Source organism: Hippichthys cyanospilos, chromosome 16 (assembly GCF_059441005.1).
Source record: "Hippichthys cyanospilos isolate Australia breed blue-spotted pipefish chromosome 16, RoL_Hcya_1.0, whole genome shotgun sequence".
NCBI classification, from domain to species: Eukaryota; Metazoa; Chordata; class Actinopteri; order Syngnathiformes; family Syngnathidae; genus Hippichthys; species Hippichthys cyanospilos.
Genome location: NC_142384.1, coordinates 18,454,600 through 18,924,073, shown reverse-complemented (window position 1 = coordinate 18,924,073; position 469,474 = coordinate 18,454,600). Strand labels below are relative to the sequence as shown.

The 469,474-nt window shown below is 53.8% G+C and overlaps 54 protein-coding genes, 2 long non-coding RNA genes and 1 other non-coding gene across 147 annotated transcripts in view; 33 read left to right on the top strand and 24 right to left on the bottom strand.

Moving 5' to 3' along the window:
* Window positions 1-2,292: 2,292 nt before the first annotated feature.
* On the bottom strand, window positions 2,293-3,677 carry smim10l3 (small integral membrane protein 10 like 3). The gene is made up of 2 exons (XM_088436237.1): window positions 3,229-3,677; window positions 2,293-2,702 (listed from the first exon to the last, which is right to left on the bottom strand). Exons 1-2 carry the CDS (start codon window positions 3,406-3,408, stop codon window positions 2,682-2,684), a joined length of 201 nt encoding a protein of 66 aa, XP_088292363.1. The 5' UTR covers window positions 3,409-3,677; the 3' UTR covers window positions 2,293-2,681.
* Window positions 3,678-4,145: 468 nt separating this feature from the next.
* On the top strand, window positions 4,146-7,593 carry LOC148411236 (ras-related C3 botulinum toxin substrate 1-like). 2 transcript variants are annotated; one of them, XM_088436232.1, is made up of 6 exons: window positions 4,164-4,612; window positions 5,983-6,054; window positions 6,125-6,242; window positions 6,333-6,395; window positions 6,479-6,638; window positions 6,729-7,593. In XM_088436232.1, exons 1-6 carry the CDS (start codon window positions 4,578-4,580, stop codon window positions 6,857-6,859), a joined length of 579 nt encoding a protein of 192 aa, XP_088292358.1. In that variant the 5' UTR covers window positions 4,164-4,577; the 3' UTR covers window positions 6,860-7,593. The 2 variants fall into 2 exon arrangements, with proteins under 2 accessions (XP_088292357.1, XP_088292358.1); XM_088436231.1 differs by having other exon boundaries at window positions 4,146-4,612; window positions 6,125-6,395.
* Window positions 7,494-10,745, bottom strand: LOC148411235 (winged helix repair factor 1-like). 3 transcript variants are annotated; one of them, XM_088436228.1, is made up of 7 exons: window positions 9,305-10,745; window positions 9,038-9,092; window positions 8,809-8,951; window positions 8,511-8,707; window positions 8,335-8,432; window positions 8,112-8,259; window positions 7,494-7,931 (listed from the first exon to the last, which is right to left on the bottom strand). In XM_088436228.1, the coding sequence occupies exons 1-7, from the start codon at window positions 9,350-9,352 to the stop codon at window positions 7,883-7,885; spliced, it is 738 nt and encodes a 245-aa protein (XP_088292354.1). In that variant the 5' UTR covers window positions 9,353-10,745; the 3' UTR covers window positions 7,494-7,882. The 3 variants fall into 3 exon arrangements, with proteins under 3 accessions (XP_088292354.1, XP_088292352.1, XP_088292353.1); XM_088436226.1 differs by having other exon boundaries at window positions 8,511-8,746; window positions 9,305-10,410; XM_088436227.1 differs by having other exon boundaries at window positions 8,511-8,746; window positions 9,038-9,133; window positions 9,305-10,333.
* Window positions 9,259-12,188, top strand: dxo (decapping exoribonuclease). 2 transcript variants are annotated; one of them, XM_088436216.1, is made up of 7 exons: window positions 9,259-9,859; window positions 10,175-10,593; window positions 10,923-11,167; window positions 11,241-11,460; window positions 11,527-11,662; window positions 11,736-11,830; window positions 11,972-12,188. In XM_088436216.1, the coding sequence occupies exons 2-7, from the start codon at window positions 10,181-10,183 to the stop codon at window positions 12,078-12,080; spliced, it is 1,218 nt and encodes a 405-aa protein (XP_088292342.1). In that variant the 5' UTR covers window positions 9,259-9,859; window positions 10,175-10,180; the 3' UTR covers window positions 12,081-12,188. The 2 variants fall into 2 exon arrangements, with proteins under 2 accessions (XP_088292342.1, XP_088292343.1); XM_088436217.1 differs by lacking the exon at window positions 9,259-9,859 and having other exon boundaries at window positions 10,175-10,298; window positions 10,376-10,593.
* A 75-nt stretch (window positions 12,189-12,263) lies between these two features.
* Window positions 12,264-15,638, bottom strand: slc25a17l (solute carrier family 25 member 17-like). The gene is made up of 9 exons (XM_088436223.1): window positions 15,362-15,638; window positions 15,205-15,265; window positions 14,584-14,650; window positions 14,365-14,519; window positions 14,151-14,267; window positions 13,927-14,072; window positions 13,644-13,739; window positions 13,481-13,557; window positions 12,264-12,906 (listed from the first exon to the last, which is right to left on the bottom strand). Exons 1-9 carry the CDS (start codon window positions 15,434-15,436, stop codon window positions 12,759-12,761), a joined length of 942 nt encoding a protein of 313 aa, XP_088292349.1. The 5' UTR covers window positions 15,437-15,638; the 3' UTR covers window positions 12,264-12,758.
* Window positions 15,457-18,812, top strand: anks4b (ankyrin repeat and sterile alpha motif domain containing 4B). The gene is given in 3 exon segments (XM_088436215.1): window positions 15,457-16,343; window positions 17,434-18,229; window positions 18,231-18,812. Coding segments are annotated over 3 exon segments (1,257 nt in total). The 5' UTR covers window positions 15,457-16,182; the 3' UTR covers window positions 18,531-18,812.
* A 255-nt stretch (window positions 18,813-19,067) lies between these two features.
* On the top strand, window positions 19,068-23,632 carry LOC148411231 (kelch-like protein 24). The gene is made up of 12 exons (XM_088438020.1): window positions 19,068-19,167; window positions 19,418-19,732; window positions 20,544-20,678; window positions 20,740-20,931; window positions 21,029-21,172; window positions 21,262-21,448; window positions 21,564-21,710; window positions 21,818-21,946; window positions 22,024-22,200; window positions 22,270-22,416; window positions 22,976-23,141; window positions 23,220-23,632. The coding sequence occupies exons 2-12, from the start codon at window positions 19,439-19,441 to the stop codon at window positions 23,359-23,361; spliced, it is 1,860 nt and encodes a 619-aa protein (XP_088294146.1). The 5' UTR covers window positions 19,068-19,167; window positions 19,418-19,438; the 3' UTR covers window positions 23,362-23,632.
* Window positions 23,633-23,930: 298 nt separating this feature from the next.
* tbl3 (transducin beta like 3) lies at window positions 23,931-35,297 on the top strand. Of its 2 annotated transcripts, none has more exons than XR_015868091.1 (23): window positions 23,931-24,084; window positions 24,196-24,247; window positions 24,354-24,449; window positions 24,530-24,577; window positions 24,666-24,807; window positions 24,903-24,987; window positions 25,070-25,240; window positions 25,679-25,754; window positions 25,891-25,987; window positions 26,071-26,309; window positions 26,401-26,542; window positions 26,984-27,042; window positions 27,116-27,216; window positions 27,602-27,737; window positions 30,243-30,482; window positions 30,553-30,623; window positions 30,740-30,896; window positions 31,459-31,517; window positions 32,268-32,371; window positions 33,113-33,184; window positions 33,938-34,096; window positions 34,301-34,468; window positions 34,829-34,967. XR_015868091.1 is itself a non-coding variant. In XM_088436147.1 (23 exons), the coding sequence occupies exons 1-23, from the start codon at window positions 24,053-24,055 to the stop codon at window positions 35,154-35,156; spliced, it is 2,763 nt and encodes a 920-aa protein (XP_088292273.1). In that variant the 5' UTR covers window positions 23,931-24,052; the 3' UTR covers window positions 35,157-35,297. The 2 variants fall into 2 exon arrangements, 1 of the variants encoding a protein (XP_088292273.1); XM_088436147.1 differs by having other exon boundaries at window positions 34,301-34,397; window positions 34,829-35,297.
* Window positions 35,298-36,107: 810 nt separating this feature from the next.
* Window positions 36,108-41,153, bottom strand: noxo1a (NADPH oxidase organizer 1a). The gene is made up of 8 exons (XM_088436148.1): window positions 38,868-41,153; window positions 38,721-38,801; window positions 38,585-38,648; window positions 38,333-38,513; window positions 37,624-37,814; window positions 37,441-37,554; window positions 37,249-37,366; window positions 36,108-37,116 (listed from the first exon to the last, which is right to left on the bottom strand). Exons 1-8 carry the CDS (start codon window positions 38,931-38,933, stop codon window positions 36,249-36,251), a joined length of 1,683 nt encoding a protein of 560 aa, XP_088292274.1. The 5' UTR covers window positions 38,934-41,153; the 3' UTR covers window positions 36,108-36,248.
* A 153-nt stretch (window positions 41,154-41,306) lies between these two features.
* On the bottom strand, window positions 41,307-46,074 carry drc3 (dynein regulatory complex subunit 3). 2 transcript variants are annotated; one of them, XM_088436150.1, is made up of 12 exons: window positions 43,914-46,074; window positions 43,729-43,837; window positions 43,359-43,525; window positions 43,142-43,297; window positions 42,939-43,058; window positions 42,756-42,867; window positions 42,499-42,674; window positions 42,214-42,342; window positions 41,974-42,044; window positions 41,761-41,884; window positions 41,561-41,692; window positions 41,307-41,484 (listed from the first exon to the last, which is right to left on the bottom strand). In XM_088436150.1, the coding sequence occupies exons 1-12, from the start codon at window positions 44,031-44,033 to the stop codon at window positions 41,341-41,343; spliced, it is 1,560 nt and encodes a 519-aa protein (XP_088292276.1). In that variant the 5' UTR covers window positions 44,034-46,074; the 3' UTR covers window positions 41,307-41,340. The 2 variants fall into 2 exon arrangements, with proteins under 2 accessions (XP_088292276.1, XP_088292275.1); XM_088436149.1 differs by having other exon boundaries at window positions 43,729-43,845; window positions 43,914-46,067.
* Window positions 43,147-50,351, top strand: tom1l2a (target of myb1 like 2 membrane trafficking protein a). Of its 12 annotated transcripts, none has more exons than XM_088436151.1 (12): window positions 43,168-44,809; window positions 45,752-45,836; window positions 46,039-46,193; window positions 46,253-46,343; window positions 46,400-46,534; window positions 46,722-46,838; window positions 47,477-47,610; window positions 47,688-47,730; window positions 48,464-48,541; window positions 49,320-49,379; window positions 49,563-49,599; window positions 49,662-50,351. In XM_088436151.1, the coding sequence occupies exons 1-12, from the start codon at window positions 44,619-44,621 to the stop codon at window positions 49,817-49,819; spliced, it is 1,284 nt and encodes a 427-aa protein (XP_088292277.1). In that variant the 5' UTR covers window positions 43,168-44,618; the 3' UTR covers window positions 49,820-50,351. The 12 variants fall into 12 exon arrangements, 8 of the variants coding, with proteins under 8 accessions (XP_088292285.1, XP_088292284.1, XP_088292278.1 ...); XM_088436157.1 differs by having other exon boundaries at window positions 44,632-44,809; window positions 46,039-46,117; window positions 46,194-46,343; XR_015868094.1 differs by lacking the exons at window positions 47,688-47,730; window positions 49,662-50,351 and adding an exon at window positions 47,768-47,865 and having other exon boundaries at window positions 43,149-44,809.
* A 1,000-nt stretch (window positions 50,352-51,351) lies between these two features.
* On the top strand, window positions 51,352-60,678 carry srebf1 (sterol regulatory element binding transcription factor 1). 3 transcript variants are annotated; one of them, XM_088436145.1, is made up of 19 exons: window positions 51,364-52,027; window positions 53,255-53,716; window positions 54,469-54,644; window positions 54,706-54,822; window positions 54,890-55,108; window positions 55,200-55,314; window positions 55,407-55,564; window positions 55,731-55,920; window positions 56,090-56,274; window positions 56,342-56,603; window positions 56,850-57,016; window positions 57,098-57,266; window positions 57,390-57,498; window positions 57,730-57,839; window positions 58,068-58,200; window positions 58,277-58,436; window positions 58,734-58,922; window positions 58,989-59,100; window positions 59,189-60,678. In XM_088436145.1, exons 1-19 carry the CDS (start codon window positions 51,922-51,924, stop codon window positions 59,371-59,373), a joined length of 3,324 nt encoding a protein of 1,107 aa, XP_088292271.1. In that variant the 5' UTR covers window positions 51,364-51,921; the 3' UTR covers window positions 59,374-60,678. The 3 variants fall into 3 exon arrangements, with proteins under 3 accessions (XP_088292272.1, XP_088292270.1, XP_088292271.1); XM_088436146.1 differs by having other exon boundaries at window positions 51,352-52,027; window positions 53,281-53,716; window positions 56,850-57,266; XM_088436144.1 differs by having other exon boundaries at window positions 51,356-52,027; window positions 56,850-57,266.
* On the bottom strand, window positions 58,721-93,817 carry rai1 (retinoic acid induced 1). Of its 4 annotated transcripts, XM_088436142.1 has the most exons (5): window positions 93,515-93,654; window positions 64,304-70,572; window positions 64,068-64,161; window positions 63,035-63,084; window positions 58,721-61,375 (listed from the first exon to the last, which is right to left on the bottom strand). In XM_088436142.1, exons 2-5 carry the CDS (start codon window positions 70,520-70,522, stop codon window positions 61,367-61,369), a joined length of 6,372 nt encoding a protein of 2,123 aa, XP_088292268.1. In that variant the 5' UTR covers window positions 70,523-70,572; window positions 93,515-93,654; the 3' UTR covers window positions 58,721-61,366. The 4 variants fall into 4 exon arrangements, with proteins under 4 accessions (XP_088292268.1, XP_088292267.1, XP_088292266.1 ...); XM_088436141.1 differs by lacking the exon at window positions 58,721-61,375 and having other exon boundaries at window positions 62,606-63,084; window positions 93,515-93,817; XM_088436140.1 differs by lacking the exon at window positions 58,721-61,375 and having other exon boundaries at window positions 62,606-63,084; window positions 64,304-70,534; window positions 93,515-93,630.
* Window positions 93,818-97,323: 3,506 nt separating this feature from the next.
* Window positions 97,324-151,877, bottom strand: LOC148411221 (extracellular serine/threonine protein kinase FAM20C-like). 2 transcript variants are annotated; one of them, XM_088438049.1, is made up of 11 exons: window positions 151,677-151,877; window positions 127,885-128,004; window positions 102,009-102,250; window positions 101,228-101,306; window positions 99,901-99,993; window positions 99,605-99,720; window positions 99,200-99,380; window positions 99,022-99,131; window positions 98,876-98,957; window positions 98,538-98,597; window positions 97,324-98,452 (listed from the first exon to the last, which is right to left on the bottom strand). In XM_088438049.1, exons 2-11 carry the CDS (start codon window positions 127,929-127,931, stop codon window positions 98,212-98,214), a joined length of 1,251 nt encoding a protein of 416 aa, XP_088294175.1. In that variant the 5' UTR covers window positions 127,932-128,004; window positions 151,677-151,877; the 3' UTR covers window positions 97,324-98,211. The 2 variants fall into 2 exon arrangements, with proteins under 2 accessions (XP_088294175.1, XP_088294174.1); XM_088438048.1 differs by lacking the exons at window positions 127,885-128,004; window positions 151,677-151,877 and adding an exon at window positions 103,018-103,923.
* Window positions 105,352-110,252, top strand: LOC148411224 (uncharacterized). Of its 2 annotated transcripts, XM_088437292.1 has the most exons (8): window positions 105,354-106,504; window positions 106,930-108,150; window positions 108,275-108,369; window positions 108,431-108,475; window positions 108,852-109,076; window positions 109,578-109,755; window positions 109,817-109,990; window positions 110,060-110,252. In XM_088437292.1, the coding sequence occupies exons 1-8, from the start codon at window positions 106,450-106,452 to the stop codon at window positions 110,149-110,151; spliced, it is 2,085 nt and encodes a 694-aa protein (XP_088293418.1). In that variant the 5' UTR covers window positions 105,354-106,449; the 3' UTR covers window positions 110,152-110,252. The 2 variants fall into 2 exon arrangements, with proteins under 2 accessions (XP_088293417.1, XP_088293418.1); XM_088437291.1 differs by having other exon boundaries at window positions 105,352-106,504; window positions 109,817-110,252.
* On the top strand, window positions 128,795-138,637 carry LOC148411223 (neuronal pentraxin-2-like). Of its 2 annotated transcripts, none has more exons than XM_088437538.1 (5): window positions 128,795-129,475; window positions 131,228-131,468; window positions 132,842-133,086; window positions 134,483-134,662; window positions 135,718-138,637. In XM_088437538.1, exons 1-5 carry the CDS (start codon window positions 129,032-129,034, stop codon window positions 135,943-135,945), a joined length of 1,338 nt encoding a protein of 445 aa, XP_088293664.1. In that variant the 5' UTR covers window positions 128,795-129,031; the 3' UTR covers window positions 135,946-138,637. The 2 variants fall into 2 exon arrangements, with proteins under 2 accessions (XP_088293664.1, XP_088293663.1); XM_088437537.1 differs by having other exon boundaries at window positions 131,225-131,468.
* LOC148411222 (BAR/IMD domain-containing adapter protein 2-like 1) lies at window positions 141,550-151,077 on the top strand. 4 transcript variants are annotated; one of them, XM_088438052.1, is made up of 15 exons: window positions 141,552-141,691; window positions 141,845-141,907; window positions 143,393-143,468; window positions 143,784-143,870; window positions 145,256-145,317; window positions 145,441-145,512; window positions 146,171-146,305; window positions 147,339-147,491; window positions 147,586-147,741; window positions 148,019-148,127; window positions 148,192-148,396; window positions 149,006-149,065; window positions 149,310-149,484; window positions 150,551-150,597; window positions 150,889-151,077. In XM_088438052.1, the coding sequence occupies exons 2-15, from the start codon at window positions 141,857-141,859 to the stop codon at window positions 150,959-150,961; spliced, it is 1,461 nt and encodes a 486-aa protein (XP_088294178.1). In that variant the 5' UTR covers window positions 141,552-141,691; window positions 141,845-141,856; the 3' UTR covers window positions 150,962-151,077. The 4 variants fall into 4 exon arrangements, with proteins under 4 accessions (XP_088294180.1, XP_088294178.1, XP_088294179.1 ...); XM_088438053.1 differs by having other exon boundaries at window positions 141,553-141,907; window positions 149,313-149,484; XM_088438051.1 differs by having other exon boundaries at window positions 141,553-141,907.
* Window positions 151,878-152,039: 162 nt separating the features above from the next.
* Window positions 152,040-160,662, bottom strand: smc6 (structural maintenance of chromosomes 6). Of its 2 annotated transcripts, XM_088438047.1 has the most exons (27): window positions 160,395-160,662; window positions 160,176-160,299; window positions 159,644-159,779; window positions 158,718-158,823; window positions 158,489-158,625; window positions 158,155-158,216; window positions 157,973-158,053; window positions 157,803-157,904; window positions 157,507-157,626; window positions 157,300-157,398; window positions 157,086-157,232; window positions 156,924-157,012; window positions 156,341-156,505; window positions 156,012-156,190; window positions 155,478-155,679; window positions 155,290-155,404; window positions 154,963-155,123; window positions 154,745-154,880; window positions 154,565-154,645; window positions 154,335-154,505; window positions 153,918-154,055; window positions 153,713-153,858; window positions 153,469-153,594; window positions 153,286-153,391; window positions 153,057-153,209; window positions 152,880-152,977; window positions 152,040-152,342 (listed from the first exon to the last, which is right to left on the bottom strand). In XM_088438047.1, exons 2-27 carry the CDS (start codon window positions 160,278-160,280, stop codon window positions 152,255-152,257), a joined length of 3,249 nt encoding a protein of 1,082 aa, XP_088294173.1. In that variant the 5' UTR covers window positions 160,281-160,299; window positions 160,395-160,662; the 3' UTR covers window positions 152,040-152,254. The 2 variants fall into 2 exon arrangements, with proteins under 2 accessions (XP_088294173.1, XP_088294172.1); XM_088438046.1 differs by having other exon boundaries at window positions 154,565-154,880.
* A 627-nt stretch (window positions 160,663-161,289) lies between these two features.
* Window positions 161,290-166,089, bottom strand: bri3 (brain protein I3). Of its 3 annotated transcripts, XM_088438057.1 has the most exons (4): window positions 165,750-166,089; window positions 164,642-164,848; window positions 163,484-163,595; window positions 161,290-162,731 (listed from the first exon to the last, which is right to left on the bottom strand). In XM_088438057.1, the coding sequence occupies exons 2-4, from the start codon at window positions 164,823-164,825 to the stop codon at window positions 162,599-162,601; spliced, it is 429 nt and encodes a 142-aa protein (XP_088294183.1). In that variant the 5' UTR covers window positions 164,826-164,848; window positions 165,750-166,089; the 3' UTR covers window positions 161,290-162,598. The 3 variants fall into 3 exon arrangements, with proteins under 3 accessions (XP_088294183.1, XP_088294182.1, XP_088294184.1); XM_088438056.1 differs by lacking the exon at window positions 165,750-166,089 and having other exon boundaries at window positions 164,642-165,685; XM_088438058.1 differs by lacking the exon at window positions 165,750-166,089 and having other exon boundaries at window positions 163,484-163,592; window positions 164,642-165,679.
* Window positions 165,982-174,856, top strand: tecpr1b (tectonin beta-propeller repeat containing 1b). 14 transcript variants are annotated; one of them, XM_088438045.1, is made up of 26 exons: window positions 166,042-166,149; window positions 166,299-166,355; window positions 167,051-167,283; window positions 167,432-167,614; window positions 167,863-167,985; window positions 168,074-168,196; window positions 168,770-168,944; window positions 169,014-169,114; window positions 169,176-169,277; window positions 169,349-169,476; window positions 169,576-170,039; window positions 170,106-170,209; window positions 170,473-170,628; window positions 170,876-171,025; window positions 171,092-171,273; window positions 171,342-171,460; window positions 171,529-171,622; window positions 171,693-171,789; window positions 172,357-172,436; window positions 172,561-172,617; window positions 172,700-172,874; window positions 172,950-173,085; window positions 173,290-173,382; window positions 173,448-173,554; window positions 173,611-173,730; window positions 173,797-174,079. In XM_088438045.1, the coding sequence occupies exons 3-26, from the start codon at window positions 167,059-167,061 to the stop codon at window positions 173,920-173,922; spliced, it is 3,420 nt and encodes a 1,139-aa protein (XP_088294171.1). In that variant the 5' UTR covers window positions 166,042-166,149; window positions 166,299-166,355; window positions 167,051-167,058; the 3' UTR covers window positions 173,923-174,079. The 14 variants fall into 14 exon arrangements, 13 of the variants coding, with proteins under 13 accessions (XP_088294167.1, XP_088294165.1, XP_088294163.1 ...); XM_088438044.1 differs by having other exon boundaries at window positions 169,349-170,039; XM_088438041.1 differs by having other exon boundaries at window positions 165,982-166,149; window positions 167,051-167,614; window positions 169,349-170,039.
* A 264-nt stretch (window positions 174,857-175,120) lies between these two features.
* Window positions 175,121-193,688, bottom strand: lmtk2 (lemur tail kinase 2). The gene is made up of 14 exons (XM_088438031.1): window positions 193,233-193,688; window positions 188,446-188,567; window positions 188,158-188,305; window positions 188,002-188,078; window positions 187,800-187,918; window positions 187,198-187,285; window positions 184,683-184,813; window positions 182,725-182,809; window positions 181,681-181,802; window positions 180,354-180,503; window positions 177,467-180,221; window positions 177,281-177,392; window positions 177,000-177,218; window positions 175,121-176,934 (listed from the first exon to the last, which is right to left on the bottom strand). The coding sequence occupies exons 1-14, from the start codon at window positions 193,333-193,335 to the stop codon at window positions 176,906-176,908; spliced, it is 4,260 nt and encodes a 1,419-aa protein (XP_088294157.1). The 5' UTR covers window positions 193,336-193,688; the 3' UTR covers window positions 175,121-176,905.
* On the top strand, window positions 192,422-199,044 carry LOC148411216 (parvalbumin beta-1-like). The gene is made up of 7 exons (XM_088438060.1): window positions 192,422-192,597; window positions 192,719-192,769; window positions 193,142-195,696; window positions 196,251-196,321; window positions 197,708-197,840; window positions 198,067-198,176; window positions 198,682-199,044. The coding sequence occupies exons 4-7, from the start codon at window positions 196,261-196,263 to the stop codon at window positions 198,705-198,707; spliced, it is 330 nt and encodes a 109-aa protein (XP_088294186.1). The 5' UTR covers window positions 192,422-192,597; window positions 192,719-192,769; window positions 193,142-195,696; window positions 196,251-196,260; the 3' UTR covers window positions 198,708-199,044.
* A 1,005-nt stretch (window positions 199,045-200,049) lies between these two features.
* Window positions 200,050-202,528, top strand: LOC148411215 (parvalbumin beta-like). Of its 2 annotated transcripts, none has more exons than XM_088437733.1 (5): window positions 200,050-200,145; window positions 201,407-201,473; window positions 201,554-201,686; window positions 201,986-202,095; window positions 202,178-202,528. In XM_088437733.1, the coding sequence occupies exons 2-5, from the start codon at window positions 201,413-201,415 to the stop codon at window positions 202,201-202,203; spliced, it is 330 nt and encodes a 109-aa protein (XP_088293859.1). In that variant the 5' UTR covers window positions 200,050-200,145; window positions 201,407-201,412; the 3' UTR covers window positions 202,204-202,528. The 2 variants fall into 2 exon arrangements, with proteins under 2 accessions (XP_088293859.1, XP_088293860.1); XM_088437734.1 differs by having other exon boundaries at window positions 200,073-200,145; window positions 201,402-201,473.
* A 101-nt stretch (window positions 202,529-202,629) lies between these two features.
* On the top strand, window positions 202,630-207,090 carry pvalb8 (parvalbumin 8). The gene is made up of 6 exons (XM_088437735.1): window positions 202,630-202,651; window positions 204,382-204,498; window positions 205,249-205,318; window positions 206,183-206,315; window positions 206,381-206,490; window positions 206,889-207,090. The coding sequence occupies exons 3-6, from the start codon at window positions 205,258-205,260 to the stop codon at window positions 206,912-206,914; spliced, it is 330 nt and encodes a 109-aa protein (XP_088293861.1). The 5' UTR covers window positions 202,630-202,651; window positions 204,382-204,498; window positions 205,249-205,257; the 3' UTR covers window positions 206,915-207,090.
* Window positions 207,091-209,290: 2,200 nt separating this feature from the next.
* On the top strand, window positions 209,291-212,279 carry aimp2 (aminoacyl tRNA synthetase complex interacting multifunctional protein 2). Of its 3 annotated transcripts, none has more exons than XM_088437728.1 (4): window positions 209,291-209,552; window positions 210,809-211,027; window positions 211,250-211,484; window positions 211,598-212,279. In XM_088437728.1, exons 1-4 carry the CDS (start codon window positions 209,427-209,429, stop codon window positions 211,978-211,980), a joined length of 963 nt encoding a protein of 320 aa, XP_088293854.1. In that variant the 5' UTR covers window positions 209,291-209,426; the 3' UTR covers window positions 211,981-212,279. The 3 variants fall into 3 exon arrangements, with proteins under 3 accessions (XP_088293854.1, XP_088293852.1, XP_088293855.1); XM_088437726.1 differs by having other exon boundaries at window positions 209,291-209,564; XM_088437729.1 differs by having other exon boundaries at window positions 209,301-209,435.
* A 1,165-nt stretch (window positions 212,280-213,444) lies between these two features.
* Window positions 213,445-236,276, bottom strand: LOC148411211 (uncharacterized). Of its 3 annotated transcripts, XM_088437714.1 has the most exons (5): window positions 236,112-236,276; window positions 235,780-236,015; window positions 216,249-216,506; window positions 214,938-215,261; window positions 213,445-214,901 (listed from the first exon to the last, which is right to left on the bottom strand). In XM_088437714.1, exons 2-5 carry the CDS (start codon window positions 235,870-235,872, stop codon window positions 213,522-213,524), a joined length of 2,055 nt encoding a protein of 684 aa, XP_088293840.1. In that variant the 5' UTR covers window positions 235,873-236,015; window positions 236,112-236,276; the 3' UTR covers window positions 213,445-213,521. The 3 variants fall into 3 exon arrangements, with proteins under 3 accessions (XP_088293840.1, XP_088293839.1, XP_088293841.1); XM_088437713.1 differs by having other exon boundaries at window positions 213,445-215,261; XM_088437715.1 differs by lacking the exons at window positions 235,780-236,015; window positions 236,112-236,276 and having other exon boundaries at window positions 213,445-215,261; window positions 216,249-217,974.
* Window positions 217,618-224,015, top strand: LOC148411212 (voltage-dependent calcium channel gamma-4 subunit-like). The gene is made up of 4 exons (XM_088437723.1): window positions 217,618-217,943; window positions 221,491-221,574; window positions 221,754-221,894; window positions 222,220-224,015. Exons 1-4 carry the CDS (start codon window positions 217,703-217,705, stop codon window positions 222,741-222,743), a joined length of 990 nt encoding a protein of 329 aa, XP_088293849.1. The 5' UTR covers window positions 217,618-217,702; the 3' UTR covers window positions 222,744-224,015.
* On the top strand, window positions 229,847-240,042 carry pitpnc1a (phosphatidylinositol transfer protein cytoplasmic 1a). Of its 2 annotated transcripts, XM_088437722.1 has the most exons (9): window positions 229,847-230,204; window positions 234,212-234,360; window positions 234,845-234,933; window positions 235,220-235,227; window positions 235,533-235,604; window positions 236,683-236,778; window positions 237,289-237,444; window positions 237,515-237,578; window positions 238,302-240,042. In XM_088437722.1, the coding sequence occupies exons 1-9, from the start codon at window positions 230,157-230,159 to the stop codon at window positions 238,598-238,600; spliced, it is 981 nt and encodes a 326-aa protein (XP_088293848.1). In that variant the 5' UTR covers window positions 229,847-230,156; the 3' UTR covers window positions 238,601-240,042. The 2 variants fall into 2 exon arrangements, with proteins under 2 accessions (XP_088293848.1, XP_088293847.1); XM_088437721.1 differs by lacking the exon at window positions 229,847-230,204 and having other exon boundaries at window positions 230,228-234,360.
* Window positions 239,865-243,499, bottom strand: slc25a19 (solute carrier family 25 member 19). Of its 2 annotated transcripts, none has more exons than XM_088437724.1 (7): window positions 243,359-243,499; window positions 242,770-242,918; window positions 242,050-242,205; window positions 241,695-241,865; window positions 240,959-241,142; window positions 240,763-240,893; window positions 239,865-240,618 (listed from the first exon to the last, which is right to left on the bottom strand). In XM_088437724.1, exons 2-7 carry the CDS (start codon window positions 242,899-242,901, stop codon window positions 240,415-240,417), a joined length of 978 nt encoding a protein of 325 aa, XP_088293850.1. In that variant the 5' UTR covers window positions 242,902-242,918; window positions 243,359-243,499; the 3' UTR covers window positions 239,865-240,414. The 2 variants fall into 2 exon arrangements, with proteins under 2 accessions (XP_088293850.1, XP_088293851.1); XM_088437725.1 differs by having other exon boundaries at window positions 242,770-242,909.
* An 18-nt stretch (window positions 243,500-243,517) lies between these two features.
* Window positions 243,518-246,938, top strand: mif4gdb (MIF4G domain containing b). Of its 2 annotated transcripts, none has more exons than XM_088437732.1 (6): window positions 243,518-243,880; window positions 244,671-244,808; window positions 244,879-244,988; window positions 245,260-245,415; window positions 245,942-246,034; window positions 246,387-246,938. In XM_088437732.1, exons 2-6 carry the CDS (start codon window positions 244,727-244,729, stop codon window positions 246,612-246,614), a joined length of 669 nt encoding a protein of 222 aa, XP_088293858.1. In that variant the 5' UTR covers window positions 243,518-243,880; window positions 244,671-244,726; the 3' UTR covers window positions 246,615-246,938. The 2 variants fall into 2 exon arrangements, with proteins under 2 accessions (XP_088293858.1, XP_088293857.1); XM_088437731.1 differs by having other exon boundaries at window positions 243,524-243,880; window positions 244,718-244,808.
* Window positions 246,673-249,046, bottom strand: mrps7 (mitochondrial ribosomal protein S7). Its single transcript, XM_088437730.1, has 5 exons — window positions 248,881-249,046; window positions 248,201-248,392; window positions 247,909-247,972; window positions 247,641-247,808; window positions 246,673-247,334 (listed from the first exon to the last, which is right to left on the bottom strand). The coding sequence occupies exons 1-5, from the start codon at window positions 248,922-248,924 to the stop codon at window positions 247,113-247,115; spliced, it is 690 nt and encodes a 229-aa protein (XP_088293856.1). The 5' UTR covers window positions 248,925-249,046; the 3' UTR covers window positions 246,673-247,112.
* gga3b (golgi associated, gamma adaptin ear containing, ARF binding protein 3b) lies at window positions 248,709-255,212 on the top strand. Of its 6 annotated transcripts, none has more exons than XM_088437710.1 (17): window positions 249,123-249,196; window positions 249,490-249,574; window positions 249,647-249,722; window positions 249,784-249,882; window positions 250,157-250,280; window positions 250,351-250,454; window positions 250,818-250,898; window positions 251,254-251,391; window positions 251,493-251,574; window positions 251,701-251,817; window positions 251,908-252,111; window positions 252,177-252,262; window positions 252,500-252,618; window positions 253,157-253,344; window positions 253,420-253,589; window positions 253,738-253,768; window positions 253,937-255,212. In XM_088437710.1, the coding sequence occupies exons 1-17, from the start codon at window positions 249,133-249,135 to the stop codon at window positions 254,266-254,268; spliced, it is 2,100 nt and encodes a 699-aa protein (XP_088293836.1). In that variant the 5' UTR covers window positions 249,123-249,132; the 3' UTR covers window positions 254,269-255,212. The 6 variants fall into 6 exon arrangements, with proteins under 6 accessions (XP_088293834.1, XP_088293836.1, XP_088293838.1 ...); XM_088437712.1 differs by having other exon boundaries at window positions 253,738-253,848; window positions 253,937-254,198; XM_088437708.1 differs by lacking the exon at window positions 249,123-249,196 and adding an exon at window positions 248,709-248,956 and having other exon boundaries at window positions 251,701-252,111.
* Window positions 255,213-255,246: 34 nt separating this feature from the next.
* On the bottom strand, window positions 255,247-260,472 carry nup85 (nucleoporin 85). 3 transcript variants are annotated; one of them, XM_088437720.1, is made up of 20 exons: window positions 259,955-260,472; window positions 259,683-259,773; window positions 259,308-259,342; window positions 259,186-259,234; window positions 259,041-259,111; window positions 258,909-258,952; window positions 258,733-258,796; window positions 258,532-258,653; window positions 258,332-258,466; window positions 258,018-258,140; window positions 257,791-257,922; window positions 257,618-257,724; window positions 257,442-257,525; window positions 257,292-257,357; window positions 256,698-256,849; window positions 256,456-256,573; window positions 256,247-256,347; window positions 255,855-256,006; window positions 255,613-255,723; window positions 255,247-255,415 (listed from the first exon to the last, which is right to left on the bottom strand). In XM_088437720.1, the coding sequence occupies exons 3-20, from the start codon at window positions 259,327-259,329 to the stop codon at window positions 255,317-255,319; spliced, it is 1,752 nt and encodes a 583-aa protein (XP_088293846.1). In that variant the 5' UTR covers window positions 259,330-259,342; window positions 259,683-259,773; window positions 259,955-260,472; the 3' UTR covers window positions 255,247-255,316. The 3 variants fall into 3 exon arrangements, with proteins under 3 accessions (XP_088293846.1, XP_088293842.1, XP_088293845.1); XM_088437716.1 differs by having other exon boundaries at window positions 259,186-259,342; window positions 259,955-260,015; window positions 260,306-260,471; XM_088437719.1 differs by having other exon boundaries at window positions 259,186-259,342; window positions 259,955-260,015; window positions 260,321-260,469.
* Window positions 260,473-260,528: 56 nt separating this feature from the next.
* On the top strand, window positions 260,529-265,020 carry LOC148411204 (small ubiquitin-related modifier 2). Its single transcript, XM_088437737.1, has 4 exons — window positions 260,529-260,700; window positions 262,403-262,534; window positions 263,207-263,278; window positions 264,305-265,020. Exons 1-4 carry the CDS (start codon window positions 260,680-260,682, stop codon window positions 264,365-264,367), a joined length of 288 nt encoding a protein of 95 aa, XP_088293863.1. The 5' UTR covers window positions 260,529-260,679; the 3' UTR covers window positions 264,368-265,020.
* Window positions 265,021-266,110: 1,090 nt separating this feature from the next.
* Window positions 266,111-273,455, top strand: LOC148411203 (jupiter microtubule associated homolog 1-like). The gene is made up of 5 exons (XM_088436614.1): window positions 266,111-266,316; window positions 268,042-268,184; window positions 271,346-271,500; window positions 272,276-272,306; window positions 273,000-273,455. Exons 1-5 carry the CDS (start codon window positions 266,261-266,263, stop codon window positions 273,128-273,130), a joined length of 516 nt encoding a protein of 171 aa, XP_088292740.1. The 5' UTR covers window positions 266,111-266,260; the 3' UTR covers window positions 273,131-273,455.
* A 749-nt stretch (window positions 273,456-274,204) lies between these two features.
* Window positions 274,205-276,339, top strand: LOC148411202 (uncharacterized). The gene is made up of 4 exons (XR_015868154.1): window positions 274,205-274,334; window positions 274,508-274,621; window positions 275,491-276,002; window positions 276,258-276,339. It is a non-coding gene; the product is annotated as an uncharacterized LOC148411202 (long non-coding RNA).
* On the bottom strand, window positions 274,778-276,813 carry LOC148411201 (uncharacterized). Of its 2 annotated transcripts, none has more exons than XM_088436612.1 (2): window positions 276,409-276,813; window positions 274,778-275,935 (listed from the first exon to the last, which is right to left on the bottom strand). In XM_088436612.1, the coding sequence occupies exons 1-2, from the start codon at window positions 276,491-276,493 to the stop codon at window positions 275,322-275,324; spliced, it is 699 nt and encodes a 232-aa protein (XP_088292738.1). In that variant the 5' UTR covers window positions 276,494-276,813; the 3' UTR covers window positions 274,778-275,321. The 2 variants fall into 2 exon arrangements, with proteins under 2 accessions (XP_088292738.1, XP_088292739.1); XM_088436613.1 differs by having other exon boundaries at window positions 274,778-275,915; window positions 276,409-276,569.
* On the top strand, window positions 276,811-283,730 carry armc5 (armadillo repeat containing 5). Its single transcript, XM_088436611.1, has 7 exons — window positions 276,811-277,731; window positions 278,460-278,490; window positions 278,572-278,682; window positions 278,853-279,693; window positions 280,115-280,665; window positions 281,224-281,356; window positions 281,863-283,730. Exons 1-7 carry the CDS (start codon window positions 277,372-277,374, stop codon window positions 283,007-283,009), a joined length of 3,174 nt encoding a protein of 1,057 aa, XP_088292737.1. The 5' UTR covers window positions 276,811-277,371; the 3' UTR covers window positions 283,010-283,730.
* Window positions 283,731-283,867: 137 nt separating this feature from the next.
* LOC148411198 (uncharacterized) lies at window positions 283,868-298,012 on the top strand. Of its 9 annotated transcripts, none has more exons than XM_088437281.1 (22): window positions 287,868-288,008; window positions 288,228-288,472; window positions 289,913-289,960; window positions 290,492-290,515; window positions 290,602-290,661; window positions 290,775-290,810; window positions 291,739-291,810; window positions 291,875-291,964; window positions 292,040-292,084; window positions 293,256-293,318; window positions 293,391-293,435; window positions 293,523-293,579; window positions 293,670-293,705; window positions 293,783-293,818; window positions 294,505-294,549; window positions 294,621-294,662; window positions 294,731-294,793; window positions 294,868-294,942; window positions 295,096-295,122; window positions 295,268-295,309; window positions 295,439-295,495; window positions 295,933-298,012. In XM_088437281.1, the coding sequence occupies exons 2-22, from the start codon at window positions 288,400-288,402 to the stop codon at window positions 295,935-295,937; spliced, it is 1,041 nt and encodes a 346-aa protein (XP_088293407.1). In that variant the 5' UTR covers window positions 287,868-288,008; window positions 288,228-288,399; the 3' UTR covers window positions 295,938-298,012. The 9 variants fall into 9 exon arrangements, 2 of the variants coding, with proteins under 2 accessions (XP_088293407.1, XP_088293406.1); XM_088437280.1 differs by having other exon boundaries at window positions 293,652-293,705; window positions 295,933-298,008; XR_015868205.1 differs by lacking the exons at window positions 287,868-288,008; window positions 293,391-293,435; window positions 293,523-293,579; ... (8 more) ...; window positions 295,439-295,495; window positions 295,933-298,012 and adding exons at window positions 283,868-284,025; window positions 287,225-287,466; window positions 287,563-287,642; window positions 287,743-287,855; window positions 292,332-293,149.
* cox6a2 (cytochrome c oxidase subunit 6A2) lies at window positions 285,128-286,658 on the bottom strand. Of its 2 annotated transcripts, none has more exons than XM_088437286.1 (4): window positions 286,514-286,658; window positions 286,252-286,315; window positions 285,327-285,469; window positions 285,128-285,259 (listed from the first exon to the last, which is right to left on the bottom strand). In XM_088437286.1, the coding sequence occupies exons 2-4, from the start codon at window positions 286,313-286,315 to the stop codon at window positions 285,170-285,172; spliced, it is 297 nt and encodes a 98-aa protein (XP_088293412.1). In that variant the 5' UTR covers window positions 286,514-286,658; the 3' UTR covers window positions 285,128-285,169. The 2 variants fall into 2 exon arrangements, with proteins under 2 accessions (XP_088293412.1, XP_088293411.1); XM_088437285.1 differs by having other exon boundaries at window positions 286,449-286,600.
* Window positions 296,113-309,468, bottom strand: LOC148411196 (perforin-1-like). The gene is made up of 6 exons (XM_088437287.1): window positions 308,691-309,468; window positions 307,620-308,169; window positions 306,951-307,089; window positions 306,675-306,886; window positions 306,010-306,188; window positions 296,113-296,990 (listed from the first exon to the last, which is right to left on the bottom strand). Exons 2-6 carry the CDS (start codon window positions 308,150-308,152, stop codon window positions 296,311-296,313), a joined length of 1,743 nt encoding a protein of 580 aa, XP_088293413.1. The 5' UTR covers window positions 308,153-308,169; window positions 308,691-309,468; the 3' UTR covers window positions 296,113-296,310.
* LOC148411197 (uncharacterized) lies at window positions 297,756-305,272 on the bottom strand. 4 transcript variants are annotated; one of them, XM_088437279.1, is made up of 10 exons: window positions 305,216-305,272; window positions 304,510-304,548; window positions 302,106-302,291; window positions 301,917-302,019; window positions 301,077-301,354; window positions 300,665-300,748; window positions 299,677-299,751; window positions 298,859-299,052; window positions 298,146-298,305; window positions 297,756-298,033 (listed from the first exon to the last, which is right to left on the bottom strand). In XM_088437279.1, the coding sequence occupies exons 3-10, from the start codon at window positions 302,287-302,289 to the stop codon at window positions 297,897-297,899; spliced, it is 1,215 nt and encodes a 404-aa protein (XP_088293405.1). In that variant the 5' UTR covers window positions 302,290-302,291; window positions 304,510-304,548; window positions 305,216-305,272; the 3' UTR covers window positions 297,756-297,896. The 4 variants fall into 4 exon arrangements, with proteins under 4 accessions (XP_088293405.1, XP_088293403.1, XP_088293402.1 ...); XM_088437277.1 differs by lacking the exons at window positions 304,510-304,548; window positions 305,216-305,272 and adding an exon at window positions 302,359-304,501; XM_088437276.1 differs by lacking the exons at window positions 304,510-304,548; window positions 305,216-305,272 and having other exon boundaries at window positions 302,106-304,501.
* A 549-nt stretch (window positions 309,469-310,017) lies between the features above and the next one.
* On the top strand, window positions 310,018-314,788 carry paqr4a (progestin and adipoQ receptor family member IVa). The gene is made up of 3 exons (XM_088437282.1): window positions 310,018-311,494; window positions 312,040-312,258; window positions 312,524-314,788. The coding sequence occupies exons 1-3, from the start codon at window positions 311,221-311,223 to the stop codon at window positions 312,955-312,957; spliced, it is 927 nt and encodes a 308-aa protein (XP_088293408.1). The 5' UTR covers window positions 310,018-311,220; the 3' UTR covers window positions 312,958-314,788.
* A 609-nt stretch (window positions 314,789-315,397) lies between these two features.
* On the top strand, window positions 315,398-320,344 carry coro1a (coronin, actin binding protein, 1A). 2 transcript variants are annotated; one of them, XM_088437273.1, is made up of 11 exons: window positions 315,398-315,507; window positions 316,011-316,217; window positions 316,645-316,767; window positions 316,836-316,965; window positions 317,868-318,049; window positions 318,130-318,249; window positions 318,358-318,462; window positions 319,080-319,225; window positions 319,529-319,586; window positions 319,667-319,882; window positions 320,068-320,344. In XM_088437273.1, exons 2-11 carry the CDS (start codon window positions 316,020-316,022, stop codon window positions 320,158-320,160), a joined length of 1,371 nt encoding a protein of 456 aa, XP_088293399.1. In that variant the 5' UTR covers window positions 315,398-315,507; window positions 316,011-316,019; the 3' UTR covers window positions 320,161-320,344. The 2 variants fall into 2 exon arrangements, with proteins under 2 accessions (XP_088293399.1, XP_088293401.1); XM_088437275.1 differs by lacking the exon at window positions 319,080-319,225.
* On the bottom strand, window positions 320,279-323,365 carry cldni (claudin i). The gene is made up of 3 exons (XM_088437283.1): window positions 323,198-323,365; window positions 321,744-321,876; window positions 320,279-321,258 (listed from the first exon to the last, which is right to left on the bottom strand). Exons 2-3 carry the CDS (start codon window positions 321,873-321,875, stop codon window positions 320,755-320,757), a joined length of 636 nt encoding a protein of 211 aa, XP_088293409.1. The 5' UTR covers window position 321,876; window positions 323,198-323,365; the 3' UTR covers window positions 320,279-320,754.
* A 1,580-nt stretch (window positions 323,366-324,945) lies between these two features.
* Window positions 324,946-332,764, top strand: ppp1caa (protein phosphatase 1, catalytic subunit, alpha isozyme a). The gene is made up of 8 exons (XM_088436709.1): window positions 324,946-325,087; window positions 325,292-325,390; window positions 327,879-328,010; window positions 328,234-328,464; window positions 328,547-328,651; window positions 329,532-329,755; window positions 330,014-330,148; window positions 330,239-332,764. Exons 2-8 carry the CDS (start codon window positions 325,336-325,338, stop codon window positions 330,353-330,355), a joined length of 999 nt encoding a protein of 332 aa, XP_088292835.1. The 5' UTR covers window positions 324,946-325,087; window positions 325,292-325,335; the 3' UTR covers window positions 330,356-332,764.
* Window positions 332,765-333,709: 945 nt separating this feature from the next.
* kmt5c (lysine methyltransferase 5C) lies at window positions 333,710-344,706 on the top strand. Of its 2 annotated transcripts, XM_088437371.1 has the most exons (10): window positions 333,710-334,053; window positions 334,393-334,754; window positions 335,060-335,192; window positions 335,875-336,040; window positions 336,688-336,797; window positions 337,019-337,182; window positions 337,766-337,785; window positions 337,885-338,021; window positions 338,104-338,264; window positions 338,882-344,706. In XM_088437371.1, exons 3-10 carry the CDS (start codon window positions 335,080-335,082, stop codon window positions 343,519-343,521), a joined length of 5,511 nt encoding a protein of 1,836 aa, XP_088293497.1. In that variant the 5' UTR covers window positions 333,710-334,053; window positions 334,393-334,754; window positions 335,060-335,079; the 3' UTR covers window positions 343,522-344,706. The 2 variants fall into 2 exon arrangements, with proteins under 2 accessions (XP_088293497.1, XP_088293496.1); XM_088437370.1 differs by lacking the exon at window positions 334,393-334,754.
* Window positions 344,707-345,743: 1,037 nt separating this feature from the next.
* Window positions 345,744-378,599, top strand: shank1 (SH3 and multiple ankyrin repeat domains 1). 5 transcript variants are annotated; one of them, XM_088437369.1, is made up of 26 exons: window positions 345,744-345,912; window positions 351,791-352,285; window positions 356,277-356,480; window positions 357,336-357,407; window positions 357,557-357,665; window positions 357,762-357,916; window positions 358,009-358,176; window positions 358,470-358,586; window positions 358,753-358,830; window positions 358,906-358,972; window positions 359,339-359,508; window positions 359,592-359,716; window positions 360,097-360,245; window positions 360,552-360,665; window positions 360,857-360,932; window positions 367,751-367,833; window positions 367,914-368,038; window positions 368,149-368,284; window positions 368,348-368,428; window positions 368,944-368,970; window positions 369,046-369,102; window positions 369,394-369,509; window positions 369,923-370,040; window positions 371,172-374,562; window positions 374,649-375,536; window positions 375,820-378,599. In XM_088437369.1, the coding sequence occupies exons 2-26, from the start codon at window positions 351,848-351,850 to the stop codon at window positions 375,896-375,898; spliced, it is 7,143 nt and encodes a 2,380-aa protein (XP_088293495.1). In that variant the 5' UTR covers window positions 345,744-345,912; window positions 351,791-351,847; the 3' UTR covers window positions 375,899-378,599. The 5 variants fall into 5 exon arrangements, with proteins under 5 accessions (XP_088293495.1, XP_088293494.1, XP_088293493.1 ...); XM_088437368.1 differs by having other exon boundaries at window positions 345,825-345,912; window positions 369,418-369,509; XM_088437367.1 differs by having other exon boundaries at window positions 345,825-345,912; window positions 369,923-370,016.
* A 300-nt stretch (window positions 378,600-378,899) lies between these two features.
* LOC148411188 (uncharacterized) lies at window positions 378,900-380,277 on the bottom strand. Its single transcript, XR_015868215.1, has 2 exons — window positions 379,360-380,277; window positions 378,900-379,160 (listed from the first exon to the last, which is right to left on the bottom strand). It is a non-coding gene; the product is annotated as an uncharacterized LOC148411188 (long non-coding RNA).
* Window positions 379,523-379,613, bottom strand: LOC148411189 (small nucleolar RNA SNORD88). The gene has a single exon (XR_015868284.1). It is a non-coding gene; the product is annotated as a small nucleolar RNA SNORD88 (small nucleolar RNA).
* Window positions 380,278-381,731: 1,454 nt separating the features above from the next.
* LOC148411187 (protein kinase C and casein kinase substrate in neurons protein 3) lies at window positions 381,732-389,613 on the top strand. 4 transcript variants are annotated; one of them, XM_088437648.1, is made up of 10 exons: window positions 381,732-381,912; window positions 383,030-383,097; window positions 385,009-385,165; window positions 385,766-386,001; window positions 386,197-386,352; window positions 386,472-386,647; window positions 387,332-387,452; window positions 388,063-388,133; window positions 388,210-388,289; window positions 388,363-389,613. In XM_088437648.1, the coding sequence occupies exons 2-10, from the start codon at window positions 383,038-383,040 to the stop codon at window positions 388,473-388,475; spliced, it is 1,170 nt and encodes a 389-aa protein (XP_088293774.1). In that variant the 5' UTR covers window positions 381,732-381,912; window positions 383,030-383,037; the 3' UTR covers window positions 388,476-389,613. The 4 variants fall into 4 exon arrangements, with proteins under 4 accessions (XP_088293774.1, XP_088293773.1, XP_088293771.1 ...); XM_088437645.1 differs by lacking the exon at window positions 381,732-381,912 and adding an exon at window positions 382,462-382,872; XM_088437646.1 differs by lacking the exons at window positions 381,732-381,912; window positions 383,030-383,097 and adding an exon at window positions 383,137-384,886.
* A 10,911-nt stretch (window positions 389,614-400,524) lies between these two features.
* syt3 (synaptotagmin III) lies at window positions 400,525-417,553 on the top strand. Of its 3 annotated transcripts, none has more exons than XM_088437485.1 (13): window positions 400,525-400,839; window positions 400,908-401,033; window positions 404,298-405,209; window positions 407,086-407,472; window positions 407,701-407,809; window positions 408,547-408,723; window positions 409,393-409,519; window positions 410,441-410,659; window positions 411,763-411,883; window positions 413,093-413,264; window positions 413,341-413,470; window positions 413,816-413,912; window positions 414,084-417,553. In XM_088437485.1, the coding sequence occupies exons 3-12, from the start codon at window positions 405,059-405,061 to the stop codon at window positions 413,906-413,908; spliced, it is 1,686 nt and encodes a 561-aa protein (XP_088293611.1). In that variant the 5' UTR covers window positions 400,525-400,839; window positions 400,908-401,033; window positions 404,298-405,058; the 3' UTR covers window positions 413,909-413,912; window positions 414,084-417,553. The 3 variants fall into 3 exon arrangements, with proteins under 3 accessions (XP_088293611.1, XP_088293610.1, XP_088293612.1); XM_088437484.1 differs by having other exon boundaries at window positions 400,525-401,033; window positions 404,298-404,449; window positions 404,866-405,209; XM_088437486.1 differs by having other exon boundaries at window positions 400,525-401,033; window positions 404,866-405,209.
* Window positions 417,554-418,013: 460 nt separating this feature from the next.
* Window positions 418,014-425,578, bottom strand: LOC148411185 (uncharacterized). Its single transcript, XM_088437487.1, has 6 exons — window positions 425,385-425,578; window positions 424,530-424,730; window positions 423,728-423,934; window positions 423,557-423,660; window positions 423,048-423,104; window positions 418,014-418,181 (listed from the first exon to the last, which is right to left on the bottom strand). Exons 1-5 carry the CDS (start codon window positions 425,440-425,442, stop codon window positions 423,060-423,062), a joined length of 615 nt encoding a protein of 204 aa, XP_088293613.1. The 5' UTR covers window positions 425,443-425,578; the 3' UTR covers window positions 418,014-418,181; window positions 423,048-423,059.
* A 996-nt stretch (window positions 425,579-426,574) lies between these two features.
* Window positions 426,575-430,196, bottom strand: LOC148411184 (uncharacterized). Its single transcript, XM_088437488.1, has 5 exons — window positions 430,078-430,196; window positions 428,795-428,953; window positions 427,975-428,165; window positions 427,805-427,896; window positions 426,575-427,295 (listed from the first exon to the last, which is right to left on the bottom strand). Exons 1-3 carry the CDS (start codon window positions 430,130-430,132, stop codon window positions 427,981-427,983), a joined length of 399 nt encoding a protein of 132 aa, XP_088293614.1. The 5' UTR covers window positions 430,133-430,196; the 3' UTR covers window positions 426,575-427,295; window positions 427,805-427,896; window positions 427,975-427,980.
* med25 (mediator complex subunit 25) lies at window positions 429,876-442,005 on the top strand. The gene is given in 22 exon segments (XM_088437482.1): window positions 429,876-431,237; window positions 431,531-431,671; window positions 431,740-431,785; window positions 432,011-432,135; window positions 432,208-432,306; window positions 432,716-432,836; window positions 432,933-433,080; window positions 433,564-433,688; window positions 433,764-433,839; window positions 434,662-434,927; window positions 435,017-435,118; window positions 436,238-436,323; window positions 436,390-436,447; window positions 436,516-436,623; window positions 436,734-436,910; window positions 439,389-439,502; window positions 439,668-439,739; window positions 440,620-440,664; window positions 440,666-440,791; window positions 440,872-440,992; window positions 441,637-441,666; window positions 441,669-442,005. Coding segments are annotated over 21 exon segments (2,253 nt in total). The 5' UTR covers window positions 429,876-431,237; window positions 431,531-431,534; the 3' UTR covers window positions 441,740-442,005.
* A 2,006-nt stretch (window positions 442,006-444,011) lies between these two features.
* lrrc4ba (leucine rich repeat containing 4Ba) lies at window positions 444,012-459,516 on the top strand. 2 transcript variants are annotated; one of them, XM_088436776.1, is made up of 3 exons: window positions 444,012-444,241; window positions 455,254-455,685; window positions 456,766-459,516. In XM_088436776.1, the coding sequence occupies exons 2-3, from the start codon at window positions 455,422-455,424 to the stop codon at window positions 458,539-458,541; spliced, it is 2,040 nt and encodes a 679-aa protein (XP_088292902.1). In that variant the 5' UTR covers window positions 444,012-444,241; window positions 455,254-455,421; the 3' UTR covers window positions 458,542-459,516. The 2 variants fall into 2 exon arrangements, with proteins under 2 accessions (XP_088292902.1, XP_088292903.1); XM_088436777.1 differs by lacking the exon at window positions 444,012-444,241 and having other exon boundaries at window positions 444,292-455,685.
* Window positions 459,517-464,212: 4,696 nt separating this feature from the next.
* Window positions 464,213-469,474, bottom strand: part of mybpc2a (myosin binding protein Ca) — a 16,318-nt gene continuing 11,056 nt past the window's right edge. For 4 of the 7 annotated variants that reach the window (XM_088436567.1, XM_088436565.1, XM_088436562.1 and 1 more), the window contains 11 exons: window positions 469,382-469,474; window positions 468,770-468,904; window positions 468,149-468,316; window positions 467,995-468,083; window positions 466,534-466,729; window positions 466,198-466,337; window positions 465,902-466,086; window positions 465,396-465,532; window positions 464,997-465,183; window positions 464,747-464,802; window positions 464,371-464,664 (listed from right to left, as the gene is read on the bottom strand). The exon at window positions 469,382-469,474 is cut by the window's right edge and continues 96 nt beyond it. In XM_088436567.1, the coding sequence (XP_088292693.1) occupies window positions 464,471-464,664; window positions 464,747-464,802; window positions 464,997-465,183; window positions 465,396-465,532; window positions 465,902-466,086; window positions 466,198-466,337; window positions 466,534-466,729; window positions 467,995-468,083; window positions 468,149-468,316; window positions 468,770-468,904; window positions 469,382-469,474 (1,580 nt within the window). In that variant the 3' untranslated portion in view covers window positions 464,371-464,470. Of the gene's footprint in view, window positions 464,247-464,370; window positions 464,665-464,746; window positions 464,803-464,996; window positions 465,184-465,395; window positions 465,533-465,901; window positions 466,087-466,197; window positions 466,338-466,533; window positions 466,730-467,994; window positions 468,084-468,148; window positions 468,317-468,769; window positions 468,905-469,381 lie in introns of those variants that run through there. The other 3 variants (XM_088436563.1, XM_088436564.1, XR_015868149.1) reach the window with 2 other exon arrangements.

Below are 469,474 nucleotides of genomic sequence, written 5' to 3'. Positions count from 1 at the left end.
TTCAGTTGTCGCACAACTTTTCCTCGATGGCGTCAAGTTCCAAGCTGTTACGGTGGCTTCGTGAGGGGAACGGCATTTTGCTGCGACGTTTCACGTGTGTCTTGAGAAGGCAAGCGACGGTGGCGCGAAGAGCAGGCGAGCTTTAACCGGATTGGACGCTAGATGACAAATGGCGATTGAAGCGATTGAGACGCAAAAAAAGAAGCGGCTCGAAAGGGACGCTTGAAAGAGGAAACGAGGCAGGGCCGAACGGGAGCAAAAGCGGATGCGCAAAGTGCCGGCCGGCCGGCAGACAGGTGGACGCAATCCAACTAACGAGAACGCGGACGGAAACGTCAACAAAAGCTAGGCCGCAACAACAATAGCCAAGCAAACGTGACAAGTGAATACGAACGGCGTCAAATGACAAAAACATACGAACTCACCCAAAACGGCTGTCCCCAAGTTATTTCAGTACAAAATCCATTCTTCAGGACTTGCTTGTAGAGTTTGTCTTCGCGTTTCACTTCCGATAAGAAATCCTTTTGTATTGACATGGACGCCGATGCCGAAAGTCGCGTGGCTCCAATCTCCGTTTTGCTCTTCTTCGGCCATTGTGGGGTTAAAAAACAAACAAAAACAAAAAAACTACTTCCGCCAGTCCGGCTTCGACGTCGGCTAAAGCTAACGTCAGCTGGTTGAGCAGCATGTTTTGAGTCTGCCCGGCGACACGCGTTAGCTGAATTCTCATTGGCTAAAAACACGACGCTAATAATATGACGCGAAAAGAAGAGAATATGGAGAATACATTTAGATTTGAAATATATATATTTAGTAAAAATACATTTAAAGTGATATTGACTTTTGTTATAGTGATTAAAATGATTGTAGTTTATTCTAGTTATGATATGTCAGGTTATATTAGGCCAGCAGAGGAGGCCTTGCTGGCCCTGGCGATTGCGCGACGTCCCTTTCGCCGGCGAGGCTAGACTCCGGCCAAACACGCCGGAAGCAGGGGGAGTTGCTTTCAAAGTAAACGCCGAGTCCACGCGAAAGCAAACGCGTACCCTAAGCCCTCCTTTTTCCTCGGGGGGAGGGGGATGGGGGGCCGAGGGAGCCCGCTCCGTCGCTAAGAGAAAGGTGGTCGCCATGGCAACATGGCGCGGCTTCGACAACGCTGCGGATACACGGCGACGTTTTGCAGCCCGGGGCGACCGCGATTACAACTAAAGTTGGATAGGATTCTTTTCCGAAGCGGGGCGCTCGCTCGCGAACGGGGCCGCGCAATCTTTTGGCGCTCGGGATTCAAGTCGACCCCGCCCCCCAGCTGGCACAATCCACGTTTAAAGACTGAGGTTGGGCCGCGACGCTTTGCTTTCCGTCCACTGGAGCCGAGCACAGCCCCAAAGAAAGAAAAAGCTCGCTCAAACGCAACCTTGACGCAAAATGCGTGCAAGGGCGTCATAACTCCAATTTTTCTCCATTATTTTAATCGATATCATTTACCGATTTTATTTGTATTCGTTTGGCAACCGTACGTCAAACATTCAAAGCATTTCGAACGCGAAATATAAACAAAGTCGGCCTTCGCGCTTGGCTGACTAGGCACAAGTGTTGCTGCCCCCGTGTGGACACTTTTATTAACTGGCTAATTAAAACGTGTATTTCTTGCTTTGGTTCCTTCCTTCATTAATTGAGAAAAAAATAAAATAAATAAAATACATATACATATATATATATATATATATATATATATATATATATATATATATATATATATATATATATATGAATACATACATACATATACACACACACACACACACACACGCAATGAAACAAAGTGAGAGTTTAGGACAGGGGTCAGCAACCTTTTTGAAAGCGAGAGCTACGTCTTCGGTACCGGGTAATACGAAGGGCTACCATTGAGTCCAGACACCGATCATGTTGCCGATTTTTCACAATAATGAAGTAACAGCATGTAAGGCAAGTGTAATATGTCATGTAAATGTAATACATGTGTAATAGAATTCATAGAAAATCACCAATGTTCTATCTCTTGTAAACTACTTGCAGAACAGGCCCGCGGGCTACTCGTGTGATCTTTTGGGGCTACCTAAGATCCCTGCTTTAGGAGCTTTGCGACTTTACACTTCTTGTTTTTGAGCCCTTAACGAAGTTTTTTGGGGAGGTCGGGGGGGGGGGGGGGGGGTGGCTCACATGACACTTAAATCGGCAAAAACGAAAGTGCGGCGAGTTTGGAGGCAATGTTGTCAAAAGGTGATTTGGTGGAAAGGCCAAAGGCCGGGCTGCTCGGTTTGACCAATTTATTGCTTTGGCAAACGCATCCATCGCCTGCTCATACAAGCGACGCAATCAGAAAAGCGTTGGGCGTCTTGTTTTGCCGGAAGCGGCGGGGCAGGTGGCGGGCGGCAAAGGTCGGCTCCTCCATCCGGCCTGAGGGAGGCGGAGAGCGGACGCGGGGCTTCTCTCTGCCCGTCCGCGCGGCTTCTCTCTGCCCGTCCGCGCGGCTTCTCTCGCCCGTCCGCGCGGCTTCTCTTTGCCCGTCCGCGCGGCTTCTTTCTGCCCGTCCGCGGTCTTTGGGTGAGTCAAAAGGAGAGCGCGTGGGCAAACTCTCGTCGGGAGCAGCGTGCAGACGCGGCTAGGGTTAGGCTCCTCGAGGCCGCCGCGTCCCGGCGGAGTCAGTGGATCTCGATGTGAACCTGGCAATGCAAAAAAAGTCAACGTCTGCCGGGCCCGCTCCGTCGCGTCCTCCGCGCAAAAAAACGGATAGGCGACGGGCCCGTTTCCTTCACCGCCGTGTCCGTTTTGTCAGAAGTGAATGGCGTCCCGCCCAAACCCGCGAGACTTGGGTGGAAAGGTCGGCGCGCTACGATTTAGCGGGATTGCGTCGCACTTAAGAATTGCGGCTACCTAATGGAAGAGCGACTCTCCGCATTGCAAAAGAGATTGCGAAACGGCCGTTTGCGACTCAAGCAACACAAATGACCTATTTTAATAAAAGCATGTGAGCATGCGGGCACCGCGGTAACCGCAGACGCACAACCTTTGTCCTTCCGATCAGGCAATGCCGGCATTTTTCTCATTTGGATTGCGCCGTTCGTTTGTTGAGTTAAAATGGAGCCGTTGTTTGCCGTTATCTGCCCCCCCCCCCCCCCCCCCCCCCCCCCAACCCCCTAACCCTAACCCTAACCCCCCCCCCGTTCCCATGTTGCCCACTGGACGTACCTGAAGTCTGACGTTGAACATCATGGAGGCGACAAGGTAGATGTAGGGGAACCGGATCCGCAGCCGCCAGGCCAGATCGAAGAAGATGAGCAAAGTCCTGGTCAGGCCTTTGGAGAAGACCCCGTAGGTGCGCCCCGCGGTGCCCGAGAAACGGAGCACCAAGTGAGACAGCCCAGTCATGGAGGAAGTCGGCCTCCGATCCGACCCGGCCCGGCCCGGCCCGTGTCGGGGCCTCACTCGGCGGCGGCGGCGGCGGCGGCTCGGGAGCGACGGCTCATGTCTCGGGAGCGACGGCTCATGTCTCGGAAAGGTCGCTCGGACTGGCTGCGTGGGCAGCGGGCGCCAGTGCTATCCTCCGCCCCAAAAGTTCGGCTCGCCCGACGTTGCGTTTCCTCCTCCTTACGGGCTTATTGTTATCATTCCGGGGGACTGCTAATGCTCGCGCACACGGAAGTGCTGAATTTTAACCCCGGGGCGAGACTGTCAGGCGGAGACGAAAGGCTCTCATTCCGGCTCATCTCGTTGCCTCTTGACCACTTTTTGAAACAAAAAGTCCTTTTAGATTTTCGAAACGTCTTTTCGATCAGATTTCATCTTCGACTTGTTGCCGTCAAGATAGGGCCCGACTGAATCTAAGGAGGACGTGAGCATTGGGGCGGTTTCTTGAAATACAACGTGTTCCTCACAAGGGCCCGCTTCATATTTTGACCTCCGCCAGTGAAAGTTGCCGTCGGGTGTTTTGCGTGAACTGGTCGCACTCAAAACACTCACGCCTCGTCGTCACTTCCTGAACTAGAAAATGAGCCTGCGAGACACCGATACGGGTATAAACGATTGACCGGAACTGGTACAAGCTCGTGCGTCAGGTTGTTACGCGTAAAATCGTCCGCCCGTCATTTTTCTTCCTTCCCTTAACGCACACCGAGCAGAAACGTACGCTTTTGTTCCAATCATTCAAATGCGATTCATAAATACGAGTCATGCAGATTTGATCTCATTTGGTGACGTCTGTTTAGGAGGCAGCGAGTCGTGGGGGGAACGCCCCAGTAGCCCGGATGCGCCATCCGGTGGCTGCCTTGTTTTTTTTTTTTTTTTTCCTTCTTCCTTGTGAGGGGTGGTGGCCGCTGTTTGCCTCGGCGAGCTTCCCGTTCGGCAGCATGGGAATGTGAGCGAGGGAATCTCCCGAAAGCAAGCGGCGTCAAAGTGCTCCCCGAGTTGCCTTTTGCGTCTCTTCGGATCCCTCCTGCCACCGCGAGCCGAGCTTGTCGGGAGCTTTTTTCGCGGACAAAGGCGATACTTTGCGAGTTGACGTCGGCTAGCTCCCGGGGCTAACCTTAGCATCGGCGGCGATGCAGGCCATCAAGTGTGTGGTCGTCGGGGACGGGTGAGTGAGCGGCCCTCCGAACTTTTGCTTTCGCGGACTCGGTTTGTTTTCGCTCGGGGGCGCGCGTTCCACAAGAAACGTTCAAAGCGACCGACCAACTCGTCTGCGCGAGTTAAAAAGTGAATCCGGCGGGCGCTCGCGTTTGGATCATGCGATGGCTCGGTCGAATGTGCCCGGCCGCGATTTGCACACTGAAGTCCAAAGTTTGTCTTTTTTTGCGAGGTTTGGCGGCCGTCCTGTGTTTGCATTCCTTTCCCTTCGGGCTCCAAACGGGCGCGTGCGCGCGCGCTCGGGAGATGTGTTTGGGCGCGTGGGAGGAGCGCACGCGCATAACTTTGTTGTTCTGGGTGTGGTGCTGCTGCTGCTGCTGCTGCTGCTGGATGCCACAGCGGCAGAGTCATGCCTGCGTGCGTGCCTGCGTGCGTGCGTTTTGACACACCATCCACCTCAGTCAAAGGTTGGACATTTTGTATGTTAAGAAGCTCCTGACCCAGGTCAGGAGCTAGGCTGGCTTGTCCCATTTCGTGACCTACAGTTGGTTTGCTTCCATTTGCCTTTCCTCCCATAGGGAGTAGAAGCCAACTGTTACAGGTTCAAACCGGTACCGTTATTAACCAATACGTTAGCGAAAGCCAAACTATCCACGTGAAAAAACAAGAAAAATCTATATTTTAAAGGCAGGCGCTTTCCCGTTTAGGACGACACGACGGACACCTAATGTGCAGTCAAGCGAGGTCCAGGGCTCCGTGGGGATATTTTAAAGGTGCCCCTGCGCGTATAATCACTTGTGACACGTCGGTGACTTCAATGGTGATGAAACGCGTGCTTTGACGGTACCTACACTTTTAACGGGGAAGCGGGATATCTCCTCGAGCGAAGCCCCACCTCCTTCAGTGACATCGTCCGAACGCGGCGCCGGAGCCCGTTTCAGTCCCGAGAAGGGAGGAGCCAATAACGGCCGTTTTACCGGCATGGAAATCCAAAAGACGGCAAACGCCGGCTCCTCCCGTCGGACGGGAAATCGGGATTCACGAGAAGCGTCCCCGCAGACGTCGCTTGTCCGGCCGCGCGCCAGCAAACGCGCGTTTGGACATTTTGCGCCGTAAAGCGTCAAACGAGATCAAAAACCGAACGGGGACGCGATTTGCCGGTCGCGAGAGGAAGCCGAATTGCGATGGCAAGCCCAATTACTCGAAGACATGAGCCGATGGAGAAAATCTGCTCCGCCCTTCAAGCGCCGAAGCGTTTCCCGAGCGGCAAACGGCGGCAAGCGGACGCAAACGGGACTTTGCCGCCCCCCGTTCCCCCTTCCGAGCGCGTCGCTTTTGGATGTTTCGGTGACGGCCGGCTTTTCCGCCCGCGCCCTCCAGGGCCGTGGGTAAGACCTGCCTGCTCATCAGCTACACCACCAACGCCTTCCCCGGGGAGTACATCCCCACCGTGTGAGTATCCCCCGCCGGCGGCTTTCGGGAGAGCCCGGCAAAACGGCCGACCGAGGTCCCTCCCCTCCAGCTTCGACAACTACTCGGCCAACGTGATGGTGGACGGCAAGCCGGTCAACCTGGGCCTGTGGGACACGGCGGGGCAGGAGGACTACGACCGACTGCGCCCGCTCTCCTACCCGCAGACGGTAGCCGGCGCCTCGCCTCGCCTCGCCTCGCCGCGCCGCGCCGCCGTTTCGGCGCCCGTACTTAGCCGCGGTTTCTCCCCCGCCCGCCAGGACGTCTTCCTCATCTGCTTTTCGCTGGTGAGCCCGGCCTCCTTTGAAAACGTCCGCGCCAAGGTGAGTCCGGGCCGGCCGCCCAAACGCCCAAACCAAACCGCGCAAAGCGGGGCGGTTACGGGGGAGCCGTCCATTTGTCGCAGTGGTACCCCGAGGTGAGACACCATTGTCCCAACACGCCCATCATCCTGGTGGGCACCAAGCTGGATCTGCGCGACGACAAAGAGACCATGGAGAAACTGAAGGAGAAGAAACTGGCTCCCATCACGTACCCGCAAGGCCTGGCCATGGCCAAGGAGATCGGTGAGCGCCGGACGCCGCGGCAAAAAAAGCCTTTTCCCCGAAGCCGGCGCAAAGGTGTAAGGCCGGGCCAAACGCGCGTTCCGCTCCCAGGTTCCGTCAAGTACCTGGAGTGCTCGGCCCTGACCCAGCGCGGACTGAAGACGGTGTTCGACGAGGCCATCCGCGCCGTCCTCTGCCCGCCGCCCGCCAAGAAGAAGAACAAGAAGTGCAGCCTGCTGTAAGGGGCGGGCGGAGACCCCGTCGCGCCCCGCCTTTTGGCTCGGAATAGCGACGGAACCTCGTGCTGAGGCCTTACGTTAGATCCGCTTTTGTTTACGGTCTGGGTTCTCCCGCTGCCAAATCCGTACCGCCGTCGCTCTGCGCGGCCGTTGTTATTTTACGCGAGCGTTGGGCGCCCCGGACGGGCTCCAAAGCGCGCCGCGATCTTTTGTTTTAGAAACGTCGGTGGCGAGGAGCAACCTTGGGCATTTCTCAGCAGGCTTTTTTGTTTGTTTGTTCCTTAACGGATGGCGTTACCGCTGGCCGAGTCAATCGCTCCCGTGAGCGTCTGTGCCTGTCGGCGAAAACAGCGCGCGGGCGGGCGGGCGGGCGGCAGTGTGTACGCCGTCCTCTCGGGTATAATCTCGCCTTTTGTATCTCGCGCTCCACTCGCTGTATTCTTGGACTAACACTATCAATCTGCCTTCTTTTTGGGGGGGGGGGAGCTAGCTCTGCCTTGAGCTCCTCCCCCTTCGAGCTCCCCCCCCTTCGAGCTCCTCCCCCTGCCGCTCTCCGCGCCTACCCAAACGCGCTTGCCTCGCTACGAAAATGTATTTAAGCTACGAGTACAAGGGGTCAAAGAACACATTGCCCAGCTGTTGTTGTTTTGTATTCAGACATCAAGCCGCGCCTTGGGACACAACGCTATTGTCACTTTTTGTTTTTGAACAAGCCAATAAATTCCCATCAAACCGAAGCCCGTGGCGTCATCCGCTTTTGGCGTGGCCGGCAATTTTCTTTGAGGAATATCTACGTACGCACCAGTTGACCTCTTGCGCCGTCTTCAACCTTTTTGGAAAAACTGTCGGCTCTTTGCGAATGCCACTTTGCTGCAAATATAAGCCATTTCATCCGACTCGGTGTTAATGCGCCGACGGGCTCTTTTTGAGGCTTTCGGCCCCTTCCCTAAACCCATAGGGTTTGACGTTCCCATTGGCCCCTGGCGACGCCTTGGAGAAGGACGCGCCCCCGAGACGGGCATCTGGTCATCGGGAGGCAACGAGTCGCAGGAGGGTCCCCGAAGTCGTGGGGATGCTGGGGAAAGGAAAAGCGCTCTTTTAATGGGACGCGCGCGCCGTAAATCCACTCCATCAACATGACGCCGTGAAGCCAAATGGCAAAGGGCATTTTTCATTGTATTATTTTGCCAATTCTTTGCATCTGAATCTCCGTTCGGCCGAGAGAAGCGCGAAATACGGGCCGGGCCGGGCCTACCTGTCCAGCAGCTGGGCGCCCACCAAATCGTGGATGTGGTACTTGATGTGGAACGGGACTCGCGGGCCGGCGCGCCGCCCCTCCAGCTCGGCCCGCAAGGCTTCTCCGTACCTGGACTTCTTCACCATGGCCAGCACGCCTTTGCGACCTGGCGGGCGAGCGGAGGACGGCCGTCGGTAAGGCGCTTCTCGCGGTGCCGCCGCGCGTCCCGACGCCCGCCCACCTCGCACAAAGTACTTGGTGAATCTGCCGGAGTTGGGAATGGAGAGCCACCAGCTGCCCGCGTCCCTCACCGTCAGCACCCCGGCCTTCACCAGCTGCCTGCCGGGCGCACCTTAGTTTCGGCGTCGCCGCGTTCAAGGATTTGGCGGCGCGGCGCGGCCTTTCCTTTCCACGTACGTGACTTCGGCATCCGTGAAGAGAAACTCCCCGATCATCCGGTCTTTGTCGAAACTTAGATCGGCGCCGGCCGACAGGACTTTGTCCAAGAACTTGTCCACGGCGCCCCGGGTCCGGCGGCCCTCTTCCCCGGCCGACACTTTGGCCTTGTAGTCGGAGGTGAAAACCAGGCCGAAGGCGTCGGCGTCGAAGCCCAGCTGGAACATGAGAATCTCCCCGTCCTGGCGCAGCTTATCCTGCGCGCCTTCGAGTCGGGCTTTGGCGCTTTCAAAGCGGGGCGGAGCCGGGCTCGACTTACCACTTGTTTGTCCACCAGAGTCTTGTCATGGTGAATGCTGTACAGTTGGTGCTTGAGAACGATTTGAGGCAGGGCGTCGTTGAAAAGCCTTCGGGGGAACAGCGTCATCAGGTACTCCAGGCTAGAGCGGACATCCGTCGGACCTTCGGGGGCGGAAACCGCCGGGTCGGGTCTTTATTTGAAATAACAAAACAAAGAAGCGGCTGGCCTCCGAGGCAGTGGCACACACCTTGTTCGTCGCTCTCGACGCCGAACTTCTCGGCAGCGGTTCTTCTTTTCTTCACCTTGAAAACGTCGGAAATCAGAGCTCGTTTTCTGTTCATTTCTGGAACGAGGGCCGAAAGATGCGCTTTCTGTTTGGAACTTCAACTTGGTCGTAGCTGTTCTCGAAATGACGCTTATCGTTACCGGCGTTCAAAATACGACGAAAATGTCGTGACTCGTTTTAAACGTAGGCGGTCGTTTAGCAAATGGCGGGATGTATTTTTGAGCTTACCTTACTCGGTAGGGTTTGTTTTTTTTTTCCTCCTAGGGAAAACGACATCCAGGCATCATTTCGGTCGAACGACGTGTCGATCGCGTTAGTTGGAATGCTAATTGTATCCGCGACTGCTGCCGGTTCTTCTTCGGTGGGAGAGAAAGGGGGACCGCTTGGGAACAGCGCCCTCTCTGGTTAAAGTCGCCACTACTTGTGTTTTCTTTTTCTTCTTTATCTGCTGTCAATACAACTTCGATTGCGACGCCGCCCCCTACGGTTGAAAGTGGTTTCTGCGTGGCAAGTGTTTATTTTTGTCAGATTTTGACGCAACTTTTGACCAGGATTGAGGGTTTATCGTCCAGGCTAGGTTCCGAAACCGACAAGTATTTTCAGCGCAGCTGGAAGCGGCCGGGAACGGCGCCGTTTAGCTCACATACTTCACCTGGCCAGCTAGCTCGCTCGCTAGCTTTTTGTTTTCATCCTCTTTGCCTACGTCGCCCCTGCTGCCCCGCTACGAAAGGAGAACTTTAATCACGAGCGTCACCAATTGTAGGAGCGGGACTCCTCTCTGAGGTAAGTGGCGTTAAAACAACAAGGGCGACGTTCTGTTGCTGCCACGAAGAGGCACGCGGCCATTGTAAAGTCTTGTCATCGGCGTGTAATGCTGGATTGGATTTCCACGCGCGTGCGCGAACGATGAATTTCTCGCCTTCGGGCTTAGATATGACATTTATCCAGCCGTTCGAGACTCCCCGCTGAGATAAGGGGCTCGTGTGTGTGTTTCCAACCTATCTGCCGGTCGCGCGGTTGAAGAAGTTGGGAAAAACAAACACGCAAGCGTTTGGTGAGAGCGTCCCTTCGGACCGGCGTCTTGTTTCTTCTCGTCAGGCAAGAATGAAGCCGCACGGCCGGCGCGATCCCGGCTTCCAGCACCAGCGGCAAACGTGCAAGAGACCGAGAGAGGACGACGAAGACGGGGACGGGGACTGGGACGGGGACGCGGTCCAGAAACGTCTGAAGCCGCCGGGCGCTTGCGCTCTGAGCGCCAGAAGGGAGCTTTACGAAAGGGACTTCCCCCTGTACAAGCAGCCCGTGGAGGTGGGTTGCTTTTCGCTGGACTCGGAGCGCAGGTTCTTCAACGACGGCAGGCAGATGAGGTACTACGCCCAACCTGACGAAAGGCCGCATTTTGACCTGAGGGACGGCTATAGCCGGCGTTACGTAAGGAGGGACGAAAGCGCGAAGGAAAAGCTGGATCACGTCCTCAGATGGATCCTGGCCAACAGGAGCAAGGTGACGCCTTCGTCGTAAGTAGAAGCGGGGCCCTCCGACCGCTGAGCAGACGCTGGTTTGGGGAAAGCCATTTTTCAAAGGGGGCACGCGGCGTACAGTCGCCACCGTTTAAGGCAACGTCGACAACGAAAGGCGTGGCGGTTTCACGCTTGAATTCCACGTCCGCCGAGTATTAAGACGCACGCGGCTCGGCCTTTCAGTCCGCTGGCTCGAAGCTACGGTGAACTTTGCGTATGTCAATATGAGGGTTTTCGCTCATGTTCTTTATCCTCCGCGAAGAACTAAGGATGAGTGGGGACATGCGAAGGAACAGTAGAGCAGTGTGCCTCTTCCGCCCCACCAGAGGGAGCGGCGCGAGGCCCCCCCTGGACGTGGACTTTGTGACCTGGCGGGGGCATTTGACCAAACTTCTGACCACGCCCTACGAGACGCGGGAGGGCTGGCTGCTGGCCGTCAGCAGGTTCAAGGGGACCCTGTACGTCAGCGAGGTGGAAACGGACGCCGCTCGCCGCGAGCGCGAGAATCGCACCGAGAGGCACCGGGAGATGATGTACTGGGGCTACAAGTTTGAGCAGTATGTCTGCGCAGGTAGGGAGCCGCGTCGCGCCCGCTTTTTGTGCCGCGCCCTCACCCCCCCCCCCCCCAAAAAAAAAAAAAAAAGACAAGGTGGACAGCTCCCCCGATCGGAGCGGCGTGGTCAACACCAACGAGGCCTTCTGCACCGTGGTCCGGACCCGTCTCTCCGATCACAGGCTGCTGTTTTCGGGCGAGGTGGACTGCCGGGACAAAGACCCCGACGCCCCGCCTCCTCCCGCCTGCTACGTGGAGCTCAAGACGTCGGCCGAGATCCGCACCCCCAGGCAGCGGAGCAACTTTCACAGGTGAGCGTCCGAGAGGCGGAGGAAAGTCCGAGATGCGGCCCGGTCCCAAAGCGGTTGGCCCGGCAGGTTCAAGCTGCTCAAGTGGTGGGCGCAGTCCTTCCTCCCCGGAGTCCCCCGCGTGGTGGCCGGCTTCCGCGACCAAGACGGCGTGGTGGTCTCCGTGGAGTCCTTTCGCGTCTCCGAGATGCCGCGGCTCGTCAAGGTACGTTTGGCGGGCGGGCGGGCGGGGGGCCAGGCCGGCGGCCGCATCCAGGCGTCTCCGTCTTTCGGAGCAGGCCGAGGACTGGTGCTGGAGGCCCACCGTCTGCATGAACTTCTGCAGCGACTTCCTGTCGTTTGTCCAACGCGCGGCCACGCGAGACGACCCCGGGTGAGTTCCCGGCACGTTCGGCGCCGAGGGGTTTTGGCTCCGAGGGGTTTTGGCTCCGAGGGCTTTTGGCTCCGAGGGGTTTTGGCTCCGAGGGGTTTTGGCCCGGGGCCGCGCGACTCAAAGGCGCGCTCCGTCTTCCAGCGTGGTCTACCTGTTCTGCTGGAACCCTCGCTGCGACGTCACCTACTCCGTCCACAGGGACTCCCCTTATTCTTTCCTGCCCGACTGGTACGTAAAGGAAATGAGCTGAGGGTTCTTGCCGGAGACGGCAAATCGCCACTCCACTTCCAAAGATCACCCAACGCTTTTTTTTGGAATAAAAATGATTCCAACTTCAAACTGCTCAGCTCCATCTTCTGCACTATTCTTCACATTCCCCCCAAACCCCCTTTTTTCTTTCATTTTTTTTGCGTGGGAAAAACCGAGACGCCGCTTCCTCGCGAGACGTAAACCTTCAGTCTCTGAATTTTCATTTATTAGCCCACCTATATTAGAAACGGTACAAACGGATTTTTCCGAAGACAACACACGGCGTACTTAATTAGCAGGTGAAACGGCTTCAGGGAAGAAGTTGTTTTCATGTAAACGCTGTGACGCGGCGGCCGGCCGTCCGCCCGCGCAGGTTCGGCACGGCGCGTCAAGAGGTAAGGCGGGCAGGACATTGAACGCTTCGGGAAAGCGAGTTCCCGCCCGCTTTGGTCATTTCTTTCCCCTTTGGTCATTTGTTTGGAGTCGCGCACGCTTGTCACTGGATTAAAAGCCGCCAGTCTCATTAATATCGGCGGTCGTCCCCGATCGGAAAGCGTTTTCTACGGGAGCCCGTTCGCCGTTTAGTTATTAACCGAAGCGAGTTTCCGGCGGTCCCGAGCGCGGACGGAGCGTCCGGCGTACCCCGTTCCCGTGGCGTCTCGGAGGGAAGGCGGGGAACTCAGGGCTTGAGTTTGCGGCGCAGGCCCATCATCTTGAAGGTGGCGGCGGCGATCTTCTCGTACACCACGAACATGAGGGCGGCCGTCAGCACCGTCTGGAGCAGCTTGGCCTCCAGGCCTTTGTACAGCCCCGGGACGCCGCGCTTCCTGTCGCAAATACGAGCCGGCGCCGTTAACCGAGGACCCGCGTCTCATCCGGACCTCGGACGCATACGTTCGGGGGCGCCCCGCCGCAGATTGCCCTGACCTCTTGCCGCAAAAGGTGTCCCGCGTGTATTTTTTGACCGTGTGTAGCAGAGGGGCCGTTGGCGGCCCGCCATCCGCATTTGACGAAGGAAAAAGGTTAGATGCCGTTGAAGGTGTGCCTCATCACCTTTCACGACGTGGCGCTTTTTTTTTAAATGATGACATTATCCAGACGAAGGACTTGCATTACTGATGTCCACGGCGTTGAATGGCCCTTCCGTGTGAAGGGCGCCTTCAGACATCCCGAAGCGGTTGGCGGCCAATCGCGGGGCGCGCGGAGACGAAGAAGCATTCGCGCGTCCGATCGCACCTAACCGAGGCGGGCGCGCGTGAAAGAGGCTCGCCGACACCCTTTCTCCATTCTTTTTCGGTGGAGTTATTGAGCTCGGCGGATTTGCGCGCCAAACGGGACGGCGTCCGTTTTGCGTTCCGCCTCCCTTTTGGCAAAACGACGCGTCTCGAGAGCGACGCTTACCGAATTCGTTCCATCAGCAAGGAGAAAATGTTTGCCAGGCTTCCCGCGGGGCCGCCGTCACCTTTGTACTGACCAAACTGAGAAGACAGTCGAGTCGAGGTTTGAAACCGGCGAGCAAAGCATTAAGGCGAGGCGAGGCCGACGCTCGCGGCGTTGCCCGTACCCTGAGTATGGCTTGCACCGTCTGCAGCGGATACGTGGCCGTCGTGGCCACGGCTTTGGCGACGGCTCCGATGAGGAAGATCTCGGCGGAGGATATCTGAGGAAGAGCGGCGCTTGGGTGGCGGTGAAATCAAAAGGCACGGCGCCGCATTTTGGGAACGGGAAGCCTTCCCAAGCCTTCCGTTCCTCGATGCCCCCTCCTGCGCGTCCGAGTCACGGGGGATTTTCCCAAAGGCCCGCGTTTCGGAAGCTTCCGGGTCGCGGCGTTTGGAGTTTGCGCTCACCTTCCTGCCTCCTTTCCCCGCCCGCCTCTTCATGGACTCGTACAACATGAACTGCACGGCCGGGTTTAAGACCAGGACGAGCGAGGGCAGCGTGCCGTTCCACAGCGCGGCCGCGCCCTCCTTGGCTATGATCTGGGAGAAGGCATCTGAAGTGGGAGAAAGCGTGAAAAAGCGTGGGAAAGCGTCAGGCCGCCCGCCGGTTCCGATCGCAAGGCGCCGCGCACCCAAAACGCCGGCGTAGTGCGTCTGCTGGAGGTCCCCGTTTCTGAACTTGGCCCCCTGGAGCTTCAGACGAGTGTTGACCACCCACATGGGCGTGGTCAGGATCACGTTCACCGCCCCTGCGCGGGCGACGGAAGCAAACGCTCGCAAGGACGCCGGCGGCGGATCGAAGGAAGGGCCGAAGGAAGGGCCCGGCAGGGGCGGACGGCGCCTCACCCGACGCCATGCCCACGAGCAGGTCCGCGGCCAGCCTGGAGCGCCGCGGCGCGCCGGCCGTCAGCCTCTTCAGTGTGTTGAAGGTGTAGAAGTAGACAAAGTTGGAGCAGCACAGGCTGGAGATGACCGGGAACCAGCCCCTGTACAGAGCCAGCCTGCGAGGCCGTGCCCGTCACCCGCCGGTCCGGCGTTCGCTCGCCGGCGCGCGAGGATACTCACGCGCCCTCCTCCTGCGCTATCTCCGCCAAGATCGCGGGGGTGGATTTGGACTTTCTGCTCTCGTCAACTAGAGAAAAAACACCCATCGAATCCCGGATCGGCAGCGGAGGCTAAATTGTCAAGGCGCCCCGTTCCTCGATGCCCCCTCCTGCGCGTCCGCGTTTGCCCAATTGCTCAGTGACCCGAGGCGTTTTTTTTTTTTTTTAACTTTCAGAAAGCAAGAAAACAAAGTCCAGCGTATTAAACAAACGGTCCAGGGGCAGAGTAATATTTCCTGCCAAAAAGAGCCATCTCAAAGAAATTTTCTGATGGAAACTTCTTGAACTCATGCTTACTTCGAGGCGATGCTATTTTGCTTGACAACTGCGTTCAAACGGGCACAGCAGTTGACCTTTTCAAGTGGATTGTTTGCGTGACGGGCAAACTTTTGACTTCGAATATTTGACAAAAGGGCCGGTCCGGTAGCGGCTAGATGCAGTGTTTTGAGAATCCACCTCACGAGAGGAAAAACAAAACAAAAGCACGTGCTTTGATTTCAAAGGAAAACGAACAAAATCACGACGTCGTGTTTTTGAAACGACTATTTCAATCCCAACCCCGGCCGGTCTAGGAGGAACTCACCCTGCAGGCGGCTCTTGGCGGTGTCCAAAGGGAAGAAGGCGCTCATCGCCGTCGCGCTAGCCTGAAAGGCCAACACGCCAGGTCAAAACAAAGCAAGAAAAAACATGGGGCGAGCGCGGGGCCGCGCGCGTCGGCCGCTACTCGCTTCCGTACTCACCACTGCACCTGCCACGGCATGCACCAGAGTCTCGTAAGACAGCAGGCCGACGGGCGCGCTTCCGTCGGCGGACATGTTGACGGGCTCTTCCCGGGGGCGGCACGCGCTTGGTCCGGCCGGCAGCAACTTCTGTTCGGTCGGAGCCCTTTGGCCGGCAGAGTAAATAGCAGTTACAAGTCAAACATTCACGCGGAGACGTCAAAAGAAGCAGGAAATAAAGGCGGCGGGAACGCCCCCATTCATTCGGCTTCCGCATTCCTTCTTCGTGGAAGGGAAATACTCGCGAGCGCCCCCCAAGGGGCGAACGCTCAAAGTTCACCACACTCATGCTCAAGTTGGACGGAGGGAAAGAATGTTCGATGATAACTTGCCGCTTGCCATGCTGCTTCTTCACAAATATTCAAATCCGTCTGCTTACGCCCGCCTCCAAACTTCAGCGCTTCAATCTTCTCTATGCGCTGGCAACAGAGCGAAATGCGCACCTAGCAGATCGCAAAGGCGTAACCTGCAAAAGTTTGCCATCGCCTGACTTGTATCAACTAAAAAAACCCCAAAGAATCCCCATGCCCTGTTAGCGGGCAAATTTGTCCAAAGACGCCAGCCAGTGATTCAAAGAATGTTTGCCAAAAACCCAACGACTGCTAATTGCCGCATAATGGGAGCTTGGCGCCAGCGCCTGAGAGGACAGCGGCGCGCTGGACTTTGCCACGGTTTTATGGCTCTGGGCGGCTGCCGCGCGGACGCCCCGCTCCGGCCGACTCGCTCCCAAAGCTACGCGCCCCTCGAGAAGGTGAAGGCTCTCCTTCTGGCGGAAGACGGCCATGTCTCGGTACCACAAGGCGGCCGTCGACGGCTACCTGGACCTTTTGAAGGAGGCCACCAGAAAGGACCTGAACTCTCCCGACGAAGATGGCATGACGCCCACCCTGCTGGCCGCTTTTCACGGACACGCGGATGCGCTCCAGCTCATATGCGGCCGAGGGTGAGAACTCCTTCGCCGCCGGGGTTCGAATCGACGGAGGTCATGGGGGCGCTCGCTCCATCGTTTGAACTTAGCGCGCTCATTCATAAGCTCGCCGGACTTCCGAGACGACCCCCTTTGCAAAGGCGATACCGGAGGTCGTTTTCGCAAAAGTTCCATTGGAATCGATGTCTGTTTCGTTCACGGGCAGAGCACGGAGAGTCGCCTTCAAAGCGGCTCGTCCCCTCGCGGCCCGAATTTGCTTCATTACTCCCGATACGAAGAACTATTTATTTCTTTATGGCTCTTTCGGGAGTCGGTGCGTTTGGAGAGCAAAGCGCAAAAAGACTGACCCGGCCCCACTGGCCGCGGCCACGTTGTCAGTGCAAGCGCCTTTCAAAAAAACGGCCGCGGGAGTCTCTTCCGCCTGCGGTCGTCCAACTAAAGGTAGAACGCCGTTGCGCTCGGGCGCCATCTTTCTGACGGGCCGGGCCGAAGGATCTCGCGAAACAAAAGGAGCTTTTACGCCCGCCGAAGCGCCCCCGTCCCCGGCCCTCATCGCCCACGTAAATCATTGACACGGTGCCGTTCGCGACACGCACGACCGTTGCCGCTCTAATGACTTTTATCGCTGGAACACCGAGGCGCACCCGGAGAGGACTTTACGTCTTAATGGCTCACCGATGACTCTTGTCGGCGTTTGATCTTCAAACCATTCTTTCGGCCCCGTCCGGCAATGACGTCGTGCCGTCCGAGGCTCATTGAATAAAATGTACATTTGTAGCCATATTGCCAGGCGTGTTGCGTTGGACATCCGTTCAAAATCTCACGTGTCCCGTCCAGTGTCTTTATGCGTTTGAGGGGCAGAAGACGTACGCTTCGCGATCACGACTCGCCGTTTGGTTTTGGTCAAATTTGGCACGTTCTTGATTCCCGGCGCAAGTTTAGCCATCAAACGACCTCCGAGCTGGAGGTGAGCGTCGTGTCAAGTAGCCGGCGCAATCCCCGAAGATACGGAGCCTGAAATGGGCTCCGATATCCTATTCCCGCTTTCAAACGTCCCCCGCTTCCGCCTGCCGGCCGTCTGACAAAAGGCGTTTGTGTGCGACAGGGGGGACCCCAACCGGAGCGACATCTGGGGGAACACGCCGCTGCACCACGCCGCCGCCAACGGCCACATGCACATCCTCAGCTTCCTGGTCAGCTTCGAGGCCAACCTGTTCGCGCTGGACAACGAGCTGCACACGGCCATGGACGTGGCGGCTTCGCGGGACCGCATGGAGTGCGTGCGCTTCCTGGACGCCGCCGCCTCCCGGCAGACCCAGCGCAATCCAAAGAGGGTGGCCAGGCTGAAGAAGGAGGCCGGCAAGGAGGCCGAGAAGCGGGTCAGACTTTGCGAGAAGGTCAAGCGCCGGCACCAGAGCAAGATGGACAAGATGCGCCGCGGGGCGGACGGCGCCGGCGGCCCGGCCGAGGCCGGCGACGCCCCGGCCCCGCCCGGCGCCGACGAGCGCTTCTCCGAGCTCGTGGCCTCGGACGAGTCGGGCTCGCTGACGGCCAGGGTGAAAGGCACGCTGCAGAAGAAGCTGGGCAAGAAAGAACGGGGCGCCCTGCAAAGGTCGGCGGCGGACGGCAACGTCGTCTTCCTCAAGCAGGAGGAGGCCGCCGCCGCCGCCGCCGCCGCGCCGGATGAGGATCCCGAGTTCCTGGGGGTGTTCGACGAACGGGGCGGGACCGCGGCGGAGGAAGGAGAGGATGAGCAAGTCCCGCGGTCCATCTTCAACAGGCCCGGCCTGGGGGGGCTCATTTTCATGAAGAGGGCGAGTCTGGAGACGGAGGAGGCCGCCGACGACCGCAACCTCGACTACCTGGTTCGGGAGGGAATCCCGGAGGGGGGGGGGGGACCCGTCGGCTCCGGAGGGCAACGGCGACGCCCGCGTCCCGTGGGAGCAGGACGACCTGGGCCTGGACGACGACGAGGAGGAAACGTCCGCGCTGGACACCTTCCTGTCGTGCGTCTCCCTGTCCGAGTTTGCCCCGGCCTTCGCCGGAGAGCACCTGGACCTGGAGGCGCTCATGCTCTGCTCCGACCAAGACCTGAAAAGCATCCGCATCCAGCTGGGGCCCCGCAAGAAGATCCTGGAAGCTGCCGCGCGCCGCAAGGATGCGCTGGAGAGGCCGGGCGCCGTGGCGGATAGCTGCCTGTGACCGCCTCCCTAAGAGATGACTCTTGCCGAGAAGGCCGGCCCCTGTTTTGGTTGGTTTGACAGAAGAAGAAGAAGAAAAAAAACAAAAAAACCCAAAACGATCATCTGTAGCTCTATTTTCCTGTCCGCTTTGACCGGGTCCATGTTTAAATCGGGGGGAGAGGGATAAAAGTGTCTCTTCATTCTCTGACGCAAACGTCCTCGTGTCGTCAACTGATCAATGCCCCTGGACAACCTTCATACCGGGGACAACCTTTTCCTTAATAAAAAGTTGAGAATCGTTCTTTGGCATCTGGGGGAGTGATTACTGGGGAACTGGAGTTTCCTGAGAGCCGTGTCCTGGACGAGGACGGCTCTCTTGAGCAACTAGAGTTCCCGGCGCAAACGTCAGGCAAGGGGGCAAGAGGCAAGACAATGAAATGCTCGATAATCTTCCATTGATCTTGCGTTTCCAAAACGGCTCCGTTGCTCTCCTGCGCTACGGCCGTTCGCCGGCGAGCGGCGGTAATGAGCCCGAGAAGCGGTTTGCTAACCTGCCTATAAAACAAGGAAGCGGCTCCACTGGCCTTTTCAGTTTACGTACCCGCGTCGAATCCCGAGCGTTTCTTCGCACTGTTGCTTCTCGATTATGCCTACAGGTAATTCCGCTCCGTCCTTCGCCGTGTTCGTTCGAATGGCGGGGGCGGGGGAGCGAATCGGCGAAAGCGGCAGCTCCGCCGCATCCCTAAGCCTGATTAGTGAGCGAGCTAATACCGAGGAGCCAGTCTCTCGGCTCGTCCAAACATGTCCCCGACGCGGAGGGGCGACACTGGGGCGCGCCGCGTCGAGCTCATCTTAAACGGTGCGCAAAGGGTCACGTTGCCCCCCCTCCTTGCCTTGCTCTCTTAGGCTTGCCCGCCAGCGACGGAAATGTCTGAGATCGCGGCAGCCAACTGTCTAAATGTCACCTTCCAGTCGGAGGGCTGCGAGGCCCCCGGCCCCTGCCCGGGCTCCGGCCCCGGCCCCGGCCCCGGCCCCGGCCCGGCGTCGGCGCTCTCCGAGGACCACCTGATTTTCGTGGAAGACCGCCACCCCAGCAAGGTGCTGCAGGGCCTCAACGCCCTGCGCCTGGACAACTCCTTCTGCGATGTCACGCTGTGCTGCGGGGGGCAGGAGTTCCCCTGTCACCGCATCGTGCTGGCGTCCTTCAGCTCCTACTTTCAGGTACGCCGCCCGTCCTTCCTTTGGCCGGAGTCTGGGTGCGAGGGCAGCCCGGATTTGCGTCTCCCGAGCCCGGCCGCTTTGTCCAGCCGCTCCGGAACGAGCGTAGAAGGACCGGTCTCTGCAGAGTGTCCCGGCTCATCCCCGGGCCTCGACATTTCGCATGGATTTTGACTCGACGGTATATATATTCCACCCCTTGACGCTAGAGAGGGATGGATGAAGCCTTGTCGAGCTTTGGAGGTCTCGAAACCTTATAAACTAGCTCCACTGGGGACGTCTGGTGGTCATTGACAGCAGCTGCAATCCTCCAAATGATTCCTTTAATTTGGGATTGTATCCACGTCGCCAATACAGTCGGTTTGACGTTTACGGACAAATGTACAAATATTACTCTCCGCTAAAACGCCTTCACTTTAACCCCAGAGTACATGTAACCCTGTCGGACAATCGAGAAGCAAAAACTGGGTCCTCCTTTCAGCAGTTGAAACGGCGGCAAATCATCGAATCGCGTGCGCGGTTCCCGGCGCGAAGCCTCCTACCTCGCGGAGGTATGGGCGAAGCATCCCTCGCTCCAGAGTCTCGGCGTCAAACGTCCCCTCTCCACTTGACGCCGCTCTGCCGCGGTCCAAACGTAGGCCGCCCGCGGCCGAAACCGAAACCGAAAGCAACAGCCACGGCACTAGTACCGTTCCCATACCGGCAGTTGGCCGTGTCTCCCCGTGGCGGGTCGTAAGGGTCCGTTTGCCGGCCGCCACATTTTACCCGGTCCGAAAGAACTGACTGGATGGCGCGCTGCCCCCCTCCCCACCAGGTCATGTTTACCACTGACCTGAAGGAGTCCAAACAGGAGCGGGTGGCCATCAACGGGGTGGAGCCGCAGATGGTCGGCATGCTGGTGAGCTACGCCTACACGTCCGAGGTCTACATTTCCAAAGCCAACGTCCAGGTGGGTTTTGGCGGCTCGCGCGGCAAGCGTCCCGCCCCCTCGACCGACCGGCCGCGTCCAGGCGCTGCTGGCGGCGGCCAACCTGCTGGACGTGATGGCCGTGCGAGAGGCGTGCTGCCACTTCATGGAGCATCAGATGGACGAGAGCAACTGCGTGGGCATCCACTGCTTCGCCGAGGCCCACTCTTGTAAGCTGCTGGAGAAACGGAGCATGGACTACATTCTGCAGAACTTCAGCGGCGTTTGCCAACAGGTGAGCGGCTCAAAGGAGCGCGCAAACGGTGGAAAATTTCCAATCTGCCGACGGGCGAGTGACGGCACTTGCGGGCACCTTTGGCTTCTTGTTGCAGGAGGAGTTCTCGAGTCTGTGCGTGGACAAACTGACCGAAATCCTGGCCAGCGACCACCTCAACGTGAGCCGAGAGGAGCTGGTGTTCGAGGCCGCCGCGCTGTGGCTGAACAAATGCCCGAGCCGCAAGCGGAGCTTCGACAAGGTCGGGCGGGGGAAGGAGGGAGGGCGCCCGCCCGGCTTGGATTTGCGCGCGATGGAAATTGAAACGCCGGAATGCCTTCCCCGCCGAAGGTCTTGGAGCACGTCCGCCTAGGTCTGATCAGCCCCTACTACCTCCACGATGTGGTGGAGTCTCTGGATGCGGTGAAGGAGAACCCGGGCTGCCGGAGGCTCGTCTCCGAGGCCAAAGACTACCTGCTGCTGAAGGACCGGCGGAGGGAGCTCTTCTGTTCCAGGGTACGGCCGCGCCGATCCACAGGTAAAGCTTTGCCCCGCCCCGCCCCGCCCCGCCCCGCCGAGGCGTTACCGGAGATGTTGCGCGTGGGAGGCGTTTCTTTCTCTTACCCCGTTGCCGTCTGTCTCCACGGCAACAGGCATGTCGGAAGTCATCCTAACGGTCGGCGGGGAGGACGACAAAGTGGTGCTTCGTAGCGTGGAGAGCTTCGACCCCGTCACCAATAAGTGGAGGGATCACGCCTGCCTGCCGTTTGCGGTCAGCAAACACGGGCTGGTGGTGTCAGGTGGGTCAACCCGAGGGATGGGCAAAGTCTCGCTTGGGCTTACGTGTCCGGGGAACCTGGGCGCGCCGGGTCGCTGAGGCGCCTCCTCCTCGTCCCCCCCCCCGCAGACTCCATTCTGTACTTGGCCGGCGGGGAGTTTCCCGACGGCTCGGCCAGCAGGGAGATGTGGCGCTACGACCCGTGCGCCGACAACTGGATGGAAATGGCTCCCATGAACACGGCGCGCTCGGAGCTCGGTGGGTCAGCCTTTCCTTTGCCGAGCGCCCGGCGGGCCCGGGCCAACGGCCGCGTCGGCCTTTGTTCCGGCCGGCAGGCCTGGTGATGCTGGACGGTTTCGCCTACGCCGTGGGCGGCTGGGAAGGGCACTTTCGTCTGGCGTCCGTGGAGCGCTACAACCCTCACGTCAACGCCTGGCAGTTTGCGGGCTCCCTCAAGATGGCCGTCACGAGTCCCGCCGTGGTGGCGCTGGACGGCCTTCTCTACGTTACCGGTAGGACGCGCGGCTCCCGAGCTCGCCGGGACGGTCCCGTTGACGGCGCGCTTGGCTCCCGTCCTGTAGGTGGGGCGGTTCTGGAGGACGGCGACGGCTCCGATGTCACGCAAGTGTACGACCCCAAAAGCGCCGCGTGGACGGTCGTGTCCCCCATGCAGATTCCCCGTTCCGGTTCGGCGGCCTGTACCCTGAAAGGAAAAATTTACGTCATAGGTACCCCGTTTCACTTGACTTTGGACGCCTTGGGGTCCTTTAACCCGGGCCTCCACGCCCGTCGTTATCCACTCGGGTGTTACGGGGACGCGAATTGCCCGGAAGCTATTTTCCGTCTGGTGTGGAAGGCTCCCCGCACCGAACAAGAACTCATTTTTGGCTAGATGTTCAAAGTGGCGTGACGCTGGAGTACGATTGCGAGCTGTGGAAAACCATGCCGACCAAGCGTTCGTTAATAAGGCGGATGTAAACGTGGGCTGCGCTTGTTAATTGCTCAACTTGTAAGCTGGGGGCGATGAAATGACGGTTCGTCCACCTCCAGCCAGTAACATCACACGCGCTCCCGTCGGGTTCGATCGCATCGCAATTACGCTGCGATGTATTACGCGGCAGTACTCTCAAGTGTACTCCTATATAAAGCGTAAGCGCCGCAAAGCTACATTTTGTCCGCGGAAAAAATTTGCTTGAGCGCGTAGAATGGCAATCCTGCAGTGTGTGTGTGCGTGTGTGCGTGTGTGTGTGTGTGTCCCTGTTTGTCCCCTTCTCCCTCCAACGTCAGGCGGGTGGCACGCCTCAAAGGAAAACACAGATAAGGTGGAGTGTTATGACCCCAAGACCAACCAGTGGACCATGTGCGCCCCCATGAAAGAACGGCGCTACCGGCCCGGCGTCGCCGTGGTGGACGGAAAGATTTACGTCTTGGGAGGAGAGGAAGGCTGGGACAGGTGAGGCCAAAGCGAAACCGCCGGCGACCGTCGCGGACGTCCGCCCCGCGCCCGGTCACCGCCCGCCCCCCCCCATAGATATCACGACACCATCGAGAGGTTCTGCGAGGAGAGTGACGCGTGGGAGATTGTCGGGGAGATGCCCACCAGTCGAAGCTGGCTCAGCTGCGTGTCGCTTCTGCTGAGAAGGGACGCTTTGTGCCACGCGGCAGCTAAGTGACGGCGGCCCAGAGGCGCCGCGTTCTCACAGCCGTATTTTTCTATCGTACTTTGCCGCTATATTTATTAGACATGTCTTACTGTGAGAATGATGTGCTGAAGTTGTTTGCCGTCAACAAAATGCTGCATGGGCCAAAGAATCCAACTGTGAATATTTTTGGTATGGTACCCATGCAAAAAAAAAAAAGTTAACTTTCATGCTGTATTTTTTTGTATTTTGTGACCGGAAATTTAATATGTGATTCTAATAAAAGGTTGAAGTCTCTATGAAACACCTGTCTGAAATCTTTCTATTCAAGGGTAAAAAAAGCAAAACTGTACTCGTCGCATAAGACGTAAATGCACGCCATGGTTAAATGTGATTTTTTTGTTTGTTTTTCCACTCTTCACAAATCAGCGACAAGCTCCGCTACGTGTAGTTTTTGTTAACTCGTGTAAGTCCGGTTGCGGAAAGATTTATAATTGGGGCCGCACTTGGCAAACGCGCCACGAAATCGTCTCGCCCCGCTCAACCAATCAGGAGCGCGGAGACGTCAAATCGATGACGTAAAATTCCTGCGACTACTTCCCTATCAACATGCGGACCGCATGCGACGTGTTGACCGGAGTCAACGCGGCGACTAATAAATGATCAAGTTCACCGAACGTCACCGACACAGTAGAACTCGGTTGAAGCTTGCTCGACGAGCGTCATGGCGAATGCCAACATAAACTTCAAAACAAAGTAAGTTTGAGTCCGTCGCACGAGCTGGCTGCCCCGCTCGGTGAAGCAAGCTAAGCTAATCGCGGCAACGACTAGCTCGCGGTCCTCGTCAACCGTGTCATCTTTTTCCAGTTATTCGGTGTCGCATAAGGTCGAGCCTTTCTACAAAGGAGGGAAAGTGCAGGTAAACCGTCAAGTGACACGCCAACATTTACCGTAGGCAAGGCTAAACGTTTTTCAGTCCGACTCGTTCCAGTCCGCCGCTGACCTCTTTGTTTATCATTGGACAGATCAGCAAAGATGAAAACTATATCTTTTGTACGTGTGGCTCTCGAGTCAACGTCTTGGAGATCAGCTCAGGGAAGATCGTTCACAGCGTTGAGCATGTGAGGCAACGCGCAGCGGAGCAGTTGCGGAGGGAGGGATCCGACATCGGCGATTTACGAATTTCACCTCATGTGTGCAGGATGATCTGGAGGACATCACATCGTTTGCGCTAAGCTCCGACGACGAGGTTGACCTGTCTGCTTTTATCCATTCATCGCTCTTGAACATAAAGGATGCTTTTGCTTCACTCCTTGGAATTTGGCGTCTTTCTGCAGATGCTGGTAACAGCCAGCAGAGCGCTCCTGCTGAAGCAGTGGGACTGGAGGCGAGCGCAGTGCACTCGCTCCTGGAAGGCCATACACACCGTTCCTGTAGCCAGCATGACTTTTGACTGCACCTCCACACTCCTGGCCACGGGTCCGTCGGAAGACGAGCGCCAGCGGTCGCGCTCATCCGCCCCCGTTGGAAAGGGATGGCGCGCGTCACGTCGCGTGTTGTATTCTTGCCCGTAGGTGGCTGCGACGGCACCGTCAAGCTCTGGGATGTGGTGAAGCAGTACTGCACCCATAACCTTCGGGGTTCCTCTGGCGTCGTGCAGTAAGTGTTGAAATGCGACCGTCGTTCCACAAAGGCGTCGTCGGTTCGCTAACGGGCGGCACAACGTCCGCCGCGCGCGCAGCCTGGTGCAGTTCCACCCGGATATCGAGCGGCTGCAGCTCTTCTCGTCCTCTCTGGACTGCGGCATCCGGCTGTGGGATCTGCGCGCCGGCCAGTGCGTGTGCGTGCTTCGGAGCCACTACAGCGCCGTCACTTCTCTCAGCTTCAGTCCTGACGGCGACACCGTGATCAGGTCCGATTTTTCAATAATCCCCTGCGTTGTCGTTATGAAATTGTTCATTCAAATCTGTTCAAAGTCATAAAGGGGAACAACGGGAGGCTAACCGCGTGTGTAGGTTTGCTATATGCTATTGCTTAACCCTGACCCTTCTTATTAAATGTGACTTTTACGGTACTCATCTTTCTAACCAGGAAGTAAAAGGGCTCTTTTGCACGTACCGTGTAGCCGCCGCGCCATCTTGAAGCTCGGCGCGACATGCATTCATCCATTGCCCCAGCGCTCGTTCTCTTAAGATTATTCCAGCGGCGTGAATCATGACAAATCAACATGTGAACATTGTTAAAAGCTCCAAAAAGTTCCCCCTACCGGCCCCTTTGATGCCGTCTTCTACCTTTTGTGCGGCGCTTTGTAATCAGTGTCGTTTGTGCGTTCATATTTGATTGCGTGTAGTTCAGGGAGAGATAAGATCTGCACGGTGTGGGACCTGAAGAGCCGCACAGCTAAGAGAACGGTGCCAGTCTACGAGGTAAGACCGCAACACCTCCTTTATGTTACAAAAAAAAAAACAAGAACTCGAACGGGTATTGCGCCCGGGATCGATGTGAAAATGTCACCCGACGCTGTCGCTTCATGACTCGCGCGCGCGTGGCTTTTGTGTGCAGGCCGTGGAGGGCGTTGTGATACTGCCGGCGAAAAAAGGTCTCTCTCAAATCGGAGTCCAGACCAGAGACTTGCATTTCATCACGGCCGGCAGCAAAGGTGCAGCTTTGACCCGCTCCCAAATATACGCGTTCCTCCTTTTCGTTGCGCCGGCGCTCTTTTCAACACACCCGCCGGCGCAGGGCTTCTGAGAGTGTGGGAAGCCAGCACGGCCCGCTGCGTCTACAAGCAGGTCCTCCCTTCCGCCCTCGGCCCTTCCTCGCAGGGGGCGGCGGCGGCGGCGGAGGAGGAGGAGGAGGAGGCCAACCCGCGCGGTCTCACCCACCTGCTTCACTTGCCCGAATCGGCCCGGCTGGCCGCCGTCACTGCGGAGCACAACATAGTGCTCTACCAGCTGCCCGCTCTCAGCGCACAGCAACAGGTCAGAATGGAGAAAATACAAAAGGGGCGCGCACGTTTGACCTTTCGGACGACGGTCCGCTTTTCTGATACGAGTCGCTCGCTCGGTGCAGTTTGTGGGTTACAGCGACGAAGTGCTGGACGTGAAATTCCTCGGTGAAAACGACAGTCACGTCGTGGTGGCCACCAACAGCTGCCAGCTCAAAGTGTTCGAGCTGCTCACCAACACCTGTCAGATCCTCTACGGCCACTCGGGTGAGTTGCCAGCAGATGGCAGCGTGTCCATACTCATGGACCGCCGTGTGCGTCGCGATTACTCTGTCGTGTCTAAGACGCGTATTGCTCAAGATAAAAAAAAAAAAAAAATCATAACAAACTTTTTGAACGCCAACAAAAGTAGTTGCGATCCGTTTGCCATTTCCTAGTAAGCATAGCCGGTTGGAAACAATGACGCAAGATGGACCCTCTCCCGAGGGCGCGGAAATGTCGCGAGGCTTGACGTGGTGATGGTGGCCGCTCCCTCCGTAGATGTCGCTTAGTGTACGTGGGCCGCATCCAGGGTGCTGCCCCCGAAAGGGGACACATTTGCCCTTTTACGCCGTGTGGCTCGAAGGAACCGAGGCAATGCCGTGATAGTGAGCGAGCGAGCGGCTTAAAGTCACGTCGTCCTTTTCTGTCCCCTTTCCTCCCTGGCAGATACCGTCCTGTCGTTGGACGTTTTCAAGAACGGCTTCGCCTTTGCAAGCTCCGCAAAGGTGAGCGCCCGACCCGAACGCGCTTTGCCCACTGGGCCGGGAACAAGCGCGCCCTTTCCATTCCCTTCCGCAGGACAGGTCGGTGCGCGTGTGGCTCATGGACGGCGGCCGCGTCCGCTGCGTGGCCCGCGGCTCCGGCCACGCCAACGCCGTGGGCGCCGTCGCCTGTTCCAGGTAACGCCCGGCCCCCCGGCCCTCAATCGCTAATGATGGATCAAGTCGATGTTTGCCTTTCAAACGCCGTCGCTATGAAATCCGGGGGAAAACCTCCGCGCGCGGCCTGAACGTCATCCGATTGAAAGCGCGCGGCTCTGTCGGGCCCGACGGCCTCAAAATCCGAAGGCGTCGTTACGTCGGCGTGCGCGGCTAGCGTCGTACTTGGATATGCGGTATGACGAATAACGTTCAACTTGAATGTTAAAACGTCACCCCCAAGCTGCAAGTCTCAGATCCCAGAAGTAGACTGTTAACAAATACAAAACAATATACTGTAGGCGTGTGCCCCGCACGCCTAATCATTTGTTGTGTTTCCAACGTGTGGGCCCGGTGCCGCGCGCAGGTTGAAAGGCACTTTCCTGGTGTCCGCCGGTCAAGACTGCACGCTCAAGGTGTGGGATCTCCCGGCAAACTTGGCCGGCGCGGGCACAGACCCGTGTCCGCTGGCCGCGCGCGCCACGGAGAAAGCGCACGATAAGGTACGCCGTGACGCACGCGCCAACAAACACTCATTTATCTTCCCTGGATTCATTCCGTCGTCTGCCAGGCGCGCCTTTGTACGGCTGCCCGGGAGCCGCGTCGACGTCGCAATCGCGGTTTTGTTGCCGTTAATGAAAGAACTATTGTTTGGGTCCCTCGCGTTCCGGGTTCCCGTCCAAGTCTGGGTAATCGGTCAGAAGGTCACTTTGTCATTATGCCCGCTCAAGCACAGGGCGAGGAAATTCACCTCCGCGGCTCGAACCGTCCAACTAAGACAATGACTAACAAGGGATACAGGAAGGCAAGGCCTGTCGCCATTGTACAAGAAGTAAAGGAACACCTCCGCAAGTGGTGGAAGGGGGAGGAGAAAAAACAACAACAAGGTTTTGACCGTGTCCCCGGTGGGGTCTATAGCACGGTCCTGGAAAAAAAGTAGCCAAATAAAAAAGGACATCGGCGCGGATCTGGAGACGTGCATGTAGGCGGGGGGGCGGCGTTAATACAGGCTTGTGCCCGTATGGGTTGCGATTACGCAAAGGCGTGCCTTTTGAGTGTCCTTCAGCCATATCGTCCAGCAGGGTAAAAAGTCCACATACCGATCGTTTAGGGAACAGGCCCGCCTGAGTCCTTGAGTCTTTAGCACGCCACCCTCAATTGGGCTTCAACGAGCCAAACTAGCAATCGGTTCTTCGAGGCGACTCGCAAACCTCTCCGTGACGACAAGCGTTTTGCGCGAGGATTCTACAACCGCAAGCAATTTGCAAATGATCGCCCGTCCAACTGGCAGCTTCTCCTGCAATCCAGCCGCGCCGGATATCATCATCAGCATTCCAAATACCGTATGAGTCACGGCAGAAGCGAGATCGGTAATTGCCGAGTTCTGTCGTTTCCGCCAATCCCCCCCTCCGTCATATTTATCTTCAAGGTCATCGGCTATAAAAAGGTTCCGCGCCCCTTGTCCCAATGCCAGGTTTTTTTCAGGGCAAAAAAATGACACGGATCATCGACCGGCCGAACTTCAGTAGGGCTTGATTAGAGATGCTCGGAATGTTGGCAGCGTGACTGTTGCTGCTCAATTCGGTCGCGATGATCTGGGTCTTTTAGTTTAGTTTTTCGCTCTCTTGTTTTCAATGGACTTGTCCAGGTTATAGGTCGCAAAACCGTCTTTGAACGAATTACCCTGGCTTTCATTTTTCCCTCAAATCAAAAATAAATGGTTGCCTCCGAGCAGGTGTTATGCGGCGCGTAATACGAAAACTATTGACTCTTGCGAGCCATTGTAATCAAAATGCCGCCAGCTGACATTTTGGTATCTGCCACGTCACGATCTGCCCGGGGGGGCGGGGACGGGCGTCGCACGCATGCTTGAATGATATTTGGAATGCGGCAACGTTGCGTCAGCGGGGCCCCGTTCCGTTCCTCCCCGACTCCCAGGAACTAACTCAAATCATTGAATTCGTAGCCCGAGCCGTCGGAAATGAAAACGGGCGGGGCGCCGTGCCGTAGCGTCTTCTTTGGCGGCGTTGCCAATTTCAGTCGCTCCTTCGCCGAAGTAGAGAGAAACCCAAAGGGAAACGGTACGCTGTCGTTTCAAACTAACAGGGCAAACAAAAGAGTGAATAAGAATTCCTGTTGTCTGACATCATGACATCAAATCTGCTTTGTGTAGAAGTTCCAACACTAATGTTGATAAATAGCATTCTTCCAATTTCCGCATACGCCGCAAATTCTTGTCATCTTGGTATTCAAATAGAAGACCTCCGCCAAGACCAAGCTTGACAAAAGTGCCCGTGGAATTTTTTGGGCCCCACCCCAGCCGTGACACGATGAAAAGATACCATGATGGCTTGCTACAAACTCCCGCAGCCGCGCACGCCAGAGAGCGCCATTTGTCCTTCCAAAATGGAGAATCTCGCTCTCGATCAAATGCCAATTCTTTCGAGAGGTCCGAAAATCGAGGAGCGTTCTAAAAAATATATATTTCAAAAAGTTGTCTTTACTAAACTCGTTTTGACAATTAAATGCAATGTGCCGACAAAGTAAAAACAGTCAACCTAAAATATTGAATTAACAGCAAACAAGAAGGAAGACCAGGGCCTTTTACCCGCGAGGAGAGTCCACAGGACAGAGACGTGTATCCTTACAGATCTCCTACCCTTTTCAACAATCGATTTCTGCCGTGGGGGATGTAGTCGGTGCGATACGGGAACATGGCGACAGACCCCATACTGTTCCATCCTAGGCCGCCGCCGTCGTCGCTGGGCGTTCCGCCGCAGCGTCAAACGCTGCCGGAAAAGCAAACGCCGCACTCCGATATCCGCCCCGTGACAGAAAGGGGGCGTATGTACCCGATCCTTTTGCGATCCGACCCCTCGTAACGACGGTTTGGAAAGGGGGCGTATGCACCCGATCCTTTTGAGATCCGACCCCTCGTAACGACGGTTTGGAAAGGAGGCGGCGAAAAGGTTGTTCTGAAAGGGTGTGCGGCGCGCACGCGACCGCAGGACATCAACAGCGTGGCCGTCTCTCCCAACGACAAGCTGCTGGCTTCGGGCTCGCAGGATCGCACGGCCAAACTGTGGTCGCTGGGGGGCGGGGCCGACCTCCGCCCGCTGGGAGTGTTTCGGGGCCACCGCCGGGGCGTCTGGGCCGTTTGCTTCTCGCCGGCGGACCAGGTGCTGGCCACCTCCTCCGCCGACGGCGCCGTCAAGCTGTGGGGCCTGCGGGACTTCTGCTGCCTCAAGGTGAGCGGCCGAGATGGGGGCGCCGCCCCTGGACCCGAATCACTTGCGCTCGCCCCGTCGTTCCCGTCAGACGTTCGAGGGCCACGACGCGTCCGTCTTGAAGGTGGTCTTCGTCAGCCGGGGCGCTCAGCTGCTCAGCGGGTAAAAGCGCAACCGATGCCAAACCGGGGAGCGCCCCCGCGTCGGGACCGGAAAATGAAAATACCTTCCCGATTGGGACGGCCAATCGGCGTGATCGCGGCTTGAAATAATTGCAGCGGCTCGGACGGTCTGGTGAAGCTTTGGACCATCAAGACCAACGAGTGCGTGAAGACGCTGGACGCCCACCGGGACAAGGTGTGGGGGCTCCACGCCAGCGGGAAAGATGACAGGATAGCCACCGGGTCGGCCGACTCCAACGTCGCCGTGTGGACGGTGAGGGATGGAAAAATAACGCGGCCTGCGACAAATACCCGCAGCGATTGAGCGGTAGCGAAAAAACAAAAGTAGCTCAGTCCGCTAGATGGATGGGCACATTTGTTTTTGACGGTATATATATATCTGCTTTTAGCACGCGCTAACATGGTCGGCCGTAGTAGGAATGTGCTTTACGCAAACAACGTGCACTTTTCTTCAAATTCACATGGAAGGAAGGGAGACGTTTCCCGCCGCTGGAAACGAGCGGAGGGGAGGGCTCTTTTAGGTGCGGCGCATTCAAGCCGAGTCGAGCCCGAGCTACGGGCAACGCCGTCGGTCCGGCAGGCCCAACAAAGAGAAAATCCACACCCTAACCCTAACCCTGCGCATTCCACCGCCTTTTCAAAAAGACACACCTTCCTTAGTGTCAAATCCATTGTGGAACGTGGCCGTTTCCACGCTAATTCCGACTTTTTTGGCCTTAAGCATAAAAACAAAAATCAAGGCGCGCCTTTTGTGATGACGTGCAAAGTGAAAATAAAAGAAGGTTTTGTGGTAACGCCAAGGTTTCCGTTGGCAGGACGTGACGGAAACGGAGCTGGCGGAGGAGCGGGCCCAACGGGAGGATCGGATCAGCAAGTATGTCGGCCGCCGCGACGCCGCTTCCTTCTTTCGGTTTGGGCGAACGTCGGAGCCTGGCTGGCGCTCCTGCCTCGAGCTCGGCCAGTCAAAATCGCACGCTTTCCTGCTCTCCGTCACGCCGCTCGGGTCGCTCCGTTTGACGTTTTGCCTCCCGCCCTCGGAGAGGCTCCGGCTCCGCTGGCGCACTTAGCAAACGTGGCCGAGCAAAGTAACCCGCGAGACGCCGGAGGATAACGAACCCCGTTCTCAGGCCCTCCCTCTCGACAATCTTAAGAACGCACGCTCCGTCCCCCGAGCGCAAATCAAGAACGTTGGCGCCGTCGGATCGGGGAGGGGAGATGAGGAGGATGCGCGATGATCAATCCCAAATCAAAAGCGTCCTTCGGTTTCCCCGAACAACCCGGACCGACAAACTAGGATCGCGGCCCCCCTTTCTACTTCCCAAAGGGAAATGTCGGCGTTAGCGCGTCCGCCTCGCAGTCGGGGGACCCGGGTCGGAATCGGCCCGGCTCATTCCCGCGCGCGGGTGGAGGAAACGGCTCGGCCTCGTAGCGTTTTGATTTTTGCGGCGCGCGTGCAAACGGCCACAGCTGCCGCTGTTTTGCCGTTGTTTTCTCCCCTCTCCTGGCGCGCAGCTTTTCTCAGGCCGGGCGGCAGGCCTTTGGACCAGACTTGGGACGCGCCGCGCTTCCGGGGCAAGCGGGCGGCCTGTGGAAATGTTCTTTTGTGTTCCCCGTTTGCGTGAAGGCAGCAGGAGTTGTCCAACCTGCTCCATGAGAAGAAATACCTGAAGGCGCTGGGGCTGGCCATCTCGTTGGACCGGCCGCACACCGTGCTGTCTGTAATTAAAGGTACTTCAACTCCCTCCTTTTCTTTCTTTAACTCCTCCGGAACGCCATTAAAAGCCAGAGGCCGCCTTTTCCTCGTTTGTTTTTCTTTTTCGCGTGTGAGAGCGTGCTTCCCCCGCCGCTCTTGGAAGGCGTCCGTTTCAGTGGCTCCCGTTTTGACCCTTCCGTAGTTTTGGCGGCGTTGCGCTTGTGTTTCTTACTTTGGTTATTTTGCACGTTGCCCGCATCGGCGCACCGTCGGCGTCGGGGATCCAAAAGGCTGACCCGAGAAAGCCGAGAGAAGAGTACGCTGTTCGTCGCGCGCTCCCGTCATTCCGTTCCGAGGAGAAAAACCGGCGCCGCCGGTATTTTCACCTCGAAGGGATTACTCGCTCCTCGTCGATGTCCGCTCGAGCGGCGAGGCCGCGCGCAAGCGACTGGCTTCCTTTTGTCTCTGGGCAAGAGCGGAACGGGCGCTTGAGGGAGAAGCGCTCGGGGTCGATGGCGTTTTCAACTCGAACGGTGTCAAAAAGTCATTTGGGCTCAAATCCCAGGTTGATGGCTTTGTAGGCGCCCGATGTCGCAACCGCGTCGGGAACGATCCGGTTCCGCCGGTTCCCGCGTTTTACCGTCACGGCTTTAACGTCCCGCTTTACGGTCTGACCTCATTTGATGCGGCGTTGCGTAACCCTGCCGTACGCGGGCGGCGCGGGCCGAATGGCCGTCCGCCGTTAACGTCTCGCAACCTGTGTCTGTCCCCTGTAGCCGTCCGTCAAGCCCGAGACGGTTGCCGGCTTCTGGAGGAGACCGTTTTAAAACTTCGGGCGGATCAGAAAGGTGAGCCCGGCCGGGATCCGTCCCGGACCCGCCGTTGCCGGGTCAAAATCTTTTTTTCACAGAGGTGCCTGCCCTATTTATTCCTTTAACCCTCCCTCCCCCGCGCTGGAAACACACCTCAACATATTTATCAAACCCTCATTTTTGCAGGAAATGCGCCGGATTCCCACTTGCGATCCAGTAGACGTGGTGGTCGGCAAGCCGCCGCGTCACCTAATTAGTTCTAGGATGCGATACGTTCCATCCTCGCACCCAAAAGTTCCAAAAACCGGCCCGGCCCCCACGTGCGCTACGAGTTCCCTCCCGCGGATGTCCGAGTCTCAACGTCGATGGGAAATAACAGGCCTCGTTTGCCGTGAAAATGGCAGGAGCCCGGCTTGCAAAAAAAAAAAAAAAAATACACACACACACACACACCGAACGCAGTCACAATAGCGGAAGCATCTGCGATGCGTTTCTCGCAGGCGCGCCACGCTTTGACTGTATGCGGCGTTCACCAGTGTTTCTTTGCCCTTCTCCCAATGGCGGTCGTACGTCCAATTTGGACTTTTCCTCGCGCCGGAGGCGCCCTTCGTGTTTTTGACGCCTCCGTCCCCGCAAGGCCACCCGATCGGAAGGATCGGGATCCCGGCCGAGCGTCTGGGACGGAAACGGGAAAACTGGAGGACTTGAGTTTGGACGGGCTCCAGTCTGGGGGGGGGGGGCGTGCGGTCTCCACTCTGATGAGCGCATCTCACGTCTGTTCCTTGTCAGAGTCGCTGCTGCGTTTCTGCGGGGTGTGGAACACCAACGGGAGGAATTGCCTGGACGCCCAGGCGGTCCTCAAGGTGCTGCTGACGCACATCCCGCCCGAGGAGCTCCTGCGCTACCAAGGGGCCCGGGCCGCCCTCGAGGGCCTCGTACCCTACACGGGTCAGTCGCCGCCTTTCCGGCACGGCGCGGGGCGGGTTAGGGTTAGGGTTACCCTAACCCTAACCCTAACCCAAACCCGGGGCCTAAAAGCTGCCGCGGGAAAGGAGGGAAAATATCCCCGTCGGCAAAGACGGTTTTGCCATGGGCGCGCGACAAACCCGAGTGGCTTTTCTCGCCTCCCGACTTGGCTTTTCCCGCCCTCAGAGAGACACATGCAGAGGATCGGGCGTCTGCTGCAGGCCTCCATGTTCCTCAACTACATGTGGCAGAAGATGAGAGTCGCCGCTGCCGCGCCGTCCGGGTGAGGGCCGCTCCTTCTTTCTCGTCGCAAAATCTTCAAGCCGAGGCCGCCGCCCGACAAGTTTCCTGACGGTAACGCTAGTTTTGCTTTGGAGCGGCGAGGCGGAAAGAATTCACAGCCGTTCTGAAGAATGGCTCGTAAAGTTGCAAAGCGGCCTCCGCGTCTGACCGGTCGGGAAAGTACAGATCCGCCGGTAACGCTTAAACGTGCAAAATGAACATCGCCACCGAGAAAAGGAAACCGCATTTCTCCAATGCCTTCCAGCGGACATGTTTATTTTTCCCTCCATCATTACCCGCGAGCCGGACGGCCCCTATCCTCTTCGAAGACCGCCGTCGCCACTTGTTTCCTTTTTTTTTTTTTTTAAAGTAGGTCCACCCGAAAAAGCGAAGCGCATCCGCGTAATCCCAATATCCCGTCCTCTCTACCAGCGTGGGCCAAGATGAAGAAACGGACGCGTCGCCACTTGGGTCCGAGGGGGCGGGGGACGGCGGCCAAGACGAAGGCCGCGAGGAGGCCGGCGGAAACCGCCGGCGTCCCAAAGGTGGCGCCGAGGACGAGGAAGCGGGCGGCGCCGAGGACGAGGAAGCGGGCGGCGCCGAGGACGAGGAAGCGGGCGGCGCCGAGGACGAGGAAGCGGGCGGCGCCGACGCCGCGGGCGGTCCGGACACTGGCGAGACTTCTGAGGAGGAGGACGAAGAGGAGCGCAACTTCCTGGCGACTCCCTCCTTCCCGCCGCTCCGGGCCCTCACCAGCTGACGAACTCGGTGACGTTCCCTGGCGAGTCGACCGGCGGGAGAAGATGCCTGAAATGTTCAGGCGGCTCCCAGCAAAAGTTGTTTTTCTACCGCAGTCCCCCCCCTTATTGTGATTGCTCTCCAATTAAAAACAGAGGCTGTATTTTATTGCAACGGATCGGTGTTTTCATAAGGCCGGATCGAGCAAAAACGGCAGGAAAATGACCGGCGCAGCCGATCAGGTCTCGCGTGCCGGGGGAAAAAACGCCCGCCTACTTTAATTAGGGTTGCGGTTCGCATCCGACTGCGCAGCCAGCGCAAGATTGGCAGAATTAGCTTTGAGAGAGACTGTCCCTCGGCCGGCCCGGGGACGCCCTACCCCGGGTGGAACCGGGTCAAGTGGATGGGGAGAGGGAAGTCTGGGCTTCCCCGCTGAGGCTGCGCCCCCCCCCCCCCCGGATACAGCGTCAAACAACGCATGAGAGAACATGGTAGATTAGTGGCAATAATGGAAGCGGCGATCGCCATCCGGTATGTGTGGCCGCCTTAAGATTGGTTGATGAAGTTCCCAACGTAATGTCAGGAATGACATGAAATAATAATCAAGTCGCCGATTGACACAGCGCTCTGTGAGAACCGGTACTACGTAACTGGACCGTAAGCGTCCTTTGTGTCGGCGGCGCAGGAATGTGTGATCGAGGGAGTACGATGAATGGGGCCATTGACGGCGTGACTGATGGCATTGTGCGCCCGCGCGCCCGGCGGGAAAAAGGAGGACAAAAACTTGGGGCTGTGCGGGGCCGGCGCCCGACAAGCGAATATCAAGAAAACCATCACGTGCCCTCAAGCGGCCCGGCCGCGAGATGTGTCCTCAAGTAGCCGAGGGCGCGGAATGAAGCGAGCGCGGGGTCCGCGCCGCTTCATTCCGCGCCGCGGACCCCGCGCTCGTCCGGGCTAGGTTACGCCGCCGCGCTTTTGACAGGTTTTGACAACTTTTTATTTGGTTCAAAGCAAACACAAAGCGAAACGCACCCGGGCGGGCCTTTAAAGGCCGCCGCGGACCAGAAGAAAGGCGCGGAGGCGACGCTACGTACGTCGGAACGGGGGGCTTTCTCTACCGGCCGTGGATGGGGGCGTACGTGGGGCTGGGAGATCTGTTGGCGTTCTTGCGGGTGACGGTCGTGCAGCGGCTGAGGATCTCCTCGGTCTGTGGCCTGGGCGGCACCTTGGGCGGCGCCGCCGCGCTCTTGAAGATGTTGGGGTCGGACAGGGCCGGCGTCATTCCGCCCCCCGCCGCGCTTTGCGGGCTCAGCGCGTTCCCGCTCGGCGGCGGAGGGGTGCGGCTGCGGCGCAGGCGGTAGTCGTCGGTGCTCATGCTCAGGCGGACGCCGGCTCCGGCCGAGGACGAGCCCAGCTCGTCGCCGCTGCTGAATTCGCTGTCGCTCGTGAACTCGCCTTCGCTGTCGTCGGCCGGGCCGAGAGGGAGCTCGCCCTCCGCGTCGTCCGCCACCGTGATGATGGGCGTGGGGACGTACCCGGCCTTGGGGGAGGAGGCCCGTCCCGGATTGGGCGACGGGGCGCGTTCTCCGGACGGGGGCGGCGCGGGCCTGTGCTTGGGCAGCGAGGGGGGGGCCGGCCCGGGTAGCGAGGGGGGGGCCGGCCCGGGTAGCGAGGCGGGGGAGGGCTTGGGAAGCGGGACGCGGGCGGGCTTGGACGGCGAAGCGGGGGCCGGCTCGTGGAGGGCGTCGGCGGATTTGGACAATTGCCTGCTCAGGGGTTGTAGCAAGTTGGGGGAGGCGGGCCTGGCGCCGTTGGGGTTCCGCAGGTTTTCTTGGGAGCGGCTCATGGAGTGAGACTGCACCGTCAGGTCGGAGGGGGACAGAAGCGTGGGGCTCCCGAGCTTGGGGTGGCCTCCTCCCATGCGGCCGTAGCCCGGGGGCTTCAGGTACATGCTGGGGATGTAGCCCGCCTTGCCTTGGTGCCTGCGGAAAGCCGGAAGCCGAGCGGACTTTGACAAAACAGCTTTGGCCGCACCGAACCGCAAAAAAAGAATCGAGTCTTCGGGTTGGTGCAAGGACAACCCCGGCGGCGTGGACTTTGCTCGCTAAGCGTACCTGATGAGCCACCAGCCGTGCTCCGACTTCTGCAGGACCTCCACCGAGGCGCCGATGCTCACGCTTATTTCGTCGTCTTTGGTGGATCTGTAGCTCTTGGTCACCGTGTAAAACAGTCCTGACGGAGGGAGGGGCGGAGTCCGACTCGGCGACCCCTTGGGCGCGCGGGACGAAAGGGCGAGGCGCCCGTACCTCTTTCGGGAAGCCCGTCGATATCGTCCGCTTCGGGCTCGTCGTCGGTCCTCTCCAGGTAGGGGGCGGGGAACCAGGCCAGGCACTTGTCGTCGTTCTCCACGAGCCACCAGCCTGAAGGCGTCGGCCAAGGGGAAAGGTCAGAAGGGGGCGTCGTTCGCCTCCGCCGGCCGCCGAGCTCACCCGCTTTGTCCTTGATCAGCACGTCGACCTTTTCGTTGAGGGCCACCTTGAAGGGCTTGTTCTTGGTGTCCTTGGTCTCGTAGGGGGCCACGCACCTGTAGGTCTCGGTGGTGAAGGGCTGCGTCACGTTGCCCCCCTGGCTGAAAACTTGCTGCTGTTGGGCTTGCGATTCGGGGGGCGTGATTATGATGCTGAGGGCGGGAAGAGGGAGAAGCGGCTGTAAAAAGGGTTGCAAACGGGAGCCCGGGCTTCCCCGGGCGCGCCGCCTTCGGCTTTCGCCGGAGAACGGGGCCCGGGGCCAAAGCGCGCTCCCGCCCCGCCTCGCTCGCCGCGCCTCGCTCGCCGCGCCTCGCTCGGCATTCCGCCGTCGTCTCACTTGAGGCTCCGGCGACGCTTTGGAATTTTGCTCGCGCGCGTTTCCCCCTTCCTCGAGCGCGAGAATTTGGAATTTCGCTGGGAAAAGTTCCCAAACTAGCGATTGTGCGGTTGGTCAAATTCTAAAAGTGGCCCCCCCCGTATTTTGGGCTCCGTTTCGTCACGGCAAAATAGGGCTTTCCCTTGAACTAAGGGAAAAGGCTCCTGCGAGTTGAGGCAAAGGCGGTTGGGATTCAGAGCCTTTCCTCAAACCGGACTCGCGCGACGGATCCCCAAGCGCCATTGAATCGGTCTTCCCGCTTGTTGAGCGGCGGCAAAGCCGTCCCGCACGTACCCGTTCATGGAGTACTCGGGCTGCAGTTCCTCCTTCTTGGGGTGGAGAAACTGGATGAGGTGCACGGACTGGTTGACGCCGGGGTCGCAGCTGAGCAACTCGTTGCAGTACCTCTGCAGCGGCTTGAGGTAGTTGAGGGACTTGGCGCTGCCGTTCTGGCCCGCTTTGGCCTTCCTGGTGACTGCAAGCGGGCGCCGCGCCGCGCCGGGGTTAGGCTCGGGCTCCCCCGCGGCGAGCGCCCCGTCCCCATACCTTTGAATTTGGGCACGATCCTCTCGGACTTCTTTGTGCCGGGGAAGGCTTTCTTGATCAGCTTCTGTCAAAGGCGCGCGCGTTGAGGCGCGCCGGAGGTGCGTCCCGCGGCGGACGACCCGCGGCGGACACTCACGTGCATCTTCTTGAAGTCCTCCACCGTCCTGTAGATGACGATCTCCTCCTCGTCCGACCAGAGCACCGAGGCGATGTACATCTGCGGGGAGGCGGAAAGGTCACGCGGGCCGGCCGGCCGGCCGGAGTTTCCCGACGCCGCCCTTACTTTTTTCTTGTCCTTCTCCATCACGCCGGTCAAGCGGACGCTGATGGGGTAACGCTGCGACGACATGACGGATGGGAAGGAGAGCTGGGCCGCGTGCGCTCGGCGAAGTGAGGCGCGCAGGCTCCGCCGCCGCCTTTATAGGCGCCGCGCCCGCGCAGGTGTGGCCGCCCGAGACAACGGCGCCGTTTGTGAGACTGACGGGAAAGTCCGAGGTTGCTCTGAGCCAGCGGCGCGTCACAAACGCCGCAATTAGTACGGCGGAGGAAAAATGTGGCCGTCCGCCAAAAGAAGGTCCAATGGCAACAACCGCCACCTGCGAGTCGCTCGATTAAACTGTGGAAAACGGCGCGGATTAGCCGACTCCAGTCGGGCGGGCAAAGGAAAGAGGCGGTTAATGCGCCCCTGCGCCGAAGCGCGCTAACGGCGCCTCTTGCGGCGCGAATTGACTTTGCGGACACTTGGGAATTATGCGGGCGGCGTTCGTCCGAGCGCGAAAAATTCCTTTCCGGGCCTCGATTTGCATGCGCGTTTGAAGGTTTCGCCGCGAGCGCAAAGTACGGCGATAACTGGCTTGAAGTCGGCTTGCCGGAAAGCCCACCGAGGTCCCGCGTCACGGTAGCCGGCGCGTTTGCGACCGCTTCGGGCGGCGGCGACTCATCGGACGAGAATCGAGCTAAACGGGCCCCGCCCGCCACCTTTGACCGGCCACCGATTTCCAAACGCGGCGACGGCGGACGGTGAAGTCACGCTATAAATCGAGAGTTGATTCCGAAAGGGCCGCGGGTTTCCAAACGAGCTTTGGCCGGCCGCGACGGGAAGGACGGCGTTATTTGGAGGCGGACCTCCTCTCGGGAGTTCGCCAACCGAGAAACGAAGCCGCTTCCAGCCGTTAGGGTCGGGCTTTGGCCGCAAGCGTGGTGGTGGACGCCCTTTCTTCCCAAAGGCCGAGGGCCCGACTAATTCCGCTACAATTCCTTTTGGATTCCGCGTCTTTTCCGACCCGCGGCTTATTTCTTTGCTGTGATTGGCCCGAGGAAGGATGTCACTATTTCTGAAGGGACTGTGCTAAAATGTGATTGCGTAACATGCGAACAAACACTTTTGCTTTATTTGCACGCCGCGCCAGATGTGTCAGAATTTGCACAACTCTTCTTCTTCTCTCCTTGGCATCTTGGTGCACCGTGTCCAAGTGGGTTGAGGAGCTTCTTTCAGACCAAAGTAGTGAAATTTGTAGCGTCTTAGTAACCAAAAAAAAAAACCCATTCGAGCTAAGGAGCTTCTTTCGGCTGAAAGCGGCGCTATGCTGTCAAGGAACCATGCTGAACTGAGCTAAGGAGCATCTTTTGGACAAAAGCGGCGCTTTGGTGCCACCCTTGTGGCAGTTTACTGTCTAGGAACTATGCTGAATTTAGCTGTGAAGCTTCATTAGGATAAAAGAAGCCCTTTGGTCGCATCTTAATGCGAAGCAAGATGCTTGCGGGCGATTGATTCCACGCCGCCGCTGCAACAAAGCCCTTTGTTGTCTCTCGCGTGGCGGTTCGCCCGTGACTCACCTTGCATCTCGACGCCCCCCAAAAAGCGCGCCGGAAACGGCAGCCGCGCGCTCTTTTGCGCCTCGACGCGAGTATAATTAGGTGTTAGCGGCGCGCGGTTTGGGCGAGGCCTTCTCAGCTTCCCGCATCTTCGGTGACGTCGGCCGGCTTGGCGTTTCCATGGCCGCCGCACGTACGCCTCGGGAAAACTCGCCGTCCGCTCGGCCCGCGCGCGATTTGCCCCGCGCCCGCCCCACATCTTACTTCGTTAAAAAAAATAGTAGGCTAAACGAGGACGAAAAGGCCACGCGGTTAGCCTCGACTTCCTCATCCGAGTAAATTGCGCCATTTTCGGAAGTCCGCCTGTTCGTTTGCGGCACTCCGGAAAAAGCCGCGTATTCTTGAAATTCTCCGGAAGTGCTATCTTGTAGCCCAAGTCTTTCAAGGTTGGCGCTGGCCGCGCCGAGCAGCGTAAAGGCTAAACCACGCGCTTGCGAATGATTCGACGCCGATCTCCGTTTGGATGATATTAGTATGGTTGTTTGCCGACGACTTTGAATAGGCTCATTTCTTGAGAAACGTACGCATCCGTCTGTCCTCTTCAAAATGGAAACGTACGAGTGTGTCATTTGCGGACAGCCTTCCGAAGTTTCTAGCCATCGTATGGTGCGCGGGCTCCCTCCAGAGGTAAGCCAAAAAATTACACCGGCTTCGCCGTTTGCAAATGACGTTTCCAGCGCGAGCCTTTCCTCCGCGGCAACTGCGTAGGTTGATTCACGCGCAAAAGGAAGCACCATCTTGAAGACAGAAGCACCGTCATGCTGCCGACATCTGGCGGCCACGCCACTGCCGCGGTCACCCTCGCGTTTGCTGTCCCCCTCCGCTCGCCGCAACAATGACAAGGTGCAACAATGAGCGGCGCGATGTGCGCACGCGGGCTTTTATGGGCCAATCGGATGTGAAGGATGGCTTTGGAGGTTTGCGCGAGACTCGAGCAAGTCTCGGAGCTGCTCCCGCAAATGGTCGGCGTATCTGTGGATGTCGGCGATGCGCATCCGGTTCTTCTTCAGTTCCGCGTCTCTGATCTGAAGGCCGGGAGCAGCGAGTTAGCGCCGCGCCGGCCGGCCCGCCCGTCCGCCCGCCCGCCGGCGCCGCCGTTACCCCGTTGATGAGGGCCACCTTCCAGGCCTCGGCGCGCGTCACCAACTGGGTCTCCCTGTCGTTGATGGTCTGCAGATGGTTGTCGTGGCTGGCCGCCAGCGTGTCCATCACCGTGTTTTTGTCCAAGAACAGCTACGCGGACAAAGGGCGAGGCGCCTTCTTACCGCCGTCCGCGCGCGAGCTCGGAGGCGGGCGCCTACCATGCGGACGTCGTCGGGCAAATCGTCTTCGGCCTCCCCCTTGGCCACCACCTCCAGCGTGGTGACGGCGATTTTGGTCACCTTCTGGTGGTGGCTGTCCTCCAGCTCTCGGCAGTGGACGAATGTGCGGCGGGGTCAAGGAAGCTGGCCCCGCCGCCTCCCGTTTGGTTGGAAGGCAGATTTCAAAAGGGCCGGCGGGCGGGCAAAGGATATATGCCTTGGGCCGATTCGCTGAAGCCGCCCGTCATCTCCGAGATGTTGCCGTCAAACCTTTGGATGGATTCCTGCCGGGGGAGCCCGCGTCGGCCAAGGAAAGGCTGCAAAAGCGGCGGGCGACCCGCCGGCCGACCCGCCGGGCGACCCGCCGGCCGACCCGCCGGGCGACCCGCCGGCCGACCCGCCGGGCGACCCGCCGGCCGACCCGCCGGCCGACCCGCCGGGCGACCCACCCACCTCCAGGTAGCTGTAGAGTTGAAACTCCACCGTCATCAGCTTGTAACACAAAGCGTCGATTTCCCGCAGGCAGACGTCCATCTTGCTCTTCTTTTCGCCCTCGCCCGCCTCCTGCAAATCCAGCGTTCTCTAGAAAAGAGTAGGGCGCCATGGCCGAAAGGTCGGGGGGATGAGGAGAGATTTGGCGCCGGGTGACGGACGGACGGACGGAAGAAACGGCCGAGGGAGAAGGGGCCTCTCTTTCCGCCGGCGGAAGAAGCGCGTCGGGAGCCCCCGGGCCGGCACCTGCTTGTGCTCCAACTGGAAAGCGGCCAAGACCTCGGACGCCCGGCGCTGGTTCTCGCCGACGTCGGCGTCCAGCCGGCCGAAGAAGGAGCCGACCTCGGCGTCCCTTCGCCTGAACTCCGTCAGGCCCACCTCGAAGAGCTGGTTGCACAGCTCCACCAGCTGCTTCTCAAAGGTGAGGAGGGAGGGTCAAGGAGCGCGGGCCGCTCTGCGCCGCCCCGCCCCGCCCGGCCCGGCCCAGATCCCCAAAGGATATGCCTCCAGCAGCTCGTCCACTCCCGGCAGGCACTGCAGCTTTTTCAACTCGGTGTCGTTCTGGATGATGTTTTTGTAAAGGTAATCCCCGTTCAGCTGCTCCACAAAAGCGTCCTGCGGCGGCGAGGCACGCGGAGACGCCGGCTCAGCGGCGGGGGCCGAGAGGCGGGGGCCGAGGGGCCCACCTGGTGCATTTGCAGCGTGGCCTCCCGCTTGCGCTTCTCCTCGGCGGCTTGCTGCGCCTGCAGCTCGCCCTGGTTCATCTCCTCGATGTCCAGGTTGTACTTGGCCGAGGCCCGGTTCCTCTGCGCGCGCGCGCGCAAAGGCCGTGAGAGGCGGCGCGCGAAGAAGCGGGCCGCCTCTCACGGCCTCCCGGCGCCTCTCTTACGATGTCCTCGTTGAGGAAGACGTTGTTGAGGAACTTGAGTTGCTGGAAGTAGGCGGCCAGGAAAAGCGTGTACTTCTCCTCGTTGTTCTCCTCGGGGATGGGATTGCCGTCGATGTTGAGGGTGAAGAGTTTCTTGAACTTTCGCAGGTAGACCACCTGCGAAGCCGCCGGCCGTCAGGAGAGCCGGCCCCCCGAGCCGCGCCTCGGCCGAACTTACGTTGCTCAGCTGTTGCAGTTTGTTGTGCGCGATGCAAAAAACCGTCAGCTCCTTCAGGTTGTCCATGTTTTGGATGACAGAGATTCTGTTGTTGGACAAATTGAGCACTTCCAGCTTGTGGAGAGCCTCCAGCCCTTCGATTTTCTTGATGTTGTTAAACGACAGATCTGGTCAAAAGGGGTCGAGGCGTTATTTCCGCGCCGCCGCCACTGCCGGCAGGAGGACGGCCTTCAAGCGGGTATACGTCATTCGCTCGGCCGCGGCTTGGCTCCGGGATTCTTCCCGTCTCCCGGGAACGGTCGCGCCCGCTTACCCTGAGGAACAAACGAAGGGGCGAGCGACGACAAAAGGCCAACGTTTTGGTTCTTACTTAGCCACGTGAGGTTGACGAGGTGGTCCAATCCCTCGATCTTCTTGATGAAGTTGTTGTTGAGATTCAACTTGGTCAACGAAGAGAACTTCCACAAGTGGTCGATCTTCTGGATGTCTTGGCCACAAGCGCATCATTTCACACGAGACGCGCGCTCGGATATCGGGGAGCGCCTCGCCACTCACTTCGGTACTCCAGGGTGAGTCTGGGGGCGTCCTTGAAGAGGATTCCCTCCTCCTTGACGATGCGTTCGGCTTCATCCTGGAGACCCTGCTCCAGTACCGCCTCCTGCAGAATCTCCTCATCGATGTAAATGGGGATTTTGTCGTGATATCCGCTGAAGGTGGGCGTCTCCTTCAAGGTAGACATGACTCGGCCTTCCCGCGGCCCGTCCCGTCGCCGACAAAGATCATCCGCGCGCCGCTTTGTACGCGGGAACTGTGCGGAACGCGTCGTCTGCTGCGAGCGACACGCGCTAGTTTGTGCTTTTCCTTCACAATCGCCGGCGTCACTAACGGACGCGGTCAAAGTCGACGACGGGCTCGATTGAGCGTTACAAACGTCGTCCGCGTTGGTCTCGATGCGATCGCCGCGTTCCTCGGCCCGAGGACGGACGGTGGCGGCCCGCGCGGTTCCGAAGACGTCACGCCGGGCTCCGCTGGCGCGTCTCAATGTTTGCGTGCCGTTTCACAGCAACCGGGTGCTGCGTTCGGGTACGCTCGAAAATAACCCGGATGCGCGTTGAAGCGTATGCGGCGTTTGAACTTCAAGGGAAACTCGCGGCGGTTTTTGTTTGTTCGTTTGTTTGTTTGTTTGTTTTGTGCAAGTTGCTACGCTCGCAAGACATTTGAAAACTCGGTCGCAAGCGGGCGATAGCGGACTCGAAAGCGATGACGCTTGACCGCCAATGGCATTTATGTTGTGGGCGCCCGTTGTCCAATCGGGCGAGCGCAAAGGCGGGGCTCGGGCCTGACCTCGTCCGGGCCTCGCCTCCGCCTGTCACCGCCGAGCTCGTCGCTTGCCGTCAAAATGGACTTCCTACTGGGGAACCCCTACAGCACGCCCGTGGGCCAACGCATAGGTACGAAGTCCCGCTTTTGGCGACCCGCGTCTCGTACGTTTTGCAGAGTGCGCGAAATGCGAGCGCCCTCGCGGCAAACGTCATCTAATTCTCTTCCGCCTACAAACCGCCCGACTTTCCCCGTTAGAAGAGCGTCCGCTCGTTCAAACTACGCGCTACGACTCCATCTTGAAGTTATCTCCTCTTGCGAAACGTTGGCTGTCGGTTGTGTCCGACCGAGATCCGAGTGCGATCGGTGCAGTCCAGCTGCGGTCGCGGGCGTCAAGACTCGCTCGGGCGGGCCGGGGAATCCAATCAATCTTTGAAACTCACCGTTGGTCTAAAGCAGGGGTGTCAAACTCATTTTTGTAGCGCGAACGATACGTTGAGGAAAGCAGGTCGATTTTAAATGATCTCAATCTTATTACTGTACACGACAAATTGATAGCTTACTTGTTTTGAAATCGGAAGTAAAGCGTTCTAGTTTGTTCACGTATTGTTTATATAACTGTCACGGAACGAAGCAAAAAATCCAAAAAGCAAAAAAATATATATTTTTCACTCTACACGACAAGCTAGAGCTTAGCAAGGGTCGTGGAAACTTACATGATTTGCTTACATGATTCGAAATGAGGTGGCGGGCCGGGTTTGGCCCCCGGGCCTTGAGTTTGACGGCCGCCGTCGAAAGAGTCTTTGAATTTCTCCCCGCGCAAATCATCTTTATCCTTCGCGCCTCGTGAATAAAGTGGATCGATTTTGCCATTGTTTTGTCTTGCGGCGGGATAACGCAACCGCCGCAGCTTCCGTATCGCGCGGGAGGCCCGCCCGCACCTTGACTCAATGAGGAAAAGCCAAACGGCGGAGAACGAGCAGCGGCTCGGAGCCTCGCGCCGGGCGTAGCTCGCTCTTTTCTCGGCGCCGCTTTCCCGACCGGGGTTCCAAAGGGTCGCGCGCTGGTTCCAGAGAGGGCCACGGACGGACGGCTCCCCGCCGAGGACTGGGCCCTCAACATGGAGATCTGCGACATCGTCAACGAGACGGACGAGGGGTGAGCGACCCGACTCCAAATAAACCCCAAACCTCTACGCGCGGGCGCCGCGCGGGCGGGGACGCCGGAAGAAAGCGAGGAGATAGCGAGAGCCGAAAAAAGAAGCGCGAAGGAGGAGGGGGCGGGTCCGGCAAGGCGCGGCCGTCCGGCTTTTCCGGTCCGAGAGCCACGGGCGGATGGACGCGCCTCTGTTTGCCCTCAGGCCAAAAGACGCCACGCGAGCGCTGAAGAAACGGCTGAGCGGCAACAAGAATTCCCGAGAAGTCATGCTGGCGCTCACGGTCGGACCGGCCCTCCGCTTCGGGAGTCGGACGAGTTTTTGCGTTTGACCCGGGCGCTGCCGCGACTGACTCCCAGGTGCTGGAGACGTGCGCCAAGAACTGCGGGCGCAGGTTTCACCTTCAGATGGCCAACAGGGATTTCGTGGAGGGCGTTTTGGTGAAACTCCTCCTCCCTAAAGCCGAGCCTCCCACCCCGGCGCAAGACAAAGTCCTCTCGCTCATCCGGGTAGGCGGCGGGCGCCCAAGACGTCTCGGGCCGGTCCTCACGCGCGGCTTCGGTAGGCCTGGGCCGACGCCTTCCGCGGCAGCCCCGACCTGACGGCCGTGGTCCACGTCTACGAAGAACTGAAGCGGAAGGGCGCCGAGTTCCCCGCGGCCGACTCGGACGCGCCGTCCCCCGTCCGCACGCCTCGGCGGGTAAGCGGGGCCGGGGGCCGGACCGAGGCGCCCCGGGGGCCGGACCGAGGCGCCCCGGGGGCCGGACCGAGGCGCCCCGGGGGCGGCCTCCGCTCTCGCCGGCGGCCTCCGCTCTCGCCGGCGGCCTCCGCTCTCGCCGGCGGCGGGCTTCCGAAGTGACGCGGGCGGGGCCTTCGCACGCCGGCAGGTGGCCCGCTTGCGCGGCGACTTGGACGCGGTGAGAGGCAACGTCAGAGTCTTGTCGGAGATGCTGAGCGAGATGGTCCCCGGCCAAGAAGAGCCGTCCGACCTGGAGCTGCTCCAGGTTTGAGATGCGCGCGTCCCTTTGCGACACGAAGAATAATACGGCTGTCCTGTCCCCCCGAAATCTTCGCGGCTTGTTTTCAAGCCCGTGCGATGGCGCCGCCCGGTGGCCATAAAAACCGAACGAGCGCTCCTACTCGCGCTCCTACTCGCGCTCCTACTCGCGCTCCTACCCGCGCTCCTACTCGCGCTCCTACTCACAGTCACGCCTGCGGACGGCTAGTGTGTTGGTCTGACCCACGTTGGAGGTTTTTGAGAACGCTCCTTTGGACTAAACGATGCCCGGATCGCTGCAAATGTCAAACAAAAACTTACCCAAACAAAGTTCTCTGCGTACCGAGACACTAGCGCCATCTCAAGGCAACCGAATGAACTGCATTCACCTCGTCAACCGCTTCAGTCGATATTATGAATTCGAAGGGTTTTTGGGGGGCCGTAGCTTATTACGCACGGTACCACGCGACACCGTCCTTTGCACCGAGATTATTTTGGTTTCGCGTGCGTTGAATGTTGAGACGTGGTGTAGCCAGCAGGAGGACTTCACAGTACGTAATAACTCAATCGACGCCGTTTAACACGGCGCGCTGGCTCGGTTCGGCGTTCATCCTTCTCGCCGTCTTCTCTCTCTCGCGTGTTGAGGAGCTGCACGGGACGTGCCGCGCGATGCAGCGGCGGCTGGTGGAGGTCATCTCGCGCGTGTCCGACGAGGGAGCGACCGAGGAGCTGCTGCGCGTCAACGACGACCTCAACAACGTATTCCTCCGATACGAGAGGTGCGCGCGGCGTCCCCGCGAAAGGCCGGAGGCCGCGCCGCATTGTGAGCGTGTCGCTCGCTTGCTGCCGCTCGCAGGTACGAGCGCCGCCGGACGGGGGGAGGCGGCCGCAACCGAGGGGTGAGCGCCCTCCACTTCTTGACGGTTTTCCTTGAAGGTCGGAGGAAGTCTTTGGTTTTCAATTCGGAGGAGCAGCGAGGCCGGTAGACGCTCGCTGTCGCCACGTTCCAAACCCGACGGCCGCGCCGTCATACGGTGGGGCAACACATGTAGGCAGGCAGGCAGGGTGCTTTCTAAGCGGGTGCCACGGGACAAAATGAGGAGGCGGCGGCGGCGAGGGGAAGGAGCGGAAAGCGCTTTGGCGCTCCGCCTTTCTTTCTCGCCGGCGCGCGACAGCCTCCAAAGGCGAAGCCGCACGTTCGCCGCGGACTAGATGGCAGGCGCGGGGCCGGGATCCCGCGCGTTTTCCCTTTTCCTCTCCTCGAGGCAACCGATTGAAACGAGGAGCTTGAAAAGGGTGCGAGTGGGAAGGTGGCGGGATACCGGCCCTCCAGGACTGGACTTGCACACGTTGAATGTGGACAAATGTCACCCAAAGGTAGCTTTGACCTCAAATCTTCACCTTTGCATTTGAGCCTCAAGGCCTCCTGGAAATGTATTGGCAGGGTGTCCCGATACTTTTGTCCATCTTCCGCATGGGCGCGGCTCATTGTCCGATCCGCGCCTCCGTGCGCGTGCCGCCATTTCGGAGTTTTGCCCTCAGTCCCGTTTTTCTTTCCTTGGTCTGCCTGGGCCGCGAGTGCCGCATGGCGTGCGCGTGCGGAGTAAGGGTGTATTTCTGTTGTCGATTCAGCTGAGGGTAGAAGGGGATGACGGTAACCCAGCAGATCAGGAGCTGCCCATAGACAGTTGGCTTATTACCCAAGGAATGGTGAGGACCCGCCCGTCCCCCCCGCCTTTCACCTTGACCCCGCCCCCAGCCGCAGTGCGCCTTGCTTCATCAGTCGCGTTCATCCTGACCCTAAGCTCACTAAAGCGGCAGTGGGCAACTGCTAGCCGCGCCGAACCTGGAAAGCGCGCCCTTTTCTGCGTGACCGACCGTCCGTCATCCCTTTTTCGTTTTGTCCTGACATTTCCGAGAGTTTAGGATTTGTAGTATTTGCCCCCGGATATTTCACTAACCTGGCCTTTTATCACCCAACTTGGGCCGACTCTGATAGGGCCGTAAGATCGTGGTGGTTTCGTGGACACAAAAATGTCTGATGCACCTCGTTGACCAGTTCCCGTTGAAAGGATTCATGCAAAATTTGGGGAAACGCACCATAAAAGATGGGTGGGGAGTTCCAATATTTCCCCTTTTTACTGGCAGTAAATGAGCTTGACATGGGCTAAAGTCGACATTGGCATTTGCAATCATTTAGAAGGGACGGCGGCGTGGCATATTGAAAGTGTGTTTTTTTTTTGCCGACCCGCGCGATATTTGAGCCTCATAGTGTTTGTTTTTCCTTTGATATTTTGCATGAAAAAGCCCCAGTTGGGTGAAAATCTCCCTCGGGCGTTAAACATCGTTTAGTTTTTTTTCTTTCCCCTCGACTGAGCTTAGCCGTTTCCTCCTCTTTTTATTCGTGTCGTGATGCGTGTTTCCATTGTGTCACGTGGCTGCTTTTTTTTGGGGGGGGGGGTGGGGGGCTCCCTGGTTTGCTGGGTAGATCCCAGTGTCGCAGTCCTCCGTGATGGATGACGTAGAGGAGTGGCTCTGCGCTGACGTGGTGAGATTTGATCGAGCTTGATTTCGAATGCGTTTCTTCTTTTTTTTTCCCACGTCCCTGGCTTTTGTTTCTCCCGGCCCGCCCGTTACCCCGATCGACGTTTTGCGTATCGTTCCCGCCTTACGATTAAAATGTCTTGACGAGAGGGGTCCAAAATGCGCGTTCCTTTGATTTGATTTTCAGAGAGGCGAGCGTCCCGGCGAAGGCGTCGCCCGCCAAGGTACGTCGGCGCCTTCGCTTTTGCTTACCTCTCCGTCCCAAGTGACCCGCGCGCTCCGGCAGGGTCGGGCGAGTTCCCGGAGGGGCGAGCCGAGGCGTCGGAGGCGCCCCCCCCCGGGGAGAACGGCCGAGGGACGGAAGACGCCCTCTTCGCCTCGCGGGCCGCCGCTTTGCTCCCGTTCGGGCGCGGGCCAGGTCCCGGCGCCGGCGGACCCGTTTGATCCGCCGCGCCGGCCGTGGGGAACGCTAATGGACTAACTCGCAAAGGAAGGCTTGGAAAAATCCCGGCCCGGCCCGGCCCAGGGCCCAGGGCCCGGCCCGCGCCGACCAACGGCCGCCCTCGTCGCTAATGAACCAAACGCTTCCCTGTGCCTTTTTCATCAAGAAAGGCAAATATTCTTTTGCGCATAACGTTTTAACCCTGGTAGAAAAGTGCAAGTGAGGCGTGGGCCGCCAACTAACGGGCTACCGGACACGAAATGGAAACTAACAGTATTATGAATTTAGTATGAATGAAGTATTTTTGCCTCCATAACACGAGCCCTCCGGGCTTTTCAAAGGGGCTTCACGTCCCCTCTCTATTGATTTCAGGACCCATTAACAAGGTGTTTTCACGCAGCGCGGACTCACCCAAATTCCGCTTGTGTTATCGATTCCTTTGCGTGTTTGTGAGCGCGTACGCGCAACTTCGCGCACGTAGCGTATGTAGCGCCCGCTGCCCAATAAAACACGCGTGACGCACGTGCCACCTCCCGCTCGGTGCATTCTTTGGTGCGCGGTCCGCACGCTGAAATTTGAAGGCAACAGATGTGGACGGATGCGCTTTTCTACGTACGGCCAAGCGACGGACGGCTCAAATCGGGGCCCTTTTGACGTTTGCTCTTGCAGCCCTTGGCCCTCACGCGATCTCCTTTGGGGTTTCTTTTTTGCAGGAGCGATCCCGGCTTGTTATATAGCTCGCAGAATCCCACCGAGAGCCCCCCTGCGCCACCTGGCGCCACGGATGCGCAATTACTCCGAAAAAGTGAAGCCTGTTTTTCTGGGTCGGCGCTAAAAACCGCAACAAAAGACGGCAAATTGTTTAGCGCGACACAAATACCGTCTGATGATTTGTTTACAAGGTTTAACGTGTTTATTTGGTCAATAAACCGTGCCGAATGGTTAAAAAGATGGAAAGTGTCAAGAAAAAAGTAGCTTATGGGTTCACACAAAAGTGCCGCTACTCCATTTAAAGAATATCCGGGTGGATATTGATATATGAGGTGCCACACGGGCCATTTCTCTTCAGCTCCTTTTATCGTAGCGTTGGCGTGCTTCCAAAAGAGGCCCGTTTGTCCATACCTCTCCGCGACTGGAGGGTTACTTTTTGCAAGGCTTTGATCCCTGCCACTGGAGGTCACTGGCCTATTTTTCCTCCGCGGCCGGCACCCGCTGCGTTATTCGCGATGGGCTTTGATCGGCTCGAAAACTTGGCTTTCTCCCTTGACGACATTGGACAAGTGCGGCGACGCTTGCGCCGAGAGGCAGGCAGGAGTATATTTTGTAATACTAGCCGCATTATGACCGCCGTGTTGGCGTCGGGTAATTTCCCCGTCACTCATAAACAGCCGAGCACATGATGTAATCCCAGACGCCTCGTTGTGACGTCACATCAGACCACCCCGCACCTCCGCTCCCCATTGGACAATTCTTCTGGTTCTACAGGCGGGGCGTGCGACTGCGAGTCAAGCAAACTTGACGTTTATTTCCACTCGCACGCCGGCTTCCCATTGGCTCTCGGGGGACAGGCCCACGTCGTAGCCGCCCACGCTGCCAGATTCGCATCCAATACAACTGGCGCTAAATTGTCCGGTGCCGGGGCTGGATCGAGCGACGACATTTATATGCTGCTTTATTCTTTAGGACCGATGAAGTTAGGTTGTGTTTATTCTTTGGTCAAGCGCCGTATTCGTATTCGTCCGTATTGCCGTAGAACGCTTGCAAAAAGCCCACGAAGGACCGCCGTGAATGCGGAAGCGATTTGAGCGTCCAGCCTACGATTGGTCGGATCACATGTCCGTCCCCGTCATGCAAAGCGGACCAGTTTGGCTAAACCCGGCGGTGAATGGGCTTCACTGTTTGCTTTGACAACTTTGGGATTGGCGCTAGCGATTTAGTGGACGCGTCGCGGGGAAAAACGACGTCTCCGTCGTGTTCCGGATAAGATTTGGCTCAAATGTAGTTGTCGGAGAAGCTTCCTATTCGCCGCCGGGAGATTTATTCCCACCCACTTCGGCCTGCTTTTTATTCGACACACTGGAACATCCTGAAAACGAGGGCGGCGATGAACAACTTGTCGTTTGACGATCCCTCCTTGGATCATCTGGATCCCACGTTGTCGCTCCACGACCCCAGCGAGATTGACACGGCCCTTCTCAGCGACATCGATGGTAACCGCGTCTTTGTTTTCGTTTCTTTTGTTTTATTCCCCCCCCCCCGCAAACGACCCTCGCGTAAGTTCGCGCGAGTTTCCGCGTTGGAAAGCGCAACCTATCGACGTTTGTCGTCGTTAAGTGGCTCCGGTTCACTTAGCCGATCGCCTAGGGAATCGGTGCGCGTTTGGCCGAGCACCCGCTCGGAAACGCACGCTGGATTTGTGCAAAGCCAAGCAACGTGGAGCTAAGTTGACTCGGGTGACGGCGTCCCGCCCCCAGCCGGAGAGGTTACTCGCGTTCGCGGGGCCTCGTTTGACCGACATTGCACCCAAGCGCGACCAAAGATGCTTGCAAAGCCCACACGCTCGTGTTTCTTTGTTTTTCTATTTATCTTTTTACACGCCAACGCTCTCGACTCAAGGCGCCGCTTGAACCCATTTTGCTTGACCGCCATTCTCATTTTTTTTTCAAATTTTGAAAAACCTCTCCGGATGTATAACTTTTGGAATGGCAAAAGGGGCTATTTTCCCGTCAGTATGATGCTTTAAAACAACAACAACAAAATAAACAATGTCGCTAGCAGGTGTTTCGCCGTGTGAGAGAGCTACGCGTGACCGATAGTAACCTCTTGGCAGCGGCCTTTCCTGCCTTGGACGCGACGCGACGTGATTGGTCAAGAGCGCTCTCCTCATTCCAAGCGCGACTGCGGCTTACGACAAACCCAAGACAAAAATAAGAATTTAACAATTTGCATTGTTAGTATCGGCAGTTATTATAGATAGAATTGCTATATCAGTTTTCACACCGAAGCCCTTGAAGAAAAAGCTTGCTTGTTACCGCAGAATACTCTCTCTTATCCCACGGAGTTTTGTTTTGCTTCATCGCTAATGTTTTGTTGCTTCATGCGCGCGGCTTTATTTTAAGACGCCAGATGCGCACACTTTCATTTTCTAGGCTCATTTTGTACATTTATTTTTGGGGTAGGAAAGAAAAAAAGAAAAAAAAACGTTTTCGTCTAGGTTGTAAAGTTCAACCAACACTAAAGCCCAAATTGTAAAGTCTCCGAAATACTATAAAAATACGTTCTATCTACTACATGTCGGTTTTTAATGATCCATAATTTTACGTGGAGAAACACCACGGCGTCGGCCAAAAATCAACTCCGTAATTACGGACGGGTCCCGGTTGAACGTCGTCCGAAACGCCGTTCCTTTCAATGGCGCCGACGCTCTCGTCTTTCAGATATGCTCAAGCTCCTCATCCACCAGGATGGGGAACTCGGGGGCCTCTTTGACACCCCGCCCTACACGGGGGCCAGCGCGGACCTTCCCCCTCCGCCCCGGGCCGCGGCGTCGCCGCCGGCCGCTACGCCTTCGTCCTCCTCCGTCCTGAGCAGCAGCCCCCACCTGGATGCGCTCCTGGGCCCCCCCATCACCCGCGGCGCGCCCGCCCCGGACAAGGCCTTCCAGCCCAGCACCTTCCAGCGGTCGCCGCTATCCCGGGTGTCCGCCTCGCGGCCGCCCCCCGCCGTCGGCGCGGCCGAGGCGGAACCGTCCCGAGCCGTCGTGTGCCTGGCCGCGCCCGCCCCAGGAGCTTCGCCCGGAGGCTCGCCGGTTCCCAACGCCGCCTTCGGCGGCGCCCCCGCGCATTTCTTGGGCTCGCCTCAGACGCAGACTCCCGACGGAGGCCGGAGCGGCTACGTAGGTACGTGTTGGCGTTCTGTCTGCGTGAGTACTCGCTGGCCTTCGCCTTGCCGTACCGCCGCCGCCCGAGCCCGCGCTCCATCGATCCCGAGCCCGCGCTCCGGCGATCCCGAGCGCCATCAATCCCTTGCGATCGCAGCCGCGCCTTCGGCAGAGGATAACGACCGTATGAGTGTTTTGCGCGACATGTGTGGCCACCTTGTTTGCGCTCAAATAGACATTGCGGGGCCCGTTTGCATCGTCGGCCCGTCTTAGGGCGAGTATCGCGCTTAACGCACGTTCTCCTGGTCTTATGGCGAGAGTGCGTAACCGAGCTTGAGGCTTCTTTCTGGAAGGATTGTTGACTAACGCCTGCTAAACTACCGCTTGCTGCCACGTCGGTCGAGTGGAGTCACCTCCGCCGAGCGGGAAATTGGCCGAGCGATCGCTAATATCGAATCTGGTAAACTGCCGCCGTATTCATAACGCCTGGGTCATTCAATCGTTCCTATCGGCCCAACATACGCAGCCGCCCCCGTAGTGAAAATACTGTTTTGCAGTCATTTATGGGGATCGAATCTAAATGGTGCGTTCGATTCACGGGAAAAATCGAGGGCCGCGCATTTGTTGGCCAATCGTGGCGCGGCAATTAGCTTTACCGCGGGGCGCCGAAGTCGATAAGGCGGGAAAGGTGACGCGGCGACGCCGGGATAAGATCCCGGGATACGAGGCCGGGCCCCGCCGGCTGATGGCGGCGCGTCTTCCGCATTGCAGGCGGCGCCCCCGGCCAAGCGCCCGCCGCCTCCTCGCCGCCCAAGGTTCAGCCGCCGGCCGTCCAGGCTCCGCTCCGAGGCTCGGCCGTCCCCGCCGCCGCCGCCGCCGCCGCCTCTCCTTTGCTGGCGCCGTCAGGAAGCCCGCCCGCGCCGGCGGCCCACGTGCAGCAAGTCCCCGTAAGTGGCCGGGAGTCGGGCGCGGTCCCGACGGACGCCTCCTAACCCCGGCGTCCGCCAGGTGTTGCTGCAGCCCCAGTTCATCAAGGCCGAGTCGGTGTTGTTGACCACGCTGAAGCGCGAGCCCTGCGTGGTCACGGCGGTGGCCTCCCCCACGGTCGCGGCGGCGCCGGTGCAGGTGAAGGCCGAGGCGCGCGCGCAGGCCCGCGCGCAAACGCGAGCCTGACGAGTCGCTGGCGCGCAAGGCTTTCGTGGGCGGGGGCGCCTTCCTGACCACCGTGCCGGTGGTGGTGGACGCCGAGAAGCTGCCCATCAACCGCATCGTCACCGGCGGCAAGACGGGCGCCTTCCCCGCCAAGGGCGAGAAGCGCACGGCTCACAACGCCATCGAGAAGCGCTACCGCTCGTCCATCAACGACAAAATCCTCGAGCTCAAAGACTTGGTGGCCGGCACCGAGGCCAAGGTACGCGCCGGTCATCATATCCTCGGGAAGGCGAGGAGAGGCGCGGCCCGGCGAGTGACGCGGATGTTTTCGCGACGCCGTCGTCTCCTAGCTCAATAAGTCGGCGGTGTTGAGGAAGGCCATCGACGTCATCCGTTACCTGCAGCAATCCAATCAGAAGCTCAAACAGGAGAATTTGGCCCTGAAAATGGCCGCCCAAAAAAACAGTACGCGCGCCTCCCGTCTTGTCTTTTCCCCGGGTTTTCACGCTTTCTGACGCGAGCTCGGCCCGCGCGCGCTTTGCCCTCGTCTGGCGCAGAGTCTCTGAAGGAGCTGGTGGCCATGGAGGTGGACGCGCCGGCCGACGTCAAGGCGGAGCTGCCCACGCCGCCGGCGTCCGACGCGGGCTCGCCCACGTCGTCCTCGCATTGCGCCAGCGACTCGGAGCCCGACAGCCCCATGGGGGAGGATACCAAGGTAGCGAGCTCGCCCGCCCGCCCGCTCCGAGTGGCTCGTACTTTGGCGGACGTCGTCGCAAATGATGCGTTTGGGCCGACGAGGGGGCGAGCCGACTTTTAATATTGAAGAGCACCTTCAGACTTTCTGACTTCCTCCGCTTCCTCCTCCCTTTGGCGCGCACCAGCCGAACGTGGGCTCGTTGGAGCCGGCGGCGGCGGAGACGGGCATGCTGGACCGCTCGCGCATGGCGCTGTGCGCCTTCACCTTCCTTTTCCTCTCCCTCAACCCCCTGGCCAACCTGCTCTGCTCGTCGGGCGCGCCCGGCGCCGCCCCGCATCACGCCGGCAGGACCGTTCTGGGCTTGGACATCGCAGGTAAGACGGGCGAACCGGAAGGAGGCGGCGAACTTGATTATGCGGGACTTGCAAATGAAGCGTTTGAAACGCCCACAAGCGATAAGCTGGAGCGCGCGGTGATTTAAAGGCGAAACCCCCCCCCCCCCCCCCCCCCCCCTTATTTTGGTCGCGGCGCCGCTCCCCGCAGCCGACTCGTGGGGCTGGATGGATTGGATGCTCCCGAGCGTTCTGGTGTGGCTTCTCAACGGCGTCTTGGTGTCGGGGGTCCTGATCCGCCTGCTGGTGTACGGCGAGCCCGTGACCAGACCTCATTCGGGCTCTTCCGTCCTGTTCTGGAGGCACCGCAAGCAGGCCGACCTGGACCTGGCGCGGGTACGCGCGGCCGGCGGGGAGCGCCGCGTTGGGAGACGGCCTTCTTCACGGGGCGGCTGTTTTGCAGGGGGATTTTGCCCAGGCCGGCCACAACCTTTGGACTTGCCTGAAAGCTCTGGGTCGCCCCTTGCCCACCTCCCAGCTGGACTTGGCCTGCGCCGCGCTGTGGTCCCTCCTCCGCTTCTGCCTGCAGCGGCTGTGGGTGGGTCGCTGGCTGGCCGCCCGGGCCGGAGGGCTGCGGTCGGACCGCCCCCTGCAGGAGGACGCCCGCAAGAGCAGCCGGGACGCCGCGCTGGTTTACCACCGCCTGCACCAGCTGCACATGACAGGTGCGCCCTTTTGTACGCGGGGCCCTCGATTTTCCCCCTTGAAAGCGGACGGACGGCGGCGCTTTTGCGCTCGTCTGCGCAAGCGGGCTTATTTAAGCCCCCGCGCTGTGTAAAATGATTCTACATCATAATTAGAAGGCGACCCCCCGCGACGAAGGAGGGACGGGCCCGCCGCCGGTTCAGTATTTTTGTAGATTTAAGGCAGCGTTGCTCAACGGCTTTGGGGACCATCCCGCGCGTTCGCAGGCAAGCTGAACGGCGGCCACCTGTCGGCGGCGCACATGGCCCTGAGCGCCGTCAACCTGGCCGAGTGCGCCGGGCCGTGCCTGCCCGTGGCCTCGCTGGCGGAGGTGTACGTGTCGGCGGCGCTGCGCGTCAAGGCCAGCCTGCCCAGGATCCTGCACTTCGCCTCGGTCGGTGCCGCCCCTCGCCGAGCGCCGGGTGCCGAGAACGCATGCGCGAGCCAGTGTTTGCGCCGCGCTCTGGTATTTCAGCGCGTCTTCCTGAGCAGCGCGCGGCAGGCCTGCCTGTCGAGCAGCGGGAGCGTGCCGCCGGCCATGCGCTGGCTCTGCCACCCCCTGGGCCACCGCTTCTTCGTGGACGGCGACTGGGCCATCCGCAGCACCCCCAGGGAGAGCATCTACAGCCAGGCGGGCAACACAGGTCGGGCGGAGCGCCGGGCGGAGCGCCGGGCGGAGCGCCGGGCGGAGCGCCGGGCGGCGGCGGAGCGCCGGGCGGCGGCGGCGTCGCCGCGGTCGCTCAATGCTTTGTGGCCGGCCTTTGCAGTGGACCCTCTGGCGCAGGTGACTCAGGCCTTCCGAGAGCACCTGCTGGAGAAGGCCCTCTACTGCGTGGCCCAGCCCAAAGGGGAGAAAAGCTGCAGTCGGGGCGAAGGGTGAGCCCCATCCTCCGCCGGAGCGACGGCGTTTGGTGCCCGGAAACCTGCGCCGTACAATAGGGTCCAAGACGGCGGGATGAAAAAAAAGGGCGCTTTAGCTCCGCCGGCTTCACGGCCTCGTTGCAGGACACCAAATGCGTTTGGGCACATTTTTACTCGTACGCCAAAGCGGGCGAATGGACGGCTTTTGTCGGAGAGCCGCGTGACGTTTGAACGGATTGTCCTCAGGGAGTACGCCGACGCCCTGGAGTACCTGCAGCTGCTGATCAGCGCTTCGGACGCGGCCGGCGCCACGTCCCAGGCCTTCGCCGTCGGCTCCAACATGGCCACCGTCACGGGTAAACGACTTGCGCGCTCGCCCCGATTGGCGTGGAATATTCTCACCGGCGCCACCGGAACATTATTGACAGCGACAGCGTCGCGCACGTTCATTTTTTTTGGTGTTTATCAAACGGCGCCGCCACTAAACACGCTCGACCGTCCCCGTTTTGCCCACGCGTCGACCGGCCGCGACGAACCTTGGGCGCCAGGAGCCCGATCCGCTGACCCGGCGCCGCTTTTCGTAGGCTGCGACCCCCACTCCAAATGGTGGTCCTCCGTCGCCGTGGTGATCATCAACTGGCTCCAAGGGGACGACGCGGCCGCCGAGAGGCTGTATCCCACCGTGGAGCATCTCCCGCGCACGCTGCGCGGCGTGGAGTGAGCGCCCGCCCCCTCCCCCCGCCCCTCCCCCGCGAGGCGGCGCTGAGCCGTCCTCCGTCCGATACCCCGTCAGGAGCGTCCTGCCCAAGGCGTGTCTCGGCACCTTCCGCGCGGTGCGGGCTCTGCTGTCCAAGCCGGAAAACTGCCAGCTGAGCCTGAGCCACAGCGACAAGGCCGGCGCCCTGCTCCGAGACGGCCTGGGCCCGCAGGCCCACGGCTCCGCCCTGGACAAGGTGAGCTCCCCGCGGGGGTCGGCCACAGCCGAGGGGGCGCCCCGCCCGCCGTCTTTCCGCCCGCCGTCTTTCCGCCCGCCGTCTTTCCGCCCGCCGTCTTTCCGCCCGCCGTCTTTCCGCCCGCATCTTTCCCCGGGCCTGAGCTGTGGTGCATTGTAGTTGCATTGCACGTGTGTGGGCTAAGTGCAATGTTCCTGCAGCGCAACACAGAGCCGAGCCTCCGACTGCAAGGGCGCCCCCCCCCACCACCCCCCACCCCTTTTTTGGTCAAGCTAGAGCTGAACCCTTTCGCGGCAGGTGGTGCAGTTGCTGCTGTGCGACCTGCTGTTGGTGATGAGGACCAACGCGTGGCATCTTCAGCAGCAGCAGCAGCAGCCGCAGCCGGCGGGGGTCCGGCGCGCCTCGCCGGCCGAGCTCCGGGGCTTTCAGCGGGACCTCGGCTCCTTACGCAAGCTGGCGCAGAGCTTCCGGCCGGCCGCGCGGCGGGTACGAAGGAGCGCGCTCCCCTCGGCCGCGTCCCTCGGGGTGGCTCACGCTCCGCGCTCTCCCCAGCTGTTCCTCCACGAAGCCACGGCCAGGCTGATGGCGGGGGCCAGTCCCACGCGCACGCATCAACTTCTGGACCGCTCGCTGCGGCGCAGAGCCGCGCCCGGAACCAAGACAGGTGCGCCCCCGGCTTCGCTTTGCCCGCCGCCGGCTTCCTTTCGCGACGACCCAAAAGGGCCCGACGCCGTCCCTTTTTTGCGCCGCAGAGGAGTGCGAGACGCGGCCGGGCCGGCGCGAGCAGGCGGAGGCGGTGATGCTGGCGTGCCGCTACCTGCCGCCGTCCTTCCTGTCGGCCCCCGCGCCGGAGACGCCGGGCGACAAGCGCGGCCTCCGCGACTGCCAGCGGATGATCATCAAGCTGGGCGGCGGGACCACCGTGGCCAACGGCTAGGAGGACCCCGCCCGTCGCCCCGCCCCCCTCGTCCCGAACCCTTCCCGGAACCCTCCGATGGACGGTGAGCGGAATCTAGGACGCGCTTGCGTCAGTCCTACCGCGAGTCCGTGGCAGTGCCATACTTTGACCTCCGACGGGCGCCATTTCCCCACCGTGGACATGAAGTGCGCTGTGAACGATACGAGTGAGTTGCTTTTTTTTAATGATTTTTTGAATATCTTGATGGGAGGAAAATGGCCGTTTGGTCGAGATGCACTAGGCCCTCTGTCAGGCTTATTTCAAAGAGATAGGGCTTTTCGAGGTTATTTTTTTCATAGTGTTTTGATGTGTATTCCTGTATTTATAATCTGTATGGCATTGGATTGAGCAGTATTTGGCGTCTGTGGAACATTCAGTGCTTCTCGGTGCGAGTGGGGGGGGTCGTCGGGGACACGCGACAAGGCTGACCTTTGGCAAAGACGCGCCCGGCGCACCGAGCTCCGTTTCCTGCCAAAGAGGCGTTCCTCCTGCTCCAGGCCCCGCTTCGCTTTGTCCGTCAGCGTTGCGGCGGCCGCGCCGCGCCGCGCCGCAAAAAACAAAACAAAACCATTTTGCTATTGTGTTTTAGTTTTTTTGCCGGGCGGCGCGCGCAAAATCTTTGCATATTTTCATCATCCGTGTCAGCATTAAAAGCGTTTTTGGAAAAATCTCGCCCTCTCGTCCGTTCGTCGCGGCGAACCGAACCTGCTCCCCGACAAAGAAGGCTTCTTCTTTTTTCTTTTCTATCTGGCGCACATGCGGCATAACGCGCGCGCTACCAAAAGACGGCAAAGAAAACAAGGAACAGGATGAAATGATTTGAAATGACTTTGAGTATTACCGACCGGCGTGCTCCCGCTTCACGTCGCAAAAGAGGACGTGACGTTTTCATCGATGGATTCTTTTAATATTTTTAAGCAATAATATTCCGTTTTATAGAAAATAAACATCTCTAGGAAATACTATACACAGTTATTATCAGTACAGCACATTTTACATTTCGACAGCATCAAAGACTTATGTACACCATGAAAGAAGGAGCGTCGGAAAAGTGGCGGAGGTTTGGTGCGGGTGGCTGGCCTTTTTCCAACGTGTCGCCCGGCCCGTCACGCGAGCGACCGCGCGGCGGCGGCGGCGGCCGGCGGCCACTTGGGAGTCCTGGCAAAAAGTGGATTCGCGCCATTTTGGAAGAAGTGTACACAAGGTACGTGGTGCGACGAGGCCCCGCCCGCTCGGAGCCTGGCCGACGTAGCGTCCCTTTTGGGGGGGGGGGGGGGGGGGGGGGGCTAAATCCCTAGAACAACAAAGCGGAACGTTGACCTAGGGCGGCGCGACGCTGCGTTAGCGGACGCTCGGGGCCCGGAACGGCGGCCGGCGCCTTGAGATGCCAGCGGTGCTTCGCTCGGCTCCATCGGTAGCTTGAAACTCTCACAAAAATAGTAGAACAACATTGTGGAAACGCGGGACATCGTTTTTGGAAGGGCTCCCATTTCGTGGCCTTTGTGCTGGTCTTTCCGGCGCCCGCGCAAGACTCACCGACGTTTGGGACCGTTGATGGAGACGCTTCGTCAGCGCGCCGCCAAGACGTGATTGCCGGCCGAGGGTGTAGAGCGGATGGGCGCCGCGTACCGTCTGACCGTTTTAGTGTCTGCGCCGCCGTGGCGTGAGCGGACGCTTGCTTAAAGGGTTCGGGCAGCACGGGGGAGAAGCCGTCGGGCGGGCGGGGCCTTCGCCCGACGTTGACGCGCGCTCGCCGTCGGGACGGTATGTCAAGGCGCCGCCGCGACGTGGTTCTTGACGGTTTGGCGTCACCTCCCGCGGCTTTCCGTTTTGTCTCGGAGACGCATGAACCCACCCAGACACGCGGCCGCCGACCCGGTGGGACCGCGCCTCCTCCCGGCGGCGGCGTTTGGGCCTTTCCCGCCATGGTCCCGCCCTCCGCTTCGCAGGACGGCCTTGAGCTTTGCCTCGCTTACAAATCCTGCATAGGGACGGAGGACAGACAAGCGTGAATGGACGAGCCTCTTTTCTGGGTCCCCCTTTGGTTTTGGGAAGCAAAAAAGTCACCAATGTGCCTTCCGCTCGGAACATTGACGTTTTCTGTATAGGAGGCAAAAAAGGAGCCCAAAAATAGCGCTGAATTTGAACGCGATTATTCATTGGACGCGGCGCCGGTTTCGCCGCATCTGCATTGGCGGGCGGCCTTGAGTTGGACGCCCCCGTCAAACCTTTTGGCTTGGGCGATCGGCTATGGCGACCGGTCCCCCGCCCGCCGCCCGAAGCCAGCTTGGATAGGCGCCGGCGAGCCTCCGACCCCGCCGATGGGCGGCGACGGAAAATGGACTTGAAAGGCCGCAGACTAAAGTCGACCGATGCGCCGGACCGTTCCGGAGCGCCGTCTTATCGCTTTTGTCCGTCCCGCCCGCGCCATTCGTCTGCCGAACGCCGCGGTTTAATGAGCCCTGCGTTTGGGCGCGGCGAACCGCGGGAGGCGCGGGAGGCGCGGGCCCGCTTCTCCGGGCGTCGCCTTTGCTTGCATGCGTGTGCGAGCGCGCGCCGGGCCCTTTCATTAGGCTTTGTACCCCCTGCATCTGCGCCCGCCACGCGACAGCCCCCCCTTCCCTCCCCCCGCTCCTTCTCCGGCTCACGCGTGGGAGTGGTGAAAGGGGGGCAATAAGGGGAGGAAAGGATGAAAACGGGGAAAAATAGGCGGGCGGGCGGCGATGAGAGGCGAAGCGGCGGGGAGGGGGAGAAAGCATAGCTGAGGAACGTGACGTGTTTGCGTGCAGCGTGCGAGGCGTCGCAAGCGCCCATGCCGCCCGGCTGCCTGCCTGCTTGCCGTGTTTTGATCAGCAGCCAGCGTTTCATCACTGTCAGTCTGCGTGGCGGAGAACCGAAACAGCAAAAAAACAAAACGGGAGGGGGGGGGGGGGCTGCTTCAATGCACCGACGCGCCCCGCTGAATGTCGCCCCCCCCCCCCCCCCCCCCCCCGAGTGCCCTTGACCTTCCTCCTCTATGCTGCAGCTAGGACAGAACGCCGGCTGGCTGACAGTAAAGCCGCGGCGCCGCGCAACAGCTCCCTCTAGTGCACGGGTGTCAAACTTGTCTTGTCTTCGATCGCAGGCCGCATTGATGCCACTAAACCCCACGTTGCGTCGGGAAAGCGTGGTTTCCAAGGAAACCGACAGAATTCATCATCAAACTACCTACTGTTCATCATAAATGTTTTTCATGTAATTAGAAAAAAAACAGCTCATTTTTAGACTTTGCAGAGTCATCCGGCAGGCCGGTATCAAGGCGTTCGCCGGCGGTTCTTGCCCGCCCGCGGGCCGCATGTTGCACGTGTAAAATGGGGGTACGGACAAAAGCTGGCGCAACTACTGCAGTGAATGACGTCACACACAAAACGGGCCAGCAGCGGTCCCTTTCGTCGGCTCGGCTCGGCAGCCCGCTGCAACTGCGCGGCCGTTTCCTCCGCCTTCCCTTTCATTTTGCTGCCGCTTCCGCACCAAAGTGCTTTGACATTTACGGCGGAGGCCGAGACAGCACGTGACTGCCCCCCCCCACACACACACACACACACACACACACACACACACCCATTCCTATTCCTATCGTCGGACTTCGGGGCGTTCTTACCTCGTGCTTGGGACATTTGATGGAGAAGTCGTCCTCGTGGAACGCGCAGCCTGGACAGTGAGGGACAAAGCAAAGACGAGAGCCGATGAGAAGGACAATTTGCGGCCCGCGCGATTCGCGTCATTTAAAGAGCGCCGATGGAAAGAAAGCGAGGAAGTGAGTGGCGGGGGGGCGGAAGCCGGGGGAGCAAAAGCCAGGGGAGCGGAACTCCGGGGACAAAATTTAGATGAATTAACTCCAGGCGGCAGTTAATCTCTTCAAAATATCGCGATGGAGCAATTTATAATCGACATGAACCATTTCCAAACACGAGCTACGGTCATAAGCGTGTCAGTCCAATTTCATGAAATAATCCAGGAATAAATTGGACATCGACGTCGCAAACTACCGGCTGTCGACGTCCGGGCTAAGACGGCTGTCGAAAAGACGTACGCGTGCGTGACTGATGGCGGCGCCGATGACTCGCAGATGGACTGACTTTGCCTGCTAACGCGGTGTGACCTCATCTTCATTTGCATATCCTCGAACGCAAAGGACGTGAAGTGGCGTCTCGGTTGCGCAAACGAGAGTTGTGTTCCAAACGCCAAATTGGTGAACGCCATTTAGAGCGGTACTCGTACGAAAACGATGGAAAGTCAGCGCGATTTCCCGCCTTCCGAACCGTTACCGGATGCTGTTGTGTACCCTATACTGAAAAGATGTCTCTGTACGACCTCTTTTCATTCTGTGAAGCCCTTTGAGACTTTGGTGATTTAGGGCTATATAAATAAAATTTGATTGATTGATTGGTTAAAGACGCACGCGTCTTTTTGACGGCCGTCTTACTCCGTAAGGGAGCACGCGTGCGGTTAAAGCAGTCTCATGTTAGGCTTTGCGCGTTGGGCCGTCCGCTCGCACGAAGAAGGCACCGCTCGGTTTGCGTGCGTGCGGCCTTCCGCGACCCCCGCCCCCACCCTCATTTCTTTCCTCCCTTTCTCCCGCGACATGGCCCCCCCATCCCAGCCCCGCCCTTTCTTAGTCCCCTCGGTCTTACCGAACTCCCTGGCGCAGAAGTGGTGGTATTTACGAGAGCAGCTCCTCCAACAGCAAACGAGGGAGGCCCCCGCCGTCCGGCACCGGTGGCAGCTCTGGGGTTAGTGGCGCGCACGGACGTGAGGGTCGGGAAAAGGTGAGGGAGCGCGCGAAAGGATAAAGGGGAAAGAGAGAGGAGAGGAGACAGGCGGGAAGGTTAGCGGAGCTCTCCCAATTCAGCCGACTCCGTTACCGTACCGTTCGGGCCGCCTCGTCGGCGGCTTCCTTCAGTCCGTACAGGCGCCCGGCCACCATGATCACCCCCTTGGTCCAGATGGCGCAGTTTTCATGAGCCCAGTGCTCAGCGGCCTCCGCCTCTTCTCGCGGCCTCGGGAACAGGCCCCCTTGGTTCCGGGAAGGCCCGGCCCGGAGCCGCCCCATCCTCTTCAACCTCTCCCGGAGGGGGATTCTTCCGGGGACGCCCTTGCGACCGCTCCTCCCTTGTCTTTCCGCTCTGGAGTACGGCCGGCGCCGACGTCTGGCGCCGCCGGCCTCCGGCGCCCCCTCTCCCGCGCTTTCCTCTTTCTCTCCGTCATCTCGGGGCTCTGCGGGGGCGCGGGCTCCTTCGCTGCCTCCCTCCCGCTCCGTCTTCTCCGGGAGCTCCCCGAGGGATAGGGTTAGGGAGGGCGCGGCCGGAGCGCTCAACGCTTTCCGAGGAACTCGGTCCTCCGTGTAGTACGGTCCGCAAAGATCGCCCAGATCTCTGAAGTTTGGAGGTTTTCCGCACAGGCAACATGTAAGACGCCTCCCGGTGAGATCCGTCTTGAGCGCGGGCCCTTGCAGCATGGCGGCGGCGTGCGGGACCACCTTTGCGGCCGCGAAAGGATTCTTCATTCGGAGGATTCCCTTCTTTCGTCGTTTTTGAAACGCCAGCACGTCCTCGGGCTTGTTGACGACGGCGCACCAAGAGGGAAAGTCCCTGGAGTCGTTCATTCGCACGTACGGACAGAAAGAAGGAGGGCGCCGTTGGACGGGCTTGCTTGCCATCCTCTTGACGGAAACGCTCTCGGTCTGCTCTTCTGAGATTGTCGCCGCGGGACCCGGCGCGGCGAGAAGGCGGTCCTTCTCCTCCTCCGGGCACGCGTGGTCTGGCGCCTCCCGCCGTCGCCCGTCCGCTCGTTCGGCCTCGCGGCCGGCGGCCCTCACGACCGCCTCGATGACCTCCAAGGCGTCCTTCATCCCGGGCTTCGGGCCCGGCTTTTTGTACACTTTGACGGGCTTGCGGGAAATCTCCTCGGACGCGGCTTTCCCCCGTTTCCGCTTGGCCGGATCGGCCGACGGCTTTCTTCCTCGTCTCGATTTCTGGACCGCTCCCGCGCCGCCGAGATCCGGGCCTCCTTCGACGTCGGCCGGGGCGACCGGCGCATCCGAAGCGGGCGCGGGCTCCCCTGCCGTGCCGTCTTGCTGCTCGGCGGCTTCGACTTTGATCTCCTTCACCGTTGGGCTTTCTCCCGTCGCGGACGGAGCTTTTCGTTTGCGCTTTTGCTTTAAATGCATCTCGCGGTTGTTCTTGATGGCTCTCTGCTTGGCAGCCCTCGGGGTCGTCACTATGAGGCTCCCCGCTTCCAAAGCCGCGACGGAGGCATCGGCGCTTTCCACCATGGCCCACCGCTTCCTTTTCGAGGACTTGCTCGCCTGAGGATCTCCGCACACGAGCGCTTTCGCCCGTTGCGTCCATTCCCCTCGAGGTCCCAGGTCCACCTGAGCCCCCATTGCTCTTTGGACATTGCACGTCGTCCCGACCTGATGCTCCTGCCCCGGCCCTTCTTCGGTGACATCCTCCGGCGACGGCCTTTGGCCCCGCTCCTCCGACACCGGTGCTTCTCCGCCCGTCTCCCGCTTGTCCCATTCTGGTTTCGCCTCCTTTCTTGTGGCGCCCTCCAAATGTTTGGCCGCCTCCCGTCCGCTTTTCTCTTCGCTTTCCATCGTTCCGGCGCCATTGAAAAAATCGTCCGCCTCTCCCCCCTCTTTGACGGCAGGGGGATAAAAGTCCTTGGACGTTGCGTCTCCGTTGGGACACAAGTCCGTCGGATAGGTTTGGAGGTATTTCTTCGCGCCGGGCGAGGTGATTTTCTGCACCATGGCCTCGTATTTCTGCCCTCTGCCCTTACGCGGGGGAAGAACCTTTGTTCTGGCCGGGCACTGGGGAGGCGCTAGGGGCACATCGCCTTGTTCACCTTCGGTGACTTTCGAGAGCGTATGTTTGGATGGGTCCGGGGGGTCGGGCTCTTTTGCCAGGGGCCCTCTCTTTCTCCCGGGCCCCGGAACGTCCCCCTCTTCAGCCGCGGGGACCGGCTGCGCGACTTGGGGCCGCGGCGGTTTAGATTTCGGCTTCGGACCCCGTTTCTTCTTCACAGGCAATGCGGAGAGGTCCGCGGACGATTGCCACTTTAGTGGAAGAGTCATCTTTTCTTCAGCGTTTTCGGCCGGAGGCCGTGCGGGAGGTTCTGCGGACGGATCTATCTTTTTGACCACGGAAGGAGTCGGCGGAAGTGCCTGCTCCAGAGGAAAGCAGCGGTCTTTTTTCAGACAGTCAATTGTGCCGGTTTGTGTGGCTGAAATATCTCCGTGTGCATTTGTCTCTTTTTCTTTGGATACTTTTGCCTGTGTGGGCTTTCTTGACCTTAAGGACATTTTTTTATCGTCGTTTTCTTGCGCCTTGATGTGAGACGGTGACTTTTCGTCATGATTAATGCCGTGGATGTCCTGGTTTATTTTGGATGTCTTCATATTTTTCCTGCCCCTGCCCTGCGGCCCGGTCAAACGTCCAAAAATGTCTTCCCGTCGGCCCTGCTTGGCCTTAGAACCCGAGCCTTTGGGGCGACCGACGGGGGCCTTGAGGGTTACGTTTTCAGCGGGCGGCAAAGCACGGTCGCATTTGAGTCCCGGCTTTGGTCCCGGTTTCGTACCCGGCTTAGAAACGGGTTTCAAGCCTGGTTTGGGCCCCGGTTTTCGTTTCCCCGGACGGTCGATTTTCTCTGCCGGATCTGGCGCCGCCTTTAGTCCCGATTTCGGTCCCGGCTTCGGCCCGGGCTTAAGGGCGAGTTTAGGGCCTCCTTTCGGTCCTGGCTTTGATCCATTTCCGAGTCCCGGTTCGGGTCCAGGTTTAGGGCCCGGTTTCCTCTTCAAATGAGTCTCGCCTTTGGGCGGCAGGTCCGTCGCATTGAATGATCTCGTGCACATTCTTGAGCTCGGTCCCTCAGTCCCCATATCGCTTGCCTGGCTCACGATCGGTTCCCGATGAGTCAGATCGGTTTGACCCGAGAACAGGACGGTTTCGCTGGAGGGCCTGCGGTGCTTCCCGTCTCCTCCTTCGTCCTTCTCTTCGTCCCTTTCCAAGCAGAGCCGACGCCTGATCGTCAGGCCCGAAAGCGCGGTTCTCCTTCGACCCCTCGCGTGCTTGCGTCCAAACAGCCTGGGCTGAGCGGACGGGGCCACGGGCTCGGGCTTGGCCAGAGGGGTCACGGCGCTGGAGCAGCTGAGGCCCGGCTCGGCGTCCTCATCCCCTTTCTTTGGGGAGGGCGGCGTGTCCGCCCAAGAGGGGGCCGAGGGAAGTATAGACTTGCCGGGCAACTGAGGAGAGTCCGGCTCCAGGACTTTGGCGTCACTGTGATCCATGTGTTCCCTGGACTGGACCGGAGTTGGCGTTGTCTTGTCATTGAGAGCCGAGAAGCCCGGCATAGCGGAGCGGGGGTGCGGAGCGGCGTCGCCCGACGCCGATCCTCTGGAAGAAGCGTCCGGGGCCGCTGCCGCATTTGGATACGCGGGCACTCCTGCGAGCTCGTTGTCACTCTGCGGCTCGGCTCTTTGATTCTCCGCCCCGGCGCCGAGGTCAGCCGGAGGCGTCTCGGAGCGCTGTCTGTTGGCGGCGAACTCGGGAGTCAACGGCGGGCGGGCGCTCTCCTCCCTCGGTCCCGTCCTCGCCTCATCGGACGAGCGAGGGGAAAGGGCGCGTTGCTTTCCTTCGACCGAGTCTGTTTCTGCTCCGTGGTTTTCCTCCCCCTCGTCCTCGTCCTCTTCCCGGTTCAGTTCTTTGCGCCGTGTCTTCTTTGAACGCTCCTCAATTTGAGGGTTTGGAGAGGCGCCATCTGAGCTGTCCTCCTTCCCTGTGGAATATTGATCGTGTTCAAGGTCACTCACAGGGTTGAAAGGCAACGTGTTCAGTGAGCTCGCCTCCGATTTGTACGCTTCTTTCATCTCTTGGCCGAGATTTTGGCTTGAGTCGGACGACGACGCCGGCGACTCCTCGAGTGAATCCGTCGCGTATTTACCCCGCGCTGCTTCGTACGCGCTTCCCGGATAGCAAAAGTCTCTGCCGGCGCCCCCTTTGTCGACTTGGCTGTATAGAAAGGGGCATTTGTCCTCGGCCGACCATTCCTCCCGTTTCTCCGCGGGCGGGGTGGCGTCAGCACCTCCCTCGTAGTCGGGCGTTTGGCGTCTTCCGCGCGCTTCTCGGTCAGCTGACATCCCCGGCCACGGCGATTCCTCAAAGGTTTCTTTCGCCGGCTCTGCGCGCCGAACGTCAGAATATGAGTCCGTGTCACGTTTGACGGGACCGGTAGAAAGAATCGTCATGCTGAGAGGAGACCCGCCCTCCCCGTTGCTCTTCGCCGGATCGCTATCTTGCCCTCGCCCTGACCGGCATCTGATCGGGTCGGGGGTAAAGTTGCGCAGTCCCGAGTCCCCGGACCTGGTGGACACATCATCCGGAGAGGTCACGGAACAGGACGACATTGCGTCCACGTTAATATGCGTGCTGTTGGGGGGCCGGGCGGGACTCCCGCCCGGGTTTCTGTAGTAGTAGCCCCTCTCCAGTTGTTCGTCGCTGCTGCTGGAGTAGCCGGCCTCGTGGAGTTCCGTCGGCGTCGGCCGGTGCCGCACGGCGGGGTAAAGGTCTTGCGCCGGACCCCCGGCGCTTTCGGGATACGGGCTTTTGTAGCCCTCGGCCCTTTTGGGGGGAGCGGCGCCCGCGGGACTGCCGGCGCCGCCGTTTCGTTTGCCGGCTTTCTTGTTGGCCACCAGTGTCTCTGAAAGCAGCAGCTGTTGGACGTTGTTGGATATGTTCTCCACCTGAGAGGTGAGCGCGTTCAGGCTCCACAAACTGGGGTTTGACAGCAGCTTCTCCGAGAAGCGCTCTTTGACGGCCGGCCCTTGCGGCGCGCCGCCGAAGCCGCGGGGCGACGGGTGCGAGCGCGGGGGCAGCAACATAGCGCCGGAGGCGCCCTGCTCCTGCTGGCCCGCCGCGGAGGAGGACGAGGAGGACGAGGCGGCCCCCGGGGTCACGGGCGGTTGCCCGTACTGGAAGGACTCGGCGTTGGCCGTCAGGGGCGAAGGGGTGGAGCTGTATGAAGGGGAGCGTCCCACCGAGCGCGCGGGGGAGTGGCTGGAGGAGGGACTGCACGTCTGGTAATACTGCTCGGGCGACCTGACGGCCAGTTCGGAAAGACAGTAGCCGGGCTGCGCTTGGCTGAAGTGTTGGTATTTCGGGCGGGCTTCCTGGGGGTTGAGCACGGCTTGCAGGGGGGGCTGCGCCTCGTACGCTCTGGAGTGCTGGTAGCCGTAGCTATTCTGCGAGGGTCGGTAGCCCCCTTGCTTCAGGTTGCCGTGGCCGCTCATTTGCCGGCCGTACTGGGAGCTCGGCGGCGCGCCGTAACCTTTGTAACACGGCGGCGCCGGCCCGCACTTTTCCACGTACGGCGACGGGGAGGGGGAAGGGTGGCCGTAGTGCAGGTGACCGTGGGGATACGCCAAAGGCGAAGGGGAGGCGTTGGTCGGGTGGGGCTGCTGGTAGGAAGGGGCGGGGGGCTGCTGGCACCGAGTCTGGGAGTGGCCCAGCATGTTCTGCTCCAAGTACTGGGAGGGGTTAGGGGCGGACGGAGCCCCGGCCTCCATTCTCCCCGCCGGCTCGTGTTCGTACGAGGACAACCGGGCCGGCTCTTCCCATTTCTGCTGGAGGTGGCCCCCGCCGGCGTACTGGGCCGAGTACGCCCCGGGCCCCGCGTGCTCGCCGTAAGCGCCGTGAGACTGCAGATGCGGAGCGGGAGCCGGCGTGGGGAACTTGGACATTTTCTTTTTGGCCTGCGAGGGCGCGGAGCCTCCGTCGCCGCCGCCGTTGAGCGGGAAGCCGGGGTAGGCCGGCTGGCCGTAACAGTCCTTGGGCCCTCCCGCGCCCGCGGACATACTCTGAGCGCTCAGCAGAGAGCGGGCCTCGTAGGCTGACCTGGAAAGCCCCGGGCCCGGGCCCGGGCCCGGGCCCGGGCCCGGATGGGGACCCGGCCCGGGGTGCGGCAGCTGAGGGTGGGCGTGATGCGGGTGATGCTGTCTGTACGTCTCCGGGCGCGATAGCTCGTGGGGCTCCTGCTGGTAGCAGGGCTGGTTGCCCAGGTAACCGCCGACGCGCTCGCGGAAGGACTGCATGGCTCCCGCCGTCTGAAAGCACAATGGGGAGGGGGGGGCTGAAATGGATTCTGAGGATGGGGACGAGCGGCGGTGGTGGGGCGGACATAGAGATGTCTGTTAGACGCTGCGTTTGCCCTCGTACCGTTTCGAAAGAAAAGCGATTCGCTTTTGGCTCCCGACAGCGTTACGGATGCTGGTACGGCACGAAAAGACGAGTTCGGAGTCGACGTATTCCGGTTTGCACGTCGCGGTGAACTCATTGTGGCTTTTCCTATTGCGCTCCGCTTGACCCCCGGGCGGCGCTCGAAAAGGCTTTCGTCCGCGCGGCGGGCCCAAATTTTTACGGTGGTCGTGAAGCGCGAATCGCACAAACCATCAACTGAGCAAACGACGGGTGATTGCAACCCAAAGAAAAAAAACACAAAAACAGCAGCACACAATTAAAAAAAGCACGCGAGAAAAAAAAGGCGCAAAAGAGCACAAGAAGTAGGCTCACAAACACAAGGAAGCGATCAATAAAAAAGCACGCGAGAAAAAAAAGCCTGAAAGAAAAGCAAACAAACAGCATTTTGCTTGTGTGATGCGCGCCACTTAACGTGGCTTTGCGTGTGTGTGTGTGTGTGTGTGCAATTGCCTGATGTCTGGGCTGCCAGATGACTCATCCGCATTCACAGACATGACTTGGTGCTCTCGCGCTCATGAGGATGACGCGCCGCACCAAATTGCCCCCCCCCCCCCCCCCCCCCCAAAAAAAAAAAAAAGGCGCGCACTTCAAGCTTTCACTTCCACACAACGTACACACCTCAAGTGGCAAGCGGCAAACGGAGCAAACCGCCTCGGGGGCGCGGCTTCCGGCCTTCGCTCGGATCCCCGCAAAGTGCCGGCAGACGTTTTTCAGAGCGATACCGACCCAAGTGCTCAGCCTGTCCCAAACCTTGAGCGGAACCACTACCGCCCCCGACCCCCTCCAAAAAGCAGACCAAAAAGTCCCAAGGGGGGCCTGCTGGCCACGCCGTTTTGGAAGGGGAACATCGCTTGAATTTTTTTTCAGTCAATGAAAAACTCAATGCTTTATGATTAATGATAACGTTAATGCGTTATGATTAATAGGGTCGGTTCTTCATTCATTGATTCGTTTGAAAAAAAAATCAATATGACTACAATAATCAGTGAGGCGCTTTTACAAATCAAAACCAAAATATAAGCCCCGTTTGATTTTTTTTGCTCTTATTTTGAATGATCGGGGTTTCTTTTTCTCCACATTCAAGCCTAGTTTTCCATTTCAAGGAATTTGTCTTGAAAGAGATCGTGTCTTAGAAGTGCCTTGCCGAGGCCGATCGCGATACGTATTGCCGTGTATTGGGCAATCCCGATGCTTGTACTTGTGCGGGCCGAACGATGGAAGGGGCCGTCCGTCCGTCCATGTGGCGTACGGAGCGAAGAGGCGGCGAGAAAACGGGGGCGGGCGGGCGGGCGGGGCGGGCGGGCGGGACGCCAAAGACGTCGAGCGAGGGGCCGGCGATGCCCGCTGACCTTTAGCGGAGGAACAGACGCACGCCGTCCAAAAACAACAACAAGGCGAGGAGCGGAGCGGGGAGGGGGGGCCGCTGTCGCCACGGCAACGGGAGAGCCGCTCGGTATGCGCCCGGCTCGGAGGAAGCCTGCGAGCGCGCCGCCCGGGGAAAAGGCCCGGGACGCCGATCGCTAAACGGGTCGGTCTCCGTGCTTTTACGGCGGCAACGCTTGCTCCCGTTTGCCGACCCGTCGCGCGCGCGCGCGCAAGGCTGAAAAGCTTCGGGGCTGAAAGGCTTCGGGACTCAAACTGGAAGAACTTGCCCAAAAACGAGCCCCCCCCACCCCCCACCAAGGTATATGACAAGGCCAAAGGCTGAAATACGATTGGGCCAAAAAAGAAGTAGCAGACGCGTGCATGGGGGGGTCCAAATGGAACACGTGCACTGAATTAAGCAGCCAGTCTGCGCACGTGCTATTTTGCCTCCGGACCCCAAATTTCATTCTGGCGATTGCTCACTTGGCTGCAGACTCAGCTCTTTTCAGAGGATGAAGAATATGCGCCCGCGCGTAAAATGTGCGGATGCCGCCTGCGCTGGCTTTTCCCCGTTTGTCGGCGACAAAAATATTGCCCCGCCCCCCCCCCGCGCGCGCCTTCGCAGGCGCGGTCGGCTCCGTCGGGCAGCCGCCTCCCTCGCGCTGCCCTTTCAAGGACTAAAGCTGGCTTTGTTGACATGGCAACCGCAAGGACGGATGCGCACGCGCGCACGCGCCGACGCTCAAACGCCCGCGCTCGCCTGCCTCCCGTTGTGCCGGGGCGTTGTCGTGGTTACCCGCCGGGGCACGTGACCCCAATAAGGACGGCTCATTATCTGCCGCGCGTTTGAAGCGGGCATCCTGCCGACCCGGCAAAGGATGGAAAAGACGAGCAGGCCGCCGGAGCCTTCTCCCAGCGGTTTTCGGACGGCGGAGCGGCAGATGGAAACGAGGCGGGGGCGCGAGGGGACCGGACGGCGAGCGGCGGCGCCGACAAAGTAGAAAGGAAGGCTCAAACCGCGAGCAAACGCGTCGGCCGTCTGCCCGGGTTAGGCGCCACGAGGAGACCGGTTTGACGTGGACAAATTGAACCCCGGGTGTCTACTTCTTGCAGTATTTTAGGCCCCGCTGCTAGTCAACTATTGAGCTTTGACACAGGTTTTTCCCGTGTGGGTTTAAGGCTTGGACAAAAGGGCGCGCTTTGAGAAAAACCGGAGCAAAAAAATCAAGTCGCCGCGTCCGGCAGCGTGGATGAAGTGGACATTTGACGGGACGATGAGTGGCGTGAGCCGGCGTTTTCTGCTGCGGCGCCATAGGACGGCGGAGCAATTTGCAGGCTTTGTTGCGCTTCCTTCATGCTGTTTTGTTTTCGCGGACGATCGCAAAAGTGCAACGCGAACAGCCGATCCCGGCTCGGCCACCCGTCGCACGGGCCGACCCGGAAAACCCGGCTCGAGCGTCGCCTGAGCCTTTTTCGCTCTGCGAGTGGGAAAACGGCCATTCAAAGGCGCAATTGCATTCGGTTCCAAAAAAATTGCACACGCAAAATCATTTTGTAGACAAAAACGTCCACCCGGTTCGAGCGTTCCTCGAAAGTGTTGACGGAGGCGAGCGAGAAAGCGCGGGAGGGTGGCTGGCTGGGGGGCTTTTTTCGGCTGAGGAAAACGGGGTCGCGGAGATAGAAAAAAAAAGAAGAAAAACAAAGAGGAGCGGAAGCGTCTCGCGCGAAGGGCGAGGGCAGGAGGAGATGAAAGGCGAAATGCGAGGCGGGCAAAGCGGAGAAGGTGCGGATGGGAGGGGGGGGCGGCGCGCGTGCGTCTGGAGATGGATATCGCGCGCTCGCTATTGATTGGCGGCGCCGAAACAACAACCTCCTCCCGCTTCAAAGGCGCGCGCCTCTGGCTCCGGGAGAAACACCAGAAAAAAACCAACCAAAAAGACTACTGCGGCGCGCGGCCCTTCCAAGCGGCCAAATTGGGAGCGGCGCTCTACTCGACTATCGGCGCTGACAGGAATTTGCCGGCGTGGGGTCCCGTTCCGGATGTTTTACATGTCAAACGCTCGGGGTTCTGGCGCAGTCTAGGCTAGAGCGCTCGATTGGGTCAGAGGGTGGGCCGGCACCTGGCCAACCGGCTTCCTTTTTCTGTCGCTGTGTGAAAAGGCTTCCTTTCCCCGCAAGACTGTTGTCTTCGAGAATGGGTTTGTTTGTCCACCGGCTAATGTCAGCATGCTATATAGCGCCGTTTGCGGGACAGGGCTAATCGCCGATGGCGTCTTTGGCAGCATCTTGCGGTGGCGCTTCGTGACTCAAATGGAGAGGAGCGCCGGTCACCGGTGTCATCGCTCTATTCGCGAGAGGAAAGCGTGGAGAAGAATTGATTCTTGTCGCTAATAGAGCAAATGTTGCGCACGCGGGCGGCGACGTCACCGCCAATCCGATAACGTGACTGCGGGAAGCGGCTGCGCGTTCATCGTTTTTCGGAAGGGCGAAAACTTTTTGCTTTCACGCGCGCGTGCGGCGGAGGTTCCAATGGGCCTGTGCGAGTGCGCCGAGCGAGCTGGACTCAAACGGAAGCGGCGGGATTCAGAAAAAAGAAAAAAAAAGAAAGAACGAGGAGGAGGAGGAGGAGATGAAGGGGAGAAAGGGGAAGACTCCGTCCTTTGTTCTTTGTTGATGAAAGCAGGAATCGGAGCCGCGACGAGCTCCCGCTCCCGCTCCCCCCCCCCCCCCCCCCCCCCCCCCCCCCCCCCGGCATCAGCCTTGATGTGTTGGGGCGAGCCAGCCAACACGAAGGACGCGCGCACACGCACAGGACTCCCGTCAACTGAGACCCAAATGACTCCTCACTCACTAATTAAACTTTAATCTCCAATAGCGCGCAAATTACCTGCCACGCAGCTGAGCGCCAAACTACGGGATGCGGGGAATGAGTGAGATGGGAGGGGGGGGGCGGACAGATGCACCAGGGAGCGAGCCAGAGGAAGGTCACACTCCACCTGCAGGAGGAAAAACTTCCTCCCTTTTTTCTTGCCGCCGCCGGCGCCGTCGAAAGGGGCGTGCGTGCGTGTTCGCAACGCTTTTTTCCGTCCTAGCGGGGACATCTCACTGAAATGATGCGTTTCGCAACAACTTGCCTTCGACCCAATTCGAAGCCATACGCTAAACGAGATGCCAAGTTGAGCCGGAGGTCCCCACAAAGCGGGGAAAAGCCGCGATTCGGTCCCGGCGCGCAGTCAAACCCCGAGGGCGGACAGGCGCGCACACGCGGCCAAATCCGCAGCGGTCGCATCGCGGTCTTGCTCCGTGTGCCTGGCCCGGTTCCCATCTCCCTCGCAACAGACGCGGCAGCCTCCGCTCTGCTCGGGCACGCGCCGCCATTTTGCGTCAGGCAGAAGGGCATCGCAGCACCCGCGGTTGCTCACGGAGAACTAATGATAATGAGACCGATTTTCCTAGACCTCCGCCTTTCGCAAGCACGCATCTCTCTGCCCGTTGGGCGCGTGCGGTCCGGCCCGCTACAGCTCCAGACGTCAAAGGCGCTTTGTTAAACCGCGCCATCAAGATGATGTATGGGGGCGCCACGGGAGCGCAATCTGCAGTCCCCACCTCTCCGCGTCACCCCTATCATGATCAAGCACTTTTTTTCCTTCTAAATGGAAATAATCATCGCAGCGGCGGTTCGACCTACGGGGCGTTTTCCGAGCGCTTGCTCGGACAATCGTTCGGCTCGCGTCGGGGTGACTATGTCTGAGCGTCGAGCGAGCTTTAGTGAAGAAAGGAGGAAAATGGAGCGGATGTGATGCCCCTCCGCGCGGGAAAGGAGAGTCAAGAGCGCCGCTGAATCACGGGACGATTTGGCCCTTTCGCAGTCCGATTGTAGTCATGGTAGCTGTCGGGTTCGGGCGACCTAAAACGTTGAGTAGAGAAACAAACAAAAAGGAAGACACGCGTAACCTTGCGGATCTCCTGCCGTTCCGGTTACCCTTTCTTTCCGCCCCACTTTTATTCACTACGGTTAGCCCAGGTTAGAAACCCACTTGCTGCCCTCAAAGCTTGTTACATTATGGCTGCATAGTAACAATCACTTTCTGATAGTGGGGGATGTAGGTGCAATCCCATACGCCGTCGGTCCATGCGATCACCGCTATCCCCAGGAACGCGGCGACTAGGCCGTTAGGTCACCGCGCTAACCGCGGCTCCACCGAAGCGCACGTCCCCAAACTATTCCGCATTCATATTTGATGAGCTGTCTTTTATTTAGAATTTTTTTAAAAGTGCTCAAACTTCATTTGAGTCAAAACTGGGGACAAAAAAAGCAGCGATAAGCAGGTGCGGAACGCCCGTCTAGTTTTCGAGTTGAATGTGCACATAATCGCTGAGCGGTGAAGGACACGGACCCGATTAAGCGGCACGAGTCCCGTTTTGGACACGATCGAGGCGCCGTCCGTACAGCCGCCGCGAATTATTGACTGACCGCTTCGCTCTCCGACCGCCCGAAGAGTCAAACGAATCCAAAAGAGAAAGGTTCCCCCGGCGGGTGACGGCAAACCAGAGACAAGGTCGGCGTCATGCTTCCCGGCCCATATTGGCCACAGCTGGTGGGCGGGTGCGCGCGCGCGTGAGGGGACCATCAAAGATGCGGCCGTCATGCAAGGTTGCCGAGGCGCGCGGCTGACTTGAGCGAATGCGCCGCGTAGGAGGCGGGGATGCCCCGCCGCGCGGTACGCCCACTAAGCCGGGGCAAAGGGAGGGCGCGGACGGGCCCAATATCCGATCGCCAACGTCAAACGCGGAAAACCGCTCAGCTCTCCTCAATTCTTATCCCGACAACCCGTCATCGGACCGGCGGGGGCGCGGACAACCGATTATGACGCCTCCGCCCGGAGGACGCCGGCGCGCGTGCGCGCAGCTTGGCAAATAACCAGCGAATCGCACGCGCCGGCGTCCGCATCGCTCAACAATGCGCACTGACAAGGAGCGATGACGGAGGAAATAGGCGCCGGCGACCCGAAGCGGCCGCCGCTCAATCGGGACCGGCCGAGATCGCGGCGACTCGACAGCGGCGGCCCGGAATAACATCCATTCGTGGCGTCAAATCGTCGAGCGTCGCCTTGGCGACCGCCGACGTCCGCCGCTGACCGCCTGTCGGCAGGCCGTGAGCTCGGAAGGAAAAAAAGAAAATCAAACCTGCCTCTTTCCCGGACGTTGGAAAAAACACAGCAAACAAAAACTGACAAAAACATACATGCGGCATGATCGCTGTTTACTACAAATATTGGAACATTAGCGCGGCGAATACACTATTAGGGTGCGTATTTGTATCATAGTTTTATTAGCTCAACATCTACTTTGCCATTCATCCACCCGTCCATCCATTCTGTCTGTCCGTCCGTCCGTCCAAAGTTAGCATGCGCGGACCAGAAGGCACCTAGCAACCAGCGCCCAGCCAATTAGTGTCATGCATTCCTGTTTCCACGGCAACGCACCACCGTCCTCTTTAGGCGCTCGCCACGCACTCCCGTTTAGCAGCGGCGAGTTTGGACGGCCCACGCGGTCTCATCAATTAAGCGCCGTCGTTTGGATTCGTTAGCGCGCCGGCGGCAAACAAAGGCCGCCCGTCGCCGGGGGAAGACCGGCGGCGCTTTTTCATTGCCGGGCGCAAACGCGGGGCGGACGTCTTGGAAAAAAAACCAGCCGTGCAACGGAAAGAACTTTGCTCCGCCCACAGATGGGGAAAAAAAGAAGAGAGAACGCTTCTCCGGTTCCTTGCGAAACGGCAGATGGTGAAAGAGGAGAAGGCCGCTTGAAAAATTCTCTTCCAAGATGTTTATCCTTTTTCCGTGAAACGGATGAGAAAACAAACGCATATGGATGGAGGGGAGGGGAGGGCAGGGGAGGGGAGGGCAGGGGAGGGGAGGGGAGGGGAGGGGACGCGTCTTCGGGATACGAAGGCGGGCGGAAGCCGTGCGCAAAACACGGGCATCCGACAAAAGCGTTGGCATAGGATCGGGGCGGCGGGAAACCACGCCGGCCGAAAGCTTCTTCAAAGCTTTGCGCGGCTTGCGCGAGTGACGTTGAAGGACGCGGCTTGAGCCAAAAAGCCAAACGTATTTCGAAATACCTTCATCGGACGGGAGCGAGGCCCCGCTTGCGATAAGGGCCGTCCGTCGCGCGCGGCGCGGGGACGCAAGAAATTGGGCCCACGCCCCGAGTCTCGGGAGAGGAAAAGGAAACAATGCAAAACGACGGGCCGACAAACGGCGTTTAGCCACGAACATTCCAACACAATGACAAGCTTCCGCCGGCTCCGTTCGAACATACGACGGAACGTCCGACGGAGACGCCGTCGGTTAGCGTCGATAGGGAGAAAAAAACAAGCTTTAAATACTGGCAAACCACGCAAAATACCATCCAAAAGCATTCAGCGAGCGAAAGGCGAACATTCCAATACCACAGCAATTCCGCTAACTTAGCGCAAACATATAAGGAAATATGGGATCCAGACGCTATCGGTTAGCATCAAACCACAACATGCCGGCAGGCGGGCGACGCGACAAAAACGCCGGCGCTCAGGTGGGCGCGACCAGACAAATGTTTTCAAAAGCCGAGCGGACGCTTTGCGCTAAAAAGCGCGTTCGTCACCGACTGGGATTTCCCAAATATAAGACGCGGCCTTCATTTTGGGGAGAAATTCCGCTATTTTCTACGTTAGCGTGTATATAACGGAGTGGAAAAAAAAGAAGTTCCATATTTCGACGTGCTTTTGGCCTTGACTTTCAAACGGTTGCGTTGCTGCTGTTGTTTTTCGGGGTGCCGGGAACGGCGGTTGCGCTGGCACGCTCGCGGCGCGGCGCGGCGCGGCGCGGCGCGGGCAGGTATATTCTGCGGAAGGCAAAGCGCCCCATCGCTTCCTTTCACCTCCTGTTTACCTCATTAGGCTTCGCTCGGCTTTCCTCCCCCCTCCTCTCCCCTCCCCTCCCCGCCCCGCCCCTCCGGCACTGGCACTTCCTCTCCGTTGCCGCTACCTGCCTCATTTGCATAGCATCGCTTATTTGCATACATATGAGCTATAGGCAGAGAGGGGATTTGTCTGCGCAAAAAGCTGATGAAAAGAAATGAAATCTGCCGTCGCGAGGCAACTTTGGCCGAATGAGAAAGGCGCGCGCGCCCCGCCGCGCGTTGTCGTTGCTGGCGCGGCGGCGAACGCAAAGAGACGCCGCGCGCCCCGCCCCGCCCCTCCCGCCCTCCCTCCCTTCCTTTCCCGGGCGCCCGCGGGGGCCACTTCCCGCTAGGTAGGCCAACCGGCGCGCGCGCCCGAGAATAGGCGCGCGCAGCGCGCGCAAAAAGGATGCGCCACAAGGCATCCTCGCGCATGCGCGCCCCCGTCTTGGCGTCGGGACGACAACATACATCAAACGCCGCCTTGCTGCGTACGTGCGGACGGACCCCTTGAAACGAGGCCGCCCACGCGTTTTGCGTTTTCCTTTGCCGAAGGTCCACGCACTAATGGCAAGACGACGTCCGTCTCCTGGCGTCCGCCCGACAAAAAAAGAGCAGCAAAAACTAGTTGGGACCGAAACACACGCTTTGATTTTTCTCACGTCGGCTACGGAGCAAACGTCCGCGCGAAGACAGCTGCGGCGCGGCGCGGCGGAAAGATCCGAATCGCGCTCTGACTGACGCAAGCTGCCGGCCGGACGAACGCAACGCGGAAAGACAAGAGCGCAGACACGCTTGCCTTTTGCGTTTCGTTTGCATGCGTGCGGCGCGGATGGAACCCGACGGTTAAGTGAGAGCCGAGGAGTAAGACGGCCGTCCGAAAAAAGTTGCGTCAACCAATCGGAAACTTGCGAGCGCAACATTTACGGCTTTACGACCGCGTCTTCGCCCTCCGATTCGAGTTCGACATGCAAATCAAGGTGACGTCACGCCGAGCCAGCAGGCGAAGTCTGCGAGCGACACCGCGAACGTCCGATCCGCTCATGAATTATTTCATGAAATCCGACCGATGAGCTATTGCGAGCTTCCGTTCGGCTTTCAGTTCGCTTTCGATCCGGCCATTTTTTTCTGCTTTACGCATGCGCGGCGCCAACGACTCGCAGATGGACCGACTTTGCCTAGCTCGGAGAAAAGTGGCAATAACGCGCTTGACGGGATCTTGGGGGCCTCCCGGCAACGCTGGGGGCCCCGGACTGCGTTTGCCTGATGGTAAATGCGAAGACGCGCGGCGCAGGCAGCCCGCGGAATATTAAAAGGCTCAACCCCCCCCGCTTCCTCTCTCATCTCCACATCAGGACGACCGAGACGGGCGCCCCGCCGAGACGGGCGCCCCGCCGAGACGGGCGCCCCGCAACCCGTCCCCGACCGGCCGCCTGTCCTGTCATTTGCCCGTGGTTATTCTGGGCTATGAACGCTGTCTCTCTTGGTGTAAAAAAAGAAAAAGAGACCAATCGATAAGCTGCGATTCGGCCATTGGTTTTCCAGAATCGATTCCTTCGGCAGACGACAAAACATTCCACAGGGCAAAGCTTTTTGTTTGTTTGTTAGGGCGCTAAGCTTCAAGACTCAAGCAAAACCTGCGCAACACATCCTGGTAAAAGTCGAAGCTTCAAAATAAAAGCTTGGATAAAATAATAAAAGCGCCCTTGCTTGCCGTACAGCAAAGGCGTATTGCCGCACGCGTATAAAAATGCGGGAACGAGCTCAGTAAATTCCCTGTCAATGCGCCATTAATTCTTCCACGTTACGTGTTGGTTCATCCACTTCAAGTGGCCAAATAGGAGGCACCTTTTTCCCCCAAATGAAGGCCGGAAGTACGGCCAAGATGAGTATATTGTTTTATAGGATACCATTCAAGGAAGGTGGATCCGTCAGCGGCTCGCGCGAGCCGAGGTTCGGATCGAAGAAGCGAGCGGACCGAACCGGCGTCCGAGTCCGTCCGAGTCCGTCCGAGTCCTCCTTCACGCACGGCAATTTGACAAACAGAGGATCGCGTCGGAGTTACCATGTCTCCGGCCGATTCGATTTCCGGCGGCAAGGTTTGCGGCCCGGTGAGAGGGCGCGAAAAGGAAATCCATTTGACTCGTTCATTAATTGCGGTCTTTTGGCACATACACGCAATCATAAATGGATGCTGCGCAACTTTGGATATTTACAGCGCGTTTATAGAAGTGTGCTTGTAAAAAGCCTTAAGTGAATATTGGAAACGGATTAATTGGACTCACATTATTTCCTATGGGAAATTTTGCTTCGGCTTTGAAACCTTTCCATCTCAGTCATTTCTGCTACGGCTTAATCACCACCGCTGATGCTCCACCGTATACACTTGCGCGCGCGCGCACACACACACACACACACACGCACGCAATGTGGCCGCATGCATTCAGCTCAAACGTTCATGGACCAACAAACGGGATTTTGCCGATTGTGTGCGCGGCGTCCGCCGTCTCCCGCGTGTCATCGCCAGCGGTCGGACAGGACGGCGTGAGGGTGTGTGTGTGGAGGTGGGGGGGCGGGATGAGAGGTGGCAGGGGGTAAGGAGCCGAGATGAAAGCGGCAGAAGGAGGACGACCGGGAGAGGCGGGGGCGCCATTCGAAAAGGGCAAAGGAGGGATGTGAGAGGCAAGTGAGAAACAAAGGGAGGGGGGCCAAAGTAGGAAGGAAGGAAGGAAGGAAGGAAGGACAGATGCGCTTGACTGCTGATTGGCTGCTGGACAGGGAGGGAGGGAGGAAGTGAGCGAGAGAGAGAGAGAGAGAGAGATAAAGACTGTCACCTCCAGTCAGAGGCTATTAGCGCCAGCAGCAGCTCGGAGGCGCCATCGCTCATTCGGTGCCGGCGCACACGCACGCGCATTCAAACGCGCGGTAACACACACGAGCTTTCGCCTAAATCTAAAGGGCTGTCTTGTGGCTTTCATCTGTTCTGTGAGCGCACCAGCAACTATACAGAAGCGCGCATCCAAAATGACGTTTTCCCCACAAATCAACAAAAGTCGAACGAATCGGCTCCTCTGCCGCTAACGTTTGGCCTTCTGCGAAGAGGACGGAGAGAATCTGAGTGAGCGTGCGTGGCGAAAGCTCGTGCGCGGATTGTTCGTTTGTGTCGAAGGACGGACGGAAGGTGCAAAATGGCTTCGTTTGGAACTGCGCCAAATGATCCCATACACGTCTTACAAATATATTTCCGATAAAAAGTGATAAATAAATATATTTCCAATAAAAAGTGCGGGGCAGTCACTCATTCTGACGTCAGGTGCCGCTAAGAAGTGCTTTCTGTATGTATTGAGTCTGAAAAAATGTTCCTAATCTCAAAGTGGCGCGGTTATAGAACGGATGGCACAGGCGGCAAATCGGATTGAATCGCACGATCGTTTGCACGCTCAACTTGTTTTGTCTCGAGGCGCGGGGCGCAACGTCATTGAGCGCTCGCGTTCGAGCGAGACTCGGAGGGGGGAGCCGCGTCCTTGGGTTTGATCCGCCTCAGCCGCGCAGGGCCCGGTGCCCGGCGCCCGGGCCTGAAAGTGACTGATAGAGTTCATGCCAGCTTGAGATGCGTGCCGCGGTGCGGTCTCCCCCCGGCCCCCCGCCCGGGCCCCGCCCCCTCCTCTTGCCGCTCTCTCTCTTTCATCCCCGCTCCCTCTTCGCATCTATTTTCCTCGTTTTGCCTAAATCGTTCCCTGCTTTTTTTTGCGCCGGCGTCCGGCCCTCTCATCCTTTCTATCAGCGAAGACATGCATGCCGCCGTCTCCTGTGCTCCTTTTTCTCTTTAAAACGCATCCCGATGGCAAATTGGCGGCCGATTGTCAATCCCGCCATCAGCCGTTCATCTTCGCCATCGTTCAGCGCCGCGGGCTACCGCCGGCGGTCGCCGTTTCCCACTTTGCGCTCCGTTCCTAAAGCCGCGCCCCTTTTCCAGCCCGAGACGTTCTGGACCCCAAAATTTTGCATCGTTACTCTCGTCTCGTGACGATCGGGGGGGGGGGGGGGGGGGGGGGGGGTGAAAGCCCATCGCCGATTGCTTCATTAAGAGGATCGTCCGCATTGCATATCGCGCAGGAAAACGGGTCAGTCTGTTTGCCCGTCAGAAGATTTCCAAGCACGAGCGGACGGCGAGTGATCATCCCGAAACCATCGGGCGCCTTTGAGATGAAAACGTGCAGGATGGCGGCCCTCCACGCCTTCCCGCAAAAGGGGGGGTTCTATCCCGCTTTGTTCGGGGGCGAGCGAGGCGGCGGGAAGGCGGGAGACGGACGGGGCCGCCAAGTAGGGCGGCATGCGAGACGGCCGTCCGCGTGGCCCGCGGGAGGGGGCCGACGTGTTATTTTAGGGAGGCTTCCGCGCACCCGGACGAGGTTCGGGCCCGCCGCCGCGCCGACGTCCGCAACACGCGCGTGTGCGACTGGTGACATTTGCCACGGTGGAGCGCCCTCCCGCCCGCCCGTGGCGGGCTGGGCGCGGGGGCAGCGCCGCTCGCATCGCGTCACGTCACAAGCGGGCTTATCGCATGGCATTTCCCGTCGTTCCTCCGCCGCGTTTTTGTTTTGTTCGCGGGCTGCTATTGTTCCTCCGCGCGGGGGCCTTCTTCGCGTCCCGGCCGATGCGGCCGCCCCCCCCGCCCTCCTATCGGAGCGTCCCTCCCCGCGTGCTCATTTCCTTTCTGTCCGTCAGACGCCACCTCCTCCGTCACGTCGCCCCCTTTTGTCTTTTCTCATTTCCTTCCCTTGTTTGCGGCGGGCCCGCACGCCAATCGGCCGGCCGGCCGGGCCTCGCCTGCTAGCTATAAAAGCGGAAAGCAGAATGGACTTGACTGATCGCCAGCTGGTGTCCATGTTTTGGCCACACTAGAATTCTTGTCTAAGAATCATGGGAAATGCAGTCCTGCTCTCCTCACGCAGCATTTCCGGCGCTCGCTTCGACTAAAGTGGGCCGTTTCCGAGAATGCCATGGCGCAGGGGTTGGCAGCGTTTTTGAAAGCGAACTTTCCGAGGACCCTCACGGCATCGCGCTGATCGGACCGGCCGGCTCAGTCGAAAGCGAGCGGGCGCCGCCGTTTAGCGCGGGGCCCATTTGGGACCGACCGTCGGAATCCGTCGGGACGTTATTCGCCCCTGCCTAATCCGTCACTTTGCGGCGTCACGCCCCCGCCGGCCCAGGCGCAAGCGCGCTGATTTTCAAAGTCGGAAGTCCGAGGCATGACTTTACGAGACGCTGGGCTCTTTCGGCGCGTGAAGTCATCACACGACCGCGCGTGCCCGGCGAGAGATAAACAAGAGCGCGCGCGCATCTCCCGGGAGGTAACCATGGCAACCATCTCGCCCTTCTCCCTGTCACGCTCCGGCGCTGGCTGACGGAGGCAAAAGCGGGCCGCCGCGCAAAAGACAAAAGCGGGCTCGGGGGCCAAAGACCCCCCCCCCCCCCCCTCCCGCGCCTTGATCAAGCGCGATGTCGCTTGCGCTCGGGCACATCGGCAGCCGTTTCCCTCTCGGCCTCTCTCGTCTAATGCGGCCGATTGCCGTCTTTGCTTTGTCGGCCGAGAGAGGGGAAGGGGATTTCATGCGGAGCGAGCCGGGCTCTAATCCCCCCCCCCTTCTGTTTGGATATGGACTTGCGCATCTCTGCCTCGCGCTATTTACGTCTTCCTACCTGGCCGCGATGACGGACGATCGCAGACAGCCATGGGGGGGGGGGGGGAGTGACACCCCCCCCCCCCCCGCGCATCACAAGATGAGCGCCTGACCTCCTTTTAATGGCCGGGTCATGCTTCATTTTGTCCAAAACAGAAAGGGTCGGGCGCTTATCCAAAGGAGCCGTCTATTTTGGGCGGGGACCTTTATTTTTAATAGACGCGAGGAGTGAGCCGAGCGCCGATCGGCCGGCGGCCGACCGCTCGCGCTGCCGAACGCGCTCACGTATTTGTGGTTTACGCTGACCTTTTATTTGATTTTGACCACGCCGATGCCTTCGGATTTGGACTTGTAGGACTTGTGATTTTGAGTCCAAAATTGTCAAGGCCGCGGCCTTTCAAAGCCTTTGCGGAAAAGCACATTTCCCAAGGACGCCCGTTGCAGATCTTTGCCAAACCAGCAGCCTTTTTAGTCCACTGACAACAAGTACATTTGTTACCTTTCAGCCAATCTGAAGTTAAGGAAATAAAAATCGCAAATTGCACGCCTCCGCGTAACAAACTGGCTCAATTTCTCCCAAAGCGGTCGCCGCAAAATATTCAGCGAGCTCTTTGATGACGACGTGGATTTCGGGGGTCTATTTGACAAGTTTGGAACTGATTGTATTTGAAAAAATATACAACCCGCCTGAATTGATGACTTATTGCATTTGAATGCATTTTTCGTACATCGCTTTTCTAGCGCCGCTTTGCCTCACGCGGGACCAGCACAGCATTCGCGCACCTAATCACACCTGAGGACGGCTTAGTGTGTCCCATGCAGCTGCCTTGCGTGTTTTTAGAATGCGGGAGGAACCAGGAGAGGACCCGCGCAGGCTAGGGGAGAACACGCAAACTCCGGCCAAAAGGAAGGCCGGAACGAGGTGGATTTGAAGTCCGGTCCCTGGACGGCGAGGAGGATGCGCCGACCGCCGCGAGCCGCCTCGCAAACTGAACTCAAATGGCGAAAAACTTCACGCATTCACGCGCACGCGCGCACGCACTCACACACAGTGTGACATCCCCCTGACCTAAAAACGTCCCCCAAGTAACATCCGGCGAGAAAGGGTGATGTCAGTGTTGATGACCCACAGTACTGAAAAGGCAGCGTGCGTGTGCGCGAGCGCCTGAGAGGGAAGAAAACACGCAGAGCATATGAATTGTGCATGCAATTGCGTTGTTGTGTGCGTTTGCGTGCACGAAGGGTGGCGGAGGGCTGTTCTGCTGTCAGTGTGATTAGATGGCTGCATAAACATGGAGAGTGCGGGGGGGGGGGGTAATCGTGTGCATGTGTGTGTGTGTGTGTGAGGAGGGAGTCTTTAGCGGACAACCCAGCCAAGGGCACCGTGAGGTCATTTCAGCCAATGCGTCCCGTTCGGTTTTGCGCGCGCGCCCACGCTCACCTACGCGCACACGCACACGCACGCACACTAAAGCCGCCGACGTACGTGTGAAAAAGAGCGAGAGAGCACGTCCTCGAACGCGTGTATGTTTGATGAAAGGTTTCCATGGCAACAGCCACACCGGAACTGCTCCCCCCTCCCTTCATGGACTCCTCATTTGCATAGTCAAGTGCAACAGCGGCGTACAGTTGAATTACAAGCACGCTTTGAATGGCTTAATCAATAGAGCAGGAAAGAGGGGGTTTGGGGGGCGTAATGATGGGAGGAAGTCAATGGGGGGGGGGCAAGAGGAAAGTCGGCGAGGCCATGGGAATGATATCATGGGTTATATTTTTTTTTTATTTTTGGGAGCTGGGTCTATTTTGTCGGCGGTTTCCCGGCATGTCAATCACAGTTAGGCCCGCCCATTCGTCTCACCGAAGCGAGCGACGGAGACTTCCGAGATTCGGGATAGCGGGCGCAACGGGCGCGAACGCGCTAATACTTCAGGACTACTTCCATTTCTCCGAAAGATCCGCCTAATTTTCGCCCGGCAACGTTTGAAAACAATAAATATACCGTAAGTGCGTTTCGCACACATTCGTGCTTTCCTACGGCAGTTTCTGCACTGTAGGCGCAGCGGATTATAAGACGCCCCTTCAACCAATGGTGTATTTTAAGAGCGCTTTCCTACATAGGGCGCCCATGTTATAAGGCGCGCGGAACAGAAGCTACAGTAGTGGCTGGGCTTACGCTACGCATCCTCTAGGTGGAGCGCGACGATTTGTGCTCTCAGAAGATGGGGGAAAAACGCATGCTACTTGATCCAAAGACCAAGCAAGACTTTTAAAGACGACAATTATAATTCAATTCAATATTATTTACATTCGGATTGCAAGCAAATACATTTTGTTGCCATTTTCAAAAATAGGACAATAGGTAGCATTTAAAAATGTTAAACGGGGTAACGTCATCGTACAAAATACATGTCAAATTGAAATTCAGAGGGAAAACTTACATGGCGATGAATACGTTTTCTTTTCCCGACCCCCAAAATGAAAAGTCACGGCTTCTGCACTGTTTAAGGAGCAGCGCATTGCGAGGCACGTAGAATAGAAGCTACTGCGGCAAAGCGCAATGTCCAAAACGCAAAGCCTCAAAGACGCCGGACATCCCGGCGGCCATCGAAACGCTCGCTCGCGTTCGGCAGAGCCCGGCTTCGTCGGCCGCCGCTCGCCCGTCCTTTTCCGCTGTGAATTTTGGCCCGTTTGAGCGCCGCTTCCCCAGCGTTTTTCCCTCCTCCGTGCGAACCGAACGCAAGCCGCTAGGAGGCGGGGCCGAAACCCTCTCCCCGGCCTCGGCGCCGACACGCCATCGGGAAGAGCGAGCGACCGGGCTTTTACGATGACGAGCGGGCGCGGGGGAGGGCGCGGACGGCTTCGGCATAATGAGAGGAAGCCGCATTCGGCTTAGGGCGCGGGAGGAGACGGAGGAGGGGACGCGCCGACGGAGGAGGGGACGCGCCGACGGAGGAGGGGACGCGCCGACGGAGGAGGGGACGCGCCGACGGGGCTTTCTGCTCTTTGGGGACGAACGGCGTGCTGCCGCGTCCTCCGTCGGCGCGTGCGCGCGCCGGCTTGTCGCGTTTGGCGCAGTGGCGAACCCCAGACTGTTTCGCTGTGACAATCGAGGCCCGTGGTCGCGGGGGGGGAGGGAGGGGGACGAGAAGGGGGGCGGGGAGGGGGAGGGGGGTCTGCCGGAGAAATCGGTGATGGGGAAAATGGATGGAAGGAGGAAGGGGAGCTAAGGGGGGTCACTAATGGCCCGAAGACACAGCTGGCTGCAGACACCCAAGGACGGACGGACGGACGGACGGACGGACGGACTGACGTATGCGTGTGCGAAGACGATAAAAATAGAGGGAGAGAGCGGGCGGGCGTCTCGTGGCGGCGACTGAGGAGGGAGGCTGGCAAGGTGATTTCCCCGCTCGCTCGCTCGCCCGCCCGCTCGCACGCAGGCAAAGACAGACGGACAAACAGAAAGAGGCCCAGACGCGGCCGCTTGGCATGCCGATGAATTATCCATGCAAGAGCGGCGCCTCCTCCTCGCGTGAAGCCACGTGGCCACAAAGAGGGAGGCCAAACGCACGCCTCGAGTCCCGAATAGGGAAATAGCGCCATGGTTTTTTTTTTTATGGCGTGGCCGACTTTTCAGATTTCATCCCGTGGCGGGCGGCCCGGCCGCTGGCGCTCCCGCCTCACGGTTCGGAAACCCGAGTTGAAATCCACCTGGTCGGCGTGTTCTCCCCGAGCCGGCGCGGCTCCTCTCCTCTCCCCCCCGCACCCCGAAAGGACGCGTGCCAGATTTGTCGGAGGCACCCAATTGCGCGGAAGTCTCTGCGTGCCCCGCAATTGGCCGGCAAACACTCGAGGGGGTCCGAAGTCAGGAAGCGACTGGACAAAACCCAATCCCGTAGGGTTTTCCTCCACTTTACGCGGGGGCGTAGCCAAATACTTTTCCGCGGGGTGGCGGCCAGGAAATTCAATATCAACTTTAAGAAGACGGCTTGCGTGGCAAAATGGCCGCAAAAAGACAGACATCGAAGTCCAGCCCGAGGCGCGGGATTGGCCGGAGCGCGACGAGGGTCGGGGTCCGGGGGCCGCCGCGCCCGAACCTCCGAAACGATTGAAAGTTCCCACAAATATTTGTTACTTGGATAAGAGCGACGGGGCGCGCCCCCTGGCTACGTTACCCCGGGGAGCCTTGCGCCACTGGCGCCTCAGCTCTTAACCTTGACGATGACATCATGCATGTTGAACAGTGGAGGGGCGGAGCGAGGCGCGCGTCTGCCAGCTCCCGAATGAGACGGGAATTGGCCATCGCGTGCGAGCCGCGGGGGGGGAGAGCCCTTCAAAACAAAAAGAACGCAGCCGCTAATGAAGTGCAAAAAAAGTGGGGGGGGGGGGGGGGGGGGGGGCGTGTCGGATGCGGAAGAGGGGGAGACGAACAGATGCGGGATGAAGATGGGGCGGGTGGGGGCGGGGGGCAGAAGAAGAAAATGGAGCCGTGCGAGGGGAGGTTCGAGTGCCGGAGGATGAAGGGATGATGAAAGAGACCACGGTGACAAAAACAGGAGGAGGACAGGAAGTGCAGGCGCACGCACGCACGCACGCACGCACGCACGGACAAAGAGGCCCATGAAAGAGGGGAGCGCAAGGAAGCCAGGAAATTGCTCACCAAGTTTATCGGACGTAGGGGCGAGATTCCTTTCATTTTTCCAGCATCGTTTAATGAGGTCGCCACAAAGCTAACACTCGCGTCAGTAATGTGACAATAATTCCGCGCTATTAGATTTTGCAGGTGCGCCTAATATTCAAGGCCCTGCAATCAAACAAACAAAAACCGTTCAAGAAAAAAGAAGCACACCATAAAAAAAGAGCATGCGAAAAAATCAAGCGCATAAAAGAAAACAGAAGCACATAAAAAGAAGCAAGACAAGAAAAAACGCAATCCAGAAAAAAGATTGAAAAAAAGAGCATTTTCTTGGCTTCTTTTCTTTTGTGCCTTTTTATTGTGCGCATGTTTTTTCTTGCTTGCTTCTTTTTTCTTGCGTACTCTTTTTGGTTTGCTTTTTTCACGCATGCTCTTTTTTACGGTGTGCTTCCTTTGGTGCATTTTGCTTTTGTTTGCGATGACCTTTGTTTTGTTCGCTTTGTATTTCGTTTGCGCGGTTTGCACTTTGGGGCCACCGTACATACCTGCTTTAAAGCGTGTGCTTTCTACGCGCGCACGCGTGGGATGCGGGGTGTCAGCACAGATAAATAAAGGCGGGCAGAGAGATGGCCCAGGGTTTGTTGACTGCTCCCGTGTTTAAAAGTGCGCTCGGCAAAGCTGGTGACTCACACTCTTACGCAAGCTAACATGCTAAGAGCCGATGCGTTAGCGCTTTCACACTGGCAACCCCCCCCCAAAAAAAAAAAAACTAAACAAGAGCAGAACATCCTTGTTACTTCCAGGTTGATGCAAAATGTTAGCCCTTATTACAATCGCTCATGGCAATTTCAGAGACGGATTATTCGCTAAACAACGGAGGCAGATCACAATCAGTGGTTACGTAACGACGGGACCCAAACTTCAACGGTTGGAGCGTATGCGCAAAGTCTTCAGCTTTGCGCGCCAAACTTGGCCGAGACGCGTTTTGCTCCGAGCGAGCAATCGGAGGACGCGCAAAGCTCGACGTGTGCTGTGAAGACAAACGCAAAATCCGATTGGATGAAGGAACGTTAGTAATGAAACTGAGCCGGCACAAGAGAGGACGTCCACGACGAAGCTTCGCAAGGACGGGACGGGATCATCGGCGAGGCCGTTCCTTCGGCCGCCGTTCCTTCGGCCGCCGTTCCTTCGGCCGCCGTTCCTTCGGCCGCCGTTCCTTCGGCCGCCGTTCCTTCGGCCGCTTCGCTCCTAAAACGGTGGACGAGCAGCCTCCGGAGGCCGGCGGTCGGCGACCGCCGTCTTATTTTGCTCCCGCCGCGCAGACGCGCGGATCGGAGCAAAACGCGGGCCGGCCCAAAAAAGCCCGCAGCCTAGCAACAGCCGCGCTGAATATGGGATGGCGCTAATGCGCTTCAAAAGGAAGCGCCGCGTTTGACACATCCTTGCGGGCGGGGGCGGGGGGGGGGGGGGGGGGGGGGGTAAAGCTATGGCGTGCGTCTATTTCTGTCCCTCAATGTGACTTAGGTGGCCCAGAGGACTCTGTTTGGTTTCCAAAAGACAACTTTTCCCAGAAAGGTCCGGGCTCCGAAAAGACTGCACACCCGTATTTTTAAGTCCATTTTGTGATGTGTATTTGAGTGAAGCCGCAGTAAAAAGGGGGCTTGCTCTCCTCCCCTCTGTCTCGTCGGGGGGGGCTTCTTGAAGGGGTCTCCTTCATTATGCCCTAATCAGACACATTTGATCACAAACCCTTCATTAAACCGAGATGGCCCCCGAACGCCGCTGGATGCCGGGATCCCCCCCTAAAAAAAAATCAAACGCCCCGTTAGCGCCGCAGTTTCAAAGCGCAGCTGCTGGAAGCCCGGCTTTACGTGGAACCATAAGCAAAAGGGAGAAAGCTGCCCTTCCTTCCTTCCTTCCTTCCTTCCTTCCTTCCTTCCTTCCTTCCTTCCTTCCTTCCTTTTTCCCTCCCCCCCTCGTAACTTCAGTTAGCGGATCCCGACCGAAGCCGCAGCGTCCTTCCCCGCTCCAAAGTGTAATCTCAACAGCAGCCAACAAAGATCAAGCCAAGCAGAGCGCGAATGAACGAACCGTTAAAGGATGGGCTAAACCGCTTCGGAAACGTGACGAACGAGCGGCGGTGGAGCGACCTCGCCCGCTAGCTAGCTCGGCGTGAGCGACGTCGCCACCGTTCAACCGGAATCCAAAGGCGTGAAGCGGCGTTGGCGCAAAGGAGAGTTGGATTGAAAATAGCTTGCGCTCGGCAGTTTTCGATGGGTAGAGTCCAGAGCGCCACGCGTCCAAACCAATGAAGACGCGCGCGTCTTTGGGACGGAGCTCCCACTCCGGACCGCGCTCCCTCTTTGGCGCTCCGGTTCGGAGGCGACCCGAGGCGTCCGCGGCCCGAGCGCAAGCCGAGGCGCGTTTTTCTCCATTGGCGTTTCCTGCCCACGTCCGCCGCTTCTTCCCCCTTCCCGAGCGTCCGTTGACAAAACGGCACCTTCGTTAGCGGCCGCGCCGCCGCGCGTTTTTCCCGAGCGGCGCCGCGTTCCGTCGTCCCTCTAATCAAGGACAAACATCGTCCCCGCGTGCGAGTCCTCTCTAACGAGCTCCTCCGCTCGCGCTCCACAGAAATCAACAAACTGCAATGAGCCATCTCAAAAAGTCGAGACCCTGCCAGAGCGAGACCGTGGCACCCCCCCATCCCCCCAAAAAGAAAACAAAAATAGGTGTGTGTGTGTGTGTGTGTGTGTGTGTGTGTGTGTGTGTGTGTGAATGAACGGTGGGGGCTTCGGTCATTATTTAGCTTCTCTCCTCTCTGCGACGAAAAGGTGAGCCGAGTTGAAGAAGGGAAGCGCGGCCGGCCGGCCGGCAAACGGCAAGTGCGGGTGCCCTTTCCATTCACGCAAAGCTTTTTCTACGGTAGCCGTCACAACGGATGGCCCAAAACGCGCCTGACCTCCGGCTAAATCCCACTCAAAGCTAGCCCGCGGAACACGGGCGTCCCGCTCCGGTCCGCGGGGGGGCCCGGCGACCTGCACGTTGCTAACGCTGATGCTAACGATCGGGGTGGTTTTCAAGCTCCCGCAGAGCTTGCTAATCAGCTGAGCATTTGATTCAGGTGTGTTGCGGGGAGAAAATCACACGGGTCTGAAAGTCCGGCCCTCGGGGGACGCCATCCCGCATGTTCGGGACGGTCGGATTACGAGCGAAAATAAAGAGGATCGCGGCCCTCGAGGACCGGAATTTGAGAGGTGCGCAACACACCTAACTCGAATGATCGGGTGATCAGCGAGCGCTTGAAAACGATCCGAATCGGCAGCGGTGATGCCAGAAGACCTAAAGCATACCGGATAGCCAGCCTCCGGGACACCTATGCGCTCGAAAAGCAAGTCTTGACCCTCGAGACGAGGCCGGGACCCGTGGCGTCCAAACAAGCGGTCCTACGGATACAAGAGGTCCACCAAGTTGCAGTTTCATTTCCAGCAAGCAGCCAAAAGCAAGGGCGGGCACCACGCACGCACGCACGCACGGACAGGGCGGCCTCGTGGGCAGCATTTTGGAAAGTAGCAATGACGCCAGCGAAATGACAAGGTGCCTTCGGGCTGCCCGCCTTTGCATGATAATCGGCTTCCTTTCATTGTCTTGCATCATGCGGGAAAACCACTTTCACACACGAGACATGAAGAGAAAAACTTCCCGCAGAAGCAACGGAGTACAGTTGAGTCAGCGAAAACCCGCCGGCATCTAAAAACATCACCGGCGGCACGCGCACGCGCGCGCACGGCCACGGAGCAGCGTTGCCATGGCGATGCGGCGCGCACGCGCGCCCTTCACCTTTTCTCCTTGAGCCTCTCATCGCGCTCGCTCGCACGCTTTGGCCGGATGTCAGCGTGCGGAACGCGCACGCGCTCCGTCCCGGTTTCGAACACGCGCGCGCACCATGCAGCCTCCCTCCCCGGCGGGCGAGGACGTCGCCAGCATCCGCGAGACCTACACGCTTTCTCCGCGAGTCGCGAGAACATCTCGCTCGCTCGTTTCGTGTCATCGGGGAGCGTGAGGCGCGCGCCGCGACGTATGTGGCGTTTCGCGCGCGAGGCTTGCTGACGTCACGCGAGCCGCCGGCTCCCGGCCGTCCTCGAACGCGCGCGCGCTCACGCGGGGGCGAGGCCGAGCAAGGAAGGGGAGCGAAACCCGGGCGCTACCTGTTAGCGGTGAGCCTGGGTCGCCTGGGTCGCCTGGGTCGCCTGGGTCGCCTGGGGTCCGCTCGTCCTCTGCCGGGGACGCGGGCTTGCGGGGATGCGGGGGAGGGGGGGTGCGGGGATGCTGCTGAGCTGCTGAGCCGACGACGTCCGGCGGCGAGCGGCCGACACTCCCCGGGGTCGCCTTCCGCTGACGAGACTGCGAATGGCAACGGCGCGCTCTCTCTCGCCCAGGAAAGCCTCGCGCCGCCGCCGCCGCCGTCGCCGCCGCCGCCCCCTCGCTCTCTCTCTCTCTCTCCCTCTCTCTCTCCCTCCCTCCCTCCCTCCCGCTCTCCCCTGCTCCGCTGACACCCGCTTTTCCTCCCTCACTTCCCCCTCCCTCTCCTTCGCGCTCTCTCTCCGCTGATCGCTCACTCTGCCTCCCCCTCCCTGACCCCCACTCTTCCTCTCCTCTGCTCCCTCTCTCTCCTGTGCTCACTCCGTTTCCCTCTCTCTACCTTCCCCTCACGTCCTCTCCCTCGATCCTCTGCTCACCCATTCCCTTTGACCCCTCGCTCTCTCCCTCTCTCCCTCCTGGCTCTCCTCTGCTCACTCACCCTGGCCCCCTGACACCCCACTTTCTCTCTCTCTCTCTCTCTCTCTCCTCCCCCTCTGAACCCCCCGCTCCCTCACTGACTCCAGCTCCCTCTCGCGACCTCCCCCTCTCCCCCTTCAGTCCAATCGCTCCGTCTCCCTCTCTCTCTCTCTCTACCTCCCCCCAACAGCTCCTGCCTCTCCTCTACTCATTCACTCCACCCCCTCACACCCCACTTTCTCTCTCTCTCTCTCTCGTTCCCTTTCTCACCCCATCTCTCTCTCCCTCTGCCATGTTGAGAGTGCATGCAGGGCGAGGGGGCGTGCCGAAGGAATGGGGGGGGGGGGGGGCGTGCGGCGGCGGGAGAGAGTGATGGGGACTCGGGGGGATAAGAAAGCAATTAGAAGACAGCTCCTCTTCCTTCCAGTCGGGAATGTATAATGGAATTAGCTCGGAGGCGGTATGGGGGTGAGGGAGGGAGGGCGGGCGGGGGGATATGGGGGGGCGCGTCGGAGGGGGAGGACGCGGCAGGGACGGAGGCCGTCGGCGGGGAGTCATTCCGACCGTTTTGCTTTTCAAATCAAGTTGTCAAGACTTGCCTCATAAATGACCTTGCGAAGCGCGGGGTGCGAGGTGCGAGGTGCGGCCGGAGCCGCTCGACCGCCTGGGCCCGCTCCCGTCCTCGATCGCACCCCTCTTCCTCACTCGCGCCTGAATGGCCCGCGTGTGAGCGGAGCACGAAGGTCGCGCGTTTGCCCGTGAGCGGTCGCGTCAGGTAACGCCTCGCAAGAAACACCAGCGAGGAAACGGCCGCGCTTGGGCCGGCGAGTCACCGCCGCCCGCCGACGGACAGCGAGTGGAAAAGCGCAACCTCCCATTCGCGTCCGTCCGTCTTCTAGAAGCGCTCATTCTCACCGGGACCGCCGGCTTTGCACACCCTCGGCCGGTTGCCGGCCGATCGCGGGCCGCGCGTGTCCCGACGAGCGTCCGGGCGCCCCATCGCGGCCGAGGACAATTTTGAGCGTGAGGTACGCCTGCCGTGCATGATTTTGGGAGTGTGGGAGGAGGAGAGAACCCGCGAGGGCCCGGGGAGAACATGCAAACCCCGCACGGGAAGGCCGGAGCTAGCTGGATTTGAACTCGGGGCCCCTGATCCCCAGGGGTGTGTAGACTTTTTACGTCCGACGCGTGGGCCGTTTCCATGCTTATGTACGTGTGTGGGAGGAAGCCGGGGTGCCTCACAAAACAAAACAAAACAAGCAAAATAAACATCAATAAATAATATGATCAAATAAATGCAAAGCAAAACAATAAATGTGGGTTAAATAATAAATAAATAAAGCAAAACAAAAAAAAAAAGCATCGTAAGAGCACTGGATATGATGAGGCCTTGCTGATTGGGCTCGACGGAGGCAGAAAAAAAAGAAAGGAGCGCCAGAGGAGGCGGGAGAAAAGCTCCTGTCGTTTGCCGGATGAAGGGGCGGGCTTTTAGGAAAAGCCAAATAACAGGAGCGGCGCACGCGCGCCTAGCATGTGCCACCGGAGTGGACGCGCATGCGTAGCGGGGAGCGATTGATTCGGGGGGTTGGTTCCCCCGGCCTGCGGGCGGGCGGGCCGCCGGGCGGCCCGGTCTTGACCTTGAAGACGGACGCCGGAGGTCAGGTCTCACGCGCACGGGCCGCGCTATAAAGCGGCGCTCTCCATCCGCCTTCCGACTGGAAAGAAAATGCGGCGCTTCCTCATTTTAGCTGCGGCGCGCCCTCAATTATTCAGGAGCTGAGACACGGAAGCCCGCACGCTTATTATTATTATTGTCATTCTTTTGTCTCTTTTACCGGCAAGCCCACGGTGGAGGAGTTGCGCGGCAGGTGAGAAAACGAGCCGAAAAAGACAAGCGAAAAGCGCGTTCTCGCTTGGACGAAGAGCGAGCGAATATGAGAAAAAAGCCAGCCCAGTTGAAGTTTCTCCACAACTAAAGGAAAGACCCGAGCGCGGCTAACATCATGGAAGGCGCCGCTGGGTGCTAGCGGTCGGGAAACTTAAAGTCCAACGGCGGAGCGAAGCGCGGAGACGGACATCGTCAATTAACAGGCGCCTGCTCTTGATCCTCTGCCAAGAACGAGTAGGACCATTGCACTATACTGCCTCCCGGTGGCCAAGATGGGCATAAACGAAAGGCTGCACGGGACGAATGAACCGCAGGGGCGTCCCAACGGATCCCCATTGAAATGATCGGGAATGGGGTGCGTGGGCAAAACAAACCTACAGAAGGCACCGCGCCCCCGTTGTAGAGTATAGGCGCGAAAGCGCGGCCCCGCATAGGTGCGGTCTTTTGCCGTTTTCTCTCGTCGGCACACCCGATTGTTGGCGGGCGAGCTCGGCGGGAGGGAGCTTGAAAACGCTTTCGCTCGGGGGTGTTGAGGCCAGAAAACCGGAGAACCTCCAGGACTGGACTTTCGCCCCCGCGTTGTAGGCTAAGGTGAGGGAGCTTTTGCAGGCGCTCTTTCGGTTCCTGTTTTGCTGCCAGAGCTCGGTTCACGATAGCGTCCGCTTAATGACGACGAGCACGAGATTTCAGTTTTTTTGGGCGGTTTCACCCCCGTGACATTTTTCCCGCTAATTGGCGAGGGCAGCCACGCTGACTGAGGGAGGCGTCGGCGCCCGCCCTTCAAGTTCACCCGAGGGCTACGTGGTCGGCCCGGAGGGGGCGGGGCAAAACACGCGCCTCGGATCAACGGGAGGCAAGGGACGCGTGCGCGTGCTCCGTTGCCATAGAGACGTCGGCGACAGCGAGCGGGCTGTTACCAGGCGGCAAAGGCGGCAAAGGCGGCAAAGGCGGGCGGCGGGCGTCGCAATCATTCGCAAAACGCAGGCTACGCGTACGACGTCGGAGGAACGGCGCCGAGGAGCAAGACGCACGAACGCGAAGCAACGTGAAGCGGCAGCTAGCGACGCGCCGAGCTTAGGGAACCTGAACGCATCGCGGTATTGCCACCTAGCGGCAGCAAGAGGAGGACCTGGAGCGGAGGCCGCTTCCTACCGGGAAGAGCCGTGCGCTTGCGCGCTCTGCTGGACGGTGCCGGCACTACATAGGGTGGCGTTTCGGGACCACGGACAGCAGCCCGGCTTCCGTTCGTACGGCTCGAGGTTTACTCCTCAATCAGAACTTCTCCTCGTTGACCCGTGACCTCGAAGACGATTCGAAAATAATATATGTATGAACAAATGGTAAGACCAATTAGTGCATTCCCTGCTGGAGATGATATGATTAGTTTCCCTTTTATTTAACTATGAAGGTTTCAAATGAATGAACGACCACAGTGTTCATTGAAATACACCCGTCATAAAAAAAAAAAAAAGTCCACGCACGCATTGCTTTACTATGACAAAGGTGTACCCGGCCTCCGGGTGGATTCTTCTATCTATTTATTGGGCTTTGCGCAGCAGAGGAAACGGATGTCGACAGGCACAATGCAAAAGCGGAAAACTTAACGACGCTCCACTTCCTATTTACAATGGAAGCGATAAAGAAAAGTCGAAAGCCTTGGCCCCCCCGGAATTGTCTTTGTGAGTGGCAGCAAGCTGGTTTTTTTTTCTTCACAAAAGAGCTTCGTCTCTGTCCCAGCATTTTTATATTCCCGATCCCACAGTTTTTGCCAGCCTCCGATTTCCAAACTAGGTAAGCGTGCGAGGTAATGGATTTGACATAGCGGCCCTCCGACAGAAACGACAATGCGGCCCACCATGAAACTGAGTTTGACAGCCCCGCTATACAGCATAGCTGGAGGGCCGGTATCCCGCCAGTTTTCCGGTCCCGACGTGGGCATTTTTACACACGCGTGTCACAAAGGTGCCACTTTGACCGGCGTGAGGCTCTGCGGAAGGCTGGTGAAAGAAAGTCATGGAAAGGAAGCCACCGAATCCCGGCGGAGCCCGGAGCACAAAAAAAAAAAAAAAAGCCTACTGGCAATCCTTTTGCGCGGGCTACTCGTGCAGGCCCGACCCAACGGGCGTCCCGGCCGCGGCCGATGACTTTAACGCCCGCCTCGGTCCCGACCCGCAGACGCCAGACGGGAGAAAAACCAAAGGCGGACCGGTGCGGGAATCCACCCAATTGCCCCCCCCGCTACCTGCCGGCGGCCCGGCCGTCCGCGTCCTCCTCCACCACGCTGGCGTAGCCCTCTTTCTCCACGCAGCGCGCCAGCGCCCGCAGCACCAGGCCCAGCCGGCGGTCCAGCGCCTGCAGGTGAGGCCGGATGAGGACCGGGGCCAGACCGTCTCGCAGGAGGGACTCCTCCATCAGGGCGCTCAGCCGGTAGTCGTCCTGGGCCAGCAGCTGCAGACGGAGGAAGGTGGACTTCTTCACCCTGGGGACGAAGGAGCGTCCGGTCATTCCTGACGAAAATGGGGGGGGGGGGGGGGGGGGGGACTCATATGTTGTACTCTTCTGACCTGCAGCACTGAGTGAGAGGGGCCAGGATGGACATCTCATCGTGGGAGTGCTTCCCAAAGCTGAAAGGAGACATCCAGCGTTAGGGTCACGCCTTCCAAAACCCGCCGCCGTCCGCTTCCAACAAACACGCCAGGCGAGGGCGAGTCAAAGCGCAGATAAGGACGAGCGCGCCGTTTTGTTTTCTCCGAGCCGGCCTGACCATCGGCCCGCTCGGGCGGACTTTGGAAGGCTGGGAACACGGTCCGGCGTGAATACCGCTTTTACTTCCAACCCCCGCAAAACGTTGGGCGGCATCGGCGGCCGGTCGAAATCTCGCGCGCGGAAGAACGGCGCTTACCCTCTTCCGTTGTCAAGGTGAATGATGAAGGTGTCATTTCCAAACTTGTCGAAGGTTTCGTAGTGATGGCGATCCATGTTGCCTGCGCGGGAAAAGCCCCGTTATCGCGCTCGCACCCCTCCCCCCCACTTCCGCGGCTCGGGTACCCATCAGGAAGTCAAAGACGGTCATGTCCATCACGTCCAGGAGTCGAGTGCCGCGGTCGTAGGGCGGCGTCCGCTTGACCTGGCGGCAGTAGTCCGGATCCACCTCCCACCTGAGAGCTCACCCGTAAAAGACGGCGAGGGGTCGGCGGAGCCGAGCCGACGGCGCCGCGCCACTGACTCGGCCTTCTTGCGCTTGTGGTAGGAGCGCCTCCAGGGGTTCCTCCAGGTCTTGCGCTTGGCCAGGCTGAGGTCGGGCAGGAAGGCGGCCAGGGAGCCCTCCAGCTGGTCGGGTTTGCCGCACAGCGCGTGCTCCGTCGAGCAGTAGTACGAGCATTCGCCGTAGAAGCACACGTTGTTGGCTGAGGCCAAACCCGACCGGTCAAAGATCGCCCCGTGCCGGGAGCCGACGGACGGAGTCCCCCCCCCCCCCGGTGAAAATATCAAGCGCTGGCTAGTCCGCGGCGTGACGGAAAAGCGTAAAACCACTCTAGTCCGCGCTCTTGTTTTGGCCGTTGCCGCAACGTCCGCCCCCCCCGCCGTCGGACTTGCCGGCCGCTGGCTCGGTGCCCCGCGGCGTTTTTACCTGGCGAGATGAAGAAAGTCCTCCACAACTTCTTATCCCGCGTCACGTCCCTGATCTCCCGCGTCATGTTGAGGAGCCGCCCGGCCACCGGGGGCACTCTCCGGAAGTCCAGCACCCTGGAGGCGAAGGGACAGCCGTCAAGCGCGCAAATCCTATTCAAACGTTCCCGCTTCAAGTCGTCGCGCCTCTGCTTCTGATGCGCACGTCCCCGACACGTCGCGCCGGCCCACGGAGCCATACGAAAGCGCGCGCGGTACAAAAGAAGGTTTTGCCCGCCCGGCTCGCTGGGCGCCGACCTGTCCAAGTGGAAGGCGGCCACCTCGGCGTTGTGCCTCTCAAAGTCGGAGAAGTAGAAGAAGTCCGGAGGCGTTTGCTGCTCCCGCGTCTGCCTGAAGGACGAGATGAAGGAAAAGGTCAACGCCGGGCGGCGGCGGGCGCCGAGGGGAAAAGCGGACGAAGCGGCAAAAGCCAGGAAGCCGGAGAGCGGGCCCCGCGTCGCCCCGCCAGGCCATCGGGGGGCACGCGCGCGACCGGGATGGGAGAAGGCCTCGGGTCCGGGCCGAGGAAGCCCGCCGCCCGTTTGCCCACGCGGAAGCCGAGGTTCGAAAAAGACCGCGAGCTCGCTTTACGACTTTCTTTGTTGTTGTTCAAGTGAGCGTCTTTGACTGGCGCCGCAGCCTTCATATCTCCAATGGCCTCGACCTGAGCGCCGTTATGTCGTTTGGGAAAACGGGCCTGTTGTTTTCCACTGCATCCCGTCCCACAAATCCCCCAAAAAGACGCGGTGAAAACGCAGCATTCCGCCAACATTCCCGGTGAGGAGCCCGGGAATCGGCCCCGTCCCGCATTTCAGACTCGATAATGACACGTCTGAGCGGGGCCGGGCCAGCGCGAGGGTTTGCGCACACTCTTCCTCCTGCGCGTCGGCGCGGCCGTGACTGATCCAAATCCGCGGCGGGGCCGTCACAGCTGCCGCCCCCCGCGCGCATACGCTCCTGACTGCAAGTCCCGACCGCGCCCGAACTCCCTCACCCCCGCAAAATTTGGGCCCGCGCGCACCCGCGGTTGAACGCAGCTGTCTTAAGTGTAGGGCGCCGTAGCCGGCTCAGCTCCGATTGAAAAAAAAAGAAGGAAAAAGCTTTCAAGTCTTGGCGGCCCCCGAACATGCGAATTTTGCATTTTGGCCTCGGTGACTAAAACCAAAGCGCTCGGTTAGAAAGATTGGTGGCATGAAACTCTTGTTTTTTAGAAATTCAGTCCCCAACGTGCCAAACATCTTCTCTGCGGGCGGAACTTCAAGATCTTGTCACGGCCCCTTTAAAGCTAGCCGGTCTGCGCGGCGGCTTGGGGAAGCGTAGGCAATCTTGCGCCTAAGGAAAAAAGAATGCCTCTCCAATTGAATCGCCGGCGGCCCGTCGAAGGTACTTTTCTCCCGTGTGAGCAATGACTTTTGATCGCAGGCCGCAGGTTCCGCGCGTTGCCGGGGGGACCCCGGCCGAGGGATCCGGACCGCGCCCGATTCTTTTTGGCGCGCGTCGGTCAAAAAGCGGAGCGGCGTCAGAAAAGCTCCCGAGCCCGGCGGGGGATGGACCGGGAGGCCGCGCTTGCGCTGCGTCTACTTACTTCATGGGCTTGAAGAGCGCTTGGCCGTAGTTGCGGAAGGTCATGATCAACTTCAACTGGGTGCCTCCGGATTTCATGGCTGGCGGGGAGAGAAAAGGAGAGCAGATATTCCCGGGGGTCGGCTCAGGGGTGACGAAACACGTCGCCGGCGAGCCCTCGCGTCAGAAGGTCGTGGCGCAACAGGACCTTCCGACCTTCGTTTGGCACGCGCGTTGGCGAGATGGGACCTTGGGCCGCAATCCCCGAGGAGGCGACCTCAATTCCAGGCTCTCTTTTTTGTTGTTTCGTCAAAATCCCCCCAAATAAATATTTAAAGCCAAGGTAATCCCCTCCTCCGGGGAAAAAAATCCCAGCAAAGCCGGGCTTGCGCCATTGTTTGCCAGCTGACATGCGAGCGGCGCCGCGTCATCATACTCGCGCGCGCCTTGCGCTCCAAAGGTCTTTCTTTCCGCCGCCTGACTACAAACTCATCGCGGCCCCGGCGCCCCCCGGCCACGTTCGCGTCCGCCTTCTACCGCCGTATTCTTATGGCGGGGAAGGCCGGACTTCCCCCTCCCCGGCCCCTCCCCGGCGGTCCCTCCGGCGGGCGGGTCCCGGGTCGTCCCCGTCCTAAGCAGGTGCCCGGACCACCTCGGAGGAAACGCGTGTCGCATCCGGTCCTTTGGGTCGGCGAGGGCCAAATCGAGAGCCGGGCCTTTCCGAAGGACCCGGCCCCCCCGCCGTACGCGGGCCACGCGGCGGCAGAGCGGACAAAGCCGCTTGAAGGCGGCGCTCGGCTCACCCACGCCGGTGATCTTCTGGGTCAGCAGGTCCCGGAGCAGAGCGTCCAGCGCCGGGCTGCGTCTGGCGTACAGCTCGTAGCGGTTGATACCCATGTGGAAGCGCAGCCAGCTGGGGTAGCCCCCAGCCGCCGCCTCTGCCGCCGCCTCTGCCGCCGCCTCTGCCGCCGCCTCTGCCGCCGCCTCTGCCGCCGGGGCGCTCTCGTGCCGCTCGCCGCCGTCCTCGCCGCCGTCCTCGCCGGCCCTGCGGAACAACCGGCGCTTCGCTTTTGTCCTTCTTGGGCTCGGAAAAGGAGGCGTCGCGAAAGGAGGTGCCTCCCCCCCAAAGAGGAAGCGCCGACTCGAGAGCGCGCGCAACGAGATTGCAAAAGCGCTTTCCTCCGTTGTGTCAAACTTCCTACAAGCGCGGTACAGTGAAGCGCAACACACCGGGGGAAGGAAGGAAGAAATACAAACAAAAACCCAAAGGCTCAAAAAAGCCTTTTCCTTTTCAGCTACGGACGGACGGGAGAAGGGATCGCCGATAAATCGAGGGAGCCATACGACCGGACGGACGATTGTAAGCGGATCGGGGGTGTCGGCCGGCGAGCTATTTTGATCCGGCCTTCGTGATTGATTGCGATGGCCAAGAAGGATACCTTTGAATCGGCTGTTTGAAAGTTATCCAAAAGTATAGCGGGATTTTACTGGTGCGTCCCACTTTTGTCCTCAACAAGCTAAAGGCAGTTTGACAGCCCTGAGGTATACGACTGTTGATAAATGAACGGATGGAGAAACTGTACGGGGAGACGGATGGACAAAGCCATACATACATAGGCGTAGAAGTGCGTAGAAGTGGAATATTTGGACGGGGGATAAATGGCTGACGGGTTCTAAACACAAATGCTACTGCGTGGACAAACGGATGACCGCTGGGGACCGAAGGAGTAGTGAATGGATGAACATGACGGATGGACAGAGCTGAATGAAACCGTGGCTGGACGGGCGGGGGAGGGGGGGGGGGGGATTTACCATCCTTGCTGGCGCGTGGCTTTGGGATCAAATCTGATGTCCGCGTTGACGTCAAACAAAGTGTCCCGCTCGGTGAGGGGCGGAAGTCCGAGCCGGTACAAAGGATGCTCAAAAAGAGCCGCGAGTCGAGGTCCCGGTCCGGCGCGAGCCCCGCCGGCCTCGCCAACGAGCGGCTTGCGCTCGTCGGTCCCGCGGGCCCGCGGGGCGCTGCTGTTGGACCTGGGCTCGCTGCTGAAATCCTGCAGGATTCGTAGCGTGTGTTTGTTGGGCCAGGCGCCGTCGCCGTCGTCGCCGGCTCGGCGGCGGGGGCACTGGCAGCCGCCGGCTCCGCCGCCGCCGCCGCCGCCGCCGCCGCCGCCCGCTCCCGGCGTGCTCTTGTCCAGTTTGGGAAGCAGGTCGATCATGACGTGCACCGCGCACGCCGCGAGGAAGACCGTGAGCAGCAAGACTCGGAACCTGCGAAACACCATCATCCCGATTGTCGCCCGCCTCAGGCGCACCTTGCGCTCTCCGCGGGATTTCTTGAAAGCTCCATCGTCTTTTTCAGCTTTGGGGCGCTCCGAGTAGTTGTGAGCAAACGGGCGAGCGAGCGGTCATCTTCAGCCTCTGAGCTCGAATCCAACGCGCTAAGAAAGTCCGCTCTTCCATATTAAGAATAACGATCATGAGAAAGAGAGAGCGAGAGAAAAGGCAAAGCCGTCCTGCGAATCAAGAAGATGCCGCAATTCCGCAGTTAGTCGGACGACGGGCGCCAGCGTCGGCGCCGCCACGGCCGCAGCTCTTGACGCCGCCTCGTCTCGCTCGCAAGTGTGCGGCGCGCGCGGACCGCTGCGAGACTAGAACGGAAGCCTCGTAGCGCGGGCGTCACGCTCATGACGGAGCCGACGAAACCATTGGCTTGCACAAGCGAGCGCCGCCTGAGACCGTCAGAGGATGCGGCGCCGACGATCGCCGCTAGAGGGCGCAAAAACGCGCGCCGCCGCATACGCTCGGTGCGAAACTTTTCGGAGTCGGGGACCCCGTTTCCCAGGAGCCCCCTTTGCGAATGTTTGCAGGAACAACATATTCTCGCGCCCGTGCTTCTCAATTATATTGTGCAAAGCCCTACGCAGGAAAGAGAAAACATTTCCCGCTAATTACTATGGATCAAAATTGTCTATCATTTTTAACCTTAGCAAAACAAAACAGCAATATGAGTGGCCTCTTTATGCACCGACATATTCCGCTTGACCACAAGTATATCTGTTACCATACTGAAGTTTACAAAATACGGCAAATACATTTTCCTCCATGCGGCCCGCGAGGCAAGATGCGTTTGACACCTCCGATTCAGCGCGTCCAAAACACCCGCCGCGCATGTTTTCGGAAAACCTGAGACTCTGATCCGTAGGGCGGACGTGCCCGCCCGCCGCTATAACGACGAGGAAACAAAGTAACGACAAAACGGTCGAACGTGGCGAAAGGGGCAAAGTACAAAGCAAAATTGACCGGAAAGAGACGGAGTCGGGATTAGACCGCCGGGAACTGGACGGCGGCGACTCGGAGCGCGGCCGGGGAACAACCCGGCGCGGTTCTCCGGCTCCGACCGCTCTTAAAAAGCCCCTGATGACAAATTGCCGTCAGGTGTGCGGCCCTCCCCTCCCGGCAAAAGCGGAACCCCGCCCGAAAGGCAAAGCCCGGCGAGCGCTCCCGTATCAGACGCGACGCGGCGATCCGTCGGCTCATTCTTTTGTGCGCCAATAGAGGGAGCCTGCGTACCTTCCGTCCTTCAATCCGATATCGATATCCTCTCGCGGGCTTGCTAAATCGCCAGCGGATTTCAAAAGGCGACGGGCCGCCACTTTAGTTACGAGCCTCCTTGATCGATTCGGTCAATCTTTTGGGTGATTGGGTGATTGCATTTTTCGCGTCGGATTAGCGGGCGCCGCCGGCCTTTCAAATGGCGTCGCGGCCCAAATATGAATTTGCCACGGAAAAGCGCCAGAGCAAGCGTATTAAGCGTTTGCCGATGGCGGCGAGGCGCGGCTTTGGAATGATGATATCCGCGCGCCGCCTCCATGGCTTGATCTCCAACGCTCGCGCGTCAAATTGAGCGCCGGGACTTTCAATCAGGCGCGAGTTCGGGGCGACCTTGAAAGCCGAGAGGCAAGGGGGGGGGGTGTGATCTGGGAGACCGTCCGTGCCTGGAAGGCGTCTGCTACCGTGCTAACTTTCCGTTTGCGGACCTTGATGGCACTGACCAAGTGGGAGCTGCGCACACCTCTCGGCCAATCCAGTCAGAGGAATTTTGCTTCGCCGGAGGGGAAACAACCAACAAAAATGCCATTGCACTTTATCCCGCTAGACTTTGGCACAGCGGCAGCGGGCGCCGGCACTTGTTGACGCGCGGGTCAGCGGCCGGCCTCGCCACGTAAGGCGCAAATACAAGAGGACGCGCTCGCAGCGGGAGCGGGCCGGCCCGACCCGCGCAATGGCGGAACGGGGAGACAAAAACGCGAGCGCAAGCCCGCCCCCGACTTTGCCGTTACTTTGAAATTTCCTATTCAACACTTCCGAAGCCTCCGTCACAAGACGAGGATGAAAAGCGCGGAGAATAAACATCCGGCTGGGCTCAAGTCGAGAAAATGGGATTCCTCTGAGCGGTCAGGGGCTTTCAGGCAAGGTCGCGGTCAAGGCCGCTTCTCTCGGCGTTGCGCCGTGGCCGGCGGGCACGGGGCGGACGGGGCCGCGCAAAGTCATCCCGCCCCGGTGTCGCCGCCGTCCTCTTTCGTCAACGTACTTTTTTTGTTTGTTTTTTCTGGCACGGGGTGACTCAGGACAACAAACGCAAGGGAACGTGTTTCCCAAGCGGCTATTTGGATGTGGCTGAGGGCTTGTTTGTTTTGGACAAGCGCCGAGTCTGCCTCATGCCTCACCGAGTGTCAACAACCGCAAGGAATCGCACACGTTACACATTCGACCAACAAATGGGACATTTGCGCAGAAAAAAAACCCACACGCAATCAAACTAAACTACCAAGGTAAAAGTAAAACAAGGATCATTTACCTTTGACTTCTGCTAGCACGATGCTAACAGGCGACGCCGGACACTATAGGGCAGGGAGCACCACCCTTTTCCAAAATCAGAGCTACCGACGCTAACCATCTCTTCCAATAATTAAGGAAGAGCTGTCGTCAATTCCGCAACTTGTCAAAAGTTCATCATTCTTTATGTTGTCATCAGTGGTTTTTAGCCAGGGCAATTACCACACTACTTGATTCGCCTTTGATGACATCACCCTGTACCAGCTGTGACATTGATGTTATTTTGTCGACGCCAAACAATGGAACCCGCCAATAATCGGTGCGCGCGCTTCTCCTCTCCCGCTAAGTTTTGGAAACGAATGAGATCGCTGCCGCTGGAAAGTCGTCCCGTGGAGGCCATGAAACGACATGGATGATGACGGACTGCGACTTTTGCGGGCCCCGTCCTCCGACAGACGCTCAGGTGCGTTGCTTGCAACCGCGACGCTCCGAGTCCGCCGATGCCAAATCGAAAACGTGACCGCCGAGGATGAACGGGAATCCAAAATTCTTTGACAGCTAAAGGCTTTAATTGTGCTTTTTTTTGGACTCCTCTAACATTAAATTGCATTTCAAAGATTGCACGTGCCATACATGTCATTCCTTCAAACACTGGAAGGATTTTGGCACGCATCCGCAATCGCCCGCAAACGCTGAAGTTGCAAAACAACTTTACCTTCAGCCGGTCGCGGGTGATTTAGAGCTAAAGTCCTTCCTGCCGATCGATTCTCCGGCGGTCTTCGTAGGTAGAAAATCCCAATGCTGGGCATCCTGGCGCTAAACATGATACTTTTCAACATCCTGGTGTTTCTACCTCACACTCGATGCCTACTTCTCTGTCCATTCCAGAAAACATAGAAATCAATTCTTTGGTGGCGGACTGTGTTGTTTGGACACGAAAAAGGAAAGCCGGCGGCGATGGATCCCGACCCACAAAGAGACACGGCGACGCAATTTCAAAATCCAGCCAAGCCGTAGAGGCGGCCGTCCGTTCTATCCCCGACGGCCAACCGGCACGGAAGGCCGACACAAAATCCCAGGCCCTCCCAAAAAAGCGGAGCCGGCACAGCCTTTACATGTCCGTCGACGCCGTCGCCGCAAGAAAGACCGGGCAAAATCTGCACACAAAATCAGAGAGCCTCCCGAGTAAGCAGAGGCGCGAACCAGCTGCCGGGCCTGGGAGGGCTCTGGCGCCCAAGGTCGCCACCAGAAAGTCCAACACAAGATCGGCCACTCTCACGAACACGTCTGACGGCTGCGGGAAGGCAAAAGAAATGAGGGGGAGGTTTCACCTCGAAGCGAAGTCCAGTAAAAAGAAAGCGTCTGAAGAGCGCTTGAAGACGGTGAAAAGGAGGAGAGGAAAGTCGACCAAAGAAAGAGAGAAATTCATAAGGAAGCAGAGGGGAAAACCAAGCCAGGGCACAGTAAAGGCCTCGCCGCCTAAAGGGATCGGGAGGAAGACTCCCTCAAAGAAACCGAGGGGAAAGGCCTTAAAATTGGCGCCTTATAAGGGGAACAGGAAAAAAGCTAGCATAAAACCAGAGGCTGTTGGGTGGAGGCAGAAGGATAAACACGGCGAAAGCTCCAAGAAGGCGCCGCCACTGACAAGTTTGGGGCGAAGGTCGATGACACGACTCGGAGCCCGTGGAAAACAGCCAAGGAAACCAAGCGACGGACCGGTCGAGACCACGTCACCTAAAGCCACCGAAAGAAGGTCTAGCACAAAAGCGGAGATGCTCGCGAAGAAAGCCCAGTCCGCAAAGTTGTCGAAAGAGGAGGCGCCCGTGAAAAAAACCAAAAGCAGCTCGGGCCAAACAACACGCGCCCTCGCAAAGAGACGGAGGGGTAAAAGAAGCGAGGGGCCGGTGAAACCCCCGCCGGTCAAGACGACCGGCGAGAACTCGAGGAAAGCGAGCGGCTCCGAGAGGCGGGCTCAAATCGCCACCGAGCTGTCGGCGGTCTTTTTCGGGGAGGCCGAGAAAGAGGCCAGCGCTGAGCAGGTGACGCGGATAAAGAGGAGCGCCGGCTTCAAAGGCGTGCCAACCTCCCGGCGGGCCGCAACCAATCGAGGTAAAGTCATGGCTCGCGGTTTTCAAATCATGTCATCTTTTGTCCAAAAGGAGAAAAGCCCAAAGAATGACTGAGGAGCAACTTGAACGGGCTCTCGAAAACCCCTCCGTGCTTGTGTGCGTAGCCCTGTTCGCAGAGAAATACCAGCAGGTTAATAAGCTCGGCGAGGGAGGCTTCGGATCGGTTTACGCCGGCTACAGGAAAAGCGATTGCTTTCCGGTAAGTCTTCGGCGCGTCTCCCTCAGAAAAACCCCATCACCGAATATGGATGACTCCGTAGGTGGCGATCAAATACATCCCCAAAGAGGTGAAAAGCGTCCCCTTGGTAAGTGCTTGACCAGACACCGCAGAAATGGACTAATAAGCCGGGACAGGACGAATCCGATCCGGAACCGTACCCCGAGGGATCTTAATTGTCCCCGGTCTAATCTTGCCGGAAGGACGATCTGATTTTTGGGACATTTGGCCCGATTGGTGGCGGCTTTGAGTTTTGGGAGTTGCAGAATTAAGTCAAAGATTGCAAGCGCTCATATTAGGCAAACCTTTCGCGTCAAGGACACCGCTTCTCTCAACCGGCTAGCGACCACCGGCCGAAGGGACTATACGGCAAAACGGCGATCAAATTCAAAGATTCCGTTTGGGCGGCGGGTTGAGAACAAACACGAACGAAGCGCAATTTTCACCCGGCGCTCTTCCGACAGAACATCAACGGATCGAAGAAGGACATCCCCGTCGAGGCGCTTCTCATGCTACAAGCGTCAATCAAGAAGAACTCGGACGGCAAGTCCGCCGTGGTGTCCCTATTGAACAAATACGACCTGGAGCACCAGATCGTCCTGGTCATGGAGAGGCCGGTCCCGTCCGTGGACCTGTTCACCTACGTGACCCGATGTCGGATCGGTGCCCTGCCGGAGCGTGAGGCAAAGGTACTCGAAACGCACGCGCACCGAGCGTCACCAGGTAGAAAGAAAATACCCGGACTTTCCTCTCTTTGCGGCCTGCTTCATCTGAGTAGCCGTCTTCGAACGCGACCCTCTTGAACTCGCCGTAAAACGAGAGAAAATCAAACTTGTGGTCAGATGGTGACGCGCGGCACCTCTCAAGCTAACGGATGGCTCAGGAAATCAACAATCTCTCGTTTCCGATGTCCGTAACGAAGTAACAAAACAAATCGAGGTCGTCGCGGTTTACCCGTGGACATTTCTCGTCCGGGGCGAAACCGTACGATTCAACGATCTGCCGGCGTCGGATCAGTCGCTCTTCCGCTTAGCGCGGCCAGCGTAAAACAAAACGGGCGAATGATCGCCTCCGAGTAGTCGCCGCGAGCTAAACGAGCGGGAGTGCAAAGCACGGTAAAGCGTTGGCCATCTCAGGTCCCGCAGCCACGACCTCACGTGGGCTCTCCGCCTCACGTCCGCTCTCGCCAGAACATCATGAAGCAGCTGGTTGCGGCGGCCATCAACATGCACGCCGTGGACGTGTTCCATCGAGATCTGAAGCAAGAAAATATCCTTCTGGAGGCCACCTCCGGCGTCCCTCGCGTGCGAATCATCGATTTCGGCTGCAGCTGCTTGGCGAGCAACGAGCCGTACCGGGATTATAACGGTGGGTAGGGGCGGCCCCCCGCCGGGGCCTTTGCGCTTTTCCTCTCATCTGCTCCCGGCAGGCACCTTGTGCTACGCCCCTCCGGAGTACGTCCTCAGGCGAACCTACAGCGCCGGCCCCACCACCGTCTGGCATCTGGGCGCCCTCCTTTTCGAGCTGATGGCCGGAACCGAGCGCTTCGACACCGTCATGTTCCTTTCGCAGATGCTGAGATTGAATCGGGTTCTATCTGAAGGTAAGACCGCGGCGCCGACGGCGGGCGGGCGCGCCGTACGCCTCGGCTCCCTTGTGGCTCCCTCGTCAGAATGCGAAGATTTCTTGTGGAAGTGCTTGAATCTGGACCCGGAGAAGCGAGCCACGCTGGAGCAGATGCGGCAGCACCCGTGGCTCGCGTGATATTCTTCCCCGCTGAGACGGGGCCTCTCCTCAAAGATCTTCTTGTGCGCGGACCGCTTGGACACCCGGAAATTAAACCCATGCGTATTGTTCGCAGGAGTCCGGATTCGGATGTGATTGTCACGCTTTTCTTGTGGCCCTTATTTGGCTCCGCTTATTTACGTGGCGCGCCTTCGACCCCGACCCCAACCCTAACCCTCGGTTTTGCCGCGCCAAACGGATACGCTTGTTCTTTGCGATCTTTTTTCGACAAGTAGGAGGCTGACTTACTTACTTTCATATGCGACGCGAAGATGAAGCTTTGTCGCGCTGCTGCTCACAGAAGCTAGAATGGCCCCGAAGCCATTCCCGACGGGCGTGGCCGCGTTCGCCATTGGTCCGTGTCATCAACAATCGGCTTATGTTTCCTTTTAAACCTACTTTATTTACAGCTTGTCTGTTAGCGCATATTTCCAACTAATGTGACAAGACATCGCGACGACTACTTCGTGAGTCTTTTTTTTTAACGTCTATCATTACGCGGCTGACACCCGGCGTCACCGCGGCATCAGTGGCAGCACCACTTTATTCCGTTCCAAGTCTTTGCAGTTCACAAAGTTGTACAACCACAGGTTTTGATTGGGGCATTTTCTTTTCCCTGCACATTGGTCTTTCCTTGTATTTGATTATTTATTATGCATACAAAACTGTATTTTTTGAACATATTTAAAGAAAGAAATATATACATATATATATATATATATATATATATATATATATATATATATATGTGTGTGTGTGTGTGTGTGTGTGTGTGTACGTGCAACAAACAAGGTTGTCACTCACTCCACCACGTTATTTGGACACGGTATTCGTCCTATGCATATTTCATGTCTTAGCAAGACTGCACTGCATTCATATTTCATGCACGAGCCGGCGGAATCTCAAGCGGCGGACTCGCTGCCGGAGCGAGGATGCCCAACGCGGGATGTGAACGAAAGCCCCGAAGGTGGGCGCCCCGGCCGCTGGCGAATGAGCCGCGCCTCCCGAGTCACGAGTCGGCCGTTGGTTATCAAATGAGGGGCGAGGGAGAGGCGCGAGTCGGGGGCGAGCCCGACACGAGCCGCAATGTCACAAACCGGCGCCGGCCGCGGCGACGTCACATTCTTCATGAGCCGGAATCGAAGAACCGACGGAAGAACGCGCGTAGCATTGAGCGTCGAGATAAGGGCAAACGAGACGTTTCATTTCCTGGTTTCAAAGACGGGTGCCGCATTTTTAATGAGAAATTAAATTAAATTAAATATGTGGTTTCTACGCACATATGACATGGCCCCTTCAAAATCTCACGGGATGGGTCCTTTGACCCATCCAGCGAAGGCTCACGTCCTCTTCCGGCCGGCCGAAAAGAGGGCAAACCTACTCGTGAACGATCGAGCGGATACGTGAGCGACGGGGCGGCTGATGAAAGTGGAGGAGATGGAAACGGGGGAGGAACAAGGAGCCAAAATTGCCACGGCGACGTTGACTGGCGCCGACGGGAAGCCCGGGCCCGCGGGCTGACGCTGAACGGCGCTGACGTTTGGATGCCGTCACGCCTCCCGCCGGGGGCGCCTCCAGATGAAATTTCCCTTTCCTCCCACCGACCTTCACTCCGCCCGCTGATATGCACTTGCCTACGATTGTTTCCCCGGGGCGTGACGGAAAGAGCTTGGAGATACTTGCGTCAGTGCGGGGAAGAAGGCGCGGCCCAAACGGAGCCCCGATTCTGCCAACGAGCGAACGGGCGGGCGGGCGGGCGGGCGGGCGAGCGGCGCTCAACGTCTGCCCCCTTCGCGTTTGCAAACGGCCGACGGATTGCCCCGGGGCCCGTGGGTTTGCCGGGATTTGGCGAGCCAAAGTCGAGGAGGAGGAAAGCGGCCGCGAGTCGCCCTAATAACCTCGGTCGGGAACGTGCGCGCATTCCATGACGAATGCGTTCCAAACACGCAAACGCAGCAGCCGACGCGGGCTCCACATCTTGCTGGAGCTGCGGCATTCCTTCACGGGCGCCTCTCTTCTCGCGCCTCGCAAATGCGTCCGCGTGAAGACGCTTCCGGGTAAATGACCTCAAACCAAGAGCATATCAATTGGAACATTGTGCAACTGGGCGTCGAGAGCGAAAAAAATCGCAGTTCTTCAAGACGCGGAGCGTCCCCGACTAGTTTTGTAAGATCGAAACAAATACGGCCGAAGAGAGATCGGAGCGAGCCGCTTCGATTGGCTCCGATCTTCGCGTGAGCACAATACGACCCCGCGGAATCACGGCTGGAATGAAAATTGTCGCAATCAACATTATTGGCAGAATGGATTTTTTTTTTTGCGCCCGGTGGACCATTCGCTGCCTGTATGGATGGCGGCCGGCAATCAAATGGGCCGGTATGTCTCCGGAGGAGGACCTTATCCACCGCGGCCCGCATTTACCCAAGCTCGCCGCGCCTCCGCAGAGACGATATGGACTTTTTTGGAAGCAAACGCGAGCAAAAATCTTGCAAGATATCGTTTGGTTGATTTCAAAGCACTTTCTGGATTCGATCAAACCGCGCTTTGTTTTACAATGTCCCCATACAAATGGCTTCAAAATTGGAGCGTAGCAAAATGCTCGCTCCTCCGCCACCGAACGTTTGAGCGCACCGAGTTGGCTCCCGTCCTTTTTCCGCAAGGTGGGGGGGCTCACGTAAGCAGGTGCCTCGGAATCCGATAAAAAGAGAGGCTTCGGGGGAGCCGCTAGCGACCGAATAATCAAGCTCTAACCTTTGCCCCCGCGGTCAGGCCGCCGAGCCCGCTTTGAGAAGAGAAGCGGCGTTCTACGCTACGTAGCTTTGTAGAAAGCGTGCCCCCTCCGAAATGCGCAATTTCAGTGTGCCCCCTGCGTCCTAATATATACAGGCGCAGCAATTCCTTGTCGCGCCAGCATTCTTCGCACAGGCGTTGAAAGCTCGGGAGCATCCGGATAAAGTTTCTAATTTCGCGATTGGCTGCACTTTGTGTGGCCCACTAATGGCTAATGGAGTAAATAATTACAAAGTTAGCCTGCAACGAATCCGATGGCTTTCCGCGTCCCTTTCCTCCCTTTCTCCGCAGGGAGCCCGCCCGCCCGGCCGCCCGCCCGCCCAGGGGAGTTTGCCGCTTGATGCTAATCCGTGGGCCGCTTTCAATGGATTTGCGCTCGCCCCGGCCGTAGGTCAGAAAAATCCGCTTTTTATTGTGGGTATTCGCTTGTTTAGCTTCAACACGTCTGCTCTGTTCCTCTTCTCGATCCTCCGCCGCGTTCGGTTTTTGCTTTTTACTCTCTGGCTCATCGTCACCCGATTCTGTAGTATTTGACGTGTCGCTGAAACACACCGGAGAAATTGTAGAGAAGAGAATGAATTGAAAGTATGCGTCCCCGTCAAAAATGACGCGCCTGGGACTTGCGTGGGCGCTTTTGCTCGGGCCCGCCGCCAAAGCCGGGCAAGGCTTAGCCGGGCAAGGCTTAGCCGGGCAAGGCTTAGCCGCCCGATGGAGTCCACGTCCGTCCCCCCGCTTGAGGGCACCGGCGCAAGACAGGCCCGGCCGCGTATTTAGAGCGGCACCGGGGCCGCGGAAGTTCGAGGGAAACGACGGCGGCTTCAAAGTACGCCGGGGCGGAGCCGGAAAACTCCGCCCGCCCTCCGGCGGCGGAAGGAAGCCGAGCGGCGGGGAGCCATTAGCGATCCGCGCCGGTGCCTCGCAAGTCTTTATCCCCTTCCGAGTTGCCGCCTCCATAAACACGCGGCCCCGAGTTTAGAACGGCCCCCTTGGCCAAATTCAAATCTCCTTTTGTCGCGTTCATCAAATATACTTCGGGAGGACTTTGGCACGTACAAAAAGGCTTTTCTTCCAAGCCCGAACAAGCTGAAAGGGTGCGCTTACCCGAGACCAGCTCCAAACAGGCTCGAAGCCATCCATGAATTATCAAAAAAAAAAAAAACTTCTCAATGAAGGGCAGGAAGGAATGAGTTATCGGATGCCCTAAATGCAAAAAGAAAGAAGGGTCAACTTTGCTATTCATCGCATTTTCAATTCATTCGAACGCGTGCGAGTGAGTCTTACGATACGGTCCATTCAGGAGCGTCCGGCACGGAAAAAAAATGGCACGGAAACAAGCGCAAGGACAAAGTCGGAGGTCGGGCAGGGAAAAGTCACACGAGAAAGAGCTTATCGGAACCGTCCATCGCCGCTGAAGAAGTCGCATCCGTGCGAATGCTCGGATGGCGGCGGCGCATGCTGGCGACAACGCGGCCGGCGGCCCACGCCGCGCTGCGCTTTTTCATTTGGACATTTTCAAGCGCCTCGCTCGTTTCTTTGCAAACATCCCCGCTGTTTAGGAGACGCCACAATGGATCCCAGAGGAGTGACTTTTATGGCGTTTTGTTGTCTATAAGAAAAGTTGGCAAAGCCCGCACACACACACACACACACACACACACACACAAAATATCTCCCGAGAAGAAAAGACATCAAATTAGTTCTATTCCCACAAAAAAAATAAAAAAATAACATCGAGCCTCCTCTTGCTTTTGGCGCATTGAGCACAAAGTGCGGATGGATGCACATCAAAGTACCGCGGACTTGCAGGGAATCCGTCATCAGCCACTTTGGCCGATCAGCCCACCCGGAAACTTCGGATCTCGAGCTTTCCCAAACCCAACGCCGATCGATATTTCCGCCGTTTCTAAGTCGAGAGCAAGAAACGCGTTTTTGGTCCTGAAAGCGAGCGGCAAAGTGGAAAGGAGAGGCGCTGCGGCGTCGCGCGCGCTATGCTCTTCCATGTGCCATGGAGAATCGCGCGGCAAAAGGAGCGTCCGTCGGGCAGCCGTCAAGTACGTAAACGCAGTACGAAGTCAGGGATATAGAAGTGAAGTCAAACGGGGACGGGGCAACTGAGAGGCCAGGTCGACTCGGACCGTGACAAATGGGCATAGTGCTTCGCTGGCGTATAGCGGTATTGACTAAACCTTAGAAATCAAAATGATACGATCATCGTATTTTAAGGTCCTTTGTTTTTTACAAACGGCGCTTATTTCTGTCGACAAACGCAAGTGTTGAGGCGCCCGCGCTTCATAAAAGCGCTGAGCCCCGAGGGTTAGTTCTAGGGTTTTTTCTTCCTTTGCGCTCCTTATCTTTCTATGAAGTAAATGAAGGCGAGGTGAGCGGCGCGCGCTTCCACGCTTGAACGCAAACGATGCCTTCGGTTCATTGTCGCGCATAGGCGGGGATTTCAACGACGGCGTTTCCACTCCTTTTTTCCGAACGCGCCCCAAAAGATGAGAGCGATACGGTATCGGAATATCTTTGGAAATGCAAAGGATTTCATACAAAGAGCGGAATGCGACAACGGCTTGCGCATTCTTTTTTTAACGTTTGAGGTTTATACGCACGATCCTCTTTGCAGTCGTACCGTAAAGCGTCGGCGGCTATTAAGCGCGCGATTCCAGCGCGCCGCGGGCGCCGACGCTTGACGGTCGGAGCGGAAGCCGAGCGGCGCTGAGGCGCGACGGCAACACGCTGGTTCTCCTCATTCTGACAGCCCCCTTTGTCGCATCCGAGAGGCGGCCGCCTTGAACGATTTGACGTCAATGGTGAAACGGAGGACTTTTGCCAGGGGTTGGCTGGTTCCAACGGGCGGGAGGCGGAAAAGAGAGCACGCCCCGCCCGGGCCACGGAGATGGAAAGCGCGACTCGCCGGCGCCCTCCCCCGGTCTACCTCGATCAGGTATTTCCTGGCCAGGAGGCAAGGAGAGAAAGGCCGCAAATTTGCTGCACATCCATCGCTAGCTGAAAGGGTGACGCTTTGCAGTGGAAACCCATCCCAGAACGCTCTTATCAGCAAGCCATTCCTTGATGCAAAACATATTTAAATAGCAAAATGACACAAAACGTCCGGTTGAATTTCGCTTCGTGAAACCAGGACTAAGAAAGCAAGTGCAAATACATCGGCTGTGAATGGCAAGTAGTGAATTGAGGCAGGCCGCTTTATTTACTCATTCCTTATCGTCATACGCCCGAATGACAATACGTACCGTTTGGCTCGCGCAAAATCAAAGTGGAGAGCTTTTTATTTTCGTGAGTTTTGCTAGAAACGCCCAAACGGAAATCTTTGTCAGAAAGTCATTCGGGCGGCCCGCTTTTGTGCTCGTGCACGACGCGAGGGCGGAAACCTATGCTGAACTTTTTCCCATCATCGGCAGACATGTTTGGAGCGAGCTGCTCTGACTTCCTGAAAGTTTCTTATGATAATGTGAAAGCATCAAAGAGATCTCAAGAATGTAAATCGAATACGCAAACTTTGGGCGACCTCTCATTTCACCTCGCAAACTTAAGCCTTATGAAAGCAAGTGTCAAAAAAAAAAGTTTCTCCAGGCGGAGAGCTCATTAGGCGGAAGGCGAACACGGCGCCGCTTGGAATTTGCTACTTTTGTGCAAGACTACAGAAGCGATGCTCATGATTGAAGTACGGGATGAGGGCGCAGTCACGCACGCGGCAAGGCGTCAACTGTACCCCACTTGCGGGCGGGCGGGCGGGGAGCACTCTGTTGTCGCGGCAACCCAAATTACGCAAACGTACAATTGCCATCGCGACTCTCGGCGCCAGAAAGACCGAGGTCGGCTTCATTCAAAACGAATCATACATACATACGTACATACATACGCATGCACGCGTGCATACGCGCATCCGTACGTGGAAGGAACATGCCCCAATCGAAATGGGGTTGCCCTACTTCTTTTCAAGGAGAGCAGCGAAGTGCAAAGAGAATGAATAAAACGTGACAGAAGAAGACAAAAACCCACCAAGAAGAATTCAAGGCGGTGAAAGAACGCGGGGCGTGGCCAAGCGGCCCGGAGGCCGGCACGACAGACGGCAAGCCCCGCCCAATATGAATCTGCCGAGTTTACCTGCGCCGAGAGGGAGCGCCACCGAGCTACATGTGAATGCTGACGTGAACGCCGGCGGAATGTTCCACTTTGTGCCAGCGACGCCACCGGCAAGCCGTTCGGAAGTCACGAGTAACGACTTCTATTGCCGTCCGCCCGCCCGCCGACCCCTGCGGCGCCGAGCGTTGTCGGGAACACGCCGACGGCGATGGCGTCTTTCGCCGGCCACAAGTGCCATCGCTCAATTCACAAAAGAAAAAAAAAAACGCAGACAGCGGGAGACGACAAGTATTTTACGCGGCGATAATTCTCGTCGCCGGCAAGGACAGCGTTGACGGCGGCAACGAAGGCGGACTCGTGCCAGCAGATTGAAAAACTTCTCGTCGCTTCCTTGTATTTATGCGTCTTTGTTGCAACGTGACATTTACCGGTAAACGCTTTTGCCAACGCATCAAACGTCGGCTCGTAGAAATTCAATGGCGAATCTTTAACTGATTCAAAAACAATTGGAAGCGCCAAAAAATGTTTCCAATACTTGTTGCAAAAAAAATGCAATTCAGCCTTACTCTTATCTATTGGTCAGACATGATCAAAAGAATGGAAATCCTTGCGGCTTGCATGCCGGTTTATGAAAGGAGGCCATCGGCGCCCTCTAGCGCTCAAAACAGCGACACCAAATACGAGTCATAACCACTCGCTTGCTCCATCTTTAATGAAGGACGCGCGCGCGCACGCACACAGTTCACGCATGGTTTCATGAATTGATCGCCCTCGGTTGACCTCCACCAGATGACCTTGGGACTTGGCAAAACTTTGGGCGTGACGACGGAACCGAACGGAAACGCGAGAAGGAAAAAGCAGCGATCCAAATCGGCAACCGTAGGAATGATTCACATGCGCTTGACATGATTGAGGAACTCCGGAACTCGGGACACGGAACTCCGCTCGCGCAAAGCTTGCATGTTTTGCCGGGCACAATCGATTCAAACGATGAGCTTATTAGCAAGATCCGCACGAGCTCGAAAACGATCCTAATCTTTAGGATGGGGAAAACGCGCGGGATTCTGCGATTCCGACAAGCGACCAGGAGGTGTCAGTGTAAGCTAAACCCTGCTCCACCTCCGCCCGCCTCCGTCTTTATATAATCCCGACATCGAGTGGCCCCATCTGTTGAATAGTGATGTGCGTGACCCCAACATTTATTTGAATGAAAAGATGGGAAAAAAAAGTAAGAAAGGAGACGTGTATTTCTCTCGTCCTCATCCTTGAGCTGCCGAAGCAAAAGCTTGTCCTTCAGTTTTGTTCCTCTCGCCACTATGAATGGCAGATTGACGTCATATCCAAGATCTTTATTATCAACGTTGAAAAGGGAGGGGTGAGAAAAAACGCGCGTGACTGACGGGCGAGCGTGAAACAAGAGCGAAAATTCTCAATCACGTGTTGCCCCGCCCACATCAACTGACGGTCGCTCTTCTTTATTTGTTTATTTATTTTGTAAATCCCTTAATCTCTGCAGTCAGTCAGGACGGTTGTCTAATGGCGCGTGCACGCGCGAGTGCGTGCGTGTAGTGACGAACGTTTCGCCAAGGTCCTTTGCGGTGCAAAAGCTGTTTTTTGACTCGAATATACGGAAAAGGATTTGTTATCCTTAAACGCATTTGCATTTTTACCGAGTGGATGCTTTTGTTGCCTTTATATGCATGCGCTGGTTCCATAGACGGGCGACCACTTCTTGAATTCTTGGCACCGGTCACAACCTAAATGTTTTACATGAGAAAAATTCTCGCCCATGGCACTCAAAGACCTCAAATCAGGATCCCGATCCACCCGTTTGAAGTTTCTCATAAGGGGAAGTCAATCCAAAAGCCTTGCCCGTAAAAAATACGTTCAATGCGGCCCGACTCGGATTTGGGGTGTTTATACTCCACAGATAAAAAACAGTCGTAAAATCCACCCTTTTGTTGTCGTCTGAAGGAGCGGCCATTTTGGAATTGGAACTGCCTCCACCCTCCATAAAACGCCTTTTTTTTGCAAGGCAAAAATGTAAGAATCAGGCTGGTTTGGGTTGAAAAAGAAATGGAGCCAATATTCAAATAAAGAGATAGAGGGCCCGACCGTTTATGGAGCGGGCGCAAGTCCCGGTCCGATGTCCCTCTCATGCCGGCGCGCGCGGGACTTTGCCGAGAGGCGAAGCGGACCGAAGCGTGGACCCGAATGAAAAGGCTGGCTTTCGACTCTGGGTTGTTTTGAGCCACCCCCTAGTTTTTTTTCCCTTACCCCGTGGAACGGCGTGGACGAAAAGGACCCCGGAATAGGGCGCAAGGGTCAGGCGTGCGACTATTGCGCACTTTGCCGGCAAATCCCGCCTTGCGCACGTAGCGATCCGGAAACGGAAGCAGGGTCCTTCGGCCCCCCCCGATCCCCCCCGGCTGCTGGGAAGGGCCCGTAAAGCCGAACGGAAAGCGGGACTTGCGCCGTAGTCTCTTAAGACGCGGCTTTCTTTTCTCGCGGGTCGGAGGCTTTCCTTCCCGCGTTTCATCATTTGGCCTTTTCCGCTTTGCAAAGTCTCTCCAAAGAGCCTTGACTTTTTTGGCTTTTGTTTTCCCACGGACGCGCGCGCTCCGTATTCGTCTTCCTGCGTGAAAGACGGCGGGCTAAGACGCCTTGAAATTGGAGCAAATTGCGCCGCGAGGACTCTCGCTCGGCAGGCGAGCGAGCGTCGGCGCCGCCTAATTGGCGTCTAATTAGCCAAAGGGGGCAACTTTTCAGTCCTTCTCTCTCTAGGGAACGGACGGCGGTCCCCGGCCGGGTACGCCGAAATCAAAGAGTCCTCGAGGCGGGCGACGAGGCCTCGGCTTCTCGCGGCCGGAGACTCTTGTGTTGCCATGGAAACGCCCGTCCAACCAGGATTTGATGAATCTTTCAGTAACTCCTTCTTAAAAAAACAATCTGATTTTCCCTCTCGGGTTGGAGGCATTTTCCACGCCGGCAAAAGCGGCGCGCCGCAAAGGCTTTTGCGCGTGAACGAGACCGGGGCCGCCGCCCGGGACGCGGCGCACTGCAACGCCAACGATAAAAAGGCAAAACGCTGAAACGAAATCAGCCATCTGGAGAAGATGACCGGACTGCGCCCGGCCTTGAAGAGTCCCGCACCCGCTAAAAAGGTTCACACGCCATCTATATAACGTATCCAAAGCCATCCAACGCAAGCTCCGCCGCTCTAGCTTCTCCTCCGCCCGTTGCCCACAAGCCTGCAGACCCTGCGCTGATTTGGGGCTCCGGACGTACATCGGACATGACTTGAGCACCCTCAGCCGTATATTTTCATTGATATATGTAGAGCTCCTTTTTTTTCCGTTACCTCGCGGAATCGCGCGGATTTGTTAAAAATGGGCTCGATGAAGCCCGCTAAACGACAAAAGTCGTCGAATGAGTTAAGGTAACCCGATTGCGAGGCGGGCCGGAATTCCAAAGGATCTGTTGCGTCAAAGCCGCCGAGGCCTTTTAACTTGAAATTTCAGTTCATTTCCCGCGCGTCTCAAGCCTCCCGGCAAACGCCGCGCAAGGTCGATAAGCTATTATTGCCGCCGCCGCCACGCATACGAGTGCCGCTCGCATCGCCCGCGCTGGATATGCGAGTTCGAGTGCCGCGAGGGGGAAAAAAAAGGTTAGGTACGCGCCGGTTGCCATGGTTACGATAACCCGCTTGAGTGAGGTTCCGCGCGTGAGAGGAACGCATCCCTTACATTCGCAATTTTTCCAAAGGAGAGGCGACGATCCGGCGTGGAAACGAGGCGTCGGGGAGCGCGCGCCTCAAGGTTTTGCTGTTTGTCACCCGACGCTTCCACATCCCCCGGGAAGAGTCCGTCCCCCGGGCTCCCTTCGGAAGAAGGATGTTGACAGTATGATGATGATGCGCCCCGAATCGGGATAACGCGGCAGTTAGAAGATGCGCCGAGGCGCGGGTCTTTGTCCGTCAAAGCCCCTCGTCTTCCTCCTCGCCCGTCGTTCGCGAAACGCTCTAGGTTGCCTGAACCCCACAAGGCCAGACGCCATCTTCGCTCGTTTCCGCGTCGTTCAATTTGGGCGAGCGGCTGAGGAGGGAGGCAAAGGGGGGAGGCGATTTCACCCGGCTTCTGACGGGCGCAATGGATTTTTTCTATGTCGTGCGTGCGAATGTTTGGAGGGTCGAAGAGGACCTGAACTAATCGGGCGTGCGGCTATGGAAGCGGTTTTGCTATCACCTGCAATCAAATACTGACGGTAATACTTTTTGGTTTTCCGGAGCCTCCCGCGGGCCAGCCTATACGGAGCGCGCCGGCGCCGCCATTGGCTACGGCGGAGCCTCGGGCGGCGTGAGCGTAACGCCAGCTGGATTTCGGAACAATGCGGTTTTTGTCTCGTTTCGCCTGGCGCGAACAAGTCCGGCCGCGCTACCGACAACTTCAAAATCGAAGCCCGACAAGGTGCTCGCGTCCCTGTTTATTTAACTGATTTTTCCCGAGCGCGTTCCGCCGCCACGCGGAGGTTGGCTGGCCGGAGGTTTTTCATTTGATGCCTATTCCTGATGTCGTCATGATGAGCAAGGCCTCGCAAGGCCTCGCAAGGCCTCGCAAGGCCTCGCAAGCGCCTGCTTATTTGAAGAAATGTGCGTCGGATAGCCTTTCTCCATTATTTATTCATGCGGAGTTGTCAGTCCGCCGCTGAAGGCGTTCTCGTTAATGTACTTTTCATTCGCAACCGCACGTATACGCTTAATAACTTATTCATTGGGATCATACGTGGCGTATACTGTGCGGTCGAGCGTTTATTTATTCACGCGCGCTGACCGCATGCGGTCCACTGCCACCTTTGGTCCCAGTGTGCACGGCGTCTTTCTATGCGAGCCGTTCAGGAACTAAGCGGGATCCCGGAAAGAAAAACCCCGGGCGGGGCTTCGGGGCTTCGGGGCTTCGGGGCTGCTTTTCTGCAAAGACGTGATCCGTTTCGAGGATGGCGAACAAGGAGACGCCCCCCCCCCCCGAGTGGAAGCGGAGAGAGGCGAGGTCTGGGTCACGTGACCCACCCCTTGGCTCGATTTGTCATCGGGTGCGCAAACTCTTCACATCAAGGGAGAGAAAAGCCACAGGGCTCCCACGCCAAATTGAATCTCAAGTGCGCCAAGCCGCGCGCGGGGAAGCTGAAAGCCACGCGGGGCGTCGCTTCCAAAAACACTTCAACTCCAAGCCGCTTTAGGAGGCCTACGACACGAGCTCCGACTCGGAGCGGAGGCGTTAAGTCCGCCGGCTCGCAAATCAAGCGGCCTGGAAATACGGCCGAGGCCGCGTTTCTCACGGTCCGTCGGGTCGGATTCGACTTTGACTCACGAGCGCTTACGGTCCAGCCTACCAAAAGGCGGAACCTCGAAAGGAAAAGGGGGTTCACGCTGGTAAATGGGCAAAACTCCCGGCGGAGCTTTCCTGCGCAAGCGGCGCGTGGGTGCGGAACTCCAGCTAGTTTCCTGCTTTTCCCTCCCCGACGTCTCTCGCCGCACGGCTAGCTTTTCCCGTTTCGTCTTTTCATCTTGCAAATTTGGGGAAAAGGCCCGCTCGCCCGGCCCCCTTCCGCAACGGCTCCGCTCGAGAGTCCCGCCGAAGGAAAGCGAGAAAACCGCAAAGGCGGCAATTCGGAGAGCTGAGCGCCGCCGCCCCCGTGCGCGGCGCCATCTTGGAAAAGATCAGCCTTTCTCAATTTAGAGCTGAAAAGACTCCTGCGGCGGGTATAACGCTCCACTTCCTGCGCCGTACGCAGCAATAAAAGCTCCCCGCTCAGAGGCGCGGGGGAAAGCTTGACGGCGCTTGATTTTTATGGCCGCTGAAAAACGCACCTCCCCACTGCCCCCGCGGGAAATAAAGGGGATGGGGCCGGGCCGCTTCTTGTTTGCGTGGAGACGACGGGCGCCGGCGGCCAGGGACGCAAAGCGGGTCGGGGAACGAAGGCCGAGCCGAGCCGAGCCGAGCCGTCCCCTCGGCCGAGCCGTCGACTCCGCCTCCGCGCGACGGACCGTCGCCGCTTCGGCGGCGTCTTTTTAAGGGCCGTTCGTACGGAGCCGTCCGTCGCCCCTCCCGCCCCGGCGAATCGGCGGCACGCGCTCCAAAAAGGCTTTCGCGGGGACCGGGCGGCGCGAGAGGGGAGGGGGGTGCGGGGATGGAGCGCGGGCCGCGTGATTTGACGGCTTTTGCCAAAACATTTCACGTGCGGTCTTACGGACCAAAAGTCGAGTCTTCCGCGTGTTTATGGTCGCTTGCGTCGGTGCGCGCCCGATAACGTCAGCTTTTGAGAAAATAAAATGCCGCGTCTTGCAGTGGGGAAAACCCGCGGTCGGTACTCGCGACGCATCGCCAATCCCGAAAGCTTGTGGTCTTAAAATGGAGTCAAAGAGGCGGCTCTTTCAACCGCCGGGTCCCTTCCGACGAGCGAAAGCGCTCGCAGGCGAGCGTCGCAAAGTCGCAAAGTCGCGCTTGGGCAACTTCCACTTCTCAGCAAAATGCAGACAATCTGCGAGCAGAAGAAGTCCAGGTGGAACGCGCGCCAGAGTTTGCGGAGCCGAGCGCTCGGCCTATGAATTATCCAACGTCGACCCGGATCGTCGGCGCAGGTGTGGCAAAGGCAACGATTCTTTTCCTTCTCCCTTTTCGCCCTCCCTTTCATTTGTTTTGGTTTTGTTTCCCTCCCCGTTTTAATTGGAGCCCCGTTCCGCTGCGCTTCATGATGATGTTTTTCCCTTAGGCTATCATTCTTTTTTTAAATCCCTTCTTTGGCCTCTCACCATGACCATCTATTCGCCGCTCCTCTTTGGTTTGCTTTATTACTTTTGGCCCGCGCGTGCCAATAGTTCAATCGGAAATGAAAACAAAACAAACAGCCTACGGTTCCAAGGCAGGGGGCCCACTTGGAACAGAAAGTCGTTCACGTCAGAGAAAAACCCAAGAAAAAGCCTTGAACCCGGGTTGACAATTTTCACGCTCAGAGTCTGACTAGCTCAGGGGCCGGCAACCGAAAAGACACAAAAGAAGCGAGCGGGCCGAACCGACGTGCGCGTCCCTCCATCCGGTCACTCAAACGAGATGTATTCGGCGTTCCCGATCCTTCGAGCGCCCCGCTTGGTTTGGTGACTCGCGCCGTCTCATTTTCAAATCCCCGCTTTGAATCCGGAAGGCCGACGGCCTCGGTCGCGGCCGGCGAACTTTGGAGCCCGTCCTCGTTCACGCGCGTTAAGATGCCGTTTTTTGCGCGTTGAGGATCCTTCCGGCGGAGCGCGGCAATATTTCTTTTCCGCGACACGGGCGCGAAAGAGCCAGCCTGGCGAGCGGCGGCCGGGGGGGCGCCGAGCGTTTTAGTGAGAAAGAAAGAGAACAAAAGCAATTTTGCCGCCCGCCAAAATGGGCCGTCAAAGAAGATATAGGATTTGAAAGCGCTCCAAATGGAGATAAAGATAGAGGCCAGCAAAGCGTTTCTTCATTTCAAACTAATGGGGGACTTGAAATCGCTTTGAAGACGGAAACAATAAACGAAGAAAAATGACGGCGTACTTGATAAACGCCATTTGCATACGTACTTTTCGCCGCGTTGCCTAAAAGACGGCAGACAGACTTTCCATCGCAGGTACTCTTCGGCCAAACGATAAGGCCGCCGACGGTCCGCGGTACAGTTTTTCTCGCAGTTGTTCGAAAAGTTTCCAAAGGTTTTATAATCAGCCACCGTTTTGTACGAGTGAGATTTATAACACAATTTGGAATGGTAAAAATGCAGAAATGACAAAGTACGGTGGTTTTACTGGCGGTTAGCCGAGCTTTGGTCCGTCCGTATAAAAACGCCGCCGAGTGCGACGCGGCTCTTATTCTCCTGTCAGAAAAAAAAGAGCTCCGTTCACATATTAGCCACTAAAAACGAGCTACATATTCAACCCCTGTCAGCCTCTAAAAACGTGCTACATATTCAACCCCTGTCATCCCTTGAATTGGCCGCATGCAATTTTCATATCTTCAATTTCATGTATAATTTGCCGGCGTCGGAAACGTGGCTTTTATCTGACTCTGAGTCTTCGCCCCCGACATCAATGGCTTGTCAAAACGCGCTGCGCGCACGCGGAGCACGCGGAGCACGCGGAGCGGCTGGAGAGCCGGAGAAGCGTTTCCGACGGCGCTTGCCCGCAGTGACGCCCGGCAGTCGTCACGCGGAGCCCCTGCATCGATCGCGCACCGTGGGGGGAGGGGGCGGGGCCTCCTGATACGCGTTACACTCTTGCACGTTGAAACACGCAGGAAAGGAGTCGCCCGATCCGTCCGTCTCTTGTTTTGTTTCGTTATAGACGCGCGGTGGGTGGGCAACGGAGCTCATCCGCTTTGCCGCTCCGCTGTTTTCGACCGTAAGCGCTAATCCATGACTTATGAGTCATTTCTTGAAGTACCGATCAGTTACTTTAGGGACTTCATTACTCATCAATTACTTTGGGGAATGGCACTAAAGTCATCCATTACATCAGGTATTCAAGTTCTAATCAATGACTTAAGCACTTAATGGCCTAGCAAAGTTCCCGATGACTATGGCGGAGGATTTGATGACTTTAGCGCTTTATTTCAGCGGCGGCCGTTTGTAGAGCTTCCCATGGCTTTCGAAAAAATGGTGATTTTTTTTTTTTTCCCACTGAAGAAGGAATGGAACGAAAACGAGCGGCAGCGCATTTCCATGGGCAGGAAAGGTCCCGCGTGTTGCGGCTGCGTGCTCTTTCATTTTTCCTCTCAATCATCGAGCTCCGGTGCGCGGCGCGAAAACGCACTTGGATTTCAAGAAAGGCGAAAGGCGAAAGGCGAAAGGCGAAAGGCGAAAGGCGAAAGGCAAGACTTTCCCTTGGATTTGAAGAACTGAAAAGTATACGGAACGAGGATTTTTTTCTTTCTTTAACGCTCTTCGGCATTTGGCGGCGGACGGGGGTCGGCGACCTCTTTGTGTTGCGGCCCTCCGTCGCCGGGGAAACCGAGTGACGCTCGGTTGCGACGGACGGGGCGAGCCGCACCGGCCGTCGCGTTTGGCGGCCAGTCGGTTTCGGGAAGGTCAAAACGGGAACGCGATGTTTTCCCTCTCGGCTAGCGACGCTTTCTACAGCGGGCCTAAGCCTGCAAACGGTAAAAGCGAGCTGTATATACAGTCTAAATACATTTCCCCTCAAAAGCAGGCTCATGTCGCAAAGGTGGTGAGTTATTGAGAAAAATGTTCAACGGAGATATTTTGGGATTTCTACAAAAGCAACCTTCTTCAAGGTCTCCTCTTTCATTTTCCCTGCAGCCAAGAGAAAAATGTGATTTTTGCGCATGCGTTGCCCAGGCGTAGCCCCGCCCCCTCCGGCACCCCAAGTGAAGCAGCGCATTTCATCCCGGCGCTTGTACTCAATTGCTGGCCCTCCACTCGATCCAATTTGTTTTCTTTACAACAAAGACTCCTAATGGAAAAGAAGGCGCCAAGATAAACCGCCATCGACTCGCCGGGCGCAAATTATGTAACGTCCGGCTCCGAGCGAGGTCGTTTGTTGTCCGCCTCGGGCCGCTCGTTAAAAGCCGGGCGGCGGTCGGGCCCTCCGGCGGGGACAGCCGGCCGGGAGAAGTGAAGAACTTTGTCGGCGGTGCGCTGATGACCAATGAACCGTTTGCTGATGACCAGAAAAACCAAGCAAAATCTAGCTCCGCCTCTGCCGCCCAGAGCACAGGTGCGGGAGTCCGGTCGCGGCGGAGAGCGGCTAGCCTGCACCTTTCGCGGTTTTCTCTCCCCGACACGCCCGATTGGTATGATGATCTTAGCGGCAAGCTCCGCGGGAGTTTGAAAATGTTCCTAACGCTTTGAATCGGCTGCGTTCGGATCCGGGGCGCCCCCGGGACCGGACTTCCGCACCCGTGCCCGAGAGGAGGCGGCGCGGCCAAGAGAAACCAATGAGACGCTACAATTTCGGTGCCGACATCCTGCAGGATGTAAAGGCTTCACAGCCCCAAAGAGCGAGCGTGACTTTTGACGTCCTTGGATAGCCAAGACGCACGACGGCTTCCTTTTCAACCGACGCCTTGACGCACTCCAGCGCCAAGTCAAAGGCGGGCGTGACCTTGAAGTTGAATGGCTTCCGCACTCGCCATTCGATGACTGGCGGCCGCTACATTAGGCACACCGCCAAATCTCTCCGGCTCTCATCAAAAAAAGAAGGAAATCGGGCCGTTTTTTTGCTCGAGATTTGGAAAATAAGAAGGTGCCGAGTGAATACGGTAGGTAGCTTTTCTTGTCGTCACCTGCCGCGCGAGGACATGAAACGCTGACTTAAGCCGGAAGGGTCCGGGAGACGTTCAAGATAATCGAGCGACAAAATGCGCCAAAATGCGCCAAAAATGCGCCAAAAATGCGCCAAAAATGCGCCAAAAATGCGCCAAAAATGCGCCAAAGCTGACCGAGGTGCTGTAAAAAGCTAAACCGTAGCATAAGCAAGAAATAAAAGTTGGTTGCTATGGGGCAAGAGAAGCGCAAAGGAAATGGGCAAAATGGCAACTGGAGCGTAGGATGCAAAGCGCAGCGAATTGTTGGGGGACACAGATTTAAACGCAAAGTCACCGGGAGCCTTTGAACCCTTTTGCGGTAGCTGTTTTGATTTGATTATTCGATCCCGCCGCTATTTTAGCCTAGCTAAAGCTAGTGCGACAGGCACGTCATTTTGACCTTTGATTGACCCCCCCCCAATGTGCGCGATCGATGACATTGAAAACCTGGAGCACTTTGTCATGAAAGTAAAGTGAAACGGCCTACCTTTTGAAGAGCTGACGACGTTTCGGAGGGAGGGACGTTGGCCGCATCGCCGCCGCTTGTCTTCGCCGCCGCTCGTCTTCGCCGCCGCTCGTCTTCGCCGCCGCTCGTCTTCGCCGCCGCCTTTAAAACAGAGGCGACAAACTGGTTACGGGTTGCCGAGTGGGCCGGGCTCATAAAATCACGCCGTATACTTATAGAACTTTAAAACGACAGCGTTATTAATACTGCCCAAAATAATCACTATCAATCATAAAACATCAACGTTACTATTAATGGGAAAGCTTTTCAAATTTGACATTTTTACGCTTGACCAAGTCCTCACGCGGGCCGGATTAAACCCGGTTTGGGGGCCCTATGTTTGACATCCCTAATTGAGAAGAAGAGAAAAAAAAAAGCACAGAGAACATTCTTGAATGACAGTCGCCCGACCGACCTCTTGCGGGATGATGGCTCGAACGCCAATATTCGGGGGGCGGAGCTACTTGCTGACGACAGAGCATTCACACTTAAATTTAGATCATTGAGAAGACACGAATTAAGGCATTCAACGCCAGGGACGCATCTTCATGCGTGTTTGTCACACACCTAGTTTGGCGATAAAAACTGGTCAAAAGGGAGCTTGGGAACAAAAAACGTGTTCTCCCAAAAGTTGAAGACTTTCAAGGATGGCATCGACATGATGAAGTCAAATCAGTAAAAGGATGCGGCGGGCCGGGTCTGGCCCCCGAGCCTTTAGTTTGACAGCCGTGCTGTCGCGCGTGCGCACTATGAATGAACGCAAGAGCGAGAGAGCGAGCATCTGGCTGGAATCCGCCCGAGAGACTGGATGACGGCGCACGGGCTGACGCGCCAAGCACCTCCCCGTCCCCTCCCCGTCCCCCTCCTCCTCCTTGTAATCCGCGCCCGCGCAAACACTCGGCGGGAGACGGCGGAGCAAGCAGATGCGCTCCTAACTTTCCTCCGGATCTTTCCTTTTTTTTTTTAAAGAAAAAGAAAAATGGTCACCCCCGCCGTCGGGGGACATTTTCCGAACGGACGGGACGGTCGTTTACTTTTGTTCTGAGCGCGGCGGACACCGGAAGGGGCGAGCGAGCGAGCGAGCGAGCGCGCGCGGGCGCAAGATAAAAGTTGCCGCGTTATCCCCGGGATGAGCGCCGGGAGGATGCTGGCGCCGCTCGTCTGCCTGCTGGGCGCGGCGGCGAGCCTGCGGGACGCGGCGCCGGCCGCCGGCCGCTTCGTCTGCAACGCCGTCCCGCCGGGCGCCGAGCCCGGCTGCGCCGCCCCCCGGCCGGCGCAGGCGGAGGACGAGCTGCGAAGCGCCGTCCTGGAGCTGCGCGAGAACATCCTGCAGCAGAAGGAGACCATCGTGGGCCAACGGGGCACCATCAAGGAGCTCAACGCCAAGCTGGCGCGCTGCGAGGCGGCGGCCGACGACTCGGCGCAGCCGGCGGGCAAGTCGCGGGCGCACGGCTCCAGGAGGAAGGACTACGGCAAGAACACCATGGGCGACCTGCCGCGGGACCCCGGCGAGACCATCAACCAGCTGGGGAAGACCATGCAGAGGCTCAAAGGCCGCTTGGAAAGCTTGGAGGTAAACGCGCGCGTAAACGGCCGGCGCCGGCTCTCGGGCGCCCCCTTTGCGCCGGCCCCGACCGACTTCAAACGGGACAGCGGCGAGACGGGCCCCCCTTCGCCGTCCGGCGGGCGCTCCGCTAATGGCGGGTGAACGGGAGCCCGCGCCGTTTACTTCCGCCTTCGCGACGGCCTCAGACTTGCGTGCGGTCTTGCCTGGTTTTCTCGTTGAGGTGGCCGTGTCGCCGGAAAAGCAGATTGGACGTCGTGCAAATGGAGACTTCCGCGTCGCTTTGGAAAAAGATTTTACGCTCGCGTACGCACGTGCGATACAGATGACGCCCGTGCTTTTTGGTGCCCCCCCCCCCCCACCTACGGGAACGTCGCCTCCCTCCGCACGCGTAGATTCAAATTGCCGCCTGTGAGACGAGCCCGAGGCGAGGAAGATGCGGTGGGTCCATGGCAACCTCTGCTTTGCGCCGGGGGAACACGCCACTAAGAAATTGTTTGTTCTGCTCGCGTCTCAGAAGAGGCTGACGCGTCCCGGTAACACGAATTGCCTTGACGCCAACAATTAGAGAAAGGTTAACTGTTTGACATTAAAATGCACGGCCGCGGCGCGTTTCGAACTTTGCTGCTGAAACATTGGGTTGTTGAAGATAAAACTGCCCAGAAAGATCCTTTTTGAGCCGGAACTACACTAGGTTATTTTGAAGCAATGAATTTTTTGTCGCGCGTGTGAAGTAGGCCAATCGAGACTATGCGAACGGTGCTTCATGAGGTTTCATTTGTACGTTTCGGCCCGACAACGGAAATTGGTCGGAGCTACGTTTGTCTGGAAAAAGCTTTGACTTGACGCGTGCGAGCTTGCAGCGGCTTGATTGACGCGCGCGCAACAGATCGAACGATCGCGCAGATGACTTGACGCCGCCGATGCCGCGCGGCTCCCTCTTTCGCTGATTGAGGCCGCGCTCACGCATATCCGCCACTGCCGGCGCTGGACTTTATGGCCGGCTTCCAGAAGCAAATTTGATGCGATCGCCGCGGCGCCAATCTGTCAGAAAAGATTCATCAAACTCAGTCAACGGGAAGGAAACAGATGGGCGGGACCCAAAGCTGAAACGGCACATCCGCATTCGCCACCGGTCGGTTCGGGCTTAGGCACTTTTTGTCCTATTTTTCCCCGGCGCATCTGCGGTGTGAAGTCCGGGTCACGTCATTGTCCGCCCGCGCGGATTTCATTGTCCGCCCGCGATACTCATCCCGGCCAAGGGCGTTGGGTCACAAAGCGCAGGTGCGCACCGGCTCGCAGATTAATACCCCCCCCCCCCCCCAACAGTTTCAAAGGGCTTCGCAGGCGAAAAAGAAATCATACAGAACATCGCAAATACGCGACAGCATCCCCCGAACAAAGTGCCCGAAAGAGGATGGAAAAACGTCATCCGGGGAAAATTAGAAACCTTCAGAGGGGAGCGCAGGCGGGAGGCTCAACAGGTAGCACTAGAGAACCCGTTTGTGCCGCATTAAGCGGTAAGGGTCCAGGCCGTGCCACGGTGGCGCCATCCCAGCTACCGTAAACGGCTGCAGTCGGACGGAGCCGTGAACCAAACGCCTGAGCGTGGACGTGCTTTTAGCCGGGATTCTTCCGGGAGCCACCCGGCGAGTTCAATAACGAGCCCGCCTCTCGCGACCCAAGCCGCGGCGTGGGATTTCCCAAGCCGTTCGCGTGGGCTCGGGACGCTAACGGGGGGCAACTCTCTTCCGGCAGCAGAGTTTGCAGGCGGCCGGCACCAACGCGTCCGGCGCGGGGGCGGCGGCGCCGAGCCCTTTGCCGCCGCAGCTGCGGGAGCTCCTGGGTCAGCGCCTGGGGCTTCTGGAGACGCGGCTGCTGCGGAAGGTGGCCGAGCTGGAGGAGGAGAAGAGCCAGCTGTACAACGAAACGGCCGCCCATCGCCAACGCACCGAGCACGCGCTCAATTCGCTTCTGGAGAGGATCGCCGAGCTGGAGAAAAGTAAGCTCGCTCGCCCTCGTCTATCGTCCCCTCCCCCCCCTTCCCGGGGAACCTTTTGAAATTCGTCGTGCGTGGTTTGTACGGCTCCTGCGCGATACAAGCGATAGCCGCAGACATCTGTCAGGACTGAGAGACGGGGACGACGAGCGTAGCGTCAGAAAAAAACAATCCAAGAAACGACGTGACGAGTTGACGCGTCGCAACGGCAGGCGGGCGCGAAGCTTCTTTTTTTTTCCGAAGGTCGAAATGACGTCGTAATGGTATTTTATACGCCTCCCGGGAGCCACCTGAGGCTTGACGTATTGATTGAGGGAAGGCCATTCATCCCAATAAAAGAAGCCCGATACGTCGACGCATCCGCCCGAAACAATAATCCTGTCAAATCTCGTTTTCCACTCGGCGTGGGGAGGACAAAGGCTTGGATTGTTTTTCTTCTTGGCGAAGACGGCATCTTTTTTTTCAAATTGGGTTTCACTGCAATATGCATCATGTTTTGCCGTAGCCAGCTCATAAATGACAGATTTCGTCGGGCAGATTTCATTCTCGTTTCTTACTTACGAGCCTTCCAGTCAGCCCCCGTCGTGCACATTTCTAGTCACCGTATGTCCTCTTTTAAAATTATTTAACGCAATGACTTAATCATTTGTATAGTTATATATTCATCATAAGAGATTCCTGTATGTACATCATGTCGTTTTCATTTGAATTTTTTATTATTTACTACGACGTGTCTTCAATTTTTAACTCGTGTAAGTTTGATTTTTCCCGTATAATTGATCGGGATTTGAAAATATCAGCCGTCAGAGGCCTTCTCTCTGCTGGCTTAACATAAGATGACATGAGAATTATAACAAAAGCCCATTGGGTTTTCAATGTCCGACGTCAAACGCTCTTCCAAAAGTGGCGCCACGGACGACCGGTCGTCAAACAAAAGACGGCGTACGGACGGGATTTAGGAGCGGCCCCGATTTGACTTGACAATCACCCGACGGGTGTCTTCCACACTGCCGTTAAAAGGTCAGATGCGGCTTTGGAATTGGGTCGCCTCTAGCCGCGGCGCCGAGCTAGCCGCACCGGAGCAAATGTTTTGGCTCGGCGGTGGAGGAAATGAGAGCGAGCCTCAGCGCTGGGACTCCAAGTTCTCCAAGCTTTGCGCAACGAGTCCACGTGGGGCCGGAAGCCTCCTAAAAATAGCCAGGACGGTCGGCGGCGAGTCCCGGTCCCCTTCGCCGACAGGGGAATCGGCGACGGTCGATTTTCGGGTCGGCGTTTTCCGACGGGGTGGCGCCATCCGAAGGGCCGGGCGGTCGGGAGGAAAGGAAGTGACGTGGCGGCGGCTGCCAATGGCACGCGGGGTCCCCTCTGGTTCCCAGGCAACAACGCCTTCAAGTCGCCCGAGGACTTCAAGGTGTCCCTGTCGCTGCGCACCAACTACCTATACGGGCGCATCAAGAAGAGCCTGCCCGAGATGTACGCCTTCACCGTCTGCATGTGGCTGAAGTCCAGCGCCAGCCCCGGGATCGGGACGCCCTTCTCCTACGGCGCGCCGGGCCAGGCCAACGAGATCGTGCTGATCGAATGGGGGAACAACCCCATGGAGCTGCTGGTTAACGACAAGGTAGGACGGCCGGCGGCTTCGGCGTCGCTCGTTAGACGCGCGCGCATCTCCGCGCGCTTCTCTGACCTTCGGCTGCGCTGATTTAATTAGCATCTAATGAACATTTCATGCGAGTGGCCCACATTCCACGCTGAAAGCCATTCGCCAGAGATTCGCTGTGCTTATTTAAGCGCGTTTTCCTTCCTCTAAATGCTAATAAGGCAGCCGCGCTACTTTCATTGTCCCGCTCGTCATGTGGCTCAACCGTACGGCGGGCCAGTAAACACCACTCGCACATTGGCAAAACGGAAAGAAACGACTGACGGAGTGGGATTATTCGTCTTCCTTTCCTAGTTCTTGCAAGTCGCCCCGATACGCGCCCCTCGTTTGATTTGAAAGCTTAGGCTTCTTTTCTTGATCTTGGGCTCAGGCCCACCCCCCAAAAAACCATTCGAGGGAGTGCCGCATTGCGCAGCTGGACGGATGGGGCCCCATTTACGATACGGTAAGGCCTCGGTTAATGGGGACCGGAAGGCAGGAATGGAAAAAGGGAGCCAAACTGCGGATCTTGAGCCGCCGCGCGGCGGGGGCTACGCCGGCACCTCGCCCGTCTTCAGGCCGACGGTGCCGCAGCGCGTCTTTCTACATGGGTAGAAGGTTGGTTCCCTGTAGCGGAGAGAGAACGGTACCGTTCCCCCGCTGTTTTTACTTCCAGCGCTGGTGGATTTTGGGGGGGGCAGGTGCGAAAGCGCAGCCTGTCAGCGCCGCTCACTGCTTTCCCTCTTCTGTCATGCATTATACATGCACTCAAGTCAGACAGATGAGAGGGAGATGGTGCGAGGGAGGCTGGCAAAAAAAAAAAAAAAAAAAAAAGCAGTACTAGACCAGAGGGCTGCAGAAAGTTGGAGGTGGACGCGCGCGTCACCAGGAGAAGAAGAGGAAGTTGTGACAGATCAAACAGCCGGATGAAGGACGTTCGCAAAGTTGAAGAAGGGCAAGATCCGTGCCGGTCTCTCGCCGGGAAACCCGGTCCGGCGAGTCCGAGCCCCGCGCAAGGCGGGGGAACCTTTGGGAGCCGAGGAAATGGACGCGGCGTCTTATTATCCTTGTGGAGTCAGCCGAGCAAGCGCGGCGACCTCGGCGAGGCGACGGTTGAAGGGAGGAAACGCTCGCGGAAAGACGAGGTGGCGCTATCCTCGGGGGGCGGTTCGGCTTTCATCTGTGAGTCAAGTACGGGGACGCACTTTGGCTGCCGGTAGCTCCGCCTTCTTTCCTTTGCGGTTGCCCGGGTAATGACTGTTTCATACCGCCGGCTCATCCGGAGCGTCCGCGCGCCACCTTCTGAAGCCGGCACCGCTCCCTTTAATCGGAGCCCCCGTTAGCCGATTGAGCTCACCGCTTCTCTCGGGGCGCGCAGGTGGCCCAGCTCCCTCTTTCGGTGAGCGACGGACGCTGGCACCACATCTGCATCACCTGGACCACCCGGGACGGCTTCTGGGAGGCTTACCAGGACGGCGAGCGACTGGGCACCGGGGACAACCTGGCCCCCTGGCACCCCATTAAACCCGGCGGGGTGATCATTCTGGGCCAGGAGCAGGTGAGGGCTTGGCTGCGTTTACCGCGTATCGTCCCGGAGGGCCTTTTCCTCACGGATTCCAAGGCCGAGCGCAGAGGGGCGAGGCGTGAGGTCGCCCTCTCACAATCTTGTCTTCCTTTCAAGCGGGGGGGGGGGGGGGGGGGGGGGCAATTGCAGTCCCGCCATCCAGCATGTTTTAGATGCTCCCTTCTCCCGGCGCGCCGGATTCAGACGGCCGGGATCGTTAGAAGGTTTGCGCGGAAGCTCTTGATGAATGAATCATTTCGATGAGGTGATCCGGCAGAAGGAGACGTCCAAAACATCCACGCTAGCGGCCCTCGAGGACTGGCGACGGCCACCCCGCTTTTTAAGCGCGACCGCAATCGTTTGATGCGATTTCGTTAGCGGGTGAGCGCCATGACTAATTTGCTTTAATAATCTTCAGCGAGACGTTCATCCATATTGGATTATGTTTGGCGCGGGAGCTCGCTCGAGGGGAGACGGCTGCGGAGATCGGGATTCATGTCGGCAGCTCAATGCCGAAGGAGAGCAAAATGAAAAACAAGTACGGCGGCAGAGCGAGGCGGCGATTCCGCCGGCAGAACGCAAGGTCGCAAAATGTATTCATGCGCCGCAAAATGGCATTTTGTAAAGCGGCCATTCAACGCGTCTGTCCGTATTTTGCGGCAGCCCAGGGACTGGAGGGTACAACAAATCCCTCCCGTTGACGGGGTCTTGTTGACTTTCATATGAGCTAGGTTTTGACTTTCTATTGCTAATACAGGCGACGGAGTTCCTTCCTTTTGTGGTTGATAGTCCGCCTGAGATTTTTCCAAAGGACAAAAGCGTGCCTCGGCAAAAAAAGATACCGTCGTGGGAATATCGAACGCGGCTTCAGTAGCAAATCCACAACCCGGGGCGAATCGGGACCGAAACTTTGGATGGAAAAAAACCACGGCGCCGCATTTAGCCACGGGGAAATCCCAAAGGCTCGCGGCGCGCCCGAGGCGGTTGCGACCGTCGCGGATATTTTCCAGAGTTGGCGCGTGTGATTTTGCTCTTGTGCTCGCGCCAAGGACGTGGTGGGAGGTCGCTTCGACGCCACCCAGGCCTTCGTGGGCGAGCTGAGCCAGTTCAACATGTGGGACCGGGTCCTGCGGCCCGCGGACATCGCCGGCCTGGCCAACTGCTCGGCCTACATGCCCGGCAACGTGGTCCCGTGGATCGACGCCAACGTGGAGGTGTTGGGCGGAGCCGCCAAAGCTCCCCTGGAGATATGCGAGGACCGCGCCTTCGATTCCTAACCGGAGGAGCGGTCGCGAGCGAGCGGTCGCGAGCGAGCGCTCGCGAGCGAGCGCTCGCTCCCCGAAAGCCAAGAATTCATCTTCCGTCTCCAAAGATTCCCGCATGGGCTTCAGCGCCTGTGTCCGTCCGGTCTCAACCGTGGCAAAGACTCCGTAGTGGCGACGTGCCGACCTACTCCTTTGCCCGCCCGCCCGCCCAACCTTTCAGCTCACGTCGACATTTTTCAGGCGCCGAAACAACGAAAAGGAGCCGCGGCTTTTCTCAGTAAATTTCCACCTGCGGTCATTGTCTCCCCGTCGGCCGCCTTTCTGAGGGAAGCGGCCAGTTTAGGGGAGACGGCGCTCCGGCCTTACGTAAGGCCGTGTCTTGCGTGTTAAAATGGCGGAGATTAGCAGCGAGCGAGGACATTTTCATTCTTGTAAATCTGGGCTTAATGCCTCCGGGCCCCTTGAGCAGCTGCCATATCCCCCAGGGCTTAACGCGGGCACTCGCGCTCAGGTTAATGCCGAATAGCCGCCGGCTGCCCGGAAGCGGCGCCGAGCCGGCGGCGGACGAGGGCCGCCGAGGCCGGGCGCCAATCCGCCGCGGCCCCGCCTCGACTCGGGACTTCGCTCAGCTTCGCGAGCGCCGGCTTATCCCCGCTCGACTTTTCCCGCCGGCGCGGACGGAAAAACGTGCAACGTGCTTTCAGTGAAGAAAATAGGCGGTCCCTATATGCCTGCAGAAGTCATTTTTGGACGTATCGAACACCCCATGTTTTATCATGCGCCCCCCCGATTTCTGCATGAAACCTTTCAACGGCGACTCGCAAACACGGTGCAATCAAAATTTTGGCGTCGGGGCCCCAAAACCACCGGCGACTCTTGCAAGCATTTCAATGACTTCATTGAGTGGCTTAGCCTGACTCCCATTATGCAAAGTTGTTGTTATGCGTTGTGGGGCTTGTGGTTGACAAAAGGCTTCGATCCAAGAACTAAATGTTGCAGGAAAGCTTACATACTGTATATATATGTTCGTTGCAAATGCAAAAGTCTTCAAAAGTCACAACACCGTAATCAGTTCCAAAATATTCCGATATCAATTTCAAAATATAAGAATACAGTACAGGTACGTGCCCCCCCCTCCCCCCACGTATAAAAGATGACGCTGATGCCATAGAACAAAGGAAAATACGTTGATATTTGATGACGTTATGAGCCTTTCAAAGTCGGGCGATCATCAGGCAGGCTGGTGAAAAGCGCACAGGGGTTATTGGTACATTCCAATGAAGCCGCGTTATGGAAGCGCCAATGGATGTGAATGTATTTTTCTTTGCCGGCGCGAGAACGATTCGTCGCGGATCCGTTACGAAGGCTAAAGCTATTTTGTGACCCGCGCATCTGTTTTTGTGCTCGGGCCAAGTCATGTCTAGTTGAAAAGAAAACGTTCTGGCGCCCTCTGGCGGCATCTAAAGGCGCAATCGTTTGCGCCGGCGGGCAATCGCTTACCAATTTCGCCGTTTGTTTGTACTTTGTTTGTATATTACTGCTTTTTAGCGTAGCTTGAATAGCGGAATGAACGGTATGAGACCGCGCCGAATGTTGCACAAAGGCGACGGAGCCGCGCCGCCGCCGCCGCCGGGGTTGGAGGAGCGGCCGCCATTTTGTTGCTCGCGCTTCAATGTGAAGTCATGCAAAGACTTTCCTGCTCATTGGCAGTAAATGAGGCTTGGAAGCTTTTCCTCAAAATGCCAAGAAGGCCTTTTCTTGGCAGGGGAAAGAAGATATGGCAAACATTTGCTGTTGTTTCACCAGGTGCATCTTTCGGCTATTATAGCTGCCGTTCACGAAGAAAAACGGAGACGGAAAAATGTCCCGACGGCCGAAGCGTTTTTCAGGCTTTTTTTCTCTCCGTCGGTCCGAACTCTTGAGAAAAGCGGAGAAAATAAAGCAAAGTGGCGAGAAAAGAAAAGCTTCGCGGCTTTGCTGGGAAGAAAAAAGTGACGCGAGCGCGAAGCGGCACGCATGGGTGGCCGTGACCCGTCTTTTCATCCTGCCTTGGTTGCGCAACTGCCAATAAACAAACCCTTGCAGACCGCGCCCTTTGTTTTTACAATGCCCGTTGCCGTTGTCGCCGGAAAAAAAGAAACTAAAATCATCTTTAATCCCTAGCGAGCTTTTTTTTCAACGTCGGCGGCGATTGGAGGGTTTAGTGGCGCTGATCCACCGAGATACATTTTGTGCATTTGTTCACGTCGACGGGAGCCGAGCCCCCGGAAGGTGTCAAACCGGGGGCCCGGGGGCCGCGGCCGGCCCGCCGCCTCATTTTGCGCGGCCCGGCCGAAAAACACTTTGGCCACGAGCGTTTCCTTGGCGACCCTTTCGGACGGCCTTTCAAAATCAGGCAAATGCGTTGGCGTCATACTTCAAATTTATTGGAACGGCCCTCAACGCCCCGGGATTTTGCGCACTATAAGGCGCGGCGAAAAGCCTTGCTTTTACGCGCCATATCATCCGCGGGTTTTCATTTTAGGGGGGAGAAAATAAAAGAGCTTATTGGCCATGTAACTCTTCCACGTTTACCTCTGCGTTTCAGTTGTAAACGTATCGTTTCCGACACCCCGTCGGAAATGTTTGAAGCAATTTAGAAATAGAACATTTTTGTGAAAGAAGGCGCGACTTTATCAAATAAAACCAGTTTTATTTGAAGGTTTTTAGTTCAACTCTTGCCATTCATTTCAACAGTCTCTTCATATAATCAAGAGTTGTTTCCCCCCCCATTCTCCTTCCGCAAATCATCTTTATTCTTTATTTCGGACATCTACTAAAAAGCATCATGGCTGCAGTTGAATTTGGGGGCAAGGAACGGCAAACGTTATTGGCAGGAGGCATTGGCTGAGCCGGCTGAAAGGCCGCAGCGGCTAATTGGAGCCAAAGCCAGAATACAGGAAGAAAGTTTTGGTTGAGGTGCAAATGGAGTTGAGTGGCGCCCGGAGGCCGGCGCCGCGTGGGTGGACGCGCGCCGCAGACGGGAAAAAAGCAACTCTTTTTTATTTTTGGGGGGGGGGGGGGGGGGGGGGGGGCGCCCGCCGAAGCATCCCCGGCCGCTCGGTGCCCACGCGGCACAAAAGATGCCTTCTGTCCATTTCTGTGACGACAAAGGTGAAAAGCAAAGAAAGCCTGCCTGTGCCTGTGCCTGCGCCTGTGCCTGCGCCTGTGCCTGCGCCTGCGCCTGCGCCTGCGCCTGCGCCTGCGCCTGCGCCTGCGCCTGCGCCTGCGCCTGCGCCTGCGCCTGCGCCTGCGCCTGCGCCTGCGCCTGTGCCTGCGCCTGCGCGCATTCAATTTCCCTTCTGCCACTTTGCGTGAGAGATGTCTTTGTTTGACTTTCCGCCTTTTTTCTTACACTGCCTGCTCCCCGCTCATTTTGGCCGCTTAATGGAGACAGAAACAAGGAAATCATCGACCCAGCGTGGAACTTGACGTGGAAACGGCAAGGAAAATGGCAGATGTCAACTTTTCACCACTTTTCAGGAAACGGGTGAATTATTTCGGGGCGCTTGCCAGAAAGCCACGCCGCCAAAAAAGAAATCAATCAAAAACGGGATCTCGGTTGGGCGTGCGTTTTTCCTTGGTTTCGCATTAGCAGAAAACGGGAGCTCCTTGGATCACGTGTGCAAAAAATCAGTTGCTGCAGCTTGAGTCCCAGAAAAGAGCATGCTTTTTTCCTTTTTTTTTTTCATTTTTGTGCGTTACGGGTCCCTGCGTGGATGAGTCCATCTGGGGAGAACGCAGCACTTAACACTCCACTCCCACCACCACCAGAAGCAAAGAAAAAAAAAGACACACCAACTTATGAAAGAAGAAAGTGAGTCAGATGGGAAACTTCACCTCAAGTTAACCCTAAAAACATAAAAAGTTTGCACTTTTAGACTTTCTTTGGGGAGTCGTGGCAAATAAAATGAGGGCGGTGCCGAACGATGCACCGAAGCGCTATTTCCATATGCAAGATGTCATTTGGACAATTTCTTGCTTTGACTTGATGTATACTCCAAATATTTCATGTTTGTTGAATGTTTCAAAAAACACAAACTGTGGCAAACCACAAACGGTGGCCTGAAGGAGCGGGGCCTTGGCGCTGGCCGTTTGACCGTCGCAGAAAGTGAGCCGCTTCACGCTTCAGCGCGGACGTCCCCTGGACATCCTTCAAAAGATTGGCCCAGCCCAAGTCGAATCCCGTTCCGGGCGAGCCAAAACGGCTCGCTCGCCCCCCCCCCCCCCCCATCCGGAAACGGAGCTCCGGATATTAAAGCTCCCGCCTCTACTCGCACTCGCGCAAAGCGTCCTTTCAAAGGCCGTCCGCCTTCAAATCGGAGACGGCTCCAGTCCGTCCGCTCTTACGCGCATTTTGTTCCTTCCGCTTGGTTGCGAACCGGAGCCGTTTGTGGCAAGCCGAGCCAATGGAAAGGTGCGCGCCGGAACCGGAACCGGAACCGTTGGCGTCTCGGGTCTCGGCGCACGCTTTGTCGGCGCCGGCTTGCTTTTGTTGCGTCACTTGTTACGAAATGGCGCCACCGTCGCCAAGCGCAGAAATTCATTTTGCCGATTGGAGTGCAAAAAACAGCCCGCGGTTCACCCGCACTTCAAAGCATGTTCTTCTTTTTACTGGCTTCGTCGTTGGAATCTGCTGGTCTATAGCGACATCTGGCGGGGGGTTGGACCGCCGCGCTTCTAAAACTTTAAACAGCGGCGAATAAGCCATCAAGGCTTTTTTTTCATTTCTCCCAAGGAAATGTTAGTTATTAGCACGGTTACCCCAGCTCTAACATCCGTTAAATAATAACACCGCATTCAAGTAAAAACATGATTTAAAAAAAAACAAAAAAAAAACATTCATCGCTGTAAAGAAAAAAAATGGTTGACTTTTAGCGGCATCTAGTGGTATGCTCAATATCGCAGCGCTTTGCTTTTCAAACTTAAACGCCAGCACTTGATAATAAAAATAAAAACCCGCACTATATTCAAGGAGGTTCTCGTCAAAAAGGGGGCGCGCATGCCACGGCCTTTTTTTGTTGTTTTTTTTCTTGTTTTGTTTTTGCCTTCGCCTGCGTTGTCGTTCCCGTCAAGCTACCCAAACATCCGGTAAATAAATAAAATAAAAAAGAGGAAAGACCGCATCAAACATCGAGTGACGCATTTTCACGGTTTTTGGGGTGGGGAACGAGGAATAATAATTCCACTTTAGGCATGTATACTTGGGAAAAGAGAAAAATATCCCCTCCGTACCTTTAACTCATCGTACGACAAAGTACAAATTGAAAAATGAAAAGGAGTTCCTACAATGGAAAGACTCGTGTCTGTTTGAGACTAACCTGTAGACACGCTGGAAATGATCGTTAACAGAAACCGGAAATCAATTCATATTGCTTCTTTCTGTTGCTAATGCGAAAAGGATACACTTTTGGGTTGGCTCGGAGACGCACTGCCTTCAAAAAAAAAAATCGGTATGGACACCTCTGTTTGTTTTTTTACATCTCACTAGAGTAGAGACGACGCTTCGGTGTGAATGTGAAGTCAATAACCGGAACCGCTTCGATTTGGTTCGGAAGCTTGACTTGACGCTCCCGCCTCCTCTCGCGTAAACTCCGCAGGCAACCTGCAACAAGTTTGGCAGCGGCGAGCGGCGACGCGAGCGGCGAGCGGCGAGCGGCGAGCGGCGGCACTTTCATTTCCCTCGCCGGACGTCTTTTTGCTTTTCAAGCGAATCTTCGTACGTGTTTTTGCTTGACGCGCGCGCCCTTCGTTCGTCTTGATGGCAACGAGGACTCGTCTGCGTCCGTAGCGTTTTGCACACCGCGCGATCGTCGACCGAGGCTGGACAGCTTTTTTTTTTTTTTTTTTTTCCCTTTTTGGTTGTCGAAAGGGATATCGGAAGATGTGGAAGAGCGCGGAGGAGGTGAACAAGCTGACGGAAAGTACATACAAGGTGGGTGAGGCGACAAGGCAACAGGTGTGCCCACGAAGCGGGAATATCCGCACGCCTTCCGATTGTGCGTCAGTGCTTTCATCGTGCAACTTGTTCACGCACCGGTTTCAGGCGAACCAGTCCAAACGAACAAACAACGGCTTTGTTTCGTGGTTGACGGGATTTCGCAACAAAAAGAAACACTTGAAAACCTCGATTATACGGAATGTCAGTATTGACTTTGAACAATGTCATTTTCAATACTGCTGCTTTGACCGTTTCAATCGGCGGAAGAAGAATGCCGTGCGTTTTCGCAAAATCTAAAAAGACAACACGACAGAAAGAACACGATGCATTTTTTGCCCAATGGGGCTTTTCTTCTTCTCCGAGTCAGCGGCTGCAAGAGGGCGAGCGGCGAGAGCTTTGCCATCCTCAATTGAAACTTCCAGCGTAAACTCTGCCTCTTATCACGTTTGGTCGGCCACGGGCTTCGCTCTAATTGGACGTGCGGGCGCCGTCGATCCCAGGGCAACTGCGGCTCACCGTTATCCCGGCTACGGTTACTGGATAAGGTTTAATCATTAAAGATTTAAGTAAATATGTGTTCTGCAACTCAACGCGCACGCGGGACGGTTTTGGGCCCGTCGACCAGGAGTTGTCATCTACTCTTGGCCCGGAGCCGTACCCGCTCCCGCCCTCATTGGTCGACGCTCACGTGGGGAGCCGATCGCGTGTCCCGTAGCAGCGCCCGTCTATAAATCTCTTACCTCGATTCCTTTTGTAATAAATTGGCGTTTCAAGCGTAAACTCTGCTTGCTATTGAATCGGACTCCCGGGCGCCGCTTGTATAACCGCGGCTCTCCGCGAAACTGCGGTCGAGAGGATGGGAAGGGAAGGGGTAACGGTACAGTAACTGAATAAGCTTGAATCATTTTAACGTTTTAAGTAAACGTGTGTACCGCAGTCATGTTTGTCTCAAAAGGATAAACGCTTCGGTCCCCGTTAACCGCGCAAAATGACAAATTACTGTGGCGTACGCATCCACTTTTTTTTTTTTAGGCAATGTTGAACGTTGCCAAGTTGAAATGCCGGCACATTTCAAGTTTGGCCGCATTGGCGGCGGGGTGGGCCAAGCCCTTCTTTTCATGCCCGATTACAATGGGAACCTTTGGGCTGCCCGGAAACCAAAGCGGAATCCCCGAACGGATGACTTCCATCCCAACGGGGTCTTGCATCACCGGCGCGGGCGTGGAAACCACATGAGGAAAACCGAACTCTGGTGCAGTGTCTTCTCAAATAGTTTTTGGAAAGGCCCCCGGAAAAAAGAAGAGTAAAAAAAATCAAGCCCGATTGTTTTGGACGACTTTTACGCTCCACCCGGCGAAAGCAAAGCCCGTTCGGCCCGGCCCGTTCGGCCCGGCCCGTTCGGCCCGCCCAGCCCGCCGTTCGAGAAGGAACGGCGGCGAAGCATCCGACGCGTATGAAAAGTCTCTTCTGCTTCTTCAGAATGTGATGGACCAGTTCAACCCGGGCCTCAGAAACCTGGTCAACCTGGGAAAGAACTACGAGAAATCCGTAGCGGGTAAGGCCCCGCGCCCCCGCGCGCGCACACGCTTGTACGGCTATACTTGCTTGACGAAAGCATTTCCTAGCCCCTAACCTTAAGCATCCCGAGTGGTCGCCTAATCCCGAAACGTGGCCTACGATAAGCCCAATCCAAAGTCTCCGCCCTCAAAACGAGGGCCGAGCAAGCGAGGATCCACTTAAATGTCCCCGCTTGACCAAAACGTCTTCTCTAACGTGGCTGGAAACGCTTCTCGCAAGGATCGCCGTACAGGAAGGCGCGCACACCGATATCCGCTGACCGAGTTTTGTGCGCGTGTGTGTAAATCCCCAGCAATGACCTTGGCGGGAAGATTGTATTTTGACGCCGTGGCCAAAATCGGCGAGAGCGCGGCGGTGTCTCCCGTCTCCAGAGAGCTAGGCAAGTCGCCCGCATCTTCTTCGACGGCCCGGCGTGGGAAGTCGGCCAAGGGGGCCGCGTCCGGGCGCTCGGGAAAGCCGCCGGCGCCGCCTTTCCGCTCCCCGGCCGGAAAGGCGTTTGCCCGCGGACCTCTTTCATTGGAGCGCCGCGTGTTTGCCGGCTCCCGCGGGGGCGGGGGCTAATCGAATTGAGCGGCGCCGGCCCGGGTCGCCGTCGTCCGAGGATGATCAAAAACAACCTTCGATCATCCACGATCTCTTGCCCGAACTCGGAGCCTTCGGCTCGCGGGATGAGTCGAAACGGTTAGCGGCGGGCGCGAGAAGCGACGGGTGGAGGACGGCCGGGCCGGAAGGCGGTCCCGAGACGCCAAAGCGGGGAGACGGAGCGAGGGGACGCCTCGGAACTCGGATCGCGATCCGTCTCCTGTTCGGCGCCCGGGCGGAACGGGGAGCGGGCCCGCTCCGAAACCCGACCCCGTCCGAAACGGGACACCCCGGGGATATCGGAGGAGCCGGCGTTGCCGTCTTGCTTTCCTTCCTTTTGAGTCCCCCCCCCCCCCCCTCCCGGCCGCCACAAAGACGGCCGTCGGCATCCGGGGCAAATGCGAGCGCTCCGCCGCTTGACCTCTGCTTTGTTCCCTTGTTAAAAAATAACAGCGTCGGTGAAAGATTGACGGGGACTGCCTGCCCCCCCCCCAAAAAAAAAAATCCCAATTCTGCTTCCGGCTCCGCTTAACGCTTTAGCGGCTATTGTGAAATCAAATGCCGCCGTAGCTTTACTGGCTTGCTCACCTCAATTTGCAAGCAAAGCAAATTACAACTATGAAATCCCAGATACTTTATTCAATTCGGTACACCGAGGGCATTCATTTGCAGATACTAAAGTATTAAACGAATATTTAAGGACTCGGGTGTTCAATCGATACTTAGCTAGCCGGGATTGAATGTCTGGGCTCTTGAAAATACATAGCTGGCATTGAATGGCTTAAAGCGGTTGAATCCATTGCTTTTTTAAAGCGTGCTTTCACAATAGCGCTAACGTCAAAGTCTATTTTCAGCACGTTAGATCTACAAGCAGGCCAAATCGAAGTCGGGCGAGCGAGCAAAAAGTTCAACCCGCGCATTCACCGTGCTAGCCGAGCGTCGCGGCCCGCCGCCCCAAATCTGCACACGCGTCAAGTTAATCATTTAGCGTGGTGCCGGCGCACGCTCGGCGCGGCGCTCGGACGCGTTCCCCGCTCGACGCTCTGGAAAGGTCCGCCCGATGGACGCGGGCTCGCTCTACCGCGGCGAGGCCGTCGACGAAACGCTTTTCGATTGCCCGACCGTAAGGTCAAGTCAAATCCGTTTGTCGGACGGCTTTTTCCCCTCCTTTTTCTCGGGCAGGGATGGCGCTGACGGGAATCTCGGAAGTCCACCGGACGGTTTTCTTGGAGTGGGAGGACAATGTGAGTACAGGTCGCCTTGGGAGTCGGACCCGGCCCGCGTTCGATTCTGCGGGTCGGGAGCGCGGGGCCCGAGCCGCGCCGCGCTCCTAACCGCGCGCCGTCTTCTCCGGTCCGGGCCGGAAGTTGAAGAGGTTCCACAGGGAGGTGGTGAGCGAGCTGGAGCGCAAGACCGACATGGACGTCAAATACATGACGGTGAGTATACGGCGGTAGCGACCCGCAAGCTTCTCGGGTCCGATTCTCCCAAATGGCCCGCGAGGCCGGTGCGAAAAAATGTTGCCCATAAATCGGTTTTATATACTAACCCTAGAGTAAAAGTCGATTTTGAGCGTGTTAGATCTACAAGCAAGCCAAATCGAAGTAGGGTGAGCGAGCGACGAGCAAGATGGATAACGCGGTCTAATGGCGAATAAATGGTGGAAAAGGAGCTAGGTCGCCGATTATCCGTACGGGCCGTCACGGTGAGCAGCCGTACCTTGAAACGAGGCGCCCGCACGGCCCTGTCCCCAAAAATATTTTCCAAACTTAGCTTTAGCCCGCTTTATTTGGATAGCCCCGAAATAAGAAAAAATAAGAAAGCTTCCAACTTAAGCGTACGTTGAATGAGGTTCTGAGCGGCTTTTTGGCAAGCGGCGGCCTCGTCGTCATTCCTGCCTTTAATTGCGCTCGTTAACACCAATTGCTTCCCCCGCTCGAAACAGACGACGTCGCGGCGGCGTTCCGATTCGACGGCCGCCGTACGAAGCCCGACAGAAAAACGATTTGCTAGCTCGGGAAACCAGCCGCGCGCTTGGCATCGATCGTCTCCCTTTGTCCAAAAAAGATTGAGACCTTGGACCTTTGGACCCCGCAGGCCACGTTCAAACGGTACCAGACGGAGCACAAAACGAAGCAGGACTTGGTGGAGAAATCCCAGGCCGACCTGAAGAAGCTGCGCAGAAAGAGCCAGGGCAAGAACGCCAACAAGTACGAGAACAAAGAGAGCGAGGTGAGACCCTTTTCCTCCCCGTCCCGGCGCGTCCCGCCCCGCCCCGCCCCGCCCCGCCCCGAGGAGACAAAGAAATGTCGTCCGCGGCAACGGGCGCAAAGCCCAACGCTCTCGCTCTCTTTTAGGCGCGACGGGGAGATTTGCAATTATTGGTATTTATCCCAATGATACAGATAGCGGCGGATGTTGGCCCACCCACGCAAAATAAAAGGCGTCGGAGGGAGCGCAGATGTCCTGTGGGATTCGATTTTGGCGACTAGACTTTTGTTTTGTTGTCGTTTGGGGGGGTGGGGGGGTCCTCCAAGCTAAAGAAAGGACACGCGGCCGTCTGCTCGGCCGGATAAGAGCGCGCACGTGTCCGTCCCTTGACGAGGCCTTTGTGTCCAAACGGGCCGAGCCGTCCGCTGCCCGCCCGCGATTACGGCGGCCCGTAAGAAAGCGCGCCGGCGGGAAATCGCTCCATCTCGGGAGGCCCGGATGGCGGTCGGATAAGGCGGCGGCCACCGTCGGTTCCGCGCGTGCGCCCTTGTTTTTCCCTGGTCCGTTTGATGGCCTTTGCGGGGACGCCTCGTTCGGAGGGTCGGCGCTCGCTTCCCCGGCAACGATCGCCGCCGTTTTTCAAACGCGCGCGCTTCTCAACGGGTGAATTTGCTCAAAGTATCCGATGCGACGTAGGTGAAGTCCCGTTCTATCCCACGGGTGTCACGCTTAGGGCCGGGGGCCAGATCCGGCTGGCCGCATCATTTTCCGTGCCCCGCGAAAGACTGTTTTGACTTCCAGTTTTTGACTCGCAAGTTCAACTTTTGGCATTTTGGTTGGGGGGGGTGACAAGCACAAGGTCTCTTTTGAAGACTTTTTAGCCTGCCTCTAAATCTCAGAAGGGGCCAACGAGTGGATTTGACCCTCGGACAAAAAAATTGAAGGGCATAAAAACGACCTGTAGCCCGGCACGCCGAGACGCACGTCAACGACGCCGACGAATGCAATCGACGTACGATTGTTTGCGCCGTTGCTAAAAAGCGACGTGTCCCAGTGCGTGGAGGCGCTGACGGCTCGGCAAACGGACATGCAGCTGTTCGTCGCCGACGGGTGCAAAGAGGCGCTGCTGGAGGAGAAGCGGCGCTTCTGCTTCCTGCTGGACAAACACTGCACCCTGTCCTATCAGATGGCGTCCTTCCACGACAAGGTGAGGCGCCCGGGGGCTCTTTTATCAAATTCGCTCAAAGTCGGTCAGCGCAGCGACTGACTATTGCGTTTCGGGGGGCGGGGGCGGGGGACAGGCCCGAGACATCCTGACGGCGAAGCTGAGCGGCTGGCGGGAGCGGTGCAACGACGCCGCCGACATGCCCCAAAGCGTGAGCGGCATGATCGAGGGACTGCGGGCGCCCGTCCGCATAACGCCGCTGCCCTCTCCCACCCCCTCGCGACACAGTTTGGTACCTTCAGCCCCCTCCTTTGTTTTCTGCCTTCTCGCGTCGACGCGCGAGCCATACTCGAACGTAGACGCGGGCCGATAACGGGCTTCCGAAGCGCGCGAAGCCCAATCGACGTCGGGGCGCGACTCTAAGAATTTGAATCCCGTGATATTTCCGCTCGAGGCTACGGCGGTCGCAATCCGGTACCGGCCCGCGCCCGGTTTCCCACCGAGGCCCGTTAGGAGCTCGCTATTTTTTGCAATTTGCTAACGTCGGCGCGACCCGGCGTGTGTGGCAGAACATCTCGGCCCCTCCCGCCCCATCTCAGAAGGCTCACGTCAGCCCGCTGGTCAACATGTTCGCGCCGGACGACGGAACGCCCGGCGGGAGCGGCGGCCACGACGCAGGTAGCGCCAAACGGCCGGCGACGGGCCCGTCCCCTCTCACCCGCGCCGTCCCGCCCGCCCGCAGGGCGCGACGACGACCCGGCCGGGTCGGCCCCGGCGGCCGCGGGCCTCGGCGACGCGGCCAAGAGGCCGCGGGTGCGCACCATCTTCCCGCACTCGGCCGGCAACAACGCTACCCTGCTCGGCTTCGACGAGGGCGACCTCATCGTCCTGCTCATACCCCGGGAGAAGGACGGCTGGATGTACGGCGAGATGGAGAAGAATGGAAAGTGAGTCGTCTCGCCCCCCGCGCCGCGCCGCGCCGCGCCGCCCTTCCTCACAACCCGACGGAATATCCGCGGCGGCCAAAAACTAAGATGGGGCCAAACAAAGCGCAGAGCAATCGATGGCTTCCGAAACCCGGTTTTTCCGCCGCGGACCGGTCAAGCGAATCGTCGCGTCGGAAATGAAATCAGTAAATCGCGTCACTCGTATCTGGAGACGCGACTATTTGGATCTTTGGAGTTACCGTGTCAGAAACTCCCTTCTTACGGCGGGGTACTCGTAACCTGCGCTGAGCAGCGGCCGAACGGGACGCCTGGCGTGCTAAATAAGCGCCGCGTGTTGTTTCAAGCTCTTCCTTCACGTGCTACTTTGCTACATGGACACAGAGAAGCAAGCTGGATCGCAAAACGACAGGGCACAGGCGGAGCTGCTGAATAAGGACAATTTGGAGGCGAATTTGCCGGGCGACCTCAATTCGACCTCTAGCAAGGACGCAACAACACCAAAGCGAAAGGCGACGCGGCGCGGCGGCGCTTGGCCACATCCGGGCGGGGGGATGACAAACGTTTGAACGGACAAGGAACGTCTTTTTTTCTTTCCTCCGTGTGCGCCAGGAGGGGCTGGTTCCCGTCGTCCTACTGCCGCGCATTCTCCCAGCCGCCGGCCGCCGACGGGTAAGCCCGCTCCGCGAGCGGCCGCGTCGGCCCCCCCGGCCGTTGCGCGCCCAAACCTCCGCCTTCCGCCTATTCCCCCAAATTTGCGCTTCCTTCACGTGACTTATTCAAATACGCCGGCGTTTTTTCAGAGCCCGAAAGAAGAGACAATTCGCCGTCGCGGTCACACAAAAAAAATCGAATGGAACGGATGTCATGTTTGATATATGAAGGAAGGCGCGCGCGTTTTGTTTGCGCGCCGCAGCAGGTCGGCGGCGGCGGCGCCGTACCGCGGCCGGAGCGTGGTGGACCTGCACCACCAGGACACGGAAACGGACGAGGCCACCATGATCCTCCCCCCGGAGGACTACGCCGACGATCGGCGGCGCCGCTCCCCCGCCTCCCCGTCGTCCGCCGAGCGCCGCCCGCATCATCGCACGGTCGGTGCCAAAAATCAAAACTTGCTAAAACGGATCCCGCCGGAAACTGAATTGAAACCGCGCAGGAACGGGAAGGGAAGGATATCGCGCATCGATTACGACGGCGATCGCATCGGCGCGCCGCCCGATGGCCTGGATGTGCACTTAACGCGGCAGACAAAGTTCTGTTCCGCCGGCTCGTACGCCGTGACCGCTATTCCGCCCCCCCTTTTTCTTTTCGGAAAGCGCCAAACGTCATTGGGTTTTTTGCTTTTCGGTGATATCGTTCCGCTTTCGTCCATAAGCCGTGAGGGCCGGTCCGATATTACGGGATGGAATTTTACCAGAAAAGAGGGGTGCGGTTTCTCCGGAATGCGCGGAGAGTAAAAAGAACAAAAAAATGCAACCACGCCGGTTTGCTTCGGAGCTCTGTCGGCACCGAGGGGAAGCGACGGCTCGATCCGGCGTTCGGCCCCAAAAAGAATGGTCTCCATCTTTTGTGCACAAACGTCAAAACGCGGAGCAAACGACGGCCCGATCGGCAACAGTGTTGACAATTTTCAAGGGTGACTACAATTTGCTGGGATATGAAATAAACCATGAAACGCCGTCCGCACAAACCTGACATCGCTTGATATCGTAAAAAGATATGATCGCGTACGCGGGCTGTGATCTGCACAACTCAATTTAGTTTGTTTTGTTTCAACAAACATTTGCAGACGGGGCCCTTGGAAAATGTGCTTAGTAAAAGGGGTCTCCAGAAACCTTGAGAAGGCCTGCTTTAAATTGATTTCACGGGTTCGGTTACAAACGCACGGGGTTTTTTATTCTATTTCGTGGGTGTTGTTTAAGTAAGGAAATCCTTCGAAAGGTTGTATCATATATTTGAAAGGACGCCCTCGAAACGCTCGGCCGGTTTCAACCGGCAAGCCGCGTGCGGAACATAAGCGATAAGCGATACAAGGAAACGAAGACAAAATAATAAGAACGACTTGCACTTCCAGACAGTCAAGGTTTGGCACACGCTGCCCCCCTCCCCCGCATGTTTTGGGTAACGTCACGGATCTTTTTGCCCTTGGTTCCACAGACAAGCCAGAGCAACGGCATCCCCAGACCGCCGCCCGCCTACCTGGCGTAAGTCACGGCCTCTCCTTTCCTATCCTTTGCTGCTTTTGTGATTTGGATAGCCCTGCCTGATTTTTCCCACGCTGCGTTTGAAAGCATGATTCCAAAGGGTCCCTGAAAATGAGCTGAAAATACTCAACCTCTAAACAGAAGAGCTTGAGCGGCTCGAGAATTGATTGATTTTTCGGGATTCTCATTTACGTCGATTTACATCCGTATGTGTCTCTGAATCCATCATGTATTTCAAATGAAACGTATGGAGCGGACTTGATCAAGCTGCGTCCGTCTGTGCGGCCACAGGGGAGGCAACCCCTTTTCCACCGTGCGACTACGGCCGACCGTCACCAACGACCGCTCGGCGCCGCTCATCTGAGGCCGCCCGCGCCGCACATCCGGGACGCGACTGAGGTTTGCGGCCGCGCCCCCGCCGTGCACGCGGATGTCGCGACCGATACGCAGAAATAAAGCGAACGCGCGGGTATACGGAAATGTTGCCTTTGTTACTTTGTGAGAGGGTTTCCGTGCAAACAAACAAAGACACTTGCAAAATGAATCTCAGCCACAGATCATACCGACCACGACATTACTGCTGACAAGTACAGTAGTAGAATTCCGTTTCAATTTGAGGCATACTGCCAACAGTTGAACAGAAGCAACTGGAACCCGTCCAAAATTACTTTTTGCATACCAGCGCCAAAGGCAGAGCAGTTAAATATTCTTCCACTAGATGGCAGCAGGCACAGGTTTTGTTTGCTCAGCGCCCAACACAAACGATTTGCATTTGGTTCCTTTTTTTCATGATTATTTGTAGTCTTTTCACTCAGCCAGGTGTCGTTAACTAAGGATGTAGTCGATTTTAGCAGAGCTTTAAGGCAAAAAATGACTTGGGCCATTATTTTAAGTGTGCCAATATAGGCAGGTTAGAAATGGCAGCTGTATTGTACATTGACATTTCTGCCGAAAAAATAAGTCAGAGGCAGACTTTGGGCCTGGCAAAAAGTACAGTATGTGACAACTTTCAACTGGCCATATGCAGCAAAACTAAAGCACAAGCGGCATTAGTACAGAGGATGAAAAACACAACTCACCATGAGGCGGACTCGGTGTCGGCTTGCCACGTTTGCTCTTTAGCCCTCCGAAAAAGAAAGACGAAGTCCACGAAGCGTCGCCGTTCGGCCTCCACGCGCCCAAGCGCCGGGCCGGGCCGGGCCGGGCCGCCTCGTTTGCAATCATGCAGGTCACCTGCTGCTGCGAGGAAGTCCCGCTTCCTCACTTCCGTTTAAAGACGTGTGGCTTGGCCTTTTTCAATTGACAAAGAATCACAAAAAGCCGGTCTGAATCTACCCGATTTTTTTGGCCTTTTTCAATTGACAAAGAATCACAAAAAGCCGGTCTGAATCTACCCGATTTTTTTGGCCTTTTTCAATTGACAAAGAATCACAAAAAGCCGGTCTGAATCTACCCGATTTTTACTCATTGTCACGTGACAGGGGCAAGCCTCGAGAGGCACGAGTGATTGTTTCATCGGAGAAAATTTGCTTGTATTCCAAATAAAACAATCAGTCCAACAAAAACACTTCTACACATGTAACATAAAAAAAAGTGTGTGTGCAAAATCCCGAATGAGCCAAGAATTCCCAACAAAGGCCGGACTGATGAAAAGCCATTAGGAGTCATCTTCCTCCTGGTTTTCCTGGCCCCTTTGAGGATCCTTGAGACGCATGATTTTGATGAGCTCCGTCTCTGGAAGAGAGCTTCCCAAATGGGAAAGGAGGACGTACAGAAACAAAAGTAAATACATGCAAACAGCTTTTCAAGAAAATCACCACCAGCGTTAGGCTACGTTGACGCTTTTAGGAGAGCCCCGATGACAACCTGCGCTTTCCTGGGATGTAGCGGAGGCCACGTTTTCTCCCACAGCACCTTACTTCTTTTTTGTCTGTTGCGCGTCACTTACTTTGCGGCGGCGCTCGGCTGACGGAAAAAAAAAGTTGATGCCGGCTGTTAAAAGAAGGAAGGGGGGGGGGGTTCCCCTTCCGCCGTTCTCCAAGCAGGGCTGCGTTTTGGGATCGAAAGTTCAGCCGGCCGCGCGGGGTAGCTGCGGGTGAGCGCCGACCGCAAAGCCGTGGCCGATTTGTTCCCGCCGCCCGCGAGAGGCGTTGGACGCGTTTTGACTTCTCGCGGCGGGCCAACGCGACGGGATTTGGCACGGCTCCGTACGCGTCCTCGGCGCGGCCCGACGCTCCCTCATCGGGCGTCGGTCGTAACCCCGGCCAAAAAGGTGCGATTACCTCATGCTCTGCGGCGTGAGGAAGATGAACTGGCGGTAGCGCTGACTGTCGGCCACTTGGAGCATCATGTCCATCGAGATCCTCCGATTGACCATGTCCTCCATTTGGCACATGGCGTCGCGTGTCAGGACGGGCTCGCTTTCGTTCTCCCCCGCTCCCCCCCCGGCACCGACTTACCATATAAACGTCGAACTCGTCCAGGCAACGGAAGGGCGCCTTTGTGATGGCCCAGAGCGAGAGAACAAAGCACACGGTGGAGAAGGAGCGCTCGCCCCCCGAAAGCGAGCGCACGTTGGCCCAGTCGCCCTCGCTTCCTTTTCCGGGCCGCACCTGCCGGGACAAGAAGAAAGGACGTCGGACGCCTCGGGGAAAGCGCGCCGGTCGCCCGGGAGCGGGAGGTCCTCACGGAGATGGCGAGGGTCTCGTTCTGGTGGTCGAAGGCCATGCTTCCCGTGTAGCCTCTCTGTGCCAGCATGCTATTGAAGAAATACTTGCAGCGCACCGACAGGTAACTGGGGACAGGAAGGGGGGGGAGGGGCGGTGACCGAGACGGCGGCGGCGCCCGAGCTCGCCCGCTTTCTTCTCTTACCTCCTCATCTCGGCGTAAACCTTAAGCCTTCGATTCATAACCTTGTCCAGGCTTTTGATGAACATGTTGAGGTTCTTCATCTGCAGCGCCGTGTTCTTGTATTTCAGCATGGCGTCACGGTACTCTCTGCGACGGCGGGGAGGGGAGGGGAGGGGAGGGGCGTGACTCGGCTATCGCGACCCGCCCCGACCCGGGGGCTTTTTCCAGACGCGGGCCGTCCCTCGGCAATGTGTTATTTGAGCACCTGATGATCTCCTGGCGGTCGCCCTCCTGCTCACGCTGGGTGGCCATCTTGGCCTTGAGGCGGTTGAGCTCCGCGTCCAGGCTCTTGGGGGTCCGCTCCACGCGGAGGCGCTCGGGGCAGATCTGCCCGGCTTTTTCCGAACTCTCCTGCGAGCCGTCGGCCCGGGGTCAACCTTCCGAAAACAAAGGGCGCGGGCCGCTCCTACCTCGAGCTGCTCCCGCTTGCCCCGCAGGGCGGCTTCCATCTCCCGGATGCTCTGGAGATGGGCGCTGCGCTTGTCATCGTAGAACTTCTTGTGATGCTTGCACTTCAGCACCTCCTGGTCCACTTTCAGCAGCTCCTCCTGCGGTCCAACATACAGGCGGTCGGGTGGAGCTCTTTGCTCATCTCGGAAAATGTTCGGCCTCTCGCCCGAGAGGCCTTCGCGGGTTCGCGCGCCGGGCCGGCTCGGCGATGGTGGAAATGTATCGGTTGCCCCGCGGCCGGAGGGTTAATAATTATTGGCGGCTGTCGAGGACGCTCTATAAATGTGTGAATTGTCAAGAGCTTGCCTCCGGAAAAAAAAACCCAAATGGGCGACCACACCAAGTTGAGAGAAATTGGGTGTTTTTGGGCGCCTTACCTTGATAGCGTCGGCCTCTTCGGCGACGGTGTTGATGCGCTCCTTGTGCCGCTGGTACTCCCGCTCCGCCTTCTCACAATTCTCCTTGAGCTCAGACATCCGCGCTCTGGCCTCCTCGCACTTGCCGTTCTCCGTGACGATATTGGCCAGGATCTCCTGAAGGTCCTCCTCCTGCCGAGTTCAGGGTTGAGCCGAGCGGAGGGACGGCGCGCCGGCGGCGACCGACCGACCAGGGGCTTGAGGTCTTCCACTTGAGGCTCCTCCACATTCTGCAGGTCGCACAGCTCCAGGCGATACTTTGTGGCTCGGTCCTGCAATAAATGTGCGCCTGCGATGATTAAACGTGATCGCGATCGGCACAACAGTCGATGAAATTCCAACTCGAGATGAGAAAAAATGGGAAGCGATACGTTGGCGCTCTTCATCTCTGCGTGGGCTTTCTTTTGCAGCCTTTCGTTTTGTTTGACGTCCTCGTCCAACTTGCTCATTTGTTGCTGCAAGCTGTCCGCCTGGGCTTTTTGCGCCTCCAGCTCTCGCTGCAGATGTCTGCCGGGCGGGAAACGAAAGGAGGACAGCGGGGCGGCGGCGGTTACTGCGCGCCGGCCATCTTTCGCCGGGGGACACTCACCTGATCTCCCCCTCCACGTCCCCTGAGAGGCAGTTGGCTCGGGTCTGCTCCGAGCCATAGCAGCGGTTGGCGAAAATCTGGTCGCCGTCCAAGGAAAAAGCCTGGTAGCAGTTGGGGGGCGGGTGCCCCGACATCATCACGCGACAAGCCTCGGCGCGATTCTGCACAGGACGGCAAAGGCGCAAAGTGACGAGGAGTTCACGGACCGCCCGCTCGGAGAACCGACGCACCGTGACTCGTTCGGTCCAAAGACAAATACCAAAGACTGACGCGCGTCGACCACCGGAGTCCTTCTCTCGCCGCGCCGCGTTTTAGGACGCATGTTACCTTGATGAGCAAAATGTTCTCGATGCCCCTTTGATCGATCAGACAATTGGCCACGACCGGGTCGTCGATCTCCAGAGTTTGAAGCACGGACGGGTAGTCCGGGTGGTCGACGGCCCTAAACCGGATAACCCGGGTCAGGCCGATCCCTCGGTTCGAACACGTTGAGCTCACGCGGGAGCCTCCCCGACCTCTTCCTTGTATCGTGAACGTGCGAGAGGAACTTGCTGGTGATGATGGGAGGCCTGCGGCCCGACGGCAGAGCTCGAGCCATGAGAGCCTTCAGCACTTTCTCGTCGTCGTGGTTGTCGCAGGTGAAGGTCTGCAGCAGGTTTTGCAAACACACCTCGATGGCGAGAGCTTGCTGCGGGTCCTTCAGCTTCATCAGGTAACCTGCGGCGCACGGGTTAACGCGCGTCGAGCGTATGGTTACTCCACCTGTGCAGCTGAAACCACAGGTTTACCAGTTCTGTCGGGAGGAACGGGCCGAAAAGTCTGCCAATTGACATGAGATGCTCGCGGGAAGGTAAGCAAAACCTCGGACGCGTCAGAAGGCACGCGATGCCTGCCGACCTCCGACTCGGCGGGGGGGGGGGGCAAATCGAAATGCGGTGGTCATTTTCGTTCTGATTTTCACGGCAGGCAGTGAGGAAAAATGATAGAATGGATGAAAACTCCCGGGTTTCCGGCGTACGTATGTCTTCGCGCGGCCGGGGAAGCGTTACCCAGGGGTCCTCGCGGCTTGTGCTTGAATTGGCCCCGTTTGTGAGCGTCCTGGATGGCGTAAAGCAGCGCGGGCATGTGTTCCCCGAAGCGCCGCAGTCGATTGGATCGACTGCCTTCCATCATCCGCAAATTCCTCACGTGGGCTTCCGTGGACCTCTTCAGTGCATCGTGCTCTTGTCTGAAGGCACGTTAGGGAAGAAAGACAAACCAACAAAAGCCACCTTCAGCAACGCATACTGTATCTTCAGCAAAAACATATCATAGCTAGGAGCTACGCGCAACCGTTCGCGGCCCTCCTTTCGCTTTTTTTGGCCGCTTTGTCTTTTACCGTATCTTTCCGTGTTCCTCCTTGGCACGAGCGCAGGCATGCCGATACTGGCCCGCCTGCTGCTCCAGGGTGGACGTTTGGTGGTTGAGGTCTCGCAAGAGGCCCTGGATGCGCCGCACGCTCTCCTGCTTGGCCTGCCGGGCCGAGCCCGTGGCCCGGTTGATGCTGGAAGGGGGCGCGCGGTCAGAAAAACCTCAGGTGCCGCACGTTGCCACTTTTTACGCAGCTACGGTTGTCTTTCATCCATCCATCCGTTTTCTAAAGCCGCTTATCCTCCCGAGGGTCACGGGCCCATCTCAGCAGGCTTCGTTCGGGCTGCCGCCGGCCAATCGCGGGGCACACAGAGACGAACAAGCATTCACGCACCCAATCGCACCTACGGGCAATCCGGGACGTCCAATCCGCCCGCCGCGAAGCCCGGAGAGAACCGAGGCGGGCGCGGGGAGAACGCGCAAACTCCACACGGGAAGGCCGCAGCCTTGAACTCGGGTCCCGGAACTGTGAGGCGGCCGCGCTGACCACCGCGTCAGCGAGTCGCCGCTAGCTTTTCGGCGCTCTATAGATACATTTGAGCATATCGCACCTCAGCTGCAGATCGTTTATCTTGGAGGAGAGCTGAGCCTCGTCCCTCTCGAGGTCCCTCAGGCTTAGCTTGCATCTGTGGACCGCAACCTGGAAGAAAGAAGCGGGCAAGGAATAACAAGGTTTCCGGGCGGAATCCGGGGCTAAAGCGGGGAGTCCTCACCTCGCCGGCCTTGAAAAGGGAATTCCATTTCTGCGCCTCGGCCTTGAGCTGGGTGCATTTGGGCTGCAGTTCCTGGGCCTGCTGCGTGATGCCCTCCAGCTGCTCCTGGATCTCCTTGTACTTCATCTCCGCCTCCTTGACTTTATTCTGAAAGCGGACGCGTGCTCTCCAACGAGGCGGACGCAAGCACACGAGGCTTCTAAGGCACCGTTACCTTCCATTCGGTCACTTTCTCATCATATTTCTTTGTGGATTGCTTATTGGCCTGCAGCTTCTCTTTCATTGGCTCCAGATCCTTTTCCATTTCTGCAACCTGCCAACAAGTCGCACCGGCCACCCACGGGCCCAAAATATCATTCCGGATCCAACTTTGGTAGCTGACTAGTTAGGGGATCGGAGAGAGGAGAGCGAATGCGCCAACCAGAGCCCAGGCCATCTGCTTCCGCAACATCTCCAACTTGGTTCGCGTCTCCTCGCTGGACGACAGGTCCTTGTAACGCTCCTCTCTCTCGTGGTAGATCCGCCGCAGCTCCTTCAAGTACTGTCACGCACATTCAAACGCATCTGCTCTGAGGTGCCGGTTGGCTGACCCCCCCCCCCCGTTACCCGAAAAGTCCCCTTGCCACCGCAAAGGTAGTTGACCACTACAAAATCCATGCATTACGTTTTGCTTTTAAAGAGAAAAATATTGTATTTCGCCACCGCAGAAACGGTTACCTCGCCATGTTGCTCTATTTTGTCTTCGGTTATATGTTTGGTTGCTTTGATGTGGACGAAATCTTCTTTCATCTGTTCCAGTAGCGTGGCCTTCATAAAAAACTGAGCGCAAAGAGGATGAAAAATGACGGCCATCTGCCCGGAGCGCGCCGAACTTTGCTTCAACCAACCCTGTATTTGTCCGCCTCTCCTCTGGAGTGCAGGAAGTACTTGCTCATCTCTTGGTTGAGAATTGTCACCGGATTGTCGACCTTGGCGGAAAAAAAAAGACAGATACAAACTTGATCAACACTCCCCATCAACCAGAAACAAAAGTCATCCATATCCTCTCCTCCGTTTGTGCAGATTCTACCTGAATATTAAAGGCATCCAGAATAGACACGAGCTCCTCCTTTTTGGTTGAGATTATTTGGCCTGGAAAAGAAGAAGAATTAGACCGTAGCGGATACATTCATGGAATGCAATGCGTCTACCGTACTTGTCCGCGGATAGGTTTGGAAAGTGATTACTGCACGTGGCACACAAAAAAACGGCGAGTAACGAGCGCCGGCCAAAAGGTCGGGCCGAAGAACAAAAGCCCGGCGACGTCTCCGAACCCGAGCCCACGTTAGGTGAAAGCTAGAGCGCTTCGACCGCTGAACTGCGCCGGCTTATTTGTTGCGCGGCGCTTTTCTTTTCCCGTTTACCGCTATGACTCCTCAGCTTGTAAGTTCTCATTCCGTCGCGAGTGAGCTTGAGGTCCACCACGATGGCCGGGCCGTACAGCTCGGGTTTGTAGGCGTCCGCGCCTCGGTTACGCACGGCGATCGACACGTCGGCCGAGCTGCGACAGCAGAGGAAGGCAAATGACGGTCTTGCGGCGTATTGACAACGGCGCTGCATTTGTGCGCCTTTTCTTTGGGGCGAAACCCTCACCTTTCACCTTCCTTGACAAAACGCTTGAGGGACGATCCTCTGCTTGTGGCCTGCGCGTTGCCGCCCAACGCCACAATCAGCGCCGTCAGGATGGCGCTCTTTCCACCTGCACAAAACAAACAAACAAAACGCACTTTTCAAGCTGAATGACCATAAAAGCACAATTCCGGCAGTGTACACTTCAAAACAAATCAGCTCTTTCTTCTCACGCCCAAACGCTCTATCGACCCCCCCCGCTCGCCTATTAAAATCAGCAATGATACTTAAAACAATGTTTCTTAGTGTTTTGTGGCCCTGCCAGGAATCGGCTAAGCCAGCGTCCTAACTACGGTCCGGGGGCTAATTGCGGCCCACCGCATATGCTAAAATTGAAAACCGTTTGAAACAAGGCTTCAAAGTTGGTTAAAAATGCGTGAGGCCGCAATTGATTTTTGTCATACCAACTTAAGACTTGCCTTGAAACATTAACAAGTTTACACATGACTTGCACGCACCACGATTAGAAAAAGTCTACACACCCCCTGGTTTTTGTTCAAAACGAGTCTTACTTTTGACCTCGTTTGTTTAGTATCTTTAAATCACTACGCAATAGTAAATAAACATCAATAATTGATGATGAACAATGAAAATGGATCCGATTATTTGACCAATCGAGGGAATATTCAAAAGAAGAAATCATTCTAAACATTTTCAATAAGGACAGCTCTGAATTTCGTGGCAGCCCTTGCATAGTTGCTTGCTCAGAGAATTTGTATTTTTGCCCTTTCAAAAGTTTGGGCACCCCTGGGCCGTGAGCAATGCGCAAGCACGACCAGAAAAAGAAGAGCAATAATAGATTTTCCCGACTGACAGTAATCATTTGACGGCCCAACCAAGGCACAATGAATAAAGAGAGAAAGCGCTGACACGCGATCAGCGGTACTCACTTCCGTTGCGCCCGATGACAAAGTTGATGTTGGGGCCGAAGGTGATGGGGCCGAGGAAAGAGTGACACATGAAGTTTTTCAGCGTGATGCTCTCCACTATGCCTGCGTCACTTGTCGCCTCATCCACACTTTGCTCCTAAACAAGGACAACCATACATGGGCTACCCATATATACATTTAGGGAATTGCGGTCGTGACACGTTGTGGCCGCGTGGGTGAAATTTCAGCTCCCTCGTGTCTCTTTTCAATGCTTTGGCTTGAACGAGAAATGCCTTTGACGGAAAGCTCAAAGGATTGGACAAAATACTGCACACGGGCAAAGGGAGCTGTCGCGCTATCCTAATATCCATTCTTAAAAAGTATGCATACCTGCATGCGTAGGTCCTACGCAAAGACTAAGACTTTGTCTTTTCTCATGAACCCTTTAACGGCAGCCCGCGCCAATGTCAGATACTTGGACGTTTTCGTTTGTTTGTCTTACGGGGCGGCTTTCGACAGCTCCCGATGTCGAGTTTCGCTTTGAAGTTCTTACCTGCGAACGAAGTCGAGACGCTCCCTCTTCATCTTCGTCGTGCTGCTCGGAGGCACGCCGTTTTTTAGGAGGCAAGTTCACACAACTGCTTTTCCTTTTGGACATGTTCCGCTTTTGGGGCTCCCTGAAAAATATCACAGATGACGGAAAACGACCCGGAGCGCGGCTGTCGGTTCCCGAGCGCAACGGCGACGTTGCCGGCCAGGCGGGAAAGCCCACCTGCGCTCGCCTGGCTTTTGGGCTGCCTTTTGGGCTGCCTTTTGGGCTGCCTTTTGGGCCGCCTTTTGGGCCGGCTTTTGGGCTGGCTTTTGAGCGAGCTGTCGCCTGCCGCCTTGGATAGCAAACAGCAGCGGTCGGTCGCTTTGTTATCCGAGGAGCTTATTCGCAAGGGTTTCGGGAGATCGAACGAAACGGAGGCCGCGTAACCTGCGTTCGAACGACGGCGGTCAGACCGTTGTGCAGGGGGAACGACGTGCCGCCAAGAGTTGTGATGGGAATCCCGCGAGAGTACACGAGGTCTCGCGCGGGGAGGGAACGGCGTCACTTCCGCTAACGACCAGTCTTTGTTTTGCTGAACTTTTTTTCTTTTTTCAAATCAAATATTTACGTAGCAATCAAGGTTTTGATCAAATATCTGCTTATCTTGTGTTTTATTTAGCTTTCCAAACATTTTTCAAGGAAATGGACTTTCGCTTATAGTGTGGCGGACACTAGGACCATGTCTCTCACCCAGTAGGCATGTCGCTATGATCCTTTGATGCTTTGAACCTGTTGGCTTTGTCTTTGCTGTTTTGGACTTTGTTGTATCAGTTTTGTGATGGCATGCGAAGAGTAAAGATCTCCACTAGCACAGCAACGTGTGGTTTCTTCGCCTCGCCACACTTGATCTTTTTTCTATGGTGACGGTTGCGGTTTCAGAAACTAAAAGGGTGTCCCCCGCTTACTGCCTGGTGAGGGCTGGGATAGGCAATAGCGAGCCGGCGACCCTGCTGAATTGAAGCGGTTTATAGAAGTGAATGAAATGAAACCAAAAAAAATCTGCGCTCACACACAGTATTTGAAAATGTTTACAATAACCCATAAAATGTGTTCCGAAAATGATCAGTCTACAATGTGGGTAGCATCTTTTTAATATGATAAACTAGAATAACAGTACATATATTTATAAAAAAGTAACAAGCTCAATCTTAGGCGCGTGCATGCGTTTGTTTCCAAAGTTCTTTGCCTAAAAACTCTTTTAATGTATTAGGGATGGAAGACGACGACTTGCGTTGATTGTCTTGCAGAAGAGGAAGGGGCCAGCTGTTTCATTTCTGCGAGTCCACCTTTCAAGCAGCGACGGAGGTGAAAGTACCTGAGGTCGGCGGTTTTGGCCCTACAATGTCGGCACAATCAGAACGCGGGCAGCGCCGATATGGCCCCTGGGGATTCATACGTGAGGAAATGTCCATTTTGTTTGCATCCATATGTATTAGTTGTCCACCCCCCCCCCCCCCCAAAAAAAAGGACTGGTCAGCAGCACTGAGCCTCAAGGTGAACTCAACTTGACAAAAAAAGAAACATTGAAGCGTCGCTTCAGTTCATGATTGACAAAGAAAATACCGCCTATCAAATCTAATCATACAAATCTACATTTTCAGCACGTTACACGCGTGCTGAGAAAACAAAGGCATCGAGATTTGTTGTTTACATTACTCCGAAAAAGTTGGATATCGGGCTTTGGAGCGACATTCCTGGATCGACCTGGAAGGAGTGTCTCTTCGGAGCGCGTCGTCGTCAGTCGCGCGCGCCGGGGCCGAAGCTCCGGAAGTAGCAAAGGGAAAGGCGAGGTTGCGCCCAGACAGACGAGGTGGCGGCCCCGTCGTCACAAAGCCCCGCCGTGAGCCGGCGGGATACGTCTCAGCTACGGGACGCTTTGAGCGGGAATTTGACTTCTCGAAAACACACGTTTGTCCCAGTCATTTTTGCACAACTTGCTCTTCTTTTCAAAGCGGCCCAAGAACAAAAGAACGGACCGATACTTTTCCCGGTCCACTTAAGGATTTCGGGTCTCGGGGAGCCGTTTTCATATCTTGCGAAAGTACAAACGTGCACGTGGCCTCGGCTCATCTTCTGTGACGAGCGACCGCTCGGCTCAGAATGTCAGCGGCTGGCGTCGGCGGGGCCGGTTCAAAGGCCGGTTCCGCTTCTGGTTGCCGCTCGGCTTCCGGGTCCGGAAGAGCGAGTTGTGCGAAAAGGTACAGGTTGGTCGCGCGTGCCAAAAAGCGTCTGCGCGATCCGAATGTTCCAGAAGGTCACATTCAAATTAGCCGTGGAGGTTACAGCATTTTTTTGTTTTTTTTTGTCTTTGCCTGAACTTTCACCGCAAAGCCCAATATCCCAAAATGTTTTTGCGTTGCGTTTGCCACTTGTGTTTGCTTGCTCTATCCAAAGGTGGCGCCGCAGTTGGGACATCGCCTCTGCCGCAGGGCAAAGCAGAAGAGGATTCCCAGTGGGAAGAAGAAGATGGCGCACAGGATTCCCAAGCAGGTGAAGTCGTCCTCCAGAACGCCGACTCTGAAAAGTCGAAGAAGAACGGGGGGGGGGGAGGAAAAAAAATCAAAAATTCCTCAGCTCCCGGTAGTCGCACACGTGTAATTTGTGAGATCGATACAAAAGCGGCACGTGTCACTTAATGGGCGTCGCCGCAGCCGCCTGCCGGTACTTGGGCTCGGTAGTTGAAATCCCACTTGTATGTTTGCAAATGATTTAACGCTGACAATTGCTGTAACACGATTTCCCTTGATACTGGTAAATCAGTGCTTTTCAATCATATTTTAAAAGTAAACTATATTCGCCTATCGCTAGCGTTAATCCTCTAACTGTAAATAATCTTGCATTGGCTAGTTACAGCATCAAAACATGTTTCCTTGAAAAAGACAAATGCGGAGTTTATTTCGATTGGACACATACATATTTCAAGCTGTCAGCAATTTGCCAAAAAAAAGGCTTCTTAAAATTCAACTCCAGTTGCACAGTCCTGCGAGTGAACGAGCAGCTTACCTTTTACCCCGTGCAGCTCGACGTGTGACTAACGGGACGCTGGCTGATGTGCGATTTAAAAAAAACCCAAAACAGTGAAAGCCACGTCCGCTCACAAGATGCAGAAGAGGCATGTGTGTGTGTGAATGTTTGTCATTGCTCAACCTTACATGAACAACAGCGGTTGTGGCAGTAAAAGGACGTAAGCTTGGATCATGCCACAGCATTTTTTTTGTTGTTTTTTGGAAGCGAGTGGCGACATCAGCAATATGTTGAGAAATCTTTACCTGCAAGCTGGGCAGCCTCCTACCACCACAACGGAGGGTTGGATGACAGTGTAGGTTCCGGAATAGGGCTGATGGGACACGGCCGCTCCCAAATGGCCCGGGGGGTAGCCTGCTGTTCAGAAGAAACGTGACCGAACAATCAACTTCTTTCTAGGTGTGAAAAAAAAATGCTCAATATCAACATGATTAAACGTCGTTTTGCGACGAAAACGATCGAGGTGTTCAAATATCCCTGCGAAAATGCTCCATCGGTAATCGGAATACGAGTGCGTCAACATTCAGGCAACACGGGCATCATCGAGAGCCGTTTGCGCGAACTTTGATACAAAAACAGCGCGCGAGTCCACCGATAAACACACCATTTACAGTACATGCTGTAATCATTAACGAGATGAGCGGTGTTATGGCCCCCAACAGATGCATGCTGGGAATCCCGCTCTATTCACTATACAGCAGCCTTTGCAACGTGTCCGCAATTCTTTGAACGCTATTTGAATTTCAAGCGCAGCGATAAAGTGCGCCACTGATGGCGCACGTGCTCTTTTGGTGCTGCGCACTGAAGTTCAGTTGTATTTCGCTGAAGTTCAGTTGTATTTCGCTTTAGTACCGCGGATTTACATTTGAGAAGTGTTTTCGCTTTTTCCTACTGAATTGAATATTTACAAATGGTTATTTTAGTCCTATTCGGAAGCAGGTACCTGGGGTAAGATTTGAGGACCACTGCGGTTTGTCTGACGCGTGAAGCATATTTGAGCACGATCTATAACTCCTCACACGACACACGACGCCGATTCCGGAGAAATGAGTGAGTTGTTGAAGTTGCGTTGGTGTCAAAGTCTTACATCCGGGATATTATCCAAATTTACAAGCTCTACTTCCGCGATACAATCGCGAATTCCGCGAACCCCCCCTCCAAAAACAAAAAACAAACGGTCTTTTTAAAGTGGACTCGCGCATTCTCCGTGCCTTCGCGCGATGTTTGTTTGACGAACGCCAAAGTTTTACGGCACAAGTTTTTTTGTGACGCGAGAAGGCAAAATAAACGAATCCGGAAGTGCGTGGCGGGGACTCATCCCCTCCATGTTAAGTCAGGTTTCGTTTGACCGGGCCACGATGCGACGGAGACGGTCTGCGGGTCTGGTCTCGTTCGTTACCCACCGTGTCCGCCGGGTGGGTACTGGTAGGGCGGCGGGGCGGCGGCGGCGGCGGCCGGGATGGCCCCGTAGCCGTGTTGCTGCGGCTGCGGCGGCGGCGGCGGCGGCGGGGGGGCATACTCGTAAGCCCCGGGGACGGCGTTGTAGGCGGGAGGTCTGTCCTGAAGAATGGGCTTGCTGTCAACCATACTTGTCCGGGGTGCCGCGCTAACTTTGCGGGAAAGACGCCAAAAAGAAAAAAAAACAAAGAAAACGAAGGGAAAAAATGGTCACGACACCAGTTTACGGAAAGAGACGCTGCGTCAAAAACCAAAGTTGGTCGCTCTCCATTCGCCAACTTTGTCCCTCGCGAGGCACCAAAGGTCAACTTCAGCACATCGGCGACGACGCGGATGAGCGTTCCCCGAGTCAACTGAATTCCATCGTGGCCCCTTCTTTCGACGCACTACGATACAGCAAGAAGTGGGGCTTTTCTTTCTCGCTCTCGATTGTCACAAGAAAAGAATCATGTGACGAGCGCTCGCTTGGTGCGCCCCTGCGAGCAGCCAGGCTTCTTAAAGGGACAGTGCCGTACCCTGCCGATGTCCGGCTTGCGCTTGGGCTCGCCGAGACATGAGCGATTACGCGGCAAGAAAACGTGGAGAAAACATCCATTTATTTTGAAGTGCGTACATTTGTCATGTCCCTGACCTCTCTCAAATGCACCCGATTCATACGAATCCCGCGGAGCTTCCCAATGAGCTAATCATTTGAATCTGGCGTGTTGAGAGGAAACCGCAAAACATGCGAGATTGCGGCCCTCCCGGACTGGCGTTCAACACCTGTGAGCCAGCACAGGTGTGCACATTCTCATAAGTGCGCTAAAGTAACACTTCTTTCCCCATAGACTTCGTCTTATCGAAACGTCGAGCTGCTTCTCGCGTGCGCACAACTTTGATGTGGCGAAACCATATCGTGACGGTGAAACATTCATAAACGCGGGGAGCTTCAGAAATTCCCACAACCTATGAACACCACACCGTGATAGTGTTGCACTGATGTGGGCGGGGCTAAGGCGACACCTACCTTGTTTCGCACGTCAATGTCAACATATGAAGAATTGAATTCCTTACTTTTAACTTCGGCAGACGAGTTGACATCAAGCTAGATTGCGTTTGCATCGCGGCGTATTAAATATGAAGTGCGGTTGCTAATAATTAGGGAAATCCAAGACGGGGCGGACTGTTACGCGATCGGAAGGACGCAGCGCACCCTTCTTAAATACTTCACGAGGGCTGACTACTGGTATAAATGATTGATATGGCGCACGTCAATCGCGCTGCCGCAAATGTCACGCGCTTCCGGGTTGGACCAACGAGGATGGAGGGCAAGCCGCGCCCCCTTTGCGGCGTTTCGACCAATCAGAACGCAGCTAGCTCCATTTCCCGAGTTGTAAACCAGCATTCCGCTACTCGTCGATTCGAACGACCACTGTGGGAAAGTGCGGGCCACCGACGCGTGCGACTAGGCTCAGTAAGTGCTGCGGCTCCAAAAAAAATAACAAGAGGGAGAGGGAAAAAAAAAAAAAACGTTCGGGCTTCGTGCATATGTAAACAGCATACGGATTACGTTGCGGTCAAGGTGGACACTAACGCGAGTGTGTCTCGCGCAATGTTTCGCAGGTGTATCATGACGCCCGCTTCCACACACCTTTGACCGTATCGGATAGCAACATTCAGGTAGGCGCGCCTTCTCAACGCTTGCTGAGTTTTTAAGTCCTGCTAGCTCCGCGCAGTCGATACGTGCCTTCAAAACGCTTGTGGTTTAAATAGCAATACAAAACCAAAAAACGTCGCCCATACGAGGGAGGCCTGTTTGGAATCAGGTATCAGGATAGCGGATTAGTAGGAGTCGATCGAGCGCAGTTCCCGTCTAGGATTTCAAAGTAAAAGTGTCGATTAGGCGTTGGGAAACATGAGCCCAAGCTTGTTTTATTCGTTTCAATCGCAAACTGAGTTCCATAAACCTTTGCGTGTGTTTCCTATCATTGCTTTCCCCCAAATGTACAGTTTTAACTCTACTCAAGTTCGTGTTTTCTTCCAGAATGGGAGGCCATTTTGCATCCCACCTATCCAATTATAAAGAGACAATATCAAATGTATCGCATGTGAAAAATTACACAGACTAAGTCATCAGCATGCAGGAAACTGAAACGTTTCTGAGAAGGTGTACCGAGAGGAAAAAAAAAAAAAGTTTTAGAATGACCAAATAAGTCTGGAGTACAACCTAAAATGCTATCTCACTAAGAGAGATTCAGTAACGTCAATATTTCTTATCATGGTTATTAGATGTTGCTGATGAACGCTCAGCAGAAAATAGTTTCAAAATAAAAGACGGCATCTGACAAAGCCGCGCCTCGCGTCCCGGGCGTCAGGGAGCGGCATGTCGCAGACGCTGCTGTGGGCCGTGGACGTGTACGGGAGGGTGTACAGCGCGTCCGCCGCCGGCCGGCGCTGGGCGCGCGCCGCCGACGCGCTCCTGGAGCTCAAGCGCGTCAGCGCCGGCAAAGATCGCTGCTGGGGCATCGGCTGCGACCACCGCGTCTACCTCAACGTCACCCCCCGCGAGACGCCCATCCGCTTCAAAGAGGAGACCTACGAAAACCAGGTGGGGCCGGTCGCTCGCTCGGACGCCGGGCGGGTGGGTCGGAACGTCCGGCCGCCCGGCCTCCGGGGCGCTCGCCTCGACGGGCCGCTCGCCTCGACGGGCCGCTCGCCTCGACGGGCCGCTCGCCTCGACGGGCCGCTCTTTTCAGAGGTGGAACCCCGTGGACGGGTTCACGGACGCGCTGCTGCCCACCGACCGCTGGCCGTGGAGCGACGCCAGCGGGACGAGCCCCCGGCCGCCGGCCGACTTCGGCCTGCCGTCCCCCAGCTGGGAGTGGGAGGGCGACTGGTACGTGGACAACGGCTCCGGCGGAGGAGCCAGCCGGGCCGGGGTGAGAACGCCGCCGTTAAGCCCCGCCCGACGAGACGGGCCCGCGTTACAGTCGGACGCCGCGCCCGCCAGGAGCAAAGATACCCCGATATTCAAACCACGCTTTGGTTTTTTCGTCGAGCGCAGTCTAGTTTACCTAGCTCCAAACCGTCCTTAGGCGCGATCGGGCGCATCAACGGTTGTCGGTCTCCCGCCAAGCGCGGCGTAATTCACGCCAATCGAATACTGGAGATTTGCGCCGGGCGGCAGGGTTGGGAATACGCCGTGGACTTCCCCGCTAACTTCTCCCCGGACAAGAAGTGGAACTCCTGCGTGCGTCGCCGGCGCTGGATCCGCTACAGAAGATATACGGCGCAGGGCACCTGGGCCAAGGTTGGGACTCGGTGGCTCCGTGCCGCCGCCGCCGCCGCCGCCTCCGGTTTTGGTCTGGGGAAAACAAAGGGCGACGCGCCGCCCGCAGATCCCCTCGGAGCATCCCGGGAAGCCCCCGCCGCCTCTCTGCGACATCAGCTGCGGCGGCTGGGAGATGAGCGATGACTCCGGGAGGTATCCTTACCTTTGGGCAGTGTCCCAACAAGGACAGGTCAGAAATCTCACACGATCGGCTCCTTTTCCGAGGGCCGTCACGGCGACGAAGAGATTTGAGTTTTTCCTCCCTTGCGTCAAAATCGCCGGCCCTACTAGTCAAACGGGAGTTTAGGTAGGCGGGAACATCAGATTTTTGTTTGAATGAACTTTTTTAAACTAGAGAGAGGGAGGACGATGTTGTTTTCAGGGCCTTCGCGACGACCAATACATTTTTTTCTTTTTCCCTTTGGATATACTTTTATCATTTTGCAAAATTCAAACAAGTTCCAAATAACCTCATAAAATGTTGCTCTGATGTTTTTTCATGAATTTGGGGGGGGCAGCAGAATCACTCAAAGGCTGACGGCAGGTCCATCCCTGTTTTTAACACGTACTCCGCGTCGTCGTCACGGTTGTTTCCGTTCAGCGCCGGTCACCGATAAAGCGGCGAAAGTACGTTCTTACTCCGCGTGCGGAAAAAGTAGCAAATCTGCACCCGATGGGAGAAAATGGGTATATTTGTGTAGCGCCGGAGGCTTTGGGCGAGGCTCAAAGCTTCGGCGGTCGCAAGCGGGCGATCTGGCTGCAGGTGTGGTTCCGGGAGGGCATCCATCCTCGGGTCCCCGAGGGCAGCCGCTGGGAGGAGGTGGAGGCGCCCAAGGAGGTGGCCCAGCTGTCGCTGGGTCCCGGGGACCTGCTGTGGGCCCTCCTGTGGGACGGGAACCTGCTGGTCCGCACGGGCCTGGGCCTGGACAGCCCCGCAGGTGGGCGCCGCCGCTCCCCGGCGCTTCGGCTTGGCCGACGCGTGCCAAAGGCCGGTCCGCCGCCGCCAGGCTCCTCGTGGCTGGAGGTGGAATCGCCCTCCAAGGAGGTGGAAGCCCTCCACGTGTCGGTGGGCGTGGGCGTGGTGTGGGTGCTCACCAAGGACTTCAAGGTGAGCGGCCGCCGCCTCGACGTGGGCCGGCGCGGCGCTCGGCCAAAGCTCTCGTCGGCAGGTGTGGTTCCGGCGCGGCGTGGATTCCCACAACCCCCGCGGCTCGGGCTGGATCGGCGTCGCGGGCGAGATGATGATGCTGGACGTGGGCCTCAACGACCAGGTCGGTCCGGCCGCAACGCGGGTCCCGCCCGCTTCTCGCCCGCTTGAGCTTCGGCGCCGTTCCGTCGCCAGGTTTGGGCCGTGGGCGAGGACCGCGGCCTGTACTTCCGGATGGGCGTGACGCCGTCCCGACCCAGCGGCGACGGCTGGATCCCCGTTTCCGCCGAGTGGGGCAACGGTAAAGAGACGGCGCGGCCCAGGTCTGTTCTGTGCGCGCATTTCGCAAGGCGAGAATCGCGGACGTGCGACCGGGACGCGGCAACGCACTCCGCTCGCGCGTTTGTATTTGGTTTTGAAAGGGACATCCGCGGGCCCGCGCGAGCCCCCCCGGGCCCGGGGGCCGGCCCTTCCGAGTCGGGGCCGACGGAGCCGTGGAACGGCGCCGGCGGGGCCCCGGTCCCGGAAGCGGCCGCCCCTTCGGCGGTCCCCTTGGGAGGGGCGCCCAAGAGCCTCATCCCCGCGAGCGACAGCTTCATCGACAGTCTGCTTTCGGACCGGGACAAAACATCGGGCCGGGGCCGCGCGTCCCCGGCGCCGATCCCCATGAGCCCGGAGGCCTCCGGGGCCGGCTCCCCTTGGAGCAACGTGGACCTGGAGGGCGGCGAGGCGGGCGCCCGGGCGGGGGGCGGCGGCGCCCCCTACGGCCCGGGTCTGGAAGGCGCGCAAGGTGTCGGGGAAGAGGACGTTCCCGTGTGGGCCTGGGTCTCGGGAGGGGGCTGCGACGTGGACGCCGCCTCCCAGGTCCCCTGGCTCAGCGCTACAGGTGCGCGCAAACGAGCGGAAACGGCGCATTGCGTAGCCTCTAACGTTGCGCGCGCGCCCACCTCAGGCCCGCCGCTCAGCTCTTTGTCGCTGACCCCCGTGCAGTCTTCGGCCTGGAACCAGCAGCGCCACGCCGAGGAGATCAGCGAGAAGCCTCTGGAAAGGAGCAATGTAGCCATTCTTTGCTTATCGGTTTGCCGTCCGTTTTCACAACATCAGCTTTAGGTCTCCGGAAATGGAAACCTCTAATCCCCCGCGAACGTTTATTGCTTTGCACGCGTAACCAAATCTTGACTGCGGAGGAAAAGAAAAGTAGCGCCGCACGTAACCAAATCTTAACACCCCTTTTTGAGATCTTGGCGTTTCTCGGTCGGAAAGAAAAAAAGGGCGCCCCGGCGACAAGGCGCGACTTCTTCCTCCTTTTGAAAATTCAGTCGGCGTGGGTGCGTCGAGGCGCGCTCCGCTGGTGGCGGGACTGGAAGCCGCAGCGCTGGCTGGACGCGGGCGCGGCCCTGGAACAGTCCACCCAGTCGGACGGGAGGAAGGACAGCATCTTCTTCCTTTACTACACGCAGTACGAGGAGAAAAAGGTACTTGCGGCCGCTCCCAAATTCTCCCTTTGCATTTCCCGCCTCGCGTTGACGCCACGTCGCGAGGGTTAGGGGTTAGGGTTAGGGTTAGGGAGCTGCCGCGGGAAGGTTGCCGGTCGCGCCGCGCGCGGTCCGTCTCAACGTTTGAGGTGATAAAAACCTTTAAGCCCCACCTGGACGTCTGCGGCGCCGACGTTAATAATCCGACGCGTGACGAAGGGCCGCCCCCATTTGTTGCATCTGGCAGTACCTTCACATCTTTCTGAGCGAGGTGACGGCGCTGGTTCCGGTGGCGCTGGACTGCCCCTACGCCTTTGCCGTGCACACGGGCCCCAGGACCCGACTGAGGAGTCCCCTGCTGCTGGCGGCCCAAACCCAAAAGGACATGGACGACTGGGTGAGCGTTCCGTCTCGGCGCGGAAGACAAGGGGCCCGAGCGTCCGTTTGCCCCCCCCCCCCCCAGCTGAGCCTGCTGTCGGACGTCTGCTGCGAGTGGCGCGGGATCCCGGCCGCGCCCTCCGAGCGGGCCCTGTGGTCCACCACGTCCAGAGGGGACATTTTTGTCCACGAGCCGCACGCTTCCCTGGAGGCGGCCAACCAGGCGCAGGCGCAGGCGCAGGCGCAGGCGCCGTCGTGCGACCTGATGTGAGAGCGCCGGCCGCTAAGGCGCTCCCCGCGGCCTGGCTTTCTCTAAGCCGCTAACGGCGCCGCAGGTTCTGGCGGCGGGTCCCGGGCCACCTGCGCCGCGTGGAGGCTAACAGCCTGGGGCTGGTGTGGGGCGTCGGCTGGGACGGCACGGCCTGGGTGTACGCCGGCGGCTCCGGGCGCCCGGGTAAAGCGGAGCTGAAATTTCACCGAGCGCGCCCATCCTTTGCGCCAAGGAGTATTTTTGCGCGGCAGGAGAGGCGGACGACGCGCTCCGGCAGAGCGACGCCAGGAGCGTGCACGTGTACGAGAACCAGCGATGGAACCCCGTGACCGGCTACGCCGACAGGTGGGAGCGCTTGTGGCGCGGCGCCGTCGCCCCGCCGTCGCGGCCACGTGTGCGCGTGTCCCCCGCCCAGAGGGCTCCCCACGGACCGGCCCATGTGGAGCGACGAGCGCGGGCTGAGGGAGCTCACCAAAGGCCACGCGCAACCGCCCTCGCCGCAGTGGACCTGGGTGAGCCCCGCCCGTTGACGTCTCCTCCTTCGCCCGGGGTACCGTTGGGCCGCCTAGCGACAAACTTTTTTTTTGCGCGTATGAAATTTCCGATGGAATCGTAGCGAGTGAGCCTATTAGCCCGGTGAACTCAGCAAGGCTTAGGGAGCTATGGATGTTGATTTGTCACCCCGAAAGCCTCATTCTCCTTCATGGATGCATTTGGATGCCTTCCCTGCTTATTTTGCCCACTCTGCGGCCCCGCCCTTGCAGATGAAAACGGCTTATGACGGTGCTTCTCTATTTTTTGCACAGACCCCTCCCAGGAAAGAGTAAGCCTTTTGCGCCCCCACTCATCGCAAGTTGTCTATCTATATATGCGTATAAGTTATCAATCTTTTTTTTTTTCAATCGGGTGACTGAACATTTTTGGTTGCGCTTTATTCTGTAAATGGTGCCCGGCACGCACTTGAGTTTCTCTCACCGGCCAGTTTTCCGATGAAGTCGGAGAACCCCGCCTCCGGCCGCCGCGGGCGAATCGGCACCGAGGCGATCCCGCCCCCAACATCCACCTTTGGCGCGTTGCAGGTGTCCGATTGGGCCGTGGACCGCAACGTCCCCGGCGGGACGGACGAGGACGGATGGCAGTACGCCGCCGACTTTCCCGCGTACGTTAACGCCGTGGCCTCGATCTGTCGCTGGAAAAAAAGAAGGGCGATCCAGGCGTTTATTGGCTGACAGCGCCCTCTGCGGGACCGGAGCAGAACAGTCACGCCCTCATTTTTCTTGCAGAACTTACCACGGCCACAAAACCCTGAAGGATTTTGTCCGTCGAAGACGTTGGAGCAGGTAAGCGCGATGGACTCGCGGCGGGCGCCGTTCCGACTGAGCTCATTCTTTTTTTGGGGGGGGGGGCGTCTCTCGCAACCAGGCGCTGCGCGACGACGGTGGCGGCCCCGTGGCGGCCGGTGCCGCCCGTCCCTCTGAGCGACGTGTCGCTGATGCCGTGCCTGGCCCACGTGCACTTGGAGCAGGTCCCCCTGTGGGCCCTCAGCGAAAAGGGCGACGTGCTGTGCCGGCTGGGCGTCAGCCCGCAAAACCCGGCGGTGAGGGCCCGTCGGCCGGCCGGCCGCGGCGCCGTGGCCCACTCTGTCTTTATCGGCGCCTCGGAACCTCGGCAGGGCGTCTCCTGGCTTCACGTGGGCACGGACCAGCCCTTCAAGTCCATCTGCGTGGGCGGAGCCAGTCAGGTGTGGGCCATCGCCAAGGACGGCGCCGTCTTCTACAGGGGCTCCGTTTCCCCGCAAAACCCCGCAGGTGATTGGCGCTCCGCATTCTTTTGCGAGCGAGCGATAGCAACAAACGAGCTGCAGTCCTTTTATTCTATACCCACCTTTTTATTTCTGGGCGCGGCCCTCCACATAATTACAAGGCTTCTCAAGAAAAAACCATGACGGGGAAAAAAAAGTCTAACTCGTTAAGATTGTGGCGGCCTTGAAATGCGTGCGGGCGCCCCCGCAGGAGAATGCTGGTACCACATCGCGTCGCCCTCCCGGCAGACTTTGCGGCAGTTGTCCGTGGGCCGGACGTCCGTGTTGGCCGTGGACCAAAACGGTGAGCGCGGGCCGGCGGGCGTCGGCGGAGCGGGGCGGGCTAACCCGGGGCGCGCCCGCGCCCAGGTAACCTGTGGTACAGGCAGGGCGTGACCCCCAGCTACCCTCAAGGCTCAACTTGGGAGCTCATCTCCAGCAACGTGGCCACGGTGTCGGCGGGGCCGCTGGACCAGGTCGGTGGCGCCCGCGCCGGCCGTCGCCGCCCACCGCCCCCTTTCGCTTTTTCTAGGTGTGGGCCATCGCGGAGGGCGTGGCCGGCTTCCCCGCCGAGGACCCGGGGGTGGTTTGTCACCGGCTGGGCGTGGGACCCGTGCGGCCCAAAGGTCAACTGTGGGACTACGGCATCGGGGTGAGGGCGCCCGCGCTCGGCTTTGCCCTTCCCGAGCGTTCCGACGCCTCTTGTCCGTCGGCCCAGGGGGGATGGGAGCACATCAGCGTGCGGGCCAACTCGGCCGAGGCTCCCCGCACGCGACGCCCTCTTCCCGCCGGAGCGCCGTCGCCGCTCCCCCTCGGGGTCAACGGGGCCGCCGCGGCTGTGTGAGAGGCTCCCTTTCGCCATGAACCCTGCGATGGTCAGCCGTTTGGCGGCCCGTCTCCATATAGAACCGTATTTCCGTAAAGTCGGGGATAAAGGCCATTTCGCAGCCATTTCGAAACCCTCCGTGCATCCCGAAACAGAGCTATATTCCTTTCCGATCGAGGGCGGAGGAGGATTTTAACCAAGGTGAAGGCCACGCCAGCAGTCTTGCTAGCCGCCGTCAAGTGCGCATCCCGCGACGCATCCTGAAACCTAACTCTATTTCCTCAAAGTCAAGGACCGCGGCTGACCCGGCAATTTTGCGGCCCTCCGCGACGCGTCGTGGAAACCGTATTTCCTTCGGGCCGAGGGAGACGATAACAGAAAAGCGTGACGCAAGAGTGTTCCCAGCAAGGCGGCCGACGGTCGCGCAAGAGACGGCGGCGGCGCTAGCGAGGAAGGCGCGCGCTTCCGCCTCGACCTTTGACGTGGCGCAATCGCCATAAATCCAAGTCCGCCTAAGGACGGGGGGAATGCGAGCGCAAGAGCCTGAAAGTGGACACGGAGAAGAAGAAAATCTTGTGCACGTTTGTCACCGGCTTGAATCCAAACGTGAAATAGTCCGTCAACGCCGGTTAAGGGCTACGGCAGCCAAATTTCTCCCTTTCCTTTGAATCTCGGTCTTGTCATTTGTCTTGCGTGTCGTTTGTGAAATTCTTATTTATGCGTGTGTTTGTTCGATGTGGGTTTTGGGCCCGTTTGCAAGCCTTTTGCGCCGCCCTCTTCTGATATGAAGAGACGGCAGTATATATGTTTATGGAGGAAGTGTGGGATGGATCTGCAATAATAATAAAGCATTTACGGAGAGCTCTTCCCGTGGGCGTCAAACGCGCCACGGGCGAGCGGCTCGTCCGGGTGATTTCATGTCAAAAAGCAAATAAAACGGAGTGAGAACATACGAGGCATTTGCGTAGCGTCTGAATTCTGGGAGCGGGCGTGCTCGTCGGCAAAACGAGCGCCGGCGCCCGTCTTCGGCTTTTTTTTTTCTGAAAAATTTGGGCTGACCGCGTTGTCGTGGCGCGCCTCTTAAAAAACACGAGGCCTCACTCTCCACTGTAAAAGACGTGCCTTCCTCATCATTTTTACAGTCTTACTGTAAAAGGTCCTTCTTTTCCCCCCATTTTTCGAGGTGGAAAAAGACCTATTCCGCAATGACACAGACTTGAGAAGTTCATTTGTATTTATTTTCATATTAAAGAGTGGAATTATAAATATCTTCTTGAAAGACACTAAGACATGATCAATGCCAAGTAAAAACGTGAGCACTTCTCGTCATTCAAGTGCAAACTCGCCGGCCTTCGCGTCCGCCGAGTCACATGTGCAAGGTCAAAGGTCGCCCCGAAATCGGCCGCGGGGCCCTTTTCATTCACGACAAAATGTCAACCGCGCTCGCGCGCACGCACGCAAGGTCTGAGGTTGTTTGTACACAGAAATAAAATGACACAAATCTGAATCGGAACAAAACCGGAAAAGTCATTGAAAGGAAGCAAAAACCAAAGGAAATCAAAGGTGAAAAGACGGCGAAGGCGCTCTACGCGGCGCCGCCGTCCGCGCCGGGCAGTATTTTTTTCCCCGCTTTCAAAAGGTCATTTGGTAGCGCGCGTTTGGTCCGCCTTTGATTTGCCACGGCCCTCCCGGCGCTTTAGCGTCCGAGTTTAGGTCAAATAAAAAGCAAAAAAGGTGAAGCTGAAAAGGTGGGATGCCTTTTGCCAGAACGCCGGGGGGTTTCCACTAGCGCATGCAAGTCAAGCAAGTGAAAAAAGGCATTCTTTTCGCCTTTTTCTTTCAAGTACGTCGGCGGCCTTGGAAGCCGTGCGTCCACCGCCGCCGCCTCCTAGTTTTATGTGAACTTGGCCTCAGCGGCAGCGCGCAACGGTTTGACGGCATGTGCCTGCCACATTGCGGGAAAAACGAAAGTTGCCGCTAACATCCCTGTTCTACTCGCGCTTCACTCGTGAGGAGCGGCGTCATAGCCCGACCGCAACTCCTACAATCCCAATGACGTTTTTTGTTTGTTTGTTTTTTTACCTTTTTTGTTTAAAGGTGCGGACATTCAATTCCAGGTACTTTTTGCATTTTTTTCAGTCCGGTGATGACTTTGGCCGCTTTAGATACTGAAGTATCAAAGTGATGGCTTACTATAGGTTACTTGAGGTATTGACGTGCGAGAAGTGATTTTTAAGTAATTCATGACTTTAGTGCTTGATAAGAAAAAAGTCAGATTACTTTAGCATTTGATTGGCGAACGGATGACTTTAGGACTTCATTCCCTGAAGTAAGTAGCTCAAGCAATATTTGACCTTAGCGATAGTCGCCATCAGTTGGGTGCTTGTTGAGCAGCGGCCTTCTCTTAGCCAACCGCTTGAAAAGACAATGGAAAACCAGAGCTACATATATATATACCTGAGACTGAATGTCTGAACGCTTCAAAAATAAAAATGTCTTTGGGATTACGTAGCCAACTGGTGCAGCCTCACTAGGAACATTGTCGGGGGGGGGGGGGGGGGGTGCAAAGTTATCTGGCTTCCATCATGTTCCGTGCTCACTAGCGCGTCCGGCCTTTGTGTTTTGTTTTTTTAGAGCAAAGTTCCTTGATATCATCTTAAGCTTCTTTCGACTTAACGCCTTTAAGCATAAAGGCCTGAGAAACCAAATCTCTCCAAAGAGGAGAACGTGAAAACAAATAGAGAAAGCAAGACCGCAAAGCGATAGGGAGTGAGCAATGGCGGCGGCGAGGGAAAAAGCCACGCTTGAAAATCTGCGGGTCCGCAGAGACAATATTCCTTTTTGGCTGGAGGGGCGCAATTTACCTTTTCTTTTTTTTCCGGGGGGCGGAGGGACGCACGCGGCGACGCCTTCCGCGGCCCGTTTGCGTCCTTCTCCGATTCCGGCCGTTCGCTCGCTCGGGTGAGGGAGAGGAGCCGAGCGGCGTCAATCGCGGGCGGGGCTAGTCTTTTTCGCCGTCCTCGCTGCTTCCTGGGGGGAAAACAAAAAAATCAACGGCCAAGTATTTGGTTTTGCAAGGCGCGCGAGCGACGGACCTCCTTGTTCCACGTCCGAGTCGCTGAGATGAGTGAGGGAGAAGCTGGCCATGTCGGCCGGCGAGATGGAGAAGCGCGAGTAGTTGGAGGAGCTTCCCCAGGCGGGCGGCGCCGCCGTCGAAGAGGGGACGCGGGCCGTCGGCGGAGCCGCCTCTTTGCGCGTCTCGGGGGGGAAGGCGGGCGCCGAGGGAAAGTCGTCGTCCCACTCGAAGGCGCCGCCTGCGGGAGGGGCCAAGGGCGCGTGAGCGCGCGCCGGCCGGTTCGGGGCCGGGAAGGTTTACCTTCTTCGTCCGTGGAGCTCTCGGAGTTGGCGAAGCGGTTGAGCGGGCCGCGGCTGGGCGCGCGCGGATCGGCGTCCGCAGAGTGGTCGCCCAGCTCCTTGGTGGGGGTGTCCTGAATCGGACGCGCGTTAGTTCTAGGACGGATAGCGTAGGCAATCGGGCAATAAAGAGCGGAGCAAAGGCAACCTGGTCGAAGAGGTAGACGGTGACGTCGTCGAAGAAGGACACGGCCCTCCTGGCCTTCGGGGCGCCCGATTTCAACAGGCTCCTCAGGTTCTTGGCCCGCGCGTCGTCCGAGACGACGAGCGGCACCGCGAGCGGCCCCTCGTCCTCGCCGTCGTCGCTGTCGCCGCGCGGGCGGTAGGCGTCCTCGTCCGAGTCGTCGCTGTTCTCGTTCTCCTCGTCGGCGTCGGCGCCGTCTTCCGGCCCGTCCCGCCGGCCCAGGTAACGGCCCTCCGCGTCCGGCTCTTTGATCTTATGAGCGTCGCCGCCGTCGCGGCCGCTCAGCTTGGCGCGGGCGCCGTCCTCGGCCGGCGGGAGCGGACGAGCCGGCGAGGGCGACCCGGGCGGGCGCTCCGAAAAGTCCGATCCGTCGCCGTCCCGATCGGGCCGGCTCCCGACTTCCGTCGCTCTTCGGCGGATGTCGAAACGCATCTCCGCCTGCCCTCCGGCGTCGCCCCGCGCTTCCGGGGCAGCGCTATCCTCCTCCCCCGCCGCGCTTTCTCCGGGGGAGTTCGGCAGCGACGCGGCTTCCGCGCACGCTTCCGCGTTCGTTTCTTCCGCGTTCGTTTCTTCCGCCTTCGTTTCTTCCGCCTTCGTTTCTTCCGCCTTCGTTTCTTCCGCCTTCGTTTCTTCCGCCTTCGTTTCTTCCGCCTTCGTTTCTTCCGCCTTCGTTTCTTCCGCCTTCGTTTCTTCCGCCTTCGTTTCTTCCGACTTCTTCTCCGGCTCCGATTCGTTGTCCGAGAAATAGGCGGAGTCTCTGTAATTAGCGCCGGCGAGCGCTTCCCGGACGTGGCGGCGGTCCTCGGCGTCCGGCCCGCCCTCGGCCCGGGAGACGACGATTTCCGGGGGAAGCGGGTCGGCCCCGGCGCCGTTTTCCCCGCGGGCTCCGCCGCCCTCGGGCTCGGGCGAGAGGTCTCCGCGGCCGTCGGGCAGGGAGTTCCATTCGGGAGACTCCAGGTTCTCCGTCTCGTAGCCGCTGTCGGCTATCTTGAAAGGCGGCTGGAGCTTCCGCCGGTCCCCGAGCCGGCGGATGTCCGGGGAGTCCAGGGAGTCCGGCGTCTGGGCCGAGCGGTCCGCCGTGGGCGGGGCGGTGGAGACGCTGTCCTCCAGCAAGCTGTCCTGGCTGATCCGGTCCAGCGAAGGGCCGGACGCCAACGGGGAGGATCTCCCTAGGGCCGGCCTATCCGAAAAGAAGTCTTCGTGGTCGGACAGGTTCGTTTCCGTTTCCAAATCCGCATCGTCATCGAGCTCGCTCAAAAGACGGGCGCCGGCGGGGTCGTCGACGCGCCCGCCGTCCCAAAGCCAGGCCGGCGTGTGCAATTCTTCGCCGCCGCCGCTTGAGGGTCCGGGGCGGGGGCCGGAGAGATGGGCGCCGCGCGACGCCTCGCCGCTTTCGGAGAGCGCGGGAACACCGTCGCGGGCCTGACCGACGGCCGACCTCTCCGGGGCGGGAGGAGAATCGGAGTCGGCGCCTCCGTCCGACGGCCGGAGGGCACCGAGGTTCTCGGCGGAAGAAAGGTCGCTAGCTGGCAGCTGATCGCTTACGTCGTCTTCTGAGAAAATGCTAATGGAAGGCACGGGTGTTTCGTTTTGCGCCCGAAAGGGATTATGCTGGCCGAAGTCGGTGCGAGGAGAGTCCGACGCTCCCCCCCTCGGGGACGCGCTACTCCAAGCAGCTTTAAAGTAAGAATCCGCTGCGCTCAAGCCGCCGCTGTGGCCCAGGTCGTCCCAGGAAGCCATCTTGAATCTTTCCTCCGGTTCATGGACGACGCCGGGAGACAGGAAATTCCGCCGAGGATTTGCGAAGCGCGCGTCCTCTTTCGTCGGGTCCCGTTGATCGAGGGAGTGAAAATTCTCCGGCGGGTTCTCAAGCCCGTGGGCGAGGGCGCCGGCTTCCGGACGGCCGCCCGAAAAAGAATCCGGGTCTTGTCGCTCCAAAGGAGCGTCGGTAGAAAAAGGGTTCCCGCCGCCATCCGGAAAGTCGGCAAAATCCCGCTTCCAAGACGAGGAGTCTTCCCGCTTGGACTCTTCTTCCTCTGCGAAAATATCAGCGCGGTACGGGCTGTCGTTTTCCAGAGACGACCAGACGTGACTGTCCGGCAAGTAGGAATCCTTGGAGTCGATACTGCGGTGGAAAAAGTCAGCGTCCGCGCTGGACTCGTCCAAACCAACGTCCCGAAGAACGATATAGTCCGGCTGGGCGGAATCGAAGCCTGTCCTTTGAGCGCCATCTTGATCCTCAAGCGGGATGTAATAGGCATCCCCGCCGGCCGGCTTGCGGACATCCGACGCCGGAGCGTTGCCGCCGCCGCCGGCGGGATCCGGGAAATGAGCCCGGATGTCCTCGGCCGAGACGGGGAAGAACAGGCCGCGGTAGGCGGCGTCCGGGCGCGGCCGGCCGGCGTCGTAGTGGTCGTGCTGGGCTCCCTCCCAAACGTACTCGAAAGTGAGACCTTTGCTGGTTTCCGTGACCGTCAGCACCTCGTCCGCGTCCTGCTGCAGGGCGTCGTCGGCAAACCGCTCCAGGATGGGGAAGGACGAGCGCTTGACGGCGGGCTGGCGCGCGGAGACGCTGGGCTTGAGCGCGTCCCAGCGCTGCTCAAAGTCCTCCTCCATGTCCCTTTGGCCTTGCATGCGCAGGTAGATGAGCAAACGGTGGACTTCCTCGGCTGTGGCGCGCTTGTCGGGGGGCAGCCAGCAGAACTGCAGGACCTCGTACCTGCGAGCAAAACCCAAGTCCATTTCCGGGCCAAAAATAGGACGACGGGCCGAGCGCAAAAGAGAGATGGGGTTTACCCCCGAGTAAGTGAGGGATTCTCGTTCTCTCGGAAGAAAGAGGAAAAAGCCTCACCATCTGTCGGAATAAGGAAGCTCCAGTCGGGGCTTGAAGAGTTTGACTTGCTGCTCCTTGATCACATGATTGAGAACCTCTCGGTCAGACAGATGCGGATACGGTTGCCCGGCGTTCTCGAAGAGTTCCCACAAAGTCACCCCCAAGGACCTGCGGACACATCGTTGCGGACGGCGAGCAAGCTACCGTTAGATGAACATCGGCCTTTGCTGGCCTCTAGCGGTCGGTGACGTTTTTGTCCCCCGCGCTCAGTGGCCGCCAAACAAAAATAAAGGCAGCCGACACCGGCGAGTAAAGCTTGGCACGGGGCCGCTAGTTTTCAGCCGTCTCACGCGCCCGAGGCGTCCTCGCTGATTGACACGGCCGCTGCGGGAGCAGCTGCCAAACTCAAAGCGTTACCTAATGAAGAGCCAAGTGCAAACTCAAAGCGTTACCTAATGAAGAGCCAAGTGCAAACTCAAAGCGTTACCTAATGAAGAGCCAAGTGCAAACTCAAAGCGTTACCTAATGAAGAGCGAAGTGGGTCTTTCCGGGGGACGGCGTCGCAACGGCGTTTCCACGCGTCTTTATTCAGGAGGCCGCGCGGCTCTCGTAATTCAACCCGCTTGCGGAACGCCTGCCATTTATGAGCGGGGGCACCCGGCGCAGCGGCGGGGGTTTGCATGGCCGGATGTGCGCACCTGATCCTTTAGAACGGGGGTGTCAAACTCGTTCTTATGGGGGGCCACGTTGCAGCTACGGTTTCTGTCACGCTTCCAACTAGTTTTGAAATCAGAGAGAGGGCGAGCGCAAAAAGCGCTTGCCTTGAAGATGGAAGGGAAAATGTCAAATGTGGCATTTTGACCGGGACCTCCAATTGGAACGGGAATTCGGCGGGCCGCGCGAAACGACGCGGCGGGCCGGATCTGGCCCCCGGGCCTTGAGTTTGACACCTCGCGGCACTGTCCGATTCCCAAGGCCCGCAAAAAGCAGAAAACGCATCCGAGCGTCACGGTCTTGCGCCACGGTCACTTCAAAAACGCCAAAAGCTGGTAGCGGGCCACAAAAGTACCATGACACCGAGCTGGCAAAAATCCAACCATCCATCCATTCATTTTCTGTCGCCGCTCATCCTCATCGGGGTCGCCGGTGCCTATCCCAGCTATCTACGGGCTACCTAAGCCGCTCGCCGGCATTTCGAAAGGGACGGCAGCGCGCCATTTGGAAATGGGACGCCTTTCGAGAATCCTTTTTTGCATGCTTTTCCCCCAAACGGGGGTAGACGGCGGGCGATTTGGCGAGCGCGCGACGGCCCCGCGCGGGACCCTTCCTCGCGTCGGATACGCACCAAACGTTGCTGGACTTGGTATGCTCCAAGGCGATCACGCCCCCGTGGCGCTCGGCCACCAGTTCGGGAGCCAACCAGCGAAGCGGCGCCAAGACATCGTCCTCTGTGATGATGTAATCCTCCTATGATGACGACGGCAAAAGACAGGAGGGTGAGCGGCTCCCGTTACCAACGGCGCGCGTCCACAAAAGACGGCCGTTTAGCCGTTTGGGCTCGGGCGCGCGCCGACTCGGACTGGCCGAGCTCCCCGCAAATAGCCCCTGGCGCCGTGTGACCTTATCTCCGCCGGAGTATTAAATTCAAAGTGAGGGATCAGCAGAATTGAAGGGAGGCCGCGGACGGGAGGGCCGGGGCCCGGCCCGGCCCGGCCCGGCCCGGCCCGGCCCGGCCCGGCGCGGCCCGACCCGACCCGGCCCGACCCGCGTTTTTGCCTTCGCCTCTTTTATTCAACGACGGCTTCACCCGGTGCTTCTCAATTATATTTTGCGACGCCTCCTCCTACGAAAGAAAAGCTTTCGCGCCCCCAACTGAGATTTTTGTCAATAAAAATTGCATACCTAATACTGTATCCTTTTTAACATTAACAAAAGAAAAATAAGCAATATAAATCAACTCTCAACGACTTAGGTTAGTCAAAAACACGGGCATCAAATTCCAGTCCTGGAGGGCCGGTATCCTGCATGTTTTTGAAGCTTCTTTCTCAAACACACCTGGCTCAAATGATTAGGGTTCATTTTCAAGCTCCAGCAGAGCTCGCTAAGTGGCTAATTATTTGAATCAAGTGCGCCAGGGAGAGAACGTTGCAAAACCTGCATGATACCGGCCTTACAGGACTGCTTTTCGTCACGAATAACAGGAGGTGCTGCATTTCCCCTGTAACAAAAACGACAGCCCCCCCCCCCCCCCACACACACACACACACACACACAGCGCCCAGGCATCCTAGACTTATCAACAAGTAATATCTGCCAAAATTTTCAAAAAGCCAACGCCGGCTCATGGAAGAGCTGCGTGAGCAAACGACGACAAAGGAAGACCACTTACTTTATACGCGTAGGGCCCAATTCCATAGTCTCCCACTTTGACAGTAAGATCTACCGTCAGGAAGCAGTTCCTCAGAGCTAAGTCACTGGGAAGGAAACACAAGACAGGCCGTTAAATTTCTCAACGATATCATCGTTATTGAGTGGGACAGGAAAGGCGACAGGAGCCGTTGGCAAATTTTGATTGGGAGTTTAGCAGAGCCTCTCTCTTAACGACCGAATGGAACGAAAGGGAAATATCCTGTGAGCGGGCCTTCGCCCGTCGCTTACTGCTTAATACGGAACGACGTGGTATTTTTAGCAACTCGTGCTACCTGTCCAGTCCGGAAGGGGGCTCCTCCCGCCTGCGCTCCCTCCTGAAGTTTTCTTATTTTCCCCGGATGGGAGTTTTTCCTTCTCTCTCCCCGGACGCCCTTGAGTATTTGGGATGTTCCGTACGATTTCTTTTTCACCGGCGAAGCCCTTTGAGGCCGTGCCGATTCGGCCAAGGCGAAGGCATGAAAAACAAACGGCGATTTATTGGCGGGGCGAGCCGGGCTCGGGAACCGCGGCGGCGAGACGCGGGCCCGAGCGCTTCACCTTACAAGGCCGGCGCCATTTTGCGCGCGGTCACGCTCTTTCGTGCAATTTAAGGCCGTACCGCTTTTTCTTTTTCATCTTCGAGGCGGAGCGGTACGCGAGCGGATCGGGCGCCGCGTGGGCTCGGCATTTTCGGGGGTCCCCGACTTGCGGGGAACCTCAGAGAAGTCCCCTCAAGTTGTAGCAAGGACGGAAAAGACGGCGGCTATCCTTTTACACGCAAAGAGCGGAATCATCATCTGCCCGTGACAGCTGACGCGCCGGCAACGCGGGCCAGGCGTGTAATTGGAAGCCGCCGGGCTTATTCCCAGCATGCCGACGGAGCCGGGTTACCCCGGGCCGCGGTCCGGCACCCCGCGTGTCAAAAATGAAAGGCCGCCTCCGCTCCGCGCGAACCTTTTTTGGAAAAGGCCGCCAGGCCCCGCGGTGCTTTGACACGCAGCTAGAAAGCGCTGGGACGCTTACTTATTGCGCCCGCGACCCTAAGCCGCATACATCGACGTATAACGTGAAGCACGGCACGGACGCCGCGAGCCAAAATGATGCCGCGCTTGTACGAGCGCGATATACCGGTTGACCTCTCCGCATACGAGCTCGTAAAGCAAGAACGAAGCCACTGAATTCTATGCGAGGGCCATGTTTGCGCTTAACGGAGAAAATCCACACGAGATCCGCGCAAACGATGATTGGGCTTGTTTTGCTCGTTTTTCTGACACTGTTGGACGTGGGTTTTTTTTTCAGTTTTATCGTCTGCACCTCAATTGTTGGAATATGTAGGTTATCCCACGTTTGCTTCCGCAAGGTGGATATTTTCTGTTGGAGTTGTCGCGTCTCCCGCAGCGGTCTCACAGGCACGACGATTTCATGACCAAATCGCGGGCACGATGACCTCAGCACAGAACGGAACGGTGCGGGGTCCGTCCCCACGTAATCAGACCGGAAGGAGATCCGAGAAGGCCGCTCTCCTCGCAAGAAAAGGTTTGTGATCTTCCTTCCGGTCTGCTGCTTATTAAATGGTCTAGGTCGCCAGAACCTGAGATGAACTCAAGAGTTTACGCTACAGTCCAGTAAGAGTAACACTACACAATGAAATTCTTATTCTGTTCACTTCCCTGAGCAGTTTTCTTTTCCAAACAATAGAGCACATAATAAAGTGTACAAAGTAGGCAATAAAAATCATCGGGCAACAAGGGCACTGATGATGACACACTAATCAGGACAATAGTACCTGGCAATTTTGTTCTACTAGTACAACGACAAAGTGATTCCGGTTTAACCGGAAAAACGGGCAAAAAAATGCCACTTTAAAAGTTTTTTTCTTTTCAATTTAAGAGCCTTGACGGCGTTGCGCCGGCGGCAAGTGGCGTTTCTTTGCCGTACCTGTGCAGGAAGTTGTATTTGTGAAGGTGAGTGAGGCCGGCGGCGATTTCGCAGGCCATCCTCTGCAGCTGCAGCAGCTCAGCGCTTCGGAATGTCCAGTCCTGCTGAGACAGATAGCCTCGCAAATCCCCCTGCACACACACCACACACACCATACATTCGTACATTCAATACCTTTGTGCGGGCTTTTTTTTCTTCTTCTTTTTTTGGCATTTTATGAAGCAACGTTTGGAAACACTATGGCCGAAATGGGGGAAAAAAAAAAAAACAGATATATGGGGCTCCATGCTTGCTATTCAGTCTTGCATACAAAACAAACTCAAGTACATTTTTTGATCGCTATGCTATCGCTAAACAAGGATCTATTCAAGTCCTATGGATGAAGGAATGACCCCTTCGCGCGGGGATATTCCAAGCACGTAAACGTTTATGATCATGAATATCCTTTCATACATACTTGCAACTGATATTACCAAAAACATTGTAAATGGATTGCATGCTTCAAATACCTCTTTTATTACTAGTTAGGTAGTTGTATTATTTACTTAGATGTCACTCTGTGGTTCCCGACGCATGTGTTGAATGTTCGCCCAAATAGGATTTTAACGCAACTATATTACTGCTTTCGCAAAAAGTGTGCGCTATGGTTTCATGGAAAGTTATAACATTGTTTTGTAAATCAATTTAACGTAAACATGAGGTAATGTAAAAAAATAAATACATTTAAAACTTGCGGTGCCAATTTAAACCCTGGCAGTAAATAAAACGTCTAATAAATCTACATCATGATTGACATATTGAGCTTACAGTTCCGTACGTACTCTGCGGCAAACCTTGCAACATGTGCAGATGTTTGTACATGCACCGTGTGGAGGCTGCCACAAGGGGGCAGTAAATGATCCGCTTCTCCTCCCCTCACTTGTGTGGAGGAACTGAACTTCGCTACATGTATTTAGGGATGGGCCCCCCGGTTTGAAGGGCTCAAGCGTAAGAAAGAAGCTAAGAAGGAATCCCGGGCCGGTTGTACGTTGCAAAGCAGGAGCTTTGTTTTGTTTTTGTGTTTTTTTTTTTAAAGTTGATCTCGCCTTGAAAAGATGACAAGGGTATTTGCGGATGGGACCGCTTCCTGGAGGAACGTCAGGATTATCCGCGCAGGCGCGGTCGTGTGGACACTCTTTTCGACTTTCTTGCTGAAAGCTATTCAAGTGCATTGCAACACAGTCGCGCGCCGAAGATTAGCCAGCAGTACAAAGCTCTGAGGAATGAGTTAAGAAGATACCGAGAACACGGCGTTGGCGCGGCAGCCACGAAGATCTTTTGCCCCGAATGTCCAGTGGTTACCCAGAGCGCACGCCGGCATTTACGAGAGGCTACCCCGTCGGCGGTCGCTCTTCAGGAATAAAGGAAGCGCGAGGGGATGAGATCAGGCCCGCGCGCATGTCAACATGTCCCGGAGGACGCGATAAGCGGTCGGCTTCTCCCATCTCGCGAGCTGGCTTTTTCCACCAGGTGTGTAAATTCCACAGACACGCGCAGGACGCACACCAACGTGTGTCAGGCATCTCCAACGGGTTTCACCGCCGAGGAGTACAGCCACCGCGGAGTACAGCCACCGCGTTTTCCTAGTTAAGTCATGGGCACAGTGCCCGCGGGAAAGGTTCAAACGGCACGGGGTCGGTATTGTTGTTCCTGGGAAAGAAGCTCGGACCTACACTACGATCACAAACGAAATGGTTGCATTGTTGCCATATGTCTCCCCCAACCCTTTAGGGCAGCGATGCCTTTGTAGCTAGGGCCAACCCAAATGAATAACTGAGGGGCGGACGGAGTGTGAGTTTAGGCCGGTGAACCGCGCGCACCCGCCTGTCCGCTCTCCTCGCGGGGAAAAGCTACTTGACTTCTTTCTGGTTTGTTGTTTATGAAATGTTCTCGTTTGCCCGAACCTAACAACAGTATGATGAATACTTCGCATTTCTGATCAATAAAGTCCATTGATATCCACTATGGCGTAGCGGACATGTCAAACGCGACCACATCCGTCGACAAGATCACAAGGGCAAAATCTAAATATTGACTTTGCGCTGCCACTCCGGAGTGGTACGAGCGCAATTGGCCACGCGTGCGTACAATGAATGAAAACAGATTTGGAGGACTTTGAACGCGCCCGACGTGGGAATGCCGAGACTTTGGTAAGCAACACTGGAAGCGGCGGAAGGTCGCTCCGATATCCGTAGCACGCATCAGCGAGTAGAGTAGATGAAGACGTTCCAGGCCGTCACTCAAACTCTGGCATGGCGCATCGCCTGCACCAGTTGCCCGACGTCTTTTCGTGTCTAAAATGGCGATGACGTCGCCGCAAAACAAATCCCATCTCCATCCTGAAGCGTTCGCCAAACTCAAGTGGACGCGGCGGCCAAGTCAAAGGCGCGTTTTCAAACGGCGCGGCTTGCCATTCCGAACGTTACGTAATTACACATTCCAACGGGTTTAGCGAGCGACGGTCCCGCTCACTCACCATCTCGCAGTACTCGAAAACAAGCAGGAAGGGAATGGCTTCCACGCACTGTCCCAGGCACTGGAGGATGTTGGGGTGCTGCAGTACTCTGCGGGGAGAAAACAACAAGGCCAATAGGCCGCGGTTCCATCCGAGCCCTTTACGCCAAACCCATACATACGGCGGTGCCTTGAGATACAAATGGACTTTGCTCCGTGACAACGCTTGTGCCGCAAAAACAATTCGATAGACAATGTGTCTCTTTCTGGCCCCGTCGCCTTGGACAGCCGCAGTCACGTGGCTCTCCTTATGGTGTCTGTCTACATGTGTTGCTCCGACGTGAATATCCTCTGCCTTAAGCGCTGGCTTTCAAAAGGGGGAAGAGGTTTCTTCAGGTACCACCTCGGGCAATTTTAATGCTATGGCTGGAGCGCTAGATATGCCTTTTCAAATCAAGGGCAAATTCATTGGAACATGATGTATTTTCTTGCAGACGGTATTTTTTTTCTATCTGTTATTCATTCATCATTTGTAAACTCGCCGCATGCCGACTTGTGTTTGGCGCTCGCGTGCGGAATGATTGACGGCGGATCGTGTTTGTCGATTCCGAAAGAGACATTCACCTGTAAGGGTCCCCCTGCTGCAGAAAGTCATTCTGCTCCTTGGCATTTGCGTTGGCTTTCAACTCCTTGACTACCACTCTGGCGCCAGCCGGATCCGTATAGATTTCGCTCAGGATCACCTGTCCAAGAACCGGTTGAGAACAAACCTCCGACGGGCGGCGCGGCGCGGCGCGGCGCTTTCCCTCGGTGGGGGCCCACAAACCTGGCCGAACCATCCGTTGCCCATCTCCTGAATGTAACTCAGACCGTGACGGGATACCCGCGAGCCCGCCGAGGCCTCTGGGAACCCGAGCCGGAAAAACAAGTGGTTTGCCGCCTCGCGTGTCCAAAGTTGACAAACGGAGGCGTTTTTGCCCACCTGCGCTCGGCGGTCCAAGGTGCGGAGGCCCGGGCAGGAGCGCGGGGGAGACGTCCAGGGTGTACACCTCGGCCGGCGACTGCATAGACGGCGTGTCCTCGGCCGGCGGCGTGAAGTCCAGCTCGTCGTCAAAGTGGTCTTCGAATTCCTAGCTCCGCCGTAAAGCGTCCGGCGCCGCGGCCGTAAAAGGCGGCGTAAATGAAACGTATTTCAAAAAGGCGTCGGGTGGCGGCGACGCCCTCGGATTCCCGGCCGCGCGCCGGACATTTGGGGCCGATCGCGTCTCACCTTGAAGTTGATCTCCCTCTCCTTGCAGCAGGTCACGCAGTTCAGCAGCAGCACCGCCAGGGCCGCCAGCGCCGCCAGCGACAAGAGGGCGGACGCGTAGAACGGACCCCCCGGCCCGCTGTCTGGAAGGGACGAAAGCGGACGCGCTTTACTTCCCATTACTTCCTCTCAATTTTTCAATTGATTTATTGATCATAAAAACACATGACAAACGGAAAAAGATCATAGAATTAAATATATCATTACATAATTATAATACATTGTATTATATCATCTTATCATATTATAAAATATTACATAAACACATGAAGAACCTCAAATCAAAAACTAAAATTAAAAAGAAAAACAACAGTAGATACTGCAGTTCGGTAGTTTACGTTGGCTGACATTTTGACACAACTCGGGCGTTTGGATGTTTTTGAGGTGTGATAGCAAAGGAAAAGCATACAGAAAAATAAAACACACTAGAAGGCTAAAATATTGTCGACTTTCAATACGCCTTCCCTTCGAGAGGTACCGGGTGGACTGGAAATGCAATATCAACAGCGGCCAGAGGCGGCGCCAAAAAATAAATATCAAGCAAAGCCAACAAAGCGCAAACGTATTTACTGATACAGGGTGAACTAAATCAGTTGCAAACGTCATGATTTCAGGTGCGGCCCACTGGTACCAGTTGATCCACGGACCTCTGCTGTAGCGCACGTGTACCATTAGGTTGAAAATGAACCTAACACCTTCCTTTTTCTTTACCGACACGTTTCAAGGAAGTCGGGAATATCCTGTGCCATGAGGCTGATCTACTTCTTGCTAAAATGACAAAGACAAGTATGATTTGTCGGGCAGTTCAATCCACTTCTAAATGAAGCCTTTTCTTGTAAGCGGCTTGTGTTCTTTGGGCCAACGAAAGCATGCAAGCTTTTGAAAGCGCTCCCTTCGGTGTGCATCTAATGGGATCACCGCGTGGCTTAATAAGCCTCGCGGTCGCACTGCCCAGGGAAGAAGAAAACGGCCGCCGAAATCCCGTTTGCTTGTCTATTGCCCTTGAAGGCACCAAGCTCCGACTCTCTCCTCATTGAAAAGCATCGCGATCCAAAAGAAAACTCGCGAGTTGACGGACCGAGACGCCGCCGCTTTATGAGGCGTCAAATACGTACTCTCGAGTTGAAGATTTACACCTCGTATAAAAATATCAAGGCTGCCGAGCATTTCGAAAATATCCCTCCGCGCCGCTGAAAAGGGCGCGTGACCTGCGAAAGTATCCGGCGCGAAGACACCCGGCATTTGAGAAATCAGAGATGTCGACGTGAGATTTCTGGGATCGTGCCGCGTGACGTACTTCAAGCTCATTTTGGCGGATGGGCCGAGCCACGGTGCTACAGCTCGCCATCAGCAAGGAAATGCATTCAAAGTATTACACGCACACACGAGTCCAAAGCAGCCATAGTACGGTAAACCCTCGTTTTGGCGGTTAATGGGGACCGGAACCCCCGCGCAGCAAGTGAAAAAGCGCAAACTGCCGTCATGATGGAACTTTCCTGCATGTCTATGTGGGTACCTGAGTTTTTTTACGTGTGAAAGGTACTTATACTTTACATTACAATTATTATTGCGGGACATATATTGACTTAAATGATCAATCCTTATGCAGTACAGTAACTGTACAGTTGTCCCTTCCCGTTCCCATCCAAATGGCTGGAGTCTCACGGAGAACGGCGGTTATATGGGCTCAATATTTCAAGCAGACCTTCGCGTAGACGCGGAAGGGTTGACCCACTTGGGAAATGTCTCCCGGCGCTAGTTCCAGACGTATAACATGAAATAAAGACGTCGCCACTGGCGGCTACGTGAGATTCGAACGGGAGGTTACGCAAAGTCCGAGCGGCGCCGAGGAAAGCGGGGTCAACGTTCAAGCCTGCGAGCAGAAGGGACGCGTCACCCGATTGTCACATGCGATAAGACGCCGGGCGGAGCTGACGATCGCACCTGTACGGCGGCGAAACTATTGGAAAATGCAACTCGAGGGAAGTGAGCCAAAAAAATGAGCGGACGCGTGCGCCGCGAGTGCGCTCGATCCAATTACCGAAGGGTAAAAAGCGCAAGCGAAAAGCAAACGAAGCGATTCTTTTTTTTTTTGATGGTCAAAGAGCGACACCTGTCCAAACCCTCCGACTTTCGGGCTCTGGACAGTGAACGCCCGTCATCTTCGCCTATCCGGGGTCGGGTCGCGGGGGCGGCGGCCTCGGCGGGGAAGCCCACACCCCCCTCTTCCCGGGCCGGCTAAAGACGCGGCGCCTCCGGTGTTCTGGGACGTCCACCCTTTTCCCACTGAGGGCCAAGCTCTCAGGTTCGGCGCTTTTAAGGCGCTTGCAGCCATGCTACCCTGACACTGTTCCAGTCTTGGAAGCTAGCCTTGGGCCTGGACACAAGCTGGAAGGGGGACCAGCAGCCATGAAATTCGGAGTTACCTATTATTTGGCAAAAGACAGCGGCACTCCCGCGGACCCAAAGTGGAAATTCTTTGCATGCATCACGTATAACCTATTATATTGACACGTATTTGCCAAATTTCAAACTTCAATTGCTCCTGAAAAAAGTGAGCAAATATTGGCAAAATGTGACATTTTCTGACTCATTTATTGAGAGAAAAAGACAAGAACAAGCAAAAGCGCAGGCAGGTGTCCAACAGTGATGATTTGATTGATAGGTGTCCAACAGGGAGGAATTACTGTCCCCTTACTAGGTAGCTACTGTATTTCTTCCAACGCTTCGCTTATATTTTGTGTTTGATGCAAAACGGGCCGGGAACACTATCGTGCCATTTGGATGGCAAAAATGAAGCGTCGGAAATAGAAAAAGTTTCACTTGTGAGTGACTCACAGCGGGGAGCCCCGATGGCTCCCCGATGGAAAAAAGCAAAAAGTCATTGGGAGTCACCAGTTGCATTCTAGCAAATCCGCCCATTTTTCCATTTGAAGACCGGGCAAAGGACAGGTCCCGACATTAAAAAAAAGGAAAAAAACATTTTGCTTCCTGCCAACTGTCTTATGATAGAGCACTCGACACATTGCTAATAATTGACTAGGGATGATAAACTTGGAATGTGCCTTGCACTTTTACACCGGCACTTTCAGTGTAAAATAATCCCCGCAGCTTTTACTGAGGTCTCCGACACCGTCGCATATCTGCGTACGCTTTATTCCGCTAACACCGACGATCTCCGATTGAAAGGGCACACCCAAAGTCAGTCCTGACTTGGGACGGTGCCGTGGGATTCGTAAACAACAATTGTATGACGGTACCTGCAGAAAGTTGCAAGAAAAATTGAGGACGGAACACAACATTGGCAAGCTTGAAGGAAACAAATTGGCGACGGCGAGATCTTGCCATCTCGCCTTCCGGTCGGACTTCCGAGTCGCCGCTCGCGGACCGTGACGCAAAATGGCCCGCCGACAAGGCGGCAACTTTGCGCGTCTGCATTCGAGAGTGGGAACATTTCGACCACGGGTGTCAGACTGGAGGCCCGGCACGATCGTGTTATGTGGCCCGCCAAACGTTTCTGGCTAAAATTCCGAACCGCCAATCCGTCAAAATTTTCACAAAATTTGGGGTAGAAAAAAACAACTTTTTTTCCCTCCTCCGCGATGTCCCGGGTTAAATTCCCCAGGTGACGTTCCTCATATGTTTTTGCTCTCCCACACACGTCAACACACCGTGTTTAAGTACAGCATATTTTGTCATATGTGCGTAGTCAACATCTATGCGTTCGCATGCCCTCCATCAAGCCTGCTGGGCACGCCACCACTTCTTTTTTGGGGGGGAGTATTGATGAATATTTTTCCCATTGAATTCCCTTCAAATACTGCAGATTGTGTTTGACAAATATTCCGCCATTGGTCCTCGGTCATTTGTAATTTCAACTCTATCCCCGTTTTTCTTTCACATAAAGGATGTCTTTAACATCAAAGTCTCAGGCGGCTTTACATTTTCCCCTCTTTTTTGACCTCTTGAATTTGTTTCTCCCGATTGGATACTTTTCCGTTTTGCGACTCGTGCATCCTTTTGGCAGTTGAGCGTAGAGCAATGCTTCTCAATTCTTTTTTGCAAAGCCCCCCTCCCGGGAAGGAGAAAACCTTTCTCGCCCCAACACTCAAGGTGCTAACTCGAAATACGATTAGCGTCGATAAAAGTCGTTTACCTAAAATCGTATCCTGCACTAAAAACTAACTTTCAAAAACTGTTAACTACTTGTTCCAATGTCCCACTATTTGAGAAGGACTGGCACGCTATGCGCCAAGCGCGTTGCACAAACGAGACCTTCGTATTCGTAAGTATTGCCGTCGAATGATCGACTTCCATCGAACTGAAAGCGCATCTTGAGCCGTAGCCCAACAGATGCTCGACCATCACAAGCGTCAGTGTGTAATAATTTGGGAAGGGAGCAGCCAATCGGAGGGCAGAAACGGGGCCGGTGGTCTTGGAGCTCGCCGGCGTTGCGAGGGTGATTAAAACGGAATATTAGTTTTCGGTCAACAGTGCCTCAGGTTGCGAAGGCCACGAGCGAGCCGATTAGCTTGACATAGCAACTCAAAGGCTGAAATGGGATTGGACGGAACGCAATAACGACAAATCAAAGCGTGTCGGAATGAGCGCAGCCATTCATTCGGATTTTTTTTTTCATCTCACTGGCTCTCGGCAGGGGACATTTACGACGGCGGAGAAAGACGGACCGAGGCAATCGGAACCCAGGGACAGAGGCAATCGGAACCCGAATCGGGCCGACGTCTTACCTGCGCCGTGCTGGTAGTGAAGAGGAGCACCTTGAGCCGGCCAGCACGCCCACAGCAGGACCGCGCCGAGCAGCCGCAAAACGTTCCCAAGGCGGCGCTTCATGCTCGGACACAAGCCGCGAGACGCTCGGGCGTCGTCAACAAGCGACAAATCGCCCGGCCGTCAGTCATCGGTCGCCGATCGAGGGTTGATGTCGAGCGTTCTGTCGCTCGTTAGCCACTTAGCTTCGGCTAGCATGGCGGCGGCAAACGCTCTAAGCTAAGCGGCTACAAAACGGCCGTTTCCGGCGTCCCCCCCCCGAGGGCGAAAGGTGCGGAAGCGCTCGCCGCCCGATCATATTTGCCGGCCTCTTTCGAGCGAAACGAGGATATCCAAGCGGACTGCCGTCAAACGCGTCCCCTCCGAAGCGCCATGTTCCTTGCCCGCTCCTACGTCACCAAACGGGGCGGGGACCGTCGCCCAACTGATGCGTCGCAATGGCCAATCGCGGCTTCGAACGCTGCCACGCTCTATCGTCCGACCAATCGGCAGCGTTCGTCGTTTGTCACGAAGTTTTCTTCAAGTTTGCGCCCAATTTACAACTTGGAGACTGAGCGCCGAGTGCATGCGTGCAAATATAACATAGCCACGAAAACACCAACAAAAAGCTGCCCTACTTAAAAAAAAAAAAAAAAATCCGGTCACTGGTGTCAAACTCGAGGCCCGGGGGCCAGATTTTTATTGAGCTGAAAACCTCAAAAGGTTTGATGTATACATTAAAAAAAATCATTTCCAGTTATTCAAGAATGTTAAGCCTCACGACAAAACAGACAAAGCAAACTGGACAAGTCTGTTCAAACACACAAGTCATTTTTAATCAAGTAAATTCCAAGTGAAACCAAGCATAATTAGACAAGTGTATTCAAACACACAATGAAAATTGAACTAAAAACAAAACAAAACACGTTTTTCATGACTGATTCCTGAGAAGACACAGGGCAGATAAGACCATGTGGCGCTAGCGAGCAAAATGCCATTTGCAAGCCTTTCGATGACTTCATTGAGTGGCTTAGCCTGAATTACAGTCTAGATAAAGTAGGTATTTATATAAAAAAAAAACAACTTCAAAAATCCAGTTTTTTTCACCATCATCAAACCTTTTTAATTAGTTTTTTTTAAAAGCATTGTGGACCATGTCAAAATGTAATCTTGGTAGAATGCCGCAAAATTGTGGATGGCGGGCCACAAATGACCCGCGGGCCATAGTTTGGACACCTCTGATCCAAGGAATTTTCATTATTAATTTCAAGTATTCAATAAATCCGTTAAAACATCACTTTCAAAAAAGTTCCACAAGGTTTTCATTGTAAAGCAGGACGTACAAATAACATAAAAGCCATGTATTTAATCCGACGGGATAATGACTTGATTTAAAGGAGCACAAATTTCACCTGAAGTATGTTTGATATGCCATTGTAATTCTCTCAGTATCCTGGATACCATTTTGGTTTGGGTTCGTGTTCTTTCGTATGTCCAGACTAATGAAGGTTACGGAATCCAGCCATCCCCCAGTCTGTACTGTAACTGCTAAAAAAAAACAAAAAATGTCAATGCGCAGAGGGGGCCGAAGGGGAGCTCTCCACTATCTAGTGCTGAAATCACAGGCGATAAAAGTCAGCGACGGACGGCGCGTGTCCGACTGGCCGGCGACGGAAAGCCGGCGTGTCGCGAAGCCAGCTGCCGCGGGTTGCGGAAGGCGCAAAAGCTTTCCTGGAAACGCTCCATAAATGCGTTGAGGATGTCTGCTGCTTTGAACGAGCTGAACACGGCCTACGAGATAAGCCGAGGAACCGCGAATGCAAATACAACTTGAAGTTGCTGGCTAAAGTGCCACATTTGCAAGTTGTGTAAAGACAAGGAGAGCGGGGGCCGGGGAGAGGGAAGTCCGAGCTTCCCCGCTCGAGCTGCCGCCCCCCTCCCCCGTCCCGGAGCAAAGCGGCAGAATTCCCTCGTATGACCGCAAATATCTAGACGGGATTTCGGCCTTTGTTCCGATCGGGAAGGAAACGGCGCGATGAATGAGCTCCGGTTGACCTTGCCGCGGGGACTTTTTGCGCTGCGCTCGGGAGCCCCGGATATAAAAGCGTCAACGCGCACGCGCTTGTAAGCCGAGGCTAGAAGTCATTATCGGGGCGACGGGCGCATCCCGGTTTCTCGGATTCCCGGCGCGGCGGACTTTTGCTCGGCCTCCGCTGGCCGCTCGCCATTGGCCCACGCGCGCGAGCGTCTCTCGTTTGTTGCCCTCAAAATAGACGGGGCTAGTAGACACATTTTTTCGAGGCGCGGCCCTTGCCACTTGGCACCCGATACCCGCGGCCCAAAGCAAAGGCTGTAAATGGCCCTGCTGGGGCGTATATAAGAGGAGGGCGAGGCATCCGATCCAATCCGCCTCGCTCCTTTCACTCGCCTCCACGCAGCGCAAAGGTGAGTGCGCGGCCCAAAATGAGAAAGGCCCGGCCCCCGCCAAAAAATCCCAGAGCCAAGTCGAGTAGAGCCAAGTCGAATAGAGCCAAGTCGGATAGAGCCAAGTAGAGTTCTCGCCGGTAACCGGACTTTCCGGAGGAGCTTAGCGTCCGCTAGTGGCGAGTAGCTTTCTTGGCGCAAAGCGGCCTGATTTGTTGAGCGGGGCAGAGCCGGGAGATTTTTCACCGGAAACTTGACTCGAAAGAGGCCGGGATCCCCGCTCGGAGGACGCTTGTTCCACGCCGGGCCCGGACTATCGCCGCGATCGCGAGGAGGCCGTTTGTGCGGCGAGTCGGACCGGGTGGGGACTCGCAGGCGAAAAATGACGCGGCCCGTGTTTTTTATCTCCTTGGGAGGGGCGGGCATCAGCAAAACCGACTTACGCAGTAGGAGCCGCGTAGATGTTTGCCACGGCGTCACCATTTGCTGTATTGGCGTCCCGTTTGGAGTCAAAGTGTCCGTTTTTCAGCCTCGCCGCGTTATCCTTTTTCCTTTCTTGTTCGTCCCTCTCGCAGTTCAGAGAAAATGGCCTTCGCCGGGGTCCTCAATGACGCTGACGTCAAAGCCGCTCTGAGCGGCTGCGCAGGTGAGACGCGTCACGGACACCGTCCGTCGGGCTGGCTTTGCTCTGCTTCCATTTGGGCCTTTTTCCCCGACTTCTTCAAAATTTGTATGGCCACCCTTCTGGGGCAAACGCAATTTTTACAAGAAGTAATCTTTGAAAGCGTAATCATCAATCGTAAGCACATCAATCATCAAGCGTAAGCACATGCTCTTTGTGGACTCTTTGGGGAGCACGGGGTACCCAACGCCCGGATGAGGGCCGTTCGGTCCCCGCGCCGCCGAGTTTGGTCCGCCTTTCCGGCCGAAGCGGAATCCGTTTCCGGTCGGGGTCAGGTCACCCGTTCTGTTGACTGGTGACTTTCCCGAGGCCGAAGCGTTGAGGGGGTCCGCTTGGGGGGCCTCGGCATCGCGTCCCCGTTATTTGCGGGTGACGCGGTGCCGTCGGCTTCTTCGGCCGTAACTCTCGCCGGAGCGGTTCGCAGCCGGGCGCGAAGCGGCCGGGAAGAAGCTCTGCCCCTCCGAATCTGATAGCGTGATCCTCGGCGGGAAAAGGGTGGAATGCCCTCTCCGGGTCGGGGGTGAGGTCCCGCCCCGAGTGGAGGAGTTCAAGTATCTCGCGCTCTCGTTCGCTCACGAGCGAGGGTAGGATGGAACGGGAGATCGGTGCACTCCGTGCCGGTCTGTCGCGGTGAAGAAGGAGCTTCCAGCCGCCGCACCTCCACGTCGAGAGGGGCCAGTTGAGGCATCTGGTTAGGACCCCCCCCCCCCCCCCCCCGCCCCCCCCGGGGGAGGACGCCCCGGGGTCGAGCCGGGACACGCCGGAGGGACCGTCTCTCTCGGCCGGCCTGGGAACGCCTGGAGTTCCCCCCCGGAGGCGCTGGACCAAGTGGCGGAAGATTGTCAGTTTCGGACATATTGAAAACCTGATATTTATCATGCATTTCGCCGATTTTTGCACGAAAGCCTTGAAGGGCGACTCGCCAATAGGGTGCGAGAGAAATTTTTCTGTCGGGACCCCAAAACCACCCGGGGGCACTAGCGGACAACTTATGCCATTTGCAAGCTTTTCAATGACTTCATTAAGCGGCTTAGCCTGCCTCTCAAAATGCAAAGTTCTTGCTACTAACTTTTATTTTGCTGCCGGGAAGCGTTTGACTTCATGGAACACATAACGTCGCAACGCACAACATGCGCATATTCCCATCGGCCAAATCTGCAGCGTTGAATAGCTGTTAGTTTCAGTTAGCTGTTAGTTTCACCAAATGAATATTTTTTGAAACAAAACAACCTTGGAATACTAAGATTAGTTTTCTGAACACTTTTACCTGTAAGTAAAACAAATGGAATCTCATCCTATTGAGATTCCGTTTGCGGACGTGCGTTTTTCACACGAGCGTTTGCTTGGCAGCCGCCGACACGTTCGACTTCAAGACCTTCTTCAAGGCGTGCGGTCTGGCCAACAAGTCCGCCGACGACGTGAAGAAAGCCTTCCGGATCATCGACCAGGACAACAGCGGCTTCATCGAGGAGGAGGAGCTCAAGTCAGGCCTCAAATAGCACATTAGCACACGTTGCAGCGCTCGCATTTCACGGCTGGCTAGCTCGCTAGCAAAAGCGACCCGCATTTCTCTTCTTCAGAGCGTCACCCACGATTTCAAGTTTTCATATTCTTTTAAGTCCCCCGCCGTCCGACAAAAGTGTTTTTTGTTGTTTTTAACGTGCCAATTTGCCGACTAACGCGAGGCGTTGCGTTGGCCCGCTCGTCAGGCTGTTCCTGCAGAACTTCTCGGCGTCTGCCAGAGCGCTCACCGACAAGGAGACCAAAGCCTTCCTCGCCGCCGGAGACACCGACGGCGACGGCAAGATCGGAATCGACGGTAGGACGACACGAAACCTCCGCCGAACGATCCCAACCGAAATCACAATTTATTAACGCCCGTGTCCAGTAGAGAGGCAACGGCGAGCATGCGCTAAACAACACTAAAAAGTTATTTGGAGACATTTTGAGTGCGTTAAGGGCCCTTCCCACGCTCAGTTGAGGTAGACGCTAATATCATTTGACGTAAGTAAGTAAAGTTGAGTACAATCGAAAGCCAACACATTTGTACTAACATTCTCACTATTGTGCAACCCCCCCCCCCCCCTTTTTTTTAACAATACAAGGAAAGTCCACTGGGGCTGGATTCCGTTCATAATGACCTAGGCAATATACAAACGTTTCAAAAGAAAGTGGTTCCATTGATTATCGGGAAGCACAAAAATACCAGGTAGTTTCAAAAAATGACAAAGGCCTCTCCACAATTATTCAACGTTAAAGATAACAGAGAGCCAAGCCAGCTTGCGGTACGCTAATCGCTCACGTCTGTTTCCTGTCTTGGACAGAATTCGCAGTCCTGGTCAAGGCCTAAATTCCCCCTGACCAAGAGCCCCCGGACTTTGCCGAGGTCTTCGCTAATCGCCGGCCGAGCGAGTCTTTTTCTTATTTTTTTATAGCTTATTTATGAGCTGCCTGCGGACTTCGATCTTGTCGACACTGGAGCGCGATCTTTCGCCGCTGTGTGCCAATGCGGGCAAACTTGAGGCGGAGTGAATAAAGTACTCATTTGGTGGAAAACATGTCTTGCTTACCGCTTGTTTGAACGAGCGCGCGCGCGCGCGACGGTGACGTCATCCGAATGGGCTGAGGGATTTGGCAGGGGAAAGCCGCGCTTGCAAGATAGGCCTACAAGAGGTTTCTAGCGCTCACATACCGGACGCAGGTCTTTGAGGCTTTTTGTTTTGCGGGAGGGGCGGCTTTGGGAGGCGTGCGAGACCTGCAAGCTTCGCACCACACCAAACTTGGCCCTTCTCAAGTTCCGGCTCTCGTTAGCGGCAAGAGTGACAGCTGGCCCAGAGAGAGCCCAAACACGGGGCGGTGGCGCCCCCTAGAAGTGAAAAATAAGGCCAGAATCCTGACGTCATCGGCGCGCCTCACTCGTATACAGTATATACATATTTCCAGATTTGGGATAAAATGGACATTTTCTACATCTGTTCAAGAAAGTGCAATTCTTTTTCTTTCTTTGTTTCACCTAAACCTAAAGGTAAATCCCCTGCTCAATAAAAGTATATAGTTTATTCGCGATAAAAGTATAATTACATATTTCGTATACAAAGATTTGCAATATTGTTTTTCTTTTGCTTTTGCTTGGGAAACTTCAGGTTTCATTTCTTCATTTCACTCCATATTTTAACTTCAAAGTGTTCGAAAGTGATGAAATAAAGATCAACATCTATATTTGACGGTGATACTTTTTCATTGTATGGATGTTATAATTATCGGGAACATCTGTAGATATTTGTGTTATTGTTCCTTGTTTTGATGTGTTGTCATTCTATGTCCTGTTGTGTTGTGTTGTTGCGAAATGTCAAATGATTGTGTCCAAAAAACCAAAATATCTGCACTTGTCTTGACGCTTGTTGCCATTTGCAGCTTCAAAAATGCAAAACCAAAGCTGCGCTTGCCCCCCCTCCTTCCCATCCACCGGGGGTACGTCGCGCTATTCTTAGCCAGCCAGGACGGCGGAGTGGGGGGGTCGCAGACTTCTTCAAACGCACCTTTTAAGCGTCTTCGTTTGTGAAAGGTTAAAAATAGAGCGCTCCCTGGCGACGGGACTAAATATTCCCCCCCTTCCCCTCCCCCTCCCCCTCCCCCCCTTGAGCGGTGTCAATTATCCAGCGGCTCCGATTCGGATGAGGGGAAGCTATAAAAGGTCAGCGGCGAGAGCGGGCCGGCCACCGCAGTCGACTCCCCGACTCCTGTCCCGCATCACCCGCGCCGTCCAAAAGTAAGAGCCCTCGCCGCAGGTGAGTCGGACTCCACGCCGCCTTCAAGGAGCAACAGAGCGAGCTTTTCGCAAAACGTTCGGGAGGAAGGAGGACAATGAGTGGCGTTCCTGCGCAACTTCCGGGCTTCTTGGACGGGAAGAGCCACGCCATCTTTAGTACTGATCCGGCGCGACCCGGGCCTTTAAGAAGCGCGGGGGTTCGGATCGCAAGTTTGAGCTTGACGGAGGCACGGCGGAAGAGCGGTCGGCGCTCGCAGTACGGAGATCGCGGGCTCCGGCCTTCCTGTGAAGGAGTTTGCATGGTGTCCCCGTGCCTGAGTGGGTTTTCTCCGGGTTTCCTCCCACGCTCCAAAAACACGCCTGGCGGGTGGATCCGACACTTTAAATTGTCCTTAGTGGCGATTGGCTGCGCAAACGGTCGTTTGTCACTGCGTGCCTTGCGATTGGCTGACGGCCAGATGCAGGTGTCGCTCCAAGACGGCCGGCGCACCCTCGCCAGGACTTAAAGTAATGCCGTGACAGGAGCTGTACATTTATCTTTTCAGTCAAGAGCAAAGTGATTGGAACATGAAGCAGCTTATGGCTGAATTGTGATTTTGCGACACCCTTGATGCCTTTGATGGATGTACCTTTTTTTTTTGGGGGGGGGGCAAAACAGATATTAGATGCTCAGATCATGCTCCAAAGATGAATAAATGACACAGATGACACAATAGTCTAATTTGGAGTCTTTTTGTTTTTCATCCAAAAAGCATTGATCGGTGAGGGCACGGGTGTTGAATTCCAGTCCTGGAGGATGGACGTCCTGCATGTTTTGATTACCTGATTCAAATGATTCGGATCAGTTTCAAGCTCCCGTTGAGATTGCTGACGAGCCGACGATTCGAATCAGGCGTGTCGACTGGAGAAACCTGGAAAACATGCAGGATATCGGCCCTCTAGGACAGGCGTCCAACACCTACGGGTCATTGCAAAAAGACGCCATAGACCAAAACGAGGTATTTTTTTTACATGGCGGCCGATATTCTCATCTATTGACGGACTTACCGTAGCAATCGCGCGGGATACCGGCCCTCGAGGACTGGACTTTGATACCTACGGGTTAGGGGGTACGCCGTCGCACAAAGGCGCGAGAGACTCAAAGGAGGCGTTTATAGACAGCACGGCGGCTGATATTTCCATCGATTTACCGTATGCTCGTTTGTTTGAAACGGAAGCCTGACGGCTCTCTCCGTCTGTTTTGCAACACGCGTCCATCCGCCGGGACGGCCAAAGAGCAGATCGCCATGGCCCTGCACGGCATACTGAATGATTCCAACGTGGCCGCAGCCCTGGATGGATGCAAAGGTGACAAGGGAACACACACGAGCGCACGCTTTGGGCCGGCGCGCTAAAGGCCGGCCCGTCTTGACCGCGTGTGAATTCAGACGCCGGGACCTTCGACCACAAGACGTTCTTCAAGACCTGCGGCCTGGCCGACAAGTCCTTGGACGACTTGAAGGCGGCGTTCGCCATCATTGACCAGGACAAGAGCGGTTTCATTGAGGAGGAGGAGCTCAAGTGAGGCAACCTTCGATCGCTCGATTATCGCGATGAGCTTGTGAGAAAAAACACTGAAGCCACGGCGCATTGCCTCGCGTACACGCGCGCTGTACCCCGCACGGCGGAAAATCCGCTCCCGGGTCCATTAAAGTTTCGTGCGGTCGGCGACGCGAAAAAGCTCGGGGACCCCTGGAGCACGCGCCCATACTTTCGGCCTTCAAGACGCGCCTTACATTCGGGGAACCGGGGTACTTGTACGCGGCGCATTATGGAGCGTGTTAGCAGGCCAATGAGCTTGCGGCGGGCCGTGTGCGCAGGCTGTTCCTGCAGAACTTCAAGCAGGGCGCGCGCGCGCTCAACGACGCCGAGACCCAGGCCTTCCTCAAGGCGGGCGACACCGACGGCGACGGCAAGATCGGCGTTGACGGTAGGAGCGGGCGCCCGCGCGCTCCCCTCCGCTCCGCTCCGCTCGCGCTCGCTGACCGCCTTGTTCCGCGTGCCCCCCGCAGAGTTCACCACCTTGGTCCAGGCGTAAAGTGGCACGTGAGCAACGGCAGCAGCAGCTCTCATGGAACAACAGGGGCCACCTGGTGCCCATCCCAATCGTTTTTATACAATTGCTCAAGAGACCTTTGCCCCCCCTGACCCAACACAAAACACGCTCTGTCCAACCAAACGATGATTGCCAGCGACCGTCCTTCCCGCCCGCGGTTGTGTTCGCGTCTAAAATAGCAACTTTGCTTCTTGTCCGATCCGCGCACTTTCCAGGAGCGGGCGGCGGGGAAGAAAGAAGATTCTTTTGCTCGGGTGACTTTTCAACTATGTGACAATCTGACTGTAAAAGCGCCGAATAAACTTACGGACGGGAAAAATGTCACACGTGTGCTGCTTGACGTCGCAAAGCAAAACTGTACGCCTGGCCGCTAGACGGCGACATCGCCTCTCGTTTGGACGGGGGGAGTACTGCACTGACTACTTGGAAAGTAAGCCTCCTCGTAAGATTGACTTTTTTGTTATTTTTCACAACTTTGGGAAATTGCAGTTCCAAAAAAAAATTGAATTTCGTCATTTTTAATTTTTAGTTTCACGTTTGGCAAACTTCTGTACGTTACCACCCCACTTATATGTAAGGGAGAGTCATTTAAATAATTCAAAACTACTACAACATCAAAGTTAAATACCGAAATAAATGTTTGAACACAACAAAAAGTTCAATACGGTGCTAGAGGAAGCGCATCTACTAGTTGAGCAATACGGCAGCGCGGTGTCAAGAAATGTGAAAATCATTTGATTAATCACAAGTGGAAGATATCACTTACACACAGTAGACCACAAACACCTTTGCACAAATTCCAATGACAACAATTATTTTCTTTTATGCACATATATATCTGTGTACAGGCCATTGCATGTGAGCTAAGGTTTCACGAGGCACAGCGGGCATGGTGTTGGGGGGGGGGGGGGCGCTTAGCAAATGTAACTGAATAAATAATCATGGGTAACAGAATAGCGCGCAAAGGTATCGCCTTGGCACATGACATCATGCTGGCAGCCGAAGCGCCGCGGAGTGTTGGGTTGAGTCCAGCCGTCGATCCAGTTCCTCTCCACCTTCTCGTCTCTTTTCTGAGGATTATTTGGGATCAGGAAAGTATCGGTGTGTCCGTTTCACTGCACTTATATAGCAAAAAGAGCCACGGCCCGTGGGCCGTTTGCGACCCGCCATGCAGAGTTTCCCGGTCCGCGGCATTTAAGAAAATCGACGGTGCCCGCAATGCTATGGAAAAAAGCGTGGCAAAGGTTTCATGGTAGACGGCCTTAGAAGTGTTTTGAAATAACTACATTACATAGACAAGATGTACCTGTCTCGATTGATTGAAAAGTAAGGGAATAGTCAAACAAAATGTTATCATCAAAATAGAGTCCACAGAAATATGAAGTCAGCAGTTGTGAAGTTGTAGGCTCGTCGCCCGTCCCTTGACCGGGCCTTTCCCCCTTCCCAAAGACATCTGTTTTTTACTCTTATTCGTGGCTGAAATTTTGGCGCGCAAGTGAGCGAAACGCAGTTACGTCATTCCGGCCCGTTTTCAAAATGAATGTTTTTTCCAAATAAAATCGCTTTCATACTTCTACTCTGTTCCCAGTGCGTGTCGGAACACAAGTCGACACGTAGTGAACGCTCTCCAAAAGAAATCAGCAAATTGGCGCCGTTTACTGTTGTCTTCAATATCTGAAGGTTACGTTTTGTAAAACTGAAATAATGCAAATACATACAGCGCAATTGCAAGACAGCGTTATTTAAAATACAAAGAAACGGAACGTTCATGCAAATTGAAACATACTGAGAAAAAAAATCTAAAGGCGGCTCACAAGCGATGCTTTCGCGGGCACAACGGCAAGCGCCGGGAGCTGTCGGGCAGATGTAAACGCGGAAAGCGCTGCGTTTGGCGCCCCGCCGGCGTCATGTGATTATGGTAACACAGCTTGGAACCGAGTGAAAGATCAGGTCAAAAAGGGCACAGAGGACTGAATCCGATCCAAAAGAGTTGATTATATTTGGGGTGGGTCCGTGCGGCTCGAAGGCCGCCGCCCGGCGTGCCGGCCGAGGAAACTTTTCCAGACGCCAAGAGCCACCTTTGGGCCCCGGGACTTTATAAATACTAAAGTTTAATTAGGTAGCCGGGAAACTGGAAACTGTAATTCGATCGGCGGACAGGTAACTCAAGCCAAGGCCATCGCCGGCCCTATAAAAGCGGGCCGGACGGACGGACGGCGCCCGCCACTCAAGTCCCAGCTCCGGTCTCCGCCGCTTCCACGAGTGCCGTCTCACCTGGTAAGCTGCCAAACAAAGGGGACGGTCTGCTCCTCTTTATTCTTCATTCCCGATTTCTATTAATAAGGTTTGAGCGACTTACAGCATCCCATCGTTTTGTTGACCTTCTTTTTATCGCGGCTCCATCTAGCACAGGGGTGGCCAAGTTCGGTCCTCAAGAGCCACAATCCAGCCTGTTTTCATTGTGTCTCTTCAACTAACACACCTGATTCAAATGATTAGCTCATCAGCATGCTTTGCACAATCCTGATAATGACGCTGATTTGACTCAGGTGTGTTGGTTGAAGAGATACATTGAAAACAGTCTGGATTGTGGCTCTTGAGGACCGAACTTGGCCACCCCTGATCTAGCGGATGCATTACTCAAAGCCAGCCACTACCGTAGCTTCTATTCTAATGGCGAAAAGACTTTGACATCAGGCCGAAGGTACGCCTTCTACTCCGGCGCGCCTCATAGCGCCGAAAATTGCCTATACTGTATAGTCTATCGACGTGTTTGTGTTTATTCGCCGTGCTACTTTATCTGGGGGCTCCCTTGACGTTTCCTTCCGCGCGGCTCCATCTAGCGGACGCATAATGCAAGGCCATCCACTACTGTAGCTTCTGTTCTATGCGCCCTATATACAAAAGAGTTTGAAAATTCCTTGGAGGCGCGCCTCGCGGGGGCGTAGAAAGCACAGCGCCTCACGACAGCAAGATGAGAAATGTCCAAAGCTTGAACAGTCACCAAAGGTTGGCGCGCACCCGCAGGTCAAGGACATGTCGCTGTTATCCATCCTCTCGGCCGAGGCCGTCGGCACGGCTATCAAGGACTGCCAAGGTACGGTCTCGCTTCTTCCCTTCCCTTGCGTCTCTTTGTGTACTCTTCATCCTTCTTCCGCGCAATACCGCCATGGACGTAAGCGTCAATGACCAGAGTTGAAGCCCGAGAAAGGGAGTGGAAGAGCGCTGAAAATCTTCACGCGTCTTTCTTTCTCCTCAGTTGACACGGCTGCTCTCGCACAAATGGTGAATGGGTTACAAAAAAAACAAAAAAGAAAGGATGATACCAGGTATCAGAGTGAATGAATCAGGTGGAAAAAACTCTGATGATAGTCGTGGTAATCAGCCAATTGGATCCAAGAAAAAAAAAGGTTATGAGGAATGGCATCGGGTTGAAATAAATGCCAAGAGCAGAAAATAATACTACGTACCTTTGAATTGATTATTCCTTTTAATACTGCCCAAAAGTACTACGTCACCGTTGATGATAAAACACGAACGTATTGATCAAACGTTAACGATTCATCAAAATTACATTTCAACGCTTTCATTTATTGAAAGAATTCAGCTCACTTTTAGCTCACTTTGCATGACAAAATTTAACGGGTTTATGAGATGATGAACTTTGTCTCCAGGGGGAAATTTGTCTTGGGCAAAGTGCTTTAACCACATCAGTGGTAAAAACAGACATACGCAATTAAAAAAAAATAAAATGACATTTATAAAGGAGCATTTGGGGGGCTTGGAGCAGATTTGTATATTTACATCGCCTCTACTCAGGAAAGGTTCACGTGACAAAAGGAGTTCCGGAATGAACGGACTCGATAAGGAGGGGTGGCGGCGCGGCGGCGTTGCGGGCAGGTGCCGCTTGACCAGTGGCCAGAAGCACGGAGACGCTAACGCCGCTCTGCTCTTCGCTTAGCGCCCGACACCTTCTGCCCCAAGAAGTTCTTCCAGGCGTGCGGCCTGACCAAGAAGAGCCCGCAGGACGTCAAGAAGGTTTTCGGCATCCTGGACAACGACGGCAGCGGCTACATCGAGGAGGAGGAGCTCAAGTGGGTGCGGCCGCGCGTCGGCGTGCCAGCGTGGCGTCCGCCGGATGGGCCTCTGCTCTTTGCAGGTTCTTCCTTCAGAGGTTTTCTTCCACCGCCCGGGTCTTGACGGACAAGGAGACCAAGGCCTTCATGGACGCCGCCGACGACGACGGCGACGGCCGCGTCGGAGTCGAAGGTACCCGCCCGACCAAATTTTGCATTTTCTGCAAAATGGCAAGACTTGACTTCAAAGTATAGCCGCCAATTGCAAAATTAAAACAAATAAATAAAAAAACCATGCTCTCAACTCTTGCCGTAAGCGTATGCCGTTATATTGGCGCGCTAATGCAAACATATGGCGCGCGGGCGGGTTTCATGAGATGGTTTTCTAATGCATACAGATGAAAACTTGAACTGTTTTACGATTAATGGTCCGGTTAATCGCGTATGACTAATAGTGACCATGTTCTAAAATACCAGTAGTATTTGAAATAGCGACTGTTTTGAAAAAAAATCATCCATCTTTCTGCAGTCAAAATCCTCCAATTTGCGTGTCCCACTTGGACAAGCATTCTTTGTTTCTCTTCTTTGCAGAATTCCAAAACATGGTCCTCCCCTAAACCGCGCGGAGCCCTTTTCTCAGCCGTCCCTCGTTTGGCACGGCGTCGGCGACGGCCTTCCTTTAGTCATCCGGTCCGCGTCAACTTCAGCGCGCCATCTTGCCGTGACCATTTAGCGCCCAAAGAAATGTCAAAGTCACCCTATATTCAAGCGTAAATAAAAAGGATCAAACCCACTCAACTTGGCTCCTTACGTTTTGTTTTTCGGCGTATTCCCGAGGTTGCAAATGCGATGGTTTTTTGTTTAAACGCGAGGAGAGGAGAGGAAGGGTGACCTCGACGTCCATCGGAGTTGACCGAAGGTCACCGGACTTCAGTTTCGGAAAACGAGCCGGAAAGCTAAGAAAAAAAAAAAGACGATTGCGATGAGTGAAGGGCATTGGCCTCGCAGAGAACCGAAAGTCGTCAGCAATTTGTGGCATGGAGGTGCAATCATTTACAAAACGGGCAAACTCGACGCAATCGTTTCAAACGGATGGAAAAAAAGGATTCAAAGTAGCAAACAGCACAGAAAACAAGGATGAAAAAATGAAGCGCAATGAAGCAAGCGGCAAAGTTGAAGCCAATCCAAATGGCGAGACAAGGAGGCACACCCGGACCCGGACCCAAACCCGGACCCGGACCCGGACGCGACGCGAGTGGCTGGACCGAGCCCACGGGCTGAGGCAAAGAGCCGCTGACGTATGGCAAGGGTTTTTTTTTTTCCTTTAACCAGCATAAGTAACGCAGTGTTTTGTTGTTGTTATATAAAAGGGGGAACAAAAGAAAAAAAAAAAAGGAAACGGGAAGGGAACGCGGGCCGACGGGTCAGCGTTGAACGACAACGCGACGGGGTCACGTGACAAGTCGCCGTCCTTCTTCGGACGGGTCCTGCGACGGGACGCTGCGACCCGAGGCCGCGCCAAAGGCCGACCCACCAAACGTGCAAAAATAAAGAATTTGCCGCGCTTTGTCACCGACGGAAAGGCGTCTTGAGAACGGCTCCAGAAAGCGGCGGCGGTCGCAAACGCGGTCGGACGCAGGTCGCCTTTGTTTGATGGCGCCGGAAGACGGGGGTTCCGAAGAAAATATGGGATTTGTACCGTGGGTCAAAATGACCCGGAGACATTACGATTGTTCTTGAGAAATGAGCAAAAGTCACGAGTTGAAATAAAATATTGCGTTTGTATCATAGCCGTTTCTGACACGTCTTCAAGTGACCCGGACATTGTTTGCGTTTCTTGCAAACAAGCGTGGCGGGAGGGTTAAGCGCAGCCTACGTCTTGGAGCTCCGTGACACGAAAAAACAAAGAAGAAAAAAACCCGAGCGCATATCCCTTGCCCCTGCATCATTTAAAGGTCCTGCTCGTCACTGTCAGGTTTCAGCGCTCCTCGGGTTTCACGCGGCACAAAGTGGCTGTAGTTCAGGTGTAAAGCGGCGGGCGGGCGGGCGACGGGCCTCCTCCGTCGCTTCCCGCCGTGGGATCGTGTTGCCCGGTCCCATCGGGTCAGGTCAAAAGACCGCTCGTGATTGAAACGTTAGCCCTGCGCGGACTTGCTTTCCAATTCCCAAAGGGCTTGCTTCATTCTTCTGCAAGACGTCACTCGACGGACAAGTGACCTACATTTGCAAATTGCAGTCCTTTGTTTCCGCCAGTCTTTTAATTTGGTAGCGTTTTCGCGAGTCTACCGGTTTGTTTTTTTTTGTTTTTTTTTTTTTTTTTTTTGGGGGGGGGTCCGATCAGATTTCGGTCGGTTTTTGTCGCCGGATGAATCCAATCTGACCAAGGCCTCCGCGATCCCAAATCCTGGCGCATCTACACTAATTCAAACTATTTTGAGCAACGGGACTCTTGAACTGGGACTTGAACCAGATTCCAAGGTGTATTATTCATCGGGGCCCTCCACGCACGCAGCCAGCATTTTCCTTGTGACGCAATCAATGGCGACAAATTGATTAGAAAATTGCACACCTTGGCTTCAGAGCAGACCTCTTGCTCTCGATGACTTTGACGCTCACCTTGTGGCAAACATTCGTCTGTCAATCGATCTACTTGTCCTCCCAATCAAGTAGAGAGAGCTCCTTTTCCACATCTGGTCATGTATCCACTCATAGAGCAATCAGATTTCCCGTCTTTTGACTTTTTTTTTTTTTTTTTTTTTACTTTAAACAGCTTTCAAGTGAACGACATAATGCAGCAGCGCCCTCTGGCGTATCGGCATGGAACCTTGAAATGGAATGGAAAAAGTGCAATCAAAATTAAATAAACTATGAAAACAACATACTGTATATATTTGAAATGGAGTGAAAAAACGGAATTCCAAAAGAAAGAAATCAAAATATAAAAGCAGAGGTTCTTGGGCAGGAAGTGACGTCAGGTTGAGTTTTCGGTCTCTTTTCCGGGGGGGCGTTGGTGACTGTCAAACTCACGCTGCTCCCTTCTGTCTGCGACTTGCGTCCCGGCTCGCTCGTTTGCTTATCACTCTCATTTATTTTTGTGGCGAGCCGAGCGAAGCACTTTTGCCGGCCAGTATGTACCAGGTAAAGCCTATATGCGGGGGTGACATCAAGGTTGACTTGCCCACCTGCATGTACAAGCTAGCAAATATCCACGCGCGGCCGGCGGGCAACAGCTGCGGCCACGAGCACGCGCTGCAGGTAAAACTCAAGGCGCGTTCTTTTCTCTCTCGCTTTTTTTTTTAGATCGACTTTACCTGTAATTGTCGTGTAGCCCGCGAATGAACGCGCCGTGCGATTCATTCGAAGAAGCTAGCTAGCTCGCTGGCTAGCGAGCTAGCTAGCTTTCGGGCTGCTGACGCAACTCGCGGTCGCGTCTGATGCTTTGAAAGCCTGGATAACAGCAGCAAACCTCTGTCATTCTTTATCCTACCAATTTCCGTTTTCAAATCAAATTTCTGCTGTGACATGAATTGGCACGCCACTAATACTCCCATAAACGCCACATTTTCTCAAGTTCTATCTCTGTAAATATTGTATTGGTGTGTTGGATATTTGCCTTTAATGATTCAACGTAATTCAATTTAAACTATTTATTTTTGGTAAACCTCTCCTCCCCAGGAAAACATATCACACTCGCACTGGTGACCAAATAAGATCATAATCTATTAAGAATTGTGTAAATAAACCCCTAATTGCATCCTTTTGGACATTTAACAAAAAAATCTACACAAAGCAACTTTCAACAAATGTTTGCTTTATACGGGCTTTGCACATTTTACAGGTTAGTTTTAAACTGAAATAAACAACTTGCACCAAACCCTCATTTCAACTAGACACATTTTGGACCAACCGATGTGTTTGTTACTGGAAAATATATTAAAGCAATTTGAAAAATGATTTAAATTTCAATTTAAAATATGATCTGCACTGTTAACACGGGAGCAGCAATAGCTAAACATTTTTAACATTGAAGGTATAAAACTTGATTTTTTTTTTTGTCAACCATTTATCACTAAGGTGATTTTTAAAAAAACACACCTGCAGACTTTCACAGTGTAGCGCCACATGGTGCCATGGGGGGGGGGCATCCCCTTCATCCCCTTGGCGTCATACGTCTCATCATTTGTCCCCTTGGCATCACGTCTCACTATTTGAAAGGGAGCGGCCTACTGAAGACGTTAATGTCCGAGCGCGGGGACAAATGCCATCTAAGTTGGATGTAACATTTGTTTTGGTCAGCGGCGCAGCGCTCAAGCGGGTCAGTTGCGGCCGCCTCGCAGCGTTTGAATCTCAGCGGCGCCGCGTGGAGTTTGCATGTTCACTTTGGGCTAGCGTAGTTTTTTTCAGCGCGCTCCAGCTTCTTGAAAACGAGCACGGGGTCGGTCGGGCCGGTCACCGGACCGGATGGTGCTCCCCCCCCGATTTAACCCTTCGGAATAATTTGGCGTTTTCAGAACGGCGAGTCGGACCCGGCCGTGCGAGCCCTGGAGGCCCGCCAGGACGAGATCATGCGCAAACTGCACGAGCTGAAGGCGGCCGTGGAGGGCCTGGCCGAGACTGTGAGCGCGCCCGACGCCGACGCGGACCCGACGGTCGGCGCCGGCCCCTCGGCCCGGAGCTCCGGCGCCGCCGCCTTCGAGGGCGCGGCCGACCTGGACGCCTCGCTGGGGAAGGTAGGACGCGGCCTGAAATGCCGTTTTGCCGAGGCGGAGACCCAACAGTCGCCGACCAAGCGTTTGGAGCGCCTCTTATTAACCCCGCATCAAGTGGAGATGTTCTCATATAGCCGTAAACCCGGAGTCAAACGAGCGAATTTGCGGCGCCGTCCCGGCCGTTATGCCAACGGGTTTTGCAAATGCGCAGACGGCTACGTTTGACTTCCGTATCGCCCGAAGGACCCGGGCGCCCTCCGCGACGTGGTCATCAACGCCGACCCGGCGCATCCGCCGCTCACGCTGCTGGTCCTCCACAAGCTGCTGTGCCAGCGCTACCGGGTGCTGTCCGCCGTCCACGTCCACTCGTCGGTGGGCCGCGTGGCGCCGCCGCTCCTCTCCTGCCTGGGCCCGCGCCACCCCGACAGCTACGCCCGCCATCTCTTCCAGCTGGGCTTCACCCTCATATGGAAAGACGGTGAGCGCGCGCGCGCCAAGCTTACGGGCGGCCGCTGAAATATCGCCGCGGTGCCCCTCGGAGGCGAAAGCGAGAGAATTGGCCGGACGCCCCATTACGCTTTATGCGCGCAGTCCCCGAGGTGCAGATGAAGCTGAGCGTGCGCAACACGTGCCCCGTCCAAGGCGAGGCCAACGCGGCGCGCTTCCTCTTCAAGCTGCTGGCGCCGTACCCGCGCGAGGCGGCGCGGGCCACGCTGGTGGACGCCTGGGTGGACGTCGCCTTCCTGCGGCTGGCCGGGGGCGGGGCCAAGGAGCGGGCCGCCGCCCTGCGCGCCCTGGACGCGGCTCTGGCCCGCGGGCCCTGGCTGGCCGGCGCCGACGTCTCGCTGGCCGACGTGGCCTGCTACTGCCGCCTGCTGCCGGCCCCCGCCTCGGCCCCCGCCAACGTCCTGCGCTGGAGCCGGGCCTGCCGGAACCTGGGCCATTTCGGCCCCGCCGAGGCGCTCCTGCAGTGACGGCCGTAGGACGAGGGCGCGCAAACGCAAACCCCTCGCCCGCTTTGCGCCTAGCCGATAAACGGCGCCGGCGAAAGGCTTTGTGCGGCGGCCGGCTCTTCCTTGTCCAAGGCGGGGCGGGCCAACCGCGCGCGACCTTTTGGCAAATCTGTCGGCCGCGAGGCCAAACGGCCGACGGCGTCGGCGACAGCCGTCGCTTCGATCCTGACGTAAATCCTGAAAACTCTTGCCCGTTCGGGACTCGAAAATAGAAACGCGCGCCTAATAAAGGCTGTTGCCTGTGCCCAGTTAAGGCTTAACCCTTGTGCTGTACTTTGTCCAATCGTTTGATCTCTACATTAGAGCACCGTGGAACTGAGCTTTCACCCAGATGGGGACAACGGCGAGTGGCAAAACTATGCGGCAGCACGAAAATACCAAAGTTGTCTTTACCTTTTAGGGGGGGGGGGGGCGTTTTTAGTTCCCTCTCTCTCGTGAACAGATTTTACCGGCCTCTTGATTTCAAAACTAGGTCAACGTGCGACAAACACTTCAAATTGAGTTGACTTGGGTCCTATCGGTCCTCCGACCCAAACTCTTAACTACAACGCGGCCCGCCATAAAATTGAGTTTGGGGAAGGCGTCCTGCGTCCATTCACGCGGGCGTTAGGTCGACTCTGGCCAAAGAAAGTGCACAACACCCGTCTTTGAGCTTTTACAGCATATTTTAAAAAATATTCACAACAGTCTCAATCAACAGCTGTAGAAAAAAAAAAAAGGGCGGCAACGCGGGAAATCCCAACGTCCCGAGTGTGTGTCCTTTGATTGTCAATGGCCACGTTTCGTAGCAATGAAGGGAAAAGGCAGGAATGGGACTTGCTTTGTCGAGATGAGCCGTTCTTTCCTCAGGCGGTCCCCTTATACTTCCAAATGTCTTTGCGCTATATGGGCAGAAAAGCCACGCCCCTTCCACCTGGGCGCCATCCGCTCCCGCTGCTTGAACTCGCCTGGTATTTTGCACCACCCTTGCAAAAAAGGGCGCATTCAAATATTTGGAGCTTTCGCCCATGCTACAAGGCTAATTGGTTCATTGCAAATGTTTTTGCCCATTTCCCCACAAGTTGCAGATTAAAACAAACTCTATCCCCAATCAATTGCGGGGTTCTGACCGTTAACGTCCCGATTGTAAATCAAATTTTAAGAAAACCGATGAGTGAAAGGTTGAGGTTCAATATTTCGGAACGCGTTGATCTCATGCCCAGCCCCGTCGTTCAATCGAGTAATTGATTATCAAACTAATCGACGGGTTCGGTAATCGTCGCGCGCAAGCGTTTAGCTTCCAATTGTCAAAACCTTCTGATTTCAGTCCGCCGATTGAGAGCAACGATCCGCTACGAGCGAAAATTCGCAAACACTTTGCGGAGTACAACAATCGCCGTCGTGTGACATTGCTCAATTACTCTTCAGTTCCCCCCCCCCCCCCCCCCCCCCCAATGCACTTTAACGCAAATATGAAATCCTACGCGATCGGCGACGGAAAATCGACCGATTCGCGGACGGACTCAGCTGCCCGGCGCGCGGCAGACGGCGCCGTTGTAGCGGAGCAGCTGCACGCGCTCAAAGTAGTCGTCGGTGAGCAAGTTCCTCTGCGAGGCGGCCACGTTGCCCTTCTGGCTGAAGAGCCTCTGGACGGGCGCGGCGGACGGCAGCGCCGTGTTGTACTTGAGGAAGAGCTGCCTGACCCGGGGGAAGTCCTGCAAGCACTCCAGGCTCTTGCCGGCGCCCTCCACGTACTTCCGGATCTCCTCGTCGGCGCCGCGCTCCTGCGCGTGGGCCGACAGCTTGGCCGAGCCGTAGCTGAAGAAGTCGTCCTCGGACTTGATGGCGGGCGGGCCGCCGCCGCCGTCGCGCGGGCGGCGCTGGCGGGGCGGCGGCCCGGGCTCCTCCAGCTGCGAGGCCTCGGCGGCCAGCAGCGCGCACATGTCCTCGCGCTCGGAGGCGGCCAGCCACCACAGGCGGAACTGGGGCGTGGTGGCCGTGGCGAAGCGGGCCTCCCGGCTGGCGAAGAGGTGGCGGAAGCGGGCCTCGATGGCGGCCACCATGGCGGCCACCGCCTCGCCCAGGTACTTGGCCGAGTCCCTGTGCTCGTCCAGCTTGTTCTTCAGGCTGAGCACGGTGGGGATGACCAGGCCCAGGTAGCACTTCTGCTCGGCCTGGAAGAGCTCCAGCGCGAAGGCCAGCGGGTGGAAGACGGCCACGTACTCGCGCAGGAAGTCCATCTCCTCGGGCTGCAGGCGCGCCGCGTCCAGCCGGGCCGACAGCTCCGTCAGCTCCCGCTCGCTCAGCGAGGCCAGCTTGCGCAGGGCGCAGTACTCCACGTTCCAGCGCACCACGGCCGGCACCAGCGGGGCCATGCCGCCGATCTCGGCCGCCGCCTCCATGCCCACCTGCAGCAGGTGGCACTTGGTCCAGATGGCGTGCACCTTGGACATGGCGCCGTAGAACAGCTGGCACATGGCTCCCTGCGTCACCGCCCGCCACAGGTCCTCGCGCACCACCCGCTCCAGCGTGTGCGAGGCGCAGCGCCGCACGCCGGCCGGGAAGAGGAGCGCGTCCCGCTCGGCCCGGCCCTCCAGCAGGGCGCAGGCGTCCTCGAAGACGCCCACGTCCTCGTCGCCGCCGTCGGCCGCGTCCGGCGCAAACTCCTTGAAGACGGCCACGAAGGGGCTGGCGTTGTCGGCCACCGTGGCCCGGACCTTGCCCTCCAGGCCGTAGGCGGCGTGCGCCTGGCGGATGCGGGCCGCCAGCGCCTCGTAGCCGGGCCGCCCCGGCACCCGGGCGAAGGACAGCGCCGCCGACTTGCGCTCCAGCGACTCCTCGTCGATCCAGTGGCAGGTGACGCCCAGGAAGCCGCCGGCGTCGGCGCCGCCCGGCGTCCACAGGTCGGCCGCCGTGCACACGTAGCGCACGGCGGCCAGCTTGGCCGTCAGCTCCTGCCGCATCCGCGAGAAGCTCAGGTCCACCTTGGAGAAGAGCGCCGCCCGGTCCATGGGGCGCAGGCCCTCGCTGAGGCCCGCCAGCAGCCTCCGGAAGCCGGGCTGCTCCAGCGCCTGGAAGGGCTGGCAGTCCTCCACCATGTAGTCGAAGACCAGCTGGTCCAGCTTCTCCTGGGTCATGCACTTGGACAGGATCTCCGCTTTGATCTTCTTCAGCTGGCACTGGCCGCTCTCCTCGCCGTTGTACTCCTCCTTCTTGCGGCCCCGCTTGGGGTCGGGCCTGGCGTCGCAGCCCAGGTGCGTCCGCTGAAACACATGGCCCGTCAAAGCCCGCCGCCCAAGAAACGCTCGATTGGTTTGAAAAGTCCGGGGGGAAAGAGTTTGGATCGCGGATGTCAAACGCGAGGCCGCGTCCAAAACCAAACGATGACCCGCGTTCAACTCGGCGACGAAACTTTAACTTGGAGTATGAGGAATAATCAAGTCGAGATTTTGCAATGTTTCGGGCTTTGTTCTGTGACGGAAACTTCGACGCTAATTCGACAAAGTCTTCTTATTTCAAAACTACTAAGCCATCAATTTATTGTGTGCGCTCATAGTACTACGAGATTGAAAATCATCAAGTCAGCCCAACGAGGGAAGTTGCAGCTACACAAAGGACATAGAAGCAACAAATCCATCGTTTGTCGAGTACGATCAATTCGAAACGGTACAAATACAAGCGTCAATAAATTCAAAAGCTGAAAGACATCAAGCAAATGTGTTTCGGTATCATTTGTTCAACCAGGGAGTAATTACGAGACAGAACTGAGAAGCTACGTATCCCTCGCTACGTCCATTCTTCATTCGTGTTCCTATTTGGGCTTCATGTGACGTGATTTTTTTTTATTGATTCCGGAGAACGAGGACGTATTCCTCCCCCTTTACAACATGCCACACGCACTTCGCTAACTATGTCATCTTTGCAGCTCGTCTTATTCGGATCGAATTTGTGTTCGCGCGTTCGATCAATCAAACGTTTTCGCTGAGGGTTGAGCATTTTCATCCAATTAGCTTGCCGGCGTCCCTTTTGTTTACGTTCGTCGTTCCACTCGTACAGGCGATCCGGGATTTTTGTTTTCCCCCGCCTAGCCGCGATCGTGCGAACGGGGAGCTGAATTCGGCAAAGCGATCGAATGCTAACCGAGCGATCGCTCGCCGAACCGAGGCGCACCGGACGGATCCATTTCGGTGGGCCTCGCGCCAAGCGGCTAGCAAGCGACGACAACAACAAAAGTTGGCCGGCCCACTTACGTCCAGGTGCTTCTTGAGGTTGGACGTGGACGTCTTGGACGTGGACAGCAGGTTGACGCGCGGCAGGCACAGGTTGCACTGCACGATGATATTCTTTCCTTGATCCGCCTTGTAGGTGAAATGGTGGCGGTAGCGCCAAGAGTGGATGGCCGACTTGGTCTCGCCGCAGCCTTCGGGGAACTCCGCGTCCATTTGGCCGAGCCGCGTGGGAGCGCCCAAACAACACGAAAGCGATCGACGCAGCCTAATCCGAGTTCGCTACTCGGGGGGGGGTGGTGGGGTGGGGTAAAAAAAAAAAAATCACTACAGACAGGCGGCGGAGCGGAGAATTCCTCGTGGACGACGGAAAGGGGGCCGGCCTTTGTTTGGGCGGAAGCGGTCACCGATGGCGGCGAGCTCGGATGACGCGCATGCCCGCGGACGCCGGAAAGCCGCGCGCATGCGCGATACCTTGGCCCACCCCCTCCAAGACGGCGATCTGGCGACACCCTTTGGACGTTTAGGGATCGTTAATTTATCCAACTTTGCGATTTGATCTCTGCCCGTTTTCGGAGAACGGAGGAGAATTTTGCCTTTTTAAGCCGCAGAGCTGGCCTTCCCATCACCCGGCTTGCTACAGCAGCGTGGATACGAGAAATGCGTGAGGGCCATTGGTGAAAAAAGGCTCCGTTCCACTTCCGCCCTTGCGCTATACCAGCCCTTAGCAAATAGAGGGAGGGCAGGATGACAAGGGAGACGCCCCCCCCCCCCTTCCAGGGAACAGGCTTTGCCTTTGCCACGTTCAGTGTAATTGCACTTTAACGGCACTGGGTGGTGCAGTGGCTCTTTCATTGTCACAGTGTGCGGGGAGCAACTTTGACAGTCAGTCACATCAGTCAGGCACTGATGCAACTGGTTATTTTTTCTTTTTCAAACTAACCTGTAACCCGTATCAGCACTGTAAAAAAAAGTAAAATGTAAGACTGAGTTGAAAACTGATTTGTATTGTTTTTCTTTTCCTTTGTTAACGTTAGCAGGGGTTACTGTTTAGAAGAAGAAGTAGAAGGAGAAGAAGCAGAAATCAGTTGACTTTTAGGTACATTTCAGTCCGCATTTTTGTTTTTTGTATTTTTATTTCGGAATCATTCGATTCGGCATTCGCTAGGGCGATAAGGTGTGGAGTGCGCGGCTCCGCCTATCGGGACGAGGGCGGGCTCCGTTAAAAGCAGGGACGCGGCGCACCGCGAGCCACGCCGGAGCCACGCCGGAGCCACGCCGGAGCCACGCCGGAGCCGAATGAGACGCGGCAGCAGCGGGGGCAGCAGCGGGGGCAGCAGCGGGGGCAGCAGCGGGGGCAGCAGCGGGGGCAGCAGCGGGGGCAGCAGCGGGGGCAGCAGCGGGGGCAGCAGCGGGGGCAGCAGCGGGGGCAGCGCGAGCCGCTCGGCGCTCGCCGGCCGGGCGTGAGAGGAGGCGGCATGGCGTGGTGCGAGCGCGGGGTTCAGACGCTGCTGGCCAGCGCGGGCGCCTTCGCCGCCTTCAGCCTCATGAGCATCGCCATCGGCACCGACTACTGGCTCTACTCGCGGGCCTACATCTGCAACGGGACCAACGCCACCGGCGACGAGTCCCAGCCGCCGGCGCCGCCGCCTCCGCCGCCCAGGACCAGGAAGGGGGACCTGACGCACTCGGGGCTCTGGAGGATCTGCTGCCTCGAGGGTGAGCCGAAGCCGAAGCCGAAGCCGAAGCCGAAGCCGAGGCCGAAGCGCAAAGCCGAAGCCGAAGCCGAAGCCGAAGCCGAAGCGCAAAGCCGAAGCCGAAGCCGAAGCCGAAGCGCAAAGCCGAAGCGCAAAGCCGAAGCCGAAGCGCAAAGCCGAAGCCGAAGCGCAAAGCCGAAGCGCGCGCGCGCCTGCCTTTTACGCGTCGGTCGCGCTCCGCAGCCAAGCTTCTGGCTTCCTTTTCCTGGACCGAGGGATTCCCCTGAGGTCAGGGCCGTCAAACGTCCGTTTGGTTGCCACGGCTTCCCTCGGTCTCACTGGCCCGATGTCACGACGCTTTTTATTTCCTTTGGTTACCGCAAGAAAACTAAGCAAAATGCATTGCGAAAACCTCAACTTTATGATTCATTGGAGTCGTTGTCAAAGTCTTTGTGAGAGCCTCTTGCACTGGCGGGGAGCGTTTTGGCCAACCCCACAAGATCGGACCTTACTTTCAGGGTGGTTAGGGGAGTCAAAGATGCGGGCCGCGAGTTGCCCGGCGGGCGTGCTTTTTGCCACATGGCGGGGACCCCGGCTTTTTGCTGTCCTTGTGAGAACCGGGGCCGCTTCTGATCATCTTGTCAAGTATAAAAATGAGCTGATTTTTTTTTTTTACAAAGGAAAAACTTGCAATGTTTTAAGATGAATAGTTATGTTGATATTTTATGATTCATGGTGACGTGCACTAAAATACTAGTACTTTAAATCGTAAAACCTACGGCCCGCGGGACAGTTTTGGCCCGCAAATGAGTTTAAGAGAGGATTTTGTAAAAATGAGCAGAATTTTTTAAATATATGTAAAACTTGAAATGTTTCATGATTAATAGTCGCGTTAATATATAAGAATAATAGTGATGTCGTACTAGAGTGCGAGTATTTAACATAGTAAAAGCAGGGGTGGCAAGCATGCGTCCCGCGGGCCAGCCAGAGGATTTTGTAATGTACTTTCATCCGCTTTGAATGCAACACATGGCTTGTCAAAGAACTGTTACGTGCCCCCCCCCCCCCTCCAACATCCCCGTTGCCTACATGCGCTCACGTTCACACCGGGAGCGAGAGGGGAAAAAAAAAAAAAAAAAAGAAAGAAGCTCATGTGGCGTGTCCATTCATTGTGAGCAAAGTGCCCAGTGATGTTGGACTTTCATTCACGTCTTGCGTGATGCTGTTGCTTGGCAACGTCCCTGCCATCGCTATGGAAACGTGCCCAGCGCCGATTTAAAAATAGATGACTCCGAGACATGTCATGTCCGAGCACTTAAGTCAAAATTCACATCCAAAACATTACTTTTATTTTGCGAGTCATTGCCACAAAACAAAAGTGTGCTTGTCTTGACGTCTCATTTTAGCCCCCCCCCCCAAAATAAAAAAAATGCACATTCATTCACGGCACAGGAGAAGCTCCACTGATTCATACGTGAAACAAAACCCCAAGAAATACATACTGTTTGCCACCGGCATATGTAAGTATACGCTGGAAGGAGTGGCGCAATGTCCATTGCGCTGAGGCAAAAAACGTGGCAACAAGTGTGTGATTTCTATTTAATGTGCTCATTACCATTTAGATACCTTCAGAGTCGTTATAAAATAGCACACGAGATCAAATTTAGCTTCCTGTTCAATATTTCAAATCGAAATAAGTTGCTATGAACACACACATACGATATTAATTGTAGCTAGTTTAAAAAAAAAAAAAAGCCAAGCTCCAAAAGGAACGCTTGGGCGACCCCGGTGTTTTGCTTTCGTAGGTGTGCAAACAACCAGCGCCCGGCTCGCTCGCGCCGGCTCCGTTGTCATGGCGACTCGGAAGCCTAGCCGAGACCGGGATGGGGGACCCGCCCTCGCCTTTGCGCACGCGTGCAGGCCTATGGGCTCGCTGTACGCGCCATTAATAGTCACGTCAATAGCTTGTGATTAATGCTGAAGTTGTCCTCAACTACGCTACTTTTTTAAATAGTAAAAGCAGTCAAATGATTTTTTTAGAAAGGGAATTTCTACAGATCTGTATCTCCCATTTCAAAGAAGCGTCGAGTGTTTGCATGGGTTGTTTGCTAGCGCTCAACAGTGACCCTTGAGAAGGTCACGGCGAATTCGAATGATACGGATGCAAAAGTGTTCATTTGCAGTGAGACTCAAATGACGAAGTGTTTCTTGTTTGGACACGGAGAGCACCTGGAGAGCTCGAAATCTAAAAGGGGGCTGTGGGCGCCGCATAATGACAAGCTTCCTGTCAGCGGCAACCCGTTGGGTTTGTGGGCTTTTGTCAAACGCGCACCGACTGCACGTGGCGACAACCTCGGGGGATGGGAGAAGCGACACGTGAACAATTTCCATGACCCTTGCGAAGCTCGCTTGCCAAATGTGAAATTGCACTTTAGAGCACATAGGCAAAAGGAGAATTTGCAATTTCCAGTAAGAAAACAACAAACTCCCCTCCTTGATTTCTGATTTGCAAACGACCGGCGGGCGTCCAAAACGAGTTCTGGACGCTCGACACCACCAGACCATTTCAAGCGGACCGGCTTCCCTCGTCGCCTCAGCCCAATGGGAGAAGTTGGCCCGCGACAAAAATGGCCGCCGGGGTGAAATTTCAGCTCCCCGGTGTTTTTTTTTTTTTTGTCAATGCTTTCTCGCTCTTGATGAAAGCGATGAATGTGTTTTTCTTGCGGAATTGTCACAGGGCGTGTCGAAATAGAGCGCGGCCCCGTTTTCCGACGGCGGCCAGACACACAAACTTGTGCTCCATTTTTCAGATGACGCTAATTAATTTGGATGTCCCCCATTAGGCGGCGGACCTATTTAATAGCCCCTGAAAGATTTGAGCGCCGACACACTTGCTAAGCGTTTGGCCTCGCCTCCCGCTCACGCGCAAAGTCTTGCGGGAAGGAAAAGAGCTATTCTTTCGAAACGGAAACCGGCGACAAATGATAGCACTTGTTGTCGGGATAGTAACGCAAGCGCGTTGATGTCATTTCCTTCAGCCAATAGCTAGAGAATTTCCCACGCGCTTGTACAACACTCGAAGGCGCCGTCGAGAAAATGAAGCATCGTCTTTTGCCTCCGTCTGACGTCTCGTTTCCATTTTAAGCCAAAGCCTTTTCATTCATCGGTGCGCCAATTTGGACGACAATGTTGTGAAAATTGCCTGGACGCTAAGGCCGAGGCGTCACTGTTCAAATACTGCCTGCCGCCGGCTTAATACGCCCCGCGCTCAGCCTGTATGGAAACAGTCCATAAAAGACACGCCGGCGGGGCCTCGGCGCTCACGCCGGCGTGGCCTCGGCGCTCACGCCGGCGTGGCCTCGGCGCTCACGCCGGCGACTGAAAGGCTTCGTGCAAATGAGACGCTGACGCACGTCTAATCAAATGGCGCCGACGTTTGCGCGTTATTTACGGCTGCACCTCCACTGACCCCGACAAGCCGACAAGCCGCTTCCTCCACGACACTTTTCTTCCTTTTCTTTTTTCAACGCCGCCGCTTTTTTTTTTTGTCTTTTGTCAATGCATCGCAGGCATCAATCAAGGCAGCTGTTACCGAATCAACCATTTCCCAGACGACAACGACTACGACACGGACAGCTCCGAATACCTGCTACGTAAGTGCACCCTTGATTCCGGGGGTCGTACGGCCAACGCGGCCGGGCGTGCCAGAGGCTGACCGCCTCCCGGCCCCCCGGCCCCCCGGCCCCCCGGCCTTGAGCGGGACACCCGTCCGCTCCAGCAATTTTGACCTATCAAACGTAAACGCCAATGATTTTTGGTGTTTGGGCGTCAGGTATCGTGCGAGCCTCCAGCGTGTTCCCCATCCTGAGCACGGTGCTGCTCATGCTGGGGGGCGTGTGCGTGGGAGCGGGCCGAGTCTACGGCAAGACCAACAACATCCTCCTCGGCGCCGGGATTCTCTTTGTGGCCGCAGGTGAGGTCAAAGTCTTCCAGCTCCCACATTAAGCGCGCCGTGCGCGTGCGCGTGCGCACGCCCGCGTCCTGGAAAGGTTTCTCGGAGTCCATCGTTTATGGTTTTTTTATCGGGTAAATTTCACGATCAAACAATCTCCCTCACGACAGCGATGCGCAGCCCCGACAGCCGGGCCAAGCCGCTTCAGCGAGCAAAGAAATATCCTCAGAATAGGGAGACCTGAGCCGCGCACGCTTAGCTTTACGGAAGACGAGGAGCACGCGATTAGACGGAGCTATTAGAGTATTTTGACTGGCGACGCCGTCTCGTTCGCGCCCCCCCCCAGGCCTGAGCAACATCATCGGCATCATCGTCTACATCTCCAGCAACGCGGGGGATCCCAACGACAAACGGGACGACGACAAGAAGTACACCTACTCGTACGGCTGGTCCTTCTACTTCGGCGCCCTGTCCTTCATCGTGGCCGAGGCCGTGGCCGTCCTGGCCATCGACATCTACATCGAGAAGAACAAGGAGGCGCGCTGGAGGGCCCGGCGCCGACCGGTACGCTCCCTCTCCTCGTCCTCGCCGTACTCGCGCATCCCCAGCTTCCGCTACCGCCGGCGGACGTCGCGGGCCAGCTCGCGCTCCACCGAGGCCTCGCGGGAGGACTCGCCCGTCAAGGGGCTCGGGGGCGCGTCCCCGCCGGGGCCCCCGGACGAGCTGTCCATGTACGCCCTGGCGCGGGACGGCGCCGCCGACGACGCCTACGGCCCGGAGCGAGAGGCGGCGGCGGACTTCCTGCAGGTGCGCAACTGCTTCCCCAATGACTTGAAGGACGGCGTCAATCGCAGGACCACGCCCGTCTGAGGGGGCGGGATGCCTGCAGTAGACGTAAGGATACCCGTGTCAAAGAAAAAACTCCTGCGCTGAAACGGAAAAGTACGGCCCCAAATGTAGAAAAGCCCGTGTTGAGCGCGTCCTTGGGTAACGCGGCGCAATGAAAAAGAGGCTTTTTTTTTTACCCCCCGCCCTTGTCGCCCTTGTCGCCCTTGTCGCCCTTGTCGCCTCTGTCGCCTTACTAGTAAAACGCCGCTGGCCCCTGCGCGGCCGACTCGTAGGCACGTGGAAGGCCGTAAACCCGCCCGGGAGATTTTGGTCCCGGGAGGGCGCCGACGCCGAAGGAGGCCTTTCTTCGCGGGAGTGCGCGGGGAAAAAAGGAAGAGCGTCTCTCGGCAGTAAAACTTTCATCCGCTACGTTCCCGGGGTTAGGGTTCGCGCCGCGGGCTAGCCCGTCTTTTAGTGAACGACGGGAAGCAAGTTACATTTTAGAAGAATAGGCAAACCTTTCCACCATATGAACCATGAAACGTCTATTATCGAGTGGATTTGCGTAACGTGACTTAATATAAAGCAAAGGCCCGTTCTCATAAGGGCTCCCGATAGATCGGCGCCGCGCCCTCTGTCCGACCGAGGGGAAGCGCGGGCACCCTCGCTACCAAGCCGTAGGAATGTCACATGCATCCAAATGTATTATAGAAAAAAACCGCGACCATTGTAAACAGCTCGCTTTTGACTAGGTCTGAAAAGATAAGAAGGTTTGATTTCCTCATGTCGGTTTCTTTTCCATTTCGTGCTAATTCGAGACGTCTGACTTCCGATGCGTCGATCCGGCTGAGCTCCAGGCAGAGAAAGCCAAGTGTCTTCTTGATTGTTCCAATGTATGGACGGGCTGGGGTGGAAAGTTCTGGCTTAGAATTACAATAAATGTGGAAAAAATCATTGTGCGCTCGCCTCATTTCCTCAAAACGGCAGTGGACGCCGACGCTCGGCCATGTTTTTGTTTTCCTTTTGAATAGGAATTTGTTTTCGATTTCCGATGTTTAGGCACATTTAGGTAGGGAAATGAGAAAAAGGGGCTCTCGCGGACTGAGCCTGGCCGCCCCCGGCGTGCGCGTTGACCGGAAGGGTCCGCGCCCATGTTTCGGGGAGGAGACGGCATCCGCCTGCCTCCGCCCTCCGCCCTCCGCCATCCGCCTGCCTCCGCCCTCCGCCTGCCTCCGCCCTCCGCCATCCGCCTGCCTCCGCGTTTGCTGTAAATGACTTTCTTGTCATAAAGAGCAGTAAAGAGCTTGTCCTTTTTGTCAGTCTCTAACATTCCGCTCGCCGACTCGCTGCCTTTTTCCCAATCGCAGCTTATAGCGGACGCTGATTGGCTGCGGTGGGTGGGAGGCTTAGTCAGGAAGACATGAAAACGGAAGAGCAGGTGCGAGTTTTCACCTTTGAAAAATGCCACCGGGGCAGAAGGAGGAGCGCGCTTAGCGATAGCGCTCGAGGAGCTCGCGCTTAGCCTAGCGCATCCATGCAGAGCGCCCACAGCTAATGCTAACAACAAACCTAACCCTAATCTGCTACGGTAACACAATATATAGATAGGTTTTCAAAATGTTGTTTTAGGTATTACTAAAGGGAGATGAATCAGATCAACGAACTACAGATGGCCGTCTCTCCATGTCGTACGGCAATCTTTTGACCGCTGCAATAAGACAATGTTCTATGGGTACGTGGCAAAATGTCCTTTTTCTTGTATTGCGTCTCCTGTTTCCTCAGCTTACATCGAGGCACGCTGCGGGGCTCTCGCCGCTTCCAATAACGGTGTGAAGGGAAAAAAAAATGGTTTGGCGTGACGGCAAACGTGTCAGCCGCGCGCCTTGAAAAAGGTCGAGCTCGGGCCGGCGCGGCTCCGCAAACAATGGCAATTATCCGGCCGCTATTTCCGCACGGAGCTTCGCTATCGGTTTTTTGGTTTTGTTTTTTCCGCTTGCTGGCGCGAAAGGTCACTTGCTAAGATTGCTTTGCCGCGTAATTGGATCGCGGGGGGAACAACGGCCGCACGCTAATTCCGTGCAAGAGGGTCAGGAAAAAATCAGCTTCATTTCACCGCTCGTGCCGCAATTGGCCTCCGGTTACCACTTGAACTCCGATGCCGTATTTTGCGCGCTACAGGGCGCGTGGAAAAGCCTTCACATTTGTCAAAAGCCGGCAGCGTGCGCCTCGTTGCGCGGAAAATGCCGTATTCGCTCTATTGGCTTGCCTTGGCCGCGCTACCTTATCTTGAGGCCATCTCCTTTAGCGAAGCTCCATCTAGCGGAGGTGCGACGCGAGCCCACCCGCCATTGCAGCTTCTATTCTATACACCTCATAATGAATCGCGGAATGCTCTCAGCCGGCAGTTGGAAGTGACCCCATCCCGATCTTTCCGTTCCTATGCGACGACCTGTGTCCCATGTTCTTCACGGCAGTTTGGTAAGCAGCAACAGATCTGAAGAAATGTCGCAGGAACATTTGTGAAAATAATGAAATGGACATTTTTTCTGTACATTCACATTCCCAAACATCTTGTGGAACAAATGAATTTCGCAAGTAGAGGCAGATTGCGAATAAGAGGTACGTAGCTCATCGTTTGATGCCTGCCGTGATATTACATACGTGGAAAGAATTGGTGTGTTTAGGGTTAGGATTTTGGCCTTCTCTTTGGTGACGCGAGCAAAAAGCAGCACAAGCCTTTTTGCGCCGAGGTGGGACCATCAAAAATGAAGCCGATGCTAATTGCGCTTTTGGAACGCGTGACTAAAAGCACTCCAGCGTCTCCGCCGCGTTGTGACTCATCGTGGGCAAACTTTTCGCCAGCTTCCCTTGAAAAGATCATTTGCATAAATGCCTTGATTTTCTTTTTTTCTGTCGCCATGGTGACGGAGGAGCCAGAAACTCAGAACTAAGTAGCGCTTATGTCATGGGTGTCAAACTCCGATCCTGGAGGGCCGGTCTTTTGCTGAGCCAATCATATGTGAGAAACCTGGAAAACAGGCAGGATACCGGCCCTCCGGGACCGGAGTCCAACACCTATGATCTATAGTCAGTTTTGGCCTCCAAGTGTTTTTTTACTGCTTTTTGTTGGATGGATCAAGATCAAGAGACGCAAACTGGGGCAAAATTGACACTCGGAGGGTAAAAAACTCCCACGCGGTCTTTGACAATGAGTGTGCACACGTGTACGCACACTGTGCATATATACACGTACGTATGGATAGGGCCCGTCCCCCTGAACATTTTTAGGGGTTGAAAAATGATATTTGCTATTTATGACCCAGCCCAAGTTGAGTGATAAAAAATGCATTTGATTTACTTTGTCAGTAAACTTAAAGTGGAGCTGACAACCTCTATTTTGGAAAAAAAAAAAAAAGCTCACTGATTGGACATGCTGCTCGTTCTGAAGAGATGTATGGCAACCGCTGTCTCCATGGCGACGGGAAGGCAGCGGCGTCAACAGGCGCGAAGGGATGATGAGCGCGCCTGAAATGTGTTGTGAACGCTGCGACGTTTCTCACACGCGCAAAGGACTCAAACGTATTTCCCCGTCGTCCGTGCCATAAACACGCCGGCCGGCCGGCCGGCTCCTCGCCTTTTCATCTGCAGGTGAAAATGAGAGCTGAGCCTCGAAATGGGATAACCCCCCCCCCAAAAAAAAGAAAAGATGCCGTCCCCTGGCAATACGTAGAGATCCGCTAATCCATTATGCGGGAGCCGATCGGAGGGACCGGGCTCATCTGTTCAACTTCACTTCCTGCGTGTTTGAGCGCCAGCCGGTGGAAAGAAGGGGACGCCGTCGCCGACGGCTTTATCAAATATTTACAGTACTCGTCGTATTTTGAAAGTCAAAGTGCAAAAGCGCTTGCGTCTGCTAACTTTTTGTTTTTCCCATGTCGGACGGCGATGTGGATTAAAAATTGCGGAAAGCGACTTTGCAAGTAAGAGTGCGCGAGGGGACGAGTAAGGGATGGTTGTGCCGCTCACGGAAGGGAACTCCTACAAGATGAGAACCGCGGTGAAACGCCAACGCACAAAGGAGCCGCTCACGTCAGTTGGACGGAGCCCGGTAAATTCGCAACGCCCCAAAATGAAAAGGTGTCTGTCGGGCTCATCTTATTCCAGCTGCACAAAGCTGTCACGCGTGTGAAAGGGTCTTTTGAAACAAAACCACACGCTGTGGTCGGTCGGCAAAGTCTTGTAGGAATACCTACTTTTTCATTCCGAGTCAAAATGCGGCTATACTTTTGGAATTTTTAGAGATGCTGACCTTAATTCCGGTCACCACCGGCGAGTGAGTGAGAAGCTGCGGCCTGAGCGCGGATGCGGCACAGGCCCTCAAGAAGTTCCTTCCGGGCGCCGGTTTCGGACGCGCCCCAAAACGCTGAGAAAACGGAAACTCCACCGCTAAGTGTTGTTTTCCACATTTGCCCTGGGAGCGGGACATGAAGACGTCACGCCCACTTTGCGACGCGCCGCCACGGACGCCGAAGGCCGGCTAACGATGCGCGGGGGCCAGAAAGCGGCGTCGCTTAGCAACAGCTCCTCGCCAGGCGCGCCGCTTCCTTGCGCGCGAGCGTCAGGTAGCGGCCGCGGGGATCATCTGCGAGTAGCGCGACGTTTGTCAGGCGCTCGTTTGAGCTCGAGGATCAACGAAGCCCGGTCCGGCCTGTCGAAATCAAGGAAGGATCGAGGAAGGACCGCCGAGGTCGGGCCCGGCCCGTCGAAATCAGCGCTTCTCAAAGTGTGGGCGCCCCGTGAAATGGGTTGGGTGTTTCGGAACTGATCTACTTGATCTTTTAACAGTTAACGGATGCGCGCCTCGTTGGGTTTAGTCTTTGTTTTTTGGCCTCGCCTCTGGCCGCTCTTGATATCCTGAGCAAATCCCTCACGCGCTGGTCCGCCTCATCACCAGTCATTTTACCGCGGGCACAAATGCACCTTTCAACCCTGCACAGTAAAGGAAAGCTGCAAAATGCATCAGATTTTCCTTCTATGTATTCAGTTTCTCACTCAATCTACTCCGCAATATGCTCAGAATGGAAGTCTATTCATTTTTTGTTGCTTCACTATTACTGCCCATATTGCTCTTACTGTTTTTTTGCAATTTCAGTATAGCCAAAAAGGAACAAATATACTTGCTGTCGAATTGAAAGGCCACTTATGTTTGGCTCGATTATATTTTTCCTGCTCGTTTTCTTTTTGGTTTGTTTTTAAACGTGGTTTTATTCAGCTTTTCTTTGTTTTGTTTACAAAAGAAGAACAAACAACAAGCAAGCTAGAAACAAGGTACACAAACGACAACAAGAATAATCAAAAAAATACAAATACACAATTGGCTAAATAAATACAAAATGAAAAAAAAAGAAAACCGACGATAATAATAGTTTTCTATTCAAAGCTAGCCACGGTACAGGGATCATTCTCAAGGGCGTCATTGCATTAATACGCACTCAATACCGAGCGGAGCCAAATTGAATCAACACTAGCGCTTGTAATCTGTTGCCTCGTTTTGACACGCCGGGTCCGTGCGATCCTGTTTTTCTTGATGGTGCCATTTCCACGCATTTGCGAGAGCATGGCGCCCTCTTGTGTTCGGACCTGCGAAACGTTATAACGCGTAACGTCGTCGTGCAGGCATGCCCGCGCGTTCTTCAAATGTTCCGAACTCCCTAACTTGGTGCCCCCACTTGATTGGACTACGCACACAACAGAATACGGGCCCCCGGACGCATAAAACTCCGAAGGAAAGCTCGCGTTCCCTTGGCCGCGGCGGTAACCTAGCAACGCACTGTTGCGCGTCCAAAGCCGCGAGCCGTCAAGCGCTCAGCCATTTTTCAACGCTTTCCACTTCCGTTGGAATTCCTCAACTGGCACATGACAACCTGGACCCCCCCCACGAGAAACTTGCTATACAATTGGGTGGCACAGAGGCCACTTTCACCAGCCGATGTCACACCTTGGGCCGCGCCCCTTATTGCACCCATTCGTCGAACCGATACTACATAGCAATTGGGCCTTATAAAGCCGGATGGGATGGGATGGGGGGGGCATGTAAGAGATGTCATCATTGAGAAAAGGACGCGGCGTGCTCCGAAAGTGTTCAATCGGTCTTAAAAAAAAACTGCTGTCTGGTGACGTCTGCCACCGGAAAGGAGAATTGCATCCACTCGGTTTGGCGTTAAGCGTCCTACATTTCCGAGATGCAAGAGTTGAGATGAGACGTCATCATAAGTGGATTGGACACGCAGTCCACAAGGTGACTTGTCCCCCCTGATGTATTTAGCACATTTTCCACCTCCGGCGCAGGGGTTGAGAAACATCTGAAATTTGACGAATGTTTTGATTGATGGGAAACCCTCAAGGTGGATGAAATCTTACTTTAGTTTGAACGGATGGCGTGCTGCGCGTAACAAGCCGTTGGAAAAACACACTCCTTCTCGTTCACTTGCTTTTTTTCTGATTATAAAACTAATTGGTCGTACGGTAATGGCTAGGTTTCAGGACCAAGGTCAGCTCTCTTGAGCTACCGTTTCACGCGGACTCGAGATCGCAGATGCCGACAAATAAGATTCGCGGCACATGCAATAACAAAGAACATCCTTCTAATGCGCATTAGTTATGCGGGCACGGTGGAAAAACAAAAATTACGTAACATTACATGACTTTTTATCTTCATTTTATTTAAGGCTCCGTTTGCGTGTGATTTATGATGATTGCGTAGTTTGCAACTGAACAAATGTGTTACATTTATTGCGTTTCTACTCCGTTTGGGACCCGAAGTCACTGTCATAACACCTTTTACGCACCGTTGGTTTGGAAAATTAAACGCCGACAAAATTTCCTCTCTGTGATTTCAAAATAAAAACACAGCGACTCTTTTGAGACGTCTGGCACTCGGATATTAAAGCAAACTCCAAAACGTTTGCGAGTTGAACGCTTTTTTCAGCGAGACGACACTAGTCGGGCACGAGTCCTGGCGCTTCAGCGCCAGATTGCGAGCATAGATTGCGCTTTTGTTTTGAAAGTCCCTCTCGGGTACTTCCCGTCGTCACTTACGATTGACTGACCAGATCGCCGTGTTCTTGTTTGTGCTCGCCGAGCGAGAGAGAGAGCGAGAGAGAGAGCGAGAGAGAGAGCGAGAGCGAGAGCGAGCCCACTGCGGCGCGGAGGAACTCGTCTCTTCTCGTCGAACCGAACCGACCGCTCTCACTTTGAAACTTGCCACTCGGAGGGAAAAAAATAAGAATTAAAAGGAAGAAGTGAGGCAGGAGAGAATCGAGGCGTGCGAACGTGCCGAGTTCGCGTCACCTCGGGGACAAAAGCCGATGGCCCCCGCCAATCAAGCCAAAAGTCAGGCGTGAGACGCAAGAGTGTTTGTAGACGAGCAAAGACAAACATTTGCGACTCGGGACTATGTTGATGAAGGAGTACCGCATCTGCATGCCCCTCACCGTGGAGGAGGTAAGAAAGAAACTCACTCCAACCGTTCCATGATCGAAAAACAACGGGCAAATGTACTTGTGTCTTTGGATTTTTTTTCAAATGGCTAAATAGTGCTCTGATTGCTGCGTAACACCCCGCGTGCTCCCGTAATTGAACCGAGAACACTTTTGCGCATCTTGATTTCATGCTTCAATGAAAATCATTGTGCGACACCTTGCGGTGTGACCGCCTCTGGCCACCGGGGGGCAGTAAATCACGGCCACCGCTAATCTAAAACGCAAGGCGATTTACTGCAAACGATAAAAACCCCGAACATAGGACGCGCCCGTGTATAGGACACACCTTCATCTTCGGGTCAAATTTTGCCTTTTTCTAAAATGGATTGCCGTGTATAGGACGCACCCACAGTTTGGAAATTCTTCATATTTTCCCTAAATTATATATATATATATGTTGTCATATGCTTGAGACCCCCGCTACCGTAGTTAGCGGCTGCAATAATGCTATCCGGCAGTCCGCCGCTTGTCCAAAAGATGTCGGCCTTTCAAATCTCCCGTTTTGAAAATGACAAATGAATCCAATTGATTTGAGGAGCCCTGAGCGGAAATACCGAACAAATCAATCGAAGCGTTGAGAACAAATCGACATACGTTTTCGACCGATTAAGTTGTAAACGTAGAAAAAACGTCCGCATACTTGATGTGTCGAGTCAAATGGATTTGCGCCAATTATTTCTAGAGCGTGACTTAAAACCGGCATTGAAAAATCACAATTCTAGTAGGCTTTACCAAGCGCTCTTTTTTTGCGTGTTTCTAAACTGCCAACGACATCGTCATGTCGCGCGAGGTCACTTTTGATTCGCTTCTTCCTCTGCGTGTGTGCGAGTATACATACAGTATGTAGAGGCTCGGTGTGCGGGCGGCGACCCAAAACATTTGCGGAGTGCCTCCCGCTGCGTTTTGCATTTAGAAGGACGGCGGGATGGAAGTCGGCATGTTTTAACGATCCCTGCAATATTTTAGCCTGTTAGTGCTTTTTTTTCCATCCTTTTCCTTTGATCGCACATCAAAAACACCTGAAAGGCCAAGTTGGGTGAAAATGGCCCCCGGGGGGGAAATAAGAGAACTTGTCTATTTTTTTCAATCAAAAAGCGGCCGGACTTAGTTTGTCGGAGTCTGACCGAGGCGGCGAGTGGGCGGACGAGCCGCAGGTGGCGGCGGCGGGAAGTCCGACGGGCCGCGCTTCATCATCGTCCCTCGCTACGCGCCGTGACTAAACGGCGGGCGGAAGCCGGCGCCAGGAATAAAAACCGGCCGGCCGGCCGCGGGCCGCCTGCGCTGCGCAACGCGTCGGGAAGGACGCTGAGAAGCCAACGTGTTTGTCGCCTGCCAGGCGTCTTTGCCCGGTCCCCGGTTGCTACGGTAACCGCCCGCAATCGGCGAAGCCTCCTCCACATGAAGTGTTCTTGCGTGCACCTGCGCCGGCCAACGAAAGGTGGATGACCCCCGCTGTACGTACGCAAATGAAGCCGGCCAACGTGATGGGCGCTCAACAATTGGGCCTATTATTACTGTCACGCGAGCACGGCTGCTCCTCGCGTTTTTTTTTTTCCTTCCCGACTCATTCGTCCTCCACTCGCAGAAACGCAGACGGGCCGAAAGTTGCGCTTGGAGCAAGCGGGGGCTCGCCGGCGAGACGCTCGATGCCGTCCCCCTCCGCAAAGGGGAAGGACAAATCGGGCGCGGCGCCGACGTGCGTCACGGTCGGCATGCGAGATGGCAACGATGGCGAGCGCCAGCGAGAGAAAAGGAAGGCCTCTCGTCCTTCTCGCCGATGATTGCGCTCGGGGGGGAAGAGGAAGTTGAAAAGTCAGGCGCGGGCCGGCCCTCGTCCTTGCGGCTGAAGGAGGCCGAGCGAGCCTCTTTTGTCCCCAAAGCACTAAAGAAGACAAATCCTCTCACGTGCGCAAAAGAAAACCCTGAGCTTTCTTCCCTTGTCAGCAATTTTCCTTTTTCCACGCCGGCCGGCGCTCAGGCTCACCCAAAAAAAAAGCCGTAGCGGCTGATGTTGACGTTATGCAACAAGAGGTGGGGCGAGCTCACGCGCTGCATGATGCGCCTTCAAAAAAGATGGGCCCCATTTTTTTTTTGCCTTTGGAAGGAGGAGCAATGCAGCCCATCTTCTTGGAGACTGCTCTACTCTAGTGCGTCTTATGTGTGTGAATTTCCATGGCAAGTTGCCACTGTGCCCACTACCGCCAACAGTGTGTGTGTGTGTGTGTGTGAGTGTCTTGGGTTTGACTTTGTGGCGGAGCTCTTGCACTTTCGGCGGAGGCCCACCAGTTGCGAGCTCCTTTTGAGGGTCAGGACTAGTTTTTGGGAGTAAAGCTTTGGATCGCATCTTGCTTGAGTTGAGGCGCTGGCGTGATGCTTGGGGACATCATGTTAATGGGATGTCCCCACTACAATAGAAAGAAAAAAAAAGCGCGCGCTGGCAGCAACACCCCCCCTTCGCCCCCCGCCCCCCACCCGCTGCTGCGCGAGAACGCGGCGGTACAGAAGACGTCCGTCTTGTTATCTGGCTCCCGTTCGATGTTCCCGCAGACGTCGCCTTTCAAATGGAAAACACAAGCGAGCGTGAAATGTGAGCGTAACCATAGCTACCATCGCAGCGGCCCGTCCTTTTAATTACGGGCTTGCCACAGCCTTTGTTTGTGGCCCTCATCTGCATCTGAGCTGGAGGTGAGGCCCGGTCCCCCCCCCGGCCCTCCCCGGTCAGCCAACATTTTGTGCCGGATATGTCGTTGTGTCTTTGGGTCCTTTTTTTTTGCTCCTCCGTCACCCCCCCCACCTCCCTTTAACCTTATCTCGGCATCCCGACGGGCCCCGTCGCTCAATTGTATTTTGGTTTCGTGGATGATTCGAGCTCGTTAAGTTCATTTTCTTGCCTTGTACTGCAGGTGTAACGATGATAAAGGCTATCTATTTAGCTAGCCTGATTGCTATCTATTGTCCGTCCAGCCACGTGGAAAAAAATGACCTTTTTAAAGGTCAAACTATCGCACTCGGATTCATCGGCGTTTAGTTGTCGTTTGTTAAAAAGCAGCCGGGAAAAGAAGCGGCCGCGGCGCAAAATGAGACTCCGGCCGACGGCCGGACCAACGCAAGGTATCCATGCGGCGCGGCGACCGACGCGTATTTTTGCGGCGACGAGTGAAGGAGGAGGACAGCTGGCGCGCCGGCCGAATTTCGCGCCGGCTTTCCTCACCTGACAGTCAGATGGAAAATGCCGGCGGCGTTGTGCTAAAGCAGCTGACGCCCCGCCGCTATTTTCCGCACGGCATTTCCACACGCTCCATTCCTGACTTGTCGCGGTTATGCCGACGCCCCGCGGGGGTCACCGCAGCCGTACGCAAATACACCGGCCTGCCTTTTACGCCACCTTCAACATCCAAGCTCCGGAAACATAGTCCAAACACTAAAATACTATATGCTTTGTTTTTGTTCAGCCAGGCGCCATCCAATCAGCGCAAAGCATTTTTAGCCCCCAAAACCAACAACAAAATAGACTAGAGCACTAGAATGGAGCCGGAACAAGCCCAGAAGATCGACGGCGACAACGGTGTCGTCGGTTTTAGTTTTGGCTTGGAAAATAGCGTCACGCATGGCGATGTGCCATGAATATATCACACTCAGAAGGAAAAGAAAAAACTTTGCAAACTAAAAGCATACTTTGTTTTTATAATCCGTCCCTGCGTACGATACGGTCTAGGAATAGGTCGCTTCGCGCTCCGATTCCCGTGCTCTTAATTTGAAAGGAAAAATCTCTTACTTGGAAAACGAGCGTCGTCGATCCGCGCGGGAACGAATCCCATCCCGACGAATCCCCGATTTGAGGTATCGCGTCGCAACGCGCGGCCCGGGAATGTCATTTACCAGCCGATGCCTTTTTTTTTTTTTGCAAAACGAGTGGCGCCACGAGCGGTGCAATTACGAGCAAGGGGACGGGTTGTGGGCCTCTTGCAGTACCGCGTGGGGCAGCTGTACATGATCAGCAAGCACAGCAACGAGCAGAGCGAACGCGGCGAGGGCGTGGAGGTGCTCCGCAACCGGCCCTACCGGGACCCCCGCCACGGAGACGGACGCTTCACCGAGAAACGCATCTACCTCAACAAGTGATCCGTCGCTCGCGCCGGTCGCCTCTTCTTGCGCGCTGCACCTGAAGCGCTTGATTGTTTGAGGTGCTCCCCGGCCATCCGCGGGGCTTCTGAAGCGCCAGCTCGCTCCATGGCGCCGCACGCTAAAGTCACCCCTTCCTTTCAGCACTTAAGTCACCAATACGTCAGCCGAGGCGGGAAAAGGTCTTTGGCGGCTCGCGGCAAGCGATCCGCCTGCGTTCCTTCCGGCGCTTGAGGAACGTCGAGGCCTCGGAGTAGAGGCCGCGCGTTTGGCGGCGAGCGAGTGGCGGCGCTCATTCGGATGATTGGTCGCTAAAGTCGTCGATTTTGTAAACGAGTCGCGCTAACTTACTTGATGGCTGAAACACCCAAGGAATCAATTGCCTCAGGTGCCAAATACTAAAGCGATCCAGTCGTTCCTTTCGGTAGCTAAGTAATGAATGGTTGAGTTGAGCTGATGAAGGCCTTTGGTGGGTTGCAGCAAGCTGCCCGCTTGGGCCAGAGCCGTGGTGCCCAACATCTTCTACGTGACGGAGAAGGCTTGGAACTACTACCCGTACACCGTCACCGGTAATCTTCCTCCCCCGCCCGACTAAAAGCAACATTTCGGAAGCTCAAACGTTACGCGAACTATTCCGAGACCTGATATCGCACAAGCGTGCTGGGGGGAAATGGAACGTCTTGAAAAAAAGAAAGAAAAAGAGTACATCATTTTCCCCGTCGTCATTTTCAAAGAGTTGTGTTAAAAATAACCCGCCACTTTCTGTTTTGCTTTCCTGCGCTTCGCTCGCACTGCTTTTATTGACTCCTTTCTCTTGCCCCCCCCCCCGCACACCACCGCTGGGAATGACACCAGAGTACACGGTGAGTACTTTGCATTAGCTGCAGAGCTGTCGCGTGCTGCCGTTTGACAAGCATTTGACATTTCAGAATGCTTGATTTTTAAACCTTTATCTACTGTCATCCCTTTTATCTACTATCCATACCAAGTTTCGAGCATCGTATGAGGCAGTCCGTCGACTTATAATCGCATAACTCCAAGATCCAAATTTTCACTCATACGGAGGACTGAAAGTGCCCAAGTTAAATCCATAAAATTGATTCAAAATTTCAATCAAATTGTCATTCGTTACTTAACCGTTACATTCATTGGTTCATTGTGTGGCCAGTGCTCTTTCCTGCCCAAGTTCTCCATCCGCATCGAGAGCAAATACGAGGACAACAAAGGCAGCAACGATCACGTGAGTATCCCGTCAATATCAGCGAAAAAAAAAACATCTCAACGGAATCTGAAGAAAAGGTCCACGATACTTTTTTTTCCTCTTCAAAGTCTTATTAACAGTGTTGATAAGTAATCGACGATACGAATTTGATACTTTGACTTTGCACAGAGCGCGACGACATCGGTCGACTCACCCGGTATTCCAAGTTGCTTTTTCCGTGGGTGTCGTTTCCCAAGCACCTAACGCGATGCTGAGCCCCAGGGGGAAGAAGAGGCAACAGCGCCATCCGGCGGCGATGCGTTGCGGTGCGGTGCGGTCGAGTCACTCGCTCGTGCTCCTAATTCGTCGTGAGCGATTTCACCTGGCGCCGCACTTCCTTCCTTCCTTCCTTCCCTTCCCTTCCCTTCCCTTCTTCCGACGCGCTCAAATCTGAGGACGAAAATGGACATCAGTGCGTGAAAACAAACTAGACGCCATTCCATTCCGCCCCCCGAAACGCGCACGAGTTTTTATTTTTAATCTCACTTTCGAACAACTTGGCCTTCAATCCGAAACGCTGACGTTCATAAGGGTGCCGTTGACTCAGTTTCCAAACAGCAACTGATGACATTCAATAAGTTTCCTCGTTTTGAACAGAGAAAGCCAAACAATTGCTTTACGCGTTTCTTCCTCTGTTTACATCATTTCATTCTGTTCTCTCGCTCCAAATCTGAGCGCGAGACTTGAACGCTGTGTACGGTGGCCCCGAAAGCGCAAATCACACAAAACGAGTGGAAAAGGTCTTCGTGAACAAAAACTAAAACAAGCAAATAAAGCTCGAAAGAAAACAGGAAAAAAACGCAAACAATAAAAAGACGCACACAATAAAAAAGAAACAATTAAAAGAAGAGCGTGTAAGAAATTTGCATCTTTTTTCTATAATGCTTATATTTTCTTGTGCGCTCTTTGTTTGCTTCCTTTTTATTCCGTGCTCTTTTTTTTAATTGTGTTTTGTATGTTTTTTTTTCTTTTGTGCTTCTTTTATCTTCCGTGCTTCCCCCCACCCGATTAAGACACTTTTTCTGGGCGCGGGTTTGACTTGCGCCCTGCCCCGCAGATATTTGCCAGCGAACCAAGAGATGAGGAAACGGAGGTGTGTTTTGTGGACATCGCCTACGACGAGCTTCCTGAACGACACTACAAGGATTCAGAGGTGACCGCTTCTGGTTGTTGTTTTTTTTTTTTTTTTTTTTTTTTGCCCAGGGACGGACAGATTGGAGACAGGTGCGCAGCCGGTGACTCCGCCCCCACAAGGTGTCCGCCGTCCATCCTGCAATACGCAGACTCCCCACAGGGGGACACCCTGAGCAGAAAACAGATACATTTTCAAATTAAGAGCACATGAATTGGAACTCGAAGCAGCCAATCGCTGAATCGTTTCGCTAAATTGGTGACACCTCAGTGACGCAACTAAAAGGGTTGAGAACCGCCGCAATACTACTTAAGTGTATTGAGAACGTCGTATGTACTCGATATGTGTAATTACGCAGAAAAAAGCGGAAAGAAAGCAAGGAGCGGAGAGACTCCGAAGCGGAAAGGCATGCTTGCGGTGCGAGCCTCCGAAAGCAAAAGGAAATTGAAGCATAGTTGGTTGGAACCGAGACGCGAGCTTTGGGAGGAGACGGCGCCATGATTTGTGAAAGGTTGTGATGCGACCCTTCAGGATTTGCGCTACTTCAAGTCCAAGAAGACGGATCGCGGGCTCCTGCAGGAAGGCTGGATGGACACGCAAGATCCCATCATGTGCTCCTACAAGCTGGTCAGCGTCAAATTTGAAGTGTGGGGCCTGCAGACGCGCGTCGAGCAATTTGTACACAAGGTGCGATCGGGCCTACTTTGGAGCCCACGTCCTCCAAGCGCCTCTTGACTTGTTTTTTTTTTTTTTTCAGGTCATACGAGACGTTCTGCTCTTGGGGCACAGGCAAGCCTTTGCCTGGGTAGACGAGTGGATCGGTGAGTGGCCTCGCGAAAAACAAACAAAAAATAGAAAAGAGAGAAAATCGGCCGCTTTCAGGAATTTGACGCCGTACCTTGAAGCCCTTGGGAGAAAAGCAACCTTTTTAGCCTTATTATAATTAGCGCAGTTGCACTTCTACTACACTAGGTGGCAGCAGAGTGTGCGCAAGGGCCTCTATACAGGCGTACCGTCGTTTTGGGACATTCCGTCAACACGGACCTAAATGCCTGCTCGGTTGGAAATACAGTAAGAGCAACAACGACAAATTTGGAGCGCTCCCTGGTGGCTATTTTTTTTTTTTAAAAGAACCTGCATTAACGCCGGATATTTATGCAGAAAAGATGGTGCGTGGAGTTTTTGTTTTCAATTTGTGTTTCTATTTATTGTATTTATGAATTAGAGTACTGCACCAACACAACTGTAATGTGCCTGGTGGTGTTTACTAGTTGTCTTTCCTCAGTACGAAATGTAGTATCAACAGCGGCTAGAGGCGGCACCAAAAAAACAAAGATCAAGCTAGAAACAATGCACAAATTAATGAACCGCGAAAGGATGAACTACATCAGTTCCAAAACTTGATAATTTGGTCGGTTGGGGGACGTCTGCTCTCGAGCAGCGATTCTCAATGGGGTTACGCTTCGGCAGGCGGGGGGGGGGGGGATATGCAGGGGTACCCCTAGCATTTAAAAGCCGACGCGGGGTTTCTATCTCCCCGGCAGACATGAGCATGGAGGAGGTGCGCGAGTACGAGCGGGCCACGCAGGAGGCCACCAACCTGAAGATCGGCACCTTCCCGCCGACCATCGCCATCGGCGATGCGGCCCGCAGCGGGCCCAGCAGCGCCCCGTCCACGCCCCTGTCCACCGAGGCCCCCGAGTTCCTCAGCGTGCCCAAGGAGCGCCCCCGCAAGAAGTCGGCCCCGGAGACCCTCACGCTGCCCGACCCGCAGGCCCGCCGCGATTCCCTTTTCAAGCTTCCCGCCTTCTTCTCCTGGAACTCCGGCCCGCAGCCCCAATGAGGGGGGGGGGCCCGCACGCGCTCCGGCGGGACGCCTCTCGGCTCGCCCCGCCAAGTGTAGCGTACCTTCCCGGCAAAGTGGTGAAAAAACAAAGAAAAAAAACCAAATGAAAAAGGGTGCGGACGCTGACGTATGCCGTGGTGGAGTCACATGACGCTCGTGTGACTTTGAAAAGTGTAAATATGGTCCAGTGGTGTACAAGCGCGCAAGGAAATGGGGACCCAGCGCAAATGCGCGACAAAAAGGTTTGGAGTAACCGCCAAAGTGCTACGTTTGTCCAAACAAAGCTCTTCAACTCACTTTGTCATGGTTCCTCTGCACCAAGGTGCTGCAGGTTGTGTCAAAGCACTACCTTTGCCCAAATGAAGTTCCCAGACGCACCGGAACGTTGATCCTCAGCACCGAGATGACATCAGGACACTACTTTTGTCCAAACCAAGCTCTTTAAATCACTTGAACGTAGTTCCTCAGCACCAAGATGGCCTCAGAAAGTTACTCGTGTCCAAACGCAGCTCTTCAACTCACTTCGATATAGTTCCTCAGCACCCAGGGCTGCTTTTGTCAAAACTAATCTTCTCAATTCACCTGAACATCAGCGTCAAGATGTCACAAACCAGCGGCAAAGCGCTACTTTTAGTTCCCTGGCACTAAGATTGCAAAAAACCGACATTTAACACCTTCATTCATTCTGGTACCGAGATGCCAAAACTTACTAACGCTCATCTTCAACTCATTTCGACAAGGTTCCTCGGACCCAAGCGCTGCTTTTGTCCAAGTTTCTAAACTCACCACAATTGTCAGCATAATGAATCAATTAAAAGGTGGCAAAGCAGCATTTTTTTCTTAACCGAGCTCCTCAACTCACATCGACGGGGTTTTACTCGAAAAAGTGCTACTTTTATTGCCGGGCGCTATGCTCTGGGCCCTCCGCAATATCTGTGAGACTGGGGGAACTTGTAAAAAAGGGACTTCACCACTCTCACAACTTGAAAAGCTTTTTTTTAAAAACCTTGTAAAAAAAAAAAGAATAGAAAAAAAACTGCTGGCCCGGAATGCATAGAAAATGCTGTATGTGATGTCAAACCTTGCGTTCGGATCAAGGACTTATTTATGATCATATGTTTTTGAGAAACCATTTTTATAAGGGCAAATAAAAAGTGAGTCCATTCATGCAACTCCATTGAAAAAAAAAAACGCTGTGAATGTGAGATCAATCAAAAGACCCCTTTTTCAGAAAGTCAACACACTACTCGAGCACAGCCAATTTTTCACCCGATAAATATATTTGTTTATTGTGCTATTAGTACAGTACGCTGAAAAACACACAGTGTCCAAACGTACAGCGGCGACTTGGCTTACAAGTTGAAGCCAATACATGACCTCGCTCTTACGACAAATGTGCTTTTGTGAATGCTTTTAACCTATTAAAAAAAGTAGTGGGTGATCTTGTCCAACAGTCTGATAATTGCATCTCGACAAACTCGCGGACGCGCGTCTTCAGCTTTGAACTGATTTCGGCCGTTTCGGGTATGAGGCTCACCTTCAACATTTTCCTTGTCTGACCGTCATCTGCAGAATGTTGCCAAGTTGACTGCCGCCATCTAGCGGCACAAAGTCTGAAGCGCACTCAGTCGCGTGTAAACGTAACAGCACAAAGAAAAATCCCCACTTGTGAATCAAGGCGGCACTGTTTTCAAGTCAGCTGTCAAAATACGTCAAGTTCGGTTTCATATCAAAATACTATTTTGTTCGGAGACGCGATAATAGAGTAATATGATAAATAAAAGTCCATTTAGTAAAGGGAGGCGTGGGCGCTAGCTCCCCGCCGCGCCTTTTTTGGCGGGCGCAACTTTGAGGTCTCGTAGCAGGTCGAGGAAGAGTTCGTAGCAGAAAAAGGTGAGGCCGGTGGACAGGGCCGCCTTGAGCAGGCTGGGCGACAGGCCCTTAAAGAAGGCGCGCGCCCCCTCCTCTTTGGCCGTCCGCGCCGCGCAGTCCGCCAGGCCTTGGTAGCGCCGCACCTACGCAGCAAAAACACAGCGGCTCTAGTTTTTTTTTCTTAGTCCACTTGGGCGCCTTGAGTTACAAGTTCGACTCGATTTGGGTTCCAATTGTAAACGGGGGGGGGGGGGGGGGGGGGGCAGAAGAAGCGAAGGCCCCGCTACCTGTCCGAAGCCAATTCTGGCCTCCTCGAAGCCTCCGACTTGCAGCCTCTTCTTGAAGAGGTCAAAGGGATACGTGGCGGTTTTGCTGATCATCCCGGCTCCGCCGCCGCACAGCAGAGTCCGCAGGCTCTCTAAAGCGCAAAAACAGGCGTCGGCGGCCTCCAAAAAATCCAAATCCTCCAAAGCGCGAGCCCACCTCCCGATCTGGATCCGGCGGATGGAGACGGAGTCAGGAGCCTTTGGAAGACGTTGTAGAAGAAGAACTGCAGGCCGGCGTAGGGGAAGACGGCCAGCAGCACGGGCGAGAGGCCGCGGTAGAAGCCCAGCGCGCCCTCCGAGCGCCACATGCGCCGCACGCCGGCCGTCAGGTTGCGGTACAACTGCAAAGGCGGGAAGGCACCTTTGGATATTTCGACATCTTCTACGGCTGTGCTCCGGGGTGGCAACGCCCAAAGCGCAAATGGAAGGTTTGCTTTTGTCGACAACGAGCGATTTCCACTTTGCGACCGTCAAATTGCCTTGTCCGTTTGGGAGCCACGTATTATACAAATCCCTCGTTTTTCGCGCTTAATGGGGACCAAACCACGTAGTAGCGTCACCCCCCAAACTTTCATACATGTGTCTGCGGGTACTTGAATGTTTTCAATGCGAAAGGCATTTCTAATATTGAAGACAAATACGATTGCGGCACACATATCTTAAACGATGAAACCTTGTGCAGTAACTGTACCGTTATCCCTTCCCGTTCCCATCCCTCGGCCGGAGGAGTTGTGATATAGTCCCGCCCCCATCGCTCGCGCCGGCGGCCAATCGCAAGTCTTGCAGGAGTGCCCGCGAGCCGACGCGCTCTAGCTCGCGGCCCGGTGGGATTTCGACCTGGTTGTCAAGGCGTCACCGCCGCGACGCGTGAGACTTTGGCACCTTGGGCTCACCTTGGGCTCGCCCTGGGCGGCAAAGCGCGTCCGCAGCGTGTCCAGGGGCTGACAGGCCACCGTGGCCGAGCAGGCCGCCAAGCCGCCGCACAGGAAGTGCACGCTGGACGCCCTGCTGTCCAGAGGCGTCTTGTCGTGGACCGCCTTGGTCAGAAACTCAAAGGTGGCAAACTGCAACGGAAAGAAAAATGCCATTTGAAACTTTTTCGGTGCCGAAGCGGCAAAGCCCGCGAAGGTGAATTACGTTGTACTAGCGGAGTATCTATCCTGCATGTTTTCAAACCCTCGGATCAAGTGCGTCGCGGGAGGAAGGCGGAAAAGGCGCGGGATAGCGGCCGGCGAGGGTCCGTCGTACCTGCACCGCTCCGTAGCAGACGGAGAGCAGCTGCGCCGGGACGTGACCCTTCCAAAAAGCGGCGAGGCCTTCTTCCGCGCGGATGCAACGTGCCGCCTGAAAGATCCCGCGGTATTTCCCCCCCGCCGTCGCCGAGGAAATGCTCTCAATCTGTAGCTGGAAGGCAAAGAAACGGCAATATCATCATTCAATTGAATAGCGATAGAACGATACTTGAGACGGGAGGTTTGACGGCGAGGCGTCGGACAGACAAGAGTAAGGGAAATTTTGCTTTGCTCAAATCCCTGCCGGCACGCGGCGATGACACACGAGGCTTCGGGGGCCAAAACGGCACAACGGACACTACGTAGCCGAGTCGTAATCTGCTCCCGTCGAGGAGTCGGGTGGCGCCGGGAACCAATCGCGCATCTTGGTGGAGTAACTACGGGCTTGCCTCCAATTGGATGTCCAGGCGCCGTTAATCCGAGGCCAACCGCGGCTCTTCGTGAGACTACAACCAAGGGAAGGGATTGGACACCCCTGTGGACGGACACCTGAAAAGTTTCGCAAGGCTTGGTCGGGTGCCCGCTAAACAGCTTCTGGGACACTTTTTACAGTCTTTGATGTGCTTTCTTGACGGTGCCTGCGATGTTCGTGTGACAATGAGCTCCAGTTGAGCAACAGCAAGCACAGCAAGAACGGGCGAGTTGATGACGGCGCCGGGATTGTACGTCACGCTACCTGGAATCGTATTTTGATGACGTCCAGAGGGCTGATGAGGGCTCGGGTGAGCATGCCGGCGGCGGAGCCTGCCAGGGCGGCCTCCTGGGCACTGAGCGGTGCCCCCTCTGCCCCGGGGTCATAGCCCACCATGTCGCCTCCTGTTCAAACTCACAAATCACAAACCATCACTTTGTGCTGCTGCCATCAGATAAAACAATGACTGGTTCGCTTTCGAATCACTCCCAGCTTAGAATTTACGTTCGTCATCATTCATCAAAAGTCAAGCCAGGATTTTGAAAGCTGGAAGCGCCGGTAGGCTCATTCGGTTTCCGACCACGCCTAGAATCCGAGAGAGAAAAGCAAACCTTTGGGCTGACTCCACATGGGATTGACGCCTCTTTTTTTTTAAAAAAATCAAACGGAGACACAAATCAAAACAATTAGGACAACGACTTGAGAAAGAATCCGGAGAGTTGTCATGTGTGAGCATGCTCTGCAAACAAACCCGAGGATAGAGGGCACGTTGTACTTGGATGAAAGCTAAGCTAACGGCGAGAACATTTTGCGACAAGGAATGAAATCATCATAAACAGCGTAGTCCACTTACTCGGCTAAATTTGCTGGCTTTTATGTAAATACGCCTTAAATCCTCGACGCATCCTCGGAAAGTCTAAAGTGAACAAAACAAATGAATGCGGCTTCCGCCTGTGGCCGTTCCAAGTACTTCCGGGTGATGACGGAACTACGTCATTGCCGCTTGAAAATAACAAGGGAAGAATACCTTCGCAGATAATGATAAATGTTTCGTAGAACGAATTGCAACGCCGCAACAATAATCAACGCGGTAAAAATACAAAACTCAAGACATCCAATGAATATTTTACAGTCTTTTGCCGCTAGAGGGCAACGGAGATGGTTTTTCACATTGCGCGAGCCCAGCCAGCGGCGGTGATTTTTCTTGTACTGATTTCGTATCTTTGAAAGTCGACATTTACCCAAGAGAGTTTACGCTCTATTTTCTCGTTGAGATTATTTCATCTTTGAACGTCTCCGGGTACGGGATACCTATGCGCGTGAAGACGCGGAGGACCGACGGTCAACCTTACAGTACGCGCAGTATTTTACAAATGTAAGTACTAAACTATGAGACTCCGCTGCTTACAAATGGACATTTTGTTGTTCCTTGCGTTAAACTTATCTCCTACTTGTTGAGCATAACGGGCTAGCTCGCTAGCATCGCGACCGACGTCCACGCAACAAACATCAGTTTTATGTACGGCGGCGTGACACCAATTTCTTAAACGACCCAGCGTGTGTTGGACGTTAGACTAACTTGTTCATTTGACATTTTAAAGGTTGCGACGTGAATGTGAGCCGACTTTGCGCTCACATGTTAATCCTTGCTCTCATCAGTCCGCAGCCAACTTGATGACAGCACAGGATTTTGGAGCTATTGTTGTCTCTACCTGCTAAATAGTTTAGGAAGGAGTTCCGATTTAGAGTGGCGTTGTTTATTTTATGCAGTGGACTTTGAAAGTTACCTGAAAATAAAGCAAATTCCACGATTGCGTTTGGGCTAATGTACATTTTCTGTCTGTTAGTTCTACAGTGTAAATAGTCGGTGGGAAGTGTGGACGAAAAGAGCAAGGATGAAAATGCAAAAAACTGTTGTCTTGTTTGTGGGCAAGCAGGCATTTTAATAAATGATAAAAACGCATGCCAAACTAACAAACAACGGTAGTGATAGGAATGTGGCGACGGTCATGTTAGCGCCAAACAACATTGCGCAAACAGCGTGGCCTCTGGTATCTTGAATTTTCTCCGGTTATTAGAGACAATGGTTTTCCGGCTAGGCGTTTCGCAAGCTGAATTTTTCATAACGAGAGGCGGTACCACCGCCAAATCCCTGTACAACGTAGGTTTTGGGAAGTAGGGGATGAGTGACTGATTCCCTTGGGCGGTGTAGTCCGTAGCTATGGAAAACTCTCCACCGGAGGACTACAGGATCCAGTCGTTTGACCTGGAAACGCAAACGTTGCTCAAGACGGCCTTGAAAGGTGAGTCGAACGTCGGAACGATACCCAAAACGCGGCTGTGGCCTCCAAGCGGGTAATCCGTGTCTTCCAGATCCGGGCTCTGTCAATCTGGAGAAGGTGTCCAACATCATTGTGGATCAGTCGCTGAAGGACCAAGTGTTCAGCAAAGAGGCGGGACGCATCTGTTACACCATCGTGCAGGTGCTTCCGTCGCGTCCAAACGGATCCGGTGTATAGTCACGCAACCGCAGCGCGGAAGCGCTTTCTCTATCGCAAGTAAAGCAGCGAGGCTATTGTTCGCCGGCCGGCGGCCAAATGAAGCTTCGCGAAGCCATCGAGCTTCGCGGGCCGTTTGCGCGCGGCCGAGCCCGACACCCGGGGGTTAAAAGTGTTGTCTGAAGTGCCAGGCATATCTTAGGGCTCGCGGAGTTCCGATTTGCATCGTATAGTGCAAATCCCATGTGTGGTACAGGCGGAGGCCAAGCAGAACAACGGCAGCGTGTTCAGGAGAAACTTGCTCAACAGGCTCCAGCAGGAGTTCAAGGAACGCGAGGGGACCCGAACGCGCTCCCTCCAGGAGTGGGTCTGCTTCGTCACCTTTATCTGCAACATCTACGACTACCTCAAAGTGAGCGCAAACATCGACGCTTTGTTTTTTTTTGAAGTCATCTTTCCAGAAGCTCGCAGCTTCTCATCTGCCCAATGCTAAATTCAGGCCTTGTTTTGTTTTATTGGCGCGCTAGCTATGGTAGGATTGCCGTCAAAAAGACGTATGCTCCTTTCGCCATTCGTACGAGTATGACCCTGCGCGTGAATCTCTCCTCCGGATTGGCGGCTCTGATCTTTTGCATTTGCGGATCTGGATTTGCAAACGGAGTTGTCGTCGCATCGAGGCGAAGTCGAGTCCACCCGCGAGTCGTTCGCACGGCACGCGCCCGAGTCAGAATAAAATAGGCGCGTGCCGTGCCAACGACTCGCGGGTGGACTCGACTTCGCCTCGATAAAATGGCCGAATCGAACGGCAAACGGAAGCTTTGAATAGCTCGCCGGGCTTCAATCTTAAAGGGCCGGCGCGTAGGATTTGGAGCCTTTTTGACGCTTTTCTTTCAAACCATGGCGTCCGACTGAATTCTCCTCCTGGCGCTGCCGCTAAGGTGAACAACATGCCCATGGTGGCGCTGGTCCACCCCGTGTACGACTGCCTGACGAGGCTGGCGCAACCCGACGCTCTGATGAATGAAGAGGAGGTGAGCGAGACGGCACTTAGCCATTGTCAAACGGGCGTACGCGAAGGTATCGGCCAAGCTCGTTTGGAACCGAGCCAATTGAACGCTTCGTAATGTCGCGGCGGGAACAAGGCATCTTTCTTTTCAAATTCAGAGAAAACCAATTGGGGCGTGAAGCAAATCCACTCGTTTGCGCAGCGTTTATTTTGCTGAGCTTTTTGCTAACGTCGGAGGAGCCGTAAATCAAGCAATTGTAATTCATCATCCGTAGTTTCCGAAGAAAAACCTAGCCGCCCCCTTTAGCTGCCCCCCCGCGGCGCGTTTGATTGTGGCGCGAACCGCCGCGGCGCGTTTGATGGCGGCCTCCCCCCAGGTGGACTGCCTGGTGCTGCAGCTGCACCGCATCGGGGAGCAGCTGGAGAAGTCCAGCGGCCAGCGCATGGACCAGCTTTTCTACCTGCTGCGCGACGGCTTCCTGCTCCAGGAGGGCCTGAGCTCCATGGCCCGCCTGCTGCTGCTGGAGATCCTGGAATTCCGGGCGGGGGGCTGGCTGCTCAGCCCCACGGCGCACAGATACTACTACAGCGAGATTGCGGACTGAAGGGGGAGGGGGCGTATCCGCCGGCGACGGACGAGTCCTCGGACTTGGACCACACGGCTCCATTAGTTGTTCTTTTATTTATTTTAGTTGAGTGCGTTTTCTGAAAATATTTCCGCTATATTTTGGATTTTTTACGCGGGACGGACGGCGAGGGAAATCGAACTATCTGTCGGACTTTTGAGAAATATTTTATTAAGATTTGCAAGTTCTGCGAGCAAATTTTCTTTACCAGCAAATTGCGTGAAAGAGAGGTTTATTCAGGGAGTTTGTGAATATTTTCAACTTGTACTTCTTCCAATAAATCTTAGATTTTGAAAAAAAAAACAGTCCCCTTTGATTGGGATGCGACCCAACAAGTCAAAAACGGGGGATGTTTTTTCCTTTTTTTGCCCCAACCGGACCACTGAAAAAAGGAGGTCTACAGCATGCCACTGCGCTGCGCGTACGGGGGCGTAGCCCGAGGTTGAGAATTTCTTTCGAGTCCAGTCCCGCGCACCTTTACCACCAGCGGTAATGCGCGTACGCTCTGTTGGCTTCGGCCATCTTGTGCGTCTCAATTTTTTTCTTGAAGACGTTTCCTTCCTTGACGGAGGCCGCCATCAGCTCCTGCGAAAGTTTCTCGTACATGTGCGTGCGGCGGTGCTTGTTGTCGCGGCACTCGTTGATCATCCATTTCATGGCAAGGAAGCGTCGCCTGTTGTCCGTGAGCGGGACCGGCACCTGAGAGGCCAGGAGGACTTTTTCATTTATTTCAAGCCTTGATGTTGAGGTGATTATTGGAAGCATTAACGAAAAGGGATACGGCGGCAGCTCTGCTTACAAAATCAATTTGCGCCGGAAGTCGTTGCATACCGTCAATCTTTCAGAAGTAGAGCCACTTTTTACATGTAAATAGCCTAGTCCGTTCCAAAAGATGCTCAGAAACCCTTAAGTGAATACTACTAAATTATAAAAGTGGTTGGGAAAAAGCTTTGCTATTCTATTAGCGACTTACAATATAGTAAAATGCACGTGATGGAAACTGACCTGATAGAACTTTCCACCCTTCTGGATGCTGGCGAGACCAACAACAGGCTTACAGTTGTCTAAAGCTTGATGGAAGATGGCGTAAGGGTTGCACTCAATCTCCTCTCTCTTCCCCAATGGCGCTTTGTGGTACTTCTCCACCTGTTTCCTTTTAATATGCTCCAATGTCTGTTGGAACGAGAGGGCGCATTGTCAACTGACTCGACAAAGATAGCGCGGCTATTAAATTCTACGTAGCGATGCGCGCACATCGAATGGTGGGTCATACCTCCGTCATGATCTCCCTTGCCAAAACTTTGTTGCCGTGTTTCATCATCATGTTGATGAACTTACTGGGAAAGCAAAAGTTCCAAACGATCAGCAACTCCACACTGTGTGTTGTGAACAAGGGTGCGAGCTAAGCAAGTATAAAAATAAGGGAGGTCCGGAAAACCGGGTCACGACTGCACCTCCGTCGACTTTTACTCTTGAGCACGTCGAGCGGCACAACCCAAAATATCCACGCTTCTACGTACTAAGAACAGAGCGTAAGCGATTTTGCCAGGATGCGTGTGCATTACCTGATGGCAGGATCGTGGAAAACAGAGCTAGTGACGCCGTTTGTTGCCGCCTTGATGGGCCTGAGAGTCTTGAGCGCCCGTTCTTCCTTCTCCTCCTCGCCGAGTTCCGTTTCTGGCTTGTCGTACGCCTCCTTCCTCACCTCGGGCTCCAGGTAGTACGGATTGTATCTGCTCCATCGCGTCGCCAACACCCTGCAAAAGCAAAACAGTCATTCACGGTGACGCTCGGGATTTGCTTCGGCTGTGCGAGTAGTAATTGCACGTTCACAGCACCGGGTGATGCAGTGGCACTCTCATTGTCAAAGTCAACCTTGTGTCAACAGCATTTCTTTTCACTCCCACTCCTGTGTAAAAATGTGGCAGGAAAATTGTACATTTAATCCCGATCCCATTACATTGTATATGTAATTCTACGCGATATCTGACGCAGAATGATGAGGGAAACCTACAAATAACACCAAAGGACTGTTTTATAAAGCAAATGGTAGTTTCAAACAAAAACATAGCACGCATTAAGTCAATTGGCTTGTACTCGGGTCGCTAGATTCTCTCACGATGGAGCAACATTTCTCCGGAAATTAACACTTGTTTTTATTTTTAAGGATTGAAAGGGTAAACTCAAATTCAATCTAATCTTGTGTTGATTACTCTTGCGATTATCGTTTACAATGTGAAATTACCTGGGCGTCCAAGGTTTTAAAAATCCGGAGATGGAAGCTGCCATGTTGGAAATATCGAGCAGGACCCCGACACACAGTTAGTAGCCCGTGCAGATGCCTTATGAAAATAATACATTTGAAAATCAGTTTTTCAAAACATCGCCGTGAGTCAAAACAAAACGATTTCAAATTAATTTTCATTGTATTCTGTCTTCTTTTATTTACATTGTATGTAGAATGCCAGAATGTGCGACTCTCGTTCACACGCTCGTGATGTATCGCGATGTTTTGATTGCTATGGCGTATCAGGAAGGGGAGTCGCTTGAATCCTGGCTCAGTGAGTGATTATTATAATTTTATCAATTAAAAGACACCAGTAGCTATGCAAATTCAACCGCCAACGTTTCGAGACGGTCGATTATCACATACAGCAGTTGTCAGCATTGCTTTCTGGCACTTTGGACGCCGTTGCGGTCGTGTATGTGCGTGTGCATCATTTCAATCATCAGGGTGGAGACTAGAGGTGTATTTTCAATGTATTAAATCAGTTGACATGACACAAGATTTGCACTTTACGATCGGACTGATGATCAGTATGTACTGATGTGAACATGTACATGTGTGCACCAGACAAAGCCACTCATCCGACAAACAGACAAGAGGACTGGGAGTACATCATTGGCTTCTGTGACCAAGTCAACAAAGAACTGGAAGGGTTCGTTTTCCGTTTGCACCGCTTTTTGCTTTTTGCTAGAAATAAAATATCATTTGGACTTTGCTCTTGCAGCCCCCAAATTGCAATCCCACTCCTGGTCCACAAAATCCATTCGCCGCAAGAATGGGAAGCGCTTCAGGCACTCACAGTAAGAACAAAGAAAAGTTGAGTGCAAACAATTGCTTTGAATGCTTTGGTCGTGTGCGCAGGTGTTGGAAGCGTGCATGAAGAACTGCGGGAGGAGGTTTCATAACGAAGTTGGGAAGTACCGATTTTTAAACGAGCTGATAAAAGTTGTGTCTCCGAAGGTGAGCCGGTTTTCGTAGGTGTGGAACTCCTCCGGTCCCGGAGGGCCGCTATCCTGCATGTTTTCCAGTTTTCCCTCCCCGATGCATTCAAACGACGAACTTGTTGGTAAGCTCCGCAGAAGCTCGTGAATGCTTCGGATCAGGTGTGTTTGAGAGAGAAGGTTCCAAAACAGGCAGGGTAACGGCTCTCCAGGACTGGACTTTGATACCCGCGGCGTAAAAGATAAAGCGCTAAAGAGCGGCCGGCCGCGTTCTCCGTTTTGCCGATTGGCAGTACATGGGCGACAGCGCGCCCGAGAAGGTGAAGACGAAGATCGTGGAAATGCTGTACAGCTGGACGGTGGCCTTCTCCAACGAGAGCAAGATAAAGGAAGCCTACCAGACCCTGAGGAGACAAGGTGGGCTGGAGCCCACGCCGTTTGGATGGACCCTCTCGGCTCCGTCCGACACTCTTGCCACCCGACGCAGGGCTGGTGACGCGGGACCCGGAGTTGCCGCCGGACCGGACGTTGATTCCCTCTCCGCCCACGCGCCCCAAACACCCCGTGTTTGACAACGAGGATATGGGCAAGGTTAGGTTGCAAAATGCCTCTCAGTTGCCACCTTTTTTTTGTGGCATTGCAGGGGTGTCAAACAAAGGAGAAGCGGCTGTAGAAAAAAAATCATGCCAAATTTCTGCGATAGTATTTATGACACCGCTTTTTGAAATGTCGGTTCCAATTTTCCAAAAACCACATAAGTAGAAGCGCGACTTGCTTTTTGCGGCTCACGTGAAATGGTGCGGCGGCGGGCCGCATCTGGCCCCCGGTCCTTGAGTTTGATACCCGTGTTGACAGTTTGTAAAATAAACGGTAAGGCGTTTTCAGCATTTCATACGAAACATGTATTTTTGTTGTTTTAAGAGCGTTTTGTGTTTGTTGCATGCGTGTCCACAGCTCCTGGCTGAGCTTCTCCGCAGCAAAAATCCTGAAGACCTCCAGGAGGCCAACAGGTTAATCAAAAATATGGTGAAAGAGGTGAGCCACTTCTCAGTCAGGGCAAGTTGTGTTTCCAACCACTAAAAATCAATATTCAATACAATTATTTTGCTGGTGGGGATGTCCTGATCACGTGATTAAAATTGACCCCATCCTATCGTTCTCAGATGATTGCAATTGGAGAGATTTATTTATGGCAAAGATACCTGCTAATATTGTTCAAAAGAATGACTAACTTGGTCGCAATAAGGTGGGAAACACTTATGATTCTGCAGGGTTGTGAGTGCTTTCCCTTGCTTTCTTCCTTCCTTCCTCCCTCTCCTAATCCTTTCCTTCATCCCTCTCCTCCCTGCCTTCCTTTGCTTCCACCCTCGCTCGCTCCCCCTCCGCTTAGGACGAGGCGCGCGTCCAGAAGGCGTCAAAGCGCAACAACGCGCTGGAGGAGGTCAACATCAACGTCAAGCTCTTGTCCGAGATGCTCTCCCACTACGACAAAGACTCGTCGTCGGAAGCCGACAAGGAGATCATCAAGGTTGGTCCTCAAAAGAGGCGGCGCGGCGCGGCGCGGCGCGGCGCGGCGCGGCGCGGCTACGTGGAAGCGGCGCCCGGCCGACGTCTTGTCGGGGGCCTCAGGAACTGTACGAGCGCTGCGACAAGCTGAGGCGAGCCGCGTTCAAAATGGCCACCGAGGCCGAGGACGACGACGCGAGTTTAGGTGCGTGGAATCGTTTGCCCCGACGAATCGGTCGCGCGCGATCCATTCAATCGGATTTCATCCACTACGCTAACCGTCGCCGGCGGCAAATGGGTTAACGGGGTTCGGGCGGACGATGGTCCCCAGGTGACATCCTGCAGGCCAGCGACGACCTCTCCAGAGTCATCAACTCCTACAAGCAGATAGTGGAGGGCTTGCCCGTCGACGGAGACGGCCAGGAGCCTCGTGCGCACGCGCGCGGCGGTCAGATTCTTCTTGATAGTTTTAGGCAATATACACGCACGTCGAAAATGCGCAAAGGAGTGACAGAAAGCACGGTCCGGTGGCCGCCAGACTCGCCGGAGACCACGGACGCGCTCATCGACCTGGGCGACGCCGACCCGCCGAGCGCCCCCGCCCCGCTCCCCGCCCACCTGTCGGACATCCTGGGAGAGGCGTCCTTCCCCGCCCTGCCGCCGCCTCCCGAAGCGGCGGCTCGCGACGGGGCCCGGGGATCCCCCGCGCTCTCGCTGCTGGATCGCCAGCTGCTGTCGTTAGGTAGCGGACGCCTCCGCGCCGCTGGAAAAGCACCCGGGTGAAAACAAACGTTGTCCGGCCCCCAGGACTAAACGACCACCGCCCCGCGTCACCGAGCGACCGGTCCAGACCGAAGCTGACGGAAACGTCCGATCGGTGGACTTCTTTGCAGGTGGGCTATGCGAGCCAAAAATGTGAAAACCCTTTCTAGTGGCTATTGCCGTCGTGGAGGACGAATTACCAGAAGCCCCTTCATAAAGTACGCACCCTTAATTTTCCGCCGGAATTCGGCTATTTTCTTGGTTACGGGGATAGGCACCAACGGTTTGGCAAAACACAATGGATTTCATCTGGCTAAATCTTTTCTTGGATATGCTTGAAAGGCTGCAAGGGCTTTCCATTTGCTCAGGCGCCCGCATCCGGCACGGATTTGTTCGCAAGTGCGCTCGGCCCCCCCGTGGAAGCGGCCTCGACCTCGCTCCGGGACCTGCAAGACTTGGCTATGATGGGCTTCCCCGAACACAAGAGGTGCCAGGCAAAAGAACGTCAAAATTACTCATTTATTCCATTGCATTTAAGGAAGTAGTAATGTCAGCATTCTACTTTGGTTTGAGTAAAGTCATGTAACTTTGGATAGCCCTCAAGCATAGGCGTGGAACTCCAGTCCTGGAGGGTCGGTATCGTGCACGTTTTGGAAACACGCACCCCATTCAAATGATCGGGCCCGTTTTCAAGCCGGAAGAGAAAAATACCGGCTCTCCGGTACTGGAATTTGACACCTATGACCTTCAGCAAAAGTGTCAAAAACTCCAGCCGAGGGCCCGCATCCCGCACGTTTTCCCGATTTCTTCACACCTGATTTAAATCGTTAGCTCATCTGCAAGCGCCGCAGAAAAAGCTTCCTATCCATTTGAATCAGGTGCGTTTGAGCGAGAAGCATTAAAAACATGCGGCATACCGGCCTTCCAGGACCGGAGTTCTACGCCTACGTGTGAGTTTACTGTACTTTTTTTTTCTCAGTGGCAATTGGTAAATGACACGAAGTGCCACCTGCCTGATTTTGCAGTCCCATGACGACGGCGAGCGGTTTCGGGGCGGCCGCGTCAAGCTCGCCAAACCCGGCGTCCCTCCCGCCGTCGCGCTGCCTGTCCCCGGCCCCGGCCCCGGCCCCGGCCGGCCTCCAGGGAAGCCCCGCCCGGACGGCGCAAATCTCCCTGAGCAACGTCCACGTTCCCCTGGAGGCCATCAGACCCAGTGAGACGCAAAAAAGTTTCCGGGGGATGTTTTGATCGTTGTTGTGGCTGGCCTAAGGCGTCTTTCTTTCTGTAGGTAAAGTTCTGCCGGTCACCGCCTACGACAAAAACGGCGTTCGGGTTCTGCTCAACTTTGCTTCGGACTCTCCGCCCGGCAGACCCGACGTGTTGGTCATGGTGGTGTCCATGCTCAACACGGCGCCGCTCCCTGTTCACGGGGTGCAACTGCAGGCTGCCGTACCAAAGGTCACGCGCGCTCCTACGCTTGCGCTCGCCGTTTTAATTTTTTGGGCAAATCTCACGCGTAAATATGGGAAAGGCTCACAAAATGTTGATGATTCTGTTCCCCCCTCTCAAAAAAAAGTTCAATTTTTCCCCCCTCATTCCGTTCCAGGCAATGAAGGTGAAGCTGCAGCCTCCTTCGGGTACGGAATTGGCCGCTTTTAACCCCGTCCTGCCCCCGGCCTCCATCACGCAGATCATGCTGCTGGCCAATCCGACGCAGGCGAGGCGTCGCTGGCGCGCGCGCGCGCAAATTTACGTCCTACTAGGCAGCAGCTACATTCAGCAAAGTTAAACATTTGTCGTTTCAGGACAAGGTGCGCCTGCGCTACAAGCTGGCGTTCACGCTTGGGGACGCGCCGTGCAACGAGGTGGGCGAGGTGGACCAGTTTCCCCCGCCGGAGGCGTGGGGACGTCTATAAAGACACGCCCACACCATCCGACAGAACTCCGGCCTCCGCGAAGGACACCGAGCATCACCGCAATAACAACTTCATATTTTGGTTGCTTCACAGATTTCAGCTTTGATGTAGATAGAGCTTTGACTTTTTTTTTTTCCTTTTTTTTTCCGTTCGCTAAAAACAAAAGCACACTCATACTTAAAAGGGGAACACACGCAAAAGACGAACTTTTCAGGAATTAAACTCACCAATTAAAAAAACAAAAAAACTTAAGTGGTCACGAGCTTTGGGAAAATCCTGATATCATAATGGAAAAATCTACACAGTATTTCTCAGGAGTACAAGTAGAGTTTTGTCCTTATTTTATTAGGGGGGTCGACTTACCGAGTAAATCAAAACAGACCCCCCCCCACACACACACACGTTTGAATAACATTAATTCGAATGTGGAATTCGTAGTATGACATTTACGAGGCTTAAAACGATTATGTATAGCTGTAATTGAATATATTGACGTACAGGCAATTGAGAAATACGGTCCACGTACATTTGTCGGATTCTTCAAATGTCAGATTCTCAGTATTTTAGCGGTTCGTTTTATTTATTGTCTTGGCAACATATTTTTGCTTTGAATATCTTGATGGCGATATCCCTGTCAGGATCATCCTTTGTAAGGATCAAATAACTTTTAAGTGTAACACGGCTTTTATTTGTTTGCGAGATTATTCTTCAGGATCTACCGGTATGTTTCCTTATATTCTTCCTTATAAGTGTGGGAAAGTACAATGAAGTGCTGTGTTTTCACAGTTTGGCATTTTTCTGCTATCTGGGGGCAACATCGCGCCAAGGAACTACGTCGCTTCATTCAGATTCAAGTTTTGCTTCGACGCCACGTCTTGCGGTATCTAGAAGCGATTGGAAACTTTTAGCGGGCCGTCTGTCGACACTGAACCCGGACAATGTGAAATGACATTTCTGGACACGGGTGAAAATAAATATCCAGCAGTGAAATACGTCCCGGTGACTACGAGCGTAAGCCTCGTTCGCATATGAGCCGTACAGAAGAGAAGTGTGTGTTAAGTGTACATAAATCAAATCTCCCGTATTGTCGTCTGTGAGTAAGCGGAATGTTGACTTTTACGTTTGTACGTTGTCGCATGAAATAAATATTACTGTGCGAGCGGAAGCTGATGTGTGTCATTGAGGAACCGTCACCAGGGTGATTATCAAAAACGGGATTTTAGTTGCAAACGTACAGAAACAATAGAAAAGGTTTGGCACGCCGAGCGTTCACACTTCTACTGTGCCTTCTTTGACGATGGCCATTGCCAAGTTCCTGGCCAGGGCGAGTCTCAGGAGCTCCACTTTGGTCACCTCCAGCTCTTCCTCCTTAATACGCAAATGAAAAAGTACAATAAATACAAATATTATGATCCCCCCCCCCCCCCCCCCCCCCCTTATTTTATGCGCAAATCTGTACTACTGGTCCGTTTCCACCACTTTGGTCACCTGCAGCTCTTCCTCATTTGACCACGTGTCAAAAGACAAATCGGTACGGTGTTTCCGCACGCCGAGGAGACGCGTACCTGCATGGGGACGTCGCTCTCGGAAGCGGCGGGGTTGGTGTTGGACGCGGCGGCCGTGAATTCCTCCAGACACAAAATGAGCTCGTAAGTTTGTTCCGACGTGAAGATGATCTGAAACGCAGCAATACAAAAGGCGACGTTTCCTTTGCGCGCGATTTGGAAAGCCTGAGGAGTTGGAGCTACCCAGTTGCCACCGGACGCCGATAATATGCAGCGCGCCCAAACTTATTTGCCTTCCTGACCTCTTTTTGCTCCAGCAGCGGCAGGGCGTCAGTCAGCAGAGTCATCCAGAAGCTTCTGGGGGCGATTTTGGCAGTCATCAGAGAGAGGAGAAGCTCTGCCGCCTCCCTGAAGCGCTTCTCTCCATACAATTTGTGAAACTCGCGGTACTTTCCTAAAATAGGCGCAAGAAAAAAAAAAAAAAAGGATGAAAAAAAATTTCCTACGGCGGGAAGCGAGCCGATGCCAGATCTCGAGTCAGTTGATGGGGATCGTCACCCATCAGAAAGCCTGAAGCTCGGACCGACAGCGATGCTAATCCAAACTCGGCCGTATTTTACCGCGATAGCTTTTGAGAAAAGCGAAGGCTTTTAGTTGCGCCTTACAGCGCGGTAACTGTATTCTTGCCGCATACCGAGGAACGTGAGCCTGTCACTGAGCAGCATGGCCGGACCTAAATTGTCTATGAGGTCCAAATCGGACAGAGTCCCTCTGGCGCAGTAATCCTGTAAGAACCTGAACAGAAACAAATGTGTGCACAAGTTGACGGGATGGGTTGATTGCGAGGTAGCTAACACAACACGCGATCTGCATTTTTTCTCCTCCCTCGGGGCGCGAACAAACCTTTCGGAAATTAAAGTGGCGAAGGCCGCGTCTTTGGCTCTGATGCTCCAGGAGAGAGCCGAGCCCAATCTGTTGTTCCTCAGAGCACGCATGGCCATGATCTTACAAATACTGCGCACTGGGTAAGAACGGGTACAAAAAAAGAAAAACAAACCATAAAGAATGCAATGCACATTAGCAGTGCACTGAGAATCACTGCCTTTCAAAATACCAACGCCACCGCGTAAAAGGGAAAAAGATACCTTGCTCTGACATTTGCCTTTGCTCACAGATCCTGAGCACCTTGAGAGCTTTGCGCTCCGTGTCTAAAGGGATGCGCTCCATCTGCAGTTCCAAGTAGACGCGTCCAAACTCGGGGCAGTGGTCAAAGTAGTCCACGGCCAACTGCCACAGACTGAACACAACACGCATTCCGCTAGCACTCAAGACCTTCCTTGGCTTGCTCAATTTGACGTTTTGTCCCGGTAGCCTAAAGTTATGAGCGAGCTGAACCTCTGAAGGGAAATTTGGAATCGACTGGGGCGTTCTGATGTGTGATGACAAAGGAAAAGGCATGTAAAAAAAAAAAATAGGAGCCTAAAATATTGCAGAGTGACAAAACAACGTTCAATATGCCACGCTGCTTCAAAGCGCTTGCGCGTCAGGCTCCTTTACTGCCATTAATGATCAGAAATATTGTCAATTTTGGACATGATCGCGCATTTCCCCCAACTTTCGCATTAACCTTTTGAAAAGCAACTCTCTGACAGAATGCGATGGGGCGGCCACGCCATTATGTGGGAAACCGCTTGGAAAAGAGCCGAAAGTCAATGAGCCGAAATTGAAAAAGGGGCTACCTGTGGTGAGTGAAGAGGCCGGACGCGTACTCCAACAGCAAGAACTCTCTCAAGTTGGAGCCAAAGCTAAAAAGACAAAAAAGGGCCCGATGCACGGTGGCGTCAAACGTCAGCCCGCGCGACATGTCTGCTCACTGGCGTGGAGCTTACTGCAGATTGTGAGACTGGAGGAGCTGGCAGCGATCGAGCAGATCGGTCAGATGGGCCACGAACCACCAGTTGTTAAGAGCGATGCTGAGAGGACACACGAGGAAAGAATTTAGGTGCCGCTACGACTGGAGTCACGTAGAAAACGGCCGAGCGACTCGGCGGCGATGGCGCGCTACCTGCAGTCCTTGATGACCTGATGGATGTCGAACTCGAAAGCCGTCAGTAAGATGCTGTCCAGGGCTTCGGGCGCGCTCCGGGGGTCCAGAAACATGGTCATGCACGACTGCCAGGAGCGCGCAAAGGCGGCGGTCAGCGCACGTTAAGACGCGGCACGGACGGCAAAGCGCACCTGAGCGTAGAAATGCAGCTCGGTGGATTTGACCGTGGGGTGGGAATACAGCAGTCTCGTGACCAGGAAGTTGTACCAGGTGCCCACCAGTTCTTTATGTTCTAGCAGAGTATCTTCATCTCCCGCTAAGATCTAAAATGACAAGGAAGGCCAACGCATTCCGGGGAATCCAACTTGGAATGTCAAACGCCACTTTGCGAAAGGCGCGCTGCCGAGGAGCGTCGGACCTTGCATATGAGCTCCAGGTGCGGGTTGCTGGCGAAAGAGTTGTCCTGGAGGCAGCGCTCCACTTCCTCGTGCCAGTTTCTCCACTTGACTTCAAAGTCCGTCGGCGTCTGGGCGCCGCCCGGCTGACGGAGACGGAAACAATGCCGGGGTTCACTTCGGGGCGCTTACGCTCAAATTTCAGTCTGCTCGCTTCTTTTATCGAAAACAACGCACAAACACCTTCAGCTAACGCGAGCTACCGTTAGTTGCAACGGGCATGCGTTGCCCCGTACTCAGGAGACAACTGTAAACAAGAATCAAATGAAGGTCTTACATTATAGAAGGGCATCTTGCTAAGCAGGTTGTCCATCAGCTTGAACGTGGTCCTGGCAGCGGGCCGGAGGTTGGCTTGCTTCACCAGCAACTGTCGGACTTCTTCCAAACGGCCCTGCAGCGCGTAGCTCACCACCTGGGCAACAAAACGCATCCGTCAATGGACGTGACTTCTCCGAGGGGCACGGGCACGTGACCTACCACGTCCCAGTACTCGCTGTGTTCGGCGGGACTCTCGCTTTCAAGCACGTGCGCCGCCTTCTCGTCCACGTCGCCCCTGTGTAACCTCACCCAGTCAAGCAGGTGGAGCAACAGGGGGCCGGCTGAGGACACATGCGGGAACCAAACAAAGGTTGGCTGTCACTTAGAAAAGGGGGTGGGGTGGGGGGGTGGCTTACTGACCAGCGTCAATGAAGAGCACTTCGCAAAGATTCCAAATCAGTTCAATGGCCAACAAGATTGACACCTGATTAAACAGAAACACAAGGACATGATAACGCAGAACAAATAGTAATCACACTTTTTGAAAACTCATTTGTTCTGAATGATGCTGAATTAAAAAAAAAAAAAGTTCACACCTGATTTCCATACTGTGTACACACCGCTGAGTCTTTGGTATTAACTTTAAAAAAAAGAAAAGCAGAATAAACCATAGCTTATCACTGAGAGCAGGCGGTAACAATCCTGAACTATAATATGAAAATTCAAACCTGCGACTTGTTGAAGCTCTTCTATACAGGCCCGTATTACAGATCTATAATTTTTACTGACGCCGACAAATCTAAAAAGGAATTTTGTTTAGAGATCTCTTTGTGTTTAGAGAGGATGATTAACCGTTAACTTGGTAGGCCTTACTGGGACTTCTTGTTCTTGCCGGGGATTTCCTCTCGCATGCCCTGCAGACCTACAAAGATGTGGTGTGACTCGTTGAAGAGTTTGCGTAAAATGGGGGAGTAAATGTCCTCGTCTTTCCTGACCTCGTGGATGAAGGAGTTGCATGACCTTGAAACTCCTGAAAAGCGAGTAGGTATATGTCGTAAGTGTCAAACTCCGGTCCCGGATGCACGTTTTCCAGTTTTCTCCCCCCAACGCACCTGACTCGTATCATTAGCTTCTTAGCAAGGTTTACAGAGGCTTGAAAATTGTCCTAATCGTTTGAGTCAGGTGTGTCTGAGATAGACAATTTGACAACATGCGGGACACCGGCCCTCGAGGACACGCCGAGCATGAATCTTTTCAAGAATCACGGAGAATCTGTTGACTTGATTTTTCTGTTTTGATCCAACCTGCATTCAACGTGGATTTACATGTGATTGGGGTGTGTATACTTTTCATATCCACGAAGTACGCACCTGTTGGTTTGTAAAGGGTCTCGTAGACAAGGATATCTCCTGGACCCCAAGCAAAACCCAGATGCTTCCCATGACTGGATGTGGGAATACTCTGCGAGAAGAAAAAACATCACGCGTTATGAATAAAACGGCAACAGGCACTCGTCATTTCTTCAAATGAAACTGTAGGCAGAGGAAACGACTTTTTTCTTTTGTGTACAGTTTGAAAGACTTGACGGGAGGTTTACGTCTAAATTCGAGGGAAAAAAACTAAGCGACTGAAGGTCTCTTACTGTAATTGTCGGGTCAACGTCGACCTCCTCCATCAGGGAACAATATCAACAATACGACAATCTGTAAAATAGCAAATATATAGCGTCGAATACATGAGCATGAACTACAAACGTGTTTTTAGTCCGCGCCAGCTATACGCCGACAGGCCCCCGTGGTGCCGCCGGATGACGTCACACCAGGCTGCCCGTTCTCATGCCTGATTTTCCATCTGCTCTTGCTTCCTTGGTAATCGACGCCGTTGTATCGATAAAGGACCGTACGAAATAATATTTTGAACACATCGACAATTGCGTGCCATTTCGTTTTGAGCTAAAGTAAAGGATTTCAGAACACAAAAATGACGAACATACGATGGCCGTTTTTACATTGTCGGTTCATAAAGACACCATTGGATGTGACACTCGTTAGGAGATAGCCGCTTTTGTGTTGATGCGCGCTTTGATTCGGTGCATTGGCCGTTATAAAAGCCAACAAAGGGAAAACAACGACATGCGCGTTCACGCTGAGCCGACAGTCTCTGTGACGCGCATCTTGCCTCTCCCGCCCGCGCCCGGGCTGGCGTCCGCCCTCGTGACTGCCTGCGGCCAATCGGAGCTGAGTGTGTGTCGCGCGCACCGGCTCGGGGCCGCGCACGCAGGGTTTGGAAACTTTTAGCGGGAACGAGCACGTGCGCGCTCCCGTGTTCTTTGTGTGGCAGCAGAGAGAAAGCGCCAAAAGAGTGACCATGGCTGATGAGAAGCCTAAGGTGAGTGCCGCAACACCTCGCCGCCTTCAAATCCGATTCGGATCCGTAAGGTGGGAGGCGCAGGGGCTCGCAGGATAGGCGAATTTCCACGTGCTCGCGCTAATCTGGTCTAAGTTTGCAAGCCACAACTGAAGTCGTTGAACCGACTTGGGTAGACCGGAAGGCTTGTGCACGCGCATTTAGCGGCGCGCGGCCGGCATTTTGTGCATGAGCTCACAGTGCATCCGACCAGCTGGTGTCACCCACACTTCGTGTCTGCCTTCAATAGACATGTCGATACAATCTTAACTTTGTTTTTTGTAAGAGCACTACATTACTGTAATTGAGTATTTTTCATCTTATCTGCTTGTAATGCCGGACTGACTGCTTTGTTTCGTAAGTATACTGTACTCGACAGATGGATTAGACTTCGATTTTTAGCTCTACGATTCGATTCGGAATCGATTTTCGATTCAAATATTTTTCATTTCAAAATGTTTCTGTTTGATTCAATTGTCATTGCTTTAGTCTATAGTTATGAAATGAATCATTCAGCTTCCGTCTGCTTTGTTAGAATAAAAGAATAATATAGAATAACAAAAGGAGGGTGTTTTTTTCAAAACATTAAGTTTTGAATGATAATATTTGATTTGATTAAAAATCCCCATTAGCTAGGACCAAAGCATCTAGCTGGGACCAAAGCATCTTCCTGAGGTCCAACAACAGATATACAGTACATACAAAGAACAAACACAATGCTAAAAGTTTTATTCGATCTTGGTACTAAAAAAAAAAAAAAGAAATGTGCATCGCCTCACAAACTAACAGATTGGAAACAGTTACGAAAAAACAACAAAAGCAGCACCAATATAAAAATGATTGCACAGTGACAAAGCTCTGTAAAGAAAAGACCTTTTAGTGCATTTGTCTTGGGACGAGTGATAACCAGTTGACCATAGGTGGCATTTCTTGTGTAATGACATAAGCTTTGAATGATAAGGAAGATGCCTTTTTCCACAAAAACACCAGGTGGAAAGAAAATAACCGCTACTCTTTGATGCTATCTATAAATTTATAGCCCTCATAGGTAAAAATAAGATGATTCTTTCAATATGTGTATGATATTGATTTTAGAGCATTTTAAATCGATTCTGAAACGTGATCAATGAGATTCCCGATTCTGCAAAATTCTTTTTTTACTTTTCAGGCATTTGTACTCTTGAGTAGTGATGTACAAACGCTTTAATACTGCACTTGAGTATGTTTTGAACCCATCTGCTGTGGAAATGAGGTACTTTACTTGGTTATTTTTTCAGGCAGCAGTACTTGAATAACAAATTCCAAACGCATTGTTTTTCTACTTTGTTCATTTTTGCCCTCATCAGCACTTTCCATCTTCATTATTCACTTGGGTATTTTTACTTTCTCCATTTTTTCAATTCCGACATCTTGTTTGCTATTACCGTGTAGCTGCCGCTCCTCCTTGACGCTCGGTCCCGGCGGGCCGCGCAACACGCATCGTCTTGAACGCCCGTCCTCACGAGGCTCGTGGCCGATTAAGACTACTCCCAAGAGCGTGAATAACTGGGCCAAAAACAGACCTTTCACTGTCATTCAAATGCAAAGCGGAGCCAATACACCGTTATCACTAACGCGCGTGGGTTAGTTGATTTGTTCGTTGGACAGTTCGTGTTAATTCCCCTCCCCTGCTCGTGTTCCGTAGGAAGGCGTGAAGACTGAAGGCAGCGAACACATCAACCTGAAGGTGGCAGGCCAAGATGGATCCGTGGTGCAGTTCAAGATCAAAAGGCACACGGCGCTCAGCAAACTGATGAAGGCCTACTGCGATCGACAGGTGAGCGCTCCGCGCCAGACACTCGCAAATATCTTTTTTTATGGTATTATTTGTTTCATTGCTGTCTTTTGCAACATTTGTTTTGATAAACACGGCATTTGAAGTAAGAATTATTCATGGGCGTGTATCCCACAACAAGCATGCAATCCTGTTACCATAACCTTTTTGGCACGCTAGAAGAGGAAGAAAACAGTGAATCGCATGATACCTGTCTTCTATCTGTTGTATTTTAATGAAATAGTTGCCCTTACTTGAATGTCTCAGTCCACGTCACGCAACCCCGTTATGCATACACTCAGAATAAGACAATGATTTGTACTTTTTTTTTTTTTACTTTTTTACATAAGAAAGTTCCTCTTAGTCAGCAGTAATATCTAGCTAAACAGACAGTTTCTGCTCCTGAGAAAAAGCCGTTTCAAATTCTGCCCAAATTGGGCAATAATCAGGCCAGGTTAGTGAAAAATCCCAGGACACCCAGGGCTTAAGCCAGGTGAACAATTCTGGACACTGTTGAATCACATTACGTATGATTGCAACCGCGTTCCAAATAATTGCTCTTTTGCTACTCCGCAACCGTCATGTCGGGATTTTGATTGGATCTTTTAGTGAGCTTGCATCTATCTGAAGCGAAGCTGCATGCTGACGCTGTGTGTATGTGTGTCCCCCACCCAGGGACTGTCCATGAGGCAGATCCGATTCAGATTTGATGGACAGCCAATAAACGAAACGGACACACCATCACAAGTAAGTGTAAGATGTTTTCAGAAACAACGAGAGAATCTGTTCAAGTTCAGGGCGTGCGCTTACGCAATGGCATCCACATGATTTGCCGTCCACGCGTCGGCGGCTTTCGTGTCAAGTCTCGGTCAAGTCCTGTCCAGATTTTCGTGCCGTCTTTGCCGCGGCTCCTCGCGGGGACTCTTCGCTTCAGGAATTCATGACGCGATGTTCACTTTATCTCCTCGGACAAAACATATTCGGCGTCTCTTCCGAGACCCGCGATGCGTAAACATGCCCTGTCTCCAATATTCTTAAACGGACAAAAGCCGTTCTGTTGACAAGTAGGCCATGGGACCAGAAGGCGGCGCGTAATCACAGCGCTTTAGTTTAGCGTTTTTCCCTCCCCGATGTCATGTTCGCATAACTTTGTGAATGATGGTGTCACTGTTCATGGACACTGGTGGAGGCCCTTGCGTTTATCAACTGGAAACCAAACCTCTACTTGCTACCGATGAATACATTGATGGAGAATATTTTCCGACGGGCGAGCGTCGAAGATAATTGTTCAGCTCGCGTATAAGATTGAGCTGAATGCGATGTTTGTCCACCAACTGGAAGTAACAAACAGCTTGAAGCCTCATATTTGGAGAACTGCGCCATGGAGAGGGTCTTTTCATTTGCTCGGTGATGTTGTATGCCAGTCCCCCATTACCTGAAGCGCTGAGAAGTATTTTAGAAAGTTTTTTTGTTCAACGTGAAAAAATGTTGAACAGTTTTTACCAGCTTCTGATTTCAAAACTGGAAGCGTGACTCAAGAACCTCAAATTGAAGGGATTTCGGTCATATCGGCCCTCTGACAGAAACTATCATTGCAACGCGGCCCGTGATAAAAGTGAGTTTGACACCTCCTATATTAAATGAAGAAAGAAAAAAGGTGACTATCCTCAAAAAGCAGACAGGGAAAACGGCGATTAAAAAAAAAAGTGCAATGTTTTTGTAAGTTTGCGACAGAGGAAATGAGTTTTCTAAATGTTTCTTTTCTGTCGACAGTTGGAAATGGAAGATGAAGACACGATTGACGTGTTCCAACAGCAGACAGGAGGAGTGATTTAATCAAGCGTCCCCACGTGTCATCCATCGTCCCTCGTTTAACTGAATCGCAGCCCGGTTTATACATCTTTCGCATCTTGTCCTTTTGAGGTTTAGATGACTCTGCTGTACAGTATTTTCAACCTCGGCCCTGTTACTCCTGTAACTTTTTGTACAAAAACCAATCCGGATCGCCGTTGACCATTTAGCTTGTCAAATTGGACTCGTTCTCAAACGAGAATCCTTTTCGATGGCCAGGCTAGGACAAGACTTCCGATCGTAAATGGGTTTGAAAGGTGAGCTCTTTTAAAACTGTCTGTGATGTTCACATCACTTTAAGAATGTGGTCACAAGGGGCCAAATCATCCGCGAAATTGACGAGTGCGATTAAGTCACTGTGCGCGTAGTCCACTTGAGCGGCGGCCGCTCCAACCATGTCGATGAACGCCGGGGCTTTTGCAAAACTGCTCAAATAAGAAAATTGACTTTTACATTTGTATGGTGGTGAGTGTGTGGACAATTGTTTTGATTAATCTGATAACCAGACCAAACGCCTTTCTTTTTTTTTTTTCCGGGAAGTGGGAGGAGGATATTTTGCCGTCATGCAAGCAGTCTGTACTGTCTGTTGAGATACCTGTTGAAATAAAGCTATTGTTTGTTTTGTTTTTTTTCCAGTATACTTCTTTTTTGTGTGTGGTGCTCTCCAATTTTTTTTTCAAATCACTGTCAGCTGTCCAGCTTGTTGAATAAAGCCCCTATAACAGGGGTCCCCAACCTTTTTGTCACCGCGGACTGGTCAACGCATGGGAATTTTTTTGTGGACGGTAGTGGAGGAAGAGGCTGGATGCATCTTGTGTGTTCTAAAAAAAAATATTTTTATTAATGGGTGGAATTTTTTTTTTTTTTTGCTTTCAAAAATATATTTTTCTGATGAATTGGGATGACAAAAAACTGCATACAATTGCCACCAATTGTTTTTAAACAAATTTACTCCTATGAAATATTGTCCATTTTGGACATATGGAAAACCCGATGGCAACTCGTGAACAGGGTGCAATAGAAATTTTTGTGTTGGGACCTCAAAACCACCGGGAGAGCTGGAGGACAAGCCTTTCAATGACGTAATTGAGTGGCTTAGCCTGACTTCCATAATGCAAAGTTCTTGCTATGCATCGTGGGACTTGTAGTTGACAAAAGGTTTACATCCAAGACCTAAATGTTGGAGGAAAGATTTTTGTTTTGCTCGAGGGAAGCGTTTTATTTCATGCAACACATAACTGCATACTACCGTCTTTGAAACATTGAATAGCTGTCAACTATTTTTTTTTCTCAAAAAATGAAAATAGTTCCAAACGAAACAGCCTTGGAATATACATATGAAAGTATACGTGTGTATGGATAGAGCTGATGCCAGGGAAAATTTTGAGAGGTTGAAAGAAAAAATACATTTGTATTTATGACCGTTTCAAACCGAGCCCAAGTTATGTGACAGTAAAGCCAGGTTGGTGAAAAATCCCCAAACACCCAGGGGTTGATTACAAAAATGTACATTGGTCTCTGGATGCTATATCGGCGCCTTTATTTATTACTTAATCGATTTATTTTTAAAGTACAGAAGTGTAATAAAAAGAAAAATCAGAGTGGCCTTTTCGCTAACTGGAGCGACCACCAACAACAGAGGTGAGTTCCGTGTTTGCCATCCAATGACATACGACTTAGGCGGGGTTCCGGCCAATCATAGCAAAGACGAATGACAGTGGGCGGAGTCACGTTCTGCCGTTACCGAAGCAGTTCTCGGCGGACGGTCGGCTTCAGGCTTGCCACAGCGTCGGGTGGAGACCACCGCATTTCAGCCCTTCCTGGCCGTTGACTTTTTTTTTTTTCGTCGCTTCGACTTGACTGAAATAGCCCTCGAAGATGACGACGACCACCACCTTCCAAGGAGTGGACCCCGGTGCCAAAAGCAGTTCCAGGTAAACGCTCCGTCGGCGGCGGCGAACAAAAGGAGCGGATGCGGTGGGCGAAAGGTCCTTTTCTTCTTCCCCGTTAGCTAACCCGCTAGCCGTCGCTAGCAAGACACCGGCGGCGGCGGCGGCGGCGGCGGCGTCGCTAAACCTTCCAGGGGCTTCAGCGCAACTGTCACCCAATCTTGCTTATTACGTTAATCCGATGCGCCCTTTCGACTTGAGCCGCGCCGCATGGGGCCCTTCTGTCTCGGCTTTGTTCACTAATTAGGCGGCGGAGCTTGAGCGACGCGATAACTAGGCAAAAAAAAACCAACGTTTTTTTGCTTTTGTCATTTTCCAACCGGGCCTTCTAACTTTGTAGCCCCTCCCTTGTGATACGGTTCTTTAGTCTTCCTTCCACAGATTGTTGAAATGAGTTTGACAGTGTTGTGAAAACAGAAAGACTTTTCAGGATGTTCAAATGTGTTTGAACGCAGAAGTAGTTCATTGTGGCTTGGGGCCACATCAAGCGAAAGATAACAGAAAGTTGTTTTAAGAGCTGAATTCGTGAGTCAAGCCCTCCGCGGGGAGACTCAGCTAAAAGGTATGCGGTCGTATCAGAGCTGGAAGTCATGAATCTCGCCCCGCCGACTCCCACTTGGCCCACAAAACAGCGCAAAGAAAATGTGCTGTCTCAGTGCGAGCAATCAGATTTAGGGAGAGGTGAACCCAAGGTTTTTTTTCTTTTTTTCCGCTGAGCAAATCTGTGTCAGTCATCAAGCATTTCGATCTGGCAAGTAAGTGCGGAAGGGGGCTCGGGCGGGGGCTTTGGCTTGGCTAAGCCTCCCAAATCTCTCCTTGGGATCTCTGAAGTCACATTTAGCGCTCATCTTTGCGTGTCTGAAGCGTTCCTTCCGGACGCGATCGGGCGACCCCCGATGAGCTTCGGATCTCAACCAAAATGAAGCAGCTGTCGTCTTTGGCCCCGCAAACACTCCGTCCTTCCACTGGCCGCCCCCCACCACACCCCACCCGGCCCGGGTCTGCTAAAGCCGTTGTGATTCTAGGGTGGGGTCCGCCGCCAGGCCGCCGAAAGCCTCGCTCTCGCTCGCTGGCTCGCTCGCTCTCCGTGCGTGCGCGTGGAAAGCATGAGCTCATCCCCTGGCCGAGAAGGTGAGCTCGGCTTTAGCTTTTCCCACACAAGCCAAGCGGGGCAGACGCGGATGCGCGGGCATTTGCCGTCTTTCCTTTTTGGCCGGCAGAGCCTCGGACAGCTGCTCGGCGTGTCAGCTGGTGCCTTCATCAAGGAGAGAGAGCACAAAAAAAAAAAAAGAAGAAGAAAGAGGGAGGGGTCCAATAGGCCTTTTTGTGCCCTGCTACAATGAGAAAAAAAGCCTTCTTCCTTTGATTGTCTTCCTTTTTGTTCACCTTGTGTTGTGATGATACTTTGCTTACCAAGTCTCTTCATCCGGTGACATACATAACGTCAACCTTTGACCTGTGTTGAGTCACACGTTGGATTCTGTGTAGCCATTCAATAATGGAGATGACTGCCCTCGCGTGTCTGTCGCCGTCAAAGGATACGATGCTAGCGGTTAGCGAGGGTCAGCTGCAGCTCAGACATTTGCCCGCAGAACCAAGATATCAATTTGATGTGCGGTGAAGCCGCATTTGTCGCGAGGGGCGCGTTTCCCGGACCCGGGAAGGGCCCACCTCCGAAGCATTAAACCTGACCGCGTCGCTCTTGCCCAGGGTACTTCGGCCACCGGGCGGCGCCTCCAGCTTCTCCTTCGGCACGGACGAGAACACCACCCCCCAGCGCAAGAACAAGATGGCCTCCAGCATCTTTGCAGAACCCGAGGATCCTCACGCGCATCGGAGGAACAACCCACCAAGTCAGTTCCTTTTTTACACGCTCATCCGCTTTTGTCACGTGGGCCGCTTTCGAGCGCTTCGCTCCATTTTGCAAAAGACAAGTATCACTTTTGGATTTTTCCGTCCAAGCAGAACATTCCATTGGTCTCGTGCGCTAGAAGAGCGACTCTGCAGTGCTGGGATACGGGTAATTTGACTCGGGGCTTTGTTGTTGGGGGGGCGGGGGGTTAGATCGGCCCTCGATGGAAAGAAACGGGTTAGTCCAAGTAAGGGCCTCGTATAGACATGAGCCACGTCAGCTCCCGCCAGAGTTACAACCCGCCCCAACGCTTCAAACGATGCAGCTTAGGCTTTGTCCTCGCGAGCCGTCACTGTTAAGTGGGATGCTGTATTTGATTTGATTTCCTTTTTTTTTTTTTCCATTTTCACAAAGCACTTCATGTTCCGCGGCACACTCACAAGACTTCGCTGGAGAGCGACGTCACATGTTTTCACTTGAACCCGTTTAGAGAAATTGCATCCGCGTGGCGCCTCTGTTAGTCAAGTCAAGGGCTTCACAGGTGAAAAAGAAATCATACAGAGTTTCACAAATACACAACGGCATCCCCAGAAAAGGAAGAAAAACCCCATCTGGGGAAAAAAGAAACCTTCAGAAGGGACTGCGGGTGGGAGGAGCCCCCTTCCAGGCTCCACAGTTTGCACTAGATGCCGAGTGCTAAAAACACCTTGCGCCATATTAAGCAGTTACTGTACGTGTCCAGTGAGTGCAAAGATGCCTTGACGCCGTCGATCTCTCAAACTCACCTGATTCGGTTGCTCGGGATGATTTTCAAAAATAACAGACGACGTGGAGACGATTCATGAGTACGGATTCGTGGAAAGCCGAAAATTGACCATATGTGGACGCTACCGATAGGCGCCCCCTTCATTCTAATGGAACGCTCCGTCTTCCGGCTCGCATTGTTTGACCGAGGCCAAGCTGAGGCCGGCCTTCCTCTACGACTTCCTAACCGCAGCGACGAGCGGGAGACGCTTACAGTATTTGCTTGAAAGTGTTTGCTTTGGCTTTCCTCCGCGGGTCGGTCCCTGTAACGAGCGAGGCGCTCGCGATAGGCAGCCGGGCTGCGCGTACTTGGTTGAAACCCGCTTTTTTTTTTCCGCATCACGAGCGACGGCTTTCAACCTTCCAGTACAGCGTGTACGATCCTGCGTGTTTCCAAAACAAACCTCGCACGTTGTCTCGCACAAACAAGACCGCTTAGTCTTAGGCCACCGCCGGCGGCGCTTTAAGGTTGGCGCCGAAGCGCGTCGTGGCTTGCGTTCACCGTCGGCGCAAGCGACTTGGGTGTTGACTGTTGCTAACTTTAGAGCGGCTGTTGGAAGCAGCTGCTCAGCTGAGGCAAATGTCCCGGGGACGCACATTGTCCCGACCTTCTCCAGGCTAAGAAGCAGAGGCATCTACCGGACTGCCATTGAGACATTTCATTTGAATACTCGCCGATACTTAGTAAAAAAAAAAAAAAATCTTCATGAGGTTGCCTACGAAGGCATCTTGATAAAAACGCGTTCGTTAGCGGTCGTGGCGTCTCGACAAATACGTCCGCAAGTTATTGTAAGCTTGCCTTAAAGGGGCCGTAACGTATTTCATTCCTTTCCTCAGTATAGTATGCGCATAGAAATGATGTTTGGCATATCGGAGATTTGATCTCCTATGGAATATGAGTTTTACGGTACCCGGAAGTAAGCGTTTTCAAATCATAAAATGACGTTGACTTGTCGAAGTGAGCCAGGGGCTGACTAATAGATTGGAGAACTGTCATGTCATCAGCATTGCAGGCAGCCACTTGAGCGAATGCGCCCGGGGGATCCAGGAGTTGAAACAGGAAGACGACCATGTCATAATCACGCATTATCTTCCATTCATACGCCGGTCTTTCCATTTGACGTTAGCGTCGCGCCATCCGGCAAATGCCGCCGACTCTTAAAAGACGCTGCCGGCCGCAGCCGCTAATGACGTGGTGTGGCGCGGAAGCTCTTCACTCCATTAACCCGAGCGGGCGCTCATCTCATTCTTTAGCATCCGTTGTTCCCGGCGCGACAAAGACGCTCTGTCCTGGCTATTAGGCGGACTTGCAACCCGGCAACCGTTCCGTAGCTTCGGCTGAGTCGCAACCCTTTCCTGAATGGACGACGCCTCCGAGGTGCGACGGGAAGGAAAATGATCTACGTTTGTGGTACGATGATGAAGTCGGATAAGAGCACCTCGCCGGGATACGGGAAAACGCGAAATATGCGAAGTACGCGTTGGTTTAGAAACTCCAAACGGTTTGGCACCGTGTCGCTACTTCAGTCTGTATCGTACGCCTCAGCGGTGGTGAGTTCCAGCACGGCTTTGGGGGCGGCTAATTGCGTGAGCCTCCATATTGGGGGACATCTGCTCGCAAGCCCGATTCGCCACGGGTCATCCGTCTCTGTGCTTTCCTGTTTAATCCTCCCGTCATCTCAATAGCCATAAAAACATGCATTTGGATTCAATACACCAAAAGACACTTTGGCTCGGATTTACTCGAGGCTTATGGCAGCCAAACTGTCCGCAAACCTCAGAAAAAAGATGCGGCCGCTCGCCGAAGGCCAAATGGACAGTAGGACCCCTCTACAACAAAATCAGATTTGCAGCCAGACACCTTTCGCAACGGGGGACTTTTCACTTTTGCAAATCTATGTCTCGGACGTGAACGTAAAAAAGTGTCGCAATCTACCATCTGACTGAATTTGAATACAGAACCGGCCAACGTTTAAAAAGAAAGAAAGAAAGTGGGCAATCTAATGATCGGGACGTGTTAGTCTCTATCAGAGGATGGCCTCGGATATACAGTGACGCAAAATAACGGAACTGATTTAGTTCATCCCTTAACAGTTGCTTGGTTTGGATAGAATTTGGCCAGGTGGCATTTTGTAGTGAGGAAGGACGGTGCGGCTTCAATTAACCTTTTGTATTGACGGCTTCAGTTAAGGTTTTGCGTCGAGACCAATAGCGTTCGTAATTGGGTTTCAAACGATGTCAACGGAGTGCATTGGACGTAGCGATGAACTTTTCTGAACCCCTCTAATTTGTCCGCCTCCCGTCGCGCCGCTTGAAAGTTTGCCGAATGTCTCAAAGCCCGCCGACCGCCTTTCCCAGGTGCCGGCGACGCGGCGGCGGGGACCCTGTGCGGCGAGCATTCGGCTCCGCTGAGACGCTGCCAGCAGCCCATTCTGTTCCCCAAGAACCCTCAGCCGGAGCTCACCACCATCCACAACTCCGGAGCCGCTTTGGTGTGGAACCAAAGACAAGAGGTGAGGGCGCCGGCGCCGCCGTCATTCCCGATCGCCGCCCGCGACGCGTGAAAAGGAGCGCTGCGCCGGTTGAAGAGGATGTAATATTCTACTCTCGGCGAGGAGACGCTTCTGACACGTTGGCTAGACGCTCAAGCTCCAAAAGCGGGCCTCCCTCGCTCCGCTCGCCTCCGTGCCCAAATCTGCCCAGTTTGGCACAAAACTTTGGAAAGATTGTGTCTCTCCAGCCCCCGGGCACACTTCCGCATAGTTCTTCGGCACCAAACGAATGAAATAACGGGTACGGCGTGACGCGCCAACCCACGCGGCGGCGGCGGCGCCGAGCTCAAGCTCGTTCCGAAATACGTCGCCGTGCGCCGATCACAACAAACGTGTCGCGCGAGTCCAGATTGGCCGGGACAAGTTTTGCTCCGATCAGAAGACGGAAAGTGCTGACGCGGTGAACTTTTTGCGGATTCGTGGAAAATCCCGCGAGTTCAAGAAAGCGCCCGGTTGCTCCCGCAGTTGAAGGCCCCGCTTAGATTCGGCTGAGGGGGCGACAGAGAGCGCCCGAAATCCGATCCGATCGGATTCAAACAAATACAAAATATCGGCCTGTAAATACGAGTCTGGCGCTTCGGCCGACTCTTTGACTTTTCCGGAACCTCTCTCTTGCTCCCGCTCGCGCTCCTGCTAATTATGTCACGTGATGATAGGGCGTTGTCCCAAGTCTGCGTGAAGGGGCGGCCGTGTTTGCGTCGCGCCTTCACGTCATCTTCCCATGTTTTCGCCACAGGAGGAGAACGGCCAAGAACGAGGCAACAACGGTGAGTGTCTCGCCGTCCGCGCCCACGCTTGCGCGCTTCCTTTTTTGCGGCGTGAGGATGGCTGCTTTGTCTTTGGACTTTTCAAATGAAAACAATCTTGCTCAGTCAGAACTAGCGACTATGTTTTGCCTCAACCGCTCCTCCACTGCGTACATTTTTTTCATAGCATAGCAGAACTGTTTTTTTTTTTTCCTCTCATTTATTTTGAATTGCCGGCGATTACGAAATCAACAGTACACGCGAGGGACGGACGTCATACCTTTTTGAAACCGATTGAGTCACCGGTTCGACCTCAAGTGAGGTCAAGACTTTTATCCTAATTCAAGATCGTCAAACCGCTTTGGTCAAGTACTAAACGACTAAATCAGAACTAGCGCTGAGAACCGCTAAACTTGAAAGAATTGGATCATTTTACGTCGCCGTGTTTTATAAGGCGCACAATTTGAATAGCCTGTTTTAAAAGTATTTTCACATCCAGCGGAATATAAGGCGCACTGTCAGCTCTTTGAGAAAATTGGAGGTTTTTAGGTGCGCCTTATCGTGCCGAAAGTCCGCTATGCGTTGGCTCTACTGGATGATCGAAATAGCTGTGGATTCACGGGTGAATTTTGAGACTTCTGGTCAGAAGGGCAGGCGGGGGGCGCCAGTCTCCGTTCCATTGCTCAAGGGCGCTACGTTTTGTGTCGCCTGCAGACGACGGCGGCGAGGCGGAGCAGGACGAGCGGGAGGAGCCACAGCCCTCCGCCCCGTCGGGGAGCGCCAACGGCACCCCGGGCGGCCGGAGAAACCCGCCCGGCGGCAAGTCCAGCCTCATCCTGGGTTGAGAGACCTTCCGCCTCTTTTGGTTTTTTTTTTTTCTTTTCCTCTTCCATTTGAACACACTTTTTTTTTTTTTAAAAAGTCACTCTCTTCTCTCCATCGAGCCGTCGCCTGCCTGTGTGACATGTCCGCCGCCCGCCCTTTTCTAACACCAACATGTCCTTTGGATCCTTTTTTCTATTAAAGAACTGTCGATAAACGCACTTTACGTATCTCTGTGCCCTCCTTCCCGCCGGTTTCCATCGCCTTGGTCCGTCTTGTAAATGCCAAAACAGAAAACAAAACTGAATTGTTGCGTGAATTTCTAAATACAATAAAGATTGATATGAATTTGCTGGGCCTCTGCTTTATTTCTTCGGGAGAGTTTAAGCGCAGCCAATTTTACTTGAGAGAAGCTTCTCCCGGACGCACCGGAAAATATACAACATATAGAAAATGTACCGACCCAGTTTCTGGGTCAAGGCGTCTTCAAAAATATGTGGTTTATCATCACATCTGATTCCGAAGACCTCGGGCAGACTTCGTTGTCATGGAAAGCGCCCGCCTTTAACCTTTCAGGCCTTTTTTGATTGTCAATGTCACGACCGCAATCTCAAAAGATTTTTACATCAAACGTCTTGCTTACTGGAAGTAGCCAGATTGTTCATTTGATGCCAGTTAATCTCCTTCGAAGGATAAAATAAACGAAGCCGATCGTCACGGCGGGATGATATCCTTGAAGCTAAGACGCTAATCTTTGTCGCTAGTCGTCCTCGCGGTCTTGGCTCGTGTTGGCGATCGCGCCATCAGCCGTGGCTAAGCCTGACCCACAAATATGCAATAAATATGCAATTAATATGAATAACTAGCGCGTGTCAATGGGTTCGTGACAGCGTGCATGTCCACATGGAAGAAAAATCACAATATTTCTCTTAGGTATGGGGGTGGCCGTGAGCACACCCGGCCACCGTGTAACTTCGCCCCTGGTGTTATACTCTCCATTATTGCTTTATTATTTCTGATGGCGTTTCGTGCATTTTCTATGTGTGGATCTGGAGTCAGTAATTGAAGCTGATTGGCCGAGCTTTTTTTTCAACTGCTTTTTTTCTAAGCAAAACGCAAGCGGTGTTTTGGGAGGCCAGCCGCTCGGATTCCTCCTCGCGCATGCGCGGCGCAGCCACACGACGACTAAATAATTAGGGCGGCCTGCCCCATTTGCATCGAAATGAGGTGAGATATCCCCGAATGGCGCGAAACACACCCAGTAGTCGCGCGCAAGTCCCAAAGTACTGTATTTGTATGCACTCGATGACTTCCGCCTAGCGGTTGAGTCTGAAGAGTACTGACTCATCAAAGTGACACGGAAGTTGTAAACAGGATGTTTTTTTGTTTTTTGTAAACAGGATGTGCAGATTGCGAAATGCCGGGGGAGGGGCATCGCTCCGGCCCCGCAGGAAGCAGGAAGTCGCGAGTCGGAATTTGATGAGGAAGCGTCAGCAAAACCCGCCGCCCGCACTGTAAGTCAACTGTATTGTCAAGTCCACTCTCCTAACTGTTAAGTTTGCTCTTGTCGGCGGAGGGCGCTGTTGCTTCTAAATGGTGTCATTATACCTTGACTATTTATTTCCCCTTGTTTGCTTTTAACGTTTCACATGGAACAATCTGAAACTTCCAAGATTGATTTTTTTTTTAATAAATACGAATGAGACATTGTTAAAAAATAGCGTCTAAAATTCCTAGATGTTCGATCAAAATATTACAAGATACAGCATAGTATGTAAGTATCAAAATACAGCAATACCAAATACGAAGAACAAAACAATAGTATTTTTCAGGGTTGAGGGGGGCTCCGAGTATTGCAACATTTTTTTTCTGAGAACGTTATCAAGCAGGGGCGGAGCTACATGGTCACTTTTTGGCCACTGCCCTCACCTCAGGAGAAGTTTGATATTTTTGCCATTTTCACTTGCGTGCGGTATTTTTGGACCCATGACACACTGCTACAATATATTTATGAACTCATTCAGTGCCAGAGACGTACTTTTCTGTTGTCCTAACATTCAGGTTCGTATTTATGCTGGCGTCGACGTGATTCGTTTTCGCAAAAGGCGGCTTATATCACGGAGTTATTTACGAAAACAGGAATTTTCGGGAGATGTCGCCGTATTTTTTGGTGACCATAGTATGCAATGGAATCCAATTTGACAAAAAGACAGACTAGCGGGGTAACGACGTGTTAGCTCGAGCACACGCGCTTGTTTCCTTGTCCTTGCTCGCCAGGCTGGCGATGGCGTTGGCCAAGTTGTTGATGGCCTCAATCTTCCTCTCCTCCAGCGCTCTCTGCTGGGCCCACATGTTCAATTTTCTCTCCTGCATCTCCACGTAGAGCTGCAGGACGTCCCGCGGCGTCCTCGGGGAGCAGGGCGCGGAGGGCGTCGCCGGAGCGGGCGAAGGCAGGATGGGCGTGAACCTCTTGCCGCCGGCCTTGGTCCCGCCCATCCTGGCGCCCCGCCCGCCACGCGCCTCTTTACCCAGGACGCGACGCATGGCGGCGAAGAACTCCCAGTGGACGGCGGCGTCCCCCAGCCTCTTGGCCCGCTCGGCGTTCTTCCTGTAGGTGCTCAGCATGTTCCTCCACTTGAGGTCGCACTCGTGGGCCTTGACCGCCGCGCCGGGCGCTTCCCGCGCCTCCTCCTTCAGGCGGGCGTTGACCTTCTCGGCCACCGTCTCCCAAAGTTTCTTCTTCTTGCACACGGGCCGCTCAAAAGCCTGCTCCATTTCCAGACGGCTGTGGACCAGCTGCCATGTGGCCTGCAGGGTCCAGATGAACTCTGAAAGTTGGTCCGGCACAAGGTTTTTTTCAGAGATTGACTGCCACATAACCACAACAAGAAATAAGTAAGAAATAAATAATATAGAAATCTTTATTTGTCGTTAATTCGTCTATTTCGTATTAGGATTCCGCTTCATCATTTGTGTGTGCAATTCAAAGAGAGGATTTTCCAAATCAACTGCAGTGCTTATTTCTGCCAGCAGAGGTCACTAGCTTTTACAGAAGCTGCTCATAATGACTCAATTTTCCAATACATTTTCCAGAAATCTCCCACAAAACCGTCATTGGATCATCACTAAAAAATGTGCTTTTTGTTTCAGGTCGCGTTCAATCCAGTGCCAGAGACGTACTTTTCTGTTGTCCAAACATATGGGTGCGTGTCAATAAAATATATCTCATCCACTCGACGTGAGACCCTCCCCTTATTCATCGATGCTTCGATTAAATTTGAACTTGACCAAAAATACCTACCCGCTTTAGTTTCTTCGGTATTCGCCGTAGATTCCTTCTCCTCCATTTCCGTATTGTGTATGACAATTGTTTCGACAATCTCCATATTTTTGCTGAATCACAAGCATTTCGATTGATGCGTCGTCCCCATCGTGGAGATTAACAACGCCTTGGCGATCCACCTCGCATTGGACGATTGGGTTTACGACAAATACTTGGGCAGCTCTGGGAAATGTAGTCTATAGCGGCCCAAACTAAAGTGGCATGGGAATGTGTTGATTCGTCAACAAAACTACAATCCCAGAACGCCGCGCGCCGGGTTGTGTTGGTACAGCCACTCAGATTGTAGTTTTCGCGAGAAGGAAACGTACAATAGAAAGCCACTCGTCGTGAAGATTGGACTACAACTCCCAAGCGTTTATTAGACCGAATCCTCCCCCGAGCTCCCTGCTTCTTTCCCTGCGCGCCCCTGTTTTCTTGTTTGGCTAAAGATGGCGTTAGCGGCTAACACAGACGATTGCTTTTTGTGTCACACAAACTATTTGGGCGGTTGCAGCACGGCGGCGAGTGATCATAGCTTTGCCTCGTCACTCGCTGTGTGAAAATATGTTACATTGGACTAACACGCGTCAGGGAGCCGGAAAAACGATTGGCTGGCCTTCGGCATGACATAGGCCTGTTTTGCGGGGAGCGGAGGAGAAGCGACCGGAACTACATTACCCATGAGCAACCGCGGCATCAGGTGGTACAAGCTTGATTCAGTTTCCATACCATAACTTGTCCCTTAATAAGTATTCGAGCGTGATTTTTTTATTTTTTTGTTGGCTTGCATATTTGTTTGCGTTTTTTAAATACTCCATGAATGAACTCCGGGCAGCTCAAAAGTCATTGAAATGCCGTAAATGCCACCCAGAACGGAATAATGTGCATTTAAATTAAATATGAAACAATAGTATTGAGGCTGGCTACCCGCTTAAAGGAACCATGACTGCACTGCCCACGCAAAGTGGCCGAAAGCCCTCTAGAGCCCCGACCAGCAGGGAAGGATCTCCATCAGCGGCGGAGTCCTCCTTGACCTGGTGCTTGGCCCAGCTGAGCAAGACGCCACCTGGCCCGGGAGGCGAACTGGACAAGAAGTCCAGATTGTCCCAGTGGAGAGCGCTGGTCGCCATCCGGACGCAGCACATTAAGGGCGACAAGGCTGGCATCAGCCGATTCCGGACTCAGGGGGGTCTGCGGCCCTTGATGGACCTGCTCGGCCGCCCGGACTGCTCCAGGAAAACCTTGGACCTGGCCCTCAGCATCCTGGCCAACTGCTGCACTGAACCGGAGACTCGCATCCAGGTGAGATGAAGAAGCCGTACGCACGCTGCAATGATTTAAACAATGGCAAGAAAAGCCTGGGAACCTTCTTGGGGTTTCTGTAAAAACGTACTTACATTTTTTTAATATTAGATTGCAAACATTTGTTTCATGCGGGGAGGATAAAGCGGAACATAATTTTTTTTTATGGTACAATACTATTTCTATGCAACGGTCTAATTAAATTGCAGCGCAGTCGCACAGTTTCAAAAAAAAGTATTTTAAAGTACTTATATCATTTAACATCAGTGCAATTTCTTTATTAAAATGCACTATACAAACATTGTTTTGTTTTTGTTTTTTTGAAGGGCGGATAAAGAGTTTAAAGTTGAACCCCAGATTTTGACGTTACAGTAACATTCCTATGCAACGGTCTAAACACGGTGTTGAAAGCAAAATGCACCCATTTTTGCCACTTGCCGGTGACCGAAATCGACAATGCAGGTACAGGCAAGGACCGATCAAAGGTTGGGCTTTGAAAAGTCACGTGACTAAGCTCACAAATCAGGTGGGCTGTGATTGGATGTTTTAAATTCAGTCCACGAGTGCCATATTAAATCAGGATGCAAAATAATGGATTGTTCTCTCTGCTTTTCCTAAATGCGGCATGGAAATGTGACTGGACGCTACCAATCGATGCCATTTCTCACGTGTTGACATGCTTTTTCTTTTTCCTTTCACCTTTAAATCTTTATACATTTCCAACATAGGTTCGCAAGCTAGACGGAATAAATATTGTCGGTGAGTTTTCCTTTTTTTTTTTTTTTTTTTTTTGACGTTACGCGCCCGGCGGCACGTTGACGAATGTCGCGCTTGTCTCAGTGGACGCGATGAAGAGGAACGTGGCCCAAGAGACCATCCAGAACCGAGCGGCGCGCACTCTGGGGAATCTGGCCATGGACTCGGAGAGCTCGGCGCTCATCCACTCGGCCGGTGAGTCGCGATCATTTCTGCAGCTGCTTTCGCATCGGGAATAGAGCTCTGCCCGCGGCACCCGAAGAGTTAAACCGATGGGTTTCGCTGGGGACGGGGACGGGGCCGGAAAAGGTAGCGGGAAACGCCCGTGACCCTCGGTGACCTCTCTTTGGCTTTCGGCCGCCCAGGCGGCGTTCCCCTCCTGCTGCTGTGCCTGTCGCCGGCGTCGGGCCCGGCCCCGCCCGGCCCCGAGGACGCCCGGCCCAAGCTGGAGTGCGCCCAGTCGGCGTCGCGGGCGCTCCTCTACCTGTCGGACACGCCGGCCAACCGGCTGTCGCTCCTGGGCCGGGGCGCCCTGTCGGCCCTGGCCCCGCTGGTGGCCCCCGAGTACCCCCGGGGCCTGCGGCGGGCGGCCCTCAGGACCCTGCACGAGCTGACGCGGGGCTGCGGCCCCGAGTGCGCCCGGGAGGCGTCCCGCTCGGGGCTCCCGGCCCGGCTGGGCGCGGCGGTCTCGGCGGAGGCCGGGAAGCCCTTGGAGGAGCTGGCGCTGAAGACCCTGGCCAACCTGTGCTCCCAAGGCTGCCTGCGCCCCTTGGTGGGCTCCCTGGGGGTCATCCCCAAGTTCGCGGCGGAGGCCAGGAAGGACCCGCTCAAGTCGGCCGTCTTCTTCAAGGCGCTGTGCCTGTGCTGCAAGGAGGCGGTCAACCGGGCCAAGGTGAAGGAGAGCGGCGGGCTGGAGGCGCTGGTGGCCTTCCTGGCGGCCCACCCCGCCCACCCGCTGGCGCGCCTGGCCGTCCTGGCCTGCGTGGACTTTGTCTTCGACGAGTCGGCCGTGGAGCAGCTGCAGGACTTGGGGCTGGTCCCCCTGCTGGTGGCCCGGCTGGCGGGCGACGGCGCCCCCTCCGACCCGTCCGCCGGCGAGCCGCCGTCGCCCTCCTGCTTGGACTCCTTCGACTTTGCGCCTTTCCACGACGGCAGGAGGGACGAGGGCGGCCGGGAGCAGGGCTCCTCCAGCTTTTTGAGCCTCAGGTACAACCGATCCGAGCGCGCTCGTCCCATGTTGACCTCCTTATTGCGCTTTGATTACGCCTTTCGTTACCAAATGAACAATTGCCGCATTGCAAATTGACTGGCCAGCGCTCCCTCGCTGTAACGTGCTCACCTTCTGCGCTCGAAGCAATGCAAACCGTCACCCCCTATCGATACAATACAGATACAGTGTTTAATGAAAATGATGAGACCAAATTGAATGAAAAACAATGACCATAAACTTATACAGTAATAGAGTATACATTTGCAAAAAACTGATTATATGTACAGTCATGCATGAATAAACAAAAGTACTTGACTAAAAGTAAAACGAATATACAAAATCATATACAGTCATAAATAAGGGAAAAAATGTAGAGCGTATGTAAAAAAAAAAAAGAACTACCTGTGTATTGTTCAGGTCGTGGCTGCTCTCCGAGGGCATGATCTCCTCCGAAGAAGACTTGCTGGATTCGTCCGGCGGCGCCGAGGGCGACTGGGCGCCGTCCCCCCCCCGCGCCTCGCCCGGGGCCGACGTCCCGGCCCCGCTCAAAAGCGCCGCCGCGCCTTCCTCCGGATCCCCCCGGCCCGCCTCGCCCCAGCCGCGGCGTCGGCGGGCGTCCTCGCCCCCGTCGACGCCGCGGCCTTTCGCCTACCGGCACCCGTACCACCCGGAGCCCTGGACGCCCGAGTCGCCCGTGCTGCTGCTGCTGTCGCGCTTCTCGCACGGCGCCGACCCCAGCCCGGCCCTGGTGACCTCGGGCGCGGTGGGGGGCCTGCTGCGCTACCTGAGCCGCCACCAGGACCCCAGCAGCCGCTGCTTCCGCCTGCTGGCCCGCCTCAGCTGCAACCCGGGCTGCCTGCCGGCGCTCCTGCGCACCGGCGCCGTGGCGCTCATCCACCAGCGCCTCTGCCAGCGGGACGGCGGCGCCGGCCGGCAGGAACGGGTCCGGGCCAAGCTCAAACAGCTCGGTAAGATGGCGCCCCGCCCTTCCGCCCCCGCGAGACGCTCGGCCGAAAAGTCCGGGCCCCGGTCCGGCCGAAACCCAACTTTTGGCCTTCTTTTATTATGCGGCCCCAAACGTCGGCTCGAACGGAGAACCCACAAAACGATGTCGTTTTTGCCATTCGTGCGTCGGACCCGACCCACGCTCGAAACATTTCTTTCACAAAAAAAGGAAAGTCGGGAGCGCGGCTTTTAGCCCGATTTTGTACCGTAAATACCCAAAGTTGCGTATATGGCAAAAGACCCCAATTGACAAAGGGATCAAATGTATTACGTTTTCCTGTTCTCTAATTGAATCGGCTGGAGACATCCTAACTTTTTGTGACGTTGTTCCAAGGGTGGACTCGGATGTTGGTTCAGTCTGCTCGCTTCTTTGAATGAAAATAATGCCAAAGCAAGGACGAGCTTACTGCTGAATTTTGAACTGAAATTGCACCTTGGGATGCCACTCTAAACGTAGCGCCAAAATGGAACAAATCAGACATGGAAGACGCAGCGGTGTTTCAAGTCTTTTATTTTTGCAGGCGTGACCCTCCTCAACAACGTGCACGTGCAATGCGAGTCGGCATTCGGCGCCGGGGTCCTGGCTCGCATCATGCAGTCGGGCTCCGAGTCGGACCGAGTCAATTGCGCGCTGTCTCTGCCGTTGATCAGCAGGTAAGTCCTCTCGGAGCTTCCGGCTCACTTTGGCAGCGGATTGAGGTCCTTGCGACGTTTGTCCACCAGAGGGATCGACTGGTCCGCGCCCCAAATCATGGATGATTTGGAACTGATTTGGTCGATCCTTTATTTGAGCTTTGTTTTTTGGCGCCGCCCCTGGCCGCTGTTGATATTGCATTTTGTAGTGAGGAAGTCGGTGACGCACACGTTGTTCTGGCCCACGGGAAGTTGTGCTTTCTTGCTAAGAACGTGTTCACCTTTGACGACAAGGCCGAAATGAGTTTGTTGATCCAACAATTTAGGACTGTGCTTAGGTTAGTTTGCCAGCTAAGGTTAGTTCTTCTCTTCAGCCGCCTTGTATGCGTTTAGCTTGTTAGCATTTTTGTTTGTGGCAGGTATTTCCCCTGGGTATACGGTAGCATATGCTAAGGTTCTGGCGTCGATGGCTCCGCGGTGGTGAATATGTATTGGGTAGTCATTTCGTTTCCCTTTTTCCGCCACAGCAACAAGCCTCTGTTGCGGAAACTCCTGGTGGACTCGGGCGGGCTCCTCCTGGCGCTGCAGCCCGTGGGTTGCCGCGACGACGACGAGGACGGCCACACCGCCGATTGTCGTCGTCTGCTTTCCGCCTGGCCCGACGCCTCGCTTCACTCGCTCTACTACTCCCTCCTGATCGGCTGCTTGTCTCCCCTGGTGTCCGGCGCAAAATGGCGGCCCGAGGCCGGACGCCCGGTCCGGGCGGACTCTGCGGCGCCGCCGCCGCCCTCCAAGAAACCTCGGCACGCCCGCGCCTGCCCGTACTCCGCTTGCGACTTTGACCTCCTGCTGCTCTTGGACGACGGGGCGCAGGTGGCGGCCAACAGGGAGGCCGCGGCCGGGTCGGGCTCCGAGTACTTCCGGGCCCTTCTGAACGGCGGCTTCGGGGAGGCCGGATCCGGACGGGCCATTCGCATTAAAGACGTGACGGAGGGCATGCTGCTGCCGGCGCTGCACCACCTGCACGGGTGCCGGCCGGGAGAGTGCGGCTTTCTGGACGCGCTGGTAGGCCGGGGGCCGGAGGGGCCGTCCTTCCGGGATTCCGCCTTGGGCGAGGCGATGACGGGAGCGCGCCGATTCCTGGTCGCCGAGCTTCAGAGCCGGCTGGAGGAGCTCTGCGTGGCCCGCCTCCTGTCGGAGATGGCGGCGCCGCTCCGCGTCGGGGGGGACGGGGACGCCGCGGAGGAGCGGCCGCTCGGCGTGACGTCCGAGCCGGACCTGACGCGCGTCGGACCGCAAATCCGCACCCCGCTAGAAAACGGCTCCGAGACTATTTTGCCGGAAGCCCCGGCGGGGAAAGTTGACGGCGTTCTTGGAATGAAAAGCGCGGGCCAGGACGAGCCCGAGGTCCTCCGAGCGGAACCCGCCGACTCCCCGAATCTCCCGGCGGAGGAACGGGACGGGGGTCGGGGACTTGTGCCGCAGCTGTACGTCTTCGCGCAGCGCCACCACTACCCGGCGCTGCGTCGGGCCTGCCTGACGCTGCTGCTGGGACGCGGGGACCTATCGGCCCGCCGGGCCGCCGAATGCCTGCGAGAGGCCGCCGGGCAGGCCCACTGCCTCGACACGCTCAAGCGGGACCTCCTCGCCCTGGCTGCCGACGCGCTCGGCTGAGAGCGTCTGAAAAAGCGGGTTTTCTTCCGTCTCGGCGGGCTGCCGACCCCGCCCCGCGTGACAGCCGATCCAGCAGATTTGCCTTTCGCTATTAGCAAAGTCACTGATTTGGGGGCTGACCTATCCATTCTTCGCCGGAAAAGAAAAAGGAACCGAACCGGCGGTTTTGACATGACTTCCGAACGTTTTGTTTGGAATCGCTGCACGTTGTCTTCCAGTTGTGTTTTTTGTTGTTGTTTTCGTCACCTCATTGACATAAACATCTTTTGGGGCTATTTATTGCGTCAGGTTTTGGGAATGTGCAACGATACCTCTTCCCGTCGGCATTACTTTGTGATTCCAGTAAGACTTTATGGCAAATTTTCTTTCCTTCATCGATGCCGTTCTTTAGAGTTTTTTTAACACCCCAAAAATATGTGTAATGGGCAATCAAAAGTTTTCTTTTTTTCTTTTTGGCCCGGCACCGAGTTTTTGCATTCGAGCCTGTTTTACTGTATCATAATTGTTTATGATGTACAGTACTTAGGTTGGTGTTGGATTTTCCTACTTTTTTTTTTTTACATTGCTTTTTTTTTCATGTGGTTTTACTGGAAGTCCTGGGACAGTCAGGGTAATGTCTAGTTTATTTTCTACATTGAGATCAAGTGGAGACCTCGCTGTGGATTTCACCTGCCCAATATCAACGTCATGTCACACAAATATAAAGATCTATCACACGCTTTGCAATGTTTCTTGTTTCATTTTAGTGCATTTGTCTGTCCCTGCGGACCAGTATCGTGTTAACTTGCCTTGATTCCGTCTCCTACCTACTGTTGCTTAGTAACAAATATGTTTAAAAGTATATTTGATATATTTGATAGGAGTTTAAACTACTTCCTCTGGGATATATTCGTGTTTTAATGGTCCGCAGTTGGGGAAAAAAAAAAACGTCATTTGATAAGTAAACGTAAAGTCCCCAAGATGGCGCCATGTTCACCTACCGGAAAGAAGTTTCAAATTTTTAACCTCGCTTTCAGGTAAAAAATAAGTGTAATTTATTGTCATATTAGCTCGGTTTATGTAGTTTTGGGTGCCACTTGCCCCCCAAAACACGTTTCTGTGCAAATGTTAAAATGACGCGAGGCTCACTTACGTACCTCTCGGAGGCCCGAGTCAAAGGTTTGGGTTTTTAGCTAACTAGCCATAGCCGAGTTGCTAATGTTGGCTTCCCGTTTTTTTGCATGCTAGCCGCTATGTTATACGGATTCTGGGCAGAAGTTACTGTATAATTTTCAAGCGATGTGTACTGTGTTTGAAACATGTAGGTTGCAGCTAGTTATTGACCTAAGAAAACATTTCTAATAATGTAGAAATGGCCCGAGGGCCAGGTCCGGCTTGCCAAATGACTTAATTGCTTTAGTACTTGAATGCTTAAATAATTGATTTCCTCAGTACTTACTTCTTAAAGTAATCAATTACTTTAGTACTTTATTGTCGATAGTTATTGATTACTTTAGTACTGTAAAATTACCTACTAAAATACTTGAGTACCTTTGACAAAACAATTGAGTACTTTTAAAGTGCTAAATAAGTTTCCTTGGACAATTAAGTACTAAAGTAATTTATTACATTGGGAAATATGTACTGAAGAAAACAATTAAGCGTTCAAGTACTAAAGCAATAAGGTCATAAATTATTTTAGTGCTTAAATTCTACTAAATTACCTAAGCTAATTGATTACTTTAAAATATGGAGTAATATAAAGAAATAGTCGAATTTTCGCACTTAGTTAATTACTCAATTCATCAGCCATCTTTGGACCCTCTTTTAGTCAAACACTTGACAAAAATAAGTTCATAAGTACTATGAATTGAAGGACTTGTATCGCGATGGAATGAGTTAACGCGAATACATGTGGAAGGCAATTTAAAAAACGCTTTGACTTTGAGAATGAGAGGGCCCCCGCGTGGTCTGGCGGTGCCGGTGCGCAATTACACTTCACGCGACATCGGTTCTGGGAGGACAGAGGTAGTCCCAACTGCTTGAAGAAAAAAAAACCCACACGTTATTTCTGTGTCAATTTTAGTGGTCTTTCCCGGTACCGTCGTCATGATGCGTTCAACAAAAAGGACTCTGCAATTGGCGGACGACCATGTTTATTTCAGCGCGAGACGAGGCGGCTCAGTGGTGGGAGCTCTCGTAGCCGTCGGGCAGAGGGTTGGCGTGAGGATTGTGAAACAGCGAGTGGTTGCCGTCGCCCCATGGGAATTTCTGTCAGGAGGCAGCGGTGAGCGATGTCGCCAGAAATCTGGGCAAATAACGGCGAGGGGCCGCTCACCTTGGTGCGGATGCGGAGGTGTTCGTAGGGCACGAATTCCGGCTGCTCGTGCGAGTGCGCCTGCATCTTCATGTAGACGTTGGCCATGCACACGCTCACGCCGGGCAAGGCCAGAACAAAGGTCAGGATCTTCCAGGTCCTGGCTGCGGGAAGCGTGGACGGAACCTTTTAGGCTAAAAGTGTCAAGCTCATTTTTATCTTGGGCCACATTGTAGTTATGGTTTACTTTAGTATCGTGCTCTTAGGGCTGTTTGACAAATTGATTTCCAAAAATTAGTCAACTTAATATCAAAAAATTCAAGCGGTGAAACTTGACATCATTTTACTGTTGCAACGCTAGTTTCAGCGTCATTGCCCCCTCCGACCTCTAACCGCAGCGGTATGTAGAAATGCCTCTGAAAGTCATGTCATTTCATTATTTTAATAATACACACTCTCCTCGCACCTGCGGTCCCTTTCGAAGCTTTCTTCTTTTCCCCAGATGGGGTCTTTGACTTTTCCCTTCCCATTCTGGGAGCTTTGTTCAGGGGATGCTGTTGGGTATTTCTGATGTTCTGTATGACTTCTTTTTCACCCGTGAATTCCTTTGATACCGCACTGATTCAGGGCTATACAAATCAACTTGGACTTGATCTACGTGGCCGCTAAAGTCAGGGGTAGACTTCTACTCGCGCCGCTGTAAAATTCAGCCAAATTGAAGTAAAAAAGGGGGGTCGACTTGCACCCTGCGAAATACAGGAAGCGAGGCGCGTGCCGCGTATTTCCCATGGTTGCCGTTATTACTCTGAAATTGCTTTGAAAAACAAAAGGCCAAAACATGTCCCGCCCCGTCACATTTTGCGCTTGGAGGCAAATTTCCCGCATCTATTTTTGCCGAAACGCCGGTTTGTGCGCTTTGATTTTGCGAGCGTGAAGACGTCCTGACCTCCGCCCTCGTGACTCGAGTGCGAGGCGGCGGCGAGCACCCGCCGAGCGGCCGACAACGACATCTGCGGACACACAGAGCGCAGTTTGCAGAAGACTTGACGGGACGGGCTCCTCGACGCGTGTCTCGCGCAGACAGACGCCTTGGAAACAATCCTTTCTTTCTTCTTCTTCAGCGGCTATGGAACGCAAACTTACCCTAGTCGAGGGAGATTTCTGAAGTCTTTGTTTTCCCTCGCGGCGCGCCAAGTTGCTGGCCTTACCTTTCGTCTCCTTCCTGCTTGTTTTTGTCCTTCAGTCTGTCCCCGGCTGAACTCTGTGCGGCAGGCTCCTCCCTACTCTCAATCTGTCGCCGTGCCAGGGAACGCCGAGTTTATAATAAACCAAGTGCAGCGGGCCGGCTGGTACGCTATGTGAGCGACCGGCAGATGCTGGCCGGTTACCCTTTTTCAACTTTCGCGTGATTGTAAATTCTGGGAGGGACGCAAAGTCAGACGTGTAGGCCAGCGAGGAAGTCAGTCCGTGGAAAAGGTTAGCTAGCCACTTTTCCATCTGCTGCAGCCGCAACCTCGGTTAAATGTGAATCGTCACGGTCAACCCGGCCCTCGAGGAACACCCATGATCAGGTGTTTGAGGTTGTCGCCGTTCCGCCAGTGAGACTACGCTACAACGAGCGCAACGCTAACGTTGAGCTCACGCAGCAGGCGGCCAACGCGAGCGTGAAATTCTCGACAGAACCAAAAAGAAAACGGCAGCAGGTGATTTTCTGTCACAAAGTCACATCTCCCGCTCTACACATTTCCATTCGAGCCCTTTAAGTAGCTCAGAAGCTCATCTCCATTTGTTGTTTTTTGCTTTACACCGAGCAAACGGAATGAAGTTAGCAAGGCTTGCGGCGTTTCAAGTGTGCCGCATTCCTCTCGGGGCACACCAGGACACTTTTCATCGGCGCGTCTCCATTCTGGGCTGTCCAGGAGATGAGCGTGTGTGCGCACGCCGTTTTGGGCCCTCTGAAGGCAGCGAGCGGCCTCGCGCTTGTGACAGCGGCCCGAATTCCACAGCCAAGCAAATGTGGACAGGCAGACAAATGTTTGGAGGTAAAACGACGGGCGCTGAGTCAGCCGCCGCTCTTGTTATGGTCTTGCGCTGGCTACCTCCAAGGAAGACGACGCGGTGGTCCCGTGTCAGCTGGACCCGAGGGAAAAAAAATTTCGAGGCAAGACTGTCCTATGTGCTGATGTGTTCAGACCATGTCGAAGTTACCTAAAGAATGTTCTAAAAGCCATGGCGGGCCTACGCTTTTCCTTCGCAGACTCAACAATGGAAACTTTGGTCACATGGTTCTTGAATAGATTGTCTTGGCGCGGTCCCGCTCCCATCTTGTACGCTGATGTGAGCCCACCACCGAAACCTTTGAAACTTTACGCACGGCATCCTTTGCTCTCGTGCTATTGTTGAGGTCCGTTTTGACTGTTTGGAACTTTCTCTTCAGAAAGTCCAAAGGCGCCATAGACCAGCAAGCAAAACTAGCATCGATGGCATGGCGCTTACAACCCTTGGAGCAACACCAACGGCGCACTAGCGCAGCGGTTCTCAAACGCGGGGGTACGTGAAGGCACTCAAGCCAATATTAACAAGGATTCCGCAGGTATTAGCAATTTTAATTTTGTGATTTCCAATGTCTCGAGGGGAACAGCACACTGATTTAATCTGCTACGTGAGTGAGATGAATTTGGAACACGATGAACATTTTTCCAGGTGTGTTGGTGAGAGTAATGTAAAAGTGATGCAATAGTAGCGTAACGCCTTACGTCTCAAATACAGTAATATTATAATGTAACTAATTAGTTGGAACGACAGCAATAAGTAACAAATAAGGCTTTTCAGTTTTGCCCAACAACAAATCTAAAGTCTGGAATACCTTCCGCGTTCATGCGTTCTTGTTGAATCCAAAGTCACAGCTGCTCTGCATTTCAGCGTAAGCGTTGCCGTGGAGATGGCGCTCGCCCCACCCGGACGGGCCGGGCCGGTGCCAGCGCAGAGGGCGGGCGCCGCTCGTCGGGAGGAGTCGGAGCGAGGATATAAAAGGCGCGGGAGGATGGCACCTTGATGCCTGGGTTCTTCCGTGGTTTGCCTGCCCTTCTCCGTCATGTGGCGTCCAGCTCTTCTTCTTCTTCGCGTCTGGCTGCTCCTCGGCCTGGCCGGGCAAACCCTGCAAGGCGGTGAGCAAAACCTACTCACCGAAACTATGGCCCTCTTCGCGTCGTTCGTCCGGTCGCCCTTGATAAAAATGTGCGATTTGACAAATGCGTTAGTTTTCCAAATATAAACTGCACCGGATTATAGTTTGAAAAATAAACGTATTTTTGTCATGGATAGGCTGCACCGGACTATAAGTCGGTTGTCGTACCGTCAGATATTTACGGAGAAAAATGGTACGCGCGAGTTTTTTTAATGTTTTGTTTTCATTTAAAACTTTTTGAAAACTTCCTGGTTGCAGCAACGTGCATTCAGCACACACTGAACATGTTTAGAAAATAGAGTAGCATCAACATATTTCCAACATAACACTTATGCACTCTGAGTGTTAGAATACCGCACCAACACAACAGTAACATGTTTGACTGTGTTTACTGGTGGAGAGTTCCCCCTGGTGGTGAGTAAAATAGCAGTTCAAACTCACGATCAATACTTTGATAGCTCCCTTTGTTTACTGGATGTTTGGTGGCTAGTAAAAAAAAATAATAATATGTATGCTGACACGCCTGTCAGGTTCAGGCAACCTAAAACGTTCAGTAGACAACAAACAAGAAGAAAGACAAGGGCCTTTTACTCATGAGGAGAGTGGACATCGATCCTTACAGATCCTTCCGTCCGCCCTTTTGTTATTTGTTAGGCTTGGCCCTAGTGACAAAAGCACTTGCTGTTGTCATGGCAGCAAGATAACAATTGGTTTCTGATGGTGGGGGATTCAGCTGCAAGTCCATGTCTTGTCAGTCCACGCAATCACCGCTGTCTCCTTTCCCTGGAACGTGGCGACAGACCCCGTATTTTTCCGTCCTGTGATTAGGTCATCGTGCCTGTGATCCGCTCATTAAGTCACCATCCGTGAAAATATCCATGTCTACCAATATACGCGTTGCAGAAATAAATATGGGATAAACTATATACAATTATTCTAACAACGCCGCACCGGAAAATAAGCCGCAGCGTCCAAAGCCTGAGAAAACAGTTTGCGGCATATAGTGTGAAATGGACGCTACGCAAATTGCCACGTGCTCATTTTTGTCTTATTGAATCTTTGCTCAAAAGTAAGCTTCTAACTGTAAGCAATGATGCGGAGTGAAACGGCGGCGACAGCGGCGGCTCATCAGTAAACAGTAAGATGATTTATCTGGGAGCGCTGCCATGAATTGGCGCCTCTCACCCACGTGTTAAAAGCCGCACTTTGAATCATTTAATATGGCTTGGATCAAAGCATGGAGACGGATGAAATTTGACGGCCGCGTGCGAGAAGACGCCGCGGGCTCCGCGCGCGAGAAGACGCCGCGGGCTCCGCGCGCTCTCTCCTTTTCTCGATCGTGGCCGTCTTTCGCGGAAGCGTCTCGGGACGCTCCCGAGAAGTCTTAAATGCGCTTAATGTGCAACCCGACTTTTTTCAGGGATAAAAGCTCAGGGCATGTCTTGGAGGAGGATCGTCCCAGCCAGAGGTACTCCGCGTAAACGCCGTCACCGCCTTTCCAATACCATGGCCGTTTCTCGCAACCGTGGCACGGGGGGCCGAAGGTGCCAAAATTCAAGAAATAAAGGCGCCGTTCAATGATTAGTGAATCGCGTGATACGCTGGACTCGACATCATCAAACACTTTTCCAAAATAGCTGGAGGAAGGCCACGTCCTTTCGATCAAATGGTTTGCCTTGCTTGAACGTCTCGGCCTCCGTCACGCAACCCGCTCAGAATAAGTGGATGATTTCGACATGTTTTTGAAAACTTGAATAAGCAAGTGTGTCCTCTTGGTCGGCGGTCATAGCTAGCTAAACAGATAGTTGCTCCTCTTGAGAAAACGCTTACATTAGCACACAGTTGCAAGCCTGTCGCTGTGAATAGAGGAAATGTATTTATTTATTAACGAAAGCACGTAAGAAAAAGCGTATGGCTGCACGAAGCAATATTTGGGGACGGCTTTTGAGAAGACGGCTTCTTGTTGAAAACGCTGATGCCGCTCGCATGTGCTCTCCAGGTGTCGGCATCGCAACCAAAGGCGGTCAGTCTTCGCTTTTTCGCACATCGCCATGTGTACACACGGAAAATTGTGAGAGATGTCTGTAATATTTTGCTGTTTTGTCATAGTGAACGGTGCCCACGGAGCGCTGGGAGGCAGATATGTCAACAAACCATTAAAGGCCGCAAGTACGTTTCGTTTGCTTTCTGAGTTGATGATTCTTTCTTTGTGCTCATCTGAGTGTTTGGCTTGAAAAAAAAAAAAGGAAAATAATTCCAACACTTTTTTTTTCTTTTTCCAGTCGGCCACTATCCTGTTCCCAGTCCACTCGGTGTGGGTATGTTGACATTGGCATAAAAATGTTAAAAAAACGCCATCACTTACTCGTCTGATAATATAGCCATCGACGATGGAGAACTTCAAGTTCATTCTGAAAGAACGGTGGTTAACTACTACGAATACTGTTACTTTTGTACTAATATTATTCAAGTATATACAAATATATGAAATCCTGTAATAATTGTACAATCAAGTGCTTTAAAGAGTATTATTATGATTCAATTAAATATTAAACTTCAAATTTGTAATCAAATTGCAACCAAAAACCTTCAAATATATTGTTTTGTTGATTTAAAAAAAATGTCTGCTTTTATTTTTTGAAATCTTTTACAAGAACACGCACCTTGTCCCCGTATAAATTGCTTTGAAATTGGAGCATATATAGCAGATCAACATTTCTAACTGTGTGAGTACATTTTTAATGGTAACAAATACACTTATAACCGAAATGCAGAGGTAAAAATTGAAGAATTTACATGGCCAAGAACTAATTTTACTTTTTCGTCCCCCCAAAATGAAAACTGGCGTCTATGCGCTGTCAGCTTTTGACAAAATAAAAGGATTTTAGTTGTGCCATAGTGCAGAAAATAGCGAAATGATACTGATCGATGGTACTGAAATGGACAGTGATTCTTTTACCCACCGCTTGAGGGAGCCAAACACGCATGCCGGAACGTACTCGTTTCGGACTAGTCTACTCGGCACTACTATATGCACAAAGTGGGAAGCAGATTTGCATATGAAGAAGAACTCCAAGAGCAGGGTCAAACTTCATATCACAAGCGAAGTGCTTAGTGAACACTTTATACTCTGTCAAATACTATTTGTTTCTTCGCAGTATGCAATAAGCAAGACACGTATTCATAGTTCAAGAGGTCCGAAACTTTCACAAACTGAAAGTCCTTGTTTTTTTTTTGTATTCCTAGGCGGTTACCCTGCGCTCGGACACGGGGTCGCGCCCGGCCGATTTCCCGCCTATGGAAACCATGGACTGTACGGTACGAAAGCTTGCGGCGAGCTCTCTTACTAAGCGCCCCAGCCGACTGCAGTCCATCCGTGCAGGTGGCAATCTGGGCACGGGCTTGCCGCTGGGGCTGGCGCCCGCAAACGGCCACGGAGGCAAACGCGGTTTTGGACTCGGCCCTTCTGCGGGTAAGCGTCCGTTCCTTCGGGTTGCTCACAGAAAGGATCTTTGTCACGCTCTTTATATTTCTGCGTTCTTCCCAGGATATGCTCCGTATGCCGGCGTGGGCTACCCCGCCGTTCGACCAGGTACTCGAACCGCTTCCTCCGAACTCTGGGACTCTTGACTTTTTTGCCGTTTTGTATGCATACGAGCTTGTTCGGCAGCTCATCGAACACAGGAACGTGGAACCTATCCGTAGTTTCTGTCCTTCCTTTTCATTCGGTTTTTGCTCCGCCTGGGCTTTTTTTTTTTCTTTTTTTTTCGGGCAACCGGAATGTGGATGCGGGCGGTTTGCGACTCGCATGTGACGAGCGGGATCGACGCGTTTTGCAGGTGTTTCTGCTTTGGAGGAGGCCGCCAAAGATCCCCAGACGGCAAAAACAGGAGCGCTCGCTGTCTTGTTTGGTGGACCGGAAGAAACTAGAAGGTCCAACTCGGGGACGGGAAGTGGCAATCACTTTGGACCTCAAGTGGTGTCAGCTGGAAGTGGACCCAATATCCTGGACCCAAAAGCAAAAGCGTCAAACCCGGGACCCACCACGAGGGCCCCGAGTCTTGGTCAGGCAGGCGTAGGCTCTCTTGAGCCTTCACTCCGCAGGCATGGAGCGAGACAGCCGCAGTCCGTCGCTAAAGACGAGCTCCAAAAAGCGGCTCTCGCCACTTCTTCGGCACGGAAGGCCAGAAACCGCGCTTCGGCTCGGAGGAACGAAAACCGCGGCCCTTCGTATTCGCCGAGCCGTCACCCTGAGCCGTTCCGTGCCGGCATTACACCCAGATTAGCGCCTCATCTTGCTCCTCAAGATCCAAGACCTGATCAAGAAGGCTCTCCACCATCCCAAGATGCTCACCCCCAAGCCCCCGCATCCGGAATGCCTTTAGGTCCCGGACAGAGGAATCCGGATGTTTTAAATGGACAAATCGCTGGCGCTTTGGACCAGCAAATGTCAAATTCTCAAGTACAGGAAATGGAGAGAAATATAGCCTTGTCCCCACAGACAGGTTTAAGTCTTGACCGGACAAGCGCGCAAGAAGGTAAAAATTTGCAGTATCTGGAGATCATTGAAAGGATTGCGCCGGCCAGCTCGAGTTGAGGTCCTGGAATTAAAGACTTGTCCTCATTATTATCTTCCTGCGTTGAAAGATTTTCTTCGGCAAGCGTTTTTGAAATGTTTTGCTGCCATGTTTCCCATTTGTTGATTTTTGTTATATTTTTGATGCGGTCTCGCGTTGAACCAGTCGTGTTGCGTCGATCCGCAGGTTATATGGGTGGAGCGGGCAACTATCTCGGAGGTAACGTGGCCCCGGGGGCATACGGACCAGGTAACGACGGAAGTAGCGTTCCTTGGAAAGCTTCGGCAGGCAAACGATGACGCGTTTGTGCGCGGCCCACAGCTTTAGGACAAGGAGGATACCTGGGAGCAGCCGGGAAACTTGGAGGTAAGGACCACATCGTCCGATCCTTCCGTCTGTCTCTTTTTGGGATTTGTTTTGCTAATTCGCACGATCGCATGTGGAACACGTCAGCTCCAGCTGCTCTCGGTCCGGGAGGCTACGCCAAAGGTCCTGCGCCCGCATCATCAGGTCGGCATTTGGTGTGACGTCTCCTCCTCCTTCCGCAAAGCCAGCGTAGTGTAAACGGGTGTTGAATGGCAGGTTATGCTAACGGCGCAGGAGGACACGGAGGCGCGCTGGCGGCCAACGGCTTGGGTAAGAAACCAGCAATGCAAAGATAGATGTGCAAACGTGGACAAATAACTCTTATTACTCGCCGCGCCTTTTGACAGCTCGCGGAAACGGTTACGCCAACCCGTACGGAGCCGGTGAGTACATGCAAAACAAAGGCTCCTTCATCAAGTTCCAAGTTGCGCGCAAAACAGCATCTTCAGGCTCTACGCGTAACTGCAACCTCCATGGCGCTTTCCTGCCCTGACGGCTATTTCTGGCACGTGCGGCTGATGTATTTCTATTTGTGCTTCTCTTAGCCGCGGTCTCAAAAGTGGCTCTGTGTACAAACCCGGCGCTCTCCTGAGACCTTCTCAGTCGTCAAATGCCTCTCCCGTGTTTACTCTCGTCATACGCGGCGGGTCGGATCTTTTCCGGTGCACTTTTCCAACGCCCCTTTCAACTGGGAGGTTGAGAAAAAAGGAACCCGACTTTACGAGATAAACTTTGTTGTCTTTGTCGTTTACGCCGGCGCGTTGACGTCAGAGGGGCTTGCGGCTTACTGTAAATGATGTCACGGTTGCTCGGGTAACGAGCAATCAAGGCTCTGCTCGCGAACGTCACGTGACCAAAATCATCAGGTCATTTCCAATCAGCAGCAAGTTGCAAAACGGGGGAAAAACAGATTGCTTTTGCTGCTCAATTCATACGCCCTCATGGAGTGCTGTTTAAAAAAAAAGTGGCGGCACATGGAACGCATTGTAATAAAGACTTGCCCTTTTATGAGCTGATGAAATTCATCTTAAAAAATCGTTTTTTTTTTTTTATTCGTCCCCGAATGCAGCTCTGGGTACAGGAAGCTACGCCGGTCAGCCTCAGGTACCATACGGTGAGCCATAACGCCGCCCACGAAATAGCTATTACGGTCGGGCGCGTCGAGGACCTGATGTGTTTTTTCAGGAGGCCTCGGCGCCGGACTGGACCCGGCCGCCGGCAAATACGGTGAGAATACCCGCCCGCCTAGCGTCTGCTCATCCAAAAAATGAGCATGTTGTCATTTCATCACGCAGGAGGCGCGCCACCCGTAGCGGCGTCCCAGCTCCCTTACGGCGGCGCTCCCACCAGGCTTGAAGGTAACGCCGTTTTACCCTTCGACTCATTTGCGACTCAACCGCAAGCTTTTTCACCAAGGCGACTCTCATTCTAGGAGACGGCGGCTACCCGTACTCCGCCCAGCCCATCGGCCTCAGCGGCGACGGCAGCAAAAGCGCCAGCAAACACGGTGCGAACCAAACCCTCGCTTCTTCTGGACCAAAGCCGCTAAATTTGCTTGTGGCAATTTTTTTACGCGCTTAAAAATGAAAGCGGCTCTGCATTTGGTGCTGCTTTAAAGCTACCACTTTTGCACCAGAATGAGGTTTTTGTCTGCTTTCAGGTTCGGCATATGGCGCGCCGCAAGCAGGTGACTTTTCGCCCGGAATGCCATCGCGTCCTATTCAAGTCGCTGTCTCGCTGCGTGTGGCGCACGGACACAATTGCAAGTCTTGAGTGTGTTTTGGTGTACGGTGACATGGAGGTGACCCGGTATTTTGTGTGTGTTGACCAAGGCTACCTTCCGCAGCAGCTTGGCCCGAGCCAAGAGGCCTTGGGTAAGCCACTGACGTCCTGCCATTCAGCAGAGTAGCTCCAAATCCATCTACTCAATCCAAAAATTGAGGGCTTGTAAATGTATGGAACGCTTTCCAATTGTTTGTTTTTCACTCAACATTTCTGGACAGGAGCAAAAGCGGCCAAATACGGTGCAGGAAGTGGACCGCTCGCAGGTGGATACAAAGGTGAGATCTTGACTAGCTCGGTGTTATTACTAATCAGTAGTTGTCATGTTTTTTTTTTTTTTTTAATTGGCCACCTGTATATAGGCACCGTTTGTTGTGCGATGATCCTGAATTTGGCACCGCTTGCGCTGTAGCGCAAGCTCCTCAACGGCGGTAAAGGCTTCAGAAATGTGTAGCTACGTGTCAGTAATGTCCCATACCTTTAACCACACACAATGGGCCCGTCCCCTCCGCTCTGTCAATGTTTGACGGAGGAAACTGGCTGTCCCTAATCTGGATCTGGTCACCGGTGTTGGCCAAGTCACTCCTACACACGTGGATGGACGCTCTTACAGTCAAAAAAAACAAAAACAGATTACATATCAAATCTTGTTTGCTATTTGAAAGTCATCCTCACTGTCCTCACTGCGTAATCGTCCTCTTTGTGTCTTTGTCAGGTTGATTCAAAAGACTTGCTGGCTTTCAAGTGGATCGTTCGCTCATTTGTATGTTCTTTTTTCCGTTGCCGTATTTGCGCGATCTTCATATGTAACAGACCTCGAAGCATTCACTCACCGAAAGTGAAAGTGTGAAGAGTGGGCGAGGTATTTTGAAATATATATATTGGGAAAAGAGACAACGCTGTATGTTTGTATTTATTCCACGCTAAGGCTTAAAGGCACGGAAAAGGTTTGAGGGCGGCCTCGCTCGCTCAGGGGCGCTTCGTTTGTTCACAGGAAATGTCACCGCTTCCTGATTTAGCCACGAGACGTCTTCCGATGAACCCGACGCGGCGACGCAAACGAGGCCAAGTCGGCTTCGACGGTGGCTTCCTCTCACCGGCTTGCTCGAAGCGCGCTTCGGTTCGCCTCGGCGCCGTCGACAAAGACGCCCATGCCGAGCAGGGCGGCCGGCGCAAGAGGGTGGGCGTGGCGCGAGGCGTACGCGGCGCTCAAGTCGGGGCTCATGGGCGATTCCTCGTAGTCGCCGCACGAGGCCCCGCCCAGGCTGGGCGCGCACTCCACGTCCCACTTGTAGAAGAAGGTGCCGTAGTGCATGGCGCACACGTCGGTTTTGGCGCCCGCCGTCAGCGTTCGCTCGCATTGTCCCAGGAGGTCGTCGTCCCAGCCGCTGTCCTCATCCCAAACCTCAAATTTGACGCGGGGGCTCGCGGACAGGTCCTGGGTGCCCAGGTCCACCACGGCGTCCCAGCGGGGGTCGTTGTTGTTGCGAACGACGTGCGAGCGGTACACCCGCTTGTTGAAAATGACCTTGACGTAGCCGTCGGTGGCCGTGTGGTGATCGCCCCAAAGACCCGCGGCCCGCTGGACGGTGACGACGACCCGGGCCGCGCCCCTTCGGGTCGGGCAGCAGTCCCGGTTGACGGCGCGCTGGTTGCGGCACCGGCAGGCGCAGGGCTCTCGGGAGTCGCCCCCGACGCCCGCGCGACAGCGCCGGCTGCTGCAGTTCCTCAGCAGGGCCCGCTCCAGGATGTAGTGGGCGACGGCCGAGCGCACCCACATAGCAAAATTCATCCGGCTCTTATATGGGCCACAAGCTTGCATTTCTTCTGGCCCAGTATACGGCTGGGTCCTCGGGCCAGTTCTGGCCTAAATACATCATGCCGTTCAAATGAAACAATACTGGGCCTAACATGGCCCAGTATGTTTATAATTATTGAAAAATGGCTGTGGTTCACTTCTGGCCCACATGCAGTCTTGTTATAAAGATTATATTTTGGCCCAGTTGTGGCCCATACACTACATATCTATATTAATTGAAACCTCTCCTGCTGGCCCAGCTTTGGCCCACACACGACATACCCATATTAATGTAACACCCTCCTGCTGGCCCAGCTTTGGCCCACACACTACATACCCATATTAGTGTAAAACCCTCCTGCTGCCCCAGCTCTGGCCCACACGCTACACACCGATATCAAATCTAAAATGTGTTGCTGGGCCAAATGCGGCCCATAAAAGGCTGTGTTGTTGTCATGGAGATCTTGAATGTTTTCATCAGTATTTGTGAAATGCTGAAACATGACACTCCAGATTGTTGCTAAAAAACTAGATAAAGGCATCTTTTTAGTACAGTACGACTTTCTCAGTTGTTGAATGTGGGGGGTGCTAAAAATGGCGAGTGACTGATGCTTTAAATATTAAACAATACTCATGTATCATGTTTTAACATTTCAGAAACACCAGTGAAAAATGCAAAACTACATATGTGAAACCGAATGTTTGCGTGCACATGGATGTTTAAAACACTAGACTGAATATTCTTTTAATTACAAAACTGATTGGTTTATTTTTCAAAACAGGCAATACTAACAGTGAAAGTGCAAAAAAGGGTGAAAAACTACAGGTTTGAACCACTAATTTAAAACCTGCAAATTCCTGCAAGTTTTTTTCCCTTTAGTTTAGACTTTGTCACTCATCTGGAATCGCCGCTTTCTTCCTCCTTCTCTATCAACCGCCAGCTGCAACCATCTTTTTATAACGTTCTCTACATCATGTTCGGTGGCTGTTTTTGTGAGGGGGTTTTTCCTGACAGCAGCTGAAATGAACAACCATTTAAAAAAAGAAAGATTATTTTAGCACAAGAGACAAGAATAGCAATTATATAACCCATCAGAAATATGAACGGATACAAAAAGCCCAATATTTACCAATTAGGACAGCCTTTAATTGGAGGGAAGCCATTGATACTTTGCCATTCACACCTCTCCAATTAATCTCCTTTGCCAGGCTGTTGGAGATTGTTTTTTTCATTAGACGCCACACTGTGTCTTTGACATCACTTCCACCAATCAGACTCAGATTGTTTATCTGGAAAAAAAACATTTTTGGTTTGTTTTTAATGCAAATCATTAAGTAGGGAACGAGTATACTAGATTATTACACATTCTTCAAACACGGATACATATGATATATTGTATAAAAATGCTTGTGTCTTTTGACGGTATAGTAGGACTGGACAAAAAGTCAGGTGAGTCGACTAATAAAAAAGCTGACTAAAATATCTGCCTAAAAGCTGTTGCTGGAACTGTTTGCAGAAGCATTTTACCTTTCCCTTTCTTTCAGACAGACACAATATTGCATTATATAGAAAGGGGGGATATGTCCCCCTAAAAACTGAAGATGTTAGAAGTTTCGGAACATTTCAAAATGAAATAATCATAAAAATAAAGTAATATACATATATTTTTTAAATGGATCTGTCTTACCACAGCAGTCAATCCAGTGTTGCTGCACTTAAACTGAAAACATTCATACGTGACATGATACTTTGAAAATGTTTTAGACTGTAGCATAGAGCCTTGATAAAGACAACATTTGTACACAATGGTGAAATTTCACCCTAAATAAGATAACAATTTACCAGTTTCATTCTGAAATCCGACTCCTGAATTTGGGCTTCAATATTCTGGAGGCCTTGTTGGTCTTTTATGGGCAAAAGACCATCATTAATTTGATAATCAGCCACATCTTGCTGCCTGGCTTTCAGTAGCTGTAGTATAAGGTTTTGCTGGTCAAGTATCATTTCCTGTTTGGTGAGCATTTCACGCATCAGTGCTGAAAAACAAACAAAGTATATAAAGCATTAAAAAAAATCTAACAGATCTTACTCGCCATGTCATTGAATGGATTTGTTTCAATCAGAAAAGTAGAACGTTTACGGTCATTTCTTTTCACACTTGACCTTTATATACAGTTAACGACTGACAATATTCAATTTCAACCTCAGTACTGTACCATCTTCTTCTGCTTATTTATTGGGGGTCATTTCGCGGGGGCACCAGCTTCAGCAGAGAAGGAAAGACTTCCCTTTTCTCAGCCACATTGGCCACCTCCTCAGGAAGGATCCCCAGGTGTTCCCAGGTCAGCTAAAAGACATAGTCTCTTCAGCGTGTCCTGGGTCGGTCTGGGGCCTCCTCCCAGTGGGACATGCCCTCACTTAGGAGGTATTCTATACATGAACAGATGCTCGAGCTAACTCAGGAGCAGTGGCTCGACTGAGCTTCTCGCCCTTATTTCTAAGGGGGAGCCTCGACACCCTGTGTAAGAAACTAATTTTGGACGCTTGTTTCAGGTATCTCGTTATTTCGATCACGACCCACAGCTCATGACCATAGGTGAGGGCAAGAAGAAGAAAGTACTTTTCTTGTTAAAAACTCTTTGTAACTAAGACTCTCTTACCTGTTGCAGATTGCAATTGTTCTTGATGAGTCCTTAATGGTGTGAGCTTTGAATGTGACCATGGGTTAAGATTATCTAAAAAGATAGAATTATTTTAGTATACAGAAGGAACATTATTTTTGTGTTGTGCATTAGGAGTTACAATAGACATCGTTCATTGCATTTGAAAATAGTTAAAGAGAATGGGGAAATAAAAAAAAAAGTTGACAAGAAAATAGAAAAAGTGACTCCCTGGACATTAAGATCATTATCTGGCAGGCAATTAATTTAAATGAATATTAAATGATGAGAAGACAGAGCTTAAAGGGGCAGTGTGTAAGATTTCGACCGTTTCTCATTAAAAATGAATAAATTAAATGATTGTAAATTTCAAAAACTTGCAAATGAATGTGTTATTAATGACCAACAGTATGTTTTTAAAATAAACATAGGTCTAGTTATTCAATTATATTACATGGGGGGTGGCACTTCTCTGGAGGCGAGCGCGTTTGTTAAAGCTAGAGTGGTAAATGCAGCACCTCCTGCTGTCTGTAATGTAAAACGGTCAAAATCTTACACACTGTCCTTTAAACACCAGAGGAGAAGACGATCTCAATTCACGAAAACATATTTTCCTCCCGTTTACCTCATTTCATGGGTTAAATTCAATGAAACTGTACAAATTCGAACTGAAGATATCTTAAGATATCTCATATGTTATGAATTCGCGAGAACAGTTTAAAGCAGTGTTTCTCAACTATATTTTGCCAGGCCCCCCCTAGAAAAGAGAAAACTTTTTGCCCCTCCAGTCGATGCACTGACTATAAATGAGATTATTATTGATGAAAATTGTTTCATGTATCCTTTATATCATTAACAACAGAAAAACGCAAAATTATTAATTTAATGCAATTACATTCCATATGACAAAAATAAAGCCTTTTTCCTGTCATCCCCCCAGGGGGGCCCGCCCCACTATTTGAGAAGCACTGGTTTAAAGTAACCATACCTTTAATGGGCCACTCACAGGGATCATTTTGTTGAGGCACTGGATGACTGTTGACTTCATTGGCATGTGTTCCCTGGACAGGTTCTGTGAATACAATTTGGAAATATTAAGTTACTTTCATAGTCTACATTTTGAACAAAATATAGCCACACATTTTACCTGTGAGCTTAATAAAAGCTAACTTTTATGTGGCTATTTATTGTACTTTTTAAGGCCAGTGTGAAAACCTATCAAACAAGCACTATCAAACAAAACTTAAAAGGACTGAAAGGGAGAGTGGTGTTGTTCTAACAGGACTGCTACCACTTTGTCGGAGCAGATAAGACTTTCGCATGAATTCACATCTTTAACTATTAAATATTTTACTGAGTAATTATAGACAGTTAAGAATGTGATATGGGTAATAACGTACGCTCAAATTGGTGAACCCACTGCAAACTGTTTTGATTGTCCCGGTCTTTATTCCAATTACTATTGAAAGATGGTTGGCAAATGTTCTCATGTCGAGTCTCTCTTTGAATTTGGCTGGGAGAGTTTGGATGAGAAGAGTTGGGAGGATGGAGTGTTTTATATACTGGTGGATGAACTGGTGGAGCACTGGGTAAACCACTGTCACGCTGCTGAAGTCTTGTATCATCTTCACTGTCTGACAAATGAGTACTGGTAGTTTGCAGAAATCGTCTACTTGGCCTAAAAACACATTACATTGAAAATTTAGGTGTTTTCTGAAAAATAAATTTTAATTGCATGACAGACTGACTGACTTTCAAACAGAGAAAGTATTACAGGCAAAATATTTGTACACACCTCGTTCAAAGTTTTTTTTTATGACTATTTACATGACATTTAAATGACTATTTACATGACTATTTAGATTGCAAATTCTCATTGAAGGCATTAAAACTAGGAACACATGTGGAGTATATTAACAAATAATGTAAAACAACTGAAAACTTGTTCACAGTATTCTACTTTCTGTGGAAAAAAAAACGTTTTGCTCTAATTAATGCTTTGCACACTCATGGTTCTCTAAATGAGCCTCAAGAAGTAGCCACACAAAATGGTTTTCACTTTACACTTGTGCCTTAATTAGTGCTTCTTGTTTTATCAATGGAGTTGAGATCATTTGTTGTGCAGTTCACGAGTCCATTTAATACACAGCCGAGAGCCCTAGGGGCAATTGTTAAAAAATAACATGATGAACTAAAGAAGTGCTCAGTTCAACAGAATCTGTTCACAAAACTTTACATACATTTTACGCCTTGCTTTGCTTGTACTGCAGCCTTCCGCATCTGACTGAAGGTCTGATCTCTGCTCTGCATCTCGCAGCTTTTGTCTCCCTTCCTGATAATTATCTGTTAATATTTTTATAAAGCCACTTCAATTAATTATATAATGACATCTAAAAAACAACAAAAAATAAACATATATGTATACATACCAGTTGTAAACATCACTCGAATATTCCATGCCATCCATTCTGGGTCAGGATTGGTGTTTTGCTTGAGGGCTGTCTCAAGAGCCTTCCCTCTGAGAGGTGGCCACAGGCATTCATTATTCTTGACCCAAGCACCTGGGACTAGCTCCACCTCATGGGTCTCCAAGAACTCAACTACTTTGAACATGTCTTTAAAAAAAAAAATCCAATTATGCAGTATTTCAATCAACGTAAACTTCATTGAAACAATACATACGTTTCTTAGAAGATAATGGACTGGACTCTTCCTTCATTTACAAGTCCTATAAAACGTGCTAAAAAGATTCCAAAATAGCAGTTAAACAAATTGCACATTAGAACACTGTTACTGCAGCAAACTAACTATTTACACCCCTGAGATGTCCCCTCACATCATCCAGTCCACTCTTTTTAGTTACTTGTGTGTACCAAAGGCATGGCTACACATCTATCTTTATATGGTAATTTGACACACTTTACTATTCCCACATCAATTTTGTTGGCTTTAACATGTTTTGAGAGACCACTCACGACATATATTCCTAGCTCAATAGAGTTGATTGGGTATTCAAAGAATGGCTCTTTCTGCTCATATTCCCTGTACACTATATAGGTTGCATCATCTGACGTAAGAATATTTACCACAACAGCTATGCTGTTGCCTATTTTAACACAACTATCTTTTTCACAGCAGATGTTTATTGTCGCTAGCCCTATGACTACTTTTTGAAACTGCACTACATTTTTCAAACTGCCTGGTACAGGACCAGCTTTGTGCTCTCTTTGTAAGGTCCAGCTTCCCTGTATTTTTTCATCGTTAATGAAACTATTCCTTTCTGAGAGTCTACGGATAATTTGTGGTAAAGGATGGTGTGAAGTTCTTATCATTTTCTTAATCCTCCCCAAGAAGTTTTCAAATGGAAAGCCAGATATTAAGTCCAGATTTCCATGCAGCTTTACATCCTCACAAAGATGTATAAGTCCATGAATATTATAAACAATGTTCTCTGGACCATACAATTGACCAAAATGTTCAACAAAGGACACAAGTAGATGGTTAGCAAAGTCATTTAGGATCAGACATAATGCTGGATTTGACAAGATATAAATGGATACAGAGAGCAGCATGAAGTTTTGATATAGTGGAACAGCAAGCACATCACAGAGGACCACTGGACCAGTATATAACAAAAACTGCCTTAACTCAGTTGCTTTCCATCTTTGCCTGTCTAATAATGTTCTAGGCTTTCGTGCAAAGTCAGTTGGAATGGCACATTTTAAGGCCAATAGTGCATTTGAAATCAGCTGACTTTGATGGGCAGAGATTCGACAACGCAGTGGTCCTGAACTATGCCACAGATCTAACAGCTTTCTCATGACACCAAGACAAACTAGGTGCATATAATCATGCGGAAAACATGTCACCATTCCAATATTTGCATATTTTAAAGGGGAAACATCAGTGTGGTGTTCTTCGTCAGCCATACTGATAAAAGAGGCATCAGTTCTGCAAGTACTGTCGACCTCTGGAAACGTCATCCTGTGGTTGATCCAAACACCTCTCTGAATGCATTTATCACATCCAAAATATCCAGTGTGGGATTTTATCCCCTTTATAAATGCTCGAGCTGGAGCATCACAAATGACAGAGGTCACCCTAAGAAGAAAATTCTTGCCTTTTACGACAAAGCCATTGCCCAATTTTTGCAACTCACTCACGAGATCTGCCAAATATTCATTTAGCGAGGATGGCTTTGAGTTGCCACAAAAGAGTGCAAGGATGACTGGTTTCTTTGAGTAATCCTGAAGTACCCCTAAAATAGGCCAAAACTGAATGTTAGAACTTTTAAAAAGTGGCAAACCATCTATATTCAGTTGCAGTCTAAACACATGTCCATCAGGGACTTTAGACCAGATTCTCTCAAAGGTTTTTGCAAGTGACTGTAGTATGCCAAAATAAAAGTATTTACCGCCAGACAGATTTTGTACATTATATACAGTTTTCGTTCTGAGGAGAGTTCTACCATCCCTGGGTAACATGGGATGGTACGTTGTCAAAATGGTCAAGAGTGCAGTCAAAGCTACCAGAGTAATATTGAAGTTTAAAGCCCAGTCACACAAAGCTGTATGTAAGGAATCACTACAAACACTTTCATCAACATCATCTCCATGGCCATCCATGCATGCTGACTCAGATGAGGTTGACTTTGCTTCACACGATTCTGCCTCATCAGCCTGATAATCCTCAGACACAAAATTATGTTCGTTATTCACAACCTCTTTTTCGCTCTGAAAAGAAGCTATCAAGGTACTGACTTTTTTTACAGCCCGCTTTCTAACATTCCTTCTATCCATGGTTCAATGTTTTTCACAAACTAGTATGCAATACCTTTGTTATGATCTAGTGCTGGGTGAAAGAAAAATCAGCCTGGGGAGGAAAAAGAAAACAGACATATCATTAAATGCATATTAAACATTTTTAGACACAAGCTATTGAAAAGTCATCTGCTAACGCAAAGCCAAATTTAGTACATGCAAAATTGCCTTCGAAATATTTTGTTATCATGCTAGTATAACCTGGGCCACCTAACAATCGCTTAAAATTTAGCCAAATATCAAACTAACTTGCAAATGGCCTCAATATACATGTGAATTCAGTGTTGTCACAGGAAGCCCACACCTTACTCTGCTCACTATGGGCCACAGTCGATACCTCGTCTGTGGGCCATAACGTTACTCGCATGGATGTGAAAATGCGACTACCCGCCAAATTTGATAAACTAGCTAGCACACATTTGGAATACGATTTATCATAGTTTACTATACAGATACTTAGGTCAAAATGATTCAAGGCAGTTTGGCCCGTTAGAGTTGGTGTACCTCGATAGTTTTGATGTGCTTCATTTATTCGCGCTCTCGAGTTGAAAACGTCATTACGCAGAGGAGTCTGGAACTAAACTAGCGAGACTAAACGCACAGGAATAGACGTTTATATTTTAGCTCAGGAAGAATTGTTTACCATATAACTAAACTGTATTTTGAACAAAAGTAAGCACATATTAAATAAAAGAGACATAAGACAAAACCAGACTCACCTGCGGCACGACATACGGTCAAGTGAATCGATTACTTCAATTTTTTTTCAACACTCGGGTTGATAGGAGCGCTTGGTGTAATGACGTGTGCGTCCCGCACGGGCGTTCATTTCTTACGACGTGATGGAGTAATTCGATTTAGAACTAATGTTTTTTTAAATGCAGAGATTTTAAAACTATAGCAATGAAACAATAGCAAATCAATTTCATGCACTTAGCACCTGCCTCCAAAATGAGCAAGCGGGAAAAAAAAAACAATATACAATGTTCTCGTCACTCACCTTAAAATAAACAGTGATTTTCCTCCGGTCTCCAAGCCAACAGAATGGTTCCGTACGTGGGCTTCACTCCACGGCTGGTTATTGCAGATGTTTATGTAAATTCGGGATACTGCACGTCCAACGCAAGGATTTATGCACTCATAGACGTGCGTCATTACATGCTAAGACATTTTCACTGTAGTGATATAAATCAATGTCACCTCATGCCGCCTTTGGATTTTTTTTTTAAAATTGTGGTTGCAAGTATGGTTCATCTGTTGTGGCCCGACAATTGCATCGTACTTGTGCATTGTCTTACTGAAAAAATCTTGTGGGCCAAAAGTAACATTGCGGTCACGGGCCATGAACTGTGTAAAAATCCATGGCCCAGTACTAGCTTCACTGAAAGACGAATAACATTGGGGATCCTTATCTGGCACGAGTCTGGCCCATACACTGTTAAACTGTCCGGAGGTCAGCCGACACTCGCGGAAGACAGCCGGAATCGGCCCAGAACTCACTGCTATGTGGGCAGGTTCTTTCGGAGGGGCGCCTCGGCCGGCAGCAGATGGTGCAGGGGCTCCAGGGAATAGGAGACCACGTCGGGATAGCGGGGCAGCGTGTTGAGCCACGCCTTGTAGGCCGACGGGTCTTTGCTGGCGGAGAAGAGGAGGTCCGCCTCCGTGGTGCGACCCCCCTTGATCTCCGTCAACCTGTCGGGAAGAGCCGTTAGCTTAGGCGAATGGCAAAGGTTGTCCCGCCCGGGACACTTTGCGCTCGCCGTCTTCGAATGGCCCGGCGCGCCGCAAAAAAAACACGTAAACGCAAGTGAGAAGCACGCCAGAAAACAAGCGCGCAAAAAAGCACGAAAGAAGAAAGATGAACGCAGAAAAAAACGAAACGAAAAACGAAAAAGGACGCACGCAAGAAAAAAGATGCAACAAAAAAGACAAGTGAGAAAAAAAATGCCACCGAGAAAAAGGACGCATTCGGGAAAAGGCGCGCGAGAAAAAGGCAAACGAGAAAAATGAGGCGCAGGAGGAAAAAGACGCAACCCAACTGCTGCGGTAAAAGCGGAGCCAGTTGTATTAGCGTCTGCCGCGTTGGAACGGTAGTATACTGGGGGGGTCTTCTAAGAAACGGGGGTTCGGTAGTTGCCCTGGGAAGCGCCCGTCGCCCCGCTCCGGGGATGCCCTCGCCTGTCGTTGAAGAGGTCGGCGAAGTCGGCCTTGCTCGCCATCTTGTCGACGTCGCTCTTGCAGCGTTTGCTCTGAGTTTCAACGGTGGCTCGAACGGTGGCGGACGCCTCGGCCTCCAGGCACATGTTGACCTCGTCCACGCTCAGGCCCCGCAGGCTGGCCTCGCACTGCCTGACGCTGGTCACGGACTGGACCGACCCTCCCAGTTTCACCTGCGCTCAAAGGGATTTGGCTTTTACCCCGCTTCCCGTCCGCCCCGTTGGCCCGACCCGGTACCTTGGTGATGTAATGGGTGCCGAAGGTGTCGATGAGCCTGTAAAAACGTTGCTTGTTTTGAGGGCCGTAGGTCTTGGGAAGCGCCTTCAGCGCCTTTCCAAAGTCGCCGTGCAGTTGAGGCTTGCTGGACACTCGGTAGCTGCGACACACCGGAAGCCCGACGGGCAAAGCTCTTGGTCAGTCTTCGCTAGGCGTGAGCGGATCGAAGCAAAAAGACAACGATCCCGTCTATCGCCGGTAGCGAGTACTTTTCTTTTTGGCTTAATCCACAGGTGTCCGAGTCCCCGAGGGCCCGTATCCTACGCGTTTTCCAACGCACCTCACCTCGTTCGAATGAATAGGATCCTTTTGCCCGGCTCGCTAATGAGCTAACGGTTCGATTCGGGCAGTAGCAAAACGGAAAACATGCGGGACACCGGCCCTCGGGGACCGGAGTCCTACGCAAAAAGGGAGGGTAAGTCAAATATGATCGGTTGCTTGCACGGTTGACTCGACAAGCCGCTTCTTTGAAAATATCCTCGGCGTGCATGAGGTATGCCTCAGAGCCCTCAGCGCAAATATATGCTCGCGCCAGTCGCGCAAAGTCGCTTCCCGAATAATTGCATGGATTATTTACGGCCGGATGCCAGAACGCGATGCGGGGCCCGTGTCCGGCGTTCACCGCGTTACCTGTAGTACTCGCAGGACATTCTTTGGCTGGCGAAGCTAAACTTGTCGCTCTTTGACTTCTCCATGGAGTAGCGGGCTATTTTGGAGCGGGTGCCGGCCAGCATGATTCTGGCTCCGTAGTCCTTAACGTTCAAGTCCAGGCCGGACTTCCAGTCGTTCTCCACCGCCGAGCCGACGGAGCTGACGAGAGCCTCGCTGGAGCGGTGGACGGCGCTGGCCACCTTGAAGCTGCAGGACTGCATGGGCCTCCAGTCCAGCACGCTCAGGGGAAGCTTCTGCTTGGCTTTCTCCTGGAAGGGGTTGCTGCACAGGGTGCAGCTTTTGTCCTTGCGTTTCCACCTGTTCATGTCCAGGACAAAGGCTCCCGCGCGTCTCATCTGGGTGATGTCGAAGCCTTCGCCGGCCAGATTGGTGCCCGGCGCCACGTCCGCCCGCAGACACTCCTCGGGGGAGCCCCTGGCGCAGGACTGATGGGCGCGCCGAGGCAGGAGCAACGCCAGGACCGTGACGACGCAAATCTTCCACGCCGCCATGTTGCTGAATGTCTGCTCTGGAAATGAGGACGTTTTTTGGTGAGTTGACTCTCTCCTTCAGACGTTTGTTTTGACTGCGATTTTACACGATTGCGGCCTTTCCTGGAATCCTTTGTAAAATCGTCTGGCTTCGGCGTTGCGATTGTTCTTTCGCCGTGTCGAGCGTGAAGCTTGGGGACGGCTTCAAACATACGGCCCGTGGGCCATATGATCAATAGTAATGTTAATATTTTATGATCAATGGAGATCTTGTGCTTGTTTTATTTTGGACAGTGTCGAAAAATAATAATCGCCGACGGCCCCGCTGTAAAATCCCCGAGAGTCAGGCTAAGCCACTCAATGAAGTCATCGAAAGGATTGCAAATGGCAGAAGTTGTGTTTTTTTTTGTCTGCTTTTCCATTGATATCACACATCACAAACTTCTAAAAGCCCCAGTTGGGTCAAAATGTCCCTATAAAGCAACACGTTTATCACATGCTAACACAATTCTACACCGTAGTATATCACCAAAAAGAAGAGTAAACATTGCAGACTCACCTTTGTTGTTTTTTGTGCGTCGAGCTGTCAATATGGACGCCTGTGTCCTACTGTGCAGCGGTATCGGTCCTCATTGTTTTTGAGTCAAAATTTCGCGGGGCGGGGGTGGTAGCGGTTTTTCGACAGGTTGCGTGGTTGTATTTTCACGAGGAAGCTGGTGGTCGACAGGGGGCCGGCCTTCCCGTCAACGCAAAAAGCGAAACCGTGCGCTCGTTTCCATACAACACTAACGGCGCATTTTGCTTAGAATTCTTTTATTTGGGCTTTATACGACATCGGGGCGTCCAAGGTTTTTGGCTTTAGGCCCCGAAAAGAAAAATGGCAGGACGCAAGGGCCACTAAAACCTTCTACTTTCATCATTAACTCAATTACTGCCAATGACGACCATAGACGTCAAGGATCCATTTTTTGCTGGGCTTGGCAATGATTGAGTTCATTGTAGTTTTCGCGATATTTCCCCAGTGGGACTATGCAGATATGTTATGCCTTGCATGAAATAAAATGCTTCCCTGCTTTGTTTTGACAATCTCTGCAATAGTTTAGCCTCCTAGTGTTCTCTTTGTATGCTTTTCCTTAGACATCACACGTGAAAAACATCTAAAAACCTGGGTCGGGTCCACGTTTCCTCCAGGGGTTAAGACATATAGCGTGATTGTACCTGTCCAGCCCGCTTGAGGATAGAGTTTCTTCCATGTGAGCCCTGAGCTAGTTTGACACCCCTGCCCTATCATATTGCCATACGTAGAATTGTTCAAGGTGTTCCCCACGGTACTGTGCCTGGTCCCCTTTTCATTGGACTTGCTTCTTGGGGGGTCAAAGTTTTTTTTGGGAGGATTGGCGGTTCAATCCACATCAACAGAAAGGCTAAAAGAGGCCCCCGACGTGCGCTTTTGTCGCGCGCGTCAGCCTCGTTGCACTTCTAACCACTTTGATTTTCCGGCCGCAGTTTTTGCACCCAACCGTGGGTAACTTGGATAACACCTTCTGCATTGTCACGCAAACAAACGTGTCAACATGTGTCACCAGCCAGCAGAGGTGAGAGGACGAGTGAGCGATTCGCTCACCGCCTCAGCGTCGCTCTTCCATTAGGCCAGGGCCGTTTACGGTAGAATAGAAACATGTGAGGACCATGTTGTCGTTTTTTATCCTACGGATTTGAAAACTGTAATAAATAAATAAATCAAGCCGCTCTGTGGAAAACGTGAAGTAGAAAATTAGGTGATTTTTTTTTCAATGAACGAAAAACTTGAAATCCTTCATGATTAGGGCCGGTATCCCGCATGCTTTGCCGTTCTCTCCCCAGCGCGCCCTGTTCAAACGACCAGCTTCTCGCCAAACTCTGCAGGAGCTTGGAAATGATCCTGATCATTTGAACCCGGCGTGTTTGAGAGAGAAGCTTGAAAAACACGCAGGATACCGGCTCTCCGGGACTGCAGTCTGACACCTATGCCATCATAAATGTAGTGCGAATGCAGTGGCTAAATGACTTTCCAAACTGGTTCCACAAGAAGAATTGGATGTAGGTGACGAACGCGCAGCGTAAGGACGACGTGCCTTCATAGCCAGTTTGCTTCGAGGCCGACCTGTTTTGCACGCTTCCGATGTCTTTTGTGGCGTCTTTGCCGATTGACGCGCGCGCGTGTGACGAAAGGGAAACCACAATGGCTCTTTTCAGCGAGGCGATGTCAAACAAAAGTCAAGGTGCCCGCGGCAGGCCACGACAGGGCGGAATACGTGAAGCGAGGCTTTCAAAGTAATGCGTTTGACGCCCTTTTTGGCGGCGTACTCGCTCGCGTTCGCAGTTTATAACTTTACTGCTTCCGTGATATTTAGAACGTTTTCGAGTCGCCGTTGTGGGATCAGGGTACGCTGACGATGTTAAATAAAGGCGAGAAACCGCAACGGGATGGCTTTTGTTTTGAAATACGGGGCGGAAGTACGTCGCTGGCTTGCGTCTCGTGTGCCGAGGCGTTGCAGCTGATCCGAGGCCGCCTTTTCGGGGAGTCCCCAGCCTCCGAAAAAAGGAAAGAAAAACCGGCGAAAGGACGAGCGGCGGTCCCGCGGAAGGCCGGCGACGGACGGACGGACGGACGGTCGGTCGATCGCGACGAGGCGGCGGAAGCCCGACGTCGCTAGCGGCAATCACCGCTTCCGAGAATCGCCCGCCTTTCCCGGACGTTTCCCAGCGCCTCCGCGCGGCCGGGATGCGGACGCCGTGAGCGGGGCGGGAGGCGAGGTCCCCGAGCCCCCGGAGCCGCATGGACCCGCGCCGGCAGCGGCAGCATCCGCGGCCGGGATGCTAGCGAGCCGAGAGGCGAGCGAGCGTCGCTGAGGCGCCGCCTCGCGTCCTTGGGCCGCCGCGCCCGCTGCTGTCTTTGCCCCCCAACCCCAACCCCCACCTCCCCGACCCCCCTTCCCCCTCGGAGGCGGCGATGCGGGCGCCCCGGCCGGGCGGATGAGCCCGGCGGCGGCGGCGGCGGCGGCGGGGCCGGCGGCGGCGGCGGCGCGAGTCGGGGGTCCGCTTCGGAAATGGTGTCCCACAAGGTGGTGGCGGCCGTGCTGGTGCTCAACGTGTACATGGGCGCGCAGTCGGCGGCGTGGCTGCTGGGCGGCGTGCTGCTGTCGGCGCTCGTGGCCCTGGCCTTCCTCAACGGGCCGCGGCTGCTGGACTGGGCCAGCTCGCCCCCGCACCTGCAGTTCAACAAGTACGTTCTGACCGGCTACCGGCCCGTCTCGTCGGCGCAGGACTGCATCCGGAGCCTCTTCTACCTGCACAACGAGCTGGGCAACATCTACACGCACGGTACGGCTCCCGGTGTAGCGAGTTCCTGGCCCAAGCTACCGTCGCATACGTATGATGGATTAGTAGATATGCGAGCGGGGAAGCTATCGATACATCGGACTTTTTATTGGACGGCGCTTCCACGTCGCAGTTCAGTTCCAAGTTGGATTCCGGCTCGCTCTAACATTCCTGCGCGGGGTTTGCGTGATCTCCCCTAGCCTGCGTGTTTATTTCTACGGTATTGGACAACGCTTCCACGCCACAGTTCGGTTCCAAGTTGGATTCCGGCTCGCTCTAACCTTCCCGCGCGGGGTTTGCGTGATCCCCCCTAGCCTGCGTGTTTGTTTATTTTTACGGTCTCCTCCCGCATTCCAAAAACCTGCCGCATTCACGTGGCAGGTGAGTTGGACGTACCAATCTGCCCTTGGGTGTGATCGCGGGCTCGCTTCCGCTGCCCGAAGCAGGAAGAAGGGCTAGCGATCAGAAAATGCTTCTTCTGGGAAGGGGAGGAGGACCTTAGAAAGGGCTTGGCGGGCGAGGGCGTAACTTTGGCTTTTTGGCCTCAGGCATCCCGCTGGTGTGCTTCCTGGTGCTGCTGCCGCTGAACATGCCGTGGTCGCAGCTGAGCGTGCCCTGGTTGGCCGTGGTGCACTTCCTGGCCTGCCTGTCGCCGCAGCTGGGCTCCGTGCTCTACCACCTCTTCATGAACCACCAGGGCGGCGAGCCCGTCTACCACACCCTCCTCAAGCTGGACGTCTGCGGCATCTGCATGATCAACACGCTCGGTACGTAGCCGACCCGAGGTCCCGCTCGGGACTAATTCCGACCGCGCGTCGGATTCGTCGGGCGGAGTTTCAGCGTAAAAGAAAAAGAAATCTAACCAACGAACCTGCAAATGCACGTTTGAACTAATTTGCTCTCAATTGGAAAAGAACAATGCCGTCTTCAGCATGAAATTGGGTTTGCGAGTAGGTGCCGAAACCCTGTTAAGATTCCCCAAAGCGGTTTAAACGAAAATGGCGAAACCTGACGCCGGTCGCGGCTCGACAGGGGCGCTGCCGATCCTGTACAGCACGCTGCTGTGCTACCCGCGGACGCGGACGGCGGCGCTGTCGCTCTACATCCTGCTGTCGGCCTACGGCATCTACTGCGCGGTGACGGCGCGCAGCAGCGTGCGGCGCCTGCGCTCCTTCGCCTGGCAGGCGCTCTTCCGCCTGTCGGTCTTCCTGCTGCGCGGGGCGGGCCTGGGCGGCGGCAGCCCCACCTCGCTGCGCCACTTCCTCACCATGGACGCGCTGGCCCTGCTGGGCGGCGTCATCAACATCGCCCGCGTGCCCGAGCGCTTCCGCCCGGGACTCTTCGACTACTGGTGCAACAGCCACCAGATCATGCACGTGCTGGTGGTGGGCTCCATCCTCTACCTGCACTGGGGCGTCCTGGACGACCTGCGCTGGATCGACACCTACCGCTGCCCCTCCGACTGAGCGCTCGCCCTTTGACCCCCGGGGCCCTCCCCGCCGATGACCAAAGGAGAGGGGGCGAAAAATCCCCCCCCCCCCCCCCGAACAGACGCTCTCTCCAACTTGCGGCACCAGCGGCGCCGAGGAAAAGTGCCGCGTCTTTTTGCGCTCAGGCCAAAGAAGAAGGCGTGGAGTCGCCGCCATCTCGGCGTCGACCCGCCGCGTTGGAGTGACTGGAGGAGTTTGATGGAAATGGCGCTCGGCCGCCGCCTCGGCGTTCGGGAACAAAGTGGAAGTCTGGAGCTTCTCTCGGATAAAAGTAGTGCTTTGACACCACCTTGCGGCAGCTATCTTAAAGTGAGTTGAAGAGCTTCGTTTCGTGCAATTTTTTGTTCATCGGATTTGAACCGCCGCCATCGACCAGACAAACGTTTTCATTGGTTTTAAAGTAGTGCTTTGCCGCCGTCTTGTGGCATTATGACGTGAAGAATCCATGTCAACCAAATGACGTTTTGCTCCCATCCTGCGCCGCCCGGCTTTCAGAGTTGTTGAATTGGAGGCGCGGGCGTCCGACTGTCCCGCGTGTTTTGGGGTTCTCTCGGACCGACGCACCCCGTTGGAACGATCGGCTTCGTGATGCGCTCTGCGGGAGCTTGAAAGCGTCCCGATCCTTCCGATGAGGTGCGTCGGAGGGAGAAGGTTGAAAAACATGCGGGGCGGCGGCCCTCCGGGACTGGACTTCCACACCATCGGAGAGCGCGATGTCATCGGAGACGATTCGCCGCCATCTTGCGACATCCGCGGGAGTCGGGCTCGACGGAACTCGAAACCGGTTCTAAATTTGAAGGTTGGCGCTTGGGTCTGGCGGCCCCAGCCTTACCTTTTGGGAAATTTGCTCTCCTCCGACCTCTCGGTAAAGGTCGTTTTTACGAGCGTGGAAAGTTGGGGCCGTCCGAAGCTTTGATGCCGAAAAAAGGGTCGAACTCCGGTCCCCGCGCCATTTCCGCTCTTCTCTCGTCACCGCACCCGATTGAAAGCATCGGGCTGGTTTTCAGGCTCCCGCCGAGCCGGCTTCCAATCTCGGCGTGTGAATGGGCTGAGAAAAGCGGAAAAGGTGCGGGCGACTTCTCGTTCCCCGGCCCGCGCTTCCAACGCCGCCTGTGATTTGAAAGGTTGCAATTGGGCCTCACGATGTATTTCTCGGCCGCCCGAATATGTCGGGGCCGCGGTTCGGAGACCGCCAAGTCTCGGAAGGCGGCTCGGGCGAGGGAACGGATCCCGTGTTTTGTTGGGGGGGAAGGTAAGAAAATTGCTGCATGATTTCAATGAATGCTTTTTTTATGCGCATTGTTCCACTGGACTCACCTCGCTGCACTTTTGGTTTGGAAATGATGTATGCACTCGCAAAAAAAAAAAAAAAGTCAGCTGTCTCCCAGCGCGCCTACGCTCACACGCTAGGATTTGATTTGTGGCCAACGCACGAGCGTCTGGAAAGTCGGCGTCAGTTTCTTTTGCTCTCCCGAGGGCTCCCGGTGCGGAGACCTAACGTATACGTATACCGCGCATGGCGCCCGTAGTTCCGACGTCGATACTTTTGGAGGGAAAAGGCCAGTCAATCTATGCATCGGTCACCGACGGGGGGAGACGGACGCGGGCCGGACCCCGTTTCCCCGCCTCTCGGGGTGCCGTAACGGTAGCGGCCCCGGGCGGGAAGCGGAACCTCCGGACGGCGGCGCCGCCCGACAAAAGTCGCGGGGAACATTCGGGAAGGACCCCGCGGACCAGCGCGTGGCGCCCTTTTGCGCTTCTCTCCGGATTCTGGATTGTGCAATAAACTCAAGTCTATATTTGTAAAGGTTTGCCGTGCCGTTTGTTCCAGCCGCGCGGAAGAAGCCGCTCGGGCTTCCGCCTCTAGTCGGTCCTTTGAACGACCGTTCAAAGTCCAAGAGACAAACGTTTCAATCAAGAATCTACATCCCGATCTAGTTTGGAGTCAGAATCCAAAGGTTTCACGACAAGGATGGAGAGTTTTTAGTCTTTTGGAAACGATGAAAAAAAACAGATTCCAAAATGTACTGCTGTCATTAAGGTGGGTGTTTTTAAGATAAAAAGACCAATCTGCTGCTCCCGTCATGTAGAAGCATCTTCCAATCGGTTTGCTCTTAAATTCAAAAGCAAAATCTGTCACGAAGAATCAGTTTGAGTCGCCATATTTGAGTTGAACTACGTGGTCCCGGCCGAAGCGGCTCCCAGGGCTACTTTCGACTTGCTCTTCTCCGGCGCCTTGAAGGCATCGGGCCCGTCGGAGGCGGCGGCAAGAAAACGCAAGGCCGCGGCCTCGCTGCGCTCAAGGTAACGTCAAGGTCTTCAACTTTTTGCATGATCTTGTTGAGTTTTGGATTTTGACAGCGCGGTTGCGTCGCCATCCCCGCCTACTTCCTGTCACACTTCCTACCTCTTTTTTGTTGTTGGCGGCCTTCTTCAACCTTCTTCCTCTCCTCGCTCATTCCGGCGGCCGACGCCGAGCAGCAGCGACCTCGCCCTCGCCCCCTCGCCATCTCCAGCGACCAGCAGGTAGGCCTTCGTCGTCGTCATCACCACGTGCACGCACCCGTCATTTGGAATTTCGGCGCACTTGAGCGCGCCGGGCAAATATTGGAGCGACGGTGAACGTTCGGGGGCCGCTGGCTGGCTTTGGTGCCAACGCTTGCACTCGCTTTTGAGTGACGCCTTTGCGTGCGACTGACTGAGACAACCTGGAGGCCAAAAAGTTTGCCTTGTTGTCAAGTTGGTTTTGAAAAAAAAAAGAAAAGCGGCAAACCAATCTTCGGGTTAGGGGGACGCCTCAGCCCTCGTTACAAACAAGCTGAATTTTTGCACGTCTTTTTCCCCCCGCGCGTGCATTCAATTTTATTTTTACCCGCACACCGGCAGGCAGACAAAAAAGAAGCGGAAGTTGTCGTGAAAGGCAACAGCCGCTTCCTCTTTCGCCTCGCTCATAAATGGCCTCGTCACTCGCTTCGAGAAGAATAAAGACGAACTCGTTCGGGGGTTTGAAAACGGCTGGCGCGCCGCAGGTGGGCGCCATGTCCCGGCAGGTGGTGCGGAGCAGCAAGTTCCGCCACGTCTTCGGCCAGGCGGCCAAGGCGGACAACTGCTACGAGGACATCCGCGTGTCCCAGATGACCTGGGACAGCAACTTCTGCTCCGTCAACCCCAAGTTCCTGGCCATGATCGTGGACGCCAGCGGCGGCGGCGCCTTCATGGTGCTGCCCCTCGCCAAGGTCAGAGCGCCAACCTTTTCAAAGGTCTCGAAACTTTCCGGCGAATGAGGAAGCTGTCTCGGCAAGCGCTTTTGCCCATATTTGGAGTTCAGTCCGCGCCGGATGCGGCCCCGCTTTTCCCGCGCGCTTCCTTCGCTGACGAGCGCTGCGGCGAGCGCCTCGTCCAGCCCGGCGCCGTGTCCAAACCTTAACTCCTGAAAAATAGGTGGTGAATAAGATCACCTTATAGTTCCCCTCTCTCCGTTAAGGTCCAAATTGCAAACGTGCGGCGTGAACGATTCCCCGGCCGCCTCTTGAAAAATGCTCGAATCCTCCTTGCGTTCTGCTGGAGGGTTCCTCGCTCTGGCGCCCGTAAAGGAATCCCGAAGGCGATCAAAAAAGACTCTTTTTTTTGTTTTTTTTCCGGTGTCCTCATGACCGCGCTTAGACGGGGCGCATCGACATGTCCTACCCGACGGTGTGCGGGCACACGGGCCCCGTGCTGGACATCGAGTTTTGCCCCCACAACGACAACATCATCGCCAGCGGCTCGGAGGACTGCAGCGTCATGGTGAGCGCGCCCCCCGCCGGTCGGCCGTCTCGGCGCGCGCCGCCTGACCGTCCGCCCTCCCGCCGCAGATCTGGGAGATCCCGGACGGCGGGCTGAGCTCGCCGCTCACCGAGCCGCTGGTCAAGCTGGAGGGCCACTCCAAGCGCGTGGGCATCCTCAGCTGGCACCCCACCGCCCACAACGTCCTCCTGACCGCAGGTCAGCGGCGCCGCCCGTCCCCGACCGCTCTTTGAACGCCACGCATTGGCGTTCAAAGCGTGTCCTTCCCAGAAACACGCTAAACGCGACGCACCGTGCAGTGTTTTGCGAGGCAGCTCCGCATATATGACGTGCTGAAGAGAAGAGCTAACCCTAGCTAGCGTGTTATCCACGGTCACGACTTGTTGGATCAACAAACAAACTGCTTATATCAGAAATGACAACGGTCTTGCAAAGAAAGCACAACTTACACACACTCGTGGGGCACATTTCACAGAGACGGACGACGGTGACCGCTCTCAAGTGAAGCCACGCCGTCCCTCCTCGCTACGAAATATCGTCATATCGACAGCGGCCGGGGGCGGCGCCAACAAACAAAGATCCAGCCAAACAAAGCGCAAATGTATCAACCGTTAAAAGATTAACTCAATCCCGTGCGGACCGGCGCTTGGGGGGAGGACCCGAGTTTTGAAGTTAGAGGTTAGGACAAACCGTTCGTTTAAATCGTAATCACTGTCTCAACATTCACGGCAAAGACAATTCTAAAGAAAAGTTGATGCGCGTAATTTGCTTTGGCAGGCCGCATAAGATCCTGTGGCGGGCCAGATCTGGCCCCCAGACCTGGACACACTGCGCACTGACAAGATTTATTACAGCCACGATAACACGAATACCCTTTTATGTAGAAATAGATCATATAAATAAATAGTTTAAAAATAGAAAGAAAAAAAGCACCCTCTGCCGGCTGCAGGGGGCAGCGCACCTCCACTTTTCAATCCATGCATGGCTCCAGAGCCACGCGTGGATCCGATTCAGCGCCAAACCGCCAACAAACAATCGAGGTTGCACAAATACATATGGGAAAGCATTGGACGCCCCCCCCCTCCACCGCGCTCACTCAGGCTGCGACAACGTGCTGATCCTGTGGAACGTGGCCCGCGGGGAGGCGGTCGTCAGGATGGACCAGGTCCACCCGGACCTGATCTACAGCGCCTGCTGGAACCGCGACGGCTCCAAGATCCTGACCTCCTGCAAGGACAAAATCCTGCGGGTGCTGGACCCGCGCAAGGGCGCCGTCCTCGCCGTACGTACGCCCGCCGTCCGCCCGACCGACCGCGCGGCGGTCCCGCTTCTGCTCGAGGTCCCGCTTTTGCCGGCCGGCAGGAGAAGGAGAAACCTCACGAGGGCTTCAGGCCCGTCCGGGCCGTGTGGGTGTCGGACAGGAGGATCCTCACCACCGGCTTCAGCCGCAGGACCGAGAGGCAGGTGGCGCTGTGGGACCCGGTGAGTGCCCCCCCCCCCCCCCCCCCCCCCCCCCCCCCATGACGACGATGGCTCCGGAGCTCTCCCGCTCTTTTAAACGCACCCTTTTTCTTTTCTTTTTTGTCGTAGGAGAACTTTGCTTCCCCGCTGACTCTGCAGGAGCTGGACACCAGCAGCGGCGTCCTCATGCCCTTCTACGATCCCGACACCGGCGTGGTCTACCTGTGCGGCAAGGTCGCCCGCCGCTCCCTTCTTGACCAAACGGATTTGCTTTGCGCCCGGGCCTCTAACCCAGTCCAATGCGCTCGCCCCATTTTCGCACCACTTCTTTTCTTAAAGGAGAAGTCTTGTCTTTTCTTTTCTAAACGAGCCCCTCTAATCAAAACAATGTACCCGGATTCATGCCGCGTTTGAAAAAGGCAAATCGAGTGGCGAAAGGCACCCGAGTCGGCCATTTTGTCGCAGGCCGCGGCGATTGGTCGCCGCCAATCGCGGTCGGGCTTGCGGAGGTCGCGTGACAAGTGAAAAAACAGGTGCCTTGCGATTTTCGGGTGACGGCCGGCCGAAAGCCAAACCCGCGAGATGGCTCCAAAACGTACACTTCTCCCCGTACGAAAATCCTCAATTGACATTGACATCGTGCCGCGACGCAAAAAAAAAAGAGCGGCAAATGACTGCTTTCGTCTAAAAGAACCTCACTTTACGGTAGTTGCGAGACGCGGGCAAAGCCGTCCAAACGAAAGTCCTCGAGGACCGCCGACGTCGCTCCCGGACGCCGCGCGCGAACGGGCCCGGGCGCAAACGCGGCGGCGCCGGCGACAAAAAGGTGAGCGGCGAGGCCCCCCCCGCAGGGCGACTGCAGCATCCGCTACTTCGAGGTGACGGAGGAGGCGCCCTACGTCCACTACCTGTCCATGTACGGCAGCAAGGAGAGCCAGAAGGGAATGGGCTACATGCCCAAGAGGGGCCTGGAGGTCAACAAGTGCGAGATCGCCAGGTAGCCCCGTCGCCCCGCCCGCCCTACAAAATCGTTGGCGAATGCATTCGCGGACCCCCGGCGCTCGGCCCACCGACTCGCTCTCGTACGCTGGACCTTCATTTACATATTCCGTATGGTATATAAGAACGCGGTATTTTGACCTTTTCCCGCTCCTTTTCGAACAAAGCCTGTTTTTTCTTATGTCGGGCTTTACTCTCAATTTGATATTCTTTTGTAAGTATTTTTCATGGGTTAGGGTTAGAAATAAACATGTTCCGGGATGTTAGCATGGCAGTCAACGGCGCCGTTTGTCGTCCGCAGGTTCTACAAACTCCACGAGAGGAAGTGCGAGCCCGTCGTCATGACGGTGCCCAGGAAGGTGACGCCATCGAAGCGCTCTGAAAAAAAAAAATGGCCGCGTATGGCAGGCGCGCGTTGATTTTCTTTGCCGCCGCGCAGTCGGACCTGTTCCAGGAGGACCTGTACCCCGACACGGTCGGGCCGGAACCTTCGGCGGAGGCCGACGAATGGTTCGCGGGCAAAGACGCGCCGCCCGTGCTCATCTCGCTCAAGGGCGACTTGGCGGCCGCCACCAAGGCCAAAGAGTTCAAAGTTCACAAGAGCCTCCTCAAGACCAACTCGGCCGGCGCCGCTCAAGCGGACGGCGCCGCGGGGGTGAGGAGGGCCTTTTAGTTATTAGCCAGTACAACGTCGCCATCAGTCAAAGTATGAGCGTCGTAAATCGGCTCATTTTTATACTGCCCGAAATCATCCGGCGGGCCGTAAGCTTGACGCGGCCGCACTTGTTGCGTGAACTTTTCGGCCGAGCTCGCAAACGTTGATTTTCTGCTTCTTTTCAGGACGTGTGCGCTCTGAGGCGGGAGTTGAAGGCCCTGAAAGCGTCCCTGGAGGAACTTAGCGATCGCGTGGGCTTGCTGGAGGGAAAGCGTTAAACACGCATTTTTCATTTGATTTTTACATTCAAAAGAAAAGAGAAAGAAACCAAAATAATGAATGAGAATAGATGTCGACATCTACCCGTAGAAACAAAAAAGTCACTCCAAGCTCAGATTGTCGGTCCCCCTTTTTTTAATATATGCTATTAGTTTCAAATAAAATCGATATTTTCCAAGCCTTTGGGTGTTTTCCAAAGCATTTTTTTTCTGAATACACAACAATTGTGCGTTTTTTTTTCTGAATACACAACAATTGCTTGAAAAAGACATTTAATCGCTCGCTAACAATGCTAACAAAACTTCAAGCGGCGTTATTCAAACTGCCAACAAAAGACTAACAAGCGAACAAAGAAAAAAGAGCGGAGGCAGACGGCGGCCCGCCACAGTTTAGAACGAGAAGGGAACAAACGCCGGCAGTCGGTACGCCGCGGCGACCTCAGTACGGATTCGACTTCCGTTTTGCCCTTTCGACGAGTTGGAACGCTAACGCGGCAGCGTTGGCTACGCCGCGGCGGCCGGAGCACGGCTCTTCGGGCGACAATTTACAGCGGGGCGGGGCGGAGCGGAGGCGGGGGCGGAGGCGGGGCGGGCTCACACGTAGTTCTTGCTGGGCGCCGAGGCGCTGTTGCTGTAGTACTTGGCGGTGCCGCCGGAGCCGCCCGACTTGGGCCTGCTGAAGCAGCAGAGGAGCCCCCCGGCCAGCAGGAGCAGGACCCCGGCCCCCCAGCCCACGTAGATGCAGGCCCCCAGCTCGCGCTTCTGCGAGCCGGCCAGCAGGGGGTCGTTGAAGTCGCGCACCACGTTGTGGGCCGACCAGCTGACGGGGATGAGCAGGACCAGGCCGGCCAGGAGCAGGCCCGCGCCGGCCGCCAGGCTGATCTTGGGCTTGGCGTCCTCGTTGTCCACGCAGGTGGTGAAGTCGGCGCCGCAGAAGACCACCAGGAGGCTGAGGCCGGCCAGCATGCAGCTGATGATGGTCATGGCGCGGGCCGCCTGCAGGTCGGAGGCCAGGACCAGCAGCGAGTCGTAGTTCTTGCACTGCTGCTGGCCCGTGCTCTGCACGGCGCACGACTTCCACAGGCCCTCCTGGTGGCTCTGCCGACAAAACCCGCCAGCGCCGCCGTCAGGGACCTGCGCCGCCGTCAGGGACCTCCGCCTCCCCCCGCGCCGGGAGCTGAGGGGGAGGAGCGGAGGCCTCCCGGGTCCCCCTTCGTTCCCCGCGCTCAAACTTCCCGGCCGGGATCCTCGTCGTCTTCTCGCGTTGCTGACTTTCGGCGGCTAAACTTCCGGTTCTAGATACTTTGCGATTCTAGACACCTTGTGGCGTTGTGGGATTTCAAACATTTTTTTTGTAACATTTAGCCTGCGAGCGCGCGTACTTTTCCACGACCCTCTTCCTTTTAGTCGCATTCCTATGCGAGAACGAGGACGTCCTCGGACGTTAGTTTGGTCTGCCCGCCTCTTTGAAGGTAAACCACCTCTGCAAGTTACCGTTCGTAGCAGGGGGGGCCGCTTTAAAAGTACGTCTTAAATTTGGGCATTTTGTAAGGTTATCGGAGGGGGCGCGCGCGCGCTCGTACCTGCGCCGTGACGATGTTGGAGCCCGTGAAGGACGACACCTTCCAGCGGGGGACGGCGCAGCACACGATGGCCCCGATCAGGCCCAGGACCCCCAGGGCCACGCACACGATCTGAATGCCCACCGATCCCATTCTGGAAAAACAAAGGTCAAAGGTCAGCGCACGGTCAGTCAGTCCACTGACGTTCAGCATTAACAACAAAGCGGGACATTTAAAACTATACTGTATTATTTGCTATTTTTTGCGGCCTTTCAAAATGGCCCGCGGAATGCCAAGGGTGTTGCCCCGCGCGCTCAGACCAAGACAAAATGGCGCGTAGCTTTGGGCTGCCTTGGAAAACGAGCGCCTGTCTCAACAGGCCCGCTCACGCAGGCACACGACCGCTCCCTAGAAGCCAGAACGCAAACTCGCCACATTTGCACATTCTACTCCTCGTTTGGTTCACAAAGGGGAAAAAAACACAAAAGGAAAGGCGGCAGATTTCTATTTGCCTCGTTTGTGCTAAACTTCAATCGACCTTTTTTTTTTCTTGAAAAGCACCTTTTCTTCTCTTGGTTTCCATACTTTACTCGTCTGTTTTTTCTGTCCAACTTCTCTTTTTTGTATTCATTTTTCTTTCAACGGAAACGTATGTGTTTGATGTTCCTTTTATTGGTTTTCACTTTTGTTGAGGGTTTTGACAGTTTTTGGCTCATTTTTTTGCACAGGATTCTGGCAGTATTTTAACCAAGGGAAGGGATGGAACAACCTCATTTTTGTTGTGCGGTTATAGTTTCTATCCGCAGACCTTTATGACTGAAATGAACGACGTTTTTAAGAACAATACGATTGCCTGGACTTGAAATCAGAGACCAGAAAAAAAAAAGTTCAAAGGGGGGATCGGTAGCAAAAAATGATTTTTTTTTTTTTTTTTGGTCATTCTTTTTTGTTTTTTGACATGTTATCGACACCTGGTTGAAATTTCAGCTCCCTGTCGTCGTCTTTCAACGCTTTCCATTTATTGTGCAACGCCTTTGACGAAAAGATCAAAGAATTGGACAAAAAAGCCGCACGAGGGCCAAACAGCCGTTCCCCAGAGTTATTTCTCCTTTTAGTTTTCTTTTGAGTGTTTTTTTGACATTGTCATCCCGTTACAGTACAAACGTACTTAGGATTGGACTAAATAAGGCACAAGGGTTCAATTCCCCTGTAATGGAGTCATTTGATTTCTTCTTTGAACGCTTTTTTGTCAGAGTTATTTCTTGTTTCTTGTTTTTTATCTGCGGTCCGACTTTCAATTTTGAATCTTGCTCATCATCTGGAATATTACGTGATGTTTAGCAAGTTGTTTTGTCATTTTCATGAGCCGCAGCGAGCCGAACAGACAAAGTCGCAAGTTGAAATGGATCTTTCGAGCGTGCAATTTGAAGCGGGATCGGCGTCAAATCCATTTGCGGGAAAAGAAGTGCCCTTACCTCAGCGGTAGGCCCGATTGGTCTGGACAGATGTCTTTGTGGGCTTTTTCTTTGTCTCGCCGTCGGCGTGGAGTAGAGCTTGTGAAGAGATGCCGGGACAAGATGCAGTATTTGAGCAGGAGCAGGAATGCGACGTGCAGGGCGGGGCCGTGCCCACCCCGCACTGGCCGACCGGTCGGGACTCGTCCTTTCCTCTTCTTCTTCTTCTTCTTCTTCGTCTTCTCTTTGTATCCCCCCGCACATACGGTTGCTGTGAAAAGCTTTTTTGCCCGCATCCTGTTTCTGTGTTTTTTTGCAGATTTTTCTCTCTCAAATGTTTCTTTTCGTCATACATCTATTTCAATATCACACTTGTAGACAACTCGTGGATATGAATTAAAAAACTATGCAGCTTGTAAATCATTGGTGGCAAATTTAAGGGTCTTGATATACTGACAAATCCAAGAAATATTTTCTAGCGTGTTTCACTAGGTTTAAGTTTCCTAGATGTACCGCAGATTGAAGTCAGCATGACTGTAATCCATAATTGAATGTAACAGAGTAGGAAATGTTGTAAATGCTTCAAGCAACGCTTAAGTGGAAGTTCCTTCTTATAATAAGCATGTTTCTGCTGTCATTTCCTAAATGAAGAAAAATGAGCATCCTTCAAAATCATCTTTCGGTCACGTCAGAGGGCAAATACATTCTCGTGGCACTAAACCAAAAGTAAAAGTTGAAAAAAAAATCCTCGGAGTGTTTTCAAGCTTGAATGTCAAAATCTGTCACACTTTCTCCTTCGATCAATGCGTCTTTTGTCATGTCAACAAGCTAGCGGAAAGCATTTTGCTCCCATGATGCTCTCGATTCACTTGCTCCTTTTGTGCATACGGTATGTCACGCTCACGCGCGCGCACACACCCGGCCGCCGCCCACTGTCGAAACTGATGATACATGGAAGGTCGTGATGTCATCGTTGAGTGCAGGCCAAGTGGGGAAATTAGACACGCGCCCGCTCGTGACATCCAATCAAGGGCTCACACTCACAATGTATTTATTTGAGACATTTTTCTCAGAGACGTCCATAGATACACACTAAATATTAAGACCGCAAATTCCGAATGCCAATTGGTTCTGAGTACCACCCCAAAAATAAAATAATTCAAGAGTGAATGAAAATGATCAATGTAGCAAAACCTTCTGTTCACCTAACATGCAAAGTTTGGTTTGCATTCATTCATATATAAACACACACACACATTTAGATTTGGATGCGTCCACAAGCTATTCTAGTATGTTTGAGACAAAGCGTGTAAAGTGCGATCATTGCGATAAATGAAAAAAAAAATGAAAATTGCCGGTGCGTCATTGATTCAAAAAGGACAAGTCCTCCGCCGATGACGCCACAATGCCTCACCCCTTAAAACGCCGAAACGCTGTCACGATTGGCTTTTTACGTCGCCTCGCGTCAGTCTACGCCGCAAGTGTCAACTTTGAAGTCTAAAGCGATTTTGATGATTGTACAAGTTGGTTCGTACACGCAAGATGGCGCCCTTCGAGTTCCACATCGAGCGCCACTCGATTGACGACTTTGACGTCACTCCCAGGGGCGGGGAGCGTTCCTCAGATCGACGCGCGCCGCCGCCAATCAATTTCCAGTGCGTCAACGACTCCGGCCAATGGCGTATTGAGAAGTGCGTGAGGTAAGCGAATTGGTTTCCGGCCCTCTCCGACGAAAGACAGCCGACCGGAGACAGTCCGAGTCCGAGCGGCGGCTAGCCTACCCACGGCCTGCTTTGAAAGTTCCCGAGGAAGAGGCTAGGGGGAACCGAAGCCGCGGCCGAGCTCAGGGGATTCTTTTTTTGAACTTTTATTTTTTTCTAGCGACGCTCGGAGAACTGTCATTCCGACAAGGTAGGCCGAGGCGAGAGCGAGCGTCGCTTGCGACGAGCTGGGCTAAAGGGCTAACGAGTTAGCATGAGCTCGGAGTCAGCGGAATGAGGCTGCCGCTCCTCATCGAGTCGCAACGCTCTGCGATATCGTCGTTCCAAGCCGTTTTGGATGAGTGGATAACCGCCGTGCTTTCTGTGCGGCTTGTCATGTTTGTGTTGAATGAAGGTGCCAAACGCCAATCTCGAAGCTTGTGTGAGAATCAACGGAAAATGGCGGAGCCGGACAAATTAAACATCGACTCGATCATTCAGCGTCTTTTGGAAGGTGAGGCGATACAACCGCAAACAAAAAAAAAGGCTTCTTTTATGCCAATGACATGTGTGTTTGTACTATGGGATTTGTCTGGTCGGAGCAAAGCAGCGAACACCATCACCCTAACTAAGCCTTTCATTTATTTATTTATTTTAGTCCGTCAGTTGTTTGCAGATAGCCCCTAATTTAACGTTTCGCTTTAAATGAGGAGTCTTTTTGTTTCACCTAGGATCCGCTTAAAGTGACATATTACATTAAGGCCTTAACTGAGGAGGATTGTCAAAAGCACAAAACCTTTGTGTGTAACATCCCACAAACTTCAGATCTCAATGAAACGTTTAATTCCTCGTTCGACCCTCCTTTTCCAAAGCCATTGACATACATATAAATTGTCTATACCGCAAAACCTCAATGAAAAATGGATTACCTGAAGCCAAATAGCATTCTTCAGTCATTCTGTCAACAATTTTCCTGCCATAACAGTAGAACGGTTTAGCATCATTTTATGAGTAGTATATGTCAGCAGAAGTATTATGCATAAACATAATACACTTACTCTCTAATAGAAGATAAAGACTATATGTTTAAATATTATTGTGGCGCTTCAACCCCCCCCCCCCAAAAAAAAAAAATATAACTACTGCAACAGTAATGTTAGTTGTGATAGCATGTCTAGTTTAAGCTAGCGAGCAGATAAAAAATCCAAACGCTGCCTAATTGTGGCTTTTGTGAAATTTGCTGTCATCAACTATTACTCATAACTCCCTTTTTTTTTTTTACCCAAAACTCAAGACAAAAAAGCTTTGCATAATCGTGACGTTTGTCTCCGAAAGCTGATATCCGGAGGTAGTGCTTAATTCACTTTAGGTGGCAGTTAACGGAACTCAAGTGCTGCCCAACTGGCCAATCGTTGATTGGCATTCTCTATGCTACGTTGACTTCACGAGTGCGGAAAGTAGTTTTCTTATCTACGTTTTTTTTGAAGCGGAGGCTTTGGGCATTTGTGTAGTGAATGAACATCGGTGGAATGTTGTCTTCGTAGAGTTGATCCGCATGAGGTGACTTGGATTATTCGCCAGGAAAAACCGCAAGCACAGCAGTCATTAGCCGCTGTTGACTTTGCCGACCAGCTGCCGCGTGTGTGCGTCTATGTGTAAACAGGGCAGATAGTGGCAGTATTTATATACTCTTATGCAAGCGTGATGTCCTTCTGTCTCTCTCTCTTTTTTTTTTTTATTATTATTGCAGACCATAAGAACTTGGAAGCCATGCCGTCGATTGTTTGTTTTTATTGCGTTGGGTAAACGCCCAGGGAATGATTGGTTTTGCCGTACATTGTGTCCACTTTCTCCCGGGTGAAGCCAATTAAACGTGTTTGGGCGAAGCAGCAACTCAAGTCAAGTGGATTAGTGACACACTTAGTAACTCAACGCGTGATCATCTATACGTGTGCGTTTAATTTATTTTTGAGATGTATGCGATGTGAATGCCTGTCTTACAGTTCATATTTTTTATCAGGAGGATTGATTGTTGATTTAACGTGCTTATGTGTGACTGAAGTGGCTCATGGAGCATTTTTCTTCATATGTGTGACTGAAATTGTTATGCATTAAGGATATATTTGTGTTTGTGTGTGATATTCTCATAGGATGTAAATTTATTGAGACTCGTTTTATTTTTATTTTTTACTTGTGAGGGGGACATTTTTATTTGTTGTCGTATATATTTAAAGGGAATGTAACAACACTTTTGGACTTTTTACCAATACAAACATGCAGGCGCGATGTGTTTACGCTTTTCGGTTCAAGTCTTTGTTTAGTCGCATAACAGTCAGCAGTGTGTGCGTGTGTGGTGTGTGCTAGTGTGTCCCCACTGATAAGCCCGCCGCTTCCTGCTAGCGGCACGGTTAACTCAGAAGTTAGCTTTGTTGTGGCTGAGCCGGTTTTAATCCCACTTTAGGAGGCAATTGCAAGCAGCGCTGCTGGTATTTTGGGCCTCTGTTTGAAGTAGCTGCTCTCCTGTCCTCCAACCTTTTGACTCTACACATGTATAGTAGCGGCATTGCGTCTTGGACACTTTTAGGGATGCACATGTCATGCGTGCTATTTGCATTCCGCCATCATCATTAATTATGAATGATATTTTGTGGTACGTTTTAGCAGTCATTTGTCCGGAGACGGAAGTGCATTGGAAGTGTGTCCATCATAAAACAACACGGCGGGCGGTACAAGTGTGCCGTGTTTGTGGGCCGAGTGCGATGTGGCCGTGCATCATGGCGGCCCTCTGTTGTGCTACCAGGCACCACGCGCGTGTACGTACGTGAGCAGGGCAGTCATTCTGTCAGAAACCACAAAAAAAAAAACCCAGAGGTCCTAAATTTTCTTTAAAAAAAATAGCTCCCCTTAGTTGTTGTTTTCTGTGCTGCTGTAATGTACCACATGCCCCCCCCCCCGCATGTTGATGTGTCCGTGTTCATCCGTGTCCGCGTCTCGCCTTGCAGTCAAGGGCTCCCGGCCCGGCAAGAACGTGCAGCTGACGGAGAGCGAGATCCGAGGGCTGTGCCTCAAATCTCGCGAGATCTTCCTGAGCCAGCCCATCCTGCTGGAGCTGGAGGCCCCCCTCAAAATCTGCGGTGAGCTCAACGCGCTACGTACACGCTTGCCGCGGGATGTCTGCGCTCCGGTGAAGGTGGCATCGGCACACGCGTTTGCCTGACAAAAAGAAACACCCTCCTTTCACCCCTCATCCGAATCTTGCCCTTTCTCGCCGGCGAGAACGAGGCACATTACGACCATCGGGGGTCACGAGCCGCGTGTGGAGATCAATGCGGCAACGCTCTCCGGCACTCCCCGCAGGCGACGTCCACGGCCAGTACTACGACCTCCTGCGGCTCTTCGAGTACGGCGGCTTCCCTCCGGAGAGCAACTACCTGTTTCTGGGCGACTACGTGGACCGAGGCAAGCAGTCCCTGGAGACCATCTGCTTGCTTCTGGCCTACAAGATCAAGTACCCGGAGAACTTCTTCCTGCTTCGCGGCAACCACGAGTGCGCCTCCATCAACCGGATCTACGGCTTCTACGATGAGTGTGAGCGAGCTCGTGGACCTAAAAAACTCATTCGCCTTAGTCCCCCCCCCTCCCCTCCTGAATGAGCTTGTGTGCGTTTCAGGCAAGCGACGGTATAACATTAAACTTTGGAAGACCTTCACAGACTGCTTCAACTGTTTACCGGTGGCTGCTATCGTAGACGAGAAGATTTTCTGCTGTCATGGAGGTAGCCGCACCTTTTGCGCACACTTGCAATTTTGCCCTTTCCTTCAAACTTAGTAAAGGTCCCATCACCTCTTTGCTTGGTAAATAGGAATTATCACTTCGACGTGATATTCTTGAGCAGGAGAAAAAGGACTAGGGCACGATATATGATTCCATTGGGCCAAAAGTGTGTTTCTAGTTAGCACTATTAAGCGGGAACTCGATCCAATAATGTCATGTGTGCCCCCGTTAGTCTAAAGGCGGCGTTCTGATTGAATCTACTTGTTTTTAGCCACCCTGGGGAGTGGCCATTTTGACCGCTTGCTGTCGACTGAAGATGACATCACAGTCGTTTGAGGGCTCAGGTAACAAGCGACGACGACGGCGACGTCATCGTCGGTCGATAGCGAGAGGCAAATTGGCCGCTCCCGGAGATGGCTGAAAATGGGTGGCCGTCGCAGCTTTCGCCAATTAGAATCGGTGCACACAGAACATACGGAAATGTTTGGGATTGGCATCCCCCTTTTAACAAGATAAAACTCAACGAGTTAACGTTTGCGGCTTCGCTCTCAGTACTTGTCGTGCGCTGATGCGGACCGGCGCGCAGGTTTTCCTCTGTCGTAACCTATTTTTACACTAGCGAGCTGAACTGTTAAGTAGCAAATGAAACGCTCCAACATCTTGTCACGACTGCTCCCACCATGTGTGTTTTCCGGCTTTCCGGATGCCTTGTGGCTCCTGCCTCGGGTCAGCCTTGGTACTACGATGCAGATTGATGTAGATTTCCCCCACACTCGCGCGCGGGCCCCCTGAAGCTTTAAAAATCGAATCGATTCAAATGCTACAACTGAAGCCTAACCAAGTGACCGCGGCTGATTTATTGACGGACATGATCTGGGCAGGCCTGTCTCCCGACCTGCAGTCCATGGAGCAGATCCGCCGAATCATGCGGCCCACCGACGTTCCCGACCAGGGTCTTCTGTGTGACCTGCTCTGGGCCGACCCCGACAAGGACGTGCTGGGCTGGGGCGAGAACGACCGCGGCGTCTCCTTCACCTTCGGCGCCGACGTGGTGGCCAAGTTTCTCCACAAGCACGACATGGACCTCATATGCAGGGCGCATCAGGTGAGGCGGGCCGCCGCCAAACAACTCTCCATTGGATACGGCGAAGCTCGGTTTAGGCACCGTCAAGGTCCGCGCGCCTCTCGGCGTATCGTACGCATGCCGACCGTCGGATGAAGTACACAAACGAAACTTCGAAACCTTACCTGTGTACTTTAATGTTCTGCGCTTGACACGAAATGAAATATTTTACAATTGGAATTATAGTCGGGCGCCGCGTTCAGTCCGCGACTTATCGACTTTGTCTTTGTCTTTGTGCAGGTGGTAGAAGACGGCTACGAGTTCTTTGCCAAGAGGCAGCTGGTCACGCTTTTCTCAGCTCCCAACTACTGCGGCGAGTTTGACAACGCCGGCGCCATGATGAGTGTTGACGAGACGCTCATGTGCTCTTTCCAGGTGCGGCGCGCGCGCGCGCGCGACGCTCGCTTGTTTGCCAGGATCGGGCGTTGAAAGCACTTGTGCCACCTTCCTGCTTGTGTGTCTCAGATCTTGAAGCCGGCCGACAAGAAATTGTACCCCTACAGCGGCGGTGCCGGTATGGGATCGGGAAGGCCCGTCACACCGCCGCGAAATTCCGCCAAGGCCGCGAAGGCTAAGAAATAACACCCGCTGCTGTCCCCCCTCCCCTAAGTCCACCTGATGCTCTTTTATTATCTTTCCTCCTTCCTGCCTCCCAAATGTCTTTTTCTCTCATTACGGCACACATCCTTCAACTCTTTTCTTCTTCCCGTCCGTGCGCGCAGAATCACGCGGGACGCTTTTCTCCTCGTTCTCTTTTCGGCCTCTCCACAAGTGAGCCGCGTCCGTCTTTGCGGGGCGCTCGCTGTATTTTCCACGTCGTCTTCTCGAGATGGCAAAACGCCAGTTAGGGTGCAGGGAAGGCGGGGGCTTACGTAGCCTTTCCAAAAGATGTGAAATACTTCTTCATGTTGTAGATATCGGGAAGCGACATTGTGTCTTTTTCGAGACGAATAGAGACCAAGCGTTGAATGAGGCGTTCCTGGCGTCGCGCTGCCAATAACTACTACCGCCTTGTCGATGTGCTGGCACTTCATCGCGACGCGAAATCAGCCGTGCCGGCAACGCCGGACGGCGTTCCGAAAAGATGCAAGAACGGTTCCGCTAAAGTTTAACAATTGCCTAACGACTTTTAGGCCGCGTGCGTTCACACTTCTCTGATGCGCTTGCCAGCAGAACACAATTGACATCGTGGAAAGGCAACGCTCAGCGTGGGTGTGACGTGCATTCAATCTCAGCTGCTTGGGAGAAAAAATAGAAAACCCCACTTCTATAAGAGAACAATAAGCTTTTTTTTTTTTTTTTTTTTTTTTGCCATATCTGGTGATACAAAACCTCAGAATGTGGTCTAAACCAGGGGGTTTCTCAAACTTTTTCGTCAGGGACCTTTTTTCGGAAAGCAAATTTCCCGCATTGCAAATGTTTGCAGAAACAAATCATTTCAACCAAACGTTAGTAGCCTTTTTGTTCAACGTATTCAATTTGACAACAGATATGTTACTTTTCAGCCGTACTGAAGGTTACAAAATACTAATTGCATGCCGCCTCATAACAAATAGTCAATTTGACAACAAATATACAAACGTCTATTATATTAACGTATATAAAAATATATAAACGTGACTCGGGCACATCGCAAAATTATAAAATTTTTAAAAATGTATTTTAGCTGGCTGATTTGATCAAATCAAATGAAATGAAGACATATTCCTTTATTAATAATCCCAATTATTTCACGGACCCCACTTTGAGAACCACTGGTCTAAACGAGTTAGGGCTTCATGTTTTTCTTGCTTAGTGATGAAGACGGCACCAATGTGACCCCTCCGTCCCCCAATTTTTTTTTTTTTTTTGTTAACCTTGTTTTATGAAGTTCAGTTCACTTGAGTTCAAGTGTGAGCGCTACAAGAATTGGTGCAAAAAAAAAAATCTATTATTTAGCATCACATACTGCTCTTCAATAATAATAATACATTGGATTTATTGAGCACTTTTCAGGACACGGATGCTTTACAGAGTAAAGGACAAACAATAACAGCAAAGAGAGAAAAGTACTTTTTTGCTGCTTTTCTCAGCTGGTGAAAATAGAATAGCCAACCACAATTGTGAACATTGCCTAAAATGGGCTTTGCGGTTCCCATGACAACTCACCAAAGGAGACGCGGGGGTACGGCGGCCGGCCGGCCGGGAATCGACCTGTCCTTTGCTGCCGCTTGCTTTTCGCGGGGGCTGATGGGACACAACAAGAGCCATAGACATTATTCACGTTCATCATGTGTAACATAAGCGCGCATGGAGTCAGTCGGTCATAATAATAATGATAGGAAGGATGATCAAATAAGGCAAACAGGGTGTCTCTCCACATGAAAGCATATCATCCTGCAGTCTTTCAGGGTTTCTCACTCTGGGCCGTCTCCTCGTCCTCCGTTTGACTTTAGTTGACGATGACGCGTCGGCGCCCATCCGCTGAGATCAACTCAGGAAAAAACAAATCACACCTTTGCAAAATCAACGGGGGGGGGGGGGGAGAAAAAGCTTATCGCCAAGTTGTAATCTAGAGGGAAACGCATGCTATTCCGATCCGAGAAGTAAATTTAAGGATTTCTCAAAAAATGGTCCAAGATGGCCACGTGAGGCAACTTCCATCCTTTCATAATAGCTGTACAGACTTTTTTTTTTAAAACCATTGTTATTCATCACTTTTTTTGTTGTTCATACTGTTTTTACTGACAATATCTCTCTCTCTCTCGCTCTCTGATGTAGGATTTAGTTGTTTTTAAGGAACAAGATCAGGGATGTTTTGCAACATGTCCTTTCACTGGATGTGTTAGCACAGCAGCAGATAAGATCATTCCCATGTGGAGAAAAAAAAAAAAAGAAATGAGTGAAACTACTAACAATAATATTCTATTTGTTATTTTCACCAGTAGTTCTCAACCCATTGCAATTTGTCTCTGTTAAAAGCATAGAAATTAAATATAAAGAGAATTTGTATATTGGTGTCTGGATTTTTTTGGGGTGGTGGGGGTTGTTTGTCTTTACGTAACTGTGTTAACAAAAATAATACAGTAATGTGTTTGGGGATTTAAGAATGAGGGGTGCAGAGAAAGCATGACTGAACAACATTTCTTAAAATCAGAAATGTTAAAATTCAGGTAGGTTTATTGCATGTATTAATGTTGACATTTTGGGTGAATTTTCAGCTTTAAACGTTCAATTGGTTGGGTTCTAATGTAAATTTTTAAAGTTTGAAATATTTATTTTAAAAGTAAATCGTTTTATTTAAAATGTAAATATTACTTAAAAATGGGTTGAATTTTTATGTTAATTCTTGAGTGCAATTGAAAATCAAATACATATTTTGAAAAAAACAACAAACACACACCTTATTTAATGACCATGACTAATTCTTCATTCAATCGCTAGCTCAACCACATTGCAAAATATGAACAGTGACTAATTGTTGAACCTTTTCCGTGCTCAGCGTGTTTGTCAGCGTAGCTAATGTAATCGAGGGCGGGGTAAATAGACTCAAGCGTTTCAAAAATGCGGCCACGGTTATGTTTTTGTTTTTGTTTTTCTCATTTTTAACCATGTATCGCCACATCTGTAATCCCCGCCGCCGGGCAAACATGGACCGATCATAGGCGATAAAAACCAATCGTGTCCGCGTGATTTGCTAAATATACGGCAAATTTGACCAATGGCATTGGTCAACCCGCAGTCCGCCGCTTTCTGCTTTCTGCTCACCTCGACCGCCCATCAACTCATTTTAAACCCCGCCCCTGCAGCAATCCGGCCAATTATGCAAGTAATTTTGCAACCGGCTGCGTCTGATTTGCCGGACTGGCGACGAATCCAATAAACGGGACCTTGGGTGGGCGTGTCCGCAAGGTAGCGAAGTTCGGTTGCACTACGATGTAGCGGATGAACTTTTACTACAAGACGAAGCTTTTTAACCCGTTTTTTTGTTTTGTTTTTATTTTTATTTTTTAAATACTATACACAGACAAAGCCAGTTTTTAGCTGGCAACCATACACAAGACAATAAACGCAACTCATTGCGTGCAATCCCAACCCGAATTACGGACGTATGCACACCGCGTTTCAATTATAATCCAGAAGTGTTTTTAATAATCTCGGGTGGAAAGCTAGCCAGCTAGCTCGCTAGCATGTTGCTAGGCTAGGCTAGGCTAGCTACCCAGGCGAAGACGTGCTACTTTTGGGATTTTACTCCTCCGCTCTGACGCTCTTCCTGTCGTTGAGCCGAAAAAGACTCCCAGGTGGGTTGTGTGGTATGTCCAGGCCACGCTTCGAATCTGTCGCCGACATGTTTGTGTGATGCGGAGATGCACCCGAGCAGCTGATGAGCTACAAGCTAAGCTAACGCGCTAAAGCCTCGTCGACACTAGATCTGGGGGTCGTTTTGACTTTTTTCCTCGTAGGAGCTAGCTAGTGACGAAAAAGCACGCCGTGTGTTCCTGAATATTCACCAAATGTCAACGTTGATTTTTTTTTCTTCCTCCCGGGTCACATCACGTATATGGCGATGTAACGGGGAAACCCTATTGATGTACCGGACAGGTGTACGCTTCGTCAGTTTACTTTTTTGTTTCTTACAGGAGCCGCGAATAATGGGCTAACGGCTTGAGTCCAGAACGAACCAAGTGGATTCTATAGCCTTGCGGAGATGGCAGAAAAAAAGCAGGATGAAAGATGCAAAGCAAAATAGTGGGCCTGAGAAAAAGCAAAAAAAGAAGGAAAAGAAGACAAAACGTCTGAGGGAGGAAGGAAGGCAGAAATGAAGGTTCAAGTGATGAACGGTCTGCGTGAATTTTAAAACACAGGTGTGATGGAATGCAGGAAATTAAGGTTAAGCGACTGGTGGAAAGCTGCGTCGCCAAAAGCAGGTCTGAGGAAAGGAACGCAAGAGAGAAGGAACGAGGGCAGAAAGAATACGATCCCAGAGTCCGGCTTCTTGTCGGCAAGTCTTTCTCTTTTGTGGAAAGTCTTCAACAACATCAAAAGCGAAACGTCGAGCCTTATCAGTAAATTGCATCATAGCAGTTAAGTCGTCCGTGGAGGGAATGAAAAATGTCAAACAAGGACAACCGTAATATCCTGAACTCTGTGAATTATTATGCAATCGTAACACTACGTTTGTCAATGTTTTGTTTCACCCGTCTTTCAGTTTGTCAGTGTCTTTAAAGTAAATTCTTCTCATCTTGATGTATCGTGACTTTGTGCTTCGTGCTGTATGTGATGATTTCCTCTTTTGTTTTTTTTCAGCATGCTGATGGTGGGAGGCGATGGACTGCTGCACTAGAATGAGTGTGAAGGAGCTGTGTGAGACGGATGACCTGGCCACCAGCCTGGTGCTGGACCCGCTCCTGGGCTTCACCACCCACAAAATGAATATCAGGTCATTTGCTTGTGATTGAAATCCCGACCGTATCGGTCACGGGGCCGGCGGGGGCGGATTAGAACCTGCTGGAAAGGTGGACCCGGCCGGGGTCCTGGCCGTAGGAGGTTTCTAGCTTTTAAAAAATCTGCGACGAATTATGTTTACGATGCTTTAGGATCAGGTTTGAAGGTTTTGCATGATCACGCACTTCGCGAGCGCAAGGTAATGAGATGCAGATATCCGAGCGGGAGTCGGAGAGCAACTTATAACCGCATAACTCAACACCAAACCTTTTTTCTCCGTTTGACTTAACATGAATTTGAATGTGAAGTAAGTGATATGTCATTCGCAAGGCTTAAAATTGTAATATACGGTGATCCCTTGCGACAACCGCAAAATCGTGAAATAATTCAAAAAACCGGCCTCTGATTTTGACATTTTATATTTTGGGGCCACAAGCGGCAATTTTCAGGGTGCACTACGTCACAGTGTGATAATGGCGACACCAAGTGGACGTTATTGTTCAATAATGCAAAATCTATTTTTAGCCAGTCAATCGATAATTACGTTTCTGCGGGCCTAGTTTCCAATATGTCGCGAATTTTTACTTCTCCCCCTCAACACACACACACAAGTTTTGCTGGGAAAGTGTTTTTTTTTTTTTTTTTTCCCCTAATCCCCTCCTTGTGCATGCGTGCAGCCCAGCGCCAGAGGTGCGTCGCTGGGGCAACCTGAAGGAGACGTTGCTGCGCTTCCAACGCACGCACGACTTCAACGCCACCTTCGAGGCGCTGACGGTGGGCGAGTTGGCGGGCGACTATTTCAACTCTTTGGGGAGCCACCGGCAGGAGCTACTCAGGCAGCACGTGCGTATTCGTAGCTTGTCGTTGAACTGCTATACGCTTAGATTGAAGGTGACCTCGACAGCCGGCGTTAGCCGAGGCGGTTACGGCACGATTTTCAATCAAGGAAGCGAGCCGATCCTCCTTCACACATTGGAAAAAATGGAGAGGTCCATGTCAAAGTTCTGATGTTTCCAGCTACCTCAATTAAGAGTGGCACGGTATTCCATTGGACTCGTTAATTGCGCTTTTTTTTGCCATATGCAGTCGTATTCCTGGTGAAAAACTGATGCTGCGCAACTGTGGGTATTGATGGGAAAATGAACTTGCGTAGTGAGGAAAGGGGGTCAAAAAACTGCATGTCGTCAACTGCTATGATAAATATGATTCGTTTAAATGGTTGCTTTTTTTATTCTTTACACCATTTGATTATTATGCAATAATGTCATTTTAGTTGCACTATTTAAAACTATTTTCAAGAATTCTTTTCTCCTGTTTTCTCGGTCTCAGGACTAGTACATATTCTACATGTTTTAGATATTTCAGATGGGCGGGATGTAAAACGTCCGCCAATTCCCGAATGACCCACGCCTACGTTTCGGCTCGTTTACAAAACGGAAAAAGCGGCAACGTGTCATATTACTGTTATTTCCGCGGCATCTTCTCCGCAGGTGAACCGCTACCTCAGCGCCTTCCTGTTGGATAGCGGCATCAGGATCGAGTCATGCGACCGCTACTCCTCGGAGACCAACGGTGCCAAGATTACCTCTACCAGACATTGGTGCGTCCAAACCTCGCTCTTATAACACGTTCCGTAATGTGTCTGTTCCTTTATTAGCGCCTCACTATCACTTCTCTATTCGTGTTTTTATCGTTGACTATCGTCTACTTCGTTAGTGCTCTCTTGTGTGGAATGGAAGTCTGCTCGGGGATGTCTTACAGTTGTCACGACAAGGTCGCTTGACAAGAGTTTGGGGCGTAACGTTTGTTCCCGGCGGGCAGGTTTGCGGGGGAGCGCGTGGAGGTCCTTCTCGGCTGCATCGCCGAGCTGAGTCCGGACGACAGCGCCGTGCTGCGGGCCGGCGTCAACGACTTCAGCGTCATGTACTCCACGCGCAAACGCTGCGCTCAGCTCTGGCTGGGACCCGCCGCCTTCATTAACCACGGTCAGTGGCACCCCCCGAAATTAAAAACAAAGAGAGACTGCAACTTCTAACCCTAAATTTTGGGACGGTTTTGAAATGTTCGACGATTGTTGGGGAGTTGTGTGAATGAATGGCTCCCTCTGCTGTCGATCTGTCGTCACTGCATCGAGTAGTTGCGGCTGCATCCTCGATGACGACGTTTTTTTCCCCCAAATGAACATGGAATAAATTAAATGATTCTGCTTTTCAAAAATGCGGGTTAGCTGCTGGCCATTGATATTTTTTTCCCACTAATGTTACAGGAAGGATTAAATATCATGTTTAGAAATATTCAGAAGTATTTCTTTTTTCAATGACATGAATTGTTTAAGAATCGTCACGATTGAGAACTGACTATTATACATACATGCACGCTTTGCTTGTTTGCATTGCAAACATCACAGAAATCCCCCAAATGAGCTTTTTCACATGTGCGGCTCCACGATAACGAAGGTTTTGTTTAGGATTTAATCCCATTAAGACCCACTGAGTGAATGACATTTGATTTTGATATGTGCCCAAACTAATCGGATCTCGCCTCGCTTTCATGTCTTTGTGCCGGAAGACTGCAAGCCAAACTGCAAGGTGAGCAAAATCGCGTCTCGCCCGGCGTTTACCCGATTTGCACGCGCGGATCGTCACGACCGTCTGTCTTTTGTGTTTATTCCCCGACCCCGCGCCCAGTTCGTCCCCGGCGAGAAGAATGGCGCTTGCGTGGAAGTGATTCGACCCATCTCGCCCGGGGAGGAGATCACGTGCTACTACGGCGCCAGCTTCTTCGGCGAGGGCAACGAAATGTGCGAGTGCTGCACCTGCGAGAGGTGCGAGCTCACGTTTCTCCGCCGGAGATTTGGGACCCCGTGCGGAGCGGCGTCTAATAGGCCGTTGCGGTTCCTCCCGCAGGAAAGGGGAAGGCCACTTTAAACACAGGGGGAAGCAGCCGGAATGCGAGGAAACAAAAGACCCCGTGGGCCAGAAGTACCGCCTCCGGGAGCGCTACCTTCGCCATCAGCGAGAGAAGGGACACCTGAGCAGCAGGCCCATTATTCCGGGATTGCATTCAGGTAGCCTTTCTTTTTTCTTGGCCGCGGGTAGCCGTCGCTACCTTGCCTCACACTCCTCGGGTCTTTTTATTTGACCGACTTTACCGTACTTCTCCAAACATAAGACGCGCTTTTCCCCCGAAAAACGATGAAGGCCAGAAGTATGGGTGCGTCCTATAAACCTCGGGTTTTCAAACTTAGCTGCTTGTTACGGTTTGAGCGCACAGAAAGGTCTTCAATTTGACTAGCTTATCAGTTGCGGTCCTTTGACATAAACACACAATCGTAAAATCGGGGACGCATTGGGCATTTATGGTCAAATTAACGCGAGCTGCGTGGCGAAGATTAATTGGAGCGCATTCAACGTTACAAATTAAGAGTGCGTCCTACATACAGATGCGTCTTATATTTGGCTTGCAACACCCCCAGTGTCTGAGCTTCAGATGCCCCGCAGCTCAAGCAAAGTCAACGATAAAAATGAAGATCCGCTGTTTACTGAGCTATACAAAACAGCGAGAAATCAACGTTGGAACATGGTCAAAAGCTCCAAAAAAGATGACTTTTCATGTCACCGCCCCTTTGATATACTGTATGAGTGAAAGTGGATCACGAGCCCAACCTTGTTTTTCCTTTTCTAGCAATCCCCTCTCGAAACTCCTTCACCCATCAGATGCGGAAGAACGCCCTCAAAAACCGAAAGTGGAATCAGACAAACAAGTGGCGGCGACAGAACCACAGGCTATCGAGACCCTGCGAAACGGGCGAGGCGGGAAAAGAGCGACGGCCGCTGCCGCTTCTGTCGCAGTGCGTGTTCAGGGACCTGAGGATCAGGGTGCGGCGCCATTCCCTGGATTTCCTACTGGTCTGCAAGGATCCCAGAAGCAAAGAGCGGGCCATCTTGCAGCAGCTGGAGGTGGTGAAACCGAGGGCGACGCCCAACGTCAAACGCTTCTCGCTCGGCCTGCTTCAGAAGAGCAGGGCGCGAGTAGGTCTGAATGGAAAATTTGCCAGAGCGCTTCCCTTGAGAAGCTCGTCCAGAAACAAAAGCGCAGACAAGGTGGATTGGGACAAAACCTCCATCGCCGCCACGCAGATAAGCGCGGAGCAAGGGAAGGCGGAGGCCGCCGCGTGTCAGACTATCCCGGACCCTTGTGAAGGAGTCCCAGACAAGCCGGTAGTGTCGCTCAAGCGATACCTGACAGTCCGCCTCACTAGAATCGCAGTTCCTTGCAGGGAGGCGCCAGGAACAGTCGTCGTAGAGCGGGACGTAAGGGAGGAGCTGCGAGGGAAGATGAGGCAGATTCAGGGCCTCAGACCGCTGACTACACAGAAATACCGACAAAAACGGGCACCGCCCTCCCCACTCCCACCGGCCCCCCGCGCCGCCGAGGCTCCTCGGGGAGTGCGGGAAATGTTCTTCGAGGCCGTCGAGAAGGAAACGGGACGCAAGCGGCGCGTCTCCAAGGGGACGGTGGCTGACTCTCCCCAGCTGGAGGAAGGCGGAAAGAACAAAGTTATTAAAATCCAGACGGCGGCCGGCGCAGAAAGGAGCTCAGAAGAAGACAAACCCGAAGAGCACAAACAGAAGATGAAGTCCACTGCCCCTGAATGTAAAGCGGCGACCCGCGCTAAAACCACAGGACAGGATAACGTGCCACTTAAGTCTCCAAATCCCGGCGAGGTTGATGTTCCACAAGCACCGGTTGGACCGGCAAGTCAAATCATTCGCAACGTATGTCGCGACATCGTCTTGAAGCGGGCCAAGGTCCTCCTGTCAGATTGTTTGAAGAAAGATAAGCCCTCGGTGAAAGAGCAAGCGCGGGCCGATCGTTGTCCCCGGAAACGGAGAGAACCGCTCCCGGGCAGTCCCGCGGCCTCAAAACCGGGAGAACTCCCCGGCGGTCCCGTGGCGACGGGGCGGAATCCCGGGCGGGCTCAGAAAATGACCAGACGAGTAAAGACCAAAGCGGAGCTCAAGTCAAACGGCGCGGAACCCGGTTTAGTCCCCCCGGCGCGGAATCCCGATCGGCTCGGCAAACCGGCGGCCGACCCGCCGCCTCTCCAGTCCCGGATTCCAGCCGACGCGTGCCAGACGGCGCAGCAGCCTGACGCCATGCAGTCCAACATACCTCTAAAGAAGCGCACGTTCCGCAGCGCCGTCGAGCCGGAACAGGACGTCGCCGCTCCCGTCGCAGCCCGGAAAGACCTTTCCGGCTCGCCCTCGGGTCGGGAAGCGCCTCACTGTCCAGAAAAGGCTACCAAACGCGGCAGAAAGAGAAAAGCGGTGCTCGCGGAAGTCCGGAGGTCAAGCGCCAGAAGGCTCGCCGTGAAAAACTACACGGGCAGGGTCCTCCGGCCTCGGCTTCCGAAAGCTCGTCCCAGCCGGCTCAGGAAAATTCACAAAGTGAAATCTGAGACGCGAGCCGAGGACGGCGACCAAGAGGCGGCCGAGCTAGACGGAAACCATCGGGCCAACGATAAGCCGGAGGGAGACCCGTCCACCGAAGCGTCGGTCTTGGAGCGGAGCGATGAGGAGACGAAGCCAGAACTGAACTTCAGGATCCGTTTCAAGCGGAGGAGGGGAAAACTGTGGGAGATGCAGAGCGACGGATTGGACCAGATGATCAAAGCGGAAAAGAGGGAGGAAACGGAAAACGATCCGCTTAAAGCCATCATGGATTCGGTGTCCGTGTTAAGCATGGAGATGCGGGCGGCTCAGGCCCACGTGGAGGCCAGCAAAAAGTCCAAGAGCAAACTCCTTCGCTTGAAAAAACGGGGCGGGAAGACGAAGGCCTCCCCTAAAGCCCCACCGGCCGGAGAATGTTTTCGAGGAAAAGCCGACCGGGAGAATCCCCCCAATCCAGACAGAACCCCGTGCGAGACCTCGTCCGTTGTCCGCGGAACAAAAACTGAAGACGGATTCAAAGGAGGCTGCTGCCTCTTTGAGAACGGCTCGCCGCAGAAGCCGCAGTCCGACTTGGATTTCAACGGTTTTCCTTTGCCGATTCTCAAATTGCGGAGAAAGGCGGAAGACATCTGGGAGGTGGAAGACAGCGACGAGGAGCAGACAAAGCCCAAAGTGAAAACCGAGACGGCGGGGAAGAAAGAGCTTCGGGGGCCTCCGTTAGCCAAGCAACCGCCGGGTCTGCTGGACTTGAGCAAGGTCCGCGAGGAGCCGCGCTCGTCGGCTCAGAGGTGGAACAGTAACGCGCCGCTCTCGAAAGCCGAAGCGCCGCAGATGTCTTTGTCGCTCTCCCCGCTTTCCCTGTCCTCTCCTCTGAGCGAGAACTCGGAGGGCGCGATCGCCGAGAGGCCGGAGGTCAAGAAGCAGCGGCACAAAGCGGCCTCCAAGTGCGGCCCCTCGGAGACGCCGGCCGGCTCCCTCGGCCAGTCCCTCCAGCAGATCGACAGCAGTCTGGTCAGACTCTCCGAGGGCCTCTGCTCCTCGCAGATTCTGGAAAAGACGGCCGCCTTGTCCGGACTCCCGGCTTCCATCATGCAGCCCCCGTCCCAGTCCCCGCCCTTCCCGAGCGCCGACAACATTCTCCCGGGCGAGCCCAACTTCGCAAACTGCGACGACATCCTGGACTTCCAGTGCCTCAACTTCGAAGGCTACGATCAGCCGCAGAACATCCTGAGCTCGTCGCCCTCCGACCTGTGCTCGCTGGACCCCCCCGCCGATCCCTTCGGTAGCCCCCTCTCGCACAGCCCCCCCGACGCCTGGACCGCGGAGACCCCCTACCTCGGTTCCCCGAGTCCCGGCAACGCGAGTTTCACGAGCGAGGATCTCCAGTTCTTCCCCGGTCTGCTCCCGCCCAAAAACCATTCGGCTCCCCTGGACTGCGAGGCCAAGCCTGCCGCCGGCAGACTTCCGCACCACGCGGGCTTCGGTTTCTCTGCGCTCGCTAATCCCGAGGCGGCGGCGGCGAAAGACCGATTTCTCAGCAAACACCCCGGGACGAGGCAGTCCAGGGAGGACTTGAAAGCCCAACCCTCCTCGGCCGCCGGCGGACCCCGCCCGTTCGCCGGCCCCGGGGCCACGTCTCCCAACCCTTTGCACTTAGCGCAGCCCGGCCCCAACGTCAAGCCGAGCGCCGGCCAGTCCAAGGCCGCGTCCGACCTGAAAACCCACGGACCCTTCCACCGCACGGCCCTTCCCAAGCAGTCCGCCTCTTTTGCCGGCTGCCAGCCCGGCGCCTCGCGGGAGGCCCCCCAAGCCAAGCCCGTCATGCCGTTCGGCGTCGCCGCCAAGTTCCTCAATCCTCAACTCTTGGCCGGAAGGAATGCGCCCCCCCCCGACAATCCCTTCAACCCCCAGGAGAAGTCCTCCACCGTGATCCACAGGGTTATGAAGTTTCAAGGCGGGAACCCCGGCCAGAACCTGTACAGCGCTCCCCCCAAAGACCACCCCGCGTCCAAAGCGTTCGGCGCCAGATACGCGGAAAAGATCCGCGAAGACCAGCAGGGCCAGCGCAAAGGCGCTCACAACCTGGGCTATTTCCCAGCCGGCACCAACCACGGCAGGCCCGCCGTCCATTTCGACAAGCAGGCGTTCGGCCGGAGTAAAAGCGACTCGGAAAAGCAGGACCACGCTACGGCGACGTACAAAAACTTCGCCGCTCTGCCCAGGCAGTTCTTCTTCCCCAGTAAAGACGGCTTCCCGTGCGCGCAGGAGAAGGCCCCCAAGCACGACAAGCCCGCCCCGCCGCCGCCGCCGCCGCCGCCGGACAAGAACCAGACGCGTTATCCTCAGCGGGACCCGTTCGACTTCAGCTTCACTTCGTCGCCCTCTCCCATGCCGCATCACGCCGCTCCTCAAGCGGTGCGCGGCACGCCGCCGGGCACGCCCGCGAGCAAAGGCCACCCGCCGGCCTCCTTCTCCTACGGCCCGCAGGGACCCCCTTACGTCCTCAACTTCAGCGGGGACCACTCGCTGACGCTGGGCCTCAGGGACGGGCCCGACGGGTACCCGGGCCTGGGCTCGGCGAACTACACTTACCACTGCTTGATGGAACCGTCGGGCACGCAGGGGCGGCTGGTCCTGGAGCCCTGCGCTTCCCAGCCGCCCAACCCGCCCGCTTTTTCCGCCGGCGGCTTCTCGGGACACAAAGGCGAAGCCTTCAAAAAGGATGCGCGCCATCAGAACCAGACGGCCGACCACCAGGACGTCCCGCACTACGGGCCCGCGTCTCACTCCGCGGGCCCTTCTAAGCCCAGGCGGGTCAGGCTGGTGGTGACGGACGGAACGGTGGACTTGGACCTCCAGTACTCGGACTGACCGGCCGGAGTCCGCGGTTTTCCCCCGTCGCGGTAACCGGGCCGGACCCGCGGTTAATGAATGGCGTGCCGGACCTTGGGCGGGCGGCTCGGTGCCTCTCTTTTCCTACCGGACTTTTTGAAAGCCTCCTTCCGCTTCACGGCAACAATAATCTCCTTTCTAACCGTTTGTATGTGTGCGCGCGTCTTTTCCACTAGTTGAGCCGGCGCTTTCGGCCGCTGCCTTTTGTCCCCGTGGAAGGTCGCGACTGTTTTCTCCTTCTTCTTCTTCTTCAAAAAAAATCATGTTGAAAGTGGTTACAAATTCACCACAAAGTGGTAGCATTAGCTGTATCGAGGTGTCATCGGCCCCTTTCGCACTTGGATTTGTACCAGGTACGGCGCACGGGCGGGAAAGGTCGGCGGAACCCCCGAAATTTCCCAACCTGGCAGAAGTAGGATGGCGGCGGCGTCAAACGGGACATGCCAGGTTGCTGAGTCGGTCGCAGGCGTTATGCTTCATAGCCTCCGTTCCCGCTTTCTCACGGCTTTTTGACAAAGTCGCCGTAAACCTATTTCGTCGCAATACTTTTGATGTAACGTGGAGGCGGGCGGGGCCGGCGCTTCCCCGTCTCGCTCGCCGTCGTACTCACATGTGGATTTCCAATGCTAATAATGTGCGTTTTTGTACGAAATGGAAATGGAAGGTGCTTTTCGGAGCCTCCCTCCGCCGCCGTCCGGACTAAAGCCGATAACTTGTGTTTGGAGGAACAAACGCTGACAATCTTTCCGCTGTTTCCACGGCAACCTTACAGTACATCCCAGTGTACCCTCGCGTATTTATTTGAAACTCGGCGGCCCCCTCGTGCTCCTGGTTTTAAAACCGAATGGTGCTTGAACCTAATTTATACTTCACTTTGATTGTTGATAGGGGTAAATATTTTACGGTTATTTAATGGGACAAAAACCTTAATGAGTTGAATATATAGATGACAGAAATATATATATAAATATATATTATATGACTTGTAATGAATTTCTCATCCACACTTGTAAAACTTTATATTAGGTCCCACCTGCCCTCCTAAAAAGTGTTAGTCTTACTAAAAAATGCAAAAAAAACCCCCCAAAAAAAACAGTTTGCTGTAGAAATGTACAAATTGTAGCTTGTATTATTATTAAAGACTTACACCTTTTCATATTTCAACTTCTGGGCTTGTTTTTATGCGTTTGAATCTTTATGGCGTGTTTTTTTTGCGTGTGTCACCGTCATGGTTTTTGGGTGCCTCCCCCTTCCCGTGCCAAGGCCACGTGGAACTTCTTCGACTTTCATTTACGCTGAAATCGAGCCAGCAATTCTTGTTGACAATTTGGACTTTTTGAAAAAAAAAAAAAAAACTGCTTCCCAACAAGTTTGGCAGGATGTGCAACCTCCACCTTTTGGCCACCTTTTGCTTAAATGACACATTGACATGGCCCTCCATGCTGTTGGAAATAAAGGTCAGCAGTAGTTTTGCTGCTGTAAAAAGCCTCCATGTAGCCGTTAAGTTCAAAGAAATCAAAACGTGGAGTATCCTTTACCTGGATTTTTTTGTAAGTTTGAGCAGCTCTATTGTATGACTTTGTTTTTTGGAAGCAGCGCTCCATTTCTAAAAGGTCGACGACCCCCGGATGGGGTCTTAAAGCCTACCCCTTAAGGCATGGCCGTCCAAACTAGGGCCCGGGGGCCGCGTGCGCTCCACCTCACACGTTTTAGCGGTCCACCTCACACGTTTTAGCGGCCCTGATATTTATATCAATATTGACATGGGCCGGGAAAAAAAAGGCGGCAGGCCCTCGGCCCGCTTGCGGCCCGCTTGCGGCCCGCCTGCGGCCCGCCTGCGGCCCGCCGTCCTATTTTTGCGTATTTGACACGGTCGGGCAGCGTAAGAAGAAGCGAGCGAGCGCCTGGGCGGAAGGCGCACTTTGACGCCTGACTTCATGATTAGGAAGCGGCATGGCAGCAATGGCTTCCCGCGTCATCGTCGCGGCTAATCTCCCTTCGGTTGCCTCTTATTCGCTCGGTCCAAACGTCAAAGACGGGAAGGGGAGGGGGAGGGGAGGATGCCAGCCCAACAAAAGGGGGGATACCCGGGATGGAGCTGCGGGGGGGAGGGGGGGGGCGTGCCTCCATCACGTCCGCGAAGAGGAGGAGATACAGAGCGAGCCAGGAGGCTGCCTGCTTCCCAGCGTGCCCGTTCCTCTCATTCTTGGCTTTTTTTTTTTTTTTTTTTTCTGCCCACTCTGCTCTCTCTCTCGCTCTCTCTCTCTCCTCCCCAGCAGCGGCAGCATCTCGCCTCGTCGCCTCCTCCGGACTTCTCCTCTTCTTCACATCCATCATCCTCATCGGCAGCAGGACCGGCTCCGCAAGACGGTAACAATATGTCTCATCGCCGTGCGTGTGCGTGTGTGTGTGTGTGTGTGCGTGTGTGCATGTGTGTGCGAGTCGGCTTCTGGGCTGCCCTGGAGCAAGGCATCCCAGATGCTGCATAGCTGCCGGATGACAACGTCGCGCTCGCCGACTGTCAAAATGTGAGTGCGTGCGTGCGTGCGTGTGTAAGTGAGCAGCTGCTGCTACGTGTCACATCTTCAAAGTCCCGCCCACGTACAGTATGGATTCATGGATGTATGTGTGTGTTGGGGGGGGGGGGGCGTAAAAAGGCCAATTGGTGCATAAAATCCCAGCGAAGCAAGTGTGGAAACAGTGTAGTTGTTTGCCACATTTGTGAGGCGCCGCGTGGGGAATTGGCAACACATTTTGATGAGTAACTCCAAAACCAAGCGGAAACCGTTTCCTCGTGCCTCCAAGAGGATCAAGAACATGCGCCTGTAAATCTCGCAAGGCTGAGCAATCAATTGCTATGACCAGGCTCCTCCCACTCAGGCGCAAGTGATGCTTTGCGGTTTGACATTTTTGACGGCTGAAAATTTGCGTTTGCCGCCACAGATCTAGTTGGAAAGGTTGCGAGCGGCGCGCGCCAAACGGCGAGCCTGGCCGCTTTGTCCCGAGCGCCGGTGACGGCGCGTTCGTTAGAATTCATTAGCAACTTTTTTGCAAAGTACTGACTGACTCCAAGAAAACATCGAGGACCAAATGTTGATCTATTTAGCTTAGCGCCTACACCCCCTGTCACACAGCCATATTGGCTGTTACGCGAATTCTCCTTCACGCCAGTTGGCAAAGCTAATTGGGCTTTTCCTGCGCCCTTGTCTGCGTGAAAATATTACAATAAGGGGATTCTGCAAAAACAAGACTTACAACTAACCCCTTTCGTACAGCCGCGATGCAGCCTCTGTTAGGCCCCTATCACGAGCCGGCGTTTTCCCGAGCTCTTGTCTGTTTGAAAGGTATTATCAGGGCTGTGTTTAAGGGGGTTCCGCATAAACAAGCTGTGTCTGCTACTAAATCTGTCACTCCCGATGTCCTAGTTTTCAGCTAACCCCTTTCATACTGCCACGATCCAGCTTCAGATAGGCCCCTTTCACATCCACACTTTGGCATTTTCCCGGGCTCTTGTTCGCTTGACAGGCACAACAGTAGTAGAGTAGACCCCTGTCTTGTCACCACATTCGTTAAAAAAGTGAATCTGATAAGAATTTAAAAAAAAAAAAGTTGAAGAAGCGCAGCGTGTCAGGGGATTTTTCCACTCCCCGTGCCGGTTTGTGAAGGGTCTTCTGTTTTTAATTAGCGTTGACAACCCCCAAACGGTCGTGGCGTGAGCTTTAAAGGTGAAAGACCCGTTGTGTCGAAAATTCGCTTCTACCTTTCGCACAGACACCCTCCCACCCTGAATTCTCAAGGCTCACTGTCATGCGTGAAAGGCACGGCTGTGAAACGGGGGTCGTATCAGCCGGGCAACGAAGAAGCATCTTCTCGCCTCGTTTTTCGACCTCCGAAGAGCGACGAGAGAACTTCCCGCCGTTTGTTCTGGCCTCGTCCTATCCCCTTTCACGCGGCTGCCATCTGCCCTCTCGGTGATACTACCCGGGAAATTTGACGGCGTCCCGGCCGGAGATAAAAGATGATTAATTAGCATGAATTGGATTATTGGGTGAGGAATGCGATAGTGTCAGGGCGTGGGAAGAAGAGGTTCTTATCGACGGGCTCGTCAAGGAGCTTTTCACGCGCTCCTCTTGACTTCTCCCCCTTTTATTTGTCGGAGCGTGTCTTGGCTTTCTTTCCAATATTTGCTCCGCCGCTCAAGGGGGTTGTGCTTCATAACTCCGGATTTAGCCGGCGCCTTCGACTCGCTCTCCCCCCTTTCTCGCCGTCGGTTAACGACCGATCTGGGACAGGAAGCCTCCCCGGCGCTCCGTCCTACTTTGCCGGCGCCGCCGCTCAGGCTAATTCATTCTACTCGTTTAACGCCGTCCGCGTGGCTTTGACGTTTGGCGTCCGTCACGCGACGAGCCGGGTCTATTTGGGACGGGGCCTGCGGTTTTTGTCAAGGTTCGCGCGGAAGCCCCCGCCGTACTACCTGCCACCATCTGCGTGAAACCAAGTGAAAGTGGCCCTTCTGAGGGGGCTACTGTCATTTGGTAGCATCCCCTTTTTTGCCGTCTCTTTCGAGGCCCTCGGTATCCATTGCGCGTCCCCTTTCACGCAGACGCCACGCTGCCTCCGATACTGCCAGAGAAGCCGGTGTATTCACACGCTCGCTTGAGGCTTACGTTTCATGCCGGCGCGATTCACGCAGATCGCTCGGCTTTCCGTTATCCCCTTACGCGCGGCTGCTGCCGTACCTCCGTTAAGTCGGCGCCGGGGAATTTCGACGCCACACGGATAGAGAATTTTCGAATGGATAACCTTTGCCCCGCTTACCCCCTTTCACGCAGACGCGATCTTGCGTTTGTCGCGCCTTGGAAAGGAGCCCCAAAAGTCGCCGGACGAGCCCACGTGATGGGAGGAGCGAGCGATGGTCGGAACGCGCAAGCGCCACCATCCCCTTCCGCACAACCGACACCGTTGGGCCTCTGCTGTCACCTCATAAGCTGGGAAATTGGCGCCGGTTGCTGTGCCGCGCGCGCGCCATGAAGTCACTCTCACTTTATGGGGGGGGGGGTTTGCCGGGGTTAGGGGGGCTCTGGGGCTCGTATACCGACACGGCGGCATCGTCATCAAATCGCCGCTTCTATATTTAGCTGCGGCGGACGGGCCGGGATGACGGCGCGCGCGGCGGCTTTGTTTTTCAAGCCGCGTTGGAGTCCAACAGGAACGTTGGAGTCCAACCCGTAACGCCGCAAACGGAGGAATTAGCTGCCATGTTGGGAGGAGTTTCTCCCAGTCACTGCAGTGCTTCATCTTTGCTGCTGGCTGTGCGTGCGCGCGCGCGCGCACGCCTTATGTGTGTCAAACGCTGCAGAAAGCTGGCAAGGATCAAAGAAAATCTCTGTATGGATTATTTTTTTTTTTCACGGCTTGAAATACGCCAAGAAAGCAGCCGTGTAGTAAGGCTGCGTAAAAAGTATCGCTACAAAATGGGGGTGTCGGCCTACAAATTTTCACAGGGAAGATGAGTTCAAATGCAAACGCTGACATTGCCAGAGTTTGGTTGCCATTCACGTCCTCTGTCCCAGCGTTTTGTTTTTTTTTTCTTTTCCGTGTACCCTTTCACGCATTCATCCACCACGGGTTTCCTTCTCATATTGGTTTCAATATCGCAATAAGCGGCAGTCGAAATCTGTATTGTAGTGCGCCCGCTCACAGCGGGCAACGAGGCACTCGAAAGTGGCGGCGGCGGCGGCGGCGGATTCTCCCGCGGGCTTTAGCCAGCTAGCTAGCGAAGCGCATGCGGATGTTGCGGCGGACGACGGCCGATGTCGGCGAAGGCGCTCAGGTTTTGATATGGGGCCGAGACCGGAGCGCGTCGCCGAAAAGGGAAATGGCGCAAACGGTGGAAAGGCCTTTGCGTGGCGCGTCGGGAGGCTTTTGTAGCCGGCCCGACCGGCGCAACGGGCCTTCATTTTGCCCGGTCCTCTAGTCACGCCTTTGTCTTGCGGCGACCTGTGAGCGTCCATTTCTTTCTTTCCCTCTTTGCAATTTTCCCAAGCGAGGCTTCGGGCCGTCAAATGGCCTCAGCCCTTTGACGGGGCTATTTTTTGACGGGGCCGGTGTCCGCGCTCGCTCGCTCGCTCGCTCGCTCGCCCTGACGTCTTTTTCCGCTTCCTGGCGTTTGACCGAGCGGCCGGCCGGCTTCGAAACCACAAAACAATCCAAAGAAAAAGAGCAAAAAACAACATATACAGGCGTAACTTTTCCGACCGGGATGACGATGGCGTGGTCGGTGCGGGCGCTGTCCGCTTCGTGTGAGCAGATGGCGGCGGGGCGGCCCCTTTCCGACAGGGGAAAACTCGCTCCTCGTCCCGCTTTCGTTTTGCATGGGCCATGAATATTTGACGGCGCCTCGTATGTTGCGGCCCGCGGCTACGCCCGCCGCCGTTCACTTATGGATGAGGCCCCCCCGCGGGCCGGCCCCGGCGTAGCGCCGGCCCCGCCGAGACGCTAATTAATTAGCGGGCTATTTGCGAGCCATCTCGGCGGAGGACGGCGGCGCTCGTCTCTTCTTTAATCGGCCGAAGATTTCCGCGGCAGGGGTCTCCGACCCCCGGCCGTTTGCGACATTTTCTCGCACGTTTTAGCCGAGGGGCGGCGCGCTCCCGGGAGCTGAAATTTCAGCTCCCCGCGCTCTTCTTTCAATGCTTTCCCTTTGATGTGAAATGGCTTTGATTTAGAGATCAAAATAGCGCAGGATGTTAAATCCACACCTCTACCTTTCCTATCGGGCAATTTCCGAAGAACCCTCGAGGAATATTTGGATCGCGTTCTTCCACGTGATTCTGGCGGTATTTCAGCATAGTCCTAGTGTGATAACTAAGTGCAAGTTGCTGTCCCCATCTGGGTGACATTTCAGCTCCCTACCGTCTTCTTTCAACGCCTTTGACGTAAAGATGAAACGATCGGAGCAAACGGCGCGCTAGGACGGATGCCTGTCTGCGACCAATGGCTTGGGGATGGGGCGGGGTCATCCCAAACGCTTCCCCTTTGCTCTGTCCCGGGCGTCGCCGGCGCGGGCCGCCTCCTCTCTCGCTCTTTTTGTGCGGCCGCGTCAAAGAAACGAGCGGGCGGGCGAATCGGGAAATTGGGACAATGACGAAGTTTCCCGCTCGGCTCAAATGTCCCGGGGACCGGGCCGCGTCCCAGATAGACGGGAGGGCCAATCTTAGCGCGGCAAAGACGTCGTCTCCCGCCCTTGCCCGACTTGCCGCTCCACCCGGACCGGCTTTCTGCGAGTGACTCCTTTTCCGTGTCCCGGGGTGGACTTTTCACCGACTTTGGACGGAGATGTCCATTTTGGAGACAAAGTGACAAGCTGAGTGGACTGGCGTCCCCTAAATGGTAACAGCCAGCCCATCAAACGGCCGCTGAAATCAATTGCGCGCTTTTAGGTTTTTCCCCAGTATGTCGTTTGCTAAATAGCGCCTCGCTTGTTTTTGTTACTTGCTTCCATTTCAAATCAAAGATGTTTTTTTTCTTTTTTTTTCCCACGTCTTGCTCCCTCTTCATCTTTTCCGCGTTAGCCAACGGCGGCCAGTTGTTTTTGCATTTGAAAATGAGCGTAGCTTACGCCGAGCGCCTCCCGGCGCTATCGGGGTTAGCGGGGTTAATGCGCTTTTTAAAATGCGCCCGACGGAACGTGCTAACCCTTTGACCCGGCGGCGGAAACGGGCTGGCAAAGATGGATGCCGGCCAGATTATTCGGCGGAGATTAGCATGCTTTTTTGTTGTTTTTTTAATTGTTTGATTTATTTTCATTGCGAAAGGCATTGGGAGCGACCGATGCTAACCCGGTGGTCATTTTTGCTCTTTTTTTCTTTTTCACAATTTGCCTCACTGAATAATGCTAGTCACGTAATTATGGTCACACGACTGGCATTTTTTTTTTTTTTGTGAGATAGGCGATGGCAGCACGAGACCGTTTTACGCCCTCCGATCGACACCCTATTCCGTATTCGTATTGTATTGTTGTGTTGTATTCGTAAGTATCGTTAGCAGTCCCGCCGTTCGTCACATTACGCCTTTATTCCAAAACGGAGGGGGGCCGGCGGGTGTTCCGGCCGTTACGTAACAGCCGTATCGCAAAAGGGACGACCCGGTTTGGTCTCTTTCCAACCGCCGTTCTTTTTCATTTCACTTTTTCGTTTCTTCTCTGTTTTTCCCGTCCTTCTCCGGTAACTTTGTCCTTCCCGCGCAGCATCACCCCAGGAATGATGGCGTTGCCGTCGGGGCCGCCTTCGCCGTCGCCGTGACGATGCCCTTCAGCCCGCTGTCCGGCGACGAGGAGCGCCAGAGGATGCTGGGGAACGGCCGACACCCGTACCCGGGGGCCGAGGACGAGGAGGAGGAAGAGGAGGAGGAGGAAGAAGAGGAGGAGGAGATGGAAGAAGACGGGCGCGACGAGGACGGCGAGGACGAAAACGGCGAGCCGGAGGACGAGGACGCGGAGGAGGTTCGGCGAGGGGTCGGCAGGGTCGAGGGGCCCGGGCCCTCGGGGAAAGGCGCCGGACGGGCCGGGCCGCCGGGACGCGCGGCCAACCCCTACTCGGCCGATCCCCCGCGCCAGCAGCTGGCCGATCGGCAGCAGCGGAGGCAGAAGGAGCGCGCGTCCGGCTCCGGGCCGCAGCCCCCCGAGGACGCCCACATCGCCATGATGGTGTTCCGCATCGGCATCCCGGACATCAAGCAAACGGTGAGCGGACGCCGAGGCGCTTGAGAACGAGAAAACGCCAACGCGGCCGACGCCGAGCTTTTTGGCGAGCGCCGGCCTCGCTTGGTGTAACCGTAGCAACAACGGGGCCAACGCGAAGCTCCTTTAACTCTTTTTCTTCGGCGTTTTCGGGATTCTGCCGCTATTTAAGCCAAAAAATGGTGCCGTGTTGAACTTTGTCGTCGTCGCCCGGGTGAAATTGCAGCTCCCTCGCGTCTCCTTTCGATGCTTTGCGTTCGATGTAAAGATCAAAGGATCGGAGAAAATAGCGCGCAAGGTTTAGCGAGGGATTTGAAGTCTCAAACAAGAGGGCCCGGATGCTGCCGAGCGTCCAGGACGGAGGTTCCGGGCCGCGTGGGCCGCACCCCAAATAACGACGTTTTGGAATCGATTGAGTTTATCTTTTAACGGTCGATTTGTTTGTGCTTTGTTTGGCTTGAGCTTTTTTTTTTTTTTTTTTTTGGTCGCGAGGAAGGACGGCGCGACTTGACTTGAGAGCGGTCGCCGTCGTCCGTGAAATCTGACCCACGGGTGTCCGGAAGTTGTGCTTATGCCAAAAACGAGTTTGTTTGTTGAGCCGTCAACTCGCCACTGCGGCTAAGATGCTAGCTAATGTTAGCGTGCTATATAGTGCTGCTTTGCATGCGTTTAGCTCGTTAGCATTTTTGTTTGTGCCAGGTACTCCCCTATGCTGTGAGCATATGCAAAGGTTTTTGTATTGAAATGAATAGTAACTCAGTTATCTGATTGATTTAATCCTTTTCATTTTGCGTACACTTCGAGGCGGCAGATAAAAACTCCAAATCTCAAGCGTCGACCGGTAGAGCTCGCGACGTATTATTGATCCTCCGGTTTCAAATCGGACAAATGGGAATGACGGATAACCGGAAGACAAAAAAAAAGATGGCCGTTTGGGAACGGGGAGGGTCGGAGGCGCAATAAAAGGCGGAGGCAAAACGGAGACGGGCAGAGGTGAAGCCAGGTTGGCGGCTGCCGTGATTAGAGCGGGCGCGCGCGGAAGAGGATGGTGGCATAAATCCTCGCGGGAGTCGTAAAAAGCGTCATCCTTTCTCCTCAACCCCACCTCATTTTCCGTCAATTAAGCCCGAGAAAGATGCTGGCGTCAAGGCTAATCATATCGCCCGCTTTTAAACGCTTCCTCCTAGCCCAACTCGCAATCTAGCGCATCTGTTGGAGCTAGCGCCTCGTCTGCGTTTCCACGAATTAGCACGCGGTCGCTGACGCGGCTCCCGTCTTGGCCAACTTCCCCCGGCTGAGTTTGGCCCCATTTAGCTGGCGCCTCCGAGCTCGCCTCCGTTTTAGCTTCCGCTCGGCCGAGCCTCTTCCCGGCCCGGCGTCGAGTCGGAGGACCGTCGACCCGACCGCGCGTCCTCGCGTTTCTCGCGCTGCGCTATTAGCTTTTGTTTAGCTATTAGCCGCCGCCCGTCGGCCGGGTTCCGCGCGTCAGCCGATTGGGACGCTCATTATTTTGCGGCGTAACGAGACCGGGGGAGCGGCCTCGTCCATCCAGCCGTCGGGGCAAAAGTATTTGGACGCCGGCGTGGAGTCAATATTGTCATTCCTCCGGGAGGACCTCAAGTGCAGATCACACAAACTAAAAACGAAGCACTTTACCGCTCGGGGTCATCGGTTACTTTTATTATTTCAATGACTATTTTTTTTTGTGTCCAAAATAATGGATTACTTTGGGACGTAATGACCTGAACCACTAGTACTCTTAGTACCTAAATCAATGGATTAGTTGAGTACTTACGTCCCAAAGTAATCAATCAATTTAGTACTGTTTTGCAAAACTCATCTCCATACATTAAAGTCCCGCTAATGAATGACTTTTGGCACTTTACTACCTTAAGGCATGTACTTTACAACTTAAGATTACTCTCCGATTACTTTTACTATTTCAAATACTAGTATTTTAAGATCCCAAACTATTTGGAGGCGTTGGATCGAAGTGCGGCAGCCCGTCCCCGCCCCGTGGCTCGTCTTCGGCCGCGACCTTTTGTCTCCTTCCCCGTTGGCCCTTGAGTGTTTCAGGGGACGGGAAGGCTTTAATGAGCTCTGTGGGGAAATGAAAAGAAAAAAAAAAAAAAAACTGAAAGAAAAAACAAAGTCAAGTGTGCGGAATGGCTCCTTCCCCGCCTCCATCCATCCTATCGATTTCTTTTGCAACGACTATACCGGGGCTGTCAAACTCATTTAAGCTTGCGGAGGAAAATCTATTCCCAATATTTTCCTTCCGGAATCATTTCGTAACTGAGTCTTTCATAAGTAGAGCCGCTTTTACATGTAAATAGCCTAATCTGTTCCAAGCCCGCAAAAATGCTCCTAAACCCTTCAGGTGAAAATAATAGTAATAAAAATGCACGGTAGCAAATACATGTTGGAATTACATTAGTGCATAATAATCCAAATATATCATTTAAGAAGAACAAAACCCTTTCAATTCGTCATGTTAATTGCAGCAGTTGACAACATGCATGCAGTTCACTTGTTTGCCTTGAGATGGTGCTGTGTGTTGGCGATGAGTGGAGAGAGAAAGAGCGACACCTTTTTAGGACGTTTGATTTGTATGGTTTTATTTGACATTTGCAGTGATCCAGAAATAATCGTTATTTTTTGGATTATTTTGAGCACCTGAGTTTACTTAAGTTTAGTTTGGAGTGGAAGTGCTTCCCGTATGATGTCTAAGTGCTAACGACGCGCTAACAAAGTGGACGTCAGACGTCAGACGCATATTTTGCACTACATTATTAGCGCTATTGCCTACGTTGTCTTTTTATTGCTATTTATTGCCCGATCGTGAAACGTAGTCTGCTGCTCGGGGAAGTGAACAGAACGACGCCGACGACGGAGCGTTCTAAATCCCGGTTCCGTAGGCGAGCTGAAAGGTTTTCTGCCGCTTGAGAATCGCCGTTGTCAGCGCTTTCCGTTTCCCCGAGACGTCAACGTTTTTGTGTGCGCGCGCGTGAAAGCGAGCCAAGCTTATAGAACTGAATCATTTGCCCTCCGTTCTAACCCGCACCCCCTTCAGACACACACACACGTATATACACCCAGACACACACAAAGTACCCTAAGTCTCTATGGCAACAAGCGGCTTGCTCGGCTAATGAACCGGTTGCCGTGGTAACCGCGCAGGCTGTGCGAGACGGTGAATAAAATCGAGGGAGAATGAATGCGATGCATACACAAATCTTTGCGCGTGTGTGTGTGTGAGACTGAGGTATCCGCCAGCGCGAGGGCCAATGGCGGTGCGACAGTGCGCCGTCGCCGTGACAACAATCATCCTTCATGCTTTTTTTGTGTTGCGACTTCTTCACTTTGCTGACAGTGCCTCTTTGAATGTGTGCGTGCGTGCGTGCGTGCGTGCGTGAGAGAGAGAAAGAATACCGCACCGTACAGCCATTCATATTCTATGCGCACCTTCTTCACTGGGGTTGACCTATTTTAATCTGCCGCTGTCTCCCTCTTCTGCGCGGAAGGTGCACTGCAGTTCCTGTTGCCTTCCAACACGATGAACAACTCGCTCTTTAAGAAACGGGAATGGTTCTTAACCCCTGGGCAAAATTTGGATCCCGCTCAGGGTTTCGATGTGTGATATCAGGAAAAACCTACAAAAAAAACAAAACTCTCGGAGGGTAAAATACTGCATGGATTGTCAAAACACTCGGACTTTCAAAATGCCACGCTGCCGTCCCTTCTAAATGCTTGCAAACGGGAGGTAGAGACGCACACCCCGCAGATGTCAAATTTAGCCCTTGTCGGGCTCATTTGCCGCCATTCAAAACTGCAAATATTGTCGATTTCGGACATATTGAAAAGCCAATGTTTTATCACGCGTTGCCCCCGATTTTTTTCTCCAAAACGCGGCGCGATAAAACATTTTGCGTCGACCACCCGGCGGCGCTAGCAAAATCCCGACCTCGAAAGCTGTCGCCTTCGCTCCGCTCAGAAATGCCTGCGCTTCAACCCGGACGCCACGGTGTGGAAGGCCAAGCAGCAGGTGCTGTGCTCGCTCACCGAGTCGCTGCGAGACGTCCTGAACTACGGCCTGTTCCAGCCCGCCACCGACGGCCACGACGCCAAATTCCTGGAGGAGGAGCGGCTGCTCAAGGAGTACCCGCAGTCCTTCGAGAAAGGGGTGCCCTATTTAGAGGTGTGCGCTGTCTTGCATGAGCTCTTCAGGAGCTACCGAAATCTGGAAAAGTAACAGAAAAACATCAGGCCTTACAACGACCTTAATTTGAAACAATATTGACTCGACTCGTCCGCCGCAAACCCCCGCAACGGGCTCGTTTCCAACTTTTGCCTTAATGCTAATTCCCTCGGATGTTCCAGTACCTTTTATTGGGAAAATAAAACGTCCTGCTCCGGCTGTATTTTCCCAACTTTATAAAACGCACCTTCAATGATTGGCCTCTTTTAAAACCCTTTTCATGTATAGGGCGCACCGCATTATAAGGCACATAGGATAGAAGCTACAGTGGTTGCTTGCGTTATGCATCCACTAGATGGAGCTGCGCCACAGGAAATATCAAAGAAGCTTGTAGCTAAGGTAGCACGATGAATAAACAGAAACGAGTAAATGGTCTAAATATGCGCACTGATTATAAGGCAATGAGGTGATTATAAGGCGCGCCTTCAATGAGCTGCATGTTTGAAAACAGTTTGAAAACGCCACATAGCGTAGAAGCTGGGCTCGCACTACGCATTCGCTAGATGGAGCTGCGCTAAAGGGAGTGCCAACAAAACGATCGGATGAGTCACTCAAACCCGTTTAATGTACAATCAGAAATAAAGACGACGGTTTGTGGAAAGTACATCTGAACAACGGTGAAAAATCCCTCTTGCTCACATGAAAAGACTGTTGGGATCAATGCCAAAACTAAGCAAGATTGACTCTATGAATACATGACGTATAGAAGTATAAATACACGCAGAATGCAAAAACATCCGTTTCCCCACAGGAGGGCAGCACAGTTGTACGTGTTGTCGTCGTCTTTCCTTTTAGTTCCGATACAAAACGCGAGTGTACAAGCAGACCAACCTGGACGAGAAGCAGCTGGCCAAACTGCACACCAAGGTAGGAACCTCCCATGCAGGTCTTGCAAAGGTTCATCCAAAAAAAAAAACAAACACAATGTAATACCGAGCCTACGTGTTAGGGGGCGCCGCAGCAAGCTTCCACTTGTTTGTGTGTGTGTGTGTGTGCGCGCGCGCGCCCTGGTGCAGGCCAGTCTGAAGAAATTCATGGACTACATCCAAACCAACGGCGTGGACAAAATGAGCAAGTTCTTGGACAAAGGCCTGGATCCCAACTACCAGGACGCCGACACCGGAGGTCAATACGACGCATGGAAACGAGGGCATGAGTTTCCGCGCGCGTTTGCCCGCGCGCTTTTTTGCACGCGTGTCGGACGCTCTCTCGCCGGCGCAGAGACGCCGCTGTCGCTGGCGGTGCAGTGCGAGCCCGGCGGCGGCGAGCCCATCCGCGTGCTGGTGGAGGGAGGCGCCCACATCGACTTCCGCGCCAAAGACGGCCTCACGCCGCTCCACAAGGCCGTCCGAGGCCACCGCCATATTGCCCTGCTGGTCGGTGCAAGCGCCGCCCCGTCGCGCGTGCGGCGAAAAAGGAAAAAAAAGATCCATCCGACAATCTGTCTTTGGTATTGATGTTGCGTTAGGTCCTGCTGTCCCTGGGCGCCTCCCCGGACTACAAGGACCGCCGGGGTCTGACGCCGCTCTACCACACCGTGCTGACAGGGGGCGACACCTCCTGCTGCGAAACGCTGCTGTACCACCACGCCAAGCTGGGCATCAGGGACGAGAACGGCTGGGACGAAACGCACCAGGTCCGCCCGCCCGCTCGCTCGCTCGCCCTCCGTCTCCGTCTTGGTCTCCGTCGCGCCGCGCGTGTGTTTTCTTCTCCTTGTGGGGACCCCCCACACTTGTGAGGACCATTTTGGCCGGCCCCAAAAGGTGAAACTACTAATCATCAAACATTAACATCGCCGTGAATCGTATGACATTCCAAGTTTGTCATTTACTTTCATTTTTTGGCGGCGGAACCAAAGCCGGCGGCGGCTTAGGAAGCGCGTCATGTCAAAAACCCCCTTGTGCGTGTGTGCCGTGGCCCCCCCCGCAGGCGTGTCAGAACGGCAATTCTCAGCACCTGGAGCACCTCCTCTTCTACGGGGCGGACTCCACTTCCCAGAATGCATCTGGAAACACTGCCTTGCACATATGTGCTTTATATAACAAGGTACTCATTGCCTGATAGTGAAAGACGTATTTTTACATTCATTGCCAGGCGCTTCATATATTTTTTCCTAATGTTTAGCAAATCAGCGGAATGGCGACCGCCCTGGCTAGGGAAGGTCACAAAAAATTTGCCAATAAATGCGCATGGATCACTTTTGATTTTTTAGGAAAGCTGCGCACGAATCCTGCTCTACCGAGGGGCCAACAAAGAGACGAAGAACAACAACGGGCAGACTCCCTTCCAGGTACGCGGAGGGCTTGGCTGTCTTCCGTTTGAAACGGGCGCAAAAGCGAAACCGCCCATGTTGTCGTCGGGTCAGGTGGCCGTCGTGTCGGGTCATTTCGAGCTGGGGGAGATCATCAAAAACCACCGGGACGCCGACGTGGGTCAGTCTCTTTTCATTAAAAAAAAAAATGTATCGCTAAAAGCAAGGTGAGGTCTTGCTGGATCCAAAAATGAAGGCTGTCAAAACCGTTTTCGCTCAGGGGCCACACGGAGGAAATCCGCCGCGGTGGCCCCGAAGCGCAAATCAAACGCACAAAAACCTAAGAAAAAACAAAAAGGCCTCACGAGAGAAAAAAGAAGCAAACTAGCAAAGGGATCTCTCCTACGCGAACGGTGATGAATAAAACAAAAAACAATCACATTTCGGGGTTACCGTACCTTTTTGGCCTTCATTTTTGTGGGGGGAAAAAAAAGCGCTCTTGTATTGTGTTTGGGGAATCTCCTGATCTTGCCCCCCCGCCGGCCAGTCCCCTTCGTGGAGTCGCCAAAGTACGCCCCCCAGAGGCGCGAGAGCGCGCTGACGCTGACGTTGCCCCAGCCTCACCCCTTCCTGCGCGCCAACAGCGACAGCAGCATGAACTTGCCCGACTGGATGGCGGCGCCCAACTCGCTCGGCGCCAACATCGTCTCCGTGCAGGTAGCCGCCCGGCTAAGCCAAAGTCGCCGCGCCGCGCCGCGCCGCCCGCGCCGGCCCCGCCGAGCCGCCTTTTTGCCGGCCAGGGCTTCAAGCACACGGGGAGCGTCCGCAGCTCCAGCAGCCCCCGGGGGGCCAGGACGCGCTCGCCGTCCCGGGGACGCGCCGGAGACAAGGACGAGCGCAGCCGGCAGCAGGGTCGCAAGCAGGGGTCGGTCGGCCCGCCCGCCCGCCTCCCGGGGGGAGGGATTTGTCTCCCCATTCCGCACGCCGATCCCGAAAAGCCTTTGTCATTTTGCGCTTTTGCCCCCAAGCCCCTCCCGACCGACATCGTGCGCTTCTCAAACTTGCAGAAGCGGATCTGAAACGGTGTCCTTTTTCATTTAGCCAAAGAGAAAAAAGATCAACTTTCCACAACTCTTAACTACTTTTTACAGTGTAACGGCTTCGTCTGAAATTTTAAAAAAGCGTTCCGCGTTATATGCGGAATCATTCTGAGACAAATCTCTCCGTCCGACCCGCACTTTGTTCATTTGTTTCGTTCGAATTTTGAGCTCTGTCTAATTTTGCGTGTGTTTGACCTGCGGGCAGGCCCGCCGCCGCCGGCGCCGGCGCGCAGACGGCCGGCCAGCGGCGCCGGCTGTACAGCGCCGTGCCGGGCCGCGTCTTCGTGGCCACGCGGGCGCATTCGGCCCAGGGCGAGCGCGAAATCAGCTTCGGCAAAGGCGACAGGGTCAAAGGTGAGCCCCCCCCCGCCACTTGCCTTGGCCCATTCTCTAGAAAGGAAATGATGCATTCGATTGTCTTTCGTCTTTCTTTGTATTTTAGTCGACTGCGTTTGAATGTAGTGCCATCTAGTGGTGAGCTCGAATCGATACATTTTGGAAACCCACTATCATGGGCGGAAAAATGCCCCAAAATGTCTTCCGTTTCGTCGAAATCATATGGTGCTGAGCTAACGGCCTTAGCGATCCCCATCTGGATTTGATTGCGCGTTGTTTGTTGAGCTTTTTTACAAAACGTTTTTGTGCGCCGTCTGTCGGCAGTGCTGAGCGTAGGCGAAGGCGGCTACTGGGAGGGGACGGTCCGCGGCCGGACCGGCTGGTTCCCCTCCGACTGCGTGGAGGAAGTCCTGCATCGAAGTCAAGAAGCGCGATCGGGTCAGTTTTTTCCACTCTTTTTCATCTTTGCGCAAGCAAGGGAGGAAAGGAGGGATGCAAAGAGGAAAGGGGGGGAGGAAAGGGGAGGGGAGGAAGGAAGGAACGAAAGGGAAAGAAGTTTTTTTTGCCTTATTTGATTGGAACGGCGTTTGTCATCGGCATTAACCGAGAATCCGTTTGTGCGAGCGCAGAGAGCCGCGGGGAGCGCGCCAAGCGTTTGTTCCGTCACTACACGGTGGGCTCCTACGACAGTTTTGACGCCCCCAGGTAAGAAGGCCTCTTTCTTGTCGATGTGTTTGGACGGCGCGCGGCGCTTGTGCTCTTCTTGCTCCTCAACGTTTCCCCGGAGGAGCCGGCAGCCGTTTGAGGCTCGGCGTGATGTCGCCGTGCCGGCCGTTCACCTCGTCGTAGCTCGACCGTCATTAACCGCGACCGAATCTCAATTCGGACGACCGCAGATCAATTTTCCTTTGCCGGTCGTGAAATCGTCATCAAATAATACCGTCCGGAAAATGATATTTGGAATAAAATAAACAATGGATCTTCTCCCGCTGTCTGCCATCCAAGAATTCTTGGCTGGTTTGCATAGCATCGCGGGCCACGTCAAAATGTATTTTCCACACGCGCCGCCGAGGACGGCGGGCCGAAATTGGCCCCCGGGCCGCAGCTCGGACGGCCGCGTTCCAAGTACCGTCATTTCTCAAAAATGACACACTTTTTGTCCCAAAAATATGGGCGCGTCCAACCCCAACAGCAAAATGCGGATAGCAAAATGCGGCCCCCGGATGCGCACTGGGAAAGAAGGTCATTCCCCGAGTATAGGACGCACTTTTTCTTCCCCCGAAAATGAAGGGCAAAAGTATGGCGTCCTATAAAGCAGCCGTTGTCCCGGTGAAATCATTTGCAGCTGATTTAGTTGATCTTTTCCCAGTTCCGGGTTGGCGCCTTGTTTGGCTGGGCCTTTGTTTTTTGCCGGTGGCGGGGAGCCGTCACGTGTTGTTCCTTCTCTCTGAGCGACCTGGGCCGCCCGTGACTGTGAGTTGATGCTAATATGGCCAAAATGAGTCGTTCGTTGGTGGTCACCTTTAGCGTCTTGTATAGCGTTGCCTCGTATGTGTTTAGCTCGTTAGCATTTTGCTATGTGCTAGGTATTTCCTTTTGGCAAGTGTTGGCCGAAAAGTAACAGATATAAATGTTGCTTATTTTTTCGGTTTGTTCTTGCAAAAATAATTTTTGCGTCCCCGACTCCTCTTCTCAGCTGGCCGAGTGTGTTTGTGTCCGGCGGCGGCAACTTGGTATTTGATGCTTTTGTAAATGCGTTTGGTCACAGCAGATAATTCAAGCGGCGACGTTTAGTCCGCCGCGGCTCACGGGTCAAATCCCCCGCCGACGCTCCTGTCATCCGCGACCGGCGCAGCGGCCCGCTGTATTTTTGATTTTTTTTTTTTTTTTTTTTTTTCCGCCAAGAACCCCCGATGCACTTTTTAATTGTCAAGCCGCCACTCGCTCTCCCCCCGTGGCGTCTCCATCTGGAGGCTGAACGGTGAAGGGCGACAAAGGGGACACTTGTATTTATTTATTTGTTTTTGGTGAATGCAAATATGCCAGGATGCAAGTGGGCATCTGAAATGCCAAGGTTCTGATTTCTAGTTCAAGTACAAACGATATTCCTGCACTGATATTTTCGGCCAGAAGGGGCGGCGCGGCATCGGAAAGCAGTCGATATGTATCGGAAAACAAAAAAGTCATCATGGTTTTTGCTTTAAAATAGTATTTTTTGACTGTGCGTGCCGCCTTGAGATATGAGCAATGTGGCGGATACGAGCTGTCGAAAAATACAAAGGAAACGCAAACGTTCGAAGTCTGAGTAGTTTTTGTCCAGCTTCACGTCACAACAAGCAACAATATCGCCAATAAACGTTAACACGAAGAGAATGTGTCTGTCAGTTTGGGGCGGTCTTTCTCAAAATATTGGGGGGGGGGCTTAGTTTTTGCTGTGTGAAGTGTAATTGCACATCCACGCCACCAGGCGGTGCAGCGGGAGTTTGAAACGTATTCAATTGCTAAATCACATCATTGAGTGATGTGACAAAAAACGTTTTTTTGAGGTGTTCCACATTAATAATATCTTGAGTTTCAATAAGGATTGACATTTTTTTTGTATTTAGACTTTGATGCAGTTATTTTTTTGGTTTCAGACTAGCCTGTAACCTGTATTAGGTATATTATACAGTTTTACAATTTTTATTTTGGGGGGGGGGGGATTGAAATGTTTTGGCTTTGCAAAAACAAAAAAACGGATTGAGAAACACGGGCTTCAAGCTAACCAAGAGTGCAAAATGCCTTAGTCGCGCAATTTGGGTGGCGTTGTTGTGGTCCTGTCCCCCCCCCTCCTCCTCCCAAATGTTGTAAAGCGGCTCTCGCGCCGACGGCGTCCTCGGGTAACCTCCGAGCACGCGTTTAACGAGCGATGGCCGCCGGCTGACAAAATGAGCCTTTTGCTATGCAATAATGCGAGCTCAAGCGCCAACGTTGCCTTCGAGAGAAGCGGGATTTTTTGAGATCCAAATTGTCGGCTCGCGTTCCGCCGCCTCCCGATCCGGCTTCGGGAGCGTGTGGGCCGGGGGGGAGCTGGGGTGCGTGTTTGTGTGTGTGTGTGTGTGTGGGGGGGGGGGCATCCAAGGTGCTTCTTCTGACCGCTGCTTTTTCTCCATGAGTAAAACCAAATGAAGCGCGTGACGTTTTGGTCCAAATGAGCACATTTGCGAGGGGAGGGGTCACAGGGGTCGCCAAAGTACGTAGATAGTTGAAAAGCGTTCTCGCTTGTTTGTGTTGACTGAAAGATCACATCGGACACTTGTCCTGGTCGTCCGCGGTCATAAATCGGTGACTTTTCATGCTACGAAATCGTCCAATCGTTCAAGCGGCACGTTCTTGAGCGCGTCTCGATATATCGGGATAAATATGCAAAAAAAAAAAAAAAAAATCACTCCAAACGTGAAGGCATTTTTGAATGCCGGCCGGAATAGCTCCGCCCCTGCTTTTATTGTCCCAGATGGCCGTTTGAAATGACTTCATATCCTAATTGTCGTACTGCAGAGTCCTTGACGCCTGGCTGGAAAGCGGCCAGCCGAGCGCGCTGGCTGGCGGGCGGGCGGGCGGGCGCGCGCGTCCGTGTCAGAGGAGCGATTCAGGGAGATATTCCCTTCCCCTCTCGCCGACCACATTTGCGGGCGGGCGCTCCTCTGACACGGACGCGCGCGCCCGCCCGCCCGCCCGCAAATGTGGTCGGCGAGAGGGGAAGGGAATATCAGCGGGGAGGGATGGACCGAGGGGGGGGGGGGGCAGGACCCGCGCTTCCGCGGATGCTAGTCGGCCACCCGGACCGAGAGGATGAAGACGAGGACGTGAGTTTCCGCTACGGCTTCCTCTCGGCGCCGCGACCATGTGCGCGCTTGCGCCTGACCTTAGCGGATCGCTCGTCGTCAGATAAGAAGGCATGATAGAAAGCATATGGCATACATCACATGGTTAGATATCACTTTGTGATATACGGCATATGATTTGTCACATATCATCCGCTTTATATCACATGCTATGTATGTATCACTTTAAAGACATATGATATATGTCGGGGCATATATCATGGTTATGTGATTTGTCCTATATAATATATATGTCCTATATCCTATATAGCAGATATGATATATCAAATGTTTCGTGACATTAGTTGAAAAACAGGCAAGGGATACAAAGATGGTTTTTTTCTGATGCATTACAAAATTGCTACGATCAAAATGGGACGAAATGAATCGGTTCGGCCTAAGTGAGGCGAAATGGTGGCACGGCGGGCAACAGAAACCTAGGCTACTTAGCCAATGCGAGTAAAACCCCAGATAAAAACATCAACGTTGAGGCGTGTGGTGACGTACTGTATGACCGCCAGCTTTGAGAAGAGCTCGTCGTTTTTTAAGTTGTAAGGTGAAAAGAATGTTGTAAAGGGGGGACGAAAAAATGTCGCCGTCCACGTGTTAAAGTGGAACGCAAGGCGTCATAAACGCACCTCGTGCTATTTATGATGAGAATTGCCCGCTGCCAATTCTGTTTCCAATTAATTTGCTCTCATGTTTGAAAAGAAAACCATGTAGGACGCGGCAATCAAATTGGTCTCGGGTGGCCTTAAAAGACTCGAAATCACCCTACGGTCGGCGGTACGGACCGGGGGTCCGACGCGGCGCTTCGACATGGTCCCAAGAATCCCCGGATGATCGAGGGGCGCCGCGCGCTTTTTATGAATGGGCCTCGATGGCAGCCCCGCCCCCTTCCTCTCTCCCGCCCCCCCTCCCGCGCCGGCCTCCTTCCTGTCGCATCCGACGCAGCTCCCGCTCGCTCGCTCGCTCGCTCGCTCGCCCGCCGTCTTTTTAGGCATGAAGGGGCCGGGGGGGCGCGGGCCGGCCTCGCTCCCCGTCCTCCTCCCCCTCCTCCTCCCCCTCGTCCTCCTCCTCGTCTTCCTCCTCTCCTCCTCCTCGCCTTTCGTCGAGAAGGAGAGGGAGGGGAGGAAATGGCGGCGGGGGCATGCGGCGAGGCGGATCTCTGGCGCTCCCTCTCCCTCTCCTCCTCCTGGCCCACGCTGGGCCCCCCGAATCGGAGCATCTGGTTCATTTACAGGTACCGGGACCGGGACCGGGTCCGGCCCTTTTTTTTTCCTTTTAATCCCCGCCCATTCCTTCCGTCGAGCCGCAGGCGTATGCGTTGGCGTCATGGCCGGCGGCATCCGCTTGACGGATGTTGCGGCGCCCGCCCGCCCGCCCTCCCTCCCTCCCGCATGTGTTTTGATTCGCCGCGCGAGGCACGCGAATCGGCCGAGCCCGCGGAGCCCGCGACGCCACCGCACCGCGACGCCACCGCACCGCGGCGCGTTTGTGGCGCGGCGCGGCGCGGCGGGGTCCCGCCTTGCGTTTGTCGTCTCCGTCTCGTCCGGTGCAAAAACAGGAGCGGCCCGCTAAGCTTTCTTTCCCGCACAATTCGGAATCGGCGCTCGCGGGACTCACCTTATTCTCATTCTCCCAATTTCCAGTCCGGTCAGACGTCAGTTTGGCGGTGGCTTTCAAGTTGGAATTCTGACTTTAGTCTCCGCAATTCTCACTCTGATTCTGCCGGAAGTCCGAATCCTCAGGTGAAAGTCGGTTTGACAATAGTCGTGCCACGCTAAATTCTCCGTTCAATGGCGGCTTTAAAAGGGACATTTGTCAACTCTTTCAGTGCCGTGGAGCAGAATTTGGCCATGTCCAGTATTTAGGACTACAGCTACATGTGTGTTTTTGAATGAATGGGAAGATGACGGTAGTGGCCATTCCTCCTCTTAATATTCAAGCGCTGTAGTAGTGTGCTTTTATATATACATGCAAACTGTTCGAAAACACATCTTCCTTCTTTTCATTCATGTTTTCAAGGAAGCGAAGGACTTTTGAGATGTTTCAGATGCCACTAAACCCCCAAATATTCCTGTCAAAGTCACCGCGATGCAGAAAGAAAAAAACAATTCACAAAAAGTCGTCCAAAGTAGCTTAGTGTCACTCATCTATTTTCAAATGATGATTACTAAAGAGAATACGGTAGAATCTTGTTTTTCCGGGTAAGAGATGGGATCGGATTGTTCACGTAGTACCGCCTATGTATTGTAACGTGCAGGGCTAGCGTTCCCTTTTTTTTAGTGGCTGCGTATCTCCGAGTTCACCTATTTCCTTTTGTTTGGCTATTAATAACTCTGGCTTTGAGCTTTTTCTTTTTTAGACAAAAAACCTGAATTAAAAGCCACGGAGAGTAGACTTGTGTGAAGATGAAACCAAGCGTAGCCTTCAAACATCTTCCACATCAATGCAAACATATCTCTCCCCAGTTACTCGTCATTTTCTTGAAATAAAAAGTGTGTTTTTGCGCATAATGAGCGTGTGAGCGCCATCAAAGTGTCTCATCGGATTTTTTTTTTTTTTTCCAAGTTTGGTTCCTCGGGAGTTGACTTGCTATCTGTTCAGTACCGTTTCCTGAAGGCCAAATCCGACCCAATACTTTTGTCCTTCCAGTTATACGATACCTTAACTCGCGAGTTGAAATCGGCCGGAAATGTCATTTGATGGCGCTTCTGGCCCGCGACCCGGATGTTTGATACCTCCCGCGTCAATCGTCAATGTGGCGCAGCCTGCACCACCTTGTGGCGTGGGCGTGCAATTACAATTAACCCGGACTAGTCCGGTCCAAGGAAACAGGTCACATAAAGTACTGTCCGGGGCACAGCCGGAATTTCCCCGAAGGGGTGGCATGCACATGGACCAACGGACGTGGGGAAAAAAAATGAATCGAAATCAAATCATTCGTTTTCATTCATTAGGCACAAATAAGCAATTCATGGCAGGTACATGCATGCATGCACATCCCCAAATTGTCCCCCAGGCCAGCCCCGGCCACCATGTAGCTCCGCCCCTGTTTGTTTTTCAGTTCACTTGTTTGCATTAGGACGGTGTTGGACATGAGTGCAGAGCGAGACACCTTTTTAGGATGTTTCATTTGTATATTTTTATCCGGCATTTGCAGCGATCCGGGAATCATTTCCAGGTTCGCCGGAGAAATAATATTCTTGTTTCCGATTATTTTGAGCACACGGTTTAGCTCGGGGTCAGGCGAAGCGCTTCGACGTCATTTCTAAAGTGCCGACGACGCGCTGACAACGCTGACGTCAGACACGACGCGTGTCGCATATGTGTCATGCCAATATGTACAACGATGGTAGCAGCTAAATCGTCGGTGGGAAGTGTGGCCGAAACGCGTAAAGATATAAAGTGGAGGAGCACGGGGAACATTGAAGCGAAACAACTATTGTCCTTTGTGAGCAATCAATGATAAAAAGGCATCCGAAAGCGTCACAAATAGCGGCGGTGACGAGGTGCGAGATGACGGTCTCGCTGGCGCGAGAGCCGTTATTTGATTTATTTTTCGGAGCCGGCTTCTCCTGTAAAGCCCGCGGGCGGAAAATCAAAACAAAACAAAACAGGAAATTGACCCCGCGCGCGCCCCCGTGTGGCCGGCAGCGACTACATCATCAAGGAGAAGACGGTGCTGCTGCAGAAGAAAGACAGCGAGGGCTTCGGCTTTGTGCTGCGAGGCGCCAAAGGTGAGCGGTTAGCTAACCCTAACCCTAACCGGCCGGCGAGGGGGCGGGGGGGACCGCGTCAATTTGCCGCCCTCTTCCAGCTCAGACCCCCATCGAGGAGTTCACCCCCACGCCCGCCTTCCCCGCCCTGCAGTACCTGGAGTCGGTGGACGAGGGCGGGGTGGCCTGGCGGGCCGGCCTCAGGATGGGCGACTTCCTCATCGAGGTGAGGCGGACCGAAGAAACCAGCCAACGCCTTTTGTTCTTCGAGGTCTTAAGCCGAAAAGCCACGCGGCCGCGCTAAAAGCGAACGGCGTGCGCTTGGGTGCGCGGCAGGTGAACGGGCACAACGTGGTGAAGGTGGGCCACCGGCAGGTGGTCAACATGATCCGGCAGGGCGGCAACAGCCTGATGGTCAAGGTGGTGATGGTGACGCGCAACCCCGACATGGAGGACGGCGCCCGCAAGAAAAGTAAGTCCGAGCGGCGAGCGGGGGGGGGAGGGGCGAGCGGCGACTGACCCCCTGCCGGTGCAGTCCCGCAGCAGAGCAAGAGGCTGAGCGCGCCCGCCATCGCCCTGCGCTCCAAGTCCATGACGTCCGAGCTGGAGGAGATGGGTGAGGCCCAAGTTTGTTTGTTTTTTCTCCTCCGGGCCCGCATTGCCGCTTTTCCAGTCCCACCCGCGTTTTTGCTTTTTCTTTCGTCCCTGTAAGCAAAATCCACAGAGGTATAACCTGAAATTCGGCTCGTGCTCATAAATGAAAACGGGAGCAGAGGCTCTTTCCATCCATCTCGGGGGGCGGCCGTATCGCCCTCACGTTTGCGGCTCGCCCGAGTTGGGGCGCGCGGCTTTCAAAAGCCGTGACCTGGCAAAATGGCCGCCCCGCACATGAGAATCGACATCTCATCTTGTTTGTCTTCTTGAGTCCCCCCGCCAATGTGATGTGCGACTAACGTGCCTTTTGTGTCTTTTCCTGCCCCCCCTCCCCCTCCCGGTGGCGCCAACAGTGGAAAGAGGTGCAACTTTATATTTGCTTGTCGTGAATGTAGAAGTAGTGCATGCGGTGGGGGTGGGGGGGGGACTTGCGCTATTTGCGCATGTCCTGAAGCGTCCTTTTTGTCCTCCCGGCAGCCGGCGCCCCGTGGAAGAAAAAGTCAGGTAATGTCCAGCGCGGCGCCGCCTTCGACCCCGGCCGGCCGGCTGACCGGCCGGGGGCCCGGCGCCTCTTTCCAGAACTGGACTCCTCCCAAGCGGCCGAGAAGAAGAGGACCGTCTATCAGATGGCGCTCAGTAAGGCGCCGGCGCCGCCGTCTCCCGCCTTCCTCGTCCCGTCTTGGTTTTTCCCATTTTTGCGTGGCTCTTGTCCCTTTTTTTCCTGTTTCATTGTGGTGTGCGTTGCCTCCTCTGCTGTCCATCTTTCCCTTCCTTTCCTTTCCTTTGCTTTCCTTTCCTTTCCTTTCCTCTCCTTTCCTCTCCTCTCCTTTCCTTTCCTTTCCTCTCCTTTCCTCTCCTTTCCTTTCCTCTCCTTCCCTCCCTCCCTCCCTCCCTCCCTCCCTCCCCTCCCCTCGCTCTTCTTCTCAGATAAATTAGATGAAATTCTTGCAGCGGCTCAGCAGACAATCAGCAGCAACGAGTCGGCGGGGACGCGGGGACAGGGGCCCAAACGCGACAGGGGACGGACCTTCTACAGCAACGAGGTGCGCGTACATAGCTCATTTGGCTACCGGCAATATTTTGCTACTTTCAATGAAGAAATCTTCATGAATGAGGTACCAAAGCAGCCGTCTACTTTAAGTACTCAAGTCATCCATTTAGTACTAAACTGAGTTTTGGGAGTGCGGAAAAAAATGCAACCTACGGCTTAGGGGCCCTTTGCGACCCACCATCCATCCGCGGCCGATACTAAAATGACACTTTGACATTTAAGAAAAAAAAAGTTGAAATGAGGTACTGCAATGACTTGGACCTCCTTCTCTGCTGCTCAAATAGTCCCCACTCACTCATCAGTCAGTAATGGAGGTACCTGTAAAATAGCCCGTCCTTTTTAAAGAAGCCGGTGCGCGTAATTCCTCGGCGAGTCCGTGCGCTAAATGAGCGTCTGCCTTTTCAGCCAAACTACGCGGAGCAGGCCGGCCTGGCGGCGTCCGGTCTGGTTCTGGCCTACGAGCGGGGCCGCTACGCCGCGCCTCGCGGCCCCCCGCACGGTATGCTGCGGCAGAAATCCATCGGTGAGGTGCTCTGTTTCTTCTGTCTGTCCGTCCCCCGATGCGTCCGCCTGTCTGTCTGTCCCGCGGACCCGCTGGGTGGGTTCGGCGCCGTGCTGCTCTGTGTGTCTGTGCGGAAGGCCGCCCGCGTGCCGCTCGCGCGCCAAACGGCATCGTTAGGTAATGATGGCGGACTTGCTCACACTAAAGAAGTCCTTCTCAAAGAGGGGGGCGCCCCCCACCCCCTCCTGCCAGGGGGAGAGCAGATGACGGTGGAAAACAGACTTTGCTTTTGCGTGGAAAGTGTAATTGCGCGTCCACGCCACCGGGTGGTGCAGCCGTGCTCTCGCTGCTCAAAGTCTGGCAATTGCTGTCAAAGTTTTTTGAACCGACGATACCTGTTTTTCGGGTTAAAATGTTTCTAATATTGGTGTCCTGTTTTAATGTTCCAGATCAATTCACACGTATGATTATATTTCGATTTTGTTTTCCTGTCTAAAATGGTTCAGTAGGTCAGAAATGTCGCTCATTTAAATAAGGATCCTATTGTTCTCAAAGTCAAGAGTTTTGAAGTCAAACGTGAGATTTTAATAGGCCAATGCAATGTCAAACTGCCAAACGTTGACCTGGCTATTCTATTTTTTTAAATCGTGTTTTTGACAGCTGTATAAGTGTAAAGCTGCTGTTGAAAAAACAAAACAATACAAGGTACAGGATTGTGTTTGTTGTCTTGTCGCCAAGTGCTAGAACAAGTCAACTGCAAAGATGCAAAACTGTAAAAAAAAGCACGATTCTTTTTCAGTGTACTGCTTGCTTATGAACTATTCTTTTTAGTATTATTCTTCCTTTGTTTTGGAATCGGTTTTGTTGAAAAAAAAAAAGACCAAAGAAAAAGCTTACCAAGGGAATCTCATGATGTGACTTCCTTTTGGCAAATAAATGGAGCAAACTTGGCAATGTCAGGCATTGGGGGCACTGTTGCCACGATTGCTTTTAAAATTAAAGATAAATGAAGCGGCCCGAGACTTGAGGACGGACTTGGCGGCGGCTAGACGGGCAGGTAGATGGAGACAGACATCCTCGCTTTTCGTTGGCCGGCCCACCTCAGCCAGTCCCCTTCAACTTGTCGGGCGCCTTCTTCCTTTGCGGTTGCAGGGGTCCCCGAAGAGGAGAAGCAGTTCCTGCATCCTCCGGCCATGAAGTTCGCCCGCAGTCTGTCGGTGCCCGGCCCGGACGACATCCCGCCGCCCCCGACCACGGCGCCGCCGGACCCTCCCTTTTCCTCGGCGCCGCCGCTAGGTTGGAGAGCCAAGACGTCCCAGCAGGCGTCCGTCTCGGCCTCGCAGTCCTCCGCGGCGTCCTCGTACTACCAGCCCTACTCCCAGGCGATGCACATAACCCAAGTTGGCCGGGAGAGGCCCGGCGGCGCGGCGGCGGACCACTCGTCTTTCTATTCCCACGTGGGCGCCCACGCTCCCCAACGGACCGCCGCTCGAAAGGTCGCCTATACCGGAGAACCAATGGGGGGCGTCAAGGCGGCCGCTCTTCGGAGGGGCTACAGCGGCGCCGTCCCCCCGTCCAGCATCGCCACCGTAATGCCGCAGCAACAGCAGACGGGACTGCCGCAACGGGCGGAGCGCGGCGCAACTGGAGCAGGGGGTCCTAAAGGCAACGCCCGCAGGGGCAAGGGTCCCCTGGTGAAACAGTCCAAAGTAGAGGACCTGCGAGCGGCCCAGGGCACACTGGCGGCCAAAGTGGAGAAAAGTTCCATCCCCATCCCCACCATCATCGTTAAGGCTCCCTCCACCAGCAGCAGCGGGCGCAGCAGCCAGGGCAGCAGCGTGGAGGCCGACACCCCTGCCCCCGGGGAGGCGGATGAATCCCAACTCTCCCACGGCCCTCCTCCTCGCACCCCTGCGCCGCAGCCGCCCGCGCCGCCCTCCGTCCCCGCGCCGCCGCCTCCGTCGCTGCCTTCCATGCGAGCCCAAGACGGGCTGGACTTCACCAGCCAGTTCGGGGCGGCCGTCGTGGGCGCCGCTCGCCGAGACCGCGAACGCTTTCACGAAGCCCGCAGGAAGAGCGCCTCCTTGTTCATGTCGGCGGACGAGGACTTGGGTCTCGGGAGCGACGGCGCGGGAGGACTCACGCGGGCGCACTTGTCGCAGCAGCAGCTCAACGCGCAAGCCGAGTGTTCCAGCTCCAAGCTTCGCCCTTCCAAGTCCATTGACGAGGGTATGTTTTCCGGGGACACCTTCGTCCACCACACCCGCAGCATGCCTCCAGCCTTCGGCCTACCGGAGTACTCCTCGTCCGCCCTGGACTATCAGCCCAAGTCTGTCCCTGCTGACCTGTACACCGCCGCGGGCAGACAGCCCGTACCCTCCTCCACTTTCATTCACCCCCTGACGGGAAAGGCTCTGGATCCTACGTCGCCACTAGGGCTGGCCCTGGCGGCCAGAGAGCGCGCCCTACGGGACGACAGTCGGCTGAGGAGGGGCCCGGAGCGGCCCTTCGTCCGCCAGATGTCCAGCGTGGTCTTCCCATCGTCTAGCGTCGCATCGCAGCCGGTGTCCTCCACGGCCCAGTCTTCCAGCTCCTACTTGGTGACCTCTTCTTCGCTGGCTGCCACCACCCCTTCCGTGGGACGTCCGCCCTCACCGAGAATCCTCCGAGGGGGCGTGTGGGCCGAGGAGGGCGTCGTCGGCGTCGAAAGGGAACGGGAAGGGGCCGGCGCTCGCGAGGGACTGAGAGTTCGCTTCTCGGAGGACAAAACGGTCCACGCGCATCCCTACCAGTCCCAGCCCTACCAGCCCAACTTCAAGGAGAGAGAGCGGGAGCGGTCCAGGGAGCGAGAGAGGGAGGCCTCCAGAGAACGAGGGCGTGAAACAGAACAGGAAGGCTACATGAGGAGAGCGGAGCAGACGGTTAACGAGCAGGCATCCCAGCAAACACGGCGGCCCGCCTTCCTCAGAATGGAGAGTCAAACGGATGCATACATCTTGTCCCGCGCCACCACCTCCACTCTACCGACCGATTCTCAGCAAACAACCAACGCTACCGGGAACGCCGGGTCCGGCCTGATGGTTCTTCCGCCGCCCGCTCCCTCGGTGGATGCGGACGATGAGTTTGTCTACGCGGATCCGCTCCCACCGCCTTTGGAGTTCGCAAACAGCTTCGATAGGGGATACTCGCAGCGCCGGCTTCTCCCCAGCATAAGCCAACAGGCTGCACCTCCGCCTCCACCTCCCCCACCGCCTCCGCCGCCTCCCCCTGCCCAAAAAGAATTGTTTGGAAGCGTGTTTCCCCCTCACACACCCCTGCCTTCACCCCAGGCGGGCGACTCCACCGCCTCCAGCCTCACCTCGTACGACAGCGAGGTCGCTAATCTGACTCAGTCGGCTCATTCCCCCTCGCAGACATCGCCCAACCCACCCCCCCCCCACTCGCCTTCCATCCTGCAGCCCACGTCAACAGGCGGACCCCCTCCTCCGCCCTCGGTGTCGCCACCCCCGCCTCCCGGCTCCTATCACAGACCCTTATCCGTGTCCCATCCTCACCACCTGTACAACAGCACCCACGCTCCGGGACGCTCCTCACCCACTCCCCCGCTCGCTGTAACACCGCCCCCCGCCTACCGGGGCCCCCCAGCCATTTCCCCTACGGCCGCCACCTCTGCCCCAGTGCGGGGCAGCGCCTCATTTGCCATGACCACAAGCTGTGCCGCCTCAACCACCGCTGCTGCCACCACAACAAGCACCTCCGCGCAGCTCTACCAGGAGCGAACGCACGTCGCATACACCGCTCCCACGCAGGGCACTCCCCACAGGACGGGCGAGCGCCACCGCCCGCCCCCTGCCGCCAAGAAGGGAGAATCCCAGGAAACGGTGGTGGACTCGGGGATAGAAGAGCTGGACAGTCGCAGTAGCAGCGATCACCACTTGGACAGCATCCTGGCTAACGTTCGGGTCGACAGGTTGGACCGGGGGGAGAGGGGGGTCGGCCGGTTAGCAAGCGGGACGGCGGAGTCGGAACGTGGCGATTTTCTCGAGTCGTATATGAGCTACCTGGACGGGCAAACATTTGAGATGCAGAACGCTACGGCGGCCGCGTCTACCTACCCGAAAAGCGGCCGCTTCAGGGAGGGCGGTCGACTGGGCGAGCTTAACAGACAGACCGGCACCGCCCCCGCATCTTTCCACGCCCACCGGCGAAGAGACGAGCAGGAGGAGGAGGAGGAGACGGAGGAGGGCGCCACGACGGAAGACGAAGGCGGCCAGGATGGGTACGGGATGAGGGACATGCAGAGTTTAGGACGCCCCAGCTCTCCGTATTTTGAACGCCCGCGCACTCCCGAGATGAAGCCTCTGTGGGGTGAAGGACAGATGGGCGCTGACACAGGGGGTCAGTTCGGGTCACTCCTAGAGGGGAAGAAGATTTTTCCTCCGGCGTCCAGCATGAAGCCCAGCATAATGAATGAGATGAGCGGCAAACTGCAACAAAGAACCAAGGACAGCTGGAGCAGCCAGAGACCCCTGAGCAGACACAGGTACACGGGCCTTTGTGTCCCTTCGTTAGACTGCCCACTCGCCTTCATAAAGTTATGAAATTTGACTTTTTCTTTTTACTCCTCAGATTCTCCGAAGATTCCGCCTCAGCTCTGAGTCCGCCGTCGGCTCGGTCCCAGTCGCCGTCGCCAATCTCTTTATCGCAACCTTCCCTGTGCCCGTCCCCGACCCCGGCCTCCCAGTACCCCGGTTGGGGTCGTTCGCCATCCCCTCAGCCTCCCGCCCCCTCGCAACCTCCTCGCTCGCATTCCCCGCTGTCCCCGACGTCGTATTCCCCTTATCCCACGTCCCCCAAGCACAGACCTGTCTACCGAACCAAAGCCCTGGAGTTCCAGTTCATCCCGAGTCGCGAGTCCCGCAAGGACCCTCACATGCTCCAGCGCCGGCGGGCACCCAGTCCCCTCATCTCGCCGTCGGAGAGGCCCAAATTGGGGCCCCCCCGTCCCTCGTCGCTCCCCCTGCTTCCCACTTCGCCCCTGTACAGCGCCATGTACGATCTACGGGGATCGATCACACCCCCCTCACCCGGTAACGCCCTGGGAGACCCTTACTTCTCGCCCTCGCCGCCTCTCTTTGCCCCGTCCGGGGCCCCCCCTCCTCCAAACTCCACCTTGGTGGTTTCCCGCTCCCTTTCGCCCACTCACTTCCTATCCGGGACGTCCTCGCCGCCCCTGCACCCGCTCCCCCCGCCCACCTGTCTGAGCTACCCCCACCTCCCGCCGCCCTCTCCGACCAAGCCCTTCGCCTCCAAGCCGCTGCCCTACTGGACCAAGTACGACGTGGCCGACTGGCTGGCCTACCTGAATCTGGCCGAGCACCGCGAGCGCTTCCTGGACAACGAGATCGACGGCACCCACCTGCCCTCGCTCACCAAGGACGACTACCTGGATTTGGGAGTCACCCGCGTGGGCCACCGCATGAACATCGAACGGGCCCTGAGGTCGGTGATCGACAGGTATGGCTACGCGTGGGCCGCCGATAGCCCTTAGCCTATTTGTGAAGTCGGAATCGGTCAATCCCAGATAACTTTGAAAGTCCTCCGTTCATCTTGGGAACGTCGTTTTGGAATTTGGGAAAAGCAGAGGTTCTAACGCAGATCCTTCGGCTGCGGGGCGCGCGGGCTTACCACTATCCAAACTTAGAGAGCAAACATTCAAGTCATGAGCAAATCAGTTCGAGTCATGAGCAAACCAAAGCGGCAAAGTCCGACTTTTTGTTTTTTTTGGGGTGTCCTCCAGGCTCTCCAGCAGCCCCTTCCCCGTGTCGGTCCTCTCGCCTCGGGACGAGGGGAGGATGGACGACGGCGGTCGGAGTTGAGGAGACGCCGGAGGAGTTACTCGCCGGAGAAGGTCGGTGGAGGAAGTCGCTAGATTGACCGCAGCGGCGGGCGAAGTCCCAAATGGAATCACCGGGCTACCCGGGGAGCGACCAAGGGCTCCCCTTATGCGCCCCGTATGCTCAGCCCCGGACGCACACCAAGACTCTGCCGGTGGGCGACTCCTTGACACCACGATACCAAGAGCGACCAAAGGAACGTTTTTTGGGTTGACATTGGAGAGTTTTTAAGCAGGCTTACCTCAGCGCTGTGATCCCCGTCGACGGCACTTTTAATGACAAAACGCACAGACTGGTCACTGTATGGCGTTGTTGTAGCATAAACAAGTGCCCAGACCCACAACACAAAGCCCTTTCAGACGCTAGTCCGCATCATACCAGTGCCATAAATTGTCCGTGGACTAGTGCACTTTGTCCTCACTGTAAAGACAATTGCTGAAGACGCACTGATAGAACGGCTGCCCGACTGGTAACTCGTCACCTACTTCTGTACGACATTTCTGTGCGCGACTAGTACGTTGCTAGTCGAGCAAAACCGGTGCCACATTGATGCTACAAATACGACTGAAGTGCTGATGTTTACTAGTCCAATTTTATGTCACAACAGGGACGTCCCGATCACATTTTTGGGGGGGGCGCCCAAGTCCGAGTTCCAGGCACCTGCCGATAGAGTCCCGATTCGATACCTATTTATGAAGGACGGACATAATGTACACAAATGACATTGATTAAAGCAATCGTAAATAAATTACAATTAATTTCAATACACAACGTCAATTAGATGCAAATGAGTACTTATCAATGCAAGACCTTTGCCTATGCTAACATATAGCAAAGGGAAATACCTGGCACAAATGGAAACGCTAATTGCATACAAGGGAGCGCTATCTAACATGCTGACGATGCCACAACATGCTCAAGATCTAACATTGGCAAGCATGCGATCCACAGTCCCAAGTTTTCGGATCAACCAACAAACTCCTTCGGGGCGTATGATCGTAACATTCTTACGAAGAAAGAACAACGTGTGTGACGCGCTCCTTCCTCGCTACAAAATGTAATATCAACAGCGGCCAGCGGCGGAGCCAAAAAACCAAGATCGAGCCAAACCAAGCACAAATGAATCGACTGGTAAAGGACAAACTGAATCGGTCGCAAAACGTTTCGGGTGCGGTCCCTACAGCCCGGTGCCGGTTAATCCACGGACCGGTACCGGGCCGCTCGCGACAAAATGGAGTCTCAACAGCGGCCAGAGGCGGCGCCCAAGAAACAAAGATCAAGCCAAACGAAGCACAAAGGAAAGAACTATTGACAGATAAACTAAATCCGTTCCAAAACATCAAAATTCCGGGTGCGGCCCGCTACCTGTCGTTCTACGGAGCGGGACCGGTCCGCGGACCCCTGAGCTAGCGAGTCCCGCTCATTATATGGCTGCAGAGAAATGTCGTACAATTGTGCGAGAAGATAGCGGGGAAAAATGTCAACGGGTCAAATTCCACCAAAGGAACTTTCCTTCTAGATTGCTGACTCGTATTAATATCCAAGAGGGCAAATAGCGTACTGGAACACGGCCCGTTCGGGACACTCGTAGGACACCTAATGAAGGCCCACACGGTTTACACACACAAAACTTTATGGGGCGCGCACAGCTATATAGAGTAGATAGATATAAATCGAAGTATTTGGATTATAGATGCGCGAGAAGATTGAGGACTTCCTGTCTGGCAAAGCCACTTCCTGGACACAAACTGCCATGTCCCGCTTCCGTCCCATCCCGGAGGACGTCTTTTACTACTCGGATTCTTCGTACGACTTTTTACCCGGGTCGGGCCGCGGACGGCGTTAGCGACATTTCATTTCCTCGTCCTTACTGTTATTCCCGCTTTGAGTACCGGACAAAGTATTTTTGCATTCGGGCACATTTCAGTCTTTTTCTTGATTTATTTGCGTCTCCATCTCCAGCTTCCACGCTTGAATCCTATTTTGGAAGTGGAGAGCTAGACGCTAACCTGGCGCTAATGGAGTTCAACTTTTAAAAAAAAAAAAGGGCTCTCTCACATCCTTGTACGCGCGCGTTTAATTTAGTGTAATAGTGGCGTCATTTGCTGTGATGGGTCGCCGAGGGATGTTTTGAGAATAACAATAAGGACGAATGAAGCTAACGCGCATTCGAGCTCTATACGCAATCTCTCGTCTTCCAAATGAAAAAGTATGGTACGTGTTTATTATGATTATTCTTATGAACTAATAATGCCTATGCTTTCTATGCAGTTTGAGCCCGGGATTTTCTTTGAATATTCCTTTTTTTGGGGGGCGGGGGGGGGGTTCAAACTGCATGCTTTTATGCAAGACTGTCCTGCTTCCGTCGCCAGAGAAAAAAACGCGGGGAGCCTCGGGACTTTCTTCTTCTGACACATCGAGACGAGACGAGACAGCGTTTGTACAATTTTGGCTCACCTGCATAGAAAGCAACTTAGTTTTCTTCTTCTGTTAAGAGGTCTTGAAAAAGAGATTAACTGCAGAAAGATAATTTACTACATATAAATATATATATATATATGTATACATCCACATAGTATGTATATGTGACCTGCATATACACATTCTTATAAATATATGAATATAAAGTGTTTTAAGAGACAAATTGTTAGAATTATAATAAAGATGAAATGCTTTTAATACATGCGCTCGGGTTCCTTTCATGAATTTTCTTTCACGTTAAGATGTAAACTGACATATTATAAATACTGTGATTTGTCAATTATTTCAAATCATTTTTTCAATTCTTTGTTCGGGAAAAAGGAGGCTTGAAAAATGTCCGGTAGTAATATGTAAGCGCTGGAGCTGAGAACTGGTGACTTAACGCCGATGATGGCAGCGCTCAATTCCCCGTGGCGTTACGCCAGAGAAAATAGGATTGCCTTCATCGTTCGGAGGAGGGTTCACATTTGTGTAGGACAAAAAAAACAAACAAAACAGAGGCTCCATGAAGATAAATACATTTTATTCCCATCGTAAAAAGAACCGCAACAAACATCCGACATTCTTTTATTGATAAGGATCATCTAGCGGCCATCTGAGGCGCTTGCGTGGGCCATCTTGCCCGGCGGGCGCCGTCGGCTCCCCGAGTCCCGACCGCCTTCAGGCTCACGTCCGGGATGGGCCACACTGCGCACATCCCCGTCGGGTTCAGGTCCACAAGAGTTCTCCGCGGTTTTCTTCGTCTGACCAATCACGTGACGGCCTAGAAAACGGAAACCATCTTTCAGAAAGGTGATCCGGCCATCGAGGAACAGACACGGCAAGTTCAGGTCTCCTCAGGCTCTGCCATGTCAAGAGCAGAGCTGCACTTTTATCACCACGACATGTCTGAGCCCAGTGCAATACATCACAGACTTTTTTTCCTTTTTTTTAAAAAATCTAAACACGACGATTTTGATCACCTGCATGTCTGGGCAAACACCTTGGGAAATCCCAACTCCGGAGAGTCCGCACGAACCCATCAAGGTCTTCGTTTGAGATCTGCAAAGAACAGCTAAGTGAGCAAATCTACTTCCACAGCTTTTCGGGCTTGCGTTTTTATTTTGTTTTTTATTTGAGTTAAGCGGTCTCCTCAGGAACTTTGGCTTGTCAGGGCCAAAGCTGCACACCATCTCCATGTGGTCTCAGAGCCCAGTGCACGTCATCACGGGAGCGTTTTCATCAATTTGTCATCAATTTGTCATCAATCGTTCATCGGTGATTCTCTGGCAATGTTGAGTTAGCTTGTAGCTGCTAGCATAGCCAACTTGCAGGCTAAGCACGTGTGCAAGGCCCGTTGGGGCAGACTCCTTTGAAACAAGGCGATCGTTATAAACGTTTCTCCCGCCCGTTAATACATGACGACCGATCAAGCTGCTTCGGTTTAATAAATAGTAGTAAGACAATAGTGACTTTAATTCGGCCAAGATCGCGGCGCAATACCCGTTAAATTAGCTGCAGTTAAAAAAACATGCACGCGTAAAATGCGACACGGAAAGTTTTTGCATTTTTTAAAACATTTTTACAAGCTTTACATTAAAAAAAAAACATGCAAGTTCGTCATTCTTTTTTCACATGAAGGTATAAATAGCAGAATACTACCTCGGATGAGAGTCCGGACTGAAAATGCTCAACTTCCTGTCGGCTGCGTGCTTTTATGCTGGTTTGAACGTGGCTTCCGGTTGCGATTCGGGTTCTCTGCTCCCATCTCGTGGATGCAGAGCGCACAGTACAGCGCTCCAACAAGACTCAGTTTGAAAAGTCTGGCAATTTAGCGGTTCCTCGCTAATGAAGCCGCAAAACAGTCAATTAATTCAGCGTTGATGTCAATCAGTAGAAGTAACGCGCTTTTGTTTTCAATTCGGCGAAATGCAGTTATTTTAAATCAGGAACTATTTACATTTTAAAAGTGGAATGCTGTTGTTTTGTCCATGCCACAGTGATCCGTTTTTAAAGTGGGTTGTTACAAGACAAGAGTGTCTTTAAATCAGGCAATTTCAGTATCCTCAGTGGCAACATGCTTCTGAGTTTAATTCGGCAAGACGCTTGATGCAACAAGAAGCTTCCATTTGGGGCCTTTTGACACACTTTTCTTCATTCAGTTTTTGGAAAGAGTCAAATATCGTGTCATAGGCCGCAGGTGTGGAACTCGGGTCGAGGGCCGGAATCCTTCGAGTTTTTCGGGTTCCTCTCTCTGGACTTTGACACCTATGTTCCAGGCCCATGTAAATGTCATGACACGGGCCCTTTAAGAGTGCGCTTTGAAGGAATCTCCTCTTGTCTCTTCACGTCTGCCGGCGTTTTAACCACAGGACGTCCCGGTGTGTCCCGTCTTGTTGTCTGTCCGCTTTTGATGACTAACGGCTGGATTCCGACGCGGCCGGCGGCGGCTGCAACGACGGGCTGTCTGCGTCTTTAAAGGCGAGTCGGGACACGCCGGGACGGCACGAGAGCCCGCAAGGCACGGGAGACAGACCCCACTTCCAGGAACGTCCGGCTCGTACTTCTCGTACCCACTCGTACTTCCCGGAAGTCAAAGTGGCCCCCAAAGGCTCACGAACCTACAAAAAGTACTGCCTCCGAGCCGGGGTATCTGACCCTGAAACTGAAATCGGGCGACGTTTCCCGCAACATTTGTAGTCGTCTCAAAAGCGCTCGCCCCAGACCTGTATTAAACCGCTTCAATTGATTGCGTTCTTGAAGAATCCTGAATGTCTTTACAATTTCATATCAAATCCAATAAAATGAAGACAAATATAAATGTTTTTGTGAATAACCCAAATGATTTCCCGGACCCCCTGCCGTCAGGCCACGGAACCCCGGGCGTCCGCGAACCCGGCTTTGCCGACCGACCGCCGTCCCGGGCCACGGGCTTGTTTTGACACACAATGAATCCATTTGGGCCTCCAAAAGTGTGTCGTAAATTTCCCGCTACCAAAAGCGCCTGCACCTTTTTGAGGGGGGGCCGGATGTGTCTTCCAGCTGTGCTCGCGGGTGGGGGGGCGGGGGGATTTTGCAGGCCAATAAAGTTAGTCGGGGCCTCATCCGTGACACGTGTGCATAACCTACAGCGGATCCAGCATCAAGTCCAAGACAGCAAATGGAAGCGGGACACAAAGAACAAGCGAGTCCAGCAGCTGTTTCGGGGGGCGAAAGGGGGTAAACGGGGGTGCTCGACAAGGCAAAGAGGCGGTAGGGGAGGGAGGGAGGAAGGGGGGGCGGGCAGGGAGAGGAGGGACGAGGAGGCTCGTAGAGGGAGGAGGAAGAGGAGGCCAACTCATCTGACAAGCCCAAAAAAAACAAAAAAAAAAGCCAAAGCGAAGGGGAGCCCATCGGGAGCGGCGCCGTGCACCAAGCGCTTGGAAACTGCAACAAGACCACAGCAGGATTTTCAAACGACAACGGCAAAACACGGGAGGGAGAAAACTGCGTGCAAAGTGATTACGGTGACAAACGCAGAAGAAAACTTTTACCGCGTAAGTATCTTTCATTTAGTCGTACTCATTCTACTGATCATTCCCTGCAGTTTTTTCCCAGTGTGTGTGTGTGTGCGTGCATGCGCGCGCGCGCTGAGTTATGTCTGACAGATGAAAACGGGGGCAAGGGGGAGGGCCTAGCGTGACGCCCGCTTGGCTTGAGAATGGGAGCTGGCAAAAAGTTTGAGTTCATTTCAGCATCATACAATCACATCAACTCAGCTTCACAAAAGTCAAACTTGGAACTTTTCAAACAACCACGTTTAAAAGAAGGTCCATTTTGCGTGCTTTAAAACCATTTTTAGGCTTCACACTCCAAATGATGCAACAAGAGTCCTTTTAAAAGTCTGCCAATTTAATTTAGCTTACTCGTTGTTAAAACAATCAGGCAGGAAATGGGTGTCAAAACGACGATGTGAGGTGGAGCGACAGACACGCTTCGGAGTTCATTTGGGCACAATTCGATAATATCGAATTTGATTGATAGGTGACATCAAAACTTGCAAAAGTCTCTTCTAAAAAGTAGCCCCTCCTCCCGCTACGCAACACAGGAAGTGGAGGTCAAGGTTTGAATTCGGGGCAATTTCTGACCTCCTTCAGGGTTATGTCATTTAAGGCGCAGCGCACGTGAAGGACGATTGGACACCTCTTGTGTGTGCGGGCAAAAGCTTCGGTGCGCCGGACGGGACGATGATTGGCGCGTTGGCAAGCGTGGGAATGCGCTTGAATTTGGACAGGAAGCAGCTATTTGCATGTTCCCAGAGGCTCTATTTTTAGGCCTCACTGAGTTGAAAATGGGGCTGATTTTGATAAGGCCTCATTTGGGGGTGACTTTCTCCCCAGTAGGCCGTGAAAGGCTTGATAGCATCTCGCTAAGTTAGCGTCTCGGCGTGCTTGCTTTTGGGGAAAAGCGATGCGGCCGCCGCGCCGCCTTGTTAAATGTGTCCAAAAAAATGAAAGGTAGCGTTGTCATTTCTCAAGAATTAGCGAGCGCATTCACGCTAGCTAAAGATGAAGCCATGTATCTATCTGTCGCCCTGGCGGCACACCGGACCAAAGCCCTTTGATTGGCTAGCTGGCCGGCACGACGCTAACGAAACTTCGCTTCCTCTCGCAGACAGCAAAATGTCCACGCCGCCGGCCGACAACAACCGCGAGGACGCTAACAATCGCAGCTTCTGGATGGTAAGATCACGTAACGTGTAAGAAGAAAATCTGCCTGTATGTTAGCATATCAGCTACTGACGTGTTAGCTTTTTAGCAGCGTACATTTGATCATAGCTGACAGGAAAAATGATGTAAGATGCTTAACTGTTTGCAAAATTGTTTTCTGCATTGAGTTTGCTATCTGTATCGATGATTCAGAAGCTGTTGTTAGCTTCTTAGCATTTGAATTCAAATACCTTCGACCGTACTTGTGAATACGTTTGAATGAATTTGTCTGACAGAAATCTTTATACTCTACGTTGGCGCCCTGGTTTCTCTCGCTCTCTCTCGCTCTCTCAGTAAATGTTAGCCTCCCAACAAAATATTCTATTTAGCTTTTATAACAGTAACTGTTTGCAAGGATATATATGTATATATATATATATATATAAAATGGTCAGTCTGTCTTCATAAGGGCGTAAAAAGAATGCTCCCGCGTGTGCGACGGCATGTGAGTCCAAACACATGACAACGTTTCATCGGAGCGGCGTCAGCCAACAAGGTGGTCTTTGTGTAAACGTAAGCAGAAGTCAGCCATTCACACTCCAAAGCTGGAAGGTTGGAATGGCTCCTCCCGATTGTGTTTCACATGACACAATAGCCGAATCCAAATCATTTTAGAATCAAAAGTTCTTCCCGCTTTTGTCTTGGTCCTGGTCGGGATGGGAAAACATTTTTGGCTTCTGGCAACGTGACATTCATTAGCGGCGCCCCTCCCCCCCTTCTTTGTTTCCAGTTAGCATGCTACGCTACGCTAATTGGATGCAGCTCAGTTGAGAAAGGAGCGGCGGCCTGCCTCCAAGTTAACGCTTGTTCCCAGAATGTCCAGCCGTTTTGCTTTTCCTCTTTATGAGAAGCCTCTGGTTTCATTGAATTTCGTTTCCGATGATAAATCGAGTTCGCGTTCGTCACTATCTCCGGGCTATAACGCGCGCATTCCCATTACTCGACAATCCTTTAATTCTCATAAGTTTGCGTGTGTGATGTTGGCAAACTTCAAGGCCAAACCGCACATGCGCACAAAGTGCCAGAAAACGTCTAGTAGCTAGAACTATCTTCCGCTTTGTCTTAGCATTCCTCCAACAAAGCAGTTAGCATTCATGAACGGCTCCAGTATTGTTTGTTTTTGCGACGTTGGCAAGCATTGTTCTGGAGGACAAAGAAAAGCCAAACCGCACAGCCAAGAAAATGTCTTCTCAGCATTCGGTTAGCCGCGGTAGCATCCCAGACTTCCCCGAAAGGCACGAAAGCACAAGACAGAACCTCTGCTGCCGCTAGCGCGTTAGCTTCTACCGACCGGATTTGTGCTGCGTTGTTTCCGTTGGCCCGCCAGCGGATTCCTCAGCTGGTTTTGCTTAGGGAAGACGCACGCACGCGCAACTTTTGCTCACCGTTAAAACTCACTCGCTCTCACACTCGATTAGCCTACTCATTCATTCAATCACCTCTCCCGTATGCACGCACGGGACTCAAGAAAACACAACAGGGACTCCGTCTCAGGCTGACGGAAATGAACATAAGATTGTCGGTTTGTTTCGTGCAGTTTTAAGGCTCCGGGGGTCTTCCGCTAAACCTTTCCTCACTGTTTATCTTAATTCCGTTCCCTGCGTCATGAAAAGAAATATTATTGTCAAGCTGGCAGTAAAAACGGAGTGCAGGAAGAGTCCGGGCCTGCCAGGAAACTTTGGACCCTGCCTTCCAAGCTCCACATCCACAAAGTGGCTTTGTGTTCTTCGGCGTCCTCTGGTGGATGCCCCGGGAACTGCAGGTCATGTTGACTCCGGATTAGGTTTCACCCGTTTTTCGATTTCGTCCGAAGATTGAGAATCTTCCACGAGCGACCGAGCTCGGAGCGGGTTCCGAATCGCTCATCGTGTCTTTGCGTTGCAGCCCGGCAACTACCAGCGCACGGTGCGACGCACGGAGGACGCCTTCCAGGCTTGCGGCGACCTGGCAACGTGCATCCAGGAGCGAGCGCGGGTGGAGCGGCAGTACGCGGTGCAGCTCAGCGAGTGGAGCAGCAAGTGGAAGCCGCACGTGGACTCCAGTGAGTGCTCCAGTGGCATCGTCCACTCCATCCTGAAACCTCGCGGCGGGACTACAAACGTCAGTCGGAACTAAAACAAACCTTCTATCAGGACTAGTGCTCCCTGTCAGGGGTAGCCCTTTTTAGACTAAAACCTCTCAGGGCTAGAGCCTTCTTCCAGGGCTAAAATATTCTCTTCAGACTAAATCCTTCACTTTGGAACAAAACATTTTCTGAGGAATAAAGCTTCCTTCAGAACAAGTAGCTTCACTTCAAACTCGGAGCTTCTTTCAACAGCGTAAACGTCCCTTGAAACCAAAACTTTGCCTCCAGACTAAAACCCTCTTCTAGTTCTTGTCCTTTTGGACTAGAACCTGTCGTCGAGACTGGCACCTTCTCAGTAGGGTCGCTGGCTGGCCGGCGCCTGTCCCATCCATCTTCGGGCTAGTTTGGAGATTATTCTCATGAGGCTAAATTCTCTTAGGACTAAAACCTTCTCTCAGCACAAGAACCATCCTCTGAGACCAAAACTTTCTCCAAGGGCCCCTAAAACCTCTGCGGACTAAAATCTTCTCGTGAGACTGAAAGTGGCTCCCGGAACTTGACCTTCCTTCTCCTCAGGTCCTCTGTACGGCTCCCTGCTGAAAGCCTGGCAGTGTTTTCTGTCTTCGGCCGACCGTCTCGCGTCCCTGCACGCTTCCATCTGTCGGTCCCTGGTGACCGAGGATGCGGAGAAGCTGAGGACTTGGCAAAAGGACGCCTTCGCCAAGAAGATCTTCGGCGGTTTCAAGGAGGCCCAGGACGCGGAAACAGGCTACGCCAGAGCACAGAAGCCATGGACCAAGCGCCTGAAAAAGGTTGGTTGAAGTCAGGGTCCGATGCGCCTCCCGGAGATTCCCGGGAGAAGCCAATGGCGTCACCTGATCGGTTGCCTCATTGCTAGCCTTTGGCCTCGACGGCCCCGCTCGCATTTTGTCCCAATGGCGGGAAGGCAAAGGCTTAGGAGGTCTAGTGCGATGTGACTTGTTTTCTTCGCGCGGGTGTGTTGTTAGCTGGACAAAGCCAGGCGGGCGTACCACAAGGTCAGCCGCAAGGAGCACGCCGCCCGGGAGCGCGAGTCACAGGCACGAGCCAATCAGAACATGGCGGCGGACAAGCAGAAGAAGATTCAGGAGGACCGAGAGGTGGTTCAGCAGGAGGCGCACAAGGTAACGGACCGATGGCGCTCGGTTTCCAGTTCCTTCCTTCTTTCGTCTCAACGAACGGTTCGCGAAGTCGATTCTTGGGCTCGACTTTGAAACCGCGCGGCGTTCTGCGGTTACGACAGGTGCGAGCCCGCTACGAGAAAGTGCTGGAGGAGACCAATCGCTACGCCCCCCGCTACATGGAAGAGATGGAGGCCATCTTTGAGAAGTCGCAGGAAGAGGAGCGCAAGAGGATGGTCTTCCTCAAGCAGGCCTTGCTCTCCTTGGACAAGCGCCTGGACGTCACCTCCAACCAAAGGTGCGCACAGCAACTGGTCCGCCCCTTTTACTACAGCGAAGGCTGATTGTCCGGCCGCGTGTTCCCAAAGAAACATTGTCAAACTTTGTAACCCCGCGCAACCTGGGGTCCTCCGGCGCCGCGAGGGAAAGTAAAAACTGCTGGGAGCGCATTCAACGTTACACTGGCGAGGCGTTCGCTGACCGTTCACAATGTGGCAAATCAAAGACATTTAACTTAACGCGCAACAAATATCACTGACGGATATGAACACGCTAAAACATGAAGAATTCAGGAAGATGAATTCCGTATTGCCGCAGTTTTGACATTGTCATCGCGCTAAGAGAAAATGCCAGAATTTGAGCCCAAAACTGAGGGTGCGCCCTATACACAGGCGTGTCTTATATTTGGCTAATATATGTCTCAATGACTTTCCGAAGGTACTGCGCGGCTGTATATTCAAACCACTTCAAGGGTACCGCCGTATCTCTTTACCGTCTTCAGCGTATATGTAAATAAATGCCGCATCCATAACAAGACCGCTCTCTTAACTTCTCCTCTTCCACCTGTGTCGCACTAACAGGAAAATAATCTTCCTCGCCGCTCATAAATACAGCCCGCTCAGCACTTAATGGAATTAATCATTTATGGTCAGCGTGCTGATAAACAACATCACTCACTCGCTGGTTCCTTCTGGCCGCGCAGCGTGAAGGAAGTTTACAGCCAGCTGCACGACACGGTGGCGGCCGTCGACGAGCACGAGGACCTCCGCTGGTGGAAGAACGCGCACGGGCCGGGCATGCCCACCGACTGGCCGCACTTCCAGGTGTCTCTCGTGGATCGTCGGATCGGATAAACAAACCCATCAATGGCAGTCCACTCAAGCTTAACTCTAGCTAACGTTGGCTAGTGGAGACAGAGCTAAACTAAACTGCTTAGCTAAGCATAATCAGGGGTGCGCCGAACTTTTCCCCGTGGGTCACTCGCGTGAGTACCGGGACTCTTTCTTTAAAAACGGGCTTCCTCGGCGTCGCCCCCACATTAGTCTGGTTGCGCACAAAGCCGGCCCGCGTCCTCGAAAAGTTTCTAAAGTCCATCGGTTCTGGTTTGCGCCGTCAGCTCAGTCGAATTAGTCCCGGGACGTCGGAGGTAAATTCTCCCTCATCTGTCAAGTGACAACGCAAAGCAGGCGTCGGCAACCATTTTGAAAGCGACGGCGACTTCTTTGGTAGCGAGCGATACGAAGGGCTACCGGTTTACGCGAAGACGCCGGGGCCGAGCTCGTCATGTGAGCGGCTAGCCTCGAAGCTAGTAGAAAGCGAACATTAAACGCGAGTCCCAAAGACCAAAACATTCTAGGATTTAGCAGATAGCGCCTGTGTAGTGAGCTAGCGTTTGCACCTGCTAACATGCTAACGGTCTGAACTGATGTTCAGGAATGGATGCCTGAGAAAAAAACTAAAAAAGGGAAGCCGGCGGTTGGAGAGAAAGCCACATCAGAGAAGAGGTAAACAAACGGACGCAAAAGTCTCCGCCGCGACCATGCTACGTTCCATGACCTGCCGCTTTTTTGTCTTTTTTAGCGCGGTGATTGTCGGCGTGAGAGTGAGAGCGTTGTACGACTACGTCGGCCAGGAGCCGGATGAACTCTCCTTCAAAGCTGGTGAATATCGCACCCAACTGTTTTGCTCGTTTTTATGCAAGACGAAAAGAAAATAACGGGCGAAATTCTGCAGGGGAAGAGTTTTTGAAGACCGAGGAAGAGGACGACCAGGGTTGGTGTCGGGGGGTGAAGGACGCCGGCGCCGAGGGACTTTATCCCGCTAATTACGTGGAGGTGCTGGTTTAGCGGAAAGGCGTCGGATTTAATCGCTTCTTCCTGTCGATGCTTGTACGTAAAAAAAACAACAACAAAAACAGCGCTGTCAAAAATGTAGCCGTTAACCAAAAATCCGTGAAGGTTTTAGCGTTCGGGCCAACTTGCGCTCCGCTTGGAAGCTTTTTGTCTGAAGCTTCCAAAGTTCACCGTAGCCGCCAACAAAACTTTCCTTGTCCTTTCATCGGGAAGTTCTCCTCCCAAGTTACAAGATTGCCTCAGGAGGTTTTGCTAGCAGACTCTTCCGGTTGCGTTGTGAAGGCGCGTCACAAACTCTTACAAATTTACGTTTTGGATATATGTTACGAAGGTATGCTTCAGATGTACGTTCTGAAGTCACGTCATGAAGGTACGTTATAAATGTAGGTTTTGAATGTACGCTTCAAATGGATGTCCATTTATGTACCATATTTCCGCACTAAGAGGCACCGCCGGATTTTGAGGAGCACCTTCAACCAATGGCCGATTTGAAGTCACTTTCTATGACGAAAACTCTCGGCTTTGCACCTTGTCCCCATAAAAATGACCGGAGCACATACGACGTATAAAAAATTCAAACTGGGTATTATGAAATTTTCAATGACGTTAAAAATAATATGAAGTTATTTTTTCAGCCCCCAAAATGAAAACTTGCGGTTTATGCGCCGTATAAGGTGCTTTTGAGAAAATTGAAAGCTTTTCGGTGCGCCTTATAGTGCGGAAAATACGGTACAAAATAAGTTATGAATGCGCATTATGAATACAAGGTAACACGATGTTGAAAAACAGTTCTCCGATTTACATTGTACTTTTCATGTTTTTGTTTTTACGCCTGGTGGATGTCAAGCAGTCTGTCGTGTTCATTTCTCTTCATTGTTAACAAGAAGCTTCATAATCATCAAAACCAGCGACCACTAAGCAATACCACTTTTAACAAAGAAACATATATATATATATATATATATATATATATATATATATATATATATATTTTTTTTTTTTTTTTTTATCTGTTACAATGAACGTAAGTGTAAGAAAATTGCATTCCATTTTTTTCCTTATCCATGTGAAATACTTTGTAACTGAAATGTTTATTATTATTTGTAGGAAATAAACGTTTGAAACTCATAGATTTGTGTTTGTGTGCGCATTTTGTGTTGTTTTGTCGCATTTGGGAGTCGACGCGTGTCAGAGGTCACGTGCATGCAAGCGAACGCATCCCGAGGTGACGTCAGGTCAAACGTTGCTCTTTAGCCAGACATCACTAGTCGATCCAGACTTGTTGTGACGTCCACACATGGCCGCCAGCTCTGCGGCGAAGATGACGAATCAGACAGTTGAGTAAGTAGTTTCCAACATCCACGCACGCACGCTACATTTCCCCCCGCGTATTCGCGATTCGCTCCCGGCGGATTTCTTCCAGACCGCGTGAAAAAGTTTTAACGTGATGAATTTGACCAGGTTCTGTTCACTGGCGGAGTCCTTTTTGTGTCTTACAAACCACAGTTATTTTTTCCATCACCGCTCTTAAAACGTTTTGTGGTTGGCGACCTGAACCAGAAGGATTTTTTTTTACTTTTGTATGCGTGAACGCTGAATTGAAATTGGTCACTTTAACCCTTTCACTAACATTTTTTTTTCTCAAAAAAACGAACTTTTTGGCATATTTTACCTGTTTATATATCTCGGATACTCAAATTCCCCCTTCCATAGATTAGGGTTACACGCACTGGGATTTTTGTCCCATCGGTATTTTATAATCATGAAAATAACATAAATGTGAACGTGATCAGCAAACGCCTACAATGCATAGTAATCGGTGTGATCCATGCTAACACAAATACATGCACATGAGTCTTTTTGCGCAGTACTCAATGTTTAATTGAGGAGAAATGATCCAATGTGTTGACATTCGGCCCTGCGCTGGCTTCTTGCGGATGGAAAAGTTGCTAGTAGCCACTAGAATCTGTAGATATGTTTGTCATGACTGGCTGGGATGCCAGCGCCTCTTATTGCTGGCATTTTTTTCAAAAGCGCAGGGACGCATTATCCCAACGGGAGTGAAAGGATTCAAACGTGCTCTCATTAAGTACGGCCTTACAATGCGAAAGCTATTTTGCTAACGCTGGAGGTTTCACCTTTCCCCCAACATGTTTTTTTTTCCCTGCCAGTGCGGTTGTGTTGTTTTGTGTTCAATTACAGATACCATTTTCCGGTGGGTTGCAGGCTCAAGGAAATGGAGTAAAATCTCAAATAAAAAGCTGTTCAGAATGGTGAAAATCCTACTTTTTAATCCTACTTTTACGTTGTAAATGCTGATTTCATTTATGCTAACGTTCATTTCTTATGCGATTTTAAGCGCAGCACTTTGTTGCGGCCGCGCTTGTTTTTGAAAGTGCTCTATAAATAAAAGGGAGTTGAGTCTTTGAGCCGCTTCACTTTTGATAAAGTCTCCGTGCCGGATTGAGTGCGTGCCGGATGCGGGCTGCACTTAAGGAGTTGCGCTGATGAAGCCTTCCAGTGAACAAAATGAATAAAATGTCATGTGACACCTTGGTGGAGGAAAAAAAAAAACAAAGAGTTTGAGTGCGCCGCTCGGCCGCCGTCGAGCGGACGACGGCGTCGCTCATCCTGTTTAGCCCGACGTTTACGAGGAACGACAAGCCGGCCTGACGAGCCCAGCGCTCGTTTTTGCTTTTGTCGGTCTCCGGCCGACCGGCGCCCGATTCTCCGACCGACCGACAAATGAACGCTAAGAAAAAACGCTGCGTTAAGAATGTCGGAAGTGCAATTTTCATCCATGCTTGTAATTGTCAGGATATACATCGCGTATATTCAGATTTCCGTCAGTCTAGCTAGTTAGCATTTTGGTTCGTGCCAGGTATTTCCCTTTGTTATACGTTAGCATATACAAGTTTTTCGTCGATAAGAACTCGTTTGCTTCTAATTCAGATTTTGTATTGAAATGAATAGCATTTGTAATTGTTATAAGACTGATTTAATTCATGTAATTTGCATACATTATGTAAGATAGACAATTCTTGCATTCTAGAAAGAACAGAACGAATGAACCGCTTCCATATTATGTATCTGAAAGCTTTTATTTTGAAAAGCTTTTATTTTGAAAAGCGGGCGGCTCGTATGTTATGCGCACTTTATCTTCGCGAGTCCGCAGTAAAAATCTCAAGCGTTGATCGGTCTGTGGTGATGAAAAGGTTGGGGACCCCTGGCGTAAAGGGACAAAAAGGGCCTGGACTTCAAGTGCCGGCGTCTTCCAGCAGAGGGCGCTGTGAGTTCATCAGCGCCCTCGTCGGGGCATGCAGGTCGGCCGGCCGGCCTGGCTGGCTGGCTGGCGGCCTGGTGGAAGACGTCTTGATTCCCTCATCTCGCACGCGCGCTCCGAACTTTGCGTCGTCATGGCGACGGAGAGCTGCCGAGGCGGCGCTGTAATTAAGACGGCAGCAAAACTCGCATTTGCTCCAAGTCCTTCAAATTGCCTGCCTGCGTGATGATGCGTCTCGCACAGTATGCGAGTGTGTATGCCTCCTTGGTTTTTGCGGCGGTGTGGGGACCCCATTCCTTGCCGCATTTACGGCTTTGTTGAAACCTTTTGGACTTGTGGTGGACCTCACAAGTGGTGGACCACAAGAGTGGTGGACCTCTTTTGGAGGGTCAGGACTTGCTTTAGGGTATAGATTGCATTTTGGTTGAGTTGAGGTTTTGGCATTAGACTGCTCTCCTAATTGATCATTTCTTTGTTTGTCGTTTTTCGCTACACGGTGGCTGGAATTGGATTTTGCTTGAGGTTAGGGTGGAGGTTTGGCAGTCGGTGAGCGACCAGGAAATGTCGATGCGACGTCCCCACTATGATAGAAAAACCACCATGTGTCTTTTGGGGAAATAAGTCACCTTGTCACTTTTTCTCCTGCTTGTCAGAGGTCCTCCGGGACGTGTTGTTGTTTTGCGGCCCCTTGCCACTTGTTGTCTGTGCGTGATTTGCGGACGTCCGCAAGGATCCGGCTCCGCCGCGTTCAAGTCAAAGAGATTTAGGTGGGATTTTGGGGTGCCCGGCCCGGCAAAGGACCCGTATCGTTCCGAAGGCTCAATCCCAAAACCTAGGTCCGCCGCTGAGGAACTCGCGCCTGGGGTTGAGAGCGGGTGCGCAGGTTTGATTTCCCCGGCACGGTCTCGGTATGTCAAGAGACTTCCGCGTGAGGTCCCCGCGTGTCTTTCGTCGGAAAATTCTACGCGTGTTGCTTTGTATACAGGGGTGTGCTTGAGTGCGTGCGTGCGTTTGTGTGTGTGCAGCTCTCAAGGGGTAGCAGTCAAGCAGGACAGATTAACCCTTTGTTTTTTTTTTCCGCTCCACAGCCTGCGGCGCGTGCATGCGCACATTCACACGGACGCACGCAGGCGCTCCCGGCGGTGCGTCCAAGCGCACGGAGATATGCGCCATGACTGCGGCGTTCCAGGTGAGGGAATGTTTGCTTTGCCGCTGTCAAGGACACGAAACATCACAGCGCAAGAAAACAAACAAGCGCGATGGCGGCGGAGTGCCGACCTCCGCCGAGGCAAAAGCCACCCCTTGATTTTCGACAAACGCGGCGGCCAAGTATGTTTTTTTTTTTAAGATTCCTCTTTTCTTGGCTCGAATGGTGAAAAATCCATCCCGCGATTGAGAACGAGTCAACCCCGAAGCTGCGGCAAAATTGAACGGAAGTAAGCTAGGTAGTTGTACTCACCCTCTTGTTAGGTTGTGGGTCAAACTAAGCCCTTAAAATAGTTTGAAAGTAACCACTGCTTTGCTTGCTGGCGTATAATCAACAGATCCCAAAAAAATGACACTAACAATCCTGGCGAAAGTTTATTTGCAAAAAAGTTTGATGCTTTTGGATCACCCTGGCACAAATTGACCTAGGATCTTATACTGTTCCGGAGAACCAATTAAGTACAAGGTATAAATCAAGTGTTGCTTTGTGAGTGAGTTTTCAATCAAAAAACGGAGTTTTGAGCCTTTTGGATAAATGCGCATTCTTCCAGGTCATATAGAGCCGGAAACATTGGTGCTAAAAATGCGCTCTTGACCCAGAGACATTGTTGTTATTTTTGAGAAATGAACGCAAGTCAAGAGTAAGCGTTGAATGTGGATGATTCCCATTTTGCCCAGCTCGTGGCTCATGACAGGAAGTGCAGAGAAAGCCGATTGCAAAAGAATAGAAAAACATAGCGACTTACTCCAGTGGAAATGGCCGGTAGAGAACGAGTTAGTCGACGCGAACAAAATACACTAATACGTTTAAAAAAACGGCAACAATAGGCCCACACTTTCGGATAATCAAATCAGCTTTTGAGTAAAAGACGACGGAAATGAACGTTGATGTGAATTGAGGTTATCACTCAATGGTGACATCTTCAGGCCTTGCGTGTAACTGCAACCTTGATGGAACACCCGTGCCTTGATTAGCCAGCGGTAAGTCTGATTTCAAACCAAGAGCTCTTCTGAGCCTTCTCCCCCCCAAATAGATAAATAAACAAACAAATAAATAAATAAATAAATAAAGCCTCTTGTCATGCTGCATTCAAGGAGGGTGGGAAGTTACAGAAAAAAAAGATCACTGTCAGCGATCTTTGTTGTTTACGTTGCCCTCAAACACATTTCTCACCGTCCTCGAATGCAGCATTTGACTATTTTAAGTGCCTGACTAAGTTTATTGCGCTTGTTGCCGTGACAAAATTCCTTCGCGCACCTTTCAACGTGGATCATAAATCGACAGCAAATCTGAGAGTGGCGCTACTGTTTTTCTGGCAGCGAGAAGGTTAACCGACACTCTAGCATCCGGCTGCCAGATGGTCGTGCGGCGCGCTTATTAGAGCGACGCACACACGCGCGTGCGCCCGCCCGCACACAGACCGTGTTTGTTGCCACATCAGCATGGCGGCACGTTAACAACGTCAAGCGCCATTCCCAAGTCGTTTACATGCTTTTCATTTCCCGGTCTCAGTCTGATGCTCCCACTTAATTGGCTGCCATGTAATCGTAGCTCGTTAGCCGCGCCCGGCCGATGTGTCGCCGCCCCTTGATGACGTGTTTTCCTCAGGTGCGTCCCGTGCTTCAATCTGCGGAAGTACAATAGCGTGCCTCGGCGACACATATTTTGCTCCTGAGCCCCCCCTCCCCCATCTCAGTTTAATCTGTTCGGAGAAACCTGGCGGCTGTCGTTGCTCCCTTAAGGCAAAGTGCTTTGCTGGCGCGGCCCGCCGATCGGGACGCCAGAAACGGGCCTTCCAAAGTGCTCGTCTTCTAGATGCGCGAGCGTGTCGCCGCCCGACGACGACCACTGCAAGAATACGAATGATAGCGATAACAGCGAGAGCGAGAGCGGGAACACGCCGGTCTGGTTGAAAATGAGAAAAAACATGAGCAGCGGCGATACAAAAAGGAACAACTAGAACGGAAACATGAACAAGAGAGCCCGAAAAAAAGAAACACACCAGGACCAAGAGCGATAGCGGCAATAGACGGACGGTAACAATATCTTCATCCACGCAAACCAGAACACCGGGAACAAACACAACTGTAACAACAAGATGACTGCAGGCGCAAGCCAGAACATCAAGAAGGGAAAGAAGGACATTAATGAAACCTCTACCCCCTCTATACCCCCCGCCCCCACAGACAGGAACAAGAACGTAATCAACACAAACAAGAACGTCAGAAACAACGACAGCAGGAACAAGTGCGACGGGACCAAGAACATGGCGACGAAATGACCACGGACCGGAACGAGGAGACTGTCAATTAACAGGAAACGGGATATCGCCGAAAGCCGCAGGTGTAAGTGCGGCCCCCCTCCCTCCGGCGACACAAGTCAGCAGCAGCCAGCCAGTTGTACGTACGCCGGAAGAACGACGGCGCGCGGCCGTCGGAGGCGCGTCGACGCGCGCGCGGGTAGATTTATTCACGGGGAAGGGACCCCGCGGGATGAGATCCGTCCCCGGCAGCCCGCGCAGACAAACGATGACACGGGGCCGGCGTGCCCGTCGATAAATATGGCGGCGCAGAAGGCAAACATGTATCAAAGTGCGCCGATAAAACACCCGCTAACTGGCGTAGGCTAAATCTTGCAAAGGCCGCAAAAAGTTCTTCCCACCTCCCGCCGCAAAACAAACCATTTGTGTTCCCTGGAAGGGCTCGTCCTTCACCTTTTATGGCTTTCGATCGGCTGCGACGTCGCGTCATTTTGGAACTGGGGGAGTGCGGGCGGGGGACGCTACTGCATTCGGTCCATTAGTTTTTTTCTGTTGAGGAATATCTTCAGAAGATGACTTTGGTGTCCCCCCCCCCCCCGAGACGGAAACGAGTGGGGTGTAAAAGCAAATGAAAAGTGAGTGACGGGTGACGGGGGAGTCGCCGCGGATGCTTCCGAAAGAACGGAAGCGGTGGGCGACCGGAAAGAAGCGAGGTTGTCACGGCAACGGCTCATCTCTGGCAGAAAAAGACACGCCGGAGCAGACGTGACGCGTCCTCGTCAGAACAGGGGGTTGCGTCGAGTGGGGGGGGCTCTTAAGAGACCGGAGGCCTCGGCCGGCCAAGCGTACTTTCAGCCTTTCGCTGGCTCAGGAGTTCCTCACTGTCAGGGATCCATAAAAGTGGAGGTAAGATGAGGTCGTAGCCGCTTCAACCGAACAAGCGGCGCCCGCGCCGGTCCCGATTCAACTACAAAATCGACACTCCGATCCTGCGCTTTGCTTTTTCTTGAGCACGTCCGCTGCCAATTCGAGAGAAGCTCTTTTGACTTTTTAACCGTAGTTATGCTATTGCGATACTAGGCCATCGCGAAAGTCAAAGAAGTTAATACGCGATTATCTTTTTTTTAAGGCTGTTGTCAGATGAATCTTTTTTTATTTTTCACTTTAAAGCACTGCCTGGTTGCATATATATCAGAGGCTTTTGACAATTTGATCCTGGAAGGGATTATTTCCACAAGACTGTTTAGCTGCGGTGGCCATTAATCATTGGGAGACCTTTCGCGAGCCGAAGCTACCTAAGCGCTAACGGTCGCCGTAAAGGTCAACAGTCTTTTACTCTTAACCGGCATTGCCACGGCGATTAACGGGCTCCCGTTGCCGTCCGATCGCTTTGTTTACTTGCGGCTTTACTTGTTGTTTTGAGCTCGGCTAAATATAACGTGTCTTTGTAACGCTAATGACGGTTAGCGTTATTGCGATAGCAGATGTATCGCGATGCTAGCCGTATGTGTGTTGATGCTCCATCTGTATTGCGATACCGTACTGCATCGTGCTACTCACGCGGGTATCGCGATACTGGCTGCACTGTCATGCTAGCTGTTGTCATAGTAGCTATGTCAATGCTAGCATATTAGCGTTAGCCTTACACTTATGTGATGGTGTGCCAGCTGTTTCTAATTTTCCGCCGCGGAATCCAACGCAGAGCGAGCTTGTGATGATGATGATGTCATCCGTCCGTCCGGAAGAGCGCGCGCGCAAATGCGTCCAATTGTCATGGCTAATTGACTTTAAGAGGCGGCAGCGGCCCGTAAACAACGTCCAAAAGTTGATGTAGTTCCGTTATCTCACCTGAACAGCAGCAGCAGCTGGTTTTTTTTTTTTTTTTGCCATTTAATTGACCACCAGTGGAAAGTCTGCTGAGGGAAGAAGATGAAGGGAACCTTATAAGAGCTTTAATAACCTCCCGCTTGCCCCCATCCCACCCCCTCCTGCATATATTAAATAGCACTGTATGGTTAAGTTCCCCAAGAGTGGCAGTCATTATAGCGACAAAACTCAACATTCTCTTCCTGATTTACTTCCTCTTTTGTTCAAATGTTCATCACCATCCCAGTGTAATTGGGACACCATCAGGCCACAGTGGTACTAGCTAACTCAAGTGTGACACTCGCTGTTCCGCGATATTAGCGTCACCGCGATGCTCGGTATGTGGCATTGAAGCTCTCGAGGTATCTAGCTGTGTGATCATCCTACCGATATCATTAGAGTAGCTGTATCATGTTCTTAGAGTAATTGGGATGCTATCAGGATAAACTCAAGTGTGATATTTGCTGTTCTGTGAAATTAGCGCCGTCATTTCATCTAGCTAGCTTTAGCTCAGTATAATGTTATTTGCAGTCGTAGTGGTATTGTCAGATTCGTCGATAAGAGAGACCGAAGGCCAAAGAACACAATCTGAGTCTGAAATAAATCGTCACCAGCCGCGTGAAATTTCAGATCCCTGTTGACTTTTTTGGAGGCTTTCCCTCTGATGTGAAATGAGCCAGAGGTCAATTTCAAAGGATTGGACAAAATACCGCACAAGGGTCGAACCAATAGCCACCGAATTCTTCCCGGGCTTCATTTGATGGCACCGTGGAGCAAATGAAGCTTTGAAGCATGTGCAAATCAGCTGGCCGCAAAGCGCCGTTGCCTGACGGAGCTTCATTCGGCCGCCCCTCGCGACCGCGTGACACCCCGTTCCTCCACGCTATCGGGATGGAGCCGACCTAGCTAACTCAAGCCAGCGCGATTGCGTCGACGCGAATGACTTTGCCCTTCAAGCGGCGTGAGACGGGCTCCTCTTCCTCTCCCGCCGTCTGCGGCAGGAATCTCAGTGTGTGTTGTGACACTTGGCGTAGGTCACGCTTTAGCCGCAATTAGCAAGCGTGGCCCCCGCTGCAGGCATACAAACGCCGGGAAAAAAAAAAAAACACACAAAAAAGATATCTAGAGACGCGCGTCTTTTCTTGAGATTTTACTTTCCGTGCGTCCACTCGTGACGGACGCGCCTACGAAATTTCGTGTGAGCGGTGAAAAAAAGCTGCAGGATGCTAGCGTGTCAAATGGGTTGCCATGGCCCCTGGTGCTGGCAACCCACGCCGCGATTTGGCCCGCCGCTAGCGCCGCTTCCTGTTTACGAGGCGAGCGACGGCCCGACGGCTGGAGGAGGCGGCCGTCAGTCGTCGGGAGGAAAAAAAAAAAGAAAAGACATTCTCGGTGCTCGCTTTATTGGCTAATGAGGTCAACGCTAATTCTTACTTTGGATTGAAGCTGGCAGAGAATGATTGAATTCACCATCATTTGAATATTCGAAGGTTCCGTAATTCCCTAAATCGAGGACGCGCCCTTCATTTTCGGGTCAAATTCTGCTATTTTCTATGTTCTTGTGCGGAAGACGCACCGACGCTTTGGCAAAACTTGAGCAAAGCAGAATCAATCTCACCTTTTGTAAATTCTTCATATTGATACAAATGATGTATTTTGCAGGTTAACTTAAGTGCGTTTCAGATTTCTCACATCGTCAGCAGTCAGCGAACGTGTCGGCGATGTAATTGACTGCGATCCAATCGTTTGTTTTTCCTTTTCCTCGCCACGCTGCTCCAATTCTTTTTGCGCTGCATCCACGTTCCTCCGCAGTTCATGATGGTGTGTATATGCCAGTCCTTCTCAAAATATAGTTGAGAAGCACTGGCACTACATGCCAAAAGATCGCAATTAATAAACGAGTCAAATGGAATACCTTGCCAAAGGGAGACATCCTAAGTTGGACATGATCCTCTCCATTTTAGTAATTTCGGACATTGGTTCGGTCTGCTCGCTTCTTTTCTTGAAAAGAAATGCTGAAACAACCTCTGCTAATGAGCACGAGCTACTGTTATATACGTTATATATACTGAATCAAGGCGCTCTTAAAAGGGCCGGCGAATAAGCCAAAGGATCCCCCGGGCCCCGGAGCCCCCCGTTGGCACGCGCGGCGGGCAAGGACGTATGGGGCCCCGCCGCCAGCCATCTAATCACTTTGTCTGATAAAGGTGATGAGATTTCTCCTGATGGATGCCGTACGTTACGGAGACGGACATCTCGCTGACATTCCAATTACATTTTGCTCAGCGCCCGATCAACAAATCAAATCGGATTCTCTCCAGGAAAGCAGACGCGGCGGCGCCGCGCCCTCTTGGGAAGCGGACGACTCGTTAGCCTCAGCCGCATGCTAGCCACTTAGGCGCAATCACTGACCGCCGCCCGCGCAGCGACTTCAATCGCTCTTTCCGCGTCATCATTGCGCGGCTCCCGTTCAGAAAAACGTCCGCGGCTTCCGGAAGGACGCCGGCGATATGGCGACGCTATGCGACTTGCTTCTGGCTGTATGGCGCTAAGAGCGCCATTGTACCGCTGGCTGTTTACTCACGGTGGCTGCATTGTGATACTTGGCAGCACAATAAGTCGGATGGTCTTCGAGCCGTATGGCGCTACTTTTTGTACTGCGATATTATGAGTATCGTGATAGCATGTTCTGTGATACGTGCCGCCTCACTGGTCCGTACTTATTGTGAGACTATTTGTATCAAAATACGAGCGGTCTCGCGATACCGGCTGTAGCTTGATGCTGTTAAGTGACAGTGGCAGTATTGTGATGCCGGCAGTATCATAAGGTGGACGGCGTTGCTAACTGTATCGCGCTACTCCCCGTACTGTGAGATTGTCAGTATCATGAAGCCGTTCTATGATACTGGCTGTGTTGCGCTATTATTTGTACCATAAGACCGGCAGTATCGGGATACCGGCCCTGTTGCAATGTTAGCAGCAGCTGCACCTTGGAAGTTTCAGTATTCTGAGACTAGCTGTATCATGATAGCAACTCCTGTTTGTATCACGATCCTGGCGGATACGACGTTAGAGAACTTGTATCACGGCGCCTTTATCGTGACGCTAGCTATGTCGTAAGATGTCGCCCGGTACTGGCTATACTGCCTACGACGTGATATCGTCAGTCCCATGGCATGGTTGTAAACTGCTTCCATCTGCATTTTGCTCCAAGCTGGATCCTGGTTTGCGGCACCACTTGCCTCGCGCTCCAGACTATATGGTCGCAGACTATATGGTATCCCCATCCCGGCCGCACTGTTGATGCTGGCCTTTTTGTGATACTCGCTGTACGGTATCACCCTAACAGCTGCGTGGCGGTCGATCTCCAAGGAGCCGTCCAGCAGCAGGGCACCGCTATTGTTCCTATAATTATGACCTAATCACAGCTGTAATAGCGCTGATATCACGCTGTATGGAGGAAGCGCATACACACGCGCGCAAGTCCCCTCTGGGCTGAGAGGGGCCATTACCCGCGCGCGCGCGTGCGCGCGCACACAGGAACACCTCTCATACATCAGTGTGTCTTTAGTGGAGGAGAGAGAGAGAGCGAGAGAGGGAGAATTAGTATTCCGAGCACAGGGCGGGAAGCTGAGAGCGAGCATCCAGCGAGGAAGGAGGAGGACGACGACGACGACGACGACGACGAGGAAGAGGAGGAGGAGGAGGAAGAGGAGGACGAAGAGGAATATCAGAGCGAGCAGTAGGGCTGCCGTCATTTGCTCCATTTCTCGCCGTCCTCGTCGGATCATCCCTGCGCGTGCACGACAGCAAGCCGGAGAGGGGGGAGGCGGCGGGGGAAAACAACAGCACCAAAAAAGACAGGCGGTGGGCCTCCCGTTCGTCTTTTTACCTGACGTGACGGCAACAAGCGGAGGGATTCGTGCACCTTGCACGGTAGGCGCACGCGCGCGCGTGTTGCATGCGGAGCGCGCGCGCGCGGCCTCGACGCCGATTTCTTTTGTGTCTTAAATGCTCCAACTTTTGCGTTCGCACGAAAAAGGGCCGGCAGACGTTCTCGGAGGAGGCGCGTGCACGCCAGCCATCTCCTCTCCCGCGGGGCCACGCCCCTTTACCTTGACACCGAATTGTGGTTCATGCAAATTGCAAGCGGAGCGCGTGCACGGGGCAGCAAAAAAAAAAAAAAATGAACATGGCAGCCTTGCGTGTGCATGCCTACCCTCCGTGGAACGCGCGTGTTGACAAAGAGTCACGTGACCTCTCTGAGCGTCCGTCAATTTCCCGGCACAGCGACGGAAGGTGACGTAAGTGTCGTGAAGGTGACGCAAGTGTCGTGACCTCTACCTGTGTGAAACGGGCCCGTTTGTCAGCCGAAAGGCACCAGAAGGAAGGCGGCCCAGACGGAAGCAATCGAAAGCAGAAAGGTCCCATTAGACGAGCGCCATAGATTCGCCCGTCTCCTTGGCGGAGACAAATGAGCCCGCGTTTGCTCGTTAAATCGCCGGAGTCTGACCCATTTGAATGGCCGCTAAATGTCGAACGTAGGCTTTTGTTGTTGCTTTTTTTCTTTTCTTTTCACATAAAAGACATAGCTGAAAAAAAATCAGTGTAAAAAGAGCCAATCCCGCCACTCGAGAAATAATCCCAAAGCGAATGTTTTGCTTCGACAGCAATTTGCCGATTGCGTCCCTCTCGGCCATCCCGAGGTGTGACAATAGACGACATGCCCGGCGCTTTGCAAATAATCCCGAGTAAATCTTGCGCCTGGGTTGGGATTTGTTGTCGATCTTTTGTAGAATCTCCGCGCGAGGGAAATCCGTCCCGCTCGCCCTTTTCCCACCATTTCCTAATCCGCCCGCGTCTTGAATAACCGCACGCGCATGCCGTCATCCCGGCAATCTGCTCCGCTTCACATTTGTTGATTGTCTGTATCCAAATCTTGCAGCCAGGGGATTCCAGCTTCTTCCTGTCACCTGCGCTCCTAATCCAGTCGGTCCCAAATCCAGTCAGGATAGTCCCTCATACTCTATACCTTTTTGTCGTCGTTTCCTTGAGAATCTCGGTTCCTTGGCGAATCCATATATGGATTCGCTAAGGAACCGAGATTCTCATTTAGCACAATTCAGGATTGATTTGAAAAGCCCCAAAATAGGTATCATAAAAGCAATATTTCATCACTTACTATACCGTTAAGTCCATGAAATAGCTATTGCTAAATCTTTAGCTATCATCAGTTATTCAATCTTGCAAAGCAGACAGAAGTAGTTAGATGTTTTGCACATTGAAGCAGAAATCGTTAACTGAATATCATCATACATATATGTATATGTACTGTAGGAATGTTTGTATGGATTATATCAGTAGCCCGCCCGGCCCTGTTGCGGGAATTCCAGCGGGCCGCTAAACATAAACACGCCCCCCCCCCCCCCCTCTCCGTCCTTTCGACCCAGCCCGCCGAGCGAGGGGATGGATCCCGAGCGGCCCGCCGGCCGACGGGGCGTCCGCGGGAGGTTCGGTCTGGCCGCCAGTGCGCAAAAGGCTCTTTCATCCCGCGGTCGCGGAAACGTCCAGCTCCCCGTCGCCGGCGGGCTTAGCCTTTTTCCCGCTAACTTCCGAACCTTCGGGAACCGTGCGAATCGGGACCGAAGGAGGAGCGGACGGGAGCAAACCCCGCCCGCTTGTACCCGCCGCGCCGTACGACTCGAGCGCTCGGCGGCAACGGTTGATGTGAACGACGGCCGGGATTTGAGACTGCCGGACGGCCGTCGCTCACGGCGAGACGTCCCGCTTTAAAAGTCCCTCGGACAGATTGACGGCGGTTGGGAAGATTCCGTCTTTTTGCTGCGCCCCCGCTTTTGGATCGGCCCGTCACCGCCTGACAAATAGACTTCGGTGCTTCTCCTTCGGAAGGACAGACTATCCTGACGCGTCTGTCCGCCAGCGTTCAAAGTCAGGGACCTCCCGATCGATCGTTTGATCGACGCATCGACGAGCGCTCTGCCCGCCGGCCGCCGCTCAAAAAGACAAAGGTTTCCCGGAACGACATCCGGCGACCGATGGGTCGATAGTCCCGGTTCGCTCGGAGAAGTCGGCGCTCGCGCTGACCTCCCGCCGCTCTTTTGCTTGCGATCGATTGGCCGGCATCTTTAAAATGGCCCGATCGGGTTTTTCCTCTCTCGGGGTAACGCCGTCATAAATGGGCAGAAACGACCCGTACTCGGCGGGTGGTTTCCGGTCCCCGTTGACCGCGGGAAGCGAGGGAGCACCGTACAAACGGGGAAGAAAACCGGCAAAGGCTTTTGTACGGAGAGTGGAAGCTCCCTGACCAGTTAGGGAGATAAGCCAGCTGCCCACAGGCGAATTCCACGCTCCCTAACCCCGCTCCACAAAGAAAGAAACGCTAACGGAGACCGCTTCGCTTCGGTCTGAAAAGGAAAGGCTCTTCTCCCTTTATGAGTTGACCCGGGGCGGGGTTTTTGCTTCCGGTCCTCCCGCCTCGAAACGTGCACACATGGCACCGATTAAATCAATCGTATAACTGATTTACGATTGCTATTCGTTTCAATACAAAACATCAATGAGATGCAAATGAGGGCTCCTCGATGCAAAACGTGCGAACATATAGCAGAGGGAAATACAAATGAAAATGCTAACGAGCTAAACGGATACAAGGCGGCGCTACATAACATGCTGAAGATAAGAACTAACACTAGCTAGCATGTTTTCCACAGTCACAAGCAAACTCATTTTGGCCTTATTATTATAAATGACAACATTCTTACAAAGGAAGTACAACTCGCGGGCCGGATTTCACATCGAGACAGAACGCCGACGGTGACACCGGCCTTCCTCGCTACAAAATGTCACATCGACGGTGACCAGAGGTGGCGCCAGAAGACAAAAACAAAGCGCAAACGAATTCCAAAACGTGGTTTCCGGCTCGGTACCAGTTGATCCGCAGAGCGCCGCCTCTGCTCTAATGTATTGCAGCGTGCGCCGGCAAATCCTTCACTTCTCCCTGGCGGCGTTCAGGCTGTGAGAAAGTGAGAGTTTCAAGGTTTGACCTCCTTTTTTTGGCAGAAGAATAAGTTGAAAAACAAAAGTTTCTCCAGGAACTAATTAGCATGCCACTCACCGCGTTTTCAGCTTTCGATACCGCTTTGAGTTCCCGATTGCCTTCCGTTATTGACGTACTTTCAGGTGATGTCAGTCAGCTCGGAGAGTCCTTCCAGGAGGCTGACGCCGATCGGCTGATTGGAGCGCGTCGTTCCAGGAAGCTGAGAGCTCCCAACCGGAGGACTGAAACGCCAGACGCGGGTTTTTCTTCTTAGCAACGCGGCAGCATGCTAAAGGTTACGCACGCACGCGCGCGCTCGCAGTTAGGTTTCAAACTAGGGCGGGGCTTCGATCTAGGGTTGGAGCTTCAGAATAGGGTTTCAAAGGAGAGTTATGGTCGAAAAAGTCGCTCTGAGAGCGTCAACCCGTTTATTTGCACCTTGGAGCTTTTGGATAAGCTCTACAGAATCTAAAGCAAATGTATTAGTGGCTGATGCGTTTTAGCATATGGCGCAGGCCGCTTGAAAACGGCGGGCGGGCCACGGACGGCCCCCGGGCCGTAGTTGGGAGGCCGTTTGGATGCGACGGAGCTCTCGAGTAAGGAACTCAATCCACCTTTCGCGCGGAAGCTCACAATGTCGTAGCCCGCCCACAAGAGCTCCCGTAGCTTCGCGCCCCGGTCGGACCTTTGTCGCCGCTTTGTTGTTTGCAGTTGAAGTGAGCGGGCGGGGGGGGGCGGCTCGGCTGGGCTCTCCACTTCATGGGCCCGTCCTTCGGCTCGGCGTGATCCGGCCCCGACCTTCCCGGGCCCGGCCCGGCCCGGCCCAGCCTCTTCCGTCGGGCGGCGGCGCCGCGCCGCGCTGCGAGTGGGCGAGCGCGGGCGAGAGTGCCATGCGGATTGGAGGATGTCGGGCGACTGGGATGAAGACCTGTGCAAGAAGGCGCTGATGCTGGTGGAGGAGCTGTGCTTCAACTCGCCTCGCGGGCACGGCCAGAGCGAGCTCTGCCAGGAGTTCAGCTACCTGCTCAGGGGACGCAACAGACAGCTGGATGCCGGTAAGACCCCCCCCGCCCCCCGCCCCCCGCACTAGGACGCTTTTATTTTCAAGTACGACTCGGCCACGGCGTCACCTTGCCGATTGGGCTAATTGGGGAAAAGACTTCATTGAGATGAGGTTGCATTATTGTACCGGCGGCGCTAGATGCTAGCAGCGTTAGCGGCTCAAGTGCCCCATATACAATGAACCGGTTGCCGTTCCCACAGATCACTTTTGAACAAAGCGGCCTTACTTAAATTTGCGCTTTAAAAAGAAAGAAAATGCCGCGGCGAAACGCGGAAAAAAAAGCCGGTTCAGCAGGTCTGCCGACTTTGAGGGTTGCGATTGACAGGATGCCAAGTGTCTGAAAATGGCCGCAAGTTTTTTTGCACTTTGGCACTTTTCATGATGCGAAGCTGTTTATTTGGCTTTGGCTTTGAATTCAGTTGCTTTATTTTCTCATTTACTTTCCCATTTTTGAAGTGGTGTGTGGCTTTGGTTTTGTTTTGTTTTTTTAATTAAAAAAAAATCACCCTTATTTTTTGTTGCTTTTTGTCTGTTTCCTTTTGGTCTCTGATGATTCTTTTTGTCTGTCTCGATTTTGATATGGTTTTTGATCGATCTTTGGGATTTGGTCTGTTTCGTTTTTGTTTTTGAGCGTCGTTCAGTTTTTTTGTCACGTTTATCTTTACATTTTGGATATTTTTCTTAATTGAGGTTTTCGTACTTTGCGTCTGAATGGTCTTTTTAGTCATTTTGGATGATTGTGTTTTGCCATTATTTGCCCGTTTCGCGATCATCTTTGTCTTTGAGGGATAATGTTTTTTTTTTTGGGAGCGTTCTCAACACTTGGTGAGAGCCACGTCCCCTTTTTCCTCATTCTCCCCCTTCCCTTTTTTTTTTTTTTTTTTCTTCCGGGCAATCGATACTCGAAGCTCTCCCTAAATCACAGCTAGCTTGTTTTGTCCCGCCTCTCCTTCACGCGTGCTGCTTTTCATCGACTTCCCGGGGACAAATGAAATGCGGGAAGGGAGCGGCCGGTCCGGGTCGGCGCATCGTTGTCCCCCGAGGCCGTCCGGATATTTCGCCGCCGCGGCGGGGCTAAACGAGGCGAGCGCGACGGGAAAAAGCCCCTCCCCCGTCTCGGCGGCGGCACGGGCGAGGAACGAGCGCCGATTAACGACATACGCCGACCGATGAATAATTCACAGGAGGCGGGCGGAGAAGAGAGAGGGCATCGCGGGAAAACTGGCGGCGAGCAGCCAAACGCCGGCTGCCGGACGCTTTTCACCATTCCGCCCTTGAGCGATTGAAGGTCTCGGGCCGGGAAGGGATGACCTTGAGGAAGAGACGCCGTCTTATTTATTCCGTAGTCGGAAGCCTGCTTTTCCTAGTTTGCCAACGGATGTGGCGGGAACTGCGGACGATTCCTTTTTCGGCCCTCGACTCCCCGCGTCCGATCTTGGGACTTTTATCGTACGAGCTTTCGGAATCAGTCGACAAGCGATCCATTATCAGACGAAGCCTTGTGCAATATTTCATCAATCGATCGATCGAGTTTTATTTGTATCACCATAAATCGGCGGCGTCTCACGGGGTTTCATCCCATCCTTTGATCTTTACACAAAAAGGATTTGGCACCAAAGCGAAAGCATCGAAAGAAGGCAATCGGGATGGACGTATTCAATCGTGGCAGCTTTGGGAAAATCTCAATATCCTCCGCCCCTGGTCCGTGGAGCTTCTCGTCTCACCGGCGCACATCTCGGCGTGAACTTACCGTCCTCGTACGCGCGCCGCGCGGTTCTACCGGGCTTCTCGGCCGCTCGGCCAAAGTTTGAGCGGAATAGCGAGGGAATCTGCGGCAGGCGTCTTCTGACGGGCCTCCGCTTCGGCAGAGATCTCGGTGAGCCTGCTGTCGGTGATCGTGACCTTCTGCGGCGTGGTGCTGCTGTCCGTGTCGCTCTTCGTGTCGTGGAAGCTGTGCTGGCTGCCGTGGCGGGACAAGGAGGGCGGCGGGCTGAGCCTGACCTCGGGGCTGCTCCCGGGGAGCGCCGCCGGCGGGCCCGGCTCCTCCTTCCTGCCGCCGCTGCTGCAGCGCAAGGAGGGCCAGTCCTCCACCTCGCTCTACCCGAGCCTGGGCCAGCAGGGGCAGCACCACCCGCACTTCTCCGACCTGGTGGGGCTGGAGCGGGGCGACGGCGCCGCCCCCGGCCCCGTGGCCGGCCCGCACGAGACCCAGGAGCACTCCTACCTGGACATGGACTCCTACCCCAACAACGCCGGTGAGACCGAGGGCCCGAAGGAGGTCTCCCCTTTTTCTTTGTTTGTTGAGCCAAGGTAACGCCGCTATCGAATTAAGAAACTACCCGTAGGACATACGATACAAACACGTACATGCATAGTACATACAAAAACTATTTGACAAATCTTCCGAAAATAAAAAAAAGGTCTTTGAAACATTACTTAAGAATAAAAGTAACGCTGCTTTTCTTCATTTCGTTTGTGTTCAGGGACGCTGAAGCTGAGCCAGACGTCCCCGGACGTTCCCAACTCGGAGGGGGGCGTGCACCCCCACAAAGAGCTGCCCAACGCCGTTTCCCAGCAGCAGGTCACCGCAAGGTCAGTTGCACCGAAACAGCACCGACATCGTCCGTTGTGTCAGGGTCAGACGACCTAGAACATTCGATGCGCGACAAACCGGAAGGAAGACAACAAACTTTTATACGCGGGGAGGGCGGGCAAAGACCGTTCCCGTTACACTTTCTGTCCGCCCCTCTTTTGTTTGTTAGGGTTGCCCCTAGTTACAAAACCACTTGCTGCCTTGAAAGATTTGGCGAGACATTATGGCAGCTAGGTAATCTGAATTTCTGAGGGTGGGGGATGTAGGTGCAAGTCCATATACTATCAGCCCATGTCATCACCGCCATCTTCTTTCCCAGAAACACGGGGACGGACCCCGTGCTGTTGCATCCTGCGGTTAGGTCGTCGTGCCTGCGATTCATTACAGCTGCAGGAGACATGAAAAGTCCCAACAGAAAATATCCATGTCTACCGATATACACGTGCCTGCTATACTATCAGCAATCAGCTCAAACAGAGGCTCCAATTTTCTTCATCGAGACCATAACGGCCATCCACAGACTGTCCCATTCTGTAGTCAGGTCACTGTGTCTCCTTTCTTCTTGTGCTCGCTGCTTCGACCAACAATTTTCTCTTCCACGATTCAAACAATGCAGAATAAATGCTTCGCGATACAAGAAGAGTAAATATGGGATCGGGATCATTTATGTACATTTATTCCAACAGAATCTCCGTTGACTTTGGCCTCAATTTCCAATTTGCGTGTGTGCGTGCAGGCCCAAGCCCATGACCCACCAGTTGTCCAGTCCCGACTTCCACGGCGAGGAGAAGGAGCAGGTGACCAGCATCGGGCAGATCAAACCCGAGCTGTACCGGCCCAAAGGCGACCAGGCCGACGGCAAGCAGGGCGAGGCCTGCGGCAAGATCAGCTTCCTGCTGCGCTACGCCTTCAAGTGAGCTAGGTCCTAGCCGGCTAGCTGGTCTGGTAGCTAGGTCGCGTCTGTCTGTCTGTCTGTCTGTCTGTCTGTCTGTCTGTCTGTCTATCGGTCCGTCCGTCCGTCTATACATCTATCTATGCATGCATACGGCCCTTATGTGTAAGAAAAGACAAATATGTAGACCAGAGGTGTCCAAACTATGGCCCGGGTCCACTATTATTTTTAAAAAGCCGCGACGTAGCTCTTTGTTTTACTATTATTCAAGAACTACTTCATCTAAAGAGCGGCGGCCTTTTTGGATGCTCGTCCAAACCCGTCAATGAAAGCGGCGTCACGGTTGGCGGGCCGACGTGGACAAAATGACGCCTCGGCGTAGACGACGGGCCGCCGGGTCGCCTTGTTGACGAGCCGGCGCGGCCCAAAGTTCACGGCGAGCGGCTAATGGAGTGGCGACACGGCGGATAATAAGCGCGGACGCCGCCTAACGAGCTCCGATTAGTGGCCGCCCGCTAATTAAATACGCGGTGTAGTCACACACGCGCGGGTCGCGCTATTCTGGAACGGCGCCGCTCCCGAGACTCGCAACCTCCCACCTTGTTATTTGCGGCGCAGGTGCGCGTGGGCCGAGCGCGTCTGGCCCAGTAGCCTAAACGGCGCGCGTGTGTGTTTGTGCGTGTGCGTCAGCACGGAGCAGCTGGTGGTGAAGATCCTGAAGGCCTTGGATCTGCCCGCCAAGGACGCCAACGGCTTTTCCGACCCTTACGTCAAGATCTACCTGCTGCCCGACCGCAAGAAGAAGTTCCAGACCAAGGTGGGCCGACCCCGTGCCGTTGGCTGGCGTCGGCCAAGTTCCGCCGTCCTCGTCGAAAGCCAAATGTGAATATATAATACTGATTAGTGATCATTTATACGCCTGATACGAATACTCTTGCAAAGCGATGTGTGAGAGCCATTGAGGCCTTCAAAGCGGGCAAGCGACTCTGCAAATCCCCCTACTGGCCACTCGGGGAATCAACACGTCGAGTCATCTTTTCATTTACAATGTTAAAAAATTGCCCAAATATAAAACGCATTTTTTTTTCCCCCCAAAAACAAAGCCAAAAGTGTTGGTGCGTCCTATGAACGCCAACTTTAACTTTTTTTTCAACACCATTCAAGGAAGATGAATCAGATGAGTGGAGTTTTGATGCGATGTCGATCTTACATTTTGTAGCGAGGAAGGACGTCCTCGTCCAGCTTCAAGATGTCGGGCGTAGGGCGGTGGTAAAAAGGTTGGGGACCCCCGCTGTAGAAAATGAATAAATATCAAAGAAATAATCGTCACGTACAGGGATAGGAGGGGGGAAATCAAAAGAACCGCCTAAACGGGCAAACAAGCCACATGGCGCTGGGCGTCTTGAAGCCAGAGCGTCAAATGGAATCAGGCTCTCATTTAGCTCAACGCCGCGCGCTCCATCCGCTTGGCGCTAACAGGAGATGATGGGGCGCCGATAATAAGCGGGAGTGACACATCCTCTCAGGTTGGATCCGAGCCGCCGAGCGAGCGTCGCAAAGCGACGCCTCGGCTGGTCTTTCTTCGTTCCGTCAAACCTTTCCGTTCCGCTCGCCAAACGCCGCCAAAAAAGGAGCCTTTCCACGAAAAGGCGGCCCTCGAGTGGGAATGACAAAAAGCAACAAAGCCAACAAAACAAATCTTCATCAAACCGTCGGCCTTGGTACCGTTTGTCGGCAGGTGCACAGAAAGACGCTGAACCCGGTCTTCAACGAGACCTTCCAGTTTGGCGTGCCTCTCAACGAGCTGCACTCGCGCAAGCTCCACTTCTCCGTCTACGACTTTGACCGCTTCTCCCGCCACGACCTGATCGGACAGGTGGTCGTGGACAACCTGCTGGACTTCAGCGAGGGTAGCGGAGACAAACCCGTCTGGAGGGACATCGTGGAGGGCACGGCGGTGAGTCGAACCTCCAGTGGCTCCATTCGCTCCTCTTTGCGTCACAGGTTCGGTTGACGTCGAGGTTCGCGTCGGTTCATTTCCATTTCGAATGCCAACCGAGCTTGGACCACTTTGCCGCCGGTAAACCCGTTTTTCCGGGTAAAGACCGAACGTAGGACTGAAGTAGATCTGAAAGAGCGAACGTGTCTCTGCTCTGACTGGTTTCTTGGCTAAAGAAATACAATGGGACCAAAACGGACTAAAGCACATCTGAAAGAACCAATGCGGTTCACCGTAGATCTAAGTCTAAACCTCATGAAGTGCATCCGACCGATTTTGTGGGTAAAGACCCAACATAAGCCTAGGAATAGTCCTTAAAAGACTAACGTTAACTGGATTCTTAGGTCAAGAAGTAACATGGAGCAAAAAAGGACCAAGGGACATTTAAAAGAACCGTGGAGCCAACGGGTATCGGGGGCAATTGGACCAAAAAGGACCAAGGTAGATCGGAAAGAACTGCGGACCCAACGGGTTTCTCGGGGGAATGACTAACAGATCTCGACAACTTACGCGAACCTAAATTGTTTCTCCGTTAAACGTCTCTCGCGAAAGCGGCCGGGACTCGCGTGCGTACGCCTGAACCAATCCGAAGGAGCAAATTGCGTTAAAGCAGAGCGAAACCGCATCGAGCAAGCCCTTTAGGCTCCGGCGCGGCTGACTCAACCAAATCTTTTCACCCACGGCTCGTCCTTTAACTTGCTTGTTTTAAAAAAGCCACTTTTCACCTTGGCGTATCGATCGGCGCCTGACGTGAAGTCGTTGGCTCCTTCGCCGTCAAAGCTACGTTTGATGCGTCCCGTTGACGCGGGCGGCCTGCAAATGAAGAAACGAACGCCTGGAGTCCATTAGCGATAAAATATTCATAGGAGCGGACGACTCGCCGACGTCTGATTTATGAAATAACTAAGTCCGGCGGAGGAAGTATCGATCCGAAAGGGATGCGAGGCGTGAAAAACAGCAAAGAGTGCCGGCCTCCGGTCGGCAGCGACAGATTGGCGCCTGATTTATTGAGGGCCGGCCGCCTCCCGCTTTTTGACTTCCCTTCTCGTTGGAATCCGCAGGAGAAGGCCGACCTCGGGGAGCTCAACTTCTCGCTGTGCTACCTGCCCACAGCCGGCAGACTCACGGCCACCGTCATCAAGGCCACCAACCTGAAGGCCATGGACCTGACCGGTTTCTCAGGTAAAGGAATCCCGCCCATGAACTCGTGTGGAAATGAGATGAAAAAATACCGCGAGCCCACGAGTCGGTGTCGCGGTCAAGACAGAGACCGAGACGTCATCAGGGACGGGGAAAGTATCGGGAAGGGGATGGGACTAAGGCTTCCGAAGATCGAGACCGAGACGAGGCAGGGACCTCTGGAGGTCGAGACCCGGACGGAACCAAAACCTTTGGAGGTTGAGACCCAGACAGGACCAAGACTTCTGGAGATCGAGACGAGAACGAAAGCTCTGGAGGTCGGGACCCAGACAGGACGGAGGCTTCCGAAGACTGAGACCAGACCAAAACCTCTGGAGGTCGGGAACCAGACAGTACAGAGGCTTTCGAAGGTTGAGACCTGACCAAAACCTCTGGAGGTCCAGAGCTAGACAGGACGGCGCCTTCTGGAGATCGAGACCGAGATAAGACCGAGTCTTTTGAGACCCGGGCTCTTGAGTCAACCCTGACTAAAAATGTGAATCTAGCTCTCAAAACTCCTAAGTAATCGATCCGTTTCTCGGATAAAGCAGTTCCTGGAACTAATGTGTTTTTGTCTGATTGCGGACTTGGAAAAACTCCTTGGAAAGCAAATTTCCAAGGAGAAATGTACACTCGAATCAGAATTAAAGGGAAGCTAACTCATTTCTTGCGTTAAGGACCGCCTGAAAATGAGAACCTGCCGGAATGACCTTGACCCGTTTTTCCCTAAGGCTAGGACTCGACGAGAACTGACTCTTTTTCTTTGGCAAAGATGGCCCTGCTCCGCTTTTGGGCCCGGAGGAACCCGGCTCTATTGTTAAAAGGTCGGGTCTATTTTTTGCTTCTGAACACCAACTTGCTGTCATCAAACAAAAGCGGCGCCATATTCCGCCGACAGCTTTTTTGATTCGTCACTCCGGGAGCGGCAGAAACGTTGGCATTAGCGCCGCCGCCCTCCTGGAATAAACGCGGCGGCGGCTGTTATCGCCGGCTCGATCCCGACGGTGCGAGACAGACGCTCTGGAAACAGAGTGAGAAAAAAAAAAGGCGGCGGCGTGGGCGCGTGCGTTTCCCAGGGCGGCCTGCCCGATGAATAACGGAGCGTATCGACCCGCTGTTTTTCCCCGCCGCCGTTCCCGAGGAGACCTCGCGTGAGGTCGCGCTGCCGACTAATCCCCGGAACGTGGTCCCCCCCCCCCCTCTTCCCGTCAGACCCTTACGTGAAAGCCTCACTGATCTGCGACGGGCGGCGTCTGAAGAAGCGGAAGACGTCCATCAAGAAGAACACGCTGAATCCAACGTACAACGAGGCGCTGGTCTTCGACATTCCCAACGAGAACATCGAGAGCGTGTCCATCGTCATCGCCGTGATGGACTATGACTGGTGAGCCCCGTCCGGGAGCCGGCGCGCCCGGCCGGCGTCGAGGGTCCTGACGGGGTTTTTTTTGGGGTCCCGCCAGCATCGGCCATAACGAGGTGATCGGAATGTGCCGCGTGGGCAGCGACGCGGACGGGCCGGGGAGGGAGCACTGGAACGCCATGTTGGCCAATCCCCGCAAGCCGATAGAGCACTGGCATCAGCTGGTGGAGGTGAGGAGCCTTGAAAGCGGAACCCCGAGGCTAACCCCGGTTTTTGCTGCGCGTCCGCCGGACGGCCGCGGCGCGGACGTCAAAGTCCGGTCCCGGAGGGAGGGCCGATACCCGGCACCTTTTCGAAGCCGCTCTCTGAAAGGCGCCTGAGCCAAACGAGCGGGATCGCTTTAAAGCTTGTGCTATTAAGCGAATCATAAGCGGGGGAAAGAAAACACGCCCTCCGGGACCGTGACTCAACTCCTACCGCAAAGTCCGGTCGTCGCGGGCCGGCGTCCAATCGGCTGTTCTGGGGAGAGGACCCCCTCGACGATGTTTGAAATATTTCCATTTCCCTCCGGGCAGGAAAAAGCGATCGCTACGTTTGTGTCGACCAAGGGCGAAGCGTCACCCTCCTCCAAGCCGCACATCGTGGTGGACAGCCCTCACTCCGACTAAACGGGTCAGTCGCGCATTTGTCCCGCGAGATTTTCGGAACGCCTTCTCCAATCTCCCGTAACCGCGTTCAGACGCGGGCGCTGGCTAAAGTTCTTACGCGATGCCCGAAAGCTTTTTGTCCCCCCCTCCTCGGCGCAGCCGCCCTAATTCTATTTCATTTCCGCTTTTTCCGCAGGTGTCTCCCCACCTCCGGATTTGTCTTTTTTCTCTCCATCTCATCTTTTCCCATCAAAGGGAGACTCGCGGATACGCTCGACGTTTTCGCGCTTCCGCTCAATCTGTCGACGGAAAAACAAGACAAAAAAAAATGCCGAGGCGCAGCGGACTCGCATTGGTTTGCGTCGTTGATGTGTAGTATTTGATCTAGGAGGCGTGTGGTGTGATAAACTCTTGTAACAATACTGAAAAAACAAAACAAAACATGAAGCCATCTTCAAGCGGTCACCCGGAACGGGACCAACGCTCTTGTACAGACTCTCAGAGGAGAAGACCGAGTCCCGGGACCCGCCTTCCCGGCCTCCCGCGCACCCGACGCCGCCCCCTGGAGGAAGGAGGACCAAGGCGGTCTTGACTGATGTCCGAGGAGCCGGGACAGGACTGACCGCGGCCTGAGCATGTTACCCGGTGTCCGTCTTCTTCGCCGCTCCGCTCGTCCTCATGGCTGCTTCTTCTTTTAGCGTTTTCTACCAGGAGTGCCAGGGAGGCGCCCGAAAACCCTGGGACTTTTCCTCGACGGTCGCGTCCGGAAAAGAAGGACTTTTCTTTTGGTGATTTCCCCCTTCGCCAGCTTTAGAATCATGGAGCCGCACGTGAGTCACGTCTGTGTTGCTATTCTCCGTGTTTGTGGGTGTGTTTTGTTTTGTGTTTGTGCGAGTGTGCGCGCCCGGGTGTCCAAGTGACCTTCTGTGCTCAAGCCCCGCCCTCCTAACCCCGCCTCCGTCATCGTCCTCCCCGAAACGTCCGCGCGTCCCGTGTCCCCGAGTTGCGGCGCGATGGCGCAACGCCGACCTTTTGCTCGGACCGCAACGCCGCCGGTCCCTGGAAAGAAGGACGTTTTGGAACCCATCGAGGTTCTCCTTTAACGGTTCTCCTTTAACGGTGCATTCGTTTGTGCTTTGTTTGGCTTGATCTTTTTTTTTTGCCGCCGCTTCCGGCCGCTCTTGAGATGACGTTTTGTAGTCGGGAAGGACGGCGCGCACGATACTTTCCGCACGATAAGGCGCACCTATGGCCTAGTTTGAAAGTGTTTTCACATATGCACCGCATTATAAGGCGCATAGAATAGAAGCTACAGTAGTGGCTGGCCTTGCGTTTTGCATCCACTAGATGGCGCTGCGCTGAAGGGAACGGCAACAAAGCAATCACATAAGTCAGTCAACTTATAGATCAAAAGCTAAGAATAAGGATGATTTGTGGAAAATACTCTCTGAAGAACAGAAAAACATGGTATATATATGTATCAAACTTTAAAATATATTTATCAAACTTTAAAACGACGACCTCAAACTTATGTGATTCGGTCCAAAATAGTACAAAATTACTTTGAATGAAAAAACATTAATATTGCAATTAACCCGAAAACATTTCAAGTTTTTCGGTCATTGAAAAAATCCATCTCATTTTCATACTTCATACATGACAAAATCATCTTCTTCATCTATATTGTTTTGTTGATAGAAAAAAATACATTTAGAACCGAACTGATACGCAGGGGTAAAAATTGAAAAATTTACACCCCCCCCCCCCCCCCCCCCCCGAAATGAGCTTCTGAAATCAGCTTTTAAAGTTGCAGGCTTTTCCGTGCGCCTTATCGTGTGGAAATGACGATCAGTTCTTTTTCGATATAATACGGCGATATCGGCAATTCTTTGTGAAAGAACCCTAACCCTAAGTAACATTCTCAGAGAAACGTTTGGATGCTATCAAGGAAGCGAAGCCCAGTCGAAGCGCCCGGCCTCCCGGCGTTGCGGTCCGTGTCGTCGCCCCCCCTCCCCCCCGCTGTCGTGTAACTGTCGTGCTTCGCTGTTTTGCTGTGCTGTGCGAAAACCAGGGTGACGGCGAAAAAACAAAAGAAAAGAAGATTCGCGAGTCCGTCTGGGAAATGGACGCCCAGGTCACCTGACCCCCGAGCCCACTTAAACCCTTTGGCTACGCGTCCGTCACGGCGAACGGGAAATGACGCCGTTTCTTAAAGCGTTTGCGCCGGCAACGGAATCCCAAGGAAAGCGGAGGAGCGGATCTTTGTGTCCGCGGCACGTACTGGACGTCTTGGCGCGTGGGGGAGGGGGAAGCCGCGCCTCGTATTAGTGATGGGAATCAGCCGCGTTTTTCGACACCAAACGCGCAATTCTAACGGGAAAGCGGAGACGTGGAGCGCCGAGTCCGTGGCGCGTTCCGTACGTTGCGCTGGCCCGCGGGTTTTTCGAATCGCCGTAACTCTTGAACGCTTCGCGCCGGCGACGTACTCTAACGATTCCCAAAGCGGAGAAGCGGAGATGCGCGTCTATGCGACATGCGTTACGGTAGCTAACAGGTCTTCACGCATGGTGCGGGCGGCGGACGGGAAATGGCAAATGCTAAGTCTTCAACGCCAGCGATGCAATTCCGCCGACCCCGAAAGCGGGGAAGCGGCGATCCGCTTCTACGCGACATACGTTACGGTAGCTAGAGGCGGCATGTTTTTCAAATCAAACCGAACGCCTGATTCCAGCGGATTCCGGAAGCGGAGAAGCGGAGAAGCGGAGAAGCGGAGGTCGGCGTCCATACGACATACGTTGCGGTAGCTGACGGACGGTCGTGCGTCACCGAGGCGGCGGGCAGGAAACGGCGCCCGTTTTCAAATCTTGGTCATTTTCCGAAAGCGGGAATCGGCGTCTATGCGACGCGCGCGGCAGAAGCTAACAGGTTAGGTTAACGTACGTCGTGGAGGAGGTCAGCCGGCAAATGCTCCGAAGCGGAGCAAAGTCGGTCGAAGCCCGTAGCACGGACACAAACATATGCAAACACGATTCCAGCGGGTGTGAAATAAAAACAATCAAATAGCGTTTTTTCTTCGTATACATTGGTAGCTGTTGTTAAAAACAACATTGAGGATTCATTCGTCGTCGTTTATGGCACCGGGTGAAAAATCTGGCGCATTTTTGACACGTTTATTGCGAGGAAAAGCCAAAGTAGGCGGGCCGCTATGTGGATAACGCCGCCGCCCCGGTTCGCGGCGCCCCGCCCCCTCCCCTCCCCTCCCCTCCCCACCCCGTCTCGTCTCGTCCCGCGTGTCGGGCCCCCGCCCTGGCTGTCTTGTGCTGTTGTGAATGGTCGCCATGGAGGTTTGCATGCTTCTCAATTAACACGAACGATGTCAACTCGATGCAAAATGACGTAAGCGACGCTAGGAGAGTTAAAAAAACAAAAAAGGAATAAAAAAACTGAAATAAAACGCTCAAGTCTTTACTAATACAACTAACGACCACGCCGATGATACGCGGGCCAAATGTGTGTTTTTCTCTCGGTGTCGGAATTAAGATGCGTATTTATTGGAATTATTTTTGGAATAAAAAGGGTTTCTTCACGAGTGTTTTTTTTTTTTGTTTCGGTGCGGAAAGAGTGAAGCGATGCTGTTGGAAATAAAGGTTGTGTCTTATCATGCTGCCCGTTGGCGTCCGTGGCTTCTTTCCACAAACCCGACCACAACAAAAACAGACATTTTCAGTCACTATCTATACAAATATATATTTGTATACATATATACTGTCCATATATGTATATAGGGATCCATCCGTTACCTTCTGTCGGCTTTTCCTTTTTTCTATTGGCTTATGTAATTCTTTTGATAGTATTTTCTCGAGGTTTTTGCGCGCTATTTTTGGATACTCTGTCGCGACATTTTTTCTTTTCTTTTTGCATCTTGCGTTATTCTTCTTGGCCTTTTTTTTTATTGCCCGCGATTTGTGTTTTCTAGTTTGCTTTCCGCGCGGCCCGGCTTCTTTGGAGGCAATCTACAACGCGCGGGATGGCGCCTGACTGTACGGAGCGTCTATATTTGTCTACCTGGACGGCGCGCTCTGCATTAAGTCAGCCGCGTGTAATTATTCAGCCACTTTGTCATGAATTCTTTATCGTCCGCGCTTTTATTTTGCCCGAACGCAAAAGGGAGCGGCGCGTGCGCGTTTTCTTCCCCTCCATCTGGACGCCCCCGAAGATGGGTCGTGGAGTCATGATCTCCTGGAGCTGGAGATGGCCGCAAGCAACAAGGGCAATCTGGAATGCGCGCGCGCGCCTGAGAAGAAATATGAGAGGGGGTGAGGGGGTTAGCGTCTCCATGGCAACGTTGCCACAGTGGAGAAGAGAAAAAGAAAATCGTTTAGTCACAAAGTCATTTGACTTAGTCAAATCTTTTTCAGGGTGGGTTTAGTTTTCCGTTTTTCCTTCCTGTTAGCGTATTGCGGGGGTGTGCAGACATTTCCTTCCGAGGGCCACGTACATCACGGCGAAGACGCAAAGGTCGCTGTTTTGTTTTCAAACGAGCCCGCTAAAAATCGATTACACGTCAATATGTTAAGGCTTTTGGTTTCATGTGGCAAATTTGGATTTTTTTTTTTCACTCTTCTTAACACCGTGTACTGTAAAATCGTCTCGGCCATGTCATAATGCATTTTTAGTATCATAGGCCCCAAAAATGTGCACGGCGGACCGCAGGTGCCCCCCGAGCCATACTTTGGACAACTTGGTGTATTGGAATGTTTTTTTTGCTATTTATTTATAATCCCTAATTTGTGTGCTGTGTTTGTGCTTAATTGGTTTGATTTTTCTTGTAACTATTTGTCCAATTTTTCAGTTCTCATTTTTATCAATTGTGTTTTCCCCAACCTCAAACGATATTTTGCATCTACCCCCCTTATCAGCCAATACGTCGGCGACGCACCAGCTCTAGAGAATCAACGAGGGGGGCGCGCCGGGTGGGGGTGGGGGGGTCTCCATGGAAACGTTCCCACCGTGCAGAAAAGGGAGAAAAAAAATCATTTGGTGGGAAAGACATTTGACTCAGTTCAGTGAGCTGAGAAAAGCGAGCGGACGATGGAGGGGGGTTACCTGATGGGGACCGAATCCCTGGTGTTCCTGTCTCTCTGGGAACCTTTTGTACTTGAGATCAGTTTTATTTAGCTCTTTGAGGGTCAAGATTTGCTTTTTATTATATTTATTTTGATTTTAGGCAATCTGTTGTGATGTTTAGGGACTAGAAAATGTAAGACGTCAATGGGCTGTCCCCACGCCGATAGGAAATGAAAAACCATTGTGTGTGCTGCACATCACTGCGCACGGATTAAGCTGCTGACTGGTCAGCATTAGCCGCTAATGCTAATGTAGCTCATTAGCATAACAAGAGGGATGAATCACAAGCTCAGCGCGGCAACATGCCATTCACGTCACCCAAAATTCGTCCCTTCAGGGTCAAATTGTGCACGATACGCAAATTAGCCTGTGTACTGAAAAAAAACCCAGTCCAACTACTCTGAAGGCTGTGAAGGTGTTTTGCTGGCTTGTGCTGCCACCTTGTGGCGTTTTTGTCGCTAGTGCCTTCAGCTTTTTCGTTTAAAAACGTGTCAACAATTGTGCGTTTTGTCCAAGTCGTACCATGTTTGCATGACATTTTTCATGAATACAGTATTTCGAACTTATTTTTTCAGTTTTCATCATGTGTATTGCATAGAAGGTTACGTCGCAAAAAACGTGTATCGTAAGGCGTTTTCTTCATAAAAACGCCCATGTCTTGTAAGGATAACGCCCATGTATTAGTCGTGAGCTTTTTTTCCCTAGTCAGGCATTTATACCACAAAAACGAACAAGTGAGACTTTTTTTTCACGAAAACACAAACCCACGAACAAGCCAAACTCGGTATATCGACGTCATCGCCAGTGCTGCGACTGGTAGCCGGGTCACACACGAAATCAGTAAGAGCAGGCTCTTTTTGTGGCAGCGGCATGCAGTGTGGCGACTGTGTGGCAGCTGCCACCGAGAGCCACGGGTAGCCACACTTGATGCCACCAGTAGCCACTCTTTCCGAGGCATTTCCATGTTCGTCTGTGGCTGCTGCCACCGGTAGCCACACTTGATGCCACCAGTAGCCACTCTTTCCGAGGCATTTCCATGTTCGTCTGTGGCTGCTGCCACCGGTAGCCACACTTGATGCCACCAGTAGCCACTCTTTCCGAGGCATTTCCATGTTCGTCTGTGGCTGCTGCAACCGGTAGCCACACTTGATGCCACCAGTAGCCACTCTTTCCGAGGCATTTCCATGTTCGTCTGTGGCTGCTGCAACCGGTAGCCACACTTGTTGCCACTCTTTCTGAGGCATTTCCTTGTTCCCTCTGTGGCTTGGCTTCACCTCCACGTTATTCTTTTTCGTGTTAGACTTGCAATGTATTGTTGTTGGTTTGTATAGTTGCTTTTATTTCACCCATTATTGTGTGGATTCCTCTTTCGTCGTTGCTGCCATTGCATTTTCCTCGGTCTTTTTTTTTTTTATAAATGTTTCTCTTATTTTCATTTCATGTTTGTTTTTTAGATGTACTGGTATTGTATCTTATTTAGTGTGGACTGTGTTTTCATTTATTCACATTTGTATTATGTTCTATCACGCAATGACCGGAAGAGGCGTCTCCAGAGTTACTACGAGCGATGCAAACGAGTAGTCACGGTCGATGCAAATGAGTAGTCACGGTCGATGCAAATGAGTAGTCACGGTCGATGCAAATGAGTAGTCACGATCGATGCAAATGAGAAGCCACGAGCTATCCAATGAGCTGCAAGCAATGGCCGACATTTCACCGGCTATCCAATGCGCGGCAGGTAATGGCTGACTGGGCGTCAATATATTGTAATACGGGGACTCCCCGTCGCCCAGCTGTCCAGTGAGCTGCAAGCAATGGCGGACGGGGCGTCTCCCGACGTGTCTTGAGCATGCAAATGAGTAGGCTGTTACCAGTATGTTGCTCAGTTTGTAAGTTTTTGGTTTGTTTCCCCCTGGCGTTGTTGTTGTTTTTGTTAATTTTTGCATTGTATTGCGTTCTTTTATATTAATAATAATAATTAATTGTGAATGCGTGTTGCTAAACGTCTTAGTTTCAATTAATATGACATTTTGCTATGTCGGCCATTGCTTGCAGCTCATTGGATAGCTCGTGGCGTCTCATTTGCATCGATCGTGACTACTCATTTGCATCGACCGTGACTACTCATTTGCATGGATCGTGACTACTCGTTTGCATCCATCGCGACTCTTTTTTATTATTATTATTAATATAAAAGAATGCAATACAATGCAAAAATTAACAAAAAAAACAACAACGCTAGGGGGACACAACCAAAAACCTTAAAACTGAGCAACATACTGGTAACAGCCTACTCATTTGCATGTTCAAGACACGTCGGGAGACGCCCCGTCCGCCATTGCTTGCAGCTCACTGGACAGCTGGGCGACGGGGAGTCCCCGTATTACAATATAGCGACGCCCAGTCAGCCATTACCTGCCGCGCATTGGATAGCCGGTGAAATGTCGGCCATTGCTTGCAGCTCATTGGATAGCTCGTGGCTTCTCATTTGCATCGATCGTGACTACTCATTTGCATCGACCGTGACTACTCATTTGCATCGACCGTGACTACTCATTTGCATCGACCGTGACTACTCGTTTGCATCGCTCGTAGTAACTCTGGAGACGCCTCTTCCGGTCATTGCGTGATAGAACATAATACAAATGTGAATAAATGAAAACACAGTCCACACTAAATAAGATACAATACCAGTACATCTAAAAAACATACATGAAATGAAAATAAGAGAAACATATTTATAAAAAAAAAAAGACCGAGGAAAATGCAATGGCAGCAACGACGAAAGAGGAATCCACACAATAATGGGTGAAATAAAAGCAACTATACAAACCAACAACAATACATTGCAAGTCTAACACGAAAAAGAATAACGTGGAGGTGAAGCCAAGCCACAGAGGGAACAAGGAAATGCCTCAGAAAGAGTGGCAACAAGTGTGGCTACCGGTTGCAGCAGCCACAGACGAACATGGAAATGCCTCGGAAAGAGTGGCTACTGGTGGCATCAAGTGTGGCTACCGGTGGCAGCAGCCACAGACGAACATGGAAATGCCTCGGAAAGAGTGGCTACTGGTGGCATCAAGTGTGGCTACCGGTGGCAGCAGCCACAGACGAACATGGAAATGCCTCGGAAAGAGTGGCTACTGGTGGCATCAAGTGTGGCTACCCGTGGCTCTCGGTGGCAGCTGCCACACAGTCGCCACACTGCATGCCGCTGCCACAAAAAGAGCCTGCTCTTTCTCCACGAAATACCGCAGCAAATACGGAAGTCACCGCAGCAAATACGGAAGTCACCGCAGCAAATACGGAAGTCACCGCAGCAAATACGGAAGTCACCGCAGCAAATACGGAAGTCACCGCAGCAAATACGGAAGTCACCGCAGCAAATACGGAAGTCACCGCAGCAAATACGGAAGTCACCGCAGCAAATACGGAAGTCGCCACACCTCGTGCAAAATAACGTTTCCCAAAAGGAATCCGCGATCTATTTGTGTTGCAGCGTATTCTCCCGGCCAATAAGCGGCAGCAAAGTACTCTTGAGGCTAAATCAGCGGCACCTGCGGCTGCAGCCATCTTGTCTCTCCAAGGCGGAGATTTTTTCCCAAAAGGAACGACGCTGCTCACGTTACCGCCCCCCAGCCACGACCCTCATCTCGCCTGCTCTTCCAGGTAAAGGTAACGGTTCTTAGCATTGATCCGGGAGGCGAGCCTGCGCTCGTCACAGACCATTGAATATGGGAGCGTGGATTCGTTTTCGACAATTTTCAAGCTTGTACCTTTGAAATATGCTTAGTAGCCTTACAAAATTAACTTTCAAATTGATCTGCGCGCTTTTGTGATGAAATACAATTCCGGCTTTGGGAAAAACACAATGGAAATCAAGTGGAGACCAAAAAAGCATTTTACAACAGAAATATCAAGCGACACCAGGGGAAAAGATACAAGATCACGTCATCACTTTCCGCCTTTTGTCATTTTTGACTTCTGAATAAATAGCGCAACAATTACGCTAACTAAAATGACTGTTTATTACCCATGCGGCTCCTTATTTTGGCTCCATAATGATGGCGTTTTCAGCTGTGGCTCGTCTCTACAAAGGGGAGAAAAACACAAAATAACATGACAATGGGAACTTTATCCAGGATGTCCCTGGGGAAAAAAAAGGAACTCACACTCAAAGGTGTAATTACGACTTTTGAATGCATTTCCCTCCTGCAAATATTTGCCCAAAAAATCATGACGTTTATCAGTTATTACGTTTAAAAATGTAGTAAGCCGCAAGTATTCAGCAGCAGATTCCATTCGACAACAAGTGTATTTGTTACTTTTCGGCGAAACTGAAATTTATAACGCAAATTGCAAAACTGGTCGATTTGCAACCGTCAAAAACGGCGTTATAAAATCAAATGCGGTTTTAACTTTCGTGGCCGGCCGCGGAAGAAAATGGCCGCTTACAAGGCATCTCGCAAATGAAAAAAAAAAAGCCTGGCGGGCGGGCCGGCGGTCCGAGCGAAGCGGGCGTCGGGCGGGGGGGGGGCTCACCTTCCGGATCAGCCAAGCGGAAACCAGAGCGACGAGCGCGAGCGCCAGGAGGCCCAAACCCCCGGCCGCGATGGCCATCGTCAGCGACAGGGGCGGCGCGGGAGCTGGCGCGGACAAAGGCGGCGATTAAAAAAACAACAACAACAAAAACAAAACAAAAAACAAACTCACCAACATTCAGAATGTAGATCCTGATATCGCTGGGCTGCTGAAATTCATCCCGGAAATATGGGCTGTATTTTATCATTTGGTAGTCGACGATCAGGGCGTAAACGGCGGCGTCCTCGGCCACGATGTCTGCCAGAGTCAGGTCTCCGCTGTGCACGTCCACGGATATCCTTTGCGCGTTGGTCTCCGAGGCTCTCTCAAGAACCAGACCTGCGGCTCGCAAATGAACCGATTAGCGGAGGTCCCCCGCCTCCTTTCCGCCGCTCCATCGCTCTTCTTCGAGCCGGACGGAATTGTAATCGTCGCTCCGTCGGCGGATATTTTTCCCCCCGGTCCGTCATTCGTCAGGCGCCGGTCTACTTGACTTGTCTCCTGACACGCTGCCCTTTGCACTCGGGCTCAAACTAACGCCGCGTCTGAATTGAAACGCGACCGAGCAATACAAGCGTAACGCCGACTAAGGGCTTGAAACCTGGGCTGTTCCTACCCGGCATCTAAAGGAACGCAGGGGACGAAAGTGCAATTAGCAATCGTGTCCGCCGGATGGCGCTGTCACGCTTTACACCAGCGGTCCTCAACCTTTTTTCAGTGGCTGAAATAACACAAGTATTTTGGGCTGTATTCAACTTAAGAAGCCTTCAAAATTCCTTCGTATCGGTCGGCAAAAAACAAGACGTAGAAGAGATCCGTTATCAAAAAGGAATAATTATTCATGGAAAAAAAACGCATCAAAACGTCAGAGCGCTTTTCCGCAAGGATGGAGGAAATGGCACAGTCACGATAGCGCCGTTCACCCAATCCCTACCGTTGTGCGCGTATTTGAATGTGGCGATGGTCTCGTGCGTGCCATTCTTCAATTTGTGCCAGGACACGCGTTGGATGTTGCTCTCCACATCCGGGGGCCCGACGCTCTCCAGTGTGACGTTTTGGCCGACGGTGACCGATAACTCCACCACCTGGAGCTCCCCTCCGGCATCCTGCGGGTGTGGACCCCACGTCTTGGGAGCTTTGAGAAAGAAAAAGCGACTTGACGGTTTGTTGCCGGTCCCGCGTTCGTCAGGGTCCCGCCCCCTCTTCGTACGCTCGCCCAACCTCCCGTCCCCGCTAGAGGGCCACGTTGGACGCTTTTTCTTTTGCTTGTCCGTCATTCCTCTGCCTGCGGTCACGCTAATTCTTTTTTCCATTTTTGTACTTCCGCTTACTCCTTATTTGGCCTTATTTTTGTACTCGCGCTAATTATTTAGTCTACTCGCGCTTACTAATTATTTTGTACTCGCACTTAACGGTACGTCTGTGGTTCTACAGTTAGGCTGCAATTGAAACAAAGCGCGCTCATTAATATAAGCGTAACACAAAAACAAAGGCGGCTGGCTAAGGGGTTTGACCCGAGGCCGGAATATGTTTAGCAGCCCGCGTCTGAGCCCACGCAGGTGGGACGAGAGCGCACTTAACAATCCGGACGGCGCTATTACGCTTTACTCTCGTTGGATGCCGGTTCTCATTGAAAAGTTGATTGATATTTTTCCTTCCTTCTCTAACATAAACAAGAAGGCATTTTTCACGCGGCCGCCGTGTCATCGGCGTGACCGTCGGATAAGACTCGGACGCGACGAGCCTTTTTCCAAATAGATCTAAAAAAGGCGTCTAATGCGAAGCTGACCTCGCACGGGGATCATCAGCGAAGCCCCGATCAGCCAAAAGATGCCGACGGCGTCCATCTTCCACTCGTGCCGCTCCGCCAACAAATCCGCAAACCGGACTGGACTGCGCTCCGCTGGGTAAAGAGCCGGCCCTACGAGCGGACAAAGCGTGGCTTTGCGCCTTTGTCCGCGGCGTCCTAACCAAAGGACGCTTTGAAATGCTACGCGCTCTTCCTAAAGAGCAAAGGGGGCTTTGAAACGTGACGCGATCGGCGGTACTTTGCGTCCGTTAAGTTTTCGCCTTTTCGCTTTTCAAAATGCTCGCAGCCAGACAGGGCCGCCTAAACCAGGGAGAGTGGAAGAACGCAAACATTTATTCACCTATTACATCACGCGTTACACTTGATTGACATATTTCGTTATTGTGGAAAAAAATGATGAACGCGATCGGTGTCTTCACGTAACTTGGTAGCTCTTCGTCTTACTCGGAACCAAAGTGGGAACTCTCCCTTTCAAAAAGGTTGCTGAGCCCTGATCTAAAACGGGGAAAAAAATTGAAACGACAAAAGTGAACCGCGTTAAAGCAAGGGACCGCTGTACATCTCATCTTTGTAAATTGTTCATATTTTCTCGTGTTTCTAGAAGTCAGTCATATATTTGTGGCGTGTTACGTGTGTATCGTAATTCCCACATTGTGAGCGGTCGGCGAACGCCTCGCCATGCTTTCCAAGCAGCTGAGGAAACGCATAAAAGATTCGTTTTCACGTCAAAAAAATATATAAATTCCTACATTAGTAAGCCATTTTCCCTCCACAAAACAACCATTTACGCCCTTTTTATTCCTTTGCAAACAATTAAAAAACAACAAGGCAACCTGGAAACTGATTGCGTCGTGACGTTTCAGCACAGCTGGAAGCGGGACTGCCAACGGTTCGCGGGTTCGTCAAGCGCACCAAATATGGAAGGCGAAACAGTGATCACGTGGGTCCGAAGTTAGTGCCGTGGGAAACGTGTTCAAGTTGGCTCTGTCGGCTGCGAGAGCAACGTGTTGCAGAGTAATCATGCAATAAATACTCCTGACCAACAGGCGGCAGCAAAGTACTCTTCATCTGAAACGTTGATCGTTCGCTTTGCATACTAAAGCCTTACGAGGTCTGTGCGTGACACGCTAGCAATCATTTAACCGGAGGCAAAAAAAAACCAAAACAAAACTTTTTAAATTCTTTTATTAATCACCAGAAATATCAAGCAACACAAGGTCAAAACATCAATCTTGGTTTGTTCAACAATTACGCTAAATAAAATGACTGAATTACTGATGCGGTACTACTTTTCGACTCGTATTGACTTCCTTGGAGCAGCGGTTCTCAAAGAGGGGTCCGTTATTAATCAAATGTATATTTGTATTCATTTCGTGCTAACATGAAAGTATTCATGACTTTTCAATAAAGCAATCCATTCAATCTCTCCAACACATTCAATGTCAGGGACGTATGTTCACTTTTTTTTTTTAGAAAGACATCCAGTCCCAGTTACTTGAGTATCGATTTAACACTTAAGTATCTGGAAATTAATGTAGTGAAGTATCGATTGTCCAGACTCCTAAAAAACGTGAAAATACGAAAAGGCCAATTTTTTTCAAAACGCGAATCATGTTTGGTGTTTTTTATCCGCAAATACAGTATTTTGCACCGGGAGTCCTTGGAAAGCGCTTTCTGAAAGGGCTCCGTTACAAACCGGCGCCAACGTAACGCTGCTTTGGGAGCCGCTACTTTAATGCGCGCGTTAGAAAAATTGAAAGCGTGCCACGTTTTTGAGCGAGCAACAAACGAAAAGATCATAGATAGAAAATGTGCTTTTTCTTCGTGTCGGGCGCACGCGGCTCCTCATCGCGTCTCCAAGACAAAGAAGCTTTAAGATGCGGTCCGTTTCTGAAACGGGAAAAAAACAACACAAGCATTTAGAAATAAAGCAAAGTGCATCCAGATGTCCCACGGGAAGTGCAATTGCGAGAAAATAAGAATTGTCATCTTTTTTTAGTTTCGGGCACTTTGATGCACTTGTGTGATTTTTTTTTTTTTCAGTTTTAGACTAAGCTAGAACCCGTAGAAAATAACTTGTCGGATTTGTCTTGCTTTCTGATTGTAGAAAATAACTTGTTGGATTTGTCTTGCTTTCTGATTGGATTGAACATTTCAAAATGTCAGAACAACAAGACGCAAAAAAGCAGCAAGGAATTTTCAGTCTATATTTAGCTCAATGAGATTTTCTGTTTTCAAAAGAAAGTAGGAAGAAGTCTAAAAGGTATCCAGTCTACTTTTTGTCTTCCATTTACGCGAATGTTTCACGTCACAAAACACGAATAAAGCTCACGTGATTCATACACGGCTGTCTTCATATGGAAACGTACGCTTATACCGTATTGAATGACGGTACTCACTTTCCATATCAGCCGGGCGGAAAGGAGAGCCGCGAGGACCAGGGCGCCCGATCCCACAAACGCAATCACCTTCAGCGTCGGCCGCGCGGGAGCTGGGGCGGAGAAAGACGGCAAGAAAATGTCAAGGCCTCCCGCGGCTCCGCCGGGCGCGCGACCGGAAATGGACGCACCAACGGTCAGAAGGAAAATCCTGACCGACGTCTCGACGGCGATGCCCTTGCCGGTCGCGTCGAAGCGACCCAAGCGTCTTCCGCGCGAAGGTCCACCAGAGTCAGTTCTCCGTAGTCCTTGTCCTGGGCCGTCCTCTTGTAAGACGGCCCCGCCACGACCTTGCTGTTTACGAAACAGTGCCAGCATTCGTCTGACGACGAAAGCGCCCATCATCTTTCCGCCTTTCTCGCCCTGACGCGTAACGGTATTTACTCGCGCCAAACGCCGTCGAGTCTCTCGGACCCGTTTTGAAAGATGTCGTCGGCAAAAAATGGCAAAAAGGACATTTGGACCGGTAATCCATTCAAATTTGCTTCAAAGTCAATCACGCCATTGGTCGGAAGCAGGCTTCCTTTTCGTTCTTGGCTTTGCACTTAGCGAGCGAGCGAGTTAGCCGTGTTGCTCTGAGTGCGTGCCTGCCGCCTTTTTGCCATGTCCTGGCTAAATTCCTTGCAGCCCCAATATGTACGTACATATATATATTTATATGCTATCATCTCAGTGAACCCCCCCCCCCCCCCCCCACAAAAATGTATTTTTTTAAATGTGAAAAGTCTTCATACTATCTATCTACCGCGGCACACGTTGAATTTTGCCTTGAAAATGACCTCATCCGTCTGCCCTGCGGGAAACCGTCACAGCGCTTCCTTCCACATCCCCCCCCCCAAGAATCCGCCGCGCACTGAGGGAGTAGCGAGGGATCGCCGTCTGTATCTACTCCCAAGTTTGTTGAATTTGATCAATAAAACGGCATAGCCGCCACATTGCGTTTTTCCCTACCGTGATAGCTCTTTACTGTAAGGATGTTCTCACGGCTGCCGTTGGCAAATCTCTCCCACACGAGCTTCGTGCCAACTCCCGTTGTCATTTTTCTGTCGCTCTTCAATGTGACATTTTGGCCAAGCGCGCCCGATACCTCTATCATGTCGATCGTCACCCCTGCAACAACGATAGAAAATGTTCACAACACAAGTTTGGCGATCCCTTTGCCGTCGCTAGACGGTTGGACGTGATCGCGCCAGCGAGGCTTCGCGAGGCTTCGCGAGGCTTCGCGAGGCTTCGCGAGGCTTCGCTCAGCCGATCCCGATATCGGAAGCGGCCGGCCCTCCGGCGAGGCTCGGCTTCTTTATCCTCCATCGGGGCGACTGGCGAAGGGATTTCAACATACGCGTCTACGCAAAGGTGCTTCTACGAGAGCGAGCCACCGTGCCGGCGGGCAAAGTGGGTGGGAGGCGGCTTTCAATCGGTCCTTCTCAAATAGCGGCGCCATACCGTGAGGCGGGGGGGTGGTATAATTGCAAATCCACGCCACCAGGCGGTGCAGCGGCGCCGTCATTGTCTCTGCGGGAGTCGTATCGACTCGAGATTACGATCGAGGTTTTCATTTCTAAATCGCATTAATGCTTCATTTGATTTCAAAACCCGGTAGGGTTTTCTGCCTTTGTCTTCAGGTTAGCTCTTTCAGCGCCGAGCGTTAGCCAATTTCAAGTGTAGTAGCTCATCCTTGCCACCGGGTGGTGCAACGCTCGTTGGATTGCTCTCAACATTTTCTTCATAAATGATGATGAATTTGATTTTGCAAAATCAGTAGTGTTTTGCGCCTTTTTCTTCAGGTTAAAATGATAAAGATATTGCTGCTGTGTTCATGTTCCAGATGGTTTTGAATCAATATCGTTTCCCAGCATCCAACCTTTCGGTCCGTCGCACGTTTCTGGTTTAAGCAAGGATCGACCCGGCGCGTTGATGAACTAGCGGTTGATCGACGCTGTAAAAAAGGTCAAGTTAACATTTTTTAAAAGTCGATGTATATTTATGCCTTTTTTCAATTCGTTGATTTCAAAAGGAAGGCCATATTTTGTAGATATGGCCTTATTTTCTCTTTCCTTGGGGGGGCTTTGCAACAAATACTTGAGAAGCACAGCTTTGAAAGTGTTGCCTTGGAATAGAAATCCAAATGAAGTAAGCCATTGAAGATTGTAGCCGCTGTCTTCGGTGGAACGATCGGATAAGACTTGGACACAGCGAGCCTTTTTCAAAAAAAATATGTCTAATGTGAAGTTTACCTTGCACGTGGATCATGGACCAAGTCCAGATCAGCCAAAAGATGACGGCGCCCATCCTCCACTTGTGCCGCTCCACCAACAAGTTCACAAACTGGACTGCGCTTGTTAAAAAGCCGGCCCTACAAGGGGACAAAGCATGTCTTTGCGCCTTTGTCCGTGGCGTCCTAACCCAAGGACGCTTTGAAATGTTACATCGTCTTCCTAACGGCAAAGGACGCTTTCAAATGTTATGCAATCAACGCTGAAAAATATGCTCCGAATGTCTTGAACCTTACTATGTCTTTTTTACTTTTAAATGATCAAATTCATGTTTTTGTTTTTTTTCTGTTTCACAAATGCTTGAACCCAGGGGAGTGTCAACTTTTCAATTTAAGGGCGAGTGGGAGAATGCAAGCGCCTTTTAAAATTCTGCCACTTTTGTTTAGTAAACACACTAAAACAGTGTGATATTTTGGGTAGCCGCCCCCCCTTGACGCGCTGACTAGAGATAACATTGCCACTGAAAAATTGAGGCTAGGCCAAAAGTAGCCCCTGGGCTGGAGTTTGGACACCGCTTCTTTCATCTTTCCACGGCTCGACGAAAAAAATTCTCAAGATTCTACCACATCCTTATTAGGGCCACAGAAAAATGATGTAAAAACAACAGCACAATTTTAGTTTTAAAAGAGCAAAATATTAACATGTTAACACGTTAATATTAAAAAGGACACATCATTAGGGATGCTAATATCATTCATCGTCACCGCAGCCCGTAGGAGAGGGCATGTTTTCGATTTTCTAGGGTCGGGGGAGGCGAAAAATACTTTGTGGATTCTTTTTTGCTCCGCTCTTGATATTTGCTGACATCTACGGGACGACTTTGTTCGCTGCGAGAGGGAGAGGGCGCTGCACAATTTACAATCTTTTACAGTGCAACTCCTCATCCAAAATAGTAGACGAAGAAGAAAGAAGCCTCGCGTCACTTCACGTTTGCCCTCCGCCACTTCCGGTGAAAATACAACAAAACGCTTCCAGTTAGCCATGCTGTGACAAGTCCGTTGAGGACGTTTGGGTTAGTTGGCTCTTCTGTTAACCGAGCTAAAGCTTTATTCCGGTCCTGGTCTTAGTGGCGGGGGGTGGCCATGTTTTGACGACACGTACGGACATTTCCTCTTGTTTGCGTGAGTTTCAAAATAGGCGCCTGGCTAATGGCTGCTGTCAGTCAAGCATATTCATGATTTTATGCCTCTCCGTCTACAGTCGCTTTCTTGTTTTCCTTCATTTTATGTTCACGTTATGAATGTTTTGTTGTTATTTCTATGCTCTCTTTAGAGCAGTGTGAGCCAACGATGCTAACTGTCGTCAAAGTTGTTGTTGTTGACGTGAGGTCACAGTCGATTCACGCTGTTGTTTAGCTCTGGAGCTTCGTAAATAAGATGTAACTCGCTACATTGGATGATCCACGTGCGCGCAGGTCCATGGTGTCCCTCATGGAGGCCACCACCAAGGCGGGCGGCAACCAAGTGGCTGATGTGGTCTTTGTCATCGAGGGCACGGCTAACCTGGGGCCCTATTTTGAATCCCTCCGCAAGAACTACGTACTTCCGGCTATAGAGTAAGGCTAGCATTAATTGCATTCCCATATAGATGCCCGGCGTTCATGCAATACATGTGGTGCCGCAGGTACTTCAATGGAGGGCCGCCAGCCGAAACGGACTTTGGAGGCGACGTGAGTGTTTTTGCGTCACTTGTGATACCGGAATCCTGGAATAGGCGGCGTGATCACTCACCGTCTACGCCCAATTGTAGTGTACGCCCACTAGAGCAGGGTTGGGCAATCTGCATGTTTTAGATTTTCCAACCTGCAGCACACCCGATCTTGCGTATGAACCGATTAACGGAAAGGCTTTCCGAGAGTCCCAGCCATGATGAATTCCTATCATTTACGGTCCAGTACGGGGGCACGCAGTACGGCCTGGTGGTCTTCAACACGGTGGACTGCGCCCCCGAGTCGTACGTCCAGTGTCACGCTCCCACCAGCTCGGCCTTCGAATTTGTCTCCTGGATCGACGGCATCCAGTGAGTCCGTCTTTGCGCTTTGCCGAATGGGGCCGCGCGCCGTCTCAAGGGTTCCCTTCTTTTTGGACGCAGATTCATGGGGGGAGGAGCGGAGAGTTGCAGCCTGATTGCGGAAGGCCTCTCCGTCGCCTTGCAGCTCTTCGACGACTTCAAAAAGATGCGCGAGCAAATGTGAGGCTCTTCGCAAACGACGCCCGCCATCAATTGCGTTTGCGTCCTGTATTGTAAAATAATGTGATATGTCATAAAGGAAACAAAAATACAAAACTTCATTTTCAGTTTTCTACAGAGTATCAAGTTTTATACACGATTCAAATGCTGGATTTAAATAACACTTTTTTTAACCTTTCTTTGAAAACAGTATATGATTCGGATTTTTCCAATCCTGTAATTTTTCCACAAATGATCACCTTTAACCTTCCAGCAGTCATAAGTCGTTAAAAAAAAAAGTGATTTTCTTTTTATGCCAAATGTTGCTAAGTCAAAGTGATCGTTAATATCGAGTGATGCTCGGGGCGTGTCATTTGCTCGCGACTGCGTGACTTATTTTTTTCTTCCCCCCTCCGTTTCCCTTCGGCAGAGGTCAGACGCACAAAGTGTGCGTCTTGCTGTGCAACTCTCCGCCGTACTTGCTCCCCGCCGTGGAGAGCGTCAGCTACACGGGCTGCACCACCGACAACCTGGTGAAAATCATCCGAGACGTGAGTTTTCCCCAAGCTTGGGCCGCCGTGTTCGCGCTCACGTCGCTCACGTCGCTCACGTCGCTCACGTCGCTCACGTCGCCGTCGGCTTGGCAGAGAGGAATCCACTTCTCGGTGGTGGCCCCGAGGAAGCTGCCCGCCCTCAGGGCTCTCTTTGAGCGGGCGTCTCCAGTGGGGGGCGTCGTGGAGCCCCATCCGGACTACAGCCAAGACATGGTGCTGGTCAGGGGTATTTCGCTGCCGGGTGAGTTCTTTCGTATCTTTTTTTGTATTTGGACCGTGGGTGCCGATTGAGGGCCAAGCATCGTCGGCAGCATCTACAGATGCTGGAATTACACGAAACGTAACCGCTACACGCGGAAGCGAATGCAAGCTGCGGAAACGCCGACCAACATCCTATTTCTAAAGAGGCAGGTGAAGGAAATCAAAGCAGTTTTGTCGGACGCTTCCCGCTCTCGGGTCCCTGAGCCGCGAGACCGACGTGCTAACTAACCGCTGCTCCGCCGAGCTCCTGGTCCAATGTGCTTGGACTCTCCGGGTTAAATGGCTTCTGTGTACACGCAGTTGAAAATGAAATAAATATAAACAAGCGGTCCAAGCCGTCACGCGCGATCCTCAATAGAACAGGGACAATATCTGAACTGAAGTGATATCTGCTGAATTGTGACCATCAATAAATGCCACGGAAAGAGGGAAGTCACGGAGCATGCGGACTGTTCTCTTGCAGCGACGTCAGCCGGGGGTCCCGGGCCCCTGAAGCCCGTCCTGCCGCCTCAGCCGCTTGCGGTCAATCAGGCTCTGGTCGGAGGCCCGCAGGCCCCTCCCCCTATGAGCGGCGCGCATCCTTATCAGGTACGCCGCGGCTTTTCGCCGCCGTCGGGCCGGCCTCCCGTTGACGCGGCTTTTTTTTTTTCCGTCGCTCGACAGAATCCGCCGGCCATGACTGCCGCTCAGGTGGCCGCGCAGAGGGTGGTGGAGGCGGCCAAAGGCCAGAAGAACCGATGTGAGTTGCCGGCCCACTCTGCGTGTGCGCGCGTGCCAAGTTTCCACTCCTTTCGGCTCGTTGTCATTGGCGTGTTCTTATTTTCGACGTGTGCCGCTCGCTAATGTATTTATAGCGGGGGTCCCCGATCGGTATCGGTCCGTGGATCAACTGGTTCCTGGCCGCAAATGATGTCTTGGAACTGATTTAGTTTGTCCTTTAACGGTTGATTCATTTGTGCTTTGTTTTTGGTGTCGCCTCTGGCCGCTGTCGATATTCCATTTTGAAGTGAGGGGCCCTTTACCAGTCCGTGGATGACTGGTACCGGGCACCTGAAATGATGTTTCGGGGCTTATTTATTTAAAGGATAAACTTTAACAGATGATTCTGTTGTTTAATTTGGAGAACCGACTTCACATGCCATACTGTTAGAGGGCAGTGTCGCTCTCGGTATGCGATGAGGGTGCCGGGGAAGCACGGAGGCTAGTGGTTGTTGTGAACGTAAAGGAGGCAGTCGCCTGAAATAAAGATGGTTCGAGTTCAGACAAAAGTGGAGTTATTATTTCACTCGACACATTCATTTGTGCGTTGTTTGGCTTGATCTTTGTTTTTTGAAGCCGCCTCTGGCCGCTGTTGAGTTTACATTTTGTAGTGAGGGAAGACGGTGCATCGCAATGATAAAATAATCGTCGGCACCTTTTTTTTTTTATTTCAGGCACTTTGATGCGCTTGTTAATTATTTTTTCAGTTTTAGACTAACCTGCAAGCCCTATAAAGGCTGTAAAAAGTAGTAAACGGTTTTTGATTTATATTGCCTTTTTTTCCCCTTTTGTCAATGCCCAGTCCCGGGGATGGTCGGCGCGGGCCCGCCGTTCGCCGGCCAGCCCTCAATGCCGTCGCTGTCGGGGGTGAAGATCAACCAGCCCAACATCTCCACCGTCTCCACGGCCTCTCAGTCGCTCATGCCGCAGCAGCCGGGCGCTCCCAACCCGCAGCAGCAAGCGGTGGCGCCGCCCGGTCAGCCGCCGCCCAATCAGCAGCCTCAGCCACCCGCTCAGCAGCCGCCGGCGCCCAACCAGGCCGCGCCGCCCGCAGCGCAGCCTAACATGGTACCTTCTTTTATGCGCTTGTGGCAAGTCTGGCCGCACGCTCACATAACCGCACTTGTGTGTTTTTCTATTTTGTTTTGTTTTTCCAGTCGGGTGTGCAGGCACCGCAAGGGAACCCCAGTCCGATGGGGCAGCAGCAGGGCATGGCCAACAAGATTGTGGCATGGAGCGGCGTGTTGGAGTGGCAGGAGGTGGAATTCATTTCGGCACTCACGTGGCGTGCATACTTCCGATTTATTTATTTTTTTTCCCCAAATTTGCAGCCATTTCATTCATCACAGAAGAGGGCGTGTTGCTCACGCATGAAGTCATATTAATCATGCCTTTTATTCTAATCACGCATTTTCAAGACTCCTTCTGTTGTACCGTAATTTCCGCACCTAAAAGCCTTCAATTTTCACATAAGTTGACGGTGTGTCTTATACACTGCATAAACCACGTTTATTAACCATTCCCTTTAGTGCAACTCCATCTAGTGGATGCATAACGCAAGCCCAGCCATTACTCAAGCTATTCTATGCGCCTTAAAATGTGGTGCCCCATACATATGAAAACACTTTTAAAATAGGTAATTCATAGAAGGTATAATCCGGTGTGATTTATAGTACGGACAATACGGCAATGGACGTGCCTGATTGAGGTCACGGCGACGCCGCGTCCTCAGCGGATGGTCATGCAAGACAGGCTGCTGGGAGTGACTTTTTTGGGATGAGTTATTTCCGCGGCGTCGCTTCGGTGTCATCAGATGTTAGGACAGCTGCCTGTCTAGGCGGGAAAACCTGCAGATGTCACAAGTGGCACCAAGAACAAAAGCTGACCTCGTGATAGGAACTGCATTTTTTTTCTTTCAATCTAAGTGCAAATTAATTGGAACACGAAGCGACTTATTGCTAATTTGTGCTGTTGGGACTTGGGAAATATTGCATGCTTTTGTTTTACGGTTGGGAAAAAATATTTCACATGGGGTAATCATTGAAAATAATACTGAGGATTAGTGTGTTTGTAAACATGAAAAGAAAAGTAGATGACATTCAATATTTTAGTAAGCCGTACCATTGCCCTCCCACAGGTGATCAAAAATTGATAAAGGCCCATATGTTTAGTGCGTTGTGCAGGCCAAACCGATCAAATTGTCAAGAAAGTTTCGACCACGTAACCGCTTGTACTAAAAGGGAGCCGGCCGACTTCTCACCTAGACCCAAAGTAGAAAGCGCCAGCGATATACCTCGTGAAATGTTTCACCTGGCGACGAACTGCTAGGAGGCGAGGAGGAAAAAAACAAAAACAAAACAGTTTGGTTTGTCTCGCAGAAGCCCAAAGCCTCGTCCATGGATTCCGCCACCAACCTGACGCGCTCACTACCGTGTCAAGTGCAGGTCAACCAGGGCGAGAACCTGTGAGTGGCGGCGTTTTGGACAGCTTTTGCCCGAAGGCCGGCGCGCTGACGCCTTTTTCTCGGCAGGAACACGGACCAGTGGCCGCAGAAGCTCATCATGCAGCTGATCCCGCAGCAGCTTCTGGTGAGCGCCGCTTTCTGGCCGGCTCCCCCGGCCTTCGTTTGACCTTCGACCCCTCTTTCTTTCCGTAGACCACCTTGGGCCCCCTGTTCAGGAACTCGAGAATGGTTCAGTTTCTCTTCACCAACAAGGACATGGAGTCGCTCAAAGGCCTCTACCGCATAATGGCTAACGGTTTTGTGAGTCGCGCGTACATTTTTATAGTGGCAACCCCCCCCCCCCCCCCCCCCCCCCGTTCAGGAACATTTGTTTGAGCAACGGGCTAACCTTTATGACCTCGCGCTGGCAGGCGGGCTGCGTCCACTTCCCGCACACCACGTCACCGTGCGAGGTGCGCGTGCTCATGCTGCTCTACTCGTCCAAGAAGCGCATCTTCATGGGCCTGATCCCCAACGACCAGAGCGGCTTCGTCAACGGCATCCGGCAGGTCATCACCAACCACAAGCAGATCCAGAGTCACCGCGCGGTGAGTGCTAGCCATGCTGGAGAAGTGCCGCGTGGAGGGGTCATTCGTGGCATTGAAAGAGTTAAGAGGCATGGCTAGTGACGTTTCACTCATGGCGGATGGCGTCTCGCTAATTCACAGATTAAGCAAGTTGGCCTAGGAAAAATGCTTAATGCAGTGGCATCAGGCTATAAAAAAAGGATCTTTGACGTATATCGCCGTCAGTGGCAGCGAGCGACTTAAATGTTCTTCTGCGAGTGTCAAATGATCTCGTGGCTGTATTATACTGTATATTTGCTTCAAGCAATGCAGTTTTATTTTTGGATGTAGTCCAGCGATGTATCGTGAAAGGTAAAAGAAGGAAGTAATTGACCGGCAGCCCATTGACAATTGATCTTGCCAGTCTATAATGGGCAATGGCAGTGAATGAGTTCAAGCGAATTGACTTTTGAGATATCCGGGTGGGCTTTCTGCACATTCGGGGGACGTGCCCGCCCAGGGTGGCTGCGAGAGCGGCCAGAAGCGCTTGGCTTTTTTGCTCGCTTTCGGGAGGCCGGCATATGTGTTTGGAATAACGCATCGGTGAAAAATGACTCAAGTGCGCCTTTCGTTTTTCAAACAAACTCAACCCGAAATCCTGTGCGTTGGAGTGCCCGTTAAGCCATTACCCGGTCTGCGTGGAGCCCAGCAGGGTTGAAAATGATCAGATTAGACAAAGCTAAAGTTGGACTGCCATGAATAATAGAGAAGGGGTCGCGCAGATGTCACATATATTACATGAGACGTGCCAATCTGCCGGGACGCCGGCGGGGCCCCCTTCCTCCCGCACGCCTCCCCAACGGAGGTCAAAGCGCTTCTGCTGCCGCCACTTCTCACACTGGAAACTGAAGCCTGACTCCCGGGCGTTGGGGAATCGAAGCCGCTTTGGCCTCGTCGGCGACCCGTCTTTTGGTTTTACAAGCAGGCCAATTTTGGGCCGCTCTTCTCAAAATCCAGCCCCAAAGCCGCTTTGACTTGGATCATAGCTGTCCAATTATAATAACGTTTGCAGCTTTTAGACACGTTTTTTTCATCGTATTTTGAATAATATCTTGTTGCTGTTATTTTAGGGGGGGTGCAAATGATGCAAATGCTGAAACTAATGTTGCAACAATAAACTGAAGTTTCAATGCTTTATTTTTTGACGCGGCTGAATTTTAATTTGTCAAGTCAAATGGTAAGAAATACGTATTACAATTACATTAGTGCAAAATAATCAAACTATATCACCCTTGAAATTAACCATAATGATATTAATTGTAGCAGTTGACTTGTTTGCCTTGAGACGGTGCCGATTTGTTGGTGAGGAGTCCAGAGCAAGAGAGAGGCCTCATTAGGTCGGTTAATTCGTACGTTTTTATTTTACGTTTCCAGTGATCCAGGAATCATTTACAAGTCCACGGGAGGAATAATATTTATTTTTTGATGATTTTGAACATGTAAGTTCATTTAAGTTTAGTTTGGGGTCATGCAAATTGCTTCCTGTGCGACGTCATTGTGGAAGTACTAATGACGTGCTAACGACGCAAACGACAGCATGTTGCATTGATGTGAATGTTATTCTCTCGTGAGTCGAGACAATATTTTTCCATTGAGGCGTTTTGTAACTGAATTTTTTGTAAAAAGAGGCGTCCGTAAGTAGAGGTAGCACTGTATACAGGGCTGTGTGTATGTGTCATAAGAGGTACAAGAGGCACCGCAGAGTATCCCCCCATACAATTTTATTTGGTTTTGATTTGTCTTGTTTGGTGACCAAGGTTGTTGTGTAGTCATCCTGCTAATTTTACATCCGCACAAAGTGCGTGTGTGTCTTGAGCATTTAGAGACAGCAGAACGCATGAAACAATAATGATGATTTTCTTTTTTTTTTTTTTGCTCTTTCTCTCACTCTCACCGCCTCTCGTGCATCATCATATATTCAGTGTTGCAACGCTAATAAAGGGCGCCACGGCAGCAGCAATCTTGCGGCCTAATTAAAATTTCAATTTGCAGCAAGTCGGCGGGATGGGCTCGGCGGGACCCGCACACTTCTCTTAACGCGGGATGCTTTTCCCTGGAAAGCCCCCCCCCCCCCCAAGTCCTGGGGCCGCCACTTTCGGATCTCTGTATTTGCTCGCACTGTCGCGCCGCGCCGCGCCATTGCGAGGCTCTCGCGGCCCCCTGCGCGCCCTTCAGAATGATCAAGCTTGTATAACCCTGAATCACCGCAGTCTCATAGGTGAAAAAGAACATCATAAATACACAACAGCATCCCCTGAACAAAGCTCCCAGAATGGGAAGGAAAAACTCAAAAAGCCCATCTGGGAAAATAAGAAACCTTCAGAAAGGACCGCAAGTGGGAGGAGCCCCCTTCCGGGCGAGTGTTTCACCGTCAATCCAGGGAAAAATGTGATGAATGTATAAAGATATGTATGACAGTGGGCTTTTTTTTCTTTTTTTTTTTTTTTTTGTTTTTGTAAGCTGGGAGGCGGCGGCGGCGGTCCCATGCAGCCCGGTCAAGTCCCCCCGAACCAGAACTTCCTGAATCGCCCCCCTGGCCCCATCCCCGTCTCCCATGGCAGCGTGCAGCAGCAGGTCGGTGACAACAACAACAACAACAAGAAGCACACGCACGCTCGCACACGCGCACACTGCCTGCAGCTGCTGACTTGCGTGCAAGTTCCGCCGGCCTCTTTTAATGAACTCTTGTGGTTGTTCTTCAAAACACCGCCGCCCTTCTTCCTCCTCCTTCGCGTCCAGTCGGTGGTGGTGGGCATGCCCCCTGTTAGTCAGGTCGCTATGATGGAGGAGCAGCAGAGGCAAAACAACATGGTGAGAGATTCGTACATGGACAGAACATGTCATTTCTGCACCTTTGCACATTTTTTTAGGGTGCTACACACACTCGCGGCCTCATTTTGACTCTTTCAGTGCCATGGACGAGAATTCCGGTCTTTTAAAAAAGTAAGAAATGATCAAATTCGCGTCAAATACGTTTTTGACTCGTGCTTACTAGCGCCGGTTTGGTCCGAAAAGGAAAGGCTCTTCCCCCTTTATAAACGACAAGTTGAATCGGGGTTGCGTTCTTTGTTTCCGGTCTCTCTTATTGATAACTCGGACAGCGTATTACCAAGCTTATGCGATTCAAGCTATAGCTTGATGCCAGAAAAGGAGCTCTTCTTTTTGGTGGAAACAGACTTTGGCGTACTCGTATGCCGGGGTCCCCAACCTTTCTCTCACAAAGGACAACCTAACGGGTGGCCTGAGCTCGCTTGAGTCTCCAAACTCCATGTTTTCCAAACTTCTCTCACAAACGCAGCCGATTCAAACATTTAGGCTCACTTTCAAGCTCACGCAGAGCTTGCTATTAAGCTAATCGATCGCATCAGGTGTGCTGGGGGGCAAAACCGGAGAACACGTTGGCCCTCGAGGACTGAGGTTTGACCCCTGCGATGTACGCATACATTCACAGAAAACAAAAAGATCCGTAAAGAATTCGCGCACGCGGATACACTTTAACTCAAGTTCCCGGGCTTCCAATAATAGCATGTGTGTTTTCTTCTTCATGTGAACAGTGGTTGAGACTTTATCCTCCTTGGCGGCCGCATGCAAACACGCTTAACGACACGCGTGTATTTGCGATGAGCGTATGAAGCGCGTACTTGTATGTTTTGCGGCGGGCCTCGCTAACCCACGTGAACTTTGACCTCAGATGAGCATGAGAGCCGCCGGGCCCAACGGCCAGCAGCCGCCCGTCGGCGGGGGCGCCGCCCAATCAGGCGACGCAGGCCGGCCAGGCTCCGCCCCAGGGCCCCATCCTGCGCCTGGCCAACCCGGGAGCCAACCCGCAACTGCGCAGCCTCCTCCTCAGCCAGCAGCAGCCGGTAAGAACGGCGCCGTCGGCCCGCCCGCCCGCCCGCCCGCGAGCTTCCGCCGCGCCGTCATGGCCGCCCCCCTCTCGCAGCAGGGAGGCGTGTCCCACATGCCCGGGATGATGTCGCACCAGGGACTGGGACAGCAGATGGTCCACTCGGCGCCGGGAGGGGGCGCGCAAATGCAGGCGCAGTGGCGCCAGCCCATGCCAGGTTAGACTCCTTCACGAACAGGGGCGTGGCCGTTGTCATTGCTCACGCTTCCGATATGCTGGCTGGCGCTTGCACACGTTTCGTGCTTTGCCCATACTCTCGATTTAGCCGCTCGTTTTCATATCTTGCGCGTCATAAGCGTTCTGAGAAATATTCCTAGTTTTCAATTGGGCAGCAATTTCCTGTGAAATGACAATGTATCTGCTTCTACCTTTTTTAGTGAAAACATATAAATGAATGTTGCTTCATTTTGTTTTATACTATAAAAGCTATACAATTCATAGCGAGCTTCAAAGAGTAGCAAGTTTTTGTGGAAAAAGGTATGTCTTAATACATATAAAACGTTTCCCTTTGTTATTCTGTCTTGCAAAGTAGACTCAAGTAGTATGATGGTTGTTGGCGCTTTGAGGCAGAAATCCTTTTTCATGGAATCCAATCGTTTTGAATCAAAATCGATTTTGAATCCAATCCCCAAAATCGGAGACCCCAAAATCGGACTCCAATGGAGAGACTGATTCCCATTCCTATTCCCTATTTGAGTAGCGCCTGTGAACGGTGGCTACTTATTGTTGCCTTTTGGATCGACACTTTTTTCCTTTGAGTCCTGAAGTCACTTTTTTTTTTTTCTTTTTCCTTGCGCGCAGGTCAGATGCTGATGTCGGGAGCTCAGCGGGGGCCGTGCCCCAGCCCGGAATGCCCCAAGTCTCCAGCGTGATGGAGGACGAAATTCTCATGGACCTCATCTAAGGAACGTCGGGAGCGGCTCCGATTCTGGACTTATTCTGGAGCTTTTGGACCCTTTTGTATTGGTATTTCTTTGCAGACGTTGGACTTGATTACACAGCAAATGGGCGGCGGATAGAGTGTGCGTGACGCTGACGCTGCTTTGGTTTGATCTCTCGCACCAACACGCACAGGAAGTAGTAGCGGCGCTTCAGTAATGATGGCGAGGTGTTTAACAATTAATTTGATAAAATAAACTCAGTGGGCCGTGCGCCTGTTTTCTGTTTGCAGCCAAACGGTGTCAGCGTGTTAATTTGAAGCGCTAGCGCTCCAATATGTCGCCCCCTCCCGCCGCGCGAAAGCTCCGCTCGTAGCCAAGCGGTCCTACCAGATGGCGTCGCCCCGCCGCCAATCGGGCCGAGAAGGAAGTGACGTCGCAGATCGTCACCCTGGAGATGGTTACTAGGATACGGCGACACCGGGCTCTTGTTTTGCTGGCCTCGGCGACTCCCGATTCTTTCTTTTTTTTTTTTTTTTTTTTACTAGATAGACACTAGGCCCCCGTCGCTGGGCTCCCTCACTATGTTGTCTTCCACACCATTCTACCTAACTTGTCCCCTTTCGAGCCCTGTAAGTAGGTCCCCTTTACTAGGGACCCACTCAACTAAGTAGTTTAACCTTCCTAGGGCCCCTTCACTGGGCCCGCTCACACTAATGCAGCTCACTTGGGAGCGATTACTAACGCCCCGTCATTTATTAGCCACCCCTCAAACGGATGGCCCCGTGCCACCTGAAGAGTCATTGCCATCAAATAAGGATTGACATCTTTTGGTTTTCCATTTCAGGCACTTTGATGCACTTTTTTTTTCAGTTTTAGACTAACCTGTAGCCTGTATACAGGTTGTAAAAAAGTAGTTAACGGTTGTCGGAAAGTTGATTTCTATTTCGATTATAGTTTTATGGGGGGGCGGGGGGCTGATGTACCCTAATTATCTAATTGTGTGAAATGAGCCCACAATCACAGGCGACTTGCTTGCGCGTGAAAGGCAAAGGGCGGTAGACTCCAAAATGCTACCCGAGGCGCATCCGGCCCGATGCCGGTGGCCATCTTTATCCAGTCCCATGCCGCTACGTGTGTGTGTTTGCGCATTAACGGCTCTGCAGCACAAACAGGAAGAGGAGGGGATGCGTGTGAAGGGGTGTGCGTTGATGTGGGGGGAGCTTATTTCAATAATGAGGCACGGAGGGAGGGGTGCAGAGTCGGCTGGGAGGTAGAGTGACAGGAGAGGAGGGAGACATCCGGAATGACCATAATACACACAGTGAAGTAAGGGGGGGGGGGGGGGGGGGGGGGTAGGCAGCGGGGAGGGATCTCCTCTGCACTGTTGTGTGACTGGAAATTTAATAGCAGCCACACCGAGGGAGCCGCTAAACAAGCTGCTGCTGTGTGAACGGCGGACCCTCACTGCAGACGGGGGGTGGGGGGGGGCTTCGGCTAATGAGCAATTACATAGTGCTCATCAAGTGCATGAGGGGCGCATGCGGCTGCGGTCACGTGTTCAAACCGGAGAACAGGTTGATGGTCCTGTTGCTGCCGGGAAAGCCACCACGGGCTGCTGCCTCACACCTGTCCACCAGTAGGGGGGGCGCTAACTTGGAAATGGGGGAACGTAAGATCTGAACAGGGTTTCTGCAGCTGTTAGCAAAGTAAATGCTGTGGCGGGTACAGCTCGGGTTGCTTTTCAAATTAAGAGTAAATGAATTGGAACACAAAGACACTTTTTTTTTTTTAAATCTAGACAGCCAATTCCCCAGCTATTTTGTTTTAGGAATTTATTTTTCAAATCCAAACTGCCACTTGAGCATAGCCACTGTTGTCATCCCCCCCCGGTCCACAATAAAAATAGAAAGCGTTGACCTGTTAGTAGTGATAATAAAAAAAATAAAAGTTGGGGACCCCTGCTCTAATGCAGAGGTGTCGAAATCCAGTCCCGGAAGGCCGGTATCCTGCATTTTTTTCCTCCCCTCAACACACCTGTTTTAAATGATGAAAATAATTTACAAGCTCATGCGGAGCTTGCTAATAAGCCAAACATTTGAATCGAGCGTGTCGGGGAGAGAAAACTGGAAAACGTGCAGGATACCGAACTGGAGTTTGACACGTTTTTGTGTGTGTCCAGGCGTGGGCGTCGCCACGGCGACCGCTCAGGTAAGCGACGTGCGTGACGCAACCGTTCTGCGTGGGTAAAAGAAACCCACTTTCACGCCGTTACGAGTATCTGTCATGGTTTTTTAGGATCGCTGACTTGTTGGTCTTGTCTTGGGGGCGCTCACGCGCGTCATCGTCCTCACCGGGGAGAGAGCGACGGATCGTGGCGAGGGAGCGGGCGGGCGGGCGAGCGAGCGAGCGAGGGAGGAGGTGAAGGAAGACATCCTCCCATTCGGCGAGCACTCTGCAGAGGAGCACGCCGCCGCCGGTGCAGGATGCGACTTTTTCCGCCGTGGTCCGCCTCTTCTCCCGCCAAGGTGAGTGGATTTTTTTGGTCCTCTCCTGTCTGTCCGCTTGCCGTCCGCTCGCGGGGTTCGCGCCATAAAAGTCCAATTATCCGCATCCCGCGCTCGCAATTATCCGCATCCTGCGCTCGCGCCGTCCCGCCTCCGAAATCCACCAATCGATGCGGGTGCGCGCTTGTGCGTTAGCGTGTGAGAGTGTGTTTGCAGTGAAGTGTGTGTGTTTGTTGGGTTGTTTCTGTCATGTGTGTGTTTGTTGACGAGTGTGTTTGGTGAGTGAATAATTTGGGGTGATTATATCATGTGTGTTTTGGGTGCAGATAAATGTGTGTGTGTGTGTAACTGTGTGATCGGTGAGCGTGCTTGTGAGTCACTGTGTGTGCGTGTTCCTTGGCGTGTGTTTTGATGTACGGGTGAGTAGTCAGCTGATTTGCATCCACGAAATTCAACAGATTCAGCCCCCCACCCCTCATACACACTTTACCTTGCAGCCCCCCGCTCGGGGGGGCGTCATCCATTAATGGCACTTGTTTGCGCAGATAATGTCTCTGGCGGCCGCGATGATGGCAGGAAATTGCGCAGGCACCTTGCGGGGCTGCTGCATGTGCGCCGGCTTAAGCATGTGAGTCAGGCGGAGCCCCCCCCCCCCCAAGGTGGAGAACAAGGAGCAGATAGATGAGGGCTTACGAAGGAATACTCTTAATAGGGGCGGATGGGGGGGGTAGCGAGAATTTCACACACCTGTTCACAGGCGAAAATGTTGGATTGCTATTTATGGCGGGCGCGATTGTACAAATGTCTCGCTCGCGCCTCCCTAATCAAGGCCCTTTCACGCCAACAAGAATGAGCGCCTTTTTGACGGCTAGTTGTTCTAAAGCTACGGCAGCAAACGCGGATGAGCGGACTTGAAGGCCATAACCCCATAACGCTGCCGTTTGAAGTCGTGCCTCAGCAAATGTATCAGCTTCGGGGCCGGTATCAGATTGCCGGTAGGGGTAAGCGTGCTGCGTGAAAGGGGCTGTGGCGGAACGGAGCTTTCAAAGTTGCCGGCTTCGAATCACAGTGCCCCCTTTCATACCTTTGGTCTTTTTTTTCCCCGGGATGAAATCGCAGACGCTCCCAAGTTGACCCGCAAGTTTCTTCACCTTCAAATGTTGCGTCAGTAAGCCCCTTTCACGCCGCCGCCCTTCAAAGTCGGCCCTCTCGCCATTCGGTGTAGAAGTGAGCCAAGTGCAAAGGGGCTCCTGAAGTTCACCTGCAAATTTCCCGGCATCAGATAAGCTCCTTTCACGCCACCCTCGGAAGTCTGCCGTGTCGCCGTTGAGTGTGAAAGTTAGCCACGTGCAAAGGGGCTCCTGAAGTCAACCTGCCGCTTAGCTAGCTCATGTCGCCCCTTTGTTCCTGTCAGTCATCTTTTTTTCCCAAATGAAAAATATTCTAAAAATACGGTTTTGCACGAACGGGACTGACACGGGTCCGCGTCAATCAACTGGCGAATATTATTTTTGGCTTCCTCGGATGAGATGGCCCCTTTCCGCCCATCAGTCATCCCTTCCCTCACTGATCGTTTTGTGCCAACAGCAGAGTGATTGATTGCCAAAATGTCTTGTTTCCTTTGTCGCCGTTGCGATGATTTTTGAGGTAGCTCGTCAGGACGGGGGGGTCGAGCGCCAAAGGACGGAATGGTGTGTTAAGAGTTGCCCCTTTCTGCAAAGCGACGTTTTGGCTGTGAAAAATATGCATACGGCTGCATCTGACGGACCCTTTCTAGCCGTCAAAGGAAGGGAACTTGACTCGATGGTTGGACCTTAACCTGCTTCAGTGTGGGCAGATTCAAGTAGCCCTCATCTTCCTCTCTTGTTTTCCGCTTCGTTATTCCGTGCGAAAGGTACGGACGCGACGGGCGAGATTCCTACCTTCCGGGATCGTCTGCGATAGCCCCTTTCTAAGCGCGGGTTGTCTTTTTTTTCTGGCTTCTTCGGGCTTATTTTGCATGAAAGATTGCAAACTTAGTGGGTGGGATTTTACCCTCCTTGGATTGTGTCTGACAAGCCCTTTCTAGCCCCTTTACCTCCCGCCATCCGGCGGCCCGTCGTTTCGTCGGCGGTCTGTTCGGCGAAAGGCCAAGCTGTTGCCCGTTAGATCTTCTGCCACCTAGTGGCCGATCATCTGGTTGCCGCGGGCTAAGTCCGTTGGGATGGTTTGGCCGTGGGGTGAGCGACCTCACCTTCCTTCCTCTTCATACTTATTTCGGAGTGTAGTTTTTTGTCCCCAAACCATAACAACTATACGTATGGAGTAATCGGGCCGCCCCCCCTGCCCGAGTCGAGTCCACGCCGAGCGAACGGTGGCGCGAGATGGCGAGCGGTTACCGCGGCAACCCCCGCCAGCTTCCATTTTGCAGACAGGCACGCGTGCGGAAAGGCGCCCGGAAGATTGGCGAGCGGGCCGCGTTTGTGGGGCACGGGGCCTCTGCCCGCCGGCGGGCGCATCAGTCGGGGCGTGGGTCACGTGGCGAGAGGTCGCCAATGAGTGATGCCGTTCTTGCTCCGCGCTCGTACATTTTGCTCTTCTTTTGACATGTTTTGCTTTACGTCCTGGTTGTTTTCTTTTTTGCATGTTTTCACTAGCCTATTTGTTTAGCTTGCTTTATTGGATTGAAATGCTTTGCTTTATAAATGCTATATTATGTTTTTTTCACCCTCCTTTTTTTGTGCCTGTTTTCCTTTTCAAAATAGAGTCGGATTTGCTTGGATGCTTTTTGGTAACCTCTATTTCTTTTTTACTTCCTTTACTTTGCGCTGTTTATTTGCTTTTCCTTCTTTTCTGCTGTAGCCTTCCTTGACTTTTTCTTAACGTTTTTAAATCTCATTTTCTTTGATTTCGTCCTCGTTTAGCTCTTTGCGTTCCTTGACTAGCTCTGTATTTTCATCTTTATTTTCACATGGGTTTGAAACATATTTATCATATGTGTGACTATTTTTTGGATTTTTTTTTGCCGGCTCTTTGCACTGCGCGTGTGTTTCGCGCGGATGCGGGAGCTAGCGGAAGTTGATCCCGTGCATGAATATTGATGACAAGGTATGTCCCGCTCGGCCACGGCGGGCCAGGCACGCCATTACGTCTCATTTGCATCCTGACTTGTTCCTGGCGCCGTTCGCGCTTGTGCTTGACCTTGATGTGGACTTTGACATTGACTTGCATCCGGCGCCGTTTGTTTTCCGTTTAGTTTTTTCGCATGTGATCGCCGGAGGCCCGCGTGCATCTTTTCAGCAACTTTTGAATATTTCATGCGGAAAACAACAAAGAGCGCTGCGCTTGTTTACGTCGGCGACTTGAAATGCGTACGCGTCCGGCCAGAGCGCGGAGTGCACGCGCGGGAGGTGTCATGCGCGTTAGCGTAAACGCTATTGATGTTCGGGCCCGTGGGGGTTTTCCGCTGCGGGATATGCTAATAAGGTCCCTCGGCTTTGCTTCGGATTTTGGCGAGCGTCTGTAAGGATGCGCTCGTTTATGTGTACTTGTACCTACGAGTTAACGTGGAGCACATTTTGACTTTTTTTTTCATTTTTGTCCCGCTTTGTGTTCATGAAGCCCCTAGCTCAGGAGTGTCCGACCTTTTAATCGCCACGAACTGGTCGGAACAGTCAAATGAGTCCTTGTCAACGCATATGCTGGCACAAACGAAAATTCTAACGAGCTAACTGCATACGAAGCAGCGCTATGTACGTAACATGCTAACACTAGTTAGCATGTTATCGACGGTCACAAGTTGTCGGCTCAACAAACAAACTCGTTTGGGGCGTATAAATGCCGACACCTGTGGGCCGGCGTTCACGGAGAGGCGCAATAACCACAGCGGCGCCGTCCTTCCTCACTACAAACAGCGGCCAGAGGCGGGGCCAAAAAAAGAAAGAGCAAGGCAATCAAAGCACAAATAAAGGATAAACTAAATCGCTTCCAAAACGTCATTATTTCGGGCGCCACCCACTCACTACAAAAATGTATTTTTGTATCTTCATTTTCGACTTTTTCCATCTCGCTTGTCCTCTGCTTTTTTCTTGTATGTCTTTTTCTTCCTTTCGGGTTTCTTTTTTTTTTTGCTTCATTTTTGACATTTTCCATCCCGCTTCTCCTCAGTTTTTTTTCTGGTCTGTTTTTGTCTTCCTTCCGTGACTCTTTTGGGTTTTATTTTTGACTTTTTATGTCTCGCTCGTCCTCCGCTTTTTTTCGTGTCTGTCTTTGTGGACTTTGTTTTAATCCCTCTTCTTTGTCTTTCTTTTGTGTTCTTTACCTTCTTGTTTGTCTTTGTCCTGCTTCTTTGTGTTCTTTCCTCCTCGTCTGTCTTTTTTGCCCTCTTCTTTGTCATCCGTCTTTATGGATGCGCTCCGTTTCGTCACTTGTCCTTTACTTTTTCATTCTCCTTGTGGTCTAGTGCTTTGTCACCTTCCTCGTTTTCTTTCGGTCCTGGATGGTATACGGAAGCGGAGTGTGTTGTAGGAGTGCAGAATCGTTCTCAAAATGTATCATTTCGAGAGCGGATCACGACGTTATTCATTGACTCAAATGTACGGTATGGTAATCGGACTCCCGCTGTAACCTGAGCGGTATCCATGCCCCGTCATCGATCGTATCGGAATTCGAGCGTTTGCAATTGTATTGCGATCGGAGCGTCTGCTCTTCCGTTCAAAGAAGTCGGTTCGCGGCCCCCCTTTCCCGCCGGCCGCCCGAAATCCATCGAGTCGTCCTGGGTTGGTTATTGGGGGGGACGCCGGCTCCCCGGAGGCGCCCGCTTTGCCCTTTCCACCTTTGGATAACGACCCGGGCGGCCGGAGAAAAGACGGCGATGGCGTGCGGCGCCCGAAGGGGACGGCCGGACGGAATCGGACTTGAACGCGCGCCCTTCCGCTCGAGCGGGCGCGATATCTTGCGCGATGTCACAATATGTCACAACATGCGCTCTCAAGCTGGATTACGCTGAACGTGACACGATTTACTTCGGTTGCGCTCCCGTTGACTCCCGCTAGCATGTGAAGGCGTCGGATGATTGGATGCGGCACGCTCCGCTCCCATTTGCCGTGACGATTCGCTCTACTTAAGGTACGATTCACTCTAATTACCCCGCGATAGGACTTAGTCCAGTAATCAAGTGGCACCATTCTCTCCGGTTTCGATTGGATGCGATTCTCTCCGGATCCCCGACGCGCGGCCCGATATCGCAACGCGGGGCGATATGTCTCAATCTAGCGCACGGCGTCACGGCGCGTGGCGCCTTGCGGCTCGGCCGCCGCCCGCTGATTGAATCCGTCCACTCCATCCATTAACGTTTTATTAAATTGCGTTTAGCGGCACGCTCGCTCTGACATGATGGATTCCATCACGCCGTTTTAATCAATAGCGCCGCCCGTTGGCCTCCCGCGCACGCACGCGGGAGCTTCCTCGCGAGGCGCCCTTAATGGAGACTTTTAGTACATTGCGGATGCTGCCCGCTAATGCGTCCCGGACCGAGCGCCGGAGCGCAGCCGCCAAACAAAGGCTTTCCCTTTTCACCCGGCCCGACGTCTCGCCAAACGGCACGAGCGGATGCTAACGGACAAACCCAGAACGTTGGAAAAAAAAAACAAAAACAAAAACAAAACGCGCGAGGAAGGAGGGCAAGAGACTTTCGATTCTTTTTGCTAGCGAGGAGAACGGACAGAGACGTGTTACGTAGAACGTTTAAAAAACAACGCACGAGGAAGGAAGACAAGAGACTTTAGAGTTTGTTTTTTGAAATATATATTCAAACACAGGTATGCGGGGGAAAAATCGGTCCGTTTTGAGTTACGGGTCGAAAACGAGGGAAACAAAGCGGACTCGTACTCGGAGACGTACGGTGATCGGCCAAGCGCTGCCGGTGTTGGGATCAAGTCTTTTCCATCGCGTCCGCTCGGGCGTAGCGTCTGACCGCGTGCGTCTTCCCGCGGGGGCTCATCCAGGTATCCCCGCCTTATCCGAGCGCCGCTGACGGATCGGGGTCCTGGTTCGCGCTGGACCGGGCGCGGCAGAGACGAGGAAGAAAAAAAAGACGGGACGCTTAACCCGCAAAGTGTTGTGACGAGGAGCGGCTCTTCCTCGCCGGTGATTGACGCGACCCGCAGACGGCGCGCTCAGACGGCGCGCTCAGACGGCGCGCTCAGACGGCGCGCTCAGACGGCGCGCTCAGACGGCGCGTCAACTTTTTCACACTTCCGTCTCACGCATTTTTACGCACTTTCACGTGGAAATGAGCGGGAAGGACGGCGTCGCCAACGCAGCCGGCGCACCATAGCCCGCGCAAACAATCTTGCTCAAACTGCTAGCATACGAATAAGAAAGCTACTCTCCGTGAGACGGTCAAATCAAATTGACTGCAATTCACTCTATACTACTACGCCTCACTCCATTCACTCCAATTTTGATGCGATACGATTCCCTTCACTCTGGTTATGGGGAAATCCTGTTCATGCGCGTCCCATTCTGATAGCATTCATTTGGAAAAAATAATACGGTACACAGCGTTTTGATGCGAAACGAGTCTAACTTCCATTTAAGTTGACCCTGATGACGATCGCAGTCTGATCGCTATGCAGTACGCTTTCTGACGATTGACTACATTTTGTACTACTTGATTCATTCCTTATCATGCTTTACAAAATGATGGACGGTGGTTCTTATTCATCACTGCTTGGCCAGCAATTGTTGAAGACGCTTTCAAAACCTTTCATTGAAGTTTGTCTAAATTTGATCTATCACATACACTAAAAGTAAAACGAAGTATTGCTGAGGTTTAATTCACTAAAAACATCAAAGTAGAAAATGACAAAATTAATGTCTATCCCGACGATTGCAACGAGCGATGAAAATTGCAACTCCGATACATATTTTTTTTAGCGTTCCTGTCATTCTTCTGTCTGTCGACAGAACGGCCGTGCGTCGGTGCGGACCGAGGGGCCACCTCTGACTTTCCAGGCGCGTTTGCTCTTTAGGAAGTCAAATCCCGGAGCCGGAACGCGGCCCGACATCAAACACGTGCAGACGTCTCTTAACCTCCTCCGGCCGACACGTCGCTCATGAAACATTTAGCTAGTGCGCCATTAGGAATTCCTGTCACGCGTCCAAAGATATGAAATATGTCAGCGTGAATTACACACTAAACGCAGCAAAGCACGCGCCAAACGTCTGGAATAGTTCACCGACATTCGGGGGGGGCTCAAGGAAGAAACCGTCAGCCAGCGCAATGTCTGTAGGCCAGCGGGCGTGTTGGGAATAACGGGAGGTGAAGCGCTTCCGTTTCCCCGTTGACAGCACACAAACGTCAAATCAAATCGTCCGTGTCGCGCGCCTGCTGGATATCGGCCCAAATGTCACGCTTCAACATCTTGTCCTCAAACAAACAGCAAAATAGGAGTAGCGCACGAATATTATGTTCAATTCTTGGACATGTAGCAGCAAAGCATGTAACGTGGAGGGAGGGGGGAGGAGCTACGTTTGTGAAGACTAAGGTTTTTATGTTTGTTTGTTTTTTTTTTTTTACCAAATCATCTGTTCACCATTTACCATCATTCCCCAAATATAGGACGCATTTTTTTTCCCCAAAATGAAGGTTAATAATACGGGTGAGCTGAGCCCTATCAAGTCGGGGTCCCCGACCTTTTCATCACCGCGGACCGGTCAATGCGTAACGGCGAATGTAAAATATCGTTCCGTGTATGTTTGGAGGGTAATGTACGGCGATTCCATGGCTAGCGTCCACGCTAGCGCTGCGACCGTGTTGGGGCCGTGTGCTTTGTACGAGCCTGTGCTTGGGCTGCTAATGAGGAAGGGGGGGGGGCTGGGATACAGCTGGATGGAGGCTGAATAGGGTTACCATGGTAACTGTTGGCGAGCATTTGAATGCACAGCGAGCTGGAGCAAAGCGGGGAGAGGAAGCTGCAGTGTGTACGCTTGTGTGCGCGCTCGTGTCAAAGGGTTAATGCGTGACACCGTAGCGGGTTAATGTCTCATCGAAGTGCCAGGTCACTGCGCCGTCTACTCGCCGGACTCCGCGGGGGGGGGGCCCCTTTGGATATATGTATTTATCTGTTTTTTTTTCTTTCTGACGCGCCAGAAAGGAGTGTTAATATTTGCTTCAGCGTTAATATTATGAATTTTCAAGATCTCAATTTTTTAATATCATCAAAAATATAATAATAACAACATCTCTGCGATCATCAGACTTTTTGTTACAAGCCCATCTTGTGTCACATTACTTTGAGGTACTTACTTGAATGCTTTCTAGCCATGGCGTCAAACACGTGATTTGATCTGGCCCTTGACGTGGTTTACGATTCCAGTAATGTTAAGGTTTTATGGTTAATAGTGACGCTGTACCATTTTGGACAGTAATAAAAAAAAGAATAACACTGTTGAAGTTGTTTTAAAATTGTCCAAAAATATAGCGTGATTTTATGGGTCGGTCCCGCTTGGGAATGGATTTTTCAAGCTCAAACGGGTTTGACAGCCCTGATGGAAAAAGTACATCCTGTAAAATGCACCCCCTAAACCAGGGCTTTCAAACATTCTGGCCCAGCTTGAATCCGGCCCGCAAGAGGATCTTGTGAAGTATCAAAATTGGCTGAATTTTTTTTCACGATATGAAAAACTACGATTAATAGTAATGTTTTATTGGTAATTGTGATGTCGATGTGGGTAAACGGCGCGATAGGAAGCGTGCGTTTTCTTTTTGAATTGAGAGCAACTGAATTGGAAAAAGGAGCGACCGTGTTCCAAATTGTGGTAAAATGCCTATTTTGCAAGTTTTAATCACACGAACGCTTTTAATCCCGCTGCATTTTGATCTAGTGATCATCCGATGGTTTACTTTCGACCTTTTAGCGCCAGAAGTCATCTTTCACCTGGAATTGAATGTCTGGGCAAAGGAATGATGTCCGGGATGAAACGAGCTGCTATCCGATTAAAAACGATCATTGATCGCATGTGGAAGCAACCTCCGGGATGAGCGTTTCTCACTTTCTCGTCGCTCCCCCCCCGCGCGCTCCTTCTTATGAATATTTAAGAATCGGTCTTCTTCTTGTCTTTTTCAGCTCTCTCTATTTATACCGTCTCTCCATCCGTCGTCGATGTCGAGCCTCCTCCCGGCCTTCCTCCTCTGCAGCTGCTCGGAATTCATCCGTGCCGTTAGCTTAGCTTTAGCGGCTAGCTAGCGTCTTCCCCGAGGCCGGCAATTAGCATTCGCGCTTCTTTTTTTGTCTTGGCGCTTCGGGCCGGGAAGGATGACACCATTGAGAAAGGGGAGGGCTTGTTTTCCTCGCAAACGCGTTTGTTCTTCGCTTGGCGTCTCGGAACGGAATCCGCTCAGCCTCCTTAAGTCCCGGTCTTGGCCCGGTCTCGACCTCCCCCGGCATAGTTCTTGTCTCTGCGTCTACTGGCGAACGCCTTGATTTTGTTTCGGGCTCGATCTCCGCAATTTCCACAAGTATTCATCTTGGTCTCGCCTCCGTGCTGAATGCCGGGGGTCTTGGTCTTGTCTCGGTCTCCAGGAGGCTTGGTCGTCTTGGTCTCGACCCCCAGGATTCCCGGTCTGGTCACGGTCTCCGGGAGCCTTGATCTTGTCTCTGTCTTGACTTCCAGTTGTCTTGTCTCGATCTTCAGAGGTCCCGGTCTCGTCACGGTCTCCGGGAGTCTCGGTCTTCTCTTGGCCTCCGGCTCCCAAAGTTTTAGTGGTGTCATAATCTTCAGAGGTCTTGTCTCAGTCTCCACCTCCAGGACCCTCGGTCTCGTCCCGGTCCCGACCTCCGAAAGTTTTGGTCTCGCTTCAGTCGGGTTTCGGTAGGGTTTATTTCACGTCGGTTTGCTTCCGAACTGTTCCGCCGAGTTCTGGTTTCTTTTTCCGGTCCATTTGGAGTCACTTTGGATTAGTGAAGCCGAGTTCTATGTACCGTTTCCAAGCGTACCGACCTTCCTCATTCAATGGAAACGGGCCCGCTCGCGGATCGCTCGGGCCTTGGCAGAAGAACGACGTGGCGTCGACAACAACGAGTCCAAGGGTCTTTGATGAGCGCTAAATGTCGCCATTGTTTATTGTGTTGAAGGAAAAGCCGTTGATACGCTCGCTACTTCTTCAGCTTTTCATCTTTGCTGTTTTTCCTCGGTGACTAGGGGGCTTCCTTCTCCCCGAAGAAAGGGAAGAACATCTGTTCATCTGCGTCGCTGCGCCCCGAAAAAAAATGTGCAAATCGAGCATCGGGTTAGCGCGGCAGGAACCGGTAGCGGCGCGGTGCGGTGCGGTAGCGGGATGGCTTCATTTCTTGATGAAATTTGTCCTACTAGCACAGGAGTAAAAGAGGTATAGAACATCCCTGGTTTTCGGAACGTGTATTTGAGACTCTGCTGTTCACCATGGACGTGTCTGACTCCATTTCAAATCCTCGGGTGAAATTGGTACCCATAGCTAAATTATTGTTAGCGCTCCAAGAAGTACGTGAAAGAATTTGCTCAAGCAAAATGTGCACTTTCCTGTTCAACGCATGGGAGCTTTTTCGCACTTTGTCTTGTTTGGTGTCGAACGCCGTGAGGGCTTTATCTTTTTTTGATTTCCCCGGTAAGATGGCCGACTTCCTGTTCGAGAGCTAAACAAGGCGGCACCTTATGACACGCTAACGTAAGCTAGCATGCAATCCACAGTCACGAGCTGTCGGATCAACAAGCAAGCTCGTTTTGGGCACGTTCTCGCAAAGAAAGTTCAACTCGGAGACCCTCGTGGGCCAAATTTGGCAGACGGGCCCACGCGGGTGTCGCCGCCGCGCCGTCCTTCCTCACTACGAAAGGGAATAGCAACAATGGCCAGGGGCCAAACCGAGCACGGGCCGATCGACCGTTAAAGGGTGAACTAAATCCGTTCCGAAAGGTCATTATTTCGGGCCGCGGTCGGGGACCTCGGAACCGCCCTGTCTGCGAGCAGACCGCGTGACAGCGTCCCCCTTCTCGTCTTTGCCGTCCGTCCCCAGTGAGCCCCGGCTTCGGGCGGTCCCCCGACGAGCGAGCGGGCGGGGAGAGCCAAGGGCCGAGAAGATGGGCCGCGGCGCCGCGCGGGATTGAGGAGGGCGGCGGGATCCCTTTTCCGGAGACGCCGGCCGCACCTCGGGATCGCGGCGGCGGGTCATGACCCAGTTGCCATGCGCATCGCCACGCTGAGCCGCCTCCCCGGCCCTCCTCCCCCCTTCCTGTTGGCGCTGCTCTACTCGCTGCTGGCGCTGGTCCCCCCGTCGCGCCCCTCGTCCCCCTCGTCCCCCTCGTCCCCTTCGCCCCCGTGCCCGGACCGCTGCGCCTGCTCCAACCAGGCCAGCCGCGTCATCTGCACCCGCCAGAGCCTGGAGCGCGTGCCCGACAGCATCTCCGTCAACACCAGATACCTCAACCTGCAGGAGAACGCCATTCAGGTGAGCGGGCGGGCAAGGGGGGGGGGGGAATCGGAACCTTCGGAAGGGTTGGCGCCCATGCGCCGCGCCCCCGGTTTATAAAAGATCCCCTTGGTTCTCGGGCGCCTTCCAAATCTTTCGTCCGTTATTCCGGCTTGACTTTAAGCGCGCTTTGAAATAACGTTGAGGAGTTAATCCTAAAATCCCAAAGCGCCCGATGACGTTTGAAAGGCTTTTATTTTTTCCGCGCGTGCGTTTTGTTTACGGTGGCGCTCCCCCGGGAGAAATATGCGCGCCGCGTATTGACCGTCGGCGATAAACGGCAACGCCAGACATGTTCCAATTAAGCCTTTATATATTAGCTATCGACCGGCTTGGGCTCGCCGGCTTGATTGCGATGATTTCAATTAAAAAGCGGCTCGCTTTACGTGAGAAGTAATTACAAACATGTCGGCCGGAAGGGGGGGTGACTTGTGATATATGACACCGACCGGCCGCTTTGCCGCGCAGTACCGCCGCGCAGTACCGCCGCGCAGTACCGCCGCGCAGTACCGCCTGCTTCCCGAGGAGGCAGCGGCGAGTCAAAAAGCGACCAAAACGCACAAGTTTTTTTTTAGAAAATAAGGAAAATGAAGCCCCCAAAAATCTGCAAAAGGGCTCCGTTTTAAATATTTAAGGCTTTTTCTCATGGAGTGCATAAACAAGACAGGTATTTTTCATTTGTGAAATGCAAATCATTGGGTTAAAAAAAATGGAACATATTTCTGATTACAAGCCTTTTTTTACTGTCGGCTCAATTGCGCGCGCGGCAGCAAAATTAAGCGAGGCGCACGCGGAAAAGCGGCGCGCGACGACGTCCAATCTTTGAGACGAGGCGCGCGACGACGTCGAGCGTTTGAGACGGGAAAAAGCTCGCTTCGGCCGGCGCAGAGGAAAAGGCAGAGGACGGGCGCTAAAACCCGCGTTGGCGAGCGTCGGGAAGGGCGGGAGCGGGGGCTTTGCTCTGGCTCACCACCCGCGCCTCCCCCACCCGCGCCTCCCCCACCCGCGCCCCCCCCACCCGCGCCTCCCCCACCCGCGCCCCCCCCACCCGCGCGGCAGGCCATCAAGTCGGACACCTTCAAGCACCTGCGGCACCTGGAGATCCTGCAGCTGTCCAAGAACCAGATCGGGCGCATCGAGGCGGGCGCCTTCAACGGGCTGCCCAACCTGAACACGCTGGAGCTGTTCGACAACCGCCTGACGCTGGTGCCGTCGCACGCCTTCGAGTACCTGAGCAAGCTGCGCGAGCTGTGGCTGCGCAACAACCCCATCGAGACGCTGCCGGGCTACGCCTTCCACCGGGTGCCCTCGCTGCGGCGGCTGGACCTGGGCGAGCTGAGGAAGCTGGACTTCGTGTCGGACGCCGCCTTCGCCGGCCTGGTCAACCTGCGCTACCTCAACCTGGGCATGTGCGGCCTGCGCGCCGTGCCCAAGCTGGCGGCGCTGGCGCGGCTGGAGGAGCTGGAGCTGTCGGGCAACCGGCTGGAGGCCATCGGGCCGGGCTCCTTCCGCGGCCTGCCCGCCCTGCGCAAGCTGTGGCTCATGCACTCGCGGCTGGCGCTGATCGAGCGCAACGCCTTCGACGGGCTGAAGAGCCTGGAGGAGCTCAACCTGTCGCACAACTCGCTGCGCTCGCTGCCGCACGACCTGTTCACGCCGCTGCGGCGGCTGGAGCGGGCGCACCTCAACCACAACCCCTGGCTGTGCGACTGCGACGTGCTGTGGCTCAGCTGGTGGCTGAAGGAGGCGGCGCCCGGCAACGCCAGCTGCTGCGCCCGCTGCCACGCCCCGCCCCCGCTCAAGGCCCGCTACATCGGCGAGCTGGACCAGAGCCACTTCACCTGCTACGCGCCCGTCATCGTGGAGCCGCCCGCCGACCTCAACGTCACCGAGGGCATGGCGGCCGAGCTCCGGTGCCGCAGCGGCGCCGCCACCACCTCCGTCAACTGGATCACGCCCAACGGCACGCTGGTCACGCACGGCTCCTACCGCGTGCGCATCTCCGTGCTGCACGACGGCACGCTCAACTTCACCAACGTCACGCTGCGCGACACCGGCCAGTACACCTGCATGGTGGCCAACGCCGCCGGCAACGCCACCGCCACCGCCGTGCTCAACGTCACGGCGGCCGACGCCGCCGTCAACTACACCTACTTCACCACCGTCACCGTGGAGACGCTGGAGACGCCGGCCGACGAGGACTCGGGGCCGGCGGCCGCCAACCGGACCTTGGCGGGGCCCACCCCCTCGGGGCGGCTGCGGCCCGCCCCCTCGCCGGCCGCCGACCGGGCCTCGCCGGCGCCGCGCCCCACCCCGGCCCCGCCCCTGGCCCGGCCGGGCCTCTCGGGCCTGGACGACGTCATGAAGACCACCAAGATCATCATCGGCTGCTTCGTGGCCATCACCTTCATGGCCGCCGTCATGCTGGTGCTCTTCTACAAGCTGAGGAAGCAGCACCAGCTGCACAAGCGCCGCGGCGGCCCCGCCCGGGCCGTGGAGATCGTCAACGTGGAGGACGAGCTGGGCCGGGGCGGCGGCGCCGCCGCCCTGACGCAGAGCGCCGCCGGCCACCGCCACCGCGCCCCGCCGCCCCCCGACCGCCCGTCCTGCTACAAGGGCCGGCGCTTCGCCGACGGGCCGCCGCCTCGCTCGCGGAACTTGAGCCTGCCCTGCTCCCGGGGGCCCGGCTCCGGCCCGCCCGCCTGCGCCGCCCCGGTCCCGCCGCCCCAGCTCAGCCTGCGCGGCTCCCTCAAGGGCCTGGTCGCCAAGGGCCGCGACCGGCCCCTGCTTTTTAACGGCGCCTCCAAGGACAACGTGCAAGAGACGCAAATCTGACCCCCCCGCCCCCACCCCCCCGGCGCATTCAGGTGACAGGCGGCTCCAGTTTTTGCCGAGGGACGCCGCCGCTTTTCTGGCCCGGCGCTCGAAAGAACCAGACGCGTCTTTTGGGACAAGCCGGAGCTGTACCGGGAAAAAAAACAAAAAAAATACTTGATAGTATTATATATAAACGGTAAATATATTTTCACTGGAAGAAATAAATTATAAAGAATCTTTACGAAGCCGCCGATGTAGAAAGTGTGAAGAATATATTTAAAAAAAAAAAGTCCTTGTGGGCCGCCGTTCAAGACGGCCGCTGGATGGATCTATTTTCTTTTTCTAGCCAGCCGGGCCGTTTTGTTTTTTTTTTGTTTGTTTTTTGGCCGACGGGCGCGCTGTGTAGCATCAACAATAACAACAATAATAATAATAACAATAATAAGTGTCATAAGATCACAGTGTACATAGTCGGAAAAGCCGGGCACCATCTTTGGAGTCGCATCTTAGCATTAGCATTAGCATTGTTCTTATCACACTGTTGGCTTTTTTGTACACTGAAGGATTTTTTTGTTTTTTTTTAATTGACTCAATGGCGGCACGTCAAGATTGGAAGATTTCGGAAGGATTATTACACTCGCCGATGACGATTTTCGCGAGGTAAGCGCTACTTGTCGCTAGGACAATAAAAAAGAAAAATGAAAAAAAAAAGACTTTTTTATTTCCAAAAATTAAAGGACGAATGAAGAAAATCGAAATGCTTAGGCTTCTTCTTAAAGAAAAAAAGTGTTTTTTTTTTCTTTTCACGATGATTTTTTTTTCTCTTTAATGTTTCAAAAGTGTTCTCTTTCTTCTTGTACTCTTCTTGTTCCTCTGATGAGATGATTCCATGGGTTCTAGTGATGCCCACTGTTCTGTTCTAGCCCAGCTCACTTTGGAAATTAAAAAGAAAACTGGCACACATAATAAGGCAGCTGGATTTTTCTTGATCCTGCCCCCCCCCCCCCCCCCCCCCTTCAAAATTAGCTTCATTTGTTGTGTCCAGCAAACCTGGAGTTGCTCTGTCCAACTGCTGGCAGAGGCTCAACTAGCAAACCCGCATCTTTAGGAAGATGATGAAAAAAAAACATTTTTGCCACCAAAAAATGACCATGTATAGTAAGGCGTTTTTTTCACATAACAATGTATACACATTTATTTATTATAATCAGAAATAAGTTAATGTATTAAAAAAGTGACTATATATATATATATATATATATATATATATATATATATATATATATATATATATATATATATATATATATATATATATATATATATATATATATATTTATATAGTCTTTTATAAGGCGGTTTTTGACAATGAAAGGTGTTTTTTGTAAAAAAAAAAAAAAAAAAAGACTCTAGTAAGGCATTCTTTCACACAAACATACCAATCTAAACTATAAGGTTTCTCCTACTTCCAAACCATTTAACTAAAGGAAAAAAAAAACCCGTGATTTGTATTCTCTGTAGCTCTGTGGGACAAGTAGCTGATTGATAAACTTAAGGTCATGGTTCGATCCTTGCTTTGTGCTTTTTTTTTTTTTAGTTTGTTTTTTTAAAAACAGCTCTTTCGGCAAAATTGATCATTCATAGTAAGACGTACAAAATAGAATAGTTTCCGAGTGATTAAGAAGTGAGCGGGAAGCCGCAACGAAGACGGCGGCCGCCCCCGTTACCGTCATGGCCACTTTGGGATGGCACACTCCAAAGTGGAAAAGTGGAGGGTTTTTTTCCTCTTCTTTTTCGTGCGCGCTTCGGGATTCGCTGAGCTGGGCGCTGGAGAAATACCACTAGGGACCTTTTTTTTTTTTTTTTTGCCAGGCGGGCGGGTGGGCGGCGCCTCCGTTTTCAGGCTTTGAAGTGTCAATTGGGATGTTTTTCCACGCGGCGTTACCGTTAGCCGCCATTATCGCCGGAGGCGGAGGTCAGGCGCACTGGCCGAGGAGCTTTTGGAAGAGGAGCCGGCGCTTCAGCCTTTTTTTTTCCTCTCCTCTCTCTCTCTTTTTTGTGCAGAGCAAGACAGTAGGAAGCACTTGGAAAGTGTCATGGAGATGAAATCAACTCGGACAGGCCCTATTGATTTGTTTTGTTTTTTTAAGGCCTCCTGCCTCCGCCCCCGCGGGCCGCACAGTCAGGCGCAGTCTTTTCCTCTGCAGCAAGAAAAAGAAAAAAAAATAAATAAAAAAGGCTTCAAAGCCAAAAACGTGACGAAACAAGCACTATGGATTATGCTTGACCATGAAAAGCCCTGCTGAAATCTAGTGCAGTTTTACAATTCAAAATACGTCAAATTTGTTCCTTATTTTAACCTGGAAGACACATTTTGGCTGGATGCAGGTTTTTTTAATCTTGAGTTCTACTAATTATTATTGTTGTATTTATTGCGATAATCGTACATTTAGATTTTTAAAGTTAATATATATGTGTGTGTGTGTGTGAACGAGAGAGAGAGCTCACTCGCTCGCTCGCTCGCTCGCTCGCTCGCTCGCTGAGTGCAACTTGCGTGTGGCAAAGCAAGGCGGGCGGCTTGTATGTCAGCGAGCGCCTCAGGACCGATGACTCCTCTCTGTGCCCCACTGAGGGGGAGGCGAGAGGGCGGAAGGGGGTGAGGGAGATACAACTTTTCTCACCCCCCTCCCCTCTCCCTGAGTCATCCGCCGGCCGCTCGGCCCCTCCTCCTCCTTTTTTCTTTCCGTCCTGCCGTTCGGCGCCCACCTGCGGCGCGCCGTCAACAAGCACTTTCCAAGTTGCGGTTGGATCCACTCATGTACACGTGGCCAAATGTAAAACGCCTTCAAGATTGGACGTGGAAAAAAAAAAAAAGACAATAAGCTGCATGAAAACACTCAGAATGCTACAATCCTGAACCTACACAACAGTAACGTGCCTGCTTGCGATTACTAGGGGAAGGTGGCCCCCTAGCGGCAGGTAAAATAACGCCAAATGAATTCTTTGAGTCTTCTTTTGCCCCCTGTACGCTGCAGGGTTCAAAGCGTGGGAAAGAAAAAGCAAAATTCACGGTAGATGAAACCAAAATAAATTGAGGCCGACTCCCGAGTTGGGCGCCGAGTCCTCGGTCCCAGTGGTGCGTTTGATTTGTCCGAGCGCCATTGGCCAGCGCGAATGTCAATTTTCGCACATGGTCGGCGATTTCTCGCGCGGGCGGCATCCGGAGGTCAGGGTTGGCGTCGGGAGGCGTGCCCCGCCCCGCCCTCCCCCCGCCAAGCCACCCTTTGCCCGTCAAGCACGTTGGCGGGACCGGCGGGAGGACGGAAGGCGGGAAGACAAGGCGGCGGGAGGCTTGACGGCGAGCTCGGGCGCTTTCCGCGAGTGAGGCGGCATCGGTTTTGTTGACACGGCCCCGCCCTCGCCTCTTTCTGCAGCGTCGCCGCGGCGACCGACGGCAAAACGCGGGACGGGGAAGGAAAGCTAGCGGAAAGGCAAATGTTCCTTGAAGGACACGTGACACGTCGCTCAGCGGGAGCCTGTGATTTACCTGCTGCGTTGCCATGGGGACCGCCTCACTTGTTTACCCCCCCATCCCGCCGGCCTGCCAACTCGCTCGCTGGCTCGCTCTGTCGCAGTCGTTTTATTTCCATGGAAACGTCCGGAAACCATGGCAACCGTTTGAGTCAAGCCAAAGGCTGTGGCGAGCGGGGGGTGGGGGGGGCGCACGCCACTCCATGCTTTGCACGTGAGCGCTCCAGCGCCAGCCAATTACGCGATCCGATTCGCTGCGCAAAATGAAACCTTTTTTTTTTTTTCCTTGAAAAATTTGGCCCCGTTGTGTACAATCGTAAACATGCGAAGCCATTTTGGCCTTCTTACCATATACGGGTGCGAGCGTGAGGTCGGGGTGTCAAACCTGCGGCCCGCAAACTGCTTGGTCATGTAAAGTGCTAAAACGGCCCTCGCCTCTACCCCGCCATTTGCTTTTTCTAACTAACTCTAGGAACCAATATAGGAAAATATGACAACGTGTATTTAAACACTGTAAAATTGTATAGCTTACAGTATATTAGCACGCGTGCGGGCATTCTTTGCTGACGGGGTGAATGAGCGAAATGTCCATTTGTGAGAAACCCCTTGAATATGGGCCAATATTTGCATCGTACCAGTCAAGGAATGCGTGCGACTGCGCCACAGTAAGTATGTGTATTTGTGAGTAAGTGTGGATAATTGTAATTTTGTGTGAGTAAATGTGTGTTGAAAGTTGCTGTCGGTCTCAAGTGATGCCGGAGTGTGTGTGTGTGTGATGCGGTTGCCTAGCAACCATGACTGGAGTGTGTGTGTAGCTCAGGTGGCGACAAGCTGATGTTCTTCTCCTGATGTTTGTGTACATACAGACATACACAGGGACTTTTCATGTGTCAATCATGTCATGAACATACCCCCCCAACACACACACGCACACACACACACACACACACACACTGGTTTTCAGGTAAACGAGTTGACAAAATTTTGTTTGAATGAATACATTTAAAATAAAATAAAGCATTGGTCATCAATATTTTTTCTTTCAACATAAATATTAACCTATTTATTAAAAATATTTGGTAACATTTAATTGCATTTTCGAATACACTTTAAGTCCGAGTGACTTTTTTATCATTCAAAACGAATTCAATCATTAAATAAGTTGAATTAGGATTTTAGTTTGAAAAGCTAAAATAAAAGAAATATTTGAAAAAAATTGGGAAAAAAATGATCCAAATTTTGCATGAAGTAATGTGAGGTAAATGAAGATTTTTCAAGATGAAGTATTTTGTTATTTGGTGACGTGGGCGAGCCCTCCAGCGCGTCGTGTTTGTTTTGCGGCCGCGCGAATTAGCGCTAATTGCTTTGCTTAGCGCTGACGCGGGAAAGCGAGGGGGCCGGCTAATTAGGCCGCTGTTGTCGGGGCGCCTTAATCGGCCTCACGTGCTGCGTGATAATGAGACCCCGATACCCGCCGTTTGCACCCGTGGCTCGTTTGTGTGCGCGCCGTCTCGGTGGACGCGCTGGGAAGCGAGTGAGCGCAAATGCCGAGCCCCCTTAAACTTAAGGTGCGCGTTTAGCAAATCACTAGCGTGATGCTAACGCACCATGCGAAATGCCATGTACACGCTAGCAAAAATGAGAATCAACGTGTACCGTCTGACCCTTTCGGCTATGGGAACACAAAGAGTGCAGCAGCACAAGGAGACTGACAATTAACACTACATATAACCTGTATATCTTAGTGCTTTTAGTGTTTAAACAAGCATGTTTACAACATTTCGTTTCACATGCTCTTATTTTTTCATCTATTTTATTTCTTATGCATGTAATAATAAAACATGTATCATGAAATAAATATATATGGTTGAGGTTACGTTGAGGTTTTTTTTTTAAATGTTTAAAAGTTCTCATTTCTTCATTTAATACATCTTTACGATAAATGTAAATGTAACAAAATATAATAGTATATTGTGTATTACAGCACATTTATAACCAAAATAAGCAATGTCATATTTATGACTGAGATTATGTTAAAAAAAAAAAGTTTTAAAAAATAAGTATTTTAGTTGCTATAAATGTTTTTGCATATTCTACTCTATGTCTTTGTTTTTTCATGCATAGATTTAAGGTTGCAAGATCACTCACCTCATACATAATGCGCTTTTATCCGGTAGATGTGAACATTTTCTCTGTTTGAACACAAATACAAAGTTCAATGGATTTTATGGATGCCAGGTAAACGTTTTGCACACGCACACACAAAAACAAACAAAAAAAAAACAGGTAAATAGTAAGACAGCAAAAAGCGAAGAGTGTAATAGCGAGGGAACACTGTATTGGTTTATAGTGACAAAGGTTAGAAGGAAGTGCACAAGTATATTTAATAGCTTTCATCTTTCCATATCCCATTCGATCATGTGCGCGATACAATGTGGAAGCGACGTCCAAAACTCCAGCCCGAGCCATTTTTCATACGGTCGGGCGGCGGACCGCTCGGACGTCCTTTGCAAAACAAGAGGCGGGCGGAGGCACCTTTGGCCATTTGGACCTCAAATCCTCGACCTCCCGACCGTCCTTCTCGTCTTGCGGCGTCGCCGACGGGAAGCGCTGGCGTCGGGGCGGGAAAGAGAAACCCAAGTCAAAGGCGAGCGGCGGATTGGCAAACAAAGCGCTTCCGGGGAATATTTACTCGGCGGCCCGCTGGGGCGCGTCCTCACTTCTTGGCGTCTTCTTTCTCTTTGACCACTGCCGCAAAAACAAATAGGTTCCCAAAAGATTAGAAGGACGGCTCGCCCGCCGCCGCATTAGCCATTAGCGAAAGAAAAGGAAGACAACCAAGGAGGAAAGAAAAAGAGAAAGAAAAACGAAGGAAGAAAAAGAAAAGCAAGAGAAGAAAGGCCAAAATAGAAAGAGGGACAAAAGACGAGCGCGCGACGTACCCCGGACCTCCAGGTGGCACTCCACCTCGTCCTGGCCCAGCGCGTTGACGGCCCTGCAGGAGTAGCGGCCGCCGTCGTAGGGGCAGGGCTTGCGGATGTTCAGCGTCAGCACGCCCTGGTTGTTCTGCATCAGGAACTTGGGGTCCTCGCCGATGACCATCTTGTTCTTCATCCAGGTGATCTTGGGCTGGGGCCCGAAGCGGAGCGGAGCGAGGCTGACTCGGGGGGCCCGGGCTCCCGGGATCGGACCTCGGGGAGCCGGGCTCCCGGGACCGGACCTCGGGGAGCCCGGCTCCCGGGGGCCCGGGCTCCGGGGGTTCAAACTCCCGGGGGCCAAAACTCCGGACTTCCGGGAGCCCGGGCCCCCGGGGTCGTTTGCGCCCGCGTCCCGCCGCCTACCTTGGGGTGCCCGCGCACGGCGCAGCTGATGGCGGCGCTGTATCCGGCCACGACGCTCCGGTCCACCAGGGGCGCCGTGAACTTGGGGGACGCGCTCAGGTCCTTCTCCGCGAAGGGCGGAGGCTTGTACTCCAGACCTGTGCCCATTTGGACACCTGGATTAGACCTGGCCCTTTGGCCACATACAAAATAAGAACTCCGTTCCTTTTCATCCATATCATTTCCATTAGCTTTGTTTGGATGCTTCCAAAAATGATCTTTGGTATGCGATGACTTCAACCCCAAAAAAAAAACCCGAAACGAACTCGTCGATCAAACGGATCAAAAAAATCACTTTGGAATAAGTAATAGTAAAACATTGAAATGCTTTTGAAAAAAAATATAAAAAGCAAATGTAAACGATGCAGAAATGCCACTTTTAAAAACAACTGAAAACAATCTTTGAAGAAGAATTTCCGGAAGAACCCGACGCAAACGCGCACGCTGAACGCATCGGCGCCACTTGCCCGTCTTGCGGACGAGCGCCGTGTTGGCGCTGACGGCGGGCCGCTCGCTCGGGCCGCAGACGTTCTCGCTGAAGACCCGGAAGGAGTACTCGTTGCCCATCACCAGGTCGGACACGGTGCAGTTTGTCCGCCGGTTGTGTTCGTACACCGTGAACCAATCCTGACGCGTGGGCGTGAAATGAAAGCTAGCGTCGCGGTTGAGGTTGGCGTCAGTTACGATCGGGAGGGTGGAAAGAAAGAAAGAAGGAAAGAGAGAAAGAAAGAAATATTCATTCCAAGATGGCCGCCGGTCCCACCTTGGTCTTCATGTCGGCCTTCTGGACGGTGTAGCCGATGATCTCGGCGTTTCCGTCGTCCTGGGGCGCTTTCCATTCCAGCGCGGCGTTGAAGCCCCAGACGTCCGTGACGCGCACCTCCACGGGGGGGCCGGGCTTTTCTGCGGCACACGGCGGACGCTTGACCTGCGGTCTCGCTAGCTCGAGCTTTCCCATCGCGTCAAGCTAATCCGGGCGCGCATCCAAATAATCCCGCTGGCCGCCGGAGGGATGAGGAACGAGCCGGCGCTTCGATGACCTCGCTAAGCGGGGGGCCGGGACTGGCCCCCGAGAGATCGGCGCCCGCCCGCCACTCACCCACCACCTGGATGCGGATGTCGGCGCGGTCCTCCACGTTCTCGATCTGCACGGCCAGCGTGTAGGTGCCCGAATGGACGCGCTGGGCCGAGCGGATGAAGAGGATGGAGTCCACCTCGCTGGAGCGCGTGCCCACGCTGCGGTCCTCCAGGGGCGCGCCGTCTTTGTACCAGCTGGCCTGCGGCCGAGGTTTACCCTGGGAAGCGTGGACGCGCCCTTCATTCCGGCCTCAAATTCTGCTATTTTCCATGTTGAATAAATGAGGAGCGGAGAGGATCCGGACGATCCCGTCCGCTCTCCTCGCGAGGAAAAACCTAGTTGTCCCCCTTCCTCTTTGCTGTTTATGTACTGTTCTAGCTTGACGAACCTGACAAAAACGGGATGATCCGAACTGAACGACTTCTGGGTTTTAGGTTCGCTCCCCTCTGTAGTAGTCCGCACGCCGTATGCGGAAAAAAAAAAAATCTTCCCTCGATAATGTTCCTCCGCACCATCTCACAGAGCGCTAAACAACTCTGTGTTCTTGCGAAGCTTCAAATGTAACGAAATTCCCTTTGCAGACTATTTCGCTGATCTCGTCTAAATACTACAAATTCCACAACAAAAGAAAACATGCCAGCGGGAGGGAACTCGGAAGGCTTGATTTCTGCCACGTCGTCAGTCACTCGCCGGCCCAAACGCCTTCTTGAGTGCATTTGGCACAGTAAAAAAAAAAAAAAAAGGTGAAATCAAATATTAAAATGGGCAAGTCAGCAGTTCTAAATCTGCCAGTCGTTACTTCACTTCACCGCCACTTGACCCACTTCCAGCCAACGCACTCTTCCTTTTTTTTTTGAGGTGTATTTTTAGCTACTTTTGAATCACAGCTTCCATGTGTTTTTGTGTCAACGGTAAGACAGGAAAAGGAGATTGCTAGAAAAGCGGAAAGTCCGCCCGCTGAACTAACCCTAACCCTAGATACGTCTTTGAGATCGAATGAGTTTTTAAGCCTTATTAAGACCGAAAAGAAATCCAAATACTGCCATGAACGAATCACTAAATCTGCTGCAGAAGAAGATTGAACTCATTCACTGCCATTGACGGCTATGGACGTCAAAGAGCCGTTTTTGGCAGTGAAGAGCAGTGAATGAGTTCAATGGGTCACCATTAAGGGTCTCACAATCAATAAGATCGTTTGTCATTTTTCATGTTTTGTAACAGCGTAGAATGGTGCCACCCGAATGGTTTGGGCCCGAAAATCAAAACGCTTATCCGCCAATCGGATCCCAGCGTTTTGGACAGCCACAAAATACTGTGCCGTATCTCCTATGTAAAACGATGGTACTGTATCTTTCTAAGATTGAGTATTCATCAAAAACTCTCCGGGCCGACGCCCTCCAAAAAGGCGAGCACGCCGGTCAACGGCGGCGAAAGAAAGCTGGCCGGCGAAAGATGGAGACGCGCGTCCAGAACGAAGCCCACCTGGAAAGGGATGACCAAGTTGATCTTCTCCCCGACCTCCTTGACCAGTTTGGCCCGGAGCTGGCGGGGCAAGCGGATCTTGGGATGCTCTGCGGACACGGGAGAGGCGGGGTCGGACGCGGGCCGGACGCGCGGCGGACGGCGCCGGTCTGACCCATGATCTCTCGGATGGTGACGGCCTGCGAGAGGGCGGCGGGGGGGCTGCGCCCGGCGATGTTGACCGCCACGACCCTGAACAGCATCCTCTCCCCCACCGGCAGATCCTTCACCCGGTACTGGCTCTTCTCCACCAGCTCCTTGTTGGCCTGGACCCACTCGTCACCTGACCGGCGTGAGCCAAACATGCCTTTTAAGGACTTCAATGTGATTTGCTGATACGCGCTTTTGCAAAGGAATGGCCCGTACACAATTTTGTAAGACCTCGCTTCATGTTCTAATTCATTCGCTCTTAATTTGAAAAGAAAACGCCGGGGCATTGAAAGGCAATAAATTAGATGACGGCTGAAATGATTCAACCGTGACCATAGCCAGCTTAAATCGAGCGCACTCGTCTCGTTGGGATATTCCGTTCGTCATCTAATCGGCACTTATCGTTCATTATTATTGAAGCGCGTTTTCTCGCTTTATTACCAGAGTTTTCCTTTTTTTTATATTCCCCTCAATAAAACTTCATGTTGGGGATAACGACCTCATTTAGCACAAAATTAGCCGCATCCTACTTAACAAGTTGCGCGCTAATATTGCAGTCGGCCGGGGGGGGGTCGACTCAACTCACTTCCTTCTTTGCAGTACTCGATGACGTAACCGTCGATGCCGCCCGGTCCCACTTTCTCCGGCGGAAGCCAGCGGAGAGCGCAGGTGGAGTCCGTCACGTCCTCCACAGAGAGGCGGGTGGGTTCGCTGGTCGGGGCTGCCGGGGGAAAAAAACAAAAAGTTGCTTTTGTGGAAAAAAGAGCACATTTCTTACAATTTCAAACGAAACAAAAAAAAAAAAAAAAAAGACACTTTGTCCCCAGGTTAGATTTGTCTCGGAAAGAGAGGCGGAAGTACCGTCGTACGATGATTGTTTGCGCGTCAGTAGCCCGAAGCACAAATCACTGTTGATTGAATGGACTTCGAGTCGGACGTCATTTCAATAATATATACATATTTAAATATAATGAAAATGAATAAAAACTACTCTTTTATGTATTATTTTCTTGACACCACTTTATCATTTGTACGCATTGTGTTACCAAGGCGGCGGAAGGCGGCTCGTCAAAACGCAGCGCATACGGTACTGTTTGATTGGTCAACGTTGCGCACGGTAGAAAACTTCATCTAGCGTAGCGTTGGAGAAATGTCAACAAAGTGAAGTTTGGAGAGGGAGGAGCCAAAGGGCGCGCACCGATGGGCATGAAGGGCTTGGAGTTGGCGCTGGGCTGCGAGATGCCCACGCCGTTGACGGCAAACACCCTCATCTCGTAGAGGACGCCCTCGA

Excerpts from the sequence above, each read along its gene's own strand:
- smim10l3 (XM_088436237.1), bottom strand. The coding sequence starts at position 3,408 with ATGACTGGGCTGTCTCACTTGGTGCTCCGTTTCTCGGGCACCGCGGGG. Across the intron at positions 2,703-3,228 it reads TGTTCAACGTCAGACTTCAG|GTTCACATCGAGATCCACTG; the intron begins GTACGTCCAGTG and ends TTGCATTGCCAG.
- LOC148411236 (XM_088436231.1), top strand. The coding sequence starts at position 4,578 with ATGCAGGCCATCAAGTGTGTGGTCGTCGGGGACGG. Across the intron at positions 6,396-6,478 it reads TTGAAAACGTCCGCGCCAAG|TGGTACCCCGAGGTGAGACA; the intron begins GTGAGTCCGGGC and ends CATTTGTCGCAG. Across the intron at positions 6,639-6,728 it reads GGCCATGGCCAAGGAGATCG|GTTCCGTCAAGTACCTGGAG; the intron begins GTGAGCGCCGGA and ends TTCCGCTCCCAG.
- LOC148411235 (XM_088436226.1), bottom strand. The coding sequence starts at position 9,352 with ATGTCGTTTTCCCTAGGAGGAAAAAAAAAACAAACCCTACCGAGTAAG. Across the intron at positions 8,952-9,037 it reads CGTCGAGAGCGACGAACAAG|GTCCGACGGATGTCCGCTCT; the intron begins GTGTGTGCCACT and ends CCGCCCCCGAAG. Across the intron at positions 8,260-8,334 it reads CACCAAGTACTTTGTGCGAG|GTCGCAAAGGCGTGCTGGCC; the intron begins GTGGGCGGGCGT and ends CTCGCCCGCCAG.
- dxo (XM_088436216.1), top strand. The coding sequence starts at position 10,181 with ATGAAGCCGCACGGCCGGCGCGATCCCGGCTTCCAGCACCAGCGGCAA. Across the intron at positions 11,461-11,526 it reads CAGCGGAGCAACTTTCACAG|GTTCAAGCTGCTCAAGTGGT; the intron begins GTGAGCGTCCGA and ends TTGGCCCGGCAG. Across the intron at positions 11,663-11,735 it reads AGATGCCGCGGCTCGTCAAG|GCCGAGGACTGGTGCTGGAG; the intron begins GTACGTTTGGCG and ends CTTTCGGAGCAG.
- slc25a17l (XM_088436223.1), bottom strand. The coding sequence starts at position 15,436 with ATGTCCGCCGACGGAAGCGCGCCCGTCGGCCTGCTGTCTTACGAGACT. Across the intron at positions 14,520-14,583 it reads ATAGCGCAGGAGGAGGGCGC|GCTGGCTCTGTACAGGGGCT; the intron begins GTGAGTATCCTC and ends ACGGCCTCGCAG. Across the intron at positions 13,740-13,926 it reads CGGGGAAAGGAGGCAGGAAG|ATATCCTCCGCCGAGATCTT; the intron begins GTGAGCGCAAAC and ends GCTCTTCCTCAG.
- LOC148411231 (XM_088438020.1), top strand. The coding sequence starts at position 19,439 with ATGTCTGAGATCGCGGCAGCCAACTGTCTAAATGTCACCTTCCAGTCG. Across the intron at positions 20,932-21,028 it reads TCAGCGGCGTTTGCCAACAG|GAGGAGTTCTCGAGTCTGTG; the intron begins GTGAGCGGCTCA and ends TTCTTGTTGCAG. Across the intron at positions 23,142-23,219 it reads GGAGAGGAAGGCTGGGACAG|ATATCACGACACCATCGAGA; the intron begins GTGAGGCCAAAG and ends CCCCCCCCATAG.
- tbl3 (XM_088436147.1), top strand. The coding sequence starts at position 24,053 with ATGGCGAATGCCAACATAAACTTCAAAACAAA. Across the intron at positions 24,988-25,069 it reads GGTTCCTCTGGCGTCGTGCA|CCTGGTGCAGTTCCACCCGG; the intron begins GTAAGTGTTGAA and ends CCGCGCGCGCAG. Across the intron at positions 30,897-31,458 it reads CCAACGTCGCCGTGTGGACG|GACGTGACGGAAACGGAGCT; the intron begins GTGAGGGATGGA and ends TTCCGTTGGCAG.
- noxo1a (XM_088436148.1), bottom strand. The coding sequence starts at position 38,933 with ATGTCGTCGCAGCGTTACCCCATCAGCGTCCGCTTGACCGGCGTGATG. Across the intron at positions 37,815-38,332 it reads CCCGAGTACTCCATGAACGG|CATCATAATCACGCCCCCCG; the intron begins GTACGTGCGGGA and ends TCCCGCCCTCAG. Across the intron at positions 37,367-37,440 it reads CGACGGGCTTCCCGAAAGAG|GACTGTTTTACACGGTGACC; the intron begins GTACGGGCGCCT and ends TCCCTCCGTCAG.
- drc3 (XM_088436149.1), bottom strand. The coding sequence starts at position 44,097 with ATGTCTACCTTGAAGGAGACGCCCACCTTCAGCGGATATCACGACAAA. Across the intron at positions 42,045-42,213 it reads AACTCTACAGCTACCTGGAG|GAATCCATCCAAAGGTTTGA; the intron begins GTGGGTGGGTCG and ends CTCCCCCGGCAG. Across the intron at positions 41,485-41,560 it reads AGGTGGCCCTCATCAACGGG|ATCAGAGACGCGGAACTGAA; the intron begins GTAACGGCGGCG and ends CCCGGCCTTCAG.
- tom1l2a (XM_088436151.1), top strand. The coding sequence starts at position 44,619 with ATGACGCTTGACCGCCAATGGCATTTATGTTGTGGGCGCCCGTTGTCC. Across the intron at positions 44,810-45,751 it reads GCCCGTGGGCCAACGCATAG|AGAGGGCCACGGACGGACGG; the intron begins GTACGAAGTCCC and ends CGCTGGTTCCAG. Across the intron at positions 49,380-49,562 it reads AGTGGCTCTGCGCTGACGTG|AGAGGCGAGCGTCCCGGCGA; the intron begins GTGAGATTTGAT and ends TTTGATTTTCAG.
- srebf1 (XM_088436144.1), top strand. The coding sequence starts at position 51,922 with ATGAACAACTTGTCGTTTGACGATCCCTCCTTGGATCATCTGGATCCC. Across the intron at positions 55,315-55,406 it reads AATGGCCGCCCAAAAAAACA|AGTCTCTGAAGGAGCTGGTG; the intron begins GTACGCGCGCCT and ends CGTCTGGCGCAG. Across the intron at positions 57,499-57,729 it reads AGCTGCAGTCGGGGCGAAGG|GGAGTACGCCGACGCCCTGG; the intron begins GTGAGCCCCATC and ends GATTGTCCTCAG.
- rai1 (XM_088436141.1), bottom strand. The coding sequence starts at position 70,522 with ATGCAGTCCTTCCGCGAGCGCGTCGGCGGTTACCTGGGCAACCAGCCC. Across the intron at positions 64,162-64,303 it reads CCGACGAGGCGGCCCGAACG|AGCTGCCACCGGTGCCGGAC; the intron begins GTACGGTAACGG and ends CACTAACCCCAG. Across the intron at positions 63,085-64,067 it reads CTTCTGCGCCAGGGAGTTCG|GCTGCGCGTTCCACGAGGAC; the intron begins GTAAGACCGAGG and ends CTCACTGTCCAG.
- LOC148411221 (XM_088438048.1), bottom strand. The coding sequence starts at position 103,490 with ATGATGGTGTTTCGCAGGTTCCGAGTCTTGCTGCTCACGGTCTTCCTC. Across the intron at positions 99,994-101,227 it reads GCGCTCTTCAAGCCCATGAA|GCAGACGCGGGAGCAGCAAA; the intron begins GTAAGTAGACGC and ends CTCGTCCTTCAG. Across the intron at positions 98,958-99,021 it reads CGTCTTTGACTTCCTGATGG|GCAACATGGATCGCCATCAC; the intron begins GTACCCGAGCCG and ends TTTCCCGCGCAG.
- LOC148411224 (XM_088437291.1), top strand. The coding sequence starts at position 106,450 with ATGGATGATGACGGACTGCGACTTTTGCGGGCCCCGTCCTCCGACAGA. Across the intron at positions 106,505-106,929 it reads GTCCTCCGACAGACGCTCAG|AAAACATAGAAATCAATTCT; the intron begins GTGCGTTGCTTG and ends TGTCCATTCCAG. Across the intron at positions 109,077-109,577 it reads TGCCGGAGCGTGAGGCAAAG|AACATCATGAAGCAGCTGGT; the intron begins GTACTCGAAACG and ends CGCTCTCGCCAG.
- LOC148411223 (XM_088437537.1), top strand. The coding sequence starts at position 129,032 with ATGAGCGCCGGGAGGATGCTGGCGCCGCTCGTCTGCCTGCTGGGCGCG. Across the intron at positions 131,469-132,841 it reads GATCGCCGAGCTGGAGAAAA|GCAACAACGCCTTCAAGTCG; the intron begins GTAAGCTCGCTC and ends TCTGGTTCCCAG. Across the intron at positions 134,663-135,717 it reads TCATTCTGGGCCAGGAGCAG|GACGTGGTGGGAGGTCGCTT; the intron begins GTGAGGGCTTGG and ends GCTCGCGCCAAG.
- LOC148411222 (XM_088438052.1), top strand. The coding sequence starts at position 141,857 with ATGTGGAAGAGCGCGGAGGAGGTGAACAAGCTGACGGAAAGTACATAC. Across the intron at positions 141,908-143,392 it reads TGACGGAAAGTACATACAAG|AATGTGATGGACCAGTTCAA; the intron begins GTGGGTGAGGCG and ends CTGCTTCTTCAG. Across the intron at positions 145,318-145,440 it reads TCTTGGAGTGGGAGGACAAT|TTGAAGAGGTTCCACAGGGA; the intron begins GTGAGTACAGGT and ends CCGGGCCGGAAG.
- smc6 (XM_088438046.1), bottom strand. The coding sequence starts at position 160,280 with ATGTCCAAAAGGAAAAGCAGTTGTGTGAACTTGCCTCCTAAAAAACGG. Across the intron at positions 156,506-156,923 it reads ATAAACGATCTGCAGCTGAG|CATCAACCGGGCCACGGGCT; the intron begins GTGCGATATGCT and ends GCCCCCTTCCAG. Across the intron at positions 153,210-153,285 it reads ACGAGACCCTCGCCATCTCC|GTGCGGCCCGGAAAAGGAAG; the intron begins GTGAGGACCTCC and ends TTGTCCCGGCAG.
- bri3 (XM_088438057.1), bottom strand. The coding sequence starts at position 164,825 with ATGGTTGACAGCAAGCCCATTCTTCAGGACAGACCTCCCGCCTACAAC. Across the intron at positions 163,596-164,641 it reads GTACCCACCCGGCGGACACG|CAGGCTACCCCCCGGGCCAT; the intron begins GTGGGTAACGAA and ends TCTTCTGAACAG. Across the intron at positions 162,732-163,483 it reads GGAGGCTGCCCAGCTTGCAG|AGTCGGCGTTCTGGAGGACG; the intron begins GTAAAGATTTCT and ends TCGACTTTTCAG.
- tecpr1b (XM_088438036.1), top strand. The coding sequence starts at position 167,059 with ATGTCGCAGACGCTGCTGTGGGCCGTGGACGTGTACGGGAGGGTGTAC. Across the intron at positions 169,278-169,348 it reads ACGTGGGCCTCAACGACCAG|GTTTGGGCCGTGGGCGAGGA; the intron begins GTCGGTCCGGCC and ends TTCCGTCGCCAG. Across the intron at positions 172,618-172,699 it reads CGTCGAAGACGTTGGAGCAG|GCGCTGCGCGACGACGGTGG; the intron begins GTAAGCGCGATG and ends TCTCGCAACCAG.
- lmtk2 (XM_088438031.1), bottom strand. The coding sequence starts at position 193,335 with ATGAAGCGCCGCCTTGGGAACGTTTTGCGGCTGCTCGGCGCGGTCCTG. Across the intron at positions 181,803-182,724 it reads TTGGGCCCTACGCGTATAAA|GAGGATTACATCATCACAGA; the intron begins GTAAGTGGTCTT and ends TCGTCATCATAG. Across the intron at positions 180,222-180,353 it reads CTTCCTTATTCCGACAGATG|GTACGAGGTCCTGCAGTTCT; the intron begins GTGAGGCTTTTT and ends TTTTGCTCGCAG.
- LOC148411216 (XM_088438060.1), top strand. The coding sequence starts at position 196,261 with ATGGCCTTCGCCGGGGTCCTCAATGACGCTGACGTCAAAGCCGCTCTG. Across the intron at positions 196,322-197,707 it reads CGCTCTGAGCGGCTGCGCAG|CCGCCGACACGTTCGACTTC; the intron begins GTGAGACGCGTC and ends TTTGCTTGGCAG. Across the intron at positions 197,841-198,066 it reads ATCGAGGAGGAGGAGCTCAA|GCTGTTCCTGCAGAACTTCT; the intron begins GTCAGGCCTCAA and ends CCCGCTCGTCAG.
- LOC148411215 (XM_088437733.1), top strand. The coding sequence starts at position 201,413 with ATGGCCCTGCACGGCATACTGAATGATTCCAACGTGGCCGCAGCCCTG. Across the intron at positions 201,687-201,985 it reads ATTGAGGAGGAGGAGCTCAA|GCTGTTCCTGCAGAACTTCA; the intron begins GTGAGGCAACCT and ends CCGTGTGCGCAG. Across the intron at positions 202,096-202,177 it reads CGGCAAGATCGGCGTTGACG|AGTTCACCACCTTGGTCCAG; the intron begins GTAGGAGCGGGC and ends TGCCCCCCGCAG.
- pvalb8 (XM_088437735.1), top strand. The coding sequence starts at position 205,258 with ATGTCGCTGTTATCCATCCTCTCGGCCGAGGCCGTCGGCACGGCTATC. Across the intron at positions 205,319-206,182 it reads GGCTATCAAGGACTGCCAAG|CGCCCGACACCTTCTGCCCC; the intron begins GTACGGTCTCGC and ends CTCTTCGCTTAG. Across the intron at positions 206,491-206,888 it reads CGGCCGCGTCGGAGTCGAAG|AATTCCAAAACATGGTCCTC; the intron begins GTACCCGCCCGA and ends TCTTCTTTGCAG.
- aimp2 (XM_088437726.1), top strand. The coding sequence starts at position 209,427 with ATGTACCAGGTAAAGCCTATATGCGGGGGTGACATCAAGGTTGACTTG. Across the intron at positions 211,028-211,249 it reads TGGACGCCTCGCTGGGGAAG|GACCCGGGCGCCCTCCGCGA; the intron begins GTAGGACGCGGC and ends TATCGCCCGAAG. Across the intron at positions 211,485-211,597 it reads CACCCTCATATGGAAAGACG|TCCCCGAGGTGCAGATGAAG; the intron begins GTGAGCGCGCGC and ends TTATGCGCGCAG.
- LOC148411212 (XM_088437723.1), top strand. The coding sequence starts at position 217,703 with ATGGCGTGGTGCGAGCGCGGGGTTCAGACGCTGCTGGCCAGCGCGGGC. Across the intron at positions 221,575-221,753 it reads CAGCTCCGAATACCTGCTAC|GTATCGTGCGAGCCTCCAGC; the intron begins GTAAGTGCACCC and ends TTTGGGCGTCAG. Across the intron at positions 221,895-222,219 it reads GATTCTCTTTGTGGCCGCAG|GCCTGAGCAACATCATCGGC; the intron begins GTGAGGTCAAAG and ends GCCCCCCCCCAG.
- pitpnc1a (XM_088437721.1), top strand. The coding sequence starts at position 234,128 with ATGCCTTTTTTTTTTTTTGCAAAACGAGTGGCGCCACGAGCGGTGCAA. Across the intron at positions 235,605-236,682 it reads ACAAAGGCAGCAACGATCAC|ATATTTGCCAGCGAACCAAG; the intron begins GTGAGTATCCCG and ends CCTGCCCCGCAG. Across the intron at positions 236,779-237,288 it reads GACACTACAAGGATTCAGAG|GATTTGCGCTACTTCAAGTC; the intron begins GTGACCGCTTCT and ends GCGACCCTTCAG.
- LOC148411211 (XM_088437713.1), bottom strand. The coding sequence starts at position 235,872 with ATGGCGCTGTTGCCTCTTCTTCCCCCTGGGGCTCAGCATCGCGTTAGG. Across the intron at positions 216,507-235,779 it reads AAAGCAACTTGGAATACCGG|CGAACTCGGATTAGGCTGCG; the intron begins GTGAGTCGACCG and ends CCCCCCGAGTAG. Across the intron at positions 215,262-216,248 it reads ACCTCAAGAAGCACCTGGAC|CGGACGCACCTGGGCTGCGA; the intron begins GTAAGTGGGCCG and ends CATGTGTTTCAG.
- slc25a19 (XM_088437724.1), bottom strand. The coding sequence starts at position 242,901 with ATGGTGGGCTATGACCCCGGGGCAGAGGGGGCACCGCTCAGTGCCCAG. Across the intron at positions 242,206-242,769 it reads TCATCAAAATACGATTCCAG|CTACAGATTGAGAGCATTTC; the intron begins GTAGCGTGACGT and ends TTTGCCTTCCAG. Across the intron at positions 241,143-241,694 it reads CCGCCCAGGGCGAGCCCAAG|TTGTACCGCAACCTGACGGC; the intron begins GTGAGCCCAAGG and ends CCGCCTTTGCAG.
- mif4gdb (XM_088437732.1), top strand. The coding sequence starts at position 244,727 with ATGGAAAACTCTCCACCGGAGGACTACAGGATCCAGTCGTTTGACCTG. Across the intron at positions 244,809-244,878 it reads GCTCAAGACGGCCTTGAAAG|ATCCGGGCTCTGTCAATCTG; the intron begins GTGAGTCGAACG and ends CGTGTCTTCCAG. Across the intron at positions 246,035-246,386 it reads CTCTGATGAATGAAGAGGAG|GTGGACTGCCTGGTGCTGCA; the intron begins GTGAGCGAGACG and ends GCCTCCCCCCAG.
- mrps7 (XM_088437730.1), bottom strand. The coding sequence starts at position 248,924 with ATGGCAGCTTCCATCTCCGGATTTTTAAAACCTTGGACGCCCAG. Across the intron at positions 247,809-247,908 it reads CAAGGGAGATCATGACGGAG|ACATTGGAGCATATTAAAAG; the intron begins GTATGACCCACC and ends TCGTTCCAACAG. Across the intron at positions 247,335-247,640 it reads AGGGTGGAAAGTTCTATCAG|GTGCCGGTCCCGCTCACGGA; the intron begins GTCAGTTTCCAT and ends CTGGCCTCTCAG.
- gga3b (XM_088437706.1), top strand. The coding sequence starts at position 249,133 with ATGTATCGCGATGTTTTGATTGCTATGGCGTATCAGGAAGGGGAGTCG. Across the intron at positions 249,197-249,489 it reads GTCGCTTGAATCCTGGCTCA|ACAAAGCCACTCATCCGACA; the intron begins GTGAGTGATTAT and ends TGTGTGCACCAG. Across the intron at positions 249,883-250,156 it reads TAAAAGTTGTGTCTCCGAAG|TACATGGGCGACAGCGCGCC; the intron begins GTGAGCCGGTTT and ends GCCGATTGGCAG.
- nup85 (XM_088437716.1), bottom strand. The coding sequence starts at position 259,987 with ATGGAGGAGGTCGACGTTGACCCGACAATTACA. Across the intron at positions 257,358-257,441 it reads CTCCAGTCTCACAATCTGCA|CTTTGGCTCCAACTTGAGAG; the intron begins GTAAGCTCCACG and ends TTGTCTTTTTAG. Across the intron at positions 256,348-256,455 it reads GCCACTTTAATTTCCGAAAG|GTTCTTACAGGATTACTGCG; the intron begins GTTTGTTCGCGC and ends GTTTCTGTTCAG.
- LOC148411204 (XM_088437737.1), top strand. The coding sequence starts at position 260,680 with ATGGCTGATGAGAAGCCTAAG. Across the intron at positions 262,535-263,206 it reads AGGCCTACTGCGATCGACAG|GGACTGTCCATGAGGCAGAT; the intron begins GTGAGCGCTCCG and ends TCCCCCACCCAG. Across the intron at positions 263,279-264,304 it reads AAACGGACACACCATCACAA|TTGGAAATGGAAGATGAAGA; the intron begins GTAAGTGTAAGA and ends TTCTGTCGACAG.
- LOC148411203 (XM_088436614.1), top strand. The coding sequence starts at position 266,261 with ATGACGACGACCACCACCTTCCAAGGAGTGGACCCCGGTGCCAAAAGC. Across the intron at positions 266,317-268,041 it reads GGTGCCAAAAGCAGTTCCAG|GGTACTTCGGCCACCGGGCG; the intron begins GTAAACGCTCCG and ends GCTCTTGCCCAG. Across the intron at positions 268,185-271,345 it reads TCGGAGGAACAACCCACCAA|GTGCCGGCGACGCGGCGGCG; the intron begins GTCAGTTCCTTT and ends CGCCTTTCCCAG.
- LOC148411201 (XM_088436612.1), bottom strand. The coding sequence starts at position 276,493 with ATGGAGATTGTCGAAACAATTGTCATACACAATACGGAAATGGAGGAG. Across the intron at positions 275,936-276,408 it reads TACCGAAGAAACTAAAGCGG|AGTTCATCTGGACCCTGCAG; the intron begins GTAGGTATTTTT and ends ACCAACTTTCAG.
- armc5 (XM_088436611.1), top strand. The coding sequence starts at position 277,372 with ATGACTGCACTGCCCACGCAAAGTGGCCGAAAGCCCTCTAGAGCCCCG. Across the intron at positions 279,694-280,114 it reads TCCAGCTTTTTGAGCCTCAG|GTCGTGGCTGCTCTCCGAGG; the intron begins GTACAACCGATC and ends TGTATTGTTCAG. Across the intron at positions 280,666-281,223 it reads GGCCAAGCTCAAACAGCTCG|GCGTGACCCTCCTCAACAAC; the intron begins GTAAGATGGCGC and ends TTATTTTTGCAG.
- cox6a2 (XM_088437286.1), bottom strand. The coding sequence starts at position 286,315 with ATGTCGTTGTCGGCCGCTCGGCGGGTGCTCGCCGCCGCCTCGCACTCG. Across the intron at positions 285,470-286,251 it reads CTCGAGTCACGAGGGCGGAG|CCAGGACCTGGAAGATCCTG; the intron begins GTCAGGACGTCT and ends CGCTTCCCGCAG. Across the intron at positions 285,260-285,326 it reads ACCTCCGCATCCGCACCAAG|AAATTCCCATGGGGCGACGG; the intron begins GTGAGCGGCCCC and ends GCCTCCTGACAG.
- LOC148411198 (XM_088437280.1), top strand. The coding sequence starts at position 288,400 with ATGTGGCGTCCAGCTCTTCTTCTTCTTCGCGTCTGGCTGCTCCTCGGC. Across the intron at positions 292,085-293,255 it reads CTACCCCGCCGTTCGACCAG|GTTATATGGGTGGAGCGGGC; the intron begins GTACTCGAACCG and ends GTCGATCCGCAG. Across the intron at positions 294,943-295,095 it reads CAAAAGCGCCAGCAAACACG|GTTCGGCATATGGCGCGCCG; the intron begins GTGCGAACCAAA and ends GTCTGCTTTCAG.
- LOC148411197 (XM_088437276.1), bottom strand. The coding sequence starts at position 302,343 with ATGAAGTTTACGTTGATTGAAATACTGCATAATTGGATTTTTTTTTTT. Across the intron at positions 300,749-301,076 it reads GTGGGTTCACCAATTTGAGC|AACCTGTCCAGGGAACACAT; the intron begins GTACGTTATTAC and ends TTGTATTCACAG. Across the intron at positions 298,034-298,145 it reads ATTAAAGGCTGTCCTAATTG|CTGCTGTCAGGAAAAACCCC; the intron begins GTAAATATTGGG and ends TGTTCATTTCAG.
- LOC148411196 (XM_088437287.1), bottom strand. The coding sequence starts at position 308,152 with ATGGCGGCGTGGAAGATTTGCGTCGTCACGGTCCTGGCGTTGCTCCTG. Across the intron at positions 306,189-306,674 it reads GCCGACCTCTTCAACGACAG|GTTGACGGAGATCAAGGGGG; the intron begins GCGAGGGCATCC and ends TCTTCCCGACAG. Across the intron at positions 296,991-306,009 it reads GGCGCCCCTCCGAAAGAACC|TGCGCTCGGCCGTCGCCCAC; the intron begins TGCCCACATAGC and ends TTGCTATGTGGG.
- paqr4a (XM_088437282.1), top strand. The coding sequence starts at position 311,221 with ATGGTGTCCCACAAGGTGGTGGCGGCCGTGCTGGTGCTCAACGTGTAC. Across the intron at positions 311,495-312,039 it reads GGGCAACATCTACACGCACG|GCATCCCGCTGGTGTGCTTC; the intron begins GTACGGCTCCCG and ends TTTTGGCCTCAG. Across the intron at positions 312,259-312,523 it reads CTGCATGATCAACACGCTCG|GGGCGCTGCCGATCCTGTAC; the intron begins GTACGTAGCCGA and ends GCGGCTCGACAG.
- coro1a (XM_088437273.1), top strand. The coding sequence starts at position 316,020 with ATGTCCCGGCAGGTGGTGCGGAGCAGCAAGTTCCGCCACGTCTTCGGC. Across the intron at positions 316,768-316,835 it reads CGGAGGACTGCAGCGTCATG|ATCTGGGAGATCCCGGACGG; the intron begins GTGAGCGCGCCC and ends CTCCCGCCGCAG. Across the intron at positions 318,463-319,079 it reads TGGTCTACCTGTGCGGCAAG|GGCGACTGCAGCATCCGCTA; the intron begins GTCGCCCGCCGC and ends CCCCCCCCGCAG.
- cldni (XM_088437283.1), bottom strand. The coding sequence starts at position 321,875 with ATGGGATCGGTGGGCATTCAGATCGTGTGCGTGGCCCTGGGGGTCCTG. Across the intron at positions 321,259-321,743 it reads CCAACATCGTCACGGCGCAG|AGCCACCAGGAGGGCCTGTG; the intron begins GTACGAGCGCGC and ends TTTTGTCGGCAG.
- ppp1caa (XM_088436709.1), top strand. The coding sequence starts at position 325,336 with ATGGCGGAGCCGGACAAATTAAACATCGACTCGATCATTCAGCGTCTT. Across the intron at positions 328,011-328,233 it reads GGCCCCCCTCAAAATCTGCG|GCGACGTCCACGGCCAGTAC; the intron begins GTGAGCTCAACG and ends CACTCCCCGCAG. Across the intron at positions 328,465-328,546 it reads CTACGGCTTCTACGATGAGT|GCAAGCGACGGTATAACATT; the intron begins GTGAGCGAGCTC and ends TGTGCGTTTCAG.
- kmt5c (XM_088437370.1), top strand. The coding sequence starts at position 335,080 with ATGGACTGCTGCACTAGAATGAGTGTGAAGGAGCTGTGTGAGACGGAT. Across the intron at positions 336,041-336,687 it reads AGGAGCTACTCAGGCAGCAC|GTGAACCGCTACCTCAGCGC; the intron begins GTGCGTATTCGT and ends TCTTCTCCGCAG. Across the intron at positions 337,786-337,884 it reads ACTGCAAGCCAAACTGCAAG|TTCGTCCCCGGCGAGAAGAA; the intron begins GTGAGCAAAATC and ends CCCCGCGCCCAG.
- shank1 (XM_088437369.1), top strand. The coding sequence starts at position 351,848 with ATGCCCTTCAGCCCGCTGTCCGGCGACGAGGAGCGCCAGAGGATGCTG. Across the intron at positions 352,286-356,276 it reads TCCCGGACATCAAGCAAACG|AAATGCCTGCGCTTCAACCC; the intron begins GTGAGCGGACGC and ends CGCTCCGCTCAG. Across the intron at positions 368,285-368,347 it reads GGACGGCGCCCGCAAGAAAA|TCCCGCAGCAGAGCAAGAGG; the intron begins GTAAGTCCGAGC and ends CTGCCGGTGCAG.
- LOC148411187 (XM_088437645.1), top strand. Across the intron at positions 386,648-387,331 it reads GACGTCACCTCCAACCAAAG|CGTGAAGGAAGTTTACAGCC; the intron begins GTGCGCACAGCA and ends CTGGCCGCGCAG. Across the intron at positions 388,134-388,209 it reads AAAGCCACATCAGAGAAGAG|CGCGGTGATTGTCGGCGTGA; the intron begins GTAAACAAACGG and ends TGTCTTTTTTAG.
- syt3 (XM_088437485.1), top strand. The coding sequence starts at position 405,059 with ATGTCGGGCGACTGGGATGAAGACCTGTGCAAGAAGGCGCTGATGCTG. Across the intron at positions 405,210-407,085 it reads CAACAGACAGCTGGATGCCG|AGATCTCGGTGAGCCTGCTG; the intron begins GTAAGACCCCCC and ends CCGCTTCGGCAG. Across the intron at positions 407,473-407,700 it reads CTCCTACCCCAACAACGCCG|GGACGCTGAAGCTGAGCCAG; the intron begins GTGAGACCGAGG and ends GTTTGTGTTCAG.
- LOC148411185 (XM_088437487.1), bottom strand. The coding sequence starts at position 425,442 with ATGGACGCCGTCGGCATCTTTTGGCTGATCGGGGCTTCGCTGATGATC. Across the intron at positions 423,661-423,727 it reads GATCTACATTCTGAATGTTG|CTCCCGCGCCGCCCCTGTCG; the intron begins GTGAGTTTGTTT and ends TGTCCGCGCCAG. Across the intron at positions 423,105-423,556 it reads CCGCTTGGCTGATCCGGAAG|AGACGAGCCACAGCTGAAAA; the intron begins GTGAGCCCCCCC and ends TCCCCTTTGTAG.
- LOC148411184 (XM_088437488.1), bottom strand. The coding sequence starts at position 430,132 with ATGGGCGCCGTCATCTTTTGGCTGATCTGGACTTGGTCCATGATCCAC. Across the intron at positions 428,954-430,077 it reads GTCCATGATCCACGTGCAAG|GGGTGACGATCGACATGATA; the intron begins GTAAACTTCACA and ends TCGTTGTTGCAG. Across the intron at positions 428,166-428,794 it reads TACAGTAAAGAGCTATCACG|ACGAATGCTGGCACTGTTTC; the intron begins GTAGGGAAAAAC and ends TTTCGTCGTCAG.
- lrrc4ba (XM_088436776.1), top strand. The coding sequence starts at position 455,422 with ATGCGCATCGCCACGCTGAGCCGCCTCCCCGGCCCTCCTCCCCCCTTC. Across the intron at positions 455,686-456,765 it reads TGCAGGAGAACGCCATTCAG|GCCATCAAGTCGGACACCTT; the intron begins GTGAGCGGGCGG and ends CCCGCGCGGCAG.